Source organism: Gymnogyps californianus, chromosome 13 (genome assembly GCF_018139145.2).
Source record: "Gymnogyps californianus isolate 813 chromosome 13, ASM1813914v2, whole genome shotgun sequence".
Lineage (NCBI taxonomy): Eukaryota > Metazoa > Chordata > Aves > Accipitriformes > Cathartidae > Gymnogyps > Gymnogyps californianus.
The window spans coordinates 21,782,151-22,192,026 of record NC_059483.1 but is presented as its reverse complement, the minus strand read 5'-3'; the positions used below and the strand labels follow the sequence as shown (position 1 = coordinate 22,192,026).

Genomic DNA, 409,876 nt, shown 5'->3' with positions numbered 1-409,876 from the left:
CAGTGGAGTATGTGGTCTCAGGCTATGCATGACTGAAGGAAAAAAGTGTACGTGGGGAAAACACGCCTGAAGATATATCCATGCTCATGACACTAGCGTTAATGCGGGTTGCAAAGAAAGAAAAATGTGCAAAAAGCAGAGACTACAGGAGTTTGGCTTGAACCAGCCAAAACTATGAAGTATTCAGTGATGACAGATATAGTCAGGATAGTAATCTACTGTTTAAAGGGCCCATCTGGAAGATTTACATAATCATCAGTTGAAGAGATCTGTACAGGAGATCTCCAGTTAGAGCACACTTGGCAAGCGAGGTGTTAGCTTATGGTATTCTGCACTTTTAGTGAAAGGATGCTTTGCCCCCTCTGCTTGCTTTGTATGTTAAAGCTCCTCCTAACTTTAGGGGCAAAGGCATATTATAAGTGAAGCTGTGAGATGCTCACGTTTCATTACAGTGGTTGGGAATAAAATAAATATATTCTTCTCTCACATTGACATCTTTTTCTGATTATCTGAAAAAGTTTTGCCCAATAGCTCCAGTTCCCACAAACAAAATTTCAGGAGACTTAAATGGCAGAACTTTATGTGAAATACCTGAGGGGTAGGGGAAAAGAAGCATCAGCTTATCCTGTTTTTCCTTAACAGCAGAACTACTAAAAATCTAACATCCATGGACCATGTTAATTCTTTGGGTGATCGTCTTCACTGTTCTGAGTTACAGTAAAAATCAAAACCACACTTTAGGTTTTGCTACAGCCTCAAAAGGGCACATGGCATGCTAATGAAGCACAGCTCTTGTTAATTTTAGTTTCATGCATCTAAAGTACTGTCTAGTGTCTCTTCAGTACTGCAGTAATTCTGTAACTGGTGGAGCCAATCTAGGTGTATAATTTTAAGTCCCTATACTAGATCACCTCTTAAAAGTGCTTGTCACTCAAACACTTGTAACAGACTTTTGAGAAGTAGCTCCCAAATTAAAAAATGGTTAAGTACCAGCCTATATGCACTACTTCTTTCTTTTCGTTTCTCATCTGGATAGACAAAAGTTCTTTTGTATTGTCTGTCTAGGTGCTTTCAAAATCTACATAATCAAAATTCATTCTTAGTTAAGAAAGCAAGAGAAGAACACAAACAGTCAGCATTCATTTTTTACTACTTACTCTAGCTGTCTTCATGGTGTTAGGAAGCATAGATCAGTACAAGGCAATAATAACAATTCAAAATCTTGCCTTTAAACAAAAACTCAGCTATTCCTCAGAGCTTATAAATCCTTGAAGTAGAATTTGGCTGATTGGGATTGGTCAGAAAAACAGGCACATGTGAGTAAAGTAGAAATGGTTAGGAGGAGAGACAACTGCTAACAAAAAACATGTGTAGAGAGTTAAACTCCCAATTAATCTACTCTCGGTCTTGTCAGGTTAGCTTACATTTTACCCAGTTTCTGTTTACCTGTTACCATCCATCACTTTTATAGAACAAGGATTTAGCCATAAAGCCAGGTACCTTCTCCTCCATAATACATATCCTGTACTGGGAAACTTAAATGTCAAGTAATGTGAAGTGGGTCAGTTTTTAAACACCACATTGACCCCTGGAAGTTCTGAGCAATGCCGCTGCTAATAGAAGTCAAAACTCCAGTCCCAGTAAAAAATAGAAAATATGTGCTTTTTTTTTTCTTTAATTGATCCTCTTTCTAATTCTTTGTAACATAATCTGTGGGAAAAAACCCCATGTCTCTTTTACTCTTGGTCTATCTTAAAGTGAAACAGGGGGATAGTCTTTCTGTTGTTCTTCTTGGCTTATTTTAAATTTAAAGGACTCATTTGATGCTCTAGACATTATTTGAATTCTTTCTCTTTTTTAAAAAGTAAAATTTTATTTGCATTCTTTCTTGAATTAATTGTTGAGCTGCAAGAATCTAACTACAGATGACCAAATCAATGTTTCATGAAACTTAACGTAAACTATCGTCTTGAGGTGGAAGATTTCTTCCTCAGAAACTGAGGAGGAATTAGAGGAAATGAGGAGGTATTAGAGGAAATGAGGAAAACAGGATTTTGCAAATTTGGCTGCTTATTTACATGATTGAATATGCATTTGGAAAATTAATTACTAATTTTAGGTACCTATTTTGAAACTTCTGATACAAGAGTTTAAAAACATCTTAAAAAAAAAAGAATTGCTTGTTTAGAAATGTATGTCTAATAAAAAGCATTTCCATGTTGGAGACATCTATTGTCATTCAGAACTTAAATTAATTCGTGCTGGCATATGTGACAGTTTAGATCATCTTTCTTAAATTACTCTGAGTCAATAATCACTTCTAGTTATTTTTGGTATGGAAAAATAAACTCTACTAGTGATCAAAATTTGCAAATGGTTCTTTGTTTGCAGCACTGTCTTGCTGAACAGCTTTATTTTGCCAGGGGAAGAAGAAAGGCAGAGCTCAATTAAGTTGCCTCTTACTCCATGCCGGAATGGTTGCAAAGGATAAGATAGCCGAGTGTCCAGACATAAAAGGAAACTCGGTCCCCAACACGGGCAGCTAGTGCCGTTTTAGATCACCTTGGTATATCCTGCCTGGCCTCCAGCTGCCATTTTAGCACAGCCCAGGTCTCCCACAGATCCTGTATCACACCTGCCAACCCCTGTGTGGCTCTCTTGGTTACCAAGATAGGCATCGTGATACGAGATCTAAAAAGGCACTAGATAGCTATGTTGGACTTACTCAGCCACCTGCATCCTACCCAACCTCACTGGAAGCTGCTGTTGATGGACAACTTGCTAGGAAATTTATTTGTAGTATTCAGCCAAATACTGGCAACAACCATGTCAATGCACAGACAATAGGCACTGACTTTTTGAATTTTGTAAATAGGAGCTTTATTGTATGTGATCTGTTCATTGAGACAACATTGGCTCGGAGAAGTGACTTTGTTCTTGTGGAGTAGGAAGTATATAAAGTACACACAATATTTACAAAGTACCTTAGTACTATTTTGACTAATTTTTACTGGAGAGTTAGTGGTTGTTTCAAAGCTAGGTTAGTCACTTTGTCCATAATTGTAATCTCGTGAAATCTGCTTCAGCGTTTTGAGTTGGCTTCAGGCCTAATGGTCAGAAAATGGCTCCATCTCAATCTTAAGACTAAACTTGATTAGTAGCTCTTGTAGATTTCATATTATCCTGATTTATAAATGAAAGATGAAAAAAAGATGGAGTGCTGTGCATAGAAACCTGTGGCATCACAAGCTGCATCTGCATGGAAAAGGTGCAAATGAAGTAAAGACCTTATGTTCCTAGGCTAATGTTCATAAAGATGAACAATCACAGACACTCCGATTATTTCTGTGTTACCATTTATGCAACCCTAGATAGCATTATATTGGATAACTGGGTATTTAGAGCTTGCACATGAATTCAAAGCACAATCTCTTTAATGAAGTAAGACAAAATGGACAATAAATGTTTGAATAGACTTTTTATAAAACCTCATTTTTTCTGATTAGTATTTTGGAGATGTGTTATAGATTGCTTAAAAATGTCTTAACCATGAAACACTGCATAAGGAACATAAGCGTGCATCAGCTTGCATGTGACACGCTTTAGCACGCTTGGAGGTATAAAGAAGTTTTGGCATTGTGGAGAGGCAATGTGTTATGTACATTGTGTGGGAGGATACACCATGCAGATTTGATTGCATCATCTTGCTCTTTTTTCTTTTCTTTTCTTTTCTTTCTTTTTTTTGTTCCAGATGGTAAAACAAAGACTGTAGTGAAACCCGTTTTCTCCCAGGAAGAGGTGGGAGGGAATTTTATATGAGCGAGAAACTTTGCCTCAAGTCGAAATCTGGGGCCTGGACTAATGAACTACCTGTAATTCATATTGTACTAAATATTGCTGAAACTAGGCATGTACTAATCATGAACCATGCCAAACTATGCATAATTACTATGCTTTCTCTGTAGCAGTAATTAATTTGCGTTAGCAACTTTGATTAATCTTTCTAATCTAAAAGTAAAGTGCTTCTCAGACATGAAAGGCTCTGTAACTGCTCACGGTTGTTACTGCGGCCCAGCGAAGGGTGTTTCAAGCCAGTGGGGGGCAGGAGGGGGACAACACTTAAAAAAATCAAAGTCTAGCTGATATTTATGAACTAATACAAACTATTAAAAACAGTTAAAGCATTCTGTTTTGCCACAGAATTCATTGTCTACGCTACAGGCTTCTGTACACTGTACATTCCTCCTGAAAGAAAAGAGAATTGTCATTAATTCAGCAAGAGGGCTTCTCTGAGGGCTGTTCCACAAAGGTGAGGGTTATATGCCGAACAGAGGGACTGAGATTCCATCTTACAGAGGGCAATGCTATGTATTTAACGTTTGTAATGTTGCAGTGCAAACTTACCCATAAATTCATTTTAGTCTTGACCTGGAGGAAAGCATTGTTCTAGGAATGATTGTTCAACTATGATACTGAGTCAGTCCTCATTGTCAGTCCAAAAAGGCTGTCAGTTGTGTTGCCTGTGAGTGACTTGGACGTGCCTGCTTTTCAGGAAATACGTGTGCTAAGATCATCAACTTAGACTATGTTGACAAACAGAGAGCTATCAGATGCTAACGTATGAACTAAATTCTGACATCATTGGAGATTAAAGTTTCCATACTTCATTGCCAACCTCCTGGCCCAAGCCAGGCTCTTCACCCAAAGGAATCCAAAACTGCTGAAAGGACTTATGTCATCATCAAATGGTGATTGTGATTCACCTAGGCTTCATAAACTATCAGATCTACAAGAGGTAACATTTCTGAGGCAAATATATGTGTCTCTACAAACCCATTACAAGTCCCATAGGGTTTTTAAGTTAACGTTGTGTTGCTTGTTTTCTCCCTCAGACATGCTAATATTACAGTTACTTTTTCTTGTTTCCCCTGTTAGCACTGTTTCCTGGCAAGCAATACTGCTGCATGTAATCCGTGATAGGCAGAATGACATGATAATCATTTGGAAATGGATAGCCTAGAGATTATTAATGAACTTCAGTTTCATTTAGATAATTAAAAAAAAAAATGCTGCTACTACCTTGAAGTCTGGGATCAATTCTGGTTTCACAAGTTAGAGAAATATTTTTAAAATACACAACTTATTAGAAAATGTAAATGTGATTCCTAGAATTTATAATTTTTTATGATGCCGATTTAAAAAGGGAATTATTTGTGATCGTTTATTTTCTTACAGTTGTGGTTTGTGTCCAAATATTTTATAATCATAAAGCTACCCTTTTGGTATCAGTCAAAATAGACAACATATATTGATGTTGAAACAAGCTTTGTAGAAGACATTTTTTTAAATCAGGCATGGGACTTTACATTTATTAGAAGGTATTCACAAAAATAAGGGTAACATCATGCATATTCTTTGCAACTAAACCCAGTTATGGTTACAATTTTGAAATAAATTTAAATAGACATATGGAGATACAGTAGTACATATATACTCTATTTATGACATTAAGTTAGTGTACTGATAACTCTCAGCAATACATCAGAAGTCTACAACCAGCTGATGGAAAGATTGTATAAGGAGGAAGAAACTGTTTCAATTTCTCACATTATTTATGTGGCTTGACAAGAATGTCAGTGTGAATTGCCTCCTAAATTTGGAAGGCAAGAACAAGTCAAGACTATACTTTTGCAGTACAAAACATTTACACACAAAATACACATGCATTGCAATGCATTGGAAATGGGCAAAGCAAGGAGAAACCCATTACTCAATGCTTTATTAACACAATTCTACAAAGGAGTCTCAAATAGGATTATATAGTTCAGTCACAGTAAGGCCACAATATTACAATGGATAAAGACCTTAGAATTCGGCATTCTGTGTTAGTAATAGAACCCTTCCTTCTTTATAGTTTTTTATACATGTTCCTGAATGGTATCTCATCAAAGTCCTTCTTCTATTTTTTTTTTCCTAAGTTTAACATATTGCTTAATACAACAGTTAGCACAGTAGAGAAGGGTACTGTCACAGGGAAAACAAAACCTATGTAACATTCACGTAGTTTTTAGACTATATGCTAGGTGCATTTAGATGAAGCTGGCTAATCAGAAAAAAGACTAGCAAAGGATTTCCTCAAGTTTCGAATAGTTTCAGCTTTTGCTTCATCTTCATTCACAGACGATCGGAAGAAGGATGATTCTGTGAAACTGAAGGCATTTGTCAAAGACTGCGACTTGCTGCAAGACAAAAATGCAACATGTTTTGCATGGTCGTATTGTCTACCAGCTTCCATCCACGCGTAACTTGTACAAATTATGAGAAAAGGAAAAACGTCCATGAGACGTAGACAGTTTGCATGTGAACAACATGGACATTCAACACAAGCAATATAGTTAGATGTAGCATACAGAGCTGCTGCAACACAGCACATTCCTTCTGTACTTTGATTTGAGAAGTAGGATGATCTTTTCTTTAGAGACACGCTGCTTTTTTTACAGATCTGAAACATTGTTTTCCAGTAAATTGGATGATGTAAATCAGAACTTCAGGACAAAGTGGGCCTGCCTGCTAAATCCAAATCACCATCCGACACAGGATGATTAATAATTGTGTTCATCAAGGCTGCAAACAGTTACGCACAAAGAAAAATTATGTATATTGGCAAGAGTTTGAAGAATGACTCCTAAAGTTGCAATGTGCTCTCTCTCTCAATATTGGACATTTGACCCTTAATGGAGGCTTAATGACACTTTATATCTTTAAAAAAATTCCCCAAATCAGATACCATTTTTCTTGTCTAAAAGCAGTTAGTCTAGCAATGCCATTCTGTTTTTAGTGCTATCATGTAACTATGGTGTAAATTTCTGTAAGCATGAATAAAATAACATACAAGGAAAATATCTGAAGTTTAAAACTTTAACTCATGACTTGTCAGATAATATAATACTTAAAAAGTAGGCTTGAATTTAAATAGAACACATTAATGACTTAGAATCTTTTTACAAAGACACCCATGCATTAGTAAAACTACTTAACTGATTTCATTTTTATCTCAGTACAATAGTAGGATTTCAGTTTTGGCTATAGTAACACTGAAACACTTTTCTTATTCAGATTGTCTTATACTCTTCATGGTTTGCAACTTCTCTACCTCTAAACTAATAATGTACAGCAAACAGTGCTACAGGCGTTTTAGGTTTTTCATAAATTATAGTTGTGCTAATGAGAATAGACTGATAAATGTTTGTTTGTACTCACTGAAAGAGGGAGGGTGGGAAGCAGCACTTGACTTGATTAGTAACACAATAAGTAGCCTAATTAAATATTTATTCACAGATTAATAACATGTACATACAGGTTAGGCAACAGCATGTGGGTGAATACAAAGCATACACATGCAAATAGATAGAGTTAATCCTACAGGCAGGAGATCTGAGTCTCGGTGCAGACCCAAAACTGCTTCTTGAAAGTTAGAAAAACTACTCTCGTTATGGCTTGCATCTTAAGAACTTTATTTTCTCCTTTTTTATTTTATTTTGAATAGAGACTATTCTCTTCCATTTGAAGGAGAGAAAAATGAATCTAGATTTGACCAAGGAACTAAAGGAAAGGGAGAAAGCTGGGAAACAGTATGTGGTACAGGTCTTCTGTACCCGTTCTTAACTGTTTTTCTTAAATGTCAGAAGTTCACAAGTTAAGTTTCAAACTCTAAACTAGTTTCCACCTTGCTTAAGAAAATCGACCTCCCTATCCTCTACGTATACTTACAATAATGGATTAATTGGGTTTTATGATTATAAAACAGAATAAAGAAATATACTGTCCTAGGAAGGCAAGGAAAATATTGTCATCTTTGCATATTGCCACCTAACACATCTCTTCCACTGAACTGTGCTCAGGGGAGGACTCACAATTGGTTCACACTAGTATTAGCATGTGAGTGGGTGAAAAAAGGGGATCTGTGTCACTTGGATAAAACAAGGACTACATGCCAGTCTTTGTACTTACCAAAACAAGTAGAATGTGCCTGTGACTCTACCGGCAATAGTGTGTGTCAGGATCACTATGTTGAAAAAACAGCAAATCATTGCTAATACCTTCCCCGTGGTTCCTGTTCACTGGGTCTAAGCTGTGAGAGGGGATATAGCTACAGATCCCTTCCATATTCTTTACTCGTGGCTGGCTAGGTATAGCAACAACAGCATGCTGTGCATTAAGGAGTCTTCCAGTAGTGAGATAACTACAGACAGTTTTCTCTGCGAGTCCTGCAGTCTTCTCGGGAAAGGGCCTGTGTGAATTGCATGTGCTGTACAGTCGGTAGCAACGTATAACCATGAACGAAGCGCGACCGTAAAGAAATGCAGTTTGGCAGCCACTGTCTAGCATGTTCATTTGGATTGTTTCTGAGATAGGCCTTCTGAAACTGGAATCTGTTGTCTAAGTGACGGCAAGGTTAAAAGTTTAAATAGATAAGACTTCCTCTTTTCTGTGCAGGCTTACAGCACACCCAGATCATGAGTCAGGGACATACAAAGGAGAAAACAAATACGAGAAAGATGATGAGTTTTCAGACCTAGTTGGGCAGAAATTGCACAGCTAATAAATGAAATTTTGTGGAGTGCTTAGGCTACAACTAATGATACTGTCTTACTAATCATCAACAGAGAATAAGCTTTTTGAAATGTTCCAACCTTGTTTTAGACTTGGGAACATGTGTACGTTTTTTTCTGAATATTAGACCAACTCCCAAATTACAGTTACGACAACAAAATCTGTGTTATGAGGAGAAAAGAAAAAGGATAAAGCAAATCTTACTTAAGTTGTGGATGAGACTGAGGCTTCTGTTGCGGAGCAGGCTGCGGAGCTGGCTGTGGAGCTGGCTGTGGAGCGGGCTGCGGAGCAGGCTGTGGCTGTGGCTGTGGCTCTGCTTCCTTTGATAATCTGGCGCTGGAAGGACCTTGAGCCTGGGGACGTGGCTGCTGAGTTGTAGGTCCGGGTGGACGCTGTGGCTGGGAAGTTGAGGGCTTTGCTGACTGCCCAGGGGGGTACATGCGCTGTGGCTGCAATGGCTCCTGGCTTTGTGATTGCATTCCTTGGGGTTGCACTGGGCCCCCTAGGTTCAGTACAAGAAAAACTTCATAATGTTATAGTATCAAAGAATTCTTACTAGATTTCATATCCAACACTTTAAAATAATCCTTGAATGTGATTAATTCTACTTTCGAGGCAAAACTCTATTCCTATGGACTGCAGTTTCAGGTAGTCAATACTACTAATCACAGTTGGTACATTAGTAACTTGCTTGGAGCCCCTATGGTTCATCCTTAAAATCGCTAAGAAGTACCAAATTTATCCCAGCAGTAGCGGTACTGACTTCAAATCAAATCAATGGAATTACACTCAGTATAATTTTGGCCCAGCTCAAGGAGAGGCTGCGAGATTAGTGAATATACCAGTAATATCTATTTCAGCAATACAGCTACTATTTTCTGTGTAGTTACCGCAGTTTTGTTCCTCCAAAGTTTTAAAATTATTTCTGTAATATTCCTCTCAGATTCACTCTTATAGCAGTAAAACAACTTCATACTGAAATTTTCCAGCTAATTTAAAGTCTTTTGATACCTTATTTAACCCCTTAGTGAAATATGTCAAGAACATTACAAGAAACACAAGAAAGTCATTACTAATTCTTTACCAAGGAGATCTTTCCACTGAGAAGGAAGTATACTGGCAAAATACTGTATCAAGTGTGAAACTACAATGTGTAGTAGAGACTTAGGTTGTGAAATCCATGGCTCAAAGATGCTACATCATCATACAGGGTTTTTTTCCTGCTTTCTGACTGAAATAGTGCTGTGTCAGATATCAGTGGGCATGCTGCTTTTCTCTCATATCAGATGTCTGAATGTGGTTTTCTGGGCTGATAGTTGTTATAACTGCATCTTTATTCTTGCACGTGACAAGGCACACAGGACATCTGAGTTAAGGGGAAGAAAGGACAGGATGAAATTCTGAGCGATTTGTTTGCATGCTTCAGCCAGGGTAAGAGCTTTGCTGAACAGTAAATATTATAGAAGACAACTGATCTAGATGTTCTGAACGTTTGGAAATTTTTAGTCTTACATAGATATTTAGTGCAAGTGAAAGACTTAATCTATTCAGGTCTCTAAAAGAAAACCTTCATATCTGGAAGTACTGCTGCGATACATGATTTTTTTTTTTTTTTAAATTGCTATTATAGTTAGCTTTCCACTTACTATATGAGATTCCAGTGTATGTGTCTGAGAACAGCATGTACTAATGCTTCAATAAGTTTTAATACAGTTGTAGCAGTGTGTTGTGGTGTAGAAAGATAAATAGCACGTACTGTATGTTAAGGAATGTGCCTTCATTGTTTATTAATTTGAACCACTTTTGTAGGAAATATTTGAAGGTGATAACATGGTCTTGCAACATCTTAATAAGGATCGTTTTCTTATTAGTCTCCTTTCACTCAATATCGAAAAACAGAAAGGTTTCTTTCCCCCACTTGTACATACAGGCTTGAATGCCAGAAACTTTACACTGAAGACAGATATAACTTTCTTTTATTGCACATTAAGCTGTACAAGATATTTCACATAAAAGATATACTGCTGTCACACTTCCAGCATTTGCTCACTTTCTTGCAGCTGGGTTGTACAAAAGGCAACAATCATGAAAGAAACTTTTACCAAAAATAACTCAACAGAACTGAACATTAAGCCTACACTGTAAAACATCTGTTCCCTGTTACCCACAATATTGCACCTAAGCATGCTTACATGCAGAGAGACATTTTGGCTTGCTTCTTGTCTGTGGTATGTAGTAATAGTGTGTGCCCTTGTAAATCCTTTACAGTCAACAAGCCGAAAGCCTATCTGAAACACCCATCTCTTCTTTGCACACACAACTCACAAATGTCGTGTGAAAAGCACTTGTGAATACTTGTACTGCTACATGCAAAAAATACCAACTGCTTTAAATAAAATCAGTCATCAGATTCGTTTCTTCACCCCAGGGCAGTATGCTTTATTCACTTCTATGGTGTCTGGAGGTAAGGATTTGTGGACCTGATTCTAAGTGGAATTTTCTCAATATAGAACAAAATAGCCAATGCCATCATTGGAATGATCACTGACCCAGACAAATGCTGATCACTAAAGCAAAATATTCATGTAATTTACTGATAGGTAGTAAACAGTAGCACTTACCACAAACATTTAAATAGCTAATAATGCATACCTTAATTCTCATCTTACCAGCCAGCTTGTACAAATAAAAGAAACACTAAGAATGATGATTCTCACTGATAATTTTTTCCAGTGTTTGTAGGGAAAACAGAAGTAGAACATAAGACTGTTTTCCCTTTAAACAAAATTGTTTGCACTAAACTAATGGCCACTACTCATCTTTGTACACATTCAAGATTAAAATTATAGTTTTGTGGCTCACTTGCAACTAAGCTTTATGGTATGCTAGCAGTGTGTAGCTTGTGATTCCAGGCTAGATTTCTCACAACACATTAACTGCCTGCCTGTGTATTTCTCGTAATATTACATTATAAATTGGTTATGCAAAAATCACCAATAATTTACCCACCTAAAATCTAGCAGTTGTCAGGCATCTCAAGTCTTTTTGCATGTTTGATTTCAAGCAACTATTATAAACCCTATTTATGTGGATAACGCTGGGACTGAATTTTCTTTACAGCTATCTGGATATTTCCAGGTTTAAAACAGTAGACCTGAGTTGGTAAAGAAAACGGCTGACGTTTTTCTCTTGCGTTCTACTCAAAGGGCAAGATCCCTAGCTGGTTAAAGGTACCTTGGTCTACCATCTCCTAACATCTCAGTATTTGAAAAAAATGAGCTCTCTCAGAAAGTTTAACAGTCCTTGAGGTACTTCTCACCAAATAACCTGGGATTTAACTCATCGGTAAGTATAAGATTTTTTAAATTATTTGCATTAGTTTTCATTAAAAATCTCCATAGATTACTAATTCAGAATGACAACAAAAGGTACTACTTAGTTGAAATAGGATACATTAAATACTCACACTTTCACTGAGATATTGCACATAGGTGGCCCATTTACATAGCTTTGTAGCTAATCATTTAATGCAGAATTACTAAAAATATGAATACCAGTATGTAAAATAGAAGATATTTTAAATATTCCTTGGGAAGAACTGTATCTTATGGAGTCACTGAAATATCAGACTTCCACTTGCGTATAAGTAAAACTCAAATGTTAACAAACTTTATAAAATTATAAATAAAAAGCCTCACTAGCAAATTCTAATCTAGACTTTTAAAAATATATCTGGATCACCTACCTATTAGTCATGCACACGCACAAAAAAATAAAGGCTATGAGTACAGTGTGCACACACTCACTGAGTAAGCAAAAGTAGTTAGACTTGAATCTTGGTGGTATTTTACTTAACGATATATAATACTCAAAAAATACTGTCTAACCATCCATAATGTACAGTTGCACTGGGCTCTAGAGAGGCACATTCTTTGTACACTGTTGACAACAGCCCTGAAATCACAAATTTTACAGAGAAAGGTAGGTAAGCATTACACGCACAGACATGAACAAGTAAACAACCAGACGGTATAGTTGACACTGCATAGAAAAAACACAGTCCAGGTCAGCACTGAAACAATGCAAAAATCGAACAAAACTGGTACGTTTGCTTTTAAGATTGTGTGTTTCTTTTCTTTTTTTCATTTTTGCTTTAACCCTTGCTTTTAGTCTCAATTATCTAAGTAGCCTGGACTTGTTTTGGTCCTACTGCAACGCCATTACAGTCGAGAATGTACTGTAAACAACCTTGAGGTGGTGGTCGCTGAGGTGGGATTTTGTTTGGCTCTGGCTCCTTTAGTGATCCACTCTGGAAAATACATTTGAAAACAGAAGAGAAAAAAAATTAGAGTAGCTTAGTTCCAATTTTCCACTAATTTGTCTTTATTTTCATTAGAAATCTCTTTATTGGTTGGGGCTGAACATATACTTTTAATTTATTCCAGATAACATTTTCTAATTTAGTTGCTGTCTGACATGATATATGAATCCTGGACTAATCCAAAGCTGAGTTCTTAAAAAAAATTGTTTTCCATTTGCAGCATGTGATCATGATATAAGGAGTGCCTTCTCAAATCTTACCTCCATTTGTGTATGTATTTCTCCTTCAGTTCCTAGCACCTTGAACGACTTTTCTGTATCTCATTGCTTCTGCTCTCTTTTTTAGGATAGACCGAATAGAAAATGGACTTCAAGAGATACCTTTGTGTAATTTAAGAAATAATTCATTTTTAATTACATTCCCTTGTATCTGGAAGCACTAGCACAGCAGGATTTTTTGCTAGTGATAGTTTCACTTTGATTCGCCGACTGTAAATGGGAAGGGAGATGGACTACTCTAGGTTAGCTGTTTTGCTAAGCAAAATGAAAGAAGGAAGCAAAAACCACAGACAAATAATAAAAATAATTGAAATTACTTCATGCTACTCCATCTGACATGTTATTAGAAACACATGTAATACTTAACTTTTCAAAACAGGAGATTTATTTGGCAGTATCCTTTTCAAATGTATACTTGTTGAGGGGAAAAGATGGGCCTGAACCAAAACCTTGGAGCAGAACACACTCTGGGAACATTAGTATTTGAATCCAAACTTTGTCTTAGGCCCATCTCTAATATTTTGAAAAGTGAAATATGTTAAATCATTGGACATAATAGCTTGGGGTTTTTTTTAAGGATCCAGAAATTAAATTGCCATCTGTCAAGAGGGAAAAATCCCAGAATGTATTAAACAGTAAATGTAAAATTAATTAAACATGTTTCTTGCAAAGCTTACTGTTTTTTTCTGATAGATTTGTATTTGATCTTAGAACTATAGAAATAAATCTTACTTATAGCGATGTGAATGCCTGCACAGCAATCTAGAAGTTACACTTTTTAAACGTTACAAGACAACACCACTCTATCGTATGCCGCTGTTGTGAATTGCTTTGTCTGCTTTAGCTACGTAAATAAAAGGACACAGGACAGGTCCAAAACTGTAATTATTCAGTTACCAACCTTCAGAAGACCAAATGAGGCGTAAAAATGATACCTACAAAATGAATGAGGCAAGATCCGATCCTTATATTAACTGACCCAGTTACATAGTTCTTGGTCAGCTTCATTGTAAGGACGAGGCTATGTAGAAAAGAAGAGAATTTCATAAGGAAGGACACAGCCACCAGAAAATTCTGAAGTGCTTTAGTGTGGGTTAAAGTCTTCTCTGTGTTGTTTCTCTCCTTCCTCTAATTTTCTGAACCACATGTAAAAGTTGACGTTCTATCCTATGCATGTTTCAGTAACGCTAAGTATTTGTGGTATCCACTCAGTATAATGCGCTGGAGCTCACTGAAACAATATCCATTTACATCAGTAACTCCTTGGATACTGGGGAAATTAGCCCAGAGTGGAAACCTTGAAAAGTTGCCCTAGAGGAGCTAACTCCTTTCATATTCTCCTACCATTGTTCTGATGCACCTGGCACCTTCCTCTGTTTGCCTTCAGGGCACCGGGGCGCTCAGCATTACAGAGCCTCCCTCTCCTTTGGTGCTGTAGTGTGACACACGGAGCCTGCCCTTAAAGGGAAAGGGTAAGTACTTGGCCTTAAGGACGTCCAAGAGTTTCCTTCTGGAGGACCAAACAGATCATGTGACTTTTGTTAGAAAGCATGCATAATATTTTATACGGAACATTACTGCGATTACCATGGGACAGCCTTCCTAGCCTTACAAAGGGCCATAAACCAATCTGTATGGTTCTCTGCCGTGGCAGAGGATGACTAGGGAGGATACGAGTGTTGCTATTTTTCTACTAAAACAAAAGTAAAAGATTATGTAGGTAAAACTCATCTTTTATTTAGAAACTGAAAACACAGGCTGGCAGTTTACATTCACATCTACTTTAATGTTCAAACAACATCTGCAGGGCCTCCGTCTGCTCCATGCCTTGAGGCTGAAGCGAATCTGCCATTTGTTCTCGCACTGAAATGGTCGTGGGTTTTATCACACACACCACCTAACTGACTTGACATGACAACATCAGTACTTGTGCAATCTGCATATCTCTCCATCTCACAAAGAAATTATTTTATCCTAAATTAAGCTTTCGATAAACCTTACAGAAGCTTGCTAATCCTTACCTCAACTGTTCTGAAAGTTTAGCGCCTTTGTGCGTTTTCTGTTGAAGATGTATTTCCCCCTCTGTAGTCACTGACTGCAGCTGTCCTGATTTTACCACCCACACATCCTTTTTTTCACCAGATATCACCTGGTGCTTCCAGGAACCTCACCCACACTCCAGGCCAATCACATGGGTATATTACTTTTGCTAATTAGCCAACCCACCCAGGCTGACCCAAAAAGACTAATTAGCATTACATTCCTAATTGAGAAATCTTACTCATGGTTTTTCAATGGTCTGTAGTAATCCAGTCCTTTTCAACAGTCTTTCTTTCAGACAGTCAGAAACCTTGATAGTTGATATTAAAGACAGGCTTTGAACCAGTCTTGTTTGCTGTCCTGAGCCAAGGCCTTTAATAAAATCCAGGCTTCTTCTAAAACACCGGTTGTTGGCAAATTAACTACAGACTGTTACTTCTCACCTCTCCAAGGTGGTGTGCCAATGTAATTGTAAGAGCTGCTAACTCCTTATAGGCAACACAATCTCTCTGAACAGAGATGCTGGACTAGACCTGTCCCGCAGATGTATTCACCCCTCTTGGTTTTTTTCTCTTTTCCTTTGTTGCCCAGCCTAGAAGCTCACCCTCCTACCACTTTCTTTCAGTACAAACATGTTTTCCTGTACTGTCTACAAACCTGCCTATTGCTTAGTTCAAACATTGCAGGAATCAAGGATTAGAATGCAGCACATATCACGGAAAATGACCCCGAACAGATTCTTAGTTGGATGCTCAGGGCTAAAGAGCAAAAATAGTAGTACAGAAGCTAGAAACTACGGTGGTCAGTATGGTTTAGGATTACCTAAGCGAGGTGTGGTAACTGCTGTCGTAAGGAGCCCTTTTGGCTTTCATTTGAGGGAACACAACTTTCGTATCACATCCAAATTCCCCAAAGAGAAGGGATCGGTGATGTTGACAGAAACATTATCTAGAGCTGCTTATAGAATCTCTCCTGTTCAAAGGGGATTTACTGTTTATATAACTATTCTAAAAAAATACAACTTTACTGGTGGAAACCTCTAAGCCACATGAATGCTGCAAGTATACTATAGTGATTTCTCAACTCTGAGTATAACAATTGATGCTTCGGTTGCATAATGGTCTTCAGGGATATTGGTGAAGTTAATTATAGCCAGAGCAGAAAACCCACTACTTGTCTAGGAGATAGATGTCTCTAGATGTCTCTGCAGCACTTCCTTCCTTTCCACGCTTACCTGAAACAGTCTCCTTCGAATTTTAGGGTTAGAACTGGAGGAAAGAACTGTTTGTTGTATTAGAATTTGATAAGTGGTATTACTTCTTTTTCTACCTTGCATATTTATATAAAGGCAAATTGGATTCATATCTACTTGAATTTTGAATAGTCTGAAGAATGTTGAAATGGGTAGGAGCAAAAGCAGCAACTTGGCAAGGAAATAGCCCTTGGGCAAAAGAGATGCTAAACTGAGTCCCAGCAAAAATTGATTTTGATTTGGCTGAGTTTGAAGACTTCGTGAACTATAGTTGGAGCACGTATAGTTGGTTTTGGGTTTCGTTTGGTTTTCTTTGTAATGCAATGATAGAAGCTTTTCACAGGTATTTCAATATTTGAAGGGAAAGCCATGTTTTTCAGGTCAAGAAGTAGAGGGATCAACTGAGAATTGCCAAAATACGAGCTGAGTTAGATCTCATAAAGGAACAAGAATAAATAGTAAAACAATTAAGTAACAGGAGAACTAAGAAAAAATGTGATTGCTAAGGAGAGAGGTAGTTTAGATAATTTAAGTAGGGTGTCAATAGTAAATGAATGTTTGAAGTGTCACAGATTACGATAAATACAGGAGCAAGGGCAAGATGGCAGGTGGGATAAAAGCTGAAAATGAGATGAAGGTAAAAATCAAAGATCTTCCTGGGCTCATATTGGTCAGACCAGATATTCTTCATCTCGGAAATCAAAACCAGCTGACTCATGAAATACAGAATTCCATACCAGATATCTCTAACAATTGGAACTGTACAAGTTACACTGGAGAAGGTTAAGCACTAATACTACAGGAATTACATTGTGGGTAAGGAAGCGGCTACTGAGGAGACAGACAGTTATTGAAGAAAAACTAATGGGAAGGATATAACTGGGATGTGGAAATCCAGTAGAATTTTCATTAATTAAGTTGGCACAAAAAAGTAGGTGTGTGCTACTAAAACCTGTAGATGATACAGAGCTGGAAGAATACAGGACCAAAATATCCTAAAGAAAGAATGAAATTGATGAGTGGAGTTAAAAAAAAAAAAAAAAGAAAAAAGAAACTTAAATGCAATGTCCAAAAGAATTTATTTATGGACTAATAACATGCATCTGTCAGAAATGCAGAGCTCACTAACTGAAATCTAATGGGAAAGAGCTGTGCAGTGAAAAAACCAAAATTTTATCACACATGCGCTGAAGTATTCTCAGTAGGTGTTAGGCATGATGCTGTGTACCATTTACAGCACCCCTGCTCAAGGAAGATGAATGTAAGCTGATCTGGTGCAGAAAAGTGCTATTAAACTGCCCAGGCAGATGAGAGAGTCTATACCTACAGCATTTGGAAGAACATGTCTTGCTTAGTTTAGCAAAATGAAGGCTTGAACGCAGTACAGTTGCTTTTTATAAATATATTGTACTGGTAAAGAACTAGGCAGAAAACAAGCTAGACTAAAGGACAATGCGAACCAAGAAGAAATGGGTATAAACTGAATAAAACTGGGCTGGAAATAAGCACATATTGTATAATTTAGCAAAGCAGTGAGATCTTGAAGTGGCTTTCTGATATGGAGCATCCAAAAATAAGAAACTCCTTAGCACCTTGTTGCATACATTTAATGTGTAGTGAGTATGGCAGGGATACTTACCGGTTGCTGGTTCAGACCTTACCCTATTTTGGGTGAATCTGGCATAGGCGATGTATCTGCTTCACTGTGTTGCCAGTGGCGCTGAACAGGACTACAAAGGTTTTGCTATTTATTGTATTATATACTCCCTGTGGACTGAGAAAGGCAGTGAAACAGGGCTAGTTACAGTTATAATGGAGAGATGTGGTGAGGCACACCTTAAAAAGAAGCCACCTTCACTTTGTCTAGTGCAAAGGGGGCAGCTAGAGGAGAGCTGGCTCCCGCTTTTCACAGTTTTTTGGAGTACCAGTGTTCGGTCTTGCCCTTCTCCACTGAGGAAATCTGTATGGAAAAGATACTCTCAGCAAAATTGATGCCAGCCTAGAGTTTCTTCGTGTTGAAGTTACGATAAAGAATTCAAAAATTTAGAGCAGCTTTTGTTATTGCTCAACCAACTTTCCAATCTACCCATGCAAAGCCCGTTAAGATCTTCCTCTGAATGGGAAGGGAAATGACTGCTAAGAGCAGAAAACAAGCTATACAGCATAATTTTTACTTGGAATAGTATTTACAAAATGCACTGGAAGAGGTTTTTTTTTAAACATCAAAAAGTATTCTAACTTAGATTTTATAGACTAAGTGTTTTCCATTGCTAGATAACTAATTACTTCCTAGAGAATAGTCTCCTTCTTGAATATTTTTACACACAGTCTTAAAAATGAGCACCCTAGTATGGACTCACTGCTGTTAAAAGGTACACTCCAGTATTTTCCCTGAGGTACTGAAACAGGTGACCACCCATTGTCCGTTCCAGCCCTATTTTCTATTTTTCTGCCGAGCAAAAATAATCCCACCCCCTAAAGAGATGAGGTTTCTGGAGAAAAAGTAGGATGTCGACTTATTAGGGAAAAAGAATTTCTTAAGTAGCATCGCTTGTTGAAGCTAGATGGTCCCCTTCCATAGCCAATCAATAATTCTAATGGACAAGGACGCAGTCTTATTTTATTGCAGCTCTTGCTTAAAGAAGCCAGATTTCAACTTCTGTTTTTGAAAAGGGAACATTAAAAGCACGCAGTTGCACAGAAGCTTTCAGGCAGTTCTTTCCAGTGAAAAAATTGCTCCCCATAGACAAGGAAGGAATGTGGGCTATGTGATAGGAGAGAGCTCCCCCTGCGTGCTAAAGCAGCTGAGACTACAATGTGTGTGTGTATGCCTGTTTGTACCAGAGAAAGAGATCTGTAAGATGGACAGGCAAGTGAAAGTGGGACAACATATCTAGAGGACTGTCCAGTTACTGGGAAGTTAAACTTCCTTACACCTTCCTCAGTGTACACAGACACCTCTACATACATAGATGATAAGGTACCCCTTGGGGCTTGATCGTGTCAAAATCCTATGCTGTTGTTTGAAGTTGTAAGGAAGGTTTTGACCCTTGAACCCAGGGACTTTGACCCTGGCTGATGCTACGCTGCATCTGCTCCTCCAGTCTCAAAAAGGAAAAAACAGATTTTTTTTTTTTTTTTTTTTTTTTAAATACGGGGTGGCAAGCGATTCTTGCATGAACAGGAAGAGATTAAGAGCTGCAGAATTTCATCTTGAGCCACAAAGATCCATCGTTACTGGATCCATTCACAATTGCAGTTTATGCTTTGAAACATGAGAGTCTGGAAAAAAGATGGTGGAGCTAACTCAAGTCCAGTCTTATAACCCACATTTTATCTTAATATTATTGTGTCAGTGTTACAGAACAGTGGAGGGGGAGGAGGCGTGGAAAAGAGGCAGTGCACTGAGCGAAACACTTGAGCTCTCCCCCAAACAACAGCAAAGTTCAGAACTCTCGTATACGGACGGAGCATAAGACCTGTCCGTCAATGGTTGCACATCCTTCTCTTCTTGCTTCTCCCGGTGCAGCACAAGTACACAGCCACACAGTGGAGGTATTGGTGGTTGGTCTGAACTCTGCCAAGCTTCCTGAGTCCCTCCTAGGAGCTGAGAGATACTGGAGAATGATATATAAGCAGCTGAAGACAAGCTTGCTCTACTGGCAGCTAGCCAGCTGGAGCACTGATCCACCGCCAGATTAGTGTCTGAAATGGGGGGGGGGGCGGGGGGGAGGCGGAGGTTGCTTCTTTTTTCCTATGGACAAATCAAGAATATTTGAAAATGAGCTGCTCTGTTTTGGATTTTTCCGTAATTTCTCTTGGTGCTTATCCTTGTTTAAAAATTTTAACGCGTATTTAGCACGTGGTCCTTATTCAAAATAAACTGTGGCAATGACTGCTGGGGAGAGGGACCGAATCCTTGCAAGTTAAACATGGAGTAAAGCCAAACAGCTTTGCTTAACAGGTTATGATTTAAAGGTCAGAGAAATCAAATAAAAAAATCAAGTGGAGACAGAGAATGATAACAAAAAAAGTAGAGGGGAAACACCCACCACAGTGGGGAAAGGAAAGGAGACCAAGGAAAAGCCTCCAAAAAAAAGATATTTCTATTAGGTTCAGCTTAAATAAACAAAATCAGAGAGTAAAAATAGATGTAAAATAAGATAAAATAAAAAAACTAAAGGATGTTATATGATAGTAATTATAGCGCTAAGACAAAACAGAGAGATCTAACTTAGACTCTCCCTTTCTATTTCTGTATGTGGCAGCTATTGCCTGTTCTGTAACGATGGGATTACTTTTTTCCTTGTTTTAATTTTGAAAAGCCTGGTTTTTGCTCTATAATGGAATAAGGACATTTTTTGAAGGGTCCCAAAAAATGCCTGTGGGACAAAAAAGCTATTTCTCACAGAAGTCTACTAAGAACGTATAGGCTACTCCACAGTGGTGGGCTCACGATTACTTAAAAATTACATGTTTTCTTTGTTCTCAAGCGTAGTCACCATGGCGTTTCAGAATTCTCAAAGACAGTGTCTGCTTCTGCCAATACCATTGGCAGATTGTGAGATGATCAGAAGATCATCTGGCCGAAGATAATAAAAAAGTTAACAAAAGCATAATTTTGTTGTGTGAATGAAGACAAAAAGAGAACAGTATTGTTATTATGTTTAAAATAAATGGGGAAATCTATTAACTAGTAATACTTGTTATGTTTTTCAGTTTTAGCTAGCATTTTGTTACCTTCTGTATTATAAAATTATTAGCACTAAGGCTAAAGCACTATATCCTACAGACAATTGAAGTCATCCTAATCATTCTGGTCCTGAAGCTTGACTCTCAGGTTGCCTGCGGGGCTTTTTCCTTTGGGCTTCTCTTCTAACAAGTACTTTTGTGAGGAACTCTTTCTCTTACCAAGCTTTGCTTGGCCTGTCTGCAGGGATCATGTATTTTTCCAAGTACACTACTGGTGATAAGCATTCAATATAGAGCATTCAGAAATAAAAAAAATACCAGGCCACATCCTGAAAGCTTTTATTTCATGTGGACAAATTTCTGTTGATGTCAGTAGAAATTTTGACCAAATAATCCTAAACCTTTAATATATGCCCCTTAGTATATTCTCTCTTACAGTCTAAAAGTCATCAGATCCCTTCAAAAAGGGCATTGTAAAGGCACACTTGTTTAGTTCTTGGCACATTATTTCAAAACAAGCTAAGAAAGATCAGCACTTATTAGTGTTTTGATTTAATCATCCTCATTTAATGGATACATTCACAGCTAACAACCAAAAGCGTTTATGTAGACATTTATCACTAGCAAATATCCAGCAAGCTATTTACCTGTTACTTCTGTTCACAAGTTAGACTGAATAAGCAACAGAATGAAGCAATACATACGTACATCCCTTAGTAATTACTCCATCTACTGGTACAGGACCTCAATAAGTATTTTAAAATAGGTTATCTTAACTTTCATGATCAATTTGTTAGTAAAATCTCTGCTCAACATTTGTATGTTGTGTCCCACTGTTTTTTAATTACTGTCAATATTAAAAATCTTAGGATTTTCTTTCCTCCATGAACTTTGTTTTTAATATATTACAATACCTGAATGTCCAAGTTCAAATGCTTAAAATAAAATCAAGCTTTGTGTAATGAAATAGCGACTATTTTAAATATATGAACACCCTTCATCCAGCAGTTAAAGTCTGAGTCTCTGCCTCTGTTGTGATCTCTGTCACTTATATGAAGAACACAGTATCTGCCGTGAATAGGTGTCTTATTCAAAGAGGGACAAAACACCCTTGGTGTATTAAAATATATGCTATCATTTTATACTTGTGATAAATAAACTTGCCTGTTGCAAATTTAGCTGGAATGAAGTGTGCCTCAAATGTGGCCTTTCACCAGGATGTGGTGAGCTCAGGGTCCATACATGTTTATTTTCTTCTGCTTTTCTTAATTCCATACATTTATATTAGGATCTAAAAGGGTAACAGCTGTTTTTCTTATATTTTCACAGACATAAAATAACTAAAAGGTTAAAACCCCCTTTGATTAAAATAAGCATCTCCTCTTCCAAATAGGCACAGCTAAACATTGTGTATATATACACACTTATATATACGTACACATTAAGGCAGCACATTAAAATATATTCCATATTAAAATAATGAAAATAAATGAAATAAATACATTACAATAGCATTATGAGACATTTTTGAATAGGGAGCACTTAGTATTTGTAAAACGTATACCCACTTTCTTGTTTAATGTGATACAGCTTCTGTAATACGATGCAATACGTTGCAATACGTTGCAGTACCAACTAATACGTAACTCCCCAAGCCAGTTGTCCCACAAGAGAACAAGCCACAAGATGTCGCTAGGATTCAAATAACCAAAACTCACTGCAGTAAAAGAGGTCGATACCTTCAGGATTTCAAAAATCATTGTAACATGACAGTTTTAAGAATGGCTTTTGACTTGAACCTTTGAAAGGTATTGTGTTTCATGTTCTGTCATGCATCTATGTCCCAGCAATATTTTTCATTGTTCCTTATGAGTTTTGATGACAATGTTTTAGATTCTCTGACAATATTTTTAGGAAGGTGTCTTGCTGCTGCCTGACTAATTGTCCTTTAAGTCACAACAATAACTCAATAAGCATTTTAATATGAAAAGTAATTTGCTTACTAGGGACTACAATTTAAAAGAACTTATCGGCAGATGGACAGTGTAACTGGTAAAGAATAACTATTTAGATTTTGTTCAGTCATTGATGGCTGTCAAAATGCATACAAACTTTGAGGTGAACAAGGAACAGAAAAAACCTTATTGATTGCTAATGTAGACTACAGAAGATGCTCAATTAGTATCTACACAGATATACTACTTGTTTATTGACAAGCTATATTGCTCTGTTTATATAAGAGTAACTTGATGTAAGAGTTTGGAAAGGCAAACAATTAAAGAGGCATATAGTAAAATCCTGTCCAGACTTTTTCCAGGGTCTCTGTGCTCCCTTGCCCTGAGCAGAGAGAAAGTCAGGCTAATCTCAACCCTATTTAGGGTCTGGGCTTCCATCAGATGTTATTCCACAAATCTGGGTACATCGGCTTTACGGTCATATGATGCCGTAGCTGCCATTTATCCCCTATTTAAATGTCTTCCTAAGAGGAAGAAATACAGCACGTATGGTTTTAGGGGTCATTAGATCATTTAGCAACCTTCTTCAGGCAAGCTGTTCTTAAATTACTCCTGCTGTCTGTTACTATAGATCTAACTACACCAGGGAGTGATTTGCTTTGCACCAGTTCAGCAGGATTCTCAGATACTAATACTGAAACTGTGTATTTACCCTCAATCATGCAGAATGATTTAGTGTGGTCTTTAATTTGTTTATTTGTTAGGCAGTCTTTCCTTCCAGACATAAGGAAGAAAAATATGTTCCTGCAAGTAAGTGCCAAGGGGCTGTGACAGAAAGAAAATTCTTGGTGGTGAAGTTAATTGGTGGTATGAACACGGCCTGGCTAATGCAAGTAGATTTAGCGTTAGGGGTCTGAAGGACGATACAAAGCTGTAGCAAACCTACAATCATGGCCCTGTCCCTCTTCCCCTCATCAACGGTTATACTTCAGGTGAACTTCCATGAGACTGTGCAAAGCAGAAAGTCATTTAGAGATAAAGGTCCACATCTCAAATTTAGTGCAGGGAACTTTACTTCTCCTAATAAGCGGACTAATACTGAATTCTAGATTTCCATATAACTCCATGATGGGATCCTTCCCAATTAAGTGTGTTCTCCTTCAGTTTAGATCAAATCAAGTAACTGTATTGTCTGGCTATCATAAAAGCTTCGGTGATTTGAAACAAAGTGCTGCTCATCATACGTAGTTTGCTTTAAAAAAAAAGTAAATCCAACAGATGGAAGGTAATAGAACTGTGACTACTCTTATGGAAGTCCAAGAACAGGTAATTTGATAATGGTTTGCTTTTCTCTCTGGAGGTAATACTTTTTGTTATTTACACTGTGTTCACATTTGGTTCAATTTTCTCTCTGAACATAGAAGAATAAAACTGGAGAAAACTGCTTGGCTCTAGTGAAATCATATAAGGGGTCAGGGAATGAAGAAGGAATAAGAGAAAAACAGGAAAAATGGAAAGGAATCAAACCAGATCTCTAAACAGCTGAAGACAGCTGAGCAAGGGCTCCTTGACCCCAGTCTCTACTGAACTTAATGTAATTGTACTGAACTTCCCTGTGGGTGAAGAGTGAAGAAGGTATTAAAACATTTTAGAAAAGAGTGTTACGAAATGAAACACTTCAGGTTCTGCTATTCTAGTCTCAAAATAATTAAAGTACCGTTCTCTTTACTTCTGCCTCGTTTATTAATTTATTACTGGTGTGCTACTCCTTCCTTTTAAATCGAACAGAACCAGGATATAGCTGGGAATGCTGTGCTCTTTGTGATGTTATGTCGTTATGGATATTGTGTCTCTGGTGCACAAATTTCTTCCTTCCATTAAGGATAATAAATTCCTTGTTCTTTCGTGGATAATGCAACATGGTCTCAACAGAGCTGGACTGAAATAATATTTTCCTAATATGATTTTCCTTAGCTTCAACTGCTAACATGACTGTAAACATTTGTGTTTTACGGTAATACTCATGCACAATGTAATATTCTACACAGAATTTAGTTCATCACAATTCAGATCATGACTTGATATGCAGCTTTGAATAGATGTTTTACTATTATTGTTTTATATACAAATGCTGAGACAGAAACAAGCGTAAAATAGCCTGCACTGAGCAACCACCTGCAGTTTTGCAAATCCAGACAGCAGAAGATTCGGCAGTGATCTTTCCTATCAACAGATGGAGACAGAGATAAGTGATTCCACTGGCTAGAACACTTCACTGGGTAGTTTAACCTACTGGTTTGTTTTTTAGGAAAGATTTAAAAAAGGCTTCTCAAAAGATCTGTCAAAAGTCTTCAAAGAGGTTACAAAAGGTGGAAATTTAGATTTCCATCATTTTATTGCCTGCAAGTAGAGCAGGTTTGTCTCATGGAAAACTTCTATTAAAATCATATTCCCAGGTAAAATTCTATTATATATTTTCATCATGGTTGTGAGTAAAACAAGCTGTCATGTTTTTAAATTAAACAGAAACAACTTAATTTTTGGAAAGAGTTTTCTGACCATATGTAGTTGTATCGGACAGAACTTCTCTGAGCCCAGGGACTCTTGCTTTTCTTTGTAGTGGGAAGGCTCATAAAGTAGCTGATAAGAGCAAAACTGGCAAGCTTCGAATCCTGTCATCGAGAATACCTTCTATCCCAATACAGTTCAATCATGCTGTCAAAGGTATGCAGTAAACTCTAACCTGGGACCACAAGAGAAAAGCCTGAGACACAGTTTGTTGGCTGCAGCCAGAGTCAGGTGGCATGAGGTACAACACACAGAGCTGCAAACTGTAGCTTTTCTCCTTCACAGATTCTCTGCCATTCTGTGTACTAGTAGAACTTGTTGTAGAGCTTGTGCAAGTGTTTATAGATAAATAAATAAATGTGTAATATAGAAAATATATATTAAAAAAATCTCAGTATATCTGATCTCTCAGACTTCAGATTTAATGGGTTTAAGAATCACAGGATTTGCACCTCTGAGGTTTCAACATAAGCAAGGCAGTTGTTTGAGGTCCCTGCCTTTGGAATTTGCTCCTTCTGGCACTCTGACAGAGAGAACTTTCTTGGCCTTCGGAACATATTGCAAGGCCAAGCATTTCCATCAAGATTTGGCTGCACAGCTCTAAACAAAGACTTATTTTCCTAATCATTGATTTGTTTTCTGATGGATAGTTAATTGGAATAGCACTGACCATTGCGGGCATTTATAAATTGAAGCATTCTTTTATGTATGATGCACTCAATGCCACAGTAGTGGGTAGATTATAAATAATTTTTAAAACCCCACGCAGATAATAAGGGAATTCAAAACATGGCACATCTATAGTTGTACTATTGACTGTAAACTGTTCATCTAAAAGCAGAAGTAGCAAAACACACAAATTACTCTTTGATATTTATATTACTTTGGTTACTAAGACCACACATACATATGCACATAGTTGATTTGGGATAAATTACTGGCTTTGCATTTTATGCGACCTGTAGAAATATGCAGTATCCCCCTGCCCCGCAAATGAACGGACTGTATTTCTCAAGAATAGGAAATAATTTCTCAGATTAGAAAAGGAGAAGACTGTTCAAAGATAAAAGGGACAGCTTGTTTTAACAGACTGATTTTATTCTTAGGAAAACAACCCAACTAAAAATAAACTACACATGAGGAGATATCTGTTTTAAATACTACAGATCTGTTTCATGATTTTCCCTTAAAGCTGGGAAGATTAATGGGTGTTTGCAAATAGCATCTTCTGTAGAAATTCAGATCCCCTTTGCTGTCCTAAACTGGTGGATAATATAACAAGGCAAATTTTAAGAAAGAAGAGCCTGATTAACTGAGAGGAAAACTAACAAATACTGCAAATATTCTGAAGGGATATCTCTGATTTTGGTCAACTGCAATCCATAATTTAAGGATAGGATAAGGAAAAGAAGATGAATGTTGAAGAACATCCTGTTGCCACTAGCAAAGGCTGAATTCTTCAGTAACCTAAACTAAGTAGAAATCTAACAGACGTTCAGCAGCTAGCCAGCAAACACTAGCTTTGGATTCATCCAAAACTTTTTTTAACAGGAAAAAAACCTTTTCATGGACACGATGAGTGACAGCAATGACTGAGGAATTTAGGAACTTTCTTAGAATGTTCCTTGTGTCCTATTTTCATTCTGGACTTACGTAGGCAGTTTTTCTTTGGAAAGGAGTGAAAACTTTATTTACATACAACAGATAACCAGCTTCTTCGGATGACAGCAGTAACCATAAACATTCCTCCTCCCTTGTCTTCTTTAAAATCCAGGGAAGCATGCCTACCCAGGACCGTACATTTTTTTCCCCAAAATGTGAAATATCAAATGCTCTAAATGACTGTGAATCCATTAATGTTACAATAATGTCTATTACTGTTTTAAATTTTGATTTATGTTGATTGTATGCTCTGGGCAACCCTAAATTTGACTCTTTGCTTCATTTTAATAGATGGCTAATTTACTGTATTTTGTACTGTAATGTACTGGCTAAAAGAAACTGTATTTTGGCATAGGGTGATTTATTTTCTTCCCCTCCTTGTCTTTCTTTTTCAGTGCCCTTTACAATGGACTTGAGTCATGTTGGATGGAAACTTCTCCATTGTATGTGGTTCCGTGGTTGAAACAATTCTGTGCTTAGTTTCAAGTGGCTGTAATATAAATAGAAGCCACACCACTTTTTTATGTGGGATGGTGTATTTTTATAACTTAAAGCATGATGATATATTTGAAGAACAAATTAGTCATTCTGCCTCAAGAACTAGTCTGTCTGAGGTATGCCACAAAACTGTTTTCAAATTGTTTACCTGGTGTGGAGCCTACTGGGAGTAAAAATAGATTCTTGATTTAGGCTTGGTAATTCCTGTATTACAGTTTGGCTTATTCTGTTGCTTAACCGATTACCACGGAGCTGCGCTGGTACAGAGCAGCAATACAGTCCTTAATAGTTTATTGTCAGAATGTATTGTCATGGTTTATTCCTTCAGTATATTAAAAGAAGTACATGAAAGTTGTAGCTGACAATGCTGTTGATCAGACCTGCTGCCTAGCTATGAAGACGTAAAAGACACTATTTAGCATTTATATAGCACTTTTCAAAGAATCATAGAATTGTAGAATGGTTTGGGTTAGAACAGGCCTTTTAAAGACCATCTAGTTCGACCCCCCCTGCCATGGGCAGGGACATCTTTCACTAGATCAGGTTGCTCAAAGCCCTGTCCAACCTGACCTTGAACACGTCCAGTGATGGGGCATCCACAGCTTCTCTGCACAACCTGATCTAGTTTCTTACCACCCTCATCGTAAAGAATTTCTTCCCTTATATCTAATCTAAATCTACCCTCTTTCAGTTTAAAACCATTACCCCTTGTCCTGCCACTACAGGCCTTGGTAAAAAGTCTTTCTCCATCTTTCTTACAAGCCCCTTTTAAGTATTGAAAGGCCACAATAATGTCTCCCTGGAGCCTTCTCTTCTCCAGGCTGAACCACCCCAACTCTCTCGGCCTTTCTTCACAGGAGAGGTGTTCCAACCCTTTGATCATTTTCATGGCCTCCTCTGGACCTGCTCTAACAGGTCCATGTCCTTCTTGTATTGGGGACTCCAGAGCTGGACGCAGTACTCCAGGTAAGGTCTCATGAGAGCGGAGTAGAGGGAAAGAATCGCCTCTCTCGACCTGCTGCCCACGCTTCCTTTGATGCAGCCCAGGACACGGTTGGCTTTCTGGGCTGCAAGTGCACATTGCTGGCTCATATCCAATTTTTCATCCACCGGTATCCCCAAGTCCTCTCTGCAGGGCTGCTCTCAATCAATTCGTCACCCAGTCTGTACTGACATTGGGGGACTGCCGTGACCCAAGTGCAGGACCCTGCCATCCAGGTCCCTCTGGATGGCATCCCTTCCCTCTAGGGTACTGACTGCACCACTCAGCTCGGTGTCATCCGCAAACTTGCTGAGGGTGCACTCAATGCCACTACGTATGTCATTAATGAAGATATTAAACAGCATTGGTCTCAGTACAGACCCTTGAGGGACACCACTTGTTACTGGTTTCCATTTGAACATTGAGCCGTTGACTGTAACTCTGGATGTGGCCATCCGGCCAATTCCTTATCCATCTAATAGTCCACCCATCAAACCCATATCTCTCCAATTTAGAGGCAAAACTTTTATGTTCTTAGAGCCTCTTACAAAAATACCACGCTCTCAGAAGTTATTTAAAGGATCAATAAAATAAACTTCACATTTTGTAAGCATGGAAATGGAAACACAAAGATGATTCCTGAAGTCTGAAAGGCAGCAAGGCCAGGGGCAGAATTCTGCATCCCCACACTTTAACTATCAGGCCATGTAAGATAAAATAAGTGAAACATCCATTTGCAACCTTTGATACAAGTTTTCTAGTATGCTAAACATATTGCAGGAGTTTCCTAGATTTGAAAGCTATTTTTGTGAATTGCAGCACATATAAAAAAAGATTATCATGTAATTCATTTCTCACAAGAACAAGAACTTTTGTCTTAGTATTCCTTCTGACATCCTCAGGGCAAAGATTGTCTATGACAGTGCCTCTTATTATTTCCATGATATTTTACACAGATGTAACTGAAAGGAAACAATACAAAGCCTGGTAATTCACTGAATCCACAGTTATCAGTTTACTGGTAGAACCACACCAACACTTGGACTACTCGATCATATCTGGAGATAATCTCATTTAAATACGAAAAACCTATAAAACTTGTTGATAAGTTTTTGAATTCTTGTAGTTCAGGGCATGTTGGCATAGTTTTCCACCCAAATTCTTTGAGGAAAATTTTGAGCTTGAAGTTATAGAATAAGATTCTCTATTTTACAAACAAAAGTTTCCTACCTGAGGCTGCTGAGTGGCAGTGGGTCTCTGAGGAGATGGTATAGGAGTTTTGGACAACATTTGGTTCATTTTGCTTACGACTAGATCAGTTATATGTTGCCTGTCTTCAGTCTGATGCTCACCGATCAGAGGCATTGCACAGTCCATGACCTGTAAAATAAAACAATACGTCAGCTATTGATACGGCACCAAAGTAAACTTATTCCATATCTGCGTAGAATGTCAGGTCATCTATTTACTTAATTGTTTTTAATAAAAGTCAAACAAGATCTGTAGAAATGGTGTACGTTATATCAGAAAAAAGCCCAAGTGCAGGATACGGGTCAGCAGAGCAAGAGAACAGCAACTTTACAATGCCATCCCTTTCCAATCTTCAAGCAATATACAGGTTCAGTATGATACTTGGGCATACACTCTCTGGGGAACATGACTCCGGTGGGAAGCACATAGCAGATACGGAAAATGAGGTTTCTTAGGCTATTCAGTGGTCTGCCGAAAATCTGAATTGTCTGCGCTTCTGTCTAAGCTACATTTCTGAAGATTTTTCTCTCTTACGTGTTTTTGTGGCTCATACCATGTTCATCAGCTGAATTAGAACACGGGAATGCAACCTAAAACTTCAGCTTCCAAGCTATTTGTTGGATTTCTGCTAGGGAAGGCTGGATCCTTATTGATTAATGAAAAAATTTAAATAAGACCTTGTTATTATTCACATCCTTTTTGAAAAGTAGTGTGGCTGCAGTGCAGCTGATGCAAAAAAGAGGTAAGAATTTCTACAAAGAAAGCAAGATATCAGAGGCAAATAAAAATGTGCACTTTTCCATTCGCAATATGGCAGGTTAAGAGTGTTCAGCAATTACTTAATTCAGCTGTTCAGATGGATAAAACTAATACTGAATTCAGTTCATTTCAGTGGGTTATAAGGATTTGTTATTTCTACACAATATTTGTTATTTCTGCAGTGTATCTACTTTTGGCGCATCTGCGTGTGTTTCAGGGGAAATAAAAGCATAACGTAATAACCCCAACTATTATTCACAATGGCACTGGACATTCTCATTTCAACAATAAAAGGGTTTAATTCACTTTTGAGAAACTGCAATCCTTTTTCAATATGTATCAAGGCTATTCAGAAAAAGGTGAAGGCATGTCACCTGCAGCCCTGCACTCTGGTGTTTCTCATAGGTATGGATCACAAGCGACTGAGGCCTACAATACAAACGATACTATTAATAATTAGTAAGAGGCTGTCAGGGATAAAGCAGTTAGACTACATGAGCAGTAATAGACTGTAGGGTTGTCATTATACCTGATCCAGTTAGAGTCTTTGTACAACCTGAGTTGTGTCCATCTAACTTTCAGTCGGTGAAAAGCTGTCCAGCTGCCAAATCTCACACAAGATTTCTCACTAGGGTAGGCAAATCATGCACTAGGCACAACAATAAGCTGTGCTGGTAAGAGAGAAGGTGGTGGCGGGTGAAGAAGAAAAGAATCATTAGTAAGGGATCCTCATGGGTTTTGCACAACTGCAGAAGGATCAGTAAGTTTTATGGGGGTGTTTCAGTACTTCCAAAAGGGCATCTTCTGTATGTCTTTGGCTTCTGAGGTTCCTTCTCTATTGCAGGTAAATGGAACAAGACTGAAAAGATTCAACAGAGTCAAAAGAGTGCTGGAGGACTCTTGCTGCCACAGGCAATTGTAAGTGCTAATGGTCAGAGAAACACCTTAAACTTCCCTCGCTCCTATCCAACCTCTAGCAAAAGGACTAGAAAGAGAGCTCTCCTGTTGGGAGGCAGGGCTCTTAGGGCTAGAGAGGTTGATTCCCATCTCTTCAGGTGGGCATTCTGCTGGAGGTTGTTGCCTTGGGCTATTTTTGTTAGTTACGCAGCTTGCGTAGTTGAAGGGAAGATACTGAAATTTTGTGATAAGACCTGATTCTGCAAAAATTTACAAGGTGGAAGAATTCTGTTATCTGTAGGGGTGACACAGGGATCAGACTGAAGAGAACGAAGCTAGTGCATCTGCATGGTATGGATCCCTCCCGAGGCAGAAGGGATATGGTGGGGACAACAAAACTCAATCCATCAACTTACACTGAACACTTTATCTCCTTTATAAACAAAGAGCACAGTTTTACCTTCCTTCTTTTAGATATTCAAGTGCTCTAGGAATTAGACACACAAACTGGGTATTTAAAGACATTTGGATTTAAAAGAACATGCATGTTCATTACAACACTGGAATGTAATCGTTCATCTTGCACAGTAGTTGGGAATGAGCTGCATTGTAAATAATATTACCTAAGCTTGAGGATTTTCAAAATATGATTAAGCGCTATAGAAATTCTTACTGAGGCTGACAAAGACTACTCTGTTCTAATAATGAGATTAGTTTGAAGCCCAAAAGCATTTACATTATTCTTCTGTTTGTTCATCTACAAGAGACACTGGCATTGTGTCCAGTTGGCAACCAAAATGTTGGCAACACTTGTTCTGGGATTTTCAGATCTAGGATGTCTCCTCTAAGCTTCCTCACAGCTAAAAGGCTTTAAAATTACCCCAAAGTAAACAATGAAATAATAACTGAAGTCCAGAGCAAATGTTTCCTAAGAAATGAATGAATGTTTTTCCACTCTTGGGCCACATCAACAGTATTGAAGAAATGCTTAATAATTACACAGAAAGTTTCTATAAAATTTACCATATTTTTTAATAAACATATTTTTAAGTGGAACATAATGAATGTTTTTAAATAACTGAGAGAAAAGTATCGAACAAATATGAGTTGATATTTCTGAATGGGTAAAATGGAGTCTTGCTGGTTGTGTGGCTCTTGAAATACAAAATTTTTGTGGATTTACTTCAGTATTAATTTCCATTGAGTTATTGCTATTTCTTAAAATTGCTGTAATGCTCAAAGATCCACTTCATTTTATCAGGAGCTTTTTCTTGCAAGAGTGATATGCAAAATGCCTGGAGGGAGGGGGCAACCAGATGTGCCAGATACTTTGGCCAGGACTTTAAAGTGTTAATAATGACTGAATATTAGAATGTCTTGATGTCAGTGTGAAGGACATTGGATGTGTGGTTGTCCACTGCAAAACGTCTGATTTTCAGAGGGGGAGTTATATCTGCGGTCTAAAAATCTGCCCCCCTTGAAGGCAGGCATTAATGACAGTTATTCTTGAGACTATTGCCCCTCTCGCTATCAGGTGTATATTAACCCCCTCTTACCCAACAACAGAAGCAACAGCTATATGTTTCACAGGTGTGCAAAGAAAACCTCACTTTGTTTACCATCCACTTACATTTAAAAAATTATTTGGAATGACTGTGAAACAAATTGCCTAAAATAAGGTCCTGCCAAAGGATTAGACAGGATTAAAATCTGGAGGACTGGGTTCTGACTGAATTTCTATTTTTAAATACTTCTATAACTACAAGTTTACATATAAACTTTCTTCAGGAGATATTGCCATGTTGTTTACCAGAACATGTGGGAAAAGTGTCGTTCTATGGCTAAGGATAAAAAGAGAAGCCTTGAGGTGTTGCTGAACACTTCATGTCCACTTCAGTAGAGAAGATCTTACATTTCTTGAAGATAGCTGCCCTATTCACATATTGAGGCAGATTGAAACGCATATGGCATTAAAAACCATAGCCATTCGCCCTTGACAATCTTTTGTCACTTGGACAGGTTTTGATGTTGTTAAAAATCCTTTTGTTCGTTGCCATACTTGACAAATATTGTTGGCCAAAGACACGCTGAACCTAACACTGAACATGTACTGAGTCAGATGCCAAGTCTTGAATGATGGTAAGCTCTAATGTGTTCTGATGCTTTACTGAAGTACAAAGATAGTAGCCAAAGTAAAAAGAGAAAGTAAGGCATCAGATTATCAAGAAAACTACTGATCCCAAAGTGAAATGTCACCAAATAGCTGAGTGAGTAAAAGATTACCAAGGCTTAAAAGCAGTTCAATTGCAGGACACTGTTCAGTTTAATAACTGATTGGACTTGAGAGGCAACGTGGGTGGGTAGAAGTCATAGGTGGCAGGAGGCTGAAGGGGCTCTTACCACTTGCACTGCTCACAGGGAACGGCTAGAGTGTCCAGAGCACAGCATTTACACCCAGCATCGCATGTGGCTGCTAGGAAGAGGCTTAGCTTCCCTCTCTCTGTTATTGCTGCTGTGACTCTCAAGGATAGACCTTAACCTTACCAAGAGAGCACTTCTCCTATTCCTTGGCAAAGAAGCTAAGATCAAGGTGAATACTTTACGGGGTGGGTTTTGTTGTCTTCTTCTTCTTTTTCTTTAAGAGGATACAGTCTATTTTCCTTTCTAGCAAAGTAATTAATGACAGGTATCAGAAATCAGTGAAGTTTTATATAAATGTATCTTAAGAATTAAAAATATTTTGGGTAGCACTAACAGTTTTTAAAACCTGTGAGTGACTAACAGGAATGTCATGCTGGCATTTCCCCCACTTTAGAGGACTTGACAAAGTTTAAACATACACAAAGCATCCTGTTTATAAATAGTCTATTTATATCCTGTGCTAGTTTTAAAATATCATTTAAAAACAGCCAGGGTTTTTTTTCAGTACCTAGTTCAGCTGTTTAAAATATTGGAGTTTCCCACTAAGAGGATTTCATAGAAAAAAAGACATCTGTAATTTATAAAATCAAATATGTTACTTTTGCAGATGCCAGTAAAACATGGGTCACTATGAAGTACGGTCACTTAATTCATATTGCTTCTATCTTTCATTTATATGCATTTCAGTAACCAATTCTTTGGGATGAATTTCTCTTAGCACCCAGAAACCATATTCTGAAATGCACTTAACACATCCTTATATTAAACTATAAGAGACTGACTGTATATATTAGCAGTAGTAACAGAAACTAGAGCAGCATGTTTAAGTCAACACAATACTGTGACAAAACAAAACGCTGACCTTTCAGTGATATGACCTTTCAGTGAATTAGTCTGTGCTCTCCGCTGCTAGTGTGGATAAGGCAAATATTTGAAATTTGGGCTGCAAGACCGAGACTGGCAAGAAAGAGAAGAGAAATGCTGTTTAACTCTGATGAATAGGAAAGGAAATGGGATGGGATTGATAAAGGAGCCAGTGCAACTAGAAGATATAGAATTGCAAAGGGATCATCATGTTTGAAGGAGAAATGACTCTGCCATTGTCCAGACATAGTTCTCCGTTACATAATATGTTTTCCACCAAAGGATTAAGAAAGATCTCTTGCTTAGAGCTTTATGAAGACCCAGCCCAAATGGTGCCGGGAAAGACAGAGTTGGGTGGGTTAAAGGAAGGGCAAAGGTAAAGAACTCTGTTGATACAGTGGAAGAAAAGGGTGTTTGTGAGGATGCTGAAACACAAGAGGAATATGAAGGAACAGATAGAGGGCTTGCAAGTCAGAAGTGCCCAAGGAGCCTGACAGAATAATGATATATGGATTTCCTATGGAAAAAGACCTATGAATTACAGGAGAAGAGAAGATATGATAACTGGTAAGTGCAGAGGGAGGAAGAATTAATTTCATTGCGAATCAGGGTGATTTTGAGAGTGTGAGGACTGAGAAAACACATTTACTTTGGTCTGTGAATAAGAGAAGCTGGATTGTGCTGTTGCTATGTTATGCATGTGTTATTCTTCTGTGGTGTTGTTTTTGTGGGACCTGGATGTCTCCAGTTGTGGTGAAAATTTTGACTGTAAAGGCAGAGGCTGATACAGATTTTCATTTAAGAGTTCTAAGTATGGAGTAAGTAATTGACATTAAGAAAAACTAATAGTTTGAGAAGGTCATTTAAGACTGAATGGGATGTAAGAAGAGATGGTGTGATTTCTGAGAAGTAAGGGAGTGACTGGATATGAAGTAATCACGGGGCTTTCCCTGAGGTCTCTATAGCAGATGCAGGAATAATTTGTAATTGGAAATGTAACCACACCTGAGAAGCGGGCAGGGGATAGTACAGCAGAAAATCAGTGGTGACTGCTAGGAAATTTTTACAGTCCCTCCTGTAGTGGGTGAATAACAACATCTGCAGAAAAAGTAAGAACAGCTGGGAAAGTGAATCAAGCATTCCTTGATGAAGGATCCAGTGCCTACGGACAAATTTATATGGTCTTGTTTTAATTTGGAATGAAAACAAACCAAGCAAATGATTTCTATGTCCAATCAAAATCGCTGGATGAAGCTGAATTTGTATGTTGCAAGCTCATGCAAACGTAGTAGATTAAAAAAAAGTGTAAAAATATATAGAAAATGCAGTTAATATATCTGAGAAAAATTCAAGCACTTTGAAAAGAATATGTGAAAGAGATTGGTTTAATCTATAAAATAACAATTAATTTAACATCACAATGAATTCTACCTGTATTCACTCCCCTATTAATAAAGTATGGTTCATTATGAACAAAAGAAAACATTAAGACGGTCACATATAAGAAGTGCTATTGTTGCTAATTTAAAATATAAAAAGTTACAGGTATTTTGACAATAGATACAGTAAACAAATATTATGTGAAAAAATATTAATGAATAGTTATTCTTAGGATGGAAACCCAAATATTAACGTTATTCACGCAGGGCGATAATTATTGCTCCATTCAAATGAAAACTAGTGTCCTAGCAAAACAAATTTGCCCCCTTCATTAACTATGGCACTAGATACACTTCATTTACTTTTCTGTCTAAAAGAAGAGCTGATGTCATTATTTCTGGAATGGTGTCTGGAAAGTTTCAGTGGATTAAATCTGTTACTTCCAAAATATAAAAAAAGGCCCAGAAGAGTTCATTGAATAAACTGAATTTTTTCTATCACATGAAACCCACATATGAAGGAATATATTAATGAATTCAGCACTAATGCATCAGAAACTTGGAAAAACCTTAATTAAAAAGGTTTTTTCTAGAATTGTATCTTCTTAGCCATTTCTTATTAAGTTATATTAAGTCCTATTAGGAATAATTAAGTTATATTAAATCGTATTAGGAAATGCAGGAATGCTCCTTGTTTTGGAAAGATGAATCTTCACAGACAGTCTTCACAGTGGTCTTAATTATAACTTAGTTACATAAAAGAGTAATTTTAGACTCCTAAATGTTCAAAATTTCTTATAGTACCAGATCACAAATTATGAGACTTCTGACTTTATCAACTATTACAGCTGGATTTAGTTCCCTTACTAACCTGAACAGAGGATATTCTTTAATGGATGGAAAGCCACTTAAGTATGTAAAAAAACATGGCCATTATTATCTGCCACTCTTGCACATATTTATATGCCAAATCACCCGATTTAGAGATAAAATTATGTTTCTAGAGAGTTTTTAAAAACCTGTTTATTGTAGAGGACTTGTATCTACAATATTGGCAGACATGGTAAGAAACAAAACTTCTCCCTCTCTTTTTTCTTTTAGGATAGGGTCTGAGCAACTTTGAAGTTAGCCCTGCTTTGAGCAGAATGTTGGACTACGTGACCTCCAATCTAGATATGTCTATGATTTGTGATACCCCACTTACAAGGATATTACCAAATATTTCTAACAGAATATATTTTCATGCCTTTGTCCAGTCTTCGGTGCTGAATTTTGGAAATGTGTATGATTAAGACAGAAGAATAAGTAAGCTTAGCTTCTGAGCACTTGGAAGGACACGGTTTGTACATCAGAGGCTTGTGCTCATTGAACTTGTGCCATAGGCAGTGCCATAGCTCTGTCTGAACTGTAAACTGAATAGTATAGCTAGCATTTCCTAGAAAGCACAACTTTAAGTAAAATTGTGCACAAATACTGCACGAGGTACAGGTTTCTTCTGCCTTTGCCCCCTTCTGATGTATTTCTTCACGTACTTTAGCCAATATTATTCAGGACACTGAATATGGGAATACAGAAGTCTGTGAAGGACAGCATCCTTAGTGCTGGTGCTGTATCACTACACCTTATACAGTATATATAGTCTGGAGTTGGTGGTATGTTTCCTAGTAGTTTGATAGACTGCAGCACCTTCAGAAACAGTGTCTATTACACCAAGACTTAAAAAAAAAAAATCAAAATCTGTTGCTTAATTTCTTATACTGGCTTACAGCGGCTGAAAATACTCTTTATGAAATCCAAACGGTTTGCATCTTTCTAGGTTATAAACTACTTGGAAGCTAATTTTAATACAGCTTAGGGTAAAAATAAGCAAGTAGAAATAAGACACCTGCAGCAGCCACCCACCCATTCCATTCTGAGCAAAATTTGGGAGATTGCCTGTGAGGCCGCTTTAAAGGATTCTGTTACATTTGTTCTCTTTTACTGCATTCATCATCATGATATGAGCTTTTGTTGAGTTTCCCAGAGGTTTGGTTTTCCAAGAATGAATCATGAAAGATAATATCCAGTGGAGTCAGAAACATGAACAATGCTCAAGTATCTGTTCCTTCTAGTATTAAAACTACAGAAGTAGTAATTTAAAAAGGGAAAGATTAAAAGTCTTGCTTCTATTTAAGAAGTTAAAGTTTAATGGAACTTAATTTGATGTCTTATTAGCAAGAATTGGTGAGACAGTCAAAAAGCTGTATGTTGCAATGATGTGTTAATAAAATTCTTGTTTCTACAGCTTGTCTCTGGCATGATGATGCCTGGCAGCTGAGTATTCCAACGGAGGTGAAAAAAATAGTCCCTAAATGAATAGCTAAGATCGTTACACAGAATAATAACTTGGCCTTCCTCCTGATCAACCTGACAACCCGTCCTTTTAGCTAAGTGATTCTTTAATTAGTTCATTGCTCCCTAGTAGGAGTTTGGAGATAGTTCTTTGGAGTATAGAAGTAAAAGACATGAAGAACCAGAAGGTTCTCCTGGAGAAGGTAATTTCTTCCAGGGAACAACTTTTAGAAAACCATGTTCTTGTAAAAGTCGAAGCTACCTCTTACAGCCCCCATCTAAGAAAACTGTAGAGAGCTTGTAGCTTCACGGAAACACAGAGGTTGTATTGTGTCTGAGTAATATTATGACATCAATATTTTGTCCTTCCTGTCTTCAGACAAATTGGTCTGGATTTTTTTCCTGGGGATGCATAAGGTATCCCTCAACTGCATAGCAAGAAGACACAAATGGACATCCTTCGAAATTCCCCTGGGAGTAGCATTTATAGCAGTGTGGAAAGATGAATGGTACACTAAAAAAGTATCCTTTTTATAATGTTTGGGAAATAACAGTAGTATTGGCTTCAGCTTGTTCAAATGACTAGAAATCTCTAGGGTGGCTGCAGAAATATGAAGATACTGATGCACAAACTAGCACGGGGGAACTGACCCAAATCTATAAAATGGACCCAAATCTAGCACCCAAAGCTATAAAATGTGAGAAGCTGTACTTACACTGCAATTTCTTGGTGTTTTATTACATTGAGACCTACTTGGTCAAAGGAGCATGCAAATGCCACGAGGGAGACATCTACAAGCAGCTAAGAGTAATAAAGATCTGTGTATTTCTTTATTTCATAACAAGGTTTATGTATGCAGAAATTAAGTGTCTAGAACTATACTTTGGTGTCACTAAACATCCTTTTTTTTTTTTTTCTTTCATTTCAGTTCTCTAATCCTTCCATATTATTCCTGAAGAGGCATTACTCTACTTACACAGCAAGCACACTTTGCATAAATTGAATGGCCATGAGGCTTTAAAATAAGTTATTTAAAAATTCTCATCCTTTTAATCAAATATATATAGAAGAGAAACTATTAGAGAAACTAAAACAGAAAAAAAATGTTTACCCTTCTTGAAGAAGTGGGGCATGATGACTAGATCTAACATTAAGAACCAACACATTCTTACCTGCAATGTAAGCGTACCATACTAGATCATAGATAAAGAATCACTTTATAGTGGTGTTTTTTAAGAAGTACAGCTAGAACATTAGATTCATGAGACACAATGTTGTACTGATTCCCTAGTATCAGCCACTGGTACAATTTGTTGCTCCATGGTTTTGGGGAATAAAAGAAAGCAGAATGTTAAACCAAGGAATGACAAAAGGACCATCACAAAGCAGTTGAATGGCTACAACACTAAAATAATAAAATTATTGGTATAGGATAAAAACGGAAAGGAAAGGATAATATGAAATTAATTAATAACCTTCCAGAAACAGTCATATAAAAAGTCATTTATGTGTTACATTTTCTAACATTAGTTTAGAATGGATTTTTGTAAGCAGATGAGCTGTTACATGTAATATTTAAACACTGTGGATATTTTAAAACTACTGTCTTGGATTATGCATGTCCTAAAGCTCTTGTTGAACACCTTTGTCAAAACACGTACTATGTACTAAATAGTTATTCCTGTAAAATGCTGCTCTCCCAATCTTGTTACAGAAAATCCCTCTGAAGTTAATTTCTGTCTAGAATGCTGAGTATATGAAGGATACTCTAGTAGAACTCTACTCTAATTCACATTCACCCTGAAGCCGGATGACATATGTGTATGCTTTCCTATTGGTGGTTACACTGGTTGAATGTTCAAACTGAAAAATCAGGAAGAACACATCTACATACATTATCTCATACGTTAGGAAGTTTGTACGTTTCTTGTCAGATCATATCTGCAGAATTAAAGTGTCAGTAATACAGAAACATTTAGTTTTGTACTAGGTGTACCAGTCACCATGAAAACATGAGAGCACACGTTTCAGTGTGGGACTGCAACTGGAATGTAAACCCAGTATTTACGGACTGATTGTCCTGCTCAGCTACTGGTTCTTGATTGCAGCGTGTACATGCTAGCTTTAATAACACATTTATTTTCTCATATTGAAAGTACACAAAAGGCGAAAATTTTTCCTATGCTGGTGCAGACGGTCCTCTGCTCTTCACTGTATCATAGAATTATAGTGCAATAACTGTTAAAATTATAGTGTAATAACTGTTGATGTAAGCTGGCTTTTTAGTAGCAAATGTTCGTAAGTTTTACAGATGTTCTGTTGGATGTCAACTTTGCAAACAATTCTACATTTCAATGTTTTATCCAGATTCTAAATATTCTTGCTGATGAGCATTACCATCTTCCAAACAATTCAGCTGATTCTGTAGAACAGCAAGAATTATCACGCTTCTATCCACTCTTTTTTTTAACTGCAACATCTATTATGTACACTACTTAAAATGCTCTATAAACCCAGTTCCTGATGTATGCTGCAGTTCTCAGAATTCTGTTTGCTTAAAAGTATGACTGTGTCTGGCATGGAAAATTAGGGGATTTGTTCAGAAGCAGGAAGCAGGGTACTCTGTTGGTCCATTATATAATTTGCACTGGCTATTTCATTTTCAAGAAACTGCTCCCCCTTCTCCTCCTACCCACCAGACCTCCCAGGCCTGATGCACGAATTCATTTGTGTACCTGACTTCAGCGGAAGCTGATGATGCTTGCTGGCTTTGCTCAAAACTTTGGAAAATCCTGCAATATCAAAAATGTGGAAACAGTCGAGTTCAGTGAATGAAAGTGAAGTGCATTTAGTCTGACAGGAATTTGCTAACTGGCAGAAGTGTCAACTGTTAAAATAAAGGAGACATCCTTCACTTCCATTGGAAGCAGAAAAGGTCCAACTATATTTGTACAGGAACAGCAGGATGAAAAGAAAGTAGGGAACAAAAGAAATCGGTAGGAGGGACTAATCATTTCTCAGACTAGCTTTAGCTACAGTGGGTAAGAAACAACATTGTTTTATGTCTGAAACCTCTAGTTCTTACAAGAATATACTTGTTAAATGCAATCCTACTCTGGTTTTCTATCTTTTTGCATGCAATCTTTCAGTTTTTAACTACTATCTTATGAGGTAAGATAACTAAGATCTTATGTCTTAAAACAATCTACATCTCTTTATTTTATAGTTTAAATCGTGGGGTCAAAATTTATTGGATTAAAGCTAGCCAAATCAGCATGAACTATCTCAAATGTTATGAATTTAGATAAATGGGTGTGTGTGGAAAATGCTGAGACCCATCCTCTGAGACATTCAGGGGCTATGGGAACCGCAGAGTATCCTACAAAGCTTTAAATGGCATGTGGGAGGCTGCCAAAGCCCAACTGCTGGAGAGGAGCTGACTTGTGAGCAGAAATCCATACCTTCCCAGTAAGCAGAAATGTCCGAGATACACCCGTGGCTACAGCCAAGCTGTGAAGTAGCACACGTGACAAATCTTATGTTCAGGAATTTCCCCTATATTGTATCATCAGAAGTCAGAGTGGTCTGTTTTGAGAAAGAGGAAAATACTTTTCTTTCGCTCTTTCAAATCTCAGCCAGATTTCATTGGGTCAAGCATTACAGATTTAACAGGAACTTCGGGCTGCGGTGGAGGGGAAAGACTGCACTATATGAAGGAGCAACAGAGGAGGTTTAGTATTGAATCCTAAATGTTATGCTACAGTAAGTTCTGATTTGGCCAGGCAGACTAAAGAAACAGGATGTCTTGAAATCTTCCTCAGCATCTCAGGAGGCAGTGATTAATTCTGTTTGTTTTACTGCAGGTTTAATGCTGCAAGCTGCTCAGTCCTTTAAAGTGCTATTGATTGATTTGCAAATTATTAGCAATTGCAATAGTGATAAATGCATTTGTGAAAAGTGAAGAGAAGAAAATACATAGAGCTGTTTAAGACTGTGACAAAACAAAGATTTTTACTTCTGCAAAGCTTTTCTGTTATAAATGGATACAAATAACTAGAAAAAGTCAATCCATAATCTCCAGATTACTCTCCTGGTTTAGAAAAAATACTCTTACTTTTGCTTTAGCAAATATCAACCTCTTTTGGAGCGGGGAGATTCTGAAGATCCTTGCCTGTCTCCTGAATAAAATTCTAAGAACATGGAAGGTGCTGAAGAAATCCTGAATTGTGTGATAGGCAAGTGATGATCTCTTGTTTTATGGCTAGACAAAGTTATATTTATCCATAATAAACTTAAGGTAAATGAAAAACTTAAACTTTTCAAAATTATCTACAGCAGAACCTTCTGATTCATGAGGAATCAGATCTTAAAGGCAACATTTAGGCTAGAAAAAAGTAGTTTCCACTTCATTCTTAATTTCCCCTTCCATGTAAAGGTATAATTTTGCTGGGGTTCCCTTGGGATAGTGCTATCTATAAACCTTCCAGGAAAAACTGGTAAGCCTGCTCAGGAAAGAAATTATAAGGGTTGGGAAAATGTGACACCCACATTTGGTTTTGTTTTGTAGTTTGTGTACATTTCCTCAAACACTAAAAGACATTACCATCTATATGGTTACATTTTCCAGCAAGTGTTGCCACTAACTTGGACATGTGGCTTTGTATTATGATTTAAACGTTGCTCAAAAATACACAGTCTTTCCTGAAACACAAATAAGCCCACGCCTAACTATCACAAATGTTCTTTGCCTGGGTGTTTGTCATATATAAAAGCATATATTGAAAAGAGTGGGATTGCTTACCTCAAAAATATAATCCTTTCCATCCTTTCCATGTACAGCTTTAACAGCACAGATGTCCAAACCACCAAATATTTCAGAACAGGTGTCAACCCAAAGCTTGTACCTGTTTCATAAAAATAATTTTTTCTGTGAGTATCTCATCAGGCTCTTGTTTTCCTATAGGCTTAACCTAATAACGTACTTTATACATTTGCTCTAAATTCAGAATTTTCACTATATTGCCAGTTTTATTTGAATTTGTATGTCCCAGAATAGTAGCTTAGAGAGACCGGCCTGATTACTCTGCTTTTCCCAGTAGAATCCAGAAAAGCTGTGGCTCTGTATCCTGACCTAGTATTATGCTGGATTCTGTCCCAGTTTATATGGGTCCAAACATGTGTCTGCTCTAAACTGTGAGTAACCTGAAGATAAGATATGCTGGAACACAAACAGCATTTAGCTGTATCCCATCCCGCATTTCCAGTGTCCTTATGCTAGCACAGCTTGCTAGTTGTGGCTGTACTTTACGTGAGAACTCCCCGCAAGGGGGATTTATCATCCGACCAGTTTTTGTGGCTTCGGTGATGCCAAGGGGTTTTAGAAAGTAGGGAACAGGGCTTCTGTTTTCTGGTGAAATTCAATCTGTGCACAGATTCAAGTGTGACAATCCTCTTGCCTATTATGCTTGGTAGTGTACTTAATTATGGATGGGCTTTATTCTTTTATCAGGAAAACTAGAATGAGAGTCTCTGTCCTAAATTACGGACCCAACCGTATTCCCAAGTAGCAATGATAGCCGTGTATGTACATCACTGAACAAGGCAAAAGAAAAATCAAGACAAAACACCCCTTAAGATGATGCAAGAGCAACAGCCGTATGACACTACGTAAACGTTACATAGCATGCAGACAAGGATAATATTCTTCATGTAGGCTTATAGACAACTACAGTAAAATTCAACAGAAATCTAAAGAATTCTGAGGAATTCCACAACTCCTAAAAAAAGCTAACATTTCATGCAGTATTGAACATAAGAACTCCTCCATTTCATTTCTAACCTCATGGTAAGAAATATGGTCTGAGGAATGGACAGTTTACCCATTCTACATGCAGTAATATGATTTATTTTTCTTGCGTGAAGAGCTTTATCCATGCTATGAATAGAGAGATTATCTGACTAACAAGGGAATGAAGTGGGACTTACTAGAAAAAGAGTGAGGCAATTCCTGTGATCAAGTAACAGAACTGTTACTGACATAACAGGGAGCCATAATACTTTGCTGAGAGCGTTCTGAGGTGATGTAAGCTGTTTTGCTCAATGGCGAGGATTGACTCACAGGACACAAAACAGCATTGAGAACTTTCACGAACTAATAGCATAGCTGTGCATGGGCACCAGTAAGCGATGATACGATCTTGAAAGGTTATATAGGCAGCTATCACAGTTCCACCAATTGAAGGGCATGTTTTGCTTAACCCCCCCCCCCCCAGTTTTAAAGCAGCCATTTATCATAAACTTTTTTCTCTTTCATTGGCTAGCATTTGAGTATAAATGAGAGCTATTTCCTTTTACAGGCCCTCTCCTGCTCTCTCCTGATCCAGCCTTTGAGCCATGATGATAGATTTCCCACATCATAGTATTTTCCATTGCAAAAAAATTGATGTAATAAACATAGCATTTGACTTCACTGTAGGATCAAAGGAAACTCGTTGCTGGGCTGAGAGTCTTATTCATATATAAATATCTTCAGTAATAGCATCCTTTCCAAGTCTGTTCCAGTGGAAAAGTTTTTCTTTTAAGCAGAATACAAAGAAATTGATACAACTGTTTGAAAAAATCCTGATGGTAGTATTTTAGCAACGAAAATAATTTTTTTCCTGTGAGAAACATGTTTTTTGTCCAAAATGAGAGGTTTTTTTGGATGCCTGACAATTTCAACATCTGTAGATGCACTGACTGACTGGACTGCTTGCATGCACTTGCTTGTAAATAACTTTTTTTTGCTGTAAAATACCAACATGTATCTTAGAAAGTCATGAGGACACGAAAACTTGTCTTTAACAGTAAATATCTGGACTTCACATGAAAAAAAAAGAAGACATTTTCTTTAAAATACTGAAACATCAATCAGATCTATGAAAGCATTTTTAATAGTCTGTCTTCTGCCAACAAACACAGAACTGGAAAAATACGGTTACATTTGGAAAGAGAGGTGTTGGATGGACTAGCCTGTAGTGTTTTAAACCCAAGGCTTGCACAGTAGGTTTGACAAGAGGTCACGGTTCTTATTCTCCGAGAGCCAATATAGTGTGCAGCAGCCTTAGAACTGACAGATAATAAAGTCTTGTTCCCAGGTGTCTGACATGAAATAGCTGGTGTGCCAGAGGAGGGGTGCACAATTAGCACAGGTCTCTCTTCTTCTGCTCCTGTCTGGGGAGCAGTGCCTCTCTGAAATAGAGGGGTCAAGAAGAATGTGTAACATTGAAATCTGCTTGTTCTCTGCCTCGTCATTGTCCCTTACTGTGCCACATTCTTCCTTCTTTTCTAAATTTCTAGACTAAGATTTATATTCAGTCAACAATGTCAACTCAGGCAGTGCTTTCAAAACCCTTCTTCCTAATTCATGACATGTATTATAAATGAAACGCACATACATCAGATTTGATTGCTTTTGGTATACCGTTGAACTACTTCAACTCTTCAGAAAACTTCAGTTTTCCCTTCTCTTCCTTGCTCTGCTTTGTGCACTTCAGTGGGTAATCAGACAAAAAGCAGGGCTATGTGATACACACCCCTTTCTGTTATGAGAAAAGATCCATCTTTTCTATGCTTTTGTCTTCATCAGCATAAAAGAAGTCTTGTTTTGTTGGCTAGTGTTTTTTTAATGGGAAAATACCTACTGTGCTCTAATTATCTTACATTCAAAAACGGAAGCAGAAGCAAAGCACGTAGAGCATTTACAGTGAGGTAGCTAGGCAAGGTTAGCATTTCTTACTCACCACCCATACTTGATATTGTTTAGTTTTCCTTACGGCAAAACTAAAGTGCCTGTGTTTTTACAGAGGAATAGCTCATGGACTGTAATTACACATGCTAAAGCACACTCTTTCTTTTCCCTCTCAGCGAAGGCATAACCTCACTTTCTAAAGGAAGGTGGGAGGGGAATGAGAAAGAGAAAATAATGTGGCTCCACTCCATCCCCAGAGGGGAGATCAGCGAGGACACAGTCTAGACAGGGGTTGGACAGCAGGGAGTTGTAATTCCCGTCTTACTTGTTTTCACCTTTCTCAGGGCAGGCAATGGTTCAGTTCCTGTGTCTCCCTCAGCTCATAAGAGGGACCAAGTTGTAGGTTCCAGACTTTAAAAAACAAAACAAAACAAAACAAAAAAAACACCAAAAAAAGACTACTGTTGAACTTTAAAACACCTTTTAAATTACACTTTTATCGTACAGACTTTTTTCAGCTTCCACTGGTAGCAACCTTTGGAGAAGCTGAACAAAAGAAAATTCATAGCCATCAAAAAGCCTCACAGATTTCTTTTGCAGGGAAAAGAGGTCTATAGATTGTGGAGGAACTTGGAGCAAATGAGCGGTATTGAGAGAAGAGTTCTGTCAACAGAAGACCTGAGCTTCAAAATGGTACTGCAGGGAGAATGTTTTTGACTGGATTGCAAAAAGTATCCAGCATAAGGATGGGAGACAGAAAGAAAAGCACAGTAAACCAAAGTACAGAGCTGGAATGACGACAGGAGGGAAATAAGCTTCAGTATATCCCAGCATCTGGGTAAAAAGCCTTACAGTGCAGTTTAGTGGAAATTTCAAAAATGAAAAATAAGCAATTTTGCAGGATTGAAAGTAGAAAAGAGAAATATGATTTAAACAGGCAAAGTTAAGACCAGATTGCTTGGTTATAATAGATGGTGTAGAAGGAGAAAAGTTTAAAACACTGTGGCATGGGGTAAGACTGTCAGGTAAAAGAGGGCAAATGAACCAGAGGAAATGATTGACAGATTGAGTCTGAAAAATGGAATTTTCTGAAGGGAATTCCAGTAGTTTTCTAGGTGCAGATATGGATGTAGGAACCCAAGGGTGCACGTAAGCACCTAAGCCTAGTACTTAGTTTGGGTAGTTAACTCTGAGACACGTCATATGGAACTCTTGGCTCATATTCTTTCATCTAATTCAAAGATTTTTTTCCAAAATGAATGTGAGACATGCATTTACTGTGAATTGCATATCAACAATGTCATTTTTAAAAAATTCATTTAAAATAAAATTCCATTAATTTTTTTTAATTACCTTTTACATGAGACTCGACTTACTTATCTGACATAGCAATTTGTTCCAACATGGCAGAGCCTGTGTTTGTCTTCCAGTTTCCGGATATGGAAGTTCTCCTGAAAGGGGGAAAATATTACAAAGACAGCCAGTGGTTTTATATTTTCACTATCTCTTACATTACTCTGATTTTCACGTGAATACTATAGCAGTATTTACACCTTTTTCATATCTGGCAGCTTATAACAGAACACCTAAACCACGAAGAATTCGAACAGGCATTGCAATTGTCAGTAATGCTTCACTGTAGGCATGTTATGAAGTATGACAGTGCTGTGAAATTTCTGTTCCCCATTTATTAAGACTTTTTTTTAAAAAACCTACTATGATTAAGTGCAAATGCTAGCAATAAGCTGTTATCAGTTATAAATGGACTGAATAGCCTGTAACATACTGTTACTGCACATGGCAAGAAACTGAAGCTTCAGCTTCTCGTTTCAAATCCCTACCACCGCAGGGTTAGGTCCCAATACTTGAAAAACAAGATATCTATGTTTTTAACATCTCTGAAGTGATCTGAGATCTCTCTTAGAGCTGGATTTTGGTTTCTCCTCCAGTTTTCACTCTTTGCTAGTTTACTAATATAATCCAAATGGCATATGTCAGGGCTTGAGTATACCATCTTTTCTTTAATCTCTAAGAAAAAAAAAAAATCATATCAAGTTTTTTCCTCCTCAGACCTTAGGACTGCTACCAGGGCTGAGAAGATCACTGTTTTCTGAAACCTAAATGCTGTACTGGGAATAGGCTAAGGATACAAATTATGAAGTGTTTCCAGTTAGTAAAATAATAGGAACATCTGTAATGTATTAAAAGTATATTAGACAGCAGCTATAGTTTTCTCTCCATTTTTCTATTAACCTAATTACGAGGGTCAGCAGCAATTGTGGGGGAATGTTGACTTTTCTATAGGAGTCTCATGAAGTTAGCTGAATTTTAAAGCATAAAGTTCTTCTAAGATGCCATGTTCTTTGTTGATGTGGGAGAAACTAGTGAAAGGGGAACGTGCATGTTGAGTGCTGTGTGTAAGGTAACGTTGCCCAGTAATAAGGCTACCTTGTGATTTCTGCTTCGTTTTTTAAAGTGATATTTACATATATGTGTCTACTTACAAATTAAAAATTCTAAGTTCATCACTACTCTACACACATATTCTGCATCAGAGAGATACACAAATCACAATTCAGCTCTACTGCAGACTTCTCAAAGGCATTCATTAGCATGTATGATTTAAGGTGTCTTTTAGGAAGCAAGATGTGACCAAATCAGAAAAAAAAAAAATTGTCCTGAAGACTTTTAGCAAGTATTTAGTTCAAGATCCTCAGCTGCACTGATGTAATCTCAGCACTACTGACTAGAGAAGAAAAGATGGTTTGCTTTAAGCCATGCTTTCACTCCACAACGTGAAAGGTCCCCTGTTGAACCTGAAGAAGTCTCATGACTGGATGCTTGGCTGGCTGTAACGATGCTGAAGGGACCAGATGAGGACTGAGAGGAATGCTACGGACACAGATCTAACTGGTGTCATCTCAACAGCTTGTGGGCTGGAGCCGTTGGTGCTAGGTCTGGGACACAGAACAACTCCAAAACAACAGGGGTTCCATCAGACCATGGTTAAGTGATACAGAAGTACCCGACCAGACTATCTGGCACTTCAAACCTTAGATATGATTTCTGTAATTCATATATGATTTCCTCTACTGAAATATGTAGGTTTCCCACCCTTCTTCATTTCTGTTCTGATAAGTGCTAAGGGTCTTTCATATCGTTATCTCCTTCTCTTTTACTAAATACTGAATAATATAGAAAACAACTCCTAACACTTTTGAGTGCTTTACACTTAGGTTTAACATGTTTTCACTTGATTTGGTCTTTGCAAAGAAGGAAGAACTGTTTTAAAATTGGGGGAAAAGGAATTCTGATTAGTATAAACAATTCATAGTAACTTGAGCTTCCCCTTTTCCAACACCCTTCCGCTTTATTTAGTACCATTTAAAGTACGCAATCCAAATTGTCGGGACAGGGACTTGCCATCAGAAAAATATGTAGAAATGTCTACCTACAATTCTTGTGTAGGTAGCCTGCTTAGTGGTTTGATTCTATAGCACTGTCTTTCTTTGGTCGATGTACTCTACTTTTGTTTTATTGATCTTTTGATCAAACTACATTAAGTTATGGATTCAGAGTATGGCTTTTGGAGAGGAGATTTAGACGTAGTGTTTCTGTATTTCTGTTTTTCTTCATTGTGTGTGACCCTTTTAACTCTATTTCCTTGAAGTCAGATGAATTCTGTAATGGTACCAAGTGTAGTTAAGTATGCGTCACAAAGCGTTTTGAGGAGCTGTGGTATTTAGAGGGATCCAATGTTGCATTTTGGCTATAATCTCTACTGACAGATGATAAGCGCCAGTGTCTTGTGAGTCATGGATCCACTTATACCACAATTTCCCACAGAATTATAAAACTGAAGCTCTTAATAACTCTCTTTAAACTACAAAAACAAATGTTCAGCTGGTATTTTTTGTGGTGGCTCTCTAAGTACTCTGTTCCTGTGTCACAGAACAAAATGAGAACCAGCTGTAAAACAATATTCTACTGACATAATGTATATGTATGCATTTGAAGAATTTTTCAGACATTTGGTAAATCTTCTCCTTTTCATGATGCTTTGTAACAATGGATCGGTATTTCATTTTTTTGTGTGATTTAACTGTATGAAAGAATCTAGAGGAAAAATGATTGCTAGGCTTTTAGCATTTGGATGAACCCATAGTTTCTGAGTCGAAACAAAAATAAATAAAAGGTAGGAGGAACAGGCTGTCATTTTAACTTATTTTTGCTGTCCCTTAGGCCAACTGCTTCTTCTGTGAAGAAGAAACATTTATGTTTGAAAATGATAAATTTACCATGGCTGACTCTTCCAAAATTATTCTAGACACTGAACAGCATTTAAATTTCAAGTCAAAGAAAAAAATGTACGGCGCTCTCCTGTGAAATGCAGTGGTGCAATTTCTGCCATAGAGTATGAACCATCAAGTTACTAATATTGCATCTGACTGCTGGTGACTGCATCTGGCGGTGTGTCATAACCGTTAGGAGTTGGGCCTTATTCCTAAGACTCTGCCACTTGGGAGCTGTAAGACAGAGACAAATCAACTCCGTTTATTATAAACAACAGAGGAGGGGAGAGATGGGTAGCACAACACAAGAAATCTGCCTGTCAAAGCACCAACAAGAGAGAAGAGTACTATCTTAGCCTTGAAGAGGCAGAAGCAGTTGTATGAAAAGGTCTGAGACAGAGAAAGAAGGCTGACTGCTGACTGGAAGCAGAGGAAGAACAAGGCTGTTGAATGGCACTGAGTAGAATAAAAGGGGCAAGGGAGAACCTGGGGCAATAAAAAAGGTTAGGCATAAGGGGTAAGGACTACAAGATAGAAAGGTAGAAGTGGTCTGGGAAAGCGGTGGGACTGGACCAAGATACGGTTGGGACAGACAGGAGAGAGGGGACCTTGGGGTGTAGGAGTATGGTGCTATTAGAGTAGGATGGATGTCTCCAGACATGGGGCTAAAGCAAGGGAAAGTCAACAGTCTGGAACAGCCATGTAAGACAAACAAGCAGAATTTGAATTAACCTTCCTGGAGAAGCCAGGGGCTAAAAGCTGTATCATTCAGAGGCATTTATTTATCATTCTTATTGCCTATAGGGAGAGGTGGGGTAGGCCCAACACACCTGAAATTCTGTAGGGAGCTTGAGTGACAGAGTTTCTGTCCTGCATCACTAAGAACACTGAAAATCACCAACAAAGGACTCCAGAAACCTCTCAATCCTCACAAGCTATGTGAGTGTTCTGCCTTGGTCGCTGTGTACAACTCAAATTTCCAACACACTGTTTTTGCAAAATTTAGATAGTTCTGGGTTCAAAATGAAGCAGAAGCACTGAGTGTCCATACTGCTGGATGGAGCTGACCTATGGGAACAGTATTTCCACCTAGTTCTGTGTTGTGCTTTCTTGAGGCCCCTCAGATGTACAATGAGAGGCAGATGGACTACTGAGTTGTTGCTGAAAGGCCTAATCTTTGATGTTCTTTCTCAAATACCCCTTCAAGTCATATGTCAGGAGAGGCCAGCAGTTACTCATACAGTTTTGATCTTGTGACAGTAATGTCTTAGGGGAGAAGTCAAGAGTATGTGGCCTTCCAATAGCAACCTAAGGAGGGATATTTTGCCCCTTCCCCCACCCTGGGCAAAAGGTTCTACTTTCTCATAGAGCTTGTTGGCTGTTCCTAAATTACTTGACACTCAATGCTAACCCTGTCTTTAATACTATAAAACATTGTATGCATTTTCTTTAACGCAGCTCCAACTTTTGCTTCTCTTAGTATTTATGGTTTGCTTGGATTTCAATTGTTTTTACTGATAAAGAACTTGACTCTACCTTACAAACGTCAACATACAAGAAATCTCTGATGCCTCCAATGTTACAGGAGTTCCTTGAGAAATATCTTTGCATATGCATATGGGTGTGCATATGTAAATGCATATGTGTATTTTTATCTATGTTTTGTTATATTTTTCCTGCCTCAGAATTGTAAGCATGAGGGAACAAAGACATAAGATGACCTAACTTGTCTTAAAAACGTGAGTGAAATGAGTGTATGCCAGATTACATTGCTTGATAATTGAAATAGAGTAAAAATATGCATAAACACAGTTACCATAACTCAACTACTACATGACAGCCTGTTTTGCTGCTCTAGCTTAATGTCATCTGTGAACCTGAAACACCCTTTTACCCTCTTGTATAGCCATGATCTTTAAACAAACACCTGGATTCTAAAATTAGAAGAGATTTTCATCCATATATGTGAAGGCCACTGCAAGACCAGAATTTTTCTTACATGTGTTACGTTAAAAGGAGAGTACTTTGTTCCATTAAAGTGTTACGATTCAGGTTTGTGTGAATGAACGTGATCTAACTATCCTTAGAGGGAGAAGAAAATTTGACCCTAAGTTGGTGAAAACATACAAAGGAATCTGATTTAACAAGTCGTCCATAAAAACAAATCCCCTTCCAACTGCTCCTTTCTTTAAATGAAAAAATAAACAAAGGTTAGCGGAAAAACCACTCTGGCAGGCTCACCTGTTGTTTTATTCTCCTCCTCCCAGTCACAATCAACTTAAAAAAAAGTCCTGATAAGTCTAGAAAGTCTAAAATACTGTCTTCCCGGAGAGTATGACAATGGAGGCATGGAGTCACCACATCGGCTCAGAGACTCATCCAACAGTCTTAATCTTATTGGTGCTTATCAATTTTGAAACAAAAGGATGAAAGAATATAAGTTTTTGGCTCACATGTATGCTTTGTAGTTACTGCCTATCTTTTGGATCCTGATGTCATATTTGGAGTCTATGAAGGGTTCAGTAGTGGCGTAGGTCTGAGTAAGTGCTACGACGCTGGCTATGTCCTGAAAATCGTAGTGGTTGTCTACCTTGATCTGTAGTCATCATACCACAAGTAAACAGCATATACAAAAGAAAAAAGAGTAATTAGGAATAAAATGTAGAATTCAGTTGCAAATGGCATTCATGAGAAGTATGGTTTTTGACAACATCAGTTTATTAAAAAAAGTATCAGATATTTTATCTGATTTTTAGATTCTATAACATTCCTGCATTAAAGTATCTATTTTTCTAGGCGAGATATTACCTGTTCATCTGTAGAAAGCAGTTTGCAGACAGTGGAGTTTTATTTTGCTTTTCAATTTTTTTTTTTAAGTGGTGATGGTTAATTTTAGATCTGCAGGCTTTAGAATTTTTCAAGGTGTGATAATATGCAACACTAATTTATACAGAATTCGTGTTGATACTGTAAATTGTTCATGTAACTGAATGTATATGGAGCCCACCATGTACTATCATATCACGTGTCTCCCGGGAGGGAGGAGATGAAGGGTCATGATTCCTGATGAGTGTGCATTCACATGGAGCACGGAGGGTTGGCTCAAGACAGCAGAACCAGTTTTTCTTATTTCTCCCACTTCTCTGCAAGGAGTCAGGCTTTCTAGGAGTAGGATTTCCTAGTTGTGGAACACTGTGCTAAGATGGTGAATGGTGCTAAACCCATCAATTTTAACATCTTGAAATAAGAGGGAGGTGGAAAAGTGGGGAATATTGATTTAGGGGGAGAGGGAGAAGGAGACTTTAGAGGACAGATGGAGGACAAAGGCATTACTTGTGGACAGGGAGGGCACATCTCTACGGTTGACTTAAAGGAAGATGGCTGAAGTGAAAAAGTGACTCAGAAGAGAAATCTTAGGGCTAGTAGAAAATGGGAGAGGGAAACTGGAACTCCAACACACTGACCCAAAGTACATTGCAGACGGTGAGGAAAGGAGGTAGGGATTAGTATTTCTCATGTTATCTAATATTAGGAGAGTTTGCAGCTCTTTGCAAGCCCAGCATCTTGTTTGCTTCCACTGTCACCTGGTACTTAAAAGGGAACCTGTGGGCCAGAGTGCCACAGCTGTGAGATGGGACTTGCATATTAAATGGAGTCTGGTGAAGCTAAAAGAAGTCATAAGGCTGAAGTATTTGCTCTCAACTCTCAGATGGAGAACAATACAGAGTAATTTGCCGTTTGAGAGCCATAAAACCAGACACAATGCCTGGTTTCAACTTAGTTTCTGAAAATTTAATAGCATATGTGAGTCTAATTACGACCAATGGAAACACTACTCCTAGCAATGCCTTTAGGGAGGACTGGGGTACGAGGAGAACCTTTATTTGGACTCTGACAGCAAGCATTTCACTATGAAAGACTGGCATTCACTCTTTAAGGATTTAAATATTTTACAGCTAAAAAAATCTAGCTGTATTTCTAGACATTTGATATGCCGAACATTTCTGTGCATTATTTCCCTTTTCTATAAATGAGATTAATATTGAAAGTACAGTATAAACATTCTAACACTTCACATATGCAATCCACAGAAACTGCAGTTTAAGTAATTAGTGGTTAATTCCGCTCTCAATTAAATTGGCTGCTGGATTTCCACTGACTTACTAAGTATGAAATAAACCAAAACAGTCATAGGTAAAAGAACATAACATACAGTATAACTTACATAATTAATGAATAAAATACAATTAGATCAGTTTCCTATTTCTGTTGCTAGTGGCAAATATTATGTTCATGGAGCTTTTGGAGATTCAAGATGATAAATGTAACTATTCTCTGATGATTTGTTTTAAAATCTAAAAAACTTCAAGCACTGAAGTGTTTTCAGTGAGACAAAGTGGTTAATCTGTAATGACTACAAATTTTCACTGACATCAATGAAAGAGGGATTTAAATCATATCCCATTGAACGATCATTGTGAGGTAAGTGATATCAAAACAACTGTACTCACCACTGAAATGCAATTACTTTGGAGAAAGAAAGCAGCAGTTATATAGTGGTATGAAACAATCACAGAGAATACATTAAGATAGGAAATGAATAAAAGTTCAATATCAAGCTGAAACTAATAAGAACCAAGGCAAAACCTTCCTGTATTCCCAGGTCCAAAAAGTTGGATTGTGCAAACACACCTTGACTCTTAAATAGTTTCACTGCAGTCAACTGAATTAATAAATAAGGTTCTGCTTCCAGAAAGCATCTCAGCACGTTTCAAAGAACATCCTATATAGGACAACGCATAAACTGAAAAGGCATCAATGTGAGAATATATTATGCGTTTTAATATTTTCCTTAAGAGAGATGCTTTCTTGAATAATATACAAGCAGAGATTTGCAAGGGTAGGGATCTGAGACAGAACTTGAATGGTGAAAAGTTAAAATATCCAGGAAACGAAAGAACATGCATATTATTTTAGACAAACACCCAGCCTCCTAACATGCAGTAAGTAGCATCTGCACCTTTCCCATGCCTGAATGAGCATGTCCAATCTTCACAACAACAGGAAATGTTGGCATTGTTAGCTAAGGGGGAAAACAAAAAAGACATATTAGAGATAGCAACCAAGAGTTAAATGATTAATCTACATCATTTATGAAAATTATTTAAGGATGACTGTAACGCAGCCAAAGTTGTTCTTGCCATGTGGTTATTCGAACTGTTATTCATCTATGTAAGACTACGTGTTCTGAAGAATAACTGTGTATGTTCTCCGAGTGCTATGTTATTCCCAATACATACAATTGGTGTACTTCCATCTTAACTGTTTTGTATGTCTTTCTTTTGACTTCACTTTTTAAACGGAATTTCTGCTATTTCCTATTTTATGTTCTGCTACTGTGTTTTCTGACCCAGAAACTCACACTCTCCGAGGTTATATTAATGCTGTCAAATTAATCACCTTGTTCCTTTCCCCCTTGATTTCCATTATTTAGCAAGGCTGTAAATTCTTTTTGTGACCACTTACGAAAGCAATGATGTCTAATTCACCAAAAAAACTTTCTTTAAAGGCAGATCCTAGCTTCTGTTACAGAATATCCAAGTTCTCTAGGGAAGGCTCCAGCTTCTGCATAGAATGCAAGTAATAATTCGGCCATTGATTAGGAAATCAAATATACAAAGGCATACGAATATGCTTTATTCATCAAATGATAATGGTTCTGTCTCTCAGAAAGTTCTGTGAATAACCAGATTTACTTCCATCATTCATTTGAAGAAGTTTTAGATCTCCCAGTCATGCGTACAGCTGGCAGTTCTTTGTCTTTTTCTTCCACCTAAAATGTACATATATTGAACCTCTATCAACCAAGCATAAATACAAATACTGAGTAGAACAGGATTATAACTAGAAATAAAAACCTGAACACCCTCAACATGTAATTAAACTGGGCAGCAGCAGGACAGTAAGTGTTACGGGGTCTGAAACCTTCATTTAGTACCAAATTTTAACACAGTAAATACAATCAAAGGCAAAGCTGATACTTTAGAAAATAAACTAAGAATTCTTAGAGATTTTATGAGAAATCTATTTTCCAAACACTTACAAAGAATTGTCAGGAGGTTAAATGGAGTTCACACTTATCTCACTGTGCTTTGCACAACATTGCACAGAAACACACAAACAGATATTTACATGGAAAATGTCATGGGATTGTAAACACTGACATTAAGATCAAAAGATAAAGAACAGGAAAGTCACTTGGCTTTTGGTAACATCCAAACCTATTTGTAGGGTTATAAAGCTAATTAAAATTCACACATGCTTTTCTTGTATTTTAAACATTTATTTTCAATATGATTTAAGGATGCTTGCTTTAAAAATACTTTAACTGAAAGGCAAATCTGCCCGCGAACAAGTGGCATTCACTGCAAGGTACCCATTCTGTACTACTGACCGTCAGATTCCCAGTACAATACATGAATCTCTTTCTTTTCTTTTTTTTTTAAATGGACTTTCTCTGACTTTCCTAAAATGCATACCGATGCAATATGGTTTTGTTCTGACTTCTTTTTTAAAGCATATAAAGGACATCTAAGCAAACAAAACCAAGTTGCTTGGTTTTTGACAGAATCTCAGTTTCTGTTCTCCCTGATCAGAAGAAAAAGGAGGAATCTTTGGATCTACTCTTTTAACATACCAGAGTTTTCAAAGCCTGATGAAACTACAGGGTCCTACAGCTGTCAGCTACGCAACACAGGCCATGGAGGTTTTTCATTGATTTCTGCATCAAACCCAAAGCTAGGGCGAGTATGTCTTTTCAGGAGAAAACCAGATTTGATTTAAAGACTTGCAGTTATGAAAAATTTACTGCAATCCTAGTTAATTTATCCCATTAGCTAAGTAAAGATGTCATATATGTATCTTCTGCCAGGGCATCCTTGAGATTTGAAATCAAGGATTACCGCCACAGGCAAGCAGACCGTTCTGAAAACCATGTCTTAGTGCTTTATATTACATGCGTAACTGTAGCTGCCACATTTCAGTGCCTGTGTAAAGGTAACTTGTATTTTTCGCAGAAATTCTGGGTCCTTAGACTAACACTGTAGGAATCAATAACTATGAAAACTTCGAAAGTCTTTTATTTAACTGTTGTTTAGGAACCATTTCAAGCATTGGTCTTTAAATCCAAAACACTTTTAATTGCTTTATACAGATCTGTTTCAATCTAACCAATTTAAGTCAAGGCACGTAAGCATGAAAAAAATGGATTAGTTTCAAAATAGCCAAAAGCACTTGCAAAAGCATTATACAGTAAAGGTCACCTATACAGCAATTCAAAAATAAAGTTCTTGCTAAACTGTAGGAATGCAAAGTCCTGTATAGTCAACATCTAGTCACTTCTTGCTTTCATATTTTAAAACTAGCCACTTTTTCTTTTCAAAATTTTTTAGGGGAGGAGGGGGACCAAATCATTGCCTGACTCAAGATCCAGAAGGGTAGCACCACATTTTTATGATTGAACTATAAACCACTGAACCGGGGTTTGTAATGGAAATGCTGGCAGACCTCTAACTACAGCAATACAAATGGCACTCCTGTAATTAAGACGACCATGTATCTTCCCATGATTCCAAAGCTGTGGAATCCTCTGTGGGCCGCAGAAACAAACACTAACTCAAATTAAAAAAAAAAAAAAAACAAACCAGAAACTCGGCTTTCTCCCTCAGAAAAATGCACTAACATCATTTAAGGCAATAGAGTTCATTTTGCTCTGGAGTCCGACATCAAGATTTCACGTGGTATACCACATCCCAGCACAGACAAAGAGAAGAGGTGGCAGCAGGGGAAAAAGGCACTGAATACTGCATTTCAAACATCAGACAGAAAAAAAAAACAGGTAGCATAGAAGGCAGACAAATATTAAGTTATCCCAGTGCTTCTCTTGTTTGTATCTATCACTGTGACAGGCCCATGAATCCAGGGCTGATGAAGTTGTAGTTATTTTGGTTTTTGAACAGCGTTTCCTTTATTCCTGCTCTTACTTTAATTACCACAGTTTTCCCTTTGTACATGGGGACTAGACATGTGCCATCATGCAGTCATCTCCCTACCACTAACTGGTTTCCAGTTGTGCGTGTTATTGTTCTGTCAAGCAGTAACAAAGCTTGAAATTTCTTATTGAAATTATAGAAAACTTGATCTGAGTCCTCCCCTCCCCTCTTCCCAATCTGCTCTTTTATGTTAATTTCTGTCTTAACGGAACAGGCAGGCTCAAGACTTTTCATACATTTGGGTAAACATTATGTACGATACAACTGTGATAGTAACAGTGAAAACTTACCGGCTCCATGGGTTTCCTTTTAATTTATGTTATAGTTACTTGGTAGAGAGAGACCTTGAAAGAAGATCTAGCGTGTATCAATGGATCCGCTTTAAATAGAGCTGATACTAATAGGACTCATTGCATGTTTTCTTTGAAATGTATTGTTGAGGGGAAAGGCCATTTTACAAAAATATTGCTTATTTTTCAAAGGTTTTCTTAAATTCAGAAAAGTATAAATTCTACTGTGACAATTAAAAACTGAGGGGAAAAAAAAATCAGAAAAGACCAACAACAGAAATTACATTAAGAAATCTGACAAGTTCTTATGTATGAGAGATGGAAATGGACTACACTGCATGAACCCTTGCACATACATATAATATACATGAAATACATCTGAATATTTAAAAAAAAATTAGGATAAATAGGACGTCTATTATAACTTAAATAACAATGCAATAAACTATCATTATTAATTAGAGAGAAAACAGAATACATGTCAAGCATGCAATACAATTTCCCGTAGTTATATATGAATATGATTGGATTGGTGATAAATATTAGTAGCAACTGGGAAAACTGTCATGGCTCTTTGTAGGAACCCATATACAAAACAGTTGAGATACATTACTGATATTTGCTAATACGATATTGTTAATCAAAATAACGTCACTGAGTATTAAAATGTTTCATCAGCTCCTAAAAATTACAAAGACAGATTCAGTCTATATGCTTTCATTTCTGTGGTTTTAACTTCTTACATTGTTATTTTAAATAAAGGTGAAGTCTCATTTCAACAGAACCTTAACTTAGAATAAGTTGCATGGCTCACTTCCATGACTAGGACTAGGTACTACTAGTAGTAGGTACTACTTTGATCTGTGAACTTGAAGACATGTTCCCTAGGAGAGCAAAAAGTAGATTATGTTTTGCAGATAAAAGGCAGTAGTAAAAAATCTTTTGAAGCAGAATCCTTTTAAAATCTGGAACAGTTTTTAAACAGAAGTTGATTCCGGAGTTTCAAACTGAGAAATATTTAGCATGGAAGTTGCTTTACTGAAATGACATGTTTTAATGGTTTCTGTCATATACTGACAGCGTGAATTAAATTTACATACTTAATGACCAGACAAATCTAATGGTTGTTACCACAGGGCACCTTCAAACTGGGAGCTCATTCATGTTTGGCAAGAGCCTTAATGAGTATAGCAGTAATACTTTAAAACCTCTTGGCAGACTGGGCACTTGTCTAAGCGTTAGAAGTCTAACCCCGTCTTGGTTAACTGCACTGCGGAAGGGTTCAAGACAGAGGAGAATGAGAGATTAAATATTAGAAGTGATTAAATCTGTAATGGAAATACAACAGCATACATGGGTTTAAAATGTGACTGTAATATCCTGTCTGAAAAATCTTCATGTTTTTAATAACATGTCTATCTTTTCCCTATCCACATAACTATATATTAGTATTTTTCATTCAAGAGCTCATTTCCATGCCATTTAACTCTTTACTATCACTTTATTTTACATAACTACCATTTATTTTATTATTTTCAAGGCAGTCCAGTTGCAAATGATTCTTTTAACAGTGTTGTATGAATGTCACTAAAATTGATTCTGGAACAGGCCTAATACAGTTTTTTAGATGAACACATTTGAAGTTAATTGGCATAGTCCTCACAGGAGTGATTTTTCTAAAATGAGTGGATTTGATTTTTCAGCCATATACTTGCAATGGGACTACAGCAGCTGACAAACTGGCTCAAACCTGAGTTTCACTGCTAGAGCTTCTAAGTGCCGTGAGATCTGAACTCCACAATCTCCATCGGTAAACTGGAGGCCAATGTACAAGACACATATTTTCAAACCACTTGCAGCAGCAACTGTAATATTCTTTAATTCTTCTAAATTACTGATAATAATACAGACAGCAAGCCCTCAACACCTCTCACAGTTGCGGACTCGCCATTCGTTTTTCACCGGACCTATTCATACTAGTTCGACACAAGCAAAGACTGTACAGTAGGAACTCATGACACAGATTATTTCTCCAATTATCCATTTGCTCTTTTTGTTTCCCATACTACTGACAGGCAACTAGCAAAGCAATTATAGTTGCAATGAAACTATTTAGATTTACAAATAGACAAAGAACTATCTCAAACCGGCATTATACTGATGGAATTACTACATCCATCCAATATTCTGAAGTTGCCAAATAAACGCGAATTAAGGCAAGTGTGCATTCACAGCAAATTATTTTGAAATATATCACAGAAGCATGTTTCTCATGTCATTAAGTCTCTCGGAATCAGGTCATGACATCTGTTGCGTTAGCTAGTGTGAGATCGCAAAGCTTTTTGAAAGTGCTGCTGCTGGGACCAGTAAGTTATCAAATCATTCTCATTAAGGCTTGAAATGCTTTGGATTTAACATCAAACGTTCCTTTTCCATGTTGCTAGGATGACTTGCAAATTGGATTCAAACACAAATTAGGTTCAAAGATTCATTAATTACTGGTCAGAATCTATTTTAAATGCCTGAAATCTGCAAAGTAATACTGTACTGCTCTTCTGAAGTGTCAAGATATTTTCATATTGTTGCATATGTTGTTTTCATAAAAGATTTAGGGCTGGCCTATCTTCTGTTCTGATCCTACATATTAATAGTTACACTGAATGAACAGGGAAATGCAGAAAATGCAATCAAGTTCAGAAAACACTGCAATTACTGGTCTTTGCTTTTGCTAGAAGATAAGAAAAATTTGCCAAATTAAAATGGTTAAAAAAGACACTGATCAAATGATATAGGTGCTCAAAAAGAGCAACCAAGTACAGTCAGAATTGCTGTTGACACATCAAGATAACCACTGAAAACATGGGTTCCGGAATGCTTCATGAACACAAAAAGGTTTGAAAGCTCCTGACCTCTGATCTGGAGATGCACAGTAGTAAATAGCCAAACTGGCTGCGTTCAGAACATATTTCAGTTTCAAAACTAAGCATACTCTGCCAGCCAAAAATTAAGAAAAAACAGTTAAAGACAAAACATACAGTTTCCCCCTTCCTTGTCTCTCAGAAGTTGGTAGAGGATTTTTTTTCTTGTTGAGAAAAGGAAGGAATCCATATTCTTCTGGAAGACTTCATTTGTTATCCAAACGTAAAGTGTTTGTAAAAGTATTCATTAGCATCATTCAAAACACCCAGGTATATCCACTGCTCTGCAATATATGGCACGCCAACAGTTACCAAGCCTGGGATGCTTGTTGTGTTCAGATCACCGCTTTGGAACTGCCACGTAGTATGTGCAGAAGAACCAAGAAGATACAGCTGGGCATGAAATGTAAAAAAACCCCAAACCAACAAACAACCCAAACCAACGAACAATACAAACACGGCTCTGCGGAAAGGAAGGTATTGAAACAGATGCTACAACTCTGACCTCTGAGCAGTTAATTAACAAAATTATAAAGTTCATGAATACTGATCTGATTAATGTTGTGCTCATGAAGAAGTGCCCTATTTTTACACTATACCGCTACCTGTGTTTTCAATGCACTTAAATGAAAAATAAAAAGTAGAATCAGTAGTCTGCTGTAGTACTTCTTACTAAGAAGTACTTAATACTTCTCTCCTTCCTGAATTCATTACTATGATTTCCTTTAGAATGAAATTTGTGTACTGTGCATGCAGTTCCAGCGTAGCAGCACCAGCAGGGAAAAAAAATCCTGTTACTTGAACGTATCAACAAGAGTCATGTCCTTCCAGTGAACCTCACAAAATAAACTTGTGTTTTACAAAGAAACAAAACACACGTTGTAACTAGAGGCAGCTGGCAGCACCATTAGTCTGGTGAACGTAGGTTCACTCTTTAGGATTTGTGTAGTGATCAGAGATTTGACATCTCCTTCTTACAAACATATTTCTGCCTTGTCAGTTTATTCTTTTCTAAGCTCAAGCCAAACCTAAGGCTTTTGGTCAGAAGTCCTACTTCATTACTTTTTTTTCCTGAATGGAGTCTCAGTTAGTTGCAGGATGTGACATAGTTTTACCACAGTAATTTTTGAAGAAATTGTCTGATTAAAGATCAACTTTGAAATCACAGAACTGTATACACCCAGTCCTGTTAGGTTCAATGACTAAAATGCACCCCACCCCTGTTCATGTACGCCTAGGAAACCTGGTGGTTATTGGCACTGTAGGACATTTTTATAGATGGTAACGCTGCCCAGAGACCTCTATATAAAACCACCATGACTAGTCACTGAAGATACTTCCTCCTTTTATTTTATCCAGCCATGAAGCCCATATACTCTTAACAAGGTTCAAGTTTGAAAATGAAATGCCATTTGCTAAATTCTGACAATTATAGGTATTTCAGCTGTTTCATTTCTGACCAACATACTCTAGAGAGTATGTTTCATGCGTGCAAGTTATCTGATAACAATAAAGCTGACTTACAATTATAAGCACTTCTCCTAATTAGATGAGCATGAAAATCTAAAAAGCCAGTTAGTTTCATGATTCTCTTATTGATGTCACAATAGCAAGGATAATGATTATCATTGCTTCTTAACATTTCATCTGCATCAATGTTTTAAAATTGAAGATTCTTCGTACTATGAGCTTACAAAGATAAGTATTATTTTATTGTCTTAATCTTTACTATCTGGCCACCTGAAGATTTCATAAATCTGCTTATCATGCTTTTTACTGTAGAAAGAAGTATTCTAGCTTGACATACTTACACAATACCTACAGGCACCATTATCACCTTCTATAATCTGAAGTGAAGGTTATGTAGTTAACCAGTGGATGGCTACACAGTTAACCAGCAGTCTTCATCTGTATTATTGTTTGTATTTTTCCATATGTAATGGAAATAATAACTATCCTTTCCTATTTCAGAAATTTTCTGGAGTCTGTAAGTCTGGTTTACTAGCGTGTCATCCTGTGATTTCTTTACTGTAAGTCTATTAATTTAAAATAAATCCTTAAAATTTAAGCTTCATACACTAAAGTGCTCAAAGGTTTATACATTCTTCTGCAATTTAAGGATTTTTGAACAATTCTTAGAGTTACATAATATAAGCTCGTTTATTTCCCAGAGTTATAATGTGAATTCTTGTAAATTTACTTTGAATTCTTCTAACAAAAATATAATGTAAAATATAATCAAAGCTGTATATAAAAATAAAAATAGGCAAAGATCATCTGCTAAAAAGAAAAAAAAAGCCCTCTGCTGGCAACAATACAGAAAACAGTTTTTTGAAGGCGGTATTCACCCTGGCTTTAATGTCCTCATGGTTGAGTTGACTAGAAAAGCCACAATAGGAAAAAAAGGGGGGGGGAGGGGGGGGGGCGGGGACGGGGAAGTAGCGACAAAAAACCCAGATGTTGCATAAACATGACTTACCTCAAGTTCAGTGTTTAAATATTTATCTTTCCAATAATCCCCAAGCAAAGTTCATTTAACCACTCTAGTTCCATGTAATTTATTTCTGGAATATGCATCAGACTAAATCTAATTTTGCTCTGCTTACTTTGGAGAAAGGAAATTAAAAGTGAAATAATGAAGGTGGCCTTTTATTCATTTTTTCTTTCCCAGAAACAGGCAGGAAGAGTCCTAAATCAATAAACAAGCAGAAGATGTACTTTTGCTGGTCTATTTGGTTTTAAGAAAACACAATCTGAAGATAAAGTTAGGGCTCTGCCGTGCAGGAGCTCTCCATCACCAGCAGGGGTAGCCCAACATATTCTTCTCTTAATGAAGAGAAGCAGAAACATCATGCTTCAACAGCTGTTATTCTCAACAAACACAAAGAACAATTCGGAGATGTCGAGCCAGATTTTCCACTGCCTCGTACCTTGACAGAAAAAAGTAGGTGTAAAATTCTATCTGCATGGAGTAATGTTTTATACCCCCTTTACACAAGTGGCAAGCCAAAGGAGGATCTGATACGCTTTGTATTATCTTTTTAGAAAACAGGAGCATTAAAGAAATCTAAAAGCTCAAGGGGATAAAAAGAGTAGAGCTTTAATTTGATGAGTGTGCCAGGCAACCAGAGAGAGGCAAATGCACCTTAATTGTGATTTCTTTATTCAAAACAGAGGGTTAAAATGGCTTATAAACTAAATAGGTGCAATATAGATTGGTCCCAGGGAAATGCTGGGCCACCTCAGTTCCCACTGAAATTAATGGGAGCTGATGCAAAATTGGGTATTCTGAGCACCCCTTGTACACAGTGCCTTCCATTGCCATTAACACCACTTCATAAGACTGGATCTTAAGAAACCAATTCTCTTGGTACTCACTGAAATCGTGATCTTAGTGTATAAAGCGACACCATCAAGTAAATCTGAACCAGGCAATCAATCTAAAATACCTTTACCCCACAACTGTTCTTCAATTAAAAAAGAATAGTTATCTAAATCAACACAGAAGTGATCTGATGGTAGAAAAATCATGTATTTTCAATACCTGTACAGCATGAAAACAGAAATTATCATTAACAAGAAAAACATTAAGTATAATGGCAGTGAATCAAAAAGAGCAGTTCCCACGGATCTCTAGTAGAAACTCTGGAGAAGACAAAATCTTTGCAGACACAAATTGTATTTTGGTTCTGGCATGTCAGTGTTTCATTCAATTCCTATCATCCTACCAACTATTTACCAAACTGCTGCCTCTAAAATCAAGTCACGTTTTGCCACCTTATAAACAAATTACCCAAATTGCTGTGACTATAAACTGTATGGGTCTTTTTTACTGTAGTAGTTAGGAAGTGACAGCTATAAATACGTCCCTTTTGAAGCAGGCTGTAGTACATATGGAGGCACTAGAATTTAAAATCCATGAAAGCCCATCTATTTCGTGAAATACTATTCTAATTTTGAATTTTCTACATGATTGTACAGTTTTTGTACAGGATGTGTACTGTGACTATATCAGGTAAACTGAAAGTAGTTTCCAGGAAAAATAAATGCAACGCCAAATGAGAACTAGGGAGAAAAGAACTCTAGCAAAGCACCAAAAAGGCAACAGATAAACTATTACTGTGGAGAATCCTGACTGCTATCATTCTAAAATAAGACTCATTTGCCACAATGGAGAGAAAATAAGATCGATACAGATTAAAAATTGTATTCTGTCGACTGCCAGAAGCTACGGTACAGAGCAGGCAGTCCAATCAAAAGACACTGTGTAAATTCAAACTGCTTGACAGCTGGAAGGGACAGCAAGGTGTCTGTTGCATACCCCATTGTGATTAAAAAGCCTTTGAAAAAGCTGTATGGACAATCCCTGTGCAACACAGTTCAGCGCTCCTTGACATAATTCAAAGTATCAGACTCAAGCCTGCCAGAGAAATACTCGTGATCAATACCCAGGAATCTCTTAACTGAATGCACAGTGCTGCCTTTTATGAAAAATGAAACACCGAGGGGAGACAGCCGTGTGAGGAGATAACATACCAGTACAGGTCAGACAAAGGTAGTGCTGTTGGTGGGTTATTCTGCAGACCTGCGATGCTGCAAAAGGCTGACAGGTGAGAGAGCAGATACAGTGAGGAAAGGCGGGGAAGAAGCACGGAGCAGCGGTGATCTCACAGTGCTGCCTCTCCCCATGTCAGCTCTAAGGGTGATGCGCCTTACTCATCACCTTTCACCCCAGTAACTCCCGGGGAAGAGATGAAAATATCGTAGTCAGTATGAGTTTGCTCTGGAGTTCAGGGGAAGCAGTAGTTCACTCCACGGGACTCTGCACGTATGGCATCCAACAGAAGGAGACCTAGTCTTTTTAATAGGGGTCTCTGGGGACCGTTAGAAGAGAAAGAAACAATGATGGTAATTAATGACCAGAATGCTGTTGATAGATACTAATGCTTCGTAGTAAAAATTAACAAGGATCATGACAACCCATAGTACAAAAAGCTCCTCCAGAATTAGAAGTCCTATACAAAATTAGAATTCCCATTGAGAAGAGATGAAGCTGATCATAAATCTGACTGTAGCCAGGTTTCCTGCCTTGTTTCGATATTGTACACATCAACGAATGCAGTGGATTATCCCCAATCCTCTTTATTTTCTTGCATTTTACTAGAAAACAGAAATCAGTTGTTCAACACTAGACTTAGCTAGACAGAAATGAGAAAGTGCCAAGTGTTTTTTCTACTGTGTCAATAAGGAATTGAAGGAATCAGTGACTATCCCTTGGTAAATGAACTTTTCCGTTTCTTATTAGCAAGCGTTAGCTGTATCAGAACATAACCAGGGAGTGGGCACTACTTCATCCTGCAACCCTTCATCCTTCACTAGTGTTATGACATAATTTGCTATGATATCATGGCTTACTTATCAAACTAAAGGAAAATTGACATCATAACATACAGCGTAGTGAAAGAAGCCCTGTACTGTTAGTCCATTTATACAAATAGTAAAAAGACTGTTTCTTTTGTTCATTGTGCTTTTATTTATAAAACGTTGGCTATAATTTCTCTACTATTATTTAAGATATAAGATTATTTTGCTTAAAAGTTAGTCAAGGAATATTTCTATGTCTTTTGGGAATAATCTTTGTATTTTACAAGGTCAAGATCTAACCGCAATACAGAATGGGTGCTCAGCTTAGGGTTTCTTTTAAACTCTCTAAAAGTAATTTTCCTAATACAATGAAAAATACTAACAATATGCAATATAAAAAAGGACAATGCAGCTTCAAGCTAAGACCTAATGCTTGCTGAAACTGTTGAGCGGTAACAGGTACTCACTGTACTGATATCAGCAGAGGCTACAGGTAATATTTGTCTCCTCTGATAAACGGACTAAAAATGCATTTTCTTGCATTTGTGAGAGCATGTTCCTGAGTATAGACATTTCCAGACTCATTAAAATCCCTTTCAAATGCTATGATGTAAATATGTCTTTGTCTAAACTCTGATAGTAATTTGACAAAACTTACTGTTTCAGAATGAAGAGTTATCAGAAAACAGGAGTTCTGCTGAGGTTTCAAAAATTGTTGGCCTTTTACATTTTAATGATAAGATTGTATCAATGTTGTCACAAAGAACAGCCAATTTCAAGTCCCGGCTTTGAATGAGTACGTCCATGTACCCTAGGACTGACTGGTGTACATATCTGCCTTTCCTGCTATTGTTGTGACCAGTTGTTTCACGTTGGGTTTGAGAAACCTTCTAGCCCCAAGTGTCACTAAAATCCACATTACCGCTGAAAGGCCTTGCTGCGTATAGCATGTACTAAGCCTATCCCTTCCAATGCTGACTGGGTCTAGAGAGACGTACGGGGAATGTATTTATTGAGTATGGACCTTTCTCATGGCCGTTTGCTTCTCTAAGTGTAATCATGCTTTAAATATTCCACTTATGTACAGATGGCTTTGAAAGACTCCTAAAAATCCAACTGGATTATTTCAAGGGTAGCTGCAGGCAATGCTATGCAAGATCGTAATTAAAGTGTGGTTTTATGGCATTTGTACAATTATCATACGAGATTTAGTTTTAGCATTTCTATGTTTCTACACATTCAGTTGAATGTATTTAATTCTCAACTATGTCTACAAGATAGATGTGAATTCATTTTTAACTTGTCACAAAATTATTTTAAAATTTTGTTATGGGCATAATATTTTTAGTTTGGTTGTACAATTAGTTTGCTTGTACTAGATACAAAAGCCTTTAGGACATGCAGAGCATAGTAGTTTGATGTGCTATTCTGGACAATCTCAGGCAAAATGTGCCTTAATTAACCGTCGAATAGATAGACCTGCATGCTCGATGCTAGGGAAGACAGTTTGCCCAGCATATTTCTTTATTATTTGAATTTTACTGAAACAGTAATCAAATTGGTCTATTTAGATCATCTATAGCAGCAGCCATGTGACGTCATCTGGAAACCAATCAATGGCTCTCAGTTAATTCCTTTATCACTTTCCAATCCTACTACCCTAAGTGAGACTTGAAAATCAATAGTCCCAGAACTACTGACCACAGAGGCCATTAAAATACCTGCTTGGGGTTTTTTTGCAGCCTTCTTGTAGCTTGAACTTCCTGTGTAAGGTTTCAGCCTCACATCTTTTTTGTCTTTTTGCTCACATGAAAAGCTTCCTGAAAGAAGTAAGTTTCCTCTAGGTAAGAACGGAGATGTTAGCAGTTCTAAATTATTTTCAGGTGTTAGTCCTGGACTTGGACCCAGCCTTATGATTTGAAGCCAAAACTTCAGACTGGAAAAATAAAAATCAAAGTACGGCTGCTTGAACTAAATCAGGACATAGTGTACAACATTCCTGGCTCAGTTTTGAATGTGGATCTGAAATCTCAAAATGAGACCCCTTTCTAATAATTCTGAATATTTGTGTATTTTTTTTTTTTAACAGCTGGAGCGTGTCTCTGGGAAGGATGGGAGGGAAAAAAAAGGAGAATCAGAGCACCAATAGTTGTAAAACTGACCTCTTACTGTTCAAAAATAAAATAAATCTGCTGCTGTGAAACATGTACACATCTATATAAACATAACAAGCTACTTTGTGTACACCTAAATCTCAGCCTCAACAAAATACATTTACATGAGTCTGGACTGAAATGGTTCAAATTACGTTAATGAATTTTCAATTCCTAAGCTTGATTTGTGAAGTGACAAAATATGCAATACTTTAAGCAGCTCTGTCCTGCATGTCAATCTATAGACGTATTTTATTACTCTCTAATCAAACCTTATGTTGCTCCCTCATGAAACAACTTCTTTATAAAAAGAGGGTGTATACATGTTACACATATCCAGATTGCTACAGCAGCAAAGGATCTGAAGTTGAAAGATTTCTGAACTCTTGTATTTATGTCTGTGTTCCACGTACAACATGAGCTAGAAAATACAGATACAGATCTGTGTTGATTAGGACTTACATTAATAACGAATGCAGAGAAAGAGCCGTGCCTCCAACATACACCACTGGTATATTTTTCCTTGTTGTTTTAAATTAAATCTGTGATGAAATAATAAAAAAATGCCTTTTACTGCAGCTTTTATTTTTAATTCATTATTCCTTGTAATTACCAATTGTTCAAGGCTTACAAATAGAGCATTGAAAGCTTTCCTTTTCATGAATGAAGTTCTGTCCAGCCTGCAAACAGGGACGTCATTTCAAGAAAACGCACAGAAGTGCAGGGGAAGATCAGGGACTGCAAATGAAAACAGAGCTTAAAAAAGGACAGCTTTGTTTACTTCACCAAAATAGAGAAGGTAGCAGACCTAGTTTTTAAATTCAAACTGGAAGGAAATTTACTAGTAAAAGATAAAATCTTTCTTCTGCTAAAGATCATAAAATCACCCTCAGATACTTCTAAAAGATGTTTTTGTAAAGGCTTTTGATTATTAATAGTTCTACTGACTCATAACAGCAACATTGCAATGCTTACTAAGGTAACCTCTTCTGGTACAATAACTTTCACCAATGATGTGCTTTTTCCTTAAAGGAAGGCGGAGTTAGGAGTTAGTGTCAGGGCCATAAATAAGAGGGTCCTATGTCAGGGAAATTAGAAGTCAGTTAACATAAGCGTATACTCAGAGCGAGCATTAGAGGGCTTTCCTAAACCATCCAAGTCCGTTGAAATTGAACTGCACGCGGAAGAAACCAGATAGCTATTAGGAAGTTTAGATATAAAACCAACAGTAAGAAAGCATTTTCTCTTGGCTGACCGATTAGCTGTGCTTAAGGCAACATGAATCCTGTACCGAGTACCTTGTTGTTTTCAGTGCTTCTACTTCTGACCCACAGAATTCAGGAGCTGGTGGAGGCGTGCAGCTGTGCCCCTGCCCATCCGCAGCAGCTCATCTGCGACTCGGCTTTAGGTGAGTCAGAACGGCTACGCGCTTTTAACTCGGACGGTAGGAAATCAAACGGAGCGACTCTGACTGCTGTGGTGGGGTTTTGTACAGCTGTAGAGGAATATGTTTAACCAGGTGGCTTAGTCTCTCAAAGGATTTTAAAACAAAATGACTGCAGAGATCCCTTTCAAAGAGAGGGCTATGGGAGGGAAAAAAAAAAGGTAGTAGCTGTTCTGCTTTTCTTGTTTTTCCAGAACATTTTGTGGTTATAAATTGTTGAAATTGCTGTATTATTTAGTGGCTTTTTTTTTTTTTTAATAGGAACAGCTTCTATATTAGGTCCTAACTTAGAGTAAGCAGGGAAGAATACCTGAACTTTCAAATGGCCACTGTTAACAGTATCTGTAATAGAACAGTCTATCTAAATACATCTGTTATGTGTAAACTATGCATATAGACATTTTTTATAGCACTTCAGGGGGGAAAAAAAGAAAAAAAAAAGAAAAAAAAACCCACCCCCAAAAAACCACCCCAAAATAAAAGTCCCCAGTGATAACATGCTGAAACACTTGATCTTTGTTCCACTATACTACAATTCCTTTAACTGGTTGTTGGGGTTTTTTGTCATTTTCAAAAAATACTTGAGCAGGAAACTGATAGGCCCTTTATTTTCTGCAGATAAACTGGCTACAGCAGTTCTGTATAAATATAACTTTCCAGTCTTTAGGCCAATTGTGTTTCATGATATTCAATCAGCACAGCGGTTGTTAAACAGCTTATAGAAAGAAACTAAAGATCTCAAAATTAGACTGCATGGGGATAAGAAAATGTGACATTTTGCAGTCTTTTGATTTCATTAGCTGAAGCTAAGGCTGGTTAGCTTCCATCTAGTGTGAACAGTAAATGTAGAACATGAGTTTCCAAAGTGTCACAAAATTAGCATCTCTATGGGGCAGGCAATACCTTCTGCATACTGATTAATTGCTTTTATACGCTGACAGAAAATCTTTGTAGCCATGACAAACTCTAAGCTCTGTTTGTGGCCATCAGTTAAATTGTTTTTTAATCTGCTCGTGTTAACCAATCTTTTTCATTAAGTTACCTACACCAGGCATTACAAACTTGGGGTTGTTTAAGGTGTGAAAGAAAACAGAAGTTGTGCTACCAGGAGCTTAACTATATATGTATACATTTAACTGTATTAGTCTGCTGCATTCCTATACATAAGTGACAGTTTTCCAACAGACTTAATGTAGAGATTTTCCTAAATAAACAATTCCACAGTATAGAGGAAACTCAAAATACTCATGAACCATCTTCCCTAGGCAAGTCATTCTGGCTATTCTTATGATATATATATTAAGATTTATTCCATTCTTAGATACATTTTACAAATGGTAGCTATATGCTGCTTTTTATTTATATTTAAATACTGAAGATTATAAAATAAAACTACTTTATATTTGGACTTGATGCTCAAGCTCTCATTTCTATAAATATTCCTATTTAAGTAACCTGCACCTTTTGCCTAAGGAATGTTTGTATCAAGGATCCCTTTGTTTAATATTTATCATTTAAAAATAGCATTTCTATATATTGTAAAATGGTAAGAGAGATGTAGATATTCCTTCATATAAATATGCATGTACATATTTTTATATATGCATTTGCATATATGTACTCATAAAACCTGCTCTAAGCATTTATGGATGAATTATCGGATTTGCTTTGGCCACAACATCTTGCATAAGCTGAGCAAAATTACTTTAAAGGAGCTGGAAAAGACCAGCAGAGTTGTCTGCCCTGCGCAAGAGGAAACTCCACTAACCAGTTTGGCAAAGACAGCTCCTCCATCCCTGATGCCAGAAGTCTGTTTTTTCACCCTGTGTCCAGGCGAGAAGGCTGTGGGCTTCTGGACACAGCCTGGAGCCCTGGACACAGCACCATCCCCTGGGAAGGAGGGCTGTGTCTCCACAGCTCTGCTTTGTTTTAAGCAAAGCGGGTTTGAAGCCATACCTGTGTCCTTAGGGCCACCTGGTTCTTAAGAGGGATTGTGAAACCCAGGCTGTGCTAGTAAGTATCCCATGCAGTAGCATACGTCAAACTTCTCCTGTTAATATCACCATACTTAAAGATCTATTTTTTTAAAGAAGATTAAAGATTAAATTGAAGATCTGTACTGCAATTTCAACATTTTCATACTTCCAAAATATTGATAAACAAAGAAAGGGACAGCTCTTCAGCTACCAAAATCCATGGGAGTTGAATGCTAATCCACCTCTTGCTGAGACCATTCAATTTTTTTCAGTTATTTTTAAGTTCACCCACCTATGTACCCACAAACACGTTCAAGTATTTCCTTGCAGAATAAAACCCTAGCACATCTTATTAAAAAAAAAGAAACCATGCCATGCCTCTAAATTCCACAGTAAAGTAAAAACTGAGACAGAGTCTCAGTCTTGCTCATAGAGCTACCGACCATTATATGTACTTCAGTTACTGCATTATTTCTCAGTTTCGCTATATATCTGTAACATTTTTAATTTCCTTTAGGATCACTTGTGATTTGGGTGGAGTGAAAATGGAGGTGGAGGGGGTTGAATCAACAGACATGACTTGAGCCACTAACTGAACGTGTGAAGCCGCTCAGAAACCTTAGCATTTATATGAGATACCCAAGAAAAAAAACAAGCAGAGAAATTAATTAAGTCCGGGACAAGCGCTTTTCACTTTTACTTTTGTTCACATGATTAGTGCTGTGACACTTTGTCTTTTACTGTCAGGGGGCTTTTGTGGCTTTACTCTCTTTCTAAATACCCACAGCTACCACACAACCTGAGCAACTTGATAGAAATAACAAGCTTTCTGACAGACCTAGAGTAAAAGAGAGCTTCTGGTCCTGCAAGGTACTGGCTAAAACTAAAATAGGGAATGAGTGAAGAGCCCTGCAGGCATTACATGGTTGTACACCGCAGGAAGAACAGTAATGATGGGGAGTAAATCATGAGTGCTGTGCCAGTCCTGCCATTTATCTGACCTTGGGTTTGTCAATCTCCCCGCTTTGCCTTAAGAGGGTGTGATTTTGTACAAATTCGAGCAGTTTTCATGAACTTCTCAGTAGTTTTAAATTTCACTTCAAAGAGAGGTAAATCTTCGTTTGCAGGAAGTGCCTAGCACCATGAAGAGACACACCTTTTATAAAAAGGGAGATACATTCCTCTTGTGTTCTCCTAAATGGGGCTGAGGCCCTCCTAAAATGTGCTGAATGCCTTCAAACCCCAACCAACACCTATACTTCTCAAGAGGACTTTCACTGGAAATGGAGATGGGAGGTTTATTAAATAGCAGTTTCATGCACTGCACTGCTAATTATCAGTGCTGACCCCTCGCCCCCTGGAAGAATCCAGGAGGCTTTCTCCATACAGAAATGAAATGTGATGAGGATGTGTTTAACATTTCAAATTCAGTAGCGAGGCACCTTAGTTCCAAGCCAATATAAGAAAATTCCTCTGGTAACGGCTTTTTTTGGAGAGAACCATGGATGCAATTGAGTTTATCAGATAGTGTCAAGATAACAGATTTCCCTTTTGCCACTGACTTCAATCTCCCTGGACTCAATTCTAAACCAATGTTCACATCAAATTAGACAATCTGTAGAGAGAAATGGTATACGTGGAGAGGACTGATTCCTTTCTAAAGTCTGTCACTTTTAATTCATGCTGTTTTTTCCCCCTTAGGCATCAGCATGGTTATTTTTTGGACAGTGGGACAAATATGTAAATTCTTTGCGTTTCTTAGCTATGCAACACCAGTACCCTACCTTTAAAGTTACATGTATTCTTTCTGATTTAAACTGTCTTCTTGTTTTTTCTTAAACATATATCGAAAATGATATTTTTACTGAATATTGGGCACCACACTCCAACAGAAATGACTAACAGATCTTGAGTACAAACAAATATATACTATAGCTTCAGAGAATGCTTCTACAGCTTTGGAGACGAGTGGCACGTTTCGAAATATGATGGAAGCTTTACAGCTGGAGCTTGGCAGCATTTTCAGCCTGTTAAAATCTCATAAGATCACTGAGATCAGGCATTGTAAAGATGTGCCAGATGATATATTAAATTTTAATCACATTTTAAAATAACAGTAAAAATTTTATTTAAATACACCAGAATTAAGTTTTCAAAGTCAGCTCCTCTGGGATAAAATTATAATATGCTATTTCTTTATTATTGAATTTCATATTAAAACTTTCATGGCTCAGTGTACCACAATTTTGCCTCTCTGCAATATAATATCTAGTTTTGTACTGGAATGGATTAATTTGTACATTATTAGAGTGGGAAGTAACTTTGCCTGATGGGAAAAATCAGCATTGGAAAATGTATTAGAAATGTAGACGGTACTTCTTCCAAGTTAAGGGAAAAAAGGTGAACAGTGAAATTAAAGTAGACTTTGTATTTTATTCTTACTATATTATGTTATACGCACTCACCATATTGTTAATCTCACAGAGTCTACTTGCTGTGAGCAGTGTGATTATGCAGATACTGATTACCTGCATGTTTAGGTTGATGAGCACCTTCAGTGTGGGTTTTGACACAAAACTAAGCAGCTATGTAATTAATCTTCATGAGTTTGGGAGTACAGTGTTCACACAAACAGTAATAACCATAGCACGTAACAAAAGACCATTAAAGACAGAGATGCAACAGACCTCAGTCCGCTGTGAGGGTTTCAACAGAGTCCCATAAAAAATCCTGACTCTTGAGGCCGTTGCTTGAGGGAATGGGCAAGACGGCCTCGCTGTAGAAGGCCATTGGCAGACCCTGCCAGGATCCTGGGTCACAGGCCACGCTTTCAGACAGCCCACTGACAGACATGGCATCACACAGCTTACGTCCTGGAGTTGCCTACAGTCTTTTAGACTTCTCCTCCATAGCAGGGAAAGGTTATAGTACTTGGCATATGATCTGCATTTATATTACTGTCCTGCCAAATGGAGGCAGATCTTACTACTTCATAGCAATGTCCTTCCTCTAGAGTGGAAATCAGTGACAATAACGCATAGGTATATTTCTAGAGTAAGTTGTCACTGACTGGAAAGGATTATGCAGCTACCATTTCTCAGGGGTCCCACGCAGAAATGAAAGCTGGAGTTTCTATTCCAAGAATTGTGAATTCGATTATAGAAATAACGTACTGGACTTCTGCTGTTCTAGTTCTCTCTCAAACAACAGGAAAAGCACAGCACCTGAGCACGTTTCTTGCAAGAATTATGAAAAAAAAGTTATGAGACTGTATTAGTGCCATTGAAAGAGCACGCTGCCAGAACAATATTTTCAGAACCCTACTTATATTAACCAATGAATCATCTTAAAACCAGCTAGAAATTATACTAATCTCAAAAGTAATGTTATTCATGTTTGGTAGGTTTAATGCAGAGGTGCTGAAAATGAGGCAATTCTCTTAGCCTCGTGTCCTCAGCAAGTGGCTGAGAAAAGCTGAACTCCAGTCCTATGCTCAATAGAGTCCCACAAGTGTTCAGAAAACAACGTTGGTATGTAGGGATCATTAACAGTCATACCCTTCCCAATGTCCGCTTTTTGTTATATGACTAATATTAAGTTCATTAACAAAAATTATTGAGAAATAGACATTTTACCCTTAACTCACATTTCAACAGACTCATAAATGACATAAATACCAAACCCACCTTTTACCTATTTTGGCTGTACAATGTCCTGCCAAAGTCAGTTATACAAAAGGGGACAGGTTTCTTTACTTCTGTAAGTATGAAAGAAATACATAGTAATTTTTCTTACTTGTCTCTTATGCATGCTTTTATATAGTATTTTCAAATAAAATTTAAAAAACCCTAGACAACATGAATCCTAGGAAGTTACTTAGTTTAAAGTAGCTACTGATGCACTTAGAGTGAAGCTCTTAACAAAGAAAAATATCTGCAACCCTGCAAAGGCCCATCACTGGTACAAATGCCTGCATATTACAATTAAGTTATAATTACAGTACATATCACTTTCTTGGCATCATAGCCTGAAACTTCTAAATGCTTTCAAAAATACAAAAAATGACTGCACTGACTGCAGAGATGTTGTGCTGTTACTCACTACGTACAACTACACGTATTTGTACCTGTCTTTGCTTACTGTTCAATAAAGCACCTCAATACTCATGTTCAACGACTTGTTGGAGTGCTGCTACGGGAATAGCAGTTTGAGTCCTTCCATTTGCAGCTAACGTTTAACAAAATGTTAGTGAAACAGCTTCCTAGGATAAAGACTGAATTTCCTGTTTGGGAGTAGGAAGTATTACCTGAGTAAGATCTACAAATAACCCTACATCTACTTGGAGGTTTTAAGCCAGAAGCAAACACTTGAGAACTTACTTCAAAATTCCATGTCTAGTTACTTTCCTAGCTTACTTTTCAGTTCTGAATTCAAGACTTGAATTGCATTGCCAATATCATGCAACTCTAAGAAATAATTTCCAATCTTCTGTAAATTACTGTTCTTCAGAACCCTGCCATTTAAGCATGAAAATGGGGCTCAGTCTGGAAAAATGCAGTCACTCTCCTTTCCTTTGCTCGTTGAACTTTTTCATGGCAGTGTTCCCAACAGCTTAAAAGTTGTAGCTGTAAAATGAGGTGGCATCATGAAACTGAACAACAGGACAGAATTTTAAGGAGCCAAATCCACTGAGCACAACACTCCTGTCAATTAGAATGTAGCTGACAACTGTAAAATAATTTAGCTTTAGTGAAAGAAACAGAGCTGAGTATTGTGTAGTAAAATGAAATCTCAGAAGAATTATGCTAGTTGCCTGATTTAGAAGCAACTCAGTAACACCGACTCATTGCTGAATATGTTATAAATGCAGGATAAGAAAATTCAGGAACCGTGTTACTTTTATTTAAAAGCATGCATTATAGTGCTAAGAAACTAAAACCCATGATTTCAAAAACAACATTCTACACACACTGTGTGGAAAACAAAATCCAAGCAAGAAACAAAGATTAAATAATATAAAACACAGAACATGAAAGACTGCCAAACTCTTAATCCTATTAATCTACCAACTTTAATCCCTAACTTTCTCATTAAAAAGTATCTCAATAATATGGGGTTTCTTCCGCACGGAGGAAGGGGCATGCAGCTATGAATGGAAATCTACAATAACATTATGTATGTTGTTCTACAGACTTTAGAGTATAAAGAGAGTGTTATTCTTCAGCTGAAATTAGGCAGATGTTGATTACTAGTCAAATGATGTGGTATTTGAGGCTTGTGAAGTAGAGAGAAATATTTCTGGTAACATGAGTAGCAGCTGTAAAAACAGTGCAGAAAAATAAAACTGACCTTGAACAACATTAGGAAATCATGCTATATTTTAGGTAATGTTTAAGTTAAAAGAATACCACACATCTGTTAAAAATACACTCACCTCTTCTATTTGAAAGTTTATAAAAACTAGATTTTAAAACCTCACTCATACATTGAATATAGTCTTCTAATTAAAAAAAAATAAAACCGCATAATCTTCTGGTTTAACAAGGAAGCCAAACCTGATCAACTCTTGCCTTCAACACAAGGAATTTTTGCATCCCAAGCCAAAAACACACAGAGATTCACAAAATCCTGACCTACCTGAGAGTCCTAATGAGCTTAAATATAGGCCTCCTGCATTTTGAAAGCCTCAAATGGAAATGCATTTTGGATGCAGACTAGCACAATTTTGTGTTAATAAAACACAAAAGAGTAACCAAATTCTGCAAAGCATTTACATTGAAAAATAATACAGTGCAAATTAATATCCATATGAAACGGTGATAAAATAATCTTTGGTATCTGCTTTATCAACTTCAGAAGTATTCATGGGTTTTTCCAGACAGTGAGTTTTTGGCATGCAGTAATTTTTTCTGAATAAAAATGCCATGAATAACAATGAACAATGAAATATCCTAATTTATCATCTAGAAAAGAAAGGTGTTTCACTGCTGTCTTGTGTAACTAAAACATTTGCACAGTGGCTATATTAACTGGGTAGAGGGACACATACTGATTAACGTATTAAACCTTTTCAAATGTACTTCTGACCTTTTTCTTCTTTGTCCAATACATAGGTCTCTCTCCTTTTTCTCCTTGTTTTCTGTTTTGTGTTGGGTTAGTAGAATTTAGGTCTGGCCTAATGCTTACTTTAAATTAATCTTCCCCTTCAAAAACTTCCGTGGAGTTCTTTCAGCCCAAGTGATAAAACTTTACTATAAGGATTTGATTTTTCAGTTACAGATAGGATTGTTATCTCACCACACTTACCTTCTCATGCAACTGGAAGCACCGCTAAGACTAGGCAATGCTCTTCCATACATTGCTTTCCATAGACTAAAGGAAAAAAGCCTGCTATTGTTACAATTACGTTCTTCAACAAGCTCTATGGTTACAGATCCAAAACACTTGTGTCCAAATAGTCCAGTACGTTCCACTGTTTTTCTTTCTTGTGATTTCAGAAACTGTGGTTCAGTTAATTACTGTGCTGCTGATTTAGTTATTTTACAGATGGCTATAAGCATTTATTGATGGAATATCAGAAAACTAAAATACAAAGCAGAAAAAATAAAATTGCCTTTACATCCTAACTAGCGTAAACATCTTTTGAAGTAAAGATTCCTTGACTTTGGATCTAGGAGTTGTGGAGGAAGAGTGAATATTAACAATGTAAACTTACAGATAAGAAATCCATCCTGCAAACACAGAGGAAAAGATTTTTTTCAGCTTTGCTGCTGCTGCTGCATTCTGTATATATCTAGAATTGAACTAGTACAACAGCTTCAAACATCTGAGTTGGGTTACAGTTTGGAAATGAAACTACTGTTTGCTGATCTGTCTTGTTGAAAGATAAATTGATAGATGAGCTGTTTGCTAAACACATTTGTTCTTTTTCAGCTGTTTAAAGATCATTCAATAGCACCTTGCTTAGTTCTCAAAAGAGAAAAGAAAGTATAGGGTTTTAATGTTAGGTTTCCACTCCCAAAAGAATAAGGATGATCTAGCATCTCAGCAGATATCCTGACGTAATCATCTGTCTCTCTGTTGAAGTCTGAAACAATTAAAAGCTTGCATAATAATTCAGAAATCAACACTGCAAAAGAATGCTTGCAGTCTCCTTTATGTTGTAAGCATCAAAAGCAAAAACTGTGTGGAACACCTGCACTGTATGGCTGTGACAACACCAGACGTCGGAAAGATTTGCCAGATTTATTCTCAAAGCAGTGTATTGTTATCTCTCTCATCACCAAGCTGGTGTTATCATCAATAATTTGGCAGCACTCCTGTGGGAATCTAGGAGTCATCTTTGATCTCCCACAAACGCTGCGCGAACCATTTTGACAAAATGCATCAGTTTTCATTCAGTACCTAGACTCAACTTCCAATCTACCTCCCTGCCCCCACAAGATCTAGAGTCTTCTGTATAAGAAGAAAGAAACACATGAATGCTATGAAACTATTTTTCAGAGGTGGTGATGGTGGCCAGCAAATTTTGATTAAAAAAGCCCACAACAATACCAATTGATGGTAAAGCATTTGGACACCCATGACAGAAGTGGTCTCTAGCTGACTAGAAGTGCTTGACAGAGAAAGAATTACGGCCATTGTAAACCATAAAAATGTGTCTATATAAAATAGAAGAACAGAATGAAACAGACGTACTTTGCATTAAAAGGACGGAACCTAAACCACATGGATGCCAAATTCTTCTTTGAAGAAGTTAAAAATTAGTACAATAAAGAACAGAAGATGAAGCCCGTTCAGTGTTCCAGTAAATTCATAACCACCAGATTCTGAAAGATCACAAATAAATTTGAGTCAATGTGCAAAAGTGCAAGTTGCCTATGAGTTTAACTCAGGTTACTTATCGTAAATAAAGATAAGGATTTACATGCCTCCAAGTCGAAAACTAAATAACTGAAGCAATAAAAAGTAGAGTAGTTTTTGAAAACAGAGTACAGACCTTGTTGCATGCAGTACAGATCATCTCAACTCAAAATATGTGAAATGGAGTTATAGCGCTAGCAGAGCCTTTTTTTGGACTCAGTGCAGAGAAAAATGAAGAAAATTATAAATGGGAACGGGATAAAAAATAACGGCATTTTTATGAGACTATAGTTGGCAAATCCTTCAGCATGAACAGAGAAACCAGAATATTTGCTGTTAAGGGACTTGCTTTGAAAAGGCCTTAAACATTTCAGGTTAAGGGCAACTTATTAAGCCATAACATTATTCTCATGGCACTGGCACTTGATAGTATTACTCATTACTTTGTTTCATTAAAACTCTGCAGACATGATCCCTGTTCCAACCGACATAGGTAACATGCAAAGATTTCCACAACTACTTACCGTATCAATGGATACACATATTATCTTACTAAGTGAATAGTATGTGAATGCTCAAGTACCTGTATACACTATAGACACATCTACTGTATTTCACAGCTCTCTTTTTCAGAGATTTCAAAAAACTCAGACGGCATTACTGCTAATTCTTTTGCAAGCCCACATATGCAAATCAAATACTGAAACACAAATGTAAGAAAATAAAAATCTTCATTCCCCTAAAAATTATTTCTAAGTCTCCAAAATAATCTGCCTTAAAAATATCAGAGTGTATATAAAGCTACACGTTAGGTATTTAATTGCTTATTTTAAAACATCATTTTAATGTCAATCAATCAATAACTTTTGCCTTCTTTGGGACAAATTGCCTTCTTTTGGCAGCATTAGCGATCCCTGTGAGTTTAAACCAAAGTTACAATGCTCTGTTTGTATTGCTAATACTTCTTTCTTCCTTTCATAGGTATTTTGAGAAATTATAATCTTTTCCATATACAGATATATGAATACATATTACATGAACGAATATTTAAGCAAGTTAACTTGCTTTCTTCATTGGTGAAACTCAAAGCTTTACAATAAGCATATGTGGCAAGTCTGTCTATTATATAACTGAACAATTTAGCATATGTAGTTACAAATATGGCAGAGTTGCATAGGGAAAGTGGTAATGCTGTACAGTTGCTCTGAAGTATGGAGTAAGACCTTCACAACCTCTCATAAGACCTTTACAACCTCTCATACATTTTAGAGGTTTTGTAAGCAATATAAATCAGCAGCCAATACACACTATTTTATTTAGAATTCTATCCAAACTATCTATTCTATCTTTTCTATCCTGTGCAGTATTGCTTTAAAGTGGGTTCATTAATTTTTTTCTGTTGTGATAAATTCTGTGCAGATTCCTCTTCTTTTTTGAGGTTAAGATTATTCTCCTTGCCTGCTGACTCTTTTTCCCTCTCTGCAAGAAAAGTTAAGCATACCAAATGTCTAGTTTCCAATCCAAAGAATACATTTTTTTTTGGTCATATCTCTGTACTCATGGAATCCAAGTATTCAAAACTGTGTTCTTGGGCTCCCCTGGCAGCTTTGATAGCATTACTTGCCAGTGTTCTTCTTCAAGAGACCAAGCGTTTGTAAGACTGGGCCATAATATACTGGGTATAGTATCTACGGCATCTAGACACAAAGGCGGCAAATGAAATAGTGTGTCTATACCCTATCTTCAGACTTTACCTTGGACTTCCAGCAGTATTTTACCATAACTTGAGTTTAGGTGAATATGGTACATGAGGCCAGTTCTGCTCGCAAACTTTTAGTTAGTTTGCTTTCTGGTTGTTCACATCTAAATTCTTGGCCAGTTACAGATAGATGCCTGACTTAAACTGGAAGCAAATCTGACCTGCAATTGTGTATGCTGGCCAGACTACTCTGAACATAGAATTTCCACCTGGAGCAGCTCTTTGGTTATAAAGAGGAATGAATTACAGTCCCTGCTGTGATTTCAAGCTTCCTCTCCTCTCCAGTCTCATACTGAATCCGCTGAATTAACTCACCTCCAAAACTGAAGATGGGCACTGCTGCAAATCTCATTACCAGATTTGCCCCCATTCTTCTCTTACAGAATACAAAAGATTTTAGCGCTTGTATATTACAAGGAGGGGGAGGTCCTGGATTGCTCTGTTCACTAATAGACAAGGAGTGACAGCGAGTTCATAAAACCTTTTCTTTCTTAACCCTATAGGTAAACACTCTGAAGATAATCACCTATCCTTTGATTGCAACTGTTTGTTAACAGACGACTCTTGGCGGAGTTTTGTTCTGGCTGTAATGTAACCTGTGGCACTACCAACACTGTACTGGAGTCTCTAGTTATTTCAAAGTAGTTTATCTCAATATTCAAATGAAAGTCATCAGTATTATGTCATTGATTAGTTAATGCATCAATTCTGGAAGTTTCCCTTATGATACCGCAAAATAAATTAAGGCATATAAAATTAAGAAAGCCTTTTATAGTTAATTTAAATGAGGAGTCTATGTTCTCAAAAACAGACAGGCATATCTTTATCAGATGGTGTGAAGTTGTATTAGCACCAGTAAGAATTACCACCAGGTAAACTGAGGATTTACTACGAATTTCTATTTTGATACACCCAACTAAGTAGGAAGATAACTCCCATTTCATAGTGAGGTTCACAAAAAGAGCATAAATACAAAAAAGTGTAAATACCGTTTTACAAAGTTTCATAAGAAGCCCTTCCCCTCTCCACTACTCAGAACGAAGAATGGAGATCTCAGAATGAAGGAAAAAGTATACACCTGGAAGTAATACAAGCATCTCATCACAGGAACAGAAAAAGCCATTTCACATAGCAACCCCATATGGCCTGCAAAGCCTAGATTCATTTCAGTTGTTTCCTGGTTTACTATGCAATTATTTTAGATCGCTGGACCTAGAAACTTGACCTTTACAGCTTCAAACAACTTGGACCCTATTCTCCTGAATGTTCTTTTGATAAATGCTTTCAGTGAGTGTATAAACCCGAGAAGCACTACAGCCACTGTCATATTCCAACCATGTTTTCAGTAGCCTATGATCAGAACAAGAGAACTGCTAAGGTGCAGGAACAGAGGCCACTGAATAAGAATTACTGCAATTTCTGTAGTAGTGGTATTTACTTCCTTTGGATACATAAAATAGCATTGGATCTCACAAAAGTGTTCGCAACGAGGCAAAATCCAGAAGAGCAAACCTCTTTCATTAATCTCTTTTCAGAAAAAAGAGTCTATATAGGCTTTTGATTCAAAAAACCAAACCCTCCTCCCCAAAAAAATCAACAAGACTTTTGGACAGGAAGAATTTTTTAATTGAAACATCAAGTTTTGAATAAACTCAAGGTCTCTGCAGTTGGGCCTCCTGCAGTTGTCACTGTGGTATTTCCCCTTGACCCATATTCCGGGTGTGATCCTCCAGGAATTGGAGACATTTATGTAGCAAGTTTAAGCTACTGCACCCTAAAGAGGAAAAAAACTTCTGCTAGATAGATAGAAGTTTTAAGTAATCTTACAGTAGAAGGGTGAGCACAAACAGCTGCATATTGTGTATGTGAACGTTTTCATTTTGGTGAAAGGACATATTTCTGTATATAAAAGTTCATGTGAATTTAGGGGCCTTCAAAATTATGTACATACATATTATGCGTCCATAGTTCTGCCTTATTTCATGCTGCATACTCTGACTGATATGTAATTTCAGAAAAACACTTGTTGTTTTCTGTTTTTGCACATTTGGATGCTTTCTTCTATCTGTTCCCATAAATATTTGGGATGCCGTCCTCAACCCATCCACATAACAACAATACACTTTTATTTAAATCCCTCTCCTTGTGCCACTTATTCCTTGTCCCTACAAGAGCAATAGCATCTGGCAACAGCTTGATCGAAGTGTCAGACATTAAAGAGACAGGTAGAAATAAGTGCTCAAAAATCGCTCCTCATATTTTAAGTAATTAAATGAAAGGGCTAAACTGAGGCAATAAAATGTAGGAAAAAAAAAAAGAGCTGCATGAGTCATTATTACAACCTTGTTCGTTACTTTTTAGTAACTTACATCTTTCCTTTCCTGTCAACATAGTTTTTTAAGTCTCATTTCAAAGTTTTTGTAGCGAAGCTGATTCTGATTATAAACTTGTGTGATATGAAATAAACTTTCCTGATTTCTTGAGAGAAAGACTGCTTAAAAGTGATGAAGATTAAATTGCTATTCAGATAGCTATGCCGTAGTCTGTAAACTTAGTCTGAAGTGAACTGGAGGCTACAACTGAAACACAGATTCTTCCTCAAGATGCCTATTTGAAGGATGTTGCTACTTCTAGTTCTGATCTCAAATCTAAAAAGGGATCTAATTATCTGGACATGTCAGGACTCACTGCTCTTATTTTCTTACTGAGGGCTAACCTACCCCAAGCAGCAAGAATATTCAGCAGAAAGGATGGAGAAGGAATCAGAGACTTTCATTTGCAGTTTAGGGAGCTGCCTGGTTTTGGTGCAGTGTCAGTGATGGATGCGCTGTTTCTAAAATTTGCAAGTGGCCTTAGAGGTGCATGAAAGGAGATAAATCCCAGGGCAAACCAGGAACACAAATGGCTGGCACAGTCCCAGTACCAAAGCTTCCTCCGCATGCAGAACCACACTTCTTTGTTCATGGACCTCAGAATCTAGTGCAAGGCTAAGGGACAGGATTTAGCCCTTATTTTTACAAAAAGCAGCTAAGACATCCCAGCCTAGACAACTTTGCCCTTCTGTTCATTAACCTACCTATTGCTGAAGGACTGGAGCTCATTAGCTATGAAGTTTTGCTTTAAGCTGCAACTCCCTAAGCAAAAATACATTCATGTACGGATCATAGGTATTACATAGTTTATCACTGATACAATGAAAACTCCAGTGCAGCTAATATTTCAAACTTGATGCATCCATCGTGATAATAATCTGTAAATCTCTTTTAATTCTAGAAAACAGTGAAATATTTTTCTTCTGGTAGAAATCATACCCTAGAAACAAAAATACTGAACTAAACCCAACTTAAGTAAAACAACAGTTTAATAGTAGTCTGTATTTCTCATAGTACTGTGGTCTTAACACACTTGAACAACTTTGTTCAGGATGTAGCTTGAGTGTTTTTAGAGTCCAAACAAATGACAAAAGAGACTTGCAAAGCTCCAAGTGTCTGCCTCCCTATCTGTCCATCTTTAAAGTTCATACTCTTCTTAGCAATATTTTTATTTTTACTTATTTTCAGGTTTACATATTTAAAATAAGAATGCACATAAGCAATTATGATTTCTTGTTCTTACGTCCAGTAATATATTAAATATTTTCCTATGTAAGTATTTTTCATTATATAGTTGCTGATATTTAACAGATACTGGGGAAAAAAGATCTCATTTATTCATCAGTTTTTACCTTCTCCCTTACCTCTTATTTCTTAGGATAATGAAGTTAATCTGGAGAGTAAACTCCAATTTCTTTTCCTTTTTGAAGGAGTAATAGAGTTGATTACTTTTGTTGAGTAAAGTTGCCTGTCTTCAAACAATAGTACTGTGACCAATAGGTTAAGGAAAAAGGCTAAGTAGCAGCATCTTAAAACTTTTATAAGTACAATAATGCTATATAAAATAGTATCATAAAGAATATATTATTTAATAACACTAACTTGTAACAATGAGAGTAATTCTTCACTAAACAGTTTTCCCTTTGTTAATGCCTTAGAAATAACTCAGAGTCTAAAAAGATACTACTTTTAGGGAACATATGAATTTCGGTGGACAAAGTGCAAGGATTTACTTTATTCTGATTCCATCTATATCTGTGACTTGGTATGGGGCCTTCAGTATGCTGCTCAATTCTTTGTGTCTCCTCTTCTTCGGAAAAGATGGTCGTATTCCATGGCATATGTCACTGTAGTGTGGTAAAATTAATCTAATGGCAGTGAATTTCTTTTAAAAAGAAGCCCCTAGTATAAGTAGTTCCTCATGATCATAAAAATCTCTAATATACAAGGTGATGGCACAGTTTATTTACAGGTAAATTATTACTGTAGCTAATTTCAGAGAGAAATCACCCAGGTTTGGGAAAGATGCAGTTAATGCCTAACTTTATATACAATAACCCCTATTGTATAGAAACACTTTTGTATTGTATAAAACCCAACACTTTTCTTCTGACTGTATAAACAGAAATATATCTGATGTTACACTAAGTTCTGTCCTTTACCGAGTTCAAAATTACCTTTTGTTGATATAGAAATGGTTGGGAGGTGTTTATTATTATTCAGGAAAGAAGGAATAAAAGCATTCTTAACACATTTCTAATAATGACTATCCAACAGCCAAGCTGATTTACTAAATAGAACATTGTCCTCCTATAACTACAATATGCTATGACACTGCTAATCAAAGCAGGAGTTGCTCAGAGAGGTGGCAACTTGACGCTATGGACTCAGCATAATCGTGGAGGCCAGTAGCTGCCAGTATGATTTCTGTTCTGAGGCTCTACCTGACCCCTGCACGGCTTCAATCACATTAACTTCCTTTCAGTTCAGTTACCTGAGACAACCTTCAGCTACAAAGTGGGGATAAAAGTTTAAATTTTATAAAAGTACCACGAGTTACAAAATACGAGTTCTGCAGAAACGCTCCATCCTACTACTGAAATATTAAGAGTGAATGTCTTTTGAAAAACAGTGTATATTTTTAATGCAGAATGAATTTGAGGCAGACTGAATTATTGGCATTAGAATATGAAGGCTATGCATATGTATTTCATATATGCAAATTCCTCATAAGGAACCAATAACTGTCTGACAGATAAAATGACATTATTACACTAAACAACCAGAGGCTGTTCTCAGTCAAACAGAGGAGAAGCCAAGCCAGCCATGGTATACTTGAAACCATTTCTTGAAAAGAAGTGCAGACTAGGAGGAATCCGAAGTTATAACCACCCTCTGAACCACGAGTGAAGAGAGGGAGATGGCTAGGCCCAGGAATGCTAAATCAGGAAGTGCTTGTGGTTAAAAACAGAAGCAACCACATGAATAACAGGTTTTAGGAGACAGCTAGACGACACTGATTGAAAAAAAATATTAAAGCACAGAAAAAAGAAAACCAAGAAGGATTAAAAGGCCCAAAAAGATCTGTGTGCATTTGAATCTGGTTTCAGGAGAATAGAAAAGTAAAACCCAAATAACTAAAGATTTAGACATCCTGTAACAATAAAACTTTCTTGTCGTTAAAAAAAAATAAGACTCCATTTGGTCTTCCTTCGCCATCTGGAAGCTTTCTCTTAAACAAACGAATGAAACACACACAACAGAAAAATAGTTTTCATTTTCTTCTACACACCCAGAAAAAGATCTCTTAAAGACAAACCCCAAAATGTTATACTTTCAGCCTTGCATAACTCTGTGGAGACCCTTTGAGCTATCATTGATCATCTGTAACGTTCCTTTCAGATGCTAACAAGCAAAATTTAATAAAAATATGAAAATGAGTAATGTTTCTACATTAAACACAAGGGGAAAAGTAGTTTTAATTATCCCACAAATGTTTGCATTGAGTAGGCAGGAAAAGATTTCCTGCATATAAACCATGTTATGGTATTAAGAAAATAATGGAGCTAGCTCCTAACTGTTGTCTCACCCCTTACCTTCTATACTGAATGAACTCTTTAATGAGAAAACCTTTTTTTAGGAAGTAATGATGCAAAGGAAAGCAATGCAAAACAAAACAACATGACTCTAATTTGACCTTTCCAGCAGTATAGTACACACAATCCACACCACTTTTTATCTGGAATTAGATGAAAGCACTTAAGAAGTACTGTTAATTTGTGGGAACATAACACATCTGCAAATGATTAAAGAGATGCTGCCACTTACCATTTGAAATGAGGAATTTGCTGTTCATACTTAAAAGAACTCTTTCCTTCCAATCCAACCCATAAGTCTAAAATGCTCCTTTAAAAGAGTTTAAATGGCTTGGGAGGACGGAGCATTGTGCCAAAAGACAGAGGACTCAAGCTTTGAAGCTGTAGGCATCTGCATCATGTTGATTATTACATCTAGTTTGCTCTGCTAGTAAGTGAGGAAATGAGAATTGCCCGTTATTAGATGGGACTGACCTCTATTTGGCTGTAAGGACAATTACAATCTGGGTTTCTTATTCCTTTTCTTTAGATATGATGTTTAGAGGTCAATCTATCAAATAAATGTTTTTTGGGGAAAAGCATGATTTTGATGCCAAAAGATTTTCTTCTGCATCAGCTTGATATTTTTTTCAGTGAACGGGAAGCGTGAGGATATCACTGCAAGAGTGGTCAAACCCTGGAACAGGGGCTGAGGGAGGCTGCAGAATCTCCATCCTTGGGAGATACTCAAAACTCAGCTGGACACGGCCCTGAGCATCCTGATTCAAGCTGAGCAAGAGGCTGGACTAGACCTCCAGAGGCTCCTTCTAACCTAACTTATTCTATGAAACATCATGCCTGTTTCATACTAATTTTGATAGAATGGTTCCTTTCATCACAAAAAATAAAAACAAAATAATAAAGAAGGTGTCTGAGAGTTGCCCTCATACTGAAGAATGTGTTCCGGTCTCTATCATACCTGCAGAGGCAGATCCTTGCACGGATCCATCTCTGCCCAGTTGCAAATTGGACTTACAGGTGAAGTGGGGTTCAACTGTTGATTGCTCCGGCCTTTGCCAGTATCTCTCCATGCAGATACAGATTGTTTGTTCTAACAAGTACTACATCTGCAGAGGAGCTGTAATAGCGGCCATCCAGAACCGAGGAAAAACAGGACTCTACTTCTGGGGGACAGAAGTCCCCAGAGGAATTCTGGCCATATACCATATTCTTAGAATCCTGTTATTCTCTGTGCCTAATAGTCCTGGTATATTTTAAACAGCATATACAAGAGAGATGCCTCAAACAAACAGATAGGAAAATAAACAATTTCTTCTTTCATAAAATCTCATACTTGCTTTGTTTAAAGAATAGGAAATAAATGTGTCAAAAGAAGGAGTAATTAATTTATACAGGTTAACACAACCAATGACGTGTTATGTTAAGAAAAATGCTAAAATCTGTAGTCTCAGAAAAGTGAATGAAAGACTATTCTCTTCTTGTCTTCTGATTTCATGCCTAAAATTGATGCTTTAATCTTGTCTGGCACGTTCTTTCAGTGTTAACTTCAAGTCTAATTGATCAACAATTCTTCTGTCATAAACAGAAGTGTCCCTTTCCTCAGCTCACTGATTATAATGATGGGTGTTTTATAAAATTTTATGGGATTCAAGTCTTTCAAAGATTTTGATGGACAGTTTTTGTCAAAACTGAGTGGTAACTTAATTCAGATTTCCAGACTCATGGAAATTCAGATTTATATCATAGGCAGCCCACTTATTTTTATTTTCAGGACTTATTAATACAGTGAGTATTGAGTTACTGATTGAGTTAACTCAATCTAGTAACAAGCCTTAAAATCTACTTCTAGCTGAAGTGTAAAAACAATGCTAAAATCTATCAATACAATTTTCGCTATTGCTTGTAAAATTAGGCATATGCTTTTTTGCATTTAAATCTTTTTCTCTATTACAGTGATTCGAGCAAAAATATCCAGTGAAAAGGTGGTTCCTGCCAGCGATGACCCTCTTGATACCCACAAAATGATCCGGTATGAAATCAAACAAATAAAGGTACATGGAATCACTTAGCTATTTTGAAGTTCAATGCTGATAACCTATGTATACGACTACAATTTAGCCCTAAATGCTTTAAGCTGGAAAAGGCTCCAGCTGCCTCCACGGTTAGACCCAGGTGAACTACACAGAATAAATCAAAGTAGGGATAAAAGACAAAAAAAAAAAAAAAGAAAATAAAGCTGTTCTGATATTCATGAGTTGCTTGCTAAGTAACTATATTTTGATGAAAATTTTTGTTATTCACAATTGCTTTATGAAGACTTTATGAAAACGTACTTCAGTCTATGAATGGTGTTCAATACATTTGCTGTTTCTGGTGGATACTTGATCACCTATGTTGCATTATGAAATTGCAACTCTCTGACTGGATGATGCAAACTTTATAAACAGAGGAAAGCATTTCCAGCTGAAATAGCAATGACCTTTGTTCGTAAGTGAATAGGGATATTTGCAGAAACAGGAGTTCTTCCCTGATACTCATATAAACAAAAATCCATTTGTATGAATGTTGCTAGGAAAGCAAACACAAAGTGGGAGCACCCAAAAATACAGTCGTTCAGAATCTCACAGGATTTTTCCATTATTTGTTCAGCTCCAATAAGGAGACATATTCATTAATGTACTTTAAGAAGACATATCTTGATCCCATTCAAGTCCCCATCAATCTTTCACTGATGTAAAAAAGATCATGATCTACCTGTTTCTAGAATACACAGAAGACAGGTAGTCTCTTTCAATTAAAATGTGTTAGTGTGCATTCGTGGGGTTTTTTGTTTGGTTGGTTTGTTGTTAAGTTTTCTAGGTGGTTTTCTCTCTCATTTTTCATAGAATATTAGTTTGTATTATTTGTATTGATTTGTATTACATTTACTGGGAACACTTAAGTAGATCATTATGAACGGCTACATGCTTTCAAAAAAAAAATTCAATCCTTCAAATTGTATCAGTAGATCACCTCACAGGAGTTTTACTAAGAAAAATCTATGTTAAACAAGACTATCTCAAAATATTCACAAGGATGGTTATCACACATGACTTCTGTTAAGATTTTATAGCTATTTCAACAAGCCAATTCTTTTTACCTTGCTAAAATAAACCCCAAAACTCTTCACCATCCGCCACTTTCTGTCGTCTTAAACTATTAAGGATATTTTCAAATGTTTCTTTACAGAAATAAGTATATAAATACCAGAGCAATCCTCTTTCTTCCCATTAGCACTTTAATTTTCTGTTGCCACCCTGCAACACTTCAGTAACTTTATAGAAATGCAAATCATCTTATACTTCAGCACAAATAAGAAGAATGAGAAGTCTAGTCTGTGTTGTTATTTTCAGTCTATAATCCCTTTCTTCAGCAACAGCACACTGAAATCTCTGAAGTACATTCATATATTAGAGCTGCTTTGGAGTTTCTCCCAAATTTTCATAAGTGGAGGCCTATTCAGAAGTCAGGCATCAGTAAGAGATCTTTATTTAATTCCACTAAGCTTCAGAAGGCAAGTCAGCTAGGACTGGACAAACCAGAGAGATTTATTTTCTAATAAAAGATGCTCTACATAATTACATACAAGCTTAGACTAAAGACAAATGGGTCATAATAGTCCCATCCTTTAAATTCTTGCTTCTGGCCAGAAGAGAGTTAAGAAGAGGTAGGAGCTGAGGCTTCCACCCTGGCACGCAGGCTGCTCAGCTGCGTTGGGACCCAGCTCCCTGCTCAGCGTCTCTAACAAACCCAATAGAAGGATTTTTGTTTGAAATCTCTGCAATACAGAGTGGGCGAGAGAACAGGAGCTTCTGTGAACTGCAAATCTTTTGTGGGATGGCTAGTAAACTCTGTGTGGCACTGAAATAAATCCATAAAGGCAACTTTGCCTGTGCCTGGTAAATCATACAGGAACTGACAAAGAGTGATGTAACCTGTTATACTCTAAGCATACAGTTCAGAAGTGGCATACGGGTAAAAATTAAACAGGACTGGGTATACTGAAAAATTACTGAGAAATATTCACTTTTAAATTAACAGAAGTTTAATAGGAAAGTGTTATGGATAACACTGTAAAGTCCACATCAAGTTACAAAAGTAGAGAGAGTGAGGAATTTTAAATAGCTCATGCTTGTAAACATTTGGTAAGTGTAAAATAATCAATTAAAACAATACAATGTTGTATACAAGTGGCCAGATTTGGCCACCTCCATGGAGCGGGACAATTCACAGACTGACTAATAACATCACAGAAACAGCTTGTCAGAGATCTTCAAACTGAGCCTCATGGATCAGTGACCTCATTTGTGTATCTCAGTTTCCTGGATAACCGAGAACTTGGTTGACCAGAGCAATAAGTTGATAACACTATTTCTTACCTTTTCCCTCAGATGATAACATTTAAAAGAATCTAAATCAACAGTGTATGTCAAATGGTAGAATATTCTCTTTTCACTATCGTAGTCTTTCTTCTCGAGTGCTTACAGACCGATTTCTCACATTGTAAATTTGATGCCCTGCAGTTATGATAAACTGAACAGTCCTTTTAATGTCAGATGGCACTGATCACGTGTTTCTGGCTAACCCTGTGCCTACACATTTACAGGATTGGGGGGATATGCTAAGAATTTGCTTTATATAACACAGAAAGTAAGGATGGGCTCGCTAATCGTCTATTCTGAGCTGTAGGATCTATCAAGCTAAAACATGATTATCAACTCAGTATTAGTTTTGGTGACTACTTTTTAAGCCACGCACATATTCACACTTCGCTCAGCAATTCTTCTCCCCTCTTGGAAAAGAAACACAGAACCTATAGAGGTTACACTTTATTGCAACTGTAAATTCAACAAAATGCTGCTGTTTCTCTTTTATATTACTCTCTGGGCTGTTTGACATGTAACATTAGTGTGGCTGATTTATGCAACTCCTGTTACAAAAATTATATTTCTGTTATTTTAAATCCAGTGCATTAGGCTTAGCATTAAAACATTGGTATTTTTGGACAGAAATATTATGTATGCTTTTGATATTCATTTTCAGAAATTAAAAAACAAGAATAATGATGGGGTTTATTCATTTTATATATATGGGTTGGCATGTTAAGAAGCCATACATTTTTTTCAATTACTGTTTTTTTCTTTTATTGCAATACTTACAGCATTATACTAAAGAGAGAAGAAAACACATGATTTATATGCAATTGAATATTTGTCTTCATAATATTATTGTTATTGACTCAGTCACCATACTTACTCTGAGGAGCCAGCTAAACATTAAAACAGTGCCATTAGCTTTTGTGACACCTTGTCCTATATTACCAGAGTAGTGAAGTAAGGCCCAAGATATTACTGTCATACACAACACATTTTACCAAATTAAATTAGTATAAGCAAAATTGCTAAGTATTTGCCACACAAGCTGCATGGATGGAGACCCACCGAAAGAATCAGACTTCTTTCACAAGAGGGTGGGGTCCCCTCACAGTGGGAATATGAGGAGGTATTTAAGCGAAACACAACAGTATCTACACTTTACAATGATGCATGCAGTTTTAAAGCTAGATATTAATCACTATAAAAAGCTACGAGAATAAAGAAGATAGAAGAATGTAGTTATTATAACAGGAACATGCCTGAGACACTGAAAGTAATACAGATAGTCTTAAAAAAAAGTATGCTAAAATCTTAAAGCAATAGCTGTGTACTGGTCTTGGTTCTATACCTCAGAAGGACAGGGACAGTGTCAATACAGACTTTAGTATCAAGCTCACATCTCTCTCTTCTCCCAACTCCTCACCCTATTTTCCTACCTCAATGAAGTCCTACCAGAACCTCAAATGTAAATGGACCATACCACAATGCAGAATTGAATCAAGCTATCTTATCCCTTAACAGAGAAAGTATCCACACTTTTAGGAGATGAGAGAACATGATTGAGAAGATCAAATATGATTTACTGAGTTAAACAGAAGATTATAATCTTAAGAAATACTTTAACAAATATCTAGGTCAAAACCTGAGATAGGTCAGACTGTAATTTCAAAAAAACACCCCAACCAAGCAACCAAAACAACCTCAACAAAACAAACACCAAACTCATTTAAATACTAACTAGATCTCAATTATAAGTTGCCATGGATATTTATCTTTTTTTTTATAGCTAATTCAATTTGTGTTGTCTGCATAATGCCTCTTAAGCTAATTTAGATCAAGTGACGAGATATTAAAAGAAAAGTTGTACCCTACTACACATTGTAGCCCAACCAAAGGTTTCTGAACGTGGAGACAACTCAAATCAGAGGATACCTGCATAGTTCATGTAGCTATTACGTACTAGACATCTGTGTCTAGTACCCACACCCTGAATAAGGCAGATTTAAGCGTAGCAGAAGCAGGGGATTTGAGTTCAAAGACGGCAGGAATCAAATGGCTCTTAGTAGGAGTGAGGGAGGCCTGGGGCTCTCACTGAAGCGCTGGGTTAGCAATCAGGCAGATTCTCCGCAACACACGTGCAGCCTGCTCCTGCTTCCTCATTTAGCCATCCTTCTGAGAACTTTTACATCGGGCTGACATACCAGACTACTTTTATCTAATAAAATTAGACACATTTTCATCATCATTACATATGTTTTCTGTTATTTTCACTGCTGCTTTGTACAGGATACCAGTTTGTTGTTTGGTTTGGTGTGTTTGTTTTTTCTACTAAGTATTTCAAATTCACAGCTAATATTTTTGGATCAGAAGCCCAATGACAACAACTTTGGCTTTTTTTATTCCATAAATAAGGCTTCAGAAAAATCAACATATTACAGTGTATTTTCTAGTGCCCTGTACTATTTAAGTCTCCTGAGAGAACTTGAGTAACATGAACACATTTTCCAGTGACACCGGCTGCAACTGGGAGAGCCTGCCCTTGGGGGCTGTGGGCCTTGCGATTGTCCACAGCTGTCAACACACAGCATGATGTCACTAAACGGGGCCCCCGAAGTGTCGGGGTTTCAGTTATGTCATATTAGGTGATGACAGGCATTCTGAGGTTGATTAGCATCTTACGGTTCCTTCTCACATTTGGACACAACTAAATTTGTTTTGATCTTTTAATGGCTTATATAAGCATTATTTTCATAGTTGGAAATGCTAGTTAAGGAGCAGCCAATCTGAACCCTGCACAGGCTTTGATCCTGAACCTATCCATTTTGGTGCTGCAGGCTACAAATTCTAAGAGCTGGATCCCATTTTCCAACAGTTATTTGAGAAGGTCGCATTGGGCAAAATTGTGGATGTGGAAAACCAGCTTGCTTTAACGACCGAATATAAGAACAACGCTCAATTTCTTAGCATGTTTCATGTCCTTGAAGATACACACCATTACACTGATCAAGATAAAATTTCTCATATTAATATATTGAGAAATTTTTGCATCTTACAACGCTGCAGCACCTTGTTTGAGATGAATGCTGTCTCTGTATTACTCTTTAAACGGAAGATGCCAGTAGAATATAAAGTGAAGAGAAATCTTTAAAGATCCATTAAAAACACTGAAAAAGCACATTTAAAAACCTATAATTTAAAAAAATTAAGACCTAGTTTCCTTCTAAAAATAATGGACACATTTCATTTAGTGTAGAGAAGAGGTCTAATTGTTGGTATTTTCTCATATAAGTTCAGACTTTAGAGCCTTTTTTAAAGAGATGCACCATATACTTCTTTCAGCTGTTGTTTGCAACTGTTTTTTCATGTTTGTTTTCCACTACTGACTTTCTGTTTCTGATAATTTTCAGATGTTTAAAGGGTTTGAAAAGCTCAAGGATGTCCAGTATGTCTATACCCCTTTTGATTCCTCACTCTGTGGGGTGAAACTTGAAGCTAACAACAAAAAACAGTATCTTTTGACAGGTAAAATGTAACAGAACTACGGTACCTATAAAACCAGAAGTAACTGCTTAGATTGACTTTGCAAAAATATGCCAGTCCTGTTAAAAAATAATATATTTATGTACTAAATAATACAAACACAATGAAATGTACAAATTGTGTAAAGCTGTAATTATACTATGATCTTACATGTTTTCCATCCTTCATCCAACAATCTTAAAGCAGTTTCAAAGGAAGTCCAGGTCAGTAACTATGTAATTAGTAAACAGGACGTATGCCATTATTATCTGTTTAAAACCAACGTACTGATTTTCCCAGGAATGCAAACATGCTTAGTGAGACAACACATGCCTACGTGCATGCAGATTTGGGGTTCTAAGTAATTACAGATTTTTCTATAGAGTCCTGAAATTTAGTTTAACATACTACTGCATTTGCATCCATCCCTTGGTGGCAGATTACCAGCATCTGTTGAAAAATATCCTTCTTAAATCTTTTACATTTATTCAGCATGCAATCAGCAGAATAGTTCTCAGTTATAATTACATTCATTGAAAAAAAGTGTGAAATATGACTAGTTTGATGCAATTAGTTAAAAACTTCGGGTATTCTTGCAACCGATTTCAGTATTTAGAAAACAGCTTTATTCACCTGCCTTATTTTTCCTATTTTCCATGCTGTAGGCCAAATTTTAAGTGATGGTAAAGTCCTCATCCATTTATGCAACTACATTGAACCATGGGATGATTTATCCTTGTCTCAAAAGAAGAGTCTCAATCAGAGATATCAAATGGGCTGTGGCTGCAAAGTAAGTATAGAACGAAACACTGTCTAATGGTGGAGCCCACCTCACAGGCACTGGCAGTTTGCACTGGTGGAAACTGTTCTCTTATACACCATATATTTTATATTACTCGAGAATAAATACCATTTTAAAGAAACCTGCAATATACTGAATTGATGTACTATTTCACATTTAGATTACTACCTGCTACATGGTGCCCTGTTCAATCACTACACCAAATGAGTGCCTCTGGACAGACTGGCTGATAGAAAGAAAGCTATATGGGCACCAAGCCAAGCACTATGCCTGTATCAAGAGAAGTGATGGCACTTGCAGCTGGTACCGAGGTGGTCCTCCCCCAGAGAAAGAGTTTATTGATATCAGCGAACCTTAAAACGATCACTTCCTAAAAAGCCTTGGAGTCGAATTCCATCAAACATTGCACGCTCACAGCTTTGAACTGCCATCGTCTAATGTATCTGTTGCTTAGAAACAAAAACAAATTGTCCTGTACAGCTAAAGTACGAGTCTGTGGAATTGGCACTCACGCGAGATGAGGAACAAATCGCCTGGAAGTAGCTACTCTGTAAAGTTATGCTTTGCACAGAGAGGCTCAAGCCGAGAATGCTCCTCTGTGTCCTCTAAGGCATAACAAGTTTCCTTTTTACCAATATGAATGTACAAGAACAAAAGAATTGCCAGAATTTTGTCCCCTATTTCTGTTAATCTACAGGTTAAGAGAGCCCCATGTTTTACTCCAAATCTTTCTGATGAACCACGGAATGTTTTATAGAACTATTTTTTTCTGTATGAAAGTCTTCTGATACAAAAGAATTATTGTACAGTGTATATGTAAAGTATTATAACAATGTGCTATTAAAAAAAGATTCAAAAATCCCTATATTTCCTTATCTGTTGAAACAAGTTGAACACTTCTGTGATTAAAACAATCTGTGCTCCATATCTTGTATGTTACTTATATCATAGCTTTCTTTATCTACAGAGTAACTTTCATTGATAACTAAGTTAAACAGCCATGATAATCAAAATCCTCTTACCCAATTCAATATTCCTATGGACTAGCTATACCTTGTTGAAAGAAAAGCCAGATGTTCTAATGCTTCAGCATTTTATGGATCCAAATAATGACAGGCTAAAACTGCTTATATTTACAGAAACCATGTCCATCATCATGGCAGCTGTAGTACTTGATAATGCCTCTCTAAATACGTGACTAGGTCATTGTATCTCAGCACTGTTAAAAGCCTTGGCTTTAGATACTCATGTAAAAATATATGCAATAGATACTGAATAACTTACACTGCAAGTGATTTCTAAAAAGCTCTCAAATATTTGACCATATTTAATAGTTTAAATTTACATTAATGATTTTTCATTCATGGAAACCCATCGTACTCTGTCATAATGAATTTGGTAACTCATGAACTTATACTAGAGAAGTGTTACAACGTATTTTGCCTTTTAGTTCTTTAGTGTCTTAACTTTTACGAATTGATTACTGTAGTTAGTAACTAATCGCACACATATTTAAGTTTACAAAAGTAATTCAATTCACAGTGGTAAAACTTAAGAAATTCTTTCAGTAAATGCCAAAGTTTAGACAGTTGTCCAACTGCTTGTGTTCTAGAAACTGGATAAGAACCGTCACGCAGGATATGACTCTGTAATAGCTGCCATTTCCGATGTATTTTACTCTCTCCAATTTTCTCCATTGGGTTTCTTTCACTTCATTCCAATTTTGGCTAGAATTACTCTCATGTATTCCTCATATGAGAATTTAGAACAACGGGCAGAGATTTAGACAGTTCTGTTCTCGTTTGGTTAGACCAGGTCTCTTTAAAGGTTTAACACAAACACTTTACTCATTCCTGCTAACCATAGTGTGACATTTCCAGCCTATGGGCTCATTAAGAATCAGAGCTCTTATTGTTCAAGGGTCCAGTTTTCCAAATAGTTCCTTTAGTCTATTTGCTATAAAGTCCTTATAAAATCTTTGGGATGTAAACTTGCAAAGACGATATGCACATCTTTAAGTGTATAGGCATCTCTAATTCCATTCAATTTGATGACATAGTAGTTTGCACATAACATTCAGCATGTCCCATGTATCTTGTCACACCCTAAGATATGTTGTATTGGATATATAGCATATACTTGCAAAAAAACCCTGTATAAATGATTTTTGTGACACATTCTGTTCATGTTTCTAATGTTTATTTTGACAATTGCATGAATCCATATTTAAAGGATAGGTTTGAAAACACTTTTGTGAGCATAAATATTATTTACTTTTTTTGTGGCTAAACTTACACAATTCCAATGAAGTGCAAATGATGCAAGGCCAACAGGAAGGCACGCCATTATTCCTTTGAAGAATATAGGTCCCTTAATAGTCAATGTTTCATTTTTTATTTACTGTAAATCAGTTTTGGTGTTTTAATTTACAATCCTAAATTAAAACACCATATATTTGTGCTGCCAAATGTAACGCCTAGCTAGTTTTCTGCTTTGCTAAAGACAAACAAAAAATTACCTAACACTAATTTGGACCGTAGACTTCTTATGGCTACTTACATAAATGAAATAAAAAGGCTACATTTCTTCCAAAAAGGAATTGATATTACAGAGACAATATTGACAGTGCTATTTACTGTCAGTGCTGTGCATTTATATTACTAATTTACAGAAAGACTTAAAAAACAGGCCTTATTTCCACATGTCAAACCAAAACAATTCCTAGACAAGCCTGCAAGAGCTTAATAACCATACAAAGCCTGAATCAAGCACATGGCTCGTTAATATTCACTACACGTACGGTGTAGCATTTGTTTCCAAATCCATTTTGATGTAATGGTGTCTTTTGAATAGCACTCTGCAGCAAACAGATATTGTCTGCTTTTTAACTCAACATAGTTCTGTTTCTATTTCAGTTTTATAGTAACTAGACCTTAAACTCAACTAACCCCACTCAGATTGCCTTCTTTACGTACCTTGTAAAAATAAATGTTTTCTTCAATATTTATGAACAAACTGTGATATGAATTGTATGCCATAATTAGTTTTAAAAACATTTTGTATTTGACCTGCCATAAAATATCCTATATGAGGTGTTTCAAAATTAATGGCCGTCCACTTTGATTTCTGTCTGAGCATAAATCTGGCCAAACTTCCCACAATGGATGGTACAAAGATTTTTTCTTTTCTCTCGTATCAATAAATATGGCAAGAAAAGCTTTACAAAAAACCCTCTCAGAATGAGTTTTTATTTTCCCTGAGATTCAGCACTGATAAAGACTATGAAAAGGATTAATTACAATGCGGCATTCTGAATATGTTATTTTCCTATCAAGATGTTTACTGTAGTGGCATTGATATATTATCAACAGCAGATTATTTTTACAACATTTTATTTTTACTTCTTGAAACTGTGCGTTATATGAAATGTTAGAGCAGAAATATAGCCTGGTACAACATTTGATTTTAATTTGAAAATTACTCACATGACTTATGATAAGAGTAGGGAAAAGAACAGAGAAGGGAGACTATACAGGTGAACGGTGGAAAAAACACCACCTTGAATATTGCTGGCTTTTTCTCAATGCTCCAGTTAAGTTTTAATTAAATTGTCCAACAATTATGTTGAAAAAGCCAGGGTTTTTTTTCATGACAGAGAACATAAGAGGTGGGAATGTAGTGAAATAAAGGAAACTAATTACTGAGGGAAAGGCTGTAGATATGACTCAACTAGCAATGAGTTCAAAAAGCCTTACAGTGTTTTGTATAGTTTTAATCAGTCTGAGATGAATGTTTCTGTTTCAAAAAGTGTTTCATTAAAGCAGCTCCATTTTTACACAAAAGAATGGCATCTTTGTTTATTTACCTTTTATTGCTGTCTAAAGACTCAGTACAAATGATCACCACAGTATGAAAGAAGCAAAAGAAACAGAAGCACAACCGTACCTCTGGCACGCTCAGCTGAAAACTCAATTCACAGAGATTTGGAGTTTTCCCCGGCTCCCCCACCCACCCCCACTGGTTTGCACTGGAGGGGAGGGACAGGGCTCTAGGTTATGATTTGGAGAATAAGAAGTGAAGGAGTGAACACAGGAGGAACTACAAAAAATTATTTTAAACTGTAAATACCAAATTCTGTAAAAGTAAATGCAAATGAGGCCAGCTATTAATAAATAGTGTTTAAAAAACAACAAAATTTAAATAGCATGATATGATTTCAATTCATCAACTAAAAGACTCTGATATCCAGATCATCTTACAATCCATTCTAGAAATTTGAATAAAACATTATCTTGTACCATGTTGCCTGATTATTTTTCAAGCCACAAAATTCCAAATAATTTCTTCAGAAGGAAAAAACAAACAACTGAGCTTCATCACAATCAGTTATTACAGCACCTTTAAACCATGTATGGCAATGCAATACTGAAATGCATTAATTTTCTCTAGATTAACCTTCCTTACGTAGAAAGACGTAAAAAAATTACTCAGCTGTGGAGAACATTAACGTTCAAAAGTTCAAACAAAAGACAAATAACTTATCAGTTCAGACATTAATGAGCAATGTAGAGCAACAAAGCGGGGAAAAAAACCACTCAAGTGTTTGTTATACTCTTAAGCAAAATATGCCTTATAAGCACATACACACATTTTCTTGTTTGTGTTCTATTACTGAACTTGAATTCAATCAGTTGTTCAAGACAGCAGTTTGCAATTGAACTGGTAGACCTTCTACAGGGTCATACTACATAAAAATCAAAAGCTAACACATTAATTCTTGTCCCAGAATTATAGGATATTTTCTTTGTTTCTATGTACTGCGATTTAGCAATGTGTTAAAAGGCCTGCTTTTTCAATAAAATCATAGAATCATAGACTATCTCGAGTTGGAAGGGACCCATAAGGATCATCGAGTCCAACTCCCTGCTCCTCGCAGGACTACCTAAAACTAAACCATATGACTAAGAGCATTGTCCAGATGCTCCTTGAACTCTGGACAGGCTTGGTGCCGTGACCACTTCCCTGGGGAGCCTGAATAATAGCTGATAAAATAATGAAGAACAATAAGTTGTGCGCAGGAAATTATAAACCAGCTTTAATCTTGGACATTCTCAGGAAAATAGATATAAAACTTATTACCATTTAAAAAAGCATCTTGCAAAATATGAGATGTCGTTCTGCTTCTCCACCTGTTATGAATGAATCCCTAAGGCGTAAAACACTTCTTTTGCATAAAAAAAAATACAAATTTTACAAAGTTGTGTATTTTCCTGACAAATCCATCAACAAAACCCCCTTCCATTCTGAAAAGCTTTGACTGTCTGGGACAATATTTAGGTCTGCTGCTCCAGATCAGTACCATTTCTCCTTTGGCTCTACAAAACTTCTGTGTACCAAATTTACTAAATACATAACTGTGGTGAAAGCTCTTTTCAGAAGTGTCATATGTGACAAGAGAATTGGAAACATCTGTGAGTTAGTAGTCCAAAGAAACCAGAGAGAACTGGGAAAGCAGTATGAAGAGCCATCCTGCCGCTCTTGCCAATACATCAAAAAACACAGAACTGCACCATACTGTGTTTATTACCAAAAGATGAGACAGACGTGGGAGAAAGAAGACTTCAGAAGAAATCTTAGTCAACTGCTGACACTGAGGCTTATCTTAGATGCCACCTATGCTAACGAAGTGCTAGCCAGAGTCTCAAGACAGACACACAGCAATTACAGCTTGGGGACCTTACATAAACAGCTAACATATTTATCATGACCTTGCAATGGTATTTGAATCACAGCTGTGTGACATATGCTGAAAGGATTATATTCTAAAAATAATTGACGCTTCCCTGCTAGTCTATTCAATCAGCAAACAGCCTCCCTCCAGTTTCTCTCAGTGCTGAAAGTATTTCCTCTAGAAAAATATACTCAGGAAAGAATTTCTGTTTAGAAACCATAAGAAAAGTAAGAAAAAAATGTCTGCAGCATAAGACAGGTCATGAATAAAGGTCGTAAGTGTTATTTTTATGAATGCGTTTATGTCTGTAAAGGACTAGGAATCAGTGTCAGCTCAGGTACATGAAGATCACAAGTCATAACCACCCTGATTTTAGATGAGTTCAAAGTTCTACACTGCCAGACACATAGCCTTGTGCATCATCTACAAAGATAATAAACACTTTGAACCTATCATAAAGGACTAGGTTAAAGACAAACCATAAAAGTAACTCTTGCACTTTAATAGTTGTTCTGTGTCTTTATAAGCATTTAGTCTCTTTAAGATCTGAAGTTGGTTAGCTGAAAAATGACTACCTTCACATCTGAAAATCTTCCAGTTAACCATCGCAATGCTTTCAAGTGGTCACCCAGTCTCATCCCTCTGAAAGCTTCCAAAATGGCTTTTAAAATAGACAGTAAATGGAGGAAATGAATTGTGCGTTTACAGTTCCTGTTTTACAGAGACGGTAAGCAAATTTAGTATTGGTATTTGCACGTACCATTTCCTTGTGATTTGGATAGAATGTTTGCTCAATTAACGGGAACTTCTCTGGACCCAAAGTTTTGTAGACAGACACCAGCTGGGCAAACTGTAAAATAAAGCAAAACAAAAGAAAAAGCTTAGGAGAGAAACCACATTCTACCAAAATGATCTCATACTGTCATTTTGCTTCTTGTCTTCTGTGTTTCATAAACTCAGCAAATACACATACACATTATACGCTTTCTCTCTTCTCCTCTCACATGCACACCTTTTTAATCCATCCAAGCTATGACTTCATATACAGAGCAACAAAGAACAATACCTCTTAGAGTTAAGCCTTCACATGTACAGAAAATGAAATACACTGGAATACTGTTTTTCAGATACCTCAGTCTATATATTTTAAGCTGATTTTGTGATAATAAAATCATTATAATTTTGCACTTTCTACCGCCTTTAATCTAAAGATCAGACATATTTCACATTAATTTAGCCTCTGGCACCTCATTGACATTGAAAGGTAATTTTGCAAAACTGGAAAACAGAGAAAAGCAATAACTATGTCATATGTAACAAGTCAGGTGAAGAACAAACAAGAGAATTTTAATTTCCTAGGCTCTAGCCATATACCATAGCCACATGGAGGCAGTGGAAGAATGGCCAATCAACAGAGATGTTGATAATTTAAACAGCTACATGTTATTGCCATTTCTATTAACGTTTTCCTTCTGGGCCCTTTCTCCAACATATCCAGTCTACCTATACGCTAGACTGTAGTAACTTAACACAGAAAGCAAAACAACATTTAAACACAAAAAGACAAAGAATTCTTTATTAAATAGAAATGTATTTCGGGGCTGTTCTTTCTCTTCAGTGAACAGATCAACTCTTCGGTTGTAACAGTTCAAAAACTAAACCACTCTTCAAATCACGGCTTAGCAAGTGAGGTTTCTAGGGAGCAAGACGACTTTGGCAGTCAGAAGACCACTATTGTTTCAAGACTCCAAAGCTCTGGCTTGTACATGCCTGTGATGTGTTTAATTGTCGTTATGCCAACATGAGACATAAACAACTTAGCACAACAGTTTGAATAGTGGGATTTGCTGGTTACAAACAGGAAAAAAGCAAAGAACAATAGAACTCTGTCCATAATGCAGTTTGATCAAATACCTACTCTGTTAATGCAATTTAGGGTGCAGGGATAGTTAAAACTGTTTAAAGGGAAAAAAAATGATGAAAGCTTTGCATCGCATTTCCAGCTGGCACAGAGAATTTGTTTAATTTAGTGGTGTTTACTTAGGTTTGGTAAAACACATATTTAAATTTTGAAGTCCAGTGGAAAATACCTTAATGATGAGTGGTTTTCACCAAAAGCTTAAGAAATTCTAGTTGGATAGTGTGCTGTACAAAACAGACCTCAAGGAAAGGAAATATTATCACAGCTACCAAAATAAGGTGGTTTGGGAATAGGATTCCTGACAACTTACTATTTATTTCTGTTCTTATCCAAGATCCAAATTCAAAATTTCATAAGCAAATACTGCCTATTAAATACATGATTTTTGCCAAAAAATTGTTATGCTAAAATGAATCTATTTACCTATCTTTAAGTAAAAACATTTAAAAAATCATATGATTGTATTTCCTGTGATTTTTTCCTTATTTTCCTTTCCATTTTCACTGAAAGCAAGCAAAAGACAGTGAGAAACTGACACTATTTGTAGGGGTTGTGGCATTCACTCAAGAGGTAAGAAAGCTATAATTCAGATTAATACTAGCAAAAGTTTGTTTACTTAAAACAAAATAGTATCAACCACAGATAATATACATCTATCACTCTAAAGTATGCTCTAATCTAGTAATTAAATAGCATGTAGGAAAAGTAGGTTTAAATTTCCTGAGGCAAGGGAGAGAATTAACTCAGAGTTCCTACAGCCGCGGGGAATGATTTATCCTTTGCCCTTACTGGGACACTGCTTCACCTGTGTGTCTACAATTTTAGGAATCTCTTGTCAAACTTTTCTCCCCCAAAAAAGCAACTTGATAAATTCAACCCAAGTTCACATAAAATTTTGGCATTCTAATTGTACACCCTTAAACTGCTATAAATATTTCTTATTTTCCCTGATTCCTACTGGGCAATTTATGAAAAAGAATTTCATTTATGTTTTAATGAACTTCTATCAATTTGTAACTGTGATCTGGACTATACCTTTTTATATTTTCCTTTTGAGCAGCTGAACCAAACAAACATCAGTTATACAGACTGAAGCAAAAGACCACTTCTGAAATATCTGGACAGTCCGGAAGATATACAGAGCTTACAAACAGACTGAATATAGAATACCACGTTGCCTGCTTTTCTATCCAAACCAGGTTTTAAAGGTCTGCTGGAAACTACACTAAAAAGTTTCATTTGACCGTTTTTAGACTTAAAAAAAAAGAAAAAAAAAGCCACCATATTAATGCTTTGCCTTGATTAGAGTTTTGAAAATGTTTTGTTTTACTGGGCTACCTAATATGACCTTAAATTATACCTTTAAATCACAGTAAAGTTTATCAAATTCTTCCCTGGACAAGAGCATCATCTTTTTAGGTGATAAACTACTGAATTATTATCTAATCCAATGCAGAGTGTTTTCAGATATGGGATGTTCATGAAACGGAGACTACTGGTAGAGCTACTCTATATTTAAATAAAGTATTTTATATGGATGCCAAAAACCCTGGGAGATTGTAACTAAAAAAAGAACCTCATAGAGCTTAGCATTTCAGCAGGAGTCTCTTCAACATCTTAAGAAAAAACAAGAAAGTGGAAAAAAGTTCTTTTAGCTCTTATTTTAGCTAGCTGAATCTACTTCTCATTTTCAAATTTTGTATCTTATTTTCAGCTCGAAGAGAGATTCTCAGGTACATATATTTCTGTTTTTCAGATTATTTTTTTAAAAGGAAAAGAGTGGGATTTTTTAATATTCTTTGTAATGTCAGCTCTGCTCTTTTCTACTAGGGATTCAATGCTTTCACATCTTGGCCTATAGATTGTTCCTCCATAAAAGAACAGGAGAGCGCCAGCTGCACTTTTTCTCCTCTCCAACGAAGTACGATACAGATAAGAAATACTTAGTCAAAAAAGACACTTATTCCCTTTGATTTCATATAAAAGCTTTATGGGGTTTCATTACACTAAGAATGGAACACTATAAATTTGACTGCATAGACCGTACTGTAATCAAGCAGTGCACAGTTACAAAAAATCACTTTGCTAACTTCATAAAGATTTGAATAATGACTTTGCTTATCACTTTAGATGAGTTAAAATGTGCTTAATTACATGCATGTCATCCATCCCTGAATGCTCAGATCTCTTCCTGAACAAACTGCACAAACTTCTTTCTCAAAGATAATTAGATATGATATTTAAAATTAATTACTCCAGATGGTGCTTTGTGTTACCTTTAATTCCAGCAAGCTTCTAATCTCTCTCGCCAGACTGAAGGATATATATCATTGTCCATTCCAGTGGAGAATTTCCTGGTATGTTGAATAAGATTTTCATGCAACAAACTACTTCACATTTGCCTGTACAGTTGTTCCCTATCAGGGAAGTACCACTGAGCTGTGTATTGTAAAACCTTTTGTCAGAGATTTTCCTTTATCGTGAGTATTCATTATCCGTGCTTTTTACAAGTTAAGGCTTGCTTCTACTGACAGTGGAAGAACTCCAGCCGGCCATCTAATACTTCCTGGTAACAACTAAAATGATCGCAAAATTCTCTGGACAGTCTGTTTCACCAAACCAAATAAGTTGGCATTCTCTAGGACTAGAGAAACAGGAGAACTTTGATGGGTGAACACTTTTTGAATCCCTCTGTCATAAAAAAATAGCACTGTTAGCTGAGATTTAACTTATCTTTGACTGCTCTAAGGTGCGGGCACATCTAAAGAGTGAAGAAATTCCATGCAATACCAGTTTACTTCTGGATTTCCATATATAAATTTGCCTTTTACTAAATGTATTAAATGTGTATCAGGATTTGTGGCTGAAATTACTAAAATAAAATTCCTAAGTTTCTAACATGATCTCAATATTCAGTATGGCTGCCAGCTTTCTTTGAACATGTATTACTTAAAAGTAGATGAACAGCAAAACAGTTTAAAGATCGGGTTATGCTGAACAAAGGTTTAGACAGAGTAAAAGTTTCATCCTACTGTATGCTTAAATCATTCCTTTGTAAGACTAAGAATTGATGAAAGACAGCTTCCCATGGAAATGCTGTAGAGGTTCCTAGTATTCCTCTGTGAACTGCACACTAGAGTAAATTATGCCTGAATAAATATATATATATATATATATATATCATTACATGTGAGTGCGGATGGGGGCCTCAGCAATTGGATTTTCCCTTTCAATATACAAAAGGAAGCTCCCTTTTCCCTACAATGACCTGCAGAGGTCTCTTGTAGGGTCTGTAGGTTACAAAGCTGAAAGATGAGCTGGTTTACATTATAGGCTGGTTTATGTTACATTTCTATTATAGGAAACTAATAAAGATGATGACACATTGACTTTTTTTATCCCCTTCAGATGGCACCGTGAACAATGTCCTGAAGTCCACTTTTAGGCTGAGGCTCGGAAATATGGCTTGTCATTTCAGAAAAACATGATTGCCTTGTAAGAGTAAGAGATGTTCAAAAGCACAGACTAAGTACCATTAGAACAAACATATCAGGGGTCCTTGGTGGCCAACAGATTGAGACACAAACATTGTAGACCCTTTGGACTAAGAAGAAATTAAGCAATTGTGTGGAAAGGGCTAGGAGGGTACATTCGCCACATACTCTGTGGGAGTCAATTTACTTTAACGAAGATTTTTCACTATGCTTGTATTTTAAACACAGCTTCTGTATTTGTCTTTGTGGGTTTTGATTTTTTTTTTTTTAAATTACTATTACCTGGGAACTATCTGTGTTACTCTTTTTATGCTCTTCATAATACTTGTTCTTTGTTGTGATTGGCCTGCATTTCTTCTATTATGCTCTAGTAAGCACTAAATACTTTTCCAGAAGGCTGAGTACATACACATTTGATTTGCTATTGGATACTTAATACGAGAATCAAGGGGAACAGACTGCTGACTGTAGCTTACGTACCTCTTTCTGTCAGCAGGAGCTGACAGACAACTTAATGAAAGTATTCAAACTTTCAAAGTCAATTCAAAGTTTGACATGGCAACCGAACGATGAACCATCGCCTACAAATCAGTTTGGGTGCATTTACAGAATACAGAAAAGATGGGAACTGACAAAAGAACTTGATGTTCCTCCAGTAGTTTTCCATTATTACGATGCAAAGCCAAAGACAACACAGTTGGACTATGAATGGAAAGATAACTTATATGGACCCTGCATCACAATTCAACACAGACAAGTTGTTTCCTAACCCTTTTGCAGCCCAGCCTCACACGAGAACATGATGATGATCTCTGCCTCACCAAGCTGAGCTGCAACCCCCATTGCATTTTTTATTCAAGTCCTGCTGCTTGACCCATCACGTTGGAACTAGCAGCATCTCTTCCTTCCACCTTTGACTGCAGCTGATATTTCCTCACCTTCTTTATCTCCAACACCCTCCTTACCCTCTGGGGTACTCGTCTGCATCTACTGAGTTGGAGCTACTAAGCCTGTGTGGATTGTGCTGACCCTTCTCAGAACCATGTGGGCGTCTGCTCCGTGTTACCCAGAATTTCCAAAGGCATTTATTTGGCTTCTGCACCTCTCCTGCAGCATGAGTACTGCAGCCTGTACTGCCTCTGAGAGGCACATCTCTCCAATTGCTAATCACTGCTGTAATTAACCACTGGAATATTTTCACATCAGAACTACATCTGGTGAGGTATACAAACCATTAAGAGTTTCTACAGGATGCAAAAAAAAGCCTTAAATAAAAACCTCATGCCCTTGGAAGAACTGCATGCAGAGCTCTTGCTTACAAATTACCAGAGTGCCTCCATGAGAGGGAAAACAGAAGTTTTCTACAACAGTTAGAAAAGCAGGATTAAAAAAAAACCAAACAAAAAACAACTGGAAGAGGATCACAGTCTGAGACATAAAAACATTTCATCTTGGCTTGCAAAGTTGGGTAGCAAGGCATCTGGCAAAGAGAAACACCCTGGCTAATGAAACAGGCGGTGACAAAATGTGTAAACAGTGAGGAAAGTGAGATTTAAGGAAGACATGGATTAAAATGAAGGAAAAGTAGTCTATGAGCATAAAAGGTAGAAAACAGAGCAAGACATGTTTGTTAGAAAAGAATTAGTGAAAATTAGTACCATGAGGCCTAGATCAAGAGGCCTGCTGGAACTTTTTATTTCAGAATGAAAAGTTACAGAGGGAAAAAATCCCAAGTTTATGGAACTGAGTCACTCAAATAAAAGCTATGAGGACTCCTTCTTGGGTGCACTTGGCAGCAATGAGAATGTGCAGTTTATTCCACTATTATGGGAACATCGAGTTCAGTCTCCTGTTCAAAGAAACATTTGTGCACCTGTTTATTTTAATGGGACTAGGGCATGTGCTTAAGCACTTCTCAAAAGGGTCTGGGGCTTTCTGCAATAAAAAGAGATTCTATTGTTTTGTGGTTTTTTTTTTCAGAGATACTAAGATCCTGAGGCTTTCCAGTTAAGATAGTAAGTTTTTATAAAAATAATGAATTCAATGAAACTTCATAGTAGAGGAAGAAATATATCTTTCAATGCAAACTGTGTTTTTGCAGATATAGCCCTCCCACATTCATTGTTAAGGAGTCTTGTAGTTAATGAAATTTTGTGCAGGTGTTCAGATGTGTCTGTACGAAGTTATCTTCAGGAAAAAAGCATTATTTATGTACTTAACCATTGAAGTACTATGTAAACCCCATTTTAAAGCTAAACATATGGTTAAAATACTTTTTTTTTCCCCTTTCTCTTAAATTGTACATAGATGCAATCACGTGCATCTACAACTTTGTTCACAGAATTCAAACTCAGTCAAACTGGGCTTCTCACCTACATGGACTTTTCTGTCCCAAGATCATTCCGTCATTTCAGCAAGATAAGGAAATCTGGAAAACTTTTTCTCAAATTATCTACTGGCGAAGCTCAATGGTAGAATGCCATTCCTCAGGCAAGACCAGCCAACACGCTCTCTTTCAAGCCCAGCACAGAAAGTCGGAGGACTTCTCTGAGGTGGTGTGTTGGGTTTGTGTGGCAGGGGAGGGGCTACAGGGGTGGCTCCTGTGAGAAGCTGCTAGAAGCTTCCTTGGCTCCAAGCCAGACCTGCTGCTGGCCAAGGCCGAGCCCATCAGCAACAATGGTAGCACCTCCAGAATAGCATATTTAACAAGGAGAAAAAGACTGCTGAAATACCTACAGCAGAGAGAGGAGTGGGATGTGAGAGAGACAACCATGTAGACACTGAAGTCAGAAAGGAAGGCGAGGGCGGAGGTGCGGGGGAGCAGAGATTCCCCTGCAGCCCGTGGTGAGAGGGCAGGCTGTGCCCCTGCAGCCCCTGGAGGATAATGGCGGAGCAGAGACTCCCCTGCAGCCCGTGGAGGAGCCCACGCCGGAGCAGGTGGCTGGGCACGGAGAAGGCCGTGACTCCGTGGGAAAGCCCACGCTGGAGCCGTCTATGGAGGACTGCAGCCTGTGGGAAGGACTTGAGTTGGAGAAAGTCATGGGGGCTGACCCCCGTGAGAGGGACCCCCCGCTGGGGCAGGGGCAGAGTGTGAGGAGCCCTCCCCCTGAGGAGGAAGGAGCGGCAGAGACAACGTGGGACGAACTGACCGCAGCCCCCATTCCTGCCCCCCGGCGCCGCTGAGGGGGAGGAGGCAGAGGAATCCGGAGCGAAGCTGAGCCCGGGAAGAAAGGAGCGGCGGGGGGAAGGTGTGTTTTAAAGATATGGTTCTATTTCTCATCATCCTACTCTGGTTTGGTTGTTAACAAATTAAATTGGTTTATTTTTCCCCAAAGTCGAGTCTGTTTTGCCTGTGCCCATAAGTGGTGAGTGATCCCTCCCTGCCCTTGCCTGGACCCACGAGCTTTTTTCTGTATTTTCTCCTCCCCATCCTACCTGGGGGGGGAGGAGTGAGCGAGCGGCTGTGTGGTGCTTTGTGGCTGGCTGGGCCTAAACCACGACAGTTGGCCAGCATCCAAACAGTGCAACACTTCATCGCATTTTAAACTGGACCATAAACTAAAGACGATACTTCACACAACAGGTGTGTTAGTTACCACACCTCATAAAAGAAACAAGGACAAGTACACTTTGCTTTCATTTCAGATGTGAACTGGAGCTAAGAATAGAAGCTAAACATAAAGGAATGACAGCAAGGAAATCAGACGGCAACAGCAGCACTGGTGGGAGTTTTGAAGATAACATGGGAGAGCAATACTTGTGTAGAGGGAGAGGGGAGAGGAAGGAGTAGGGATTGCAATGGGGGAGCCAGCACAATGGGAGGGATTTTCCTGGATGGGTGACAAACTCCTTTTTCAGGAAGGGGAGTCTAGCCCTCCCGATTCTCCTCATCACTGAGTCACCACGGTCATATATAAAAGAAGCAGATATAATCTCTACCTAGATTTTGGCTAGAAAACATTATCTTCTAAGGTACCTTAATGGGGAATATAACACACAGGTTTCCTTTTTAATTAAATATTAAGATTGCACAAGAAATCAAACTTAATTTTCATCATCTGGTCTTCAATTATGGATATTTGCCTTAAGCAAGCACAAAAGAGGGTTTCTAAATTTCAATACTGTAGCAGGAACAGCAGATAATACAGAGGATATGAACCACAGCTTTACAGTCCTGATTTTCAGATTAATCTTACAGCCTCTTTTAAAATATAATTTCTTTCAGTAGAAACTAAGAAATGGTTAAAAGTCTGTTTCAATTTTCTGCCACTAGAAATGTTCAATGCAGTGAAAGTCTGTAATGGATGTCAAGAGCTCCCACTGCTGCTCTTTAGTGCGGAGAACAGGGCAAAGTCACAACAACCTATCACAAAATTCAAAAAATCTGCAGGAAAAAATTTGAGTCTACTTTTGCATTAAATTAGCCTCACGGCAGTAAATGCTGGTCACAGCAAAAAAAAAAATATATATATACTCAGTTTATATATAAGGTACTTCATAGTTCAAGCAAAGATTGATGAATATAGAGCTGTAAGAATTACCTGCTGTATGGAACAGAAAACAAATCATCACCACACTGAGGTATATTAATTATGTAAGGGTCTCTGCTTTTTTCAAGGAATTTCAAGTAAGCTTACATATTTTAGGAAAGCAAAATCATTAAGCAAGATTGTAATATTCCCTTTCTATCGCAAGAATAGATTAAACTTAAAATACCTCTATAAAGAGGTGCAAAGAGGAAAACACATTGCTAGGTTTAATGTATTTAGATTTCTTTGTTATGCATTTAAACGAATAATTATTTATGAACTTTGCTCCAATTTAATGTTCAAACTTGCTAGTAAATTGTCTTTTGACCAAAACGCTTAGAATGTTTTCACCTTCCTTCTGACACAGTTTTGTGAATCTACTTTCAGCTCTCGCACTACAAATCCATCAACATGTTTTGCTTTAACTGGCAGACTGAGTAAAGAGGCCAAAACCTTCACTGGCTGACAGAGAATTAAACTACAGGTTTTTATGCTTAAGAAAGCTCTGCTCGGATCAGTGCTGGAAGAATAGCACATGCAGACAGGTTGTTCTCTGACTGCCCTATAGATACACAGACCTCTGCCTTCACTATGTCTGTAAATCCAATACCCTTTCATATGAATAAAAGCCACAAACCTGGTTTTAGAAAGACCTCTACCATTCCTGTAAATATTTGCAAGTACGCAAATGGAATTTGTTATGGAGATTCCCACACATTATCGCATGAGGCTGTTCAAACTTTATCACCCATGCGATTGTGTCCAGTGCTTGAGAAACAGCACCTGCCTTCCAGTCCTGAAGCAAAAGAAAGGAACTGCTCTTGCTACAGTAGCTTCCTAAAGTGTAAGGGTAGGAAAAGGCCACTAAACAACCTCTTCGGGTGGGCTCTGGCTGCCCAGTGTCCCCATCTTTATCTATCAAGTAAATCAATCTTGCCAGAATGGTTGAAACAACAAGAAAGTTCAGGGCTGCCTCCAGGTTTCATCTGATGAAATATATAAAACTATAGCCACTGACTAAAATACAGGTCTTAACATTTCTAACATTTATAATGTTAACAGACATGAAATTTGAACGTCCCTAAATGTCTTCCCTATCTGAGTTGAAGCCAGATTGCAGGTACGCATTCTTTAGCCTTGACCTTCAATAAGATCCCCTCTGGCATATAGAGAATTGCAATAACCAGCTAAATTCTAGCCCATTGTTCAGCATTATTGCACAAATCTTAATTCTGGTAACGAGCACAGTATTTTCTTACAGAGCAATAAATATTCGGTAAGAAATTTATAATCTCTTTCTCTAAAACAGATATGGAATAGCATTGAAAGGTCTCATAGATTTACAGTAAATAGGTTTTCAAAATACTTTTGTTCTTGCACACATTCATTTTATTTGTTATTCATTCTCCAGAAGATACTTCAACACAATATTAAAACTCATCTGTGTGGTTGTGTCTGCCTATTAGCACAGCTTCAATAATTTGTGTCAACAGGAAGCTGGAATGAACAGAGCTCATTTCTTTTATATGCTCCTCCCTGCAGAGTGCCCACACCTTTCCTGCCAGTGCCCCAATCTGTTGCTCAAGATATAGCTTGAAGGGGGACAAGCACAAGAGTGAAACTTCTAACAGCAATACATGAAGGAGGAGAAAACAAGGTGGGGGAGAGTACTACAATACCATCAGAAAGCAACAAAGGGCAGTTAAAACATACCTTCCAAAGAAAGCAAGGTAAGAATAGAGAAATGAAGTGTTCAACAAGAGTAGAAAGATGAAGACAGAGAAGTAGAAAACCATCTGCAAAAGAAATGCAAAGCAAAATACAACACATGAAGGCACAGAATTACGTAAGCTTGCAAAAGGAGCAAAAAAGAAAAATGTCAACAAACTTGCAAAAAAGTATTTGGCTGTCCGCTCACAAACTGCAGGAAAAGAAACAAACAAGAACTGCGAGATGTACAATACTACCAAGTTTGATAAAAGGAAAAGCCATAACCAGCCTTCCCTCAGAATGACTGCAGATGAGCAAGGAAATAAATTTTGGCACAACAAAGCGTTCTGTGGCACTTCACTCACATTTAAAACCCTTAATAACAATAAATTCCCACAATGAAGCAGACAAAGTCCCAGTGATCTTTTGAAGATGTTTCAGTACCAGATGGGTTCACATCTGGAGCTCTATGTAAAAAATGCCAGGATCTTTCAGCCGTCTTCAAAATAATACAGGTATCTCTGTCTTATCGGTCTTAATTGCACTCTGCCAGCTTTTGACCAGAAAACAGTTCCTATTTTTTTCCTTTATTTCCCACATGACTGAACCGATGTAGCAGTTTGTCACTATGCCAACAGAGTTTACTTCACTTGAGGCCAAGCCTGCTCAGCACCCAGCTTTCCCATCCATGCAGTGAGACATCTCTTCACAAGCTGTTACAACTATGCAGTAGCTTGACACACTCAGTGGGCTTTCTATATCCCCTCCGTGATTACGTCAAGTCAGTATTTCAAGCTAAATACAGATTCTTCCACCAGCATGGCAACAGCTAATTAAGGTCCCAGTGCTCACAGATGTTTTTTGTAGACCCATTATTACACTGTAGGTTGTGCCATCTCCTTCACCAGAGTAAATGTGTAATTAATGTATCAGCAGATCCTTGAAGCCTTCTGTATCAACCACTGTTACGTAGCCTCCCAAGGCACACCAACAAGAGAACAGATTTGCAGCCAGCAACAGATGCTGCTATGTTTTTCCTCTGCAGAACAGGAACCAGAACTGCTATCATGGAATTGGACTGATTTTATGAGAATTTTCTTTTTCTTCAGTCATATACACTTGGTCTACACAATTGCAGCGATTCTTAATCTCTGCAGTGTTGAAAAGCTTATCACTATCTGAACCTAGAAGTAGCAATCCAGATACTATAATGCATGTAATTAGTATGTCACAGTCCAGGTTTAACCGAAATAAAGTGTTCTATCTATAGCAGCCATGGACATCGAACCTTGGAGTCCCTGACAAGTAACTCAAAGAGTCTGTATGTTTAGTATACTCCAATTAACTCTACCTCACTGCATAATTCCACTTACTAGCAATCTGCTATACGCAGTATGGGTGAAGAGCTAATAATCTGCAGTATTCCAAGACTGCACTCCTATCACCAATATTTGCAGCTGAAGCTAAAATCATGAGCAGAGTTCAATTGATGTAAACACTTAAGCATGCAAATTTCACATAAATCTTAATAGGAAGTATGCAAAATGATGTGTGCAGGACAAAAGAAATTTTTTAAAAATTCAACCCAATATACTGGAAAATGGTGGGTTTTTTTAAAATGTTATTTCCCCAGTCTGAATCCTAAGCATGAGATTTTACCTGTTACTGCAAGCACTGTCATTATCATCACATTTTGCAGTTACTTCCGGCCTCCGCAATTATTTACTTCGCTTACCTACATCATGTACTATAGGAAAGATTACGTACAATCTCATAAGCCTCAGTTAAGGAATGTCTCACTTATTTCTTGAATGACATTTTCTAAAGGAAAACAGAAATAATAAAATATCTAGATTGTTACTTTAAATAATATCAAATCATAACTTTGGGTAATTAATTATGCTTTTTTTCTTTTTACTATTATAAAACTTTCATAAATGCTTTACAGCAGGTTCTGCACGCCATTACACATGAGTAAAATTATAAGATGGATCACGAATCCAACAAGACAAGTATACATTTTTGCCTCACCTTAACTCGATGTAACTGTAAATTACACCGGATAAAATTTTTGTCTCATTTGAATGGGACAAGTCATGCACAAGACTATTACTTCGCCACATGACAGTGCAATGAAACATTCCAGCATGGTAAGAGAGGGCTTGAACCTTAAAACGGTTCCTCCACAGCTCTGCATGCACTCAGTAATAAAGAACTTAATCTTTATTTATAAAACTCACGCTTTCCCCCTAGGTAAGTAGCTTTCTGACATTCTTACTAGCATTTAAGTGAAATCCATCTCACAAGCCAGGATCGTGAATTTTTCATGAGGTCGGTAGCAAGTGTTATCACCGAAGTGAAATAACAGGAGTACTGTAATAATCCCAAATCATTAACATACTTCAGTATGCAAACATCTCACCACACACATTCATTTCAATATTTTCTTTGCCATGGTTGCTAGCATCCTAACTTTTCAAAGGGTTATATGGTGATTTGAACTTTTGACGTGCATTCGAAGGAACTATGTACGTCCTGACACCGGAAAACACAAGCTTTAAGACTTGTTTTCAGAAATGTTTTTAGTATGTTCCTGGCAATCCTCCCACCACACCCCCATCTTTCAATAATATACCTCAGATCAAATACAAATTTGCTGACTGTCTATTGGCAAAGGCATAGAAACCCATGTGTGTCTGCAGACAGAGTACAAAAAGAGTTCTGCTGAAAAATTAAGGGCAGGTGCTTCAGTTTCTAATACAGGGTGTGAATCTGCCCTCAGGGTTGAAAAGAGATGTTGTGCATCTGGAGCTGTATGTTCTTAAAAAAAGAAAAGACCTGATACTCTCAAGAACAGTAATTTAAAAAACAAAGATCTTGTATGTTGGATTCTAACTCTCATTTTATTCGATAGCCCTTTTATAACTAGTCTAACTTTCCTGACTTCCCCTCCTAGCAATTCTATACTACTCCTGATTTTACACTGATGTAAGAAAGATCAATTGCCCATGACTAATTCAATAATTTTTCATCCCTTAAAGGCCCATTCCATTGGACACCCTATCTTTTTTTCTACTGTTATAGAAATTGCAATTCACTTCTGCCACTCAAATTTTACCTGCAGGGAAGTCAATCTATTTCTCATGAATTAATAAAGATTGTTACTTATGGCTTTATCTAGAGTTCTGCTTTCTCATTTTTCATAAGGCTTTTGAACTTGCAATTTTTATAGAAATAGCTTTCATACAAATATCAGGTCATCCGTGTTAACAAAGGAATTGTCCCGGAAGGCATCCTTTACATGCTATGAAGAAAGGGGGCTAATGGATGGTAAGTCGAAGCACATGCTTGCTTACTCACACTACTGCAAAACTGACATGGACACTCACGACTGCAGAATATGCTTCCTGAAATTCTTTCTGACAGTAAGATGTACTTTATGAGAAGATACCTACTCTTCTTTTTATACGACTGTTAAGACGACAAATAATATAAAATGTAATTGGAATTAGACTGTATTCTAGTATTTAAGCCATGATGAAAAAGACAGAAATTTAAATAAGAAAATGGTCTTAACTGCAAACATACAATTTCAGTTTCACCAAATCATGTTCTGTATATAAGAGATTAGACCAGCAGGTGGTTCAATACCTTTAATCAGTGCTGTAAATGTTGAACCGGTTTCTGATCAAGGAACTTACAGAATAATTCTGCTAGTTTTTTCTAGTTACAGTTTAACTAAGTTTGTATCAGTTCAGCTTAAATATGTGTCATTTTAACAGTGGGGAACACTGCTTGATTCACTGGCCTAAAGTATATCTAGGAGCACAGTACGGGCATCAATGGTTTTTATGCTTAATGCTAGCATGCAGCAACAGACCGAGCAGTGCACCCCAAGGCATCCAAAACTAGACTACAGTTTGCAGCAGGGATTTCACAGAGGCAGGGTAGCATGTATGAGTTCGGTATAATCGAACAAGCTAGACGATAATATTAGCAAAACCAACAGTCCCTAGATTCTGTTGCATTATTTGAACATTCATGAAATTGGCTGAATCAAAGCACAAATGGATTTTTACCCTCAGAGTATTTATTCTGGGCATGAGTTGAAACGGGTTTGCATGACTTCTTGCAGTGTTTAGCTTTCCTAAATCTGATGAAGATTTTATGATGCTCTGGGACGAACACGGTTGTTTCTACTTCTCCCACTACCACAAAGAACAGAAGTCAGGATATTCCAAGTTAAATGCCCAAACAAGCCCCCTCGTGTTTGTACAGAAACTATTCTTGTGCTCAAATTAAAAGTCCACACTCCTAAGTAGGATCCAACTAAAGCATAGTGCCACTACATATTCAGAATGGGAACCAATCTCACATTTGCAGGCTTAGCTTATGGTCACTGGTAGTTAAAACCCAGAATTGAGGCCATTGGTGGAGCAAAGCATGATCATGTTCACAATACACGAACGTTGCCTACTCAACCTCACTGTCCACAGACTTGCAGTGGGGGGCATACGCTCAGGCCCTGCTCTATTATGCACCTTAATGAAAACAACTTCAGGGAACTACAGAGGATAACTAAAACATGAAAGAAACTAGTTTGAAGCATGTGACCTGTCTGACACTAAAATTTCTCTAGAATAGTTATTTCTGAGAGGAAATACCTAAGAGATGTGAAATGGACTCTTGCTGAGACTGTGCAAAATCTGAGTATTTCAAACAAAACATATTTTGGCTGTCAGATGTAGAAGTGGCAAGGCAGAAAATCTCAAAGGGAAAAAAATATCATTCTTCTCTAAGTTCAAATAAAAGAAGATCAGCTGAAAAATATTTTCATTTCATTCATCTCATTTCATCTCATCTAGGCTGAGACAAACTACAGAAGTTTCAGCCAAAATGAGAATTTTTGCAAAAACCAAGGATACAGATATGGCAATTCAGAAGACAGCCTTTTCATCATGAACTGTTATGTCACACCTTAAAAAAGCTCTACCATAATTCAAGAATATTTTTAAATTATTGTAACTCTAAATTCAAATAAGACCTTATAAGCATAACACTTTATTATTTGTTTGTAGAGGTGTATTGTATAGAACAAAAAAAGATATGGAACACGACTTAATTCTTTTACACACGTAACCTTATATTTGCTTTTGCTAGTGTTGTGGTTTAACCCCAGCTGGCAACTAAGCCCCACCCAGCCGCTCACTCACTCCCCTTACAGTGGGATGGGGGAGGGAATCAGAAGAGTAAAAGTGAGAAAACCCGTGGTTTGAGATAAAGACAGTTTAAAAGGTAAAGCAAAAGCCGCGCACGCAAGCAAAGCAAATATAAGGTTACGTGTGGAAAATTAACTCTATCCCAGCCAAAACCAGCACAGCTAGGTCTGTAACTCCCAGTTACTATTATAAGAGTGACAAATCAGCACAGAAATTTTATGTTCAACAAGACCAGTTGTAAGAGAGAGATATCTTTATTGGTTTGGTGGAAGAACAGCCATGACTAATACCACCAGAAGAATATTACAAGGAAGAATTATTCATTTACTTTTTATTGCATCATTATTGCATATAAATGCTACTGTTACTGCTTCACCACCCAGCTTTATTGCATGCAGTGAATCAAAGCATTAAGAAATGCCACACAGCATAAAAAAAATGTGATATATTAAAATAATGGATTCAGCAATGTACAATATGTATTCTGAGAAGTTATAAATGCTCTATCAATTATTTATTCCCCACTGTAGTTTACTGCAACATAAAAGTATAATAAAATTAGCTGCAAGAGGTATATGTTAAAATCTGCTGACAATTTTTTGGAGGGATTTTCATAGTAAGTGTGAAAAAATAAACATCTTCAAGGCAATAAAAAGGATTACAGTAAAACTTCCCTTCGGTGTGAAAAATACTGACAACTGTTCTTTTCTCACCCAGACATCAGAGGAAAAAATTATGAGGCTTTGGCTATTTATAACAAGTGGTATTCTTTGAAGTTCCATTAGCTCTTGGACAACTGAATATATCTATTATAGGAACAGTGACTGCACCATTGATAATCATCTTTTACAGCACCACATTTTAACTTGTTGCTACTAATGTTTAGCTCTGTATGAACCAAAAAGATCACCAAATTCTACCTCCATCATGACAAAGCATGTAATGAAAAACTGAATTGGCTTCTACACTAAAACTGGCAAATATCAGTGATTCTCCAGTGTACCTCATTACTCTAGGTGTAACTGAAAAGACTAACTCCTACCCCATATGCACAAGATTATGAAAAGAGCTTTCAAATGAGGAAACCAATAGCTTCAGATTTTCTTGCGAAAGCATAGCCCCAAAAATTTCACAGGCATGAGGAAAACACTGGCTAAAAGTCTATCTAAATTATGTTCAAAACCACAAATATGAAAAATATTCTCAGCTTGCTTTTCCCAGACAAATTGTGAATAAACACAGTTTCCTCACTTGAGGAAGTATGTTAGTAGTGGACAAGCTTTCCGTTAGTTTCCTCACTTATTTCACTATTTGTACTACAAATATTTTTTTCTCTGTCTCCACACTGCCTACACTGGCTCTTTGAAAAAATGATTTAAATATCTTACTTTACTTTTTATTCCTTTCACTATTGCTTCACTGCTCTGCTAAGTAACTTTGCAGTTTGATACTCCATATTCATGAAAAGGAACTAAACAAGCAAACTAACTGTTTTTGCACCAGAAGAACTTTTCAGTGCATCACTTACCACCCATGGTTTGTCACAGAAGTTATAGATTGATTCCAGGGAGTTGATGCTAGGGATGCCTGCGTACTGCATTCCAATGATCAAGTTACGGAAATCTTCATTTTCTGCCATACTGAACGAATGTTGTCGAACAAGGACAAAATCAGGCCTGAATGACCTAGCGAGAAAAAGATACATTGCTAATAATCAATGATCAAACTGTTTTTCCTTCAACAGCAAAATCTTAAAAGGGAAAAACGTCTAGCTGATGGATAGAGAAGTACTAAAGGAACACTCAAACCAAAGGTAAATGCTACGAGACAGAAAGAATTATCATGGCTTTATGAAAATCTGTACTGTATCATTTCTTAACTGCTGTTCAGAAAACATCAGCATCCAGTCAATAATGTGACTCCATTAAGAGGAGAGACAAATTATCATGGCTTTTCAGGTTGTTTTCCCACTGAAAGATAAATCATATATATAAACTCTGAGTATGTTCTTAGTTTATGTACACCAGTTCCTGAGCAATGACAATCAAAACCAAAGCAGGCAAATGTCTCTGCCAGAAACTTAAACTTCTTGGGAACGATTTCTTTTTCACAACTGTTGTCAGACTGTTTTAAAGACGGTAAGAGATGAAGCAACCCCACTGCTCGCAAAAGGAATCATACCATAATTGGAGATAATAACAATTCAACTTTTGATCAAGACACTTGTCAAAATGAATTTCTAAACTTACAACTGCACTTTTTTTTCTCTTTCTCTCTTGTATCTAATCAGGATTTCCCCTGTTGCAACCTCCGTGGCTTCTTGTCCTATCACCATGCACCTTTGAGAACAGTCTGACACCATCTTCATGTCACTCAAACCCTGACATGTAGTTACTGAAGACGGTTACGGAAAACAGAAGACATAATGCAACAGGGCAGAGCCACCGGTACAGGGGCAATTCGCTCCTGAACTTGACTGTTAAAGATTCTCTTCTGTATTCAAATTTCATACATGGGAAAAACACTGACTAGCTTGAAGCTATCAACCTCCTGAAAGAGGTATAACTGCAGGGTAAATTAAATTAGTGTAGTAAATTAGTGTAATTATTTACATGCCTTGAGTAAATATAAGCTGCTTACTGGAGTGAAAAATTGCGAAGATTACAAAATGATTTAGAAATCTCATTCTAGTAAAACAAAACCAAACCAAAACAATTAAACTTCATGTTAAAATTGCTTTAGCAGTTTTGAGATTCCAACCTGACTGCAGTAGTCAAAGTACATTAGCTGGATTCTTAAGTTGGCTTTCAAATGTAATGCATGATTTGGCAAGAGCAACATTATAAAGATTTGCTGTCAAGAGTCATTAAAATGGCACTGTAGACCAATGACCAAAACTTGTAAAGAAATGCTTGCCTTTAAACAAGTTTCCAAAAAAATACTGATAGCATAGTTCTGAGAATTTGTGATCTAGGTTTCATGGTGGCGTGCCAAGTGTTTCAAACAAGGAAATTCAATTTACTAGCACAGCATGAGTATAATACTTAGAGGACTAATGATGCCTTAATCAAAATTGCAGACCGCTCAGTGAAAGAAAGAGACCCCCTCTATCATTTAAAATAGCGCTAAGGGGATTACACATTATTTCAAAGACAGCACCGTGTTTTTAAATGAAAGTAAAGAACAGAAAGTGTCCTTTAAAATACTGATTTAATGAAACAATTGGGGAATTGGGAGAATGTACTTTTTAAAAGTTATATATTTTGCTTTGCAAAAACTCCTCAGAGGGACATGATACATTTACATAATTGTTCTAATTCTGTAATTACCGCTGGACAGAATGACTGTGTACACAAAAGAAGGTCGTGAGAAAAATTTTAATCCTGGCTCAAGCATTTGTAAGATCCAAAATCTCAGCATTATGTAACATGAGATATCATTTTTCATGGTTTGATTTTCACTCACAAAAATGAAACAAGCAGGTGCCTGTTACACAGGTTTTTTCCTCCTAAACTAAGGCAGCAAAATTTTGTCATTGAAATGTCTATGATTTTACTAACTAATATTTTGCTCATAAATCTATGATACAAGGTCACTTTGGACCTCACATTAATAACACATAAGACTTTTCATCTCAATATTCAGGTTTTTATGCCTTTTTAGTAATATGCTCATAGTCCATATTCAACATGAACTTTGATACTAGTGGGACCAGCAGTTTCTCCCATCTCTCTTGATAGTTGAGACAGACAGAAACAAAGGAACATGCCACACATCCTATTGTGTGACCCATATTTAATGCTGGATTTCAAATGAAGTTTCTTATCAACTGAACTCGTAAAGTAATATATCTGCATTCCTTAGTGACACAAGAAGCACATTCCAAGCTTCAGGCAGTAAACTTCACAAACCGACTAGGCTTAAAGCAACATAAAGACTACCACTTATCTGAAGATACAGAACAGTTATGAAAAATACTTTTGTTTTTCAAAAATATTCTGTATCTCCAGATAAGTTATCATAGAAATAGAGAACTGCTCTCCCATCATGTCTGTACATCCTTCTCGCACCAGAAAGCACGCACACACATGCAGATATCTCACACAGATTTGAGTGAAATTTATCAACTTCAGGTAGTTCTATTTGGTTAAATAAATTACCCATAAAACTGGTAATATTATAAAATCCTTTGTCATCTCATTATCAGAGTTATCTGATGACACAACAAGATTTCTCTGTTTCTTAACACAAGCAGCAGTTTTACCAAGTTTTCTCATAAACTGCAAATATACATCTCTATAGATGCTATTTTCTGGAGGTTCCCAACTCACTTTAAGTATTGACATGTTTTGGTGCTAACTTGGCCTCAATATTTTTGTTCTGTTTGGAAAACTCTCTACAGAAAAGCCACTAAGGAGCAGTAATCGAGATTTCCTGGCTCCAAAACTTCTATCGCTGCGGGGCGGAAAAAAAACCCAACACCCTAAAAAAAAAAAAAAAAAAAAAAAAATCAAATCTCTTACTCTTCTAAGGAAATAATCTTGTGGATTTGGCATAAGTGGTTGTTGTATTAAGCTGCAGTATTTTTAGAACACACAAGAGATTAAACAGTTGTGAGTTTTAAAGCATAAAGTACACTTATTTTCAATTTTTTTTCCCCCGTTTTTTTTTTTTTACATGAGCGAGTAGAAATTTTCCAATCTTTTATTTGGGCAGATGTTGTGCAAAAACATGAAGATACAAGACATGCTGTATGCTGTCCAGCTCCCTGAACTCTTACTCTTGCCTAAAGATAAACTTAAGCAGTAAACTACCAGATCACTGTTAGCGGCTTGATGTAGCTTTCTGAATGCAATTGTTCAGCCAAACAACTGCTACACTTAACTCATACGTAACTGCACTGGCCAAAATAGGGGTAATTCTCAAAGATTACGTAAAAGACAGGACTGCCTGAAATAATTTTGCTAATACTTACTGAAGCTTTTACTTTGCCCAGACGTACCCCCGTTTTCTCCCCTTACATCTACAAGGCTGTTGACATCCTCACTGAAAAAAATGGTAAAATTACTCTGCCTTCAATTGGAGTAATCCTTTTTGGACAAAACAGCCTATTGGGAAATCTCAGGCTTTTAAACTGAAATCTTTCAAACAGACAGTGATATTCCAGTAACTATCATGAGAGAAGTGCTATAACTTGGCCTGTTTCAATAGAAAATATTCAACATTGGAAATAAATACTGCTCATCTGCAAAAGTCTGGCATGTACAAAATCACCAAGACTGTCTTTATTTCTGAAGCAAAGATAAGACCCAAACCAATAACCCTAACTCCCAATCATGTATTCTTTATACCAGACTTCATCCCCATCTTAATCAATCCATCTTTCATGTGATCAAAATGTCAAGAGATTTCCTTCCCGTCACAAACAGGACTTACTGCCCTGATCAGATACTTTATTTCCTACTTTTCATGCCAATGACCGAGGTGCGTTGCATCAGTCAAAATCCCTATCGCACATATACAAAAAACCCCATTCAGTACCTTTTACATGCACACATTATGCCATTTTTTGCTTTTTGTTGTTATTCCATTTAGTTTTTCTTACCTGACAACTTTAGTGCCATTTCGAAATACTTGGATATCTACTGCATAATTGCCATCAGCATGGGCTATCAAGTTGATTTCTGAAAATTCTGCCTATGAAAAGAAGACTCACATTAGTCAGTCTGGTTTATTTTACCTTTATTTTCCTAAATCCCTTCTTTTAAGTATTAGTATCTGACCTGCTGACAATATACATTTGGAATATAATGAGCGCTAAGAGGATATTAATCCAATAGTATTTGCCACATATGACACATCACATTTGAATAAATTCTAATACAAAGAAAGCAAAAAGTTAAAAAGTTTATGAAAAAGGACTGTGGGGCAAGTAGGAAGTGTATTTCCTCATTCATGTCTGCATAGAAGTATAGAGATCATATTTTTGCTTTGTATGGTGTTATCACAGAGATTAATACAGACTCAACAAAAATTACATAAACTTTTGAAGAAAACAGTACAAAAGCAATGTTAAAATAACTATGATAAATAGAATATTTTCTTACAGCATTTAGTGTCTCTTCATATACTTTACTCCTTTGTGTTTCCTTTATGTGTGTTTACTCTTCTTTTAAAAAGATCTGGTGCTAATAAACAATTGACTCGCAAAATTCACTAATAAAGACCTTTTTCAAAGTATCTTCTCACACTGGAAATGTGGAATTTAAAAGGAATCACTTCCATACTCTGAATCTACAGTTATTTGAAAGGAAAGGACAGGATGTTTTTCATTTATCCACAGTCTTTCATCAGCTTAGACTCTCAAGGCACTTTACAATAACATTACACAGCAGAATAATTGAAATGCAGCCAGCTGTCTTCTAGTGGATAAACAAAAGCGTCTTTGCTATCCCGGACACTAACACAGAATAGAGAGTGTCAGAATTCTCATTAGTCTCCTCTTGAAAAATGGTATCACTGAAAGTCTTCCTAAGTAAAATCTGTGTAAGGCTTTCAGAATTTAGTGTTCAGTTACGGCAAGTGTTGACTACTCTAACCACCGTTCCAACTCAATAGCTTAAGTATGTGCTTGATTTCAAGCATGGAGGTCTCTTCATTAAATCCCATACTCTTATATACTTTCTTGGATCAGTGTTACAATGTTCTAAACATAAGAGGCAGTTTCAAGATTATTGTAAAAACAGTGCAAATGGTGAGAGATTGAAATATTTGTATAAGTGCTGACAATGTTAAAGAATCATTTAAAATCTATTTAATCTGAGATTGACAACTGATCTCTCCAATTAATAAAGCATATTAAACAATTACAAGGATTCACAATACAGATTTTGTAGTTTAAAAGCTTAGTACATGATAGAATATATTGTATGTGATAGACAGGTTGCTGTAAGTAGTATAAAAATAAAATAATGCTCTCTGGTATTAGCAAAATAACACTAAAGTAGTTGTTAATAACTCTGTATGAGATTGTCACAGTGTTGACGTGTTACAAAGTGATTAGTAGGGTTCAGAAACTTTCAATCCCTTACTGATTAAAGGTGGTTCTGGTCCTACAAGAGACCACATGAAGGAAATTCTAAGCTTACACAGAGCTTTTGTTAATATTAAAGAGACCGTGCACATGATGTCAACTGCATGGTCTGATCTAGGTGTGAATGGTATTTTGGGACAAAATAGCTTGTCTTCTTTTTCCTGCTTCCCCCTCAATACTCTTGAAGATCCCTGGCAAAGCTTGCCATGTTTCCAAGCCAAGAACATCAGCAGATATTCAGTGGTGTAAAGAATGGAGCAAAGCTAGATGCTGTACTATTACAGTGAATTTAGATAAGTGGAATCCACACAGCTAGTGATAATTTTCCCTCGCTCTTTGAAATTCCAATGACAAAACAATTCAGTTTAAGTACTGAAGCTTCTTACAGTAGCATCTATTCATAGAATTCAAGATTGAAAAGCAGTGAAAAGACTTATTTACGTCCTAGTTTTAGATATCTAGCTCAAATAAAATAGCCATAATTCTAATGCACCCTGAATTATATCTCCATACTTATTCAGTGCTTTCTTTAAAAAACCCACATGCTAGCACTGCAACCAGAGTGTATGTATATTCTTAAGTGAAGGAAGTAGTGATACAGAAATGCAACATGTGATTCATGGAGTATCTGGGAAATTCAGAGTCTCTAAGCAACAACTTTGGAATATGACGTGTTTTTAATGTTGTGCAAATTATGGTCAGAATCCTCTAAAAAGAGCCACGTTAGAATGAAACATAATTAAATCTTTGAGTGTTCTACTTAACTTGCGAGGGTTTTTTGAAGTACAAAGGACTATGTATCTATCTATACATATATGCATATAGAATCATAGAATCATTTAGGTTGGAAAAGACCCTTAATATCATCGAGTCGAACGGTTAACCTAACACCAAGTTCACCACTAAACCATGTCCCCTAAGCGCCACGTCTACATGTCTTTTAAATACCTCCAGGGAGGTATGTATTTATACATATATATGTATTTCTATAAATACACAAATATAAAAATAACATTCAGATTAAGCCATTTAGTTACCTGTTCAACCTTTATGTCATATTCTCCATGGACCTTTTTTCCACGAAAAGCCTTGGCCCTGCAGAAAAAAGGGAGAGAAAAATCAAGGATATAGGTATCTGTAATCAGTAGCTACATAAAAGCTTCCTGTATGGCCTTCAGTGTCTTGAAAATACACATATATACTAATTGAATCTACCTAATACACATACAGAATTCTCCTTCCTTTGACATCCTTGTATCCTTAACATCCCATCACACAGTATTTTGTGATAAAAAGCATACATAATGTGATTTTCAACATTAAAGTGTATACTAAAGTACACTGAAATACATATTTCACAATTAGTTATTAATATAAAATGAGTACCACTAAAAAGATGCAATCCTGCTCTCATTAAAGTCAACAATGCCAGTGGAAATTCATTTCAATGTGAACAACATTCTAATAACCACTCATGTTAATCTTTATCCACTTAGTTTATTTAGAAAAACTGGTTTATTGGGAACACTATGCTTAGAAACTTTATATTGCTTTTAAAGAAAGTATGAGAGGTACTGGAGACTGTTGTCACCAAATCTGTGAGTGCCTGATTTACTAATCAGTTTTGCTTTTTCTAGACTATAACTTGGGACAATGTAATTAATCTGAAGGAGAGTTTATGAGTAATTATTATGCACCGGGATTGCTGTGATAAAACAGAACTGAATTCAATGATCCAGTCTCCCAGGCCTAACAAGCAGACAGTCTTTCTAGGAATAGTATAGGAATTTTCTAGGAATGAAATAGAATTTCATTCTAGGTCAGTTGTATGCCTTAGGCAGCATGTATCTGCTTTGGAGTAAATGGGAATTTAAAAAAAAAAAAAAATCTCTTGGTAAAAGGGAATTACTCTAACACTCTGAAGTCGGAAAAGGGATATGGTATCAGTCTCTCTCTGCACCTTCTTTGCTCAAGCCAAAGCTTAGAGTACCTTTCCCACTTTTATTTTGTGCAAGCAAAAATCTGTTGCACAATCCAAAAGCACCAGAGAATATCTTCTCAAGTGTTTAAAAAACAAAACAAAACACTTTGTCCATTTTCAACATCTGACAAAATGCTATTATATTAAACTAAATCTATCTCATCAGTGAAAGTAATGTATATACTACATATTAAAACAATGCGTTATTGCTTTTGGAAAATCCTGTTCCCATTGAGGTCCAGAAGAGTTTCACCATTGGTTTCAGTAGTGGAAGAACCAAACTTCATAATAATCAACTGAAAACACTGTCTTTGACAACACATTTCTTAAGGATATCTTAGATATTATGGATAATGGATGGTAGAAAGCAAAGCAAGTGTTTATACTGAAATGGCACACTAAAATATTGCCCAGCAATTAATTCTGTAGAAATACACAATTGGTAAGAAGATAAAAATGAAGAAAGCATTTGCATTACTGGTTTATACTGTTTTCTTGTAATAAATACTTATGAAATATGAAGTTTGAAATCTATTGTTTTATTATAGGAGGTGCATACTCAGGATAATGTTCTCAAATATTTTTGCCAATAACAAAAGTAGAAGTTAAATATACTGCATCACAAGTCTAACAAAGAAATACTATTCACCACTTATTTTTCTTTCCAAATTTGTTCTGAAATTCCATATGAATATGAAAACTTTGAAGATGTCTGGACATGGCTTAAGTTTTATAATGCTGTTTATGTTGAAGCATCAGCTGGACCATGTTAATCTAATAGGTGCAGGAAAACCAAGGACATCTGTATTACCCTGGGAGAAGTCCACAAAAGCCACAGACCAGAGAGGAAGGTCTCATGTTCAAAGATAACACCACGTCTGCCTCGGGAGAAAAGCAACCAATTCGTAACAACAGACAGCTTAGATGTCTCTGAAAAACTAAGATTTACCACTTCAAAAAATATTTAAAACTCCAATTCTGATCCCCATGAATTTAACAGTAATGTTATTGTTGAATTTTACTGCGAACAGGATGAGCTCCTAGATTTTATTTCTGATGCAGCAACAGGTGAGGTAAATGCATTATTGGACATCACATAACATGAATTTAATTTAAATAGAATTATGTTGGCTACATAACACAATAAATGTTATAGTGAAGCTGCCTCTTGAATACTGAAAAATAAGCTTAGAGTAATACTCAGTTTCTTCAAAGCTGAATGGTAACTTGACCGTATATAGAGATTAAACCTCCCACAATGCTTACCCTAAGAAATATCAGCAACTGATTACTGCTTTATGAGAGGAAATGGAACTAAGAAACCACAAAGAGCCAAAGAGAGGCTCTTCAATTCTTTAGCGCGAAGTCCATTGCACATATTGGAATGTGCTCAAAACGTTAGTTAAGGTGAGATGCTATTCCTTTAAATTCAGTCTTTCTACTTTAACATCATTTAGATGAGGCAACCTTTAAACAACTAAACTCTGGCATGATTCACATTTCAACAAATGACTTCAGCTTTGAAAATAAACAGTAATAGTAAGTACTGAAGTGAAGCAATCTGAGGCTTGAAAACAAATGTGACATTTAAATATTTAAAGAGACTTAATTTCAAAGTAGCTTTAACAAACAACTTTTCTAAAAATGTGTATTTAATAATATTCTCCACATATTGAGCCACAAACTGCAAGAATTTATCTTGATATCTCTAAAAAATAACTTACAACAAAAAGTCATGACTCAGTCATTTCAGAACAAACAGAAATTCTTAGCATGAGGTTGCTGTGAAATAGAACCTAGTTTTCATGTTATTTACTGTACGTAGGAAATACAGTCATGCCCTGCTTGGATTATTTCCTATTTGCAATATGAGAAACGTGCAATCCTATCATAAAGACATTTATTACGTGCTTAAATTGATATTTTTTTTACTGAAGGGAGATGGGGAACAAAATTCTTTGGTGTTACTGATTTACAGAATTTCACTGAATTGTAATTTGAAATTCCTGTTACGCCTTATTACTCTCAGTACTGAGCATGGAATACCTGTATATCAACTCTCGGAGCACCTCTGGAGAAAGAAAGTAATGCTTTCAAGGACAGGGTCTCTAGGCAAGGCATTTGAGAAGAGTGTGAGTTAACTGTCAGCATGAGTAACATTAACAAAAGAAATACACCCCAATTCAAGTAACATTTGGCTGCCCATTGTTGACAATTTCTTGCATTGTATGCAGGGAAGGGAAGGAAAGAAAGCGGTACCATTATTCATCTGAAACTGTGTAAACAGTTGCTTTCCAAAGCCGAAATCTAGAGAAAACAGACAGCTACTAATATGAATGCTGCCTATTGGCGTTACTAGCGTGACCTCTTACAGTCAGCATCTTTTCAAAATATGTGAAATATTTATGCATTTCTTGCTTCACAATTCATCTTCTGGATAAAAATCTTGCACATTTAAAATTAAACAACTAGAGAATAGACAGTTGCCATAGATGCAGCCTAATACAAACTCATCCTACTTACTGAACTTTGGCAAGGACAATGAATGAAGTAGTAATCACTAAGTGTTTGAAATACACAAGCAAGACCTGAGATATCTCCCTCTTAAATTACACAGCATCTACATACAGTTCCACAGTACCTTACTATGCCATGAAACCAATGTGGTTTCATTTCATATAAACGAACAAAGCATTAAAACCGGTGCTACTTTTGATTGGCAGCAATATCAACAGGAAAATCATTTGCTAACATGCAACAGGTACACACTACTTCAATTCGCATTCTTTAACACCACAATGATGAGCTTACCAGCAACAGTCTTTATTAAAGTCAAAAGCACGCATTCAGCAAATATGTGGGGTCCAGTCCTGCAAACCACTGCTCATGTGTGTAAGTCTCCTATTTTCACAGCACTGCATAGCCTTAAACACCGATATTTGCACTTGTTAATTTAGCGCAGCACTTGTAGTCCGATTTCTGTACAAATAACATAATGTGCACAGGATTCAGTTCCGTTTGAACACTGATTTCTGGGCATGTCTGAACAGTGAACTGGGAACTAATTACTGATCCTATCAATAAGAAGATTGTACGCTCAAAAATATAGTGCCAGTTTACTACAACAGGGCAAAAGTTTGTTCATCATTTAGAACAGTAGCACCCTCTAGAGTACACAAATTGCAGACTGTCAACATTTATAAACAGCATAATTTACTTCAAGCAAGGTAATGTGCATATATATATACACACACACACACAGAGTAGTCTCAAACAACCAGTTTACTGGAATAGCCATATGCATGTAAAGATTTTGGCACACTACCGACACAGAACCAGCCATACTTCCACAAACTTAAAGTCTGGTACACTAGCCTCAGTGACAGAATAGAAAATGTTGAAGAGAAACCAAACCCAGTCTTCAAGTTCAAATCTGGTTAGAAATAACTATTTAATTCAATTTAAAAAAAAAAGGGGGAAAAAAAGAAAAGAAAAAGATGTAGATTTAGTCTCAAGGTTTTTGTACCAGAAAAACTATGGTTTGTATGTGCTGTTCTAATTTCATGCTGAATCAGGAATAGTCAATCTACCTCCAGCAGTCAGTATTTTCTGTTAATTTAATGGAAATATGACTGTGTCTAAGATGTAATCAGCATCCCATTTGCACTGCTAGGTGATCCAGTAACACAGAGTGCTAAATACATGGAACACTGGCATAATACATTTGGTAACCTTGTCAACTGTCCCATGAAAAAGTACTGAAGAATCTAATGAAATTATATCTATTAGAATTAACATTTCAGTGATATACTCTAGACACATTCTAAGTACATGGCTTTTAAGACAGCAGTTTTGTAAATATATTTGTTTTCAATACGAAATCAAAAGAATCTGCCAAGGAAATAATGGCTTAAAACCATGATCATGTACGTATCATGAAGCTGCAATAAGGATCATTTAAAGGAGTAAGATTACTTCTTCCATATGCTGAGGACTTTTTAGACTGCTTTGCAGACTTTTGTAAAAATATGAAAACAGTAAGAAACTGTTACCAAAAGTAAGCATATAATAAGATTTGCGTAGTATTTTTGTTTTATGCGACCTAATCCACAATCTACTGAAACCAGTGGGAACCCCTCTATCAACATCAATGGGCTCTGCAACTGTCTGACAGTAGCAGCATTTGCTATACTGACTTCCAACCAATCAGCTCAGCTAATAAAACTCATCATTTGGAGCTTCTATGATGATGCTATCGTGAGTAAACAGAAGAAGTTATTAAGAATACTGTAAACACACTGGTTTACAGACTTTCTTTTATTCACTTGTTCCATGTTTCTGCAACAAGAGACTGATAAGAGACTGTTATAAAAAAATAAAATATTCTATTTAAAACCTGACTCAAAGACCTTGATAGCCTTAAATGTGTTACTCAGATTCTGCAAAGACCTATTTGGATTTAAAACATGTTATTTTTTCTCTTCTGCACTGTGAAGTTATACTTTTGGCCCTTGACCCAACCAGTATTTTACTCTCACATAAAAGTTATGTTTTCTCAAGCTATTACTTCATACAGAAATTGTCTTAAAAGAAGCAGACTATCACCACAAAGTAAGTGATAGAACGTATCAAATGCTTGACTTTCAGTTTTAGTAGTGCTCCCTGTTGAGTTGGATTTCCTTAGATTAATGATGATCTCCATTACCAGAAGCCTGTAAATCTGAACAGCAGCATATTTTATTGGCTCTGAAATAGCACGGCTCATATTAATAGGTTCCATAGCTCACATTTGTATCAGGCCAGTTAAGTTGTGCTGTTAATCACTCACTTAGATGAAATGTCATATTCAATGGAAGCACTGTAATGGCAAGGGCGCACGGATTGCTCTTTCCAGTTATTCACTGTGTGATCTGACAATTCACAGAAACCCTAACTGAAACTTGATTAATTTCATTAAAAACATTTTTTCTCCCAGTATGACAGGCAGGACACAATTAATGCAGTTCTTCATTCCAAGTCATAGCCCAGCCTTTTGAAGGGGAAAATATCCTGTTCATATAAAAAAAAAGTGCTAGCTTCTGCCAATAAGGTAACTTATAAACAATTGCATTTTAGCATATTATTTAATCTATTGAGGTCACAATAGAAATGATTTCTGAACATTTTCTTCTGTGCCCAATGGCACAACATGGCCATTTTTTTTTTAATATCATATTGTTTTCACCAGTACAATATGTCTCAGTCTTCACTGCATATCTTTACCTGAAATCACTGTCTCGACTACTCCTATACCAATCTTGTCAATCGTAATATATGGAAAGAGAATTATTAGGAACAAAATCAAGCACTTAGGGTCCTAGTGTATATTAGCACATGATGGAGTCATCCCAGACGGCCTAGTATTGGAACCTATCACATGGTTAATTCTATCAAGCTACAGCATTTCTTCATCACTGATCTGCCCAGTTTTATTGAGGACCATGAAAGCACAGCTACCTGAGCAGTTCAAACTTAACAGGGTAGTAGAAAACATCTGTAGGAAACACTCCTCCTCTGGTACAAGGCTCTCTTTCCCTGACTTCTGTAACTTGGAGCAAAGAACTTTGTTAAATACATGCTTAAAAACCAGAGCTCCTGCGTGAAGCCTTTCCTCTACAGAGACACTGAACTGTCACACCCTTCCCCATTCCCTTTACCAGTGATGGCTAAACTCATGAAAAAGCAGAGAGTAAACACTTTTCAGTGGAGGATTTTCCTGCCCAGATAGTAAAGAAGCTGCCCAAAGAGATTCAGCTCTAAAAGCAGATTAAAAAAAAAAAAAAAAAAAAAAAAAAAAAGAAGCATAAACAATCTAGAAATAAAGAACACGAGCTTATTAAGCAGCAATTATTCTATCTCCCTTTCTATGCTGCATATCCCCCTTGCTAGAAAGGGTTTTTTTCAGAACAGCTTTATATGTGGCACCTTCAGAGGCTTCCACAGTCTCTGATTCAATCCCAATTTTGTTCTCCTAATTTATTACTAGCCTTTTCTTTTTTAACAAATTATCCTATCGCCTTGGCATGTATCAGAATGTTATCTCCTTTACTCTGATTATTTAAACAAAACAGCGCGATTTGATTCTTTCCCAGCACAGATCTTCCAGCCCAAGAACCATCTTTGTTCTTTTAATCAGGAGCCCTTCTATTTGTCACTCTGTTCTGTGCCTGAATACAGTGTTTTCACTAGAGATCTAATCAAGAAGAAAATGCCTCCTACTCTTGAATCTCTCATTTGAGCTTAAATTCTCTGGGTCTTTTGAACAGCACGCTTTACTAAAAATGCCTAATTTTCTGCCCACTCAAGGTGAAACAAGTACTCTTTTATGACCAAACGCTAGTCTGTCTTTCTGGTAATGTCTCAAAATCCCACACCTCCGATTATGTAATATTTACCATTAGCCATTACTTCTGTGCAAGATTTATAGTCACGACGTAATTTCTGTGGGCTTTTTTTTTATAAATTAGATGACAAATGAAAGTATTTTTAAATGTTCATTCCCTCATCGCTAGAAGACCTCATACATGATGCAACATATTATAACCTTTTCCAAAGCTGTTAGACTCATTAGAACGACTACTACACTTTCCCATGGTTAGGTTCATAAAAATACTTTGTACTCATGAGATGAACAAAAAGTCCCAACTTTTATACAGGAAAACATCACTAGCCAAATTACGAAATATTACTGTTCTAAATACTGGTGAAGGTTTTAATGGTTCTTAGTGCTGTAAGACTCAAACTGCATATTCTGCACCAGTTGCTGTAAGTTCCTTAATCTTATCTACTATAGCCCACGTAACAAAGTTAACAAAGTTAAATTTGTCATTTCCAAGTCTCCCTACCAACTAAGTCATCCATTCTTTCCAACTTCTCATTCTGTTGACTTATAAAGTAGTATAAACTGTTAATGAGCAATTCTACTGTTTAGAAAGTAAGGCACTCTATCTTGAGTAAGTGGCAAAAACGTCCCACAATGCAGCCACTGGTGACCAGTTTATGACAGAAAAAACCAAATCATCTAGGAATAGCATCTAGAGATATTTTAGTTTACTTTTTTCCTATTGAGGTAAAGAAAATAAAGTGAGCCTAAAAGACTTTACACTAACAGAAGGTAATTTCTGACATCTGAAACACCATAAAAACCAGCAGGGAGTGAAAGAATCTTTGAGACTGAATCCACGTTATCGATAAACTCTTCAGCAGAAATTTATCTGCCTTTTAATTTTTCTATTTATACGGAATTCTCTAAGGCATTTTAAATGCCTCCAAGCAAGGCGTGTGACTCTGTGAGGTGAGAAAATTTGAATCATTTACGCTTGGAGACATTACAAGTTGCTACTTCATATATAACATGTTGGGCTATCACATTGCTTGAATTTTCACCTTTGAAGATCCTGCACTTAACAGAAACTGTATCTGAAAAACCTCTCCAGCTAGTTCCCCTCTGCGCTTGTCCTACAGATGAGACTCTGAACAAACTAGTCACCATGAGGTAAGAAAGAGCGGGAAGCGTGCAAGTCATGCATGTCTGGAGAGAAAGTGGGAGAGACAGTGCACACCTTTCAGCCAGAGCCTGTAGCTAAACCAGATTAAGTACAACATCAAACCTTCAGTCTTAATGTCAAACCTTAAATCTTCAGCCCCACACAGGGACAAGACCCACAGGAAACATGGGCTAACGGGAGAAGAAAGGATTGCCACAAGTGCCAGAATATCTCATTAGATATATACATACTTATATATACAAGGAATGGCAGCGATGGTAGACACAAGTCGGAGTATTTTTTTCCAAAGGGACCCCCACAAGCATTTCACACCCTTGCAGCAATACTTCCATGGCCCCACTAATACTGAACTAGATTTAAGTGAGTGAAGGATAAAAAAGATTTTTCACGGATCAGCAATTGCTTTGATCTTTGGCTCAGAGATCCTTTCACCTCCATCACGTAGATCCAGAGTCTCTTCCAATTCTATCACTAGCTTCATGTTACAGGAGTACTAGAGGCCCCATTTGAATCAAGATGCCAAATAATCGGTGTAGAAGAGTCTTTGATGTTTCAATTTTTTTTCCTGCAACTGGAACTTATGCTTTTGTGCTTATACTTAAGACAGTCACGTGCTGCCCTGTTGCTCTCAGCAGATCAATTAGAAAACCTAGTCTTCATCACTCTATTCAAGTAACTTGGTTCAGGATCTTCATAGATGCAGTAAAGAAAAAGTATATGGCTTTTGCTGCCCTCTTCTGTAGAAAGAAATGTGTATCAGATTGGCTAAAAAATTGTTTCCAATCACCGACAGACCCATGGTCATCTTTCTGGCTTTACTGGCTTTAAGGTAGTTGCACTGGTATCAACTCCTCTTTGAAAGAACAGCAGGGGCCAGGTAGCAGACATACGCAGGAGCTGGCTGAAAACAGGGGAAATACTTCATTATCATAAAGTTAGGTGCATGCTTGTGCTGAATGAGGGATGTTATGCATGACATGTAGCATGAACCTAACTTGTAAATAGTTTTAGATCTACTAGAAAAAGCATATTAACAGCAATAGTACAAACAGCCTCTGTATTTAACGCAGCATTAGCAAAAACCCACAAGGAAATTAATCACTGACAACAACATGGATTAAATGAATAGCAACTGCTAATGCTTTCTATACTCCTTTCCTATTTTAAGTTGAATTAATCAATATTATCAAGGGGTTTTTTTCTCCCTCACACACATGCATGCACATACACACGCTCAGTTTCCACTGGCTTCATGACAGTCTCCTCTGACTCTAAATAAGATTCCCACTGTATCAGAAAACTGGGTGGTACCTCCAGTGCAATTCCCCCCAAGGAAAGAAGCATTTCATGCACTGTGCTCAACAGAACAAAAATACTCATTTAGCAGTTATTATGGAAGAATGAGCTTCAGAAACATGCATTTTATCTATCCACTAGCTTTGGAGGAAGGTCCAGAATGCTGCCATGAAAAACCAATTGCTTCAAGATACTCAAGTTGCAACAGCCATTGGAAACACATTATACTGATAATTCTCAGTACAAACAGATACCAAGAAAACAGAAAATACTTTTGCCTGTATCACTTTTTCACCTTTTTTTTTTTTTAAAACCACATTTTATGCCATGTTCTGCAGGGAAACACATGGAATGGTGTAGCAGATCACCATTTTGCCACTTCCAGGGTACCTGCATATATTCCTTCTCTGGTCATACTTTCAGACATACTGGTACTTTTATCCTAACGAATCACCACTAGAAATTTTTTCAAACAGGATATCACATTAGCAAAGACCTGAAAATATAGTACTTGTTTATTAACTCCTGCAAAATATGTATGAATGGGTTCTTCTGAAAATACGGCAAGGAATATATTTTAGCAATACTCTAACCCTTTCACTAAAAGGAATAGTCTCTTCTGCTCAGAATTAAGCTTCCCAAGTATGTTATAAAACTAAACTAACCACCCTGTATTTTAATATTATACTTAAAAGTATAATCACATGTAATTTTGTCTGTACTTAAAATATCCATGTTCGGTTTATTGATTTTAATATTCTCTAAAAAGCCAAATAACTAAGAGCCTGTGTTCCTGAGGATTTTCAGCTTCCCACTATGGATTAGAGAGTAATAGAATTTTCCGGTACTGCTGAAGTTAGTGAATGATATTTTTCTCCACAGTAATCTGGCACCACAACTAATACATTAGACTGGAAGCATTACCCAACCCCTTCCCCAGGTGAGGCTGACCTTGGGAATAAAGGCTTTAAAAATTCTCACACTGGAACAGCCCATAAAACTAAAAGTCAGGTAAAGTCTATTGGGATCTGTAACACAAAACATACCACAAGTCCTCAAAGATGTTGTGACAAAGGGAAAGCCATTAAAGATGAGAAACATGACCAGAATACCTGACAATAACTTTCATGAAAGTAGTGTCTGACAGGTTTGGATTTTTGTAGGCAGCTGTGCAAACACTATTTGCTTATAGTGCATCTAATTAGGAGCCGAATTAAAGAAAAAAATCTCCATGAGCGATACATTCATTTTGGTCTAACTATGCATTACAACAATACAAAATCCCACAAGTGCTCACACCCTCCTCATTATTTGTAAAACAAAAGCGATAGGAGTTTTTAGTGCTTAATGAACACTGGAATCAAAGAAGTCCCACACTGTTCCAAGTGTTTGCTGTACAACTGCATGGGCTACTCCATGCAAAGTCTGCATTACACTCAGGTCACACTCAGCTCTGGAACTCAGCAATATGCAATAGTATACCGTACCTCAAATTTGGGATTTTGAAATCCAGCAGTGTGCCAACCTTTTGAGCAGAAATCTCCTGATGAGGCTGTGTTGCAAGCCCCCCAGCAGCCCAGAGCCCCAGCTGACTGGCAGTACCTCACAGCTGTGAGGAGCAGAGGCAACTGCTGAACATGGAACTGTATTCCAACATCTCTTCCCCTTCCCAGATGAGCAGAGTCTGTTTTTTTGCACAACTAAATCCTGTCAAATATGAGATTCACTGCCAAAAAATGGTAGCGTAACAGATGTGAAACCATTAAGATAAAAACAGCAGTCTCTTTTGACATATATTAACGCACAGCAATAGTTGTAATAATTTCATAACTGAACGACTCACATCTATGGGACTAATTCCCCCAGTGCCTATAGGGGTGAGAATAGGACCTGTTCTCTTTTGCACACGATAGCAAAGGTTGTTCCAGAATCTCAGAGATTTGAGCAGATCTTCCCTCTAGGAGCTGTAGCATGGAAAGACTGCTTTAAATTTAGTTGGCAACATATAGCATGTTAGTCAAGGATGCCCAAGAGATGAACTGAATCCAGCCCTATGTCATTTTGTGGGCTACACCCACCCACTTCAGTCCCTAATGGGAAGTGGCTAGCTTATGCTACTAGTCACCTCTCCACTAATGGATCCTTGGGCAACCACAAGTCTGCAGTCCATGGCACTGATTCATTTGGATGGGAGTCGTCAGAGAAAAAGACGGGAGTACTTTTCCCATGAAGATACTGCCATTTGGCAAAGATCGAAATAGCAGGCATGTGCAAGCCCTTGTTACATAAGATCCAAAATCTGCAGCTAGTTACTGGTAAATATTTTTGCTGGTGAATTTATGACTCTGGGCAAGGATGATCATCCTGGTGAGTAAACAAAACATGAACAAATAATAGCATTCAGAGTAAGAATATTTTCTTGATTATTCTACAATAAGGCCTGTTGGGACAAAAATTCAGGATCTGTTGAAAACCTTTCCGACTCAGAGACCCAGGATATCCATACTGCAAGTTTAATTTGCTTAAGAAAGGCAGGCTGCTACACTCATTCTAGTTTGCTACTGCATCAACACAAATTAGTCTGCAGTTATATCAGTGATTGCTTTGAGACAACTCTCGTATCAAACTCCCACATAGTGGCAGACTGCCAGTTTCTTCTAAAAATCCTTCTTTTTTTCAGTTATGAACTAGGAAAAATACCAGAACAAAACAAAATGAGCAAGTAATCCCTAAACTCCTAATGGCACAATCAAAAGAAAATTCACCAGGATTTGCAGCCATGGCTATTAATTTTTTTAAAGCCAATCAGCAAAATATTTCTGACTACTCTTGAAGTCAGTACTTTCTATCTTTGGTCCTGTGTACGCCAGTTCAGAGGTTCATTCTTATCCCCAGTAGTTCTTATAACTTTATTTTCTGTAACAACATCTATGTTCTATGGCAATCAGCAACAAACCTGATGACCATTATGTTCAGTAACTTCATTTTAAGCTCCTGTAGCCTGAGTTTCTCCATTCTCATCAACTGCTTGCCACATTCCATTGCCCAGCAGGTAATTCAAAAGAAATTCACACTGTTGAGTTACAGATGGAATCTTATGTACTTTTTTTTTTTAAGATTTCTTATTAGTGGATCTCATTTTTTGATAATATAGTCATAACATGCACTAATTGCATGTAGTAAATAAGGCCAGATTCCTTCATCAAGATTTAAGTGCAATCAAAACAAATCTTAGTGACTTTTAATAAAGACTGTCATTATTATGGGTATTTCTTCTAAATGCATTTCCAATTCTGTCCATTCAATCAGGATTACTTAAGACAAAAATTCTACTTCTCCTTACGTTATTTTGTATCTTCAGCAATTTCATTAAACTTCATTAGGATGCCCACTTTCACTACTTTGCTGGAAAAGGAAAGCAAAACAAACCAAGGTTAATTTCTACAATGTCTGTGTTTATGTAATAATGAATCTCTGGAAGAGAATCAGAGCTTCCGCAGAGTGCCACCTATTCAGAACAAAACCAGAGCAGGTTTACACGTGCATTTCGGTCAAGCACTGCCATCTGCTGGGCACACTTCGCTGTGAACTGAAGCGCCACACAATCAAAACTTCAGAGGAAAAAACATTTCCTAGTTTGGAGTACTTATCAATTTGTCAATCAAAAAGTATTAATTAAAAAGTAATGGTGGTTTAAACTGGATTAATTTAAATCGCTGTAAATAAAGTTGGAGCAACTAAAAGTAATTTGAACAGTAATTTCCATCTATTTACCATTGCTACCTGTTGTGATCTATAATGCTGCTTCCACAAAATTTCTGAGGGAAAAGAAATAGCTGAAGCATTTTCTTAGTTGTACCTTAGATTAAAACAAAGCAAATGAACTTACCACAAGCCAAGCTATAGTGCAGCTTTTCACAAGACACATGGGTACAGTGCTGGCAATGGCCAAAAGCCCCCACTGTCTTTTGCTTTTACATTTTACCTCAGTTTGAGAGACTGAAAAAATTAAAAATAGATTAAAAAAAATATTAAGGCATAATTATTTACTAAAAATACTAACAGCTACATTAGATTCCCTGAAGTTTTCTTTCTCCCAGCACAGAAAAATCTCACGCATAAAGTTGTGTCACGTGTGGAAGAAGGGAAAATAGTAGGCTACACCTAGAGCTTGAGACCCTGTTAGCTTGTGGTCCCCCATTACTGAATGTAACACCCTCGTGCCTCTTCTGGCTGGTACACAGCTCGCAGATCAAGCTGACCATCTGACAGCTAGGGTTAGAGAGGAAGAAAAGTTGCAATCTTGTGCTCATAAATGAATACAAGACAGGTCTAGAGGTCAAAAATTGTGAAACAAAGAAAATTGGGAAATTCTCAGTACCCTTTTATGACTTCATTCTTTTGCATCATTCAGCTGGAAGAAAGAACAGGACACATGGTCACTTTTAGTCCAATTTATCATTAGGTGTCTATATAAGCAATAAAGAATTAAGCAAAACTACCCAAGTTTCTTAACTTGTAAGAGACTAAATCCTTCTTTCCCATCAAAGTGAGGATTGGCCTTGTGACTGCACGTCCACATCCTGACAACCACCCTCAGTGACAGAAAGGACAGAGGAAACCGACACTGTTGATGGCTGAACCCTCGTTCCTCTCCATCTTCCCTTACCAGCTTCCACTCAGACGACCACTTCATCCTTAGTATACACTCCTTGTTGCAGGACAGTGTATCTAAAAGCAATTCAGAACACCGTATTTTCAATATATGTGCTCAGAAAGGAACAAATTAAGGTGACCACCTCTTTCCAATACAGTGTTATTTCCTTGGTGGGCCCAACAGAAAACAGAAGATCATTATTGTACATTCAAACATACACGATTCCCAGTTAGAAAAATACCTTGAAAACACTTCCACAGTCTTGTCACAAATTGGACTGTTTTTTGCACTTTGCTGCTGAGGAAGAAACTAATTGGTAGGGCTTAACATTGCCCTTTCTCTCAAAGATGTTCCATAGTCTTTAATGACACCTCCAACGTGCTCCAGCACATCCAGAAGTACAGAGCCTACTGCTACAGAATTAATACCTCAGGCTGGGCCACAGTGTGCTCATCCCCCTTCCGCTCTCACAGAACACATTTCACATGCCTCCTCACTAACAAAACCTCTGTTTACTAAAACATAAGCCAAAGAGCTGCTATTTCAATAACCAAAGTACACAAAAGAACAGAAATATTGACTAGCAGAGCCTTGCTATGCATCTGTTCCAAGGAATCTTAAAATCCTGAAAGAACATGAATTACTGTATCATTCTCATCAGCACAAATACGTAACAGACCAACACCATTCAAGACAACACAGCGAGACTGAGAAGACCGCCTCCTGACCTCTACATCTTAACTTCCAAGTTGGAAATGAAAGATAAGCACAGAGTGCTTCACAGCAAATGAAGAGAAGCATTTATGAAGCAACAGAAACAGCAAATACAAATCTTTCCAAATTACTGCTTTTTTAAACACAACCTCCAAAGGTAGTGGTCAAGTCTTAAAACACTTCATCCTTTCAACACTTGCGTGAATCATCATGTTTTGAGCATCTTTTCTGGATCTGACAGCTTGAAGAAAGTAGTTCTTTTAAAGGCTTAATTTGAACCCACAATATGATGATACTTTGATTAATTCTCAGTTCTAATATGAAACAATATCAAATGCATCATTTGGTTTAGATTTTACTCAGTCTTTTTTTTTGTACTATCCCCCGGTAAAAGGTATTACAGCTTTTTGTCTCATCCCTGGATTCACACTTTCTTACTCCTTTTCCCTTCTTCCCACCCACCCACCCACACATATTTAAGACTTGAGAGCTTGAACACTACTCAATCACAATGTTTATACAAAGTTTATATTTCATTATCAACATATCTTTTTTCTCTTTCTGTAGGCAGGCTATAGTTCTTATTTTTCTGCAAGAGGATCTCAAATTTTTTATCTTATTTGCCTAGGATGGAGTAGTCCTGACAACCAAGTTTAAGTAGACTCCAAGGACTAGTGGTTTCTTGAGATAAAATTTCTCACTCAAATCCCGCAATATGCTCCTTTCTGAGTATAGGCAGAAAACCCATTACCGTGAACAGATGGAAGGTAGTCTGTGGGAAGACAAAATCTGTTGCAGCAAAAACTTAGAATATGAAAAAATAATTAAAAAATCTGAGTCACAGGCCTGATAAAAATCACAAGATTGGCTTAAGAGATCCCTAAATTTTAAGAGAAACATGTATTTTAAGGAAGATAGCAGAAATTATTCTTTTTATTTGTTGTATGCTTTTGATTCCCTTCAAAGGAAGTGTAAGCTTATTTATTTGAAAGGAGAGATGAGATTCTTACTTGATTACAAAAGCTGTAAGCTTAATTAAAAAAAAAGATGCTCACAAGAAAATTCTGAGTGCTCACAATATTAGGAGAGTTAGTAAACTGTGTTGGTTTCTCTGAAGGTGTGGAAAAGCAACTGTCAGACGAACTTGGCTGTGACTTGAACAGCTGCTACGCCATGACTACTGTTCAGCTCTAATTAAATCTCAGTGCGATCTCATCTGAAAACAGTAAGGACACAAATCAGGCCCAAAGAACGTATCGTTACGTTCATTAACTGTTAAGCTTCCTCTATGATACAGGAATGTTTGTTTTAATCTTCAAACTTGCTGAAACGTGTAGTTTTGATTGACAAAAGCTTATCTGATGCATTTGAAATTGTCACAGCTTGAAAAAGAAGAGAAACATGAAATTCACACATCCAGCAAAAAAGATAAAAAAACTATCATTATTCTTCTTTTAACTGATATCTCCCTTTTACCAGGGCAGTGCTGTAGGATCTTTTAGAATGACTGGCTGCCACTGGTACAAAAGAGTTGAGTCTCCTAATGACAAAACCAGCTACTTTTCTATAAAGTTGTACCCTTGTTCTTATACTTTCACCCCCTAGCTAGCTAGCAAAGCGGTTTTTATGGAGTGAAATACAGACAGACTAAACCAACATTTCCTATATGCTTTCTGCTGTCTTCCTAGTCACATAAAACAATGCTACCCCCTTCTCCACGTCATACTTTTTAACAGTATGCCAGTACAGTCACTACCAGCTACTTTTCCAGTTTTCTTTCCTTTCCCCTCTCAGGTTCTATTTCCTTTCTGCTGCTTTTTTTTTTTTTCCCAAGCTGTTTCAGAGGTTTATTGCTTTTATCCTCCTTGTATGGTCAGCAAAGAACTTTATGTCAAATAAAAAAACTGTGCTAGTAATTTTGTAATAGTTCTGTGCAGTTTCAACTTCACTTGCAGCACTCCCGTTTCATGTTAAATTAGCTATTTCGACAACAAATGTCTAACCCAAAATTGAAGTGGTGAGTGTATGTCTGTGTATGCCTATATATTTTATATACATATGCATACATATACACACATATATACACATACACATATATGTGTGTTTAGAGGTCTGCACAAAGACAGCACGTCACTTTTCCTTTACTGACTCTGTAAAACCCTGGCTTTCTTTTAAAGAGTGCAAGTATTGTATCAGAGTCAAGAATCACTAATTATGTGGTATTTTGCAAACCATCACCAAGAGGACAGAAGGTAAAGTAACACAGTGAAACCTCCGTTAACAACCATTCCATCATCTGTTGCTTAACCTCCTAATAAAGGCATAGCAAAAATACACTCAATAAACTAGGCTTTTTGTTGTTGTTTTTTAAACCCACTATGCCAACGATTTACAGCTTTCTGCACACAGCTTAATTGTATTTTTCCTGGGCTTCACCTTCCTAATGAAATTCATCCCGGAATGCACAGGCATGTGCTACCATGCAGTCAGTGAAAATTTGTTGAACTATCCACACAAATATGATATGGAAGCCCATGATGTTGATAGTGACAGGCATGAAGATAAGGTTGTAGGAGAAGGGAATCTACAGTAAACTGAGAAGGAGTGAGTTTGGAAGGAAAGTACCAGCATAGCAACAGGGACTATTCCTCAAATCAACCCACCGATGACTTTCTATCAACCCTTCCTCAAAGAAAGGGGATAAAGATGAAGAAGGGAGACAGTGCTGGAAAAGTGGACTTGGAAGAAGAGGAGAAAGAAGGCACAGAGGACCAGTCCAGAGAGACAGAATAGTTTCAAAATCACTTAAAGTTGACTTCAGCCCAGTGCTGTCAATATCAATGATCTTCCTTGACTCTCCCTGTGGCCACAGCTGCACTTCGCCACCCCAGCCTAGCATTCACACAGCTGCATGGTAAACCAGACAAGGAGAATGACTGAGCTGAACACTAGTGATTTTTCTTGCCGTCCCAAGAACATTTGTGCTGTGAGTGAAACAGCTGGAAGGCAGGGACAAGTGAGGATGGCCTCTTAACTTTAAATGACAGCAATGGGAGGTGACCTTAAAGAAGCACAGAAATGAATCCACAAAATCCACACTGTCTGCAATTTATAATTCTCAATAAATAGCACAGTTCTAGAGGGCTACACTTTGTTAGTAATTCCTTTTAATTTTTTAAATATATAGACATAAAAAATCTTTATATAATTTTAATATATTTTATATAATATATATTTTATAGATATAAATTTTACTCCAATAGAGTATCTGATTTTTTTATATATGATATATCATATATTAGATATGTTATATGCCTTTTTAATTTTTTATAAAAGAAATCAAGGGAAAATTATTTCATTAGCTTGCAGTACAAAAGTTCACTACAGCAAATGGGTGCAATGGCTTTTAACAAATGCCTTCTTTTAATAAGAATTTAATTATATTAACCAAACTTCAGAAAAACATTTCCTGGAGTAAAATTTATGCTAGGCCAGTGGAGAACAATACTCCCCATGGAGTCTGACTCACCAACTCCCTTGAGATCTTTATCACCTGAATTAATATAGCTTCTCAAAGCCTAGTCAGTTATTCCAATGTTGTGACATGAGACTAAAATGAAACTACGGAAAAGAAAAACTCAATAGATTTCATTGGAATAAGGGCAGAATAACAACACTGAATTTTTTTAATGCCATAGAGTAAGAAGGCTAAAGACTCATTCTGAATTAGCAGCAGCATTATCACCATCTAAAGTTTGGCATTATAAAACCCCAAATACCGTTATAAAGAGCCCTTTAAATAAATCTCAGTTATCAGCTGAATACAGATGAGGACAATGGTTGTACTCTTCTTCATTTGCAGTGAGGTTAAGATCTGCCAGCACACATGATAAAATTTTCTAATAAGCTAAAAAGAAAAGAAAAAAGGAGGAGAAATAGCTTTAAGAAGCTCATGCAAACAACTGAGCTCATGCTCGCTCTCTCCAAGAAATTTCCAAGCAAGTCAATCCTTAGGCCAGATAACAGAACACAATTACATAACCTATCTTAACATGATATACATGTTCCTTATTCTGAAAAATATCAGACTACAAAAGACATACGCTAATGTTTTCTTATTTAATTTTAAGCATTTTATCATACTATAAATTCAGAGATTAAAACTGGAAAGGGTAGGAGAATCATTGCAAAAACACAGGTCAACTAATAGAACAAAGAAAAAAAACCAAACCCACAGTTTCATAGGCACAGGGGAACAAGATGATGATGCCCAGAAGAAAACTGAAAGAATAACTCCCTAACATATAGTCCTAGGTAAAGCAATTTATTTCCCTTTACATAAATTTCTCTCTCAATTAAAAAAGAATGCCATTACTTCAAAAAGGATTTCTCGGATTAAAAAAAAAAAAAAAAAATCAATGCAAGCGTTTGATTATGTAAAATACTAAACCAAAATTATTCTATTCCCGTTTCAACCCATGACTCACTGCAAACGTTAGCACCATGTGCCTGAGTCACCTGCACACTACTCGTGCCTCAAAGAAGGATGCGTAACTCAACGATAACTGACTCATAACGTAACATAGTAATAGTAGATCACTATTACCCTGTTCCAACAAGCATTTAAGTATACACATAGAGAATAATTTATGGCAGCTCATGAATATGACTTTTCTGACAAATGTTCATGTCCCATTAATTTGAATGGAACACATTTATGTATTATTCGGAATAATGAGACAGACAGACAGACAGTTCCCATTACACCAAAAGAGTTCACATCAGAAAACCATTATAGAGGGAAGGCAACTGCGTCTTTTGAACCAACAACATAATTAGTTTCAATACTGGTGACCTTGATTAGAGGAAGATTTTGTATTTCAGCTGAAGGCAAAAAGCTCTCAGGATGAGAGATGTGAATATCCACATCTACAAGAAAAACATGTGAGCACTGCAAGCATTACTCATTTTTGCCCACTGTATCTTTTATCTGTGCAATTTGCTTAGCTAGTTTCGTAAGAGAAATGTATGAACACCTGCATATCCCGGGCCAGCTTGTGCCTGGCAGATTTAATACACAAGAGAATTTCAACAACTGAAGAAAAATGTCTGCCCAGCAAAAAGACTGTTCTTTACCTCAAAACATATTCTATGCAACTTCCAAATAACTGGAAAATCATTAACACAACTGATATGTATTCCATAAGAAAGATATACCTGATTGCTCAAGATAATTTGGGCAGAATGATAAATGAAAATCCAGTACTGAACTGGATATAGGTAGTTTATGTATGGACCCATTAGTGCTCTTAACAGACTTCCCAGTTACTGACATGGGCTTTGAAAATATTAAATCTCAATAGCATATGTATTATTAACACCATAATTAGATGAGAATCTAATTTACAATAGATGAGAATGGGAAAAAGTATTATACTCGATAACATTTGGGAAAAAATAATTTTTCAAATAGAAATAAGAAAATGAAAAAATATTTGGCTTCATGTGCCTTCATTCTCATAACTCACGTATTTAAAGCCTCATATGTTCCAATAAAGTAGCAGTTTTTCAAGGACTTTATTACTTCTGAATGCTTAGGATTGGCAATACTGCTAGTTTGCCAGCATTCTGGCATGCATAAACTGATCTAGACAAAAAGGAACACCTGTGTTTTTCATTACTTTCATTACTCTTAGGAGACTGTTCTTATCTTCACAAGAGTAGAAAAGAAGGAATTACCACAGCAAATAGGCCATTTCTCACTACATGTTTTCCCCTGCCGAAATTTATATTATGGCTTCAAAGACAGACTCGTTTTAGAGATTCCACAGCTGAAGGCAAATCAGCAGATGTCTATCCCTCCCCCCACATAGTTACTAAAAATGTGCTGACTTCCTTATCTGCCTACATACGGCTTCCAGCCTTTTTCAGTGAAAAACCCTGTCCCAAAGAGCACACATCCGTTTGTACGTTACTCTACCCTAAAAGAGTAGTAGACAGGAGCTATTTATTCCTCCTCCATCCCATATAACCACAGATGCTATTCTTAACTGTCACTCTCATTTTATATTGTTCATATTGTGTGGGACAAGGCTGGTTCTTTTCTTAAAGCCATGCTCACTACAAAACAAAATGCCACCATAATTTATTCCTCGCAAATTGCAAGCCTACTTCAGATACCAACTGGCTTTAACACTAGAATATTAAATGAATATTTAGATATCATTTATCACTCTTTTGTAATGCCAGCAGTGCAACACATCATCTTCTGAATTTCATCATCCTTTGCCTTAATTTTAAATCTAAAAGTATGATTATTTCATCCTCTTTCACAAATACACAAATGTCTTTAGTGTGCTTGAAAATATGAAGAAATCCCTCAAATATGCTTGACATGAAAATTATCAGTAACAAAATCTCCTCTGGTCTATAAAATGTACATAATAAGACATTCATAATAATGTAAAAGCTTGCAAAATCCACTCAATTACAAGGGTCTCCTTGTTTTTAGATAAGTCCTTTTGCATGTGGTGGTCATAGCTAAATTTGACAGTTTTAATTAGAAAAAAGTCAGTACAGGTGGCACTAAGAAAGCCTGCAGAGAAAAAAGCTCAAAGGAATTAAAAATACAGAGCAAAGTGTGGGTTGAATGACAAAGTGCATTGTACTGAAAGGGGAGTTAAAAGGGACGCTAATGAAAGGAGTTCAAGACAGTGCCAATTCATTTGGAATATAAACATAAAAGATTACCAGTGATTCTGTAAAGCATGATGACTCATACCTTCTCTCTTTCTCTTCTATCCACTGTGATGCTTCTCAAACCTTATTCGCTTTTATTATTGTCTCTACATTTTTACATTCCTTTTACTCTTACAATGAATATGGTACAAGTTGATTAAGAAACCTGATAAAAGCAAGGACATACTGAAAAGGTCTACTGCAATGAAACACATCAGATGCTTTAATAATCTGTTCACAACAGCATTAAAAACTAAGAGGACTTTTTCACAGTATCTTTCTGCCATGTTTGAAATCAGTAAATTTATTTCATCTTAAGAAAGAATAACTGGTTTTCTTCCCTCTGTGAACATAAATGGATCCAATTACATGTTACACTGATTTCCTTTCTTTTACAGCCTCACAATCTTAATAAAGCTGAAATTTCACATATGGAATTACACGAAAAAAACCTCTACCCTTTAGAAAACTCTATGCCAAATAATCTTTAAAACACCTTAAACTGTTCTTTCTAGCAGAACAATGAACTTTCTAATCTGAAGAATTATTTCACATATCACAAAAAAATGTTTTAAATGGCTATAAGACCAACATATAGAAAAAGTTCACTAAGTAATGGCCTTCACAGTTTCCAAACAGGATCTGTACTTGTATTTTCTAATAGCTGTCATTTTTCAATTTATTCATTAGCAAGATAGTAGATCTGTCAAAAAGAATGGCTAATGTATAAGTAACATGCATGCAAACACATCACCTGGCACACAGTATATGGTCATATATTCTAAGCTAACGATATTGCAGATCTCCTCTGTGGATGCTTTGTGACGTTTTAGAAGTGGTACTTAAAAAGTAGAGTACTCTGAATTTATCAAAAAGGTCGTTTGAAGTTCATATCCTGAGACACCTGAAATTATTAATCACACTAAAATTCTGGCTATACACACACATTTTTTAAAACTTATTAATAGACCTCATCCCTTCTCTTCAAGCCTTTCTACCCACCAGTATCTACAGTGGAGGGTAGCTGAAGGAATGAATTTTTTACTTTTAGGCATCCAGTGACAAAGGGCTTTCCTCAAAAACAATAATAAAAAGCCACACACAGATGCAGAGTCCATTACTACCAGTAACTCTGTAACAAAAGGATCCATATTAGACATGACAGAAGAATTAAACTGCTAAGAACTGATGTAATAAACTAACATCTGCTGGGCTTGCAATAAAATGTTATCTTGAATTTAGCAATACCTGAAATAATTGGTGATAGCAAATGATGGATTATTCCATATTGTTACATAACTGAATTACAAATGGGAATTTTGTGCCTGCATCCTGTATCCTTCATCTTCCCTTCCTCTCACTAGTGCTCCAGTGGGACTTTTTTCTTGAGAATTTTGAAAAGAAGAGATAATATTTAATTTCCAGGGGCAAGATTTTCCAAAACACTGTTTTGTTGCTTTTTGCATTCCTGACTTAAATATTTTGCAACAACACCGAGTCATTATTTGTATGAGTGGTAGTCAGTTTTGTGAATCTGTAATTACACAGAATGCTTACAAATATTACAACTGGAGATACACTGTAATTTAGAAATCTCCCATTTAAAGGAAATGTTGCAATTTCTTCAAAAGCATTGTTCCATCAATGTAAAATAATTACCATTTTTTAAAAAGCAGCATGAAAAAAGGTAGGGAAAAATCTGCTGTATACTGCTCAAAAGAAAAAGCCATGCTTTTTTGATATTCCCAAATCTAGCACTTTCCAGCACATGTGCACATTAAAAAAAAATACAATTCATACACATCCTTCCACACTGACTTCACAGAAATGACTGGCTATTTTCTATTATCTGTTACTTAGAATATATTAACATCATTCCCCTAACGAGTAAAATCATGTTGCTTTCTTGTACTTTAAGAGGTACTGCAAGAGGCTACTTATTTCAGTAGTCAGCCTAAATACACACACAAATTCTAGAAATATATGGGTTTTTTCAAGCAGAAATGAATTCACTCTACATATACTCTGAGTCAATTGGAAGCTGTCTTGCCACAGTTACACAAGTTGACAAAATCAACTGAAGTCCTTATTTTATATACATACTTACACAGCCTGCTTATACACATGCACACTTTATATGGAGATGCAAACAAAGGTGCAAAGCGTTTTATGCCACTTAGCCTTCTCCAAAAGTTCCTACATGGTAAAGACAGGGAGATCTACTGTCAGTTAGTTGTGCACAGATTGACTCAAGACTAACTAGGAAATTAAATTCTCCCTGATGGAACAGCCATAGCTGTGCATTCTTACATGAAAAAGAAGGACCACAAATAAAAAACACCCCCCCCCCCCGCCATGTTCAGCCACAGATCATGAATTTCTATTCAAAATATTCCCCTATAATTGTCATCATAAGACACTCTGAGCTGAATTCAATATAAAATGTGTGTTGACTTTATTGCCTTACTCACTCAGACTTGTTTTCTAACAGATGGAAAGTGACTAACTCCGACCATGGGATCTCTCTCTAGAAGCAGCTTACAGAAGAATAGACTTTCCTGGTGTCCAACTGACTGAACATGCTGCCACCTGTTTAAGAGTCATTTTGCCCAAATGCACATAGAAAACTAAGATGTTATAATACTTTTTCTGCGAACAATTTATGTCTGAACCATAGAATCACAAGAATCTATCACCTCCATTCAAATGTACTTCTGAAAATTAATAACCGATCAAGGCAGCAGCATTTCTATACTTCTCACAACTGTCACAGTTTAAATACACATAAATATTGATGCCAAGGCCTGCGGCCATCCATCCGAGCGAAACAAGGCACAAGGCCCATGCTGACTTACAGGCGTAGTAAGCAGAACAGTAACACAACAGAGCAAAGAGCAATTGCACACACTTCTCTCCTTCATTCCAGTGTTACAGCAGGAGTAGAACCGCTGAGGAGAATGCAAATGCCTCCACTGCTTCAGAGCATTATTTCGGCATGGTGCACCACTGCCCACTATTACAATGTCATCACAGACACCGTAACTTTTTATCACGTGTATCTGAAAAAATGCTTGCATTAGTTATTAGCGTAGCTTCACACGTAAAAACATTGAGCCTGGCTGGTACAAAAAGTGTAGTAGTACAGACTGTTGAAAGACTACAGTAATCAGTGGCATGTGCCAAGCATCCTGCAGCGTACAAACCTCAGCTAGGAGAGAGAGAGAGACAGAGACACCTTGATCTTCACGATTCCACTTCTCTCATGACGGATGAGGACATGTGGTCAGTGACATAAGCAGATTTAGTCGATTCATTGAACAGGGATATTGAATATCAACACAAATAGTGAGTACTATATTAAATACAGTATAAGCTATCAATCACTAAAAGCTTACTACGTGCACTTTCTTCTGTGCAACATATATTTAGTAAAGAGCTGCAATGTTTTTGCTCTCTTCCCTGAAGCTGTGCTTCAGTCCTATAGCACAATTTCCACTGTAATTGTGCCTGAATTTCCACGATTTAGGCACTTAGGCATAGAAGTGACTAAAAATAAAGCAAGTACTTCCATTAGCAGCAGCACTTAGCAGCTAAGAAAAATCAAGCTTCACATTTAAATTATGCTTAGTAGAGCAGAATCAAATCTTTCTACCTGCTGAGTACCAACTTTACTTACCTCACTTCTGTCTTCCTCACATCAGCAAGGATATAGCATTATTTGGGCACAAATATGTACTGGTGCATTTAATTATTGTAAAATCATAAATATTGTAAAATCATAAACAGTTGATAAAAACAAACTCAACACAACAAATGAGAAATCATAAAAGGGAAATTAAACCAAAATAATAAAATCTACGTCCAGGAACTAATTAGAATTCCACTTGGGAGAAGACAAGCCTGTAGATTATAATTGGTAGAATTCTGCTCCTACATTTCTGCTGGAAACTGTGTGGCCACTGTGTTGGATAGAATATCCAGAATTAATCTTGATGCTTTTGAACATGTTGCGTGGTACTTCACACAACAGACTTCCACATCAAAAGTCAGCCCCACCTGATGGGCTATGTTGAGAATACCTGCTTGGAATTGTGCTGCTGGCTATTCCCAGCACCTGTTCACCAAACACCATTTGCCTATTAGCAGCTACTACTATTAAATGCAAGGAGAGCTAGCAAAAGACACCTAAGCAGCACTACTGAATGATATCCACCATAAATAATCAAAAATATCTTATGCATATGCTCACACTGACCAAAGTATGAAGAAATTATAGAGATTCACTTTAATAAAGTAAGGCTAAAGCCTTACTCATATAGTTCATCTGGTTCATAGAATTAAAATTCTTGCATCACAAAATATGAAGCAGTTAACACAAGATATTATACACTTTACATCATGTCCTGCCACTGGATCTTCAGGCTAATACAAACTCCAGTTAAGGTGATAATTTCCCAGTATCGTTAATTGCATCTGGCACCTAACGTATGATAGCAGCTACACTGTACTTGATATCCTGACAAATACCCCCCCCAAAAAATTACTAGTCATATGCTTTTCTCACTGATATTAAAAAAAAATCATAATATGAGACAGAATGTGTATTTAGACTGATGAATCTCATGCACATACATACACAGTTTTTACTGAAAAAGTTAGTTCAGTTTCCCATAAAAGCAAGGCTTGTGCGATCATCCTGCACCCCTAGTAATTTTTGAACCTTCTGGGCAATTCCAATCAAATTTGAGGGAGAGACAGAATCTTACCATCCATTTAGCCTTGTGAAAATAAAAAAAAAAGGCAGTAGAAAAACACTTAAAACAGCGTCTCTTCAAAGAGAAATAGCTAGACGCATTGATAATTTCATCCAATCACATTAAGCACCTTCTATACAATTTTGGATGCTTCTCTAAATCCTTCATTTCTTCTATCTTCTCTAAATCCTTCATTTCTTCTACGTTTATCTTGATATTATTCCCTACAAAAGTACTAAGAGATCTCTTCATAAAGAAGCATATTGTGTTGGGGTAGGGAAATTCCCAGCTGGCTCTTTACTTCTTATTGAGCAATGATCAACAGTATCAGAAAGGGATAGTCAAACAAATGTATCTTTGGTGTGGTGTGAATCTAAATTTGCTCTGTGATTTCCTTGCAAGCATCTCTGTACACATATGGTACATCCTAAAAATCCTGCTGCCAGCTCCATGCTGAGCCGTTCCCATCTTCCATCCAAGTGTTCAGCTGAGCACACCTGCTGCCCTGCACTCCCATTGCTGTTGGCACTGTTACATACCACTATATCACATGCTATGTGGTTCAGTGGAGAAAAGAAACATTTAACAGTTTACCAACTGGTTCAGGCAGAACGCTGCTGCGCAGCAATAGCCAGAGAACTATGCAATGACGGCTGGTGTGAGGAAAGGCTCTGTGTGCGGTGTATCCCTCTGGAAGGCAATTCTCCACCCTCCTCAGAATTATTTCTGAATTCTCCCTCTATTTAGAAATTTCACACATATGGACAGCAATATAACTTACATGAATTTGGTTTTTTTAGTCACCTTCCACAGACTCCTTTAAAATAATCCATGGGCTAAGAAGCCAGACACACCACCTCTTCAAGTGCTTCTCTGCTATAAACATTAAAAGTTGTGCTCTCTTCTTTGTGACATTCAAATTACTTTGCTCTCATAGACTACATTTCAGCTGGTATCTCATGTAATCTGCTTGACAAGACTTGGGTAAAATATGCCCCATGTCTGGCAAGCAGGCCACCACACTATTCCCTTCTCAGCTATTTGACTATATTAGAGACAAATCTAATCTCTCTCACCTATCTGCATTCATACAGAAAATATTACAACTACCAAAGGCCTTGCAGAAATTTTAGTGCCATCTGCCTCTTCCCAAAAGCCTTCTCCCCTACAGATTTCACGCCTTAGTTCTCCTGTCATGACAAACTCCCTAGTTTTTTTTCCATTGACTGATAAATTCTACTGAAGAAAGGACAGTGTACTGCAGCAATGATCACCTCTCAATGATCCTTAGGGGTCCCTTCCAACTCAAGATATTCTATGATTCTATGATTCTCTTTCTGTCAACTGCAGACCGCTAAAATGAAATCACAGTAGAGATCAGAAAAAAACCCCTGTATTAGACTAAACGTCACATACAGATATGTGAACACATGCACTTTATGAACAGAATACAGTTTCAGAAATGCTGAGTAGCAATTTTACAGAAGAAAGTCATTATTGGTTGCATGTGCAAATAGTAAATGAATTCCAGAATACTGAGTACCCTAAGTCAGTATCGGTAGGAATGATCAATATAGATGTGTCAGAAAGTGCAACAAAGTTACCATAAAAATGTATAAAACGACAGGTAAGTTTTATTTAAAAACATTCTAAGCAATAATTTCTTCTCCCATTTCCTATCAAATTTTCTCATATAAAAAATAAAAATCACAAAGTATTTCAAGCAAGATTTCTGGTTCTTAATTAAATGGAAGCTCTTTGGTTGATGGAAGAAAAGCTATTGCTTTACCTCAGTTTAATATCTTCCCTCCTTCTGGAAAAGAATTAGAAAGCAGAAAAAAGTGTATGACTGTTTCAGTTTTGACAGAAAAATTTCAATCAGCACAATATTATACAGAACACATAAAAAAACTTAGAGAAACAAAAACTACAGTAGTATTGACAGATTAGTGTTTCACAGTTTACAACACAATTTCAAATAAAATGAGCAAAAATGTTATAGAAAATATCTACCATATAAATTACACTAGAAGTAATAACACTGCTAAGGATTAGGCTTTCTTCTTCTGGCACACTGGAAGCACCAAAGCCAACAGACAATATGGAAGCATCAGACCTAGATGGCACACGTTGAAGATGATGTTACAGACCTACTTGTCCATAGCAAAAGGCAAACCGCCTCCTGTTAAAAATAATCACTATTCCAAAGGGTTTGGTATATAGGATGGGAGGAGAAGGTGAAAGATGAGTATTCTATGCATATTTAGCAATAAAAAAGATGTTCATGAGCATTATAGAAAAGTCGCATATCTGTATCTGCTACATTGGCTGGAAATACTTAATAGAAGTAGGAGAATAGCATTGCTTACTTCAGAAATGAGGTTAATAGAAGGTCAATTGAAATAAGTATATAAAACAATGATTGATTTAAATTACAGATAGATCAAGAATCTTTCTTATTCCAAGCTTTCTTCCATAACAAAAGAACAAGGGTTTCTTTTTTAACCCCAAATTAACCCGAATTAGTTAATCCAAATTCCGTTTAGAAGGAATGTCTGAATCAGTAAAACATTATTAAAGAGCAGCTATCATTGCCACAGAAAGTGCCAAGGTTTTAACAAAATTAAAAAGAGATTAAACATTCATATTAAAAACATCCAAAGCTTCTATAATTTACAGTAAGCCATACTGGAAGAAATACTAAATTTTTAAATTCAAGACTCTATTCAACCTTGCAAGGAGAATATATTATAGCTTATATAGAAAGGAAGAAGATGTTTTACCCCTTTTATCTTTTGCATATAAGTTTCTGACAGTTTTTTCCCTACAGTATTTGGTCCTGCTTTTATTGAAATGATTGGACTAAATAATTGGTATGATCTAGTATGGAAAGTTAAAAGGTAAGTTTTCTTAGTGTTAATGGCAGCATTATGTCCAATAACAAGATGACAGAAATACAAACAGATGCCAAACAATTGCATACATGGTGTTAATTTGACTAATTCATATTATGGCTTGTAAAAATTATAGCCACTTTGTTCAAATTCAAAACAGTAAGTAGTTCCGCACCCCAGGGAAAGCAACTATTCATGCAATCAACAGATAATGAAACACACAATAGAAAGTAAAAAACCAACCTCACCCACCATCCACGAGTTTTCCTGAGGATCTAACTGTTTCAGTTAACATATTTCACAGCTCCCTATTCAGATTTTTGTTTCCAGGCAAAAATAAGTCAGTACAGAAAATAACTTCTCCTCCCCTCCACTGTTAAATTATCTGTAAATTAGAAATGCTCTCTCCACTTGCCTACCTTCTCAGCAACTATATTATTTCTTTTATTTTGGCTTCCATTTTCCCATTCGGGGGCATACGCCCTTCTCAGAAGGTCACCAGAAGTTTATGACAACCCAAGGGTAAAAGGGGAAGATGGAAAAGCACAAGAGAGGAGTAACTAAGGCTACACGATAGGAAAAGATGAATTAGATCACAAATGCAGAGATGAGATTCTAATATTCTTTCTTCACTTCGGTAAGCTTTGAACCAGTTCTGACGTATTACTAGAATTTGAACCCACAAATCAGAAAATGAAACAGGGTAGAAATCTTCCTTTTCCTTTGTAAACATCCTGGATATAATGAAGACACAGCTGAAGATATAAAGGACAATGCCTGTTTTGGATAACATTATCTGTATAGTTCTTTAACATTCTCAGTTAATTTGGCAGGGAATGTCTTAATTTGGGTCAAAATACAGGAGAGAACTTCAAACTGAACAAACTGTATCTGACTTTAAAGAAAAAAAATAAATGAAGTCCATAAAGAAAGTTTCTCTGACCTTTCTGTGTTTAGCTTCTGGCCATTAAAAAAAAAAAAAAAAAAAAAAGACATACGTGTAAGTAACTAAATAAGGCCTTTAATAGCATCGCTTTGTAATGATTATTAAAATACCAGGTATTGTATTTCATAAATCCTGACTGTGCGAGAGAAACTAAGAGCAGATATGTGGTACAGAAAAAAGAAGGAACTTCTCAGAAAAAAAAGAGATAGTACTAATGTTCGAAGATCTATTATAGCTACAAGATTTCTTCAAGGAAAAAAAAAGTTGTGGGATTATGTAATAGGTTCTGATATATACACACAGATTATCTCTGAAAATCACTTGAGTATAGAAAAGCACACTATATTAAAGTTGTGTGTAAACTGCTCATTCTCATCTGTTTGCACATGGTAGGTTTGCACACATATCAGTATACTTACTACTCTTAAGGTATACGAATGTAATAGCATTTTTAATCTGAAATGGATACTTTAAACAGAGTTTAAAAATCTATAATTTTTCTTGTTCTGATTTTCTAATAATGGAACAATCTTTTGGGGGAATATTAATATTCTGATGTAAAGAAACAGAATATCCCCTCGCTCATCCTTCTCTCCCCCCCGCCCCCTGCCTTTGAATACTGCAGATTGCATAAGAGGCCTTCTTGTCAATCAATAGCTTTTTCTTTTTTTGTATTGCTATTTTGTCTTTTTGACATTTAGTATTGCTAATGCTGAACCCAGGGCCAAATTATTAAATGACTAAGCAAAAATTTAAAAAATCCTGAAGCAATTTCTTAGAAATAATAATAGAAGGAGGTAGATTAAGAAATTATTTTTATCTCTGAAACAACCATTCCCTCCAACACAGACCTTACTTATTTTATGCAGTGTTGTCATCCAATACTTATAATACCTGTTGGAAGGATGGCATACTGATATCCATTGACAGGGAAGTTTTAAAATATGACTGCAAGTCCACAGCATCATGTTTCTCAAGTACTTTTTGCAAATCAAACCCCAATTAGGACACTGCTCCAGTTGTTAGACTAATGACGCTTTGCAATAATCATCATAGGCACAAATACCCTAATTTAAAAGCAATTAGCAAGCCACATCATTTGTAACAGAACATTCTGAATATATCTGAAAACTGGCTGTGCCTTGTAGTTTGTTTTTTAACACTTCGACTCCATTTTTAGCACTAACAAAAAGAAATTATTAGCCTAACCTGTAAAAATCTGCTGTTATACTATTTTGCAAAATCAAACACTTCTATCACTGAAAGCATGTTTGCTATTGGAAAAACACTTTTGAAGAAAACTGAACAAGTATTCTGTACAAAGTTTATTTAGGAAAAAAGATAAACGTGTATTTTCCAGCAAAAGTCCTAAATTTGCCTGATTTTAAGAGATAAATTTAAGAGCTGTCATGTACAAACAATATCTTTCTTTAAAAGAAGGACGTGACCATCATTAACTGTCATGAAAAATAATATAAAAGAAAATGAAACTTTGGGGGTGATCCTCCACAGTACATACAACTTCAATAATCCAAAATTAGAACTGAAAGCAACTGATCATTGTCAGTTCCAAAACTGTATGTCAAAACAATACCTTTTACAGTTACTCAACACTTGAGAATTTGATTTCTGTTCTACAACCCACATCCATAGCACACCTCATCTCTTAAAAACAGATTTTACTTTTTACTTATTTTTAACTTTCACTAGTAGTTTCACTAAGCTAGCTGTATTTGTCAAATCAAAACTTCCAGTACTTTATACACCACAAGGTTGATCCAGGTCCCTGAAAACTCATTGGAATATAATGTTTAGACTACTGAAGGAAAAGCAAGTCAAACACTACTAAATGAGCCTAATGAGTGCTGTCTTTTCAGTCTGAAAATAGTATATATTATTTTATACAAGATTATGTTGATCTTATATTTTAGCAGAATACGTTACTTTCAGAAGAGATGACTGAAACAGACGCAGACATTAACATCATCAGTACTTTGGAACTCTTTTCACTGCCTTTATTGCTGACAAATTTTAGAACCCGAAAGTATCTGCAATGTATAGCCACTAATGGCTAACAAAGGTTTTATTATGGCATAAAGAACACAGAATTTCTTCAGATATTAGGCTATGACTTCAAGAAATGGTTAGTTTTTCAGTGTACAAACGTGACAGATGGGATTTGCCCTACTCATGAAGTTAATGTATCATCTGACACGATACCCTGCTGGAAGAATTCCAAAGAGTACGCAACCTTTGCTGTTCCTCTTAATATTTGCAAGTTTCTATTAAAAAACAACGATGATGACAAACTTTTAGCAGATACCTCTGACATTACCAGATCTAAATAAATTAGCACAACTGCCAATCTGTTGTACTATATTAAATCATGTCACGGATAAAGCTACCCTGCATCACAGCTTTAGGCAGTTTCACCTTATGTGACACCAGGAAGACATCACACACTAAAACTGTTCCTGCTAGATGCAGCAAGCTCTGTTAGGAGCCAGTCCAAAATACCAATATTAAAAAAGAACCTACCACAGGCAGAGTACAGACACACGTATTCCACAGAAAAAGGTCCTGCAAAACCAGGAGATGGGGCAAGGGTAAAAAGGAAAGGTGTGGAAGTATTCCAATTTTCCCAGTTTGAACTCCTCCCTAGAAAGTACAGACTTCCAATAACAGACAACTGTGATATCAACACAAATGATTACACTTTGGACTGACCTCCACATATCTCAGAAGTGATCAAGTATCAGCAGCATTTTTCATCCTTTCAGCTCTGGAGTTGTGCAAACCAGAAGAAGCAAAATTCCATGTAGCAGATTATTTATTTCGTAACTTATCTCTTAGTTAGTATGCACAAATTCAAGTCAGTAATGCTTGAACAGTTAAAAAAAAAAAAGTAAAATCAGAAATCTGCAGAAACAACTGAAAAATGTCCTGGAACTTGTATGTGCCTTTATCAAGGAAGAACAGCCAAACTACACCAAATCTGAACTACCTCTGCTGCAAAGGTTTTACTTGCTCTTAAAGCACAGCACATTTACAAAAGCTCTATTAAAAGCATTTGCTTCTAACTTTTTTAAATTATGAACTAAAAATTGATCCTGAAGGAACAAGAAGTACAAAGAAAATAAGCATCAGATACCTGAAGTCCTTTTCGGAAGTCCTTTTAAGTCCATTTTGCTGTGAATACTATCCTCAGATGTCAACATGTCATTTCGTAATAAATGTTTAGTATTAATTAGGTGTGAATTGCTGCTTGACAAGCAAAATTAATCTGAAAGATTGTTACTCATACTGCACGTAACTTTTGCTGTAGTATGTTACATGCACAACTCAGGTCCTAAAAGAATACTCTGCTTCCTCAAGAACTAGCAGAATTATTATATTAATTTAGAAGTTTACCTTTAATTCGTATGATTATTGTCGTCTTGTGGAAAATATAATCAATGCAAAATACAAATATTAGCCAGGTTCATATCCATTTTCATAGGGATCTCAAAAACTGCCTGAATAAATTCCATCTTTGACTGAAAAAAAGGACCGGCAAAGCAACATTATATAAAGAATAATTAAAAACAAAGAAGAAGGAAAAAAAAAAAAAAAAATCAAACTGTGAGCAAAATCAGGGAAGGAGTAAAGCACCTGAACACAGAAATCCATGAGGAGTACCATGGAAAATGAGAGTGCAAATTTAAACAACAGCAGCAAAAAGCTACAGAGAAATGAAGAAAAAAGATACATTGTGTGTGTGTGTATATATACTGTTCCTATACCACACGCAGAGAGTATCATACCTACTGGTGATACCAATCAATTTATTGGCAGGTATAATTCTAAAACTTTCTTAGCAAGACACAAATACAACTAAGACTAGAAAAAGAATTACAGGTGAAATTGATTTCAATTGTATATAAACTGGAAAAAAGAAAAATGTTAATTCACAACATATTAAATCATTTTTTTAAGGACAGGAAATGAAGAACAACTCAAATGTGTTGGTCTTTCTTTCAAACTGTATACTTAGAAAAAGCCACTAACCTCCTGTCTATGAAATTAAACCTATACGACAGGTTATTTTAGAATGCAATGACAGTGACCCGGAGTTGACCTACAGATTTAACCTTCCAACACAAGACTTATCCAGGATCTATGGGACTGCAGTTAGTTCATCTTACAGAAACATATTCCAAGAATTGATGCTCTGAAGTGGTGACCTCACCCGTGAGACTCACACACTGATTTCCCCCCCCCCCCCCCCCCCCCCCCCCCCCCCCCCCTAATACCTAGCACTGGTAACCTCTGTAGGTTTTAACTGCCTCATTTTTTTAGACACTCTTTTTGTAGACATCTACAAAAGATGAGGCAGTTAGAATCAGAGGGGTAGGGTGGTTTATTGTTTGTTTTTTAGTTTTAAAATACTGTATCTTCTTTACCCAATAGTTTTATAAGTTAATGTCCAGGCAAATAGAAGTCTTTATATCAATGTGATGGAAATAAGAAAGGAAATTTTATAAAAAACTTTTGACTCCCAATAAGAGCGTATTTCTCCAATACAGTTACCCACAGCTCTCTTGGATAAACAGAGAAACATCGTAAGTCAGAATGTGCATGATGTAGCTGTATCCAATAAAGGTTCATCCTCCATTGTGGTTGGCATCACAAAGAATTCTGTCAAGATTTTTTCCTTGCAAATTTGATACATTTGTCATTGAGACATTTGTTTCTCTTTTTATTCTTCCATACAACATGACTGAAATGTGTACTGCTATAATACAGTAATAACACATCCTTTTCTCCACCTAAGTACTTTTCTTTGTTTCATATAGTCATTTCTCCTATTCCAGACCAAATGTGCTGTTCTTATCTTCCACTATGATCTTCTTGGATGCTTTAGTTCTACAGGTCAACTCCTTTCCTGCTCTAACCCATCATATCATATTCTGTCTCACTCTGATCTGCCCAGGAACTAACTTGGACACCTGCTTGAATCTCTCTTTATTTACCCATGGAACAGAGTCTTCTGCCTAATGTAAGGTATTGGCTGAGTAAAACAAACCAGGAACTGACTTTTAATGTGGCAAGAAAACCAAAGGTTGATGCATTCTTCTGATGTTAGTATTTAAAATAAAATATCACGCTGCATTGAGTACTATTTTCTTTATATACCAGACATAATTGCTATATGAATTATGTATTTTATATATTTATAACCGTTTGCACATCTGTACATTATATGTTTATGTAGTTTTATAAATTTTATGCATATCAATATAGCATTTACAATGGTTGCCATTTTAAAGATCACTAGGTTATCGATATATAAATTGAGTTCATTGCCATGGAATAGCTTCCTTTCTCTGTTACTTGCACGCTACTTTCTTTCATTGCTGTAAACTTCCTGCACAGGACCGTTACTTGTTTAGTCAACCAGTTTTCTGCAAACTGGATAAGAGTTTATGTTACCGGATAAGTCTAAGAAGATTCTAATAATACCTTACCACAGGAAGCTGAAAATCTGCATTACCCTAAAGACATGTACACTTTAACATGGCCATAATTTGCTTGTCGTTAACTTATCCATACTGTCTGTATTTTCAAAAATATCCTGAGCTTCAGCATTGCTCTCCCTTGATAAAAAGCACATTCCAGAAAGCTAGTGAGTTGACTCATATGCTCTACTTAAACCTAAACTGAATATTGCTGCTTTGAAGTTGGAAGCTGAACGTTGACTCAGACTTTTTAAAATCCATAGACTACCATGCAAATTAATGAAAGATTGGATTAACATGACTACAAAATTTTATTTTTATATACTACTCCACTTCTAGAAATGCAACAGAAGAATTAGAAATTATTTTACATTATTAAGGCAGCTCTCAAATTTTAAGTATTTCAGTACTGTGTAAACAAATGAAGGATAGCACATCAAAAACTCAAGTTTGCAAATAAACGTATAGCATTGTTAACGATATAAAAAACCCCACTCTGTTAGGTTTAAAACAAACATCATACCACTGCATCTCCATAATATAGCTTCACTTTAGCTATAAGAGATACTATGCATTTTCCTTGTATTTTATTTCTGCTTTTTTTTTAAATATTTGGTTACTAACTGGAGGCAAAATGTTCAAATGCAAACGATTCAACTCTCCATAACTGAAATGGGCAGGATTTTGAATAATGAAAGTTGAGGCATGAAAAAAATGAAAACTTTCATAAAACTGATCAGTACAGCAATCTATATTTGAGCTATACTTAGAAATAAGTAACATAAGCTCCTAACACTTGGCTGTTGCCATCTGAATAATTGCCATATGCTGTGTGCGGAAAATATATGCAAATATATTACGTGCAGGATAAGGATCCTGCCATAAACTTGTCTGGTTTGGTTTTTTTTTTTTCTATTTCCTTTCATGGAAACACCAGGAAAGCCAGTGGTTAATATTCACCAAACTATAGACATATCTTTCAATGCCACCAGATTTAGTTAGTATTAGTAGGTCCTTTTATTTATGTTTCTGAGCTGATTTTCTGTGCATGAGGAACTCAACAAAGAAATTACTAGAAACTGGAACATTTTGTACCCCCTTCTCACTAACTGGTATTGTTGCACAGTGGCCAGATGCAAAAGCCTTCACCCCTGTGGTTTAAATGCTTTGGTAATGTAGAACCTGAGCTTCCACACAGTGGGTAGAAAAACATCTTACAAGTTCCCTTGAGCACCACACATGGAAATTACAGCTGACCTAATTACACATTCTCAGTTGAAATAAATAAATAGAGTTTTATCGGGTTAGTTAGTATTAGCAAAATTCTGCTCCAAGCAAAACCATAAGCCATAGAAAATCAAACATCAAATTGTCCTACTGGAAGGTATCTGTAGCACTCAACGGCTCATTACTGAAACTAGCTTTCCAGCCCACGGAATAAATTGTGCTACAGTCCGGGAAAGACATTTACTAAAAAACATTCAGAAGTTGTGTAGAACGTAAACAAAACAATTATCTTTCTACATCACATCTAGATAATACCAGTGAATTTTGGTAAATTTATCCTTCATAAAGTAAAAAAACAAACAAACAAACAAAAACCAAAAAAACCCCCAAAAACCACACAAACAAAAAAACCCCAAATGCCCAAACAGAAAACCTCTGATTTTTAATCTGACCCTCTGACTTGAGTTTACAATGTAATCACCCTTCATAAAAGCAAGCAGTACAGTACAAGACAAAGTATTTATTCACTATAATCAGATTATCAATATATATTAGGTTTAGAAAAGTATAATAAAACCCATGTTTCTAAGCAGACCCTCCCCTCTCTATCAGGACTTAGCCAGCCTGGTGCCTGCAATCCAGGCTTATTTTTTTTAAAGCTGTCACTTGCTTTTATTGAAGTGGATCCTGATTTAGGGATGGATGCAACCCTGCATTGCAGAACTTTTCCTGGGCTTTATCAACATTCAAATCCTTTTCTGCCAAAGGAAGTCCTATGATCACCGAGACAACTAGGGTACTAAAAGCCTTTCCTTCATGATAATTTCCAGCCTATTTCAAGCCTCATGCTCCTTGGTCACAGCTATATGGAATAAGTAGACTGTAACCAGAATTTACTAACAACTGCAAAGAAACAGCCCAACTTTTGGACAGGGTAGAATTGTATCCCTTCTAAATAAATACTGCAATTCTATCAGTTCATAAGCATTTGCAAACACATTCAATGCAAACCAATAAACTGAAGCAAACAGTATCCAATTTGTCCCTAACAAAACATAAGGGAAGTTCTAGTCTCTGCTTCACCAGTAAAGTCAAATAGCATTTTGGTGGGATTTTTCTGCCTCTAACTGTTCCCCAGAACCACTAGCTCGACTAAATCATTGTCAGATGTGAATTGCCATGGTGAAAAGCCAACGATGTGTACTCTACATTGGTCCTACAGTTAGACCTCTCCCCAACAGGATAGCTCAGCTTTGCATAGTTTTATTTGAGCTCCCTTCCTCATCTCTATGCAAACATACTTTCTAGACTTTCCCCTTCTTACCATAAGTAATTATGAGACACTCAAAGACTACTATTTTATTTTGATGTTGTAAGTATTTTTGTAAGTTAAATGTATGTATTTCTACTGTTTATTCATAATAATCCCTACTATTTAAGCATTCTTCAGACTTGTATGTGAAAACAGTTGCTAATGAAACTTGAATATCTAAACAGAAACAAGGAAATTCAGGAATTTTGCAATGATATACAAAGCATACAAGAAAACATCTATGTAATAGAACTGTTAGTGTTTTGAGGGTGTTTATGTACTGACATTTCACACAAGCATTCCAGCTTTCAAACAATATTGGAATAACTGATCATTACTCAGAAGGTATTCTAGGTATACAATAGATTAAACAAGGTACTTTAAAAAACATTTCACAAAGGTTGAATCTCGATAATAGATATTTGTAAACTTGAGAAGATCATCACTTTTTAAAAAGAAAAAGTGCATTGGCATAAGCCAGCATTTTCTGCCATGTGGTCTTAGGAAAACAACATTTATTAAATTACTGATGCATACCTGTTGGGTTATGTCCCTGTCACCTGCAAAAGTAATGTTTATCCTGTCACCACAACTGAGAAATTCGGAAGCTAAACTTTTCCACTCGGTAGAAACAGAGAATACTTCTTTCCAAATTGTTTCATATGTTAAAAGTATATGATTCCAGTAATTTTCTTTACATAGCTTGTATGAAGCCTTTAGGTAAAATGTTTACAGATCTGTTCTCCTCCATTTCCCTTATCTTTCCATTTCCTTTTCAAAACAGTTCCCCTCCTCTTTTTATTTTCTTACATTAAACACATTCAGTGAGAGCAATTCTTTTGCAACTTTTTATGCAATTATTATTTTTAAACTGCATGTTACATTGAAGAAAACGGTGTGCTTTAAATTTTATGGTCTACAGAATCAAAACAGTTGCCTGGATGATAACTAATAACACAAACTCTTTTCCTGGAGTTGCCTCTCACTCTCATTAGCAAACCAAATCAACAGGCAGTTTACATGCTCAGGAGCAGTAAAAATCAGTTCCACAAAAACAAAAATCATAACTTTATTGCCAAAATCTGGGATGCTGTCCCATATCTTAAAAAGGTTGGGGCTTGTTCTTTAATTCCCAGTTTGGTGGATTATCATATAAGCATTTCAGTCCTGCAAGCAAATAAATAAATTTAAGCTCCATATATTATAAAATACATGAAGTTTTATGATTAAGATCTCATGACTGTGCCAGAAAGTTTGCTCTTAAGATCCAATTGAACTTTAATGACTGCCAGTCGCAAATACAAAACAAAATTAATTTTTAGTAGAACACATCACGTATAGTAACGGAAAAATCAAGGAATCCTCAAAAAACCCCAACTATCTCAGGACATACTAATAAGAGGCTTCACTATAATTTTTACATCTGTCAACCTTTTTTGTTGCTGTTAAGCAACCCAGGAAGAATTTATTTTGAAGCAGGGGAGGGGAGAAAAGGAGAGCGTGGACTTACTGGAGCAAGTCCAACAAAGGGCCATGAAAATGATTAAGGGACAAGAGCATCTGACACATGAGGAGGCTCAGAGAGAGCTAGGACTGTTCAGCTTGGAGAAGAGAAGGCTCAGGGCGGACGTTATCAATGTGTATAAACACCTGATGGGAGGGAATAGAGAAGATGGAGCCAGACTCTTCTCAATGCTGACCAGTAAAAGGACAAACAAATAGAAGAAATATCATTTAAGCGTGTGTGATGCTGTTTTGCACAAGCTGGAATGACTATTTGGCTAGTAATTAGTTAAAAATATTCTTTAAATCATCTCTGTCTACTGATCTGACAACGCATTTTGAAATCAAAGTTCACTTTAAAAGGGAAAGGACCATGTTTATTCTGTGCTTTTACAGCATCTAGCACATGCCATGTGTTTCTGGTTAAAAAATCAAGCTCCTACACATCACTATGATACAAACCAGTCACAACAGAAAAAATATATTAAGGGCAAAATATTATTATGTTCTCTATCAAAAGGCCTCAGAGCAGTACAGAGTTTGACAGTGAATAAAGCGCCTGAGTGTAAGCAGACCCCCTTCTATAGTGTCAAACAGAGTTTTAAATTTCCCGTCAGTATCAGACCACTCTGACACATGCTTGGTATTATTTTAATCATTTCTCGTTAATTAGACAAAGTAACTTACAGCAGATATAGCATAGCTGAAAATACAAAATATGTTTCAGTAGAAGAACTATATGCTGGAGCCAATTCTCGTTAATGATTTACATAAATGAATGTATAAAATAAAGGGGTTTCCTCTTTTTAAAGAGAGGGTATTTTCAATACCATTTCTTTAGATTTCTTCTTTTAAATACAGTTATTTCAAGAAATAAACTGCTGAGAGCATAGCTCACATTCTTCTTGCCATGAACCCATTTTTCAACTAGGGGAAGTGGAAATATACCGAGCATCTACTCAGCACAACTCTGAATACAATCTCCTGTATGTCAGAGAAAGCTCTGTCCCCATTCTACTCAAACAGCTGCAACTGAGTAAGCAATTTGTATATGGAGGAGATAAAAAAAAAACACAACCCAAAAACATTTAAGCAGGTGGACAGTTACTGGTATGGACAATTTGTTTCCCTTCCTGACCTCAGTTCTTATCAACAGAATTGTAAACAGAAGAGACTGTATTTCATTTTTTCCACAGACCCTTTGGGAGCTATAACCTGCCCTTTCATAAGAATAAGGAAATAATTCCCATTACTCTCACGTGTTCCTGTTCTATATTTTAACAACAAGCCCTTTGTCACGTCTATGGCTCCTCTTTGCACTAGCTGGACTGATATTTCTTTCAGATTTTCCAATGGCAGATGTGGCCATTCTGCTTAAACAAGGCTTAGGTACCTCAAAATGGTCATTCAAACACTAGTTTCCTACTTTTCTGTTATGCATGCATACAGCTCCTGTACCGTAAACAGAGCTTATGCTGAAATCATCCAAGTTTATTAGCAGGTCTGCTGTTTACTCATTTGATTTTTTCCTGAACTGGAGAACAGCACATACTAAAAAGGCAATTTATTTTTCTTTGTTTACTGCAACCTTAATGGATTTTGAGAAATTTATAAACGTATATGATTGATGGAAAGGCTAATATAACAAACTGAATTTGGATTGAGTCTTTTTTCCTAATAGGCAAAATAAACATAAAACCATTCCTCACCTTCACGGCCATAATAGCTCCTGTCCCTATCTGCAGTTGTGCTTTCTCTCAGTCCCACAGGTCCTTTCTTCCTTTTCTCCCCCATCAGTCACACCAGCTTTTACAAATCCTTTTTTCCCCTCCTGCTTCCATCTTCCTGTCCACTACTACTACAAAGAACTAATACTTCTACTGCAGAGGACTGCCTCAGACAGCACCAGTCCCTAGTACATAACAATACAGGATGAAAAGCACAGAGGTAGAAAACCAAAAATCTCACACATTTTCCTTTCATAACACATTGTATAATGCTTTGAACATCGGTATCTAAATACTAATTTCTAAAAGCATTTATACTACAAACATGGCATAGTTTAGCAGTGTAGTTACAGTTGTGTCGCCTTCTAATTTTGCAAATCCTCAGCTGGAGAGGTACAAGCCTATTATTGACAAAACCCTATGACATAGCCTGCTGATGTGGAATACTGAACACCAAGGTTTCACCCTTGATGCTTCCCTGAGGCTAAGGAGTTGAGTAAGTGATGCCTAAACTCAACATTAGTTCATTCTGAGGAAGGTTTGTATAGCTTGAATTTCATGTAACTTAAATGGCTTTCAAAGCTGTGAGAGACCGACTAAAGAATCTAAGTACACAAATAATACTTAAGTATCAAGTACACATGATATAAATGTGGTTATGCACATAGAACTGAACATTTATGCAGTTTTAGCAATTTTCAGATTAGATGTGCTTCACAGATGATCAATGAAGTCATTAACACATGAATACATTTAAGTCTTGTAAAAAAATTAGCATGTTTTAAAAGTGGAAAATTTTGTCCTCTTTACAAAAGAATTTAATATACGAGGACCTGATATTTCACCAGAGGAAATAACTTTAAAACCAATAAATATCCTCTGAGAGAGTAACTTGAAATACTAGGACCAGAACGGCCTTAGCTCTGGATAAACATACAGTAGCAATCTGGATCAGCTAGAACAGCTCAAAATTCACAGTTTGTACTCTATTTTCATATGTACATATGACAGCAGGTGTACTTCTCCATTATAAACTCTAGAAAAAACATGCAATAATTATTGTATGTCACCTTCATGCTCCCAGCCCCCACAAGAGTTACCCTGACTGTGTATTTGTCCAGCATCACCATGAGAGTTGATTCCTCTCTTAAAAATACAAAGCCTTGATTGCTTTTTAAAGGAATGGATGTGTTAGAGCAATTTCCTGAATGAAACTTCAAAGAGGCCATGCAAATCTCCTACTGAGATCTGTATTTCCTGATGTCAGAATGGTGACTAGCAGAAGAATCTATGGGTATTTAGTAATCATTTAAGACATAATATTCTTACTCTTGTATATTTACTAAAATACATTTGAATTTGCTGACTTTCAAATCTAAACCTTTTTGCAGTCCACTGATAAGAGACGTATGGAAAATAGTGCGGCAGAAGTGGTTATCGAAGTCATATTGTGTCAGTATCACAACGCTTTGCAATACAACAAAAAATCATGTTACAGACTATCGGACAGTCTAACTTACACAACTCATTATTCAGAGGTGAATAGTTTCTACTATCTTATAATAATGCATATAACCGAAAGTAATTGCCTAAATTCTATCTTTTGCATCATAGAGAATTAATCTTTATTTGTCAGTACTGAAGCCTGCTGTCCATGTCCCCTGTTGTCACTTTAATAGGAAAGTAAGCGAACATAGTAAACATACTACAGAAGATGTAGAATAGATTTATTCATACCAGAGTAAATCGAACATAAAGCAAAAACTGCAGTGGGGTGGTTATATTGTAGCAAAGCAAAGCATAACATTTGCAGAAAAGAAAGAGGACTTACCAACACTGACATAATTATCATAGCTGGAGATTCATTTTTGTTTTGTCCAAGCCTGTTATCAAGTGCAATCATTGACAAAGCACCTAACTTCCACCTATTACACACATTACTAAAATGACTCTGTGAATGCCACAGCCATTAATTACAGTAAATAGCAGGGGGGAAAAGAGTTTATCAGAGGCCAGGTTTATTCTTCTGAGGTACCTCCTTCCTTTTTGTACAGATATGTAAAATCTTGCATGTTTCTAAATGAATAGCTTATAAGGAGTCAGGCAATGTATTAAACTTCCTCTGACTTTGGACACATGAAGAATATGGCAGTACATCTGGAAATACATCAGTGACAACAGACAGGATTACATGTACTACTATGAGAACAGTAAAGACAAGAATTGTATGTAGCCTTACATGCATTCATGCACTAATGCACATTCCCCAAAATGTGATGAGTCAACTCGTGATTTTAGTAGCAGTATACCAGGGATAAACCATCTAACAGTTTTAACTCAAGAAATTCTCTTCAACAACCATCCCTAAGTACCCTCAGTCCTCTATGGATTTTATTGGTAGAGGAACCAACTTGATAGGCACCTTTTAGTACATCACGTAGTCATTTCAGGTCACAGCAATGCTGTTTGATCTTAACCTAGAGAAAACCTAGTATTGCTTTGCCGTGCACTGTAAGGAACGTGATCCTGGAGGCACAGTTAGCAAGGAGAGCAGAGTTTCCATTTGCTTAAAAAACCTGAGAATTAAAACAAACAAACAAAAAAACACACGTTGCAAGACTGGAGATCCACTTCCAGTCAGCTTGGAATAGAAAGGTTCCTAGTTAGAGCACACCTTGCTCTGAGAACTGGAATCTGATCAATTTAAAATGACATATCATGCCAAGTTAGACGTGATAAATCACAACACGTGAAGAAACAGGCAGCATTCCATGTTTTTGCTGGAAAGGCAACTTACGCTAGTCAGGTTCTCATGAAATATTTTTGCAGCACCAACATTGTTCTTTTGTTACTTAGCACAGAGAGCTTTCAGAACCTACACTATCTTGTCACTTTTCTTAAAAGTACACACACAAACCTCACCAACAGAAATGTATTAAAATTGTGTGTTAGGGAGGAAAAAATTCCAAACACACGCACACAACATGCAGGATAAAGGAAAGGAAGAACCCCAACCTAAAACATTTACATTATTAAAATGACAAATGCCCCATTTTTATTTCCTCTTTCAGTGGGAGTTTAGGCAAGGATCTGGATGCAAAATACTAGAAATCATGTTGAATTAGATGAGCATTTCTTTTTTTATAAACATAGAGCACTGTCTCTAAATGCAAAAGAGCCCTTCCCTGTCATTTAACCATTTAAACATTAATAAGCTTTCAGTCAACCATTAAAACTATACTACAACATTACTAAAAGGAGATTAAAATGTAGAGGGCGTTCAAAAATGCAGTGAAGATTAAAAAAATAAAAAATTTAAGATCCGCAAATAAGGATGAATATTTAAAAGAACAAACATGCTGGGTCATGCCAAAGGTCCGCCGGGCCTTGATTTGGTCTCACATGGTAACAAAAGTCAATCTTAACATACAGTTAAGCTACTGCATATCTTGTTCAAGGATGATAACGATGTCCTAAACCCTTGAGTGTATTGCTGGAAGCAAAGTATTTGGCTTTGTATTCCTACATGCTTGTCTTGTTCTAACACCCCAAGTTATCACTGAACTCTACAGAATGAAACAACTCTGTAATAACACAAGATGATGTCACTATCTGAAATCTACATCCATTGACAAATGTTTCCATGTATGTTCAGTCACTGCACATAGCTATCAAAAAATCCTTTATTAGAAATAATTTCTTTGGGAAATAATATCTTCTGCTCTGAAAAATAGGTACTGGTTTTACCATCACCAACTTGTTGCACAAGTCTTAATTTTTAAGTGGCAGTATTATTTCAGGCCTTTTCTTGTTGATAGTTTGGGAAACCAGGTAACAATCTTTTTTATGAGAGTATAGTGTTTATACGCCAAAAAACAAAGGTTTAAAGTTTCACTTTCTACTGTTGGGATATTCTGTTCTATTAACAGACTTCTCCATTTTTTCTCCTCACTGCAAAAAACTTATTTTCCCTCCTGTAAACCTGCCTGAAGAAACAAGTACACCCATGAAGACAAAAATGAAAAAAGTTAAAAAAAGTGAATAACATATCTCATATGGGTTTACAAACAAGAGATTTTTTAATTCTGTTAATTCTCTCTCATCTATTTTAGATACCGGTATAATTATTTAAAACAAAATGTGCTAAAGACATGATCAAATGATGCTGAGACACTGAACCAAACTGCAGATTAAAAATTACAAGATCACAAATTAAAAAGCAGCTTGTCTTTCATAAATTTTGCTTTCACAATTCTTTGTGATTTTGAGGCAGACAGCAAGATATTATCTTTCCAAATAATATTTACAGTAGAAACATGAATTTTCTTTTTGAATGCTGAAGAAGAAAGATTTTGGCCTTGTCTTCTCCTTTGGTGCTCAACCTGTGACTTGTGTTTGAAAACTGTCTTTTGAACTATAGTGTCCCATGGCATCGGTCACCTCTCACTTTTTTCCTCTTATGGCATTTGGGTGCTTCCCAGCTGATCAAGACAAAAGCATTTCTCAATCTTTCTGAAAATCACATTCCATACTGGTAGATGGTCCTCCAAGTTAGCAGCATCTCTGTTCTTTTCAGGAAGCAGAGTGAGTGAGGATAAATTGAGTTTGTGAGCAATCAAAGCAGTCAGCAGCTCCATACCCCATGTAAACAACTTCAGCAAGCAATTACAGCCTGTTCTTCCAAGCATGGAGGAACTTAGATTTTGCAACCTACTTTAAATTCTTTCATGATCCTAATTTCAAAAGCAACAATCTAAATTCAAGACTATGAAGACTCTTTCATGTACATTTAAAATTCTCTTCTAAATCCCTTGTATCAAATGCCAGCTGTTTCTTCCAAATTTGTCTAGAACTGCAACCTACTGAAACATATTTACTGGTAATAAGACAAATATTTGCTCAAGCAGAACATCACTGACAGTTCATAATGTGAATAATCCTTTTTCAGTTAGTGGGTTTTGAGACCAAAATTGGTGGAGATAAAAAAACTGTAAAATGCTGCAATGATCTATAGGTATACATTAGAATCTACTTCTTTGCTAATAAAATATATTGAACAACATTCTTCTCTCTCAAGCACAGAATGATTGCACTCAATATTTCTTATCTCTCATTTTCTACTTGTTGCCTGAAATATTGTCCTACTGCCCTTAGAGAAAATACACATTATTTAATGAATATTTTTTTCAAGTACAGAATCAGCAGTAAAAAATACATTTGTTTGAGTAATGAAATAGTCATCTGATCTTTGCAATTTGGTCTTCAAAATGAATTACCATTTGCTTGAGGTGCATTCCAGATTAACCTGTCTGTTCTAACGGCTTCATTAGCAACCTCTCAGCTGACCTGTCTCTCTGCTTCAATCCTCACTCCGCATGTATGAGAACCTGTTATGGACACCTGTGTCGTAAAGCCCATTATCTATTCGTATAAATAAATATATATAAAAATAAATTAAAAACCAAACCACAAATAAAATACAAATACATAGTATTTGTGTTATTAATTTATACGTAATACTATACATAACATTATTAGTACAAGTTCCATCTGTATAATTTTCAGTGAGCTTTATTTCTTGAACCCTTGTAAAAACGTGAGTTTTAACTTTTGTATACCTCTCCCCAAAGTCCTATCCAATTTTTCATGCAAAAACAATTTTTGTTCCAAGCGTATATACTTTTCCTCTTATGTATTAGAACACACATAATAAACAAACACAAATGAATATTACATACAACTAAATGTAGTGTTAGCAGTAATAGACAAGCAGTTTTGGAAACAATCACACCCATCTCATTGAAACCTGTCTTTGAGCATCCTGGACATTATTAAATATATTATCAATCAAATGCTGACGTTAATTAGGAGAACAAGCAGTAAAGAAAGGCAAGAACAGCCTTCTGGCACTGCAAGCAAATTTTGCTGTCAAAAACTGTCTTCTGAAAAAATAATTAATGTAATTGTATCGTGGCTGGTGCAAAAACAAGCTAGTCTAGTAGAGCCCGAGAAATAAAAGCAGTTAAGAGAATTGCAAATTTCTATTTTTACTTTCTTGAATGCACTCATTCCGTAAAGTAACAGATTGTTATGGTTTCATGGCTATTGTGAGTGTTTAGGGATATGTTACATTTCACAGGTTTGTCACCAACAAACAGCTCATGAAGTTGTGATACCATCCCTTTAAGTCACACACAGAAGCACAGTAAGACATCAATGCACAATTAAACCTTTAGGATGACTTCTGTACCTATACAGACTATCTCTTTAAATGGAATGGTTAATTTCATCAATAAAGTAAATCAAGTTAAACATGTGGGTTTTAAGCCCAGATCAGCCTCTTTTTTTTTTTTTTTTTTTTTAAGTCAATCATTTTTTCCATGCATTTAGAGCCTTTGTGACAGTCTACAGTAGCACTTGAAGCATATACATATATTGCTTACATAAGGAAAAATACTGGATTAAAGGAAAGATTCCAACATATATGTCACTACATGGGAAACTATCATAAATTGTTTCAAAAGTGGATGCAATTTTGCCTCCTTGCTTTCTTTGCAAACCTATTCTGGAATAACATTACTATTATCAGGAGAAACTGTTGTCTGATTTTTAGACATAAAATCAAAGGTATTTGTTGGTACTCGTTCTTGTAACACTGTCCTTTACATAACAATCTCCTCTACACACCTTCACACATACTAACAGTGTAGGAAGCAATTTAGAATTAAGCGTGTCAGTAAAAGCAGACAACCTAGGATTTGATCCAGACAGTAACTCCTAAACAAACTGCCTGGAAGGTTGGTGAGAGTCGTGCATGCGTTATATAGGTCAATGCATGAAACTTGCTTATTTTGGATAACCTTTACATTGGCTTTTATAGAGCCCAAAGGGAATACGAGCTACTCAGCCAACCCAAGACATAATCAGAATGGGAGAGGCACATACAGAGTGAAGATATTGTCTTTAGAGTCTGAAGCAACACTTTTCTACACTACCAAATTTACAAATAGTGGGGGGAAAAAAAGTTTTGTTAAGTCAAGTTAACAGTATTTTAGTGCCTCTCAACAATGCTTAGTATTTTACTAACCTAATTTTGATCAACTACTCTATTGTCAAGAATGCTGTTTGTAAATGGTCTATGAAAAGATCTTTGTACATACTGTAAATCCACCTGAACACAAACATTACTGGAAGTTTTTATTTTCAAGATAAAATTTGACATGTATTTTGCAAACCATTTTGTTAAGGTAAATGATTGTTACTAGCAGGAAGAATCTGGACAGAAGTTATGAGATGAAAATTCAATTTTTAGCCTATATTCATGTAGTAGTAGTAGTTCACTAGGAGAGACTAGAAATAACACCTCTCAAGGCTTATTTTAAAATACTGAAAAAAGAACATATTTTCCTCTTGCACCAACAGCTTCAAGACAGAGCTTCTCGCAAATGAACTATGAACTCCCTCAGAAAAATAGTTTCAGTCTCTTCATGATACAACCTCCACTGATCGGCTGTGATTTCCTATGTACACACAAGTTAGCAGTCTCCCTTCGGTCTATCTACTATTCCTTAAAGAATAAAACAAACAAAAAAAGCCATAATTATAAGGTACCCTCAGAAAAAATCCACATCTATTTTGGCTACTTGATCACTGCTATTCTTTAACGGAGGTCCAACGGACCCATCTCAAAGTGCCCAACTACCACCAGAAAAATTAAAAATTACTGAAAACAGAGCTATGGGTCATTTTTACTGAGCAGTGCTTTGACAAAACAACGAGGTTGTTTCTCATAGTATGAGCTAATAAAAAAGATTTTCCCATTTCCCCCGCATGTGAGCTGTCTGAATGGACAAAGCTAACACTTTTAAATCTAAATTGTTTTTCTGGTTTTCTATAGATTCTTGTCCCAACATCTTATAATGTAGTTTTGTTTCTAATATCAGACTTACACAATAGATACTCTAGTCACAGAAGTTCCCTATATGTACATAACAACTAATATTTTCTGTTTAAGACTGCAAAATCTAAATTTTTTTTTTTTATATGAGACTCTGAAGTCACTCGGATTCAATTATAGAAGTTACAGAAATAAGCAACAGTACTTTTAATTATGTATAAATTGCCTGTTGATTTAGTCTTGTAATTGCTGTTATATCTACACATAAGCATATTATAATTCCAGTGTCTATATCATCATCATCTCCTTAAAAAGAGAAAAATGTGCTCTTTGAAATAAAAAAAAAAATATAAATAAAATTCCACATTTGCTATAGGTTTGAAGAGACTGATAGCCATTTACAACATATTTGTTGCAAAAGAGAAAAAATGTTACTATTTTCATTATCCTTTTTAACCCATTCAAAAATAAGCACTCTCCTATTTTTCCTCTTTTTCACCTATATAATTGTAGCCTGCATGGGATTCTAGCTTTAGTGTTTTCCAGAGGATCACCTTCAGAACAACAAAAGCCCAAAAAGAGCACAGCTCCTGTGAGAAAGACAAAATGCCTGTTAAAAAAAAAAAATCCAACATCTACTATTAACTAAGCATTAACAGTGAAAGGTAAAGTCATCACGCTATAGGAAACTGTCAACTGATCTGAGCTGACAGTGTTATCTGATTAGGATACCCTATGCCAAAAATTCAGCCTGCAAATTCTTACTCTTCCATCTCTCCAAAAATTACATGGAGGCTACAATGAGGAATACTGTACCTCGCCTTATTATGTTTGAGTCCCAACAGAAAGAGGAATTTTCTCCAAAACAGGAAGAAGGTTAATTTAAATCTTATATCAGAGCCATTCTAAAAATTAATGAACATAAACTACAAACTGATGATTATTTTCTGATGTATGAAGTTGCAAAGACATTAATAACCATAATTCATGTAAGAAAATAGAATCAAAACACAAAACAGACACAACAGAAATTTATCAAGAGCTGAGAGAGAAGCAAAACACAAGTTACAGAGCCCTGACTGCTGAACTGGAGGATGAACCTCAAAACACTCAGGCTGGGATTACAAAAGGGAATTATTGAAGAATTTGCATGAACTCTACAACCAGGACAGCATTCATGTGCTGTTTAAAGCTATGCCTTTTTCAAAAATCCCACTAAATGGTGCACTTTTTGATACTTCAGAGAGGAAAACTGAGTTATCACTCTTAACTGTAGATGTTAACAATCTGAAATGCGTAGCTCACCTTACTGATGGCAAGACTGTTGCAGCCAGTAACACTGTGCTTTTACAAGCTATCATGTCCACTCAGTTATTGCTAGCAGATAATAGTTTTCATAGATGAGTAAACACTCTGCAGAAAGTACAGCTAAAGATGTTTTCACTGTAATCTGTTCTACTTCCATATTTCTACTCTCTGTTAAATAATTTGTAAAAATCATTTTACTTACTACCCAGTAGTACATTGGCCAAGTATAACCTAATAATGTTGGCTTTGGCAGTCCTTCCTGGCTCACTTCCTTTTGCAGATGTAGATCGAAATTATTTAGCAGCACTGCTGCCAGCACAGCCACAATTCAAGAGCCATTGTGGCACTGCTGAAGGGCAATACATGTGGAAGCTATAGAGTACATGCGACCAAGCAATGCTCACGTACATCACCACTTAATTGTGCACACCCGTTGCAAAAGTTGATGACAAGAGGAGCAGGATACAAAATTGTCAAAATGTACAAACATACAATTATATTGTTATATCATTCATATATATATTTTTTTAACAGAATAAAAATAATAAAAACCTCACTTCCTCACAGATATCACATTGTATTACTTGCAATTGTAATATTAAAAAGTGTCACACCTTAGATAGCTCTATACAGCGAGTCATCAAATACTGGTTGAAGTCTTAGTGCCGAGGTGTGGTACAGTTCTCCTAATGTTAATGGTATAAACTTGCATTTTTCCTCTAATAAACATAATCTGCAATGTTGAAAGAAATGGTTCAGTTGAGGCAGAAGGCTTCTTTACAGAAACACAAACAAATCAATCAGAACAGAACATTCAACAAGTTGTCTTCCTTACTCACAGGATTTAAAGCAATTTCCACCACTAAATAAGATTTTGTCTCATTTATAGATGAGTACTTCTTCCTAGAGATTTTGAGAATGCTCCTGGGGTCACTATCTGGCACTATTAGATATATTACAGAATTACCCCAAAGGGCTTAATTCACAAAATGTTAATTTTATTACAATTAAAAAAAAATATCAAAAAAGCTATGTTTGCACACTTTACCTGCAGAAATTTCCAAAGATTTTCCAAGATTTATGAGCAAACAGAATCTAAAGTTTAAATCCTTGATATTTGTTACCAAGTTTTTGTTCCTTTCTTTCTATAAAACAATTTAGATATGCAAGTTACCTTATAGAAGTCATTTTGACTCAGATAAATAGCCTGTTATTCAACACTGTGGTACAGATTTTTAATTTTGCAAACAGTAAACGTACTTTAAATAAGAACATATTTTTTTCAAAATGCTTTCCATTAATGACAATACCCATAACATAGCTCAATTATATAAGAATAAGCTTTGAAATACTGTTACCAGATGCAGTGTGGTGGATGACACATCATGCAAAACTTCTCTCATTGCAGAGTTTGGAAAGAGGAAAACCAAATCCTGAAATTTTAAATATACATTTAAAATGTAAAGTTCTATGAAAAATTTAGCAGAAAACTTGGTTTACTCAGCAAGATAATCTTGCCAAAATAAAAACCCGGATGCCACTTAGAAAAGTAAAAAATCCATAAAATTACCAAATCTGAAGAAAATACAAGGAAAATACAAGTGCAAAACTAAAAGATATGCTACAAGAACTGAAAGAAGTTCATGTCTCCCAGATTTTCAATCAGTAGACAACAGGGAATTTCTTAATGCCTGCCTTTCTGAACTAAAAATAAATAAATCCATGATTATTCAATCCAAAATTACTCTCTGAAACCCATACCTTAATATTGTTGCTGCTACTGACAAGAACTAAATCTAAAATACTACTCTTCCTGGTTGCAATAGAATATTCGCTAGAACTATCTGTCTGCTGCCACTTGTTTATCTAAAATGGACCCAGAAATCAAAAGCATCATCTTACCAGTCAGCAGAACCTGTCTGAATAATTTCCCAGAGAAAATTTATCTGGAATCGAAGTTGCTTATAAATATGCTGACCAATTCTTTCACAGTTCAACACCTTACTGTACCAAAACATTTCCTAAGAGCAACTGACTGGGGAAAACTATTTTACAATCAGTTCAGATCCAATTGATTAATTACTTAAATTAGAAAAGGGTACGAAGCATGGGGAATTTTCTGTTTGTTTTGCCAAGGAAGCTTATTAAAAAAAGAGCGAGAATAATTTGTTAGATAACATTTAAACACTTGTATAGAAAACAAACTAAAGCTGTAGCCCTCGAAGTCTTTCTGGATCTCATTCTAAGCTTCCCAAAACATCTTCCCAACTGACACTTTTTTTTTTTTAAATAGAAAGCCTATCAGATTAGCATCATCCTGAAAACGAAGATCTTTGCTGCACGCCCGATTCCTACAAAACATTGTTTAAAATGTGTATACCACCAAGATATTTTCAAAACGCTATAATTACCCTCATAGTTTACAAGAATTCAATGAAGAAACAAAGTTCTAAGAGTTAAAAAAAGCTGTCCAGTGACTGTAGTGAGAAGGGGAATTTTTATAAAAGTAACAACTGTTCAGGTATCAGACAATTTGTAAATCAAAAAAGGTAGTCTCAGTTTAATCTGCTAAGCGTGGATACAACTTCGAACAGGAACATTAAGAAAAGCTGATCAACAGCTATCTGACATATGGCATGGATATAAAGCAGGAAATTGGGACTTTGGCTGTACATCATTTTTCCAGAGTTTGTATTGAACTTGGCTAAAATATTTGGTCAGTGGCATTTGACTTAGGCACTTGATTTCCACAATGGTCAATTCTATCTGATAAAATGCTAATACCAGTTAGAAAAAACACAAATCTGCGAGGTTAGACTCATATGGTAAAGTTGTAATACATGTACCATGGCAATAGGTCCCCCAGAAGACTCTGAATGGATGAGAACGAGTGCACAGACACATGTTCTCAATGATTTCCAAACAGTGGGACACAAGTCAGTAAATAATTTCAACTTTTGTCGTTCTATCTATATATGGACTGTCATATAATTTAGTTCTAAACTTTAAATAAACCAAACATAAGAACAGAAAACCAAGAATCAATTCAACAAGAACTAATAGGTGCCATACTATGCAATACAAGTAATACACATTTTTCCTCTTCATTTCATTTAGAATGAAACAGCAACGCAGAGCCTGGACAGCGTGTAACATTCGCTATGTCTTCCCAAAAGCACAAGCAAACCTGATCTTTCTCAAGTCTCTACTTTTCACCTATTGAAAATTCTGACAGTTATGCATCACCTTTGGCTTTTTAAAGAAAAATAGTTTCAGTAAAACATCTGATAGCTTTTAAGATATTGTAAGATATTTTAGCATGAAAAAATGAGGTTTTGTTCTACTGATTTCTTCTGAATAATAAAAAAAAAATCCCTGCTGAAAAATACAGATACATTTCATCCTGGAAATACGATAAATTCCTAGTGTTTACAAAGGATAGAGATGTGCTGGTGCTCACATTAAAGATTTAAGTGTTTTCTTTTACGTTTTTCCACCTTTTTGACTAAATCTGCTTTACTCTACAAATGTGCTTTCTTTAAAACAATAAACTTACATCCCTTGTACACATACAGAAAAGAATCTCCTATATACATCTTCCTAGTGTCAAAAAGAAGCTATTAATCTGCTGTATGGAACCAGAGAACGTGCGTGGGCGTAAGAAAAATGTCTGTAGGCACTAACAGAAGGGAAGGCTACAGAGATTACTGCAGCGTAACCACCCACGTACATTTTATCAGAAAAGAGCAGCAGCTGAGTCATGGTGCTGACTTCCACTCAGAAGAGGGATTTTCTCCAAGCTGAGACACATTTCTGTGACGATTAATTTCTCATTTTCAGAGGACTGAATTTCCAGTATTTTGATGTCTAATTTAGGAATTTATAGAAACACATCCTTATTCTTATTTGAGTGGTTAATGCTATCCTCCCCTTTTTTCCCCAATATCTCTACCTAGACTTTTGCTGAAATCCAAGGATGAAATAAAATACATTTTCATAAAGAATTGGTGGAAACTTCCAGGTCCATTAATTTCATACAAACAATTATATTTATTTAAAATACAAAGGATTTGCCTTGTACTCAAGTTCTTTTTTGATATAGTACAAATATGCACAATGTTATATTAATCACAAAATCTTTACCAGCCCTGGAAATTCAGAAGACAGATCCAAACTCCAAACTTTTTTGATATAATTGCTTGCAATAGAAGCCTCTACTTTAGAAATGTAGCCCATCTGTTCCAATTGTTTGCTACAACAGAAAAAGTTTAGTCTTTGCTGTCCATCAACTGTCAGGAGGTCAACATCACCTTTCCTGCAACATTTTTCAAATGATAGGAAAGTGAAAGGAAAAAACTCCAAAGGTAGGGTTCAGAATTGCAGGAATTATATCATCATCATAAAGAAAAAAAAGCAAAATTCTTTTTTAAAAGTCAAATGAACAAAATTTACTCTTTGCTACCCAAAGACCTTTAATATTTCAAGGTGGTTAACATATGGAATGCAAGACTGAAGCCTCATTATAGTTACTCAGCTGAAAATTCCACATTGGTATTTACGTATTTAATTCTAAGTGTGCTAGACTCCCGTGGGGATAAATATGTTTTGCTACTCATTCTAGAAGTGTTTGAAAAGCAGCAAAGAAATAATGGTAAATAGTAATTCAATGCAGAAACTGTTCTTTTTGTTTATTTTAAATTCCACTGCTTTGTACAATGTCACTATATTCCACAAATACATAATCTACTAAAAATAAGCTACTAAAAATCAACCTTAGTGCACATACAGGAAGTTAAAGAAGCATTTTAAAAATACTAGTTATTTTATTTTTACAATGTTCTTAATGGAATATAAAACATGCATACCTAGATCGTGGAATAAACAGTGCAATTCAGAATTTTTTAATTACTTTAGATTTCAAATTCTTCGTTTTCCTACATTTCCCAGTATTACCCTGTTTTACAATAGCTTAATTTTTAATTTTTTTTTTATTTTATTACTATTACTGAGTGAAAGTTACCAGTCCTCCTTCCTTTAAACAAAGCTATTATGCATGCTCTGTAGTACGGTAGTATAAAAAGATATAGCCACAGAACACACAAGCAGGAATAAAACGCCATTACAGCACAGGGAAGTGCACACACACTGGCTTTGAGCTGTCTGGGTAGGCAACAACTGAGCAGGATTCAGCACAGGTTTGCAACACCTTAATTGTGCCCTGCACTGCAGTTGCTAATTTCCAGTCCTGCTAATCTTCTATGGCTTCTACTCAAGTTAGCTAAACTACCATACATACATTTATCTGAACTGTATTATTCCCTCTGTATGTACACCTTAGGGAAATGTGGCTCAATTATGCAGGTATCTCTGACTAGGATTGAAGTCCATATGCTTCATTTAATGGAATTTCTCACTCACAGGATAATTCTTTACTGCTAAATTTTAAAAATTCTGAAATTTCAGAGTTCCCTACATCTCATCACCAAGAGCATTCCTGACTTGTAAGAAAACTAAAAAACAAAAAGGAGAATATGGGTTTCCTTGCAATTCCTCTATTTATTACAAATATGAAGTTGCAGCGTTTCTAAGTAATTTCCTGGGTCAATACCTGACCAACGGCCATAATTATCATCTATATCAACACTGCTCATCCTTGCAGAACTGAAGCCTTAACTCAAAGCTGTCCAACTCAGAATTTCATCCTGCTCCTGATTTATTTTGTAATTTCTAACACTCTGCCCTACACATCAAGCAAAACCCAGTAACAAATAACTGGTTCAGAAAAGCCCTGTCATTTTTTAAAAGGTGCATAAGCTGTTCACTACATTCTCCAGTCTGCCATCAGGGTTTGCTTCTCTAATAATTCTTGGTCTTAATTGCAAAATACAATAAGCTGCTTTCGAGTGTTATTATTTCTTGCATATGATTCTGTCCTTAATCACAATCAGGAGTCAGATGAAAAATTTGAGATTATTAATGTACATTCCTTCTCCATGAGTATCCTGCAATATACTTTAAAATTTTAGTGCTTGCTCAATCTGTCTTCTCAAAAGCTGAACTGCTGAAATGCTAAAAGTGTGCAAAAACAAAAGGGCATGAAAAATTGGAAGAAGTCGATGCAAATTTCAAACACTCTGATGAAAATATGGTTTCAGTATTCTTCCAATTGTACTTGTAAGTCACTAGATAACAGTTTAGAAAATTAGATATTACAGTAATTTACTTCTGTATAGTGCTATTCAATTACAGGACACAAACTATGACCAAATTGCTACCAAAGTCTGCTTTACTACTGAAACTACAAGATGCTTGTTAGTACATGTGAACCAATGTCTAAATTTAAGTACTATACACATATTTCCTTAATTTTATTCTTTTTAAACACTACGAAGATCATAGGAAATCTGGCTAGTCATTTTGGCTTTAAGGAAGTAGATATTGGGATAAAGGGGAATATGAATGTGAGTCAATAATAGATTCTTACGAATAAATATTTTAATGAAATAGAAGCACTAGTACTTTTAACTTTCTTTGATAAATTTTGTTAAAGAGGAAAAGCTAATTTCACACAGACAGCAAGAGCGCAAGGAGAGAACTGAATTATGACAACCTAAATGCAAGTGATATTGTAGTTTAAATGTATGGCAAAAAGATAATCTATTCAGGTACTGAATGTATTTCAACATATCAATGATGCATTGAGTAAATCAATAACCAGTCACGAGAATTTTTAAATCTATTATTACAGCTTAACAAAGGACAAGTTATTCTAGTTCATGAAGCACATTAGCTACATGCCCTTTACAACAAGCCGAGTACTTCTAATCACTAAGAGCTGAATGACCAAAGGAAAAAATACCACTCTATGTAAGACTGGGAGAGGGGAAGGGATGAGGAGGGGAAAGCAAAAACAAACCCTCAAGAAACATGTATTAGGGAAAACTTTGCTCTGCTATAAATGTACACATCAAAATGAATTGAGGGAGCAAAGTGAACACAGGAAACAGCTTATGGCTGTTCAAACAGAGCGCTCGATTTCCATTTTCTTGTGTTTTTTTGGTCTAACCATCATTTGTATTTATAATGCTATTCATAACAGGCTCTTGGAAGACTACAAAAATAAGAAAATATAATCCTCATTATTCCAACAGAAAGAAATTCCAGCAAAGCAATCTATCAATGGCTAAGTAACAAGCAAATTTCAAGTCTCAATCATTTGATGTATATATTTTTTTCCAAACAAGTGCTACTACTATAAACAGAGACGTACAGTCTCTCAAAGTGAAAAAAAGCGCATCAAACACATATTTATCCCACCAAAAGACTGGAGAGGGGAGTTGAAATTTTTTTTGAAACAATACCTGCATTAGCTACATGGATCCTTTATTTAGAAGTCAGAAAGGTACTTCTGAGAAAATGTGTTTGAATAATGGCAAGTATTTTATTTGTTGGCAATCATTTTAAACGTACACTAAGAATTACGTCACTCTTCATTCTGTGAAGAATTACTGATGTAAAAGTCTACACTAAATTTTCCACTAACTTCCAACTTTTCCATACGAGAACTCTAGAAAAAAAACGAAGGCGAGCAGGAAAAAAATTTCCTAACTGAAAATTCCCAATGGACTCTGACCTTCACATCCTGGTGTGTATTGTTCTGAAAGGTAACAGACACCGCAGTTAATTGCTAATGGCTTGTAGGAAGTGAAACTGTAACAAACGTCAGGATGATCATCTGAATGGAGCTCTCACCAGCCGCAGAGCTATGCTAATCTGCAACAACACTCTGTTGACTTCTGTAAATTTTGTCTAGTAAATATTTTTATTTGCTTGAAAGCGCTTCAGAATTTTTTTTTTTTTGAGGCATTTACCTTAGTTTATAGCTTACGCTAGAACTTTATGACCAGCATGTCATAAATTTTTCCTATTTGAAATAAAAGATGACAAATTAAAGTCAGGAATAAACTTTTCAGAAAAACCAACTAATACCTAAAAAGTGATTTGATATAGCTCTTTCAAAAAGTAGCAACTAGTAAAAATTTCGTGACTAACCACACCACACTATTTCTCCACAACGTCATTGCTAGCACATGCAGATACTTAACTGCTCATGTGGAAAAATTGCAAGAGTAAATAAACATAGGTATTGTGACAGTACATGCCTAATTACTATTTTATATTGTTCATTGTCACTTGCAAGCCTCCACAGTAATTTCATGCTAAATGTTCAGGTTTGGTTTCAACATAAGGGTCAGATAAGAAGTGGTTAATAAAAAAAAGACAATGACATGAAAAACACAGATACTTCGATTTTTCCTCTTCAGCCTTTCCAAACAATTTCAATAATTCTTGATTCAAACAAAAGCAACTTCTGACATCTTCTTATTAAATAAAAATTTCAACTTTTAAATAGTTATAGAAGTTTGCTGGGTTTTTTTAACATAGTTAAGCCAACTGACTGCACACTGACCTCAAAACGTATTTAGCAATATTAGTGGAGACAGCTGACAAAGAGAATCGTAAAAGACAGTAACTGCATCACTTTCACTCAGTTTAATTTGAGTTTGAACAGAAAATAACCTATTTCATTTGAATAAAATAAAAGGACCTACACTGGCAGGTCCTGTGTACCGGCACCTAAAAAGAATTTTTTTTTTGAAAGTGTATGAATGATGATTGCATATTTATAATTTTAACTATCTGATCAAAGTTGTTTCTAATCAATTTATTTTCCATTTACATACTTAAAGAACTGCCTTACAGTCACGGATTTTTACCCTGAATTTTCAGGCAATGTTTCAGACAAAAGAGAAGAATTTCCCTTCGTTATGCAGAACAGTTTTATGCCTTCGACAGCTCTTTCAGGAAAATATTCCTGGTTTACTGCAGAGACAGACATACATATGCACACACCTCTACACACATGCACATTAACCCCTCTCTTCTTGGTGCACAAAATGAAATTTGTTTTGTATGCTAACTGGATTATCAGTTACAATACACTACTCAAACACAGATGCAGCAGAGATGTTGACTTTGATCAACCATGCATTATAACAAGCTGCTTTTGTTTATTAACATCATTTACTTTGATTTATATATTAAACATAATCCTATTTTCCACCATGAAAGTTATTTGCTAAAGTCTCCAAACTGAAAAGATTGTCTTCTCATCTTGAGGAGCAGGGTATCTAGATCTAAAGAATTTCTAAATCATCTATCAAAAAACTATTCTAAAATACAGACAAATTTAAGAAATACAAAAGTACACTTTCTACTCTTGTAATACTTTGTCAAAATAGAAAGTTTTGAAGAATCCTATTAGTAAATCAAAAATTCTGCATTTCAGCATATGGTAAGCATACTGACTTTTTAAAAATTCTCTTTTGCTTACTCAAATTTTCCTTTTTGCTTCTATTAATTTTTTTAAATAACTTTATCATATATTCTAAAACTGCTATTTATGGTAATAGGATGATAACAATATCTAACTTACCGTCTGTCCAAGCTACAGATTTTAAAAGACAACTGTATCTTTTCAATGATCCAGCATGAAAAGTTGATGTTTACTTGTTCTGATAGTAAGACAAAATCACATATGGAGACTTTACTATTCTTTATTCTTCCCTTTTTTGTGCAACTTCAGTACTTGCAAAAGCGCTAAGACAAACCTGCAAGCAAAATAATCCAGTGCAGAGATCCTGCGTACCACTGACTGGTTGAACCGTTGGTCCTCAATTCAGCACCTAGACTGACTGCCAAAGAAGCTGACAGTGTCGCTTTCCGAGATGTGGCTCTACACTTATTACAATCTGGAATAAGATCACTCACCTATATGCTTTATAACTTCGTATGCATGGACATAAACACACTGAGTATTATATAAACTATAATATTGTGGTTACAATTGGATACTGCAGATAAGATAATGATGTTAGAAGAGTATCTCAGCTATTCTGAGCAAAAATCCTAGCACAGACAAATACACTAAGATTGAAATTCTTCAAGTTCTTTGATTTATTCATCAAATAATTGAAAAAAGGCCAGTAAAAGCAGTTTAAAAAAATTATTTAACATTTATAAACATCATTGCCTTAGGTAGGAGCTCTAGGTACAAACAACCCTGATTGATAACATATTTGAGAAATTATGGCGCTCTCTTTTAGAATTACCGTTTGCCTCTCAAAAATAAATGTTTTCTCAATATGAATTAGGTTTGCTTCCCTTCAAACACTCATTTGAAAATTCACGAACTGGAAACGAGCATTTAAATGAAGTAACACGTGCTTTAAATCTTACACTAGTGTTTGTTAAGCAGTTATATGCACAAAGTCTTCATACCATCTTGACTGACAGATAGCAGTTTGCCATATGTTTTTTCAAAGGCTGAAACCAATACTGGAATTCTGTTCCATAGAAAGCATCATAAATGCCTTGTTCTAAATCATCCAAGTAAGAAATGACTAACAAATGCTCAGAAAAAAGTCTACATTAGCCTGACAACAAGCTATCTCAAGCATAGCAAGCCAGAAAATACAGATTTAATTATGCTGTTATAACATAGAATCACACACAGCCTGGATTTCAGAATAACAGTACTTGGTGTGTTTATTCCACATCAACAGCTCTCCAGAGCACTGTTCTTGAAATACATGGACATTATCACCAAGGGACTTGGACAATTCACCTGCAAAAGCAATCACACCGTAACATCCCATTTTACTCTGAAGTAGTATTTTACTCTGAAAGCTACTTGGGACCTGATACGTCATCAATGCATCGCCTAACAGCCAAGGATTTGGGGATCTCAAATGTATGCTTATAATGGGTAACACTATTCAAAAAAGGAAAAAAAAAAAAAAAAACAAAACAGAAAAAAACCAAACAACCCAAAAACTTCATCAGCTGCCTAACTTTTTGAAAAGGACTTCTAACAAACAAAAGCCTAGACAACTGCTGCAAGACTTAAATTGAAAAGGACTGCCATAACATCCTCACCAACCTGAAAAGAACAGACCTGCAGTCTGCTTCTACCCACACATTTCATGAACAAAGACAAATCCAGTGGAAGTTATTTTAATAGAAATAATGTAAACCTTAATACACAGTAATTACACTTTAGTGTCTCTCTTGACTCCTCTAAAGTATACTACTGCCAGGAAAATTAATCTTACCCTCTTGTATGCTGAATTGCTGCTAGTTCCTACCAGACATTTCTTCCTTAGTAAGAAAATGAATCAGCACAAAAATTCTAGAACGTGGGTACAACGAAAAGAATTTAGGTAGAGCACAACCTCATACAAAATACTCAATCTCTAAATCCCATGCCTTCTATCATTACAACCCATACAAGAGATTCTCCGTGTGACCTGTCTTCAAAATAGCTGAGTAGCTTTCCAGTGGCAGAATGAAAGAGCCTCCTTTTATTCCAGTGCAACCCAATAGCACCAGAGAAAGAAAATTACAACCATAGAAGTATTACCTATCTGGACAACATCCATCAGTGAAAATTCCTACAAATTCTTCTTTAAAAAAAAAATTATACATACAGATATATATGTGCACACATACACACAAATGCACCCTTCATAATGCTAGCACACTACTACTAAAGCAACTTTGGTGACACAAACATCTTACCTGGGAACCACCTATAATGCAAAAACAATGTCAAAATATTTTTATTGCTTGTGAAGGTTTCAGTCACATAGTCCACTATGTTAATAGTCCCAGCTATCACTTGTGATTTAACCATACACATCTCTCAGAATTTTCTGCTGTTATTTCTCCTCAGTAGTTATATCAAAATAACAAATCTAATTTCTTCAGGTTTACTTTTCATGCTGTTTAAACTTAAGGACATTTTGAGTTGTTACTAGAACTTCTGATTTATGAATGCTTCCCAGAAGGATGTTTTTCAGTTGTTCACACAATTCTAGATGTGTTTACCATAAAACAGAGTCAGTAACACCACTTTATTCACAGGCAAAACAGCAGCCTTGACACAAGTCTCTCCTATTTCACTTCTTTATTTCACTCCAAATAAGGTTCATTCCACTAGACAGTTTGTTTCTGTCACCAAGGAGCATGCACTCCTGCATGGCATATAGATGTTAGCTTTGTCACATACCAGGATTTTTTTTGGTTTTCTATTAATTTACTCTCACTGTGTCTATGAAGTTATGTGTACGTTCCCCTTAAACTAGAAATTACACTAACTAAACTTCAGAAAAACCACACTTGTTTGCCTGCATTATCTATGCAAGTATCCACAACACATGTCAAACTTTGGCTTGTATTCATGTGTAGAAGCAAATCACATCTGCATGCGAATGGATACAAGTGAATGTAACGTAATTACTGAGCCAAACTTTGTAAAATTTTAAATGAAATCTTCAGTATTGTTTTTATAGCATCCAACAAAGGTTTCTGCATAGGTTGCCCATTATAGATGGACAATAGAAAAAGCAGACTTGAGGAGAGAGGAAGTATCTGTCCTCTCTATGTTAAAGCATAATATAGAAGGTCCTCTGAGGAGTCAGCTAAGAGCAGCAGATAAATTAGACCTCCTGTTGATCCAGCAGCAGTGACATGTGACCAGCTGATTTAAAATATAACTAATGTTATTTTTAAAATGACAAACTGTTTCACTCAGAAGACTGTCTTATAGGAATGTCAGATTTTTCTGTTGTTGTTTTAAGAGTAATGCCTGCCCATTTAAACCTCACGCCAAATAATTAAAGTATTATTTTATTCTAAAATTTTAAAAGTGTTACTATAAACACTTTTGTCATTTATTGATATATATTGTATGCAATGTGAATTTATATAAGACTCCGGAAAATTAATTTTGGTTATTGCTTCAAAGACAAAGGCTTCATAAAATAAATAATTTTTCCTAATTAAAAATATTCCTGTGATTTTTATTTACCTCAAACAGTAAATGGCTAAGACAACAACTACTAGGTAAAGCAAGTTCTGTAGTCACAGCACATTATGTAATCATATTGCCACTCAGTGGAATCGGACTTACTTGTGGTGTTTTATGATAAAACCTTTTTATTGCCCTTCCAGAATCCCAAATCTGAGATGATGGCTTTTCTAATATTAACCATTTTTTGGTCCTACAAAGGAAGGAAACCTTTGAAATTTTTTAAAGCTTTCTTAATGATGAACCATGATAAAATGTGCATATACACAGAAAACTTTCATTGGAAATGATCTCCAAAGCAAAATAAATCATTGAAGCAATCTAAGAGGTAGTGAAATAGTGCTGAATCTTCCTCTTTCGAACCATCCTAGTTTCTTTAAACAAAATGTGAGACTTCAATATGAGATCAGGCACAGTCACTGGAGTTTAATCTCCTAAATTGGTATTGTTTTAGCAGAACTATCATCAGTTTTTATTAGTAAGAAATCAGAAGTAATAAACAAGAAACAAGGTCAAACAGAACAAAACTGAAGTTAGGCACAGAGATATGTATACAAATACAACAAGAAGGTTTGCTACCTTGTTTTTAAGCTAGAAATCGGCACCAATTTTTTCTCTTTTGGAATTCACTTTAGATCATAAAACTAAAATAAGAGACATTTTAACTTCTGCTTTTTTTCCCCAGGCTTGTTTTTTTCCCCCACATACACTCACACACTCACTCCTGGTTTCTCCTGTGAGAAGTCAGTATTATCGCAACAAAGGATCTTGGCATCTGCCACAATGATCAACAGAAATTGATAAGAGTGTAGCTCAGCACATTTTACTCACAGTTTATTTCTGTAAAAGCAAGATTTTAAACGATTGGGTTTTAGGACAGGAAATTATAGCAAATTTTTTTCTTAAAAGTCCATGTTATTTTTGTTTAATCTATTTCTCTGTAATACATTTGTAAAAATATTTTTCGTATGGTATAACCTGTAAATGGAAACAATTCATTGAATTATAGAAATCTATCAGTTTATATCAAACCATTTTATGCGTGTGCTTTACAACAGAATTAAGATATTTAAAAGATTTTATCTGAGGCTCTGATAACTTTTTAAAATTATTTTAATCACCTAATAAAAATTCAGAGAAATGTACATATTTTTAAGTATTTTTTTAATAACTCCTACTAGCAATCAGCGTATATGATGCATTATAAACACCAATATCCAACTGGGATAAATCAAGCAAGGTCAAACATGGAACAGCCATTACAAAAAGCTAAAAGATAGTGCATTTTAACGGTTGGACCAAAACTGCCTTTTGTAACAACTTCTGGCACCTCACTGGCTGATGGTGGCATGTGATGTTTTTGTTCTCCCTATCTACGGGGGAGGGGGACAGGCCAAAAAACAGATGATCACACTTTATTAGACACCAAGTATCCCACAGTTCGGGTTTTTTAAATGAAATTAGGGAAAGTACACTTATGCCTCTATGTGCACAAGCTGGAACTAAGTCCCTAATTTCCATAGAGGAAAAAGCTTCTATTCTCCTGCCCCCACCTCTCATATGAGGAGAGCACAGTAACTTACAAAAAAATGGGCTGAGACCAAGCAAGCACAGGTTCAGAGGTGAAAATAATGAAGGGAACATTGCTCATACTCCGTCCCAGCTGCACTTAAGCAACAACATTGTGACATCTCATGTGTATTCTACCTTCTTCAATCACAGATACACAGGAAGAACGATAAAGGTACCTGCAGCGTGCAAAAAAATAGAAAGGTTCTTCAAAACCTGGAGTTCCATGTTCTTCAGCATTGTCTACTGGACCAATCCATTAATTACATGAATCCCACCAACATTTGCAATTCAAAAAGGAGTAGAGTAAGCAAGCATACTCTGGCAGCCCTGATCAGCTACGTCACCCTGCCAGCTTGCTTGCTGGTGGGCAGCCACAATCACAGCACAAGACCTAGACATCCTACACTATTGCCTGACACAGCTGAAGCAAAAACCACCCAGCCTTAGTTACAGCTCAGGGCCAACCCTGTTCTGCTTTAGACACCACAGGTCTGTACGAAAACCAGAAACAGCCTCTTTAGATTTAAGATTCAGTGTCTCCTGCATTAAACATTTCTATCACTTTTGCTTGCAAATATATAAACAAGGATTTGACCTTAGCCACCAACTTTTTGTTAGGAATCAGTGTATTTGTCACCAAGAGTTCATTAATATTTCTGTTTCACCCAGGTAGGGACACACTTGTGGTGAAAGTGGGTATTGTAAAATTGACAAACTCTTTACACTTTTTGCAAAAGCTCAAACTAGTCTACAGTTCACGTTACCATGAATACCCATCATTACTCTCCTCCAGCTGGCTTTTTAAAAGCACACTAGCTTTCCTCTGAGAAGTCAAGTTTGACTCAGCACAGATAAAGCTGTTTAATTAGCAAAAGCAACAGTGCGATCAAGCAAGTATTTTGCGTTCTAGACCAAGGTATGACGCTGTCCTCTCACCCACGGTGTCTGTAAAGTCTTATCACCTCATTACACATTTTTTTCACTCCACAAGGTAAGTAGCCTCGTCTTTGCAAGCACTATCATTATTTCAGGTAACATTTACTTTGTAATTTATTGCTCACTCTTCGTCATCTCCAACATAGCTTTCTTTGCCAATTTACTCTTTGCCATTCTTTGCAACTTTTCCACCTACTTGTAATTACCCTTTGCTGCTGTGTTCATCCAACTGGGCCTAGAATCCTTCTGTAGAGGTTCTATATCCAAATCTGACTTCTGTGTTTGTTGTTCTCTTCTTCAGACACAAGTTTATACTCAAACGCATATTTTCACTGAAGTCTTATCACATTTTTAAATGCAGATTGCAGTGTATCTTATCTACAAATGTATAAAAATCCAAATCATCAGTCTATTTCAATTATATTAAAAACAGATTTCTGTAGTTTAGAGCATTCACAACAGGTAGGCTGGCTGAATAGCTAAAGGTGATAACATTATGTGATATTGCATATGAATACTTCTGTGGGTGACTATCGCATGGTACTATTAATAACTGGGTACTAAAAATGCATACAGTGAAGTCACTACTTTAAGAATATATTGATACCGTGAGAATATTTAGCATCAATCTTTTGGAGAAACACGGTTTCGGCAAAAATGTGTACAGTCTTGCAGTATCCTATAGTGTTTACAGAATGGCAAATAACATCCATTTAAAACAGATACAGCTCAAAATACAGTAAGTCCTCTAGACACACTGTTTCAAGACAAAAAATAAGTCTAATAATGTAGTTTTTAATAACCTTTTGTTTCATACTGTTCCTATTTCAACAGATCACAATTTGCTACTGGCAAATCATTATCAAATTCTGAATAGATTGTAAGTAGAATTTTTATTTTACTTGGGTCTAAAGTCTACAAAGCAATTTATTATTCCTTTTATCTCTCACTTCAGTCTTGTTACTTTGAAATATACCTACTTAAAATCCATTATTTCATTGCCAATTTTTCCATTTCCTTTCTATTAAGGCAAACTTTAGAAGAAAACATTGGCAAACTTTTTTTTTTTTAATATTACCTATTCAACTAAACATGTTACTATAGGTTTCATTAAGCTTCAGAGAAGTTTCTGTGGTCTCTTCAGAGATAAAGGAGAAAAAAAAAGATTCACTCGGATTCTGAGCACAAGGGACAGGGACGGGACGGGGGATGACACCAGATACAATCTGTCCAAATTTGTAGTCAGCATCTCATATACACCAAGTTGCCTAAAATAACGTTAGAGCATGTAAGAGCTTGTTTAGATAGAGCAATATACAGAGTACGGAGGACAAAGCATTTTCCACTAAAAGATTTTTTTTTTTTATATATATATATATCTAGTCAAAAAGGTAATCTCTATCATGTACTGTGTTTTGCTATTTATACTTACATAGCCAAGTATTACACATGACAGAACTGTAGATAAACAGAAGAAAACTCTGCCATTTTTTCTTAGATCATCTTAAAACACTAGCACACACATCATCTGGTGCAGAACTGTATCAGCTGGCCATTTCAGAGAACAGACATGAAATACAACTTGCATGAGATTGCTGTATGCTACAAATTCAGATTTGTTAACACATCACGTTATTATACACTTCAGTTAGTTCAGCTGCATGTCCTTGTTCTCAAGTTCTTGCCCAGCGTGGACTTAATATTTAAAAAATGGACAAAGAACAAGTAACACGGCTCAATGAGCTATACTTCCATCCCTTCAGAAAAACACACTCAGTTGCTCACACTTGATGAGCAGACAGAGTTCAAAATAAATTTTACCTTGCTTTGCAGAAACGTTGTTTCATCTGTGCGCCTGAGTGTATCCTCCCAGCCAGCAGAGAGATGTGGTGCTTGTGCTCAGGGTAGCCCCTGCTTATGCCTGCATCTCTTCTTTAATTATGTTGCTATTTTGATTGCAAAAATGGAGAGCCCTTAATGCAGAGCTGCAAACTGCAGTGCGTGCTCAGAAGTAGTACTGATCCAATTACCTGGTTGTAAGAAGCTGTCTAAGCACATAGTGTCTTCATGGAAAATCTGGTTGCCAGCTCCTTTTTGGAGTACTAGGAACTCAGTCCAAAGGCCTTAACTAGAATTTGATAGCAACATATTCAAATTTTTTTAAGATTCAGATGAAACTTCTGACAAAGATAATTTCAAAATGTGAAGTTTTCATATGAAGCAAAAATTAAAGAGAAACCAAAGCAAAATCTTTATCACTTTTGCTCAATTTTAGCGGTTTTAAGGAACCTGTTGCCTTCTTTGAAAGATTACAGTGTTACACCAAAGGCAAGGTTGTTTTTCCTTCAATATTAGGAGTTTCCTGTTGCAAAAGGCACAGCAGTTCTTCATTAGCATTTAAAATTAATGAAAGCAACTTATTATATGTCTTCTCTTCCTATATAAAATACATATATTGATAAGACTACCTTTTCTTTACACTCACTGCCTGAAGGCATATATCTACATTTAGCCATTTGGTCAGCCTTAAGAGCTTAGACCTTTCTAAAAATCAGTCTCCTTACACCTCTGCAACACAGCTGTCCCTTGCCTTGCCTTCAAAAACTTTGCACCTTCAGCCCCTAAATGAGTGCCACGGGATCCTTTCAATCCCCTTCCCTCTGTGCAATCACTACTAGTTCCACGTTTGCCCACGGCCTGGGTCTCCCCCCCATTTTATATTGTGGCTTTATGCTTTATACTATGCCAGGAGGCTGGCAAGAGCACTGTCCTTCCAGTCAGTGTCATCCCAGAGGACCAGAAAGTGCTCTGGCAAAGCAGTTGCCCTCATTTATGCATTACTAAAATCTAAGTGACACCCTCTAAAATTGGAAAACTTGCTAACCGAAGACTTATACTGAATACTGCAGTTACTAAATCAACACAGTACTGTCAAATAAGGTAAATTAGAATTCTAGTTCAACTGGAATTAGGAAATACTAATTAGTTATGCACAATTGAACCATCCCTACTGAACAGAAAAACTGCAATGAATTTTTGTTGTAGTATGCAAGTTGTTGGTAGTTACATAAAACATACTGCACACATATTTTTAATTGAAACTGTTTTCCACCTTCTAGTGAACGCAAAAAACCCCAAGAAACCCATTCTGCTCGCTTCAGTAAATGTATTATAAATCAGCATTTTTCTACACTATGACCATACTGTTCATATTAAAAACATTTATGATGAGCAATGTTTGCCCATAAATGACTCAGTAATTTTAAAACAGAAAGTTTACTCTTCATATAGCATTTGTCCCAGCCATTTGGAAGTTCTCTCTTGGGCCTATCACAAGATGACTAACTACTAAGGCAGTGAACATTACAAGAAATGCGTAATTCTTGAGGAAAAAAAAGATACTGATACTTAGAACAAGGTCTGTGCTTAAAAATACAAGAACAAAATTTTTCTACTTGCTTCTTTTTATAGTTTCATCACTACTGCCAACGAGCCTTATAGTCAAGCTTTAAAGCACAAGACAGACAAAGCAATAATTAGTTTCCAATACTGAAACAGCTTTCTAAATATTACACATAAGCTTTTAATAAAGATAATAATCTATATACATAGTGTTTTGGCACCTTGCCACTGATTTATGGCCTCTAATCAATTGCTTGTTCAGCACTGAATATTCAGTACATTTTGTATACAGAACAAAATGGTTATTTTCTGAGGAAATTAAATACATTTAAAAATAAACTTATTTAGCTGAAAATTTTGGACACTTAATGCAGACCAGTAGCTAGGAAAGGAGAATTAACAGAAAAGGTTAAGCAAGCTGCCTAGGTTTTAATTTAGCTCTGTCACCAGCCTCTTGGATGACCTTGAACAAATTTACTTCTTAGCTTTCTCCATTTGTAAAGATATCAACAAAGATACCTAAAGCTGTAAAATAACCATTGAAGTCTATTACATAAAATCATTATTAAACCTAACAAATGATTCCTGAAGCTGTCCCCTCCCCAACAGATCCATGAAGCGTTTGTGAATCAGACACTTTTCCACTACATCTTTAAATACTTTGTAAGGTTCTCGACTAGATGTGTTAACTCAGAAAAGGGTTCTGGACATCAGTGAAGGTACTGAAAATGCTTGTTCAGTATGCAGCTGCAGATGAAAAGAACATGACATTAAAATGCATAAAAAACAGGCCAGAAAATAAAAAATTAGCTTTTCCAATGCCTTTATATAAATTAATAGTGCTGTTCCATTTGAAGGAGTGTTTGCCTTACAGGTCACCCCTTCTTTTATGGTGATATTCTACAACGACAGAAGGTTTCAAAGATAATTGGTGAAAATGACTGCTAGTTATTTGCTTTCACCCTTGGACCGAAGGATCATTTATTGTATAAAGTGACTAGGAGAAAGTATTCCATGAGAACCAGAACCAACGAAGACCGCTTGTCATGGATTTGTCTCTGGTAGTTGACTACAAGCTTTAGTCTGTTTTCATTTTTTTCCTACACTTGCCACTGAGGCATGTATAAAGCTACTAGCTGCTAGAAAGTCTTTGATATCAGCTTATTTTGCAGTTCTGCCTTTAGTAGAAGCTCTTAGAGGTCTCTCTCATCTATGTAGCTGCAAGTTTCCAAAGAACCTGTAGGAAAAGAATTGTCTTTCACAGCTCTAACACATCTTTGATTGAGAGTGCTACTGGAGAAAGGAGGATGGTTTGACATGATGACTGCATTTGCTCTCTTTCCTTAAGAAGTCAGATAATATATCATAGTAAAAATATACAAATTAGTAAGATAAGTTAATTCTCCCATTTTTCCCCTATCCTATGCCACAAAAGTAAAGAAACTGAAAAGGAGAATTTTGAAACTTGTAATAGGACAAATTTCTTAAGGCAAGAAAATGATAAAAGAAGTCACTGAGATCAAGATTAAAAAATGCAAGCAACAACTGAGCATTTATTTATATGTAGATTATCCCATATGATTCCATTAGCGACAAAAATAATGTTGGGTTACTAAACCTCAGACTTCAAGTATGAGTCAATCTCTAACAGAAATAAAATATATTAGAAACAAAACGTCCTTCTGATGCTAGAGGTAAGAGGCAATATCCCTTGCTGATAGAAGAAGGTGCTTAATGCTTCCTCTGGCCCTTGCTAATAAGACGACACTGAATTAGCAGGATTTCAGTGTGATCCAGACTGAAATTCTTTTATTTCTATTGAAACTGCAATCCGAAAGCAATACATACATTTTCAATTGAAGACAAACACAATGCAGCTCAAAACATTACAAAAACAAACGCCCAGCATATGATCTTCCTCTCAGGATTACCATAAATCAACTGCAATTGTTTCTTAGGAGGCTCTAAGAGATTTATTTAGTACTGTTTTTCTTGTTATTGACAGGGTTTGGTTAGTGTATCACATGACAGCAGCTCTACACACCTCATCTTGCTAAACTGTACGTCAATGCATCATACCAGGCAGGGTAGCTAGCGTGGTAGCCATCAGACCATTGAAATTCATCTATTGCCAGTTCCAATCTTTCAGTATTTTTTTTTCAAATTATCATTCATATTCCATTTTAGCTCATACAGTCAAATTCTACAGCAGTTCAATACATGTCAATATGGATATCCATACTTGCAAAGGTATGGAACAAACTTTTCTCCATGTATTATCAGAATACATATATATATATTTTTCAAAATTTATTCTAAAATCTTCAGTTACAAAATTATTAGCTTTTTGCAGGGGAAAGAGCCAGTACACAACAAACTGTTCTTTCTAGAACTACTACATATTCATGTCACATACTATGAGACAAAAAAAAAAAAGACAAAAAAGGAAAAGCAAGCAGGCATGAGTAACCTTGCGTATATTTGTGACTGCATCTAGTCTCCTACCTGGAATGCTGTTGGTGGCATTCACCATGCAGAGGTTTAAAAGCTTTGCTATTGCCGACAGATTGTGTTAATTTTGGGTGCATTTATCAAGTACGTAAAACATGCCATATTTATAAACACACAGGATAGCTTTGGTAGGTATAGAAAAATTCCACCAGAAACAAACTTTATGAACATACACAGTTATTTAATTTACCAAGCAAAAATTTGTGCACTGTAGAATATTAAATAAATAGATGTATCTGCAAGGCAGTGAGCAGTGTCCATGGATGCATCTCCATGACGTAGGTACAGAGGCTGTCTTAGACCAGCAGATACAACCACCTCTTTTTTTTTTAAAAAAACAAAAAAAACCCCAAACCACAAAACCAAACACAGAAGAAAAAACCCGAAGAATGTAACAAGTAACACTATCTTAACATGAATAACACATTTGCTATAGATAAAGGCTTACATTTTTGTTTCAAGTATTTTATTAAAGTACTATTTTAAAGCAAATCATATCAAATCATAGAACCATACGAGTCCATCTAGGCAGTAAGGCTATAAATTTGAGAAGCTGACAATAAAATCACAAACCCACAATCCATTACTGAATGATGTCAGTGTTATAAAAACATACTTTACTCCGTATTATTTTAAGGCACTATTAAGACCTCATATACTGTAATTAGCAACAGCAAATGAGACGATTCACAGATTGACGTGTAAACACACATTATACAGAAACAAGTTAGTGAACGATTAGTAAGCATACATCCTTCCTATAAGATACAGCATCCACCAGAGTCATACGTGATAAACAGGTCTGAAAAAGCTATAACCTCTCCTACTGGTAGCAGCCAGGCACAGGAAGAAATGAGTTGACGTACAAGTTCTATGTTTTGTAAATCCCACATTTTTTATGGTGATAGTTGAAGCAAAACACCTACCCCAAACAAAACCTGCAAAGTTAATTAACCTAATCGCACAAATGCACAGGGCTAAGGTAAAATTGAGGGCTGGTCCTCAATATCCTGAAGGACCTTCACCCAAACACGCATTTTAGACGCTGCAACAGAAGCAATGGGATCTGCGTGAAAACAAGCGCGCTCATAAATACGAATTAACACACGTAACGCTACAACCACACGCAGTTCAAAACAGAAATTCGTGCCTAAGACACCTAAATCCTACCTGCACCTATACATGAGTTATTTCACTAGAGAACACAGAATATGCTTCTTCTGGGCGGCAAATACGTTTTATTTAGTGTTTTGATGGTAAAGGGCTTTCATTCCTAGTCAGGCGCTCCAGGGTTTGCTGGTTTTTGCTCCATCTTCCAGTCCGTAACGCTTCGCTTCACCCCGCGGCTGCCGCCTCAGCGAGGCCGGGCGGCGGGGAGGCACTGCCCGGCGGCCCTCCCGCCGCCTCCCCCGGCCCCGGCCCGCCGGGAAGCCTCACCCCCCAGCCCGGGGCCCGAGGCGCGCCTCGCCGCCCCCAGGTGAGCCCACATCTGCCGGGGAAGGGAGAGCGGCCGCTGAGCGGGGACGCGGCCCGCGGGGAAAGGGACCGCAGTGCGAGGGAGGAGAAGGACGGGGGGGAAGGAGGAGGAGGAGGGCGCAGAGGGGCATGCAGAGCCGCGGGGGCACCTACCAGTCCGTGTGCGGCTCGTCGATGACCAGAAGCAGCTTGAACTTTCTGCCGGCAGCCGAGGAGACGGCGGAGGAGGGATCCACCAGACCGGCCGAGGCCGCCGTCTGCTTCACGGCGTTGGAGAGAGAGCTGAAGAAGCTGCTGCCCGTTGACTGCTGCGGCGGCGGCGGCGGCTGCTGCTGCTGGGGGGGCGCCGACTGCGGCGGCTGCCGGCGCTCCGCAGCCGGGGAGGCAGAGGCAGGGGCGGAGGAGGCTGAGGGAGGCGGCGGCGGCGGCTGCTGCGGCTCCGGCCGCTGCAGGTCGGTCATGTAGCCATTGGGCAGGTTGGCGATGAAGCTGCTGTCCGAGAGCCTGCGCCGCAGAAAGTTCATCATCTGGCCGGGCGAGAGAAAGGCGAGGCTCTGGCGAGGAGCGGGAGGAGGGCGCGGAGCCGGGCGGGAGGGCGGCGGGCGCCGCGGCGGGCTCTGCGATCCGCAGGCGGGCTCGGTCGCAGCCTCACTGCCGGCCGAGGCGGGAGGCGCTGCCTTCACCTCAGCAGCGCGGCCAGCGGCGGCTCGCGCGCGCCTGCCGCTCCCGCCCGTCTCTAGGTGGCAGCCGCGCGCGGCGCCGCGCCACGAGGATGAGGAGAAAGGCGCCCGCGCCGCGCACGCGGAGCCTCGCTCCCGCCCCGCCCGACGGGCGCCCCGGGGGCCGGCGAGGCACCGACCCGGCAGCGGTCCCGGTCCCGGCCCCCCGCTCCCCCGGCGGCACGAAGCAGGCGGAGGGGCAGCGGCACAGCCAGCGGGGCTTCAAACCAGCCCGGCTTCAAACCAGCCCCGCGTGCGGCGCCTTCGGCCTCGGCGCCTGGGGCCGTCCGGCGCTGGAGGCTGGCACGGCGCTGGCTGCAGCCTGAGCAACCGGCCCTCGGCGGCGTCTTCTCGAAGCGAAAAGCCCGCCGTAACGCAGCCCCCGAGCTCTGGCAGGGCTGAGCCGCTGCTAGTTCCGTAGCGGTGCACTGCAAAGGCAGAGGGCAGCGGTGGATGGCACCTGGCACCGGCAACATGGAGTCCCAAGGTCAGGGAATGAGGCCGCGCGAGCCTTAGCGTCAGTTACAACTATGAATTAAGTTTTATTTATAGCCTAGGTACTAAATGCCTTACTTTATCAACAAATAACACGGGGCATGCAACAGCAGCACAAGCAGCCCTCAAAGTGGAGCTATTTATGGTTGTATTCAGTGCTCATCAGGGCAACAATGGATGGCGTTGCCATGAAGTTGAAGAGGAAGAAGCTGCTGGGAACGGCCCCGGACTGGCTCAAATCACTCTGCAAGGAACAGCAGCAATTTAAAAAATATCTATGACACGTTCCTGCCCGAGAATCGTTTGTTCCAGCAGCTGCCCTCAGCATAACTGCGGCAGTGGTGCAAGGGGAGCAACAGCAGATACCAGCTCAGAGCTCTGCTGCATCTGTGAAATGCACAAGCATCGCCACACTTACATCCCCCAAAATATTAGTGAAGCCTCTCACTAATAAACAGCAGTGGTGGTATCTTTTTTTTTAATTTAAAACCACAGTTTAATGAAGGTGAAGTGCTGTGTATTGTCAGGCAATTTTACATTGTCAGGGAGAATTACAGGTGCATTTTCATACCTTAAAAACTGTAGGCTTTCTTTAACTTGAATTCTCTTTATCCCAAAACTCAGGGGAATCACTTTTAACATAAAATACATAACTCAGCCTTTATTGCTTGACATATACCTTTATGCAAGATACACATAACTGCAAATCATTTTGCAATTCATCTCTACAGACCATACTGCATGTAACAGGTGGCCCAAGATTATACACAGTAAATTCATGCAGCAATTTCTTTTAGAGATTTGATAAAGCTGTCCTGATGCTAACGCTTTCACAGTTTAAAGCGTACATGTTCAAAGGTAGAACTGCATAGGATTCTTTAATGAATCACTGAATTCAGAAACACTCATATATCATGACAGACAATTAAATAAGATATCAAGGCTATCAAAAGATGCTTACATTTTAAACACCATCGACACACTGGGGGAAAATGTTCACTCTGCCGAGCCATAGCATAGGCCACGTACAGATACAGCTTTTGCATTAAGGGCACAGAAAATTTAAACAAGTGGAACCATCCTGGGCTACGACTGCAGTTAGAACGTTCCTGTCATTTCACCAGTCCGTGGCCTGCGCTGCCACAGAAGTTGTGGAACTGCACTTACATCTAGATAAATTTAGGTCTAGTGGGATCTAGAAAGAATAATTTTCTCCCAGTAGTGGTCAAATATCTTGGGGCTATTTGTATTTCTAAAAAGCTTGTATGTAAGTGCAATAACGAAGTTAAATCATCTACGACACATGACACAGAAGGAAGTCACTTGCAGAGAGGTAGAATATTGCAGTTCACCATGGCAAGTGCACATGCACCATTTCCGCTGATACCACACAGGCAAAGATGATAAAAATCACAAGACTGAAGAATTGTTTTATTCCTCCTCGCCTGAATAGCTGTGTCAATCCCCCCTCCCTTCTCATCTAAAAAGCAGGAGACCAAAGTAAAGAAAAAGGGAGTGCTTATACTTTTCAAAAGATGCATTTTTATACAATACAAACTGTTTCACTGCCCTGTAAAGAGATTACTGAAAAACACTCTTAACCAGTCTGATACTGAAAAATGATACTTAGACATTTTTTAAATTACTATTCTAGATTGAAGGATGATTGTATAAAAATGCCCCCCCTTTGGACAGACTGCTTCCTATACATACTCAGAACCTGCTTAATTTTACTGACAAAAATCAGTCAGTCTTGCAGAGCCAAGTTAACCACAGCAGAATGAACTGTATTACATTTTGCTGTGCACGTTAACAAAAGTATTAACGAGGTCTCTATTACAGGGCTGAAATCTGTCTTCAGTGTCAGCTGTACTCTTTGTTATGAGGGCAAGATACATGTAGCAAATGGAAATGATAGGGAGCAATTTGAATGTCAGGATCCATTACTACAAAACAAAATAAGAAATGATGAAACAGACTGATTAGGCTGCTCAAGTTTCAGTGATGCAAGATCCATCCTTGTTAACATATTTGCATGGAAAACTTTTGTTCTGTGATTGATGAAATCCGATTCCTATCCGTAGTACTTTCTTGTATATTCTCAGTCCAGCCAAACAATTGCTTTAAGATTATTATAGAGACTGATTCTAATTGTAATCATGGCCAACAGACTCTCTGCTAGGGTTGCCCTTCATGGCTTCACAAACTGTTCGATGTTTGGGTAAGTAGCAGAAGCCTTGTTCACCTAGCCTGTGCACTCAGAAGATGTTGTGGCTATGTAGAACGCTAGAGTAGAAGGTATTTCCTAGTTCACACACTTTATCCGCTTTGAATGCGGTGTCTCTTCTCCATGAGCATCTTCTCAGAAATTTGTACTTGGGTTTTTTTGTGGGGTTGGTTTTTTTAACTCTACCACTATGCTGACTAAAATTTTACAAAATGTCAGTCAATCATCCTCAAATGCTAGACTTCAGAGGTTTGTTTTTTTTTTTTTAAAACATCCCGTTGAGTATTGTAACAACCTTATAAATCCAAAACTGCACTAAGGCAACTGGCAACTGAATTTGGTCAAAGTCTCAAAGAACTTGGTCCCTAGTGCAGAACAAAACAAAAAGCAGAGTTCTTCACATAGCGTTGTTACTGTGAATGGAAAACTTTGTTCAAAGAGTATCAGAAGAATATTACAGGGAGCTTGCTAAATTTAATAGTACATAAAACTGTGCCTGAAAAAGAACTAACAGCACTTTTTGTCCAACCTACTATTCATGATATTTCCAACACCTCACGATACATTTGTGAGATAATTCAACATGATTATGTCTATTAGGAAGTGAGAATACTGAATCACTGGTATGTTAAACAACAAAAAGAGTCAATATCAAAGCAGAAAGTACAATAGCAATTTTAAATACAGTTTTGTTTCCTAGCAGTGAAATCACAATGCAAAAAAAAGGATCAAATTACCGGGGATTAGTTGTGTTGGCAAACTGAGACGAAAAGAAGAAAGAGAAAGGATGAAGCATCCTAACTAGTACACTTTCACTTAGTTTCATTAGACAGGTTCACTGAATTCTCCCAGAACTCCTGCTGTTACAATGTCCCTGAAGCAAAAGCATGTCAGCTTTCTATTTCTGATCTTCCTTGCATTTTGTTGTCCAAGGTGGCAGAAGTGCAGTTAAACCATACGAAGATGTGACAGAAATAGGCACACCGGGGAGTAACTGCCTCAGTTATTGCTTTAGAAAGGACAGAAAATCAGCTTGATCCTCCCTTCCCAAATCTAGGGTCTCATGTTTTGATTTATGAACATTAACAGAGAACACAAATTAACCAGAATTGTTTTCTGTCAGATGGTCATTTAAACATCTAAATTTTTATCACCTAGACTGTTGCCTTGGTATTAATATAATTTTCTTCTGATATGCCTACCGATGTATGTTTTGGATCACATGGGGAAATCGGACTTCTAATTTACAAAAAGTTCACAAAAAAAGGTAACAGGAACTTGAAATACTAACTGAAAATGTTTGCAGGGTGCTATGCAAAATTGTTAAGTAAATGTATTAAGACATAAGGGCTCACTGTTTTATTTATGTCAGTTTAGTAAATATTTATCTGGCCTTAAGCAATTTCACATTTTATAAGCATACCAATTCAAACAGTTCTGTATTGGCAAGAAGTACACTGTACTAATTCTTCTAGCATTCGCAGAGAGGACCTGATGGCTGTAACAGTATGTAAGGAGGTAGTAAAAAGCAGCCTTCTCTGCTCCCGCCCCTGCCCCTGGAGAGCAGCGAAGAACCGCTCGGCCTCCGTGCTGCCCAGACAGAAGCTTCTCCCCTGCCCCCAGCTACCCCAAAGGAAGGGTAGCAGGAGCATGGGAGGAAATGCTGGAGAAGTGCTCAGGGACTGATCTGAACTAACTTGTGCCAACGTCAAAAGGTGCATTTTGTCTCCTTGTCAGTACAAAAGCCAAAGAGCCTCTGGCAGTATTTCCTTAAATTTGAAGCCACATAGCATTCCTGAAAAGAAAATTATGTACTGTATTATACGTCCTCTATGCTCAGCAGTTGATTAAATCTTATCTAAAAAACCATGATAATTTATTTAATAAATCATAATTTATTAGAGACTAGACTTTTACCTTTGCAAGCTTTGAACATGGATGAATTCATACTGCAGAAGAGGGCTTTGTAGTCTCATGAATAATGCTTGCTGAGATGTAAGAGGGAGTTCAAAAAAATTCTGTATGTGACATGGGAACAACCTGTAATAGAAACAGACAGGCTACAATCTATGAGTGGTAACTATAGGTGAAATAAATTATTACAAGAGAGAAAAGTCTGTTAAAATAGTTTGCCTATTCTAAAATCTGGAGTTATAATAGCAATAGCAGTAGCAGTTATCGTTCCATTTCCTACTAATAAATATATCTGTTATCTGATTTTTTGGTTCACTATATCCTGTGTTTTAAGGATCTTTAATTAAAAAAAAAAAATTAAGTACATTGATACAAATACAAAGGAACTTCAAGCACTTTTTACCATGTAATTAAGGCTCAAATATGGCCAGCCTTACTCAGACTAAACTTCTTTAAAGGCTGAGGGCAATCTTGCAGATATTTCAGAACTCAAGCCACAGTCATCTAAATAATTAACTTTTAAATAAAATTTATAGCAAAAAAAGCAACAATTACACACATGGACTGACAAGTTGAATATATAAAGAAGAGGCATGTTTAATACGTATCTTAAATTTATGTGATAATATACATATATTAAAGTATATATAAAATACTGTTTACTGGCATTGTACTTCTAGAGGAATGCAGCAATAAGTGTGGTATGCCTATATGACCTGCTATATTTATTGTGTTTTCTACTTTTTTGGTTTTGAAACCATAGTCTTATTATACTACTAATCTCAGAAACAGGTAGTTTATTTCTTTGCATCTCAGTGAGAGGTGTTTCCTCTTACAGTCCAGAAGATTGTTTCTATATCTGTTCGTTTGCTGATTTTCTGTAATATAGAGCAGTCTCAACTAGCAAGACATATTTACCGTTTTGCAGATGAGTAAATACAAATCCTTCTAAACAAACTGTTTAGAGACTACACATACTATCTAGGGATAATCCTATCAACAAAACTTGGACACTTCTCAGTGTGGAGGAGAGTCACCATTATGAAAAGGAACAAATAGTAGACGTTATGAGTAACAAAAATAAGACATACAGTCACAGTGACTGTTACACCGGAATTTGACCAAGACAGAAGAATAAACAATTTTTTAAAAACCAGAAAAATATAAATTCCTTATAGGCTGTACTTAAGGTATTTCTCCCTACTGTGTAATTTAGAACTTTACTTTCTTTGATATCTAAAGAATAAGATTAACAAGGAATACTATACAAAGGCTATAGAAAAAGTACAGAAGACAAAAAATGTTCATTTGCTAAGAACAATAGAGCTGAAGGCTTGAGGTATACCAGATACACATATGCATACACTCAGAGGTACTGTGCTTACACAGGAATGGGCTTTTTTGTCCCTTAAAACCTGAAGATTTTCCTAATCAGAGAAAACTCAACAATACATAAAGAAAATTTTCATCCTCAAAAAAAAGAGGCTAAACAGCATATGAACATCCTCTGAAGATCAAAAAGTCTGCCAGCTAAATCATACATAAAGTCAATTTAATTGACACAGAAGTGTTTTGGTCTGTTTTTTAAGGTTTTTCTTCTGCAAATTTTTTATTTATGTTACGAAATTTAGAGTGTAAACGTCCTACCATTCTGACTTACATTCTAATTGATTGAATAGATAATGCGAGATCAACTGGAATACAGTTATGTAGTGAAAAATAAACCCAGGACTGGCTTCTAATGAAAGAGAATAAAACACTGTAAACCACAATTCTAGATGAAATGCAGCAAACAAAATATGCATTTACATCCAATCTGGCCTTCACAATAAAACTGTAATTTTCTTTTTAAATGACTTATCAAATTATTAAGATGAATGCACATTTACCTAATTAATTGGCTGCTTTAGTTACCACAAATGAGTTTTGAATACCATGTATGTGAAAACCTGATAAGCCATTAATGTGCAACATGCAAGACGAGCAAAGAATTGAAAGGATGACAGCACATGAGCTAAACAATGAATTAGTAACAAAACATAATTGTTTTTCTCAAATGAATTAAAAGCCAGTACTATGCAATATGTGTAGGATTCAAAAGTTACCTTTCATCTCACCATTGTCAATGAATGCCTATTTTATAAAATAAGACATTAAAAAAGTCAGCTGCAATATAAAGAATTGAAAAAAAAACTTTATAAGTAAAAGGTAAACTATACAATGTAAGTCTTATACATTATTGCACATATGTTTATACATAAACATATTATATATACATGCAGATACAGTTACATGCATTCCCAATACTTTCCTCAAGATCATTAGCTAAAAACATGGAAGGGATACACAGGCTGGGATAACCAATCTGCAATATATATTACATTCAAATTTTTTTTTTTTAAGAAAGTTCAGCTAAGATTTTCTTGGCCAACAATTCCAGTTTTTCACCTTTAATCCTATCCAAGAGTTGTACAACGTGTAATTTGCTGAGGGTATTACTGCATTGTTTATTCAATTTTAGTAAGACTGTAGAATATCTGTTTTCTTGGGAGCTGATTCCTTAGTACCAAAAGCTGAAATAGTTTCACTCCACAGAAGCGTTATGCTTTGAGTAGACTACCAATTTTTCAAGGCCCTTGAGAAAGCTAGATCTGTCTTTTGGTTTTACTTGCAATTTTACTTCTCTACTATGTTGCTTACATGAGAAAGTACAGAAATACTCTTTTAGCCCTCTTATATACTTGCAGAAGTTAACAAGCAATAGTTTGAAAACAAGCACATCTTTGAATATTTTGAAAGCAGAGTTCACTATTTTAGAAGTTTGAGTACGCTGTATAGTTTTCTATCCTGCAGTATCAAAACTTCATACCTCAGTCCAGTAAGCAATAAAATTAGGCAAAACGGTGCAAAGTAATTACTCAAGTTATTGAGTTACGTAAACTATGCCTTCGGACTGACCTTTCCCAAACATTTCTTGAAGAATTGTTAATACAACAGAATTTGATGCAGTTCTCTAATAAAGGCCAACTGATGAAGCAAAAGTTATCACATATTCCAATGTAAATGCATGCATACAGCATCCCTCAAATTGCCATATCTTAAAAGCTAAAAGACTGAAATATCCTCCATATAAAAACAGGGGGGAAAAAACCCAGAAAAATAAAAAACTTACTTCAGGATTGCTTGGTTCACAAACCCTTTAGCTGTCACTGTATTTCTCACTTTTATAGTAAAACTGGAACTTATGATTAGCAATCAGCTGGCTATATTCTACTGGCAAAATACTACCATCCCTCCTTTGGCACAGTGGAAGCCGGCTCAAAGTCCAGAGCATCCTATTCGACATGCACTTGTCTATTTTAAAATTTACTTTTAAAACATGAAGGCCACATTTCTATGTAATACAAAAGAACACAGCATAATATATAATTTACTGACAAATACATGGTAATAGTAGGCCTTTAATTCAGTTGCAAGGTTGAGAATCAGGAAAGGTGTGGAAATATGCACCTATGAATTCTATTCTTATTAAAGAAAAACCGTTTGTAGAAACAACTGTACTCAGAGGATAATTCAAAACTTCTGGCAGGTCTCATCATGTAGGAAGACAAACTTCTCTCTGTCAGTCTTTATAGTTCAGGGCCTTAGAATAGAAGAAAATTTTAGTCACTTACTGCAATTTTGCATTCTGACTTACTACCTTTAATACACTGTGTACAAAACAGTGCAGGCCTCAAAACTAACACAAGTACTCAGTTTTAAATTCTTTTTCAAATTATTACCGGATGTCAACATTTCAGTCACAAATAATCTCCTAGAAGACACAAGTCACAAATACTGACTACATTGTTTATAAATCAAAAATAAATGAGTTGGGACTCCTAATTAAGGAAATACACTATTAATTCCATGATCAAGATAACAAAAGTTCATATTAAACCTGTGGTTTGATTTCTGTCCCTCAAATGTATATAAACTGCTTCTTAACCTGAAAACGTGTCTCAGATACCTTTGTACAACAGCACTGAAGATACAACATTACTAAAACATTTTTAGACATTTTTTATTTTTTTAAGCAGTTAAGACTTATTAATTCCTAAAAATTATTTTTGAAACAGAGACTGAATGTGTGCCCATAAGCATTACAGAGACTCACATAACTTTGGTCATTCTCACTGCAATTAAAAGCAGCAAGCCCCACATTTAAAGTTGTTAGGCCTCTTTTGTATCACTTCTTGCTATGCTGCCAAATACACTATTATAATCTTCTTCAACATTCTACATAGGTTTTGTCACATTTCTGTTCATGGGTTTCTTCAAAAAATTATTTCCATTTTGCTGCTTGTAGTGAGTTTAATATCCATTTGTTATGCAATGAAAATTCTGCCTAAGAATTTTTAGCCTAGCAAAAGGGGAAAAAAAAAAGGGGGGGGGGGGGGCAAGTGATGTGAAAAATCCAAAAAATAAGTTTACTATAGTGTATTGTACTGTGAAACAGTTTGCCTTGTTGCTCATTAAAATCATGTGAATTGGACAAACTATTGTTCAATGAATAGCCAAAAAAAAGATCCTCTTCTCTTTTTACAAATATACAGAATTTACACAGATTCACCTTGCTGAATGTCCTTTTACTTAACTGCAGAGTAAGGCCAAGTGAGAAAGGACACTCCTCTTGCGTTGAAGTTGACTGTGTATCTAGTGATAACTTTGTGCTAAATTCTTGATTAAGTCTGTCCAATAGAGTGCACTATACATGGTAGTCCAATGTATTTGCTGTTATCAGGTAATTTTCATTTTGTGTTTAACCAGAGTAACTTTAGTACCAGCTAAGGAAATTTAATATTGTAAAAATCATTCTGTAGTAAGTTCTGTATTGAGGGAAGCCCTCTGTCATCATCTGTATAATGATCATTTATGCCCTGACATATTCTTACAGCCTACATCACTGTAAATATATGACCATCTAAAGATGTGCAGCTGCTTTAGTTGCCCACTAATGAGAAAACAGTCTATTTCAGAGGTTCCTAATTTCACAAGACAATTGAGAAAGACCTCTGTTCCAGTCCATACTTGCTGGACTAATCATAAAGACTAAGCAATATTGCAGCACAATCTGAAGTATATGTTCTACTCTGCTCTTGGATGTAGAACCCACTAATAATCAGTTGGACATAAAATACATGTCTGAATGCTTTCTAAAAGCGAATCTTTATAATGTTCCTAGTTAAAAATACCTGAAAACAGCAATACAAAATATGGATACCAATCTACCCGCTATATTTTTGTATTGTCAAGAAGAATAGTGCACCACAGTGACATGTTTATATGATGCTGTGAATTGAACTCATAAAATAATGGTTGTTAATGTGCTGTAACTACTCTTAAAACTGTCACATCAATTTTTAAATTTTATCTGTTTCATTAAGTGCTATACTCCTTTCAGAGACCATATATGAATGAAAACTGAAAGAAGTCTCCTTTCCAATATGCTCTTTGAAATCAATAGGACTAAAAGATGAAGGGGCAAGACAGAACAACAGGTTTAGGTCTTTATCAAGATTTGAATGTCTTAGCAAATCAGGAAGACTTTCTAACCTCTAATATGTTACAGCTATTTCATCATGCATTTGCATTACACTAATCATATGTTTTAAATCACTCTAAGGGTAGTTGCACTTTAAGCATTTAATTTCTTAGAACCACTTTAGGGTTTAGAGATTAATTCTGTTATTCTACAGAACTGAAACAGAGCAAGAGATAATCTCTGATGTTTGAAACTCGGAAATGCTACAAGACTTTTTAAAAGTTATGTAATAATCCCCTTTCCCATCCTTTACAGAAGGGTTATGCTAAAATATTCTTATTCCTATTATTTTCAGTGTGAAATGAAATAAAACTAATATAAAGTACATAAACTAAGTTACATTGTTCATGCTTACACAGTATTTCTTTGCTTATAGGGATTAATATTAGAGCTTTTTTTAAAGTAATATAATAGATTATGGAACTCCCCAAACCTTATATATCCAGAAGTTACACAATCAGCCATTGACCTTTGCTTGGTTGTAGTTCCTTCTAAAATGTTCACTTTAATACCTTATATTTAAATTTGAACATAAAGCATTTTGCAGTGGTCTGGGATGAAAAACCTAACCACCTGCCCCTTCGCAGAATAACTGTTACAGCTTGTGAGTGAAAAATCAAACCAGAGCATGGAAGAAACACATGTGAAATGTCATAAGATGGGAAATTAGAGCTGAGATAAGAACCCTTAAAGACGACTTTCTCTTAAAACAAGATATTAGGTCTTATTCAAAATGCATTTAGCTGACTTATTTCACTGATGTTAGCTCTGATCTAGAAATGTGGGCATCACTCCAAGCACGTACCTCTTTCTCTGCCATCTCTTATAACAAGGAGAGACACCCAAGTTGTACTCATTTCCCTCCCCCAGTAAATAAGTAAATAAATAATTTTGACATCTGGCAGGACATTTTCCAGAACATCGCAGTATGAGAACTGCCTCCTCCCACAACAGCTGTTGTCTCTATAGCATACAAGGGAGGTCATTGTGCAAACACGGGTGGGTTCCTCTACAGTAGGAATCCTAAAATTATAATTAGTTGTGAGACAGCATCATTTTTGCCAACTATGAAAGCTATGAGGGAGATTTTTATTTCAATGTCTAAAATTTTATTTACAGAAAAATATTTAGTATTTGTCCTGTGTGCACAGCAATTTTAACTTTCTGTGAAGGACTCATGGCACTTTCCATAAGCTGCTTCTTCACATACCAAAATCCATGCATAAATATTAATGCTAAATATAAGGCAATGAGAGCAACAGAAAAGTCAGGTGTTTACATTTTGCAAGAAATATAGCTTTATCACAGAATTTGACAAAGTAGTTGAAATTGTTACCTAGTTTTACGTGTAATTAATATGAATTTTCTTTTGAGACTGCATATTTTTACAGAAAATCCTATGTTTTGGTTTCATGTACAGGGAAAAGATTCAAATTCAGGCAGAACAGTCAACCATTTAGATTAGCTGAGTCACTGTATTGTAGCAACATTCCTCTCTCAGTAGGAAGCAAATAGATTAGCTAACCTCATCCAAGAGGTGAGGACATCATCAAGGAATACAATTAAAAACAGAATCCAAAAATCTTGTGTCTTTAATACCAAGGACATTCAGTTATGTCTTTATAAACATAAATAGCATCTGCATAATACAGAGCTGATTAACAGACGCGGATCAGTAAAGGTTAAGTCATAAAAATAGACTAGTTCGCTGCACACTAAGCGTTTCAGTCAATGCTGTATTTATGCAGTAAATTAACCCTTAATTTTGATGTCTCTATCTCCAGGAATCCTTTACTGGGATATTCTTTACAGCCCTCAGTTCATTAATGAGGTAGCACAGCCTTGTCTTTTATCCAGTAGTGAGTCTGAAGGCTCACAAATAGCTCTGATTATAGCTCTTAAAAAAATAAAAAAGAAATCAAAATAGGATGATGAATTTGATTGTCTGAGTGATCTGGTTTGAGTGATAGCATCTTGCAGCATGCAGTAGGCTTCTAAGATTTTATATATTATTATTACAGAAGTAGTCATTCACTAGTAGTAGTAAACAATATTTGTGTTCTTCAGCAGCTGCTTCTATGGTTTCTTCACATTTTGTAAGAGAACTGGATCTCTAACAGTGTATTGTCTTTTCACATGCATTTATGATTTAGATGGTTGCATTATTGTAGTACTGCATCATTTTTAAGACTGAAATGATCTTGTGTGTCAGCTGCAACACGTAGAGAGTACTTTGAATGCAGTTAAACACATAATACCTGCAATATCTCCCAGTCAAGCATCTCTCTCTTATATTAGATGGATAAGAAATTCACAAAAGGGCCTCTTAAACAGTGTTCAGAGTTCTATAATTTTAAAGAATTTACCTCTGATAGAAGTAAATAGCTAGGAGAAACAGATCTTTGTGTCCTGACTTACGCTAAAGTGAAGTGTTTCTCCTTTACTTGCTCAGGCCACTAAAAGCTGCATTCCCCTAAATTCCCAATTCGTTTCTGGGGCTACATATCAAACACCAGTGAAGGAAACCAAATCCTAAACAACTATCTCACAGGGTTAAGAGGGTTAAGCTGTGTAGGGCCTTTGGGAAGAAAGGTACCTAGACAGAAGCGTACATGCAAAGTCCCTCTTTTTTTTTTTTTTTTTTTTTTTAATTGCTGTCTGCTATACTGACAGACACACACGCACAATGTGTATACACCAGTCTGGGTTAGCACCACATTGGCATGCCACTGCACTGTAAATGACAATTACAAGATGACAGAAAAGTAATTTTAACATTACTCTCACTCGCAAAGGAAATCCAGTGGAGTGCAGTGACTAGAGGGGCTTGGTTCCATTGCCCACTCTGTCACTGCTCCCCTGTTGATCATTTGGTTCTGTATCCACATACGCAAAATGTGAATACTAGTGCTTACTATTTTTTGCAGTACAATCCAATACCCTTGGGAAAAAAAGCAAGTAAAGACTTCAAAATATCACTACCTTTACGGTATAAAGTCATGTTTTGTCACTTGGCAAATCTTTATCAAGTCAAGAAACAATGTTTTTGAATTCCAAGAGAATAAAAGTTTTGTTGAAAAACAGAAGACAAGGTTTCTTGTGAGTCTACTTCAGCTTGGTGATACGATGCAACCTAACACCTGAAAAGGCACCTACACTATAGTGGCAGCTTATATGAAAAGGCATAATGCCACATAGGTACAGAAGATAGGAATACAGTATGATATACAGACAAACAAATTACAAGTCTGCAAGTTGGGCATTCAGTCAATAATTAACACATAACTCAAACTACTAAATCTTTTCCTAAAACACTACAGACATGAAAGCACAATTCTTAAACTTGTGTCAGAGAAATGATTTTCAGATTTGTGACAAAATATAATATGACAGTGTTCATTTTATAACAAAGCAGTACAGATTGGACAGTTGTATGTTATTTTAAGCCATGAGCAAAAAGCATTACCTAGGAGACAGAATACCAGTACACCTTAATTGTATTCCAGAGTCCAGGCTTTCTTTCATTCAGAGAAAGTCCTGCTTAGGTGTCAAGGCCATGAAGAACCCTGCAAGACATGAACACAATGAAAAAGATGTCAATAACTGTGCTTGAGTTTTCAGAAAAATCAGAATCAACTACTTAAAGAGAAATATTCCGTCATTTCAATAGACATTACTCAGATCAGCCATGAAACCTTCCCTGTTAACATTACTAATACTTTATTTGTTTGGATCATGAAGATATGATCCATATCATGAAGAGAAGATATATATGGACACGTCTTTACCAGGTTACTACAGTTAATAGAGTTGAGCTTTCCACAGCTAGTAAATGCTGCATTCAACATAACTGCATTAATGCTTAGATTTTCAGTCATCTATTTTGTATATTTCTCAAGATTGCAGTTCTGTTTTACTAAGCAACTAATCTATCATAGCCAAAACAGATGATATTTCCAGTATATCTACAAAAACATTAGTAGACTATCATTTGTAATATGATATTAATTGTGCTAGCTAGTAAACCAATTTAAAGCATAGGTCAGAAATAGCCATGAAATTTTCAACAACCAGATGGCTCAGTGCTGCTTGTTAAAAAGATAGTTTTGTTTATGCCAGTGTTCTGAGAATGGCTGGGTTTAGGGTTTCCCCCCCCCCCCAAACATGGAAACAGGAGGACGATACTGAACTTTTGCATTTAGTGTTCAAATACTTATAAATAGGAAACAGAAAAGCAAACATCAGTCTTCATTAAAATTCACAACTGAGGAAAGGAACAAATTAGCAGTCAACAGAGTGCCTGGCTCCAATTGTGTGTTATTCCACATGGCTTTGTTTTCCAGTCTACCTTCACCAGGTGCCACTCGCTTGCAACCATGCTTATTTGTCTGATCCATTGCTATTGTATTTTTAGCACAGAGAGAAAGGGAATGGCAGAGAAAGCCAAAACAATGTTCACAACAAGCGACTGTTGGGAGATATTTGATAATAAACTGGAAGTGCAGTTAGAAGTTATTATCAAACTCATAATCCAAAACCTCCATTGCAAAAATTTTAGGAAATTTAAACAAATACATTAACAACAAATACATTAAAGGTAACTAGAAATAATTCTTGCAATAGGTTTTACAGTTTTAAGACATCTCAAAGTTAACCTCAGTAATTGGTTTCCCCAGTATACCTATTCGCACAAGGGGCTGGGGGGCAAACAAAAACCACAAACAAAAAGCTTTTCATTCAGAAGCTTACTGGCAGTTAAGGCAAAACTGATTTACTTTAAACTACCCTTAAAGTGAATTTCTAATAAATTTTGTGTCCAAAATGCACATTTAAAGAGAAAAATTTCCTCCAAATTAGAGAGTTAATGACAGATAGCTGGAAACTAGAAGGTTCTATATTTTAACTCTATATTCTGATATTGCATTTCCCAGCTGGTGAGGTATGTTAACGTTCAAGTTAGGCCTGTACTGTGGGCTCAACAGGGAAAGAGAAGCAGTGCTGTGGATCTGTGAAATGGAGATAAAAGGAGAAACAGGAAAGGAGAGAGGACAAACAATAGCGCAACTGCAGAAATCCAGGGATATGCAAAAGAGCAAAAAACCCAGGGAGGTAGCATTGGGGGGGCCTGCCAAAGAAAACGATTGAACAGTGACGGTGGTGCAGATTGCAGGGATGGTTCATAAAGATTTGGGAGTTGCTGCTTTAGTGCATGTGTGCACACGCATATTCTCCTTCACTGGTTTCCGAGCCAACCTCTCAGTCATTATAAAATGATCATTAAATTGTGACCTGTACACTTTGAAGCAAGAGAGTAACTTCAGGCATCTTAGTTCTGTTCAAAAAGTCAAAATCCTAACAGAAAACAAGCAACATTGTGACTTTCTTTCCAGAAGTACTCTAGTTCTTAGCTAGTAACAGACCACTTCTTAGTCACTGTCGGTCACCAAAGGAAATACCTGCCAGCCCTGTCAATCAGTTTGCATCCAAAAAGTTGTGTTTAATTTCTAAATTTGTAGCTCCATTCTTCAGTGCTGACAAAACTTGACTTCTCACTAACCAGGCTGATGCAAACATGGCCAAGACTGTGTTCCCACCACAGAAGAATTATAGCAAGTTTCCAGTTTAATTCTATACACAGACAACAGTACGAACAGAGAAACAGAGAAAATTAAAATTTTAAGTATATAAAATTATTACATTTTATAGAATTATAAAATTAATATTTTTTTTAATTACAGCAGCTAAACTAAGCTAAATAGAGGAAACACTTCAGTCATTCAAAACAGAATGCCTACAGAGATACTCTAAGAAATTTATAAGAATACTGTTTATTAAGCTGCTGTAATAAAAAAAGCATTTAAAAATCTAACACAATAAAATAGTAATTAGTCAAGCATTTCTGAATTAAAAGGCTATTACAGTGGAGACAGATGGAACAAAACCATTCTCCAACATTTGCTAAAGGCAAAGGATACACAAATCCTGTTTACTCCATACTCTCTAGACTTGTCCTGCTCTTGCTTGGTGAACTAAAAACTCTGCCTCAGTTTCAGTATACTTTCACAGCTCTTTCATGCCTAAAACAGAAGAAACATTGATAGGATTTAATGGAAGCTTCCATTTAAACAATTATTTTACCTTGCTTCAAGATAATTTCTTAATGGGTGTGGGAAGGTGATACATAGAAAAAAAAAACCCTGCAGCTTTATAATACATCCCTTTTTGCCCTTCATTCACAGTTAAATCAACCTTGTCACCTGCACATCTTGTGCATGAAGAGGCTATTTCCAAAAAAGAGCAGAATATTTTGTTAAAAATTTTGCCTGATTTTTTTCTGACCATTTAATTGCTACTGACATGTTAAACAGGCTAACTTACTGGATTTAAACTAAAGCCTTCACAGGTTTCTCCAGTCATACAGCTTAATTTATGGAAGAAACACATTAAAACCTGCTCCAATTTGCTTCATTAATATGAAAGCATGCATGGGTCCTGTGACAATGGTTCCACATGTATTAAAGAGAATTTAAGAGATAATGAAATAAAACATGCTTGGCAGAAACATGCAGACTGACGGAGTATTACTAGGCCAGTCACAAGGGTTTAGTGGCAGTTAATGAAGGAAAAAAAAAAAAGCCTCAATGTTCCAGCAGAATCTTCCTGTAATTAAGCTGCACATTATGAAAGCCAATCCCTGCAAAACAGTAGCATGTCCTGAGAGATTGATTTAACTTAACTGGATATTGATGAATGAATATATTTGAAGAAGCAGAAAATTTCTGAAATGTTGTAGGAACATGCTGGACATTACTATTTGTGTGAACACATCATGAGATTTGCTGCTGTCTCTGCTCTGCATCTTACTTGCTCCCATTTGCTGGTCTTGCTCTCCTGTTATGTATTACATTAAGAAAGCAAAATATCTGGGAAAATGATTAGTTCTGAAGTCTCTTTAATTATAGCCTGCAGATACTAGCGTAATAAAAGTCATCAAATAGACTATTGGTATAACCAGTTAGAGTAACCTTGTCAAAAACAAGGATAAGCCACTTTTAAAAAAATATATTTTATTAGAAAAATGAGTTTTCATACTGTCAGTGACCAGAATATTCCAGAAGCTTAGTTTTCAAGCAAAAATAGAAACAAAAGAACAACTTAAAGAATTAATTTTACATAGAAAAATCTAATCAAGAGGGGAAAAAAGGCTCTTTCTAGTTTCCCTAGAAAACTCACTATTACACTTGGTCCAACTCTCCCAGCTTCTGTTCCTAACCTACCAGTCCTGCTGAAAATCTTTTTGTACTTCTGGCAATATATTCCATTAGCAAATCTCAGTCTGAAGGCAGACTGGAAAGTTCTACAAGGTTCCAGTGCTGTTTATCTTCTTATGTTGTAGAAATGTGCCTTCAGATAAGATTTGGGATTGCAAACACACACCCTGCCAGCTGTTACAAAAACAGCAGAACAAATATATGTATTATTAGAAATAACATCAATAAGAGAGCCAGGGGGATTTCATGGACATATTAAGCTGATTTAGGCTGAAGAGATTCGGTTCAAAGGAAAATTCTAATATTTCATAAATGAAGTATGAAGTACTCAGTGGAGTATTTTAACATGTCAACAACAATTACTTTGCCCTGAATAATAAGCTGATAGGTGATGCGAATGTGATGCCTCTAGTTGCACTGCAGTATGAGTCACCAGCTGAGATAAAGGAAGAGAACCCCAGCAATACTGCTAAAAGCTGTAGCATACTTAAAGTATGCCTACACCAGTGATGCAGTGAGAATGTTACTTTCCTCCTCGGCTGAATTTTCAGTGTACTGAATCTTCAACTGTGTAGTCGGTGCCTAGTCTGTTTTCTCTCTGAAAAGCCAAAGGAGCTACACAGTAAAAATGCTATCAAATCTATATTCCATGCCTTTGTCTATCATTTTCAGACATGTTTATGGAATTTCGCATCAGGTCTTACATGGGAAAACCTTTAGAAGACAGTGGGTTTGTACAGACACATGTAAATAATGCATAGGCACAATTATAAAACAATGATAGGCGAGAGGCTTAAATTGCCTCGCACAGCAGGTAAAGATGCGCACTATGCAATGAAGTCCCATTGAAAATGCGACTGTCAGACTGTCTTAAAACCTCATCCATTTAATTATAAGCTACGGATATTGCATACATCTCAGGCAAACACAATCTCAAGATGGATGAGAAGGGGAAACCAGCTCCCCACCAATCTTCATAGCAGGTCAAAAGATGACAGGACCTTTCTTTGCCCCATCACTTCAAGTCCTGTGTGAGGGTATGCGTGTAACACAAGGTTCCACATAGATAGGGGTTTATACTTCCTAACTGCTGTGCAGCACAAAAAATTATTGACGGTTTCCCACACCTTGTGCATACAGTCAGGGAGGGCTGAGAAAAGCTGGAACAGAGTAGAGGACAAGTGAATTCCCTCACTGAACTGGAGACAGCAAAGACAGCTCCATAATGCCGAACAGCCCATGTACAGAACATTGTTTCAGTAACTGTATTTGAAGGCACAATAATATTTGTTCATCAGATTGTCCCATATTTATGACAGACAGTTATGACATTGCATACCAAGTTACGGCTATTCCAAATACCTAACGATTTTTCAAGAAGTAGGTGCCTGCGTCAATAAGACTCATAACTGCATCCTTAAAGTGAAAACTTCTTTAAAGATTTTGCTCAATCAGTCATTCCTCTCGTTATCTTCCACCATAGGTCCAAAATGGCCTTATTATTTCTGTTGGATGTATCTTATGCTAAAAGAAAAGCCACTGAAAGAAATGAGGCATTGAGACCTCAATTAAGGATAGATCTTGTAAATTAACATTCACTTTCGGTATGTAATCTTTGTGAAAAAAGTTCATGGAAATAGTTTTCAAATAAATGGAGGTTTTTAATATCATTAAATACTTTGCAGTTCATTTTCATTTGATCTTTCAGAAGGTATTGTTTTAATTCAGTTCCTGTATTCTTCCATGCTAAATTAATTCTAGCCTTTCAGAGTTTTTTATTCTGATTTTTCTTTTCATAATATTGTCCCAGAACAAATAAGTAAAGTGTTGAAACATTAACAACCAACTTTGTAATATCTATCCTGTTTATTTGTATCCCATCTCCATTTTCAATGTTTTATGGCTGTAGAAATGATCCTCCCCAATCAAAACAAAAAAATGTGCTGGCAATTTTACTTGCCAGTATAATGAAAGCAATCCATGCTCAAGGCTTAAATGCAGCTATATCCTACAGGTATTTCGCTTGAGTCACTTAGCTGAGGATGGTTTAAATCGATTTATTTTAAGCTTTAATAATATAAATTAAAACTTTTGTAATCACAGCCGAGTAAACTTGCACACTCTCTACAGTCATGTCCTTCTTTCCCTGCCATCAAGATAAGTGAGACAATCTCTACATATCTCTAAAAATTGTATAATTTTTTTTTTTCAATTCTGCTACTATAAGAGGAAACTATAGAGAATGCAAAACTGAATTAAGTAAATCAGGCAACAACTTCATTTTAGACACAAGAAACCATTCAGGCTGACATTGAGCTCTTATGTTCTTACAGTCAGCTTTTTTTTTTATATTTGAGCTTTCATTCAAAATGAGCTTCAGTAGTGACGCTTATCTAGGAGTATCCTTCAATTCAGAATAGCCAGAAAGGGTTTAAAGAAAAAAAAAAAAAAAAAGAAAGAAATCACCACCCGCAAAAGATCTGCAGTCCCTAATATAACACATCTAACTTCTTGTACAGCCTGCCCCCTTTTTAATAAACCTGGGATATCCATCGTCATGCTATTCATCAAAGCATAAAACATTTGTGACCTCAGTAGTCAGTCTTCCCACTGCCCATCAAGTTAGCCCCCAAAAGGATTAATTCTATATTTTCACAACTTCTTAGAACTCCCCTTAGAGAAATTCTAGTCTGATTACATTATTATTTCACTGTCTTTTTATGGCTCTCCTGTTAGAACTCTAATGTGACTGCTTCATTAAACAAACTGATTTTAACATAGGTGGTCTAAAGCAGGTATAAAATATTTATTCGGGACTTAAGTAATGAAGGAAGGCTTTGCTCCACTGAAGATTTGTAGAATTAAAGCTACACTTAAAACAGTTTGGAAAGTTTTATCAATAAGACATTTCTGTATTCCATCATCCGACATTACTGCCAGGGGAGAAAAACCCAGGGGAGTTACTGACACTGATTGTTCAATATTATGAATATGCAAAATAGGACCTAGTAACATGGATGTATGTAAGGGGGGGGGGGGGGGGGGGGGGGGGGGGGGGGGGAAAGACATTTGAACGCCTTTAAGTGTTTCAAAAAAACCCCACATAAGTTTCCTTAAGTTTCCAAAACAACCTAAAAAAAAAAAGCCCAAAAAACCAAAAAAAACCCAAAACCCCAAACCACCCAACCCAAAAAACTGCACACTTTTCCCCTTATCAGATTCTGCAGATAAAATATATAGTATACCAGAATTACTGCCTATGAAAGATATAGTGATGGGCAGACTATATTTCTCTAAAAGAATTGTCTGAAACGCATTCTATATTCAGCCCAGAAGAAGGTGAGGCAAATAACATCAGCAGGTGCATTATCACTATTCCTCATAATCATGTTGTAAAAATAAATACTTAAGACAGGTTTGAACAGTTGAAACATAGCTTATTCTTGACAGAGTACCAACCATGAACCACCAAATGCCATCTTTAAGGCAAAAACTTCCTGGATTGATTCCATTGGGGTTTTTCCCTCATTTTAAGTGAAGGAAAACTTTATGTAAGTTTATTTCAGGAAACCAGAAACAGCCACTTACTGCCATGCATGTGTTTAGTCTCACTAAATGGATTTTATATTCATTTGTTACTTTATCATTAAGGTTTCATGACTGTAAATGTTATCCTTCTGTGAACTGTCTTATGATCTCATGCGATCTGAATCTTTTGTAACACTGATTTTCATACTCCTGGGTGAAGTTTTTTTGTTGTTGGGTTTTTTAAAATCAAATTAACATTTTCAGCATTTCAATTAATTGTGTAAATTAATCATTCATATTTTGGTCATTTGGTTGAAATAAAATATTTATTTAATGTCAGTTTTACTAAGGGTAATTATTTTGATCCAATTAGGCTTTAATAGAGAATGACTTAGTATTAATCAGTATTTTGAAATCCTGAATTACTGTCTTCACCAAAGGGGCTAAACAAAGAAACTCTATTTTAAAGTCACATCCAAGCACAGACAGAGAAGGAGTAGGTGATGCAAACATACTTTATTCACATCCCACACCTTTTGTCTTGTAAGTAGTCATTTAAATAAATAGGACATCTCAGAAATTTCCCCTTGAAGCAGATCTATGAACTCAAGTAGTTCAAAGGAACTCAGGTAAGCTTTTAAATTTTGTTTTGGGTTTTTTTTTTCCTCCATAAAGCTGATCATCACAGAACAAAACATACTAGTTCACATTAGCCCAAAAGTATATTTGCTTTTGTAAGTCATTTATTACAAATGGAACAGATTCAGTGGCTCGTAAGGATAGTTATTAAATTTTTTTTTTTTTTTTCTAAATCAGCCTTCATTTCAATTTGTAGGTATTGATTGATACTTAGAGATTGATATTGTCTCTTGCTGGTGTCATAATATACGGCAATGAACAAGTTAAGATTCATATCCTCACATAAAAATAAAAACTAAAAATGGAATTTAAATGAAAGCATAGTGTTTTCACGGCTGAAATCCAGCAAAGCACTTAAACACACATACATATTCTCAATTAACTCAGTGAAACCACCCCTGTGCCTTAAGCGCTTTGCTGGATCAAGGCCATCTAGAAGATTATTTCTGCCCCTAGGATCGTTCAGAAAAGTCTGTATAGCCCTCAAGTCTCTGCTCTGTAAATATTTAATTTCCGTTAAATCCTGTTCAGCATCTACCAGTTTCACTCCCAATCTATTTCATAACAGTTTTCCTCTCAATAAGCATTTAACATGTAAAGTTTTTTTATAAATAAGTGAAATAAAATAAATACATAGTTGGCTGGTATAACTCAGCAAAGGTGTACGGAGCTATGAGTCAGCCTCTGTCCCAGACAGCTGGAAGGACCAGCGACTGACAGCCAAAGGAGAAGCTGCACACAGGGAAGTTATCCCTTAAAAAACGGCCTGGGGAAGACTGGCAACAACTTCAGAATATGAAAGCATCGACAATCAACACAGTCCTATCCCTTATTTCTTTAGAGACGGTGAGAGAAGAAAAGCATGACTTCAGAGGAATTAGAAACATCATCTGTTTCTTCTTTATCTACAGAGACAGTAAATACTCTCATCACAGATAGCTGGGCAACGTGCAGCACAGAGCACTTTGTGGAGAAGCCATTAATAGCCGGGGGGGGTCGCGAAATGGCAAGTCAGAGAGGGAAAGACAGACGCCAAAATCTGATTATTCAATACGCAGCAGAAAGCCGGGAAACATCTCCATGTTTTCTGAAGTTGGATGACTTCCCTGTTATTACCCTGATCCCTGAACGAAGGCGGGGGCTGGAGACTGACAGGAAAACAGGCGCCCGCCGAGCCCGCCGCCTCAGGGCCGGCCCGCGGCGCTGCGCCCGGGCTCCTCCGATTGGCTGCAGCCGGCAGGGGCTGCCCCCGCGCTTCCCGCGCCCCGCGGAGCCGGCGGCGACCGGCGCGGGGCAGCTGCGGGCCCGCTCGCCCGCCGGTTGCCGCCGCCGCCGCGGCTGCCCAGGTGCCGGTTCTGCCCGATGCGGCCATGTCAGATAAATGAGGCGAAGGATGGTTCATTTGAAAGTGCTGTTCTATCAGCGAAGGGCCTCTGGTGGATAGATCGCTACCTTAAAGATAAGGGAAAACGCGGGGAGGTGTGGATTCCCAGGCGATAAGTACGAGAAGTCTGTAAATAACATGTAGGTCTTGCTTCGAACTCCTTTCTCAAACAATCTCACGGGAGCCCAGCGTTAACCTGTAACAAGGGTGGCTATTTGTATGACGGTAGATTACGAGGGCAAGCTAATAAATCGCACAAGCAGTTTTAGCAGTTAGCTAGAATTATTTTGAGATAATTATAACAAGTTGTAAAGTATTTGGGATCCTTTAAAGACGACAAGTTAAATACAGAACATGAAAAACTGAGTTTGTAAAACATACAATCACAAAAGCTTCAGAATATTTACACCACATGCTGCATTTGAAAGTAATTCACTTTACTCTCAGAAAACATGAACTGTATGAATGCCCTCAAAAATACTTTGTTTCGGGGGGGGGGGGGGGGGGGGGGAAGGGAAAATACTTGAGAACTGTGATAAAGGTCCTCATCTGTCCGTCCCTTGCATCTCTGCACTATGAATTTATGAAATGGAAAAGAAATATGGAGGGTTTGCCATAGGGAAACAACAAATATCAGTGCCTTTCCTTTTGAAAGTTCTCTTAAACTTGAGAACTATGAATTGATGTCAAGCTGCTAGAAAGAGTGTTTTTCAGTTAGTCTCAGGAAAGCAATCAATTTCTTAGTGGAAAGCAAAGAGATCATGGGTAGTTCTTCAGTTGCCCAACAGACAAACAGAGCTTAACTAGGGAAATCAGTGCAGTGCTGTCAGAGTATAGTGAAAGAATGATAAAAGACAAATTTAGAGAAAACAGTAAAGTTCCAAGGGCAACATTAATAATAAATTCATACTTTTGTAATTGCATAACAAGCCTACCCAAATCACTCGGTGCTTCAAGTATTAATTAAGCAATACAGTATCCCTGGGAGGAGAAACTGATACCCATTTCACTGAGGCACCAAGAGGTTAAAGCATGATTATGCTCTGGGTTTTCATTTTGCTGTCTTCCTGGTAGCCTGGGAAATTGTACTTTAATAACCTCTAATGGCTTTGCATGGACTCGTTCAAAATTGATAGAGACACTAATTTTAAAACACAGTGTACTACAAATTCAGTGGATTATTGATGTAGTAATGCAGCTAAACTTAACTATTTGCTTCCATCCTAATGCGTCAAATTCAGTTTCTTATTATTTCTCCCAAGATTTTGAATGGCCATAACACAGCAAGATTCTGCAGTTCTTAACAAATAAAAGGATACAGAGAAAGTACTTTGGTAGGAACAGACCCACGTGTGTCACGTGACATATAAAAAGCACAAATTGAAACAAAACATCCATAGAAGTTTTGTTATTTATAACTTCCTGTTAGGTTCAATGAGAGAGAGTGGGCTAAGAGAGTTAATCTCTTCTATCTTCAGCTCACCTTCCATCGTCCATCACCCTACTCCCGTCCTCTGCTCTCAGACCCTGCTAATAGCGTCCCAGACATTGGTTTCTTTGCTGGGCTGAGCACTTTGCCCTCATTCCCTCCTCCCATTGACATTAGTCAGTGTAGTGCAACACAGCAAATGGCACAGTTTGGTCAGAATCTCATCCTCTGTACAACTTTTCCTGCAAATTCTATTTCTTTACTCCAGCTTTGATGTTATTTCAATCCTGTCCAAGCACGCGTGCATACTAAACACAAAACACTCTCCCTCGGGTCTGCATACACAGCTCACCACTCAGCTGCGTTACTGTGATAGACCTTCTCCTGTTCCCTGTATTCAAGATCTTCCTCATTTGTCATTTATTCTTCAACTTCTCTGTCCCAATCCCCCAGATACTGTGAAACGTGAACAACTCTGGTTCCACACTGATGGTTACCTCTGCTTCCAGTTGCTCTATGCAGTTTCTTGTTTCAGATCTTTTCTCTTTGGCTATTTGCCAGACTAGTCTTTGTTGAGCATATTCTGTCATTTTGTTTAAGGTTTTTTTGGTCATCCTCTCTTCCATTCTTAATATTGTTTAGTTTCTTCAGTGCTAATTTCCAGAACAATTAGTGTCTACTTACTTGACAGCCTTCCCTCCATATCAAAATACACAGCTTCTTTACCCTATCCTTTCAATATTAGTGTGCAACTGTATTCACAACATCAAATTTCTCAGTCTATGATACTGGTAAACAACGCACACCTGAAAGCGCGCATTCTGAAACAAAGGAACCAACACATTGCCAAACTTTGCATCCATGCTCCTAATCTCCAGAGAAAACAAAGGCTATGTCAAAATTCATCATGAGCTTGTTGACTTGCCATTCAGCCTGGCATTGCCTTCTGTGACCGTATTAGTCCTCTTTCCTATTTAAACCTGGCATCTGTATCCCCTGCTATACATTGCCTCATAAAGCACTCTGCTCATCTAGCTTCTTTAAGGAGATGGCAGTTGACAAAGCTTCCTTCCACCTCTATGCTGTTAACCCTAATCTTCACTGTTTTACACAACATATATTGTACAAAATTTTCCAAATATTACTAGGTAGAAGCTCTACTACATATATGGCTTTTGTGCCAGTAAACTATTTACTGTCTCCCACTTTCACTAGCAATGCTACAAGCCAGTGGGATTATAAACAGGGAGTTTTAGGGCTTTGACCCTAAATCTATCTTGCAGTCAAACTAAATAGGTCCAAACCTGAAAACTAGCGCTTTCTTCCTTTTCTTTCCATTTTCAGCCATCCCTTTAAGCTTATTTCTGCAACACCTGTAAAACATAATTTTGTAACTATTTTTCATGCAAAGTACATGAACACAAATTGAAAGGACTTAAACATTGACTTGAAAAATCTCCATTGAAATAAGTCTGAAAAATTTTCAAACTCCACAGTTGATAAAGTCCCTTTCACCATTCACGGTCCCCCAAAAGCCTGTGGTTCAAAATTTGACCACAAAACTCACCTTTTTTTTCAATGGTATCTTTAAACTGAATTCCTTTATCATATACATTATACTTTTCTATGTAAGAACATATAATTATGTTTGTGTCTCCCAATATGCTATTTCCAGCTAAGACTTGCTGTGTCATAACTGTGTTCTGTATGTGGATAATCATATTAAGCTTTACCAGAGCTCCTGGCTTATTAAAAGCCCCTGCCTGGAGATGATCCCAGCTCTGATCTGGAGGGGAGGGTTGGTGCTAGGCCCATACTGAGCTCCTGAAAGCAGGCTCAGGCCCTTATCTCTGCAGAGTGGGAAGGGAGGAACAAGATACCACTGAACTACAGTAGTGCCATGCAATGCCTGGTGCTATGGGAGGCTCTGCAGTGGCCTGGCAGTGTTAAAACCTCCCGCACATGCAGCCAGGGATGGGAGTGGGATTTTTTTCCCCTCATCTTCTGTGTTCCTTACACGAGCCATGCCATCATTAATGCCCTGGAGAATGTTTTCTCCGAGTAGCTCCTGAAGCCTGAATCCAATGTTCCAACCAGCAATCACTCTGCACGCTTGGCAGGCAGACGCAAAGCCTGCATGGTCACGCAGGGATACCTCAGTAAACCCCGGGTAAAGCCACCACTTAAACCCTCTTTGCATTCCTATCAAGGGACTGAAGTGGGATGTACAAAGGCTGTGGGTCACCAGGAGCTGGATTCACCTCAGCAGTGAATGTACTCAGCAGCGCAGCCCCCCAGCCCCAGTGTACGACGCTGGGTACATAGATGAGGGGAGAGAGATGATCACTAGCTTAAGCAGCTTACAGTTTAGTTGAGGCATCAGCAAACTCTGTGTTAAAACTTAATGTGAAGTTTTTAAGTGCTAGCACTTGTATGTTATAGACAAGTCAGAATGAATGGAAAGAATTCTACTCAAAGTTAAGTGCCTTGATCCTCTATTCCGATTTATACGTGCAGATAAACATACCAAGACAGGATCCTGGTGAAGACAACAGCATTTTGTTGGAAGTTGTGTGCATCAGAGTACAGAGCTTCTCTCTACAAAAAGAGGATTTCAAAAACATTTTGAGCATTACTAAAATAACAGAATGAGAATAAGAAGGCTGAAAAGTACTTTATCACACTGAAACCTTCGCTGTTTAATTCTTAAAAGTATTGGTGTTAGTATCCTAACTATGGGAAAGCAATTTCGTTCAGGGCAAGAATGATTTTTGTTGCCTAGTTACCCTACTTTTTATTCTAAAAGAGAAAACTCATTGCATTGTTACATAAGCAGCAGTGTTACATCCATCCCGAGAAAAACAGGATAAAAACCTGCCTTACTGATAGGAGGGGCTCACTGAATAGATTTACATAAAGAACATGGAGTTTGTTTAGATTTTTTTCTCTTGCACACAGCTTTGCTCCAGATGGTCTGAAAATGCTCTAGATGTAAATGCTACAGCAAAATATGCTAGCAATAGAAGAGACGATGGAACCTCAGAAAATTCTTTGGTCCTTCTGCAAACATAAGATAGATTAAAATGCGAAGAGTTAGGTGTAGCCTATCCCAAATGCTCCCTGCTCACCAGGAGTGACTTTCTTTCAGTCCCATTGTTGCCTGTTAAGAAAAATAACAGAACAAAACAACAACAAAAAGCCCGAGAGTGAGTCAATGTCATTAACAAAACAAGTCTTTCTTGCTTTGTCTTTTCTGGTAAGACAAACCACTTATTGCAAATTATATGGCTGCTTAATTATCAGTTTAGAAGTTCTGTACACAAAACAACATATAAGCCAAGTTTTATATCTTTATCATTAAATGCAGGGAATTACATGCACATGAGCGTTGAGGGAAGAGAAGAGCAAGGACCAATGAACAGATTTGGAAGCTTGGTATTCTTCCCACCAGATATCAGTATCATTCTAGATCAACATAAAGCCTGTTAAGCAGTGCTATTGTAGTATAATCCCATTCACTTCTTCGCTTACTTTTACCTTCAGCATCATCTCTGTAAACTTCCTGACTTTGAAGGAGAAACAAATTGTTAAAACAATACCGAGAAAGGTTGTTCTGGTATATCCAACATGGTCATGAAGGAGTACCAGAAACACATATAGGAAACTATTTTTATTCAAGTAGAATCTTTGGATTTTAATAACATGAAGGGAAGGGAGTTCTGCTTTACCATGTGACCACTAGAGATCCATTACAGTCTTAACTTTGGAGATATTGCATATTCAAATTTGGATCTACATCCAGCCTGAGTAGTGGCATAAAATTCAAGGGGGTATCAGATTTCAATAGATACAGTTTTCTTACCAAGTCTGAGAAGTTAGTTTCCTGTATAGGACACATTTTACTTTATTTAGCTACAAGTAAAGTAACATCAAAATGAACTAAAATCCTGACTAATTTTAGGAGTGATTACAAGTGAAACCTGTAAAACACAAACACCACATTTTTTTATTCTGTTATATTTTTCTGTAAAATTGACTTAATGACTTCAGATCATTAATGAAATCTTCAAAAATTAGCATCTGATCGATGAAATGCCATAGCAGTCAATATTAAGAGCCAAAGACTAGCACATCTAGTACAGTACTTACCTTAAAGTTCTGTTACAATTTTTTAAATATGCTGATGAAAAATCAGTTTACAGTAGATTAGACAAAAAACATCCTTTCTAAACTAGAGTGGGGTTTTTTTGTCTTGAAAGATTAAGTGATAGCCGATAAAGTGAAAGTCCAGATAAAGTAAGGTAAGGAAGGCTCAGAGCAGCAGAAATCATTTAAGAATTGCTAAGGAAAGACTACCAGTAAATCTTTATTACGATATTGTCTTTTTTGTTACCTGTGTAGGACACTTGTAAAACAACATATGTCAGATACGATGAAATATATGATGAGATAGTTATGCCAACTATTCTACAGAAAAGATCTTCTAACTCAGAAGATGTCAAATTATCACAAGTGAAACTTGATTTTGCTAGGAATCACCTCTCTACTTAGGCGTTCAGTTTGCTAATCTGTGCACATTATTTTCCAGATTTCCTTTTTACTGCTTTACAGCCTGCTCTGTATTTATTGAGGGAACTTTAATTGCATATTTTACTTCACTACATTGAATATGGCATTATTAATGCAAACGGGATTTGTGTTGGTAGAAAAGGAAAGTAAGAAACTGGCATCTTAGTGCTAGCAGTGAAAGGAGCAAATCCAAAAGCAGTTCAGTTTTTTGTTTTTAACAGATGAGCTCTCTACCAATTACTTTTAATTTTAACCTGTTCTTAAAAAGTTAGATAAACCTCAAAGACGCACATATTTACCTACCTAACTTACCTAATAAAAGCTGCAAATACTACAAATTAATGCTGCATAGTATCAGTATTATCAAAGGCTAACCACACAAGGACCCCACTTCTGGTCCATCTATATTTTAAGACGTGATTACTATTTAGTTTCTAGGAAGAAAAAACAGATGTTCTATCTGGCTGATTCTGCAAGCCTTTCACGTATGGCTGCCCAGGATGAAAACCAAGCGCAGCATAGTAAAGAAGACAAGATAGTTAAGATATCTGAATATTTACTCTTCGTTCTTAATATGTGTGTCAGATGGGAAGCAAATATTCTCCAGAGGAACAGCACACATAATGTTCTAGCATTCTCTTGAAGGCTAATAATGGTACTTTCATTTTCTCTAAGCCAGAGGCAATTTGACTTTAGTGAATGTTGCACTAAGCAAAAAGCTCACTGCTGCTATTCTGTTTTTCCTTGTAGGCACGTTCTGTGACCACTGCTCATTACCATTCAGTATATATCTCAGTCAGTTTAGCATTGCACATTAAGAATCACAGCTTCCATTTATTATTTTGAACGTTTCTCACATTCACTAGTAAAAGATGATCTAGCAGAATATTGTTTTGTATGGAACTAGAAAGACTGAGTCATGACAGGTTTTATAAAGAAGAGAAGGCCCTGATTGATAACAGTCATTTAACAGTAGTATGGAGCGTGTTGTAGAGGTGCACTTTTGCTCACAACAGGGAAAAGCTAAAATATCTGGAGTTTAGCCAGTGAAATAAAGAATAATAACTATTAATAATGTTGGTACCTTGGTAGCTGGCGCTTTGTACTCTGAAGATGAAACAACAAAATAAGTTACGTCCAAAAGTTATTCATATACTTGATTGCAATAGTCATGTATGAAACTTAGTTCTGTTGAGTGCTACCACATTCATTTTTTCATGGTGCTTATCACCCCACATCATCCTGGGGTTCTTACCTGATTCAGATTATATTGCAATAATAAGTCTCTAAAAAGATGAAGGTTATGCTAGCATATCAGTGCTGGGAGAGGAAAAGCACTTTATCACTGTAGGAAACTCTAAATGATAGGAGTAGAGTTTGAGTAAGATACAGAATAATCTTTAAATTTTGATTACTGGTAATACATAAAATGGAATCTATCATCTAGTTTTGTAGCACTGACAGCAACATTTATTCAGCTGAACCTTTCTGTCAAAGCAAATCTATCCCTCATTGCTCTGCTCCATTTTCAATAGTTCAGTCAGGAAGGCAGTAAAATATATTTAAACACCCTCCACTGTCTGTATTAGATAGCATGACTAACCTCTGTCTCGCACAGTTTATTTCCTCTCTCATCCTCTGTCCACAATCACATCACACACAGTACAGCATACTTAAAACTAGTGTCTGATAACACTGTTATGTGCTTATGCTAGTCAAGAAACTTGGAAAAGTTGTACCTCATACTTGGAGTAGAAGGTAGCAGGGTTTGTAATAATCCTTTTACTGGAATTCTTTCTGCTCTCAAAGTGGGACATTTAAATAATTGTAAAATATGAGAGATAGCGATGTGTAAGGAGATTTTCTGTAAAAATGTGTCATGACTGGTAAGTTTTACTTGCTATAGATTGATCCTACTGGTCATCCAAACACCTAAAATAAAATGGAATTCATTATGAAAGCCACAGGCTAAACATTTCAGACTGATTAGCCTAAGTATCCCACCTTTTCTGTTTCTAGAAGTTCCTTGTACATACCTCTGACAATCTTACAGAGAAAAATACGTATTTGACTAAGTACGTTAAAGCTGTTGCTTTCATTCTCCCATGTAATTTCAGAGTATCTCTGTAAAACCTAAACATTTCCTCATAATTAAGTAAAAAACCCCAAAGACCTGATAAGCAAAAGATACACAGGTTGATAAGAACGTTTCATATGATAAAAATTAGTGAAAGACAAATGACTCAGTAATAGTAGGATTTAAAACAATGTACTGTGGATAGTCTCAGAACATCTATTGTGCAGAACAGGGCTAAACTGGACTTATAGAAAAACCTGAAAGCAAGGCAAAAGAAAGAGGTGTATTACTTGCAGAAATACTTCCGATTTTAGTTCTTTTAATAAGATCCATTAAAAATGAACCCACATAAAACATATATCAAAATGAGCATATTTAAATTATCTATCAACAGATGTCTCTAAGACAAACAGCCACAAAACTCCTCCAGAATGTTTCTGGGCACCTGTAACTTGCGGCTGAACAATAATGAAGCCCAAATGAATGCAGTATGCTGTCTGTTCTCCCTATCACTGCAAGCCTGATAGCATTTACAGCTTTAATCCATTGTTCAAATACAGCAAAGAAAAGAGTCTCCATGTCGGTATCGATATGTCTGTTCCTAATGACAACTGCAGAAGGACTGGCTACCAACTCCTGTCTCAAAAACTGCCAATTGAACAAACAGGTCTTTTAAAATTCATTGCTTGTACTGTGTGTAGTGGCTTCAGCTGGTACTGAATCTTCTATACTGGGAACAGTCCAAAACATAAAATTAGGTCCTGACTTGCAATCAGATGATTAAGAGGTAGAGAGTGGAGTCAGTATTTCCTTTTACAAATAGAAAGCCAAAGTATAAGCAGCAAATGAATTTTCCAAGGGCACAGTCATTACTCAATGGACATACAGAATTCCAGACAGTCTTCAATAACAAGATTTTCTTTCCTCTCTAAGAGATTATCAATTAAACACATTTCAATTTTTAACTGATCTGGAAAATTCTGTTAACCTGATCCATGACCACAAATGCCTTAACTGCAAAAAGCATATCCCACCGATTCACAATAAATTAGTAGATTATTAAAATCAAATGTAAAAGTAGCTTTCAAAACCATTTCTAAACTTACAGACTGTTTTGCAAACAATGCTTTTAGCTGAAAGATAGTATCTATACTGTAAAGATAGATTTGTATTTGCTTTTTCCTTGAAACCCAAGTATACAAACAATACCGGGGCATAAGATTGCATGTTTGCCACAGTCACCACCAAAGAGAAGACTGCACCTCCCACGGGACTGAGGTCTGATTGTGCTGAGATGGGGTGCTCTGTGCAGTTTGGGATACAGGCATAATACATGTGTTGCATAAATAGGTTGCAAGGAACTGTCTAAAAGAGAGGACCTGTCTAAGTGTCAATCGCTTTCAGTTTTATCCTCTCTGCATTACACAGGTTCCGTAAGCACCCTTTTCAGTAATATCTGCAAAACTACCCTTGAAAATGCAATATATTAATGTTTAGATAAATTACTTGAGGAAACTAGTGATCCTAAAAGCTTATGCTAATACAGAACAATTCTAATTTCTACATGAGTCAATGTGGCCTCCCAAGTACGAGGCAAAACTGCAAAAAAAAAAAAAAAAAAAAAGGGTGAGGGTGTTGCATAATTTTTATCAGCATTCTTCCATGAGGCTTGCTCTGCTAACAAATGTCTCATCCTTTTCAAGCTATAGCTTGCTGAATCACTTTTATCTGCACTTTTTATTTTCTTACAGTTTTGTGATGCTGCAAGCACAACTCCATGTGGAACTATACTTAAACCCCTCTGTGGAAAAATCAAGATATACTAGGGTATGATATAAGGAAGAATAAAGCAATTTCTTAGTAAATATTAGGACTTAGTACATATTAGCACTATAATACATTTGAAACTACCTTATACCATCAAACACTGTGATGATATTTTTCTGCTTATTTTCTTGTAGTGGAAAATTAGAAGTGATAAAACCAGAAAGTCTGGTTTGTAAGCTCAGGTAGCCAAGCTAACTTGCTACACACTCTTTTGGGGAACTACAAGACCTGAGGCAACTGTTCATGAATGCTGGTCATGGAATTAATAGTCTATGTTTATGTCTAAGCAAAACAAGACAAACAAGGAATCATGGCACAGTGCAGAACATCAACTAAAGCTTCAAAGTGTCATGTGCAATCAAAAAAAAATTCATAGGCCAGAGAGATCCCACAGGAAACAGGATTTTGAAACAGCAGATAATAATTAAAAACACTAAAGAAAAAAACAGAAAACATATTTGGCAAAATATTTTGCATGTTTTCTAAAAATTTAAGGGAAATGTTTTGACTTTTCCTTTTAAAAGCATTATTTCCTACAGTTCAGAATTGACTGATAGTTTATTACATTCAACAGGTTAAGTCCTTAGATCATGATTTGTAGTTCTTGCTGTCAGTGAAAATTGGAGAAAGATGACTGGAATGATGCATTTAGTAATGAACCTTTTAGAAGCATTTTATTCTTACTTTGTAGTTGAAGAAGTGGGACATAAACCATTATTTACCACGAACCATTTTACAATTTTACTTTTATTGCTGTTACTGATTATTAACGAAATAACATACTTTGTTAAGGACTGTGTAAAACACCAAAATGTGTCCATGATGGCAATAAGGGAGATTAATCTACAAATATTTCTAGAAATTTTAACTGAAGATAGTCAAGATAAGTAGGACAAAACCAAGCTAGCATACAGGTGTACAAGCCTTTATTTTTTGAGCTACTTCGCCCAACCTTTATCAGCTGGTATAATAAATAATTTCACCTCTTTGCATAACACTCACCTTTTTTTATATAAAAAAATATCAGAAAAGTGACACATAGCTTTCTGATCCTACTCATGTAAAAATAAAAGATAATTTTACTATTGGCATTATTAATAATTTTATTGCTAGAAGTTTTCTAAACGAACTACTTTGGGTTTTGGTTTTGTTTTTCTTAAAATGAGGGTCACTTGCCATTTTTGTTTAATATGACCATATTATCTGAAAAGATCCATCTGAGGTCTGACTTGATATGAATCCCAAACAGCATCAATGAACCACTGACTTCTCTTGGAATTTTGAGGAATTCTCCAACTGAAGTTCTCAAAAAAAACCCAAACCAAAACAAAAAAAAACCTAAAACCACGAAACAAAAACAAACTATCCCCCCTCCCCCCCAAAACTCCACCTGCTGATTTTATACAACCTTTGGAAGTGCTGCTTAACTTAAATACACCTATATATTGCAGACTATTATTAGCTACAAAGATACAGATGTATGGGTACTAGTGTTCAGAAGCATCTCTTCCCTTTGCAGACTGCATGTTGCCTGCATGAATCTAAATTCTAAAACAGATTTAAAGCCACTCACACTACTCTGCAGATCGTACGCACACACAGTTCTTTCAGGCATTCGTTCATTTTCCTGTTTTGAGTTACACCTAATACTACTGAAGTATCTCCAACTTGCAGGCTGTTTACAGAACTCTTATCTACTTTGGGAAAAAAAAAAAAAATCCAACTGGCCCTTATTACTGCAGCAGCAATCATGGTTTTAGACTGGCCTTCTGTAACCAAGAAACAATAAGATAGAAGCAAATAAGTAATTTTCCCCCCCCGACCCCAATTCAAAGCCTCTTCCTGTGGGAAAGTACCTGAACACATGCGCTCCTGAATTAGAAATTAATAGGCTTTTAAGATGGTGACAAAATCTGTGGATGCTATATCATACTATACCAGGAAATAGAAGTTATTAATAAGGAGGCATTTTTAAAAAAGTGTGCAACAATTCTGTCAAGTCAATATTAAATGCAAATATTTTTAATCCAGCTTCCTAGAACTGAAGCTTGTGCAATCATGTGGTGTATGTATTGGTATGCCTCCTTTTCCCCTCAGCTTTTGGGACTGTTGGCCAATTTCAGCCAGACCTGACAGAGCTTCTGACAGTTATATGAAAATACATGGCTAGGCTGCAGTATGAATATTACAGTGCAGATGACATGGTCTGCAACCACAAACATTTTCAGACCAGAGCCACCCCATCCCTTAAGATAACAAAGGCAATTCTATACTTCTATGGAACGCCAGACTTAAAACAAAACGAAAACAGACATGGAAACCCTGTCAGTTGTTGATATGCCCCACACACCCTAGGACTTCCCCACATCTAGTTACTTATCTGTAAACCAGGTAACAAATGAGACTATTTGTACGAACCATGCCTCTAATTATCTCCACAGTCTTCTGCTGGCATATCATTAGCTAGATGGCACATTTTCTTGGTTTATTTAACCACTCCATAGTTGGAGGACTGTCATCAAGGTGCCAAACTGCATACTAGCCAAATTAACACAGCACCTAGTCTATGAGATCTGGTAAATTGATATTGATACCAGGAGTTTGTGTAGAACACTTTCCCCAGCAAAATTCTAACAGAAATACATAGTTTGTTTTGGAAAATGCTTCTGCACTTTGCCAGAGCTATAGATCTCTTTTCCACTAACTCTGACACAATGTCACTGAAGACCAGCAATGCTTAGAAAGGGATTTATGAGAACAGTAGGTATTTTCATTTCCTTTCATCATGTCAAAAGATGACTTAATGGATGTCAAGAAGTTTGAAAGAGAAAGCAAATGTGATTTTTACTTCTGTCCTACTGAATTTCTGCAGAAGTCAGCATAAGAAACATTGAAAAAAAAAAATCAAGATATCCGAAGGGGGAGAGAGAACACATTCCTTGGTTTGCCTGAGGATTCAAAACTCACATAAAATTTAAGTGAGAGCAGGCTGCTTAACAAGTATTTGTCAACATTGCCATATCCTTAACAAGCTTTCATGAATGCGAAAAACAAATTCTTTCCTTCTCAAGTATTTACATACTACCCATTGACTTGCCTATGGCTATTTGTATCCAAAAGCCTTAAATAATTAGCATTAGACAGACATATTCAATGATCTCTTGATAAAAATTGGATTGTACAATTCTGTTTCTCAGTCTTCTTATTTCTTCAGTTTCACTCCATTCATATTAATGAGATCAGTATCCTACACAAGCTTTCTTCTCCCTATCCAAGTCCTACACAAGCTTTCTTCTCCCTATCCAAATTTTCCTATGAGAGAGAGAAAGTACATGTTTTCTTTTTAAAATAAATTATTTCAATTGTATAGCACAGGTCATCCTATCAGGACAAGCTATGACACTTAAAACTTTTTTTAGTTACAAAACAAAACCACATGTAGCTGGTTACAAAATCCCATGATGTAAATAAAAACACATAGGAAAAAATCTTAATAGCTAACAGTTTTGAACAGTAATTAAGTCCACTTTTCAAGAAAAAGAAGGTGGATCTTACTAAAAATGAAGGTTGCTGATTTTTTTTTTTTAAATATATTCTTTCTTCTCAACAATTTCCTGATACCACTGTTGCTTTACAGAAATTAGACACATAGTAAGATACAACAAAACTCAGAGAGAGATTCAGTTCTTATTAAAGAAAGCATCATGGAACCACCACTACTCATTTTACATCTGAGCTGTTTCACATGGGAATCTCAAAGTGCAGTCTTGGAATTTGGTCTGGATCTTTGATTACAAAAGAGAAATAGTTTTTAACTGTCCTGGTTGAGCACAGTTCTAATGATGAGCCCTGCAGTATAGATGGTTAGATAGGGGAAAGCAGCAAACTGTGCTTGTGTTTAAGCTCTCTTACTCAATTCCTTAGACAAAAAAAAAAAATCATGGCAAGATCAGAAAGATAATATTTATAAGATTAAAGATCCATAATGAGAGCCAATTCACACAGCAAGGGCTGTCACAGCTCTTTGTGATTTCCTGACAAGAAATATACAGGTATGTGCAGACCCAATACATTACATCAACAATAAACCTGATATGTCAAAGAAAAAAAAATGCAGCACGTTGCGATAAGATGCACTGCACGTAGACCAAAGCCAGTGTTTCCTAGATATGTTGAGCTGATTGTGTTCACACTGTTCTTGTCTGCCTGTGGGAAGGATTGTCACCCTCTAATAACCCCTAAGGTACTAAGCTACTTAATAGCGCTGTTTACATAGCCAGGCGTCCAGTGGTGCAGGAAGATGCAGTCACCTGCAGAACACGTTTGCCTGTAAAACAAGGATTTGTACTGGAAATTAAGGGTTTAGGTGGGTACAGTTACAGTGCCTCCACAGGAGGAGAAACCAGTGGAGAGGAACCACAGGACAGGACTGTGTGTGGGGTGAGGGTGGACAGAGAGACAGATAAAAAAATACATTTTATGTTTATTTTCCTTATATTTTGGCAAAACTGCTCAGTCTTTAAAGAACAGAGAAAGTTTGGTTTGAGAAAAATTGGCATTCAACCCAAATCAATATACTTTTGTATTAGTTTTGGGTTTTTCCAGTGACGAGTTCTGAATCTTACATAGAGACATAGATATGGATACAGCTATTCATTTAGTTCAAAAAAATTTAAAAAATTCAAAGTCAACCTTAAATTCCTCTTAGACTTTCCTAATGGAAATTATATACCAACCTTCAAACAAATTTATATAATACATCTGAAGACTTTCATTATTAACACAAATTAAAGAATGTATAAACATTTTACTGAAGATAAAATTGAAAAAATCAATTCTGTTTACCTTTTTCAATGGAAGAGATTCAGCACAACCACCAGTTATGTGTTAAAAAAAGAAAGCAATACAAAAAAAGCATAGAAACTGCTGATTCTGTTTTATACTAAAAAGCAGAAGAATCCCCCCTCATCCCCCCCAAAAAACCCTAAAACCAAAGCCTCAGAAACAGCCAAACCCAAATCTTATCTTCCAGTTATACGTATCCTGTTATAAGGCCTGTTGCAATGAACCAAATAATAGAAAACTACTAGGGCAAGCTAACTCCACAATCTAAGAGCATGCTGTTCTCAACAAGATGGAAGCAGTAGATGCTTGTCAATAAGTGTGTCAAGCTATGTCAAAACTGTCACTGGAGGCATGGCACACTGCTCCCAACTTAGGGTTGCTTCTTTCTGTTCACCTATCCTATACTCTCTTTTGTCCTGGATGAAGAAAAACAATGGATCTAGAGAACATTTCTGTTAAGCTGGAATATAATTCAGCTCTACAGTCACTTTGGAATTTTTTTAAGTTTTGGTTTTTTTTTTTTTTTAAAGCAATTACCATATATGGAAGGTAGCAGAAGCTACATCTGTGACAAAAACAGACCTCAGTTTTTTATTTCATGCTGCTGTTTTCCCTCAAAGCAGTCACTAACAGAGTCTTCTTATTCAAGTTATCTGTTCAAAAGAACTGACTGCACCTACATAACAGTATTGTGTAGCTATTGATGGGAGATAATCAAGTTGTAGCTAGTTACAACTTCTAGATTAGACCATCTCTTTTAAACTCTGATAAAACATGAGCAAGTCCCCTGTCTTCATGGGACAGTAAGCTAGAATCAAACTCTATAGTGAGATTGCTGGTATTCAAAGAAAGGAACAGAACCTGAATTTTAAAACAATTAAGAGATGAACAACTATATCACAGTAGCAATGTAAACAATCTGGGTCGCTTAAACAGCTAAGGTATAAATTTTCTGGGGCAGGACTGGCAGGTAGGACCAAAGGGATGCTTACTTGAACCTGTGGGAAAAGCAGGTGAGCCAGAGGTTTAGGTGCATCTTATAATTAAAAGCTCTCCATGTCCCAATATAATGCACCAACTCATTACTTTATACTTCCTGCCTATTTTTCCAAAAGTATCCTGTTGCCATGAAGACAGCCTTAGTTAACAGTGTTTTCATCTGTAAGCTTCTCTTAATAGATACAAGTACTAGATTTTTTTTTTTTGCGCAATAGCTTAAAGACTTGAGCACAGCCATACTGAAAAAGCTGAGAAACCTCACAGAAGAAATCCTTAATCTGTAGGGCTCCAGTGGCACTTAATGTTTTTGGAGTATTTTGCCATCAGTCACATTCTGATTCACATTACATCGCTAGCTTCCTTCCCACACTGCATGCCACTTGAAGAGATGGTGATTTGTAAGAACAAAGCCTAGTAAAAACAATATTTAGGAACCTTTCAGTTACAGACATTATGCATTATAAGCGCCACCTATTTATAAATCAAGTTTCTGCTGCCTACATCTGGCAAATTCATCAGTGATTGCTAATTTTGAGGCTATTGATCCAAATCTGTCTTTTAGCAAAAAAAAAAATTCACTTGAAATTAAAAATGGTTAGATGCTGTAATTGTGATTGTGCATAACCACTACACTCAGTGAAGAAGGGGGTTTTTTTTTGACTGGAATGTGCAGTCCTACTTTACAGCTGCTGGAGGTAAGTGTCTGCTGCACAGAACAACAGCTTGCTTCCCTATATGTGTAGGTTACCAGTGTGTGAGTTCTTTCTTGCCTTTCATATCCACAATTTATTAAACTTCCTCACAATTCCCTTGTAACAGATACTTCTAGTGCACAGTATCTAACATATCTGGAGAAAATTAAATCAGGGATTATGCATGAAATTCAACACCGTGATAGGATTTTTCCATATTGGTCAGCAGTGCTTTGACAATTGTAATTGATCATAAATAAAAGTCAGTGCTTTGCAAAAAATGCCCTACCTCCAAGGCTGTGGTGGCTTAAAATGATCAGGCAAATGCTGGGTTTGCCATGGGAAACATGGTCCTTATCTCTCAGGTTTTGGAAGGAAAACATAGAGGTTAAAATTAGAAATAATGTCCTTCCTTTTGTAGCTCCTGTTATCCTTTTTGCGTGGGTATTTGTGTCACCACTGAGGTCAGGGATTTGGGTCTTTTCTCCAGACAGCAACTAAACAGAAGTATTTTCATTTTCACAGTTCCAGTAGTAGTCAACCTGCGTCACAAGCGTCACTCCAATAAATGGCAAGACCATACTTTTGGGATAGGTGGCTCAGAAAGCTTAATTCCCTTGAACAAAGATCAGAAAATTCTCCACAGTGACTGGCCCTTTCATTGCTCTTGTGTGAAAATCCCATACAGTGACAAACTAAATTATGTAACAATATCTGTCTTCCAATAGTAAAAACCAATCTAAGTAGTAGCAAGCAGCTACAAAAGATAGAATAGATGCAACTATGAAAAATCACCCTCTCATCTGTAAGATTACATATTTACAGTGTATAGACATATCCAGAGAGTTTAATGCTGCTATTTAATCAGTCAGACCTAAAACAGACTTTCTGCTGCTTTCAGTTTCAGTTAATTTCTGTAATAATTTCAGATCTTGTTTTGGGAGCTTTATTAATTGGCTTCTCTTCAAAAACTACAGTGACAGCTCTTCTATTTCAGCTATTTAGCTCATCCTGTGCATTCCATATTTTCTTAAAATTATCTAAGCCGTGTTATTAGGTATACCAGATGCAAAGGAAGTGGAAAAAAACCAAAAATGGATGAGGACACATACTTCAGGAGAGCAGAAAATTCTCTGGAAAATATTAGTAAGTTGAAGCAAAAAGCTCCTGAGTAATACAGTTGTTTGGGATGCAAAGAAATAGTTTCAATACTTACACAAGTATTGCAATTGGTTGAATTCAGCCATGCTCACGTTCCTTTTATTTACTCAGGGAAGATACAGCCATTAGAGAAAAGCTAAGTGAAATCTTCTAGAATTCTTTAAAGAAAAATCAGTCACTGTATTTGTTAAAATTACCTAAGTGTACTATAATGGGATTTTTTCAAACCTCTGACACCCCACCAAAGGCTCTTCATGAAAATAAGTTCTCCTAGAACAAAAAGAAAAAAGTCTTTGCATGGACTAATACTTTTAATAAATAAAAAAAGTTAGGAATAAGTAGACAGTTTTCACAAAGGAGGACTATTAATAATGAGATCACCAAGCACCTTTTGTGGGACTGGTGCTGTTCTTACAGAACACTTCTGCAAGTGTTGAAAGGGTGAAAAACACTGAGTTGTCCAGTGTACTAAAATCTAAAGCAGACTTCACGGATCTTGCTGAGTGACGAGGATGAAATGAAAGTCACAATGTCAAGAAGCACAAAGCAATGCATAGTCAGGAAAAATTACTTTGCTTACCCAATTACACCTTTAAAATTAGCTGTTGCCTCTCAGATAATATATGGAAGATATTCTGATAGTTCTTGATAGTTCTCTAAGAACGTAGGATCAACGTGAAAAGGCACTCAAAATGTAAGAAAGTATTAGGAAAAGAATTGAGAAGAAACTAGAAGATGAGATGTTCTGTTACTTAATAACACTCTCATGATGGATACTTTGGGGAACTGTGACTTCCCACTGTCCTACCTCAAAAACCACAGATTGATTGGAAATGATAAACAGAAGGGAAAAAACCAATAAGGAGTGCAGAAAAGTTTTCATGTGGGAAGGACTGAGAAGCCAGGGATTCTTCAACCAGGAACAGCAGTGATAAGGGATGGGAACTTCAAGAAAGTTCTGTAATGTAACTGAGAAGCAGTTTATTCAAAACCAAAAGGAAATACTTGCTGTGGAAGACAAAGTAAAAATACATTTTTTTTTAAAATTAGATTACTTAATAGACGATACATCAGTTGGTGGCTGTGAAATACAATGATCCGTCTGGCAAATAGGAGGCTATGGTGGTATCTGATACAAGCTTCCAACTGTCTGCAGGGCAACTTAAAACACAGTTGGCCAAAATCTATAAAGTAGCAAAAGAAGGGGCAGCAGCCACAACGTCAAACTTGGGACCTTCATATTGGACATTAACAGAAGTGTCTTCACTAGGTAGTGCAGCACTGGAACAGGTACCCAGAGAAACAGTGGGTTCTCTGTCCTTGGGTCAGCTACACAAAGTGATGGCTGGCCTCATCTAGGACCAGGAACAACCTTGCTTTGCACAGGAGCTTAGACTAGGCAATCTCAGAGAACCTTTCCAGTCAGTGTTTCTGTGACGACTCAATCTACAAAAATTCTTTTTCTGTTGGTCTTTGCCTACGTGATCACTACAGGTCATTATCTGAAACATTATTTTTTGATATGACTTACGTGAATGTTCTCATGTTCTCTTCCAGTTAGGAAAAATATCTCAAATGAAGTTTGGTTTGAAATCCTTTATGCCAGTCCCTTTCCCTAGCAAGGGGCTTACTTCCATCATACAAGATTTCGTGTGACTTGCTAGAGCTGCTTATGCTGCTTTTGGTTCTGGCACTGTTTAGGCTTCTGTACACTCTGCTGTACCTGGACAAGCATAAAGTTCATACAAATAGAAGCACCACTCAGAGGAGAGACTGTGGGCATTTAGTCTCATAAATTACAATTACCGGATAGCAAAAGCATTGTAACAGGAACACCCAGGGGTCCCTTCCACCCTGTGATTCTGTGAGTGAATGATAAACTGAAGTGATATGTAAAGAATTTCTTTTGAGAATATTAAAATATTTTATTTCCATACAAAAATCTGGAACAAAACTGGAAAATTAATTTCATTTCAATTAGAATGACTAGCCACGTGTCAAATTAGCTGATGAGATAAAGATTCTGATTTTTTGCTCATCCAAAATACCACCATTACTAGAGAACGTAAGAAATCTTTCATTGTTTACCCTGTCTCAGGATAAGAAGTAAACTGTGATTTTTTATGTCAAGATTCTCTCATTAAAAGATTCCTATCTGTACCAGATAGTTATGAAATACATTCTGTTCTCTAAGGTCTTGTGCAGGGAAAGTGGGAGAAGGTTCCAACTCACAAACTATCATAAATTTCATCATCCCTCCTTCTGGAAAACAGTCAGATAAGTGGGTTGTTTCTCCTTTAATTAGAATGTAAAGGGCAGAATTGAGAAACTGCGGCACATTTATCACTCCATATGCCAGTGTAAAAGAATGCCAGAGAGACTCAAGCATTTTAAAAGAAAAATGTGTCACATAAGTGTTTAGACTAAGCTAAACAAATATTTTCATCCTGTTTTAAATCAAGACACCTATGATAGGTGTTTTTCACCATCATTTACTTCAACCACTATGTTTTAAAGTAATTTTAGCCTGATTTTTTTTCCTACTCATACAAAGGCAATTGTGTCTTAACAATATTCCCTTGATTTTTTTTTTTTTTTTTAATTAATGGCCTGTATGACTCACCATTTTCCTAATGTTTTTATCAGGCTGTCCAGGCAGCCTTTGTTTAAGCTCTCAGTGTTTTTCAGCAACTAGTCTATTATAGCAGCAGGCTTAAGATCCTCTTGAAAACCACTTCTACAATTTCAAAAAGATGTCTATTTAGACATAGGTGATATAACTTTTTTTAGCACAGGAAGGAGAAATTTGATAGTCTCTGTTTACTGAACAGCTCTGACTCATCTTGTCCAAGCTGTCTGTGCTCAGTGAGATGGAGGCATTCTGGAGGGGGGGAGAAGAAAAAAAAATAAAAATAGAGTGCGCAAGAAAGCAAAAGAAAGCAAATGTGATCATGTCATTAGAGACTGTATTCCAAATTATACACAACAGGGAACTGAATTAAGATCTTAAATCCCCAGTGTTAAGTGTTATATTTTCCATGTTCAAAGAGCAAAACCATGTGCTGACATCCTAATTGGTACTTTATAAAGGAAATACGCAAAGGAAAACCAGCATCACTTCGATAGGAAGCAAAATACTCATTCTGCATCTTCTCACAGGCCTGTCTCCAAGCAGCATATTTATGTTTCAAAATATGGCATATCAAAATCATAGCTACTTATAGCACACTTTTTTTTGTTTTGCTTGAAATTTTGATAGAATTTAGTTTGATTATATCTAGCAGGTAAAAATTAAATGTATGCTTAATTCTATTGCTCTAAATACCCTTAAATCCAAATACATGATTTCCTGTATACCTACATCCTTCGCAAAAGTCAGTACACCTACATAGGAATTTGGCTAAAAGTGATTTGTAATACTTTCTTTCAGAAGTGTGGCTGATCCCCTTCAAAAAGTAACAGGGATTTGTCTTCTAAGGTTTAACTGTTAAAAGCAATTCTGTAAAACTCTTGTAAACATCTCGGCCCTGCATACAGTATTGGCTCAGCCTTCAGAACTAACTTTTCACTGTCAATCACACGGCTTGTCAGATGAAAGTGAGAATATTGTTTCTATCCCATCTCCTCCAGTTCATTGCAAAAGGCTGCCATTTAGCTTTCCTTTCAGTACAGCAGATGATGGATAGAAGATTATTCAGATCACAGAACAGATGAGTGCTGAATATACACTGTGAAGACAATCTTCCTTATTTCATATCAGACAAATCATTAAATTGGTGAAGCCAGGTTAGTGGCCCAGATTCCAAGTAACAGTCTTCCTAATTTCAGAAACACTAAGTCATTAAGTAGGATTTCAATTTACAAATCCCATCTTATTTTTTTACTGGAGTATGCTAACTTTGAGCCACAAACAAATTATGGCTAATGAATTAATATAAGCACTTCAATTAAATAAACTAAATAACCCTCTAATTTCTAACTGCTGTGATAAGGATTTCTGGAAAAGGTCATACAGCCTTGTGATTTACTGTATTTACCCAGTACTTTTCACAAACACCCTATGGGAATACTTTAGATTTTTTCACTCTTACAGATTTGGAGAAATGCTGTAACTTGGCACACCACCGTTATTCCTATGCTACTCATGAGAATGGTGGAGTAGCAAAGCCTGTATTTCTGACTCCCGTTTAATCTTTTGCCTAGATATCTTAGTATTATGGCTAAATGGTGATCTCTGCCTGCACTCAAGCTGGTGGAAGCTGTGAAATGGCAGTTTGCATAGTGTCAAGCCCAAGATAAATTCTCCAGAAGCAGGCGAACAATGGTCTTGTCTTCTGCCAATCCAGAGGGAATAGCACAGCCATTGGGGGGATGTCTCTTAGGCTTTACGTGGTAAATACGTGGCAATGCAAGTCAGCCTAAACAACGAATTTTTTTTAAAGCCTCTACTTACATTTGGGCCAGGCAGTAGTGTCCTTCAGTCATTGAAAGAGACATCCCCTCCATCCAGGGGAGAATCAGCCTTTTTTGAGGAGTGTCCCTCTCAAAATGCATGTTTGTTTTCCTTATTCTAGGTGGGAAAAAATTTCAGTCTGTGGGTTAAGGTCTAGGCAAAAATGCTGCATTAATTCATTATAAAGTGGATCTATTTGTTCGCCATCTAAGGTGCCCATATACTTTGCTAAAAAGAGTATATTAGCTCAGACTCAGCATGGTGAGCAGCACCTTCCCAGTTCCTGCTCAAGGTGGTAGCAGCGTATAAGGATGTCCTTAAATATCAGTTCCAGAAGGACAAAAAGGCCAGTAGTAGCTTGGCAAAAGTAAGAATCAGGCCCAACAGAACCTGTTTCAAGCTTGTTTGGAACCATTGTTTAACAGTTTTCTCAGCCTTCTTGCTGCTATTCACTATCCCACTCCCTGAAGTAATAGACTAATTAACCCCCAGACAGGACGCCTAAATAACACAAGTATATGAGAACTTTCAGTGAAGCGACTAGGGGAATGCTAGCTTAGCGCTGCATCTTGCCTCTTTGCAAGAACCATCCCCGATAATAACTACCTTCAGAGTTGTAACAAAATATCCATCTCGCATAACTACATTTTCTCCCTAAGAATCTGCAATACATTCTCAAAAACGGTGTATCTTAGAGCTAAGCAGTAAGTACATAAGCGATCAATGAATCTAGGAAGATCACTTTAATCTGCATGAAGTTTCTCTGTTGTATCATCTTAGTGAAAAGAAACTCTTTCAGAAGTAACATAATGAAGTTGTCAAAACTGATTTGTTATAAATCCTGCTATATTAGCTGCACCAAGTTCTTTATTCTTTCCCCTTGCGCACATATCCTCTTCTCTCCAAAACATATTTAGGTGTAGGAAAAGAAAATAAGTACTGTAGGACTGCTGGGAAAACCCCTGATCTTCAGCTATCAAATGACAAACAAAAGCTTTCCAAATATTTTTATAAATATATTATTAGAAGTTATTGCAACATCTAGTGTCAGAATGAAACAGCAGGTTTTTAAAGTGCCCTGCAAAGGAGACTGATTTCGAAATTAAAGATCCAATACCTTGTTAGACCCATTTAGTTTTTCACAGAGCATCAGAAAGACCTGGAGTTCTTGATGAGTCACTGCTTGTTGACACCGAGACATTGTGCAGACTTAGTGTCTTTATGAAGATTAAGTAGTCTTATGAAATGCAATTAGAATGAATTTGTACTTGTCAATTTGTAATTACATTCAGAACAAACTTTACGTTAACAGCAAAATTAGAATCTAGCAACAGGGAAACATGGTCTGCCAGGTTATATCTGTCTAGTTCATTTCCCTATAGCAGTGGGCAGAGATTCAGAAGACAGCATTCCTTTCCCATTTCAGCAGTAATCAATTTATGCCCTGAGGCAAAAAATGGTAGCATGCAGCCAGGTACTAGGGCCATCTCCAAAAATACAGAGATATCTAGCTCATATGGCTACTGAATCAGATGCATCTCACTGGCTCTATTGAAGAGTGTTTCTGGATAATCCAGTAAGTAAGCAAAAGAGTTTTGAACAGGAAGAGTTCTGGGAAGACCAAAACAAACTCCTGTTTACTGTTCATTAGATGAGAAAAGGAACATGTTAATAGAAGAGTTGAGGTTTGGGTACTAACCTACAGAATGCACTGCTCAGGCAAGAACAGACATGCTGTCCACCCAGCCCTCCACCCACAGATTTCTTATAAATTGATCTTAAGCATCTAGACTAAGATTTATTTTTGCTTCAGTCAACTAACTCTTCGCATTCGTTTTACCTAATTTTCTTTGGAAGGCATAGCTAAAAAGCATAACTATTTAGAGTCAATATGAGGTACCGCTATTTTATCACCACTTCCTCTACTTTTTGACTTGATTATGTCCACCATTTGGGCAAAAAACCACACCAATTTCTTTAGACTTTCCTTTAAGGAAGGGTTCTCACCAGAAAGCTCTAGCTTGGCTGTTCTGCAGCATGCTGCATGTTTCTACAGGACACATTGCTACAGGATTGCAAATGCTTACAACCATGCCTCTAGCACAGATTAGACATACAGGCAGAAGACAATACTACTTCGGTTCTCTAAAATAGGTGACTCAATACTAAAAGAAGCATTCAAAACACTTTTTTTTTGTCTGATATTTTTAACCATACAGAAATAATGAATGCTAATTACTATACCCAGCACACTGTGTTTTAAGGTAAACTATTTAATTACAAAATTTCCTCAGGAGCTTTGCACTACACCTTAATTCAAGGGTGAAATGCACATGTATGCAGTAAAATACAAGGCATTTTGCACATCAAAGTTTCAGTTATTTCACATATAGAGAAAAATATTCAATGTGTCCACATGGGTATGTTCACTGTTACTGCAAATTATATGTAAAAAGTGTGTGTGAAATGTGCTGGGGATGGGCAAAATAGAAGTGGTGACTGCAGGCAGACAGCTCGCTCAAGAGGAGCAGGAACTCTGAGCAACCCGTTTGAGAAGAAAATCTGGTGCTCTCACTCTTGCAGGTCAGTGACCCAGCAGATGCTGCATTCATGACCTGAAACAAGGCGGCGGCAGTCAGTCACTTGGAAATGCATATGAGGAAACTTCTTAAACTATTTAATTTATATTGACAATGACACTCAAAGAAAAGCAGTGGAAGAGCATTTCAGGACTGTTCAGAGAAAGTTTTAATAAACTCATGAGTCTGTTGGCTGTGACAATTGGCTACAGTGTGAAAACCACTGCTTTAAGTCCTTGTTCCGTCGTTCTCCCATATTCCAAGGTAAAGGCCTAGCCAATGGCCTGCTCTGTAGCCAGCTCTTTCCTAACACATGTATTTCATCTTGTGCAAATATTCACAATTCAGAAAAAGATTTTCTAAGCATGGAATTCAGGTACTTCGAATCTTGGCAATATAAATACTTACGCATAGTTATACAGCTCCAAAAAGGACAGCTGTATGGAAACCTCTCTCAAAACTAGACAAGATCTCAGCCATAAAGGCACTCATTTAGTATAATGGGAGACCACTGTTTCTTGAGAGAACACAGGTCTTAATATTTCAGGTTATTTACCGTATTCATATTCTCTTAATCTTCTCAAAAATGTTTTTAAAAGTCTTAGTATCATCCCAATGAAGAACAGGAATTTTTTTTTCCCCTAAAATTTCGTAGAATGAAAGAGTGTTTCTGTGACCAACTTTTAATATACCCAGTTGGTAGTTATGCACATGCAAGAGTCTTTTGTTGGCTTACACTTATATGTGGTAAGGAGAATATTACAACTGCTAAAGGCTACAGACAGTATTAAATAAGAATGGAAGGTACTCCTGAACTTATCTAAACAAAACTGATCATACTATATGAACTAATAATCTTCAATTGTAATGCCTCAAAATCTTTGGATCTAATCCAAGTTCTTTCCCACACAGACATTTCAACCATGTTTGATGTATCTAGAAAGAGTTGACAGATATCAGTCTTATTTCACACAGAAAAAACTAAGGTAAACAGACCTTCATTTTTTTCATTTCTTGCAGTAGTTTGTAGTCTAGTCTGATCTTCTCCAAAGAAACTACAATATTTACCTAGAGCTTGTACCAAGTATGCAAAACACTATTTCTGTTAAATTGTCTGTTTACTAACAGAAACTTACAGTATGCTCATCTTCAAAACACTCAGTTTTACATTAATATCCATTACGTTTTAATTGTCTCTATACTCTGTTCCAACATCTTATGATTCAAATTTATCAGGTGCAGTCTTTATGGCCTTTTTCCTTGGATTTTATAGAGCGGCCAGAGTTCTGCTTGAATTTCTACAGCATTGGGTTTTGTTTCACACCAGTTATAAGCAGTTGAGTATCACCTGAATACTAAAATATTTATTGCTGCCTACTGATCTGTGTAGTCTGGGATACAGGTTTAGCAAACCTGTTTTGGAATGCACAAAACAGAATTCCTACAGAAAACAGGAATGCAAGTTACTTGCAACATTTCAACAGAACATTCTTTTTTCTATTTTGCCTTACAGTACTCTCTTGTCACAGCATACTCGGAAAAATAATGAAAGCATTGCACAATGGAAAATACATTTACTCTAGCATGCAAGACATTTTTAATGCTTTTACTGCCTGACACATCAAATGAGATAAATTAAATACGTGCCAAGCATCAGCAGAAAAAAGCAGAAGTGACAAACACAGAAGAGGAGGATGGAAAAAGCACTGGTGTTTCAAGGATGTGGCTGTGGGTTTTCAGACACAATGCTACTTTGATGAATTTATTAGGCCAAGAACTCTATTCATGCTAAGAAGTTCTTAAGTACCAATCCCTTTGTTGAATCCTGTACAAGGTTACTTGTCTTTGGCCAAACCTTTCAGTGCCATACCATGCAAAATAAAGCACTGTTTACAGGCCAGTTCTGTTTACATCAAGAGTTAGAGAATGCATTCTCTAATGAAAGGGCATTTTATTGCAATGCCTTGTTTGAGTAACAACACAGGTAAGTAAAGCTATTAGTTCCACTGCCCTTCATATCTGGGGCAAACAAAAGCCAGGTGTTACAGACATTGCCCAACATTCCCATTTGGAAATGGAAGAGCAACTTCTCGTTCAAGATCATATATTAAGGATAGTTGTACAAACCAAGTTCTAATAGTTACTCAGAACTAGGCACATCATCCTGTTGTATAGATCAGAATTCCTAGTAAGTAATGGCTGTGGGAAAACAGCATTCTCCAAAAAACCCATGCTCCTGCCTTATTTAAAACCCATTTACCCACTCTGAAAAGGAATAAATACTTTCAAATGATGCATGAGCACATTTACCAACATAGTATAACCAGCATGCCTCTGTACGTTGGTACAGTATTTAGTATTATCTGAAGCTTATACACAGAAGTCAAGGAGAAAGCAAACTTTTGGCTTCTAATATACAATGACATTTGTCCTATTTAGAGGAACTTACATGCTAGTAACTTAAATTAATATTGTAGATAATAGATAAACTATTCATAGTAAATTGGAAGTTTCCTAACCCAAGTGATTTTCTAACCTAACCCTGAGATGTATCCTGTAACAGATGTATGTTTCTACTTGTTAAACAATTTAGGCTTTACAGTTTGGCTTCGTGTTTAGGCTTTTCTTGCCTGGAAAGTTCTGGTGCGGACAGAGAAGTCTTTATCTCTATATAAGCTGGATATGATACCAGGATGAATTACCAGAAAGCACTCTCCAAATATTTTTTAAAAGAATTATAGAGTCTTACCTGTTAATAACATAATTATAATAAGATTAAAATACAAAATAAAAGAATGAAGATTTCATTTTTAATAGAAAATCTGCCTTCATCTTCACATTCTAAGGAGAAAAGAGACAGAAAAACAGAACTTCTAGATTACCCAACACGGGACAGATTATTTCCCCCTAATTTAAACACACAATTTTAAAGTTGCACTGCAATTTTTAAATTGCATTCTTTTAAGTTTTAAAATCCAAATTAAAATTAAGTGTTTTAAGACAGGGAGCACTAATTTTATTCTCAAAGTACTGAATTAGCTTAAACACAAAGTCCATTAAAATGCAGATGGTTATCCGGTTGGGGAGAGCAAGATATACAAGGTAATGGAAGCAAAATGGAGACAGAAGAAAGATCTGCACTATAACAAATAGTATTTTATACTTCTATTATTCAAAGTACTCTACCCTCGCCACTAATAAATGGTAAGGAGAGTAAAAATAAAGTCTGTTTTAACATTAACATGTTATTCAGCTACTGCAGGCAGTCATAAATTATGGTCCTTATAAATGCTATACACAAGCAAAGAATTTAACTGTCAGGGCCACATTAAAAGCAGTCATGAACACATATCAAACTGAGGAACTCTTCTGTATAACTTAAGACTATTAGAGCACTATGCAAGAGCTCAGAAAAAAACTAGCAGATTTTTACTGAGTTATACTAATTTATGTTTCATTTAAAAGTTCTAAATAAGAAATTATCTATACATTTATTTGTAAACATCAGCATCTTTATAAGACCAAGACTGTTACAGACATAAATGAAACCCTAGACTGATTTGGAATTCTCTTCTCCTAAGGTAAACAAAAAACCTCCTTGCTGCCCTAAAAGAGGAAGACTTTGTTTTTCTCTCCCATCTCTACTGCTTTCCTAGCTCCCAAGCACATTCAGCTATTGCTTGCTTGAGGGCTGTCTGGTGCTTGTCTGCTGATGGAAGCAGTGACAGCTGAATTCAGAGTATGGTGTTTGCCAGATGATAGAGCTGACAGCCTACCTTGCCTTCAGGCAACCCCAAGAGCTGGTCTGGAAAGGGGAAGAGAGGTGTGGCATCATGGGGAGGAACGAACGAGAACAAGCAAGTCATAAGACCTTCTTCCTTCAGAAAGCAAAGAACTGTTAATCCAGTGCATCTCCATCATCAAACTATAGCCCTGTTTAGTATTAAACTTCAGCTTTTTCCTCTTACATGTTGATGAAATTTGTATCCTAATATATATAATTTATATGATGTGTATGTATCAAACTGGAGATTAACAAATGCTAAAACCTTGTCTTCTCTCAGTTTCCAAAAGGTTAACCATACATTATTTTTCCCCTCATCTTGGACATATTGTACTGCTGAAGTTGTTAATATGGACTTTCAACACAAGCTATAATTTTGGCAACTGTGAATTGTACCACAGCATTTACATTAACTTTAGAAATTGTATTAACACAAAGACATCATTCTTCACTTATCAGAGATGCCTGTTTCTCCCACTTATTTCTGTTTGAAGTTCTGGCTTTGTGCTTTTTTCAAGTAAGAGCCCTTCTAACCCTTTGCCTTTTGCCTTCATCAGGTTCATTCTCCATTGATGTTGTTCTACAAAGATGCACATGAGAAAGGACTGAGATTTTCCTTCCATGTTTTGTTGTATGAGACTGGCAGACATACAATTTTGTTCACCAGAAAAGCCTACTACTCATAAGCACTTTGAATTCATCTTTCAACAAGTACTAGTTTCTTCTCTCAACTAAAAAAGCATAAGTTAAGAAGAAAACCAAGTCACCACCTTACTCTTTCTTTGGACTTCAAGGCTCGGTCTCCAACAAATAAATGGAAAGAGTAAGTCTGACTTACTGACACCCCCCCCCAACAAAAACCCCCAAACCACCACACAGTCTTCTTCTAATTCTCTACAAAAAGCCTCTTGCCAACACCTCACTATTTAAATACATGGTTCATGCTGTAACCTCGCCGAGTCAGACACACTGCCACTGCCATAACCTCAGCTGCTTGGCAGACTCAGCAGTGAGGTCAGACAAGCTTTGCTATTCCAGAAACTTTTGCCAAGAAACAAGCAAGGGCACCTTCATACAGGGCATTCTAATGCCTAACAGCAGGTATGTGTCCTCTTATTGCTTGTATATGGGCTGTCTCAGTACCCGTATTCTTCACATCCATTCTTTTTTTTTTTTTTAAAGCTTACCTCTTGTTTTTAAACTTGTGTTTGTTTTTAAGGATTCAGCATAATCTATACACCATGGAAGCTCTTCCAGACTGTAAACGTTGCTATAGGAACAGATTATTTCACTTACACAGCTCTCTTAAATGGTCAAATTGGGTAAATGCAGAAATCAACAACTGCAAAACTGAACTGATTACTCTTTTCAAGTTCATTTTGAGCACACCAAATTTTAGGAGAAATGAATCAGCAAGACATTTGCCAACTGAAGACAAAAATCAGATCTGAAGACAACTTTAATGGGCATCTTAAATAATATCTTTAAATAAACTATATAACATATTCACTTGATACTGAAATCTGCTTGCTACTCAGTATATTATCATTTCTGGAGTGATTTCTCACTAGAAAATAATCTTACAGGACAAGGTTATGTTTTGCACTTATTGAAGAAAAATTCACAGTATTTCAGTAACAATATACAATACATAAGCGTGAGAAGAAATAGTCTGTTTTCATGTCAGTGAAGATAGATAAAGTGAAGTGAATGCATGTATATATGTAAGTCACATGGCAATGTCTTGCAGTGCAGGCACAGGAGCACAAATCCCATTATTGGCTCATACTGAACTCCAGGCCATAAAGCCACATGCACATGGGTTACACATATCAATGAAGAATATATTCTTAGGCAGTAAAAAGAAAGTTCTAATGAAGTTACACAATATCCTTTTGAATAAGAGGAAACAAATGAGATTCAGAATAATATCAGATTCTGAAATTGAATAGTTTGGGGGGGGGGGTTTGTTTTATTTTTTAAAAACAAAAGGATAGGACTGTCTGTATAAAGCTAGACTGAGAGAATATAAATTTCTCACAACTTCTTAGTGCTCAATACATTTGATCACCACCAATTTCCTGTTAAAATTAAGTGAGGAAAGGAAACTCTAGGAGGAGAACCATTTTAATTATTATATCATGTGCTGTCATAAGGGTTACATGGACTGACCACAAGGAAAAAGGCCAAGATGGTATTTCTGTTGTAGTTAACAAAAAAACCTTTGGGTCGTCATCATAGTGATATTGTTCAAATATAGTAAATACAGGATTGACATTTAAACTGGAGGGAAGGGGAGGGAGAATTGCTGTCATTATTCCATGGCCAGAAAATTACAACAATCAGGAATTCCACGGAAGACTTCACAATCTACAAGCAAATCACTTTTTGGCGTTCTGTGATGCTAAAGGTTATAGACATTGTCTCATGGACAAGATCTATAAAGTCAGGATAAAACCTGTAACTGAAAAACACCCACAAATAAGAAGGCTATGTTTCTATAACATAACACACAGACAATAACCACCTTAACTGCCCTCATGCATTTGAAATATTTTATGTTATCAATGGTATATGTAGATAATACTGTGGTATATTTTTGGCTAAAAGAACTTTGGATCTCCGAGGATTTTTTTTCATAGTGCAAGTGTTATTCAGATATTCATAAGCAGGTCACTAGGAACCTTATGTAAAATGGCTTCCCATTGTCATTTACTAGCCTGATTCCTAACAACCATCCTGAGTGAAGGGATGAGAAACCTCAGGAACATTCCACCTGGACTTTGTATCTGACCTTTCTCAAAGTGTCCACAGCTACTAGAAAGAATAGCTTAATATTTACTTCAGGCCAAAGAGAAGGTGGAGAAGAGCCAATGATTGCTTTCATGCACAGAACTGCAGCTGACCATTTCTTTTGCCTTCCCTTCTACATTAGCAAACTGACCAGTGGGGATGGGGCCAAGAAAACACAGGGCCAACAGATGGAGTGGTGATGCTTCTTCCTGGGGAATGCTAGACTCACCTCTAAGCACTCTGCATGGAGTCTCTGGGTTGCCTTGTGCAGTGTAGAAGGCCCTCAAGGCAACTGGAGCAGCTCGAGATGAACGTTGCCAAAATCTACAGCGCAAGATGTGGGAGGTCAGGCTGGATTTATCAGAGCTTGGAGAAAATGGAAGGGAAAAAAACCCACCAAAACATTGAGTGTTATATTCTGAAGGGGAAACTGAAGTTTGCAATAAACTAAAGAGATGAAGGGTGGGCGATGGTACACTGAAGGAAGAGGATGAGCAAGAAAGGGGAAAAAAATTAAAGGAAGATGCTGAAATAAAACACTGCAACCTGATGTAATGAAAAGTACCCCAAGAAAAATATTTACATGAACAATCTCAGACATTTGATTGAATTAAAGATGAACATTCTTCCATGAGTAAATTTTTGACAGGAATAGTGTTTGTCTGTCTGAATCCAAAATCAGTTTTTGCGACCTTGCAGAATACACAAGACTTGAATTTTTGATGCTTGAATAAAAAGTGAATCTGTGACTGCATTTTAAATTCTAGTTATGCTGCAGATACTCAAGTTCTTCTGCAGCACTTTGACTAATTCACTTTCACTTCAGTATAACACAAGTATTCTTTCTTACACATTATTTTATTATTGTTCATCCTAGAGCTCCATTAAGGATTTGACTCACTTAATAATGAGCTGTTTCTCACAGCTGTTTTGCACATTTTAGTAATTTTCTAGCAGGTTAGATTTTAATTGTATATCCACAGGGTACGTCACAGGCAGAAAAAAGTCTGTTTTGCACAACCAGAGGCAGTGTAAACACTTGAACTCTCACACTCTGCTCCTCAGCAGGTCTTATTATTGCAGGCAGGACAAGCTCTTGGCTACATGGAACCAATGGCATGCATCTGCTCAGATTAGACCTCAAGAGAAGCCATGCTGTAGGCCAGCAGAAATTTCCACAATACATTAAGAGTCTTCTGCTGAAGATGACCCTAATATATTTTCCTCTATTTGTCCTGTGGGAAACATCTTTCGGTATTTTGCAGCTCTATTTTTCCCCAATGCTCTCTGTAAATGAAAAAAATCATTTGCTTCATGATTCATTTTTGTCTGAGAATCTCTGCACATGTCACCATGTAAAATATGCACTCAGTGCCAAGCTGTGAAGTATCCTGCATTGCCAATGTGCTTTTATTATTTGGTTACTTAAGCCACATACTATTTTTTAAACCTGAAAATGAAATCTTTGCAAGTCACAGAGGGATTTAAAATCCAACCCTAAGACAGTCATAAGTATCAGTCTATTGCTATTAGTGAAGGAAACAGTACTTTTTTTTTTTTTTTAGAGTTCCCAGAAAGTCAACAGAAACACTTCACATTAAGGCTCCTCCATTCCAGAGCTAGAATCAAATAAGTGAAATCTGAGCCAGCTTAATTGGCTTGAATTCTTTACGAATCTGTCTTAAAGTGGGTGAACTACTCAGTCAATACAGTATTTTGGGAGGCTGTGCATTTTATTCTGAAAACATGAGTTTTAGGCAATGACATTTCAATTCTCCTGGAAGACAGCAGAAAAACAGATCTAAGAATTAAGCCTCCCACATGGCCGGAGACCAGCAACAGAATGCACGAAGTAGCTATAGTAACTTCTGTGCTTCTACCAATGAACTGCAGTGTTGACCTTGAGAAATGCCTCCCAAGATGGCTTGTTATCAGACAATTTTAATTATTCAGACTGATAACAATAGTAAAAATGTACACCTTTTATAGGAATACTCTTTCTGTGAATATATACAAACATCAAGAACTAGTCATGAGCTGGACAGATTTCACATAGCCAAACTTGGTCACCTCCCATGTGAAATGTATTCCAGTCACTGGACAAACAGTAACAGCATCAGTTCCCTTTAATGATCCAGTATACATATCCATACAGGATTCTCCTTTTTCTACTTTTTAAATTCAGGGTACCTGTAAAGATGAAAGATTTCTTTTACTTAATTAACACAGGAATCTTTTTCTCCTTAGTAATATGTCATGAAGTCTGCCAAAAATAGCTACCCTATAGACTTGTTAGCAGCATATTGAAATACAAACCTTAAACAAAGCACTTACCCCTAAGCAGCCTAAACTAAGTAAAGCATAGAGAAGGGAATCTAGTCCTGACCAAATCTTTAAAAATTGCTCCCCAAAATTTGAGAAGAATATCAGAATATAACATCAATTTTAGACACACATTGGCTATACAATCATTTATACTGAAAAAAGTGTTACCAGCAACTTCCCATAGGTTGAACTCAAAACAAAGTATCAAAGGTTTGTGGCCCATGTATGTATAGAATAATTAGGTCACACAATGTTAATGAAGCCCCATACAGTTGAATTCTGTGGTAAAGAGTTAGCAGAGCTGTACATCCCTTCCCAAAGGCTACAGAAGCAGCCTCACTCTCCTCAAAGATCAATACACATCTAAATCCCGACATCATTAGACCACAGAGTGACCCTTTCAAGAACTGCTGTCACAAATCTTTTTAGCTTTACAGAAGCTGACCTACATCATTAGGAGAACAGACTGTTTCTAACATGGAAGTCAAACACATGCATTTTTTTTATTTAAGAAACATTTGTTATTCTCATTTACTATGAAGAGAAGATAAACAGCTAGTTCAGGAATCATCTGAATTTTAACTGTGTTTTAAGACATCGCTAATTAGAACCTAAAAAAGCACTAAAAATACCCAGACACGCAGCTGACATCTCCCCAATTCAACGTGGGAGCCTTCTGTGCTGACTTAGAAGCAGTGACTAACATAACTGCTTTCAATGTGTGTTCTTTCATGAACACCGTCACGTACAAGAACTATTTTTTCCTAAATAAGATGGAAAACTAAGATGAGTAGATTCCCCCCCCCCCCCCCCTTCCTGAAAACAAATAATTGCTAGGTCATTCAGGAATTCAGTGAACAGAGCAAACATCCAAAACTTAATATATCCAGAAAGCAGTAGTTTCAAGTTGCTGGGAAAACAGCTCTTCTGATCTGTATTCCAGGTCCATCACTGCAAATGATTTTTTTTTTTTTTAAGCAAAAGCTTTCTTGTGTTTCCAGGCTTCTGGTAAAAGTCTGTGTTTTGGCTCTGACAGAACAGAAAATGAAAGAAGCAATAGTCCAAGAAGTAAATAATAAAAAAAAAAAAGAACGGAAACTTTCAGGAATACTACCAAGCCAGAAAGGACGGAACTTTTTGCTCTGTGCATCATAGGACACGTCAATATTATTGTTACTTCAAGATTAAACTGAAATATGGTCTCAACACTTTGGAGGTTTTACTGGACACAGGATTCATATGCTTGGATTGTTCAATTACTCTTCAGTTTTCTCTAGTTCTACAACTACTTACACTCACAGACAATAGCTAAAAATCTCCATCTAGAGAAAACTCTGGAGGAATCAAAATATACTACAAGTAAACTATCCCTTTTCATTTCTGACAGTGAGATTTGTTAGAATGGTATGACACTATTTTTACAATTTTTATTAACACATTGAAGAAGGGAATCAGAAGAACATACCAACCTGGTGAACAATTTTCAGACACTAAAATATGTAGTTAGAACAAAGAGATACATTAGAAGCAGAGAATTAATTACAAATTACTGGGGAAAACTATTTAAAGCAAAGCAAGGTACCACTCTAGTAGGAAAAGGTGCCTCAATCTTGTGAAAAATTTGCTTCTAAATCTATTATTTGTTTAGCTAAGAGTTGTCTTAGAAAAGAACCAAACAGGAATGGACCATATAAAGTACATGTAGGACAAAAAAGTCTAAATAATCCAGTTTATATTTTTTAAAAATTATAACTTTTTTAATGACCTGCATATAAGTAAACATGAACTATGTTACAGAAAATGTCAGAAAGAACATTTTATGTGCATCTGAATAGACCAAGGTGATGTGCGTCCTGATCCTTTACACAGTTTTCAAAATTTCTGATTCTCTGATGACAAGTATAGTTTCCTACTAATCCTAAACATCAGGGCAAGTAGAGCACCATGCAAGTGGTACTCAAATTCAAGTGCTCAAGTTCAAAAGCTGTGGCTCTAGAGCTGAGAAAAGTTTTAAAAAACACTTTAAGCTCCTTTAATAATGTTTTATTTAGCTTTTGAAATTAATTGCTTATCCACAGTTTGCTCCTTTTTACTGGATTTCATCATATAGTTCTCAGTCTTTGGAACACAGAATTTTTGCAAAATAAACAAGTGTTTAAGAACTAGAAGCTAAACTTCACTGATAGCAGACTGCTCAACGTTATGGGCCTCTATCTAGACAGCAGCTCAGTGGAGTTTGCACATGAACCACAGTCATGTCAGTCAGAAAAGAATAACCATACCCCTTCAATTTAGAGAAACTCTGACAATTAGGAATTACTTTTCTCAGTTTTAGTACCTGAAAAAGGATATATTTAATGTTGCTTTCTCCACAGCTGCATATTTGCATTCAGACAAGTTAAGGTTAAGAAAACTGGACAGTGATTTACCCTCCCTAGTTATACACAAGAGCTATGCCATGAGGACAAATTTCAGATCTTGTTGTAGAAGGCGTATTTCTCTCCCAATGAAACTTTGCTCCCTGCTGTACATCATCTACTGCTGTGTCTAAGATAATTCTAAATGCGTGAAGCAATATTTCTTTTACTGTTTCCTTGAGGAAGCTAGTAGGCCTGTAATCAAATAATTTATCCTGAAATCAACTCTTCCTTTTTTAATTTCAATTCATCATTGCTAAACTAATCGCCTACTTTAATTAAAATCATATCTAGCCGTACCGTTTGATACCATCTCCTTCATAATACACTAACAAGATTTTGTGAAACATTCTGATTTTAAAAACGTTGTACCAGATAACTTAACACTCCCATCTAGAGCATCTCAAAGATGAGGGATGAATTCTTAAAATTAAGATTTGTAGGGAATTATCATTTTTAGCATAATGAAAATGTTTCTCCAGATTTAAGAATTTGTTATTACTATTACATTGGCTATGACACTAACATTTAAGAAATATTTTACAGATTATACTATTCATTTCTTGCTTTAGCATTTCACACGTGAAAGTTCAGTTTTATCAGCTTATCACAAATTCTTCAAGGAAATTCAACAGTAATGACCTATTTTGTTTTGAAATATAGGACAGGCTCAAAATCCAAACAATATTTTACACAAAACGTATGCATAAACAAAGAGAAACAGCAAAGTGATTACTGAGAATCTCAAAGTGCTAAGAAGGCCGAAACAAAGAACATCTAATAACTTATCCTCTGGCACCAATAAGTCTTATATAAAGCCAAAACTGTTAGTAGCCACACTGGAAGGTTCAGTGGTCTATATCCAGAAACTACTGTTTCAACACCAAGATATTTAAAACGTAAATAAATTCCAATAATTCATAGAAACATAATACTCTAAGAAAAATGGCAATAGTCCGATTCAACTTTTGTAAACATTAGCAAATACTGACACGGGTGACTGTTTTGGCACTGAAGTATCACCTACTCGCAGACAGTTAACCAGCTGGATTGAACAATGAGCAAACCCAGGCACAGATACTAATACACCTGGATAAAAAAGACCGTGTATTACACATGGGTCAAGGAGAGGGTGTGTTTACACAGCAGTCAAACTCTGTGCTCTTAAATACACCTAGCTTTAAAAGAATAAGAACTCCATCCAGTGAAGAGGAGCACTTTCAAAGAAGAGTTTCAGATAGATTCTGTCTGGGACTTGAAAACTGCTAACAATTTGATCATAGAAGAGTCTAGGTTGGAAGGGACCCCTGGAGATCATCTGGTGTAACTTTTGATTGAAAGCAGGGCCTTCAATTATGTTTTGTGAGGCCCTGTCAAGTCAAGTCTTAAATATTCCCAGCAAGGGAGATTCCACCATTTCTCTGGACAATGTATTCCAGTGAAGCTCTTATGGTGAAGAGGTTTTTTTTCTTATATCCAGACAAGTTTCCCCTGAAGCTGATTGTGTCTGTTGCCTCTTGTTCTGTCCCCTTGTGAACAGAGAGCATCTCCATCTTCTCTACAACTTTTAGCTATTAGAAGACTATAATCAGATCCCCTCTCTTCTCTAGGCTGAACAAGCCCAATTCTTCATTTCCTTTCAACCTTTCCTCATATGCCACATTCTCTAGCCCTCTAGCTGTCTTGGCTGCCTTCTGCTAGACCCTCTCCAGTTTTTCAGTGCATCTTGTGAAGTGAGGAACTAGAACTGGACACAATATTCCAGATGTAGTCTAACAAGCACCAGGCAGAGTGGAATAATTACATCCCCTGGTTTGCTGGCTAAATACCTGCTGGCACAGCCCAAGACACAGTCTGCCTTCATTGCTGCAAGGGCACACTGCTGTTCATTTTAGCTTGCAGTCCACCGTGAAACCCAGGTCCTTTGCAGCAGAACTACACCTAGCCAGGCAGAACCCTGCCTGCACTGCTGCCTTGGATTATTCTGTCCCAGGTGCAGGGCTTTATATTTCTCTCTGTTGAACTTCATGCAATTCTTGTTGGACCTATCTTCCAATTAATTGAGATCTCTCTCAGTGATCAATTTTCCTTCTGGTACATCTATCCCTTGTCCAGTTTAGAGTCATTTGTAAACTGCTTAGCTATGCATTCAGTCTACTCATCCAGATTGTTTATAAAGCTTTTGAATGATATTGGAGTCAGTTTTGTCCCCTGAAGAACTGTACTTGTGACCAGCTACCAGTTCAACTTGGAGCCACTAACTACTACCCTTTGAGCTTGGCGGGTCAGACAGTTTTCCACCTCTGCTCCAGTCCATCTCTTACCAGTTTGTCAACAAGGACACTGTGGCAGCCAAAGTGAATGCATTCATTCACGACATATACAAAACATTTATGAATGACTAATTAAGTTCATTCTACATCATGCTTCTTATAAGTCAAATTAGTTTGAAGTTTTGAACCTTTAAGGAAAGAAAAACACCTTTTAAACAGAAATTAAAATCCAACTGTTTCTCTTTTCTATTTATCCAATTATGAGTGCACTGAAGTTTAAGATACTATGTTCCACAAACCTCTTCAAACATTTTGTAACTACAAGAGAGACCAAAAGAAAAACATTCACCACAAAAAAGACCTAGCTTAAAATTGCTGCTCTGCAAAGTAGTTCAAATCCTCTGAGGTTCTTCTAAATAAGGAAAACAAAGCCTTATGGAATTAAATGCAGAATAAGAAAGTAAATATAACAACCACTCAGGTGAACTGCAAGTGTGGACTGCAGACATTTCAGACAGATCTACTTAGGCACTTCAAGGAGCAGCATTTATAGTAAAATAAATGAAACATTAACCCTATAGGACTGACTAGCTACATAAAAATGCCCTTTTAAATATTTTTCATTTCCACTACCGATATCCAAGTCCATGTGAAATGCAGATAAGCATGGTCATCTCTAAATTAATATACAAAATGTCAAAAAATACTTTCTCAGTTTTCAAGAACATGATGCATTAATTAATATTGCCATGACATTATAAACTATAGTCAATATTAAAAGCTCCAATTTTCACAGAATATGAATTCCATTGATTGTATCTCTCACTATAACAATTTCAAATAAATCAGCTTAAGCATTGCAAGAAAAGCTAGGGTTCCACTGATAACAACAATACAATACAAGTGAATATTTTCATAAATGAGGAACTACAATGACAATTTGCCCTTTCATACATGGAATGAAGAATAACAATCTAGAGTCTCCATTTGGACTAGAGCCTAGAAAGCATGAAGAGCATAAATTAAGACTATATGAAGGACAAAAAATTCCTCCTGATTAAGATCAACCTTTATGAAAAATGAAATAAGTTGTCTTAAAATGACATTTTTGAAGACATTAATTGTGTGTCAGTCATTTTCTAGGTCAACACCTTCACTCATCTTTATCCCATTTTGCAGTCCTGTCACCTTGCTCTCCTCCCTCTCTTGCTTCAGAACATAAAGGGCCTTACCTAGCCTAGCCAGGTAAAGGAAAGCAGTAGTACAAACTACTTGTTTAGTAGCAGAATAGCAAAAAGGATTGTAGGAGATAAACTCTTTGTGCTTTCACACAGCCCACACAAGCATTAGCTTAAAATATCACTGTAATGTGTTTTTCAGTGTCACTTGCTGTTTATTCTGCTTAATGATCCTTTTCATTTTTTTTGTGTGCACTGAATTTCAATACTGCTTTAGTGATAGATGATGATGAGAATATGCAGTTTAGTGGCTACAATTATTAGGCTAATAAATAATGTACTGTATTGAAGCTATAACTGCCTTGCTTATGAACAGATTCAAAGGTATTAGTATATTAGTAATAATTTAGGCAGTTAAATACACTTGAATTCAAGCTGTTGTACAATAAAGTTCCTCCAACACACAAATTGTACAAGCAAACTACAAGATCTCACTCACTTTTACTAACTACTATGTAACAAAATGCAGCTAAGCTATAGTTAACAGTGATCAAGTAAAATACTTAGAAATACCAAAGAACCACTCCAGAATACATGGTAGGCATTCAGAACCTCAAATCGTCACACACTTAGCCTAATACACTTGACATGGCTTATTACCATCTACACGTATCATAGGGAAAAAACAAGTCCTTAGTAAATGTTATGGTTAATCACGCAATATACTCTTTCAATTAGAAATACTCACAAAATGGAATTAAAAATAAGGATGGTAAGGAAACATCCTATTACAGTCATCGCCCTGAAAGCATTATTACCATTGTAATTACTTGTTACTGAAGTCACCTTCGGGTCGTGTTTCATCACTTGCCTCACTACTTCCAATGAATAGAGCCATTGGTGAGCCAGCATTTGGTATTGCTCTAGGTTAATGCCACTGGGAATACAGCTAGAGTTCTGTTACCTTTCCAGAGCCACGGTTGTTAATAATTCAGGAGTGCAGAGCTGAAATAGGAAGTAATGAACTGGGGATAACATGCAGCTCCTATTTGTTCCATCTAATAATGGCACAAGGGAACACCCTAATTTGTTGCTGTTTGATGTCTCCACAGAGGGGGAAAACACCCATAAAAAGTGGCTTTTTCTTATCACTCCTATGCAAATACAGAAAATAAGGTGCAACTTCCCTAAAAGCTTTAAGGTGGGATACTAGTTTAAAGCATTCAGTAAGAAGAATGACAGTACTGTTGATCACTTCTGCAAAACAGTGGCTCCCAGCTCCCACGGGATTTCAGCTGGCAATACGTGATACTTGGTCTCATATAGAGGTCAGTTCCCCATAGCTCAGAAGTTGCTGGGGACAAAACTACTTGGCCTGAGGTGAAATAGCCTGCAGTACACCACCTGCAGGAACACAACACGATTTTCGTCTCACGATGTTTCACCGCATCCCACAGAATGATTAGTGTTGCTATGTAAAAATATGTTCTCTCACACATTGCCAGTCTGTCACAGAAGTCTCTTCCTGACTAGAACGAGCAAGCAGACAGAACCAAGGTAAGAAGAAAAGCCATAAATTTCAGTATTTAACCAACTTTTATACTCATTTTTATTTCTATTATCTTGACTATTATTGTTGCCTGGTAAAACTCAACTTGTTGATTGATTGTAACTGTTGCCTGGTAATAATCTCTCAGCAAGAGAAGGGTAAGCCTTTGTGTGGTGATGACTGAGCTGGTTTCAGCAACAGGTCTGGAGGAGACACCTAGAAATATCCAGCTATTTCTCTGTCCTTGTTGGAAAATAATCCCTTGGATACTGATGAGTCACAGGGTCACAAATAAGCGGGGCGGGAGGCGGGGGGGGCGCGGGAAGCTTTACTAACAAAATGTAACAAATAGCACACATCCCCTAAACACTTCCAAGTGGCTTCACACCTCAGCCTCTTGAAAACTAAGCAAAAAGGTTTGTGTGTCGTCACCACCCCCACCCCCACCTTGGTTTGTTTAAAATCAGTATTTTCAGTTAGAATCCACAGGAGAATCTCCAGGAGGTAATTCAGATCTGATACAGAAACAGAGGACACCTGGTGGTGTTTAGTTGTTAGTGTATACAAACAGCAAGCCAATTCATACCTGCGTGCAGCTGCACCAGCAACAATTAATGTAATCCACACTTTAAATAAGAAAACATTTTAAGTGATGGAAAATTTAAAATAATGTCATCACAGAAACACACAGAAACTTAAAGCAAACAATATGAGTTTCTGATTCCAGATGCTGCCACTACTTTACAAAAATTACTCTTTATAGTTACAATGGTTACACATACAAGAATGAGCAACTCTATGATCATAGGAGGCTGCCACCTCCAACAGACACATGCTATGGAAAAGTAGGACAGATCCCCCTCTCTTGAAAAACTAAAGGACACAAAGTTGTCAGTTTTGTTGGAGGAATATCCACGGAGGCAAGAGCAGAGGAAAAACTGAATGAGCTTATTCTTGGGAAGCAGTATCACCACAAGTGAGGTACTTACCACCACCTAAACAACAGCATTTCTGACGCTATGGAGAAGAACCACTGCTCCATACAGAAGCGCACAGGGGAGCTGAGCCTAGTTCCAAACTGCCAGATCAACTCATGGATTGACAGACCATAAGCATTCAGGTTTCCATATTATGGTAGTGAAAATTGTTATTTTTAGCTGAAGGTGCTGGTATTAAGATAACTCTGAAGATCTGACACTGAGACTTTCTATAACGTGATGCTTAGCACATGCGTTGACCTGCATATACCACTTGGAATTCAGACACTGAGCAAAGTCAACATCTGTGAGACTCCTTGATTCTAAGGACCTAGAGAACACAGTGGCAAGGTAGAAACAAAAACTACGCCTGTAGATAAGCTTTCTAGTTGTGTGGGGGCTATTCAAAGTACACATTTTATTGCCAGTGGCAAAAACTGAAATAAGGCTCGAGGTCAGACTTTTGTCATGCTCTCTCATGAGAGATATACTGCAGTAAGTATTAGAACTTGCTTGACTGAAAAAGAAGGAATAAAGGCAAAGCATGACTGTGCAACATACAGAACATTATACCCTTCCTTACACAACTTTAATGCATGGAGTCAATCACAGCTAAGATTCTAAGTGAGAAAATTTTATTAAACCAAGTACTTGTATCTTTTGAACCAGCACTGTCAACAGAAGAAATCTTATCATCTCTCTTGCTTGCACCAGCACAAACATGTGTGGTAAAGCACATTGGTGACCTGGTTAAAAGTAGACTGGTTTAAAAAAAAAAAAAAAGAAACCAAACCACAGTTGGTTTTAACCCACATCAATTCCCCAATCTGTTCTGATATGCAGCCACGCAAACACCTACACTGATACAAGCGGCTAGAAGAAAACTGCTCCCTTCAACAGCAGTGCTGGCTGAAAGTGTAAATGAAACTTAAGACCTTCTGGTGTTTGCAGATTTTCTTACCAAAGTTAGCAAAGCAAAAGTTAGACTGAAAAACAGATTAGAGGCCAGGTTGAAAATCAGTACGAGACATAAGATAACTTTACATAAACTTTCAAATAAGCTTTTTATAGACTCTCAAAATTTTGTCCTAGATCACAAGCTATTAGTCTCAAAACTAACTGTGCTATTGGAAACAAAACCAATTTAAAAGTCAGTAACAGATACAAGAACCAACCTTTAGATTTAGCCTAAAATACATAAGAGCCAGTTAAGGAAATACAGCAAAGAACAGGAAAGTTGGAAAACAAGGCCTTTGAGTTGTATGAACAAAATCCACCTTGGAGGCCTCAAGGAGAGGTTTTAGGCTGGTAAGATAAAGATTGAGATGGACAATTCTGCAATATTCTAGCAACCTTGTTCCCCAGATTTTCTCTAATACACAAATATTCAAGCAAAAATGCTCCAGATATCTTATTCCCCCTCAAGAGTTTGCTTTATTACCTAATTTTAAATACCAGCAAACAGTATAATAACTTCCTTCTGAAAGGTTACCAGCCTGTTCATTTTCAAACGAGCTTTCCCTTTTTTATTTATTTATTAGAATAAGTGCATTCTAGGTCAATACCATGCATAAAAATATATTTAATAACTTTTTGCTTTTATTTTGATTTTATGAAATTAGACTTACCCTAAGAAGATGGAATAGAAGTTACCTATTTTTCAGAGCTATGGATTTAAGACTTCCAAGCAAATAGGCATCATAAATTCAATATAGTGAATTCACAGAAGCACAGCATCCTTTCACTTAGCTCTGAGCTACTTCCAATTTAGCTAAGCTCCGGAATGCAATTTAAAGGCAGGCTGGGGTAGGGGGTCTTACTTATTAGCTAATCATTTTCATTCATAACACCTTATCTCAATTAAACATTTTTATACCTTCTCCTTACTCATGCTTTCCTCCAGATAATTTTAATGGTGAGCCACTGTTGTCCTACTCTCTTCTGATCATCTTTTTAATAAAGTTAATGATGGAGAATTATGGATCTCTTCTTTTCTTGAGTTTGCAGATAGCTATAAAGAAGGTGAATAGAGTTTAGAAAATAAACTTGACCAATAAGTGATGTAGATATTTGAAAGCTTTCTCATTAAGCTTTCTAAGTGGTGACAAGAACTAGGCGAGCAATACCAGCTACTTATACCACCTTTCTTTGTCAGCTAATTGAAATTCTTAAGTAATCAAATTAGATTGTTTACTAATCAGACAGGAGTTACCATTTATAGCAACATGCAACAAACACAGTCCCACAATTTAAAGGTGACTCTTTTAAGTTTCAGCAAATATACGAAAAAATGGAGCATTAAGTAAATTTATTTACACTGGTGCTTGAGAATGTGCCAAATTAGTAAAACTAGTTAAAAAAACTATATAAAGCCAATACTTAAATGGGTGAACGATCATCTAATGTAATTTGCACCCCAACATTTTAGTCAGGATGACAAATATCAGGTAGTCCCCCAGAAACGTTTCTTTGGATACTTCATAAACCGTGCTTTAGAGTTAGATCCTCCTCTCAAAAGTAATGAAACTTTTTTGCTGACCTAAGCAGTAGGAAAGAATTTTGAATGTGATCTCAACAAATCTACTGCTCTTTATATTGTGCTATGAAGTATTTAAATCATAACTATTGTAATTAATATAGATTAATATAACAATGAATATCAATATATTATTAATACAATTAATGATTAAAACACTTCTACTAAGGAAAGAACAAGGTCCATGATCTAGTTTATGACTAGTTAAATCAGTGCAAAGACACTACTAGGTACTGAATCACAATCTTAGTGGAGAACAGAAGTCTCCAAACTCCAGCCATAGTTGGACCTTTGGGACCTTATTATTCAGAATAGTAAAAATTCAGTTAGTTACAATATGGTTATTTCTAATGTAAACACACATTCCTTTTAATGTACTACAGTTTCTCCTCTGAATGTGAGTATTTAGAGTGGAGACTTCAGAAGGAAGGGTCTGGCTGGGTCATTTGATGTAGAAAAGTTCAGATGAGTAGAGGTCTGATGCAGTTTTATGATGGCACCCGCCTCACACAGTTTTATATTATTGCACACAGTTAAAGTTTTATATTATTTGCCAACAGTAACAAGGATTATTCTCTTGCCTCAGGTGCTCCCTTCCAGTATTCCTAACGGCCAGGTTCACACACATGCTAATTTATCATATGCTAATTTATCATCACAAAAACAATTGTATAGATGGTGACTTAACTGTGTGTATCAAACTGTGTTTTCTGTAATAGTTAGAGATCCTTTCATATGTTTGTTTTAAGCAGATGTTATGAGTCCAGTGATGTCTAAAAACCTAATCATGTTTGAAATTTAGCGCAAATATGAAATTTAGCTTGGCAATGCCTCAGACTGGATGTGACCTGACAGCGTTTCCTCAAAACAGCATACAGCATAAATAGGATATTTTGAAAGCCATAAAAACAGGGAAGATAAAATGTGATCATTGGGAAGACAGATGCAGGGAAGCATAAAATCGTGAAGAAACAAGATACCCTTCAACCTCGTGAGCCATTTTTATACATTTAGTACTCTCATTGAGTTCAGATAAGTTTATTATGTAGGACTTGAAAATTAAAACCAAGCCAGGCTCCGCACGAAGAGTGAGAGACAATCGTGAGCACAAACGCGATGATTAAACGCTGTGGGCTTTCCGTTTTCGTAGCATGGGGGATGTGTGAAGGAGTATAAAGCTGGTGACAATTCCTGAGGGAAGCCTCGAATCAGTACAAAATATGAAGGGGGAAAAAAAAAAAGAGGAGGAAAAATAATCGAAGGAGGGACACGGAACTGCAATGACCTAAAAAAATTAAACTGAAACGGGGGGGGGGGGGGGGGGGGGAAGACTGGAAAGTTAAACCCATCCGCTGAATATAACCTCGCTGCCGCCGCCGGAGCCGCTCAGCTTAACGGGCCCTCCTGGCTCGGGCGGAACAGCACAGCCTCAGGAGGAACTCAGCCTGAAACGCACCGGAGCCCGCTCCCGGACACCTCAACGGGCCTTACCGGCGGGAACGCGCTATCCGGGGCTCCGGGACACTGAGAGGCCCCGGGCGCGGGTCGCCGCCGCCCGCCCGGAGGGGAGCTCTCTCAGCGCCGCCTCAGCGGCCGCGCGCCAACCCGCGGCCGCCCCGCCCGGGCCGCGGGGAACCGCCGCCCCAAGGCGGGAAAGCACCCGCGCCGGCAGGCCGAGCCCCGCCATCCCCACGCCGGAAGGCAGAGGGCGCTGTGGCCGGCGCCGCCGCCCCCCTCCCGGCTGCGGCCTCTCTTCCCCGCGCCGCCGCCGCTGCCGCCTTCTGAGCCGGTGGGCGGGGAGAGGCGGCACGGCGGGAAGGCGGGCCGGGCCGGGCCAGACCAGACCAGGCGGGCGCTGCCTGGCCGGCGCCATGGCGTTGCCGGTGCTGTCGAGCTCGGGGGTGAAGTTCCGGCGGGTCCTGGCGCACTTCCCTCAGGAGCTCAGCCTGGCCTTCGCCTACGGGTCCGGAGTCTTCCGGCAGGCGGGGGCCTCGGCCGGGTACGGCGAGGTGAGCGCGGCGGCCTCCTCCGGCCCGGGCCGGCCCCTCGGGGTACCCCCCCAGCCGCCGCGGTGTGTGGCGGGGACGGGCGGGAGGGCTGCCGTGGCCGTGGGCCGTGTTGCGTTTCGGTTAGCGGCGTGGAGGTGGCGAAGTGCGTTACCTGGAGCTGCCTCTGGCCCTGTGGTTGTGGCTTGTGCACGAAAAGGAGCTAAAAACTCCAAATCCCTTACCAAATAGCGAGTTAGCGGGGCGGGTGTCCCGGTCGGTGCCGAGGCAGAGCGCCAGGGTGTGCTGACTGCCCGGGAGGCCTCCGGGGTGGTCCCTGGCAGTCGTTCTGCAGTTGCGTGTGGTTCAGGTGCCCCGGTAGCCTTGTGTCTGCCAGCTCTGTGTCAGAGCTTACTTACTGTTGGTTTTAAAAAAAGAGTTACAGCTTGTCCAAACGGTCTGTTGCTGTGCACTGTATGAGGGTAACTTAAGCAAAATACATTGCCGCACTTAAGTAGCATCCTTGGTGCTTCCTCATCGATTGGAGGCCAAGCTGCTTGGAAATAGTGGTTTATTTTGTTTTGGGTTTTTTTTGGTGTATGTGTTTGACCTTTTTAAAAATGTTAATAGGCAGTATTGCTCATTATGGCTTGCACAGTAAGCACTCCTCACAAATGTGACTTTAAATGTGTCTCATTTTCCTTTCTGAAAAGAGAAAAACAGAGGATAATAAGAATTTCAGAGCTCTAACAGCATCTCATCCTCACACAAAAGAATGGGGAGGAAAAGGTAGCTAACAGACTATCTTTTTGGTAGTATTAACTGACTAGCTAAGATGCCTCCCAGAATTAGGAAGCCACAGAGAGGTAGGCCTAATGAATTTGAAGGAATGTCACTCCAAATATGAGTTTGTTATAGGTATGAGTTGTAAACTTGTCTGTGTGCAGGCAATGTGTGAACTAATTTCTTCAGAAGAGCAGGGCATGCACTGTACATTACAAGTCTTTGGAGTTTGGATGGTTTTGTTGACAAAAGCAAGTGAATGCACTAGTAGTGCAATTTCTTGCTGCCAGCTCTCAGATGCCTTTGTCTGCCCACATCTCCCAATTCATGGCCTGGTGTCTTAGCAAAAGTCCTGTTCATTAGCAGTTTAAGCTGTTAAGCTGAGCTGGGAACTATGATGATGGAGATCTCATCACATGCTCTGCTCTTTTGGAGGGTTGAAGGTTGGTCCCTTAACCAGGAGGACAGGAAAATTTTGGACCGTCTCTGCTAGACTGACTGGAAAACATACAACTTCCTCAGAACCTTTTAAACTGTATCTGACAGTAATGCTTGTGTTTTGGACTGATTTTTTTTTTTTTTTTTTTAACTCATGGAAAATGATTAGCTGGAAGTTTGATTCTGTGTATATCTTAGCTTAATATGATTAACATTGCTTGCTTCCTGACATATAAAGCCCACCACTTTTCTCCTTATCCACAGAACAATATGCTGGACTTCGTGTTTGCTGTTGATGATTCTGTGACCTGGCATATGATGAACTTGTTAAAGAACAGGAGTCATTATTCCTTCCTAAAAGTTTTTGGGCCGAAACAGATAAGTAGTATACAGAGCTATGGAGCAGGGATTTACTACAATACTTTAGTGCCATGTAATGGTAGGGTAAGTACAAGTAGTTTGAGTAAATTAAGTCAAATGTTTGTGTGTGAAGTATTGAAATTATTAGCTCAAAGCAGATTTCTGTGCAGAAAGCAAATCATGTAGATTGTAACTGATCCTTAACTCATGGTATCTTCAATATTTATGTCTCAAAACTGTTTCACAAACAGCATATTAATTAAAAAGCAAACAGCAGCTGCTCTCGCACTTTAAAAATGTGAGCAATGTTTGGAATTTACAACTAAAGCACTTCAGAAACTGGATTTATATTCCTTATTACTTGCTGTCTGCCAGTTTTGGTGGTTGTAAAGTGTATCGTGGGGAAACAGGGCCTTAATTTCAGCAGTTGACCATGTAGTAATAGCAAAGCGGATTCTTACTGCTTGTTTGACATAAAATGCAAATATTTAACCTAGCAAGTTGGAATTGACATCTGTGGTGTTTAACGGCTAGCATCCTGATCTGTGAAGTCTGGGTATAATTAATAATTCTAGGTAAGTAGTACTCGTCCAGCGAGCTCTACTCCTGCATCTGTGTATAGACTGTGTTTGGTAAGGAGGAGTGCAGATAGGAGTCAGGGGAGGGAAACACTGCATCTGTCTGTCTTGGTGTTGATTTTGAGTAACTTCTGCCGTGTGGTAACAAACTGTACATAGGGAAAGCACGTTCTTTTAAGAAAGATATGAAATGAAATGAAGGACAGTCATGGAAAAATGCCATGTGAGCAATATATACCTAACTGAAGTTTCTCAGAGCGTGCGTGGTTGCAATAATGTTGGGTATATGTCAGAATTCTTCATAGAAAGTTGGAGAGATAGATAAAGTAGTCTATTATGTACTTGCTATTTTGTTTAAAGGCATCTGTATGAGGCAAGAACTTGGGGTTTAAACCTTGTTCGCTTTACGTAAAAAGGGATTTTGGATTTTATTTTGAGGACCAATGATCTTTGCTATGAAATTCTGTTCTTGGCTCTTTATGCCCTTATCTCATGCTGTAATGACTCAGTCATATCACAGTCAATGGTCCTTTGTTATCCAGAAATTCTGGAGTTGGCTGCCTTGCTGTGGTGATAGTCTTTGGAAACTCAGTAAGTGCAAATTGGTAACAAACTGTTGAAAGTTCATCTTTTTTCCAGTTACATAAAATGAACTACAAAATCACAATTTGCTTTCTAACATCAAAGAGCAAAAGAAAAAACTCCCTGATATGCACCCCACCCCCCAATAATGGTACACATAAATGTCTAGGGGTTTTGTTTATTTTAGATCTCTGACAAACTATTTCTTGAGTGTTTTCGATATGATAAAGGATACTGTGGTTTATTCCAACTATTGTAACGTTTGGCTGGTACAAAACTGATCGTAACCTTTCCAAAATCTTTTTATGAACAGTTGTATTTTAATGTTCAGATCTCTTCAGTGTCAATGTCTGTCTAGACTAGGTTTGGGATTTAAAGTCTTTTGCTTTAGTGATTGATCCTGGGGGGACTTTATTGTAACTTTGATTCTAGAAAGGATCTTAAAGAGTTCTGTGCGTTCCACTTTCTTTTTTTTCCCCAGAAGTTTGCATGTAAATAGGAATTTTTTTTTTTTACCTCCTGTGTTCATTGAAACATTTTAATGTTTTAATGCTATGCATCCAGTTTTTTATTGGAGGTGTGTGTTCCTTAGAATTAATGACAGTTATAGTAAATAAGTAGTAAGTTTCATGTAGTGAAAATGGTGCAGGTATACGGTTTTTCAAAACCTTTATTTTGCTTTTTTCCAGATCATAAAATATGGTGTAATTAGCACTGATACCCTGATCGATGATTTACTTCACTGGAAAACCCTCTATGTTGCTGGACGCCTACAGAAACCGGTAACTGTTAGTCTGTTCAGTTATCTGTCTTGAAATGCAGGAAATTAAAGGGCTAGAAAATTATCAGTTGTAGATTTAACTTTAACTGTTAAGGATCTATGCATCAGTACTGAACAAATAATCTGCCCTGATTTAGGGGTCTGGTCTTAGAGGGGTAACCTCTCAGAAAGGAAGTGAAAGGTAGTGCTTAATGATATTCTGTGTCATGTGAAAAGCAACTAAAGGTAAGTATATTAATCACAGCTTTCTGCCTGTAGTAAATATTGAATAACTGGACTATATTAACTCAAAGTCCCTTTAATGTTAAATGTAATATTTGCCTTTTATAACAAATTATAGGAGTCACCAAAATTCAATGCGGTTAAATAATGGAAATCTTTAAAGATGTACTGTCTAGTTCATTGTATGGTTAAAGTATCTATAATTGACCAAACCGTGTGTTAAGCGTATTGGTTTTTCTTCTCCATGTTTGCGTCATAAAAAATACGAGGTCTTTGCTTTCCCATGAGTGCCTGACTCAGTGTGCTTTCAGCAGATGGCAGCAGTGCTAAGTTAAAATTTCTTAAGAGGAGCGGGGGAAGGAGAGGAGAACTCTGTTCAAGTCTTAGAACAGAAGTTAATTATGCTTTTAACTAAAAATTGGGGGTGAAAGTTTGAATAGATTGTCTCAGCACTACTGGCTTTTCTGTATCTCCAGAGACGTATTATAGCATGATGCAGGTTAGAACAGCTGTTATCTTTACAAAGAATGAAACTTAATGCATTGAGAAAAATAACTGAAGGAAGAATCCTGAATTTCACATTAACAATGAATAGGGAATATTTATTTTCAGTGTAACTGCATTTGCTGCTGCTTTGATTTATTTTAGGATTTTTAATCTTCTTAGTATATACAAATTGTGCTTTGTATCTTTTGATTAAATTCAATGGGAGTACCTACTTGCACAAGAAGGCAGAATTTGGTATTTTGTTTGGTTGCTAACAAGACAGCAGAGATATCTTCACACATATTTGTTTAATAGATAAAAGAAGAAATCAGTCCAAATTATTTTCATAAAGCTCACAGGAATTTGCATTGAGTAAAGACTGCAGAACTTAAACTAGAATTTGACTGGAAGATTACCTGGTGAATGTTTAAACTGTCTCTTCCTGTAGAATCTATAAAATTGCTAACTGGGATTTTGAATGTTATACTGTGTTGACCAAAAATGACCAAACAATTTGTTTAGATCTGTTGTATGGGTTTCAAATGTCTGCTGGTTCTGGCTTCACAACTGGTTTGATGTTTTGATATATATGTTGCAAGTGGTAGTGATAGAAAACTTTTTTTACCTCCTTAAAAATGTACAATAAGCCTCTTTTGGAGGGGACACACGGTTAGGTTTGTTTTCTTATACACTATAATCTCTTACATACCATTTGCCATTTGTGCTAGTTCTAGACACAGTTGACTGAAGCCAGATTAATATTGTTTAACAGTTTGGGAATTTTCTCCTCACTCTCATATAGAGGAGGAAGAGCTCGGCGCCTTTGTGTTGTTCCATTACAAAGCTGTCACTCTATGAGTGAAAGCTATCCAAGCTATTCTAGCACATGAGCTAAAACATTTGCTCTGGCTTAAAAATCTTGGCTTAATTTTCACTGGAGATTTTGTTTCTGTTATAAACTGGTTGCCTTGACCAAGTAATCTTTCCAGAATGTTTGGCAGAATAGATGAAGTTTGGAATTGCCACTCGGAAATGCTAACTTTTCTTCCCAGGCTTCTTTGTTTGTGTTAAAAGTTTATTGGCTTTTCATCCTACATGAAATTTATAACGCCGATTAGCTAAATTCCCATTCAACTGTATTGAAAAATTGAATAAACTTAGTTGTAATTTCTCCATAACTGACAGGTTTCCTGAAAAAAAAAATAATGCTGTACCTAAAAAGTAAAATAAATACATGCAAGTGACACATAATTTGTTTTCAGAGGAATAAGATTTTAAAAAGCATCTGAAGTGTTACTGAATTTTTGTTAAACATAGAGTGTAAGTAATTGCTTTAGTGTAAGCCGCTGTATTTACTGTTGTCCTGAAGAAACTATTAAGAGAAGGAAGTGTTTAATAAAATGAGGTGAGAGAGGGAGGAGTATGAATAGTGTATAGAAATATCTTGTACTTTTTAGAGAGGTCTTGGGAGGTTTAGGTTTTTTGTAATATAAAGATTCCCATGAAGGAGTGACAGAGCACATATTTGTTTACAGAATTTTTCCATTGTCCAGATCTCTAAAAACATTTTTTGAAAGAGAATGGAAAAGTCCTCTTATCGTGATATTTAGCAGAGTGTGGATGTGGCTAAATGGCAAACTGGAATAGTGCTTTTGACACCTTTCATTCTATAATGAGATTTTGTGTATTTTGTTTGTCTGTAAGTATCTTTGTTTACACATGCCTGCAGTTTCTTGTGTATGAATTTCCTAGCAGTGAAGGTAGTACATTTCCTACTTTAAGCTGTTGTGATGACTGCGGGTCATGCTTATTTATAAAATTGAATATATCCCTCATTTAAAATATTTAATAATTTTAAAGTCTCTACTGTTAGTTAACTGAATTCTCTGTATACTGTAAAAACAGAATAAATTGGCGGCTTCTTTCCCCCAAATGTGATATCATACAGTGAATAGTTCTGATCATAAGTTCTCTGTCCTGTGAAAAAGCCTTCCTTGACTTTGGTCTTCTTTCAGATTTACCCCAAGAATCAACATTCATCCGTGTCATACCTGGATGATAACTATTGCGCTCTGTCTTCCTGGGAGATTTCTAGCTATCTGAACTGTTTAAAATTTGTTGATAAATGGTATCACTACTGCACTGTTGCAAGCATTCAAATTTTGAAGCCTAGCGTATTATTTCCCTTTGAAAAAATTCTGGTTTATTTTAGGGAGTATTTTTAGCAAAGGAGGAGATTATTCCTTTTACTTCAGTAAAGCAAGCCTGTGGTCTTCCATGAGGAGGAACAGCATCTCTGCTGAGTTTCACATTTTAAAAGGCTGTAACTGTGGTGTTCTTAAAACATGTCCATAACTTGCTGTTATTTCCAGGGCTAGCCTAGAGTATAAGCAGTTTGTGTGACTACTTGGAATGCCACAGACTTCTCTCTTCTGTCTTTCCTTAGAGTTTCCCTGTAGCAGCAAGTTATGAAAGTACATATAAGTAAATTAGCTGATGAGATTTTAAATATTAGTTTATCCTCATGACCAGCCTGTCTTGTTTATTGCATCTTATTTGAACAAGTCTGTATGCATTCAGTAAACTTCTCCATGGTTTTCAAGGAAATAAAATTTATTCTGGGCAGATGAATGTATTGTATTTTAATGTATTTTATCATTGTCTTTTCATTCTAAGGCTAAAAAATACAAAGTAATTTGCAGGAGAAGTTAGGAGGAATTCTGAAGTGTTCGCTTGTACAGTGAACTCTTTATTTTTAGAATGAAAATCAAAGAAGGGAAAACATCCTTCAAAAATCCACCCTGGACCCATTCCAGACTATCGTATAGATTTGATGTTAGGCAAACCCATGCTTTAGTGCAGAATGATTGAAACAAGCAGCCTGTATACTGTTGCATTCACCATCATATCACAATGAGATATTGTTCTGGTTTTATCCCTCTTAAAGATTTCACCATAATTAAAAAGTATGTTCTGAATATAGTATTGGCCAGCCATGACATTGCTTTGTCAATGCCCTTTCTCTAAGAAGAATTTTGTGTAGCAGATATGTCTGATTCTCATACTTTCTTTACTGAAGGCTAGGTTCTTCCCCCCCCCCTCCCCCCCCCCCCCCAATTAACAGAGTATTTACATTTTTAAAGAAAAAGATTTACTTGAAAGGATACCTTAGCTGTTTCAGGTTATATGTGGGGGCAGAATTTCAAGTAATACTGCAACTTATTTGTGTGTGAATGGGCTTTTGGGGAGAAAAAGCAAGTTGGATACATTTGTTCATAACTGCCAGTGGGTTTGCATTTTAAGGTATTCTAGAGTAAACAAATATTAAGAAGCTGCCCTTTATAAGCAAGACAGTATTGCTTAACCAGAAAACTTGAAAAAGACTGAAACTCACAACAAGCAGGTATTCTTGGGAGAGCTGTTTCTGAAAGAGCATAGTTAGCCATCTTGTAAACCAGGCTGACTTCATCTGTCTAATGTTCTATAATAATATGTTTCTATATTTAGTTCTTACTGGAATAAAAAGCAGATCTTCAAGTATATTTCTATATCCTAGGTGACTGGATTCTGTAGTTGGTCTTGAACAGCTTGAATGTTTCCTACAAATAAACTTTTCTTTGTGGCACGTAGAAGCAGTGAACTTCAGTGATCTGTTCTTCATGTATATGTGAGGTTCCCATTGAGTTCACATTCTGCTCATGCAAAGTGCAAAATAAAGCCCTGCTTCTTCTAGGGCGACAACCAATGTCTAAGAAACTACTTGAAGCATATGATATAGGAGTCCCCTATTAAAAAAAAAAAAAAAAATAGAATGAAGATGAATAGGAAAACTTACCTCTTTTTCTGGTATTCCATTCTCTTTCAGTGTGACAGTGGCCTTTTTTTCTTATTGCCTAGTCACATACGAAGTATTTCTGTTGATGCATTCATATTTACTGTTTTGATTAATCCTAAATTCATAAATATGAAAAGGTGAATAGCTCTTCAGAGATTACTTAATGGCTGTTGCTTATAGCAGTTCTGAATGTGTTTGTAAAAACAGCCTTTTGTAGCAGGCTGTTCATTCTTAAAAAGATGTTCCTCTCTCTCCCACTGTGTAAACAAAAGGGGACACTCTAGTCGTTATTGTACCATAATAATAGGATCTAATCTTAAATAAATTTCTTATTTATTTTTCATGCTGGATTCAGTAACATCTCTAGCTCCATCTTCATCAGCACTTTCCTGAAGTCTTGCTTCCAATGACTCTGCTTTTTCAGGTGAAAATACTGACACAGAATGAGAATAGCAAGCTGCAAGCTGCTCTTGTTAGCAATCTGAAGAGTGCAGTCACAGCAGCCTTTCTCATGTTACCAGAAAGTTTCTCTGAAGAAGACCTCTATATGCAGATTGCAGGACTCTCCTATTCTGGTTAGTATATGGTGTCTAAAGTTGCTGAGGAGAAAAGCTGTAGTTGGAGCTGTTGTACCACAGTAGAAGTCTAATGTATAAGAAGTCATCTGCTCTCTTGCTTTGGGCCTACACTGTTGCATGCTCCAACAACTATATTTTAATGCTGTGTTACATAACCGCTTAGAAAGACTAATTGTGCTTATTCATAGAAAATAGGTATAGGTACAGCAGGAAAACTTCTTATACCTGCTTGATTTATGAACAGCTAAGTATGGGTGATTGAATATGGTGAAATAATGTGGTTTTTTCCTGTTTGTATGGATTGTATTTTGGTTTTAATGGTTCAAAATCTTGGAAAAAAATTTTTCCACTCTGTGTAATGTTGATTCATCTGATAGTCTGACCCATACTTTGTTATCTCTTACTTTTTGAATGTGCTGTGTTTAAGGTTCTTATTTAGTTAACTTAAAGATCCAGATTATGATTCTCCAGTGTACATTTAACACTCACCTCCTGGTTGGTATTTGTTGACTTTTTTTTTTTTTAGTACGAGAATTTCCTCCTTTCTTTGGTTATGAAATTGGTATGGAAAAAAATTTAAGAAATTACTCCAAACGACTCTTCAATACAAGATTTAATTGATACAATTTAATTCAGCATTGCTTTTTAAATGTTGATATCCTTCACTATGAACGAGTTTGGTTGGAGTTGTACTTTACACAGCACTTTCTTTGCTCATATAGAAATGCAAGTTTGGCTCTTAAAAAAAAAAAAAGCACAGGTAGGCAGGTGGTGTTTATAAGCTGCAGCTTGGCTCTACTGAGGAGTGTTACTGTTCTTTATGTAGTACTTCTCTGCTCAGTTTAGATTGCAACTTGTTCAGCTTTTCCTTAGCAGTTTTTTTTCTGAATAGTTACCTGTTTGAAAGTGACAATAAAGAGCGTAGTAACAGTGGGATGGCTAAGGGTTGCTAACCAGGGATGTTTGCTGCAGGGCTGCATACCTGCCCACCTGAAACCTGTCCAGGAATGTCATTAGATTCTTGGTGAGCACTAGTGACCAAGATACTTTTTTATATATCCTTTGAAAGAGTGCAATTAACCAAAAACGTGGGAGATCAGTTACCATGCTGCAAGCTGTTGAAATTGGCTGTGTGAACAAAGCTAAAGCAATAAGACTTCTAGTTGGGAATGTTCAGGAAAAAGGCTGTCAATGACACGTTTGTGGATATTTTATTTTGCTGCCATTTTGTTAAGTCTTAACCTTCTCAGAGGGTATACTCATAGATAAAATTGATTTTATGTGTTACTCTAATCAGTCTCCTTGGAGACTGCTGAAAAGAGTTGTTCATGCTTTAATTTGGAAAATGTTTATCCTTTTATTTTTTTATGCATTTTTTTGAGAGCCGTGCATCAGTACCATTTATATGGGAAGTGTTTCTTTTGCGGCTTGGCATAAATTGAAATAAACTAAGTAATGCTAGCAAGTTACCACCTTGCAACAACATTTATCTCCTGAATGTGGGAAGCGGGAAAATGAATTGATTCACGATTTTGTTTGTTGATATGTGCTGCACTGAGCCTCTAACTCCTGGTTGGTAACCCTGGAAGCTACCAGGGTAGTACCTAATAGAGGTAGATGAATGCTCTATTACAGACTGACTGTTTTTTCACTTACTCTCTTTGAAACTTTTCAGTCATGTATCATAAAAGAAAGTGTAAAGGTCAGTAATGTAACAGTGGCGTTAAAAGGAGTTGCTTTTTGAAACTACTAACAAAATACGTGGCTAAGAGGAAAAGGTGATACTGTGATCTTACCGTGACTGCCATTAGCTGTACTTCAGGTACTGCCCTTGAAGTGCAGAGACAGTGCAAATTATTTTCTTTCAATACTGGAAAATTGAAGGTTATTTGTTTCTGGATACAAAGTATTGGGGGTGGTCAATTTGTTTAGTAATCTGTTGAAACTGATGTATGGTTGCAAAGAATATAACTGTGTTACTGGTACTTTGGAGGCTGAACTTGACAGCTGGAGGTTTTTTTGTTGTCGAAGTGAAAATGTGGACTCATGGGTTGATGACATTACAGCATATCAGAGGCCACATAACAATTCTGAATCTTATTTTCTGTGCTTGAAGGTATTTGAATAGTATTTTTTGACTATTAGAAGGTGAACCTTATTGTGGATTATATAGGTATTGGTAGAATTGGAGAATAAAGTTTTAGATGACAGCTTTGGACTATGTTGGTTTCTGTTATATTCTCCTCCTTTGAGTTTTCAGTTTTTTCCTAATGAATTAACTGTTTCTCTTTTCTTGACTAGGTGATTTCAGAATGGTAATAGGAGAAGACAGATGGAAAGTGCAGAACATAGTGAAACCTAATGTTCCCCATTTTCAGAAGCTGTACAGTAACATATTACAGGACTGCCCTCAAGTGGTATATAAGCACCATCTGGGAAGGCTAGAGGCAAGTGTTGTTCTTTTTTTAAAACATTTTTAAAACAAGCAAGTGGAAGTGCTTTATCAGATTGACAGAAGGCAAGAATTATGCCATACACTAAGGAGAGCAATTGTAGTCACTGTACTTGCTATTTCTTATGTTTCTGTTGTTTAGTTAATTCTGCAACCAGAAGACTTGCCATAAATACCAGCCTCTGCATATGTAGTACTACTGTTCATTTTCTTTGAGTATGGGCACAGAACTAGAGCCCTAGCAAGGGAACAAGAGAAGATCATTTAAAAACGTGTGTTCTAATGACTACCATATGGAAACAACAGTCTAGGAAGTGATGAATAAACATATGGTTTGTGTTAAAAAGATTAAGCCGTAACTTAGAGGTGCAACTTTCTGCAATCAAAAACTACATCTTGCAAAAAAACCCTAGAGTGCTAGTTATGAAGATCAGTTGACTACACCCAAATGAAATTCTGGCATTATCTTTAAATACCCATACTAAACCAATTTTTTCCTAGTATTTGGGAAACAGGTATCCAAAATGACCAGTATCTTGAATTCCATCTTTCTGGCATAAGGTGTAAGTGTAACATTGCAATTAGGGGAGAGATGCCACAGTCAGGGGTCCAATAGCAATTTTTCCTCTTGTAGTATGCATGTCCGATTGTCAATATTCAAGTGTGATATACATTTCAACATGAAGTTACAAATAGCGTGGGTTGGCTCATGGACATGGGTGTCTCTTCATCCTCAAGTCACCTTGGTAATTATCTCACAAACTCCTCCTTTTAGGACATGTCTTTGTTAGAAACTGAAGTACAGCAGCTTGACTACAGTAAACAATTTTACTGCAACGCTTTGGAGTACAGCATATAGGTGAATCTGTATTATACTGCAGCTGTCTCCATGTTTTCTTATCAAAGTGCTTTTGAACAGTTTAGTGGAAGAAGTATTTAAATGAATTTTGAAAAGAATCAGTAATGCTTTCTCCAAGAAAATGGCTAGTTAGAATAATACTCCCTGTTGTGTTACCTTTAAACAAATCCTGGTAGCATACTATGAATATGTTGTTGGATAATAAATCTGTCCATAATTCCGTAATAGTCATCGACGCTGCTGATAAAATGCCATCATTGTACTGTTGATTTTGAGCAAAGTGCTTTAATACTTTATTCCTCACACCTTGGTGTGGTTATTGGGAGTTACTCCCCAGACTGAAGATAACTGCTCTTGGGAGTGCTGTTTAACGCAGAATAGAAACCCCCTTCTCCGAGTATATGTCTCCAGAGTTACAGAGAAAATTCTTTCTTAAAAGATTCCTCAAAAACAATTGAAGGCAGACACTAGTTCTTATAGTTCTGGTTCAGGCGTGGATTCCTCCCACATAATGTTAAGAGCTTGCTTATTGTCGGCTCCCTCTGTAGTCAGTGGGTGATTCATCTGGATATCATTTTCTCCCCATTGACTAAAGGGAGTGTATAGGGCAACTAGACTCCTGTCTGATGTCTCCATGAACTGTCTAAAAAGTTGTGTGGGAGGAATTGAGCGCTTCATATTTTCCTCCAGTTTTGGAGAGATCTGCTCCATTATGCATTTTTCAGTATTTGTGCTTACATGTTGTATAAATGTGTACAGGCCTGCATGTTGGTATCATTGTATTCAAAAAAGGGTCATTGAATTTCTGATTTAGATTGGAAAATGTGGGATGAATGTTTCCTTCAAATTATACAAACCAGATGTGGTTTGAGTTTAAAGCAGAGAAAATCTTTTTCAAACTAAACTTGAAATGTGTGTGTGTGTATAGTTTGATTATATTCAGGCAGAAGAAACTGAGCTAAGTGGTCTTTTGGGAACTTTTTTTTTTTTCATTGTAGTGTACTTATGTTTCCAAAGGAAATTGGATAAAGCAGAAATTATACAGTTTCAATGAAAAGTTGCTTGCAGAGGCAGCAAGATCATGCGTATACATTAGTCTTCCCTTGGACAAAAATTAACATCTCTGCATTGAGTTATTCTTTAGGTTCAGAACTGAGATACTGCATTTCCCGGTGCTTGGGAAGTTTTCATTAGCATTGTCAATGACTTTTACAAGTGAAATGGATCGTGTTCTTTGAGATGTTTATCAGAGGTTAAAGATAGCCAAAAGACTTTTCTGACTTCTTTGAAAAAGAGAACTTACTTTATTAACAGTGAATGTTTTTACTGTCTTACTTTTTATAACATTCAGATTGATAAAAGTCCAGAAGGTCAATTTACACAACTAATGGCTTTGCCAAGGACTCTGCAACAAAAGATAACTTCTCTGGTAGACCCTCCTGGAAAAAACAGAGACGTGGAAGAAATTTTACTGCAAGTTGCCCGTGACCCTGACTGCGGATTTGTGGTGCATCAAGGTAGGCCTAGATCAGTGTCTGCAATCTCCTTTAAGACATGATAGATATACAGATTTATTGTATATGTTCTTCTAATTCAGAAGACTGATTTAGAGAGAAGGATGAAGAAAACGAGATTAATCATGAGATACATTCCTAAAAGCATGGGTTTGGATTTGTTTGATTGCAAACAGGTTATCTGAAATACTAGCAAATAGCATTCCTACTGATACAGACAGATATGTTTTGGTTTGGGTCCTGAAAGAAGTAGTCTTTAGGAATTAGTGTGGCCTGCTTAGACCATCTAACTGTTTGGGATGCTTACATCTTCAGGATTTCATTGGCTGGCATAACTTCATCTAAATACTAAGCTATGTATCCTACCAGTCATACATTGCAATGCTAAGTTAATTTTCTGGCTTGCTGACATTACCCTTCCCAGTCATCATAGTTAAGTCCAGATACGTGAGCTCTGGCAGAGAACTCAAGCTCTGAGGAAAAAGATTGAGGTGTTTCTCATCATCACAGCTTCTCTGAGGCAAGATTATGTCATACCAGCAAGTTAAAGCTAATGCTGCAGACATCAATGTTTTATTATACTGCCGAAAAATGAAAACGTTTAGTACTTGGAGAGACCTTTACATCTTTAAAGAACTTGACACATCTTAGTTCCAGGTGGCCAATTTTGCAAGCTCCTCGAGCGCAGCAAAAACTCCCTAGATGCCTGACAGTCACTGGGCACTAGCCAACTGCTGAGGGAGCTCTTACACTAATTTCTGTTTGGGAAAATAAAGCTCTGGAGAGTTGCAGTTCTATGTTGACAGTATAGGATGAATTGCACCTGGACATCAAGGTGTCCAGCTTCTTTCATGTCAGTCTATGGCAGCTTCTATGCTACTATGGCTGGACTGCAACAGTAATGTGATAGTAGCTGAATCTGGGAGCAGGAGTTGCAGTGTTGTGAGCTGCGTATAGTTTTAGAGCTCTGAGTTGTCCACCCTGAGCTAACTATCCTTGCAGCTGTATTTATGTAGGGTATTGCAGGCATGGCTGTGGCTGTGGACTGTGTACAGTGGTGCAGCAGTTCAGTGTCAAAACATTGGCTAGATCTAGTCTTCTCAAGCCAAGCACTTTATACTCTTAGGAGAACAAATCAAAACCCCTCTTTCACTTTTGTGGCCGAAAGATTTTCCCAATTCAAGAATCTAGGTAAAGGACAGGACAAGCCATTTGGTAATCCTACAAGACAAAGCTGATTACTCAAGTTGAATTGCATTGTCCCTAGGTATTTACTAGCTCAACATGATTTGTTCCCTTTTTCTCCCTACCCCCACCCCAAATTATTTTCCAGTGGACTATTGTATCCCTCTTACTTATTAATGGATTTCCCTAAGCTTTGTTCTTCATTATAGAAGTAGCTTTGAAAGAAGGATTTAAAAATAATATTTGAAATTATATTCTACATTCTGGTTAATGCAGAAGAATAACTTTGTTTGGAAGACTAACTCGGACTGCTGCATGTCTACATTTTTAAGTATTTAGTAATGTACAGTAGTTTTGTTCCGCAAATATCAGTATGCTTTTATATATATGTGTTAGAACAGATAAAACTTAATACTTTTTAAAAAAGTTTTAATGTTTTATATACTATTCCGTTAATACCTAAGAACCACTGGGCAATGAGAACTGAATGTGCCACACTGCAAAGTGGTAAACGAGCCTTATCTCCAAAAGCTGGTAATTTAAAAAAGCCAGACAAACACTGCACAATATGGGCATCTCTACTTGATCAGAGAAGTGCAAAATCCCAATTTCATATTGAAGTAAGCAATGAGTATAATTTGGTCTGCTCTAGAAAGTTAATATACCAGCACTTAGATGAAACAGCTCTGAATCCTTTGTGACTAATCATCTTAGTAGAGAAATAATGGGAACACTAAATAAATTAATTTGATCAATTCCTACTGGTTGTTATCTGTTTTAATATTGATTTGGGTTTATTTCTGTGTGTTATATTTAAAATACGTTAAAATAGCTTAGAGAATATTTTCAATTAGTATGACAAAGCAGAACAGAAACTTTCTCAGCTTAAGTGTATGTTTTACTTTCAGGCTGGCTTGATTGTATAACTGGAAAAATATTTAACTTTTTTGTGTATGTTGGAGGATAAAAAAATCCCCACAAAACTGCTAAGATGGGTAACATCTGTGTGCTTTTCTATCTGCAGGCATTTCAGGAATTGTGAGATCTTCCAGTATAGTGCAGAGTGCTAAAACCATACTAACAGCTGGTAAGAATGTGTGTGATTGCTATCAACATAGGCTTTATGATTTCACAAAGTAAAAAATATAAGGCCTCAAGACTGTCTTGTTACAAGATTTTAAAGAATAAACTTTTTGGGTGTCTAATTGAAAGCCCTTGGAAAATAAAAGTAGTATTTAAAGCAGAAGCTTTATATAATTATTAAGAAATTGTAACATGCCAAAAGGAATTGGAGTTTATGTGACTCTTAAACAAACAAACAAAAACCCCCAACAACCCAAAAGTAACAAAAAAACAACTTCTGACTTCAATTTCATTTTATATGGGGGCTAGATTTGGCTGACGTGCACTAGTTCTCTTTTTGTATTAAAAAATGGAAAAAATTACTTCATAATTCATTCTGGCTTTCTACGTGTGAGTGGATGCCTAAATGATCAGTACACAGTATTGGTGTGTTATGTAGACTATAAGGTTATTTCATCATAAAATAAAGGAGGGAATGCATTTTGAGGGAGAGAACTTTGACAGGATCCGATATTTTTGTCAGGCTCGGAAGACAGGTGTGTATTTGGAAACATCATGCATTCCAAACTAAGCCTATGCTTGGTGAGCATTGGATATTACTGTAACTCTCATACTTCAAAATTAATTACTTTAGAAAATGAGTTGAGTATTACAAAGTCAATGTGAGAGAAGGTGTAGAAGGGGAAAAAAGGACTTGCTTGTGTAGAAACGTGGGAAAACTAGGGATGCTTTTCAGCTGTCAGAGTCTTCTTAACTGAATGAAAGTTACTGCCAGTTACATAGCTGGAGCTTCATCCCGTTTTCTGAGTTCTGGAATAAATCTAATTTTAAGGTGATCTGATTTTTACATTTTAAAAAGCTGAAAGCACTGCAGCTCGATTTAAAAGAAAGACTTAAGACCTGAGCCTTCATTTACTTAAGACTATCTCCTGATCAGAATTTTAATTCCTGCAAAGTGAAAAATCCTTGCTGCTTGCATGAAGTTGCTCAAATAATTTTCTGAACTCATTCATACATATTCCTAATTCTTCCACAAAAGCAATTATATACAAATGATACCATTACTGCTTTTAAAAGCAGCTGTATAGTTTCCTACTGAGCAATCCTTATCCAGACTTCTACAGCTGCTGTTCCCTTCCCATTTAGTATTAAAGTTGGTGGCTCCATGTTGTACTTCCTATCTCCTTGTAAAGAAACACAGGTTGCCGTGTTCAGGACCATTAGTGGTCTGCTGAGTAAAATAAGCAGGAACAGTTGTACTTTTTATATGCTTCTGTTAATAGTCTAGTTCTATTAACTGGAAGAAGTCTGACAAAACTATTGCTTAACTTTTAGTAGCTGGAGGAGACTAAGGACATAACTCCATCTGAGAAAAGCAAATTTTTGTTTTATGGTAGTTAGGCATATTGCAGGTATTAGCTTCTAAGGTAAGGTTTCCAACCAAATAGGTGACATTCTTCTTCTAGGGTTTGCTGTCAAAATTACCTGCTAGTGGTCAAGACTTCTTGTATTGTAACATGCCTCTTTTAGAAATATCAGCTTGTATATCTGTTTCTAAATCCATGGAGAGTAGATTTTGTAGAGCGAAATAATTGGAGGGGAGGGGTCAAAGACAGCGTTACCATGTTGAATTCAGTGCTTGTTAAGGTTAGCAGCCTGACTGACCTGTGGAGCAAAGCTGTTTGTGTGTAACTGCAAGAGTATGAATAAAAATAGTTAAGCTTTGTCAGGTTATTTATGCTCCCCTTCTGTCTGTTCTGATAGACAGAAAATCACCTCTGGGAATTGTTAGCTCCTTTTGTGTGTCATGCAGTAAATCACTTACAGCCTATATTGTTACTAGGACTTCTGGGGGGTCCTAATGCATCTTTTAGTAGGACTTGTAATTTTTACCATGTTTTCTGTTTTGTGGACCTAAACTAGGTATTTGTGAAATGCCTTTTCTTTCCTTTGTCTTAACTGCTTTTTGGTTTATATATAGTGGCTTTTTTTTGTTGTTGTTTAAAACAAACTCTAGTTGTCTTCTAACCAGCCAGTTCCATAGAGTAACACTTATATTGAAAACTATATATTTTCTGGTAGTGCTTTTAGTGTTGAAAATGCATTTTTTGCAGTTTGATTCAGGTAGAGCAAACACTTGTGATCCTTTGCCTCAAACACAAGCCAAATTTGAGCAAGGAGGCTTGGGAGAGTTTCGTTTTCTTACTTTTAGCATAATTTAGTTTGGTTTATTTTAACCATATTTATGCACTTCTGCCAGAACCTGGCCAAAACCATTAGCAACAGAATTCAGGATTGATCTTTTGGGGCTACTCACAGATTATGTGCTGAGGGAAATGAGTTAGATTTGGAAAAGGAGCGTTTCTGGCATTTCCTAACCTCTGAATGTTGTTTAATGAATGCAAAGCTTGCCTGTAGAGCTAACCTTCCTGAGCGTTGCTGTGCAGGCCACCCTGGCTGGAGAAAAGGAGTCCTGCTGCTTCAGTTAGGATCAGGAGTGTGTCTGTAACGTGTGCCGCTGCACATAAAATGAGTGTTGCCTCACTTGCTAATGTAGGCATAGCCCTGCTTCCCAACAAGCCTGTGTGTGGGCCTTACTAGAGCACCACCAGTTTCACTCACTGAAGGTGGACAGAAGCACAGAAGTAGTATTTTTGTAATAAACCCCTACATTGTAGTGCACATTAAAGAAGAAATTAAATTTAACTGACCAGGGGCATGACCTCAGTGTGTTTCAGATGTGATGTTTGTATGATCTTCAGTGATCTTCCCTGGAGGGATAGGTTTCCATGGGTTGAGGAGTTAGTAGAAGCCTTTGCCTGTTTTTTTTTAAATATTTATCTCCAAACATTTATCATTGAGTTTATGTTAAGTCTTGCTGAATCTTGCTGTATCTTCTAATGAAGACTTTCTCCCAATCACAGTTTCTTAATTAAAAAAATTCGTCACTAGAGGGCAGGCATTAATGCTGTTCACCTTGCTTTGCCATTTCTTGGGCCCCTTACCAGCTAGTATTCATATAGATACATACTGTACACAGACAAAACATTGTGGCTCCTACATTGAAAGTATTTGCTTGACTCGTGCAAGGAATGTGTATTATAGGAAAGTGTTGAGCTTTTAAATTTAATCCCTAAGGATGCTGTATTTCTTTCTTCATTCTTTAACCAAATCTTGTCTAATGTTCTGTTTCCCTAAGACCTATTGTCACACTTTCTAGTAGAGACTTTAGGAAAAGTATTATGGCTCTGTCCTTCTGCAGTGCTTATGTTAAGAATAGTAGCTGAAATTATGAAAGAGATTCATGAAATCAGTGGCTCCATTAAATAAGCTCTGACTATTTTTTTTTTTTTCTTGCTGTTCCTAGTAACTGTACAAGTACTTTTGTCCTGTGTCTGCTTGCAAAAGAATTAGTTTTCATTACATGGCCATCATACTTTTTGAAATGTAATGGGGACACAAAATGATTTCCTTAGCTGATTGTTTTATCTTAACAACAACAAAAAAAAGTGAAATGCCTGCTCTCTGGTCTGTAGCATGGTAGTCCAATGTACAGCATGTTTCTAAATTAAATGTTAAATCAGGAATAGTCGTTGCTGAGATGGCATGCTGCGTATTAACATCATTGGCAAGGAGCACAAGCAAAATAAAGAATTTCAATCCATTTAAGAGAACTTTTTTCATCTTTCTCTGCCAATGTGGTTTTAAAGTTGAGCTCAAGCTCTATGTTTTTGTTTGTTGTTAAATGCTCTATTTAGTTTTTGAAAATGTGCCTATGTATTTCTTCGAGTCTGTGGTGAGATTGCCCCTCTGTTTCCCATTAGAGATGGCACCATCATTTGATTTATTTTCCCACATAGCCAGAGTCTGCATGGTCTTTGGGAACTAACTCTGAAGTTCTTATATTTAGCTCCTCTGAAGGAGATGTTGATACTTCTTTAGCTTAGATTTCTTCTTTATATCTTACTAGAGGAATGCTGCAAGCCTTGAAAATTTCTTACAAATAAAATACTATGAATTAAATCATCAGTGGAAGCAATTGTTCAAGATACTTTTAAGTTCGCACAAATGCTTGTAGCTACTCTGAATAACATTTGTTTTCTTAGAATTGGGATATTAGTATACTATATCTTCAAGGAATTTATTTTTTTTAACTATAAGGAACAGCTTTACATATAAAATATTCTGTAGATTTGTGATAACTGCTGTCTTCATCAGCTGCCTGAGCAGATGTTGCATACCACTGCACTTCACTGTAAATATGTGTAAAAAGTTTGCATGTGTCTGTGCATGATACACTAACAATATATAACTATTTGCCTCCACATGACAGCTCTTCAGCAGTATATGCATTAGTCTTTCTTTTCAAAAGGAAATAAAGAATACTACAGCCAGGCATATCTACCGGAAAACTTGGGGGACTTACAGCCAAATTACTATCTTACAACACTAACGCTTCCAAAAAACTGAACATGGATCCTTAAGTAAAACCAGATACAACTTATGTTTACACTGAAATTTTGTGGTCTTGATTCCATGTGCATTAGGTCTTTGTTCTGTATCGTATAGTGGAAAAATCTAAAGGGGAGGTGGAACCACCAAGTCATAGATTCATAGCTAAAGTAGAAAGACATTTTCATGTGGTCCAACTGCTTCAGATTCTGAGACTGAGCCATACTTACAACCATTAACTTTTACTACAGATGTGACTCATCACCCTGAGGGCTGCTTTAAGAAACCAGCTGTATGTATAAACCTGTATTTTGCTTTGTAGCATGATGTGCTAGGGTAGAAATGTAAGCATCTTATTACATAAGGCTCTAGTGGGTGGAGTTCAGTAGAGTGCTCCCTGCAGGGGGAAAATAGGAAGGAGAAAAATCTCTTTATGTTGAGCTGCTGCAAGAGGCAGAGCAGGTTGGCAAGCTGATAGTACAAGCTGACTTGCAGGCTGCAGTGCCAGCGCAGTTAATTACAGTCCTGCAGGGCTGTATCAGCTGTGTTACTCTTGATTTGCCACATGCTATACTGCGCTTCCAGAAGTACACTGACTTCATTGGAATGGCAGAACATCATCGATTCTGGCAGAGCAATTTCAGTATTCGAGGGGCTGTATCTTGGAAGTACAGTACCTAGGAGACTGGGCAGTAATTTTCAAAGCTGTACAGTTACATAGTTTGAACTTTGGAAACTGGAACCACTTCTTTCATTTATGTGTTATGCCTGAGCTCAGTCTGGCCTTGTTCTGCAACTGGAATTCTTACACTCTGTGCAATTTTAATGCAGATATGTGAGGCGCTTCAGAATTTACATGATTATTTACTTGTTATTTGATATGCTGCAAAGAAAAGCCCATCGTGACTTCATTAGTGTGCTTGCTTTTAGCAAAAACCTATTAAATATAGAAAAGTTTGAGCTTACATATGGAATGCACATGGTTTTGTAAGCTGAAAATACATGTATGGATGATTCCTTACAAAAAGGTAAAGTTGAGTTCACTTAAATTGCAATTAGAGACACAAGAAGTGCAAAACTGATTATATACAGCATATTTGTTATGATAGGCTTTTTACTCTCACATTCCTTCAGAAATAGAGCATGCACTTTTCCTTATTACTGCATACTCATTTGACTTCTTCTGACTCTAGACTGCTAATACTGAATGCATCTTTCACGTAAAGTGTTTTATCTACATTTGATTACTTTCTAAGGTCTTTTCAAAAAATCAAATATTATTGTACCCTTTCTGCCCCCCCCCCCCCCCCCCCCCCCCCCCCAATGTCCAATGTAGTAGATGGCTAAACCTAAGTCTGAGTTGCTCATTTGTTCCAGAAAATCTTTCCTTTCCTTGTGTTCTGGTGTGTCATACTGTGTGACTTCTGGCTAAATTGCTTCTGGGTACTTCTGGTCAGTCTTGTCAAGTAAACAGTGTTCTATTAAATAAACATAACAAAGATTGTAGTAAGTATAACGTACCATACTTTTTAATCTGTGCACATAAGTGTCAAAATTAAAGCTTTTTGTGCAGCATTAAAAACTTGCCTTTTCAGTTTTGAATTTGTAAGGGTGTGATTAGACTGTGTTGTAATCTGAAAAGTCACTCTGTTTTATGTTGTTTTATTTTTTTGTTTTGGGGTGGTTTTTTAATCAAAAAAAGCTGGAAGGAGGAAAAATAAGTAGCTCCACTGGTTAGGATCTCAGAACCCCGCTGAAATGCCAAGACTAACAATATTTTGTTTTTAAGTTTCCAAATACTAGATTTCTAAACCCAGCAAAAGGCTGTGCCTTTTTTTACTTTAGGTCTGTAAGAGAAGGTTCATCCCTGGTAGAACTTCAGAAAGTGTTTAAGGGTATACTTCACAAATTGTGTGGGAGTCATCCTCTATCCCTTCGTATTTAAAACTTGTAAAAGCTGGGAGGAAATGACTGCTGCAAAATCCTTCTGTATCTATGAAAATTGAGAAATGCCTTTCTTCGTTGTAGGCCTGGCATAATGGTATGGTATTTACCAAAGTTCACTTCTTGTGGGCTACTGCAGGATCATGCTAGAGTATGACAGCTATTCTGGCTTCATATGAGGTTTATTATAAACAAGTGACAGGCACGTTCCTCTGAAGCAAAATTGGTCCAGACAACATCCCTGTGACAGGGTATTCACACTAGTGTCCATGGTATACTTCTGATATTGGCAGTGTTGCCAAATTATAGCTGTTTGTCATCATCTCGTTATTTTTGCTTCTTTCAGTTCACCTGGGTATATGCCTTATTAATCTGGTTTTCCATACACATCATTTCAGTATTACCTTTTTTTACCTAAGGACACAGATGTCATTTCATTATGCAAGTCAAGCAGTTTTATTCTCTTGCAGATGTGCTATTCTCTCAGTTATGAAATGATAGCTGCCGTTAGTTAGGATGAGGCAATAACAAAATATTCAAGGAGGTTATAATGTACTTTACAACTTGTTGAAACCAGAACAGATTTCCACCTCAACAGTCAGCAGCACATTTCCTATGAAAAAAACAATTCTCTGTTTTCATTTTTAATTCACAAGCCTTTGCATAGCAATGCTCTGTGTTTGTTTGTCCTGGAAAGCTGCTGGTGGTGTGCAGTGTTTGATTACATTTAATCAAGATGGGCGTCAGCGTGATGCTTCTCAATTCTAACTGTGTAGAATTGGTCTACAACAAGGCAACCAAGTGCCTTATGTATAGCATCAAGCAAGGCTAACTAAAAACTGATTAGCAGAAGAAATTGGTAAAGTAGGATTTGGAAGTATAAAGCTTGTTGTCTACCAGTCATGCAGAGTTTGCTTGTCTTGCCTGAGCAGACTGTTCTTTTGTCCTGCTTCACCCCTCTCTCTGTCCTTCCCCTTTATCAGAAAGGGCTTGAAAAGCATAATGTATTGGTTTGGTGAGGGTCAGCAGTAGACACAGATGGTTTAAAAGCCTTCCTATATTTAGCATTTAGGAACAATGATGTAAATTAGAAGTTTCCCTTTGTATTAGTTAAGAGCTTTATCATGAATCTCTACGTTTGCTATACCTTGGTCATTGTCTATACAGTGTGCTTGTATGCAACATCGTCGGGCCTTCCGAATGAACCTATTCTATTTTGCATGCTTTGATACTTTTAAAAGTATTTTTTTGTGTCGTTATTTACTGTGTTATAAACAAGAAGGTTATTTGCCTGTCTGCCTGATGGATTAGGTTGTCATTCTTCTAAGGAAATAGTTAATGTAGTAAGAACGTAGTATTTGAGTTTGCCTTCCTAAATGTTGATATTTTCTGGGTTTCGTGTCTTTTTTTTTTTTTTTTAGGGGCAAAGAAATCTGTAACTTACAGTATGAAGAAATTATACAAAATGACAAAGGGATGGTTAAGGAAGACATCTTGAGTCTTGACATACTGTGTATGGGTAAATAAATGGTACTTTTTCTCTAAATATTTTGCAGATGTTGCTTTGCCTACTTGAGAAGATTAAAGTGCATTTAAGTCTGTTCTAATAATTTACATGCCCAATTTTACTACTAAAATAGAACTTTTGTTAGTGGGGGAAGGTTCGATGGTAATAGGACAAAGGAATTACACTCTGTAAATACTGAAATGAATTTTCCTGTATACTATAGCTTGCATTTTCAGAAACACTAAGCATAAACGCTTGATTGTACATATGCATTAAAAAACAAAGCCACTCATTTTCTATGTATTGCTAGCTTTATTTTCCAAAATATCCTCAGGCTCTTTCAAAATATTCACTGTCCCAATTTTAGTTCTGTCAGGGACTTAAGGAACTGGAGAGTCCATTGAGTTTTAAGTAGATATGAAACTGTCCTCTCAAAATACATTATTTCTGGACTTACAAGTTCATCCTTAGAATTCTTCTGAGGATGTTTACTGGGTGCTTCTGCAGGGTAGACTTCATGAAAAGTAAATTTTTTTTTCTCAGATGTGTGACACTGAATCCAAAAACTTCGACAATGACTTTCAGTGTGGGAAAGAGTATTTGAAATGAGAAGCTTGTCAGGTATCGCATCCTTTCATAAAAATTGTATGTTCCTTTCATGAGACTGAGATGACAACTGCCCAACTCATGGCTAAGCATTGTCAGAAGTGTCATAGTTGGAAGGAAAGTCATACTTTCGTTGACCTTCAGGACCTACTTGTGCAGATTTATGAAATGTGTGTTGTTTGGCAGAAGATTCTATCTAAGTGCTTAAAGTTGGGAATTTTATGAACAAAAGTACCTATCGTTTGATTCTTTATTATTTTTTTCCTGAAAATACACCTCACAAAGATAAAACTTGTTTTCCCTTGCTTAATTCAATTAGCTAAACTAAAGAAAATTGGACTTTTACATAACATGTTACATTAATCGTACCATTAAAGAATGGACATTTCTGGCAGTATTCATGTGTGACGCAATAAATTTGGAGCATCTGTTGTAAATAGAATATTTTTCGCACTAAGTCAGGTGGGTTTGCTAATTTGGGGTGTTTTTCTTAATAGAAATAAATTGAGAGAACACTTCATTTTACTTGTGAGAGTGTTAATGATAAAAATAATTTAAAGGTAATAAATGGAAATAAAATGTATCTTTCCTGATTAGCATGTATTTTTTTTCTTGTGTATTATGTAATCAGTAGGGCCATCTCAAGCTACATTTGATTTTGTGATCTCACTTAAAAAAAAAAAAAAATTATTGGAATGAAATTGGCTGCTAATTGTTTCCAGGGAGCAGTTCAAAGCATAAATTTAAGACAGACAACAGAAAATACATTATTGTATGTAATATGACTCATTCAGGCTTACTTTAATCACAGGGGAACTTTTAAATATTGATTATTTTAAAATATTTGAGTTTGAAATGGCAAAATTTGAATCCAGAGTCAGGAAATAAATGTGTCCCTTTTTTTTTATTATTTTCTTAGAAAATATTATTACTGTGAAATAGTAACTTTCTAAGGTCATAGGCAGATTCCGAACACTTTGCATTATCCGTTGATGATAGACCTAGAATTTTTAAGACAAATCCCCTCAAATGTCCCTTTTCTGATATTAGGAGGCTGACTATCCTTTTTATGGTGGCATATTCTGCAAAAGAAGTGACTTCAACTAGAGAATGTTTGTATGTATGGTAATAGCATTCTCTGTCCCTATCAGTAAGAGGCCAAAGTCCCCAATTTGAGAAGTTTATATTATACGAAACGGAGCTAGGGAATTTAAGCCACTGCTTAAATTAAATTAACCTTGGTTTTTGGCTGGATTTTTTTGTTTGCATGAAGAGGTTCCTTTCTTGATAATCTAGAAGTCTTTTATACAAAATATACCCTATCCGCCTTAAAATTAACTTCATATGTAGTGAAGACTTGAAATAGCCATACAATCTTTTACATTTCAGCATAAGCTCTAGTAAAAAGAAATCTGAAATCAGATGTTGACTTACTTAGGTATGCTCGGTGGAAAATTCTTAAGAACAGAGAATACTGATCCCAGTGGTAGAAACAGACCCCGACAGATACAAAGCTTTTGGACAAATGAACAGCATGAGAAAAGATTCAGGATGGAGTCATGACCTTCTGAATGAAATAGTTACCAGGTAAGAAGTGCAGTGCTGGCAGAACTGCCTGGTTTAGTCATCTAATGAGGTAACAGCTTTTATTTTTTTTGTCCCAAATGAAGTACACTGTAGGGGAAACTGTATATGGGCAGGAGCATGGACAAAAGACTGATTTGTACACCAGCAAGTGGGTGTTAGCAAATTGTTAGTAGGGTCCACTATTATTTGGGGGGGGGGGAAGTCCTCATCTGTGAGAGTCTGAGGCTACAAAAAAAATTTGGAAACTGAAATTGACACCACATAATGTATCAACTCCTCCTAGGAAACAGGACAATTTCAAAAATAACCCTCTGCATGAATAGTTTGCAGAATGATTTATTAATTTTATTTATTTTGAATGTAACTGAATTTTATATGTTCTGGGCTTTCTTTTGTAGTGGTGTTTATTAAGGCTGTGTTGGAAAGGGTCTAAGTGAGCCTCAACTCCTAAAGGAGAGGATGCTCACCACTGCTGAGGATTTGTCCTTGACAAATTCAACGAGATCACTCTTGGCGAAATTGTATTTTTCTCTGTATGTGTGTGTGAATTCTGTTCTTGCAGCCAACTTTTGGAAAATGAATACTGTAAGCAGAAAAATATAGTTGGTTTTATGTTTTTAAAAAATGCCATTTGCTGCACACTGCATTGTTAGAAATCTATTCCATGTACTGAATACATTACCAGATAATTAAGGCTAACAACTAAAATGTTATTGCAAATTTTGGCTCATTTATCTCCTCTTTATGTCTGTAAATGAAAATGTAACTATTGCATTTTTGTAATTCCCATAATTCCCTCAAGGATGCAGGCTTTCATAGGTGCTGTATAGAAATGTACGAGCTGAAAGAGAAAAAAAAAGGGACATCTGTGGTGCACAGATGGAGCGAAAACTTATCCACAGAATAAGCAATATGACCAAATAAAAAAAAAAAAAGTAGGCAGTGGCAAAACTAGACACTCTTACCTTTTAAGGAGCTCATTCCTTCCCCCTGTAATAGTGCAATTAAGTGAAGTTTTACATCATGAGCCATACTGGGAAGTAATATCATTGAACTAAACCATCCTGACCAACCTGCACTTTTTTTTTTTTTTTTTTTAGGAAAAGGTGAGGATGGGGCTTTTTAAACCTGGTTAAATAACAGCACCACAGGATGTGAAACCACTAGCTCATAAATTATAACTGCTTCAAGCACTGGTTGAGAGAGATTGTGTGTCATAAGATTGCCCAACATCTGGTTGAGAATTCTTACTAGCAGAGCATTTAATCACATGCTTGACTTAAAATGCATACATTACTACCATTGTTGAATAGGTATGTAAATCCTCTTTGAAACCAATGGCAACATATAGCTTGGGCTTGAATCTACAGAAGTAAAAAAATTTTAAAAATCTCTGTGATGTCTCAGTACAGTTGGACACTGCTGAGCCCCTGCTGGGATATGGCTGCAGCATAAGCGAAGGCTGGATTCTAGCAGCTCGTTCCCTTTGGTGGGTTTTGTTACCTTGAAGTTGTGGCTGTTTTCCCTTTTATTGAGAGAGGGTACCTTGGCGATGTGTGTGTAACTAGAACTTTAAGTAGACTATCCTGTGAGGATATCTTGCATCCTAAGAGGCTCAGTGTTTCTCCTTCTCTGCAGTTCCTCACTACTAAGTCTGGAGATGAGCAGCAGTTAAATCTAGAATTTTTTAAATGATGAAATGCAGTTGTAACTCTAGGGAAGCATTTAAAAGAGCAGCTTTCTTTTAAAAGCCATTAGCAATACAGTTAAAGATAATGTTCTGAATATTAAAGTAAGACACATTTAAAAGTGGTTTTGGTGTTTCAGAAGGTGCTTGCTACTGAAATGGTGGCTCAAAACATGAGAAGGCAATTACAAGTCAGTCTGATGTGTGAGAATGAGTTGGCCTCAGCTCCTGTAGTGAAACAGCTATCTTCATTCTGAACCTTGCTAGCTAAGCAAGGGCATTTATTCAAGAAATAATGTTCTCGTAGAAAAAACAAGAATGTACTGCTTGCTGTTTAGCAGCTAATTAAACATTTTTATGTGCAGCAGATGCTGTATGGCGTCAAACCCTCCCAACCTTTAAACTGTTTGTCATGCTGCCAGTGGCTTGGTCTTTCCCTTTACAGGTGTTACTTTACTGCAGAGTTTGCCTGTAATCTGAACTGGCCGTGTTTGTCTTACGTGGCTGAAATACCCATGGCATATCTTGATTTGGCTTTATGAACTTTCTTTGTGTATAGCAATATAATGGGTCATTTCTTGCTCTTTGGAGAGAGTTTTGCAAATCCCAGTTTAATAGTTCCTAGTTTACTCCATCTGTTGATACATTGCCAATATTCAAGTCTGTGCGGTAAATCTTTGTGAGACGTAAAAAAGTCCTTCCTCATCATCCATATAGGCTGAAATCTTAAACTGTATTCTGTTCTGTAAATCATTTATCTCTGCGCTTTTTAAAAAGTGGCCTACCTTTCCCCTTGAGGCCATTGGTCTTGAATGTATTTATTTTTTTGGCAGAGCGCCATGAATGAATCATAGCCTAGAGCAGCTTACAGGCTGAACTCTCCATTGTTAATATAAAATACTTTATGCAGTTGTTACAACTTTTTGCTATGTAAAACTTTTAAGAGAAGAGAGATTGATTTCAGACTTGTTAGTTGCTTTTGAAGTTCCTCAACAGTATGTGGAAATGATTTCTTATGGTCATACAGCTGTAATCCACTAAAATAACTAGTGATTGGTGCACGGGAAGTTAATACATGGGAATATGTTACTAACTCTTTGCCGTAATGAGGTGTGTTTGTTCTTTTACGAAAAATAGTCACTTTAGCTTTTCATTCCATTTGTAACTCTCCTGTTCATACCTTCCTGCTCCATTTCCTACTGCTTTTTTGTTTTATTGTTTCTCTTCTTGACTTAATTCTCAAGTCTTTCATTCTGTTCTTCAGACATCTCTCTTTTCTGGTTTGGCTGTTCCACCATGGATATTGTTTCATGCTCCATCCCCTTTTTTCCTGTGTAACAGTGCTTTCATTCAAGGCAGCCAGGCAGATGATTTATTTCTTGATGTCTTAGAAGGGCTCTTTGTAATGAAGAGCCTGGACCCTATCAAACTACTAAGGATTTCCGTAGGTGAGTCAGCAGCATGGGCCTAGCTGGCTCTGAGATCGCCAGTGCCAGGGAAGTATGTAACTCTATCTCATGCTTCAGAGGGAATAAACTAGCTGACACAGGATGAATGGGAAGTCAAAATTTGACTGGATACATAACCGTACATTCTGGTTTCCACTTCTATTTACAGTCTTTAATCTCAGTATTGTGTCCCTTTATTAACTTGCATACCGTTGTGAGCAACCCACTTGGCTAGCAGTGTGCTGTTTGGCTGCTCCTAAACTTCAGATTTGGGGAGTGCATAAAACTGTACCACACAGGATGCTGACTTCCTCCATCAGCGTGTGTACGATGTGTTCTTTATCGCTTGCTCATTTCCCCTTTTTCCAAGTATTTGAGTGGTGAGTACCTCCAGGTGGCTGGCTATGTGACCCTTCAAATACCGGCTGTATTGAATGCACCGACTTTGTTTCAACTGCAGAGACTGTATTTCTCACCTGTGCTTCAGTGAGGTTTCTCTTTAGATTTGGTTGACCTTCAGTGTCAGTGAATTTGCCTAACAGATGGAGAGTAACAGCTGCAACCTTATAAACAAGGTGCCTCTAGGTAGCATACAGCTGAACAAGTGGGATTCCTTTCTATTAGAGAGCTGGACTTGATAGTATCCCATAGCTGCCTGATTTTTGCAACAAACATCTTTGCCAAATTGGGAAGACAAAGATGGATATCGTGGCCAGTATTCCTGGGTGGCTTAGGGAACTGAACTGTAAGGTCCATGTTCTTTAAATTGATTGCGGAGGTAATGCTAGAGCCTGTTCTGACTTGGGAAACTTTAGAATAAACATAGCACTTGGTGAGTGTCCAGTAGAGGGGGATCCAAGCAGGGTTGTGACTCATGCCTTTTCCCAGCAATTAATTTAAAAATAGAATTGAAATTGAAATATGCTTTGAAGGTCAGAGTGTCAGGTCAGTGTGTGACTGATAGTTTTTCATGGGTAAGGTGTAGACAGAGGACAAAGCATTCTTCATTTTCAGATTCACTTCTGCTGGCCATATATTCTGAATGTGTAGAAAATGAATTTTCTTTGTGTTATCTATTGCAGGAAGAAGAGACGTTACCTTTGTATAGCTATTTTCTGGTATGGTTTTTTGTTTGAGTGAACCGCTGCTCTGTTAATTTTGATACTGTGGTTTCATAAAATTTTGCAGCTCCCTTATTTACTTGTTTTTCTAGATAAAAATCTACAGCACAGTTGCTAACTGATCCCGAACTTCATGACTACTTTAGGGAGAGGCTGTAATCATTTTACTCTTGCATGTTTTAACCTCTTACTCAGACTTGTTACATCAGAAGTGTTAAGAAATGGATTAAGTTTTAGTACATGAACAGGAAGCTTCAGACTATACAGTCTGAAATTATTCATGAAGACTCCAGATATTTCAGTTACATGTACGTTCTTGGACTAAAGATGTCATTTTTGCCTTCAGAATCCAGTGTTCTGCCAAACCCTTTTCATTAATGGTGGATGGCTATTTTGACAATTATGCACACTTTTTTCTGAGAAAATTAAGGTCGTGCAGCTGCAAAGACCAATATTCTGATCTGACTGAAACTTCACGCAAGTGTAATGGCTATAGAGGGTTCTTCCTGGTTTTAAATTTGAATAGAATTTGATTCTTAGGAGTTAGCAACCATAAGGGACTGTCTTTAAAAAATATATATATAATTAAAAAAAAAGGTCATAAGAGACTGTCTTTTGGTTCCTTCACTTGCCTTTGTTGTACCGTGAGACCTTCTTTGAAAGACTTGCACCTGATGTTTAAGATACCTCTCCTACGCAATTAGACAAGCTAAGTAAATAGTTTAGTTAAATATCTCATTTTGGCTTTATTGAATTAATTTGTATTACTTCTCTTACCCGGAATCTATCTAGCTCTATGGTATACTTGGTAAATTTGAAAGGTTGTGTTCCCACACAGTGGATTATTTTTTTAATCTCTGCCTCCTGCCAAAGTTTCTCCAAACCTCCTATTTTAAAATCAGTAGTGAAGCATGAGAAGGGGGGGGCATTCCGTGGGTTTTTTTGTTTTTGTTTGTGGTTTTGGTTTTTTCTTTTAATGTTGCCATCCTCAAGTTGTCTTGCTCTTTTGCAGTGATGAAATGTCTGGCTCACTCCCTGTACAAGACAATAGTGAGAGCCAAGAAGTTAGTAGCTTAGAATGCTTCAAGAAGTGGTGCAGGAGAGGGGGAAGAGCTGATACAAAGCAGCCTACCAATGTCTGTCTCATGATGCTGCTGTTGTGCTTTGGCATTGCAGTCTGGGGCAAGGCTTTTTCAAACCAAATTATTTTCACAATAAAATCTAGCCAATCTCTCTTTTTTTTTTTTTTTAAAATTGCCTCCAAGTGTGGTATTGGGGCATACATCCTAGATGATGAGATTGTGCACATTCTGTACATTCATGGGTAACTCTGACCCTGCATCCTTGGATTAGAAAATTGCCAAGTAGAAGACTGAGTCAGTAGCAATTTGACAGTTTGAAGGTGAGTTAGCACAGACAACAGTAGATGATGAAACTACATCACTGTGCTTTAAATTCTTACGACATTTTTAAGTGGATTATGCTTAAAGGTTGTACTTGCATAGGTGCTTTTAAAGTAAAGCATCTGTTTTCTTCTGCTTTACTTTTTGTTGTTTAAAGAATGTGTCTCCTCTGTTCCTTGTCTAGTTTATTTGTGACTAATTTCAGCAGGATTCTCTTTCCAACATAAAATTGAAAATGAGTGTGTTATTTGTATTAAAAACAACAGGAAAAAAAACCAGAACCCCAAACCCTTCTACCCTCCTGTGTTCATGGAGGGTAGATGACCTGATGGCTGTCTGACGTTCCACTTGTATTAGCGCAGCTGCCCGTGTGGTGCCTTCCAGCCCTGTTCCTGTCCCTGATAAACCCCGGGACTGCAGGCAGCAAGGCTGTGAGCCTCCTGCAAGCCATTCTGAAATCACAGTGGTAAGGGCACATCTGGCACCTGAGGAGAAAGCCCACTTGTTCAGATGAGATAACTGACCTTAGTCTAGAAATTGCTAGTTTGATTCTTCCAGTGTGATTCCCCAATGTATCTTTGAGCTGATAGGTGGGGATATTCAAAAGGGCTTTAGACGGTCTTTTGGTGTCCGATTCCTTTAGGCAGGCATGTTACTTTTGTCCGGTGACCTACTGCTGGTGTCTTTGGTTTAGAAGAAATTCTGGTGACTAAATAACTTTTTCTTACAGCCTTGAAATGTATATAAGTTATGTAGCTTACAATGAGTTAGTATGTAAACTCTTAAAATAATTTCGCATCTAATCATGAACTGCAACCTGTGCATGATTTTAATGATCCTAGTTGCACTAAAGTTTCTCTTGTCCTATGTGAAAGTTAGGATACAAATCTAATAGGGAGTTAAAGCTATTATATATATGTGTTTACTGCACAAGAAGAGGGGCAGAATCAGAAAAAAGTGTATAATAAATATATTACTCTGAATATTTACCTACATCTGTGTATCACTGATTATACTGACCTTTCTTTTACACTGAATTTGCCATTCAGAGTTTTGCTGTGAACCAGTTGTGGTCATTTTATTGGTGTTTCACAAATTAAAACCAGTGGGTTATCGCCAAAGGGTGCTTTTAATTTGTTAATCTGACACTTTTTTTTTTTTTTTTTTTTTTTTGCTCAGCTCTCTTGTCTGTCTTCATCTTATGGGAACCTCCATAGGGTGGAATCTTCCTCTTCTCTAGAACAAAGCAGGCAAAAAGTACCTGTGGTTAAATGTTCTGAAAGAACAGAGTTAGTGGTGTTCATATTTCTGTTTGACTCTGAAAGTATCTCATTGTTTCCGTGAAGATTATGCTGCTGTTATGACCCTGCTCCAACTGAAATTATACTGTCTTTTTTAATCTTCCTTTGGATGATGGGGCAGACAATTATGAAGAGGGCAAGCTTTGTCTTGAAGCAGGCAATAAATAACCATCTCCATCAGCTTACAGTTTGGATCAACTTGTCTGTCTGGAATTACTGCAATTTAACACATTATGGTCTAATGAAATAATAAACTATCTTCAAAAAAATTTAAAGTGTCGTTTTAAATCTTATGTGCTACAGTGTTTTGAATTTGGGTGTGTTTTTATGTAAGGTATCTTTGAGGTGCAGTGCAAATGAATCTAGATTTTTGCAGGGAAGAGTTTTAGATTCAGAGTTTAGCAGGGTTAACATTGAGGAAAAGATGTTTGCTTGTGAGGCTACATAATTTGTTTATGATAAAATGTATTTTGAGATACGATTTTAAAAGCTGCTGTCATTTGGTATAAAATTAACCTGTTTTATTAAAAGATGATGTGGAGGTATGCATTGTAATTGTACTGACAGATACTGTGAAGCAATGACATACTTTGTTAAGCCTGTGACAAATAATGGTGTTTTGTGATAGCTTTGGAAAAAGTGTTTGCTTTTGGCACGAACTTCATCATCTTTGTGCAGAGTTTAGTATATCTTGGGCTTCCCTTCAGACTTAAGGTAACTTCATGTGTTCCTGTCTGTTGTAACAGAAGTAATCTCTCTTGCTGCTGTTTGAAAAACAAAAGTGAGATTGCAGTAAGAAAGTGGAAGAACTCCCATAAATGCCTCTTTTACATGCACGAAATGCCAGCTGGCAAATTACTTCCTTAGATGGGCACCTAAAGAAAAAAAGAACCATCTTTGTAGCTTTACACTGGTATTGTTGATTGAAGCAACACACAACATGTGCCCCCTGCCGCTAGTCTTACAAGCTGAAATCACTTGAAAATAGTTTGACAAAACAGGTTTGAGTCCCTTTCCACATTGAGTATCCATGTCTAGTTAACACTGAAGTCTTTCACCATAGTAAGGCATATCACTGCTGTGGCCCACATGTAGGGAGATACTTGCCCAAGGCATTTTTAACCAACTGTTATTATAGTGGAAATGTTTTATTTTCTTAGTTGGTCATGGAACAGATGTCAGGCTTAATTTCAATAATAATTACAAGATTAATGGTTGAGTAGGGTCTGTAGAACTAGGCCATCAGATCTCCCTATAGACTGCAACTGCACTTGATATAATACCTTTTTTTTTTTCCCTCTGCTTTCAGGTCCTTTCCCTCCTCTGTGTATTAAAAAAAATAATTAAAAAAAAAATCTTAAAATAAGTTGTGAAACAGTGGTAATTGTTCAAAGAAATTTCTCAAAATGTACCCAGAAATGACTTACCAGCTTTTGTTGCTCATGAAATATTGGTGTCTTTCTGTGAAACTGTGCTTAACACATTGTTCTACAACGTGTTCAGTGGGCCCAGGGGATGCGGGCTGTTACACAAATTCACAAGCATCCTCCACAGCAGAAAAGTTAGGAGACATTGCTGATAGTGCTACAGCTGAGATGCACGGTCATTCACAGTCCTGGCTCCCTCACACATGGTTAAACCTTCTTCTGTTGCATGGGCTATACTGTATGGAGAATGCCGCTAATTTTTCAGTGATTAATATAGATATGGAACAGGAGTGGCAACTGGAGTCTGTCCCGGGATTTGAATCATACCTTGGGTGCTCTACCTGGGCACCTGAGTTTGGGCTGAAGCACTACTTTTGTTTTAGTTCAGGTACAAACCCTCAACTATCTCCGTCAGTTTTTGTGTTTCAGCGAAGTATGTTTTTGCTGGTATCTGAGTCAGCAAAGAGCCTTTGATATCATTCAGTTATAAAGTTACATGCAAAATGAAAAATTTTAACACCCAAGCAAACCAAAATACGGTTCATCAAACAAGATTGTTTTTGCTTTACTAATTTGTGAATTTGCCTTTTGAACATCTTGGCTAAGCATTAACGTGTGTTGAGTTGAGCAGCTTCAACAAGGTTTTCTTACGGTGTGTTAGCTGTTAAGATTTGCTTTCAAAGATTTCCAGCGTTTCACAACTTGCACTTTTTTGTTTGTTTGTTTTAACAAACGTTGACACCTAACTTTTGTGGGGAAGTCTGTCTGTACTAGCAGCATTTGTACGGGAATGCACAGGGTCGTTGTTCCCAGAAAGCTGATGTTCCCTCACACTCTTTAGATGTTTAATAAATATCCTGTTCTAAAACTTTTGCTGGGAGCTGTAATAGGATATCTGAAGCATCAAAAGCTGTTTTGACCTCTCCTTTTTCAAGCTCCTCCTCATCCCAGGAGCTCTGTCTCTTTAAACAAAGAAACCCTTCCTACCTCTTCCCCTCCAGCAGTTATAAACAGGAGTGGCATACTTTTTTCTTGAAGATAGGTATTAAAAAGGTTTGTAATTAGTCTGCAGCAATTCATTCTTGTGATATGTACCAGTGTCTATTTCAGATCTTTTCTCAGTGCCTGTGGTTTTGTTTTCTGTATTTCATAGTATTTTTCTTGTTCGGTATTTTTATTTTTTTTTTTCTCAAATAACTTTTACATTACTATTTTGACTACCATTTTTCCAAATATTAGATCATCAAACTCCTGTTCTGCTTGCTGGTAATGAAAATATTTTCCAGTAGTCTATTAATACAATAACTTTAAAAAATGTATAACTATTACTATTTATTGTTATAAATGTCATATAGATGAAGTTTAAGAAATGTATAAAATAATGTTTATGGTTGTTATTAGACTATATGCCTTTCAGATTTTTAGCAACTGAAATCTTTCTATTAGATATACTAAGTGTGTTGAGTCTAAGTCTGGATTTCATTTAGTGTTTGGAATGTATTTTTGGCTAGCTTTTGATGGCCCTGAGATCTCATGACCTGTCCTTGCAAGGATATGAAAATACTTCAATATCAGTTATTCTTGCATGATTTTGATAGATTTTTAAATTGGAACTGGACAGCACAGACCCTTCATGGACTCTGAATCTTTCAAGGAATCAAAATGCAGGGCGTGTGGATTCATCCCTGACCGTTCCCTTCCGTGCAGCCTCCCACACCACTTGGCTGGGCTGCTGCTTTGGCTGCACCTCTGGGTAAATGTGGGAGCTGTGCTCCCTCCACTACTTCATACATAAATCCCAGTTTCAGGATCTAAAATAAACCTTGCTGTGTCTTGGTACTTTTTTCCTTGAGAAAACGCAGACAGTTGTGCTGCCATGTATATACTTACGCATTTATTATATTAGCGCATATGTCTGTCACATTGAGGAGGAGCTGAATAGGAGAAATACCACCAGCAGAATTGTACCAAGACACTTTGTGTTTCTGTTGCCCTGTGCTCTCTTCAGGTTCCACCACAAATCTGCAACCCTAAGGCTTTTTGTGGCGGGGCTCAGGTTGATTTGTTGACCCTTTCTTTCCCTTTGCAATGGACTCCAAGAGCCGTCTGAAGCAACCTCAGTTCCTTGTGGCACGTGTAAAGGTAAAATGTAGCATTGAGGGACCTGATTCTCTAGCAGGTGACTGATGTTCAGTGTGGACAACAGAACATGAGTACAGTGCTTTCCCATATCTCCTGCTCTAATTAATTTATGCAAGCTAAAATGCCTGTTGCAGGAAACAGCGTTACCAAGTTCTTCAGAGTACATTGGTAAAGCCTTAGCTTCTGAGAAGCGGTTCTTCCATATGTACAAGCTGTCTGACAGTTTAATTTCATGCAATTACTCAAAACAGGCAAAGTATTTTAGCAAGACGTGCTTCTAAATTGCTTGGGTCTTGAAAATGTCAGACTTGGAATGAACACTGCTGCAAAGCAATGGGAATGAGCGAGGACGTGCTGGTATTCAAGTGGCGGGGAGGTGCTGGGATCGTGGGAGCAGGTGTGTTTCTGCTTTTTGCAGTAATCCAGGTTTGAGGGACTGGGTCATTCTGGCTACTGGCAAACTTTCAGATTTTTTGCAATTGTAGAAGGGAGCTCGTACTCTGGAAATGGAACTGTAGGAGAGCTCTTTGTTGACCATGGGGATAGCTCAGCTTCAGTTTCACACAAGTCTGACTTTTGGCAATTTCCTCAGATGGCTGAATGACTCATATCAAATGCAAGAAGGGATTCTGTAAAAATATGCTTCAGGAGTACTAGCAGTAAACAGGAAATAAAATGCTAGATCTCTTCAGACCTAGTGTCTTCAAATCATATTGAATACGTGGAGGTAAGCTCCCTCATCCTCCAGCCTACTTGTAGCATGTTACCTTAGCATCTGACAAGTTTGCTTTTCGTCGTTTGCACGTATTTTAATTGTGTGCGTGGCTATTAAGGCAGTTTCTCAGCTGCTCAATGGTGGTGCATTTTAATTTGAAATGCGTGTGGTGTACTTCTGCTTTTAAAAATCGCTTTGCTTTGTTCTTAAGAGAAACTTTTTTGTTGTTTTCCTTTAGTTCTAGAAAAGCTTTTTAAAGTACGGTTAGGAGTCAATTAGGCAATGAACAACGGCGTTCTTCCTCGCTACCTGCTTTCGTGTCCCTAGGCAGGCAGCGGCAGGGGCCGTTTCTCGATGTATTTTTCCGGCAGCGCTGCCAGCCTGTTCTCCCACACGCCTCCCTCGCCGGTCTCGCTCTCCGCCAGCCGGCACGGCGGACTCCTCTTCCCTCCTCCTCTCCCTCCGCCTGCCCCTCTCCCCCCCCTCGCCCCGTGCAGCGGGAGCAGCCTTTTCCCCGCACAGCCCCGGCTCCGCTCCGGGCCGACACCGCCGGGCCGGGCCCGGCCGCTTCGCGCGCAGGGCGCCCCTCCTCCGGCGGCGGCGGGCGGGGCGGGGCGAGGCCTGGCCCGGGGCCTGGCCCGGCGCGGTTCGCGCTTCCTCCTCGCCGCCTGCGCCGCGCTCTCCCTACCTGCGAGGATATGATGTCAGCGCCTCATTACCCTAATTATGCTGACCTCATAGCTGGGCCCAGCCAATGGGGCCGCCCCGCTCTCCCCACCTGCTAGGAGGAGAATTCCATCATTCCTGGGATTCCTCCCCGGGCCCGTGCAGCGAGCGGCGCCGGGGCCAGCGGCGCCGGGGCTCGCCGCGCCTGCTCCGCTCCGCTGCCGGGCTCGCCGCCCCGGCCCTGGCCCGGGAGTAAACAAGCAGCCCTCCGCCCCCGGCCCGCTCCCCTGCCCTTTCCGCCCTCGGCCGCCCAGCCCGGCCGCTGCAGCCAGCCGCTCGCCGGGCGCTCCAGCCGCGCTGCTGCCGCCGCCGCCGCCCGCCCGGGAGCACACTGGTGAGTGAGCCCGCGAGCGGGGGAGCGGCCCCTGCGGCCGGGCGGCCCCGGGGTCTGGCCGCGGAGCGGAGCCCGGCCTCGGCCGGGGCGCCGGCTGGAAAGTTCGAGGCGGGAGGAAGGGGACAGGTGCCCCCGCGGGTGCGGTGGGCCCCGCTGCCCCGGCGCTCGGCCCGGAGGAGCGCGTCCCTCGCCCTCCGCAGCCTGCCGCTGGCGGCGGCGGGGCCCGGGGCGGCCGCGGGGCGCCGAGGGGAGTGTCGGCGGGGCGGGGGAGCGTCGCCCCGGAGGCGCTGACGGGCGGGGACGCCGACGCCCTGACGGGACGGGGCAGCCCCCGTCTCGTCCTCCGCGCTGCGGGACTTTCCCCGAGCCGGGCACCGGGCTGGTCCCGGGAGCGGGCGGCGGAGCCTCGCCTCCCCGGCGTCGCCCTGAGGGAGCTGCGGAGGGGCCGGGCGGCCAGGTCAGCGGCGGCCGGGGGGAGCCACCTCAGGCCCGGCCGCGGGGCTGTTAGGAAGGGGAGGAACCGAGCCGCCCTGCTACCGCGGGGGTGTCCGAGCTCTGCTGCGCCTTCCCGGCGGTGCCTGGGCCCGCGGCTCGCCCGGGCCCGCTCTCCTGGCGAGGGGGAGCGGGGGCAGGTTTGCCGGCGGGCGGCAGGCTGGGTGCCGCCGCAGGCAGGGCTGGTTGCCCGGCTGAGGGACGGCTGGCGGCCTCCGCGCCGCTCCCGCGCGGTGCGGTGTCCCCGGGCGCCTCCTGCGCGGGGAGCTGGCGGGGGCCGCTGGCTGGAGCCTCTGCGGCCCGAGATGCTGCGCAGGTTACAGCGAAGGATGCGAACCGTAACTGTTAGGAAACATCCTGACGTAAGTTCCTATCCGGAAAGTTGTTTCGGAGCAATAGGACCAAGCAGGGAGCATTTTGACTGCCATCTTAAATTCACACCTTGGCTTCAATAGAGTGTCTTTTTCTTACGGAGAAAACCCCTGGAATTTCATCAGTAGCAGAGGGTCCTGTGGTGAAATCCTCTAGAACGAGTCCGACGGGCACAGTTAAGGCTTTTGACTCTGCATCTAGTGTACTCCGTTTGTAGAGTTTTTTTTATTTAATCTCTAGCAGTGCAATTTCAGTCTGTTCGGTCAAGCTGGCTTTATGTTTCCCAGATGTAATCAGAAGTAATTAATTTTCTGGGTCAAGCTGACTGCACATGACACCAGTGCACCCCTTTTCTGAAAGTGCGATGAATGGGAATTTAACAACCGTTTCCACTGACATTTGAGAAGCTATGAAGCCAGTTCACGTCCCTTGTACTCTCTTGGTGCTTCAGGATTATCAGGAACAAGAAATAATGGACAATTTTTTAATTAAACTGAAGAGGACTAACTGATCAAGAGCTCCAGGATTTGTCCTGCAGGGTAATTTTTCTGATTAGATTTTCTGTAACTATAGAATTGGGAGTTGTTTAAAGAGCGTTCCTCATAGAGGAACAAACTGTAGGTTGTGAAATCTGAGTGAAATTCTCTTTGCAGGCACTGATATTAAGAACCCTTAGATTCAAAACTGTATAAAATCTGGCAGCAATCTGCCTCTCCTGCCTTAATAATACATAAACTTTTTTTTAAGGCTCTTCTCCAAACTTCTTGGCCTTTATTTGTATTTTCCTATCTGCCTACTTGTGGGAGTATTTCTAACGTAGAGTGTGTTTTGCTTAAATTCCCTACATCTCTCTTTCTTGTCTTTGAGACACCTGTTACAATTTCGATATTTGGGATCAGGCTACAAGGCTTTTTGGGATTACTTACAAGAACTACTTTCAGTCACAACTACAACACAGATCTGGCCCGTTAGACTCTTGGTAGAATTTGGGTGTGTCTGCGCTGTACATTTGCATTGTTTTTTGAAGCAAACTACTGGGCTGAAACCATTGTTGCCGAATCGCCAGCATCTCCAATGCACGTTGTGGGGAATGGGGACAGGGTGTTTCGGTGCAGGATGCTGTGTTGCTAGCCTTCCTTATCTCTGCTCAGTAACGACTTGGCGAGATGAATGCTACCACATAGCTTTTACACCCACCTTAGAGTAGGAATTAGGCCGGTGCCTAAGTGATAAGCACCCAGAAGTGGTGCTGAAAGGGGTAGATCTGACAGTCTGGTAGTCTAAAACTTGGCTAGTAGCTAAAACAGGATAGAAAATTATTGATACAGACCTTTGGGACATGTTAACTGAAGAAGCACATTCACATTATAAAGCCTCAGGAGATTCTTGTTTAAATATATGTAGCTTTGATAACCAGTACAATATGGAGACACTGAGAAGGTTAATTTGTTTGCTTTCAGATACATTTGAAAGTTTTCTGTTATAAAAGGTAGTTTTGTTTCAGTTCTTTTTACTATGGCTAGATGTTTCATAGTATGTTTGCAGCAGAATGTATAACATATAGGATGGACTGAGCGATCTTGTAGATACAAGACATGGTCAGGTTAGACTTTTCCACCTTTAATTTCTTATGTTTGTTAACTTTTAATTCAAATACCATTGCTAATAGCTTTCTTTTTAGAATGTTACCTTGTTAAGGAGGATTTACGCAACAAGAAAACAAAAAGCACAAGGTAAAATGCCAAAGCTTTGGTTTAAGCTTATTATTTTCTGTGTGATAAGTTAAATTGTTGTTTCTGTTTGAAGATTTGCCTGTTCAAGCACATTTTCCACATGCAAAACAAGCATGGTAAAAAAAAAAAAACAACAAACCACTTAAGTACTGAATAAATACATTTAAAAAAAAAAAGTGGTATTTCGACGATTGCTTTGGCCCAGTAGCCTGAACTCAGTCTGTGATTTATAAATGCAGAAGGATGATCAGTGCTGCACGGTAATCACAATCTAAACTGAGCGCTCACAGTTAACATTTCGCATGGGTATCTCAACACAGGATTTACGTATCCACAAGTAGAAGCTCTGATCTAAGTGCAGTTGAAGGAATTTGAACGTTTTGTGGCTATTGAGGACACATGTTGAATACAATGTGCTTATCGTTATTTTCATTCACAGTACAAATATGCTTTACTCTCTCTTATCTTAAAAAATAAAAGATGTTGACCTAGTTTGCATCAAACTGCTGCTTTGTCTTCCTTTCCTCTGTAGACTTATTGATTGTGCTGATCAGTTGTGTCTGGATTTCCTCTTCAGTTTAGCTTTCTTCCATTGAAATCAGCTGGAGTCTCTTTCTCTAGGTATTTCTGGTTATGAATTTGTCTGGGAAGTACTGTGCCTTCCTCACACTCCTAGATGTGAGCTGCTTTTGACCTGCTTGACCATGCTTTTCAATTAATCTTGTTTTCCCTATACTTGTGTTTATCTACACTTGCTTCACTTCAGTCCTCGCTCTTGATTGTTTCTCGAGTGTCTTGTCGTTCTTGTCTCACTTTTTTGTTGTTATAATGGGTTTTGTTTATTAACCCACTTCTTCTCCCTCCAGCCTTATCTCTGTAATTTCGCCAGACATATCAATTCAAGTACCAGACTTTTTCTACATCATTAAAAGGTTCAGCCTTTCTCTCTGCTTGGCATTGTGTAGATGTCTATCTCTAGTTCACACTCAACAAGTTTAAGAGAGACCTCTTACTAGTGTCTGCTTGCAGATGTTTCTTATTAACGTGTTTGCAATGGCTGTTGGCTGTGCTGCTGTTTTGTTTGTCAGTCAGACCTGTAATCCAAGTATCTTTATGCTGTGATTTCTCTTTAGATCTTCAGGTCCAAACTATGTCTAAATTCTTCCGATTTTTCTTACCTGCACAGTATGTCTTTTGTACAGGCCTTTTGTTCTCATCACCCAATTTTTCCTTGTTTCTGTCATCTAACTTGTTACTTCGGTTACTAGTTAAGATCCGTTATAGACAAAAGCCATCATATCTCCATAATGGCGATCACTGCTGCAAACATAATCTTTCATGTTTCTCTTTCCTTTCTGTCCCTTCACTATTCCCCCTTTTTTCTTAAGTAAATGCAAAGTTCTTCTCTTTATTTCAAATCTTTCCTGACATACCCCAATGTGAATAATAACTTTCGTGGGATTGAATAAATGTCTCATTGTTCAGTCTGCAGTTAGTCTCTGGTGCCGGTTTCTCTCCTGCCTGTTTACTTAAGTTTCAAACAAGCAACTTTAGGGTTTTTCCCCGCGTGCTTTCCCTGATGCTTGGAAGGTGCTGTATAAATCCATGAAATCACTTAACTGTTCATTTTCAAAAGCTTTAATTTCTCTATAGTATTCAAAAAAACGTTAACAGTTAGGCATTTGCAAAGCTGAGAGTACTCCATATGTGCATGGAATTTGCAAAAGCTTGAAAAGGAGAGGGAAAATAATGTGCCGTTTCGTTACACTAATGGGTGTTGTGTTCTTCAAGTGTTGCATAAAAAACTTACTAGTGGATCAGTGTTTAGTAACTAACTTGTCTTTCAGACATTGTATCTTTATGATTTTACATTCTATGTCTTTACTGTTTTTCAGAATGTTTTTTGGTGCAACGTAGGTGAGATGACAGACTAGGGGAATGTTGAGTGGACGCAGTAACTGATAAATAAAAGGACTGAGTAAGGTATTAAACTAATATTTGAAATTACGGTAGATAAAAATATCTTGAACGCTTGTAAAAGTGCTTTTGGCTTGTGTCTCTTTAAGTCTAACAGTTAAGATTTTGTAACCAGTAAGATACGTACAAAACTGTTTCCATAGTGCTTAAATCGGGTCTATCCAGAGGAAGTTAAGTTTGTGTATTTGTATTTCACTAGTCACTTGTTTTCCCTTACGAGATCTGGGTATAGAGCGATACTTGCACATAGGCTAGGGAGTTGGTTTTTGACAGGGATACTTATAAAAATTCAACTTTTATTCAGGTTAGTTTCTGCTGCATAGACAGGTTTCTGTGTCACACAGAGAATTAGCTGGCTTTTATCAGAAGTCTGCTTTTTAACTGGCTTTTTTGTCAGAACCTTGGAAATTGAACTATTCTTTCATTTCTGAAACATGACTCCTCCTGAGGATGACCGGGCTGTTCTCTGACGGCTGCCTTGGAGTAGCTGTAGCAGTTGCTGTCCTTGCCGAGATGGAATTAGGTTTTTAAGCTTTGAACTGTCGAAGAGAAGATTCCTCCTCTCTCGTTCTCGTAGGCAACCTTTCTTTCTTTCCTGAACTGTTATTCCTGACTTGTTAGTTTAATTTAGAGATAGAGGGATATTTCATATTGTTTGAAAAATAATCTGGAAGTTTATAGCTCCTTGAAGGTAATTTTCATAACTCTAAATGTGTTCAGCATGTTTAAAAGATCGCAGCATGTATGGTATTGCACCCTGGAATTTGCCGATCTCTATATTAACAGCATCCCTTCAAAGAAGCTCTTGAATGGACACAACATTCTTCACAAGACCTTAACTGTTAGAGAAGCACTTCTGCAGCTCTCTCATGATATGAACTTTAATAATATGCAAAGCTACAAAACTATATTGAGGCCAGTTTTAGTGAAGTTGTTTTTAAAGTGTCTAATTTCCTGAATAGAATTAAGACTTGGTTCCTGTTTCCTTCTCTCAATGTGGACTTCTGTCACCGGCTAATTCTCTTACTAGGAGCATGTTCCGGAAAGGGATTGGGCATCTGCTACTCCCATTATTTGAAAATTACTGAAAACACTTAAAGAAAACAGCAATTTGTTTTCAATAAAAGACATCTTAATATCCTTTGCATTGTTCTTTATCAAGAGAGTTTTTCTAAAGAGTTGACCAAAACCCTCTGTATTACTGTCTTTGAAATTGAGGACAAAGCTGGTTAGTACTAAATCATGAGTTAGCCATCAGTTTGGTGTAGCTGCATCATCTGATCAGACATATTTTAATCTTTTTACCAACTCAATTTTTACTCTGTTGAGGAATTGGTGTGAGAGGGTCAGTAGTCAACAGTCTGGGGAGAAATAAAGTATTTTAAACTCCAAGAAAACAAAAAGCAGGAAAGAAACCAAGCATCAGGGTCTAAGGGATCAAAGTGGAATGATGCTGAAGGCTTCTTTAGTGAATGCTCTCTTCCAAGTCTTTGCTTTGGTTTGGAAGAGAGTGTGGCCAAACGTGATATAAAGAAATATTTGATGAAGGCAGACTTAGTAAAATAAGAAACTAAGATCTTGTTTTCTGAACCCTCTTGCCCATGTGTACTGTCTTTAAATGAAAGAGTTAACTGATTTTATAAGTTTAGTTAAAATACTGTTCTTGAGCAAAAGCTGATTCTGACAGGGAGGGAGAATGCATATTTTTATCCTCAAGCGCTATACTTAGTTATTTCAAGTATATCTCTTCTTCTTGCACAGTTCTATGGAAACAAGACTGGATTTAGTTCTTTATTGAAAAAATATTTTTTAAACTTAAAAATACTTGAAAAATCCTTTCTCTTATGCTTTAAAATCTTTGATTAGTTTTAAAGTCTTTGCAATTATTTAGGAGGAGGGAGAGAGGATAGTGAGGTTTATTATTTATAGTGCAAAGTCAAGGAAATTGCTTCCCAAACATATGCTTGTTGTTAAGTCTATATACATGTGTTTGAGATTTCTGTAGTTGCCACTACCTTTTTTTTTTTTTTTTAAGATCATACTGTAAAGTAAATTGCAGTAAACAGTTCTTATGACAGAATAACATGCTAGTTTTGCAGGGAAGAAAAACCAATGAACTTCTTAGCAGTCCTGGGTTTTTTCTCTTTCTCCATTTGTTTTCTTAACAGTTCTGTCTATGCTGTTGCCTTCTTATTTAAGAACACATATAAGTTGTTGGCCTTTTAACAAAAGCATCTTGACAACATGTTATTCTCTTCCTTCCTTTCCCTTTCATATCTTTTGGAATTTCATGTTGGAACTTCTTTTCTGGTTTTGAAGCCATTCATGTGAAACTTGGAGAGGCTTATGTAAGCTGTAATACAATTTTTTTTTTTTTTTTTAATGGGAGAATCTGTTGCTTAGTATAGTGCTGAAATGTGGGGTTTTGTGATGGGGTGAATTTTTCATGTATGGGAATTGTGTTGTAAGGGGAGAAAAACAGGGAAAAGCAGCTACTGCGGTATGATTATACAAGTTACAGTTTTCTGTCTGTGTCGTTATATATACACATGCCCAGTGTTCGACTATATGTTCGTAAGTAAGAAAGTGTGTTAATGGCTTATAAGCTTTGGATGGTTCTACTTTGGGCATAAGAGCGTATGGAGTACAAGTTTATTGAATACTGTGGATCTAAAGCTTATGTGGGTAGTCAGGGCAGCTGTCCGCTTCAGATGAGTTGCATCTTTGGATATAGTCTCAGGTAGCTATTTATTGGGATGGAAGGCTGGCATGTGGAGGCAAAAACGCTTACAACATATCGCAGATAACCCTGTTGCAACATACATGAGCAGTGGTCATCAGCTTCAGTCAAGTACTTGAGAATTTGGTCTTCTGGTTTGTTTTGGATGAGTAGTTAGTGGGAAAGCTAATTCCAGTGTTTCCTTGTTTTCGGCAATGACTTAGTTTTAACAAATCCTGTGCTGGTATAACACGAAAAGAGCAGCAGAAACCTGGATTTTTGATTCTTTCTGCTGTCATGCTCTTGTTGTTCATTACTACTTCCCTCTGTTAAACCTGACGTATGTACGCTATGAACAAGTGGCATACCACCTAGTATGTTGTGGTAAGGACTCCGTGAGTTTACTCTTTGAAACTTTGGCTCTGAATTTTCCAGGATCCAGAGAGGAATGGAGACTCCATTGGATGTTTTGTCGAGAGCAGCATCTCTAGTTCATGCTGATGATGAGAAACGTAAGTCTTGGAATTTAGTTCTCTGCTTTGTTGGATCCAGATGCTTTATGTTTGCACTATATATCAGCCTAGATGCTGGCTTTATCGATTTTTGCATTTTACTGACTCTAAGACATGTAGAAAAATGTCTTCAGAAGCCCTTCAAAGGTTGTCTTCTTGAGGTGCAAAACCAATACCTTGCATTTAAATTGGTTAGTACGCAAGAGAGAATCATTCCTGTTATTTTGAAAATGTACTTAACAATTCATATAAAGGTGCCCCTCTTTTCCCAATTGCATTTGCACTGTTAGTAGACAAAAAGTTGTAATGGAACTGCTGTCAAACTAAGGACAAATTGAGAACTCGGGCTCCCTAATATCAGTTAGACCTGTTCTCATTTAAGAACACCTAACTGGGTGGGCGTGAGCGGGTTGCAAAGATTCCTTTTAAGTTCATAAAAACTAAGAGGTAGACTGTTACGATTAGTAATGAGCACTTCATTTTCCTTTCACTGCTACTAAAAGGTGAGTACAGGATTTTAATATAGTAAATTATGTCAGTTGCAGCTACAGAGGCTCATGTTGCCAATCATTTGGGTAATATTTTTGCTTTTAACATTCACGATAAGTGTTTAAGGTGGGTTACCTAATGTTAGGATAATATTTTCAATTCTGCTAAATTGCAGTGCTGCTTTGTAGATCAGATTGTTACATGCATGCTTGGTAATAAATGTCTTTGTCAGTTTTTTTCTGACTAGTGTAAGCACTCAGGAAGTGTATGCATCTTGGGTATCAACCTGAATAGATGCTAACTAGAAAAAAGGTATTTTGCATTTCAAACTGCTTTTGTGTGCAGCTTCTGTGCCTAAAATCACCGTTTAAGATGAAGTCAGCTTTTCTTCTTTTGGTCTTTGTTCCTTTATTCGGTATCTATTTTTTGAAAAGTGATTGCCTTGAATGTTGAATAAAAGAATTGATTTACTGCTGTTGCTAATCAACTTACTAAAGTAATTGCAAAGTAGACAAACACAGTGTATTTGGACAACAAGTCTCTGAATTTTTGTGTATATTCAAATAGTCAAGATAACAGTAGCTTGCTCTTTCAGAAGTTCGTAAAATGAGGGTTTCATACCCTGATGAGCTCTTCGGTATTACTGGCTCTTAGCTTTATAATGAATATTGGTTTTGCTGTTCTTTGGTGTTCACCTTGCTGCTGGATAAGTACCAAGTTTTTACTGATCCCACTATAGCAGGATGATTTGGTTGATTGCTACAGTTACTGACTATTACTGGTAAAATGAACAGCAGTGGAAGTCCTTGAGGAAATAATTTCAACCGTTATTTTGGCCTGGGGGATTTCTCTTGTAAACTAACATATATTTGTAGAAAAGGCTTAACCTATTTTCTTTTGACTACATTTTAAAAAATATCTTTTGAATATGTATTCTCAATTTTCTTAAGCTTAAATGCATTCTTTTTGGTTAACTATTGCCTAAGACTGTAGTTTGATTTTGAGTTCCACACAGTAGGAATGTTGGGCTGGATTTAGAGAATCCAGAGGAAGTCTGATTCAGTGCAACTTGCATGTAAGGAAGCTGATATGTATCTGGTTCTAATTTACATTCCTTTAGTTTTACCACTTAGACTTAATTAGATTTATGCCACTCTGCAGCTTCTAACTTATGCTGTCTCCGAGTTTGTCCTGTTCTTGTGCATATTGTGCACCAAGAATCCTATAGTAGGAAAAGCTACTAAAAGGAAGAAAGGAGTAGTCCAGACCAGCAACTGAACTTGCACTTTTTTGTGTCAGCGTTTGTGGAAATGGCACCAGCCAGACTTTGCTCTGTGTTACAGAGTAGATACTAACAGCTTGAAGGTAGTCGTAATCTTGAATTTAGCAATTATCCTTGAGCTTTCCAGTAAAGTGCCTGGCATGCTGCTCCTGGAGTGCTAGCAGTGGTCCTGTCTGTATTTCTGTATCCCCTATTCACTTTGTCTAACACGTACAATTCTACATAGTGTTTCTAATACTCCAGTCATGACCAGGAGCACAATAATTTTTTTTTCCTTTTTTTTTTTTTCCCTTTAAATCAGATTACTTTCAGATACTCGGTATCTGAACAAACCATTGAATTTATTTCAGTGACGTTTCTTGTATTTAAGTTTCCTGTTAAAACAGGTTCTTGTTAAAAAACAACGTTTGTTTCCCAAAGCTGGTAGGTATTTAATTTTGTTCTTGTTTGTCTGGGTGTATTCAGAAGAGGAATATTACCAGTATTTATGGATTCAATTCTTTCTAACATGAAGGATCCTCTTATCTCTGTGGGCACTCACTGCAGTGCCAAGTAATACAGAAGTGTCTTAGTGTATATGCAAATCACACTCTGTTTAAAACAAATACGTTTAAACTTAAATGAATGAGATGTATGCCTACGTAGATTTCCCAGAATGGTTATTGGTTTCTTAAATATGACCTTGAGTTTTTTTGGTTTGGTTTGGGTTTTTTGCAGCTGCACCTATGTCAATAAGGTTGACCTTCAGTGATATGTTAGCACTATACGTTGTTTTCAATTGCATCTCTGTTTTATTTCATGTACTATATACTGTATTTCAGCAGCTCCCAGTTTAAATCATTCTGCACTTGTTAGCAAAGAAAGTTTATGAAACACATTTGGTTAACTACTGCGTCATGGAAATGATTAATTATGGAGAAGAAATGATTACTGCAGTTTTGTATTTGTAACTATTACCACTGTGATGTAAGCAATTATTTAAGCTTATGATATAGTGGATCTGTACTTAAAAAAAACCCCAAAAACCGAAACAAAAAAAGCTGAACAAAAGAAGACAGACACTCCTTTAGAGGTGATACCAGTTAAAGGAGAAGATAAAGATATTTCCTAATGGAGTTCATTGTTTACTTATTGTCCAGACATGGTCTTCCATTTCAGTGGAAGGAAAACATACAATGATGTAATTATTAGCCAGTCATCTTGAAGGCTTGTCACTAACTGCTTACTTGTCAATAGCGAAGGGAAAGCATATAGGAAGTCTGTGCTGTTTATGAGCAGCTGTTCAGTGCCAGAGTAGGTAACGTGCAACTATTTTATCTGTAAGTGGCATCTGTAAGGTTTTGCTGGTTTTTTTCTGTGCTTCAGAAGTGGGCTTTATATGAAGTGAACATCTGTAAGACCTGTGTATGTATGCTGTCTTTTTAATGTTATCATGGCTGGAAACCTCATTGAATATGGGTTATTGTGCAATTGCAAAAATCAAGTTTACGGTGAGATGCTTGATACTACTCATTACTCTTCTGTGCCTCTTCTTTTCCTATACTGTTCTTACTGGGGTTGTACTGATTTCTCATACGTTCAGGATTCAAGTTGGCTATTTTTAGAAGGCCACAGTATAAGCTGATAGTATTTAAGTAAAGACAAAGAATTACTGAAAGTACAGGGTTTTTTTTCCCATAATTGTGTTGAACAGCAGGTGTTCAAACATTAAAGAGGATTATCATTTTGTATTTATCTCATAAAAATAAGGGGTTTGGGAACTGGTCTTTCACTTATAAACAGTGTTTTAAAAGCATGATCTTGTTATTGAGAAAACAGTGAAGGAAAATGCTAATAAGGACTTGCGCTTGCGGAATGTGTTGAAAGCACTGTGTACTCAGCCTGTGCTGATTTTATAGTAACACTTTACTTACACTTCCCTCCAATATGTAAGTCCAGTTTAAGAATATGGGAATGAATGAGAAAAAACATGTTTCTCACTCTCTCAGGGTAATATAGTGAAAAGCCTGTTCCTGGCAAACAGCAGAAAGTGTACTTCCACAAGGAAATGAAAGGTTTGGAAACAGCTAATAAATGGCACAATAAAGTCCTGGGTAATAGCTTTGCATTCTAATGCATTGTACCAAATCCATACCTGTTGAGTCTTGATTTATGTTTTGAAAAACTGATACAGGACTACATTTAAAGAAAAAAAAAGTGATCTTTGATCAAGCCATGCTTCTTGCACATGTACCGTCAGTCGCATGCGTCATCCTTGTATGCATGGAAGCCTGGAATCGCTATTCCACACTTCTTGCCTGTGAACACTATTATTGTTTGGCAGCAGTTTCTTTTATGTGGTTTAGTTTAATCCACTTCAAATAATTAAGCTAGACCATACAGTTGATATTTCTAGTACAGAAGAATTATTGTGCTTTAAAGTCCCTGCCCTAATCCACTTTGTAATAAAATCCTCATGTAGACAAGACCTACAAATCAGTTTTTACTGTTCTTCATTCATATCAATCAGTTCAGTTAGGAGAATGAATTTCGTGCTGGCTACCATCTCATAATTAATAAATATGCAATGATTAGTTGTTTTGGGTACCTGATCCTAAAAAAGATATTACTTTAAGGCTGAGTTGAGAACAGTTTATTATTTTTTAACACTCTTGAAGAGGATGATGACTCTGTAAGCTTATTGTCTTTAAATACGAAACAAGCAATATTTATGGTAGAATTAGACTTGAATGTTGCTATTTGTGTTGAAGATATTAATGATGAAGTATTTCTAGCATCACCAGGACTTTTCACCTACACTACTGTTTGTTTTGTAAATTTTTAGCAAATTATGAGCAGTGAGCCGAAGGCAGGTTTTAATATCAATGTTTGCAAAAGTTTAAATAGCTTCCATCCTATTGTGTGAACACTTAAATCACCACTGAAAATATTTAAGATCCTGAAGGTTTTTTGACTGACTAAAAGTGAGGAATTGCATGGAACTTGCTATATGAATGCAATTAGTACAAAGACAGTCTCAACTATCAGTGTCATTTGAGGTTGGCTTGGGGGGGGGCAGATTTTCTTGGTGGGTTTTTTTTTGTTTTTTTCTTTTTTTGGTAGAGATTCATCTGCTTCAGAAAAATGGGAAACAGTGATAGCATTTTTACACAGAAGTGAAATAGCAGTATCATGTCGCAGTCCTTGTTTACTTTCTAGTCACAAGTTCGCCCCATTCTGGCTAGAACTGGGAGGAATAATGCATGCTTGTAGTAAGGATGATAAATATTATATAGCAAAGTATTACTTAAAACAAGATGAAAAATTTCCAGTAGAACATAATCTCGTCACATTACTTGCCCTTTTTTATTTTTATTTGCGCGTATATGTCCAAAATAGCAAATCTTGTAACAAAGAAATAAATGGAAAAGGTCTTAGCTGCATGTTGTAGTTAAGACATATTTAAGTATTACTTCTCATTTATGGAACGTTTGTTTTAGGGGTGGAAGGGAATCAAATTGGTTCAATAAGGGCAACCTGGAGCATGTTTAGAGTTCTTTTGAAATCTAAAATGTGTTTGTGTACTGAACCTTAATTCTCATATAGACTGTTTTGAGGTAAACTGTTTTCCCTTCATGCTAGAATTCTTCATTCTGTGTACCCAGTAAGAGGTATGATAAGCTTAATAGTTCAGTACATCACTGCTTTTCTGTTTTATTTACTGTTTTGCCATTATTTCTGTAGTTTGTGATTATTTTTTTCACTGTAACAATGTTGAGAATGTTCATGTTATCTGTAGTACTTGGTGCTGTACAAATACATGGGAAAAGGTAGTCCCTGTTCTCAAGACAGACCGTCGAGGGCAGGAAGCAGAGCACCACTATCGTGATATGGGGCTGCTTCTGATGAGCCAGCAAGTCAGAAGCAGAGATGGAAACTCACGTTTCCAGATTCCTAGTTGTAGCACCTTACTCGGCACACTGCTAATGCCATAGCTTCTTTTGAACCCTGAGCTCTACTGGTGTGCAAAACAACCTGGCAAAAAAGTCCTCGCAGAGTTTGATGCCGTGAACACTGTTGCTACCGTGGAAGTGGCGTTTAGTGGGTAGGCAGTACGTCTCCTTTTCTGCTTGTCGCTTTTGGCATATTCAGGAAATAAATTGGTTATTGTCTTTTACAGTAGCTCATAGCTGCACCATAAAATTGCTCATAGGGAAACTATCCTTAAGAAATTCTTTGCTTTGAAGAGTATCATGCTAGTTTCTGATCCTTTACCTGGACAAGCTGGCAGTCATTACAGATAACCTTAAGATACCATTGCCAGCAGGGCTGACTAAATCACCGTCTTGTTTTTTCCCAGTTTAGGCTAGATAAAGATCTCCCTTATAATGAAAAGGCTGTATGTGATGCTTCTGCTAAAAATCTTGCTTCCAGTGACTTTCAGGACTCCTCCAGGAGATGGAGGAATCATTTTTGATCTTAACCTCCTACTTCTTGTTTTGTAGGGCAATACTTGCTGAAATCCTACTTGGCTACGTTGAGGGCAACACAACCACGTTAACCCAGATTTTTCTTCTGCATTCTGTAAATAAATTTAACAGTATTTTGTATGCATCGTGTTCTTCAGTGCTCTCAAAGTTTGGGGATTTTTAATCAGGGTTTGTCAAATCTTGGATGTCTCTTATTAACCAGCCCAGCGCAACCTTTCATTTAGAGCTTGACTTTTTCTTCAGAAGACTTTTCCCTTATTGGGTTGAAAGGAGGGTAAGAAGTGCTTCGTGATTATTTCTCGTATGAAAATAAGTGGACTCTCCATATGGATGTTTGTTTCTTCTTTTATGGTAAATTAAAATACTGATTTGGTTGTCTTTCTACCAGGTTGGTGATTGGATGAACATGTCTGTTGGTTCAGAGAAGAGGCAGATATTTGATACAGACGAAGAGTTAGGTCTTGAAAATTAGAGGTATGGTTAGACTTTGGTGTTCTGCAACTCAGTTTAATATACTGAATTCTTTAATTGCAGAAATTAATGCGTAATTAAGTAACTGAATAGCTTTTATGAATTAGCAACTGTGCTTGCAGTCAGAGCTTATCTGTGATGTCTAGGAAAAGAGAAACTTAAGTTTTCTGTAGGAAAAGCTAATTTCTAAGAAGCAGTATCAGCAAAAATCTGCATTTGTAATCCCTCAACAGCTATGAGAGGTGTTAAAAGTAGATTTGTCAGCTAGTCATTTACGTAACGTTTGATCAATGGTAGGGGAAGAGGGGGGGTCCTGTTAGTTTTGGAGTGGAATTTGTGGCATAAATAATTTTTTTTTTTACTGAAAAGGGGAAACGTATGGAAGTGTGATGTTTCAGTTTAGTAATAATGTGATGGAAAAACATATGTGGTTTGATCATTGAGATGCAGTCTGAATCATCTGTTGTTGCTGTATGAAAACCAAAAGCTTTAAATAATAGAACTCTATGAGTAATAACATGCATAATGTTCTGCTTTAAAATTTATGAAGCATACAGACCAGAAAATACTAATATCTTCTCTGTTTTAAATATCAGTTAATCTATTTTTTAGTAAAATACCTGAATGGCTGAATTCCTGACCTTCTGCTTTTTGTCTTTCAAAAACCTTTAGCTGTTTGCATTACTTAGTATTTCACCGGGTAGCTTCTTGTAAGTGGTGTCAGGGCCATTTCACCATTTTTAGGGTTTTCTTGAAAGTAGGAGTGTTAAATAGGATAACTGGTTGTTTGGCTTGGGGTTTTTTGTTTGAAAGAAAAATAAAATTATTTGTACTTCCAGAAAGCTTTGCCCTTTTTTTCTCAAAGTTTATTGTAGCAAGGAAATAAAGAATGAGTAGAGTTATGTTTTCAACTTGTTAAATAGGCTGGAAAATGGGGCAATTGTCTGCTTGGCGCCTAGATGTATTTTAATAGCAGTAGAACACCATTAGCATAATCAGTGGAGTGATGGTAATGCCTTCAGGAACAAAAGTGTCTAAACATTTTTTTCGAATTAATTTTAAAAAACGTTTGCAAGAGGTCCAGCTGCCTGCAGTTTGTAAACATGTTGTAGCATCCTTCAACATACCAGATGTTTCTACCCAGGCTGCACTAGCTCGGGAAATAGGCTGCCCAGAGTTCCTGAGCAATGTCAGCCAGACAGTATGTCTTTTCTTTCTGAATCCTTTTTAGCTAATTGGTGCTAAAATATTTGCAGTGATTGGTGGCATTACCTCCAAGTAAATGATGTTTACAGAAACGCTATCTCTTTAAATGTTGTTTGGCAAACGGAGGGGAAGGAATCTTCTTACTAGAATGGAATTTGTCATCAGATACCAACCATTGCTCTGAAAATTGCAGCTGACTGAATACCATATTGTTAAGTGTGATAGCACATAGATAACCCTATGGAACTTGTCAATGCACATGCTTCTAAATGATTGTAGTTTCTGAAACGCTATACTTGGAACTTTGTGCTCAATTTGTCTATTTTACAATAATATATATTTGTTATATCCTGAATTTTGAAACAATGCAGGGAAATTATTCAGTCATTAGGTTTAGTCTGTTAAGTTTTCTGGTGGTCACTGAAACTACGTAAATGGACTGTTTTTTACAGCTAGGCAGAATATACTAGCATGTGAAAATCTGGCCATTCTTCATGTGGTAAATATTATTTGGCTTATTTAATTAAAAAAAAGTTCTTCCTTCATTAGAAATACTGCAGGCTGACTTGTCAAATGCAGGGTGCTTTCCCAGGATGTTCTTTCCACATCTTTAACAGCACAGAGAATCAGGACAAGCTTGGAAATGTCAGTGTCACACATGAAAAGCTAGTGTTCATATGGGGCAGAGTTAGTGAGAGGAAAGGAGTTAAAATATTTCAGAAATACTTTGGATTGAGTATATTTACTATTGTTTATCTACTTTTCCTTATTTAATTGTTTTTGTAGGTACTTATTTCAACACTTTATCCGTGTGTCTGGAAAGGTTAGAAATAGAGTGCTTTACAACTTCCTTGTTGCCTCTTGCCAGTAGCCATGCTGTCCCTCCCGTTGCTCGGGTTCTACCCGCCAGATGCCATACATTCTGGAGTGACTGTAATTAATTTTCCAGATGGCAAAGCAGGGCTTTTTGGGAAAGAGAATGTCTTTGGTGCAATGTAGCAATTCTTAGTTTTGTTTATGCAGGCAGGCAAATATGGAGGTACCTTTTTCTGTAAGCAAATGAAAAGATTGTATTTAAGAAAGGCGGACTGAGTAAACTTTGTGTTCAGTTAGGGTTTTAGAAACCCTATGCTGAAAAAAAGTTGATTTTAGTTTAATACATAGTTTTTATACACACAGTATGTTAAAACAGTATTAATGTTGTAAAGTCAATTCTTTTAGAAGCAGTGCAGTGTTAAAATTGCGGTGGTCCTATACAATCTTTACTCCTTTTTCAGTTATACAGTCTTTAGTGAAATGATCATAGAATATTTACAGTTCTGTTGTAAATAGAAATATGCAAGCTGTTAGTTAATGAGCATATGTTTGGTGGTTTCTTTTCCCTTGCTGGGAACCCAGACTTTATTTATGGTATGCCATTCAAATTCTGACCTGAAGGAGGAGGGATCTGAACATGGGTTTTCCAGTCCATGGCGAGTGTCCTAATTAATGGCTTATGAAATAAAAGGAGGATACAGTCAATTATCACACTCTGTTTTACTAACTCATGCCTTTTGTTCTGTTGTTTAAGGAAAAAAAAAAAAGAGGAAAAAAAAAAAGCGGGGGAAAAAAAGCAGCAATACTTTGTTTCAGGCTGAAGAGAATATATTTCTCCCCCAAGAAGCAAACACCAATTTTAATTTTTCCCCTCTCTTGCTGCTGAACCAAAAATCAGTTACTTGTGTAAGCATAATTCTGGCTACGAATCTGCTATGCAGCTATAAACAATGTCACTACAGAAACTTCTGTCATCCATAAGCTTAAAAGGAAAAATGCTTCTTATTTAGAGCATTTCTGAATTGAAGAGTGATTTATTACTTTCCTCTGATTTTTTTTTCCCTTCTGTTCTGATTTTAAACTTAATGACACATTCATTGAAAGGTCCCCAAAAACACTACACTGTATTACAAGAATATTTCTGTCCATCCACTACAACAGTACTGTATTAGGTGATAATACTTTCATAACACTGGAATTAACTTTGCTTTAGATACATATTTATTGCTTTGTAAGAGAGAGAAATTATAAACCGTAGCTGGACAGAAATAGTCTTTTGTGTGTTCTTGTTTTAAATCAGATAACTTTAGTACATACACTAGGCTTAATTTTCCTGAAACTGTGGCAATAGCAGTAACTGCTTTTATTTTCTGGGTCATGCCCATGTTGTCTGTTTGGTTCATGTGAAAACATCTGCGTAGTACAGTTGTAACTTTATTACTATAAATCTTTGGCCTTTATTTGCTTTCTTTAGAGCCGGATATATCTGGCTCGTAATAGCAAAAGAGTGACAGTTCATCTATGGCTCCATCTGTCTCTCTTTCCAGTTTTTGCATCTTAATGCACCTCTTGCTTAGCCTGACCTAGAAAGCATTTGATTATGTAAACATGCAAAAATGTTACTTTCCCCTTTGAACTCACCTCCAAATGATGAGATAAATTACGGACCTCTTTCAGCAGTTTTTATCCTCAGAGTTATCTCATCAGTAGACAATATAGTGGTTTTCAAATAGTGGTCTAGATTTCAAATACGTTACAGTTCAGCAGTGTTGGCCTCTCATTGAAATCTGTGATCTTACTGGGCAGGGGCCTCAGTCTTTGTGAGAATTTCAGAATGTATTTATTGCATAATGCTGGCACTTACCATAATTATATTGTTTTATGTGTTTTACCTACCCAAACTATTCTTTTATTTCAAAATGATGAGCTCTATTTTTAGAAGTATAGTTGAATAGTTAATTAGCTTTAAATGTATTAACATTTATAGTAGTCCTTAATAAAATTGTTATAAATCGATAATATTATTGTTCTCTTAAATAAAATATGTGAAAAACTTAGGCTTAAGAATGTCATTTTTCAATGTTTGAATATGAAGGAAAGTAATGGGCTTTCCACTGTCTTTTTCTGTGGAAAGAAAAAGCAATTTGGAAATTTTCAGTCTATCCTTTTTACAAAAATCTAGATAGGTGGGGCGGTTTTTTTAGTAGAATAATAGTTAACTAATCTCGATGGAAACCTCTGAGCTGCCTGACTCTTCTCGACTAACGTACTTGATAGACTTTATCTGAGTTAATAGCAGTAACTGGTTACATGAATATCTTGTGGTTCCATGAGGCGGGGGGTCAGCTGCCTTAATCCGTTTGACTGAACTTCTCATGACTGTCAACAGATGTTTTGCCTTTAAAGGTCAGTTTAACTTTCTGACCAGACTAGCTCCTTGCTTCCCAGAGCATACCAACATAGTTAAGAACTGGAATGTAGTTTGACATCAGGAATGAAATTTCATGAATTTCTTTTTCACTTCCTGAGTTATTCAACCAAATCTCACAATACCCACTTTCATAACAACTGGCAGAGCATATTTTAAAAGGATAATACAATGTCAGAAGAAAAAGATTATATGACTAATTAGAACGTGTTGGTATTCTGAATAGTTTAAGGCAGAATCATTGAAGTTCTAGGTAGTGTGTTTTTGTAATGTTTACTTGTATTACAATAGTATATAGAAGCGTGGCTGTGCTAAGCATTGAAAAATACCCATAATTAAATTCCCATCCAAAATGTATGCTATGCATATCTGTGATGCTAAAAACAGCCACAGAAGTTTGGTCAATTAATGGCATCAAACACCATTCTTGAAAATGGAAGTGGCAAGAAAAATACGCCCCTCAGAAGAGCAGAGAAAGGTACGAGGTTTCAGCAAATTGTAAGCTCTCAGCAGGAAACTGTTCGCTCTTAAAATTATAAACATTTGTGCCATGATGTATTTTCAGGGAGAGTCATAATTTGCCTCTCTGTTGGAATATGAGACCTGTTCTACCACAGCAGAATTACACACCTTGTGAGTGGCCAAAGTCTGTAGTAGGTATTTCAAGGGAAGTTTTTCCTGAACCATGGACAGTTACTTGTTGGCTCACACCTGAAGCATGCCAGCTTAGCCTGTCTGGCGTAACCGTGCTGGAATGTGATATGGATGGTGAATCTCTGTTGGAATGCCTGCAAGTATCTTGTGACTTTGTTTCATAGATTGGTCGTGGATTATGTGAAAGAATGTGTAGTAGACTTGCATGTGTCAATTACTACTGTGCTTATTACGGTGCTCAATAATAGGAGTATTTACTCCGTGATGTAATTTACAATGTCATTTGGCATATGTGTATATGTTTTGTCAATCTACTGTATGAAAATTTCAGTATTTTATCGCCACTAAAAAAAAATCGTTAATAAAACAATCCTGCACAATATTGGTTTCTCAACCAGCAGCTTTGCTGAAGGATTCAAGAACTCTATTGCATTCAGGAGAGGCAAAAATTACCATGTTCATTCATTTAATTCTCCCTTCAAAACGTGATATCTCCATTTCTATAGGTAGAGAAGGAGCAAACAAATTGGTACACCCACATGACAACTACAGCGTAATGTGAAATAACAACTTTAATCTTATTAACTGCCTTTATTCTTACGTGCTTCCAGTATAGATCTCCCTAGCTAGACTACTTTTTTATGGTGATCTGTTCATATTTGCATGCCTATGTCTATCTGATCTTTTGATAATCTGGCAGGTCTATTTTAAAATTATTTTTCTTTTTGCTTCTCAGAAATACAGCGTAGTGGTATTATGAGCTGTTCCACTGACCTTAATGCAATCACATTAATGCTACCATCTTTCTGCTTTCAGTCATACCCAAGTATTAATTAGTAATGAGAGGAAGATTGTGATAATAGAAAAATGTAGGTCTTCACTACTACTTCTGGCTATTCACTCCTAACAATCACTGATCTGTTCAAATGTGCGCTTATGCTCTCCTTACCTATTTCAGTTATTAATAACGGTAGATTTGTACTTTCGGGTAGCACTCAAGTAATTTCCAGTCACTTTTAAAACAGGATAGATATACGCTCGCTGCCTTCCAGTAGCCTAGAAAGCCTATACTGCTTTCTAGTATGGTACTAGAAAGAAAATTATGAGAGTAAGGGTCCAGCATGGGATGAATATGACAAGCCTGAAGAATTTGTTCTGGAATGGCAGAGATGGACTTTCTGGTAGAAGAGAGCAGTGATCACTCAGGTGATCTCGAGCAGAGTGTGACACTGGTGGGGCCTGCCTGGGGAAATGTGTGTGTGCTGCTCACAAGTGGAGGTCCAGGTTAGGTCTTCTGGCTGAAATGTGAGGCGAGATGGCCTGGGGCTTATGCTAGACTTTATGATGGTTATAAAAAGCTGGAAGGTGATGTGCCTGCAAGATAGGAGGTAGTGGACAGTGGACTGCCATGAAGAGTCTGCTGACTGCTTTAGTAGACTTTTCCCCCCTGTGATGTAGTGTGGGATTCCATGCATATTTTATGAATATAATGAACATGTGTAAAGTACTAAAGGAAGAGTTCCGTGGAAGACCTTTTATGTATTTCTCAATTTGGATTCTAAATATATTTTTACGTACTCTTTATTTCCTTATCCTCTTTGGATCCCCGTTCTCCATTAAGTTGGAAAGAGGTTATCATTTTCCTTTTATGGCTGAAATTGCATTTTCATTGAAGTAAGTGGAAAATACTTATACAAATGATGCTACTTTGTGACTTCTTTTCCTTTGACTGTTTTTACACAAAAAAGGCAATTAATTTCTCCAGTAGGTGTAGAGTACCTGTTGTTTCCTATGAGAAATAGAAGCTATGGTATAAATGAGAATCTTTTTTTAAAAGTCTCTTTCATTTACTTACTGATTTTTATTACCTGTTGCAAGCTGCAGATACTGATTGTTAATGTTAACTGTGAGAATTCAGCAATACATGGCCTTGATTTGTTATCTGTCTGTTACCTTCTTTCAAGTGGTTTCTTTCTATGGTTACCAACTTCTTATGACCAGGATATTTATTATTGTTGTTGCCTATGCTTGAAGTGCTCAATGCAATGCCTTGATAACTGCTTGGAATTTCTACCAGAGTAGAAATAGCCATAAGTACCTTTCTGCCAAAACAGTAAATCCTTTTTAACTTTTTCTGAACAAGTTTAGTAATCTCCTTTGTGTTTGTATCTATAGCTCACCCAGTCACTCATTCTTGAATGTCCACAAAAAGGATAAGCTTACGTCACTAACGTGTCCTTTCCTTCTTGGTCACTTTTCTTATTGTTAGGTGAGTTACTTCATGATGTGCCAAAACTCCAGTAGAGCTGTGTCGTCTTTTAAAGAAACTTTGGATTCTCTTTCTCTCCCATATTGGAGAAGAAACCTTAGTAGACTTTTTACTGCATTCTTGTAAAACACAGCATCTCAACATTTAAAGGCAAATGTATCTATAAACCTGAATTTAAAATAAAAATAATATTTCATTGGAGAGCTCGCTCTCTCAGTTTCCCCTCCATAATCTTAGGGTGTTTTTCTCTCTCTCTAACCCAGAACTGCAGTTTCTGTTTGAATCCTCTCACAGCGAAGGTCACTGCTAATAGACAGGCTGGGTATTTGCTTAGCATTCCACATGTAATTTTGGCAAAACTCACAGTTCTGTTTTCATGACACAATAAAAATGAATGAGTCTACACCATACACTTCATTTTAAGCATAGTGATTGTTAAATGGTGATTCTAAACAACTGTGTTAGGAGAAGGTGGAGGTGATTTTGAATTATTTTCTGGTGTGGTTGTACAGAGTGATTACAAACAATTTAAAAGGGGATGGAAAAAAACACCCAAAAAGTGTAACCAAAAAGTATCTCTGAATGCTGTCACTACAAGAAGCGAAGCCATCTATAACCTTGTGAAGTATCAAATTTTATTTTGGACTGGGAAAACAAATAGGCTCTCTTTTGATTAACATCAGTTTCCTCCATTTCTCTCCCCAAGTTACCCATATGTCTTTTAACAAGCCCGGCTAATATTAATGATTTCCTACTGTCCAGCAGCTGGTATGAGCTAGAGGAGTACTGGAAATTCTGTACAGTGTTTGAGGAGGGGGCTGACTAGGAATGTTAAATGCTCCCCAGCTTCTTTGGTTCAGTGACAGTTTGTCTAGCTGCTCATTTCTCTTTTCATCATTCCCTGTTCTAGGAGATCATATTTTCCAATGGTACTGGTAAGATTTCAAAGAAGTTTACGTTTTTTTTCTTCAGACCTTTTCTTATAATTTTCTTAACCATTATTTTATGAAAAGATGTGGCAGATATGGAAGCTTCAGAAAGGGAATAGGCTAATCTCTATTTTGTAATGATTTCTTTTGGTTTTTTTCTTAGTTATGTCTAAGTATTGGTCTTGACAGTTCAAAATTTAATTATCTTTCTGTATGTATTCTGTATCCATGCTTACATTACTGAGAGTAGAATTTTGGTTTGAGATGTGCTTTATTTCTTGGGTTTTTTTAAGCCAATGCTTAAATACAAACATATGAAGGAAAATACTTACACACCTGTATTCATTTAAAGAAAAAGAAAAGATGAAACAGAGCAAAAACGATTTGTTGTTTACAGTGACCCAGGAACAGCTTTTAGAGGGTTCCTATTTGTCTGTGTAAAAGTGTGATAGTCAAATATGCCTGTGCATTCAGACTGAGATTGTGGAAAAAATGATCGAATTCTCATATTCAGGGGCCACTGCCAGCTGTTTCTGAACTAGAATTGTTGCAAATCCAGAAAAATGAGTGAATATTGATAAATGGTTTATATCAGTTTTAATCCTGAGAGGGATCGGGGACATGTGTAGTAGCATATGTATATAATCACCAAAAGGATATCTTGGGATCCCAAGCCGGACAGCAGCTAAGCTGCTGGTAACCCTGCGTCCTGGCAGCTGCAGGAGGCAGCCACATGTTAAAGGTTGCACGCATGTTGGTATTTTTTGCGTAATTCTTCACATGAGGTGTGCATGTGTGAGAGAGCTGCATTCATTCATAATCCTGATGACAATTGTTTTGTGCCCTGCAGAACATGAAAAGTTCTGGTATGTGTGATGAGCATATCAGATCCTTTTTCAGAATTAGCCCTCTGCATTCTCTGACGTCTTTCCTTTAATTTTCTTTCTACCTGCCATTATGGAGGCAGTATTGTGTGGTTTTTCTTTTGTTCTTTGTGCGTGTGGGTAATAGACTGCAGGCAGAAAATGAACGTACAATTTATTGTTGGAATTAAGTTCCATGGGCTATTTAATTAAATGTTCAGTGTGAATTGGTGTCCTTACACTTTTGGTGTTTGTATGGCTGTAAGGAAATCCACTTAATGTCATTTGTGAAGTAACTGAGATTATTTTAATTTCAAGAAATTGCACTGAAATTAATTGTATTAATGTAATGAAATATTTAAAATATTTAATGCTTTCATCCAATAATTTTTTTTTTAATGTGAGTTTCTTTTGCATTTTGCTGAAATAGCAAGAAATAATTTGAAGATACTTTGTGTCAGTTGAGAAGGTATTCCTAGAACAGTGGAACAGAGGTTTGTGTCATCAGCTATAACTGAAACATACCTCACTGCAATTTGATAGTTGCTCTTTTAAAGGTATATTGCTAACAGTGAGTGAAAGATATGGTGAGAAATGTAGTAAAATGGGGGTGGAGGAATTATAAGGCTGTCCTATGTTAGTACATTCTTAGCACATTTAGCACAAATTCTTTGCACTGGTGTGAACTGTTGTTTTAGCCTATAATTCATAGGAGTTTAGGTATATAAATATTTTATAAGGCATAATATCCAGGTCATTCTGAAGTAAATGTACGAGAAGAAAACTGGAAAAGCATAGGGAATTCTGTAGGGAATTAAGCTGGAGGTTGAGGGGTGGGGAGAAAGGAATTGATGACTTAAAAGATCCTTTAAGAGCTGCAACATTATTTCTTAAAGTCTACTACAGTCATATTTTAGCTGATAACTGTTTTTTCAGACCGTAGGGTTTGGTTTTGTCACTATACTGTGAAGAAGGTGTTCAATTTGTTACGATTTAGATCAATGACAACAGTCTCTAACTTCACTGGTGCAATGTTAGACAAATAGGAGGAATAAAATTAACACAATGCAACGTAGTGACTGTTCAGTTTCTGCTGAATTTGAGATATAGACTGTGATTTCCTTGCTTTACAGATAGGCAAACTACAGATAGTTTTGATCTGATAGCTCACTGTATTTAAGAATCATCACTGTTTTCTTGAAGCCATTTTATACTGTGTATGTAGTGCGCATGTAACTAGAATGTCAGGCTTCATTCCTAACTTAGTTTACAACTGTGCAGAAAAAGTTTAACTAAAGTTTAATCATGCTTTTAACAAGAATGGTCTGAGTGGCCACAGGCTTTAGGCTAAACTTCAAACGAGTGTTAGTCACCGTTTGCATGATAAATCAGTGTATTTCTTCATTAAAAGATGTTTCAGTGGAAAGTAGCGAATGGGTTGTGCCTCCCTACTCTCCTGGGTTATCTGCTGGCACAGGAATCGCTGCCTTGCACAAGGATCGGTTAGGCTCTTTCCCAAGCGTGGGTCAGAGATGCTTGCCTCCCAGAAATGTTACTGAGTAGTCTTCTGCGTTTTATTCTCTGAGGCCAAGTCAGTGCTTCTGCTGAGGATGTTATTTTTTTTCTGATTCCTTTCCACCATGCACATCGAGGGAAGCAGGATTCTCCACAACTGCAAGAGAATCAGAATTTATGTATTTAAACAGTCAGATACTGGTGTCATATCCCCTCCCAGTTTGTTCTCGGTTTTAGGCTGCGTACAGATGTTACATCGATTTTACTTGGAAAGCAATACAAAAAACCAACTTTGTGGAACTGGTGCAGACCCTTATGATAACAAAGTAGTATCAGTTCAGAGTTTACTCATACGATTAACACACGCTACATCAATATACAACCATTTTAATTGATTCAAGTTTTCGTAGGGCTTACTGCAGTTGAATCAAATCAGATCAAGAATAAACTTTTTAATTGGAATATTAGAGGGGTATACATGTCTTGTGTGAAGACAAGAACTTGATGTTTCTATTAGATTTTGTATGTGCTTATTTCATTTGGGAGGCCAGGCCTCGCTGTCATCTACTGACATTCTGCACTTAGGGCTGTTTATCTAGAATCACTGTCTTGCTGAGTTTATGGTGAACAATATTACACAAGTTCTTGCCCTGGCATCCAAAGATACAGAATTTATTTTGAATGTTTGTTATGCAACACAGTTAACTGAGTTGTATCACTTTTTTTTGATAGTAATTTTTTCCTCAAAACTTTGCAAATTATCAGATATATAATAACCTCTGGCAGTGCTCAGATAGCATTCCTGATATTTAATTCCAAGCCAACTGCTGTGCAGTCTGGTGTGGCTAATTGGTTTCTTTGGAATTGTCTTCACTGCGCAGACATTCCTGACACAAATTCCATCTTCAAGCAAGCAGAGGAAAACTAAATCAAGTAGGCTTTAACCTGAGTTGGTTGGCCTGTCTGGGAAAATAGAATAAAGCCTAAATTAGCACAACTCCTGTAATACAGAAACCGTGTTGCTCAAATATTATTCTATAATGTGATGGCTGTCTCTTGTCTTAGTCTAACTGGAGAGAAGTTTCAATCAGCATAGACAGTTTACCAACTCTTCTGAAGCCATAAGAGCTTTGAGTGATCAGTATTTGTTAAGTATGTGGAAAACCTCAGGAGAAAGTGGTATATAAAAATGAATCTATTACTGCCTATCAGTAAATAAGAATGATCTGAGAATAGTGACTGCAGTGGAAGCAGAGTGTAACTACTACTTTGTGAAAATTGTGCTAAACTTTGAAAACTCATGTTCCACATGTACATGTTTGTGTTCAGAGAAAAAGGGAGGAATGTGGAGACGGTATATAGCTTGTCAGAGATGGATTTTCTTGGTGGCCTAAAATTTAATAGAAATAAAAATCAAACAGCAGTTTTGACAGGGAATGATGTGTTAGTCTGTTCTTTTACACGGGCAGCTCAGTTGGTCTGCTATTTTATAATATTAATGACATGAATTTACTTGTGGCATATCTGCTGCAGTCTAACAAAATATGAAGTGCTTATTGGCTTTTGAGTTGGGAGGATTATTCATTATGGAAAATTGACAGGCATGGCTTCAGCACCCTGTTTATGTTCTTCGGGCTACCCCATGAAGGTACTTTTCCCTAAGGAAGTGATGTGTACACATGGAGAGCTATGTTGGTATGGATATGTGATATAACTCTGATGGTATGTTTCCCTTTGTAGCTGAATCCTGCTGATGATAAGTCTGTAAGGTGAACTTTGATCTTGGGATCATCTGTACTGCAGATTTTTTACCGAGGCTGCAATCTTGCCAATGCTTATTCCCTTGAACAGTATTGTGAAATTCTAATTAATGTGATGTATGTGGATATGGAGTCCTCATTTTGACGAGCTTTCTTATATTTGATCTTGGTGGAGTCAGACATATCCCAATTTAAATGCAAAGAAACTGAAAAGACGTCTTTCTGAGACCAGAGTCAGACTATGGTTTTCTAGTTAAAGTTAAGAACCAAATTGTGCTCACTGAGATGTGTAAATGTTCACAAGAAGAATCCAAGAGTGTCAGATGATGTGCAATTCAGCCAGCTTCCCAAGGGCTGTCCACAGCAACATTTTAGTTGATGCAATGCTGGGCTTGCAAATCAGGATGCACAGGCAAGAATTAGCTGCCTTTGCTCACTTTTATGAAGCTAGTTGACTGCAGAGGGTAAGCGCATGCTGCATTTACTTGTGAGGAGATCAAATCTTCTCCCTTGTGGTCCCTGGAAGAATGGGAACTCCACCACTATTTTTTCTGGGAATTTCTGTCACTTTGCAGTTTCTTTTTATATATTGCATTCTGCCTTGATCAGAGAAAGAGGAATAATACAGTCCTATATTTACTTGTTTGTTTCCTGATGACTGAATTCATTTCTTTGTCTTCTTGTAACCAATGTTTAGAGAAGGTATTCCCTCCTCAGAACAAGAATCTGGCACAATTTATATCCCCCGTCATCCAAAACTGAAGAGAGTGATTTGCAGAATGAACACAGTCCAGAGTAAGGAAAAAGAGGTAGGTATTCTCCAAGAAACATGTAGTACCAGGATTCTTTTAATAAAGGTTCTCCACTGGCTGTCTGTCTTGTGATTTTTTTTAAAATACATCGTCAGTAAATTAACAGGTTGGACAGGTTCTGCCTGAAAAGAATATACAGACCAAGAATTCTTTTATTTTTAATTACTACAGTGGATGAAAGCAAGGTGTGGTCTTTGGCCCAGCGTAGAGAGTCAGGAACTGACTAGCTTCTGTGCCTTTAGGTAAATCTCATCTTCCTGTCTTGATTTCTCCAGCTGCAATATAGGTGTGATACTTGCCTCAGGAGGAAACTGAATGTATTTGTGTTTGCAAGGTTCCTTGGAGATAGAAATTCTATGCACATAGTATTTCTAATACGTTGTCTGTATTAGATTAGAAAATTAACCTTTTTAATAAACATTTTAAAATAAAAATACTGATCACATGCCTTCAGTTTAGTTGCATTCTTTCTTGTCTTTGTGGAAAGTAACTGAAAAATGCCCTCTTAGGACCTCTATCATAAATATTTCCATATGATAATTTCTTCAATTTTGTGTTCTGGGTGTCTGAATATCTGACTTCAGAGAAAGCTTAAAATAGCAAATTTGTCCTCAGACAGAAGGTATCTAAATGATTGAGTGCATTTGATGAATGAGACGCCTAAGAAGAAAATGTATTTTTACAATATTTATCCATCTACACTGTTTTTAAAGGTTTTGTGTTCTGCCAAACCCAAACATTTTAGCACTTCAAGACTGGCCTTCAGAATTGTTCAATTAAAAAATTTTCACTGCTTTCTAGTTTTGAGCTTTTGGACTCACTTTGAGGCATAATTTAATTTACATGATTCTTTGTTTATCTGTTAGAATTAAAGGCTTAAAAAATAAAAATAAATTGTGTGCAATTTCTTCAGATGCCCTTGGGAGAAATGGGGCTTTAAGAAAACGATCAGTATTGCAAAACTTTGCAGTATTATGGAGTTGCAACATAAAGAACATGGGGAAAAAAGGGGCAAGGTCACTGCTAGGTTCTAGTTTTTCAGTGGTGGGGTCTCCTTATTTCACTTACTTTACACAGTCTGGTATCATATTTGGAAATAACGAAACTTAAATACTGTTGCGGGCACATCAGGATTTTGTTCTGTTGACCCCAGCACTGTCATATCTCTGCTATACTTGATTTTTCTTAAGACACAGATATGAAATACTTGGAAATCTTCTTCAGTTCCAGTGCCATGGGTTTAAGTTGTTAGTTATTCATCCACGTATCTTGTGATTTGCATTTCATGTGATTGCAAGTGTGGACAGGAGTGTGTGATATCACTGCAGAGCAGAAGGGTTTAACCACTTTCTCCAGCTGTAGAGGAGTGCTCTCGCCCTGCCCTAGAGCTGGTTTGGTAAGTGCACGCTGTCAATTCATTTTGGCAGAGCAACATACAAGCGAAGGAAAACGTGTTGGGAGTTGAAGCTGGGGCTGGTTACGCAGCTCAGCAGAGGACAGCTGGAACACAGTTTGTCTTTGTGTAGAGATCTCTTCCTTGGATTGCTTTTTTTCTCTAGATACAGCTTCGCCACTGAGATGTTTAAATCCACAACCAAAATGACTAGCAGAGGAAGGACTCAGAGATAAAACGCTGGGAAGTGGAGACCGTTTACTGGTTTTGTTACATTTCTCTTTTAATTGCACATAGTTGTCATTGTACTTTGTAGGCTACAACGTGCATAGACATCACAGGGTTTTATTACTTAGTGTGACAAATGCATTCTGAGTTACAGGAGATGCGGTGAATTGTTTCACTAATCCTCTTCCACTGTAGCCTGTAGGATTAATTTTGGTGGCAATATTTGCTTTGCTTTCTTTGATACATGATCTTACCATTGTTTCATGGAGGATTTGATTTATGCATATGTAGATTGAAAATTGGAAAACAATAATAATTTGAATTTTTCTTGTTTTAAACAGTTTTAATATTTCTTGTTCTTACTCCACTGAGTAGCACTGTCGAAAGTGTATTTTAAAATGCTTTTGAGAGCATGGAATGATTCAGTAGATTATCTACTTGAATAAAGTGTGTGATAAATAAAATCAAGCATTTCCAAAAAAAGGAAAATAGGTCATCGGCTCTCTTTAAGCTGTATATTGCTAAGATTTTATTTATTTGTTTATTTTTAATTAAGCCAATAGCATGCATGGGGAAAGGTATTTCACATCAGCCCTGTTTTAGTAAACTGAGGACACGATGGTACAGAGAAAAATGAGCCTGTTTTTTAGAAGTCATTATAGATGGACACGTGTACATATACATGTATGTACATATCCTGTAACTTCATTCAGAATGAGTTACCTATTTCCAAAAATAAGTTAAGATAGAAAATAATAGGAAAAAAGAGGAATTATTTTCTCCATATTTAAAAAACCCATTAATTCTGGTGACCTTCTGTTCTGGAGGAGGGATTTGAAGTCTGACCTTTGTGTATTTTTCTACTGCCCGTGTAAAAACCTGTTCAAGTTAACAAGAAACTCAGAGGTGTTAGCACCTACATTTTGAACGTTTCTGCCTACACTGAACGTACCGCTTCTTGAGGTGAGCGGAGCAGTCTGGGCTGCAGCGTGCAAGGCAGAGCGAGAGCGGCAGCATGAATCCTGGCCCAGGCCCTGGCAGTGCAGGCGAAGGAGCTGCCTGGCTTGGATGCCTCCAGCGCTGAACTCCTCAGGTGTGAGAGCAGAGGCAGTGAGAGGGGAGAGCGGACCGAGGTGAGGTGTCTTGAGCGGAGGGCGTGCTTTGGAAGGCAGGAAGGGATGCTGGCAGGAGAATATGGGAATTGGGACTGGTTGGGCAAGAGTTTGGGACAAGTAGGTACTAGTAAAAGAGCACTGGAAGTGAACATGGGAGTCTGAGGCTCAGCTAATCGGGCTAGCTGCCGGAGGGGAGTGAGCCTGGCCGCAGGGGTCAGAGCGCAGGCAGAGAGGGCGATATGACGAGTTGCAAAGGGGACAAGACAGAAGGGGCTGGTAAGCGTTTTGCCTGTTTGGCGGATGTAAGCAGTTCAGCCTCGCTGTTAATTCTTGTGGGGACTAGTTTTGTGGAGTAGTGGGGATAGTGCTGGGGGTGGTTCTTCTCTTTTTAACTTGGCCTGTTAGGAAAATCATATATACTGAAATACTGTGGTTGCAGTTCTGGAATTTTGAAGATGGCGATTAAATTCAGCTTCTATGTTAAAAATGCATAGTATAGAGCACTCGTTATCATAAGCTATTTTTTACATAAGGCCTTAGTCTTGTTTGCTGAGAGCTACAGTGCCTACTGAAAGAAGTATTTGGTATTTGGGTGGTTTTTTCCGCATTGCTTAGTGTGGGGCCTAAACTTCATTTTCTGCCCCCTATTCAAACAAAGCTGAACAGGCAGGATTATTCAATTCCTTGTAGATTTTTGTATGGCACTTATCACTGTACTGCCACAAAGCTTCATAAGCCTTTAATTAATCTTTACGACACCTCTTTGATATGATTGAATCCAATCATTATTCAGGACCAGAGCCAGTAAATCTTTCTTTACACGAAATGAGGTGAGGTCCTGTGGGAATATAGCCTGCAAGGTAATCAGACGTGATTATGCAGTACAACTGTGTAAGGGTGGCCAATCAGGGTTACCCCAAAAAATCCTTTTCCTGGCATTGCTTAACTTGCGAGTGTTTGATTTTTACAATCGTTGTCATACTCTTTAAACATTTTTGTATGTTAAAAATCACATGTAACGTTATTTATCCTGAAAACAGCTTCCTAAGACATGTAATGGAAAGAGTAGAACATCTCCAGCTCAGGATTTTTGGCTTTTTGATTTGTTATGTTTTGTAACCTTTTTGCTACTTCTTCTTTTAAAACAAAACCAAAGAAAACCAGCTCAGCTAAGAATACTAGCAAAACCAGACTTCATTCTGGTATGTGCGTGTGCATTTCAGTGCCATGTAGTTCATAGAGCAGTTTAGTCAGGGTTGCTCACACATGTTGGAGTCTTGTTTCTAGACTGATTACCAAGACTGACATAAACTCAGTTATGCTGAATATTAAGGTTGTAAACTGAGAACCTTTGATTTTGAGGATAGAGTGTCATACTTTCGTGCATGGTTTAAATGCTTGTTGGTGCATGTTGCGTCTATTTGTCTCTTCATTTATCATCTTTTCAACAAATCAGCAATTCAGACCAATGATATGACTCCTTATTTAATTGTCCTGACCCAGCCTAAGCAATCATTTTCATATGACAGTTCAATTTCTCTAACTTCTGGAAACAGCAAGCCCAGAATTTTTGGCAATAATGTGACTTCTGTAATCAGGCTTTTGCCCTACCATTGCCTTCCAAAAAAATGTACTTGTGAATGACTGAAAATGTAGTCTATCTTGAAGCCACAGTAACCACGCTTAAATGGGGTTCTCTGTCCTGTCTCATAAGACTCACTTCAAGAAAAGACTCCCGTTCCTCTTCTAAAGGTAAAAATCACTTTTAATGGTTTTCTTGTTATTATTTATGGCTAAGTAAATTACATTCTTGAGTTGGTTGGAGAATTATAATATTGGCAATCTTAAAACAACTGTTGATAAAGAGTATATGTTTTCTTTTTCTAAGAATTGTCTGTAGGCAAATAGTAATATTTGGTACAGTAAATTGCTTTGCATATTGTACTCTTACATATGCTTGCTGTATTGAATGGTGTCATACTAACAGGATGTTTCTGCTGAAATAAGGTCTAGGAAAAGTTTAGCCTTATTGTAAAACTCAGTAATTCTCTACTGCCTTATTTCACAATGGGATCGGATTGTTTTCGTTTCTAACCATCTCCCAAAACGGAATTTGATACAGTAAGTGCGAGCCATAATTTTATGTTGTGAGTGGAAGGCAAAGCTGAAGAGTTAAGTACAATGTCTTTTCTATCCTGCCAAGTTCTATGTCTGTGAAAGGGCAGAGTGCAGTAAATTCTGTGCAGTGGATATCTGGACAATTTAATTCCAGTTCCACACTAGCGTATGGTCATTACCTAAGTCTTAATTCATACATTCATATTCTTAGTTAGATTTTGCTAATAATGTTTGCAATATAGCAGTGTCAGTGATATTAGGATCCTCATTTAGGGTTTGTGTGATGTAATTAGGAAAAAAAAAATTGCTTTTTTTGTTATGGAAATGAATCTTTTTCCAAAAAAGATGCTAACTGCAAATGTCATCTTTGTTGTTTTGGTTTTTTTTTTTAAAGGTGATTTTTCTTAAATTTCTGAATGTAAGCCTGAGATAGATGGATATTCACTTTGTATAAATACCATTAGTAGTAAGATAATATTTTCATTCAAGATGGATACTGTTGTCTCTGTGCAATCTATTCATTGCTTTAAGGAAAATAAGGGGACCACTGGGACCAGCCCTAATCACCATAAACCTTCCAGCATGCTAAGTTTGTATATAGTCTTCTGATTTACAAGCCACGTGTGGAAAATGTGTGGTTAATGTTTTTTGCCTATACAATCATTTCATTGTAAGGCACACTGATGACCCTTGCACCTATAAGATACCCTGCAACGTTAATAAATTTCATGTTCTGTGTCTCTGAAAGAAAGCGTTTGTTTCAGTAATGCATCGTTTTTCATATGTGTTATATGCATAGAAGGAAAAGGAATGATAGCATTCAGGTATTACAAACTTCTCCGGCCAGGTGAGATTTAGTATTATATAATGAATGCTTTGTAGTACGTCCGTCTAAAGTGTTGTCAACCCAGACTGATGACCCGTATTACGTCAATTGAGATAGATTTAGGCAGCATTTTAAAAGCAAACGAGATTTATGCAACATCTCATTATATTTTTGTAGGATAGTGAATTCTAGATGTTAGTTTCCACGAGACTAGTGCTTTTGAACCTTACGGTCACAAATGTAGCTTTTTGCAAAGGTGTAAGTGAAGAAAGTTTCTTCTCTGTCAATAACACTGTGCATGCTGGAGTGATGCATTGTATTTTTGTATGCTGTTGACCTAGAGCTGCCTTTTTTTAATTATGATTTTTGTTTCCCCTGCCCTCGAGGTACATGTCCGTGCAGATTTTTGATAAACGTGGTTTATGCCTATATTTTTTTAAATCCCTGAGAGGGTGTCCTGGGCTTATTTCTGCAGGATAAGCTATGTAAAGAGGACAGGTTTGGTTGACCACAGCAAATTACAGGAGTGACCTGCACACCAGCAGCCTAATGGGTGAGAGTTGAGGAGAGTGAATGGAGTAGCAGCAGTAATTATAGCAAGTAACCGTTCGGATTCTCGTATGATATCAAACCCAAAAATGTACATTGTGATACTCTTCAGTCTATTGAGCGAGAAATGTGCGAGGGCTAGATGGGCTTAGACAGTAGGTCTCTGCTTCACTCAGCTCACCTCCTACAGCTGATTTTTTTCTTGCTTGGGAGCTGGGATCTGTCTATAGGGGAATTTTATCTACAATGGAGTCTTTATCAGAAGGAGATGCTGGGACCATTAGGACCCCTTCCTCTTTAGCCACCAGTCCTGTCATAAAATAATGCCTTTTTTACCCTCTTGTCTTGAAGGAGGAGTATGTAGACTTCATTATGTCCAGGATGACTCTGCCTTTTTCCAGCACTTTGGAAAGATGATGGTATATTACCAGGTTAGTAGAAGCAAATGTTGCTTATCTTGAGTCCCAGTTCCTTTAGTTGAGAGGACCTGTAGCTCAGAGAAAAGAAATAAAAGGTCAAGAGGCAAAGGACCAAGACAGAGAGGGATAAGGTGGTATAAAGCTGAAAGCGTGATCTGCCATTTCATTTTTGGGATATCAGTGCCTCATGATTGTGTATCTTTTGGTATTGTGTGTGCTTCGGCCTGTTCTGTTGCTACAGGATTGGTAGCAACCAGAACTAGAGAAGCCTAGCAGCTGCAGCTGGTATAGAGGTGAAAAGTCAGAGTGAATTTTAAGGCCTGGATTATGAAGTATTACACTTTGATTGGGAAGGGCTGGGAAGTTGCGGTGTGAGAGAAGATGGGAGGCTCTGGGGTGATGGGTAAGTTGAGGTTGATGAGAAAAGTAGATGCTTGGTGCAGAAAGAGAGGGATGGAATTTAGGGCAGTTGGAGAACTTGAGTAAGGGCGTTGAGATTGTTAGAAGGAGAGAGAGAAGCTTGTAGATAAGTGAAAGGGGATATTAAGATGGGAAACATTTTAAAAGGCTGAGGAAATGCTGGGGATACTGCAGAATATTTGTCTTTGGGAAGCACTGAAGGTCAGGAATTGAAGGGGTGGTGGATATGAGTCTTGGGAAGAGACCTGACATGTGTCCGTATGTCTGCGCGCCCAAGTCCTTTTATGTCATTAAAAATTAGGTAGTTCTGATCCTTTCCTCTTTACCTCTGTTTTCCCTCCTCAGTAATTGGAGTTAGCCTGTTTGTTCCTGCTGACCCTCAGCTGAGCTGTGGCAGTGTCATCCAGCCAGCTGCCACCAAACAGAACGGACAGCAGTTGAGGAGTTCTTGCTTTTCCCCGAGTGGTGACGTTAACTGTGGTCAGTCTTCTCTCCCTGCCAACCGTTTGCAGAGAAAGGGCAGGAGGGCAGTTATCTTTGAGGACACTGGCTGTCTTTGAACTATGACTGAAACTTGCCCACTATTTCAAAGTTTGGGGTAAGGAGAGTGACAGGAGGTATGGTTGTATAACAAATGTATTCCTTGAAAACTGGATTAAAAACAAGCAAGTGATAAAAAATGACAAAGCTTTGTGCTCTGGCAGTGTTCACTCTGAAATTACTGCAGCATTTGTCTGTGATTCCACGTAGCGTTGAGTAAAATCTGTGGCATGGTCAGCATTCATCAAAGGGAAGTTTTGACTTCTTTATGGTAAATCAAAAGCTAACGTTTGGTTTTAAAATGCCATTTTTAGCATTGTAGTTTGGAAGCCCTATGTTGCTGTTATAGTGTCCATGCTGCATAATGATCTCTTCTATTAAAGACGGTGAGTGATAGTTGTGCCAGCTGTGCAGAGAGGGGAAGAGATATGAAATACATGCAAATATAATTCCCCATACTTTGCTGTTTTGTCAGAAAGCTGGAAGTTAATAACAAATAATTAAAACTTTTGGGGTTTTTTTGTTTGTGTCTTCTGTTTAATGTAAAATGTGAACAATTTGTTTAAAACTTCTTGTTTCTGTTTTTTGGGGGGGGGAGCAAAAGCACAGTAAGAAAAACTAGCACTGTTTCCATCAAAACTGTTTTTCAATGGAGAATTTTCAGCAATCTCTAGGTTTGATTTTGAGACTAAAAATGGCCTTTCTGGAAGGAAAAACGTCTTACCTTGTGTACCCGTAGGATTGGAAATGATAACTTTGATCCATTGGAAAAAGTAGGGTTTCAGCTTCCTAGTAATGTCACAGCATTCACTGTCAGTACCTGTAAAGGCTTGAGAGCATGAACTTGTGAAGCTGATGTTTGTGTTTTGGAACAGGGAGGGCTGACTACTTTTGAAAGGTTTTCCCTTATAAAGGGGTTGATGGGGGTGTTATTTCTTTACTTGTGAGACCTGTTAAGTTGTACTTACGGACAGCGAGGGCATTCTCTGTAGTAGCTATGGAATTAATACAATTTTTAACATTCCACATGTGTGTTACAGAGTACTACACACATGCACATGTATGTGTGTGTGTATCTATACATCATATACAGTTAAAACATATTCTTTCTTGTATTACTATTTTAAACAATGCAAGGGCAACACTTTGATAGCTGAATGTGGTGGTTCTTTTTTCTTGTTTTCTTCTACTCGATCCTGAGGACAATAGATCCATCAGCACCTCGAGCAAAGGCGCTGTTCTCTGGGTGTCTGGGTTTTTTGTGAGCACTACAATTTGGGATGAGTGTGTGTGTGTTTAGGTTTTGGTTTTTTTTTAGTGTGGTAAAATAATTTATTAAGATCAAATACTTTTTAAATAGTAGAGAACAAGACCCTCAATTGCAAAAGAATAGTCTTAGAACTTGAATGAAATTTCATTTTAATTTAATGAAGTAGTAGGTTGCAAGTTATATAATTGGGTTCGGTAATAGGTACTTATTAACATTTTCATCCTAACATTTAGGATAAGTAATTACTTTAATGTTTAAAAGCCAAAATTAATTTCTTTTGTAACATAAGTTGTAATTGATTTTACTGCATGGTTCTTAGCAAGATAGCATTGGGATTCATGGTTTTATCTAATTTATGAGTTTGTTACCTGTGTTGCCTGTAGTAGTCAGTCTTTGTGCAAGCAAGGTCAACTCCACACACTTAAGTAGATTTACATACGTTGACATCTAAGTTGAATTAGGCCCTGTGAGTGCATCTTATGTCTCGCCAAGCTAGCTATAAAGGGGAAATCTTTTCAAAGACTTTAGCAATCTTAGAGCTCTTTGCTTTATTTCTAAACCCTGTAATTAGTGGTTTCTTGAAACTGGATTTGCTTCTTCCCAAAGCTGAGGGATATGCACAGTAATTTTGAAATCTAGCCTCTAAACATAGTCTGGCTCCTAACTTTTCTGAGTAAGAAGTGTTTTAGATGCCTGAGCATCAAGCTGACTTAGAATTGGCTTTTCTTTAATACACTCTTTTTATTTTTTCTTTTTTTTTTTTTTCCCTTCTCATTTCTCACATTGGAAAAATATAACGTATTTTCTTTGCCCTGTTGACACAATATTAGGGCATGGCGAAGTTAACACTTCACTGTTTGCATCTGGAGGCTCTGATGGTGTTCGAGGCTCTTTGTAGTTCAAGATAAATTATGTTTGTGATTATCATCAACCCTTCAGAAATTTAAATTAGTATGCAAATAACAGGAAAGATTATCAAGATTTTAATTAACAAGTAACAATTTTTCAACCTAGATAAACTAGATTTATCTGTTATGTATTCTAGCTGCATTTTTGAAGTGTTCTCAGCCCAGCTTAAGAGAATAAAAAGAGAGAAACACCAGCAAATTGTGAATTGCAAAGTACTATTGAGAAATGAAAAATATTCTTGGTAAACCTGATCTTCCTAGCCTGCTGTTCAGTTTGAGTAAGCAGTCAAAGAATGAGGTCAAGATAAATCAGGTGCTGTTGAACACTTTTCTCATTTGTATTTCACCTCATAGAACTTGGAAGTGATCACCTGGTTCATTGCCTCCACTGCCCTGCAGTCTTTGGCAATTGTGAAATAGTTATTTAGTTTTAGAAAGATCAGCAGAATGTGTACTCTGCATGCTCCTGCTCACCATTCATTAAAAAGCTTTTAAAAACACTTCAAGCTTTGAAACAACCAGGAGTTACAGCTTTTGTGGCACAGTAAGAGAACAGAAGGTAATCAAAGGCGTAGCTGAGTTCTGGGTCAGCATGATCCAACTGATGGAAGCAAAGTGGGCTGCTTCCTAAATTGCCAGCTGCTTCTTTCTGGAGACAAGAAGTACCTGCCAGAGCAGCAGCTGCTGCCAGGGGCATCAAACACTGCCTTCTGTGCCCATTTTCTATTTTGACCCAGAGAGCTAAATGTGGCTATTGCCAAAAAAACCCCAACAAACCACCAAAACCAAGTGAGAGTTGCAGTGAAGGCTTGTCTGTGCCCTGCCTTTGTCCCTGTCTTTTCTGTGCTCTTACCCTTTCCTCACGTCCTTCGTGAAAGTGGTCTACGGTACAATAAAAGGGTGCATTTAGTTTGGAGTAGGAGACAGATAGCTTTCTGGAGATGATGGAGGGAAAACTGGAAAACAGGGGGAGAGGGTTCTTGCTGGTGAGGGCAGGCTTTAATTAACCAAAAGCTTTTTGAGTTGTTAAATGTCTTAGAGTTTTTTGATCTGATATGAAATGGCCGGTTCTAAATCGCTAAATATTTACAAATAAGTGATCTGAATTTTTTTATTTACATTCACAGTGATATGCTTGTTAAAATCTCTGTCTTCAAAAATTGAGTAATACAGAATAAGAACTGCAGTGCAGCGAAACATTTTTTAAAAAATTAAAAAAAAAAAAAAATCCAACTATCAGTCCAGACAAGCCATTACCATCCATTCCTGGGTCCTAGAAGAGCTTGCAACTCTAGACGTTCTTGTGCATCACTATATTTTTGGTTTCCCTGGCAGTTCTATTCCTGTAAGGCCAGTAGGGAACTGAAACCAGGATGCCTGCTGGTTTGGTCCTTCAGGGAATAGACAGCTTCATAACTTGAGTTACCTAGCAGTTTATGATTGCAGACGCAGTCAAGTACACATGCGCACTCATAAACAGATTTCCTTACTAGATATTACTATGTTTGTTTTTTAAGCAGCATTGCATAAGTTAGGGTATGACAAGAATGAAACAGAATATATAAATTATTTTGCTACAACTTAATATTGGGCATAAGTCTAATATTTCAATCTCAAGGAACTCTACTGATAATAACAAAAACCTCTTTTGTGTTCTATAATGTCTGGCATATTGTTGAAACCTTTAGCTAATAAAGGACAGGTGAAAACAAGAAGGCATGCACTAGCTTTAGTTCAGAGGTGTTCTACCTGGTGGGGCTTTTTTTTTTAAGGCTGTGAAAGGGAGAAGGTAGTTTGATGTGATTAAAATCTATTTGCAATGTACCTTTATGTTTCAAAAAAAAAAAAGTGATCTGGAAGAATGTGTGTTTTGATATCTTCTGTTCACTGGTGCAATTGTCATTACTTAATGCCTCGTAAGAAATATGTAAAGTTGGTACGTTTTGTGGTATCTGACTCGCTGAGTGAAGAGTTTAGTTATGTATTGTTCTGTGTGGATCTCAGAGGTACAGCTGTTGAGATAACTGCTTGCAAGAAACTTTAAACGTAATTTTCCATATGTGTCTGAACTTCCTGCATGTTTAATACATTTTAACTGTATTTCCTTATCATACCTGAATGTATTTAAAAGCCAACACCCCATCTTGCTTAAATGAGAATTTTTGTTTACTTTTTTCTGTGAAATGTATTCTAACTGAAATAATAAAAATCCAGGTGATAAGTGCAGCAACTCTGCAGTTGAGTGTATGGAAAAGGAAAAGCAGTATTTTTCCTTCAGGCACATCGCCACCTAGCAACTGTTAACTAAAATGTGCTCATTTTTTAGTTCAAGAAAAAAGGTAAAACCTGTATCTAAGTACTCTTGCTTTATTCCTCCACCACCTTCTTGGAGTGTATTGAGGTATCAGCTGATAGGTGGTATATCTTAAATGCCTGTCTGACCTCAGGAGCCGCAACAGATATTTTTGTCCATTCAAATATGGAATTATACTGAGCAATATTGTATGGTGTTTTACATCAGAGTGTGTCTCACCTCTATAAAGACTGTATTTTTTTTTCTCAGTTGCAAAATTGGTCACTGTAGAAATAGTTGCTTTTTGCTGATGCTCATCAAGGGTGAAATTTCAGTTGTGTCCAAGTGAATGGCTTGCACATTGTTCTTCTACGGTGTTGATTGTCGGCCAGTGTCATGCATTTTCCCACTGAAAGGTGTTGTGTGGCATGGAGCTTAGACCAAGCTAGTAAAACTGCCCAAAACCATTTTCTCAGGCTCTTCAGTGCTAGTGCCTGAGGCAGCGGCAAGCAGGGGAGAAAAGAGGCGAGGGGAGGGGAGGACGGTGGTGGAGAGGCAGAGGACTGGCAGGGTTGAGGACAGCAGAGAGAAGGCAGAAAGGAGTGCTGAATGGTAGCTTGCTTGAAAACGTTTGTTCTAAAGCAGCTCAATATATGCTTAAGTGCTGTAAAAACCATATAAGCTCTTACTGTCAAATCTGGTATTATGGACTTGATATATTAAGGAATTGCTGTTTTTTCCTACAAAAATTCAGGTAAACAACTAATACACAATTGTAAGGATTTATTTTTATATTAGGTCCTATTACTGCTCAAATAAGCCAGGACTATATATTTTTATAGTGGAAAAGTTTTACCAGCATTTAGGAACCAGTGACACAATAATGTACTACATTCATAACATGCACTGTAACTCTTTGAAAAGGTAAGTTTCTCAAGCTTTTTTTTAATCTGAAAAATGCTCTGTTCTTCTCATCAGCCATTGGTACATCTGCATCAGTGCTTTAGTTGGGGCAGATGTTTGCTTTCAAAGTTAATCTCCTGATTGCCCTTCTTTGGTCTGCATCACAGAGTGGTCTCAGCCGTAAACTAGATTCTGTTCAGACGCAAAGAAGCTGAAAGAAGTGCAGCAGGAGTGCCCCTTATGGGCTCCAGCTGCCAAGGGACGTTGGTCCGTCTGACCAGACATAAGTTCAGAGAAAACATGGAATGTAGATGGTTGAGGCCACTGCACCAGTTGCTTCATGCTACTTCCGTAAGCATACCACTGTATTCTCCAAGAGGGAGAGTTTTGATATTTTCTTATTGTGAGAATTGTAGAAGAGCAGCACAGAAATCTTGTCAAACTCCACCCTAATGCAGGGACTAGCTATCAAAATACGTATTTAGCCTCCTGGTTTTGACAATGGTGATTTACCTACTCATTAGAACTACCCTTTTTTTTTTTTTTCTCGTTTGATTTCCTTGCCTCAGAATACTTCTGTGATAAGACATTCTTGTGTGAAGACTGAATTTGCTTTCCATATTAAAGTGAATCAGAAGATCACTAAATGGTTAAATTATCTCATCTGCTATGTGGGATAATTAGAATAAAATCTAATGTACTTTGATATGAAGTCACAGAAAGACACATACGGATTTTCAGTTACCTCTAGGGGATGCTGTTGTGTTAAAAGTTCCAGTGTTTTAAATACCCATTACCTGTATATATAAAATGTTTATCTGCCTTACAGAAGAAAAGTGTGTGCAATCTTATAGGAAGTACTCTAGCTAATATGAAGCAGAGATACTACAGCACATAATTGTGTTTGCAGCTATCAATATGTAGAAGAACAGAATGAACTAACAAAGATCCTGGGGTGATGTTAATAGCTTGTTTTTCTATGTATGTTGCATCTAACCCGCTGATGCATTGATTATTGATTTCAGTTCGGTGGAAGGTATCTCAAACTGGTGAAGTGTTTGATGAACAGCAGTGTGAATCAAGTGGTTGGGAATTCTTTGCTGTCAGGAACAGAGTACTTTACAGTGACCCTGTCAGTATTTAAGGTTAATGTCTGCTGGACTTGAATTTGTTGAGCTGTTAAGTTTTCTTTCAAAGAAAGGTCTCCTATGAATAGATTTTGGGTTTAGAATGCTTGAGATACATTTACATTGATAATTTTTCCCCCTGTTCTTTCACTAGGCGTTGCCTTTCAGTACAGGTATTTTAATTTAGAAATTCATAAAGCTCCCAGTGTTTGGTACCAGTTTATTATTATTTAATGTGAAGCATCTTAAGTTGTTCATTATGCAACATTTGACAAGTGTTAATCGTAGTGTGTACTGTACTGCTGAAAGCCATTCACATAATAAAGTGATCATTACTGGCTAAAAACCTGTAGACCAGTGACTACTGGTCTAATAAAGAAGACTTAACTTCTTTATTAGCGTCTGGACAGCACTACTGAGCAGTCAGTGATTTGTAGACAATACCCAACCTTGCTTTTCCAAACAACTTAAAGAAATACGTATCTTTGAATATAGAGGGGAATTTATATCGGACTTTGAACTATAATGCCCTTGTGTAGCTAACGCACTATGTGCAAACCCTGTCTTGTAGACCACTGCTCTAAAGTAGTTTAGAATACTGCTTTCTTTTCTTCCTCATCACCTGCACTTCCAGCAAAAATTTAAGTATTTTAAACTGGAAAAATTAAATACTTATCTCTTCTTATCTTTCCGAAGCATCCATAAAATGTGTTGTATTAATGTAAACAGGGATGCTCTCTATATTAAAAACTGTACATATCAGAAATATTTTCCCCAGAAGCTTTGGCATACTTACATAAGAAACTCGCATTTCATGCTGAAGAAACGTGCTTCTCTCCTGTTACGTTGTAGGTATGGATTTTTATCGCAGTTTATATCTTAAAGGGCTAAGACTTCTCTTGATGCCTTTATTAAATGGCTTGTTTAATCTGAAGCATTGGTATAGAATATCTTTGAATTTGAGTATGCACAACATGATCTGCTATGTAAAACTTCTAGTCCCCCGCTTAAAAATCATAATGTTCTTCTCTTTATTAAAAACATTTCTGTTTCTAGAAAATACCACACACTACTTGGATCTGGAGATGTGTGGTTGCAACTTTTGTGGTAACAGATCCCGTGAGGCAAAAAACCAACTGCAACCTTTTTATTAGGTACCATCCAAGAAATGTACTGTTACCTCAGCGTTAAGTACCCATAAGTTTTTACACCATGTTAAAGTCTTAAAGATTAATAGCACTTCCAATTAGGAGAGTGCCCTTGTTGCATATAAATAATCGATAAAAGGCTTCTTGACCTTCATTTTCCCGGCAATGCAGAATTCCTTTCAGGTAATTTGTTTCCTGCTGTATTGAATTCAGCACTGTTAGTGGACATTCTCCTTCAATTGAAGCACATAGGTAGATAACGCACAGGACTACTTTTTGTATCTGAAGTGAGGAGAAACCTTATTTGGGTTCTAGGGAATCCTCCTTGGAGATAAATTTCTTATTCCTATTTATCAGTAGTAAATTTAACTAAATTACGTAGTCTCACAGAAATATCCGGAGCATTCAAGCAGTACTTTTCAAAATGCCTTGACAAAATGTCACTCCGTGAGTTGCCTCTGTAATGTAATACCACCTTCTTCTCTAACAGAGGGGAGAAATTCTCAAGGTGGAAATGAAAGTTTGTTACTGGTTCTCACTGTCTGTCTGCTCTTGTGTGTACCATTAAAATTCTCCATCCCAGAAAGGCAGGGATGAGTTATGTTCCAAGCCAAAGAGGGCAGAGGGAGGCAGAGGGAAGATTAGGACTCCATTAGCTTTTTTTGTTTGTCTTAGACCAAACTTCCCCAGTGTTTATTTCTCTTTTTCTGTCAAATCAGACTTCAGGTGCTGATCTGCTGCAGGAAATGCAAACTGATGCCCATTAGGTTAGCACATGCTTACACCTGTACAGATGTTCTGCCCTCTTATGTTGAGTTGTACACATCTGTATAAGCAGGTAGAGTCTTCATGATCAAGGTTCGGGCTGCAGAAGGGCAGACTACATCCTGAGATGAGAGCAACTGCTGTAAAAATCTCCCATCATTTGTGTCATCTAAACGGGAGCTTTAACAGCTCTTAAAAATCCAGAAAGCAGAATGTTGAACTGCTGATATCCTTTAAAAAATCAAATGTAAGAGTGTACTGATTGAATTGTAGCCATGTGTGTGAGTACACAGTACCTGTCTGTATGCATATGGGTATACCCACTGTACCTCATTTCTTCAATTTTAATTGTCTTTATCATACCAGAGCTGCTGTTCCATTACTGTAAAATAGCATTATTTTTCACTGCAACAGTATTGGGATATGTCTGAGGCCATGCTAGGGAATTAAGTAAACGTTTAAGAGAAAGAATTAATTTTAAACAGATGGATTTAGCTCAGTTTTCCTGCTCAGCAGCCCGACCAAAAAGTTGCTCTCGGGTCGGCTCCTGCCCCGTGTCCGGAGGGGGCCCCTCTGCTCCCCGGGCTGGCCCTGCTTCCCTCCTCCTCCTCCTCCTCCTCCTCCTGGGCAGTGGCAGCACTGCTTCCTGTCAAGAGCGGCTCTGACATGGCCCCTGCTGCCCAGGCCCCGGCTGCACAGGCTCCCCACCGCCGCCTCCTCTTTCTTTCAAACACTTGGTGCATTTAGAGGCTGATCTTGTGCAGAAAATATCCCTGACATTTGAGGAGCTCCAGGGATTCACTGAGCATGCTCAGTCCTCCCCGCCTGATAGCGAGAGGAAGCTGGTTTACATACGAGTCATACCAAGCATAGCCTGCATGTCAGTGCAGTTAACTTGCAGCGGGCTGTGAGCAGAACGAGTGTGTCTTTGTCCTAGGAAATTTCCCTTGTTTCTGTTTTCTTTCTTTTTTCCCTCCGTGGTTTTGGTTGGTTTTTTGTTTGTTTGTTTGTTTTGGTCGGTTTTTTTTTTTAATTGGAAAAAGACTTGAAAAGTTTTTAGACAGTCTCCTTTGTATTGAAGGACACAGTATACTTTAGTTTTCCGAAGTTTGGAAGGGAGAGTGTGTGTGTTTTAATCCCTCCAACTTTCCTTTAATATACTTTGTTTTGATTAGCTGAAGGCTGGGCCTTGTGCTAGTGAAGTTTGGGAAGCCGGGAGCGTGCTCGGCACCATTTGCCTGGCCTCCTCCTCCCTGAACCTGGGCGAACGCAAACAAGCTGGTCTGTTTTGCTAGCCCGATAAATGCTATTTATGAAGATGGACCTGTTGAACTACCAATACTTGGACAAGATGAACAACAATATTGGCATTCTGTGCTACGAAGGTAATGCTTTCATTTCACGAAGCGCCTTTTGTCGGGTGTGTTTTCTGTTGTTCGTAAGCGTGAATTTTTCCTCTTGGAAGGAAGTCGGTGCTGTTGGTTGTGAGATGCCTCGCAGTCTGTGCTGTTAAAGCTTTGTTTAAGGGAAGGAGTTTTCTTCTTTTCGTTTAATTTTTCCGTTCTTTTTTTTTTTTACAGAGAGTATTTTTAGCGTTGATTTTATTTCTTCTGAAAGGTAACCTTAGTCAGGTCGGTGTAAAGGAGCACGCCGCTCTTGCGGCCGGCGGAGTCTTTGTTCCTGCTTTCTGCGGCTGCAGAAGCAGCCGTGTGTGGGACGGGTGTGAGAGTTAACGCGCGCTCCCCCGCGTCGCGCGGCCCGGCCGTTGGGCACCGCCGCTTCCCGGCGCGAGAGGCGGCCGCGGACAATGCGGCTCGCGCGCTTTCCCGCGCGGCGGCCGGGCCGCGGGGCTGGCGGGGGCGCCGGCGGCGGCCCGGGGCGGCCCGTTGTTGGGCTGCTCCTGCTCCTGCTCCTGCTCCTGCTCCTGCTCCTGCCCCGCCCGGCCCGGGCGCCCCCCGCCGCCGCCCCCCGCACCCCTCCGGCCCGGCGGCCGCCCCGCGGCGCCGCTCCCCCCGGCGAGAACGGCACCGCCGGTTGGGAAGCGTGGTGGTTCTCCTCTCTGCTGGGCTCCGAGCTTCGCCTCTGTCGTCTTCAGCTGATGTAGGCTGGCGTCTGCTCTCCGTATTGTAAGCGTTAACAGTCCTCTGTGGAAGTTGCCTGAGGTAATAGGGTAAAATCAGTTTCTTAATCTCGTGGAGTTTTATCTACGTGCAGTTTGAAGAAGCGGTTATGGCTTGGCCTTTCTGGAAAGAAAGGCACCACTGAGCTAATTCAGCTTGGCAGTGGAACTGTTTTTGCTGTAGCCACACACAGGCACTGCAGAAATCTTTCTTCTGATTCAGCAGGAACTTTTTCCATGTTCATTTGGAAAATAAGCTTGCTGTAGTTGTCAGGGAAGAAATAATGAGGAGTATACATGGGGCTAGGAGCTATCTGTTCATACTCTTCAGAAAAAGACCAGGCCAGAAGACAGGGAGCTGAACCTCCCCTTGGAAAATACCATCTTTTCTATCATTAAACTAGCATGGCCACATTTCCTTCCTTCGGGAAGTGGAGGGGCTCCCTGTAAAACTGTTAATATCTCTGTTTCATTTTTTTTTCTTCTTTTCTTTTTCTTTTCTGCACAGATATGTATGTATTTGCTTGAATAAAGCTCTTTTACAGAAGATTGAGCTTGCCCATCAGTACTGAATAATATAGAGCTGGGATTCAACAGAGTTGAATTTTCGAGCTCTTTTTATCCCGTGCTTTCTTCATTACAGCAAGAAAATTAGTTTGGGGGGAAAAAAAAAAAAGGAAAAACAGCTTGCAGGATCCTTTAACTTTTTCATGGCTCTCTGTAGCAACCAGTGCTTTCTTTGGAAGCGATTGACAACTTCTGATGAAGACCATGAGGTTTTGCATAAAATTCTACTTACGTGGTACATGTTCCTGAGTGTTTTGTTGAATAAGGCAGAAAAACTGTAGTTTTGGCTCATTAGTTCAATTCATTATAATTATGCCTAATATTTATGGAAGATTCTTTCCAGCGCCTTTTCTCCCCACCCTCTTCTCCAATAATTGTTACTTAACCAGATCTTAGCTTAATAGTTCAAAAGCAAAAGAACAGCTTAAGGAATACACTCTACTGTAGCAGTCTTTGTTTAGTTTAAACATCTGTTGCTCTTTTCCTTATTCTGGAAGTTAACATTTTTAACACTAAAATAAACACACACAAAATGAAGAAAAGCAAAACTTCAGTGGTGTTTATAGTGAGGTGTTTATATCCCAGTGGTTTAAAAAGTATAAACACTGGCAACATCTGCACTGAACTCGAAGGGTGTTTCAGAGATGCCTACAGATCTTCCATGCCTCTGCCATAGTATTTATTTTATAAGTGAGTTGTGTCAGCAGTGATGGATCTTGTCTTTTCAAAGACACTGCTGTGGCAGTAACTACATTGACAACAAAGTGCCCTTTCAAACTCAATTAATGAGGATTTATTGGAGGTCATACTTGAACTACTTATAAATAGATGCCTTCCTGAAAAGTACTTTTGCAGATGTAGGATAAGATACAAATACACGGTATGATGTGAAAATAGGTTTGAAATTTCAGAGGAAAGAATTATGGACCTATAGGCCACAGGAAATAAATGAGGTGGGTTCCTTATTCCTTTAGATTCTCTGTTGAAACACTTGCTTTTGGTTATTGAGATAATTGGTATGCTGGTGAAATGTGTCATTATCATTTTATGAGGTTTACTAGCACTTTTAATCTTTCACCTGTGGCACAAGCCACTGGAACTGTGTGCCATTGATTTGTAGCTGCAGCTTATGGATAAGAGATGTATTGGTACATAAGAAATAGGAAAAGTTCTTCCATCACGCGCATTTGGTAGCCCTTTAGTTCAACATGGAGTAGAAGAATGTAATTTGCATCCCAAGACAAGTCCTGCTTTTTCTTGCCCAGCAAGAGTTAGAGATAGCAATTTGTTATCTGTAAGCTTCAGGCTAGTGAGTTAATGCCAGCACTTGGTTAGTCTTCCTTGACTGGTAGGTGCAAGAAACCTCAGCTATGTCTTAATATCATTCTGTTCCTCAGTAGTGTCATTCATGATCATGCTCCAGTGAGTACGGGAACATTTATTGAGAGAGTGCTGTTTAGTTCATAAAACGTATTTCTGATTTTGGCTTACTCTGTGGAGGTCTGGGGGAAGGGAGTGGAATGGTGACTAATATAGATGGGATCTGCTTTATGGACAGAAAAGTGTCCTTTTGTTGAGGTTGGGGGGGGAAATGGGAGATCTAGAAGTTCTCCCATTAACTGTTAAGAAGTAATGGTGTGTTGCAGATTTGGCTGACCGCTCTGTGGTATGGAACCTTAACTGAAGTTGCCTGTTTTCTCAAACAGAAGAATTTTTTAATTTCCCCCCCCGCCCCGTGAGGTTGGTCTAACACTGGCACAGGTTGCCCAGAGAGCTTGTGGAGTCTCCATCTTCGGAGATACTCAAAACCCGACTGGACGCGGCCCTGAGAAACCTGCCCTAGTTGAGCCTGTTTTGGAGCAGGAGGTTTGGACTAGATGATCTCCAGAGGTGCCTTCTAGCCTCAACACTTCTGTGATTCTGTAATATGAAGGAAAGTTCTGCACACTCATATAATTAAGACAGCCACAGCCAGCAAAAGGATTATACCCAGAGATGAGGTGAGAGGGTTTTTGAAAGGAGGTCCATAACTTTGAACCACAGAATAAAGCCATTTCCTTTCCGCAGGGTTGTGTTTAATGCTGATAATTTGTGTCCTTTTGAGTGTTTTCTTAATATTATTACTAGCTTTGAGCTCCTCGTGATGCCCCATGGTAATCTCAACTCTGATGCTTTTGGAGGAAAATCTTAATTTTAACAACATGGCAGTTTTTTGAACAAGTTGCATAAAAAAAGAACATTTGAGTTTTGTCTCCCTCTCCGGTGAAAGAACATTTTTAAATCATTCAAATGAGAAAGTTTGGTCTTCGCCAGTAGGAAAGTGACAGTTATATTAGCAATGATCAACCATTTCAAGCAATTTATTGTAATATATTTGGTGCAATAAGCAAGAAAAGAAGAAATAATTAGAGAATTGTTGACTCAGCATCTGGATGCTGATTTTTTAGCATGAATACATCTGATACCCTGCTACTAAACATTTGCTGCCAGTTATCAACAATGGCCAGTTTAATGAGTAGTGCTTTCATATCATTGTTTTCTTCCTAATGAGCTCAGAGACATCAGAAAACTCTTGGGAGACTGTTGTCCTCGCTGAGGTGCAAAGGCCATGAAGCAGAACCATTCTGTACCAGTCTGGCATTCCCAGTGCTTCGTATCAAATGACAAGCACTTGATCCGGGCGTGTATTCAGAGGTAGAACATCTGCATCTTGTTTTGCAATGGAAACTCACTTAACTTTAGCTGAATAGTCTTTCTCTGAGAGCCTTGTGTGTGAGGTAATGGCAGGAGGGCTCAGAGTTAAACAAAACAAATCACAGGTGATCCTGCTCTTTGACTAGTGCAGGGGCAGCCTAGCAAGTTTTGGCTCCTTGTTTCCAATAGAATATATATGAGAAGGTGCAGTCTCCAAGTAGAAGATTTGTTTCATTTTGTTGTTTATCTGAGGGAGCGTACAGATGGCGGTGGGTTGGAAGGCAGATTTCTGCCTTCCTTCCTCTCTCTCCCATTTTCAAATGCTTTGTGTTATTACTACATTCTCAAGGCTTGAACTGCTGTGCTGGGAAAGGTATAAAGAAATGCAATAAGATGCTAAGAAATCCCCCAGGCATGTTATGAGACTTGGAGCACTCAAAATAGTTATACAGAGTTCTCTGGACAATCCAGAAGACTGGATTTTTTTAATGAAGAAAATTGGATCCAGATTTATAGAAAAACACCCCTTTTTGGTTTCAGGACAGCTTACATTAGTTAGTGGCTTATTACATAATTATTTCACTGACTTCCTGTTAACAGTGAAGCGTTAGTTGGCTACAGCACTGAGCTTGCATGGCTATGCATCTTCTTAGAGCACTGCAAGGCATTTTGAATATATGTATATCTTCCCAAAAAGGCCAGTTTAGATGTTTGATACCAAATGAGGAGCCTGAAACAGATTCTGCTAACTTCATTTGCTTTTTAATGAAATGTAACGTGTTTTCTTAAGTTCTAAAGAATAGTTTCCATCAGTTTTCTTTGTTGACCTTGCATTTTACTCTGGGTTTGTAACATCAGTTTCTCCTATTAACTCCGAAGTTAGGTTTAGTTTCTAAATATATAAAATGACTTTAACACTACTATTCTATTAAGAATTAGTGGAATAATAAATGGGATAAAAATCTCCTTCATGGTGAATTAAGTGTTCTTATTTGTAATTCAGTGTAAAATTTCTGTTCAAAGTCATGTAAATTAAGATGCACCTACAGAATGTTCCCCATTTATAGAACATTCTGTGGGTTTTGCTGTTTCGATGTCTTTTATCTTCAGGAAAAACCAAAGAGCTCCAACTTCACAGTTGGGCTTTTCTTACTCATTTCCTCCTAGCATGAAGTTGGGAATATCCTCTTCAGTACTGACATCAAAATTCAGTTTATTTTCCTCATTCATCAAAGGCAAGATAGATTTAGGTCATACTTAAGCTTTTTTTTTTTTTTTCCCCCTGGAGTTCTGTTGTTCTCCTCACCCTTGATGCTAGTTCAGCATTTGTACTGAGAACTCAAACAAGGAAATTAAAAAAACAAATATAATAGTGGATTATCCCACAACTTTCAATAGATAAGATATGCAGCACATTTTTTCTGAGATAAAAGGTAGTGAGGTTTGTAGCAGTAAGTTGAATTCTGTGTTAATGAGCAATTTGCTTAAAGGCTGTAACTTGTTACTCACAAGTCAAATTTGTTACAGTGCCAGGTCTCTTTGGATATAAATCCAGGGATTTTAGGAGACATTGAAAAAGCTTAAATTGCTCCAGAGTTTGAACAATGCACTGTATTGTATGGAGAGCTGTTAGAGAAAAAATAAAACTTAAACAACAGTCTTCATTGTGTGGCATCTAAAATTATGAATGAAAAAGTTCATCCATATGTATTGGTTTTGCCTTTTTTAAATATCTGCTTTGCATGAAAATAGTTGTCTATTAATTTCTTCTTCAGGATTAATACAGATGGGCCTTTATATTTGATTTTGGCTGAATAGACTGCAGAGTTTTAACATGCTGCATGCAGACAGTGTGCCAAGCAATTTAGCAAAGTTGTTTACACTAACAATAATCCAGCAGGACAGAGCCTATAATTTTTCACTGATAATAGTATGAGGTAGTGATGAATACAAGTTTCTGGAGGAGTGTTTACAAAAATGGTATTATACATTTTCAGTGTTAAAGAATCACGAGTGTTTTTGGTTTTAATTTCTTTTTTAAAGCCAGCCAATTTTTTCTTCATCATGCAGTCTATATCATCTCCCTGAAAATTACTTTACACATCAGCATGGAACGATTGCTGGACACACAGAGTCACTGTTCCCTTTCCCTTTCAGTAAAAGCCATGTGCTTTGGAAGATAATTGACTGTGCGGTATAGCGCTGCTAGATGTTGTTGTATAAGCGCTATGCCAAGACTGTGGGTGCAGTAACATACGCACCACGAGTGCCGTGATGAACGGTTTTAATTTCCTGGAGGCAGATTTCCCTCGGTGCTTCATCTAACAGCTTTTTTTAAGAGCAAACTGACATTCTCATGCTTGTCTCTAAAAGTTGATGTAATGGCGCATGTAGCTTGGTGGGTACTGGCACGTGTCTTAGGAGCCTTGGTGGGATGGAAAGAGAGGCCATAGATCATTCAGCACAAGTGCAGTTTTGAACAGGCAGTTGAGCTCTTAATTAGGTTATCTCTGTCAACTTGTAAGCCTCATGTTACAGATGGATGGAGCTAGAAGAGTTTTATTCTTAATATCAGTAGTAGTTTGGCACTGATTCTAAGGTAAGGCAAGCTTGGAGCATTTCAGTTGTTAGGAAAGAGCTCCATACAGCTTTTTCTTGTATAACCTTGGTGAAGTTGAAGTAATGGTGTTCCTGGGACCACCACAGCATTGGTTCTAGCCAAAGAAAAAGTCATCCAGAAACTTCAGTGAGGTGGTGAGTCTTCATCAAAGATCTTTAGATATCTAGTTTTAATAGGAATGTAAGTCCTGAAAATCTCAAGTAAAAAGTAATACGAGTGTGGGGGACAGAAGTGTGAAACAGAGTTTACAATGTTTCCTCTACCTAAGTTTCACGGCACTGTTTGGTATCAGATTTTTTTAAAGTAACACTTTTCTTTTTTTCTTCTCTTTTTAACTTTGTTGTTGCTAGTGTTAAGAACTTGTTAAACATAGTAGTGCATGGTGCAGTCCAGCTTTTCCCTCCAAAAATGTTATGTGACACTTTGTGCCTCATTTTGTCTTTGGAGGAAATGATCATCCACAATGTGGTGTACATGGATGGAGGTAGATAACGTTTGGGATAAAGTGGAATGTTATAGCCGTTGTGGCATAGGAAGAGGAAAGAAAGTGTGCCTTCAGCAGGCAGGTGCCAGCTTAGTTCCTTCACAAAAAATGTGGCTCCTGTCTTTTCATGATATACATTGTTACAAGAGTCTATCTTTGATTATTTTAAGACATGTTCTTTTTCACTCCTCATCATTTTGGAGTGTTCCTTGTCAACTGTGAGAATCAAGCATTGTAGTGTATAACTTTCCTCGTATTCTTCCAAACGTTGCTAGCAGGTTCCAGGAAATATATTTGCTCTCCCAGGAAAAGTTTGGAACCAGTTGTGTTTAAAAAGCAGTAGTTTTTCCTGGAAACCCATTTGACAGGGCAGGCATGGAAACCACTCAGCATTACACCTCCCTGGTTTGCAAGACTTAATATTTATTCCTCAGCATGCAGAAATAGTTTTTTTGCCTTTAAACCTGGGTTGTAGTTAGAAGTAAGAGAGATTTAGTAGAGGAGCCTATCTTTTTTGCCCAGGACAGGAATGGCACTGCTGTACGGGAATATAAGCCAATATTGAAATATTTATTATGTTTTATTTTAACCAAAAATCACAGAACAGCAGATTGGCAATAGCCTTTGTAGTTACCATCTACAAAGTGCCCAGCCCAGCAATCTTTTGCGTAAGCAGAGTGAAAACCAAAGCTGCTAAGTGGATCTTTTGGAATAGCTGCTGTCTTTTTGGGAATGAGTATTTATTTGTTTTACAAATGGCATTAGCGCACTCTGGTTGCACTTTAGAGATGGTATTGTGACTTTCAATTTTGTTATTTAATGGTTAATGTTTAGTATGTCTCACTTCTGAAAGTAAATTCAGGTATTTGTAAAATTAGCAGGTTTTGCCGCTTTCAGAGCAGAACCTTTCAGGAAATTATTGTTTCTTGGCTCCAGATTACTAAATTGGAGTTGTTTTCTCTGTGATGCATTGCTAATTGTAATTAAATGGCCGTATGAAGAAAATCAAAGTTGTCCAGTCAGAAGGAAACTATTTCTATGAATCTAAATTATCTAGGAAGACCAGTAAATGCCACACAAGAGCTAGCCAAGTAAAATAAGACTATTTAGTTGTTCTGTTTATATTCTTTGGAAAGTAATCTATTCTAAAGGAGGAGCTCTACAAAAAGTACTCTTAGCATATAGAAAAAAAAGTTGACATAACTATGGCATCTCCTTTGTGGTGGTTTTATACAGAACACATTAAATGAAGATGGAGTGAGGGAAGTGCTGTATGATTCATATAGGACAAGTTTGAACTCAGCCAGTTTCTTGGATTTAGTATAAATATTTATGGCATTGAAGGGGATTTTTTTTTTAATATGCTTCCTTGTGCTCTGGATCTTTTAGATGTCCTCCTCAGACATCTGGTGTGCATTGCTGCTTGTTTAACCCCCACCCTTCAGTTTTCATGCTGTGGCATCTCGGAGAGCTATCACAGTCACTCTGTGGTTGGCGTAAATTAAATCTCATGGAGCCAGCTGGGAGAATGCTGACGTGCACACTTTTCCTGCTGAATACTCTAAAACCAGTGGCTACAGTTAAAGAGGTGAACACTTTGCTCTTGTCTTGCTGTAGGCATCATACTGAGCTATTTACCAAAGGTGTCAAAAATAAGGATTCCAGCATTAGCAATGATGTTTACAGATTCTTGACTGATTTCTATCTCTTGGAAAAAGCTTCTCTTATCAATATTATATAATCAATGTATCTAACTTAGCTCCTCAGCAGAAAAAAAATTAAGCTTTCTTCCTTTAAAAATCCTTAAAAGTCCTAATTTCTAAGACTGTAACTGCTTTGAGGTACATTATGCTTGCCTTAACAGCTAATCTGTGGATGTACTGAGTTTTTCTTTGTAGCACAGTAAGTTGAACACTACCCTATTTGGTTTCAAGTGTTTATCAATGAGTCCATTTAGAAGCAAGTATGATAACAAACATTTTAATACTCATTGTAACATATTTTTATATATATATATATTTTTTTTTTTAATCCTCTCTGCAGGATCCTAGTCCTCACAGAAGCCTAGTTAATTGAACCTTCAGCTACCCCCATGAAATAAATAGTGAACGTTATCCTCATTTACAGAGGGGAAAAAAGAGCTCTAACTGGTTAAAATCACATAGGTCAGGGATAAAGCCGACAGCAGCATTCAAAAGTACCTTGATTGTAATACTTTGCCTTAGCTGCTAAACCTTACTGTGATCTGATAGTAAACAAAAAGTGCTTTTACCTGTTTGTTTTGAGATATGCAAATAAAAATTGTAATTAATCAGCTAAGCAGATAAAAACTCTGATCTTTGAAACTTGAACTGATTATATATGGACTAGATGCTTGCTTTCTGGTCAGCAGTCATGGAGGGAACATGAGCTTTTGGACTAAAATCTCTGGTGACTATGGCTCATCTATAGTGGGGCCCTTCTAAACTTAGATGATGAAACCTGTTTTGGTGGAAGTAGTTGAGTCTTTTAGCTGATACAAGGAATGAGCTCTTACAAAGAATAGTGGGATGGAGGAATGTTAAGTTCCCCCGTTTGAGCCGCAGGACCTCTGCAGGTCTGTTCTTTTGTATTTGAGGCCTGTTGAGTTGCATAAAAAGAATGTGCCCACTGATGCCAGCAGTTAATTTTATATTCTCTTCAGAAGATGAGTTGGGATAAGAAACTTCAATTAAATAGCAGCCCAACTGTGGTCATGCAATGCACAGCTCGGCAAAGGCAAGCTGATAACCCCTTTATGACCTAAAGCAGTGCTTCTAAACCTTTTTAATTAATGCAGTGTCTCACTGCCCCTGAAGTGGCTGTTTGGTTCCATTAAAAACTTCACAGTGGTATTTAGTAGAGTACCTGCTTAATTATGGGGTGGAACATCTTTAATATGTGATGGGGGTAGAGATCTGCAGAAATGTTTAGGATGTACATCATTCAAGTAAAAGGGGGAAGGATTTAACAGACAATTAACTGGGGAGTCATATCATAGTAAAGTAGTGAGAGATTTAATTTCTGGATCCTGTGGAGCTAGTATCATGTGAACGGTGGGTCACAGACATACAACTGACATTTTTTGTTACCTTCGTTTTATCAACCCATCTGCACTTCCCTGTCTTTTCTGTGTTTTGTCAGGAATTAGTTGCTTCTGCAGGTTTGAAATAAACAAACAAGGAGCCTGGAGTTAAGTTAATCAACTTAAGGAGATTCAGCTAAAGACTAGTGGGTATAGGGGGAGGAAGGCAAAGCCCTAATTAAAGCTCTTTGAGTAGTAGAGTGTAACTTTGGTTCTGCTCACCCATTCCAATCCCATGACTGTCAAGATAACTTCAAAAATACAAATTTCTGCTTGTTCCTTGCTTTTCCAAGAGTTCTGGAAAACCTGCCCTCAGTGCCCAGAAAACTGTGAGAAAGGCTGTCCAGGCAGCATGTAATTCTTGGTAGCAAACACAATCCCTCCCTCTATCTTTCCTGCCTTAGCTTCCCCTTGGAGGGAACATTTATTTTAAGTGACCCTGCAGCTTGGCCCCATAGACCACCCTCCTAACGGCGAAATAAACAGTCCAGCTATGATTTAGACAGTGCTCCCATCTATCCCTTGGCACTATAGGGTTGTCTCCCTTTTATCTCTCTGAATCTGACAACCTCTAGCAATCTCAGTCACTGCATAGTAGTGCTGACTATTGGAGTGGGTAGGAGTGTTAATTCAGATCCATTATCTTCAGTCCTTTTGAGGAGGAATTAATAATGTTCTCTGGTACCAGGTTTTTCACAACTGAATCTTCTAGTGGCACAACGGTTTTCAAGCTCTTGTACTCTGTGGTTTCCTAAAATTTTTATGTGGATCACTTTATAGCGAGTTTTTTTTCCCAATAAACTTACTTATCTTAGTTGCATGTCATGAACCCAAGATTAAAAACTGCTGTGTCAGAGGCACAAAATTAATTTTATCTTTTTCCTTAGTGGTGGTGTGTGCCTGTTTGTCTGTTTTGGAAGACAATCCTTTTAGGAACAATGGTAATATTTTGGGTTTTGTATGTATGTTTCTTTATACCAGCATCCATACCCCTGGAGAAATTATATGGGATCCTTTCCTCTCCATCTTGTGATCCACACTGTTCTCTGGGCTTTTCTAGAAGATGAAGCCTTCACAAGTTTTTGGTTGTTAAAACACTACATGTGAACAACAGCTGAGGAAGACTATTGGGTTGTGTCTCAGAATAATACAGAGCCAGTGGGTTGAAGGATCTATATTATCCAACCTTGTAGTGCTTACGATGAGCTTGAATTCATTCTCTTCTACTGGCTGAGGCACTGGCTGGGTCATATCTCAGCCTACTGCCATCAGTTACAGTAAAACCCTGCACATAAGCAGTTGGCAAGCTGACACGTCCTCCTCATTTTCTATGTAAATAGCCTGATCAAAAGACGATCTTGTTTTCATCTGAATGGCTCATGTAGTTTGCTGTTGGATTCCGAGTGCTTGACTGCCCTGCACAGTTGTCATTGCTCTCTTGCTTTCCCTCTGTAGAAGGGATTTTGGAGCCCATTTTGAAGGACAAAGGGATTTTGTTCTTTACAACGGACTCTTTGTGGGAGATGGGTTGGAATTGTTCTGACGGTCTGTGGATTGAAGTCTTCAATATTCTGTACAGCTTGGTTGAAGGGGCTCTGTGTTCCTTAAATACGTGAGTCCATGTCAGACAGGCTACAATCGGGTAGCAGAAAACCAAAACTGAAATTGAAGTTTTTCCCGTGTTCATTGGGCCAAATGTAATTTGCTCATTTCACCTCAGTTTAGGAAGAGATTATCATGTTGGTGACCATGAAGGTGGAGGCAGCTCCTAGTTGTGTGTCCATGTGCATGTGATGATGATGATTAAGGCCTGCCTCCAGTCCCATCTCCTCCTGCCCTGTGGCAGCAGCTTTGGGTATCTGACTGCTTGCCCACATGCCATATGGGGAAAATGCAGTAGCCAAGACTTCTTTGCTTTTTATGGTTTTTTTTTTCTTTTATTTTCCTTTTTTTTTTTTTTTTTTTAAACTTACAATTGTGAGGTCACTTGTATGCTACAAATAGGAATCCAATCAGGGAACTTAGCACTAAGCTTTGCAGGGCTTGCACACAGTACAGTGGTCTAAACAGTGACCCTACTTTTTTTCCAGATCCATTCCGAAGGGAGCCACCCATGTATGCTTATCTTTTACTGACATTTTGAATAGATTTGCTTTTGTGTTTGTATTTTAAAAATACAGCATTTATATCCTCTCTCAAGGGCCTTCTACCTTCCAGGTAGGGAATTTTGGGAAAAATAAAATGGGAGTAAAAGAAGCATTGCTTGAAAGTGCAATATCGGATTTCATGGCTCTTCTAGAAAGCTCATTTTCTCGATGCTCTGAATTTTTCCACATGTAGCAAAGGAGAATAATGTGAGGAAAGGTGTTTGGAGCATGTTTATAGTAAACTACAATAAAAGCTTGCAGTGTATCTAAAAATAGGCTCCAATTTAAGTAAGTGGAATATATTTTTTTTTACCTTTGCATAGCACCTTTTGCTTCAAATTCTTATGAAAGAAACAGCGCACAATTTATTGGCTTTAATTTTAATATGACCCCATTACAAGTGAACATCTCAAAATTAATGTTTTAAGCATGGTTGCCATAGAACATACTGACTGTGCTTATATCCACAAGGGGCACTGATTACCCAGTGCAATAGTCTAGAGTTTAATTTATGTTACAGGGTTATATCTGTGAAATATCAGCCACAGTAGAAGGCGGTGTTTCAGGCCTGAGTATCTACACTGCTGTCCACTAACAGAAGTAGTATCTAAAGAAAAAAAGAGGGAGGGTAGCAAATGTTTTCTGTCTATTTAGGAGGAATTATTCAAATTTGAGCTTTCACAAATTGAATTTCCTATTTGTGTCTCTGCCATTGCATGAAAATACATAGTTGAAGCTATCATTTAGTATGTTGAAATACTGCTTAAGCACCCGATGTAACAATTTTTTCTGTTGTGACCTTGCTGTGACTTTGATTTACTTTTGAAATAGATGGCAGGTCTCCTAGCTTTGATTGTTTCTGCTACAAGACAGGCTAGTCTTTGATCAGTTTAGCTTTGCCGTCTTTTATGTAACACAGTAGGTCATTTAGCTGGGTGACGAAAAACACCTAGATCTGGAAACCACCATCGTTTTGGAAAGCGGGATCTTCAACATGTTGACTTAGTTATATTTCATTCACAGTTTTTTATTGATAGTGTTTTTACATTTTTAGTAAAATCACATTGTCACTGATACTGATAAAAGTAAATCTTTTTATCTGGCAACTTTTAAAATCCACTTATCAGAAATGTGAGAGAATGGCGTATAATAATTTTGCAAATAAATTAAAGGAAGCTGAGTTCTGATGTTATGTTTATTATTTAAACTTTGCATGGTGGTAGTTTTAATTACATATTCTGGAATTATTTTCTATATTAGGAATTACTGTGACCATCAGCATGGTGTTTGTTTCCCGCTTTCTCAAGTGTATGTGTCCCCTAAGCATTTCAGCCAGGTTACAAGGTGAAAATGACAGTGTCTTATCTTGAGGCACCAAGACTGGTGGGACTTCACCTCTCTTCATGGGTCTAGCCCACAGACACTTGCCTAGAATCTTTAGAGATTTCAACTGCACGGAGGAGAAAACATTACCTAGCACTGAAGAAACATAAATGACTAAATTTCAGTGTTACTATACATGTATTTATGGTGTAGGCATACACCAGAACTACTTATAATACTTAACAATGCAGTATGTTTTGCCAGGGAATTAAATGGATCGTATATCATTTTGCTGCCCAGTAAATACGAATGTCATCTTTTCTAAGCAAATACAAGAACGTGAAATTTACTGTTTTCTGTGGAAAATGTAAATGATGTTTCTCCCTTTGTCTTCCTTTCTCTTTTATCTTCTCCGTTGTTTGGGATGCCCTTGTTGGGTCACGCTGTTCTGCACCAGATAAAAATAAGCTGTATCCTTCTACGTAAGAAGTACAATTAGTCTGAGGAGTTTAGCAGTTGTACCTTCGTCAGCTTATTCAGCAAGGTATTATTGTCAGTTTTGAAGTGTCTAACACAGGGCTGTTAGTTGGTGCTCTTTTAACAGTTTCCTTTATGTACCGGTATATTGACTGTCGTGGCTTTTACCTGAACAAGGACTGTGCGTACCTGACCAGATACAGTCACAGAACAAGGCTAGCCAGAGAGTGATGATGTATCTGTGTAGACAGTCCACTATTTTGTAATTGCTTCAGGTCTTGCTCGCGTGCCAAACGCCAGGGCTGGGTGGCCCAAGTACAGCGCCATATTAAGGCACGTGCTGCTTTCTGTACTTGGTCGTACTTGGTAGCTCTGCTTCGCACGGCAGCTTGTCTTTCTTCTATATGAGCCTCTGTCATACATTGAGCAAACATAAAATGATAACTTGTGTTAATTTTCAGACCCTTTTAACTGACTTTAAATGTTTGATACAGGTTTTTCCTGGGAGAGCTGGCAAAAAGGCTCAGAAAGGAGTGCTCTTTGGGAGCAACCCTGCTTCCTGAGCAAAAAACCCATCCTCAGTCTTGAACTGAGGGAAATCCTTTTTTGACGTTGATGTTAACAAGTATTGTAGACATCCCTGGTGCTGTTTATCTGGAGATTAGTGTAGCTGAGCATTGATTGCATTTAAATCTTGTCTGCCAGATAATTGGAATCTTTTCTTTAGCCATAGTTTACATGAGTACAAGTACTCTAAGCAGAAGAAAGGAACATTTTTTAGACTTTCAGCTCAGACAGGTGCTGCAAGAGTTAGCTAAATGGGACATTAGCTTAAAGGGAGATCTGCAAATTTATGAAGTAGTCTCATGCTTTACAATTAGACCTAAGCCTGAGTTTGTTATTGGGTTGGAACTGAACACAGCCCCACAGTCACAACTGTTGAGGTGTAAAAATTGAACTTTGTCAGAGGAAATATTAAGAAGCTCTGCCAGACTGGAGCATTAACATTTATTCCATCCTGCTTTCTTTGTGGCATATCTGCTGCCCTTCTTCTTTCCATGCCATCAATTTCTTGCCTACTTACCACAATCCTTTTTTCAGTTGTTTGTTTGTTTTTTACTTAACACTAAAAATGTGTTAAAAAGCGACTCTCTCAGTTGGTACCTGGTTAGCAGACTGAAGAGAATTTATTTCAATCATAGTTTAAATGGTCAACAGAGACTTTTTACTTCTCTTATGTTTATGAAGTAGTTTGTAGAACTGAAACAGTTATCCATATAAGTCAATTTATGTACAGAGAGTATGCACATGCTATTTTGTACAGCTGTGCTTTTACAATATGATGAGAGAGAATATAAGATGATGTAGTCAGTTTTTCACAGTACATTTGAAGGAGCAAATACAACTACAGTTAGGTTTGGGGAGGCAATTTCGCCATCTCCCACCTGTTGCAATTTAGTGTTTTGTATACAATACAGCGTTTTCAAGACCTATTAAGTTGAAATCTGCTTTAGCCTGTGCTGCTCGGCTCTGATTAACAATATGTGTTTTTTTGAAAGGATCCTCAAGCAAGCATGCCTGCACTCTGCAAGCAATATCACTGTACCTAAATTCTATTCTTTGTGAACGAAAGAGGAGGAAAAAGTGGGTGGAGATGATTGAATGCAGAGGTCACTATTTTATGTTCTTGCTTGCAGTGTCAAGCATAATGTGTCCCTCATTGGCAGGCATGGTCAGATGGAGGAGCCAGAACACAATAGTCAATTCAATCACTGTATTTTGGTTTTGGCCATGGGTTTTCTGGCATACATATCTCTGCACAGTGGTAGCCAGAGCTTGGTTCCAGGAGTAAGTGCTTTTCATATGTTTTGTAAACGGAGGAGAGCCGGCTTTTGCCAATTTTTCTGTACATGTATATGTGAATTTTTGGTTTCTACTAAGTGAGCTTTTTGTCATATTACAAGAAAGTCAGGAAAACGTGTCAGATAAGTGAATCAGTAAGTTGGCTGCTGAAAGAAATCTATCAATTATAATAAAAAATATTTCCAAGATCTAATTTCATAGCAGCGTTTTGTGATAAGGCTGTTCTCATTAATACTGAATTTTTTGTTGTTCCTGTAGTTTGCTGTTTTATTATGCTCTCCAGGTAGGCCTGTTTTTTATACTACAAAGGAAATACAGACTACTGTGACTTTGTTTACAGCATTTGGCAGACTACTTCCCAGAATTAAATCTTATTTAAGCTCAGCATAAATCATATCTTTTATAGAAACTGCAATCCAGAAATAAAGTAGTGGTACAAAATGATGTTTTTAAATAAAGGATTTTTTTGTTAGTTTGAGTGGGGGTTATAGAAATATTCAGCAATTATATAAATAAATATAATTTGTGACTCCTTAGGTTATCTTTTTTCATGAACCAAAGATTTACTACTGAGGAGTCTGAATGGATTAATTCATTTTCTTTGGTCAAGCAAGTGAAGTAAATCTGCCTTAAATCACATACTTTTAAGATTGTCTGTAGTCTATTTCACACAGATTTCATTTCTGGGGAATTTCCCAATTTCAAGGATATCAATCCTCTTACAGTGTATAGTGTGCTGTGAAGTAATACCCAAACTAGGCAGCTGACAACATCTGCAGATTAATTCTGCAGTACTGTATTGTGATTCTTTTGTTTTGATGACTTGTTGAATTGAGTTAATTTGCAGTGACTTCCCTGCTTGGTATTTGATATCTCGAATCATGTGATTTTTGTGCATGAATTGGAATTCTTATGCCATTTATCCCAGTTATGTTGGCACAGACTGACTTCTGTGTTTGAGATAGTGGAAGAAAACATGCAATAGTTGATAAATTAATTCCAATCTATTTGCGATTTAATTGCCTCATGATTGTTAGAATATAGAAATAGAAAATAAAAGACATTTCATTTTATAGTATCCTTTTCACATATATATATAGCTTTTGTGAATGTCTTGGCTTTTCAGCAGAAACGTTTCATACGTCATGAGGGCTAGATTTTGATCTTGAATCAGTAGAGAAAACTGCCCTTGAAGATCTTCATGTACGATTGATTCCTCGGAATGTCTGGCCCTAAGAATGTGAGGCAAGTCATTTTACTAATGAGAGTTTGTCTGCATGGAGGTATCGGAAAAGGTAATTAAAGGTGTAATGCACGTTAATTAAAGTCTGTTAAATGCTCGTGCCCATGATTTTATTAATTAATACAGTGGCCTGAGGTCATGGTAATTCAATCCAAGACTTTAAAGATAAGGACCCTGTTGACAGACACCACAACCGAGGATTTCCCCCCCCCCCCCCAAAGTTATGAAATGTGTCAGGAATTTACTCTCGTGGACAAATCCATTTGTCAGATGCAGCAAGGGCAGTGCTAGAACTTTCTTTCAAGGAGTTTTATTTCAATCTGTTTTAAGGTCTGTATCGTGTCAGTCTTCAGCTGGAAAGACAAAGCCTTTCATTTCTGGATTGTAATTAATGCTCAGATTTTATGCATTAATAGTAGCCAGCGGGAGAGAGGAAATTGGGAGGGGGAATAGGATATGGTAGCCATGTCTTAGTGCAGCCCATACCGAGTTGCTAGGTCAGAGAGGAAGGAAGCTAGCTGCCTAAATAGTGTATATTTTTTTTTCCAGTTGTTGGTAACTCCTGGAGTTCTCAGACATATTTTAAGGCTTCTCTGGTGTCTTGCTATCAAATCCACACTTGTAAAAACATGACTTTTGCTGTTGTGATGTTTGTATTGCGTGGACATTTCAGTAGGGACACAGATACTGCTGACTGAATTGCAAGAGAAACGCAAACAGTGTTGAAGATCCACTGTTTACAGAGAACTATCCTGGTGGTGTATATATCTGAAAAGAGCCATGCTGGTTTTACAAACATTTAGTTTGCATGTGTTAATTTGAATCACTTTCAGCTTAGGCTCGTAAGTGGTTAAAATAAAGAACATTCTTGCTGACTGCATGGACTTCTGTCAACCGAGTGCACTACTGCAGTACTGCCATATAGGCAGACACTACGTCACATTGTTATCTCTGTTTAGCTTGTCTGTGCTTTATCATGTTGCCTAACAGTTTTAATAAAAAAAAGAAAAAGGGAAAAAAAAAGAGACTAGTATGAATAGTTGTAAGTAGAACTATCTGAAAGCAGCAGATCTGGAGTGCCTTACACCAGCTGCTTACTGAAACAAAGAGAAGTATTATGAGAGGCACAATAAATGTGTTTGCTATCTCTGCTTCGAGTTGCAGTGCAGACACAAGCCATCACAGTAATGAATTTTGAAGACTGGAGTTTGGACTTGGGGAATTTTATAAAACACAGTTGTTTTATCAGAGTGTTGTCTTGCCAGCTGTATGATGCGAGTCTGGTTACCATGGAGTGTGGTCAGTTGGGGGAGACAAATCTAGTCAGTAAACCAGCATTTTGTGTGGTAGACTCTGCTGTGGTTTCTCCCTCTCTGGTTTAAATTCAAGTTTGGTAAGGAGGAAAGTAGTGGGGAAAGAAGTTGCCTTTTTATTTAAATAAAAAGCAGTTTTAGCCCTAATCAAACTTACAGGCCACATGAGAACTCCTGGTGCAGTACAAATACAGTATATGAATATGCAGTTTATCCCCATAAACAATGTAGAGATATTTCTCCTCTTGATCTTACCCTGTTATCTGGACTCTTTTGTTTGGTATTGTTCTCTGCTTGCCTTTTGTCTGCAGGGTGGGCTATACAGGATGCTGAGCACCAGCCACTTGTATCTTCTCATGAGGAGGTACTCGGTGCCTTCCAGCCTGTCCTGTGAGAGCTCCTACTGCTCCTACCTGCTCACTGCTGCCACCCGTTTGAACTTTTGTTAATTTGGTTAATTTTGGCCGAATGGCCCTGTGGTGCTGCAGATAAACATACCAGAACTGTCCAGCATATCTGAAGGCCTTGGTGCCCCCTGCATAATTACCACGTTACTTTATGATTCAGAAAATGCATTACCAAATTCGACAGGTTTTAATTAGAAGCCATTCCTTTCTTTGCTAAATTTCTTTAAAATGGCTTTCTTTATGTCTAACATACGATAGCGATAGCATTTTTACCAGATTTTGTACTCAGTCTGGATGTTAATATATAAATGCTGTTGTTACCATCCATATAATAAGATGAATTTTTTTTTTTTTTTTTTTTTTAAAAGAAAAAACCCCATTGAGGTAATTGTATAGTGTCAGGCTCCTAGCCGCTGTTTGGGAAAAAGGAAAAGTTTCTAACTTACAAAATTGGACAATGTCTAGGATTTTTGTCTTTTGTAAACACCGGAGTTAGCTTTACATGGATATTTAAATTGCCCGTGTTCCTGTCCGGAGTTGCTCAGGAGAAGTCAGTAGGAGTTAGGTGCCTACATGGAATTTGTAATTCCTGTAATGGAGTTTTGAGTCTTCAGAAGTGATCTGAGATACTGCAGAGAGAAGAGTGATTGCATATGGGTGGGATGGAAGTATCGTAAACCTTAGTTGATGAAAGTTTATCTTTTCACATTGGTATTAACTTATTTTTTTCGAAGATAGAAGTGAGGGAGATTCCTCACTGACAGAAACTGGTATGGTGTGGTTTACTTCTAAAGTTAAGTACGTTTAGACTATGAACACTGTGTAGGTGGAGGTTTCTACTGGCAAAATATAAAGGCTGAAGAAAAAAATGCAGAAATTTTACTGATACAAAGATTATTTCATGAGAGGTCTTTTTGATAAAAGCTTCTCTGGTGACATTAGAGTGGTTGTGGGGGGCTTCCCAATTAACACTTTGGTTGTTTCGAACAGGAGAGGGTCTAGATGTCTGTCTGGGCTCTACTGCAAATGCTCTCAGTTTTTACTATTTAGAGCTGAGATGGAAAGTTCCTATTTAGGTTTGGTGCCAGAGTCTTTAATAGAAATCATGACTTGTGGTGTATTATAGGTCAGTGTATATTTGCTAGTTTATATTATGCTGACTAAATTGGCAAAATGCTTATTTTTACTGGTAAACATTCAGGAGGTTTTCTCCTCACTCGTTCTTTTTCCAACAAAATAGTATTTGTCGTGTGTGGAATTAGGGCAGCATTTTATAAATCATCTGCCTCAGCGATGATGTGAAAATGTGTGGTGGCATACAAAGATTTCCATTGTCAGGTACCTCAGGGCTGTAGATGGAGTTAACTTTATCCTAATTTTAGTTCTGGAAATTATGGCCATGTAGAAAACAAAATGCTTCTGGCAGCGTAGGAAAAATACAAATTTTAAACTCTAGCAAAAGTGGCTATTTCAGGGATATTACCAGAATAGGTAACCTTGGTTAATTTAGCTCCTCTCCAAGCCCCTTATGAAGCCCCAAAAGCATTTTTTAACATCTTTAAATCCCTATGAGGTCTAACTATGACCTGTGGCTGTAAGGATGTGAGTTCCAGTGAAGTCCATAACTGCTGGTGAAATGCAGCACTGTGCTTCAGGCTATACATTTAGTGAGACATTTAATGGAAATGGGAAAAGTACTGTGGTCACACTTTAATGCATGCTTAGTAACAATACGTGAATGTGTTTATGCGCAAGCTAATTGTATCATTTCTGGAATTATTTATACACAGCTCCCACATGCTGTGAATGGCATTTTCTGATAAGTGTTAGATTATATAAAGTTTATAATCTACTCTGTACCCTACCACCAGTCTGCCTGGTTGAAAATGAGCATTCTTAAAATTGAAATTTTGTGGTTCTTGTGCTGAAGAATTGTGCTATTTTGTTCATTGCTCCAAAGATAGTTTAAAAGTATAGGGAAGGACATTTAAGGACAAACTTAAAACTTGCATCAGCAAGTTCCAATTTTTTCCCTAATTTTTACCTTGCATAGTTATATACCAGACAAGCTTGTTTTGGACAGCTTTTTATAAAAGGAATAATTTGAGAATTTGAACGTTTATTCAGTTTTAGATCTAGAGTATTTGGCATAAATGTGAACTGTAGCCCTGGAATTTATAACCACAACCATAAGAAAAGGAACAAAGCGTATTTCATTGCGAATAGTCATGCTTTGCAGAATGAGGTAATGAAAGTTCAGTGTTGGAATGGCAGCTTGTGAGAAGGAATGCTTCTGAATAAAAATGCTGTTGGGAAAGATGCGTTAGCTTAACCTTTCAGATCATCATTTTTTTCAACTGTTTATTCCAGCATGAAGCTCTAAAGTATGGTTTATGATGCCTTATTTATCTTACAACCATGTTAAATATGCCTGCGCAGACCTGATACCTGGTTGGGAAATTTTTCTGCGAGAATGTTTTCAAAGAGCATGCCGTTTTACCTCTCTTCTCCCTGTCGTGTTCATTCTCACTTGTCTTCTTCCTGTAGGTGAAGCAGCTCTAAGAGGTGAGCCCAGAATGCAGTCTCTCCCAGTATCCTCTGCTCTAACCAACCATCGAACAGGCCCTCCTCCTATCAGTCCCAACAAGAGAAAGCTCAGCATGGACCAAGGGGATGAGGAGCTAGACTGTGAAAATGACCATGTTTCTAAAATGAGTCGAATGTTCAATCCGCATCTGTAAGTGTATTGCTTTTATTACCTCTGGTTCATAGAATTTAGTGCCAGCCTCTTCATTTTTGTGTGTGCTAAAACCATACTGTGTCTAAAACCATGTGCTAGATTTTGCCTTTGTTCCGGTTTGTATGGAAGATCTGCACAAAGGCTGGTGTGATTAGATGGGTGACTTCTTGTTTTCTTTTGTTTTCATACCGCGTGAAGTAACAGGAATTAGCTCAACTATTTATAGTAAAACATATGTATTCACCTTGTAATTTCTAAAGTATTGTTCATTTGTTCTTTGTAATCTGCTCCTTTTGCTTCCCCTGATTCTGAGCGCTCTGTACTCTCTGCTGCTGGGGGTGGGGAAGCAGAAGGAGGGGAAACAGAAGTGCTTTGCATTTTTCTGAGGCCAGGAGATTGTGAGCCAGCTGCTCTGTAGTCTGCCTTGACAACTGGGCAAGCTGCAGTTGTTGCTAAACATTACTTAAAGGATTGCACCGCAGCTCTGACAGTCAGATGTGGAATTTTTCATGCAGGTAAGGTGTTGGTGAGTTAGGTGCGTGTGTTGGGTAATCATCAAATGCCATTCTTGCTGTGTTCTCATTCCTGGGAACGCAAGTCTGGTTGGCATGAAGTACAGGCTTAGAGAATTCCTTTCATTCTTGACTGGAGGAAGTGATCGGAGCGGTTCAGCAGTCCAGGGCAGCCTGATAGCTGTGCGCCTTTCCCTGCTGCCTCAGCTCCTGCAGCCTCTGCATTCCTCGCATTCCACGCTGCTGTGGACTGTTGTGTTCAGTCATAAGATGCGGACAGAGGTATTTGTCCTCAAATAAATCACCATAGTGTTAGTCAGTGGCTGGGCCTGTAGTCTGCAGTCTTGGAATTTGTTACAAATCAGGAATCCAGCACTGAAGTAACGCAAAACAATAAAAGCTCACAAGCAGAGAGACTTCTCATTTACAACATACCTTGTTCTTTCTCCTAAAAACTTAACTATTTATAGTCTTTCTTTGGAGCTGAGAATGCTGGTATTGGAAAGAACCGTATGCTGCATTTCTGTGGCATACATACATGACACAACTGACGAAATTTATGGCATTTTTGAATTGTTATGTAACTTTGTGGGAAAAGGTGTGATTTTTTTTTTTTTTTAAACTCATTTACTAGTGATGAAATAAAACACAGCTGGCAGTTATGTACATTGTAACACTTTATGCAGTGGAGGCCATAAAAATAATGAAGTCTGAACTGACAGACTCATGCAACCAAGGTTCAAAACTAAAATGCAGTTATTTCATGTGATCCCTTAGATATATTCTAAAGCTATCTGATCTTCTCCAGTATGGTACATTTTTACTTATCCAGTATGGTATGTTTTTACTCAATAGATTCTTTCTGTGATTTTGTATATGAAATGTGCATCTTTTCTTCTTACTACAAGCACTGGTTGTCTGCCTAGTGTTCATGTGATGGGACTTAATCTATTTCAATTAAACCATCTACTGCAGATGAATCGTAATCTAAAATAGCATACACGAGGCCATCTTTTTTTCTACTTTAAGTTTGTAAGTTTGATCTGGCCATATGAAAATATGCTTTCAACTGAATATTACAAAAACTCAAACTTTTGTGATATATCTGAAATAGCTGAATATCTGTATATTTCAGATATATCAGAAAAGTTCACAAACATTCTCTGAATTTTACTCCCATTTCCCTGCCACCACCACCAATGCAGTTATTTTTTCGAATGTTTTTCATATTTTACCTCTTTTTCGGCTTATGACATTCTGGTTTAACAATAGAAATGGATTACTCAAACTTTGTGGAACTGTCCTGAAAATTTTGTTTTGGAGATGGGAAGTGTGTTGTAGAAGCTTGACTTGTTTGCACTAAAGAAAAGACAGTAGATTTGGGGAAAGAAATATTTTATGGAACACAATAATGGCAGTCACACTGTAGTGACTTGGGGGTTCTAGAAGTGTAAGTTTGACAACATTCAATTTAGAAAACCAAATCCATAAGAGGTGTGGAGCATAACGTGGAGACTAGATGGTACGGTATCTTTGGTGATAGCAAAGACATTTTTGTGATTTGGACTATGAAGATGAAGTTTAGAGTCTATGGATTTTGAACTTTTCAGGACAAAGTCCCCTGAAAGCATAGGATGGAAGAGTTGGTGATACAAAAACTGGGCATAGCTGCCCCAGTCAATATTAGGGCTACAGACTGCACATCTTTGCCACATAGCGGTGTTTAAATCCATACTCCTCTGGCTGAATGTCTTCAGTTATTCTAAATGTCCAGATGGGCAGATCTCTTTCATTTGGAAGTCAGTGCTTGGAAGACAGAAGTCTTTATAACCACGAGCAGCTCTTGTTCAGACATTTGGGTCTTTGTGATTGCGTTGGTAGAACTGTGAAGCAGTTGTATATTCATCCTCTTAACACCAGCATATTGTGGTTGGAAACATAATTAAATAGGACAAGAATTGTGTGCTGTGGTTCATTACAAATGGTAGAACCTTTTGTTAACAACTTGATGTTAACTCTTAGGTACCAGCACCCTAGCATCTCAGTCACTGTGCTTCAGTGGGAATGAATCCATTTAAATGCTTTGGATATTTTATTAGAAATCCAGTGATGCCAGCCTTTTGTTTGGAAATTGAATTCTTTGAGATGTTCCCTGCTCAGGTGTAACTCCCTGATGTATCTTCTTTGATTAGGTTCTTTGAGTTGCAGTTGGGTATTTTTACTTTTATCATGGAAAAACACAGCTATTGGAGTACGGTCTCTGGAGCAGAGTGAATCAAATGCCCTGGCAATCCTGCTGTGTTTCTAAAATGTGTAATGGAATTCCTGTGCAAAGAACAATTTATCAAAGGCTGTTTTTCAGAGGAGATCATTCTCAGCATTAGGATAATAAAATATACTTGAGACCTTGTGGATTAATTTTTTAAAATCACTATGTGAAACTGCCTACCTTACGGCAGCGTACTGGACTGTATTTATACAGCTTCTGTATTTTTGTGGTTGTAGAGATTACACCCATAAACTCCTCACTTGGGAAAAACGAATACTTCCACCTCAAATTAAAACCTAGGCACTGTAATATGAAATTCCTTTATTTGCATTTCACGCTTTTGTGTATGTCCCTCAAATGTTTTACTTAAAATGCATTTGCTAAAGTATAATCTTGCTGAAGTAAAATGTGCTTTTTGTACCATACTTTATTTTCTGGTGCTTTGTAAAGGAGAAGCAAGCTTATTTTAAGCCTCAAGTTGAAACATGCCTTTGTTTTCATATGACTTCACTAAAATCACCTTGATTTACAGAAGAGTAATTAGGAACTTGATTTATATAAGAATTACAAGCGCTTTATGTATGGGTAAAGTGGCTGGAGAGCTAGACCAGTCTTTCTTAACAAATGGAGCTGCTTTGTTATATTTCCAAGGTGTATTTAGCATTTCGTGGCAACTCCGGTGTAAAATTAACTCTATCTGGGCCCTGTGATGTGAGGGGAATGTGAATGAAGTGTGTTGTACCTTTAAGTAAAGGTCTCAGGCCTGACCTATGTTATGTGGGTTTCTTGTTTGTCAGGCTGGAGGCATTTTCTCATTTTCACAGTTCAGCTGAAAACAAAGGCCTCCTTATCCTTGCAGGGAGCTCTTAAGAGCTGACATCAGCCTTTTCCCAGCGGGCATCGGCTCTGCCGTAAGAGTCCTCCCAGGGAACGGAGGAGTCTGATAGCAGTTTCTTCTCAGGGCATTTTGTTTGCCAAGTAGCAAAGAAAACGGGTGAATGCCAAGAGCACAACGTTTTAATTTTTTTTTTTTTTTTTTTTTTTTTTTTTTAAGAAATTACACTGGGCTGGTTTTGCTTCTCGGATTTTTGGTGGGAACTAGCAAATATGTAACTCCTGACTGCTTTTGGGCAAGGAGCAGTTATGGCTCGTACTTTATACTTGTGGTGTAGCAATTTTAAAAATAGTTTGTATGCTAGCAAATTGTGGGATCAAATCACTGTATTTAAGGTTAAAGTGAATTGATGTCACTGACCTCTTCAAAAGGATTCAGATTTTGTGTTACCGGTAAAATTATATGTGAAACTGGCCGTTTGAATTTGTGTTGGAAGGGACTATTATTTTTGTGCGCTTGTCGAGTACATCTGGCTGAAAGTTAGCATTTTTGGTTTGGGACAAGCAGGCTTGTGAATGGAATATTTTCCCCTCAATCTCTTTGTCACAATTCCCATTTGGTTTGGTGGCACTCGGATTGCAGTGACAATTAATTTCTATATGAAAATCATCTTACGGCAAAAGTTTGCAGCTGTTAAGTAGATGTCTGAGGAAGAATAATCTCTTGATTTGTGTGAATATAATTTGGCTTTTAATGTAATAAAAGAAAGGTCTACACATGAATAAGGTAGTTTAATGTGTATTGCGTAAGATGATGTTTAGTTTTGGGCATAGCCATACAGACCCAGAAGGTTCTGTTTCAAATCCTAGGTTGTGTCTTCACTTTTGTTACAGTGAAGAATCACAGCAAATCCGATCCATAAAGCCAGGCTAGATTCCTGGAGTTTGGAAGCTGCCGTGTATCCTAAGTTTCTTACCATGAATATCCAGTGGAGTTTGCTCACTCTAATGACACTGCAATAGAAATTACCCGCCGTCCTTTTTAGAAAATCTGTCTTAAGCTGTCCTGAAAGTTAGCTGGATTCGAAGACCAGAGAATAATTCAGGTCAGAGCAGGCTTGGGGAGGTCATTTCATCCAGCCTCCTGCTCAAAGCAGGGTCAGCTGTGTCCTCTTCAAGCTTGTAGTAGCTCAAAGCAAGGGATTTTGAGTAAGATCTGAAGTAATCAATAAACGATGCTCCTTGTTAGAGGCGGACTCCGTCACCTTCCTCCTTACCCTTCCCTGAGAATGCAGGGTGGAAATGTTCTGCAGAAAATCAGGTCCCCGTTGTGGTGGAGGCTGGCTCCAGCTCCAAGCAGGGCTTGAAAAGATTTAGAACTGGGTCACAGAGTTAGCATGGGAGTTTTCTGAAAAGTTCTTTGCTGCTAACTACTGCTTTTTTGGTTCCAAACTTCATGTGGTATTAAGAAATATGTTTACACTGTCATTTTATTGTGACAAATTGGAATTGAAAAAAAACCCCAACAAACCAACACACAACTCGGAACACCCAAAATGTCTCTCATGCTTGCAGGCATCTTCACTCAGTTCTCTTGGCACGAATATGCCTTTGAAGTATTTTAGGATTAACCTGGTGTTTTCAAAGCAGTCCCCTTGAAGCTGAAGTCCTCTGTATTGCCAGTGGAACTGTTAGAATGTGGCTCTTGTTGATTACAGTGGACAAAAGATTACAGAGCAGGTTTCAAACTGCTTTTCCTAGTTAATTTTTTTTCTTGTATGGATTGCTTGAATGATGGACCAAATCAATCAGACATGTTTTCTTATTTATTAATGGAGATCACGCACTACACAAAATTATTCTTAAATTGTTTCCAACAACTGTACATTAAATTGAACCTTCAGAGATGGACTTGAAAGAGCTAATAGATCTGAGTTAATATTTAACACATGAGTTTTGCAAAAGTTCTTATCCAAGGGGGAATTTCAGAAAGCACTCAAGTCCCTTTCAGTTCAGGAGTGTGTAGCCAAGCACATGTGAAATGCTGGTTACGAACAGTTTCAGGGCTAAAAATTGATTGATAGCTTATCAGTCCTTCGCAAAAAGACCTGATCTTGTCAAAATTCGCGTATATGTTGAAGTCCTTGGAAAAATGAGGCAGTGTTAGCTCAGGTGTCTCCACTTGCCAACAGAAAGGCTTTGTTAGCTAGCTCCAGAATTCTGCTTTCATACAATGTTCTCCACTTTCATTTTCCTTCTTCTGTAAAGGAGCATAGAACTTCTGTAGTACGTTAGGGCTCCAAGCTACCTTGTGAAGCACAGCGCTGTGTCCCCGTTGTACAGAGGTACCAGCAGCGATACAGGAATCGCCCGCCTACTGGAGGTGACAAGGCGGCCTGTGCGCCCAGGGACCGAACGTGAATCCCTTCAGCCCCCGTGTTGGCTTTTTACCCAAGGGGCCGCTCTTCGTTTTTGTTAAAGGGAAATTTTACGTTGCATAAATTATCATGCATCTACATGGCGAAGTTCAACACCAATCCAAAAGTCTGGTATCTAAGCAAGAGGCAAGAAAAGAACCAGTGACATCTACAAACATATTCTAGATGTATATCCTAACCATATGGAAACAAAGGTTTAATCTTTCTTCTTTTTATTTAACCATTTTCCCAGATGTTTCCTGCAGTTTGACAGATGTACCATTTACTAGAAAGTTGCGCTCTTGAGAATTAGAATGTTATGGACACGGTTGCTATAGACAATGACTCTGTAAGGGTAAGATTTGGAATAAAATGTTACATTAATTTCTAGTTGAATAAGTAAATTTTTTTCCCCAGACTGAAAGTGCTGGACTGGGCAGTCTCCTTTCATTTTCTCTCATGCTGTAATGCGCTACAAAAACACGCGAGCTGGCTTTAACTCATTCCTGCAAAACTGCTGAGTGCTGACTCCAGATAAATGGCGTTATTTCTTCGTGTTGAAAGGTGAAAAGTATTCCTCCGGCTATTTCTAACCATCCGTGGCCATCGTGACGTTTCAAGTAAGTGCCCTAATCGGTAGCCAGGGTTCCCCCCTCTCTCCCCGGCTTGTGGTACCGAGTCCGAAACGGAGTGCGCAGAAACGGAGGGGAAACGAGCGTGCAGGTCGTAGCTCGTGGCTCTGCGGCGCCGCTGGCTTCGTGCTCACGCTGCCCACAGAACGCTCCGGGGGAGGCAGCCGATGGATCTCACGTCGTGTCCCGCCGCCTTCCAGCAGCCCGGGCCGGCTTCCCGCGTAACCGCCTGTGGGAGCTGTGGCCGGAGCGGGGCCGCAGGGCCGGGGCGGGCGCGCGGCGCGGGGGACTCTTATCGTGACGAGGCGGCGGGGGCCGCGCTCCGCGCCTCAGCCGCTCGCCGAGCTAGCTGGTGAGGCCCCGGGCGGGCCGGGGAGGCGGCGGGGGGGGGGGGGGGGGGGGGGGGGGGGGGGGGGGGGGGGGGGACACGGGACGCGGCCGCCTTCCTGCGCCCGGGCAATGCTCACCCTGAGGTTAGTACCGGGCCTTGCGCCGCGGCCCCCGCGCCCGCCGCCTCCCGGCCGGGTGGCGGCCCCCACCCCGCGCTCCGCTGCGGCCGGCTCAAGCGCTGAGGCCGCCAGTGCGGGGCGGGGGCGCAGCCCCGCGGCCCCCCGAGGCCGCCCGCCCCGGGGCTGCGAAGCGGTGGGTGTGGTTCTCGTTGAGGGTTTGCCCCGAAGGGAAATAAAAGGACTTTGCCGCCGGTGAAGTCTGGAGGTTTTGCCCTCCGTTGTTTGACCGCTGCCCCCGGCGGAAAACGTTACTGCAGTCCGCTGCGCTTTGTCGCTGCCGTGATGTTGACTGGCTAGGGTACCCGTGTCCATATTGCTTGACTGAAATCGAGTCGTCCTTTAAATTTCTTACATAACTCTGCTAACACAGCTCCGCTAACACTGTAAACAAACTCTGCAGCTCAGCAGCTCTCCAAGAGTTCTCATTCACAATGTAAATATTGTTCCTAAAATACAGTGGAATGTGAACATAGAACGCAGAGTATGTGTGTCGGGTTATTGTACCTGCAGGCCTGCATATGCATGGGAACTGGATTTCACTCATTTCATTGCGCTGACTTGAGTGTGGAATACCTGATGAGAAAGAAAAAGCGGGGTAGGATGAGTTTGCTAAGCCATGAGAAAAACTTTCCAAAACATCTGGGGAGAAGTCTCAGCACACTCTAATTACTGCTTCATGTAGTCTTTAATGTGGCACAGATGTACAGTTACTGTAAATAATGGAGGAGTCGCATATTACAGTCAAGTTAAGGTCGATTCATATGGTCCTCTCAAAGTCCTGTCTTTAAAGTCCTTGTCTGTCAAAGTTGTTTGTAGCATATGTGTTTGAGCTGTATGGACGTGGCTGACTTCTTGCTCTCGGAATGATAAGGAATGATGCTTTGCGGATCTTTTTGTCACCTTTTTAATCAGTAACTTTTAGTATTCATAAATCAGTACCTTAAAAAGGGGGGAGGTAAAAACCCCAAACATTTTTGCTTGTGATTTGCTTTTCTAACTCAACTCTCCCTTAAATCAGAAGCTGCCGAGAGGATATTGATTGTAGAATTTGATGGTTAACTTGGGCGCCTTAACTGCAGAAGCACCCTTTCAAACACTTAGCTGCTACTGCTGTGGTCACTTTGGTTATCAGCTTTTCAAAGGAATTATTTGACTCTATTGGTATGAATAGTTGTGCAAAATATAATGAAGCTTGTACTGTACTTACAGTGCTTCTAGAGGTTTCAGTAATTCAGATTTTATTAGCAATTACAAACAGTTTCAATAAACTTTTAATGAAATGTTTATTCCTTTTATAAAACAGCCCATGAAAAAAATCTCATTTCTTAAAACCAGTTATTTAAACACCGTTCTCAGTCTAAAGGTCTAAAGCTTCGGGTTGAGAATTTTTGAAATTTCTGTCTGAAAGTGAACTAATGTACTTTCTCAGCTTTTCCTGCTTCACATCAGCTAACGTTACGCTGTGTACCTGATGGACAGAGACCATAATTTGTAAGCTTTAGTGATCCAGGCCCTTTTCCCTCTTTCTCATAAGAACCGTTGAAGTCGGAAAAGAAAGCTCTATAATCCCATCTCCTGACAATTTGACGCAGTAATTCCAGCACTGTAACCTTATTTTCAGAGACTGGCTTGTGTTAAAGCTCTTACTAAATAAACTTGCCATTCTCATGTTGTTGGTATCTTTTACTTCCCGTATCATCTATTTGAAGAAAATGATTAATCTGCTCCTGTACCATAAGATTCTACCTGATGCGGTCTTTTAGGGGATTGAACTAAATAAAATCCCATAAACTTTTGAGAATTTGGGGTTCACAGATTGACTTAAGCTAGTACCCACTTCTACAAAAATAGTTCCATGACTGGCATTGCGTGATGAATGAAAGTATTTTTCCCAAATAAAAAAGTAGAAAATATTGTAAGGAAAACCCCAGAAAATACTATATGAAAATGTAACTGCCATTTTTTATTTCCTCTAACAGTTCTGCACAGTTTCACCATTGAGTTTCAACACCACCAAGTTTTCCCAGAGCCTGCAGAACAGACCGATGTACCCTGGCAATATTGAGCACACATGTATGTGGCTAATCTTGTTGCGCTAGGACACGACCCGCTGCTGCGTCTATTTTATGTGCAAGTTTTCTCCTGACATTGGCCCGTAGTTTTCTCTGTGTGATCATAAATAGTTTTTACAGTATTTTCCAGTGACTCAGTATAAAGTTTTGTTGCATGTGCCAAGTTTGACTTCAAAAGGATGTTAATATGGCTGAATTATAAAAGGTGCACGTGACCCAGCACGTGAATTGGTAGAACGTAAGAGGAGATGTCTGCCAGAGGTGTTTGGGTGGGCATTGCAGTTGGGTACAAATTAATCATTTTACAGCTGCCTCTGAATCTTTCCAGTAACCCCTCTGACCTTCTAGCTGTTTTCATGGAAGCCTCTTTGCTCTTTCCTTATACTGTCAGATTTTCCTTCCTGCTTGTTAGAAATTTCAGGGAAAGTTTGGAGCGTCCCTTTAATCTCATCTTCTGTCATTTGCTTTTCTGGATGTTTCTCCCCTCCAAGCAATTCAAAGTGCCTTACGGACTTGAAACAGTTCAGACTCCTGCACGGATACTTTTAGTTTCCATTCCAGCGGTGACTTGCCTTTCTAGATCATGTTCTGTTCGTCCCAATATATGCGGTAGCCTGACTTGCTCTCCAGATGTGAACATTGGCAGGCTCCGCTTTCTCCGCTTTTCTCAGACTTTCTCTGACTTTCTCAGAAGAAGATTATTGTGCCTTCAAGCATCCAGATACTGTGTTGACTTCTGTATAGTTTACTTTTGAGCTAAAAATGAAACCTTAGTTCTGGATCCTGACTGGCAACCACAGAATTGAGTTTCTGGTGTGCATTGATATGTCTGAGTTTTGCAGTTTTACTGAAACGATCTTCCAAGAAAAAGTGCTCTCTGTAACTGTAGTGGCAGCGTCTTCTAAAGACAGACCGCATCCTCTGCAGAGCCTTTTTCAGCTTCTGAAACGTGCCCATCTTCTGTCTTTTGGTCTTCGCAGTTGGCAGAAACAGTTCTTCACTTAAGCATTTTTCTAGTGTGTTGTGCAGGTTTTTCAAAGGCAACTGGAGCTACTGTCGTTCTTTGAAGAGAGAGCTATGGGGAGGTGGCTGAATCAGATAAATCCTAAAGGTTTGGTTACTTCTCCTGTCTCCTTTCCAAGAAATGTGCTGTTCCTCTGACAGGCTGTTGGACAGTAGTTAGAACAGGGAAGCCAGTGATGCCGCGTTGCAGGTTAGAGGACCAGAAAGTTTCTCCTCTTTGGCTAACTGGCAGGAGGCTGAATATTTTTTGTCCTCAATCCTTGAAAACTAAGTCAGAGCTGATGGGAGTTGTACTCAGCTGTTGGTTTCCACCTAGATACAGTTAAACAAAACTTTGAAGAGATGAAACGGGCTTATGTTTACGCTCCAGAAATCATAGTGCATTTTAGGAAACTTTTTATAATTACTGCAGTGTCCACTTATACCTAGACACTTGTTATCGTGGTAATACTGAAATGCTGGAACTTTCTATTGTTCCAGCTCCACTTTTTGAGCCGTTAGTGATTTTTTTTTTTTAATTAATTTTCCTAACAAGCTAATTCATATTTACAGTTACCTCAGCAGAATTAATGAGATCACTTACCATTTCAGAATTTTTCCAGATATTTATTATATGTTAAAGTTTTGTTGTTTACATCTCAGGTATGGCCTCACATAAAACCTCTTCAAAAAATTACGGTACTTTAAAATGAGCCATCAGGTGTACCACCCAAAATGAGAACCTAAATGTAGGAGGTTTGGAGTTGAGCGAGCAGGCAGTAGAAGTGCAGAGCAGAGCAATTAGTGGGTGAGCAGAGGTTCTGGGGTTCTTTTTTTCCAAGCTGAACTACAGGTTTTGATTTTTACAGATAACCTGCAGTCTGTACCTATTGCAGTAAGGTAACTTTTTCATCATTTCTGGATTGTATATGTATGCATGTGTTCCAGCAGTGACATAATTTTTCATTTAATAAATCCCAGAGTTTTACTTAGGGATGGAATGAGTGATTGCCATTATAAAGCAACCAGTGCTACCTTTTAAAACAATCCTATGATTGTTGGAGCAAAGATGGCCAAACATTCAAAAAAAAATCCTGTGAGAAAAATAAGTAGGATCAGAGATTGTGTTAATTGATTTTACTGTACATTAGATTTAGATTTCAGTTTTGTGGGTTTGGCTTTTGACTAAGGTCTTACATCATGCGGTTTTCTTGCATTCTTTCATACTTGTGAATCTTTAGCCTTCAGGAAGGGAAGCTCTTCTGTATCTGAATATTTTTGCTTGGTGCAGGCAGGCAGTAATGGGACACTCCTTTATGTATTTCACAGCTTATCATTAATTTATTTCTTTTACTGTGAAATCTGTTCTCCTGGTTGATTACATTTGCAAGTAACTATCTGGTCCAAGATTTTATCTCTGAAAATCTTCTTTTGGTGAGGATAAATATAGAAAGTCTGACCTGTGTTTGTTTATATGTAAGATTATCCTATTTCTTGTTAGTATGTTTTCAATGGTTTTATTTTGACTTCTCATCTCAAAGGTCTTCCCACTGGCTGTAGCACTAAGCTGAAAAAAAAAAAAATTGTGAATTGAAATTTTTTAAGAGAAGGAACTGCAGAATTCTGATTAGAGAGGAGTGGAGAGAGCAGGGAAAAATAGGTACGGTTGGGGCATGCGTACTTCTGACTCTGAAAGCACTAGTGTAAATAGGAAGCTTAATTCTCCAAACTGGGCCCGATGCTCAAGTTGGAAGATTCAAAAGAACACAAGCTCTTTTCTGGGAAGAGTTAAGTTTAATTATTGGTGGCTGGAGAAGCTTTGAGGCAGTGCTTAAAATTCTGGGTGCCTTCGCTGAGTTGTTTCTAGCCTGAGGCAGAAAGCGAAGACTTAGCCACCTGCTTCTTTCCTTGTTAACCACACTTGAAGGGGGGAAGAAATGGAGGATTTGCCAGCTACAGACCTGGGTTAAAGAACCACTTTGTAGCCAGCTGGCTAGCAAACTGCTGTTCTGGAGTCCTCCAGAACCACAGCAGGAGGCATAGCTGCTGTAGTGCTGTTTTGAGAAAGGCGTTAATGGAAGATCAGTCGTCAGTTTTATCTGGGCATTGGTCTGAACACGATCTTTAGTTTGTCCAACAGATTTCCTGCAGGGGGGAATATACTGTACAAATAATGTTTAAGTAACAGCAATGGCAAAAAGGGAGGGCATTCTTCATCTTTCTCAGGAAACCGTATCTGATGTCCAGGTTCTGTGGCGGAAGTGATTCTTGCAAAAACAATCATCTCTTGCAAGTTGCCTTCTTGAAAGCTTTTTTGGGATGGAGTACTAAGCCATAAAAGGAAAAGGCTACTCAAAGTAACAGGGAAGCATAAAGCTAATAAAATGGGACGAAAAAGGGTTATGTATTTAGGTGGCAGCCATTCAAAGTAGATGTGGTTTGAAGAGTGTATTGGGCTGTTTGGAGTATTTTTTCATCTTATGAATACTTCAGATAATTGGCTGACACTCAAAGAGCAAACTGCTAATGCTTTCAGGTTTTGTTTGGTTTTTTTTAGTGAATTTGGATTGCTTAAAAAATTCTGAGTAAGGAACACTTAGAATTTTTCCCTCTGGATATATATATATCATTGTATTTTGAAATATCACCTTAAATTCTCATTTTCCCACCTCACAGTAACAGAATTAATGTATGCAAGTAGATACTTTTGCAGGAAATGATCCTCATCATGTGGAAAGGATATTTTATATCGGTGGATTATAAATCCTTAAGTAGACTTTAACAAAAGCAGCTGTCCTCTTTCAGACTTAAGTTTGTGAATAAATACAGTAAAAGATGTTAGAAAACGAGTATTATAAAGATGCTGAAAATACTAAAATCGTATTTGAATTAGGTTACACAAACGAAAGTTTACTCTTAGGCAATATTATGCATTGTGTTTGTATAAAGAAAAACTTCTTACATGATAATTAAAAAGCACTCTAAGTGGATACTCGTTCTTTCTGCAAGTGAAACACACTCCTACAGTACAACCATTTCAAGTTAGAGCTCTATTTCTGCCAAAGGGAGTGTGAAACGTCTGTGATTTCTTCACTTGGAGGTACAGTAATACTTTTGGCATCTGTTCCTTAAGAATCTGCAGGCTGGAAGTGAGTGCAAGCAAAACTGTCCCCTTCGGTGGGCCTCTTTTTTTTCCTTTTCCTTAAGCAGCTGGCAGAGTTAGTCTGGCCCTGTAGGATGAGTGTGAATTACCGCCACTCTGTGCCAGTGAACAGAACAGCCGCATTTAAAGGTTGTACAACAAAAAAATACGAAGAACAATGCATTTTAGCTACCTTTGAACTGGTTCCTGAGGAGGACTGAAACATTGCTTTCAATTAACAAACATTATTTAGAACCAAACTGAAGCAGACTTTCAGCTAACAGTCAGGATGTGTGTGGTTTTGGTATGACATCCATCTGAGCACATGATGCTTGGTAAGTGCTGGAGCCTCGGTTATGATTCATTGGGGAGAAACATGGAAAACAATGTCTGTTTTTCAAGTGTTGGAGAAATGAATTTAAGGTTGGAATCATGTATAATTTTGCTAAAATAAACCTGCAAGTAGCTGGAATACTTCTGTTAGAAGGGAAGTAAGGGCGATGGGTACGGCTGATGTAATGGTGTCCCACTGCCTGATGTTTGCTCAGGTTCTCACCGATATTAATTGCTAGCTATTTTTGAAGCCAGTGGAGTTGCACTGGCATCTTCACCGCTGAAGATGGAGACCAGAGTTACATATGCTGATTTTTAAGACAAAGTGGAGTCGGGGGCTGGTAAAGCTGTTTGGACAGCTGGATTTATTTGTAGTATATATTTTTAAGTTATTTTTCAAACATGGTCAGAAATCCTTCTTTGTAATTTTCTGCCCTTATGTTTGAACTAAGAGATGCATCTCTGTACTTGTTCAGTGCGTGTGGAATTAAGCTCATTGACTTTAGTGAAATATAATTATCTTCAAACACATGCAATTTTGATTGCCACTTCAGACAAAGCATCTAATATCAAAACAAGAATAACTTCTCTCAATAATAATAAAATTGTAACAACCTTTCAGTTTTGAATAGAAAATTATTTTTAAAGTTACATTTTAAACTAAGATTATTTAATAGTGTGAAATTGATGAATATAAATAATGTTATGTACAATTGTTTTACAAGTGGAGTCAGATATCTGTAGGATTTGCTATTTATATAGGAGGGACTCAGAAGTGCTGGTATATTTTCACAAGGACAGAGCTATCATGTTACTATTCTACACAGTGCTGTAAAGTTTTCAGCTGGGCTCAGAAAAAATAATATCTGATGTGGAAGTAGAAGCTTCAGGTATTTTTCATTTTTTGCCGAGACTTATATAGTTGAAGGTAGATGAATTGAGGAGAGGATTTTTGAGGAGTGGAGTATAAACAGTTCCCTGCCCGGAAGAGGAGTTGTTCTAATTTAGGAAGAGGGAATTATTTGCCTACAGAAAGGGCTAGGGTGTGGCCTGCTGAGATTACTGAGATAACTCAGTAATTTTCGGTATCTTTCGGGAAGGTCTGCCTACTGTACAGTGCTTCCTGGCGTCACACTGATCCCATCCCCCAGTTTCTCAGTCCCTTCTTCCAAAAATCTTTGCAGAAAAGTTTTGGTGGGGTTTTTTTGGTGATTTTTTGGGGGGGGGGGGGTTGGCAGCAGAAATATCAGTTCACCAATATTTAGGGCTGTGACTTTTTGTTTAAAGTGAGGATGAGTGAAATAGGTGCTGTTGTGTAAAATGGAAAATTTCTTTTGCTTGGGACTTTCAGTAGGTTTGTTCATCACTGGTCACTTCAGAGCCCCGCCCCTCCGCCGCCCCCCCCCCAGTAAATGCAGAACTAAGTTGTTGAAATCCCAGTTCTAAGAAAAAAACCCAAACAACTCGTGTGGCTACATTTTTTGTTTCATTTTACAAGTATTTTTCGTGGAGGAAACAAAGTTTTTCCTTTGAAAACCAGCTTGTGCTTATTAAAACAAAATATAATCATTCTGAACAGGGATTATTTTTTTTCTTTGAGGCAGTGAAAAGTAGGAATCTACTGGAGCTGTATGTGGTTTTGCAGCCTCCACATGGTTATTTAAATTGTAGTAGACCAGATAATATTTAGTTGAAAAGTAAGATTTTGGCTTGTGGCCACCAAAGATACTGCACTGCAGCAAGAGGAATGCGCCGTCTACACAGCATTGCCTTTATCTCTTGAACAATGATTCTAGCCGTGTCTTTTCATGTTATTATTTCCCAGGCTATCTAATGGCTGTTATCCAGGTACAAAAACAGCCTGCAAAGGCGTACTATTTATGAAGTTCCATGCTTGCTTCCTAAGGGGTGGTGAAGGATTAGTTTGTTGTGTTCAGTAGCTGTTTCAGTACTGTAATTCAAGATGGGGCTACTGTACTTTAAATATAGAGTCTGTTGTGCTGCCATTAAGTCACACATTTGCATCAGTCATTAGCTCAGAGCAATGCAATTCTAAACTTCTTTCTTCTGAATGCCGATACTGCAGAGTAGTCTTGTGAATTGAAATGGTACCAAAGCTGGCAAAAGACCGAAATGTAGCACTGTGAGAACGTATTTCCTGGTGGTTTGTGTGCTGCTTTATTGTGTCTAAATCTGGCCTATAAAGAGGGATATAAGAAACACATGATTTTCAGAGAATATCTTGAGCACCAGCTGTGAAACCTTAAAGGTTAGATTTTATGGTCGATTCTGCTAATCTGCAACTACTAATTTGTAATTAGTTAAAAGGGACAAGCTATAGGCGGGGGGTGGGGGGGTGGATCCAAACGGTTACAAATGTATTGTTACTCTGTTGGCTGTTCCCTCCTAAGCATGTCAGGGGAATTTGGCGTAGAGAACAAGCTGTGTCCTGAGGTTCTCAAGTCACTGGTTGCCTGGTACCATATTAACCCTAACTTCCACCATGATAAATGAGTTGAGTTTTGATTCAGGCAGCAATAGCAGATTTCTGTACAACCAAGTGACTCTTGAGCAAGCTGAAGAATATAGCACTGGAGAATGGTGATTAGTTCAGCAAAGTTCCTGTTCCTGAATACAGCAGAGATCTGGACCCTCATCTCAAGAAGGATTATAGCTTTTCTAGCTCTTACATGAGAGGGGCCACAAGGATGACAAAGGTATGGGAACAGGGGTTTTTTTTTGAAGAAAGCAGTACCCTGGAGAAAAAAGGTTGTTGAACAGAGAGATGAACTCAGGAGTGGCATGCAGATGATAAGCAGGGAGCGATGGCTTTGTCTCTCTCCTAATACAAGAACTAGGGCAATAGCAGCCCAAGCCATTAGATTTTAGGTTAAAAAGAAACAAAAAGAGCCCGTGAAGACAAGGTACTTAACAAGGTATGTAGTTTAAACTGTGGAATCCATTGCCACAGGATGCTGTCGAGGCTAAAAGTTTACATGGTCTCAAAAGGCACTTAAACAAATGCTGTGCAACGCAGCGACCACGACCACCCCTGACTCCCGGGGCCGGGTTACAGCAGAGCATCCCCGCACTGCAGGCTGGTGTTTTAGCTTCTCCCTGAGGCACATCCTTGGCAGCGAGAGGCTGCCGGCACAGCTGCACGGCCACGCTGGCTTAGGGGCACGGGATGAACTTGAAGCCTGCAAGTTTTTTCTATAGTATTTTTGTTGATAAGCTTTGGGGATCATTTTTTTCCCCTCTGTTGGCAGGGCTTTTTTTTTTCCCCTCAGCTAACAGCTCAGCTAGCATTCCTTTTAGAGAGACTTTCTTGGACGTTCAAATAGGCAGTAGCTTCTTGGAATTGTAACATTTCAATATTGAATACTATTCGCACATCTTAATTTCTAGTATTACAGAAAACATTTTTCTGTTCCTTTTGTGTCTCTGCCTAATACTCATCAGAGCATTTTTAAAGATTGCTTCTGCATATTAATTTGCTATGATATGCTTTAAAAAGTTGGGGGGAAAATGCCTTGTAAATGGATTTTGCCCACTTAATATACAGGACACATAGGACAGTTCACTATTACTTCAAGAGCCTTCTGAAGACAGAATATATTTTCCATAGAACCAGCTTTCTCCTGTAGTGCTTTCCTATGTGACAGATAGGCTGAGTTTGCTGTTTCACACTGAGGCAGTAGGTATTGCAGTGTGTTAACTCCTTTCATACTGGTATGTTCCAGACTGCCAATCATACCCACGCTTACCTACGTAAGTGGTTATGAACGACTGCCTTCATCAATATGAGTGAAGTACCTTTCCTTTGATTCACTTGTTTGCCTTTATGACCATTATATCGCTGTATGGAAAGTGAAATATCTCATACATAAGTACAAAATCAGTATTAATTGCAGTGAATGATGGGCTAATTATATGAGTACATCTACTGAGATTTACTGTTCAGTAGTAGTTTGAAATTACTCTTTTTAAAGAACAGTTGTAATTAAATGATTCTGAGATAAGTGCAGTGTAGTTTGCTTTTCCTTCATTTTTTGCTCTGAAAATTTTGCTTCCTGCCTTGACTCACTGCATTTTGCTGATATCAACCATGTCTTTTGAGTAAAATAAACTTTTCTTGGGCTTCAGCAATGCTTAGAGAATACTGCAGTGTTAGGATACAGAGTGGGATAAATAGTGTGTTAAACGAGGAGGTGTCTGATCTTAACAGAGCGTGATCAGTTGTTACTTTAACTGGTGCCTTTAGATAAGTATCTGAAGAAATTCTAGGCTGAAGAAAAATGTTGGTTGCCAGAGCTTGCAAATGTAAATCATTGGCTTATCTTGGCAGGGAGGTGGCTGGATAGACCAGGGATACCTCACTGAGGGATTCTATATTCCTCCTCACAACCAAGCAAAATGCATTGCCTCATGTTGCTTAAAGGGATTTAATGTTGCATATTTCATTATAGCTTGTAACAATAGTAAGTCCTTTGACCTTTTTTTCTTTCACGTATTAGAAACAAGACTGCCAATGGAGACTATCGGAAGGAGCACAGAGAGAGGAGTCGCAGCCCAATAGAGAGGGCTGCTGCCCCAACAATGAGCCTTCATGCCAATCACATGTATGCCTCAATCCCAAGCTTGACCATGGATCAACCTCTAGCACTGACCAAAAACAGCATGGATGCAACCCGGACAGTTGGCATCACACCTACACTGACTTCTGTGGAACGGCAGCAGGTACTGGCTTCTAGTTGACAAGAAACTCCTTGCTGTAGACACAGTGAGGACTTCCCAGATGTAAGCAGAACGTATTGTGAGTTACAATAGGTAGGCGACACTATTGTTCAGGCAAAATCTATTTTAAAAATGCACAATGAATGTCACAGCTCATTGTGTTTAATGGGAATAAATCGCTGATGTTTACATGTGTCTCTCACAGATTTCTTGACCTTCCTGGTTTTTCTGATGCTTTGCTAAGCTTGTGAACGCACATGTTTTATTTGGGAATGCAAAGTCTGTGGTTGAGCGAAGCTCCGGTGTCTGCTAGGCAATAACTGATGCAATTCACAGGTAAAGAGGGTATTCATCTGTGCTCCTCTTGGCCATTGGGGCGTGCTCCCCTCCCCTCTGTCCCGGCTCTCTCCTGCCGGGACCGCTGAAGATGATGTGCAAGACAGTAAGGGCATAAAGGAGAAATTTGCACTGCATTTTCCAGGTGAACGAAGCTGGAACGACCTCAGTTGTTTAAGCCAGCCAAAAGCATTCATTGTGTTGTTCAGAGCAGTGTTGTATCACTATTTTATAATGACTTTTCCTAAAGCAAAGTAATAATCAAAAATCATTTTATACTTTATTTCCATATGCTGGAGTGGGTTTTTTTGTTTGGTTTGGGTTTGGCTGGTTGTTTGGTTTTTGGCTTGCCAGCTTGTACATTGTGTTTGTTTTCCTTCAGAACTGCTGAAGATGAGCCATCTTTATGCAGGTTATACAAGAACAGTTTTCTTATATGTCAGACTCGCTTTTATCCCTCTCACAAGTGGAGAGACAAAGCAAGATAATTGAGTTGTGATGAGCTGCAGTGCTGAGAAGTTAAACTGGCCCACGTACCCAAGCTCGTCCTTCCTTCCGTCCTTCCTCCCCTACTGCGGTACCCTGCAAAGGCATCCACTTTGAGTGTATGATCTTTCGGAGGTTGGGATTTTTCATATGTGATTTATGAAAGCTTCTTTTCACTGGAGCCGTATACTTTACATCTACTGTGTAGATTTTCAGTGGTTGGCTAGTCTTTTCTATTTTGCTATGCCAAAATGCCTAGCTTTACACTAGTGTTGCTGATATCTTGCATCATTTGGCACACAGATTGCAGAGTTATTGTTCTGTGCAGAACGGCTCTTCTTTGCTCTCAGCGTTCGGTGATGACAGAGGAGGAAGGGACAGGCTTCCACTGACGACACTGGTGCCCTTTGATAGTATTACCGCTGCGTCTCAGCTTAGCAGCTCACACCACTGACACTCTTCTGTTTTGGTGTGTTTGACTTGGGCTGATTCCTGTTGCCCATTACCAGATTCCTCTCTCTTTTGTTATCTTTGACATTTTGAGCTAGATTACAATCTATTTTCTTGGGAAAATAGGATGTTGAGGTAAGACCTTGCTAAGAGCACAGAGTGGAAATCACTATTTGTCATTTATTACCTCTCTCTCTCTACTTCCCACCTCTTGCATGTGTAAAATACTCCTCTGAAGAGATAAGCATATATACACTTCTCAAAAAACGCTTCCTAGATGCACAAAATCTTGGCCCCTATAAAAAAGAAAATAAATACTTCCACATGTGAACGGCTTACAGAAAAATCAAATAATTCTCTTTTTTTCTTTATTTACTTTTTTTTTACTTTGCTGTCAGTGCAGTAAGATGTAAATAGCATCGTTCCTGTTGTGTCTAGACAAATAGTGTTAAACCTCCCCTTGAAAGCTTATCTCTTTTACTTTGGTCTTGCTCTTACTCTGTCTAGACTAAAGTACCACTAAACAATGAAAACTCTTTCCTTCCTCGCTGACTTTGTGTGGTGGTAGGTAAAGCAGTGATTTTTGTGGGTTTGCTGCACAGATTTGTAAAATGGACAAGAAATTAAAACTGTGTTAATTACCTCAATTCTGTTAATCTTTTGGACACTTAACAATTAACTTGCATTGCGTATAGCAAAATGGACTCTTTGCATCATAAAATATACCGAAGATGCAAAGCAAAAATATTCCAATACCTGTGTTATTTCCCTTCAGCCACCTGGAGAAACTGGGACTTTTTTTTTCCCTAAGGCCTTGTTTCAATGTAACATTTACATAGTAAACAACTATAAGAAGAGTATTCTATGTTTACACTTTGTACAAAGTGTACATTGTGGAATTACGAATATGTGAATAGACAGTTTGGGGAATTTGCATGTGTTGAGAATGAAAAAGGATGATGTTTATTAAGTAGTGCTAGAGAGGCAGATTAATTACAACAGGAAAGTACTTGTGGTCAAGACTTGCTCAGGAGCTCTTCATATTTTACATCTTAGGGGCTTACTGTTTTGTGGCTGAAGTACAGAATACAGAATTAGTCAGGCTAGGTGAAACGTCACTTTGAATGAAAAATGATAACATTAAACCTTGATTAACGCTAAGATGACAAATACCTGTAAAATTTGTAAAGCCCTTCCGAGTCCTGGAATCACAAGGATATGGGGCCATAGAATGAAACAGGTATTTAATGTGTTGACATTTAGTTCTGCATATGTAATGTCTGTGAAGTTGAAACAGTCACTGTAAAATCACTTTAGTGCTTTTAATGATTTGCTTTTATACTGCCCTTTTTCTATATGGCTGCTTGCCACTTAAATAACTAAGAACCATTATGGAAATGCAATGTGGTGAGTTTTTTTAATCAGACAAAGAACTAATAGCTGAATATTTGGGGGTTTAATATGCTTTATTGAATTGGATAGTTTATGGGCTATTTCACTGCTGGGATTCGGTTCGGTGTTTGTACATCTCAAGTGATCAGGCAGTGAGCTGCTGCTAATATGGCTTCGGCTGATTGCCTTAGTGAGCAACAGTTTTCTTTTTTCTTCCATATTAGAACCGTCCATCCGTAATCACCTGTGCTTCTGCGAACAACCGGAACTGTAACCTCTCTCACTGCCCCATTGCTCACAGTGGCTGCGGTTCAGCAATGCCTGCCTACAGAAGACCCTCTAGCAGTAAGTTACATGGCCGCATTCTTAACTGCCTGATGAGAATTTGAGGAGAACAGAATCGTCTTGCTAACTTCAACTGTGTAGGCACTGACGTATTAACAGGAATAAAAGGAGGTGAAACAATAGACACCTCTTTGTATCCTGTCTACCCAGAGACATGGTAGCACAGATCCCCTCTGCAGTCTTTCTAACCATCAATCCTATGCCACGGGAGAGAGTACCAATTCAAAATTAGGGGGAGAGAGGTGTTCTTTTTTCTTGTTTTGAAAAGCTTCTTTAAAAAAACACCCCACACAGACAAATAAGTCATTATGTTTATTTTAGTCTAACTGACAAACAGCAGACAGGGCCAGCAGATCCAACCGTGCTCTTATTTTAGGAGCTGTAGTTTCCCCAGTCTTTCAGTAGTCAGTAGACTTTTATGATTCAGCTGCAGTCACAAAAATCTTTTCCTGCAGATACACATACTCTTCCAAAGCACGTGCCCTCCACCTTGCTCTGCGTGGATAACACAAAAAGCTTTGGAGGGCAGTTGCTATAGCAACCCAAGCAGGGAGCTTTAGCTTTCTACCTTCCGTGCAATTAGTACTTTTCATGAGATCTTTTCATGCAGTACTTGCTGGGAAACCTTGGGTTGTTTCTCTTCACGTTCTCTCACTGTGCGACCAGGGGAGAACACAGCCTTTTCATTTCAAGTCATGTACCTGCTGAGGCATAGCTTTAACGCCCTGCATTTCCAAAAGGTCGTGGCAGTGAGGCTTCATCAGCCAGAACATGTCAGTGTAACAATACCAGGGTGACGTAGGTAGGAACCTAAAAGTCCATAGTAGGGTAATTTTATTTTTTTTTTTTAAATTTTTTTTAAAAAGATCACTGTATTGTTGAAAACTAGAATTAGAAGCCAAAGTGAGACCCTGGAGGATATATTACACTCTTAGAGAAATCAATAATTGTTAGGGATCTAAGATGTTAGTCGTTTTCTAGAAAACTGCTGTTACTTGTCTAAGGAGAGCTGCTTCGTTGAGACCCCAGCTGTATTTACGTGGGCTCTGGAATAGTGGTAAACGTTTTCAGAAAATATTTCTCTCTTGTCACTTGAAGAGGTCTTTGTGCATGACACTCACGTTTATTTTAGGATCCATTAGCTCTTTCTGTAGTGTGAAGGACAATGGCATGGATCCAACAGTTTTAAGTTTTTTTGAAAGCTAAATCTCATTGACACACACAGATATTTTTTCTAAATTGTAAAACTGCAACTCTCTCCTATTTCGTCTGAGGAATTCTTACTACTGTTGTTCAAAACCTGTCTTTTAAGGTTCTTTGTTCCTCTTGTAATAGTATTATACCATTTTAATGCTTGTAGTACCTAATGCAGAGGTAATGACTCATTTAGTTTTCTGAGTGGGTCCTCGTACAAGTACGTAAAGTAAGATGAAACCCTGAAATCAACTTTTGGCATGCTGTAATTTAGAATGAGGCCTCCTCACATCTGACTGGTATCAGCAGGCTTGGGAGCTGATTTTAAAGAACTGTTTCCATCTTTAATTCTGTTTAAGCCTAAATATAAGTTCTATGTGATTCTTTTGGGAGAGGCTTTCCACAGAATCAGAGCTGTAGCTGTTACTAGCCTGAGGAAGAACTACAATTACATATAAAATGCTTACCTGTAAGCATTTGCATTTGAAATGCAAAAATATTTATCTATTACTTCTTTTCATTTTAACTCCTTCCCTCTTCTTCCCCACCCCATTCACTAACAGTTCTATAATGCTGTAAAGAAGTCTTGCTTTATGCTGAGACGACAGGAAAACGGGAGAAAATACGGGTCCTGAATCCAGTACTTGGTGCCAGGGTTCTGTGCTGAAATAATGCATCTTCTGCCTCCTTTCCCCGTCTAGCTACCACTGCCTGTGACCCAGTGGTGGAAGAGCACTTCCGCCGCAGCCTTGGCAAGAATTACAAGGAGCCTGAGCCAGTGGCAAACTCTGTGTCCATCACAGGATCAGTTGATGACCACTTTGCCAAAGCACTTGGGGATACATGGCTTCAGATTAAAGCTGCGAAGGACGGAGTCTCTAGCAGTCCTGAGTCTGCTTCACGGCGGGGCCAGTCTTCCCCTTCCTCTCATATGGTCAATCATAATCACTCGCCCTCTGTAGTCTCATGAGGAGAGGACCGTTACGTTTGTGAATTTGCATGGTTTGACTGAGCTTTGAACAGTGCTTAAAATAGTGTTGGGGGAGGGGAGATTAGTTTTCAACACATGTTTTTGTGTACTCACTTTTTATTTGTAAAAGGGTGCCCTTAAAGACGATAGCAGGAACTATTTCATAACGATTCATACGATGTAGCATCCTTTTTTCCTGCCTCAATTACCAAAGAAACCTCTGATGCAAATCTGCTGCCCCTTAACAAAAAAATGCACGCTAATCCACAAAAGCCATTACACTTAGTTGGTTGACCCAAATGCTTCTTGCTTTTATTAGCTTCTTGAGACTAGAATTTGTCTGGTTTGCTTACATTGCCTTTTTTTTTTTTTTTTTTTTCCCTCTGTGAAGTAATTTTGTATGTATATACTTGAAAAGAACTGTCATGTATGATTTGCACTATTGGAGGAGGACTGAAGTTGCATAGCAACTTTCTGGAAGATGCTAATATTTTGAGGGCAAACTGCTGAAAAAAGGGTTAAAGGATGACATTTCTATCAGTTTGATTTTTCTTAAAGCAAGACAGCTTTGGAAGGGGAAGTCTCATACAGGTTATAGGTCTTTCTCTCTTTAGATTTCAGGTGCTTAGTGCTTGCAACTGGACTGCATAATTTACAGAACACGGGCATTTTTTCCTAAACACTGCAGTTTGTTAGAATAGAGCTGAGGTTGGAGGGTTCAATAGTGCTTAACGATGCATGTTTTATGAAAAATAGCTGGTATCTATTAATGTATAGACAGTAAGAATCATAATACTTATTAGCTTTTCTTCAGAATTAGTTTATTTTTGTCAGTAACAATCCTAGATATACTTACTGCTGGTACAGTTGTACTCTATGATATTTGTATTTGATATTCACTTTAGTAGCAGCCAGCAAACGAGGACAGCCTCAGGACAGGCCTCAAATGACGCAGTTTAGAGATATACGATGCGTGGTACAGGATGCTATAGCTTTGCGCATGACTGAGTAATCGTTTCTGTCTGCAGCACTGTCTGCTTAACAGGAATTTGCTTCCTAAAACTAAGTCTGTGTAATCCACCTTTAACTAGCTGCAGAAACTGCTACCGTTACGTATCTTGGCTGGACAACAGATTGTTACAGTTTGTGAAATATGATCTTTAATTTTTTTAAGCTTATTCATAAACCTATGCCAAGTTGCAGCATACATTCCTCCATTAGAAAACTTTATACAGGTATTACTGCATTTATTATCATTTGCTATATTAATAGCTACTAACTAGAAATTAGGCAATAGAGGCAGGCATAAAACCACAGCTGTGCTAGTACTAAGAGCTTCTCTTCTTCTTGTTAAGTGTAACTACTCTCCCCCATACATTCCATCTTCCCAGTACAGTTGCAACTAGGGCTTTTTTTTTATACTGGGTTACCTGAAATGATTGGTTCAGTGTAGAAAGTTAGAACTAGTTGGAAGATGAACTACACGTGATGTATTCTGGACTATGTTACAGTATTGGGTCCATTGTGGCTTTTATTTTATGTTTTTTTTAAAGTTAAGCTATTTAATTTGGAAAAGGTGCAGGGTAGAAAGAGATCGGGAGATTGGCTCTTACTCTTGTTGAGAAGGTGGCTGCTCAATTTTCTTCAAAAACATTTAAAAAAACCAACACCTAAGCCCCCAGTTTTACACATTTCACTACCATCTTACTGGGTAGTCAACGCTTACTTGCTTTGGCATTCAGTACCCTACTCTCTGTAGGAAGATTGTTAAAAGAACACTTTTTTATATAGGTAACTTTAAGACCATCGTTACGCTGTGCGTAAAGAATGTACAGAGAAATTTGTAGGTATTTTTTGAGGAACAATTAATTTGTTAATGATATGTAGCTATTTAATTTTTCCCTTTCCTTTATTGTAATCATTCATTTTTTTTGTTTGGAGAAAAAAGTTGATCTTTTTTTTTTGTTGTAGATTTGTCTGTAATACAGTAAAAGTGCAGGAACACAGTTATTCTATGAGAACACTGCATTAGCATTAATAGCCACTAGTTTGTTACTGCTACAGGCTACTGAGCATTATAACAGTAAAATACTAATACTGTAGATGGACTCTGTGGAAAATGTGACTCCTATATTTCTTTGTAAACGCAAACGAGATAATGTTTTTAAAGCTAATATTTTCAATAATAGCTGTTTTACAAGGTTACATTTACTTATCTGAGATAGGTAAATGGATTTGAGGGCAATAAAGATTTAATGTGATATGTCCAGTAAAACATATAGTAAACACAATAATGTCATGAAAGCCAAAGGGTTGGGGGGAGGTGGAAGGAAACTAAACTGAACTCACCATCATGAGACGTGGTGAAGTTTCTTCACAGAGCCAGGTTATCTACAGTTCAGTCCGAAAGATTCTCTCTGTGTTTGTAAATCTGTAATATACCATTCTTTTGTGGCCTTGTTTCACCTGGGAAAAAAAAAGGTTTGGCAGGCCATCTTTTTTTTTTGTACTTAAAAGTAGCCTTAAAGAACAATAAAGTGCTCTTAAATCACAGGTGTGTACATACTCTTCTGTATCGCTTGGTGAGAGAGGAAATTGGTTTCTATACTTCCCGAGCTGGAAGCAGAAACAAACTACTCTTCATGTCACGTTTTCCTTCTGAGGAAACCCATCTCGTTTAGGACTGTTGCCCACTGAAGGGGCTGGCAGAGCTACGGTCTGGGGCTTGGGGGTTCTTTTCTCCCCGCAAGTTCTGGAGTTTGTCAAGAAACAGTCTCTAGTCTTTACAACTACAAAGAGAACCTGTTGCTGCCGCAGCGGAGATGGACAGAAATAGCCCCGGCTTTAGGAGGACATCTCCGGCCACCGAAGGCACCCTGGCAGCAGTCCCCCCGGTCAGGTCTGTGCGTGTTTGCCCAGTATTGCCCTCCATACGGGGCCGAAGCAGCTGTTTGTTCCTAATGTCGCTCACCAGTAGCAGCTCCTGAACAGTTACCGGTTTGGAAAATACCGGCTAGCCAAGCATTTCTGTACTGTTTGTGAAAACCAATGTCTTGATTTTCTTTCCTTTTGTTTTGTCCCTCAACTTCTTCAAGTTTTATCTAGAGAACAGAAGTTATTCCCTAAAGAAGACAGCTCTATTTCAAATGTAGACAGCCATGGTCTTGTGTTTTGGGTGAGCAGCATTGCAATAGAAGGCCATTCATTCCACTGGAGACGGTTAATCCTTAAAAACAAGTGTTCTAACTACCTGATTTTGAGAAAGTTCGGTGAACCAGGCAAGAGCCTTCAGAGGAATTTCAACACGGAATGTAGTAGAGGTGTCTCTAAAATTAAACAAGGAACCCCTATAAGTAACAAGATACAAAGTTACTAACGTCTTAAAAGCGCCTAAATGGTTTGAAAAACAAAGTAGGCATGACATGCGTGTACATTGTTAAAGTAAATGGCTATTTTTGGGGTGTGGGAGATTCCATGAGAACACATCAAGAACGATTAGTTTAACACATCTGAAAAACATCCCTCTCTAAATACCCGTGGAAAGAAGCCTAAATACATGCTTTAAGAGCTTTTGGGACGAGGCCAACTACAACAAGCCTCACAAGCCTCTCAGTCTGCTTTCTGAAGGGAGCTGGTTTCCTTTTAGGAAAAAACTCATCCCTACATCAACATTTTGGGGACTGCAAGAAACAGGACAAGCAGCACTGCTATCTTTCAGGTCAGTAACTTCGAGAGTGTTCTATTTGCTATATACTAAAAGGAAAGATACAGTCTTTTTTTTCCTACCACATGATTTTTCTAATTAGCAGCAAGCAGTAATTTTGCACAAAAGGGTAGCACCATGGCCTAGAAAAACTGGACCGTACACGCACATTTCATATTATTATTAAGTCCTATACTATTTGTAATGGCTTGTCTTTTGCTGTGAGCTAAATGAAAGGCAACTTCCAGCTATGCGGTTGTAATCTCACCCCTACACACACATATTATTTTTGCTAATTTAATTCAAACCAGAATTTTAATTTTAGAAAACAGACCTGACGTCACAAATATACCGGGGATTGAGTTCAGCTCTTTCTGCGTGGTTCAGTGAGTAACCTCTCGTGAATACAGTTTCTATGTATTTCAAGCTGCTTTAGTTGTGAAAATGAACTTTACATACAAATATATAGAGAGGCTAGACAGACAGTGACAGTTTGACACAACAGCGGTACAACAGGAGTATAGAATTGTGTATAGGTACCTAGGCAATATGTCTGCGTACTTGCCAAACCTGTACTAAAAGCGTTGCTGGTAAATGACCACTGAACCTATCCAGCAGATGATTGTGCTTACGCAGTAGGGCTGAAGGGACCTCGCACAATGTTTATTTATTTCCTTTAAAACTAAACCCACACGAAGCAGCAAAGGGAGCTTATAGGCAGTACCACGCTCGGTTTTGATCCCGCCAGGGTCTGTGCTGAATGCAGGCATATTGAAGTCAGATGGCTGTAGAGGTTCCTGCCACTGCTGCAGGGAGAACTCAGCAGGGAACTACTGCAGCTGCTCAGCTGCTCATAAAGCAGCTACACTACTACACAGTGTAACTGAACTGTTAGACTTTAAAACTGGCACATGCACAGAACTCGAAATTGTAACCAGTTCACCATCAGAGATTGGAGCTGTAACTGCACCAGTTCAGAAGCCGCTTCACAAGCAGCAGCCGAACTGTCATTGCAGCTGGGCTGAACGCTCCCAGAGGCCTGCGGGGGACTGCTGGGGGTGGGAACAAATCCAGCTCTTCCTAGGAGGCCAAATCAGTCAACAGAGAAAAGATGTAAAATTGCCTTTCAGCCTTGTTCAGAAGCCTTTGTGCAACAGCAGAGTTAGGAGCACTCGCTGCTTACGCTGTACTAACTCCTTGCATTACAAAAGAGGTGATCCACAATGGCTGTGTGAACGAAGACTTCTCCAGCATCCAAACACCATGCCAATATGTCATGTTGCTTAACGTGATACCCTGGCAAAACACATCAGAAGTATTTTAAATGTTACTTGTGTAAGAAAGAGCTCTACTCACCAGAGTTGGCACACTTATGCTTGGCTGAGGGGAACATTCACCACTATCTTTAGATCCTTCTTGAGGAACAGCGAAATAAGAAACCAGTCTGCATCTTCCTGATACACAGAAGCTTCCATTTCATCTGGCGTGGATACAGATCCCAGTACGTTACACACAGCGTCTCCAGCGCTCTTCCCTTACCAGACAGTTGTTATTATACAGCTGGACTATGTTGTGTGTTGAAGCACACTTTATCCCTTGAAGGGGCCATGACAGAAAATACACCAATTTAATAACTAAAATACACCAATTTAATAATTTTTTAACCTCTCCTTCAATGGGAACATTCTGCCCCTCTCTGTGGAACAGCTATCTATCTCAAGTGCGTTTCTTGGGTATAAGACAGCCAAGATAAGACAGCTAATTTGCTTATTTTTAAACTGCAGTTACATATAGCTCCACAGCAGCTGCCTTGTTCTTCAGACAAAGCTCTCCTGTTTTCCCTCAGTGCTCTCCTGTCACAGCACACAAGGCAACAGCACTACGTGTTTCCAGAGGTGCACGAGGGAGAGCTCCTCAGAGCATGCGCTCTGTCGCAGGAGTACGTTCATCTCCTGTGGTAGAGAGGCTTTTCCATGGCTTTTGCACCCAAGAGAGGTGCTGGGAGGCTCACAGAGGCAGCACACCTCACCGACAGTGACATTTAATACACATCATACGTTTTTTTCCTCCATCAGCAGGGCACAAGCCTTGAAGGAGACCAGCAGACCTGGGCAGATATTACTTACCTCTCCATGTATGGCAAAACCAGGCATATAACCACTTCAGTACCCAGCCTTCCCACCAGCGCTCAACCTTCAGTCTTAAAACCGTCTTGATTGTAGCGAAGTTCCTGAGGGCATTCAAGCCTAATCCTGCCCAACCATTGTCCCTGGGAGACACTGTCACTAACCAGTCATTTCTGTAGAAAAGTAAAAGGGGAGAGGCAAGTCATTCCATCCTTGATCTAAAGCCACAGACACCACTTCTTTCTCCAGTTCTCTAATTCCAGATTTTCTCTGGGACATTTAATAGTTTACAGCAAACTCAGGTGTCTTAATAACACCCTCAGCACAGGCTGAAAGAAAGCTGCAGAAGAAGAGTAAGTCCAGTGTAGAATAGCCACTGGTAAAACCAGTGGCAAGACAATAAACTAAACTTTATTTTTAATTAAAACTCCAAGGACAAATCTGGTCCTGGTACATTTTATCTGACATAAAAATGGCAGAAGGAGCACCTTGCAGCAGCTGGGAATCTTCCGCAGAGCTCTGGAGCTTTTAGTTCAAAACTACAGTTTGAATTCCTAAGTCTTCAGTCTTCTGCAAAACAATTCTAATCAGGTGATGCACTTCCTCGGTGTTTGTCCATGTTTACTCTAGACTAACTGGTGAGCTTGGCATCAGGTTTGATTATTATTTGCAGAAAAATTTCAAATTTTCCTGCTTAATTCTGCTTGGTAAGTCTGATCATCACATTTACAGAAAAGCACAAATAGACAAAGGCACGTTGCAGTGAGTAGAGCAGAGCACGAACTGCTCTGCTAGTGTGCGAGTGGGACCCCTCTGCAGGCCACTCCGCACACACGCCCGGGCCTGAGACAGGGAAACTTCACAGTCCTGGGCAAAGCACTTGGCCTCTTTGCTGACACGCTCAATATTCCTGAACTCCATGCACAGGATCTTCCCTCTCCTCAGGAACTTCCACACCAGTAAATATTGACTTAAAAGAGACAGCTCTCACTGGACCAGCACGGTAGCATTCATGAAGGGAAGCAGATGCTCCACTGAGACTATCGTTAAAGTCTCCATACACGGTTTATGCTTAACGTGGACAACACTCATCTCAAAGAGACACAAGAGCAGCAGCTCTCCAGATACAGCCCCTTTGAATGAGACCAACGTACACACCCTTGAAGAGAGACACAGTGGGACCAGTGCCAGAATGCCAGACTATTCCCAGTACAAGCTCCTCCTATGTTGCTCCTTCCTCTGGTGCTAGAAGTGGACAACGTCATACTGAAGGCAGCCTCCATCCTCATCAGACAAGAGCATCCCTAAGGAACACTAAATAGGAAATTCTCATATTTTCCTTTGAGACACAATCAGGAGCCCAATTCATCAGACAACAATGCGCCAACTTAGGGGGTTTTATAGCTGCTAATTGCTGTATCACTTAAGCATTTATACCCGATTGACATGCCTCTCTGTTAAGAATGGTTGGCATGGGATTAGTCATACATGGATATTCAGACTGACATGCATTTATATTTTAACAGAGTTGGAAAAAACAGAATTTCTTTTTCTATAGGCTACTTTCAAATAATGACAAAGCAGTTACTGACTTCCAGGAAGAACACACTTCATTACATTCACATGAGACTGTTTCAAGCTTTTTTTGCTTGTAGGCTAGCCAGTTACACTGTTCACTGTTGCACTGTTCATTCTAATTTTACATTTTATTTTGCTAAGCAGCAGCCTTCTCACATGCCAAGGAGAACATCTGTCTTCTCTCCATCACAAAGACAGACACAAAGGCATCTGTCAACATGAAGCTGTCTCAGCCACATGCCTGCTACATTTAATAGTCAAAAAGCTGCTTATCTTAAAACTGTTTACTCAGTTTGGGCAAATACTACGCACGCAGAATACTTCTGAGGGCATCCTGCTATTCATGGTGGAATCAATGTTACTTTTTTAATCCAGACAAACACAAAGCTCAAATCTCCTGCTTCCTGAAATATTAAAATAATGTGGGTCTAGTTGTATTAATGACATCTGGCTTGTATGTTAAAATACACACATGATATACCGCTGCAATTATATTAGTTCTAGTTACTTAAAATGAAGTATAAAAAATACAGGATTTTTTTTGCTTTCAGAGAAAAGAAATGCTTCAACTAGTTTAAAAAAAAAAGTTCTCAGCCTAAAACCAAACCTTTGCTCTTCACTGATCCACTGTAGTATTCTAAATTTTTTCTTTTTTTGGAGGGGGTAGTGGGGATGAAAATAATGGGAAGAACAATACTTAGAGATTAAAGCAAGGACCTTGCCTTTTCCTTTTCCTTCCAAGTGACAAGTTCTTGGGCTCCTGCTAAGGCTACAGAAAACCTCAGACTATTAACTTCTTCAGAAGAAAATGCACGTATTCAAATAGTACTGCAGGCAATACAGCATTGTTATGGGGTTTACAGCAGCGGCAAAGTCCTTTTCTCTTACTTTCACTGACATACCTTTATTTAACTTGATGTTACTTTTATTCATCAAACATTTTCTCATGGCATTAAGGTACTGACATTGTTCTGGCTGCTAGAGCTTGTTGTTGTGTTTTATATACTGCTATAAACTCATCTATTTTGAAAACAAAACCAAAGTAACAGAACCGCAGAGAGTTAAGAAAACTTTAAATTAGGTCTTACCTCTTGACACTCCTGACATAAAAGCAGTCATCGATATCACCCTGGCTTCCCATCTCGCAGCCGGGACATGGAGCCACCGCAGCTCCCATGCTCTCGGGTCACTCCCTCAGTAGAGCCGTGGCTGCCCGTGGAGAGGCCGCCTCTGAGGAACACACATTTCGTAAGTGCACGAGGAAACCCCCTGCTCCCTCCCGGGGTGCCCAGAGGGTGCCAGCCAGCTTCACCAGTGGATCTCTTCACAGTGCGAACAATCTGAAGTAAGCAAGCTGCTTTCAAAAATGATTACAAACTAGGACATGATTCAAATAGGCAAGAAAAAGAGCCCAGGTGAAAACCTCCTGCCACCAACCTGACTTCCCCTACCAATGAAAATGCTGGAAAGAAATTAACTGGGACAGATAGCTAATTGAAGAAGATGATAATTTCTTCTCATTATTCAGAGTGGCTAAAAACAAAGAAAAGTCATCCTCTGTTGTGACGGTCTTTTTTATCTTAATGGTACCCTTTTGTCACTTGTTTGTAAGTCTCTCCTTCCCAGAGGCTCTCATACCTCCCCCAGGAATCTGAAAATCAAGACTAAAAGAAGTCATTTCTTAACCTGCAGGGCCAATTAAGTAAAGTAACAACTGAAAGCAGTAAACCTTCTTCTTCAAAAGTAAGCAATATTCTCATTTTGTCCCCTG

General features: G+C 37.6%; 4 protein-coding genes and 1 long non-coding RNA gene across 12 annotated transcripts; 3 read left to right on the top strand and 2 right to left on the bottom strand.

The window, feature by feature from the left end:
• Nucleotides 1–5,372: 5,372 nt before the first annotated feature.
• On the bottom strand, nucleotides 5,373–202,430 carry SYN2 (synapsin II). 2 transcript variants are annotated; one of them, XM_050904476.1, is made up of 14 exons: nucleotides 201,985–202,430; nucleotides 128,042–128,099; nucleotides 125,517–125,608; nucleotides 123,823–123,825; nucleotides 121,440–121,596; nucleotides 103,799–103,888; nucleotides 55,806–55,868; nucleotides 53,239–53,381; nucleotides 47,870–47,944; nucleotides 43,566–43,668; nucleotides 30,092–30,241; nucleotides 12,862–12,922; nucleotides 8,818–9,115; nucleotides 5,373–6,239 (listed from the first exon to the last, which is right to left on the bottom strand). In XM_050904476.1, the coding sequence occupies exons 1-14, from the start codon at nucleotides 202,356–202,358 to the stop codon at nucleotides 6,104–6,106; spliced, it is 1,803 nt and encodes a 600-aa protein (XP_050760433.1). In that variant the 5' UTR covers nucleotides 202,359–202,430; the 3' UTR covers nucleotides 5,373–6,103. The 2 variants fall into 2 exon arrangements, with proteins under 2 accessions (XP_050760433.1, XP_050760432.1); XM_050904475.1 differs by lacking the exon at nucleotides 123,823–123,825.
• On the top strand, nucleotides 70,742–101,143 carry TIMP4 (TIMP metallopeptidase inhibitor 4). The gene is made up of 5 exons (XM_050904477.1): nucleotides 70,742–70,969; nucleotides 90,525–90,622; nucleotides 96,394–96,508; nucleotides 97,171–97,295; nucleotides 97,468–101,143. The coding sequence occupies exons 1-5, from the start codon at nucleotides 70,840–70,842 to the stop codon at nucleotides 97,663–97,665; spliced, it is 666 nt and encodes a 221-aa protein (XP_050760434.1). The 5' UTR covers nucleotides 70,742–70,839; the 3' UTR covers nucleotides 97,666–101,143.
• A 6,932-nt stretch (nucleotides 202,431–209,362) lies between the features above and the next one.
• On the bottom strand, nucleotides 209,363–269,218 carry LOC127021744 (uncharacterized). Of its 3 annotated transcripts, none has more exons than XR_007767258.1 (3): nucleotides 269,148–269,218; nucleotides 216,237–216,336; nucleotides 209,363–210,829 (listed from the first exon to the last, which is right to left on the bottom strand). It is a non-coding gene; the product is annotated as an uncharacterized LOC127021744 (long non-coding RNA). The 3 variants fall into 3 exon arrangements; XR_007767259.1 differs by lacking the exon at nucleotides 269,148–269,218 and adding an exon at nucleotides 218,227–218,392; XR_007767260.1 differs by lacking the exons at nucleotides 209,363–210,829; nucleotides 216,237–216,336 and adding exons at nucleotides 228,329–228,394; nucleotides 229,549–229,619.
• A 2,708-nt stretch (nucleotides 269,219–271,926) lies between these two features.
• TAMM41 (TAM41 mitochondrial translocator assembly and maintenance homolog) lies at nucleotides 271,927–296,859 on the top strand. Of its 2 annotated transcripts, XM_050904778.1 has the most exons (9): nucleotides 271,927–272,064; nucleotides 273,526–273,705; nucleotides 275,471–275,563; nucleotides 280,530–280,680; nucleotides 282,985–283,130; nucleotides 285,346–285,511; nucleotides 287,718–287,780; nucleotides 295,594–295,702; nucleotides 296,223–296,859. In XM_050904778.1, the coding sequence occupies exons 1-8, from the start codon at nucleotides 271,927–271,929 to the stop codon at nucleotides 295,668–295,670; spliced, it is 1,014 nt and encodes a 337-aa protein (XP_050760735.1). In that variant the 3' UTR covers nucleotides 295,671–295,702; nucleotides 296,223–296,859. The 2 variants fall into 2 exon arrangements, with proteins under 2 accessions (XP_050760735.1, XP_050760736.1); XM_050904779.1 differs by lacking the exons at nucleotides 295,594–295,702; nucleotides 296,223–296,859 and adding an exon at nucleotides 291,938–291,975.
• Nucleotides 296,860–310,038: 13,179 nt separating this feature from the next.
• VGLL4 (vestigial like family member 4) lies at nucleotides 310,039–401,056 on the top strand. 4 transcript variants are annotated; one of them, XM_050904586.1, is made up of 6 exons: nucleotides 310,119–310,176; nucleotides 317,905–317,981; nucleotides 376,874–377,063; nucleotides 395,306–395,528; nucleotides 398,414–398,534; nucleotides 400,430–401,056. In XM_050904586.1, exons 2-6 carry the CDS (start codon nucleotides 317,918–317,920, stop codon nucleotides 400,696–400,698), a joined length of 867 nt encoding a protein of 288 aa, XP_050760543.1. In that variant the 5' UTR covers nucleotides 310,119–310,176; nucleotides 317,905–317,917; the 3' UTR covers nucleotides 400,699–401,056. The 4 variants fall into 4 exon arrangements, with proteins under 4 accessions (XP_050760545.1, XP_050760543.1, XP_050760542.1 ...); XM_050904588.1 differs by lacking the exon at nucleotides 317,905–317,981 and having other exon boundaries at nucleotides 310,039–310,176; XM_050904585.1 differs by lacking the exons at nucleotides 310,119–310,176; nucleotides 317,905–317,981 and adding an exon at nucleotides 354,885–355,351.
• Nucleotides 401,057–409,876: the final 8,820 nt, after the last annotated feature.

What these genes read in the sequence shown, in the direction of transcription:
- SYN2 (XM_050904476.1), bottom strand. Translation starts at nt 202,358, where the DNA reads ATGATGAACTTTCTGCGGCGCAGGCTCTCGGACAGCAGCTTCATCGCC. An exon ending in TCTGTGACAAACCATGGGTG is followed by an intron (nt 103,889 to 121,439) that starts GTAAGTGATGCA and finishes TTTATTTTACAG; the next exon opens with TTTGCCCAGCTGGTGTCTGT. An exon ending in AGTAACTACAAAGCATACAT is followed by an intron (nt 47,945 to 53,238) that starts GTGAGCCAAAAA and finishes TCCCCCTTTCAG; the next exon opens with GAGAACTTCCATATCCGGAA.
- VGLL4 (XM_050904585.1), top strand. Translation starts at nt 355,270, where the DNA reads ATGCTATTTATGAAGATGGACCTGTTGAACTACCAATACTTGGACAAG. An exon ending in CTTCTGTGGAACGGCAGCAG is followed by an intron (nt 395,529 to 398,413) that starts GTACTGGCTTCT and finishes CTTCCATATTAG; the next exon opens with AACCGTCCATCCGTAATCAC. An exon ending in CTACAGAAGACCCTCTAGCA is followed by an intron (nt 398,535 to 400,429) that starts GTAAGTTACATG and finishes TTCCCCGTCTAG; the next exon opens with CTACCACTGCCTGTGACCCA.
- TAMM41 (XM_050904778.1), top strand. Translation starts at nt 271,927, where the DNA reads ATGGCGTTGCCGGTGCTGTCGAGCTCGGGGGTGAAGTTCCGGCGGGTC. An exon ending in TAGTGCCATGTAATGGTAGG is followed by an intron (nt 273,706 to 275,470) that starts GTAAGTACAAGT and finishes GCTTTTTTCCAG; the next exon opens with ATCATAAAATATGGTGTAAT. An exon ending in TAAAACCATACTAACAGCTG is followed by an intron (nt 287,781 to 295,593) that starts GTAAGAATGTGT and finishes TTTTTTTTTTAG; the next exon opens with GGGCAAAGAAATCTGTAACT.
- TIMP4 (XM_050904477.1), top strand. Translation starts at nt 70,840, where the DNA reads ATGAATCCTGTACCGAGTACCTTGTTGTTTTCAGTGCTTCTACTTCTG. An exon ending in ATGAAATCAAACAAATAAAG is followed by an intron (nt 90,623 to 96,393) that starts GTACATGGAATC and finishes GATAATTTTCAG; the next exon opens with ATGTTTAAAGGGTTTGAAAA. An exon ending in AAAACAGTATCTTTTGACAG is followed by an intron (nt 96,509 to 97,170) that starts GTAAAATGTAAC and finishes TCCATGCTGTAG; the next exon opens with GCCAAATTTTAAGTGATGGT.